This window comes from Thunnus thynnus, chromosome 3 (assembly GCF_963924715.1).
Source record: "Thunnus thynnus chromosome 3, fThuThy2.1, whole genome shotgun sequence".
NCBI lineage: Eukaryota > Metazoa > Chordata > Actinopteri > Scombriformes > Scombridae > Thunnus > Thunnus thynnus.
In genome coordinates, this window is record NC_089519.1 from 34,020,612 (window position 1) to 34,597,327 (window position 576,716).

Sequence of the window (576,716 nt, forward strand, 5' to 3'; positions counted from 1 at the left end):
CATACTTAGACACCTCGACTTTGAGCGTTTGTTCAACTACTGAACAACAAGGTCACCAATGTGAACAATCAACACTTCTGAAACTGAAGCTCTAATTGTAATGTTTAATGAATTAATGTCAAGCGTAAACAGATTAAGATGCAACTCAATCATAAAAAGTGAAAAGTACTAAAAGTAATTTTAAATGTGTCTAAACAATCAGTGATTGATGGTAAAATGTTGTTTCAGGGTTGTGATTCAGTATCTCTGATGTTTCACTGTCCTCTAGTGGTGAAGCTTCAGTGTTGCAGATTCAGGCTTCATCACTGATGATGTGCTCTGTGTTACAGTCAGAATGATTGTGAATGAGTGAGTTTCCAACTGCAGATGTACTTTGCTTTCTATGTTTTTTCATAATACTTACAATAAACATTGTGCTCAGCATGTGACTTCTTACATCCCATACTGATGCAGTACATCTCTTTGAACTCATGGTGGTGTATTCAGTGTCATAACATGCACTAGAAGTGTGAAGAGATGCATCAAACCAAATGTCACACAACCGTCACGTGACATGTTTTATTCAAGTTAAGAGAATATTCTGGTTTACTAAAGTGAGTAATAATGAACCTGTGGATCTGAGAACAGACTCAGAGTATTCAGGTCGTGTTCAGTATCGCTGTGATATGAACGACTGCACTCTGAGAATCACAGACCTGAGAGAGAGCGACTCAGCTGAGTACAAGTTCATGTTCATAATAAAACAAGGATGGAGATACATTGGTTCACCTGGAGTCACTTTGACTGTCTCAGGTAACATTTTCATTAGAAGACTTAATTGAATTTCAAAGGGTTAATAATATCTTGGAAATGTCACTGTTTGTGTGTGTCTGGACATAAATTACATTTCTTTTCTTTCTTCACATATACAGATCTCCAGGTGCAGGTGATCAGATCAACAGTCTATCAGTATTATACCTGGGCAGAGCTGAAGTGTCACAGCAGTTGTCGTCTACCTGATCGTTCTTCCTACATCTGGTACGAGAATGGACAGGAAATTTGGAGAGGAACATCTTCTTCTAATGCAAACTTCTTAAATTCTGCAGACAGCTATTCCTGTGCCGTTTAAGGATATGAGGTTTCCCCTCTCTTTCAGTTTGTGAGTTTTCTTCAAAGTCTTCCACTAACATAACAGCATCTTGTTGAGTTTTTTATCTAAAGTTCTGTACAATGATTTCATGTATTTCTAATATGAGCGACCCCACTGCCTCGATCCTCACTGGATCGAAAATACATAATAGAAAGAGTCATAATTGACCTTGTTTGCAGTTTGAGGTGCCCTGTCACCAGTTTTACAGATGTCTCTTTTACAATGGTGGTCTTTGGGGAAAATACTTTTTGGGCATCAGGGTGATTTTTCACTGCAATACCGCGAGTGGCCACTTTGAAAAATTGGCTGCAAAGCTGCAAGGCTGAGCAGCAGAGCCCTGTCCAGCTCTTCTAATATATCCATGTTGGAAATGGTATTATCCCTACCCCTATCCCTATCACTCTTATAGAGCAAATTCTAGCTGCCTGACAATTAACAGACATCTATTTCAATTTCTAGGAAAATCATTAACAAAAGTAAATATCATCAGGTTGACTCTGGTGGTCCTGATGCTGATTCCTCTGCTTCTCCTGAGTCTTCTCCTGTGGATGAGGTAAAAATCCATCAGTTTCATCCCTGTTCTTTTTTAGTAAAAGATTTATTCTCCTTCCTGGTGTCATGAATTGCATATTTGCTTGATTGAATCCAGGAAGAATAGAACTCTTCTATCCCCTACAGTACCGAATTACTTCGTAGAGGCTACGGAGGTGAGATTTTGCCATGATTTATGATTTTTATTACTTTGAATATGTGTTAAATGGATTTTTATACAAAGAACCCAAAGACATGCTTTGATCTGCTGTCAGACTTAACTCAAAAAAGGTTACAATTACAGCCCTGAAATGCAATGTACCATAAGTTTGTGTGATACTTAGCAGATCCACTGAAACTAGAGGTGAGAGTCATTGGATTGAAACTAAGTACGGTGACATTAAATAAGACAATGGAGAACAACTTCATGTAATATGGCTATGCTTTTGTATTTGTTCTTATAGGCATTTGTCAGGAGAAGCATTTACCAACAACCACAACTAGATCTTGTGTTTGTTGAAATACTTGACTGCCTGACTTTTCACATAGTACTACCAACAGGTCAACATTTCTACTTGTCTCAACACTTCAGTTCATGACAAGATACCTCTAAAGCATGTAAGCATCCTTAAAGCAGCTATAATCAATATTTTTCATAATAACAATGTATGAAATGTCAGTGTGTAATGTATTGGTCGTGGCTCGTAGTGATGAACTTACAGAGAATTATCAGCGACTCTGCAGCTCCCCTCAGCTTTATAGTGAGTTTCAGCTCATTGTTTAGCTGTCCGGCTGCAACTTTACTGTTACGGTTCACTCTCAGCACTCTCATAGAGTCGTTTTCAGCCGTTTTCAGAGAAAAAGCTCTAAAAACCCACTGTACACCACCTGGTCAGCACCAAACAGCAAACAGACACAGTTAGCTGTAGACTAGCTGGTGAACATAGTAGGGCATTTAGCAGCTAAAGAGCCAGATATTTCCCTCAGGAGTTGGTAGAGAGTAAAAACAGAAGCTAAAAGAGAGTGAATATTGGACTTACATTCACCAGGTGGATATGGAAATAAGCTGCTAATAAGTTCAACATATTAACATAAAGGACCAATGTGTAATATTTAGGGGGATCTATTGGCAGAAATGGCATATAATATTCATAAGTATGTTTTAATCAGTGTATAATCAGCTGAAAATAAGAATCATTGTGTTTTTGTTTAGAATGAGCCCTTTATATCTACGTAGGGAGCTGGTCCTTTTCCACATACCCTGCCATGTTGCACCGCCACGTTTCTAGAGTAGCCTAGAAGGGACAAACCAAACACTGGCTCTAGAGAGGGCCTTTCGTGGCCACTGTAAATTCTCATACATGCTTGGAAGGGCAGGGGGAGGGGTATTCAGTTGGTTGCAATCTGCAACCTCACCACTAGATGCCACTAAATCTTACACACTGGTCATTTAAACCTGCATTAACCAATTTTTTTATGGCCACTAGGGGCAGTGGAAACAAGTAGTGAACACAGCATTGCCATATCGTCACCTTTTAAAGGACCAGTTTGTAAGATTTAGTGGTATCTAACAGTGAAGTTGCAGGTTGCAACCAACTGAATACTCCTCCCCTCACCCTCCCCTTTCAAGCGTGTAGGAGAACCTATGGTGGCTGTGAAACTCGTCTTTGGTTTGTCTGTTCTGGGCTACTGTAGAAACATGGCAGTGCAACTTGGTGGGCTCTGTGGAAAAGGACCCCTCCCTATGTAAGTATAAAGGGCTCATACTAATGAAATAAAAACACAATTCTTAGTTTCATGGGATTATACACCAATTAAAACATGCTCATGAATATTATATTCCATTTCAGCCAAGTCCATTCTGCTAGATGCCACTAAATTCTACACACTGCACCTTTAAAGCACAACTGAGCGTAAGTAGGCTGACAAAATAAGCCTACAGCTTATACAGACGAAAGTTGAGTTTGACAATGTAGAGCTGAGCCTGACAAGCTGAATCTGAGATGTCTTACAATGGCCACTGAAAAGAGAACAAACATTTTTGATTTAGGTAACAGTTATTTTTCTAGTAGTTTTTATTTTGCTTCTGTAAAAAACAAAGCACAAAGTCATTACTTGGTCCAACAAATGTGGTGTGTAATGAGCATTGCTGCCTTACAAGGCTGCTGGATAAATGTGGTAACCCTGCCTGTTCTGAATCAGCATTGCTCTTTAGTGGTGAAGCTTCATGTTGCATATAAAAAGCTTAAGAGCATCAACTGTTTCCTTAACGAGATTCATAACAGCAGCAGGAAGAAATTTAATGTACGCTGTAGTGTTCTACATTAGCACACAGACATAAGAACATCTTCCAAAATGAATCTAGAGGAAGATGAATTGAAACATGAACCGGGTGTAAACTGTCGTTCAATCAGGAGGAGCTGCTGTATGATTTATTAACACTCCTTCAGTGACCCCAGTCCTGAGGTGATCAGCAGAAATGACTGAAAGAGAGCAACACCTGTCTGTAAAATCTGTCAAGCTGTCTGTGTCTCTGTGAGGGAATTTAGGCCAGGTTAAAGGAGGTCACCTGTAAGACTTATCTGTCCTCTCCTGGCATGTTTCTGGACAGCCTGTTGTTAAAAAATTACAATAAGTCATATAAAATCAAGGAAATTAACATAATACTATCTTTTTAAATGTTAAATCAAAATACTCTACATGCTTAGTAAACTCATTTTGTTAATTGATTTTGGATTGATTATAATAATGGCTTCATTCATCTGTTTTGTGATACACCCTTTATAAATTGTAACTTTTTGTAACATGATGTTACATTAGTATTGAATGACTTGTTTCTATTTTGCAACATACTTCACAAATTAGTTTTCTTCACAATGACTTTAAGGGCTATTTCACATCATTAACACACTTGCTTGTGTCTGTTTAAGGCCAAACTACTGTATATTTTTAAAAAATATTCTGAGTTACAGTACTTTGTATGATATGTCATATACATGAAGCACATATCCATTATAATCAAGTTAATTAATAAAGTTTTTAGTCTAGTTTTGTTAACTTCATGCATGTGTCAACCATCCTGAAATGTTTCCTTTCAGTTTCAGCTTTGTTGGGCACTGTTTTATTATCTGTAAAAACCATTTGTAACATAATAATTTGTACAAATAAGTTACAGTAATACAATTGCCCTTACTTACTGGTTGAACATGAGAACTAGATAAACCCTTGAAGGAGGAGGAATCTGCCTCTCCTGCTTTTCAAGCTGTGAGTTCTCCGTGAGGAGAGAATCAGGCTCCATATGCTGGTCTAATCCAGCCCAGGTGGTCCTGTCTGCTTCTATTAGAGGAGGCTGCGACCAGAGAGGCCATCAGCCATCATCCATCAGGCTGACTCTGAATCAGTGAGGAAAGCCAAGCAAATTGATCTTGAGCTTACTTAGAGATTATGGGCAATTTACCCAGGTGACGTTCTCTCCCTGCATGCATGACTCCAATATTTATTTTTGAGGTAAAGATGCATTATAAGCATGTAGGTACGTTTACATGTAAGTCTGTGGTTGAGCTCAGGTAATAATTGCACAGGATCTGAAAGCTGATGAGACAATCAACAGCTTTTGATCCCCCCAACATGTTCTGTTTTTGAATGGTGAGGGATAAAGAGCACTGTGGAAACAGGCAGATGCCGCTAAAGTATTTGCATACATACATTTCTAATAAACTAATTATATTATTATATTGAGTGAAATTTTGCTGTTTTTTGAACAAATATTTCACAATATTTCATATTTTAATTAACATTAAACATGTTTCTTTTGTCAAATAAAATGATCTTGTATACAGTTGTTATGAACTTTAATCAAGGCTTCTGAACATATTCCATGATCAGCAATGGCAATGAAAGTAACCATAAATATATATATAGAAATAGATAAATAACCTACAAACTAACAGTTGAACAAAGTACTAATCATTTTTGGGGTGTAAAAGTTAGAAACAGTAAGTGTCCCGACACACATCGAGATAAAACCAAGTTTAGATCTTCATCATCCTGGTGGACAAACTCCTCAAGTCGAACCAAACCTGGGTCTGATAACATTTGGGGTGCTTGTTTTAACTTCCTGAGAGGCTCAGATTGGTGGAGTTAACCATATCAGGACAAATTTGGAAAGAACTGGGTGAGGTAGCGAACATATATTTTAAGTTTCCTGTGGTTTTGCTTGTTTCCCTTCTCCACATCCCAGCAGTTGTATAATTTTAAAAAACAACAACAAGAAAAAAACAAATCACGGGGCTGACGAAGCAAAACGCAGCTCTAAAAATGTGAAAGTGTGGAAAATAATCCCAGCAGCTTTTAGGTGATCACTGGTGCAAAGTTCATTTAATGTGCAAGCCAGGACTACATGCAGGAGCGGCTGACGGTGTGGAAATTTCATACATATTCTGCACTTTTAAAGCACTAGTTCACACAGTAACTTTTTATACTCAAACAAATCAGTAAACCTTTTTTTTTTGTACCAGACTCATCAGAAATTGCAGACCAGAACAGCCACAGTAACAAAACGGCACTCAGCAGCCCAACAACCGCCAAACTCTGCTGTTGGAGGTCATTGAGCGTTTGATGGTTTACTTTAGAAGCTTGTTCTGATGCATGACTGATGCATGTTAAAAGTTTACTGCAGCAATTTAGTATTGCACTTCTGTTAAGTTGGGGGCTTGTGGAAGAAAGATATTCTGAATTTTTGGATCTTACAGTTTCCACAAAGCATCTTCTATTAGACCTTCCCTGCCTTGTAAATGCTTTAAAACTCTACAATCTCTACTCTCTGTTATTAATTAAAGGTCTTCCGCAAATGAGCAGCTCTAAATGTTACAAAAGCTTCAACCGGAGCCACGGAAGACAGTTTACAACTGTTTTCAAAGGATATAAACTTTGTGACAGGTAAACTGATCTGATGTGTAAAATCAGTGGAGTGCCTCTAAAAGCAAGGGATGAGCGTTTTTCAATTTTCCTGTCCACACATTCCCTTTCAGTCTGAGGATTTTAACTGGAAACCTTTAAGTCATAAACCCGCTTTTCTGAGCTCTTTCTGGAACTTGCGTTGTCCTGCGTGGTGATAATCCTTACCCATCTGGCACCTTCTGTCAGCAAGTTAAAATAAACCAAGTTATTTACAAGCCTTATCTGACCCAGGTTTGAAATCACTTCACTTGAATTCACAGCTCTGCTCTCCCATCAGACAGTTGATCTTCTTCCACCAGGTTTCCGAGAGGCTCTTGATCTTATCGGGCGTCTTCTTCCTCAGAGTCAGCCTCTGCTGCTGCTGGACGCTGCTACTGTCCATCTGCTGGATGCTGGCCAAGATGGCTGAATCAAAAGTGTCTTTCAGGTTTTTCTGAGTCAGCGCGGAGCACTCTGCGAAGCTTACTGCCCCGAGCTCCTGGGCGAGTTGTTGGCCTTCCTCTGTGCCCACTGGTCGCTCCTGGTTCTGTGCCAGGTGGATCAGTACCTGGACATCCTCCCTCAGGTCCAGCTGGGTGCCAACTAGGATCAGGGGCGCGCCAGGACACTGTTGACGGATCTCAGGCACCCATCTATGGATCAGGTTGCGGAAAGAGCAGGGACGGACCACGCTGTAGCAGAGGAGGAAGACATCGGCGTTCTTGTAGCACAGCGGCCGGATGTGCTCCAGCTCATCCTTCATGGAGCAAAGAAACAGAGAGGCCACGTCAGAGTCAACTTGGCAAATGAAAGGATACAGCTGGCATTAATCTATATGTTTCTTATTGACCACAAATCCCTTGAGAGACCAAAACCAACAATGTGTTAGCCCGTCTCTCAGTGCTTAAAGACTTCTCTACCCTGTCTGTAGAAATCAGCCTCAAGCACATTGGTTCCAACTGAAAATGTAAATCAGCTCATAAGCTCACAAGTATGTAATTACATTTTTAAACAGGCTCAGTCTTTTCCTAAAACAGCTTTTCACTGTAGTTTTTAACAAACAAACAGCAGGAAAAAGTGCATTTGTTGGGGACTATTTTTAGCAGCGGATGAATGCACGTTTTGTGCTCTAGTGAGTGTTTCTGGCAGCAGGATGGTGTGTGTGTGTGAGAGAGAGTGACTTTAGCCTTGTTGATTTTTGTTCATTTGCTTTTTACTTGAATTAAACAATGTAAAAGTCATTAGTATTGTAAATGTTTGAAAAGACTCTACTTCAGCTGTTTCTTTTCAGTTTAGAAAAGGGAAGCTGCTAACAGGAGAGTTGACACTATAGTGGATAAGAAACATGTGCAGAGCTATACACTGAACCAAAAGAGGGCGAAGGAGCACAGAGGGAACAGAAGGGTCCAAAACTTCTGAAATACAAGTATTATTTATTCCTGCAGGGGGCGATGTTAACTGTGGAGTTACAGGACTACTCGGGATTTGAGGCATCTTACATTAAAAGGGGTCTTAAAGGATTTGAGTCCAGGACTAAAAGCAAGCTGCAGGGGGCAACCAATACAAACACAGCAAGAACTGCAAACTGTTAACTGTGGCACTAATCACTGACAAATATTGATCACTGACGACTTACATTGATTGATCCATCAACCAGCCCCCATTTCTATCGTGGCAAAGCAGGAGGAGAGAATTTGTTTGAAGTTAAAATATAACTAAAGTTATTAGACTCCCTGTAACCTAAATTCATGCACCTGTTAATCAGCAGCCAACACGTTCAGATGAGTTAAGACGTATTAATTTGAGGAAGAGGAGGCGCAGCTCACCTGTCCAGCCATGTCACAGAGCTGCAGTCTCACTGGTTTTCCGTCGACCACAACCATCACTGAGAAGATTAGAACAAACTATATGAGTCGAAGCATTTTTCTTGAAACATAAACTTCATTAGCCTCTTTATAAAGTAAAAGGTCATATATGGACACGTTATATACGCTATAGAAGTGAAAACTCATGCAAGTAACTTAAAGAAAGTCAAATTCGATAAAAGACATTGGTAACCTAAACGTTCAGGTGTGCGTAAAACCTGCGCGCAACGCTAAAAATCAGCCGCATTGATGTCAAATATTACCTGTAAAGTTGTCAAACGCTGTGGGAACATATTCTGTCGGGTATCCGTTAGTGGTGTAGCTGACGATGAGGCTGGTCTTGCCCACCGCTCCGTCTCCAACCAGGACGCAGTTCACCTTGCGCTCAGGTGCGGAGCCGGACCGCCGGCGCTTCACGCTCAGAGGGAAATCCCGGTTCTTCAAGCGCCGTGTCGGAACCGGGGGACAGTCAGTCCCGCATACCGGGTCCGACACACGGCAGGGCTTCTGCTTCCCGACCTCCTGAGGAAGCATGGCTCTGCCCAAGACTTGAGAATTACGCTTTTGTTGTTGTTGTTGTGTAGACTAACGGTTCAGAGTCGCCTCGCCGCGCTCTCCATCTTCTTGACAGCTCTCGTGTTTCTGCTGCTGTTTTGGTTGTTAAACGCAAACTTTAAGCACCAAACGATATTTAGGTGTGTTTCATGTGTAACCCTGGCAGAGATTTGAAGCGCGCAGTGGCACAGCCGTCGGGTTTCTCCGCTCAGCAGGAGCTCCTGATTGGCATTCTCCCTACATCTGCTGTGGTCGTGATTCCTAAGAGGCTTACCGAGCAGAGCGCCATATGAAGCTGCAGAGCTTTCCAAGTGAAATGAACTAAGCTCACAGGAAACATTTATCCCATGGAGTAAAATATACAGTAGGCTATGTCTCTCTCTTTAGCCCATTTACACATAAAAGAAGGAATTAAAACTCTAAATTTAGTGGATTTATACAATTTTGTGGATTATCTTCCTGCAACAAGGGCCAAACAATAAATAGGTGAATTTCAGTCCTTTTAAAACATAATAAAAACACATGAATGCTGATTACATACATATGTTGGGCAGTGTTTGTCCAATAAATTATATTCAAGCATAAAAACATTCCCAGATGGAGCTCTTTAGGACAAAATCTGTCCCTTCTGCTGAATACAATTCAATTTGAATGGAATAAATGAGCGAATAAATGACAATAACATACATCTAAATGTTGTAGTTTCTTTTCCTTTATCGTTCTGACTCACCGCCTCTGTCCTAACATAACATCTATATAAACAACCCCATATTTCACTTCCCATCAGGCTGTTTACAGGAAAATGCAGCATGTTCAGATGAAGTAGCAGACGGACGCCCCCTAGTGGTGAAGTCGCGTCAGCCGTGAGACTGAAAGCAACACATGAATCATCATTTCTCATCACTGTCACCAGCAACAAATAAACAGCAGAGCATCCTGCTTCCACAGAGAGACAGACAGACAGAGAGGGAGGGAGAGAGAGAGAGAGAGAGAGAGAGAGACAGAGAGAGCCTGGGGGGAAAAAACAGATTAAAACATCAAAAGAGGAGAGGAGGCTGCAGTAAACACACTGAAAAAAAATCTCTCCATGCAGCAAAAGGGAATGTAGAAAGTCTGGCTTTGATGTTGCTTTTATTATTCTCATCGAGTAATAAATTCATGAGTGTCATATCACTACATTTTGCAATTAGTTATTCATACAATTTCCTGAAATGTGATGACATTTTATCAAATAGTTTGACTGATATGGAGTATATGAGAGCTGATACAGATGCAAATAGCTGATATCTTACACCAATATATAAATATATTTTAAAAATGATCATTTTATACCCTAAAACTTCAAGAATGCAGTGTTTGTCTCCAAAACATTCTTCTTGTCAAAGTAACAGAACATCACAGTTTTTCTGAGCTTAACAGGACAATAAAACTGCCTGAAACAGGATTCATCTGTTATTTTATTGTTAGCAGCCCTTTCAGACATCCACCACAAATGTTTGGTGGTAGGAAAAAAAAAATAGAGGATAAATATAAATTTCAGGCATTATAGAACCTGCAGATTAAACAGCAGTACAGTTGTGTATTGATAGTCCTGTGTTTGACTGATATATCAATATAACATGTTTTATTCTTGCATTACAGCCAAGAAATAGCTTCACACAACCAGCATCTCCCTCCTCCGTCTTCACATGTCTTCATTTCTCCAGGAGGCTGCAGAGCGACAACATGGAGAAAGAGCAGGAGTGTGTGTATGTATGTGTGTGTGTGTGTGTGTGTGTGTGTGTGGGAGGCAGAATGTGTTGCCATGCAGTGAACAGCACCGAAAACACCAGTGAGTGGGAGTGAAACCATACACACCAGCAAAGAACAAGACACCATTTCACACACACACACACACACACACACGCACACACTCATACTCATACGTACACATCATGCAGCTACTCATTAAGTCCACTCTAATCACTAAATAACACATTTTTCCATGCAAATAGTTTTGGCTTTATTTGCTCAGGTTTGGAGATGAGGCACCTGCTGCTACCCAAATAATGGAGGTGAAGTGAATTTTGTTTGTGGTGCTTGCAGGATTGAAAAGTTTGTCAAGCAGACTGTCTTTTCAGAGACAATCAGTGCATTTACATCCACTTAAGTAGCCGGGTTACAGTCGGCTTTCTCCAGGAAGCTGATTTCTTAAGTGTCATGTAAACGAGAAACCTGGTTTCTGTAATCGGGGTAGGGGATCAGAGAATCCTGGTCGTGTGTCCCTGGTTTTACTGTGGACTGTTTTTATTGGGAAATATTTTCTACTAACAGCGTGGTCCGTGGATTATCTAAGTAAGTCACTGGCTTGATGGGAATTAGATCTGATTCAATTTAAATTGGCAACTTTAAGAACTTTTTTTTTCTCACTTTGATATAATTTTGGAAACCACAATTTAATTCAGTTTACACATTTTAATGTGTGAATAATATCAGAGTTTCAGCCTATTTAACCGAAAACAGATTTGTTTTTCACAAACACAAATAGGTGGCAATATCACAGATATGGTGTGTTGTTGCCATTTTTTTATAAGGCGACAACAACAGACTTTCAATGAACCACAAATCTCTATTTATCATCTATGGATAACCAATAAAGTATGTCTCTAGTCTCCAACTGCAACACAGAACATACAATATATTCACATATGAGTCATTTTTAGTCAAATGAGTAAGTTGTATCTTACTAATGTGAAACATAATATCTGTCCTCAGATATAATCTAAAACAAGTAAAAACTATTTTACTTCTTTTAATAAATTAAACGAAATAAATACAACATATAGGCCTGCATTTCCACTGCACCGGTCCGATTGAAACATCCCGGAAAAACTGACCAATGGTCGAAGCCAATTGCAGACTCTTGCTCTACTGTATACTGAGGACTCTCATTGACGTAAAGCACTCTTTAGCTCCTAACCCTAACCTTTGAAGTCTAAAAACACGAACTGGTCCTCATAGAGACAGACGTACAAGAACAAACTATCTTTCAGCTCCTCTTCGGTGTAAATCTGCTAAAAATAATCTGTAACCAGGCACTGAAATCACTGCTTAACAGGATTAACGAAGAGTCAGTGAGAGACAACGGAGATCTACGAACTCTGTGAATGGAGACGTTGGGCAGCTTTGGATGCTGGCACTAAACTCAGAAACCTATAAACCCTGTCAGCACATACACACACACACACACACACACACACACACACACATAATATACAAAGCTGCTATTCTATTCTTCATGTACAAACAGTCCCCCTCCTCCTCCTCCTCCTCCTCCAACATCTGATAAACTAGACACCTAATCAGAATCTTTGGGGACCCTGGGCCTCCTTTTGGAGTTTGCAGACCAGGCAAATACATTAACTCAATTTAGCGTTTGGGATTAAGGACCAGCCCCTCCCCCCCCCTTCTAACACACACACACATACACAGATACAAACACACAAACACACACTGTCATCCCCCTTCTCCTCCTCCTCCTCCTTCTTCGCTCTGCCTTTCCTCTTTCCCTCATCTCTCTTTTTGATGGGATCAGCTGAGCGATACATTCTCCTCTTCTTCCCCTGCACCCTCTCTCCCTCTCTCTCTCTCTCTCTCTCTCTCTCTCTCTCTCCCTCTCTCTCTCTATCTACCCTCGGGGGACCGGGTGCTCGGACTCTATAGTTATGGGCCGGGGCCATCTGTCACCGTGCACATTCACGCAGCCACCAGAAGGCCGCAACATGTGCAGATTTAAATGGAGAACCCAACTTTCCCAGGACACACAGGCCTGACCCCGGCAGCCGCGGCAACCCCCTCCCCTCCCATCACCCCGTGCCTCCCCCCTCCTCCTCCTCTTCTTCCCTCCATCCCACGACCATCACCACCACCATCCAGCATCCCTAAAACCCAGACCCAACCCACCTGCCCCACCCACCTCCTCCAGCACCACCAAGAAATACTGTCTGCATGTGAATCAGTGAATTAGAGCCCCCCTGTCCCCCCTTGCACCTCACACGCCAACCACCACCACCACCACCACCACCTCCTGGACCAATCATCCCCCCCAAACACACCCCACTAAGTGTATGTGTGTATGGTAATGGTAGCGCAGCGTGCACGAGCACCTTCTTTACACACAATGATGGATTTCCACCTTACGTAGCAGCTGATGGTGGTGGTGGGGGCGGTGGGGGTGGGTGGAGGAGTGAGGGTGGGAAGAGAAGGCGATGAGGGCAACCCTTGATGGATGTGTGAGAAAGAGAGAGATCAGCTGATTGGTAAAATTGATTGTGAAGGAGAGAGGGAAAGGAAGAAGGGGAGTGTGTGTTGGGCAGCAATACAAGTGTGTGTGTGTTGTGGTTTTTGTGGTTGTGAGGAGGGGTGGGTGAGAAGGGGTGAGGGGTGGGAGGGTAACAGGATTGGTCTTGTCTGTGGGACCCACGGGGAGGACAATGGGACCGGCGGGGGTGGGGCGAGTGTCACACACTTTTGCTTTGTGGCTCGGTCAACAGGCGTGTGCCACGGGTGTCGTCTCGCCTCCCCTCGCCTGCTGTCCGACTCTGTGGAGGGACCGGCAGCCATGAGAACCGGGGCCCCGGGCCCTTTAATGAGGGGCGTGCTGTTTCTTATCAAAGATGGACAAGCCATCATTACAATCATCATTAGAAGCTGCAACAATGGAGCACGCCTCCCTTAGCTATGGATGGGAAAATCCTCAGCCAGAGCCGCGGCGGTGACGGTGGCAGTGGGGGGATGAAATCAAAAAAAAAAAAAAAAGAGCACAAAAAAGTCCCAGTGAATGTGTCTATTTAGTGAAACTGCAACAGTCACGTCTGATGAGGCAGCACAGCTCTGTAAGTGAAACATTTTATCCCCAAATTAAACAGAAAAACGGTGACAACATTATCTTTTAAAACCATTGACACATGTCATAAAAACTAAATATACTGATCTGTCCTGGAACAAGGATCCCTCTTCTGTTGCTTTTCCCAAAACGTCTCCCTGTTTCTTTTTTGGTTGGACCACAACAGCACAGCCAGCCCTTCAAACCCAAATGTCTGTCACTGAGTCACTGACTGACTGACTGACTGAAGACTTTACACCATTGGTCGGCCAAAGGTGGCCAAAGTTGGCTGAAGGCCGCCGAAGCTTGGGACAGCCAAGCATCCCAGGACGCATTTTGCACCAAATGGCAGTGATGGTGGAAATTGTGAGCCAGGCCAAAAGCTGTAAGGGTTGTTAATCTATCACTTGAATAACATGAAGTTTTAATATTTTTTCAGGTGAGAAAGTAACCATTTAGATTCCCAGTGTGTGGTCAGTTTATCCAAATAACACCTATTTGGAAATTTGCTCCAACAGTTTTGGAGATGTGAGGATCCGCTGGTCGGGTGCCAGCCGGTCATCTCAACTGCTAACAACCCGACTCCTGAGATGACCGGCCAGTTAACATCCATTGTCATCCTGGGGCAGAGTCAGACTGGCCAACGGGAGCACAGGGGAAATCCCGGTGGGCCAGTCGCTATGTGGGCCGCTTGAGCAGCCCGTTATACAAAAACAAGAACCTCTTATGTATTTTCCTCCCTTGATGTCAAAAAACATAAAACCTCTTGTTTAGACAGAGTTTTTAACTTTATTTGCAAAAATAAGCCACACAATGTAAAAAAAGGAGGTTATGTCTGTCTCTAACAGAGGGAGGTCTTAACATTTTGGACTTTTCCTCATTCAACCACATCAAAAGATTTCTAAAAGATCTGGATGTGTGGAATATTATTCCAAACTCTGTGGTTAAAAAAGTAGGTGGTCTTAATTTTTTATTAATGTGCACTAATGCTGTCAGTGAACTTCAAATCAAAGTCTCCAACTGTAATAGGTAAGCTCTTATGTGTTGGTATTTTCTACATAAGCATAACTATTCTCCTCACAGATGTTTTTTTATGGGATAACGTCAATGACACGTACAGAAACAAATTATTACTTTTTGAAAATTGCTTGTAAAACAGCTATTTAACTGTGAAGGGCTTCTGTATTCATATGAAGATTTTATAGAGAATTATAATGTTCCTGTCTCCCAAAGTGAGCAAAGCACTGTAATTAATGCACTGTCAACTGGCATTATATGTTTATCACGTTATTTATCACGTATATTCTTAATATTGAAGACAAAAGCTCTTTTTGTAATTATATGGTGGAAAAGCTAAAATATGTGTTTATTCAGTGTGCACATATGTCAATGTTTTGAGCGGAGCACAGAGCTATTGTGGGGTCACCATGGCATAGTGAACTTTAATGAATGGCAGGTGATCAAAATGTGTAAATACAGATGTTCAATGCATCACATTGCTTCAACCTAGGCGGAGATAAACTCATGTTAGCATCCGTTGTAATATTTGTACTCTAGGCCAGGTTGATGTTTTTATATTTTATAATACAGCTCTAAACTAAAGGTGTCATGCTGACCAACCACAACAACTAAATTTAATGTTACAACCAGCACTAACATGCAGCTACCATTCTATTCAGTTTTCTAATCCACGTACATTACATTTTCCATTTCCACCTATCACAGTCGCTGGGAAGCACTGGTTATTTAAACATGTCTATTTTTGATCAGTAATTCTGTTTAGGATAGGCTACACATTTTCTAAAAGCAAAACATATGTAAAACAGTTGTCAGCAATGTTATTCATATCATTTAGGTGTTAACTCAGGTTGCGGCAGCTTTATTATCTCTGAACTATGAACTTCACTGTAATAACTGTAGTTTACAGTCCTGCTTTAAAGTTCTCAATGGACTTCATTTACATCAAACATCCTGTACACAATGCTATAAATACCTACATGTGTAAACTGCACCTTAACATTTTCTACCAATACAAAAACAATATTGAGTATACACAATCGTAAACATATTTTCTCATCTGCATGAGTAAAACTCTTATATTCCATGGATGTCTCTTACTCAGTTTAACTAACTGAAAACATCACATTACACTTTCAACTGTGTTTACTGAATGACCTTGACACTCTAACAATTGCCGGGAAATACAATAAACCTCGCTCTCCAGCCTACATCTCTACAGGCCCACAGGTTTAACTTGGCTAACTGTCTGTATTCTAGCAATAATTTCACTCTTATACATTCTGAACACAAATAACATTACCTACACAACACAGTAAAATGCTATTAAATAAAAATGAACAAACTACTGTGGTGAGTGCACATGAGCTAAACATTGCACAGGCTTTGTTGCATCAAAATATCCATTAATGCTATCTATTAACACATGTTAGACTGTGAATTACATATGCTAATCACTAGCGTGAAACGCTAACACTTCCAGCACATACATACGTCCCGGCCTCACTTGTACATTTAAATTCACATTGTATGTGACCCCCAAACCAATGTCCCTAACGTTTGTCACCATAACAGTCCCATTTTATTTTTCTTACCTCTGCAAAACACATTTAAAACAGCTGTCAGCACTTTACACATGGGGGCATTAGCTCAGCTTGCGGTCACTATGACCCGAGTCCTGGTTCTGATGGCCAGCACGTATTTTGGATTTCGAGACCTGCTTTTTTTCTGACTCATGGTCAAAAGTTCGCTGACTAGAGATCAGCTCTCACGACCTCAGTCCAACCATTACTATAGTAGAAGGAAACAGCAAACTGGCTCTATATCTGCTGATCAGCTGTCATCATTGATTGACCAGCCTTTGTCCCACCTTATTGTGTTGATGAACTTGACCAACGACCCATCAGATCTGGGCCATGGCCACTCCAGGCCACCCCCTAAAATGGCCATTGTTTTGATGAGAAAATTTTTCTTAAAGAAAATGATTTGTTATTAAAAGTTCTGTATGTAGAAAAGAGAAAGAGAAATTCCTTCTCATTAATGACATCTAAGGCCATTAAATGAGGTGCTGTCAACATCCTGGTGCTCATGCTTGGGTGTTTTCAAATTGATGACCCTGTTGTAAAAATAGTCAATGGTATTCCGCCAACTTGATGGGTTGGCTGTCAAAGAGATAAATAAAATGCATCTGACTTGATAAGACCAGTATCTACTGACCAGTATCAGCTAAAAGTAAGATGAACTTTGCTAGTTTTATGGTTTGAGTCCAAGGGTTAAAGTCTGATTTTATCTGACGTAAAAACATTCTCGAGAGCTGACTGTAGAAAGAAATCCACTGCTTTTCATTAGGATTTAACAGCTAGAACTTTTCATCTGGAGTATTCCAATGAGGATCAGGTGCTGCATCCTCAATCAAGCTTCCTTTTCCTGTTGAATATCATCTACAATGTGCAATAAATAAGTTGCTCTATCACACTATAGAAAAACACTTTAGAAAATATTTTTGGAATGTTTAACTACAGAAATTCATGTTGAAAAATCTAAAAATATAATTTTTAGCTGTATATATAGAACACCAGGAACCTGCCTTGATACATTTGAGGATACATTTAATTGTATGTGGTGATTTTTTTTTTTGAATTGATTTATTAAATCCAAATGGACACAAAAGGACAGAAGCCTATTTCCGGTGATTATAAAACCAAGTAGAATACCAACAGACACTGCTAGATTGATAGACAACATATTCACAAATAAAATTAAAAGCAAAATAGTAGGTGAACTACTCATAAATGACATAAGTGACCTGAAAAATTGCAACAACAAAAAAAAGAAGATTCCTTTTTTTTTTTTTGCAAATTTTCAGAATTTTAAGATAAAAAATGAAAATAGGTCTAACACTTGTAAACTGATTCAACACAGAACACCAGAAGCCATCGCTGCCCTCAAGGTGGACCTGAGGAAACGAAACTGGAACAAGGTTTATGCTAATGATGATCCTAACAAAGCCTATAAGGCTTTTTTATACACATTAATTGTACTATATGAAAGAAACTGTCCGTTAAGAAAACTAACAAAGGAGCACAAATATGTGAACAAGCCATGGATTACCTAGGGGATATAACACATGTAAAAAATAAAAAAATATTATATAGGAGATTTTTAAAACATAGAGCAAAAGAAGCAGAAAACACTTGAGTAACACTCAAAAACATGGAGAGTGCTTAACAGCATACTATAAACAGGTCCTGGAAAAACAGACAATCCATACTTTGTAAAAGATAATAGTACAATTATGAATAAAACAAAAGAAATTGCCAATGAATTTAATGATTATTTCGTAAATGTTGGATACAATCTAGCAAATGAGATTGCAGATGAAGATACTGTTCATAAAAACTCATTGTCAGAAATTTTACAAATTGAAAGTTCACTGATTGGACTGAAATTGATATGTCATCAGTAAAAAATATTATAAGATGTATATAGTAAAACCATTGACACATATCTGCAATCAGTCCTTCCAAACAGGTATATTTGCCAGCAAAATGAAAACAGCAAAAGACATTCCTATTTATAAAAGTGTAAGCCGGCATCTATTCTATATATGATAATTGCCTAGAAAAACAGTTTACTGAGTGATCATCGGTATGGCTTTAGAGCACATAGGCCCACCTCAATGGCAGTGACAGAACTGGTGGGAGAGACATCTACTGCAATGGACAACAAGGAATATACTTTGAGGGTGTTTATAGACTTAAAAAAAAGCATTCGCTACTATTGATCATGTCTTATTAATGAAGAAGAGATATGGTATTAGAGGGATAGCACACTCATGGCTAAGAAGTTACCTTGATGACAGATAGAATATGTACAAATAAATAATGTCAAATCTGATTCATTGAAGGTTACTTGTGGGGTTCCACAAGGTTCAGTGCTGGGCCCTAAACTGTTTATACTGTATATAAACGATATTTGAAAAATGTCTCAAATGTTAAAGTTTGTTTTATTTGCTGATGACACTAATTTATATTAATCTGGGAAAAGTTTGGAACGGCTATAGTGGAAAGGAAATTGAAAGTCTTGGTTTAATATTAAGTTCTTATTGAATTTAAGTAAAACAAAGCTTTTTTGTAAATGGCAAATCAATAGAAAAGTAAAAATTATGATCATGATTTTGAAATAGAAGGAGTAAAATAAATTAATGGGTGTGATAACTGATCATAAATTATGTTGGAAACCACACATAAATAATGTAAAAACTCACTATATTTACTTTATTGTTCTGTCATAGTTCCATACATTACCTACTGTGTGGCGGTATGGGGAAACACATTCAAAACCAACACTAATCCAATTTTCATGCTATAAGAACGGTAAATCAATCAGATTATTATGAACCAACCAACACACTATTTATTAATTTACTTGCTATAAAATTTTGTGATCTAGTTGATTTTAAAATTGCACAGATAATGTTTAAAGCACAAAATAATTTACTTCCTAACTGTATCCAGAGGTTGTTTGAAATTAGAGACAGCCCATAGAAATTTAGGGGAATAGGTATGTTTTTAAAAAAAAACAAGGGTAAGAACAAATATAAAAAATAGATGTGTATCTGTCAAAGGGGTTAACTTGATTGAGGTGTGATCATTATTGTGTCTTTTGTTTTTTTTTTTTTGTATAGCCTGAACCTTGTAGTGAAAGAGTTGCCCATTAGAACATGTTATGTAAAAAATGTCGGTATAATAAACTAAAGCTTCGGCTTTCAACAGTTTTTTTTCTGTTTTCCTTTTAATTTAATGCCTTATTGTTATTTATTTCTTTCTATGTGAATTAATTCTGGAAAATTGTCATTGAAAATTGTTGTTGTTAATAAGGACCGAAATAAATTACTACTACTACTACACAGAAATTATGATCTCTCTTTCTCTCATTCAGCAGTTTATTTCATTCAGAGGGGGCTGGGAGTCCTCTTCGTCCAGGTTACCGTGTCGCGCACCGTAACCCTGCTCCGAGTTTGTCATCATTAATGTTCGTACAAAAAACGTGTTGCTCTGCCGTGGCCTTTCTCAAGAGTCTCCTCCAACTCCTTTTTAATGCTCTCCGCTGGCCTGTGGCCCTGGCCGCAGGGAGCATTGTCATGGTGCTGAAGGTGGAGGGGATACTGGGAGGAGGTGAGTGTGTGTATGTGCGTGTGTGTGTGTGTGTGTGTGTGTGTGTGTGTGAGGGGGGGCATGACGCTGCAGCAGTGGCAGCTGGCGGCCCAGCTTGCAGGGGCCATCTCTTCACAATGGAGAGCCTTCCCCCTGGGGCCAGTGATTTAGGACAGGGCTCTCTGGACAGGCCCCTGGAGAGGAGGAGAGAGGACACTGGCTTTGGAGGAACGCACCCTCCCTCCCTCCCTCTCTCCCTTCCTCCCACACCTCCACCTCCCCTCCTTCTCCTCGCCTTGTCCTCTAAAGCTTCCCTGCTGGTTCCCGTGCCCCTGCAGCTCCTCCACACACACTCCTGACACCCTCCCCTCATCCCACCGTGGCTAAGCTCTCTCCTGGGACGGGCAGGCAGGCCTCTGGATGGGGAGCATTCCTGAGGTGTAGCACACTAACGCTAGTCGGACACAATGGGGGGACGACAACAGGTGCGTGTGGATCCTCTGTCGTCCAGCGGCAGCTGAGAGATAGGGACGGGGGGCTATTATGGCGCCATTATCCGCCACTGCTCTACCGGTGGGCTGTTGGACCTCTTTTCTCGGAACAAAAACAAGGCCTTTTATGTGTAACCTGGTCTTGTACCCACCCTGCTCCGACAAGCCTCTCTTTCATCCTCCTACCCCAGCTAGCACCTGCCACCCCTGGGCCCTCCAAACAAGCCCAACGGCCACTTATCCCAAGATTGGATTCAATTCAATCGAAGCCCAACTGCAAGAAAACCTGAGACCACTTGTTTAAAACATCCACCACTTCATATTCGAGCCATAGAAATTATCCAGGCAGCCACCTCTGTACACCACCCAGCCCCCCCCTCCTCCCTCCTCTGTCCCTCTGAATTATGTTATGTCTCAAATGAGCAGTCATACAGCAGATTGTTTGGTGCAGCCACTTGATATAACTGGTGACAATGCCTCTAACAGAGCGAGTGTCCTGGGGGGATAGGCAGTATTTGGTTACTGCATCCCTGATCTCTCCCCATTGTGGTGAGCTCCGGGTCCCATGGAAGGTTGAAAGGGGGTTTGGGGAGGGGGACATGTGCGCATATGTGGGCCCACAACGCAGGTGCCTACATCTGTTCATTTCTGGGCAGATGCTCATGGTTGTAGAGATAGAGAGGGAGAGTTAGAGAGAGAGAGAGGGGAGGGGAGGTGGACTTCCTCCATTTACTCTCTCATCATTCATCAAGGCGATTTGGCCTAGATGGAACAAAATTAGTTGAGTTGAGTGCAATAAATGGTGAGTTGCCTCCCTTCTTTATCAAAGAAAAGGTCCAAAACACCCATGTACTTATTTATTTATTTTTAATATATGATATGGGGGCTATTTTTCACAGTTTGGGCTAGTGCTGTAACAGTTAGTCGAATGATTAACGTCAACTGTTTTGACATTGATTAAGCAAAAATGCCAAACATTTACTGTTTCCAGCTTCTCAAATATGAGGATTTTCTCTGTTTTATATGACAGTAAATTTGATCTTCTGGGTTTCAGACTTTTGGTCAAACCATCATGTCACCTTGAGCTTTGGGAAACTGTGGTGGAGATTTTTCTACTGTTTTCTGACATTTTATAGCTTTAAAGGATACTACAGCAATTTAGTAATGCAATTCCATAAAAAACAGGGGCTTCTGAGAAAAAAAACTAAAGAAAGAACAGTCAAAATCAGATGCTGAGATATCCAAACTACTGATCTTACACCTCCCATAATGCAACTTGATCATGTATTTTGTTAGACGTTCCCTGTCTGATAATTACCCAGGTCTTTCAGAATTCAAACTGCCAGTTTTGTCTGTTATAATTTTGAAGTCTGAAGCTGATACTTTGAAAACCACTATAATCAGTCAACTGTGAACTTCATGTGTAAAATCGATGAGTTGCACCTTTAAACAATTCAAAACTAACAGACAAATCAACTGATAATGGTAATAATCTCTAGTTGTGAGCCAGGTCTTATCACCTCACATCAGTGTTGGACCTTATTGATGTTCTTGTGGCTGAAAAAGCCTTCCTGGAAGAGTGGAGGCTGTTACAACCTGTGCTTTTGGAATGACACACATATCGATCACATAAAGGGTTTTAGGGTGTAATGTTTGAGTGTTCACATACCTTTGACCATGTGGTGTTTATGATATATAAAAGCTTGCACAACAAAGGTTTGGTGCTGGTCATGTCAGTGTCTTTCATAGAAGAGAGCATGACTGGTTATTGTTATATGATTTTATTGTGTTTGATTTTATTGTACTGTTGCCTTTATTGTACTCAGTGTGTGTGCAACTGTTCAGTTTTCAGCCTGGAGCTACTGATGCCAATATTCAGCATATAAGAAGAGCTAGGAAACAAACAAACGGAAAACAAGATGTGTCCCAAATCCACACTGCACACTAACTGTAATCAGGGTTTTAAGTCTGTAGTGTGTTTGATTTTTCACTGTGCTATTGATTGATGCTATTCTCCCACTATGCAATGCACAAAGGAAATGGAAGAGCTACTCACAGCTGGACAAAATTATAAGTGATAGTGAATAGTGGTGAAACAGAAAACAAAAAATAACTTGAATTTTTGTCGTCTTTTTGTCAAGTTTAACTGAAGTCACATTGTATTGAGGCTGTACTTAACTAAATGCCAACGTCAGCACTCAAACACAGCGGTTCTCAAACCTTTTCACGTCAAGGACCCCTAAACTGACACCAATAAGACCACAGACCCCCATTTGATAAGACTTTTTGTCCCAGATTTTTGTCCCAGGGTCCCCATCTAATAAGACTTTTAAGATGTTTTACTACAGAACGTGTATGAAACCCATGACCAAAACAGTCAAACGTTTGGTCATTGTGTTGCTTATGGATGGAATTATACTGAAAATAAATTATTCCTCTTTTTTGACAAGGACCCCCAGAACCCCAACAAAGACCCCTGCAGGTCCTGGGACCCCACTTTGAGAACCACTGCTCTAACATGCTCACAATGACCTTGCTAACATGCCGATGCTTAACAGTTATAATGTTCGTGATTCAACATCTTAGTTTAGCGTGTTAGCATGCTAGCACTTGCTAATTAGCACTAAACACAAAGTAAACCTGAAGCTGGTGGGAAATGTCATTAGCTCTGCAGGTATTTGATCATGAACCAAAGTTTTGGACAAACTTAAATTTGGACCTGATGGTGGCGCTAGATGAAAAATCAGAGGATCAACAAAGTCACTAGGATTCATCCTCTGGAGATCATGAATATTTGTAGATAATTTCATAGCGATCCATCCAACAGTTGTTGAGATATTTCAGTCTGGACCAAAGTGATCAACTGATACCAACACTTCCATCCCGATAGAGCGAAGCTGAGCATGGGTAAAATAAAAAAGGTGTAGTTCCATCACAAGCCTCCAGAGCTACTTTTGAGCTCCTTGTCTTGGATTCAGTGTTCTCACACGTTGCTCCTACATCTACCCATCAAACCATTCAGTGATCCCTGATGCTCTATTAATGGGGATATCTTAACTTCTAGACCTTTTCCTTGTTAGCAAGGAAGGCCTCTGGATGGTTGTGTTGTAGCACAATATGATGTGTTAGATTGTTAGTTATGATTCTCTTACTTGTTCATCAAGATCTTTCATGCAGCCTAATTAGTCAATAATTATATTAGTATATTCTTATATGTGCATGTCTGTGCAACAGAGATTAATTATTATTATTTAAAGTCACTTAAAAAAAATCTAAGGTGTCACCATAACATTCCTATGATGTTTTTAGATGAACTCATGGAGTTCACAATGACCTTATTTACTTTTTAAATCTCCTATAGTGTCTCTATAACAAACTTATAGTATTAGTAAAAAGACCAACAGTGAGTTTTTCCCTTTTAGCTTTTTTATTTCTTAAAACAATCCTATAATAAGCTTATAATAGCCCTCATCATATTTATTAAGTTTTGTATTGGTGTTTGTTTAACCCTGCAGCTCTTCATCATCCTGGCAGGTTGATCACACTAACATGTGTATTTGTTGTGGGTAAACGTGTCGCGCACAGTATCAGTTGTTGAATTATCGATTTTATTCATAGGGACCCGCATATGTTGTGGTGCGTCACCCCGGGGTGCGCGGCAGATGTGTTTTCATAAACATTGGCACGCGACTTGCCACGTACAGCTCCCTCTTTACCTCCCCCTTAGGTCCCCAGTGTCTCTGCACACATACACACACACACAAACACACACACACACACGCATCACCCCCTCCCTTCTCACACACACTTCTAACGTAACCCCCCCAAACATACACACACACACACACACACATACACACACACTTGCAGGCGCGTCTCTGGGCCCCCCATGTAATTACTGCGGCACTCTTCCCATAAACTTAAGCTCAGCACGTCTCCAGTAACAGCAACGCATGCAAATGAGACAGCAGCCCGGACCGGGAGCCTCGAGGAGCCGTGGGAAGCCGTGGGGAGCCTCGGGGAGCCCTGAAGAGCCCTGGGGAGCCGCAGATCTGGCCTGTGGCCCCCTCTTATAGCAGCTGGCCACAGTAATCTGATCTGGACACAAAGGAGCCTGTTGATCTCTGCGTTTCAGCAGGTAAAGCAGGCGAACCAGACAGAAGAAGACAGTCCAGTCCAGTCCAGGCCTGAATCATGGGTCTCCAAAAGAGCAAACATCATGACAAAACCAATCTATATAACATTCATTTGATTTAAATACAATAAAGCAGCCATAAACTCACTATTGAGTGGCACAGAATAAGTGTAATTCACTATGTGATTATTATAGTAGCTATTTTTAACTGTGTTTTGTGCGTAAGCATCATTAAGGACTCGGGGTGGGCGTGCGTAAAAGCTCTCTCCTGAGAAAGTGTTGGTTTAAAACCTTCCATTTCCTTGTGGCTTTTAATACAAGCCTACAATAGCCTCCGTGACACCCTCCCTCCCCCTCCCCCTCCCTTCCTCCTCCTCCTCCTCATCCTCCTCCCTGGCAGCGTTGGTTTGATGCCTTGCTCTGTCTCGCATCATTCAGGGCATGGAACCACCAGCTCTGGCACCATCACTGGCTCAACTCATTGCGCTTAAACTGGGGTGGAAGCTTTCACTCCGGGTAAAGATGCATCGATATTTCCTGAACTGATCAGCTATCAGCGTAAAAAAAAAAAAACAGTTGATCATCACGCAGTAGCACCCCCCTATCCCCCCTCCCCCCTTCTTTTTCCCCAATCACCCCTTCATATGATCGATATCGTGTGATGCGCGCCGTGTTTACGTTCCCACGAGTGACCATGTGGTGTCTCCTCTTCTGGGACCAAAAAAGAAAAAAAAAAACTCCTGGCTTCCCCCTCGCCATATGGCCCCGGAGGGCCCATACCGTTACAGGTCCTTTAACATGCTTCCAGTTGAGTGTAGACGGAGCCCGGTGGACAGAGGCGCATAGAGACGTGCGCTTCAGGGCCGGAGGAGGGAAGGAGGGAGGGAGGGAAGCAGGGAAATAAACGTCGTTTTCTGGATGTGGAGGGGGGGGGGGGGGGGGGGGGGTAGTTAGTGGCAGATGGCTTGTAAGGGTCTGTCCGCGTCTGAAGGCGTGTCGTGGTCCTTCACTGAAGACCCCCGTCCTCCCTCCCTGCTGCATTCACAATCAATGGAAATTAAAGCGCAGAGAATGGATGAATAGTCAGACCCCGAGTCACCCTTTTTTGTTTGGCACAGCTACTGGTGGGCAGGAGTTAAACTACAGCAGCCCCCTACAGTAGCACTTTAGTTAAACAGTCAGAGCTCAGCCAGCAGCAGAAAGTAGGGACAACTGTGTCCAAACTGGGCAGGTTTTGTTACAAGTTCAGCTCCTGGTTGAGTTTGAATCCCAGTTTATCTCAGATTACTTCCAGTTGCTTTCCCAGTAGCTTTATGAGGCTCTTGATTAGTTTCTATAAATTATTGTTCAGTTTGTTGTTCTGTCGTTATGCACATACTGGGGGTGCTGATCCAGCAGGAAATCTGACCACAATTGACACAGTATTGATTACTGATAAGGTTTGTTTTTGCGTCACATCAGATTACTGGCAAAGGATTAAGGTTCAGTCAATTTTTGGGGGGTCAAACTTCTTAATCTCGATTTAGTTTTAGTTTCACCTACCTTCCAGTTTCCAGAGGTTTTCACTCTCAACTTTAGCCATATAGATCAACTTATAACCATAATATGATGAGTACAAACTCCACAGGATTGTATTGGAGGGTAAACCTGCAGCTCCTCATCATTTTACTGTCTGGATACTAAAGGTGAAGTTATATTAAAGGTTCACAGTGGCACCAAGCTGAGATTTGTTCAACATTTATGTTATAGGGGCTGTAACACGTTTCAACCTGCCTCCATTAAAGACTATGGAAGACTTTTCTTTCTCGGAGTGAAAATATAATTGATTTTCTTGTCTCTATGAGGGGTTAATTGTGATGGTCACGGTTCAGCCGGCGTTTGGTTTGAGAAATGGCCCGGTGTGAAAGGAGAGATGGACAGGTTTATTAATGGAGGAGGACTTTGTTCGGTTGTTGCTTGCATTGATTAGAGGTAATAAGTAACTACAGACACATCAGCTCTGTTATGTGACATAAGAAGTGAAGGTAATTTGGATGAGAAAGGGAAAGCATGTCACTTTTTTTTGGGGGGGGGGGGGGGGGGGGGTTGGCGGGGTGGGTGGATTGGCGATGGTGGTGGGTGACCGCCCCCTCCTTCTCCTGACAGCCGCGGTGTGAAGGACGGATCGCAGCAGCAGGTAACGGACACCGGAGAGACGCCGGAAAACACCAACCGTGACGTGCATATCTGAACACGGTGACGCAATGTACGTGCACGCTCGGCAGCCCGCGCGTGCAGCTCGCTATAGGCCTCCATTATACAGCAGAAAAAATCACACTTCTAATGAACGACCTAATTAAGAAACAACCCCCCACACCCCCACCCACCTCCTGCTCCTTATCCATACACGCGCGCGCGCGCGCTCATGCACGTGCACGCCCACCACCTTTACTCATAAACAGCAGCTGAATAATGACCCACGTACGTCCCCCCCCCCTCGTGCTAGTCAGGATGTGGTCAATATTTAAAGAGAAGAAGAAAAAGCAAATGTATGCGATATTTGTCCGGTTATGTTTGTTTGGTGTGAGGTGAAAAGTGTGTGTATATGTGTGTGTGTGTGTGTGTGTGTGTGGAGGGAGGGTATTGTGTATGTGGGGGGACGTGAGTGCGCGCGCTCAGCCAAGAGAAGCGCGCGCACGCTGTTATTGAGGGGAGAGCAGGTGCTGACCGAATTACCATACAGCTGAGGGAGAGAGAGAGCAAACTTATTCCTCCACCACACACACAATAACAAAAGTTCCCCCTCATGTTGGCCACGCGAGCGACTCCGGTGCGCGCGCACCACCCCCCACACCCCACCCACTCCCGGTCGCACGCACATACACACACATGGACACACGCGTTTTTTGTTGTTTTTTTTTTTTTTTTTTTTCATCTCAGCCCGGAGAATGAGAAGAAGGGGAGAGAGCAAAATGGAAAAGCAGGAGTCCAGCCCCTCAAGTCGTTTACCTCACCACACAGCTCTGCCAAGGAATGTTTTCTTTAGTCTTTTGAGTCGATTCAAAGCATCAAATTCTTCCCACAACCAGAAATACCAAAAATGTGGATGTTGTGTATGCAGAGAAGGAAAGAGAGAGGAAGAGGAGGAGGCGGAGGTGGTGGTGGAGGAGGAGGAGGAGGAGGAGGAGGAAGGGCGAAAACAATTAACTGAGTCAGGGTTTGACCAAGAAACTTTTTTTTTTTCTTTCTTTTGGAAGATTTTTTTTTTTTTTTCAATCAACTTCACACTGTTTGGGGATTTTTTTTTTTTTTTTTTTTTTGGCACTTAACCCAAAACATCTTAAGACACCAGAAACAAAGAAAACAGTCCAGTGAGGCAACAGCTGGAGGGATCAAATCAGCCACATGTCAGCAACATCATGTCAGGGGGAAACTTGGCATCTGTATGATGTTCAAAACTCTTTACATTCTGCTTTACAGCAACTTATTGGATCAAAAAAAGCTCAACTATGTTCCTAATTTGACTGAAACACTTTAATTAATGTTTAATTTACAGGAAGGGAAACCCTTAAGCTTCAAAAAGTCCATTTTATTTCATATAATTCATGTAGATTTCAGGTTTATCCCCCTTAAAAGAAGCTTTCTTAGACGTTTTGTCCTTTCTGAAGGATTTTGTCAACTTTCAAAGTGTAGAAACATCCAGTATAAACACGAAGTGATTTAGTCTTTTCCCACAACAGGTTGCTCTTGTCTTCTGCTTGTAGGAGTGACACAGCCTTTCTTTCTTTCTTTTTTAAATTTCACTTCTTCTTATTTGGCTGAAATACTTTCACACGTCTCCATTTTGGGCTCAGATATTAACGCTGTGTGTGCTGTGCTGTGCTGCTGCTGCTGCAGGGGTAATGAGAAGGCTGTTGGGGTACTTGCATGGGATCCCATTGTGGAGAGCCGGGCCAGATTGGGAGGTGAAGTCGGGGAGGAGGAGGAGGAGGGGGTCCATTTGCATGTTATTACCATAGCATGTGTCAGGCCGTATATAACAGGCTGCAGGCGGCCTTGGCTGGAGACAGACGCACAGTTCACAGTGAGGAAAGACATTAGGAGGAAGAAGGAAGCATGTTGGACCAGTGACAAATCTGTCCTTGGGTTAGACCAAGACCTTCACACAAAAAGCTACTTCCTAAATTTGTCACTTTCTTAACAAAAAAAGAACAAGGAACCCATCCTTTTCTTCTCTTTACGCACTGGATTAACGCTTTATTAACGGAACTGGAGGACTTCTCTGTTTTTCAATCTGCCACCGCGCACTCGAACAAGTTCACAAATCTTGTTTTGTGATTTTATTTTTTAAGGTTTGGGATTTACCCTTTGTTGTTCCTCGGGACATGAATGAAAGCGGCGTGGCTGACAGCGGCAGCAGTTGATGAGAAAACCCCGTGAGGCGACAGAAACGTGCTCAATGCATCTTTCTCAGAGGGATTGAACAGGAGGAGGCACCCTGAGGACAAGCCGAGCCCCGAGACTTTTTACACTATTTATTTATTATTTATTATGTATTTATTTAATATGGGGCGCGTCATCCTGCTGACTCTTGCCGTCATGTCCATGTTGCTGTGCCAGGTAAGCTGCTGAATTTCTATTTCTTCCAAACAATGAACCATCACCCCCCCACACACACCCCCATTCCCCTCCCCTCCCTCACTCCCACCACAACACACACGCTCATACAGAAGCGGTACTGTATCTATAGTTGATGATAATAAGCTGCTTTCCTCCGCAGGGGTTTTGTTCGGGAGTTTTTGAGCTGAAGTTGCAGGAGTTCCTAAACAAGAAGGGAGTACAGGGCAACAAAAACTGCTGTAAAGGAGGCCTGACCTCGTCTTACCAGCAGCAGTGCGAATGTAAAACCTTCTTCAGGATCTGTCTGAAGCACTACCAGCCCAACGCCTCCCCGGAACCACCGTGCACTTACGGCGGCGCTGTGACGCCCGTGCTCGGCTCCAACTCCTTCCAGGTCCCCGATGTCATCCCGGAGAGTTCATTCAACAACCCCATCAGGATTAACTTCGGTTTCACGTGGCCGGTAAGTACAGTGATTCATTTCCATTTCACTAGAGTAGAAGTGAAGGCAGCAAAATCGCGCCATTTTTTGGGTAAATCCGTGCGTAAAAACGCGCTGCGGCACGATTTCTGACCACAACTAAGGGCTGAGAGCGCTCAAAGTTTACAGGTATTTAGTTTCACCGGATCAGGTTAGGTAGTTTGAGTCTGTATTCAGCACAGCGAGTGTATGGCACAATCGCCTCAGGCCTTTGCTTGATGTTATCGCCACATCTCCGCTGGCCACCTGTCTCATGAAGCCATTTGTGTTCCCAGGGGACCTTCTCGCTGATCATTGAAGCATTACACACCGACTCCAAAGACGACCTCTCCACAGGTAGGAAACAAACACTCAATTCCCTTTTCAATTTCTGTCACGTTTTCCAAACATTTCCCCATCATTTAACCCCTCACTCTCTGTCTCCACATGCGCACTTCAGAGAACCCAGACCGCGTTATCAGCACCATGACCACCCAGAGGCATCTGACGGTGGGAGAGGAATGGTCCCAGGACCTGCACACCGGCGGCAAGACGGAGCTCAAGTACTCCTACCGGTTCGTGTGCGATGAGCACTACTACGGGGATGGCTGCTCGGTGTTCTGCCGGCCGAGAGACGACGCCTTCGGCCACTTCACCTGTGGAGAGCGCGGGGAGATCGTGTGTGACGCCGGGTGGAAGGGGCAGTACTGCACTGAACGTGAGTAACAAAACTTTGCTGTAGTATTAGGAGAAATGTGTTTTTGTGTGTGTGACGTGATGAAAACTTTAAGGAATGACGTTAAAATATATTTTAAGATACAATAAAAGCTCCAATTGGATTTAGAGGATAATGAGATGGGGGAAAAAAACACCATAAAGTTTCTTTAAAGTTGTTTTAATCTCCATATTAACACATTATAAGATAACTATGATATTGTTTATGTTTATTTTGGCAAATGTAAAGTTAAAAAAAGTTAATTTCTATGTTGGGTCTATAATCAGAACCCCTGAGTGCCGTTAGAAGGCAACTTGTGCGTAAACACCACACTCCCCCCCCCTCCCCTCCTTTTTCCTCACACACACACACACACACACACACACACACACACACACACACACGACCACTTGATTTATTCTAAGGAAAGTTTTTGGGAATAATCTCACGCGTGCCATAAATTTACATGCTACCTTCCGATTCGTTACTCTCGGAGTGGGCCGGGCGCTGATTGGCCGAGGCGGGGGAGGTATTGTTTGAAGTGGGCAGCTGCCGGCAGAGAGGAGACAATGGAGCAGCTGTCGCGCACTGGCAACACACTCGCCAGCTGTCCACTCTTATCTGCCCCAATCCGAGACATTATGGGGAGTGTGTGTGTGTGTGTGTGTGTGTGTGCGCACAGAATGAATAAAAGAGTTTTGACCCGCAGCGAAGAAGAAAAAAAAAGAGGGTGGTGGGGTGGGTTGAGGGGGTCTGTGTGTGTGAGTGTACACTTTCTGTGGCACACACACATTCACACACTCCCTCCTTTGTCTATACACTATGTTAAGCAGAAAATTCTTCCACGGTGATAAGGAGATTGAGTTTAAGGTAACAGCCAGTGGGTTTAGGAGCCCCTCCTCATTTATTTTAATGATTTTGTAGGGATTTTAGGTGATGAGTTTTACTTCTTGGAGAGCAAAGAGTTGTTTTTTTCTGACTTCAAAAGTGTCTAAAAAAGTGTTTTATCTCTCATCCTGTACAGCAATCTGCCTGCCGGGCTGCGACGAAGAGCACGGCTTCTGTGAGAAACCCGGAGAGTGCAAGTGAGTTTTCCACCAGTTCAGTTCAGTGGGGCATTAATTAATTAGTGGGACATATGAGGTAATGTGAGTGGACTGACCGGTGTTCCCTCCTAATTGGACAACAACAGGTGCAGAGTGGGATTCAAAGGCCGCTACTGCGACGAGTGCATTCGTTACCCGGGCTGCCTCCACGGGACCTGCCAGCAGCCCTGGCAGTGCAACTGTCAGGAGGGCTGGGGGGGACTCTTCTGCAACCAAGGTGAGGAGAGAGTGTGATGAGAGTTTTTGGGGAGGGGGGCAGGGGGGGGGGGGGGTGAGGAGTGATGAAGAAAGACTAAGAGGAGAGGAATCAGAGAGCACTGGCGTTTGGGTTAAAAATGGCTAAATTTGGTTAAAAAGTTTAGGTTGCATATAAATCATGTCTCAACAGCATTTTGTTGAATATCTATCAGCAGGTTCTAACTAAAAGTGAAAGTGTTTTCATTTAAATGCTGTTGAAACAATGATTTTGGGTAAACTAGATGTCTCAAAAACTCACTTTAAGACCAAATTTAGTCCAGATTTGACCTGGATGTCCGGATGTTCTTGACCTGCAAATCAGCAAATCAGTATTTTTAGGAACAGGTCAGTTGAAACTGACCAAAATTATGCTTACTGCTAAGAGAGATAAAGGGAATAGAAAGTGGACAAGCTGTTCTTGTGGCCAAGTTTCACAAAGTTCAGCAAAAGATCTTTTGCGGTTTCTCTTCATTGTTTCATAAAAGATAAAAAAAAAAGTCCGTAAAGAGACAAGAGAGGAACAAAGTCGGTAAAACATCAAGATACCAACAAGAGGGCATCAACACTGTGGTAAAGAAACAACAACAGAGCAGCAGTTGTTTCCAGATGGACAGTGAGGACAGGAAACAAAAAAAAAAAAACACTGGAAGAAGAGAGAGTCAAGTGTGCAGGAGGACAAAAAGACATTCTGTCGCTGCTGCTGTTGTCCTGCCATGTGTTGTGCTGAGGCTAATCCACATGTGCCGCTGTGTCTTTCCAGATCTCAACTATTGCACTCACCACAAGCCCTGCATGAATGGAGCCACTTGTAGCAACACTGGTCAGGGCAGCTACACCTGTTCCTGCAGGCCCGGCTTCACTGGGGCCAGCTGTGAGATCCAGGTCAATGAATGCGCTGGAAACCCCTGCCGCAACGGAGGAAGCTGCACTGTAAGTGTTGTTTGGTCTTCTTAAATTAACTTGGAATCAGAGTAGAGACATCCTGGCTCGCTTCCAGCAATGTTTGAATGTAGCTTGGCACATTTGTCGCATGCTTTTATCCCCTTCTCCCCCCACATTTTCTGTTTTTACCCACTCTTGACTAAACATCAAACCAGAAAAGCCTCTGAAAATGAAAGCGTTATAAAAACAATCAAACAAATACAGCATGCTGAAATTCATAAGGGTGCATTTTGTAGCAGCTGCAGTTATAAGACAGACCTTGATGTCAAGCCTGTTCTATTTTTTCCCCCGCAGGATTTGGAAAACACATATACCTGCACTTGCCCTCACGGTTTCTATGGCAACAACTGCGAGCTGAGTGCCATGACGTGCGCTGATGGGCCCTGCTCCAACGGTGGCCGCTGTGCTGACAACCCTGACGGAGGCTATTTCTGCCAGTGCCCCACAGGATACGCAGGATTCAACTGCGAGAAGAAGATTGACCACTGCACCTCCAGCCCCTGCTCCAACGGTGAGAGTGACTGTCAAGGGAGGCGGTTCAATCACACAGATTTTATCTTTGAGATGTGCAGATTGCTGTTTTTGTGCCTCGAATGGCAAACTATCAGACATGTCGTACCAAACACTAAAGTCAGTCTCCTACTTTGTCCACAGGTGCACGCTGTGTGGATCTCGTCAACTCGTACTTGTGTCAGTGTCCAGATGGTTTCACCGGCATGAACTGCGACCACAACGGGGACGAGTGCTCGGCGTATCCTTGCCAGAACGGCGGCACATGCCAGGAAGGTCCTGACGGCTACACCTGCAGCTGCCCGCCGGGATACACCGGCCGCAACTGCAGCTCGCCCATCAGCCGCTGTGAACACAACCCTTGCCACAACGGTGCCACCTGCCACGAGAGAAACAACCGCTACGTCTGCGCGTGTGTTCCCGGCTACGGCGGCAGAAACTGTCAGTTCTTGCTTCCAGAGCACGCCGCCATCCGAGGGTCAGAGGTGCCCTGGATGGCCGTCGGGTCCGGTGTGGCCCTGGTGCTGCTGCTGCTGGCGGGATGTGCTGTACTTGTTGGATTTTTCCGATCAAAAGTCCAGCGTGGCGGTCAAGTAGAAACCGCCGGTGAGGGAGAAACAATAAATAACCTGACGAACAACTGTCATCGCAGTGACAGAGACCTGGCGGTCAGCGTGATGCCGACGCCAGGCGTCAAAAATATCAACAAGAAGATGGACTTCTGCAGTGGTGACCCCGATGAGGGATCCTCACCAGAAAGGAGCAGCTACAAGAGCCGCCATCCGCCTGCAGACTACAACCTCGTACACGAGGCGAACTACGAGCAGGCGGCTAAAGAGGCCATGCTGGAGGCGGCCTGCGAGGACAAGTGCCAATCCCTGGACTCGTTTGAGTTTGAGGAGAAACGCAGCAAACGTTTAAAATGGTAAATGTTTCTGACATTTGCACAAATGAGATCTAATATGTGAGTGTATATGATCAAGCTAACATTTTTCTTTTCCTTTTCTTCTTAAAAGCGATGCATCAGAAAAGAAAGCCCCAGAAATGTCTGCATGTGCGGACACCAAGTACAAATCTGTGTTTGTGATGTCAGAGGAAAAGGACGAATGTATAATTGCAACTGAGGTGAGTTTCATACGTTTGATTCTGTTTACATTTCAGTAGAAACAAGACTTCTCTCTGTGGTCATTTGACCGACAAACACTGACGTCTTTTTGTCTTTTTTTTTGCGTCCCCAGGTGTAACGAGCCACCAATGGGCTGCCCGTTGCTCATTTGCTCTATGGGAGAGTTTTTATACTCCTTCAGATGCTGCTCTAACCCTAGGGGGAGGTGTCCCACCTTGAGACTGCTGCTGATACTGAGACGTTTAACTGATATTCAGAGTGAGCTGGTTCTCTACTGGAAACTAAGCGCAGGCAGCGGCGGCCTGTGGGATAAGAACTGGCGGGGTAACAAAAAAAAGAAAAAAAAAAAAAAAAAATTTAAAAACAAAAGTTTACGGTTGAAAGTAAACTGCCACTTAGCTTTCTGTTCTGCCTTTTTTTTTTTTATCGGGGGGAGTGGGGATAAAAAAAAATAAAATATAAATGGACGCTGTCACGTGGCGATAACGTGCGACGCTACGATGTTTGTTTTTGCAACATTTGCACCCAGGCCTTTTCTCTAACCCACACGCCGTTGCTGAGCGCAGGAACTGCATCAAACGGTGGATGTTTGGCCATACTGGCCTGTTCTTCACGAGGCTGTGCACCCATCACTAGACCTGTGAAGACTGTATGTATACTTGATCACTGTATTAACCGAAGTGCGTGTTCTTCCTTAAGCCCTCCAAACCATTTATGACATAGTATTGTTCTCTTTTTTTTTTGTTTTGTTTTGTTTCTTTTTTTTGGGGACATGAAAAAAAACTTTTGTCTTAATTAAAAAAAAAAAATATTGCTTTTTTTGATACAGATTGTCCTTTTGTAAAATAAAGAAAGAAAAAAAAACCCGAGAAAAAAGTTTAAAATTATGATTTAATTTAAGTTAATTTAATGATTTTGTGTTATTTTTATTTTGTATTGTATATTTGTGATGTTTGTTATGATTATTTAAGTTGGTTTCTTTAATGATGATATTTGCAAAGGCACTTCAGGTCAATGGGACTTTTTTTTTTTTTTTTAAGAAAATGTTATTTAAGAGGGATTGTACTGTACAAATTGTTATGTTACTGTCTCCTTTACCGTTTTTGAATGAAGGAATTAGCCAAGACTATTTTTCCAAATAAATATTGCTAAACATGAAATTTTAATTGCGTCCAAACTTTTGTTTTGTCCGTCTGCAAAGCGCTCTGAAAAACACTTCTTTAGGGGTCTGTGAGCAAAGTTAATCAGTAACATCTGTTGTCTTCCCCTGGCGACCCCATAGTGGGCTTTTCTATGCCGACACTGTTGGCTACTGCCAGAAGTTGAAAGTGTCTCCCTGGAGACGGGAGAGGGGGCCTATTCATATAAAACAATGTCCCTACGCTAGATTTACCACTCCTATTTCTCCTCCTAAAGAACAAGTCAGGTAATTCATGGCTCTAAAATTCACATCAATGTAGAGTAACGCCTACTGGACATCCAACACTTTAGCTTCTGGGGTTTTTTTCCACACCAAAAATAACTTTTGTGTGAAGCTTTTCCTTTACACTGCTGTAAAGTTTTCTCATATCTGAACCCAGCCATCATATAAAAAGAAGCAAATGTGCAATTTTTCAATTTACATTTTACATGTTTCTCACCATCACCTCTTTAAATTCCCTTCAGTTTTCTTTCTTAATTGCCCCACAAAGACGCTGATTGTATTTAGACACAAATAACTGTAAATCATCAGCCCGGTAGAGGTGGCCTCTGGAGGGGTTTATAACCCCACGGCATTATGGGAGCAGACTTCAGCAGACAATGATGGAATTGACAATGGGCCACACAAAAGGCCACCCTTGGGAGAGCCTGCATGTCCCTCGGCATGCTGGGAGAAAGAGAGTAACAGGAACAGATGTTGTTGAGTAACAGATGCCTTCTGGCCAGAGTTCAGCCACGACCAGCCAGACCTTCAAAGGCCCGAGCTGCAGAGAAAAAAAAAAAGATTATCTATGGGCCTTCGAGAGAAGGACAGCTTTTACATTGTCTCCCTGATAAATTTGTTGGGATTTTTTTTGAGAAATGGCCGAGATAAGAAAACACATAATAAAAGAGGACTTTTGTGTTGAGTGATGAATCAGATAGTACAGTACTGCTGCACTCTCAAAAAGCATTCAATCAACATCTTTACAGAATAAAAAGTTATTTTAACATCTGAAAGAAAATATAACCGGGGTTGAACCACTTTTGAGGGCAAAAACAAGTCATTTGATAAGAGCGAGCATGTTGATGTTTCTTTTTTTTTTTTTTTTTTAAAGAAAGATGAATAAACCTGACAGCTAGAGCTGGGTATCGTTCTAAACCTTTTGAGACAGGCCTGCAACCAATGATTATTTTCATTATTGAATCTGTCAATTATTTTCTTAATTAGTTGTTTAGTCTATAAAACGTCAGAAAATAGTGAAAAAAGTCTGTTTTTTTGTCAGACTAAAAGTTCAAAACACAAAGATATTCAGTTTACTGTTGTAGCATATGTTCTTGCTTCAGAAGCCAGTTTATACAATTATACATTAATTAACAAAACTGTTGCCAATTAATTTTCAGTTGATTGACTAACCAATTAATTTACTAACAGCTTTCAGTCTAACGTTAAAACAAAACACTTTTTCAATGCCGTAGTTTGATATAAATATTTAATCCTCTGGTATCACTTCTCTTTAATATTGACATCATTAAAATGTCTATATAAGTATATAATATGTAGCAAGTATATGTATATAAATATAATATATAGTATATAGTGCACAGCTCAGCAGAAGCGAACCATCATATCAGACATATAAAGGTTTGAAAACGTCCTTAAACTGAGATTTAAAGTGATGAATGTGAAAACAAACTGTGTACATTCATCATTCTGCACAGTAAAAGGTCAAACATACAAGTAAAGGAACAGGAAGAAAAAAAACTAATAGCTGACTGGGAGGGGACTTTTAAAGCATCTTCCATAAACTTCACTATGAAAACAACAATAATCTGACTCCATATCAAGCAAAAAAGCACCTGATCAAACATTGAGTGCAAACTTTCAGTACATCTACCGGCTGCTTCAGACACAATCCAGTCAGAGCTCAGGAATGTTGACGTTCAGTTTGCATGATGCCTTATCAGCTCTGATTTGTGCAAACACACACACACACACACACACACACACACACACACACACACAATCATTTTATCGTCAGTTGAAAAAAGATCCAGGACGAGCAGCTGGCCTGGAGCCATAGAAGACTTTTATTTGGAGAAAGAAATCTTTGAAATCACTCATTTTTAAAATTCAATTAATTCATTGAGTACGACATCTAAGTTCTCAGAAAAAGTTAAAATCATGCCTTTAGTCTTTTTATACATAAAAGATGTGGTTTTACGATGACATGTGATTTTTTTTATTTTTTTTTTTATAAAATGACTGTTTCTTCTTCTGACATATTTAACCTCTGTTAAAGAAATATTAATGTAGAAAAACAATTATCAACTTCCCTCCCAGTAAAACAAAAAAACAGAAAACATAAAAGGCATAACACAGTACGTTACAATGCGCTGACATGGCTTCAAAGCACACATATTACAGTACTGTACAAGGGTCCGCCTCAGACAAAATGCACCAAAACCACTTCCACTGCTGAGGATAGATCAAACCTCTGAAACAGCTCAACACTGCTTATTTACCAAACCCAGACCACAGCATGGTGTTGGCAACTGGCAAATGAGGTAAATATTTCCAAAAAAGCACCAAAGGTTTGGCGTTAAAATTTATATATAGCTTATAACCAACAGTGAGTTGGAGGCGTCTCAGTCCAGCTTCTCTTAAAACTCTTTTTTTAAAATCATCCACGACGCTGGCTGCTGAAACAAACAACTGAGTCTGCAAATTAGTTTGCAATGTTCAGAGGCCAATGAACGCACGCTGCCAGGCCTGCTCCGTGTAAATAAGCAGTTTTTTTTTTTTTCCACATTGAAATGGGACATTTAATGTCAATATTTATAGTGAAGTCCAGACAGAAAGGATCTGAATCTACGTCTTTGCTGCTGGATTCACTCTTTTAAATGAAAACCGATTAAAGTGATATTTTTAGTTCAAATTATCTCATCACTCGCAAAAAAGTTCTCAAGCTCAAGCTGTCTCACTTGTTAGGGAGGTCCACTTATGAAATCATGTCAATTAGAAGGCTCTTACAAAAGCTTAAGGAAACTACTGAATATCATATAATGCTTCGACTGACAAACATGAAGGAAAATTAGCAAAAAGCAGGGACACAAAAGGTCTTTTTAAGATCACCTTAGGTGTAAAAAAAAAAAAAAAAAGGAAAACAAAAACAATCTTAGGCCAAATACTTGAGGGGAAAACAACATCTAGGTCTAAATAACATGATGTGCAAACTTAATTGTGCATAGAGATCAAATTGTAATAAATATTAATGTGATAATTAATATTATCACTAGTTTGACTTTGTCAAAACTTGTAGGGGTGATTGTACATTTTCATGATTAATTTAGTTTTACTAAAATGTTAAAAAGTTGTTGTTGTTTTTTTTTTAATAGTGCTGCGAGAAAAGCTTTTATTTTTTAAGCAACAAACACTTCCCATTTATTATTAACCAGAGCCCCAAAAGACAAACACAACCAAACACTCAATAAAAATCCTGATAAAAATCACTGATTTGTCATAGTTATTCCACCAAGATTAACTTCCTCTGAATGGCTCTTCACTTTAAAAATTCTTTTTTTTCATTTTTTTCTTTTTTTAAATGTTCTGCCTTATTTCTGCATCAAAGAATCACATGAGCAACAAATAACAAACTGAGCGTTATAGCCATGTACAGGAATTTTACATAGAAGTACTTTAGTTAAGTTTTCAAAAAGTAAACGGATCTATCTTAGCTTTAGTTTTCACTGTTTCTTCGTTTGATGTAGCTTAAAAGATGTGAAGCATAATGCCTGTCTTTGGACCACCGAGGTAATTGTAGGTGTGTGTATGTGTATGAATGTGTGTGTGTCTGTGTGTGTGTAAAACATGCTGAAATGTTTCCCAAACATTTCAAATGAGAAAATAGTGTCCCTCCGAGCCGTCGGGGGCTCGTCCTGGTTCGAGGTATATGAATTGTGGGGCCGACCGGTGGCGCCTGTGGAAAATGTTACAAAGCTGTCTGATGGATGATGGTGAATTTCATTCACGCTGCTGTGCATCACGCCTCCTCCTGCCCCCCTCCCCTCCTCCCCTCCCTCCTCCCCTCCCTCCCTCCCTCCCTGCAGTAGTCTCGCTTGGACTACTTTCCCTCTCCTTCTAATAATTCATCAATTTTTTTTTCCTCACCCTGGTTTGCACCCTGAATAGCGCCGAGGTCCATTCACATTCAATTCAGTTAATTCAAGAGGTTTTTTTTTTTCCTTCACATTACAAAAAGAGGAAAACTTTTACAATAAAGTGGTTCTTAAGGTGCGTTCAGACTGAATGCAAATACCTTTTTCGTGAGCGTCTGACCACTGAAGTGCTATAACAGCCGGTGTTGGCAAGTTAATGACTCACTGACTACAAGCTGCCAGGAGCTCCAGTTCTTATCTTCTTCTGGTTTCTCTTCTCGTCTCTGCTACGTTCCAGCAGCAGCTTTGACCACATTTTTTTTAGGTCCAGTTGAAACATTTTCATCTCCAAAATGATGAGTCTTAAGTCTAAGTTTGCGCCGCCTAAAACAAACGTGTGTCTGTTTGCGTCAGCGTTTGCAAAGCTCATAAATTTTAACGGGTGGTTTTAAAGTTGAATGATTTTTTTTCTCCACATAATTAAAAGCGGATTCATTTACATCCATAATTTTACACACGCTGTAAACTAGAGATATGCCGGTATGCAGTTTTTACTGTTTACTGCTGTGAAACACTCTGATGGTAACAACACCGCCGACCATTTCAATTAGCTTGATTAACGCTGTTTTCAGAGAGCACCGTGAACACAACACACAACTCTCTCTCCCTTATTAGCAGTTTTACTTCCATAAACCACAAGAAAACAGATTTTTACCAGTCAAATAGAGACACAGCAGGACCAGAGAACCAGAATCCTGTCTGTCAAGCTCCAGCTTCTGTAGCCATGACTTGCTAACGTTAGCTTGTTGCCCTACTGAAGTGTGGCTAGTTTATGGTTAAGTGATCAACAACGTGCAGGAGTTTTAAGTTCTTTCAGAACTATTAACATTCATTACAACTCAGAACATGCATTAAATCTACAAGGAAGCTGACTGGAAATAGTTCACTGTTTGTTTAAACAACCAATCTGCTTTTATTTATGATGTGAGTTCATTTGCAGCGTACAGCAACATACAATTCATGGTTCAGTTTGTTCGGTTTGATTAAATCTAAGGTTAGTTTAGATTATGGTATGAGGTAATTTTACTATATAATAGTATTTCAGAAAAGTAATATGATTATCATGTTTATACTATTTACTGTGATATTTTTGTCCACAATAATCGTAACGTGAAAATTAGATACCGGCACATCCCAAGTTTAAACATCAATGTGTTGTTTGACCATGTTAACTTAACTTATCACCTTCAAAAGGTGTTTGCAAAATCTTATTTTTTAATATTTTAAAGGCTCCACTGGTTACATAATGAGGCTATAAAGTTTAAGACCAGATTTCAGCACAGTGGCTTAGAGACCGCTCCAGACAAACAACTGCTTTCACCACAAAGACAGTCAACTGGTCAAAGCTAACGTTACATAGATGGCATTGTTTTCTCTAATGCTGATGCTACGAGCTGTTGTGGGCTGTTTGCTGTCATTACAGTTGGGAATACGCAAACGACAACTATGTAAACTGAGATTAGCAAACTTAATTTACCCGTACAATAAGGAGAATGCTACTGAGAAACCTTTAATATGTAATCCTTCCTCCAACTTTAAGGAAAATTCTGTTTTTTACATCCTCATAGTCTGGGTCATCGTCAAGGCTGAAAACCGGGAGCGTAGCGATGTCACTACATTGAAGTCCAACAGGACACTAGCATTAAAATGCTAAGGCAGGTTGTAAACAAACCCCAGTTATTTTCACGTTTGACTTTAAGCACTTGGCAACAACAGGAACTTCTTAAGGCCGTGACACCGAACTCCAATTTTCAACGAGAATTAAATGAATTGACAGTGAATCAAACCCTGCAAACCCCCCTCCCCACCAACCCTTCCTTCCCCTTGTTTCCCCTCACTTGCATCTCCTTATAATATAACCCCAAACTCCACAAACCCCATCCCATTCCACCCTCACTCCACCTAGACACCCTTCAATTCCCCACTCCCAAACCCGCTCTGTATTCCTAACCTCTTTGGTGACTCTCTGGTGTCTTTGAAACAGGGTTCCTACACATGGTCCATTTCAAAATTCAAGATTTTTTTTTTTCCTCAAGAAAATTAACTTTTTGGCTGTTTTCTGAATGGCTGTTCAAACACTGTGTATGATTGTTAGCGATGTTCTACAGCTTATGATTAGTCCTCACAGCAGCAAATGTAACAACACAGGACAACTACTGCATATAAGATGGGTTATTGGGGGAGGGAGCAATATATTTTTACAAACTTATCCAGGACTTTTGTGCAATTCCAAAAAAACCTTCTAAATTTACATAATTCTTCAACTTCAAAAAGGCCTTCCAGACCTGTGTAGGAACCCCGATTGAAAGTGACGCTAAGCTAAAACAAGGGGAACCTGTAAGCGCTGTTCCCACCTGAACAAAGGATCAACAAGGCTGTTAGGACCAAATAAGTGTTGGTTCAAGGAATGGGCTAACTCACCTCCCCCTCTCCCCCGTTCCCTCCCCTTCTCTCTCTAGGTGGAGGAAGCTCCGTGGCTGGGCATGTTGGCCATGCTGCCGACCATGCCAGCCGCGCCAGCCATACCTGAGGGCCCTCCCAGAGCTGGAGGGCTGTGCTTGGTAGGTGAGGTCATGTCGGCGCCACGCCCCTGGCCTTGGGGTGCGTGGTGAGCGTGCTGCAGGGCGTGGCGCTCCAGCAAGGTGCGGTGGGTGAAGGCCCTGTGGCACACATTGCACTGGAAGGTGCGCTCGGCACGGTGGGTGCGCATGTGCACGTTGAGCGAGCTTTTCTGGGTGAAACGCTTGCCGCACATGGAGCACTGGAAGGCCCTGACGCCAGTGTGCACCACCATGTGTTTGAGGAGGTAGTCACGCAGGGAGAAGGAGCGCCAGCAGATGGAGCACTGGTGAGGTTTCTGACCTGGAGGGCCAGAGCGGTCACACAGACACATACAGACAGACAAAGAGCAACAGAATCAGTGCTTCTGAATCCTTTTCCAGTATAATCAGAGTGGTTTAGGTTTAATGAGGCAAGCAATGTCTGCTGTTAATAGTATGGAATATTTCCATTTAATAAAAAATCTAAGCAGGGCAGAAATGCATCTTCTGAAACAGCATTGAGACCATCACAGGACACTAAAACATTCAAATCTAGCAGCACTCAACTCCTCACCGATTCAGCTATCAAATGAAAAGTGTCAAAAGAAATGTTGCAGTTTTTTAGGCAGATATATTCAGACATGAACTATCAACACTATCAACACTGAATGACAGCAGCTGGTTGATGTCTCATAGTTAAAAATATTCCAACAACACCGTGAAATGTGTCACGATCTACTCAAGAAGCTTAAAGTTCAACAACACTGACACATTAAAGCTGATGTGTTGTTGGCAGCTGTTGTCCACTGGGCTCCAGGGTCTGTTGTTTTAATCTGTTTTAATTAAATTAAGCAAATTGTGATTGAAGAAAAATAATATGAGTGTCTTTAAACTCCACAATCAATTTCTAGCCACTAGGAGGCGGCAGAACTCCACAACACCCTGATGGACACATAGCTCTGACACATTATCACTTTATGACATGTAAGCAAAGAGCTTTCCTATAGACACATCCAGTAGACGCAGTGCAACAGTATTTGGAGTCATGTCTGTGCCTACTGATGAATTTATGTGCAATATTTACTTTGCTTTTAGCTCCGGTTTGGTCTCCACCGACTCCTGAGAAGAATTTAGCTATTTAGCAGCTAAATGTTTCACTTTCTTCACCAACTAGTAGACAACTTTATCTGTCTACTGTTTCTACCTTCTTACTATCTCCTTCTCAGAGCATTTTCACTAAAAACAGATGCCTGCTGCTGGAAACAAAGAGAGCGTTGAGACTGAACCATACAGTAAATGTGGGTTTATCCCAAAAGCCTAAAGACGCCGTCGGGTTATATATAATTAGAGGAGCACTAAGTGAAGAAATGACAGATGATAGAAGAAAGCTGTGTCTCACCGGAGTGGATGAACATGTGCTTGCTGTAGTTCTTCCTGGAACGTAAAGATTTGCCACAGTGCGTGCAGTCAAACGAGGTCTCGGATCCCTGGGAGGAAGGGGAGGGGCCTGCAGAGCAGGATGAGGTGGAGGGAGGCGGGGCCGGGGTCATCGGTGCCGGGGGCGGAGCCTGCTGACTGGGCTCAGTCCCCGCCATGCTGTCAATCCCACCCATGGGCCCGCCCACGTAGAACGGAGCTGGCTGCGACTGGCTCACTGGGTACTGGAAAAGAAGCTGAGGAGGGAAACGACATCGACCGTGAGCTTCGGATTAATAATCTGGACATTATTAGAATAAAAAAGCACCTGACGTTTTATTCTTGTATTCTATTCTTATGTGCAGTATGTGTGTAAATGAGAACGGTGGTGTTTTTCTGCCGTGTGGTTTTGTTTTGTTCATGTGTCGTTGGGGAAAAGTGCTTCATAATTAAGTCTGATGCAGAATTACAGTTGACATTTTCAAGTAGGTATGCACACTGTCTTTTTTGCCATGTATTACTGCTAATATTCACTGCACTGTTATGTACAGTTTATTTTTACTAGTTTTTAAATGTCTCTTTTATGTGTCATATCTTTTATATCTCTATTTTCATGTTTACAGTTTTTTTAATCTATATTTTTCATCTCTTGTGAAGCATTAATGTGTATGAAACATGCAATATATATACATATATATATATATATATATATAATTAGCATTTTAATCAACTTATCTATGGCAAAAAGTAAATTATAAATCACTTTTAAGTTTAATTTCTATTTTATTGAAGTTCAAAGTTGACAAATCAAATTAATTTGCAGTTGTGGAGTTAACATTTACCTTTCCACATGGTTTTTTATCATCTACTCAACAAAACTTCAAATGCAAATGCAGGCCCTCGTTTGCATTTTCACTTTCAAAGTCAACCTGTCAATCAAAATGTGTAGGAAGTGCCTTGAAAAGAGCAGTTCATCACACTAACACTGAAGCCTTTGTTTGGTGTTCTGTGTTATCTTTGTTTCATTATGCTAAGTTGAGTGTTTTTTTTTTTTGTTGCATTGCCTTAAACTCTTTCTGCCAATCACCTCATCATCAAACCAGCAGGAAGAACCAGACGTCTATGCTAAAAAAGAATTGTCTTTTAGAAAGCTTTCAGCGACAGATTTGATTGCCATATCCGTGTCTTTTTTAGATGAAGTGAATCTAACAGGTCCTGCAGGAAAACCATTCATATAATTCATTCATTCATTCACTTGTGGGCAGCGTCAACGTCCTTGTTGAAGGTACAGGAGTATCTTTGAAAACTGTAGTTAACTTGAAGCTACATTTAAGTACATTATGGCTGCAGCTAACAATTATTTTTTGGGGGCTTAACTGATTCCCTCTTATACATATAAAATGTCAGGAAACTGTGAAAAATGTCCATCACAAGTTATGTTACACAAGTTCCTGGTGATAAAATCAGACATCTTTATATAGGCAATGTTATGCATGGCTGTAATAAACAGAGTAGAAGAAGTAGAGGTTGCAAACTGGACATAAAACTGGTCACCGGTCAGAAAAATGGACAAAGGGCTTCGGGAATTTGTTTCAATTGGTTCAATTGTTCTTTCATGTCAGTTAGTATTAGTTGCTACTATCAGCCATGTTTTCACGCTTTATGGGAATATCCGGGAAGATGCCGACAGCGGAAACAGCTGATCAGTCATGCGAGTTAAATGTTCCCTACGTCTTAGAACTTATTTGATAAAGGTGTTTCCATCTCCCATTCAGCGCATTAACTCTTTCTCCTCCAGAACCACCTCGAGCGAGCGTAAAAACTTTTTTTTGCAAAATTGGGGAAGTTTAAAACGCGTTACTTCAAAATGCACATAAAAAGGCAGCTAGTGTCAACAATATGTTTGCTCCAACAATCACTTTTAACTAAAAAATTTGGTTCTAACTGCATTACAGATCAAGAGTGGTCAGTGAGTGTGACATGATAAGGATGTGGGAGCACTGACCTGGTTGTTGATGGACTGTGTGGTTGGGGGCGGAGTCATAGGCTTGTTGACCCGTCCTCTGGGGTTAAAAGCCATGGCCTGAGGAGGCTCGCTCTGGGGCCAGAAACTCTCTGAAAACACCCCTTGCTCATCATAGAAATCCTGAAAGACACAAACACACACAGTCATAATTAAAGATCCAGACAGACATACATACACATACACATACACACGGCTTTGATGGTATTCATGTTTTGGCTTTAGTTCAGATCTCAAGTTCAGAGACGTATATGAAGACCCTACTTAACATGCACCTCCATACAGGTGTTAGATCCTTCGTCTGCGCTCCGACTCCTCCTGTGAGTGCACCTAACACATGTCAAACACAGGAGCTGAAGTTTTTCGTGCTGCTGTAATAAAATCTCCCTCCATATACAGATACAGACTGACCGAATCCCTCATTATTTACATTTACAACCTAGAAGATTGTTGGAAAGATCAACTCGCACGGTGCCGTCTGACCAATCAAGCTATATTACTGTCAGCAGCAGCAGCGCAATCAAAAGCAGGGTTTTGATGTATGGCTGGGGAGATAATAAAGCCTCTTTCTATGGTGAAAGCTCAACGTACTACATCTTAAAAATACACATGCAAACATAAGCAAATGAAGAAAACACATGCAGCATTTAGAAAAAAAAATGCTGAAAAGTGAGAAAACAATCAAATACACAAAAGCACTGCAGAAGCAGAAAAAAAACACAAATATAGAAACAATGCAAGTTGCAGCAGAACACAGCAGAAGTGATGATAACGGGTGTATTTTAGGAGGCAATAATTATGTGAAAAGAAAATATATGGGCCTATTATTTAAAAACTTTGCTGATTCATATTTTCCTTTGTCTATTAGGCCTTTATTGATAGGCTTACTGCCCCCACCCTGAACTCTCTCTTTATCTCTCTCTCTCTCTCTCTCTCTCTCACAGTGCCACAGACACACACAGGCTACATACAGCCTATACATGTACTGTCTGTGGTAGACCTTCATTCTAAAAACGCATTCAGAATCAAAAGCCTGATTCTGCCGCTTTGGCATCCACCCTTGATCGATGATAGCGGGCGCTGGTAACGGGCGAATTCGATTTAAAGTGCAACTTGCACCAGCCGTTCGATAGCCAACCTCCAACACACTAAATCTTTAAACATCCGCCCTCTGATAAAACACAGCCAACCGACAACAGTGAGACCGACAACACAAAGCAGAGAGCCGCTTCAAAGTATTTTACTAGACGGACACGATCGCAGCGCTGAGATCCAGCGTCAGAATCACTGTGGCGACGTGCTGGTTTGACAGTCTTTAAACCTCTTCATACTGGGAGATTAGAGCAGCAACACTAGAGCTTTCAGTAAAGCAAAGAGAGACAGACAGACAGAGATTGCTTTGATATTAAAACTGGGCTTACATTGTGTTTTTTTTTGTGATCACAGATATTCACTTTTATGGAACAGACCACAGATCTCAATAAACGCCTTAGGCAGGCGGAGCTGGAAGACCTGATGGCACCAACATGGCAGGTCATAGAAGGACTTCTATGATGTCCATAGTGACGGACACAGTTGGCGGCTTCCATTGGCTGCTTTGGCGATAGCCTCACGAACTAAGCTAAACTTATTGATGTACTGTAAGGCTGCGCTCAGACTGACATTATGCCACTTTAATGTAATGTCCGATGGATGGGAAGGGTTGGAAAGATTCCCATGTTAAGGACTTCACGTCATCTGACAACTCCAGAAGGTTGTATGATAACTGAGTTGGTTGTATGAGGGTTTAAGCTACTGTGCATTGACAAAAATCCATAAAAAATGTTGGTTTAATTAGATGAAATGACAGCCTTTGGCTGACGTTAGGCGTCCATGTTTACTTGGTTTTCAGGCACTTTGGTTAAGTGCCAAGTTGGATATATCTGAGCTTTCAGAAAAATCCCAGTTTCCCAGTTGTAATTATGACTTGGATGTTGATGTGAATGATATTTATAAGTCAGAAACTCGTAATTACACTAAGTCCGATATGACATGAACGTGGCCCGGTCATTCAGTTGCAATTCAGAGGCAAAAAAAAAACACACAGGGTCGTCTGGGAAAAAAAGTCGAACCTGGCTCAACTTTTGCAAGACTTTTCCGGTTCCTTTCTCTGCTGCTGTCAACTGTCGTTTCAGTGTCCAATCAGTGCGACCAACCTCCAGCTCTCCACCTTCATTTTCATAAGAACTCGTCTAACAGGTCCTTCCGGTGAGCTCATCAGGAATCCTGCTCCAGAACACTTCAGCTAGGCCGTTCTTCACTCCTTTACCACCACCAGTGTGTGGACTCCTTTGGGGGGGGGGGGTATTCCTGTTTGCCTCATAACCCCATGAAATGATGACAATGTGGTCTAATCGCCAAAGAGTCCTCATACATCTCTCCTATTGTTCAGATTGAGCTCACTACAGTGTATCATATAAAATCATTCAATTAGTCTCTCCTGATTAAACTGTCCAATCTGATCGCATTACGATTACAGTTACACCTTCAATCACACCTTGGATTAACATGTACCCTGATAACATATCCTATGGGGTAATACGAACAGATGTATTAAAGAGATAATAACCTCACCAGCTAACAATTATCCATTGTCTCACACTATATTTCATCGTATCGCCAGTCCAAAATGATTTTTTGAATAAAACAAATAATGTCTGGTCACTCATCACAGTGATAATTAGTCTGGTAATCACTCCTGTCAGACGTCACCAGGTTTAGAAAGCACACAGTTTTATCAACTAAGTTTGCATATACAGGGACATGCTGTGCTACTGCCAAGACTCATATTAAAGATATACACTGTATTGTATGTTGTATATTTTAAAAAAAAATCTAAACAAGTAAGAGAATCCGAACTGGAGAGTGAAAAGATTAAAATATTAGTAAAAAAAAGGCACAAAATTAATCAAAAAATCATCCGACATTCCACTTTTGCCATAACCGTGTTACACATCTAACATTTAACAACGTACAACACTGGTCAAAACAAGTTGACTTTCATATAATCTGTGCTGAGACGTGTAAGTAAGAAACAGTTTCTCAACATGTCATTTGAAATAAAAAGCAAAACTGCTCAAAAACAGCAAAATTGATTATTCCAAGAAGTGTTAGGGTAAATTGATGATCACACGCTTCACTTTGCATGAAAAACATAATGTTTTAACCTCCTACATAGAGCGTTTTTTTCCATTTCTAATGATGACTTCCTATGCACCACTTTTGAGAAAACTGACAGCCAAGGCTGAATCCTTTTGACTGTGTGGCAGATGTTCCTTGTGTAGTCTGCAGGGTACAGCAGGCTGCGGCATAAATCCGCTCCACCATGTTTTTATCTCCACTTACTTCAGGAGTTGTGACAGAAATGCTGAGCATAAATTCATAGAGGAAAAAAAAGATAATTCTCAAAGTTTTGCTCTGAAGCAGAATGAGCTGTTTTCCATTAAGTTATTACCTTGATATCAAGGCTGAACATTTCTAATCTGAAAGACCTTTTGTACTTTCAGTTTTGTCTTCCTGCAAGCAGTGGTTGATGAATTATTACAATGATAAAAAGGGATCTTTACATCTCTTCATCGTCTCTTATTTTGCATTTTCATTGGCTCCAATGACTGCAGCTCACCTCTCAGTTAAACCCACCTGTCCAAATCCTGCCATGGATTCCTGGGAGCCCTCCTGCTCTCCATCTCTTCTCCCGTCTTCCAAGGCGTAGACAGTCCCATCTGTGTCCTGAACCCCTTCATCTTTCACCACCACTCCCTCTCCTCCCAGCACCTACAGCAGAGGGAAAGAAGGTTCAGTTTTAAAGGAGTATAGCAATTAAGCTTTTAACAGTCAAGCAGAGCAGCGGCAGGTGCTAAAAGGCAGCAGATAGAGTCTATAAGAAGAACAGAGCAGCGACAGCCCTTTTAAGCAGGTGCTGATAAGTTTAATGACCTACAGTAAATATGCAGAAGTCCATAGAATGTCAACAAGGCAATTATTGATGAAGTTAAGACGAGAGCTTCTCTTCAATTGTGCAAAGTGCAGAAACATCTCAGCAATATACGCCAATGCAGTGTGAGAAGAGGGAAAAGCAGAAAAAGAAAGAAAAGCAAACCGTTGCAGCTCTGCATGCCTGAAAGCTGTAACCATGGCAACCCTTCCCCTTATCCCCCTACCTGGAGTCTTAGCGGCTGTCTCTGCTTGCGGCTGTGGCCCGCCCCCCTGTCTCGGTCTCCATCTCTTCCCCGCTCTCTGCCGTCCAAGTCCTCCTCCTCGCTGTACCTGTCCATCCCCACCAGGTCATCAGAGAGGTCAGTTGTGTTGCCGCGGAGGCTGTCCCTGCCAATGCTGTCCACACTGCCCACACCGGAGCTGCAGCCCGCTGAGAGGTTCCCTGTGCTACTAGTGCTGGCTCCGTTGGCCGTATGCCCCAACAGGTCTCGGAGCTTGTACCTGACGTCCTGAGTACAGCTGGAGCTCTGCTTCATGAGGATTGTGCCGGCCCCAGAGCCAAGCCCATCACCGCCGCACATGGAGCCGGGGCCCATGTCGCCCAGCACCATCAGACTCACGGTGTTGGCTTGCTCCATTGGGCTGCTCTCACTGACGCTAACGCTGGCCCCCAACCCCCCACCCATGTTACTGGCTCCACAGTCAGCCATGAAGTTAGAGAAGTTTGGGTAACCCCCACCCCCACTTGCACCACCAGAACAGCTCGCACTGCCACCGCTCTCCCTCCCTTTCCCTCCGCCGCGCTCTTCTTGTTTAGGGAGAACCCCTCCGAGCATCCCTCCTCCCGCTGCTGCTGCCGCTGCCGCTGCCGCAGCTGCACTCGCCGCCCCCGCTGCCGCCTTCCTCTGAGAGATGATCTGGGTGCACTCGTCAATGACCGTCTTGATCTGCAGGATGCTGGCGGCGGTGAGAATGCAGAGGGCCTGTGATTGAAGCACCACCAGTGAGCCACTGTACATGAAATCCACGAGCTGCTTCACGGTTTCGGCGGGCACCAGCGGCGGCACAGAGATTTCAGAGTGACCCAGTAACAGCTTGTCCTGAAAGAAGGGGCTGCCGGCCGCCAGCACGCAGGCGTGGGCGCGCAGTGAGGCGTCATGTATCCGCACGGTCACGTCGCAGAAGAGGCCCTCACGCCGCTGCGTGCGCAGGGCTTCCAGAACCGACTGGCTGGAGTTGTGAAGGTGGATGTAGTGCACGGTCTCTGTGCCGGACGCCATGGCGGGAGGCGGTGAGTCGCTGGGGACGGGGTGGGAGTGGGGGTGGGGGAGGGGGGGTAGGTGTCTGGGGTTTTGCGTCAGCTTGAGGGATAAGGAGGACAGGGAGGGAAACGGGTACAGTGCATGGGCCACGGTGGGGCCGTGTCCCCTCAAACAGTCATGAGTCTGATGGAAGCTGAAACTGCTGCTCTGCTGTAGTTCAAGTGTTTGAGGAGCTGCCTTTGTTCTCCTGAGAGGGATGGACGTCAAGAGGTCGTCTCCACCAGCTTCACTGACTCTGTTAAAAGTCTGTTGAAATAAATCATAATTAAAGTGATTAAACATGAAATGCAGTTGTATTGAATGTGTACATTAGTGCTGAAGGCTTACTTAATAAAACTATGAGTCAATCAACAGGAAATTCAAAATCTAAAATGTTGACGATTGATCCTTTAAGTTGTTTATCAAAAATGTCAAACATTCCCTGGTTCCAGTTTCTCAGATATGAAGATTTTCTGTTTTGTATCGCTGTAAACTGAATATCTTTGACTGTTGGTCAGACGGAAAAAGACTTCTGGAAACTGCAGGCATTTCAAACTATTTTCTGCAAAACTGAAAAGGATTAGTCGATCAACAGAAAAGAACTGGCAACAATTCTGATAATCAATCAATCCTTTATGTCATTTTGTTGGGTCCATCTTTCCTAATCTGACGCTTTCCTTCTTTTCTCTGGTTTGTAATGGATATTTTCCACATTCATGCTTTGGACTTCTTGGTCAGACAAAACAAGACATTAGAAGACGTCACCTCGGAATCTGAACAATTGTGACGGGCATTTTCACTATTTCCTCGTACTTAACAGACAAACAGTTCATCGTTCACTCAAATAAATAACAAACAGATTAATCAATAATCGAAAATATTCACTAAATGCTGCCCTTGTTTACATTTTTACACTGATTTGTTACATTTTCAAGCCAAATAATGAAGCTTTAGCTGAAGGTGACTGACAGCTCAGCAACTGCTGACGTTAATTAAACATCAAATGAATCGCGCGCATCATCTGGAACACCTGTTTTGGACAAATGACAGCAGCACGTGCCCTGCGCGAGTCCGGCAGCTCCTCAGGTCCGTTTATTTGCACAGTAGGTGGCCGGTAACGCAACACCAAAGATAATATGACTGTTAGTTGTGCTAAACAGACGCACGGAGAGTGAGGTAATAGACGCTGAAAAATCAAAACACCTCGTTAACTAAAAATGTATCTTTAACTGTCAGTTACAGTAAACAGGTTAACTACTGACCAGCCGTTTAGCTCCAGCAACAAGCAGGTTAACGGTAACAAGCTAACGTTAGCTAGCGTTAGCTGTTGACATTAGCCACTCAACTCCCGTTCGGGAAATCTGCACGAAATGCACAGATTCATACATGCAGACTAAGCATCGCCATCGATTAAAAAACAAACGTCAATTGTTTAACATCCGATGGCAACTGGCGACGTGCCTCACGTAACACAAAAGCAGCTTTTGGAGCTCGCCCCCACGCTCCAATACAATGCTAACCTAGCTAGATTACGAGCTAGCTGGGTGCAAATTTCCAAAGACACAACTAGTAAAGTTAGCTTGCCAGCTAACGGGCTACCACCCTTTTCCACACAGAGCGTGTTATAACGTTACACCGAAGTAGTTTACAGCTATAGCGTCTTTGCTTGTTGTTTAATCGTGACTACATACCTGCAATGTGCAGTGACAGTTCGGCGCTTGTTAGTTTCGGGCAGATGGATGCAGCAGGAAGCCCTCAGTATAACGCACCCAACCTGGTGAGAGCTGGAAACAAACACATGCACACAAACACACACAGACAGACTCACACACATACACACACACACACATATACAGACACCAGGCACATACAGGGATGTAGAGTTCCTCCTGCTTTAAAAAAAAATAAATAAATAAATCCACAAATGTTCATATGCCTGCAGTACTTCTCACAAATTATTGCACACAAGCTCACACCCTTCAAAAAAAAGTAGAACAAATACCTGCACACAAGCCTATATAAAACACACAGCAGGGTCATTAGACATGAATGCATCCAAATGCATGCAAACACATCTGAGCACACCCACACACACACACTTGAGGAAACAGACTACCAAAAAAAAAAAAAAAAGATGACACAGACGAACACAAAGACTATTGTTTAAACTCTAATCTATACATTTGATTAAAATGTGTATGTTCCTCATGTCATGGAGAAGTTGGGCATTGTCAGCATCATAAAAGAGGTAAAATATATGAAATACACTGTATAAAGGACAAAGACACATCTTCATTATAACGCATTATGACATTTATCATGACAGATTTACATGTTAGCAGAAGTTGACAGGTATTTAAATGTGCAGCTCACTCACAGGGTGTATGCATGTGTGTCTAAAGGCCAAAAGAGCGTTTACTTTAATTATCCTCTGTGTGCTGTAGCCTTGTTCCGGGTGCATAAACTTCAGTTACAGTGGCAGCAGGTCTGGTGACCTGAGCACAGCCAGATTCCTGGATCAGCTTGTACTCTCAAGGATGAAGGCTTGAAGTGAGTATGATGTAGTACTGCACAGACAAAGGACAGTTGACGTAAATAAGTAAAAGTAAATAAGTAAATGTTTAAGTAAAGTAGTGACGTTGGATTAGGGGAAGATTTACAGCCCCTTTCCAAGATGATGAGTGATGAGTTGCCATAAAAACACTGTGATGGCCATTTTTCACTATTCTCTGATAATTTAAAGATTAAACCAGTAAATAATCAATCATCAAATTAAAGGAACAATATATTTCCTTCCTTAAATATTTCTCTCCACGTCGTACAGTACACGGTGTACAGGAGGACAGAACAAATTTGCTTTGTAGCAGATGAACGATAATGTTACAGCCGTATTAGGCAATTTTGCATGACGTCAGCAAACGGCACCAAGACTAACTCTTTGAATTTGCACTATTCAAAAGCAGAGAAATTATGCAAATGAGCATTATAAATTGTCTCTCAGCACAACACCTGCAGCTGCTGAAGCGTGACAAAACCCAGGGCTGAAAAAATTCTGCTTCTGCAGGCGACGACTCTGTTGTTAAGTTGTCATTAAGCTTATTTCTAAATCATATATTTTTTTCCTGATTTGCATGTTAACCAAAAGCAGCATAGGTCATATTGTCAAGTTATTAGATGAATATAATTTCATATCAGGACCACCTGCACACACTAATGCAATCCAATACAACAGCTCTGCCTTAAATTTGACTTTTATGAAGCTTATACATTTTCAGCCTTTGTTGACATTGTCAGAAATGTGATAATTCTACTTTATGTTTATTATTGAGGTCGTAGTGGTTGGTTGTGGTGTTCCTACTATTTAGTCCATCCCATAAACATACATAAAGGGGGCAAAACATAAGAAACCCTTTACAACATAATGATAGAATCAGTATACGCTGATTTGGATTGCATTAGATTTCACAGGTGTTCCTAATAAAGTGCTTGCTGAGGTATATGTATTTGAAAATGTTGCTATTTATTAAAGGACGATAACCTTTCATGGTTTCCCTTTAAAATAAACATTTCTTAAGGAGACAGGCTGTTGAATTCCATTAAAAACCAAAGTAAATAGTTTGTATTAACATTAAAAATGTCTGTCTGAACTACTACTCCACCTTTAAACAAATACAGGCGCTTGTCGTCAGATGTGTAGCCCCGTATCGGTATAAATGCTGAGCCGCAATACACACCCACATATCAACTAAGCTTCATGAGAGAAGCTAATTACTCTCTTCCTTGTATCAGATAACCAGCCCCACGTGTGTCCGCCCCATTATCAGGTTCCCCCGTCTGGTATTAAAAGTTCAGGGATGCCTCTGCTGCTGCTGCCGCTGCTGCCGCCGCTGCTGCTCGATAAATTTTTAAGAAACAGACACCAGGATTTACTCCACAACAAAATATAATTTAATGAATTCACTTTTTCACTGTGTCGATCACAAATCTATAGTGATGTGTAAAAAAAAAAAAAAAAAAAAAGATCCAGCACTCTCCTCTGTCTTAATGTAAGGCATGCAGTCTCCACAGAGCTTTGGACATTGAAAGCTACAGGTCATTACAGTAGGACACACTCACAAAATACACACAAAAGCGCTCATAGTATCCACTCTTTTCTCAGGGGCCCAATAAACATTTATTCTTTGCACATACAATGAGTAGAAGTGGGATTCATCACAACACCGAAAGTATAGTAGTTCACAAATAGCAACAGGATACGCTATAACACTTCCGCTGGGCCTTTTTTTTATTTTTTCTACCTTCTCAGCTCTTGAGGAATAAATGGCATGGTGCGCTGCTGGAATACTTTAATATGTGAGTTACATTGACAGTTACACAAAAAAAAAAAAAAGGGGGGTTAGTAGCTTAGCACATCGTGTGAGCATGTTGCACATATAATGAGGATGATTTTTAACAGCCGTGACTCTTGCATTCAACCCTTTGCAGCGAGCCCTTTTGGACCTGGTTTTTTTCTGAACCAGCGGAGCTTGTAAAAATGAGTTTCATCATTCGGTGAGAAGGACGTCCTTCATTTAGAAGTTACATGCTGCTGTTGTAACTCTCATATAAAAAGTGCAGACATTATCTTGTGTCTATGGTGCAAAAAATCCTAATGACCTCTGGGATTCAAAGTGGCCTCAGCTATATAAATACAATTATATATTTGCCTCCATATAAAAATAAAATTAGCAATACACAAATATTGCACGCCTAAGGAGTTTCAATTTATCAGATTATTGACAAGCTATTGAGGAAAATGTACAAACATGGAAATAATAAACCTTCTGGTGCAGTATAAATAAATATTTAGATATTCAGTTTTAATTCCCTATGCATGCAGCATGTCTCTCTGGCTGTTGGGGGGGCCAGGTGGGGCAGAGGTGGAGTCACGGCTGCCAAGAAGGGGGGGAGGGGGGGGAGAGATGGAGTCGGGCTGTGCGGTGGGTGAAGGTCACGGCAGAGCAGCAGGTAGTTTCTCCAGGACAGAGTGGTGGGCGGTGCTTCTCAGTGCTGCTGCGCGTCCAGCTCCCTTTGGCGGCAGCCGACGGCGGTGATGAGAGCGGCTCCCTTGCCGCTGCCGTCCTCCGATAGCAGGAAGTTGACTTCACATTTGGGGGCGAGTTCCTTCACCGTCTGCTGGAAGATCCGAGAGAAGCTGTGGGAGGAGGAGAGCGACAGGAAACCGTGGTCAGGAGAAATGCTTGCTAGTGCAAGAAACAAATGCTGTCAGCTGTCAGTTAAGCTTTACAACTAGGATGAACAGCAGGGTAGAGCAAGACAGTTAGTGTCTCATGAAGAATTACAAAATTATCTGGATAGCTGAGAAAAAAACTCTTCTTGGCATCCTGCTGAAATATGTTATGGCGTCTTGTGGTTGCTGAAATACGGCGGCTGCCAAAAAAATTCAAAGATTGATGCCACTAAGCACCGAAAAAGAACATTGGAGAAATACACTGCAGGGAAAAAAATGGTCTTTGCACACCTGTGTACAGACAGGTTTGTAGAAGATAAAGAAGAAAAGCTCACTGTCAACACATGTAGACAGTAGCTATGTTTTGGTTAAGCAACCTTTGTCAGGTATGTCACACAGCAAATGACAGAAAACCTATGTATGTATGTATGTACAGTATATGTTCCCCACCTTCCCCCATAAAGTAAAAAAAACCTACTATCAGTGGGCAGTATCCACCATTCCAGATAATAAAATGTTTCACAACTGTTTCTCCACCTTCTCCCAGACTCACAAGACTGTTGATTACTTGCTCCCTATGATTGGCTGATTATCCTGTGTGTGTGTGTGTGTGTGTAAATATACCGTACATAGGCTTGCTATCATTTTTCTGTGTGAAATGTCTGACTCAAGTTGCTCGACCGAAACATAGCTACTGAATAAATAAGTGCTGACAGTGTGTGGGAGCAGAGAAGTACAGTGTACAAAAAAAATTGACCACAATTATGATGACACAGCTCGTCTGTGTGTTCCTGAGTTATGGAGTGTCTCTGTCGACACAGGCTGCCGGAGAGACGATCATATTTGATAGACTTTAGTGCCTACCACTGCTTCTAACATCATCTGACAAAATATAAGTTATCTGTTGTGATGCAAGTAACGATTATTTTCCATTTAATCCTTTAGTTTGTAAAATGATTGAAACAGTGATTAGATTTCTTATGTTGCCTGACCAACAGTCCGACACCCAAAGATATTTAGGTATTTAACAAGCCCAAACCATCAAATGTTGGGCATTTTTGTATACATTTTCCTTTTTTGCCATCTTTTCACTAGTTATACAGTTTAAAACCATAGAAGAAGAGTCACTCTTGAATAGCAGAGCTACAATAATTAAAAAGTGAGTTCCCCTCTACTTGAGTCACATCACTACTCTTCCAAAATGGTTGATACCAGAAAAAAATAAATAATTACAACCTTTACAGCCTGATGAAACTCAATACATACTGTTGTGTTTTAGAATGAATGAACCTCTCTCCACCCCAAACACGCCCTCTATTATGTTCTTATCCCGTGTCTTACTGTGGGTGCAGCTTGTAGAGCGTGCCGTCCACGCCCACGGTGACGTCCAGGTGGTCCAGTCTCCTGTTCTCACGGATCTTGTCCACCACAGCAGCCATCCCGGCTCCGCAGATCTGAGCCGCGCGGCGGGACACCGTACCGCACACCTCCTTGACGATAATACTGTCATCACAGGTGCTGTCGAGCCCCAGCTGCTGCAGGATCCCCCTGACCTGCAGCAGCGCCAGACGATCGCTGTGGAGCGGGAAGAGGGAGGGGGGGGGGGGGTGAGAGCGTGTCAGAGGTCAGCCAACAGCAGGAGAGTCACCGGATACCTCACAGCTGTTCCCAGAGGCTAAGGTAGGCTTAAACAGTGTATAAACTCAAGTCGTCACATTGCATCCCCCTCCTCCTCCTCCTCCTCAGTCTTAGGTGTTATCCCACTAGATGTTACTTTTCTGTGAGTACTACTGCTGAAGCATGTGCTTACATTATCCTCTGCTCCTCTTAGCCATATAAACCAATACATATCCTATATTTTACAGTACAGCCATCTATGTCTGGTGTTTCAAGTTTTTTAATTAGCTTTTTCCTATCGTGCAGGAAGCCACCAGTTTGCAGTATGAAAATCAACCCGCACCTGTTCGCTGTTTGATCTACTTAGATAATCCATTGCAGTAAACATCACATCTGCTTTGACAAACACTTTAATACTGTATGGAAGATAACACCTCTTGGGTATTTGTGTAGTCTTCAGTACAGTAGCAGCTGTTGTAATTTAAGTGTTGAAATTTACTGCTATCAGTGTATCCACTTTCCCTAAACCTGTATCAACTATTTTGCTTCACTTAATTTCCTACGTTTCCCATAGTACACCTCTCCACCTTATTTAGAATGTAATATGCAGCTCCATATACCGAAACAAATGTGTGATTGTTGAATGTGGGTACAAACTGGTGGCTTTTTGCAGCTGAAGTCATGACACAGAACATTTTTCTGTCATTCAGCTTAGTTTTATTGCATTAAAATCTACTGAAATTAACTGTTTATCTGATGGAATTATAAATATTTAGAGTTGCATGAGATTTTTTTTCGGAGCAGTATGACATCTCAGGGTGGATTTTTGATAAATATGATGGGTTGTAACAGTCACAACGCTACTGTGTCTGATTCTGAAAATAAAACTGATTTTGATGTGGCAAATGTGAAATGATTGACTCACCTCTCTATCTGCGACAGGAACTTTGTCTCAAATATGCCCCTGGTCTTCAGCGTCTCTGAGATTTGTCCCCGGAAGAGGAATCCACGCTTGGTCAGATCAATCAAAATCTGCCTGACGATCTCTCCCAGGTACATGCCGCTGCACATCTTCTCATATCTGAGACGTGTAAGAGAGAGATAAACCTCAGTTAGCACTAAGATGACAAAATACTCATTGAAAAAATTACAGTTTTCTCAGTAATGACCAGATGATGCTACAAAGGATTGCTTTTAAATACCTTTGTTTTCCTTCGTTGAGCGAGTTCTCGTCCACTGCCTGGTCGTACTTCGTCCTGATGTCATCCAGGCATCCGTTGTCTCCGAACGCCCCCCACTCCATATTGACACACATGCGACCCTCGTTTCCGTCCACTATCTCAATGTTCTGCAACTCTTCCATATAACAGGCGTTACTGCCCGTCCCTGAGAGGAGACGAAACCACAGCTCAAACATCTCAAGAGGAACATCAGTGATTACCTTTCTTTAAACTTTTCATAACAAATTAGGGGATTAAATGTCTACAAGATGTTTTAAAAGAAGTGGTGTCGAACTCACCTGCGATCAGCCCCACCTCACAGGTGGGTTCCTCATATGCGCAGGTCATCATGGTTCCCACTGTGTCATTAACAATGGCAACCACATCCAGCTCAAACTCCTGTGAAAATAAACAACAAAGAACATTTTATCTCAGGCAGCAATACGACGAACAGACATATTTACACTGTCACTGTTTTATCTCACAATTCAAGAATCATGCGTTGTGTTACAATCCAGTAAATCAATGCACAGAGTAGATTTAGTTTGTTAGAGGTCAATTTGATTGAAATAATCTTATTACCAAACAGTTTAAATCATGTTGCTATTTTTTTTTTTAGAAAGGTAACGCTAGATAGTTGTTTCTCTTTCTCTGTAATGATGATCACCCAAACTAAATCCTTACCAAAATTATTGTAATATGCAATAATTACTCATGATTCCAGGTTTTCACACATCATTCATGTCCACATTTTTACATCAAACCATTGTCAATAAATTGCTGTGTTGACAGCAGGATTAATATCAGGCCTGGCAACTTTTTCACAACCCCACACTGAGCACAATGTAGTTCACTCACATTCCTACACAGGCTATACAGTAAAATACACAGGCTGTTTCAAAGAGCTGCAAATATCAGGAGCTCTGCCAAACACACAAAATACAGAGTCAAGAGTCATCCTCGTCATCGCCGTAGTAATTCAGAGTTTCAATAAGACCCCACACTGCAGGCACAGATGGGCACACCTCTCCACAACAGTCTGAAATCGGTTTCCCAAGGCGTTATGACATGCTCTTACAACAATAAGCACACACTGCACCAGTCCGGCATTGGTTTTTATATGTCGGTTAATGATTTACAGTCACTTAATACTCACTGGTTCCTCCATCTAAAAGGGTGAAATTGAATGTAAGAACCTCAAAAGTGATGACATATGAATAATTAAAACTTTCTGAGTAGAGAAATGTTGCACAACAATCAATATTGAAATGTGTTTCATTGTAAAGAGCGACTTGCTGGCTCTGCTGTATGTGCTGCTGGTGGATAATAAGTGTTGTCCAGCTGCAGGTTAACAGAGTAGGGGGGTGGCGAGAAGTGTCTTTATGCTGAAACTGCAAAATTGCAGTTAAGTCCAAAGGTGTCAGTAGGCCAGGATTAGCACTTAATGTGGTCATGTGATGTGGTTGACAAGTATAATATCCTCGTGTATTTTAGAAGGTGGTCTGTTTTCAGTTGTATTTCTATATTCTTCTTCTGTGTGGGGCAAATGTTTTTATTTGTGTACTTTCTCAGAATTAAGCAGTAATTTTGTACAGTAGGGATATGCAATGGGTAGACAAAACAAATGCTTCATGACAAAGGCCTTTAGCTCTAAAAATCACAGCAATAACATTGTTGAAGAAGCTGGTTGAACAGCAGTGAGTGACATTTGTAAGGTATTAAAGAGATCTGTCAGTCTGAGCTTTGATATAAGATAGATAAGAAACCGAGCAGTCAAAATGAGCCCAAACTGCAGGGGCAGTTGGTCCAAAAACACTTTTTTTTTTCAATTTTTGTTTGCCATATGACAACAAATGACAAACAAAACCTACATTTTCAAAGATAAACAGCAGTTAGAAGCTGAAACTAAACAAGGGAAATATGGAAGATATTAATAGTATAGATTGTTGACAAATCTTAACCTAATATTATCATTATGTATCATTAATGTAATGTAAAGCTTTGATTTAATTATTTTAAAGTTTAAGTTCTTTATCATGACATTCTTACCTTAAAAAATCTGACAAAATCATACTATTTTCACTATTGTCACATGTAGCGTAATGTGTTAAAAGCAACAGACAAGCTAACTATAGTGTACGTGTTATCTGTGTAGCAGCATAGCTAATAACGTGACTGCATCGGATGTATTTCCTGTCTGTACCTCTTTCCTTTTGATTGCGTCACGAAGAAGCTCCACCACATCTTCACCCTCACAGTCTGTGGCTTTGAAGCCTTTGGTCCAGGTTACGAGGATTCCCTGAGGATCACATGACAATTTGTAAGACGACATCTAACAAACACTGTGTCTGGATGGAACAACATTTTATAACCGTCTAATGAGTCTTCTTTCTAGAACGGGAACCATTGATACCCTGCACATGAAAGAAAAATATAGATGTAGACGTTGGACCTCATGCAAGAACATTTTTGTATTCTTATCCAAAATCTGTCTTTTTTCTGTGAGGTTTGCTCGTACAAAGTCGGATTCACCAAACTCTCAACTTAACAACCTTAAAATGCATGAAGGTAAATCACTCATTTCGGCCTGATGAATGTCATCTGTTCGTTAGGAGATCTGATCATTAGCATAGCAAACGCTTCTAAAACCATCATATAAGGCGACCTGTTCCTCTCTGTTTGTGGGGAAGTTTCATCCACAAAATGTTACAAGATAGTAGCAAGAGGAATTCACACTGCTGAGATTCAAGTACCGCTGTCTGCGATCATCAAACAAACGTAGCAGTGTCAGTAGTCGTATTAGAAGACCCGAAACGATTAGAGAATATGAATCCAGCTGCCAACAACGTGTCATCAGAGCAGCGTTGTACTGTGACAGAAATAAAGAGGGAATAGTTTGACATGACGTTAGATGCCAAAAAACGTCTTTCCAAAGCAAACGCTCCAGGAGGAGAGAATATTACAGCCTACAGTAGGTAATGTTATAGTCAGCTGCAACACAACATGACACTGGACAGAGACCTGCAGGAACACCCTGAGGCGACAACTACTGAAATGTGGAAGCTGCTGCGCCAAAATATGCAGATAAAAATAAGAGTCATTTTGCTAAGCTCCACCTTCAGGTGGTAGGAACCCAGGTCTGGTCTTATTTTAGCCAGATAAATATAAACGTAGAATTTGTGCTATTTTTTTGAGATAATTGCAAGAGAACATACTGCGTCCAGGCTGGTCTGATGGCAGGGGAAGGAGAAGGTGAAACCCAGCGGCAGACGAGCACTTTTCATTCCCATGTAGTCCAGGAAGTCGGAGATGCAGTGCACGATGTGGTCAAAGAGCTGGGAAGAGACATGTTTTTAGTGGGGAGATATGGGAAGGTTTGACATAGCTTTACCATCTATGGTGAGTCAAAAATATCTGTTGGATTGCCGCCAGAGCGATCAAACCATTGTAGGTTTAAAAAGGTTTGGACTGACAGATCTACCAAATGTTTGTTTTGACTGTAATACTGATAGATAGAAGTAAATCTATATTAAAAACAGAGAAAGTTCAGGAATAAATCTAGTACTGGTCTAGTAATACTAGTACTGGGATGCTAAGCAGTGTTTCAAGCAAAAGATATTTCTAAATAAGCATAAAATACAACAACAAAGAAACAAACTGTGGATTGTTACCTCTTCTCCTGTGCCCTGCATGACTTCTATGGGAATGGCGTAGATTTTGTTATGCATCTCCACTGATCGCCTCTTCCCGCTACGGATCTTTACCAGAAGCACGCGGAAGTTTGTCCCTCCAAGGTCCAAAGCGAGGAAATCTCCATTCTCTGCATTACAAGAGAGGCCTTGTTAGCCAACAGAACTAAATATCTCACCCCTAAATACGTTTTCTACCATTGTATTGATTTTATTTTTTTCCCTGACACTTAAATAATACAATTTAAAAAGCATGGAGGTCTACTTTGACTTAGATTCACAGTGATTCATAATGTCATGATTTCAACTTTTACTGCCATATACAAAGAATCCCTGAAAAAAATGTAGGCTACGAAAATCTTAATGTACTTGTCTGAACATCTTGTTGCATGTGACATTAATCTCTTAACTGCCAATATTAGATAAGTTTAATGTGATAACATTTAACATGGTGATGCCTGCTGATCTTTTTAAAATAAAGTGAAAGAACCTGATTTATGGCTACAAGTTCGGAAAAATGCCATGTAGACAAACTGTTGTCTATTGAAGTACAAACCGGGGAGACTCAACTGAACTTCTCAGTCCATAACAGTGCAGTCCTCCATTAACTACAGCAAAGAAGAGGATTTAGTTTGAGTTGTTTCACCTCTTTGTTGATTTAAAATATTATTGGCTGACCTGGTGATGTGAGCACAAATACACTGTTAGCGTTTCCAAGGTTTCCCCTAATAAAATGGTTGGTGGATGAAAACTCTCTGATGGAAAATTAGCGTCCAAACGTCCAGCTGGAGATTATCAACGTAACTTCATCCTGATGTCTGATAAGTAGGGCTGCTTGCACTTATGTGGTGACTTATTCCTCACACATCCCCGGCCGAGTGTGACTGATTGGGCTATTTGCCTCTACTTCTTCCGATTAATTATTAAAATGCTGCCTTTGTTGTTTGATATAGTGCCTCTCTTGTTTCCCTTAAGGGTTATGTTATATTTATGTTATATAGACACACAGCTGACATATCAGCTGAAAAACTAAAAAGAATTCATCATTGAAAATAAGTATTATATATAAAATAAATGATGGCTGTAAATAAATGATAAATTATTAGTTAATAATAAATAAATTGCAAGAGGAAACAAATTCTTAGTCACCTGATCCATCCGGTGTACTTCGGACAAAGGTGGGCAACATTTTGACTGACGCTTCCTTGTGGCTGTCCTTCTTGAGGCCTCTTTCGATCTCCACCCTCATCCGTTTCTTCACTTCTAACAGCTGCGCTTTGCTCAGCCGGAACTCCGCCAAAGTCTGCTGGATCTGTCGCGCCTGCTCCGTCAAACGGTACGCCACCGCCGTCACCATGGCCGCGCCTTTGCCGCTCCCGCTCTCAGACAGCAGGAAGCGGACGTCCGAGTCCGGGACCAAGCGACGCACGGTCTTGTGTAGACGGCGGGCATATCTGTTCAGAGAGAAGAAAAGATTGTCATGGAAGAGGCCTGATCTGTATGACGATACCCAAAATGTTCTTTATAGGAAATCAGAACACCGAATCCTCTTTAGAAGTGGACATATAGAAGATACTGTAAAGTATTTGAGATGGTGTTGAATGGTATGAGCCTTTCCTACGACCAAATCACCGCTTGAAAAGAGTATTTTATGAAGAAACTTCAACCCCAAACCAAAAGCAGAGAATGGGATGGAATTTATGTCTGTGTTGTTTTGGGGTTTTTTTAAAGATTATTTTATGGGTGTCTGAAATCTTCCCACAACTAAAAGGAATGTCTGGTGTGCATCCTCTATATTCCTCTGAGGATTTTGTTTATAGGCTTTATTTTAACTGGAGTTTGCTTTGCTATCCCCAAGTTCCCTATTCATCATCTCATTCTGGTTTTGATGGTCTTTTTGGGGGGGAAAGTCTAGGCAAACAAGAAGGCAAATTTCCATAAACTTCATCACAACTTTCAGTATTAAGTATTGCTTGAAGTTAGTCTTTGTCAAAACTCACTGAGGGTGCATCTTGTAGAGAGACCCGTCGATACCCACGGTGGTGCGGAGGCGTGCAACTCCTTTGTTTTCCTTTAGGCGAGAGAGGATGCCACCCAGTGTGGAAGCAATTAGATTTGCCGAGCGGAAGGATACAATGGTGCACACATGCTGCACAGCCACGCAGTCTTCATCTGAAGGCTCCACCCCGAGCCTCGTCAAGATTTCCATACATTTCTTCAGCCCTTCCTTAGTCCTGAAATCAGAAGTATTTACCAGTATTAAAAACCTTATTCATGTCCATGTAAAACAGTCACCCATACCTTTAAAACCTCATCAAATAGTGTAAAATACTAAAGTTTTTGTTTTCATGCTTATAGAAATTCTTTGCAATAATGGTTTTCTGATCAAATGACTACACTACGAGTCACGCCCCCCCGCCCCCACTCACTTTTCAATGGCAGAAACGTGTTTCGTCTCAATCTTCCCTTTCGTAAGGAGCTCAGGGGTTATCCGTCCCTCAAACAGCAGACCTTCTTTGGCCATCTTGACCAGGATGAGTCGCACCAGCTCTCCCATGTACATCCCACTGACCATCTTTTCAAACCTAAGACCAGAGAGATGATTACAGATGAGGTGTCATGTATATACACTTAGCATTAGTCATTCCATCGTCTTTCAAAGAGATCTCCAGTAGAATTGACGTGCTTCTGTTGCTTGATAGGATGCGGTTTTGTTAAGTCTATACCCCCTTTTACTATTTCTAGGAGGAACATTATGGCTGCACTTTAGGCCAAAAACATCAAGAACTATATGCTCCTGATTAATGCATGACAAACAGGGACAGGATCCCTAGGAAATCAAGTTCACTGCTTTGTTGTAGGAGATAAAATGCCTCTACTGAGGTGGCTACATAATTAAAAACAGGACTGATGCATATCAACTGCACTGTGCACTCATTTACATTTAGGAAAGAGAATATATGTATCACAGAAACCACATCCTTTAAAAGTTTGGTTTCAGCTCTTTGTTTTGTCCTCCAAAAATGGACGACGCTTATCAAGTGGTGGCTTTTTTAATGTTAAGATTACAGCAGTTGTATGTTTAGCCTTATTTTACGCTGAATGTATCTTTCACCATTTTGAACCAATGTTGGCCAGGGGTGTCTCATAGGTTGGAGAAGTAAAATCAGTTTTTGAAAAGGGCAGTCATTAATCTGTAGCCACAGTATCTCCCAGGATTTTCCAAAAGGGGGCATTTCTCAGAAAGACTGTGCTTGTTTAGTAAAACTCTTGCCTGAATAAATAAAGGTTCAAAATATCTTACAGCTGCTTCCCTGGGTTGATGGAGCCCCTGTCGATCTCGCGGTCGAACTCTGTGCGGATGTCTTCGAGGGAGCCGTCATCCCCGAAGGCGCCCCACTCAGTGTTGACACACATCCGGCCCTCGTCTCCTTCCACCACGTCGATGTGACGCAATTCCTCCATGTAGGAGGCATTCGTCCCCGTTCCTGAAAGGATGCAGAGCTGCATGACTCCTGTGGTGCAAGGCCTTTTTTTGCTCTGCAGAGCTCAATATGCAGAGTGCATCATCCTAATGATGCCAAGGTTAGGATTGTAATAACTTTGGCGCCCCCACATGTCAAACTGTGCTCATGGTGCTGAATGGAGCTTCGGATAAATGTGTTGACTAACTATGATTTTTGCCCAAATGACACAACTCTGATGAAAGATTGAGTGCAGTCATTTCCTCCTGCAGTAGATGCTGCACCAGACCACAGTGAAATTGTATAATCCTCTTTGTTTGTTTGCCCCGCCCAAGATTAATAAAAAAAATCCAGTCTGTGTCTTTACCTATGATGATACCCACTTCACAGCGCTGATCATCAAAACCACAAGTCATCATGGTACCAACGGTGTCATTCACCACCGCCATGATGTCTGCCTCATAGTCCTGAAAAAATGAGATAATCATGTTAAACTCAAAGAGAAAATCAAAAATAAAAGCCACCAGTCAAACGCTGTTAAGTTTGGACTAAACTTGTAAACTCACCCCTCGTTTCTTGATGGCCTTGTTCAGGAGCTTCACAACATCCATCCCTTCTACTCCACTGGCTTTAAACTTCTTTGTCCATGTCACTAAGACTGCCTATAAAACAAATGGTTTTATAAGAATGAGCTTTAAATTACAGTTAAGACAGTTTTGGCAACACTGAAGGGTCTGTCCATTGCTATTCCAAACACAGTTTGGTCTCCAAACACATTTAGGAACATTTTGTCCAAAAGATACTGTGACTATAATTACACTGTATTCAAGTTTTCCAACCACCTACTTGTTTTAGAAACGTATTTAGAGGCAGTCTTGACAATTACAGTACACTTAAAGTGTTGAAAGAATTTTATCTGACATGTCTTAAGAGTATATTAAGCATCTAAAATTATGAAAACAACATTTCTGAGCAGGTAAAAATGCCTTGCCATAACTTTTTGGCCATCTTAATGTAATTTCATGTCACATATCTGTTGTAGTCTGAGAAATGAATTGTGGCACAGTTTACCTCATCCAGTTTGGTTTGGGCACAGGGAAAGGAGAAGGTAAATCCTACAGGAAGCTTTTTGTCCTTGATTTTTTGCTTCTCCATAAAGTCACCCAGGCACTCTGCAACATGGTCAAAGAGCTGCAGACAGAAAAGAGACTTTGACGCTAAGGAATAACAAGAAAACATACCAAAACATTTGACCAAATATGACATTTTTTAAAGTTATTATTATAGATTCATGAACTGTTCTCTCATATCACATTACCATTACTGGACATAAGCATAAATGCCAAAAGACTTGGCAGTTCCAACTTCTCAAATGTGAGGATTTTAAGCTTTTATGTGTCATAAAGGATAATAAACTGAATATCTGAATATTTTTTGACTATTGATCAAACAAAACAAGACATTTGAAGATGTCACAGACATTATAACGGGAGTTATTCTGACATTTTATACACGAAATTATTAATCGAGGAAATCAACAGATTATTCGATGAAAATAATCATTAGTTGCAGCCCTAATAAAGTTTGTTAACTTACTCTACACAATGACAGAGGAACAGTTGATGTTTCAGGCTTTACTCAGTTTTACTTTAAAACCTTTGTGGCCCGTCCTTGTCACAGGTTGTATGTGTTCAACCAAAGAGTGACGTTTCCATTGGTTCTTTTCCCTTATTTTCTATCTTATGGATCATTTCAGATCATTGAGAACAAAGGATAATACTGTATATCGATGGCCGAAGAGCAAAACCTCCTATCTGAAAAATGCGCTTTTTTTGAGAAAACTAAAAAAAACCTGTTGTTTCCTTGCAGAATGCTATTTGTTAAGGACACCCAATACATAATACACTGTTTTTGGACTATATTACTATATTATATGTTAACAATACTGTAATAACCATACAAACATACCGTAATATAGTCCAAAAACAGTGTATTATGTATTGGGTTTTAAACAAGTTTTCTCAAAAAAGTGCATTTTCCAGATAGGAGGTTTCGCTCTTCGGCCATCGATATATTGTACCAGGTGACAATTTGGTTAACAGTGTTTGTCATATATCAATAATTAACTTGAGTTCTTGAAAAGCTTTCAGACCACTTTTCGAAATAGTTCATATAATTTTAGTAAGTTGACAGCAAACTTAGAAACTTGTTTTACAAATTCCACTCTGACGATGGAAATATTTATTTATAATTTTTATATTTTACCAAAGCACTCTGGTAAAACAAACCTCGTTGTTAACAAACCTATTCATATATCACGTTACGTTTTTTTGGCCAGCTGTCCCCCTTGACATTTCATTAAACAGCATCTGTCTGTGCTCTGTCTGAGTAAGTCATGCTCTGAACCAATTTACACAGCCTCAGACAGTCACTCATGTTTTGGTTATCATGTTACTATACGACTGCCAGCTGTTCTCTCCAAGTTCAGCGTAGGTCAGCGTAGCTTCTGACGTCACTCTCATTACCCTGAGCACTATTAAGAAGGTCATTTTACACTAACTGATCCTCAACCCAACTTTATATGCTACTGGGTTCTGTACTGAGGGCAGACACAAACATTACAACTATTCTGCAGTGGAAACAACTGAATGTCTGAGCTGAGTCACGTAGCCTTTTGTCGCAACATCCAGACATTTTTAAGAAAATATGATTCAGGTCTGATTAGGAAGTCACAAGGAGTTTCTACTGCAGTTTATTGCATTTTCTGTAGAATATGTCTGACAGAAATTGCATTGTGTATCTTCTCTTTTCATGTCTGTGAGGCGCTTTGTGTTAGCTTGTTTTTGAAAAGTGCTGCTTTATCTGAAAGCTTAATGGGAAAATAGACAAGACGTATGGCAGAAATGATAAGCTGCTTCTTGAATCTATGAAAATTCAACACGTACATTAATTTGACTGAGTGATTTAACATTTAAACACATTTTCGTTTACCTGCGTCCCGCTCCCGTGAATGATGTCATCAGGGGTGTCATAGACCTGGCTCTCCATTTGGACCGGCTGCTTCTTGTCCTGCGTCACCTTCACACGCAGGATCCGAAAGTTTGACCCCCCAAGGTCCAGAGCTATGAAGTCTCCCTTTTCTGTCAGAATGAGAATCAAACATTAGAGATTTAAACATGTTCATTTGCAAGATTCTTGTTTTTTTGATCTCTTTACTTGCACTTCCCAGAGATTATTAATCTATCAAACGATGTAAGAAGTACTGTGGTGTCTCCTTCCCTCTCCTACATTCCTTTTACATGTTTTCAAAACAAACCAAGTGCTGTATTTCCTGTGTGCCAAATGATTTTCCCCAAGCAAGATATAGATTTAATCACAATTTCAAACAAAATGTCCCAGATTGCTCTAAATATGGGGAAGAAACAGCCTAACATATAGGGTAACTAACTAAGTGACCTTAAGGCCCCCAGCAAGAACTATTAATTTAGAATCTGTAACTTTTAGGGAGCTAATAAAGTGATTGTTTGGTTGCATGACAGTGTAATTTTTATCTAATTGGTTTTTAGATGGTTTACTGTGCTAAATTAAGTCTCTCACTCCAGGGAAAGTTTTCACTTGATTGGAATGAAATTGTGATGTTTTGTTTGGTTTTTATTTCGCATTACGTCTTCGTACAGCTCCAGAAATGCTTGGCCCAGTTCTGATGTGAACGTATTCATTTTTAATATCCTACTAAAACTGGAGGCTTTGCTACTGCTCCCAGAGGCCGTCGTCATTTCCAAGCTAGACAATAGAAAAAGCAGCTTCGTGCACAGAGTACACCGCAGAGTAATCGACATGAATTCTTTTGGTTAACGTACGCTGTTGTACTTGAGATACGGTTCATTTGCTCTCTCTGTGGCTTCAACTTTTAACCTATCCCTATATAATTGTGATTAAATCTCAATATGTAAACTGATCGCAAAAAGATGAATGTCAATAATAAACTATAAATGTTTGAGGTGGTGATTTCCCTTCCAACCCATCAAATGTTATGATCAAAGATCTTTTATTAACATCGGCATGGGCAACATGTTTCACTCTGCTTGTCGTTGGGATCTAAAATTTACTGTACACACTAATATTCCACTATTATTCCCAATATGGTAATATTCTGAATTTGATACGGGTCATGTAAACAGTATATTCTGTTTGGATATTCTGAATCAGACCTTATTCCGAATGTAGCATTTCCCGACTAAGATGTGGGGTATGCCAATATTATGCTGGTTTTAGGAGCAGGAGCAGCTGTTCAAGGTGGGCTGGCAAGCGGAGCGCGCCTTCTCCACGACGGGGACAGAGGGGATTGGTTATCATCCTGACACACAGCCATGGACAGTAACAACTCCAAAACACCACCAAAAACACTCAGCAGTGAAGTAAACATCATAGTTAGATTTATAGTATCATTCATATCAATATCACTTATAAATATCAGGTAGCAGCTCGCTAATGTTTTTCACCTTGCTGGTTTACTTCACTGCCAGCAGAAATCTTGAGATTCCCGTTTACACTGGAGCAGAAGGAAACCCTGAAAACCCTCTGCATGTAAACAGGAATATTAGTGGAATATTCATTCATTAGCCATGTAAGCAGCTTAGCAGGAATATTGTCTTTTTCGGAATAAGGGCAAAAACCGGAATATTTTGTGTGTGTAAACGTTGTCATTGTTAAAGATGAAACCAGTGGTTTCCAACCTTTTTGGCTTTTGACGTCTTAGAGGAAGCAGTGTGTAGTCGGGGTCACATTTCACATGTCTATGAGTTGTTAACAGCTCCACCAAATAGTGATTTTTCCCTCTAAACTTCCCACATGCTTTCATTTCAATAAATGTTCAAATGATCCAATATTTCACCAAAAATCAAAGATTAGATCTTCTTTCCTCTCCCATTAATCATCTCACGACCCCTCAGATTTATCTGCTGACCCTTTGGAGGGGCCCGACCCCTAGGTTGGGAACCACTGGACTAAACTAGCTAACTGTATATAAAGTAGTGTAAACTAGCTCCACCTCCAGCAGCTACAACAGTAACATGCTGCTCTAACACTGATGCTTCACTATTAATAATCTAATGATGTCATATATAATAATATATCAGTCAGAGGGACCAAACCACTACTTTTACTGCAATACTGTACCTTTAGTTAGTTGTAATGGAGTATTTTCACATTGCTGTACTGGTACTTTTACTTAAGTAAAGGATCTGAATACTTTTCCACCACTGTGACATGCCATCGCTGACATGCAGATCATGGCGGTCTGTCTTTAGAATCCAGATCTCTGACAGGTGTGTAGTAAAACACACAAATAACAAACCTAATGATTGAAGTTCATAATAGAAACAACCACAATGTGAAACCTTCAGAGACAAAAGGGATGAAAAAAGAAAGCGCCCACGAACAAAACGACCTTATTTTAAGATGCACTTAAGCTAGTTTTCCACAAAGCCCTTTTATGCGAGACGAGCCGCCAGCCAGGTGCTGAGGTAGAGTATCACCGCAGACGTAAACCGATCCTCCGTAGAGAGAAGCTTTCTCGTAACATCAGATACGGAGTTGGTTTCATTTTGTTATTCTAAAATGAACAAACAACATGTTGCCTGTACTGTATTTCTTTCTGGCAGTCAAATAGTGTAGTAGCTCTTTTATTTCACAAACATGGATCCGATTGATTAATTTAACACTCATCCAGAGCGACGTACAATGAAAAAATAGACAAGGATTAATGTCTTGCAAAAGGACACTGCAACAGAACACATGATAGTCTGTGAATGTGCGTTTACTGGTACTGGGATCAACTCTGTGACCTTTCAAGTTACAAAAAAAAAGCTACTGAGACATCCCGCCTCCTAATATAACAATGTTGTTCATGTATTGCCACCCTGACTGTAGTGTTTGCTGCATTACGCTATTTATCCTCTTGACCTGAGTGGAATGAGCTGTGACCAGGCTTTGACATATAGAAGTGTTACTGATTTGCTGCAGAGCATGTGTCCATTTTAAAGCCTCGGCCCCTCTATAATCTCAGCGCTAGCGCTGTATATGTAAGCTGTAATGCTACTTCTCCATTTATATACATGTTGAATTTTCAGTATTTATTGCTGTGGTTTCATTGAAACTGAGAATGTGTGTGTAGGGGGGGGATTCACTCTCTTGCCAAGAGTTAGATGAGAAAAGCGATACCACCCTCACATCTGTTTTATAAATATGAATCTACAGCCAGCAGATGGTTAGCTTAGCTTAGCTTAGCACAAAGACTGGAGGCAGAGGGAAGACAGCTAGCCTGGCTCTATCCAAAAGCAACAAAAGCTCATGATCTAACATGTCATATCTCGTTTGTTTGATTCATACACAAACAGAAGTGTAAAAAGGACAACAGGCAACCAGCAGATACTTCAGGAAGTCATTGCTCCCAGCCAAGAAATAAAAATATAATTATTTTCTGTCTATAGGCTTTGCAGTTTTTGTACCTTGCTTGATTGCTTGAAAGCAGTAGATGACAAAGAAAACCCCCAATTTACTAGCTTGTTCTGGACTTTCAGCCACATCTTATGAATCTTCACTGTTATCACGTGACTACAGTTTCATACATACTGAAACAGATGTGGTTGAAAGCTCCAAAAAAATACAAATAAGTGGATCTTAAGTTAGGCTAATTTTTCTTTTTTTGATACTGATTTCTTTTTTTCAGCGATAGCCATTCACTGTATCTTTACTTGCTTCTATAATACTGCAGTTATTTTCATTGTTACTGGCAGAGTCTGCCGCTCCCATGCAGGACTCAAATTGCACACCCACGACTGAGAGATTCACAGGAAGTCGTGCACGCATGTAGTGGACAGAACTCATCATTCAGTCATAATGGCATAACGAATGTTTTTCAGGGTAAAACCTCAGAGCTGAACTGATATTTAAGCTGGATTTGTGAGGCTATAATGGGAAATTTGGATGAGCTGTTCTTTCTGCATTTTTATCTTTTATTAGCTTTTTATTAATAGTTTAATCTCATTACACACTAAAGATTACTTTGTGAACTGACATTATTAGAGCTTAGCCATGACTTCCTTTACTCTTTTTTCCACTGAGACACACAGAAAGTCTGAGGAATTAGATTTCTGAAAATACAGATTACAGAGAAGGAGAAGTTATCTTTTATTCTCATTGCCCATCGTGTTTGCCACTGCTCATCTGTTTTTCAAATGATTATAGGGTTTAACTGTCGCCGCAGTTTCAACTCTGACCTTTGCTTGTTCGCCCCCCAAACTCAGTCGCCACCTGAGGCTATTTATAATGTGAGAGTTGGGCAGAGTGGCCTGCCCCCCTCCGCTGGCCTTGTTCGGGCCTCGGTCTGTACGACATGCACTTGATGTTATTTCTGTGTACAGTACAGGCACTGTTTACTAACAAGGACAAGTCATGCAGGGCAGCAGCATACAGGCCTGGTTTGAGGAGGTGGCGAATCTCTTGACTTTGGCCAGTGTGAGTGTTACGAGCTGTTCAGTTGAAGTGGTTGGTTTGTTTCTTTGAGGACAGTTTGTGTGTTGAAATCACAAAGAATATATTACTGTAGCTGCGTACTCACAACATTGAGACAGACGTTTCAGATAGAATACAAAACTAGGTCAAAACCTAGTATATGGCTGGACCAACCGTGTATGGCCAGTTTGTTACAAGGATAGTCAGTATTAGTGTCTATAATTTGAATTCCTGGATATCAAGTGTTCATCTGCAATTTTCTGTAGTGATCCCAGTAATATTTGTGGTTTAAGCGTGCTGAAGCAGCATATCACATGACACGGGTAAACTACGTATGAGTAAAAAAATGTTATAAATGCAGTGATTGTTATTTGGAGTGCTTTAACGGTTCGCTCTGCCTCAATGGCTCCCAGCGCCTGGAGAGCTGTTTTTTCTCTCTGCGAGCTCGTGCAGTTTGTTCCTGGTTCGGATGCAGCCGAAGCAGTGCATGTGCAGCAACCACCAGGTGAGCTCCTGACATCATCCTGAGGAGCGACATGACGCTCCCCGACCTCATATGTTAATGAGGTGGACAAAATATTAGGAACACCATTCAATATAATGCGCTCCAGTACACCACCACCATTCACTACGACCTCAATAATAAACATAAAGTAGAATTATCACCTTTCTGACAATGTCAACAAAAACTGGAAACGTATAAGCTTCGTAAAAATAGAATTTATGGCAGAGCTGTTGTGTTGGATTGTATTAGATTACACAGGTGTTCCTAATAAAGTGATCGGTGAGTGTAAATCTAATGTTTTTGGGGGTCTAATCTCGTTTATTATTAACTTACCCCTAAAATGTTTTACTTTATGGTGATATGTTGTATGTAATGTTGTATGTTTTGTTTTATTTGTTCTTTTTAAGTGAGACTATACTGTAACATAGCCATATAAATATTTTTTCTACAGGAATAATAGAAATCTATCTTCTTTTACATCCACTTTACTAATCTTAATTTCATCCAAAAATAAACAAGGCATAGTCATCATTGATGTAATATGTTATTCTGTCAGACAAACGTTGATAATCCAATCCTCAGACTGATAATTATCAACGTCGTGTTTTGCAAATGGTTTTTAAAGGCTTTCCTAAGCTCAGGCGGTCATTAAATTGTCTGCCATTAAATTAAATTCAGGAACAATAAAACTGAGATTAAGACTTTTCCATCTGACAGCGGCTGTGTGATGTTATGAGATGAACCCAGTGTGTGATCAGCCTGTTTGAACTGTTTGGCCCGGGGGGGCTAAAACAATACTGATCTACTGAGTCCAAATCCAGAGCACAATCACAAAGAGGCTTATGTCACAGAACAGGCCCTGACGATTTTAACACATCAGCACATTTTTTTAGACAGATAGAAACAGGGTACATCAGGCTGTGCTTTAACACGCTAACATTATAGGTAGACTGTACACACACACACACACATAACATGACACTGTACCGTAGTTAAACAACAACACTGTTATCATGTTATGTCTGAGCGGGATGACTTTGCTATAATCTGATTCAATTTGTCATCCTCATGATGTTGCTTCTTTTACAAAAACAGTGACATTCCTCATTTGTCAGTGTTGGTTGTATACAATGCGTACAATTAGATTTTAGCAGTTTGCTGCATCATGAGCTGGTGATTAAAAACCTCATGAGGACTTTTAGGATGTTAAACTGTTCTTTTTTTTATATGGTGGAAATTTAGTTTTGTTGATGCAAGTTGTTTAATATATTTTTTACACTTATTTATTTCTGTTATATGATCTTGTCAACTTGTACAGCTTCCACTATTTTTTATATATCACATATATATTTATTTTTTTGTACTTTCTAGCTATTATTTGCTGACTCAATGGGCTAATTCTGCCATGAACCCTAACCCTAACCCTGACCCAGAGTTGGATCAGTGGCAGATAATTCAATATTTAACTAATATTTAACTTCAAGCTGAATTTTGCAAATAGAGGAGGATGTCCAATACCTATAGTGTAAAGGGAATTAGCAGCTATAATCAAGTTCTTTTCACACCAAGTTGTCAACTTTTCTTTAAGCTGCACAAAATGTTAAAGATGATCTCCCTGATTTTGTTAAAGTGTCCCCAAAATACCTTATTTTCCCCTCAGCCCACCGTTTAAAATGATTTGAAACTCAACTGTGAACATGCATGAAAAGACATTAAAATAGATCATTAAACACCTGCAAACTCCTGCAGTTCAAACTGACATCAAAAGCAACTGGAAAAAAAAAGTTTGGGGCTCTGTTGGACATTTAACCAAAATCAGGGAGGACATTTTTTAAACAAACATGTTAATTTAGCATAATGATCTGCGTTGGCCCTGATACTCTTCACGCTCACTCTACCTGATCCATCAGGGATGGACCTGACGAAGGTAGGAAGCATCTTGACCGTGGCGGTGACGCTGGTGTCGTGGCCGAGCCCGAGCTCCATATCCTTGCGGAACCGGTTCATGATGTCCTTAAGCGTCTCATCGGAGAAACGCATGGAGTACAGGTACTTATCGATCTGAGGAGCAGGCACAGGACACACAGAGCGTTAGGGAGCGATAAAAACATGACAAATTATTGAAATAGCAGAAAATGTACAAACTTTTGGTAGCTTTTCACAGCCTGTTAACAGATTTGAGGATCAAATCTAAGAAAATTATGCATTTTAGGAATTTCCATGGTGTGGAATTTAATGGAGAGAAGTAAAAGTAACAATTTTAACAAACAGCAACAGGTAGTTTAACCACAGATTATAAATCAAGTTGTATTATAGTGGAGCAACCTGAGGTTAACTTGCTGGTGAAACTAACCTAACTAACTGACTACAAACTGACTTAAACTCTTATGACACTGTCAGACTCATGATGGACAGATCAAAAATCGATGCAGTAGAACCAGACACATCATCTTAGTTATTCCATTCATTCTTCAATCTTGTCAAAAACCTGCTGCCTACATTACCCATAATGCAATTCAACATCATTCACTCAGCTGTATAGATCTGGGTGTGTTGTGCTAGTGGCAGCTATCGTAGCCTGGAGCTGCTAACCTTAAGCAGACTCCTCCATACCTCCTGATTTGATTCATTTTTTCAAAATTGTAGTCTTCAGCCCCAACAACCAATTGATCAGATTTCACACAGCTCCCCCTGGAGCCACAAACGTCTTTGTACAACCTTTTTCAAATATGCAATAGTACTCCCCCCACAGCTGGAAACAGACTTTGATGTGTAAAATCTATGGAGACCTTCCTTCCTTTAACTTAACTGAAGAACAATGGATGAACATTTAAACACTGCCTACCTTTCCTCCTTCAGTATGTCCCCATGGTTTAAATACAATAAAATGCTCATATAGAATATAATCAACTTGAGATTGTTTTTGTTTGCCTCCATCTCATCAATTATTGTCCTATTTCAGGACACATCAGATTGTATTACCACTTGCTTTACTGTTTGCATGAGAGGCATGCTGGGAGATTGGATACTGAGGCTGAGTGGTAGTGAAAAAAAATCAATAGATTGATTCACTTAACGGAAAGTGCCACATATTGTGGCACCATTAACCCCCCAAACCATGACACAGTTGTAGAAACACATCAACATGACACAAAACTGCTGTAGATCAACACAAAGTGGAGATACTTAAGGCTTTATCAATCAATCCAGCAATATAATAATCAATTTGTGAAAAGAGGCTACATTGTGCAGTTTAATTGTTGTATTACAGTTAATGGAGTGATGTTAGGGGGGGATTTGCACTGTATATTCACTGTTATTGTTACATAATCACAGCGCATGCCACTGGGCTCACCACCATTCAGAAATCTATTCTGTGCCATGAGACACAATCCACACATGTGACGGTCATCATGCTTCCCTGTGTGGGTTTACTATTTTTATCCTCTGTGAAACATTGCAGAGAGTTGAATACAGTATGACATGATTTACAAGAAATAACAGGAGACGGATCACTCCTCCTTTCTATTCCTGTGCTTCACTGTCAACCTTTTGGACGCTGTGTGTTATTAGAGTTCAATCGTTTGGTTTCTGTTTAATTAAATTAAACATTTTTACTCTAGCTAATTCATTAAAAAAAACAGCCTGACATATATTCTGTCTCTGCTTCTTCCAACATTTAATTGAAGCTATGTAATGACACCAAGACACCCTGTTATTTATGGCCGCACCATTACAGTAAATGGAAATTTCCTATTGATGTCAAGCATCATTGTGTGTACATTCCCTTTAAATTTAGCCTGCTATATTTGTTTTATTTGGAAACTGTTGAATCTCCACAAATTTTAAATGAATTTTCTGTACGTGTGAGCTGCTCAACATGAGTTTGTAAAGACTGACGATGAAGAGATTGACACTTCCTGCTGTATTACCACATTACTTATTATGGAATTTAGTCATATGGTTGGTTAACTTTCATCCTTTCAAGGAAGGTTTTTACCCCCTGTAGAGACTGTTCCAGTAGCCTACTTCACCAGAGGCACGTGCATCCACTGCACTGTGACATCATGCATGACATCATGAATCTCCCAATCCCGTCAGCCGCAAAAAGCCCTTCCATCTCTACTGCCGCCCCCTCCGGGAACAACTTGCCGGTCTGTCATTCTATCCAGTGGCTAATTCGCACTGAACACAAGGTCAGTTTCTCTGGATGGCTGCAACCCAACTCAGATTTCACTGATGGCACTGGTCCGCTAACGAGTTTAATCATCTTTGCCAGAGGTAATGAGAGAAGAAGAGTGTAAACAGAGGAGGGATGAAACAGGAAAGAAAAAACAGTGAAAGAGAGTAAGAAGGAATGAGATGAAAAAGCGGTAAGGGAGGGAGGGAGAATCGCAGATCTCACGACTTTCCTCCAACAGCCTCTCACAGACACCTGTCTGCTTCAGATGCCCTGGCAACCGACGCTCCGGAAACACTCGATAACGAGGGTCCGTCTGCACCACATCACCACCATCACTGGCCACAGCCCTTCTCAAGGACATCCATGCCCAGCACTGCTAAACCCTGAGCGAAGTGCAACATAATCAAATCCAAATTTGAGTTCATCATGGCCTCTTCCTCCTCCTCCTCTACTTCCCAAATGGTGCATCCTTCTTTCCCAGCCTGATACGCCCCACAGACTCAACGCTGACTTGCACCTACCATTAATATGGCCACTAGGCTACTGTCACATTACACAAATCTCCAACACAAAGGGACTTCTGTAGCAGTTTTAAGCTGTTTTCACTCACCTTTTTGAGTTGATCATCCTTCAACTCAGTGAAGTAGTAGGCCAGAAGCTGAGCTGCTATCATCCTGCCTGCACGTCCGCCAGGAGCTGTCAGCGACTACGAGGTGGTTAGATAGTAAAGAAGGAGGGAAAGGAAGGCTGCCGTACGTTCTCTCCTGTCCCCCCACGCTGATCCCTCTTTATCCTGCAGTAGAGGAAGAAGCAGGCCTGAGCTGAACACCGTGGCAAGGCAAGGTTAAAAAGGAAAAAAAGTCTGAAACAAGAGTGCAGCAGTGGCCGTGCCTGTTAGTCTGCGACAGGCACACACTCACAGCCTCACACACACACACACACTTAAACACACAAACACACACAGAGGCTGGGTTTGACCGTGTCTCCTCCCTCTGAGCTGCTAGCTCCCTGTTAGCTCTGGGGAGATGCAGCAGCTCTGCACTGGAATGGTGGTTTTGCTATGCCCTGCCCCCACCGAGCGCTCTGATTGGTTGAGCCGGGGATGTGAAGGAGAGGAAGAAGGGGAGGGGTCGATTGTTGGAGGGGAGGGGAGAGGGGGGGGGTCTTCTCCTACAGCAGCAGGGTAGTCAGGAAGAGCGAGAGGAGGAGGAGGAGGGGGGCTGTGCGTTGAAGGAGGAAGCTGCATCTGCATGATAACCTGCCTTGCTCCTCCCAGTAGCAGCAGCAGCAGCACAGCGAGGGAGGCAGAGACTTCCCCAGGCCCCGGCACGTCTCACACGTTGCCACGGCAGCCAGGAGTGGACGTGCAGAGGGGCAGAGCTGCCACACGGTGATGTCATCACACCTCTTCCTGCTGCATCACGCTCAGCATCAGCTATAGGCTGAAGGCCAACTGATACAAGCCGAAATATCCAACCAGCTCTTCACAGCTCCACACATACTACAGTTGGAGAAACAGGCTCGTGACTGACTTTATTATGTCCTGCAACACCCTCCCCTCCCACAAAAAATTAATGTCAAGATGCCTTCTATAAGGCACCCAAAGCCACACATGGCAACTTGCATACCAACACGTCAATGCTTGAAAATGAAGATTTCCATACAGGAAAACGTCTGATATGATAATGGTAAACTGCACAGAGTAGGTTCATGCTTACAAACCCACTAGTTTGTGATGTTTGATTTAAAAAAAAAGAGATGAAAGAAGTGAGGGAAAAAACAACTGATCTTCTTTCGGTAACTGCTTTATATTGCTGATCACTAAAGGTGTGAAACATCCCGAGTTTAATTCCTGAACAAGCCCCCAATTTAAGTAATATCCTCAGTTTAGGGGAACTGAGACTCCAAACTATTTCCTCTCCCAAGGATGACCAGCAAGGTTTAAATTAAAAGTCAACTTAGCATTTTCATTAACAAGAACTTCAAAGACATAGAAAACAAATACAGTCTAATGTGCAGAACCCAAAGCTTTACTAACACAGAAATGAACTAAAATATAACTTTGTCATACATTTTTTGTCAAAAACCCCCAAAAAGCTGTGCTCAAACAAAAGGGGATTCTCAGTTCTTCCCTGTTTCTCAATTGTATACCAAATACAAACTCTAACCATGTTTTGAGTATTTTGTTCGTTCACCTACATTTGCCAGCATTTACATAAATTTGCTAAAATTTTTATCCTTTTGTCCAACATAACAGAAACTGGGCAACTACTCATCAACAGTAAAAAACTGAACAAAGATATGAACAGTTGCACAATGAGTCACAAACCAAAGATGTAGAGGAAAAAATAAATTTAAATAAAATGTTACTACAGTAGGTTTTATTACTCCGAAGGCACAGATTGACTGATTTTGTATTGTTTCCCTTAAAGATAAAGTGCATTAATTTCTAGTATACTAATTGTCAAAGCAGAGGGCTTTACAAGGGACGTACATAACATATAATTCATAGTATCAGTGTTAGTTCATAGTATTAGTATCAGGGCCCAATGCAAAGCTGTTTTTCTGTTCTTCCAGCTATTTAAACATGTTCAAGTGGAATTCCAGGTGTAAATCGGTGACTGATTAGGAGGCTCATGAGTAAACTAGCAGAGCGCTGCGTCTCCAGGACAGAACTGAGAGTCAGTAGAAGTTTTGATTCATCGTTTGTTGTTGGTGGTGAAGTGTTCATACCTATCGTCTTATCTCCTCTGTGCTAAAGTTTCTTGCTACTTTTGTGTCGATAATGTTTTTGTTAGACTTTAAGAGTTTAGTACACAGTACCAATGCTACTTTCCAGGGAGTCCTGGACACATATATAAGAAACAAACAATAAAACAATAAGACAATCAAAATATATCAACATATAATTAAAATGCTTAATAGCTAAACCCCAGATTTACTCAAGTTCTGTTATAGAATAAAGGAAAGTGAAGAGCTGCAATGAGTTGATCAATCGATTAGTTGCCAACTATTAAATTAATCATTTATGAAGAAACAAGTGTCCAAATTCTCTGATTCCAGCTTCTTGGATGTGAATATTTTCTGGTTTCTTTAGTCTTCTATGACAGTAAACTGAATATGTTTGAGTTGTGGACAAAGCAAGACATTTGAAGACATCACACTGGGCTCTGAGAAACCGTGGTCACCACATTTTATAGACCAAACAACTAATCGATTAGTCGAGAAAATAGTTGTTAGTTGCAGCCCTAGTGAAGTGGATATTAATTCAGGAATAGTTCATAATTTTCTGCCCGCTTTACACCACAAAACAAAATGAGAGCTTTGGAAACAAGTGGACAAAACTATATTGAATCTGATGCTGCAAGGCCTCATGGATAAATACATTTCATCAATATATATCGCTATGGTCGAATGTTCACAAGCACATTTATATAAGTGAATTGTATCACTGCTTTGCTGTTGAATCATGTAAAAATATGAGAAAGGTCAGTGAGACACTAAGCATCCCTCCATCATTGCAAATGTGCTGAATACAGCAACAATATTATTATGGAAATACAAGTTCAATTTTCTTCACTGTGACATACAATGAAAAATGCCGGTTTTCAGTCATAGACAACACGTGGTTTGAAGCCCCTCTTTGAATTGCTGATGAGGCCTGATGCAACAAATCTCAGCATTGCTATACATAGTCTGAGACAACTCCTCCTGCCCCCCCACCCACCCACCTCCCCCACCCCTGCAGCTCGGTAACGTCACCACGCTCTGCGTGAAAAGACCCATGTCTGCTGACTCAATGACGTGCAAAACCTCTGACGTCCTTCTTTTTCCCCGCTGAACCACTGCAATTTAGGACTTCCCTCTTTTATTCCCCTCTATCCCGCCCACACTTCCCCCCTCCTCCTCCTCTTCCTCCTCCTCCTCTGTCCCATCTTCTACTGGCTGCAACCACGAGTCAGTGAGTGCATGAATGAACTGAACAGCTTCCCTGTACCGTCTTTCCCCCCTCTGTGCCCCAAAAGAGCAGCTCAAAGAGGAGAGAGGGAGAGGGAGGGATTAGCATTTAGCATTCATTCACTCCCCTCTGAGGCAGAATATCCTGCCTGGTGTCATGGCTGCTTCAGGGTGACCTTCTCCGGTGACCTTCATCTGTGTAGTTGAGTCATTGTCCACTCTGACACTCTGAGTCTGCTGACACACACAAACCCATTACACCCTCTTCATTATTAAATTGTCGATTTAAACAATAAATCAATGTTTGGGCAGGTTCTGTTGATGAATCAAAATGAGGGCTGTGATTCTGGTTTTCAAATCTGCAGATGGACTCATCTTAGTGCAGACATAAACTCTTACTGTTTCATTTGTGTATTAATGTGGAGATATGGGTTGCTAGAACCAAGCACTTTCTATTTTTAAGGAAGTATGAGCAGCATGTCTTTTCAATTTAACACTCACACACAAAAAACGCTAACAGGATTAACAGATGAGACGCAAGTTTTTAGTTTACAGCAATGTTAGATGTCCAGATTTGATAAAAAAAAAGTATCTAAAAAGCAAGAAATATGCACAAAAATGACGAATCAATGATATAAAACAACCAAAATCATGATTTTTCTTAATTAAACAGTAATAATTTGCTTAAAATTTCTGAAATTGTGAAATATTTTCTCATTTATTTATCTACAAGAAACAGTGGAAGCAGGTTTCCCAAGCAGGTCCTTGAAAATACTCAAGTCGGACAAACAAAACCTTTTCTGTGTTCTTCGTTCTATTGAGTGCTTGTATTTGTGCACATTTTGAGCACATTGAATTCTCTCACTTTTTTGCGTCCAACGACCCCCGTCCTTTTTTCTGAGTATTCTCATTCATTTAACCAGTTGCCTCATACCAGGGAAGTTATATTTTTTGGTGCTTTGTGTTAATATATTTAGCAGAATATCGCAAAATACATTTATTTCAGTGAAGTGGTTCGGGCACTACTAGAAAGTCAGTAAAGGGTTTATCCTCTCAGGATGAAGTGGTCCATTGTGTGTAAAGTTGACATTTTGTCCAGAGGGTGGTGCTAGAGGAAAGTTCAGGTTATCTAAAGTAAAACGTTTATATTTTCTGAGGAACATGAATAACTAACATATCATAGTAAGGCGTCAGTAAACCTACATTAAAATTAGTAAAGCAATTTAAATATAGTTCTGTGCAAAAGTTTCAGGCACTAAAAGTAAAGTGGGGATTCCTTAAAAAATAATGCCATGAATTGTTTTTACTTCATACAAAGTTCAGTAAACAGAAGACTAAATCAAATCAATATTTGCTGTGAGCAGCTTTGCCTTTAAAACAACAGCCGTTCTCCTCGGTACACCTGCAACAAGTTTTTCAGGTACTCGGCAGGTCGGTTGTTCCTGCGTCTTGGAGAAGTCGCCACAGTTCTTCTGTGTATTTCGGCATCTCAGCTGTCTCTTCATGTTAATCCCAGACTGACTCCATGATGGTTAGATCAGGACTCTGTGGGAGATAAACCACCTGTTGCAAGACTCCTTGTTCTTGTTGTCGCTGAAGATAGTTCTTTATGACTCAGGCTGGATGTTTGGAGTCGTTGTCATGCTGCAGAACAAATCAGGCACCTCCCTGATGGTCTTGCATTATTGATAAGAATCTGAACATCTAAAGTACCTAAAACATTTGCACACTACATTATATTTGAAGAACAGCTCTATAATATTTTGTTTTGTAAACTATAGTATTTAATATGATACAGGAGTCCGCAAATCAGCTGTGGCAGGAAGCTTTGGCAAAGTTCTTCAGCAATAACAAAATACTAAAGTTTAGGATGTTTTTTCAACCAACAGCAGAACATTAAACCTGCAAAACACCACAAAAAAGATGCTCTGATAGGTAGGATGGAGGCCTTCTACATGTCATGAATGTCTCATAATCAAGTTCATGAATATGTTCAGTAAATTTCATAGCAATGCCGAATATATTTTGATATTTCTTGTTTACAAGTGGGAAATTAGACCTGATGGTGGTGCTAGAGGATGGTAAGGGGGTCACTGAAAACAGTTTTCAAGATATTTTGTCTGAACTAAAGCGTTCTGGGAGAAGTGGGAAGTTTTAATGTGACAGTGTACTTTAGAAAAAGTCAGGGGTTCAGCCAGATTAACTCCAAAGTATACTTTCCTCATCCACGTGGCCGTGCAAACAGAACCGTGTGTGCATCCAGTGCCTGTTTTCACAACCATTTGAAGTATATCCAGCCCTTTATTTGCAATCATCCCCTGGAAGGGATGAATATCCAGCCCAAATCACATGGAAATCTAGCCAATCAGCTGTTGAGATATCTTGCATTGGAGCAAAGTGTTGGATGGATTAAAGATCCAAACAAATGAACAAGCGACCAATATTATCATCCTAACAGCCAAATGTGATTAGAACATAGAAAATACTAATATATTGGGATTGATCCTCAATATAATACAATATAATAAAAGCACAGGACTCACAGAATTAAAGCCATTCACAGAAAATAAGAATAAAAACAAAACTCAGTTGTCATGTATGTTAAAATGAATGCAGCTGTGTGCTCTCATACAGCCTCAAAGAATGCAGTATGGTCAGAAGTGTGTGTCGCTCTGCAGTGATGAGGCCCCTCAAACTTGTGAAATTCCTGCTCATCATATTATCATGCTCCAATAATCTCTTTTATTCCCACTACAAACATGCTGTGTACTGGGGCCAGAGAGAGGAAGGAGACTGGAATCCAGCAGGAGACTTAACAATGTCACACAGGCATTCATACGTGCTTTGGCTGGCGTAAGTATGGGTTGGACAAAATAAAGAGAACTATCTTACAACACAGTAACTCTTCAAAAAGTATGAAGTTTGTGAAAAAATTTTTGTTGAGAGTTTCAGAGGTGTTGATTCCATTTGATCAGTTTTAATATCAAAGGTTGTGATGTTAAGCAAATACCCTGCTAACTGTATTTGAGTTAATGTTGTCTATTTGTTACTTTTTACTTATGTAGTTTTCCATGTGCATGCTTTGATAAGTTATGAGCATTTCCTGTGAGCATGTTCTGCACTCAACATAAATCTAAGAGAGTTTCTGTCCTCGAAATCTCAGATCAAGGATAAAACAACACTTAAAATGCACAACACTGCTGCACAGCTGCTTTTGTGTCTCATTCAGTAGAGAAAGGCCCTGCTCAGGCTGAGATTTAGAGTCGTCCAAGCTTTGAAGGCTCAGTTTACCCTGATTACAAAAAAATAACACATTTTCTCACCTAGCCCCACTGGTATCGTGCTGTGGAGTTGGTTTCAAATATGGAGTCAAATTCCTTGTGTGTTTAAATGTACTTGGCCAATAAAGCTAATTCTAATTCTTATTTTGAGATATTGGTCTCTCAGATTTCTAACCCTAACCCTCCACACCAGTATGAGTCATTTGTGGCTTAAAACTTTGAATAATTACAGAAAAAAGACACCAAAAAACACCAGCAATGGGTCTTTCCAGACACAATGTTTGTGTTACTGTGGATAATCCAAAACATCTCCCAGTTATGAAACGCCTGATGAAGATCACTTGACCGAAACAAAGATATTTAATAAATTTGCAGTAAGTGCTGACAGTGTGTGGGAGTAGATTTTTTGTTTTGAACTATTGTTTTATTTCCTACACACAAACATGCAAAGACCACTCTTCTTTTTTTTTTGCAACTCCACGAATTTCACTTTGAACAGTTTTCATTGAGATCATTTCTTTTGTTGACATTAGTTCCGATAAAAACTGTTCACAACATGTTCTGAGACAGATATCTGAAGAAAACTGTCTAGATACTATCAGGAGCACAAGAGGAAATGTCATTTTGCAATTAGGGTGAACTGACCCTTTTAATTGTAAACTGTTATGGTTTTGTACAATAAAAACATAAATAAAATTTGATTCTGTATCGTTGTTTCCCAGACATATCTTTAATGAGGAACAAAGATTCTAATAGGAACAAGGAACAAGATTTATAAGTTCACGCGAGAATCCATCTTGTCAGGTTTAAAGTTATGCGCTTGTGTCCAAACCACCGGTGGTTCGGACCAATCAGCGTTGTGACTCCAGCTGCCTCGCAAGGTAAGATGGCGATAGACGGTGATGGACAGATGGTTTGTCCAATCACCTGCCAAGTATTTTTTTAAAGCGCCTGCCCTTTTCCAAACAGTTTCCATGGACGACAAACCGTCTGGTGCGCCAGGTTAGCTGTAAACGTTTCCCATGCATAATAAAACCTACAGTGATATCCCCATTAATAGTAGGTTAAATATTACCATTAAATCATAATATTAAATATTACGTTACTTGAACATATAATTATTCTTCCGGTGTGCACATTATGTTTTTGCACCGTTCCTATCCAATTAGTTTCTGTTGTAAAACTCTTGCAACCTTGTTTTGAAAGGAGATGTTTATAATAATTGTTGTCACCAAATCCCTTTAATTATAAGGGTCAAACCCTGCACATATCACTGTTTCCTCTAATATTCTTGAGTGACAGAGAGAAAGAAAAAAACATGAAACGAGCAAAGTAAGAATTACTTTCCCCAGGTCAGCATATCCAGTGTAATGGCAGCTAAAGAGACACTAGAGGGCAGCATTGGACTGTCAACTAAACTGAATGTGGGTTTATAAAGGTAAATAAAGAGATGCAGCAGTGGCCCTTTAAGCATGAAGTTAAGGTGATATTTTTTGTTTTTGTCATATTAATCTTTTGTCACTTAAATGCACACAGTGAGTGCTTTATGTTTTACCTGTAAAGTAATGTGGATAGTCTGCTGTGTTATATTGTATATTATTTTATTTTCTCCTGCTAACAGAGTAGAGGCTTTTTCACGCACACATTTTGGCTTATCAAAGCGGGAAAACCAGAGATGTAAACAACAACATTAACTGTGGCTCCATTAATTGTCCCAGTAAGCCATGTCAGTGTGTGAGCATGCACAATACCAGAGCTCTGAAACTGGCCCACCTTGACAACAAGTCAAAATGTCTGCTATGAAGATGGTCTATACTGTAGGCTTGTTGCTGTAATTGTGTAGCTACACTAAAATCCAAAGTCCCATTTTTTAGAAATTGGAATATATTTATCAGCAGAGTGATTGTTTGTGTGTGCTTCTGTATCTCCAAGTAAAAATGCTGGCTGTTAATACATAATTATGAGAATCTAAAGATATTAGTGGAGGAGACACATGGGATAAATTACTGAGGGGATTTTCAGCTTGTGCTCCTGCACTGAATACATATATATTGTACTTTTTTCCACTTTGAATGCAGTAAAGAGAATGTGTTAGCTCAGGCTTTGTTGTTTGATATGGCACATATGCATTACATGATGGTAAACTAACTGTGGTGTGCCTTTGCAGGAGGGCCCACTTGTATAAATATGGGAGGTGGATGATCTTCTAGGTCATTTCATCAGCACACTCACTGCCAGTAAATGTTGATGGTCAACAGTGTAGCTTTTCCTTATGTTGGTTTTGAGTTAGCTTAACCATTTTGAATTTTTCACCAGAACTCAGCCCAAACCTGCCCTAACTACATCTACATCTCTCGTCTGGTTAAAATAATAAGTCAAATTTATTTTTACAGTGGTTCAAGTCAACCATCTGGGTCCTCCTTCAGCCACTTGACAAGTCCTTACATTCAATGTCAGAGGTTGCCTGCCACTGTCTTTTTCATCCACCACCACTTGGAGTCACTAAAATCCAAAGAAGTTTTCAAATCCTACACTTTGGGGCTTTGAGGGGAATACATATAATACAAGTTTTCTGGATTTAGTATGAGCATACTGCAATCTAAATATGTGAATAAAACTGCAGGCCGGTGTAGACAGACAGTTAAACAGAAAAGGGAAGTTGATCTTTCTAGTGAAGCCTCATGGCAACAACTTCAGGTCATCTGAGTAATAAACTTTACACCTGCTCACTGTGATGTTTTCTGTCATATCTCAGTTCACCAACTTTGCCTCATAAGTGTTTGGTTTTTTTTTTCCATGTATCCGGTCATTTTAATTTCCAAATAGACTCATGTGAATATAAATAGCTGCAGGGGCTCTTGTACAGTAAGAATTGGGGGTATCACTGTATCGGAGGACTTACAGTTAAAAATAGCCCGACTGCTGCTCACAAGTGTTGAGCCAAGGAAGACAAGCTGTCTCCAGAAACCTAAAAAGGTTTCATAAGGCTTTCAGTGTTGGGATCAACCAGCAGATTATCTAAAAACGTCTTTCCGGCTCTTGCGTAGACTAATATTTTTGATATCTAAAGGTAAGGTTCCTATTAGGATTATTGTTAGAAAAGTAAATCAGTCTTCTTACCCAGTATAGGGAAGGCTGGCAACACGCCATTTAAACATTAATTTGACAGTTTCTGAGATTAAATATTGTTGAGTGGAAACAATATTTCATTTTAGAAATATATAGCCTTCATGAGTGATTTACAGACATTTAAAATGTCCCTCAAACTTTCACTAAAAATTTCAAAGAAAACCAACTTAAATTTGATGAATGCAGCTTATAAAACATACCTCCAATAATTCAATACATTTGCAGGTACAGATGCACTCTCTCCACCTCCAAAGTGCAGAATGAGAGCGAAATTTGGAGGTAAATGCTATATATAGTCTTAAGTGCATCCATACATGGGGAGGAAGGGGAACAGCATTCCTCCTGTGAGAGGGTAATATTTTTGTTACCATCAGCAAGTGCTTCCCAAGTGGCATCAGGCTGGTCTGCCACCGCTTTGCGCTGTTTTAATCTCTTGGGGTAAGACACTTTTCTTAAAACTTTCTCATAATTGAGCTGATTTTATTGCAGATATAACTTTTGCAAAAGGAAGTACAGAGTAGGAAGAGCAATTATCTGCTGTCAAGAGTGGGATAAGTGAAATGTGTTGCTATAATAAATGGCTGTAGTTAATCTGTCTCCTGAGTGGGGAAACTCAGCAGCAGTCTGTTGTAATCTCCAGTTCCTAACATACCAGTGCATTAAGGGGTTGCTGACCTTCTTTTGCTAATTTGTGTCAGACAAATAGATGCAGGTAGAAATGTTTTTTTTTGTTGGAATGATTTATTTTACTAAATGGAAGCATAATTATCCTGAAGCAGAGTCTTGATTTGACAGCTGGTTTAAAATGTATCCCTACTCTCGTATTCAAGTCAAAAGAGCCTATTCAGTCTGATCAGTCTCATTTCCTCTGTGATGGTTTTAATTAAATAATGTGAGGTCTGTGCACTGCTGGTAATGACTCTATTTCCTTCATTTCTCCAATCATGGAATAGGCAGACTGCTGCAAGCTATTCATAGCTGAGCTGTGTGAGGTTGTAAGGTGAAACATTTGAAGTGCTGAGCTCTGGCAGTACATTTGAACTATCCCGATGCCTCCTAAATGTTGGGCATGTCCTCCAATATGATAAATATATTCATATGATATTTATGAATTCTTTAAATATTAGCATTTTTCTGAAATGGTAATTTTTTTTCTGTAATATGAATAAAACCCCAGTAATTATTCTAGGCTGGAGCAACACTAGTGACTGTATTGCACAACGATTTTTATACTGCACGACAAGGTATTGCAATGACGATGCTTTCAGTATCTGTTAACCCTGGATACTTATGTTCAAAAGATGACAACATGTGTATCACAGATACTTCATTATGGCTGCAGTAACAACAATGGTAAAGGGAAGGCTTGTATTGACACTGCTGTCATGGCTAACACATGTTTGGTTTCCCCCTCCCCCTGGTGCCCTCGGCCAGGTCTCCTTGAAGTGTTCCGGTCATGGCTTCCAAAGTCATACATGGGAGTAAGAAGAAGCATGTGAGCCATGTCAAAACTGATTATGCTTACCATCACACTAAAAGTGCTGCCCATCATCATACAGAAAGGTATGAAGGTGGAGTTCACCTGCCACTTGCTGCTTCGCCAGGTAGAGCTAGAGCCACAGCTGAAGGGGCGTATCTGACATGGCCTCCTGGTTTTCTTACTGTGTATGTGTCTGCTTCCTCGCTGGCTTTTCATTTGTCTTCTGACTTCAGATTTAAAGCTGTGCAGGGTCAGACTTTTAAGTCTGAAGTTTCTCCTAAACAGCAGACTCTCCTTCAACAAATCTGTTGGACTCACTGTTGTTCGATCTTTTGCCTTTGTCCCTTTGTTTTCATTCAGTTTACAGCATCATAGACCCTACACTTAAACAAGCGCTTAAACAGTGTGTCTTGCTGAAAATTGATATCATTCACCTACACCGCCTTTGTTGCTACAGTTCAACAATGCATGACGAGCATCGGAGAATACATGTTGTACTTGTTACTATCCCCTAAAAGGCCCATTGGCAACTTTTATTATTAACTATTACCTTTTGTGGTTGTCTGTGCCTATAGCAGCGTTTCTAGTCAGAAAGTGAGAACACAAAGAGCGTCACGTCATTTTAAGTCCGATGGAACTGTCTGATTTAACTATCTAAAGTTGAAAACTGAATAGAAATGTTGAAATTAGCAAACAAGGGAAAGTTTAAGATAGCTCAGTTTGTTCTTGAAGAAAAGAATGACAATCCAATCCAGTTTGGTGTAGTTAGTCATGTAATGTTACTTAAAATAGTTTCAGTTTGTGACTAGTAAATTGACTTTGGCATGTAAAATCAGAGGTGTACCCTTTAATGTATTAGATCATCTGGATGCTCCTATTTATTTCTCTTCCTGACAATAATGTAGTTTGAGATTAAGGATGATATATTCAAACTAAGCTTGGACAAGAAGAAATTAAACCACTGAAAACACAAAAGTACAGTCATATAAGTGCTCGTGTAAAATTTAAAAATGGCCACCAATGAGTTACTTCCCAGCTTTACTTGCTATGACCTCTTTTCATTGTGGGGACCAAAAGCTCTGGAGCTCCAGCCCTGGTCAAGGCAACAGATAATAGTGCTGCTGATGTGCTGCAGCTTCTGCCAACACTTTTTTGTCTGATTTTATTATACAGGTCATGACCATTATGTGTTTTGCTTTTTAGCTGTTGTGTGATTTTAAAAAGCACTGCAACCAACCTGGCTCTTAGTCCAGCTCTGCCAAGCAGCATAGTCACACTTTGCGCTGAATCTGATTCATGAGTCAATGGCTGTGCCAGCTTTGTTGTCACTAGTGATGATGCGACGAGGGCAGGACCTAAAACTGCCTCAAGTACCACATATGAGGCACCTCAAGCCAAGTTCTGATTACCAAGTCTTCGTGTAGCTGGCTGCCATGTTGTCATGTAACCCCTGTCTTACGTGAAAGGATGCATGCCATTCCCCTGAACCTGACCTACATCTGAGGCCAGTGGTCAGAGCTGTAGATACGCATATCACTACTGACCAGATTTGACCAGAAAAAAAATGGAGGGCTGAGTGGTTCTTGATGAGTTTTTATACAGACCTTTTTTATTATTATTTTGTCAGTTTGATCAGCCATGTTAATGTATCCTTTCAAAAGGTTTTTTGGATGAAATCCGAGTCCATGTCCATGTTGCTCATTGGTCGAATTCTCCTCATCTGTATCAGACTCTAACAACCATCAGCCTTTTCAAATAGATTTGGCTGCAGACCCCTTAAAGTGCAAACTGAATGAGGAGGTGGTATATATATTTACGCTCTGTAATGCAAATGACTTAATATCATTTGAAGGGATTGCTTAGGATATTTAGGAAATATTATTGCATTACATTGGCAATGTGAAGGAAAGAAATGGGGCTCCAACAACAGAGGAGAAACAATAAAAATAGTCTTGAAGTTAAATAACGACTCATATTCTGTCTGTCCTTAGTAAATGAAAGAATATTAAAACATGACATCACAGATAAGGCCTTCATTTGTGAGAATTTCCTGCCTTTTTGTACTACTGTACAATTACATCAAACTCAGGCATGACCTCTGGTGGCTTTTGGGAGTTTTTACCAAAGCGACTGCTTCATCAAAACTAAAACTGGAAAGGTCCATGCTGGTACAATTTCTCTTCAGTGGCTATTTCACATTGATGGACTTTATCTCAACAGGAAATCAAGTTCTAAGGAAAGCCACGTGCACGCCCATGCCACAGAGGCTATGGCAGAACCAGCCTATACCATACCGGCATTCCGGCAGAGGTGAGTTCCCACCGTTTCCATTGGCTGCTGACACATGTCCAGCTATTTTAGGTGTAAGGTAATACTGAACTACAGTCTCTACTATCTGACTCAAGTCAAGGCAGCACATTTCTTCAGTGTTAAAAACTGCTTATTTTTCAGTGATGATAATTTGGAGATTGGTGTTGATTTAGGAGTTTTAGACCTCATATGCACGAGATGTCTGTCCAGAACTACCAAGTGTGGTAAATTAACTGAGTGGACTTATAAAAACATGGGTACAGTATTAATACTGCTAGTGATAAGTTCACTCTTAAACTTCTTACTATTGCTGTACCGGGTACTACTGATCAAATATACAAAACAGATTGGCAATGTTGTGGCACAATATGGAGAATATTATTTTAAGCTAATGTTTGATGGTATTTCTAAAAGTTATTGGGAAAGTAATCCCAGAACTTGAATCTGATTTGAAGATATACTGTAGTCCTCCATTTCTGGCCTCCAAGTTTTATCCAATCCAAAAGTTTCAAGTGTAAAGTTTGATACAAAAGTGTCAAGTTTGTTAATCCCACTTGCTTTTTACTAGCTGGTTCCTAGATTAGAATTAGATTAATAGGAGTTCTGTGTTGATAGGAGTGCTGATGAGACTGAAGAGTACCAGAGAGTAACTACGCATGTTGCGAAAGGACTGGCTGTTATTCAGGAGGAGCTCCACAGGATGCGGATTTCCACCAAGGCCCAAGTGGAGAGTCTTGCTATACAGAGAGAGGTAAGTGACTAAGTGGACAACATTTCACCATTTAATGCTGCTTGTGCGGCTGTACTTTTTATTTTGTAGTGTCTTATTGCTTTTTTATGATTTCTATGTGAAACTAAAGTGAAACTTAACAAGAAAGTTGAGTTTGGTCACCTCAAAACATGGCTGTTAGATTTATTTAATGAGTATACTTATTACAGCCAAAGGTTAAAACAATGTTGACTTCCTACCTTGAGTACAAATTACAGTTTAAATGACAAAGATCAATTCATTCAAGTTTGTTTACAGAACAGTTCATATCACAGATATGCAGACGATACTCAACTGTACATTTCTCTTTATCACAGCATCATGGTGTTTTTAACACACTGCATCAATGCACTAATTATAACAATGGTTACATACAGTGTGTCTAGGTTGTCTTTACACATAGATACAATTCATCTCTGATATGATTGTAAGATAGTAATCTTTTGGACCTCTCTGGTCATTTGAATCTGATTTGCTTACTTCTCTTAGAGTGTGAACTAAGCTGCATTTCTGCTTTTATTTAGTTATTTCCTGCAGTTTGTCTGTAGCAAAAAATGCCTGAGGACTTGAGTTGCACCCAAAGTCTACTACATTCAAAACAAACTAATCCATAAAAATGGGATGTTTGTAATAGCGTTTTCTGATCTGATGCTCCTATCAGCAGAATTACATTATCTGTCATTGTCTCCCAAAACAATTTTCAATGAACGTTCCAAAAGTGATTCATATGAGCATTTTCTGATCTCTCTACCTTTATGGTTAAAATTTGGGCATGTTTAGGCACAAAAATGACTCAGGGTCAGGAAAAGATCTTGGCCATGGTTAAAAGAAATACTGTGGTCATTCATATATGAAAGGTGCAAGAGTCTTTCTCCTGCTGTATGTAGACAGACGGATGATGCTGACGTTAAAAGTTAAAAGTTGCTGACTGCTTGTTGACTGCAGGGCTAACTGCTGCCTGCTGACCTCACATCTCTAATCCTTCTGGTCTAGGCAGATTTCAGATTTGTTAATAGAGGTGTCAGCAGGGAAAGTTGCTGATTACAAAATGTTGGCATAGAGGTACTTACAGTGACGTCTTCTTTTCATTGAAACAGTTGGTCTTAATGTTTACTATGCATGATAAACACATAAAAATGAACAGCAAGTTACAGTTTTATTCCTAATCGCCAATTAGAATTAAAAAAATATGTAGTTGTCCTGTGACTTATGGGCTGTATAATTCAACCTGCCATCTTCTGTCTCCAGGTTCAGGAGATGATGACCAAGAAGGTGGATTTGTATGATGAAGTCCACAAGATGCCGGACTTCCTGGTGGCCCTGCGGCCCCACACCGTGTGGGAGAAGACTCCTGTCAAACTGTTCTGCACCGTGGAGGGAAAACCAAGGCCCGTTGTTAAATGGTCAGAATATTCACATCTCATTGTTCATCATTACGTCAGAATATAGAGAAGTACCTACAATTAAAGTACTACTCATGATACTCATTTTTTAACACTTTACAACACTTTTCACATTTTAAATAATATTTAGACAACAAAACAACCTACAAGATTAATTACAAACCATCAAGCAACATGTCCAATGAACTTAATGACCACATGCTTACTGTTGATTTGTATAACCGTTCTTGTGTTAGGATTAGCTTTGTTAGTTTAGTGTCTAGCTCAGTTATTTAAATGTTACCCTGTAAAATATGTATTATTGATCCTTTGATCTCTCCTGACAGGGCTTGTTAGCACCGTTGGCTTTCATTTAATCCAGTTAATACCTATTTACAATGTTGGGCGCATCCACTTAGTAGCCTGCACCTTGTAAATATCTCCTGCTATTTGAAGATGCAACACACAATACTTTATAGTAGGATGGATCATCAGAAAGACATGGATCCCTATACTCATACTTAAATATATTTTATCCGTTTAAAGTCTTAGCATGTACTGTAACTGTGAACAACTGCTGACTCTTTGTAGGTATAAAGGCGGAGTGCCAGTCGACCCACTGAGTGCTCCAGGAAAGTACAAGATTGAAAGCAAGTATGGAGTCCACAGTTTGATCATTAGCAGGTACGAGACAAACACAACTCTGCTGAGTAGACAATGAATTTTCATGAAACATCACACATTTTTTATTTGAAGACATTTGAATAGGCATTGTTGTATTTGTCTATAAATATGTGAGTTTGAATTATCAACTACTCTTTCAACGAAATCCCAGCATTTGTTGCAATTTTGTTGTATTAATCATTCGTTCAAACTCAAGTGATAGAATACTGATATCAAAGGCCTGAAAACACATCTGAAGAACAATTCACACTGAACAGATATTGTAAAAATAGTTTGGAAAAAAAGCTTTAAATTGAACTTTCCAAAGTTTTCATGTAAAAAAATACACCTCTCTTATCTGCTTAAATCACACATTAAAACAAATAAATCTGTTTTATTTTGGTCATTGGAAGTACTGGGACTTTTTCCGCTGGCGCTGCACAAATTGGGCAGATGGTGCAATAAAAAAAACAAAACACCACTGAGTGAGAGGTCTGCAATATTTTTCTGGGTGACTGTCATCACCCTCATGTCCATTTCCCTCCCCTGGGCAATTGCGTTCGGTTACCTGGCTGCGTCCCATCACTTTATTCGCCCCCTAACAGTTTCTGTGGAAGTATTTTTTGATGTAGTTTTAACACTGACCAGGCTAACAGCTGACTGTCACTGACTGACTTACATGAATAGCAAGTTAACAGGAATAAACTAGTCTGAGTTTAGTTAGCAGGATAACGTTATTTAGCTCTGGTTTAATCAGAAATTGTAATATATTAACTAACCAAACTAAGGAAATCAAACCACTGTTCACTATTTAATCCTTATAAAGTGTGACATGGGCTGTATGCGTAGTAGGTTTTGGACAAGAAAGGACATTTTAAATTCCAACCGGTGCTATCTGTATCTCTCGCTGCCATTTGAAGCGACAGATGCATCAATATGCTGCTTTGTCTTATAAAGCTTTATAGTACACAAATAAGAAGAATCTTGTAATTTTTAAAATATGAAGGAACCTGTGTTATGAGGCCAAATTTAAAAGAGAAGAGAAAAGAGAGGAAAACATACTACCAGCAGGATTAAAAGATTACAGAATAACTTATTTGCAGTTATTAATAATTTCCTCTGTGGCACTTAAAAGTTTTTAGCACTTTATCTTCATTTTTGGTATTAAAGTCAATAGAAGTTTGACCAGAGAGAGAGAACAGGGAGTGAGAGGAGGGTCTGCTGGCCTGTTCGTCATCTTGAAGACTCCTCAGCTGTTCGTGTCGAAGTGCTGACCTTTGCGTCATTCGAGCCATGAATTCCTCCCGCTCCCCTCTCTCTCTCTCTCTCTCTCTCTCTCTCTCTCTCTCTCTCTCTCTCTTTCTGTCTCCCTCTCTCTTTCTCTCAGATGCACTGAATATCTCCAGTCCTCCGTCATTGCATTACAGGGTCATTCAGGAGAATGTAGTTTATGTCCCCAACTTTTAAAACCTTTTAAATGAAGAATTTTCTCATTCAAAGCACAAACAAAAGTGCAAAGTGAAATGCTCCGCTAGAAAAAGAACACAGTCTCAATTTATGTCCCTCACAGCTGAGAAAATGGATCACCTTTAAAATAGTTCCCGTGCAGGGTGAAGGTCACATTTCTTCCTTCTATTCTCACCCTCTGACTCCTCTTCAATCGCCGTCACAAGGCCGCCGCTCCCTTGATACACCTTCTTTTCAATGCACTCCTAACATATGAGATCATTTTTCTAAAGAACCAGTACGTGATGTCTTGTGTTTACAGCCAAACTTTAAGAGCTACCGAAGTGTTGTTGGGGGAAGTAAAAGCTTTACTGCGTCGCATTTACTAAAGTGCGACTCTGTGTTACAGGCCTTGACTTTCAGCATGTTTATAGGATTCCTATTATGTTCTGCTAATGCAGCTGCTAGTCTTGGGGTACATAAATACACACAAATGACATGAGACAAAAATATGGACATTAACAGTTATGAAAAAACAATATATATTTTAAAAAACAGAATTAGTTAAAAAAAACAGGCCCGAAAGATAATTACAAAGTCAGATATTTACATTAAACTGTGTTTCTTAAAATATATTTCACTTGCAATTTGACGCTGTTTGTACTAGTAACATATTTGACCTAACCTAACATGTTTGTGTTAGGTTTGGGAAGAGATAAGAAGAGACCCCTAAACTGACACAAATTAGACCACGGACCCCCATCTGATAAGATTTTATCCCAGGATCCTTCGTCTGATAAGATTTTTGCTTCTAGATGACCAAAATAGTCACACATTCTGTCATTGTGTTACTTACATAAGGAATTATAGTGAAAATAAATAATTCCCCTTATTGCTGGGGACCCCTTCAAGGACCCCTGGGGGTCCCCTGAACCCACGTTGAGAACCACTACCCTAATGTGCTTAAATCCCCTTTTTCATCAAGTACAATGGGTTTGCCAAACATTTCTTATAGTGAAATATCTTTTTCCACACATCTTGGAGTATTGTGACCATAAGTAAAAGGTAAAATATGATACAAAAGCAGGATCAGCTTCCAGCAATTACACCACAACGACAAGTTAGACATTCATTTACTTGAGAATATTTTTAAAAATCCCAGTGTAATATTTTATTGTTTTAGAGGGACCGATAAAAGAAACAGTCAGACCAGTGGAAAAGACGAGCTTGATCAGCTGGTGGAATCTAATTTTTAGAAATTTAGCCTGAGTAGAACTACAAACCTTTAGTATGAGAATAATTTTAAGACTTTTTAAGATTTGAATTGAAGAGTATCTAAAAAAAAGTCTCAAGTGAAATTCACATAAAAAGTTCCAAAATTATCATATTAATCACAGTAGTCGGTTTAACTAATGCTGACTGACTAAGACTATTTTCATATTCAGTGCATTAAAATACAAATTTCAAACACTTATAGAACCATAAGTCAAGTTTGGGAAGTCACAACTACACCCTAATCAAAGTTACGGCTATACGTTCATATATTTCACTAAATAACATTGTGACATCTTCCTTTCTGTCCGCTCTTGTAGATGTGTTGTGAGTGATACTGCTGAGTACAGCGCTGTGGCCACCAACCCTAACGGCACAGCTACCAGCAAGGCTAAAGTTATTGTGAAGAGTAAGCCTCTGCCTTCCTCTGACTCCTATTAAGACATTCATTCATCTGTCATGTTTCTCTCTGTGATCATGGTTTCCGTTTTTCAACAGGACCAGCAGGAGCCGGGGAGTCCTGCCATCTCGGTCTAGGTGAGAGGAAAGAAGGGGGCGGTAGCTGATGAGGAAGGGGCTCTTTTTAATTTTTAGTTGGAATCAGGCCCAGACACTCAGCTCCGCATGGGATCATTAGGCTGCAAATAGCAGAGCATGTGAGAGGCCTGATAAGAAATGGAAACTATTGTGAGACGCTGTTGTTCTCGTCCAGATCCAGACAGAGTAAAAAAACAAGAGAAACGTCTGTTGACAATAAATATTTCAGCCCCTGGTGATCTAATTAAACATGTATATACTTAAGCGTGATGTATTAGTTTTTCAGGAAATTAAATCATGTTAAAATTTAGCAAATAATTTCCTCCACCATTAGTACATCATAAGACATCGTGATTAGTAGATCATGAGTCTGTGCTCCAAACAGACCACAGTGTCTCATGACCAGTTACCACAGAGCTTCCCTCGGCCCAATTAGTGATTAAAAATGTCTGAACACATTTGTGAGATGCATTATTAGTCCAGACTTTGTGTGCATAAGCAGTATTATATGGCTCATTGGATGAAAAAAAAAAACATAATTGTGGAAAAATCAAAGAACCCTGCACACTCACATATAAAGAGTTACAAAGGTGTCATCAAAATTAGTGCCATCTGATACAAAAGGATGAACTGGGGCAGAAATATTCAACATTTTATGGGGATCCACTGGAAATCTCAATGATAAGACAGGAGTTCCTAAAGTCAGATCTGATAGATCCAACCCTAACCCTAACGGTCCTTGAAGAGGCGGAAATAAGTCATTTCCAGTTTTAGTTAATATATTCAGGAGGGGTTTTCTATTTCACCACTTGATATAAACAGGAAATAATTTGGGGAATTTCTAATGGTAGTGTTTGCGGGTTTTAAAGGTACATTATATACGATTTGAATGTGTAAACTGCTGAAACAATTACAATAGAATTACACTAAATAAGGCCATGATTTACAGCCTGGTCTGCCTGCTTCTCAAGTTATGTAGACTGTCAATTTATGTCCATATTGGTCACATCATAACTCCGATTCATCCTGCTAAAATACAGATAAACAGCAATAAAGTGCAATTTTGGGGGGAAAAAACACAATTATAGTAGAGTCTGCTTCAATAAACATGATATGATATGCCATTGATTAATGATAACTTCTTGTTTTCTGCCGGCCAGTGCCTCATCTGACTGAGATCCATCCAAGTAAGCTGGAGGTCACCCTGCTGGATCGGTTCTCAGTGAGCTTTGGTGTGGAGGGCGGCTCTATCAGCCTGGCGTGCACCATGGTGGTCGTCCCCGACCTCCCCAACGTACCACCGCACGCCCAGTGGTACAGAGACGGTAAGACATTCAATCATTCGCTCATTTGTTCATGTATGGAGCTGGGATGTCAATTCTGTACTATTATACCCTATGATACAGTTATTTCATTTGCATGTCATTATCATTTATCTATTTCCTCTGTAGCTGCCTCAGAAACCAACAGCTGGTTCTGTGTTAACTGATCACTCCTCACTGTGTCTTCCATCTTGTCTGCTGACAGATAAACTGTTGAAGCCAGGTAAACATGCAGAGATGTCAGTGGGTGGAGGACTGGCTCGTCTGAAACTGCCCCACCTGGCCAAGGACGACGAGGGCCTCTACACGCTCCGCATCTTTACAAAGGATGGCACCGCCGAGCATAGCGCCTACCTGTTTGTGTCAGGTAGGACACAATCCTCTGCATCATGTGACGTCAACAAATCCATCATCACATCGATTTTAGAGATTAGTATACTTAGAAAACCTGCTGGATTGCTTTATTGCAAAAGGTGACGTGAACCTCGGTGTTAGAATAATTAGAAGAACTGTAAAAGGCGCAATGACAGTCACCATGACTGAGCTCCAACTACAGAAATTAAATCCCTATGTAAAGAAAATAAAATGTATACTCATCACGGTAAATCCATACTGTTTGATTGACAGGTGACTTATTAAAAATGCTATGCAGGAACATCACACCTAGAACCAATACAGATATAAGAAATATGGAAATGCTTTTAGCAATATCTGTTGCCATAAATGTAGTGTGCATTTTACCTCTTATGTCATTGTTTCATTCGAATCTAAATATTTATCTTGTTTTCAACAGTATCGACCTTTTAGCACTCAGTCAAGCCAAATTACATGTGTAACATCAGTAGTACACAGCTTGTGACAGGCTCATAAACCGAGGGGAAGTTCACTCGGTTCTCACCAAACTGGATTTCAGAATGTGCTTCAACATGACAAAAGGTCAAAGTACATATTCATTCATTTTAACTGATTAAGTGAATGCTTCAGTTCCCACGGCTTCTGCACAAAGTATTTAGTCTGATTTGTGATTCAAAAAATTAAAGGAAGATTTTTGAACTGCACATTTAATTTCCTCTTAATTCTTTGCTTCATTTTTCCTTAAAACATTGTCTTTAAACCTTTGTTTCCTTCTATTCAGTGCTGCAAAAACTATGATGTGCACCATCTGTGTGTTGTGAATTCATGTCATTATTGCAAATTGAGTATTGATATCTTTGTGTTCCTGTTCTGCTGTCCCCCTGTCCGTTCTTCCTCCCTTATGTCATGGTTTCCTTGCACCGTAGATGCTGCTCCCTCTGCAGCCGGGGCCCCTGGTGCACCAATGAGCGTCAAGGCATATGACATCAACTCAGACTACGTCCTGGTTGCCTGGAAACCCCCCAACACCGTCAATGAGGCGGCAATCACTGGATACTTTGTGGATCGGTCAGTCTGCACCCTGAGAACTCCTCAGGCGTTGTTTTTATTGACTAGAAGTAGCACACAGACATACACTGTGCTTACTGCCAAGAAAATGACCTAAAGTATAACAAGATGTCATAGTTATATAATAATGATGAACCCACAGAGAATTATCACCAACTCTAAGGTTTTTTTTTTCAGTGCTTTATTTTGCGGGTTTTCATAAGCAATTAGATTAACAGAAACAGTCAAATAACAGGAAAGCTCAGACATGAGAGAAAATAAATAAATAAATGAGAAAATAAATAAAAATTTAAAAGAAAATGAATAAATAGATAAATAAAATAACATTAGCATTAAAGGGCTGCCAGTTGGACAGAGTGCTTAAAAGTGCTGTGCATTAGATCTCAAACAAGGGCCATGAGAGATTAGCTGGGTGAGTTATTCATCCTCCCCTGGCCTCATCTAGGTAGGCAAGAAATGGGTCCCAGATAGCAGAGAATTTTTTTATTGAACTGGTTCTCAAGAACTTGAGTCTTTCCATCCGTATGAAAGACTCAAGTTATGACTAAAACCATGTCAACCATCCATCTCCGGATGAAGGGGGAGAGGGTGATTTCCCTCAAAATGAGTCTTTTGGCAGCAGTCATCCCCAGTTTCCAAAGGGAAGGATGTTTTATAGGCTTTTGAGTAAAAGTCAAATATTTTGGTCCAAAATCCAGTCAGTGAAGGTCAGAACCAGACGGCGTGAGACAATGTGCAACCTGTCACTTCATATCTGTCACACAGTGGCGAGACAGAAGGATGAACCTTGTGCAACCTGAGTTTAGAATAGTGAAGACGGTGGACAACTTTGAACTGGATCAGTTGGTGTCTGCCGTCAGGATTGTATCATAGAAACCCATGCAACTTAGTTCAATAGTAGTAGTTAGTTGATAGTTCAATGCCCATTTCTTCTTTCCTAGCACTCCTAACAGAGTTAGCCTCCGTATGTAGCTACAAGGGGGCCGCAGAGGCCGAGTTACCCGAAGCCCCCTGTTGCCAGAACATTAGAGCCCTAACACTGGCAGACTTGGGCTTTTGCAAATGGATTTTCTAAATAGTGTGGTTCTTGTAATTCCAGATGTAAGACAAAATTGTGGAGTCCAATGCTTGAAAAATGGGGATGTTTTGGCAAAGAAACCTGGGAAGGGAAACCATTTTAATTTAATTTATGTGGCCAATCATGGACAAAAGTAGGATTTTCCAACTTTCTATGATCTATTTGAGTTTTGAAATGAACTCTGCAAAATTTAGTTTAATTATTAGTTTAGGATCTTTGGGTATTGTTAAGCCCAGATAGGTAAAGTTATCTTTAACTATTTTGAAGCATGAAGTCTTTTTTTGTCCAGTTGATTGTGTATCCAGATAACCTGCCAAAAAAGGCGATTAAATGTAGGAGAGGGGGGACTGACTTTTCTAAGTACAATATCACATCATCAGCATATAAACTAATGAGTGTTTCCATACCTCCCACTTTCAGACCCACAATGTTTTGGTGACTGCTTATTCTTAGGGCAAGGGGCTCCAGTGTGACGGCCAAGAGGGCCAGCAAGAGAGGACTAAGCAGTATAAGGGAAAAAGATTAACTTGTCTCCATTGGTTAAGATAGAACACATTAGGCTGGCGTATATCAGTTACACCCAGGATATAAATGATTCACCAAACCCAAATTTGTACAGCGACATGTACGGCCACTCAGCCTGGTCAAAAGCCTTCTGTGCATCGAAAGATAAGATCACTGCTCCGCTGGCTTTCCCTTGATCAGCATACATAGTATTAAGGAGGCGTCTGACATTAGAAAAGGAGAACCTCCCTGGGACAAATGCTGTCTGATCAGGATGAATGATAGATGACAAATGCTTCTTTAGCCGGTTAGCCAGCATTTTAGTGATTTCCTTTCTATCAAAGTTCTGGAGTACAATGGGCCTGTAGCTGGCCGAGTCTGTGTCTTCTTTACCTTTCTTTAAAATGAGGGAGATATTAGCCTCATACAGTGTTTTAGGCAAGGCTTTGTCTCTCTTAGAGCTAGATATCATTCTGAGGAGGAGCGAGGCGAGGATGTTACAGAATTTCTTATAAAATTCGCAGCCAAATCCCTCTGGCCCAGCTGCCTTGCAAGATGAAATGACTTAATGGCAGAGGTTATTTCTTCCGATGTGAAATCAGAGTCTAGGTCCCCTGACAGCGTCGCTGAGTTTGAGCATTACAAGAGGGTCAAAGAAGTCATTCAAGTCAGAGTTAGTGGCGTCACATTTAGAAGTGTAGAGTTCACTGTAAAACTCTTTAAAATAGTCATTTATTTGCTTGGGGTTACTTGACAGGGTGCCCACCCTCGATCTGATGCAATGGATTGACCTTTAGGCCCCTCAGCTGCCACACCAGGAGCCCCCCTTGCTTGTCTCCCATTTCAAATTGCTTTTGTCTTAATTTTAACAGGATGTTGTTTATTTGTCCCAGGATTCATTCATTTATTTCACCCAGGATGCAGTTGTACTCATATTTAAGCTTTATTATCTTATTATAGTCTTCAGAGAATTTTTAATGTGCTTCAAAGGTGGGAAGAGTGTTCTCAATCCCTCAACACTAAAGGTTTTTTTTAAGCCTCCTTCAACTTATTGTTTTGGTTTTGTGGCCCACAAAGTTTCTTTATCATCAAACTCGTATCCAGCAGCAGCAGGCAGCTGTTTTTAATGAAAAAGCGCTAATAAACCCACGGTACACTACCTGCCCAGCACCAAACAGCAGACAGACAACTAGTTAAAGACTAAAACAGGACTAAAAGCAGAGTGAATATTTCTCTTAAATTCATCAGAGGGTCACAAACACAAACTGAATGATTATTTTGCTCTGTATCTGCTGGATGTGTAAATACAGCAGGTAGCTGTTTGCTAACATGTTAGCCAGAACGACTTTATTAGTGGATGTCAGATGTTTTGTTTTTACCATGTTGTGAAGTTCTGCCCATGAGTGACCCAAAATAAAAATAATGGACGCAGTTTTAACTAAAAAACTTCAAAACCTAAATGAGTGTGAAGGCAATCTGCAATGTTTTTATCCTTTCCACACTAGTTAATAGTACAGTTAATAGTTAGAAGACCAACTACACTTTGTTGGAAAATTGCCCTTCTTTGGTTCTTCCATGACCTAAAACCAGTCAAACAATTTTAAAAAAGCTTTATTTTGATGAACTTTACCTGGAATATTTGTACAGTAAAACAGTTTCAACCATGAATGGGTTTTGCATGTGATATGGAAGCCACCAACAGGGCATAAATTACATTAATCAGTGCATTACAATGCATTTTTGTTGATGTAAAAAACATCTAGAGTAAATGTACACTACAGCAAAAATGCTAAAGTCTGTTGACCACAGATTGTTCTTTCACACAGCGCTCAGTTGATAAAGTTGAAAATTAGATTTTCTTGCTGATGATGTCATTAGAGTGATGATGTCATCCTTATGTGTAGGTGTGAAGCCGGAAGCGACCACTGGGTCCAGTGCAATGATGCCCCAGTGAAGGTTTGTAAATACCCGGTGCACGGCCTGAGCGTGGGCCACTCCTACCACTTCCGGGTCAGAGCCGTGAACAGCGCCGGCATCAGCAGGCCGTCACGCAAGTCGGACAAAGTGACCGCCCTCGACGCCGCCGAGCATGAGAGGCTGCAAGGTACCGATGAAGGTAAATACAAAATACAGAAGAGCGGGATGCGAGAGTTTCCTAACGGATCTGTTGTTGTTTTCCTGCAACAGTGATTAAAATCGAAGGAAAATACGACATAGTGATCAAGGATGATGAACTGGAAGGTATGGTAGTAGTGTACAAAGACTGTAGAAAGATCTGCTTTCTCCCAACCTTTAAACCACTTCATCTTAATCTCCCGCAGACCAAATACTAAAACAAGTCCCCCTTTCCTAACAAGCGCCTTTATAATAACAATTACATTTTCAAAAGGGACCTGTACTGTAAATAAAAACGCAGTTTAATGTAAAAAAAAATGTAAATGTTATTCCGATTCTCATATATGATGTCATCCCAACATCTTCATATTTGAAATTTCAGTATGCTTTTTCTTTAATCTCAAATTTTAACATTGTTCACAGGTTTTTTTTTTTAAATTAATCCCAGAACTGGGATATTCATTTTTACTTTCTCTTAATTATCTTAAACACAGGTTTGATATGAATGTAGAATACTTTAATTACTTTTTTAGGTCAGTCATGAGTGAGTCCAGTTTTGTCTACAAGCTTTTCTCAAATGTTCAAATTAAAATATGAAAATTACACAAAATAAAATGAACTACAGAGCAAACCTAACCCCCACCCCATTCTAACTACTGCAGTACCATCTTTGATCTAACCGACTCCTCCATCCATGCTTTAATTGACTAAAAACCTTTTTTTAATATGTTTTTCAATTAAACCGCTTAAAGAGTTTCCTTCCTACTCTGAAGTGTGGCGAGTAGCTCCGTCTTACCTCCGGTACTAAACGATAACACAAAAACTAATTTAAAAAGCAAAATATAAGTGCTAAAACTAATATGCGTTGATATCATTTTACAGATGAGGCTGTTGTAGAAGTCCCACGTTTTATTGCATAGTATCTCAATTATTGCTAAACTTCCAGTCCTGACAGTTTAAAATTGACAAAATAATGTGCTGTGTATCTGTGCCTGAAGTACTGAAGGTGTTTTTCATGGCTCAATTTAATTTAATATCTCATAAAAGGGTTTCTTTCTTTTCTCCCTCTGAAAAATTTAAAGATTTTCTTTCCATATTCTAAGCTAAACTCTACTCTTTATCATTTTAGCAGAAATACTTACATTTGTTCAACAACCACACTTCCAATGATTAATACAAATTTAAGTAAATACATTGTTTATATAATATCATGAAGTACATTATTGAAACAGTATAGTGTGACATCTCAGCCAGTGGAAGTTAATTTAAAGACACTCTGGCATCATTTTAAGATTCAGTATAAAGAAAGTGCATAATGTGGGACTTCTGCAATAGCTGCTACTGTTTGTACTTTCTGCCTCAAAACCGTTCATTCCCAATCTAGGCGATGTAACTATCCCGGGAGAGCCCACCGATGTGCATGCATCTGAGATTTTCAAATCGTACGTTGTGCTGAGCTGGAAGCCTCCCAGCCCTCGTGGACGAGCCCCGCTGTGGTATGTCATTGAGAAGGTGTGTGTCCCTCCACCTTTGGCCATCCATATTACCGTCAATGTAGCTCACTGTTCAACGCTGCACTGTAGTGGAAAATAAACACAACATTAACCTCTTAAACTCTGGATTTTCCCTTGAAATTCCAAAAGAAGTAAAAACAATTTCAGCGCTACATGATAGTATCACATATAATAAAATCCTGCTTGTTTTAAAGGCATAACTGAATATATGTGATGTTTCATGGCTGTAGCATTACACTGACTAGAAATATTATAGTTGTTTATTTATTTATTTTTTTAAGTCAGCCTGACTAATTTGCTATTATTTAAACTGTGGTATCTCTACTACAAATTAAAGGCTTTGTTCACCCACACACTTGTTTCACTTATTCTAGCTGGTGAGACCTTTGTTCCAGTTGAAGGTTGGTGGAGCTATGCTGGGAAAGAGATGTCCCCTGACTACACGTACCAATAAGACTGATAAAGCTGTAATTTATCGCACCCTTAAAGGTGCGACAAAGCTAACAGGAAAATCAGGAAAATGTACATCAAACAGTCTGCACCGGAGCACACGGTGCCGAGAAAGCTCTAATTAACAACAAATAACTGAAATTGCATGTGTAGGTGGACCGTGGGTGTGCAGCGGCGCCTTTAAAGGAAAGTTCAAGGTTGTAAATATGGAGTCTGGCAGAGTTTAAGAAGTTAAATGTGTTTTTTTTTTTATTCCAATCTAATGTAAGCACATGAGTATGAAAGCACTTACAGCTCACATGTTTCACTTCGCTGTTGGGGCTTCACTTATTTTCAGTCAAATATGGCAAAAATAAACTCCACATCATTTCCACATATGCAATTTCACTGAATTTAAATAATTAATGCTAAATGATAGAAATCTAAATCTTAAGTACTAGAGGTACTAGAGCCCAAATGACATTGGCATGATCAATAATATTGGTTAATATTGGTTTATCATAGATATATTAGAATTTGCATTAATGTTTGCAGATATTCTAAAGGAAATTGCAATAAAAAATGTTTTTATTGTCTGATTTTATGCACAGTATAGTCAGTCTTTTTCAGGGACCCATGCAAAAACTTTTTATTGATGTAATGTGTTTATGTGAAAAAGAATACTGATGTCAATATACCATCAGATTTCCTATTCAGTGCTTGACAAGAACAACATGGATATCTGCCCTAAAAATCCAGTCTTGTTTGGGCTCTACAATGCATCAAATAGCAGATTTTCTTAAGAATCACATCTTTCATAAAATCTGACACTTACACACTATTTGATATTTCAGATTTCTACATCAGTTATATACTTACATCTAAAAAAAAACTAAATTTAAGCCCCAACCATGCAGAAACACATCACTTACACACTGAGAGCTCGTCTTTGTGTTTGTGCTACATTGATGAGGTTGTCGCAGATGGCTGTACCTTCTCATGACCCCCCCCCCTCCCCGATTCTCCCACAGTGCTTAGCAGGCACTGGAGCATGGCAGAAGATCAACACAGCAGTCAAACTGCACTCCCCTCGTTACCCAGTTTTTGATTTGCAAGACGGGCAAAAGTACCAGTTCCGAGTGTATTCTGTCAACATGTACGGCTCCAGCGAGGCCTCTGCGCCCTCTGAGCCCATCCAAAAGGTTGATGAGTATGGTAAGGGCCGGGACCAGTGCACAGACATTCAGATACACTGTCAGCAGAGTACAGTACACACAAATATGACTAGATTTTTGTGTTAACAACTGCCAGGAAGTGATATGTTTTATAAATAATCATTGTTCACTCCTGTATTCTATTACAGAGCTTAATAGCAACCTCATAACCCAAAATCTTCTCTTAGACCACTGTTAAAGACTTGAAACTCAACACATGTAATGTTCTAATTGATTTGAACTTTTGTTAAAAATGAGTCACTGTATGTTGCAGGTACTGAGCTGCCGATTGGTACGTACAGTTTAATGGAAATATAAAAGTAATGTTTCACACTGCTGTAACGTCACAAATTTGTTCACTTTTCCACTGTTTGTGTGTGTTTTCTAACCATGAGTGATGGGCAGAGCACACAGGAGAAATATTTGTATACAGTTCTTTGTACTGTTTGAAATACAGTATCAGATGAACAAGCATTATGATATAGAGGAGAAGATGAAACTTTGTTTTTCTTTTTGTTTTTTTTAGTAACTTTTTACATAAAGTGCAGCACATTAGAATCATCAAAATTCTTTAAGGCCAGAGATGTACTGGCTTTTAATTATGCGCCTGTGATGGCCGCCTCGCGTATCCTGCGTCAGTTTGGAGCGTTGGTCGTGCACGTCGTCAGAAATTAACGCTACATGCCGCAAGATTCAATACGCGCATGAACAGTAGGGGCGTAGGCACGTCAGCAGCGACAACAATGGCGGAAAGTTTTAAATACAATTTAATAGAAGGTCGTATCTAGACAGGAACCCTAGATTTGCAAAACTCTTGCTCTCTGTTACGATGTGACAACGCTGGTTAGGTTTAGGCACAAAAACCACTTGGTTAGAGTGAGAGAAAGATCATGATTTGGGTTTAAATGATCACTTGAAACATGGTGTACAGAGTATGTGAACACTTCACACTTCAAGACGCAGCCGGTTGTCTTCAAGAACAGGTGGTTAAAAAGCAAGTACATCTCCAGCCTAAGATGTCCTTCCTTCATTAAACCTGACCGATCTGGTGCTTCTTGTATTTTAAATGTCTGATGTCTCCTTCTGAAAACAGTGATGCATGAACACAGACTCCCATTGGATCTTTGAATGTTTGAAACATTTTGACCTGACAAAGATCCAACCTGGGAGTCTTTCAAATCATGTCCCCTCTGACGTCACGTTCTGACCCAACTTCCTGTTTTGTTCAGAACTATGTATGCTCACTTAAAGGTTCACGTTTTTTCAAGTCTATCTTAAAACAACACAGGTCTGCTCATATGTACATTAAAAGGGATATTAGAGGCTGTAATCATTCCTTCTGTCCATATAGAGATCTTAAAATGAGTTCTCTCTTAACTGAGAAACAGTCCTGGTTCTGTGCAAAAATGCTTTTTAAAGGTTAGATGAAGACAAAACGAGTCTTCAGCCTTCTGAAATAGACAAATCACGTGGGTATCTTCCAAGGTCAGTAATTTTAGTTTAAAATTCCCTCTTTGTGCTTTGCTGCTGCAAAGAAACAGAAACACAAAGCGGTTAAATTGGCACTAAAAAGATTAACTTTGGAAGATAACGACTTCAGACCGCTGAAGCCTCATATGAACTTCGGTTAAACTTTGATTTCATTTTTTGCACAGAACAAGAATAATTGTAAACAGAGAGACCTAAAAAGAGAAAAAGAGACCTTTTTGCAGCCAGTATGGACACAAGGAATGATAATAGAAACCACTGAACAGTTCAATGTACATATGGACACGTCAGGATTGTTTTAAGATAAACTTTTAAAAAAGTGAACCGTCACAACGACGGCTAACATTTCATTGAAAATCACCACAAACCTTTTAAGTATTGCATGTTTCACACCAAAACTGGCAGCAGTGGCAATAATTTTATGACCTGCAGTACAAGATGTGGAGGACATAAAATGCACAGATCAGACCTGCAGGAATATTTACAGATAATTATTAGTATTTCTGTTGTTGGAGAAGCAGATAGTATGGATGAGGACTGGTTCACTGCTTCCAGGAAGTGTAGGTGGTAAAGTTGGTTTAATACATCTTATGATTTTCATCTTATTCTCATATCTCTTGGATAAAATAATATTATATCTCTGCATATTTTGTGCATATTACATTTTTATTTGATAATGTCTGACAATTTAATGTAAATCATAAGTTTATGTCCAAAATGAGGAATCTACCTTTTTCAAACAGCAGCTACAGTTAAAGCAAAGTTACATTAACTTGTATGAAAAGACCATGCATAACATAAACAGACAATAATACTTTTGAATGTGTTTTTCATACCAAAGAAGGTTTAACTATATGTATCTATTACTATCTCTTTACTGTTATTGTTTTTAACTATCTACATATAATTTTGGAATGCAACTCCTCAACATTGATCCATTTTTAAACACATAAATTGAGGGATAAAGATGTACCATTTATTGGAATCATTAGTATTAAATATCATTAATTAGTAATTAATCATGTTTTCTTTCTCCCCCCGGTGACCAGGCGTCCCCTCTGCTCCCGGCCAGGTCATCGCCACCAGGAACACAAAGTCGTCTGTGTTCGTGCAGTGGGATCCTCCCAAACATCTGAAGCACCTCGTGGGATACTACATTGACGGCCGCGCTGTCGGATCCAAGGAGTGGTTCCCGTGCAACAACAAACCCTTCAAACACACCAGGTGAGTGTCGGAAAAGTCTCATTTAAAATTAAAAACAAAAAGACATAAGTTACATTTATAGCTTGTTTTTTGAATCACTTTAATATCTTTCTACCATACATAACAAGTGGGTACAGTGACTTTGACTCTCACTGTTACAACATTAGCAATGAAGTGATTTGTGCTCTATTCTTATTGTGATTCATTGTGAATTACATTGAGATTTTACATGTTTTCACCTCAGTTTGTCAATTTAACAGCACAGAATTGAATTAATACAAATAAAACTGTTGTGTAAGCAATTTCTGTAGAGGAGTTTTGGCACAACCTAATGTTATATTACGAACTTCATCATTAATTTCAAAACAAAAATCTCTACCTGTAAAATAAATCGCCCAAGGCTGAACTCATGAATGTTAAAGAGCTTTTACATCATACATCACCTCAGCACCAAATGTATACTGTGTTCCAAAATGATAACAATTAATAAATAAAGTCATTTGATAAAGACACACAAAATGTCTTACTTGTGAACAGCGCTAAACCAAAGATGTTAAAGAAGGAAATAATGATTTTACAGCACAACACTTTACTGTAGTAACTGTTTATTTTATTAGTTTTAAAGATAAACTGAATGTGTGTTTGTGTGTCTCAGGTTTGTGGTCCATGGCCTGACCCCGGGGGAGACCTACGTGTTCCGTGTCCAAGCTGTCAACGTGTACGGCCTCAGCGACGAGTCTCAGGAGTCCTCTCCCATCGCTGCCGAGCCCGCCCTCGGTAAGAGCGACATCACATTCATCATAAACACACGTTTCTAATAAGTGTTATTGTGGGGTGATTGGGTTAAAACGGTGCTTCATAATGGCAACTGATAAAAGCCCATAGAAAATGTCCCTAAACAGTATCCCCTCATATTTAGTCTCTATACCACATTTCTGAACCACAAATCTATTTTTCATTCATAAATGCCTCATCAGTCATTAATAAATGGATGATTAATCCTTAATGAAGCTTTCAGAGAGCAGAAAGAGTGTAGTTTTGAATAAATACGGGTCAAATTTACCCTGGAACACTCTTTATGTACAAAAATGTGCAGCTGCAAGTTGAAATATTTCCAATTTTGTATATTCTGGGTCACTTTGGGAGAAGTCATAAAATTCCTGGCTCATAAAGAGAGGTGTTTAGGTTGTTTTTACTGCTCTCAAATGTAAAAATGGGTCTAATTTGACGAGAACAATATGTATGTGTAAATCTGGAAATTACCACAGTTTCTCTCATTTGACGTTCTTTATGGCTCATTCCATTGTTCTGTCTAGGTGGGGGGTTTCAATATGGTATGTATTAAATCAGATGCAGATGAGGGTTTTTTTTCTCCCACTTTACTCACACACTGTTCCCACTTTGCACTTTCACTTTGCATTTTGTGCTGTAATCACAGGACTCCAAAGATCACATTCTGCTTCACAAAACATTAGTACCAGGTAGCTAAAACTACAGTTATTCAGCACTTAACATATCCAGATAGTCATGTTTTTAAGAATACACCGTGGTGACGTGGTATGACACATATAAATAGTTTAAAAACACAAATGCATGAAGTGCTTAGGCAGCTCACAATCACTCAAATCATCCAAACACACAGTTATTTTCTAATTAAAAATTATTTTGCAGCTCTGTATAAGGGTGAGTGTCTAAAATGTGAAGTAAATGTATTGTAAACATGAAACTCTGTGATTCAGCAACTCCCAGCGCTCCTTTCGGCATCACCATGCTGAGCTGTGACGGCTCCTCCATGACTATTGCCTGGAAGAGTCCCAAACACTGCGGCGGCTCCAAGGTCACCGCTTACTACGTCAGCGAGCGTAACGCCGACTCTTCACACTGGAAGGAGGTCAACCTGACAGCCATCAAGGAGAGAGTCTGTACTGTGAGTGGAATCAGACAATCAGACAGGAAATAAACATATAAAACTGACTGATATAATGTTGTGTATGAGTTTAAACTTAACTTGCATAAACAAAAAAGTCATCAAAGTCATCCACCACACATCGTTGTATCTGATAATCAACCTCACACCACTTTCTTTGTATCTTCAGGTTGAACATTTGACGGAGGGAACCTTCTACGAGTTCAAGGTCCAGGCCGCTAATCTCGCCGGTGTGGGCTTGCCCTCTACTCCCAGCACCCCAATGAAATGTGAAGCTTGGACCATGCAGGAGCCTGGTAAGTCATCAGCCATCAATGCTTCTTAAATAATACTGCGCCATCAGATTTCTATCTTCCTGTGTCCTTTCAAGTGTCATATTCACCAGAATACTTATTTGCTTCCAATAAATGTGTCATTGGGCTCTTTGGGGTTCCCAGAAGAGTAAATTACCACTTTTCCAAAGAATAGCAAATTATTAAAGCTCTAAAATCTGCATTAAGTAAGTTTGTTTAACTGTCCTTTAGAAGATGCTGTAAATGAACCATATATGCACATGGTTGTCAGTGTAATCGATCAGTTATTATGGCTGAACAGTAACCTGCTCAGGCGCAATAATTGGCTTTTAAAAAATCTATTTTTCACATTTTCATCTATTGAACATTGGAGGATGGGGCTTACAAGTAAGTCACCTGTGTCACACTTTATTGATAAGAGAAAGGAGAATATGACAAACGGATGTTGTTGTGACTATTATGTAACATAATTGTCTCTTTAATGGACAATTAAATCTTTAAAAAATGTAGAAATTCTAAGGAAAACTTTCATGTGACCGATCACAATATACAATCAAACTACAGATAGAAGTGTGAGGCAGGCTGTCTCCTTTCTTTGCTCCCGCTCATGTTTTTTTTTGTTTTTGTCACTGACAGGTCCACCTTATGATCTGAGCTTCAGTGAGGTCAGAAGTCACTCCCTGGTCCTCCTTTGGAAAGCTCCAGTCTACACTGGAGCGAGCGCAGTCACCGGATACCTGGTGGAAATGGCCAAAAAGGGCTCATCAGAGTTTGTTGCCCTAAATCACGATGCCGTGAACCACCGCTACCTGCAGGTGAGAAACCGCCCGTCCAACTGAATATAATACTGTACTCAAACTGTTCCTCCAAATACCAGAACCTCCTCCCAAACCCCTGTCACAATATACATGTGAGGATGTTTTCCGTGGTTTCCTGCAGGTGAGTGGTCTGGAGGAAGGTGAATCCTACGTGTTCAAAGTTTGTGCGGTCAATGGAAGCGGTCATGGGAAACACTCTCAGCTGTCTGAGCCGGTCTGTGCCAAGGCTCTTCCAGGTAACACTGCTAACATCTACTGCTACATGTGTTGGATTTACTCTGCACCACACCTCTGTATGTTAACAAAACACCTGCTAGCATTTCAGGAATTTGAATTTGAATATTTGGACATTAACATCATTCTAGCTTCCAAAACACTGACTGAGAATTGGCAGTGATTGGGTTAAAAGGTGTAGACAGCAATGCATCTTGCTGCTGATGTATGAGCTGAGACCAACAAATGGATTATCGATGTTTACTGGAATTGTACCAGTCAAATGTTTGGACGTTCCCATTCACTTCAATAAGAAAGTGTGTCCAAACTTTTGGTTGGTGCTGTATGTCATCAGAATAATGAAATGAAAGCCTGTCCTTAATCCTCACAAAGAGGTCTTTGATGTGTTCAGAGGATTTATATTTATTTATTTTAAGAAAGCCATTAAAACACCAACTTCCCCAAATTGTAGTACTTGAAATATCATTGGAAAAGAGGCGTAAAGACTTTCAATTTAGCTGCTACAAGATGCTTTGTTATCAAATTTTGTAAAAATTTATACCACAACTTGGTGAATAATATGAAAATCTTAAACTGTTCAATTTATAAGGTGCAAAGAAACACACAGATTATCTCACAGCTCAGTCTTGATGGATGTGGACCGAATATTAAGCTGATATCCATGTTCACAGGCACCAAGGAGATTGTGGCCGGTGTAGATGAGGAGACCGGAGACATCTTCCTGTCTCTCGAGGCCTGTGAGATCTGCGAGACCTCCAAGTTCGTGTGGTCGAAGAACTACAAACCCATTGGCGACTGCCCCAGGGTCGCTGTCACAACGGAGGGCAGAACGTAAGCTCGCTGTTATCTTCTCGACACATCGCAAATGCAGAACTCAATGTTTATTTGACTTCACACAGGAACGATTTTCATGAAAGAATGAATTATTCTGCTGCACAGAGGCACTTTTAAGGTGTTAATATAAGAAGTCATCAGTTGAAGACAAGAGACGTTGGTCGTCATGCAAAAACATTTTTGTATTCTTCCCCTAAAACTCGTTTAAAAGACTTTTTTTCTGCAAGGTTTGCTCGTACAATTGTTCCAAATTGGATTCAACAAACTCTCTTAATTGCCTGAATTTGTTGTTTACAGCACATTGTGTGAAATTAAAAAAGAAAAGAAAAGAAAAAATGAATAATTAAATAAATAAATGTGTTTGTTTCTCAGCTCTAGAATGACTTTCACCAACCCCGATAAGGACGATTTGGGCAGATACTCCGTGGTCGTCACTGACACAGATGGAGTCTCTGCCAGCCACACTCTGGCTGAGGACGGTACGTCATCTAGTTAACAAATAATTTGTAATAAACAGCTACAGAATACTAACAAAGCAGATTTCAGAATTCTTTGTGGTCGGCTTGTTGCTCATGTTGGTTTTGTTGAATCTGCTCTGCAGCCCTGAACACCATGCTGGAGCTCAGCCATGCCATCAGACATCCAAGTGAGTGTTGTGGATCTTCAGCAGACTTGTCGTATCTGTTAAATCAACACTATTTCCTCAGAATCTAATCTTTGTGTCTTTCTTTTTTGTTTCTGTGCAGTTATTCCTCTGAAACATGGTCTGAACTATGAGATTCTGGAGAAGGGACACGTGCGTTTCTGGCTGCAAGCCTACAAACTGTCCCCAGACGTGTCCTACAGGTTCATCGTTAACGACAAGGAGGTCACCAGCGGCGAGGTAGCGTTTCAACATTCATACTGTCTAAGTTTCAAAATTGAAGTGTAATCATATGAGAGTGTTGTGTTCCCTGTTTTGCACAACTTATCCCTAAAGCTACAACACAAAACTTTGCACCTTGAGGCAACGATATTAACCTGACACGCTGTGTTTCCTGCCCTCCGAGGCTGAAGGTTTACATTACTTGATGACACTGTTACCTTGTTGTCAAGGAATCCAAACAAACACAGCCAAGTCAACCCTGTACAACAGTACATCAGTCAGCTTTTAGTCTTAATTGTCCTTCAAATGAAATGCTTCAGGTAAAATGATCTCATGACTCATCATGTTCTTCTTTTTCATATTTAACTTTGCTGACTACTTGTTTTCTTATGTTTTTGACCAATGGTAAAAGTAAAGATGGAAACCAAAGATTAAAATGTAAAGCAAACATGGAGCCTGTTTTTCAGCTGTAAATTCATTGACAGGTCTTGAACACACAAGACTAACACTGACCTAATTTTCTAGAAAGCAACTAAATGTAGATTATTAATGTCCTCTGAGGAAGACTGGTCGATACATGTTGGTCCTGTTTTTATCATGTTGCCACTATAATAAAGGTTTTTTTAAAGATCCCCTCCAGACATGTATTATTAAGACATAAAAATACTCTGCTTGGCACAATAATGTGTGTCTGATTTTCCTCCAAAAAAGTATAATTACAATGTTAAAATCCTTACAATGGCAATATATCTTATTTCAGAGGTTTAACTGCTGGACACAAGACGTCTCCTACGTCACTGTAAAGTCCATTCTTGTTTAAGTTGGATGCTGGACCAGGATTGACTTCGAAACTAGTTGAGATGTCACAAATCATAATTGAAATCTGGTTTTCAGTGAGCAAAGATAAACTTTCCACATTCAGCAGGTGAATGTGGAAACAAACTCTACACATTTATCATTCTGCACAATGAAGCTCAAACATCCAACAAGAAGAAAAACACATTTTTGAGTGGAGAGGGTCTCGTATGTACAGTATACATACAGAACAATAAATATTTTCCTTTTTTTCTTCTCAGGGCCACAAGATCAGCCACGATGTGTCAACAGGAATCATCGAGATGACGGTGGATCTTTTCACCAGAGCCAACGAGGGCACATACACCGTCCAGATCCACGACGGCAAGGCCAAGGCCCAGAGCTCCCTGGTCCTGGTTGGAGATGGTGAGGGTTTTTCTTCAGCCTCACATTACTGTCATGGTTTATCAGAATGTCATAAAAATGGAGGGGTGTGATACAAGCATCGCTAATTTATTAGGAATAGTTCATGTTTATGAGAATTTGTTGTGCTTGAAATGTTTTTTTAACCAATTTTAATTTTTTATGATTAAGGGAATTGGCCTCGAAGATCGAAATAATTCTCAACATTTATGAAATCCCCTGTAGTATTTCTTAAAGCACACTGAGATCGTCTTCACCTGAACCATATGCATATATGTTTTACTGAAAGATGCCTTGTGGGGTTTTCTTGTAAACAAACAAAAGAAATGTTTCCATTTAGTGTTACTCTCCAAGATGCAGTATGTGAATCATTGTGGTTGAATGCATTTCCTTCCTCTTAAAACAACTGCAAAGCTGATTTTTTGCCTTTACTGGCACATTGCTATGTTTCTTTGGGCATTAAAGCCACCTGTTTCAGAAATCTGTAACTGTAAAATCTGTATCAGAGAAATAGTTGGCAGGAATTTGCTCTAATAGAGGTCAAAAACCTTTAAACATTGTTGTACAAGTAAGCATACTTTAGCGGATGTACAATCATAAAGAGAAGTAAATATACATACATTTATATAAGACTGTGTTGTGTGTAAATGCTGCAAATCTGGAGGAAAGAAACTAAATACTTACAAATTCTCTGGAGATTAGATTTAACGATATAATTGTGATATTGCAGTTAATCCCAAACAATAAAATCACTTATTTTTGTTGTGGTCTTTAAATGATTTGGTATTTTGACAGGCAGAACATACTGTAACAGTAAATACTGAACATTAAACACATGTTGGATTTTTTCTCTTTCAGTGTTCAAGGCTGCTCTGAAGGAGGCCGAGTTTCAGAGGAAAGAGCACATCAGGAAGCAAGGTACCGATACAAACACAGACCAGTAAACACTGAGAGGACAACCCTTCACCAATAATTATATATAATTGTGTTTGCTAGTTAGCGGGATATATAAAAAAGCTAAAACATGAAAATTAAGCCATTGTCCAGAAAATAATTGGTTAATCTTTGGTGTGGATTTAGGGTTTATTCACTTGTGATATTTTAAGATATTAGAGTTTTTAACATTGTGACTTTTACCAAATTCGAGTAGGCGTCTCTGCACTATGTGTCCAGATGTCTCCTGTTTTTGGTTGGGTGGACTGACATGTTTGGCATCGGTACAGGTCACCGCGACCCGGCGCTCATTCCAGGTCATGGTTGCCTGGCTCTGTCACTCTCATGAATAGAGACAAATCTGGCATCTGTATCTCATGATTGTCTGTCTCTTGTGAGAGCCAAATATCTAAATATATTTATGATTAAAATGACAGATTTAGAGGATTTTGCAGCCTTGGTAGAGATATGTGTTCTCTGCATGCTTTCTAGTTTTTATTGCCTTCATTGTTGCTCTTTATGTTACTTGGACTAATATCCACTTTATTGTCCTTTCAGGTCCACATTTCTCTAAGTATCTGTATTTCACTGTCACTGAGGATTGTACCGTTATGCTCGAATGCAAGGTAGATTTATCTTATCGCTCTCACTTTTTCCACCTTTTTTTAATCTCGACTTTCTTTCACACCCTGCAAAAATCAATCTAATCCTTTTGCGTGCTGTTTGTGTGACAGGTTGCTAACGTGAAGAAGGAAACAAGTTTCCACTGGTACAAAGAGGACGAAGAGCTTGTTCCAGAAACTCCTCCCAACGTCATGTCTGGAGCCTGTGCTATTCCCATCCCACTGGTATCTTATATGTTCATATTAATCATCCGGTTATCGCGCTTGTCGGAAATCACAAAGTTCATAATCTTTGTTTTTTTTTCTTTTTCAGTTCTCCAGAAAAGATCACGGCATTTACAAGGCCGTACTCAATGACGACAGAGGAAAGGACACGTCTGTGCTTGACATTTCAGGCCAAGGTACGCTTTTATGATGCTTATTATGTGTTATAGTAAGCATGTTATACAGTATTTTACATTTAATACTTTGTCTCTTTTGATTCGCAGTGTTTGACGACATCATCAACGCCATCGCCCACATTGCTGGTAAGGTTTGATCAGCTGACTTGTGCATCATCTCAAACTTCTGATAGGATGAAATGATTGTGTTTGACTGATTTGTTCATTTAAAAAATGCTCCAGTTTGAACCGCCCAAGTGTGATTAAAGATAACATGTACCTGCAAGTTTTTCCTCAGGTACTGCAGTGAATCCAGTATTACCTCTGTGCTGCATGCAGCTGTATCACAACTTAGCCCTGAGGTGTGACTGCCTCTACTTACAAAGAATGTTAAAAGAGAAAACAAATTTAACCTTTAAACAATGACCTAAGGTACTCTTCGGTTATGTATTTGAAAGGTCATTTTGTAAAGAGGTGTGACGGTGCATCTAATGGCTTCTTCCAGGATGTGGGTGCTGGCCGAAAAAATCCTATAGAAAGGAAAAAGAAGCAACTCCCTGTAATAATTGGAACAACACATGCACAGAAATACTCCAAGCATTTTAACACTTAAAAAGCTGAAATAAGTGCACAAATAGTGCTCTGGCAACATAAGTATAAGTATACTGGATGCGTGTGGCCTTTACTGGTTGCACAGGCATGTTTTTTGAGTCGACCTGGCCGACATACATGACAGTAAAAACATGTTTATTTTGAGCTGTTTGTTCCTGACCGTACGTTTATGTGTGTTTGTTTGTGTCAGGTGCGTCTGCCTCTGAGCTGGTGCTGCAGTGTACTCCAGAGGGCATCAGGCTGCAGTGCTACATGAACTACTACACAGAGGAGATGAAGACCGTCTGGAAACACAAGTACAGTTTAAATGCTTTATTAACTATAACCGGATTCAAATATTTACTTTTGCAGCTGGGATGAGAGAGAGAGTCTTGCCAGCTGTCTTGTGTAAACCAGCCAGTCATAACTCCCTAACAGTTGCCAAATATATCAGTATCTCCCATGGGTACCAACTTCTGATAAGTCCTTTTATGAAGGGTTAATAGGCATTAATTAATGGGTCAATAAATCATTTACTAATGCTTTATAGATCATTTATAAGCCAGGTTGTGGAAAATCTTCCTCCAGCATCAAACTTACTTTGTAAATTTAGCTCTGTCTCATCATGAAGACCCTCCGATGACATTAATACCTTCTAATATCATCATGTCTGCAAGTATAAGCATTGGTTAGTCATTTATAATGGGTCTTTAATAATTAGTCTTGAGTTTCTCAGTTTCTAATAAGCCATCAGCAAAACTTTGTCAGTCACCTGCTATTATAAATTATAGTAAAACATTTGAGGGGATATCATGCACATTTCCAGGTCTATATTTATGTTCAGGGGCTCTGCTAGAATATCTTTATATGATTTACATTATATATCTGACGTGAAAGAGGAAGTAGACGTAACTTTCCAAACGAAGCATTCAGAACTGGTTGAAGACCTGGCTTTTGACTTTCAGGGATCATTTTTACATACATTAACCTCAAGTTTAGGAACTTTAACCAAGTTTAACATCCAACATTGGAATAATATATAAATCACAGATTGCATGTTATGTCTCCTTTAATGAATGGTTTTTATAGTAATCAATCAAGTCTGCAGTTGTAAATGTCAATTAGCTGTTTATAAAGGGCCTGCAGCCCTTTTCTACTAGTGGTCAAACTGCCCATTGGAGGGTCTTCCTGATGAAGTTAAAGCGTTAAAAAGACAAAGAAAATTTGGTGCTGGAGGAGGATTTTCCACAACCTGGCAACCTAAATGTTATTCTTCTGATTGGCTTATAAATGATCCGCAAAGAATTAGTAAATGATTTATTGATAAAGCCATTCATTCTATTTATAATCCCTTATAAAAGGTAGCTTATCAGAAAGTGGTAGCTTAATACACCTACAAGATGCATGGAGAGTGGAAGAAGTCTGAAGGGGTGAAACTCCAGCAACACTTGTAGTATAAAGAACAACTTTATTATGAGACATCTGTTTGCTGCTGCTGATGAAGCCCATGAGCTGTAACGCTGAAATTTAAGATGTTTTAACTGACCAGCCAAAACACGTTGGTGTCATATTAAAGTTGTTCTTTATACTGCAAGTGTTGCTGGAGATTTGACCTCTTATCAGAAGAAAGTGGTTCCTCTTATCAGCATCTTCATATCTGAGCTTGCTGATTTTTGCAACCAGGGACTGGTACTTGATCAGTTCATCAGGAAAAAGCTTTCGGTCAATCGAGGTCGAGGATTAAAAATAATTTCCAGCCTTTCAATCCAAAAACATCTACATCAGCAGTGTCAGGTATTTTTGTTTGGAGACTTGGCTTCTGCTCAAGGCTCATTTAAAGGGTGATTGTATTGTAGTCACCTGACACATGTACACCAAAAGTACAATAGTAAAACATGTTCAACCCCATTAGTTATGACAGTTACACACAGTGAAATCATCACTGAATCACAAAGAGCCAAAGACTTAAATCATATATATGTTGCTGTTCTGGCCAATCAGTGACATTACAGCAGCTGTTTTCTGTCAGCTGTCAAAAGCAAAACACCTGAGTTGATTGATTATTTATTAGTTGTTTTTTTAGGAAATGTGACACTTCCTAATTAAGCCACAGTAAAAACTGTTAAAACACATTGCTGTAAATGTTTTGGCCTGAATGTCTTAAAGGACGGGTTCACAGTCAGGTGCCCAAGTGAAGATTAAAAACTGTTATTTCTTACTGTAATTATTCAATCTGTTCATACTGACCATTTAAAGGTGACAAAAATGTATTCCAACGTTTACATCAAGTTTGAAGTATATGAGGCTTCAGCGGTCTGAGTTCATCAAATCAAGAGAATATCTGGAAAGTATTTTTAGTATAAATTTCCTTCTTTTTGTTAATTTCCTTACATTGCTACTGGAAAAGGAGGAATTTTATACTCAAAGGACATTAATTTTGGAAGATGTCCACTTTATTTGACTAACTCAGACTGCTGAAAGCTCATATAAGATTCAAATAATCTTTTGAAAAATTTTCACACCTTTCATACTGTACTTTTTTTTACCAGTGATATTTTTCTTAATATGGTAGAAATACTTCATTAGTTGTGGCACTGTTGAATTTAAACACATCCGTCCGTAGCCATTGTAGCGGACACATTTCATTATATTATCAGTACGAGTTTAAACTGAATCCTGCGGCCTGTGATGTTACACCCTGCAGGGAGAGTAAGATCGCCTCCTCTGAGAAGATGAGGATCGGTGGCACGACGGAGATGGCCTGGATGCAGATCTGCGACCCATCCGACAAGGAGAAGGGTCACTACACCATCGAGATCTCAGACGGCGAGCAGACATACACCAGGACCTTTGACCTCTCTGGACAAGGTAAATATAGACGATTCTTATCACAGCAGCCATGACACAGTACAAACACACTTTAACTGCGCTTATTTTATTTCAACAAGCGATGAGGATATCCATTTTTTGTTTACTTTTTCTTATTTTATGACTCTGTAGATAGATTTGTTTTTAGTGTTTTCTGAGTTATAATTTTTATTTTATTGACTTTGACATGGACTCATAAGACACCAAAAGCACTTTTGCAGTGGTGAAATATTTGTCAGTTATAACACAAATAGCTTTGTCTTCTGTATCAAGCAAAAGCTTTTTTATAATCATTCATCCCAATCAGCTCATCAGAAATAAATTACGCTAACCCTAACCCTAACCCTAACCCTAGCCCTAGCCCTAGCCCTAACCCTGGCCCTAACCATAACCCTAACCCTAACCCTAAAAAAGGTGCATTTTAAGGGTAACATGGATTGTAAATGGTAATGCATTCCTCAGTTTAAGTTCCAGGGCAGCAAATGCACGATCATGTTTGGTTGCAAGTCTAGACTTAGGTACTTAAATAGTGTACGCCCTTACACATGTGTTTTAGCGTGTCATAGTTATAGCTTGGAGCTAATCCATTTTTACGTGTGTGTGATTAGAAGAACTTTGAACTGTATTCTGGATGCAGTGGGAAACCAAAGAAGGGAAGCTAAGATTGAGATACTGTGCTTTCCTCTCATGGTTTTGCACATTGGATAGTTAGAGATATCCAGACAGGGTGAAATGAAGGCATGAATAACTTTCTCAAGGTCAAAAGTAGACAGAAATTGTTACATCCCCTTGGGGGAACTAAGGGAAATGGCAGCAGTAACACGACAAGCAAACATTGGAGAAGTCAAAGTTGGAGTAGATAAACTCAGAATTTATTTTAGCTATTTACAATATTTAAAAATACACAAAGTTCTCAAAATGTCTGGGAGGACAAGACAAAGCGGTTGTGCCAAACTAACAGAAAAGTCAGTAAAACACAACTAGGCCTCACTAATAACTATATTTGAAAACAAAACACAACAAAAGACCTAACTTACTTATCTATAAAAATGACGTCACTAAAACTGTTATGATGGGGACACCAACCAATAAACCCAGTGTGTCTAACAACGTTTAACTACGTGAGTGAAAATGTTAGTACCCCAACTTACCTACCGTCCTCAACCTCCCACTATATTTGCTTTAACAAGTCTATCTGACAGTGAACCAACACTTCATACAGACAGACGGAGAAAGGAGAGGCCCTCACTCTCGAGTTCTGCTCTTTTGTAGAGGGCTCTGGATGGTGATTGGCTCATTCAAAATCCGAAAGAACCAATGAGTTGTATGACTGACACGCACAGATGGAAACCAATTACCTGAAAGCACCTGGATAATGTCCCCGAGTGACGTGTGACAGAAATGGTTTGATTTTAGAGATGCTTCTCCTCAACTGTAAAACTCTAGTAAACTGGTTTTCAAAGGTCAGATCTGAATCAGAAATTACTCCCAAATTTCTGGCACATGGCCAGGTATCGGTTGGCATGAAGTCAAGTTTACCATTATACCATCATATGAATAAAAAAATATGAAATAGACTACAAACAACATATTTTCTCGCCGAGGAGACCAAGAAAACCAACCAAAACTTTTGGCGACTTTAAGAAGAACGAGTGTGTTAATGAGATTATTTTTCTTTTTGCAGCATACACCGATGCCTATGAGGAGTACCTAAGACTTAAGTAAGTTATTGGACAATATTAATACAGTACTTTAACATGAACCTGTAAAAAGTATTTAAAAGATTTTAATCATGCCAACCTTCTCTCTTCCCCTTTAGGGCAGCTGCATTTGCTGAGAAGAGTGAGTATATCATCATTTATTCTATCCACACTGTTAGTGAGAGATTATTCCCTCAGACATTGACCTATTTAGGATGTTTTTTTTAAATGTCATGTATCGGTCGAGGGATAATGTGGAATCACATTGTGGTGATGTCTTTAAAGACCCCTCATGCGACCTCAACAGCTCTGTGAACATTTTCAGAGGAGCTTACTTGCTTTCAAGGCAAAATACAAATGACTGTTTGAAAGTTCATAGAGTTTTTACAGTTTTCCTCCTCCTTCTGCTCATAAACTTGTTTACTTACATCACAGAATGTCTTTTTTTAGACAAATGTATGAATGCAAACTGATGTTTGTGACATGTTCGCTGAAGTAGGTCTAAACAAACATTTTTCTTCTCAGACCGTGGCAGAGTGGTTGGCGGCCTGCCTGATGTGGTCACTATCATGGAAGAGAAGGTGAGACTTTCTCAGAGTACACATGCTGATATGAACCAACAATGTTAACAACATGTAAAACGACATTTTTACAGGTTCGTTTCAGGTATTTTGTTTGCATCACTACAAACAACCACGCAGTAAGGAAGTCAAAGGTCAGAGCTTTAGTGCCCTGGCGGCATTCCTACGAAGCAAATGCTGGAACAAAATGTCAAAACAACATCTGTGGGCGGCCACATGCTCTTACTTTTAGTGAAAAACATACAAAGCAGTAAAAAAATAGAGTAGATGATGGCGGACGCTGAGATGATTCATGAAGAGATCATTTTTCAGTCACAAGCCTCTCATTGGACTTTTTTGTTTTATTGTCAATCATGTAAATTACAAAAATATAGATTTTCCTACATAAACCCTAATGGTGTAATGTCCTACAGAAAGTTTCGGTTTTATGTTCCAAGGTTTTGAGCCTCAGTTGTACTTCATGTTCAGTGCTAATTAGCAAAAGTTAGCGTGCAAATATGCTAAGCTATGTTGTGCACATGATAAAATTATAGCTGTTAAACATCAGCATGTTAGCATTGTCATTGGGAGCATGTTAGCATGGTGATATTAGCATTTAGCCTCACACAGACACTAGTTTGGTTGTAGACTCTTTCCTGAAGGTAGTGTATACCTAATACTTTGATTCAGGATGTTGGCAGAACTCTCAGCAGAGGAGATCTCAAAACCTTAGCAAATACAACCCAAACTATATATTTAGAAGTGTAGATACCACTAGCAGTGGTTTTTTGAGCCTTTAATTGGTTTCATTGCTTTACTTTGACAAACCCACCATGTTAAAAATTGCTGTCTGAATAAATTTTGACTTGAGTTGACTCTCAACCTTCTCCAGTCCCTGAGCCTGACCTGCACCGTGTGGGGTGAGCCGACTCCTGAGGTCATCTGGTTCAAGAATGAGCAGGAAGTCGCCTCCAGTGAGCACACTAAGATCACGTTCGACGGCGGCAAATTCGCCAGCCTCGTCATCAACAAAGTCACTCCCGATGACTCCGGCAAGTACAGCATCAACGTACGGAACAAGTACGGCGGTGAGTTTGTTGAGATCACCGTCAGCGTCTACAAGCACGGCGAGCAGATCCCCGAGCCCAAACTGGGACATCATGCCAAACCGGCCACACCTGTGGCCACGCCTGTGCCACCGAAGTCCCCTGCTCCCCACTCCAAGACGCCTACCCCCACCCCTAAGGCCCACACCCCCGCGTCATCCATGAAGAGCCCAACTCCAGCCTCCACCCCTGTCCCCAAATCCCCAACCCCAACCCCTAAGTCTCATACCCCGACCCCCAAGTCTCCAACCCCAACCCCCAAGTCTCATACCCCGACCCCCAAGTCTCCAACCCCGACTCGCAGCGTCAAGTCGCCCACCCCGCCCAGATTCATGAAGTCTCCCACCCCACCAAGGAAGTAAACGGTGGTGATGTCTGAAGGGGAAACGTCTGCTGATAACAACGCTGATTTATAGCATGAGTGTGAAGCCACGTTGTTACTTTAAGGTTTATTTTTTGACGTAATCACTTTTGAAGTCCCTTTTTCTGAATTGCTGCGTATTCTGGACTACCACTTAGAAAAAACAGGTTGCTAAACCAGTCCTTACTCTCTCTATTCGTTTGGAGAACTAGTTGCAGGATACATGTAGGAAAAAACTACACAGGAGGGACTTTTACAGTGGCTACTAACATACAGTAGATGTCCTTTTCAGATGTTACATGTCCTTCAACTGGTCACTGTGCTGTTGACACAGGTGGGAAAAAAACTAAGAAAAATAAAAGGCCGGGTAGATATTAATGTTCAGTGTTTTTAAAAGCTGCACCTTCCACTATTCAATATTAGTGGAATGCCTGTATCCATTTTTTGTGGTGTTTATTACAACTTTGGTCTTATTTATTTAGTTTTGGTCATTGTTTCATGTTAAATGATGATTTCTGGGAAGCAGCATTTCTAAAAAAAGAAGTCAGATGGGTAAAGTTAAAGTTTTGCTTTACTTTCAGTTTGGTAACAACCTGTCTGTCATGTGGTGTCATGTTTCTTTCCGTATCTGACTTCATTGTTGTGTTTGTTCTCAGTTTTTAAACAAATAAACTTGTGAGTGCAATATTATATATATTTATCAAAACTGAAATAATATGCAAAAACTACAGAAATAAGACCGAAGTGGTAATAAACCAGAGTTATTCTTTAAACTGGACGTCCTGGGAGTTAGCAGGTACAGAGCTGTCTGTCGTCAGTACCTGGGTGGGAAATTAACACCAAATACCAGATTATTTATTTGTTTTCCTCTGAGATGGTTGAGTTTTCCTCCACCTACTTTTCTCCCAGGTAGCTTTCTCTGTTAGTCAGTAGCTCTGTGAATAAAAATAGAGAGGACTATCTGTCTGTCTGTGACATGTCCCGCCTCCCCCCACTCCCAATGCTTTGTGATGGCTTGTAATGGCAAATAAACTTTACTTATCAAACTCTCTTTGTTGTCTTTGTGAGTAATCTCCTCTCAGCCTCACCCTAAGTGTCAGTGGGACGGTGAGGAGGTTATGATTCCTTCTGCAGCAATGAATAAACTAAATAATTTAAAAATAAGAAAGTGTATCCAAGCTGTGGGGGATTTTGTAGCAGCTGGATAGACAGACAAACCTGCTCCTGCACCTGAAACCCAGGTGAGCCGAGGTGGGCGTGGCGTGTTACAGTATGTCTGTGGAGCTAAAGGGCAGGTACAGCATAGAGAGTTCAAATCCACACCCTAGTGCTGCTTGTTCATGGAGGAGACAACACACACACACCGAGACTGACTGGAGAGCTTCACTTTGCTCTTTTTATTATAAGGTTCAGGTCAGTGTAGGACTCGGATTGCACAGGAATATTTCTTTCACCGGTTATGAAGTAAGTAAGATTTCAGTGATTATTTGTTTAGTTCATGTTAATCATAATGTTCAGGGATAGAAGACACCACATGCCTCATATTGTTTACCTACTTCTAGGGAATCACATTTGACACGCAGGTTTTTACATGTTTGCTTTAGATATAAACTGCTTTTTCTTTCCCAATGAGTTTTCCAGTTATTATTGGTCGGTTTTTAGTCTGAACAGCCTTGTTAACAGCCCTTTAACTTGTCACACTGAAGGTAAAGAAGAAGCCTGTCACACATAGAGACTCTGAAAGGATCTGTAATCAATGGAGTCCAATCTGTCCGCCCTGTCGCTGAATCATGAAGACAGTCCGGTTTACGTTCAGCCACACTACAAAGAATCCTACCGCCTGGCCATTTATGCCCTGCTCAGGGGAGGGAAAGAGGCCTACGACGAGTTCCTCCGAGCTGAGCAGATAAGACACTTTCTTTCAGAGGAGGAGATCTCTTTCATTTTAGAAAATGCAGAGTTACCGGTTGAGGAGGAGAACTCCATGGAGAGACCAGTCACAGAAGAGATCTACCCCTCTACTTACTTCCCAATAGAGTCTGATGAGGAGGTGCCGGACCTGGACCTGGGCTGGCCAGAGGTCACGCTGGAGGGCCTGGACACCAGCATCAGCCTGCTGTTCCACCCACCAAGACAAAACACACCAACCATCAAAGAAGTGATTCGGAAACAGATTCAGGAGGCGAGGCAGGTGAGGACCAAATACTGAATTCAAAAAGCCAGACTCTCCTCATCTGTCAGGTGTGTCGGGATTCATCTTTGTGGCTTCGGTTGCACCTGTGTAACCTTGCACGCTGGCAAATAGAGAACGAGGACAAAAGCAGTTTATCAAAAGCACAAACTCACAATGAAAGGCGTTGCTTTACACACAGAGGTTAACTCTGCACACACGGTACACTGTCGTATATGTTAACACACAGTCAGCTGACACAAGTCACTTGTTATTGTTACTACAGAAGGAAACTTGTCATTAATCCTCTAAAAAGCATAAAGTACAAAACAACAATTGCTGCTGTTTTTGCAGTTTCACGACATGAATTATGCTTTAATTAGTACTGGTGAGTATTTTAGTTATTAAGTGATACTTTTCCAAGATTATTTCAGTATTTATACTTTTATATACATTGAATTTACAACATAATCACAACATAACAAAGAGACAAAACAATAAAAGAAAAAAAAGGATTTACTTTAAATTCTATTTAAGATTTATAATCAGTATATAAACATTTAAGTAATAGTTTATAACAGACTATATTGTAGTTGTCAGCAGATATAATACTCTCCTTCTGTGGGAACCAATAACTGAATTCTGGTGTATAAACAGACAATAAATGACAATGTGGTAGAACACAGTTGTAATAATATAAAATATCTCTTTATAATAGATATTATATTCATTGACAAATACTGGACGTTAATAAACACTTAAATATGTCCTTACATCTGCTTATAACTACATTATAGTGTGTTTATTAAAGGTTTATGAATAAGGAGACTGAAAAAGAATGATAATAAATTGGAACCTTAAACATCACTATGACTCTGCAGTTTTATAGCTTTCTGAAGTATATGAAGCATTATTGTCATTATCTTTACAAATGATAACCCCGACATCAATCATAATACCGTACAGAAGGTCTACTGTAGTTCTTTTGCAAATACAACAAGGGCTTAACAAGTTGTTTGGACCATAACAGTGACAACAAAAAGAGGATTACACTGACGGTTGCAACAAAAAGGTTCCTTTGAGTTTCAAACAGTAACATCCTGTAAGCTTGTATAAATTTATCCTCTCAGGTTTGCAGCATAATCTCCACTGTCCATATACACATACACTATTATTTACTGAGTTATATATCATCAATGCAAACCTGTCATAATAAACGTAGCAACTAGAATAAACCAGGTCAGCTTTTCCTTCAGTAGCAGCTAGTAAACAATAACCAGTAGAGAATAATACAAACAACAGACTTTTACAATGGAACTCAATTAGACTTATAGGGAAACTCTGGTTTATTCCAACCTGATGTATTTCCAACAACATGTGGCCATTGTGGCTCTGTGTGTCTGCTAACTTTGCACTTGTTATAGAGATTTGGAGGAAACGAGGGCTTGCACAAAACAACATATATGGTGGCAAACTGTGCAATCCTTCTACAGCTTTCCAAAGAAACAAACGTTTGTCTCTGAGTCTGAACGTTAAACATTACAAAATGCTGCAGCAATCAAATATTTCATAAGTGTTACTTAGAAGCCAACAACAAAGTAATTAAAAGTAATTACCAACAAACAGAATATTGAAGTTTTAATACAGTTTTTGGTAACACTATAAAAACATTCATCAGTTGTTCCACTGTAACAATCACAAAAACCTGGGCAGTAACATTAATTTAGACAAGAACATGTAGAGAAATAACAAGACAGCTGACTTGCAAGAAAAACTGAGCGCCTGAGGCAAACTATGACTCCGTTTATGACAATGAATAACAAAGGGTCAGAGAAAGCTTTACACGCAACTTTAAATGCAAACAGCCTAAATAAACTGTACATTCAGCCTCATTGAGACAAAAATACATTTTCCTGCTGTGTAAGCTCCTCATGAAAAGGTCAGTCATATTTCATACGAACTACTCAACATGTCTCAGCTTGAATGTACTTGATGTTCAGCTCCTTGTCTTCAGAGCTGACACTCATAATTCATAAATTACAGCAGGGTGTGTGTCTTTGTCTAAGTGTGCAGGAAATGGACTTTCACACCGCAGATATCCACCATCTGAAAATGACACAGTGGAGCCACTTGATATTTACTATAACGTCCGGTGCATTCATGTACTGTACAAATTGTGATGTAACTGTAGCCGGTAAAACCTGGTCTGATTATTATCACGACATGAACCATAAATCATTTTTGCTTTCATTGATGATTTCAGTCGTGTGTTTTTTTTTTCCTTGGAAACGCCGCTCCTCAGATACAACATGCTGCGATGTGTCCTCTTACTCATTTACCACATAAAGATTAATATCAGGCTAGAAATGTTGAGTTGCCTCTTTATAAAAGTATAAAAACATCCCTGTTATATCCATAATGACTATTCCAATTATGACATATAGAATCATCTTAAAATGTAGCTTAAACAAAGAATTTCCAGTCTTCAGATTAGTTTTAGAGGTTTAAACTTGCTTGTTTTAGTTTTGTGCATAAAAGCAAAGACCTTCTAGATCTAGACTCATTCATTCATACCTGCATCTGCAGTCTACTGTAATCTGTGAAGTTATGCTGACCTACAGTGTAACTGATTTACACTTTAACATTTCAAATGTATTTTTCTTGGTAAAGCTGTTGTATAACGTTCTACCTGTCAATAACATGCCTACATTTAACACTTCAGGCCTGTTTTTAAATCTGTTTTTCAATCTTGCGTCTTCAGATGATTGCCATAGCGATGGACATCTTCACTGATGTCGACATTTTCAAAGAGATCATCAACGTGGCACTCAAAGGGGTGGTGGTCTACATCGTTCTGGATGACTCCCAGTTCAAGAGCTTCTACAACATGTCGCACAAGATGGGCGTCAACATCCAAGACATCAAGGTAAGAAACACCAACAGCACAGAATACAACATTAAAGGATTAGTTTGGAGATTTTCTATATTTTTCTTATTGTCAATATTTCTCATGTTTGGGGCCAAATCACCCAAACCAACAATGAACTGATCTACTAAAACGTGAGTGTGTTCTTCTGTGCCATAGACCTCCGTTGTTGTCCAAAAACTATTAAAAACACGTTGATGAATCACACCACTGCACTGGGTGACATGTTCCTTCATTATGAAGAGTTTGGTCACGCGAGTTTGTTTAGAAACGGCTCCAAAGACTAATAACAGCAATTATGTTTTCATTCTCTGGAGAGTAGTTCAGTGTAAGGCAGACACTACTCAGCATGTACGGGAATGCAGTTCACTAGCTTGTTGTGCTGCATATCACAACCTCTTAACTTGTACTACATTCTACATTGTTAATAACTAGTGCACAGTGGCATCTGCCTTAAAGGAAAGGTTCACAGTTTTTCAAGTGTATCTTAAAACAACAGTCAGGTGTCCATATGAACAGTGAAAGAGGTTTTGTGAAGGGACCAAAATCCACAGTGTGTCCACACAGTCGTTTTGTGCAAAAATGCATTTAAAAGTTGATGTGAAGCTTATATGAGGCTTCAGCAGTCTGAGTTAGTCATATCAAGTGGATATCTAACACATTTACAGTCTTTTTAGCATCCAATTCCCTGTTGAGCTGCAGGTGGAAGAATAGTAACAAAAAGGACTTTGGCACTAAAAAGACTGTAACTTTGAAAGATATCTACTTGATTTGACTCATTTGGACGCTGAAGCTTCATATTAGCTTCAGATAAACTTTTAAACACATTTTTGCACAGAAGGAGGACTGTGGATTTTGTCCTCCATCACTTCCATTGTAAGTGCATTATGAAGTATGAACAGGAGGAATGATTACAGCAAGAAAAACATGTTTCAATGTTTATTTGGGCTCATGACTGTTGTTTTAAGACAGACTTCAAAAATTGTGAACCTGTCATTTAAAATAACATCTCCTCTTTCTCCCACATAGAAAAATCCAGAACGTTAAATATGCAAATTCATTTCAAAAGTTGAACTACTAGATACAAGATGTCTCCTTCTGAGTGTATGAGATTTCAAGTTTATACATCCTGTAACATGTGTAAGTTAAATACTGGATCACATTTGGCTTCGAGATAGCTGTGATGTCATTAATCATGCTTGTAAGCACACGTCTTAAACTCAGATTTAAGGTGAGCACAGAGAAACTTTCCTCCTGAATTTGCTATTCATGTGAAATCAGCCCTCTGGTGTAAAATACTACACATACATCATTCTGCATAGTGACCATCAAACATCCAACTGGAGTAATAAGAAGCAAAACACATTTTTGAGTGGAGGAGGACTTTAAAACTACCTTAATCCTTTTATTAATCTGTACCTGCACTTCTTAATGTACAGTCTCAGACTGCCTAGTTGCCTAATTTTACCCTTTAAATACCTTAAATTCTCCAGTTGTTCTTCACTCATTCATATGAGAGCAAACAAAGGTGCATAAGCATCATTTAAGGACTCCTTATGGTCTAAATTATATATTTCTGACACATTTTTCCTTAATCTGGAATATGGAAACTGTCAGGGGACTGTAAAGTTCAGCATTGGAAGATTTTGCTCCATAGAATGAATTCTCACTTGATGTCAATGAGATGAACAGAAAGAAAGAAAGAAAGTGATGATGTAGCGCATTCAAAAGTACAACACATTGGCTCATTAAATAGGATCTGATGTGGCCATTTTCTAACATTTTAAACAAGAAAATCAACTTATTTTCCTGCTCTTTCAGCTGCATGTTTGTAGATTTGTATTCCATCGACGTGTCCCTGCCAGAGGAGGATTCGCCTGTGGCATGACCTTTCTTTTATTGGCAGGATTATTTAGTGGATTAAATTTGACATTTGTTCCACGCCCTCATAGAAAGTCAGCATTTCCTCGCTGCTGCTGTTCTACCTATCATTACGAGACAACAGAACGGCAGCAGCCGTAGGACAGATCTGTTTGCATGGCTGGATTTTCCTGTTAAACTGCGTCAAGATGATACTTAAACAGTGCAAACAAGAAGTCAGCAGAGTGAACACACTGACGGTTTTGTCATCTACATGCAAATTGCTTAGCCAGTAGCCACGTCTAAATACCTGCCTCATAAAAAAAAAAATGACACACAGGTCTGGTCTTGTTGAGTTTGTGCTTTTTATGTGTCAACTACTTCTTCTAATTTTCCAGAATTGCTTTGTTTAAAATTTACTTAAAATACCTGTGTATAAACTGAATCTATTGAAGCAAAATACATCTAATTTAAAATGAAAATGATATTGATTTACCTAAAAACAGACTGATTCTGAAACATGAAAAGGACAAGAGGACAGAAAGTTCAAACAGGGATCTTTTACAGAGTCGGGTTTGTCACTAGGACGACCTCTTTCACTCCATAATATAAAACTATTGATTAAAACCACTTAAAGGCTGATATTTGTTACATTTCACAAGACATAAAGTCTATAACAACGGTTCCCAAAGCGGCTGCTGTGGCACCAAGGAGTGCCTTGAGGATCTATTGTACATTTTTAATATAATTTCACCACATGAAAATGAGGAGACATCTACATTAGTTGAGCTGTAGTTGAGCTACATTATAACATTCATAAATGCAGATTAACTTAAGTCTGCAACGCATTGTCACGTGATGTCCTTTAAATACAATTATAATCACTGATTACAAAAGTCACACGTACACAAACAACTACTCAGTTACAGTAATGACAGAAAATGGAGTTTGTTTCTTCCCCGCAGGCGGTGGTTGTTGTAATTCATCTTCCTTTCTCCATCAGACCATTCGTGTTCGGACAGTTCGGGGACAGCAGTATCAGTGTCAGTCTGGGTTGAGGTTTCATGGAAGTTTGGAGCAGAAATTTATACTGGTGGACTGCCGAACAGTTTTGTATGGAACATACAGGTGAGTTGATGCCAACCTGCAAAACTCACCAGTGGTGGAAAGTAACTTAGTACATTTACTCAAGTACTGTACTAAAGTGCAATTTTGCATCGCACAGTACAGTAAAAGAGTATTTCCATTTGATGCTACTTTATACTTCCACTGCACTACATTTCAGAGAGAAATATTGTACTTTCTACTCCACTACATTTATTTGACAGCTTTAGTTACTTTTCAGATAAAGATTTGACACAATGGATAATATAACAAGCTTTTAAAATACAACACATTGTTAAAGATGAAACCAGTGGTTTCCAACCTTTTTGGCTATTGACGTCTTACAAAAAGCAGTGTGTAGTCGGGGTCACATTTCACATGTCTATGAGTTGTTAACAGCTCCACCAAATAGTGATTTTTCCCTCTAAACTTCTCACATGCTTTCATTTCAATAAATGTTCAAATGATCCAATATTTCAGCAAAAATCAAAGATTAGAGAAAAAGTCCAAAAACAGATTTGTGTATCTAAACCTTGTTTTTTCTTCTTTCCTCTCCCATTAATCATCTCACGACCCCTCAGATTTATCTGCTGACCCTTTGGAGGGCCCGACCCCTAGGTTGGGAACCACTGGACTAAACTAGCTAACTGTATATAAAGTAGTTGAAACTAGCTCCACCTCCAGCAGCTACAACAGTAACATGCTGCTCTAACACTGATGATTGACTATTAATAATCTAATGATGTCATATATAATAATATATCAGTCAGAGGGACCAAACCACTACTTTTACTGCAATACTTTAACTACATCAAGCTCATAATACTTATGTACTTTTACTGTAGGCGGATTTTACTTTACTTCTTCCACTACTGAACCTCACACAGATGTGTCTCTCACAATTAAATCACATTAGGCATTGACCTGAATTTGTACACCTGACTGGTCTGTCACACACAATATCTCTGGTGTTCTCCTGATTCAATTAAGGGAATTTGATATCTCTGATATTTAATAAAATGTATTAGTAAACTAAGAAGAAACAAGAAATCCTGTTCACTGTTGGTCACTTCTACTCTTTTTACCAAGTAAGATTCACAACCTGAATCTTACTCGATAAAGGTCTGATTGAAAGGTCAAAACTAAGTAAGATGAGTTCAAGTGACCAACTGACAGATTTCTGGAGAGGGTTTGGTCCTATCCAATTAAAATGTGATAGTGTGCAAGAACATCTGAAAATTAAATAAAAACTAGAAAAGTGATGTGGTTGGTGGTAATTGTAAGCTTTGGTCATGTTTATACTGTAATATATTAATGATTTAAAGATAATAAGGGTACATCCTGACATCATATTGATTTGCATCAGTTTAAATATGTCTAAACATATATTTTAATAAACTACAAAGATGACTTTAGGTAGGGTGACACTGTCACTCCATCCCTGCTGCCTGTCTGATGACTGTTTACCTCCATTTTCCTTTCCAGCTACACATGGTCGTATGAGAAGATCAGACTGAGCATGGTCCTGGTGATCACGGGTCAGCTGGCTTGCTCTTATGACGAGGAGTTTCGACGGCTGTATGCTCGCTCCATAGTACCTGAACTTCTGTCCACCTGTGGTCAGGGGCTGAGAGACAACGTGAGCCTGCTCAGCTCCAGCCATCTCTCCATCCACCAAATTAACATGAGATCCAGAGCAATGCCCAGCATGAGAAGTGCTCAGGATGACAGGTTTAACACTGCCAGCATGCTGACCAGGGGCTTGAGCATGCAGGAGAGGCTGAATCAGTCTCACTATGTCACTGAGATGGGGAATCTGGTGAGGGGACACAGTTATGGAGGAGATCTGCAGAGGTTAAACTCCATGAGCCGGCTGAGGATGGGGGCCAAGGACATTGGCCCTCTTGAGAGGACTGCCTCTGCCTTAATGCTAACCAACAGCTTGTCACAGCAGCACCTTAGACACCGGACTCTCTACGGTTCGGACCAGAATGCGATACCGTTCTGCTCTGAGACGTCCCTCAACAAGTGGAAAATCGACACATACCTTAATGACAGTAATGCGCCTCCAGATGGGTCATGTGATGTGTTGTCTCCTTTGACGTCCCCATATGGCAGTCACATAGGCTTAAACGAGCATCAGTCACAGCTGATTCACAGCAGATCGAGGGATGTTAAGTCCAGGTTGGAGGAAATGAGGCAAAACAGACTCAGTCAGCAGGATGGCATCAATCTCAAGCAGAGCCAAGAGTCCATAAGGTCCATGTATTCGACTTTGGAAAGACCTAAATTAATGACTTCATTAAGAGGTCTGGACATAAGGCAGAGCATGGCAGAATTAGAGCCATATACACAAGACAGCTGCAGCTTGGAACCAGCCAATCACAAAGACAGTGAGCCAAAAATGGAAGCCCATCTCACTGACGGGCACCGCTCTGCATCTCACTATGACATCAAAACAATTCTAGATCGAAAGACGTACGACTGGCATGAGCCTCTTTCCAGGACGACCTCAGCTACAGATCTAGATATAAAACTCAATGAACCATCACTCAAGTATTCTCAACAGCCAAGAGGGATGGTGTCTTTGATTGAAATCCCTGAAGAGAAAGAAGGTTCAAATACACGCGTCAACTCTGCGAACTCCATGAAATCGAGCATAACTCCAGAATCTCAGCATCAGGATGTACACAGAGAAAGTGAGGACTCTACAGGTTACAGTTCGGGCTCCGCTGCTCAAAGAGAGGGTGATAAATCAATATCCAGCGAGACAGAAACTAACCCAAGGATCTTAAACACATCTGCAGGATCTCAGCTTGTTGCAGATTCTAATGGTCAGACAGAAAAGCAGCAGGAGGAAAACCCATTTCAGAGGAAGAATTCCCTAAAGTTGAAAGTATATTCACTGCTTATGTCAGATGAAAAGAAAGCATCCAAAAAAGAGGAGAAGTTGCTGCAAAGAAAGGCCTCATTTAAATCACAGAATCCCTCAGGATCAAACCAATCACTCAGGGCAGACAACTCATGGACACCATCTGCTGCAGAGCAAACAACAAAGAGAGGTGAATCACCGATCATGCAGAACTCTGTCTGCTCTCCATCTGAGACAGAAAAGCATAAATCTCCATTCTCCTTTAGCAGGTTATCTCCTCAACGTTCAAGCAAAAAAAAGATAATCCCCGCAGAAGAGCAGGAACTAGGCTCAAGAAGCACTCTGAATGACGAGACACCAACTGTCAGTCCGACCAGGAGAGAGAAAGTCTACAGTCGATTTGAGTATTTCCTGAGCACTGATAATATTCCTCTGGACAAATCAACGAGGACCGCAAGCATGCAACCCTCAGACAAAGACAGAAGCTCTTACCTGAACAGGAGTGACTATTCAATGTATCAGACACAAAGTAATGCACAAAGCGCTGACAACAAACTGGGGAGATTCATGCAGCGAGTAGGAAATCTCATAGGCAAGAACAAGTAGCGATGCAGGACGAGGAGAAGGCCACCATGCTCTCAGGAATGAAGGCAAAGTTAGTGCAAAGTCCTTGAATTTGTTCCTTGATTTATTCTGGCTGCCACATGGAGACACAGATGCTCTATGTGGTCACCTCTGCAGTATGCTACATTTTTCCTTTGATGGGTTTGATAATGTGACTAAGATTTTATCAAGGAAGATACGTGTTACAGGTGCCAAAAACACAAGATATGATGTATCAGGTATCTCTTACAAGATAAATGTATGTGTGTATTCCTCTGAACTGGATGCTACAGGAAAGTTGTGTCGATGTGATAATACCAGTATGTCAAGGTTTTTACAGACAACCCTGGTGCCTAGAAATAAATACGTTTTACTAGAAACACAGTGCTGGCTGAATTACGTTTTCTCTCGACATAATGAGAAAATGTTTTTAATCAACGTATTTGTCAAGTTGCAAAAATATTTGTACTGAATGTATTAGAGAAATGATCAGTGACAACGTATTTCATTTAGTTTTTATGCCAAAATATCTGATCTTGCAGTACAATATCCACTAATAGAAACTTTTTACGGTATTGTTTAGGCACTGGCAGCACTTGATTAAGGTTACAGAAACATTTATTAACATTTAAGCAAAACCATCTGTCATTTACCTAAAAGGATATGGCTGCCGATTATCTATATTTTTCTTATTGTCAACAAATCTCATGTTTGGATCCAAACCAACAATGAATTGATCTACTAACAAGTATTGCGTGTGTGTATCCAAAGCCTGATATATCTTATTCCTCTGTGTCATAGTCCAAAAACTATTAAAAACATATCAGTGAATCACACCGCCTGCACTGGGTGACATGTTCCTTCATTATGAAGAGTTTGGGCATGTTTAGAAACGGCTCCAAAGACTAATAACAGCAATCATGTTTTCAGTCGCTGGAGTAGTTCTGAGCATGCGCAGGAATGTGGTTCTGTTAACAGAGCCTGTACAATGTAGTGCAAAGCTAAGAGGTTGTGATATGTAGCACAACAAGCTAGCAAAACGCACATGCTCAGTGGCATCTGCCTTACACGGAACTACTCTCTTGAGACTGAAAACATGATCACTGTTATTGGTTTTTGGAGCCGTTTCTAAACAAATTACCGTCACCATAATTTTGTGCAGGAACGTGGTTCTGTTAACAGTGCTTGTACAATGTAGTGCAAAGCCAAGAGGTTGTGATATGTAGCACAACAAGCTAGCAAAGCGCACATGCTCAGTGGCATCTGCCTTACACAGAACTACTCTCCTGAGACTGAAAACTTGATCACTGTTATTGGTTTTTGGAGCCGTTTCTAAACCAATTACCGTCACCATAATCTTTGTGGCGCAGGAACATGTCTATCGGTGCAGCAGTGTGACTCACTGACATGTTTTTAATAGTTTTTGGACAACAACAGAGGTCTACGGCACAGAGGAATAAGATATATCAGACTTTGGATACATACACAACTCATTGTTGGTTTGGCTCTGCACATGAGATTTGTTGTCAATAAAAAAAGTACAGAAAATTGTCAGCCTTAACAGCCTTAAAGTGCTTATATAGCGCTTAATTCATTAGAAAAAAATCAGGCAGTGATTATGTTTGTCAACATAATGTAATTGGGAAAACAACTAAGTTGTATATAAGCGTAACTTTGAGGAGACAGGGTTGTTACAGATGAAGTTAAAGCAGGGTGAATATGACTGTAGTGTCTTTATGTTGAATGTGGTTTTTTTTTTCTTAGCCAAACTGCTTTTGTAAAATATACCTTTTCTAATAATCAGTGATGTGACACATTTTCTCTCTGATGTCTTAATGACTTTGACATTCATGGTTCAGCCATCCCGATATTCATGTTTGAAGCATGTGGCTGTAATGCAGAGAAATATTGTTTAATAAAACAAAACATAGAGTACAACCACACCGACTAAAGGAAAATGTAGCTTTGAAACCAAAGAATTCAGCAGAACTAATGAGGTATCCATCATCAATAATTCACAAAGTGCACGTGACTTCTTAATCACTTTTTAATACATTTTTAGAAGTTTTTCCAATGTTCAACAAAACTCCTGAAGAAATGTTTTTTTTGAAAACTGATCACAGTGAAGTCTGCAGATTATCCAGAGTAACCAGGACATAGATTATGGAAAGAGATGATATTATACTATATTATGCTGTATGAATGTATATATGCTGTATATATATATATATTGAATATTTAAATGTATTTTTTCAGAGCAGATGGCAGAAGTAGAAAAATTCCAATCACTTCCATTGTATTGGTGTGGCAGCAGTTCCCAGAGACACAACTTAAAATCTTGGCACTGAAACTATCTGCATGTATAGATGCTAAAGGGGGTAAGTGATGAGTATCTGTGTGTTTTTTCATCAATCCACATTTTTATATGTGACTATTCACAACAGGAAATGATGTTTACAGTGTCAGTTCACCCAATCCAAAACATTGAGAAAATAATCTTAAATTCTATTGAGTAGACATTCTGGAGCTTTTCATCACATTGCATGATCTTCATCAGCGGATGGTTGTTGTAAATGCTCAAAATATTTTTTTTTTCTGAGCACTTGAAGGGCTTTGCATTTGTGTCCTTAAAGTGCTGACAACATGGAAATGTGATGTGATATGATGATCGTGTGATATAGTAAATTCCAGAACAGCTACTACATTGGGTGAACTGACCATTCAAACTGTTGTCAATGGTCATAATGTGAAAATGTGAGTTGTTGCAACAACAACTATAACATCTACAGATTTTCACATCTGAAATATAAATTGTAAATATAAGCATACATGTGAAAAAAAATATTTAAGGTGCACTATGTAAGATTTGGCCAGAATTTTAGCTTAAAACATTCAAAAATTAACTAATTGTTAACAGAATATAAAGACTGTGTGGACTATGCTTTCTGGTGATATGCTGCCATTTGTTTGTTTGGTGCAAGTGGCCAAATCGTACATAGTGCACCTTTAAAGGAATCTTCTTTCCCAAAAGCATTTAATCACAAGTAGAATTTTACTTGTGTGTTTTTGTGATGAGATGGAAGGTTTTGCAGGCAAACTTTTGTACTGAGGTTGAATTAAATCAAATTAAAGAACTCTATCAGACTACAGGGAAACAAGACTAAAAGTCTTCAGCTACGCTAGCACCCCCAAGAGGTTCAAATGGTCATTACACACCAGAAAATAAAATGGTTGGATAGAATCTGACTGGACAAAGCCACCTCCTTTATTTTTCTTGCATTGGTTCATTGTACTTATGGACCGCTATGTTCAAACGAGTGCAGTCGCTGTCAGTATTGTTCTTGAAAGTAATAAACAACTGAAAATTCACACAGCAACAACAAAATTGCACAACACTGCTTTGCACATTGAGGGTCGATTTGTACCTTTATTTTGAAATGACTCTGAAAAATATCTACAATCTGTATAATGATAATAATAAGGCATCAACATGATATATAAAATAAAGAAGCTTTTGTATTCAAACTAATGTTTCTCGGGTTTTTTGTTTGTTTGGCAGGAGTAAGTGGTTTTTCAGATATTATGGAACAAAGCATATTTCTAGATGAAATACTCCAAGCACTTGTTCCTCTCATCATCCAGTTCTTGGGTCTCAATCTCAAACCTTTTCATAGCGATGAAATACTGAACAAATGGCTCTCCAAGGGTGCTGCGGATGACGTGGTCCTCCCCCAACGCCTCCAGAGCATCGTCGAGCTTCACGGGAATGGCGAACTCCTTCTGCTGAGCGGGGGCTTTGTTTAGACCGCTCTCGACGCTCAGGTTGCGTTTAATGCCGTCCAGTCCTGCTGCCACTGTAGCCGCCAGCACAATGTAAGGGTTGGCCATGGCTGAGCCCAGCTTGTTGTCAATGTGAGTCTCCCTCCCGCCGTGGCACTTGACGTTGAAGGAGCAGCCATTATCATTGCAGCCGCAGGTGGCGTACAGCATCCGTTTGGGGTCTTTGATTGTCTTGGCGATGTGGCTCCGGCAGCCCAAGCCGGGCGACATCAGGCAGCTCAGGGCAGCAGAGTGGGTGAGGAGCCCAGCCAGCCATTTCCTGCCAATCTCAGACAGCTCGCTTGCCTTCTCTCCACTGTGGAACAGGCTACGACGCCCATTGGCATCCCACAGGCTGTGAGCGAGCACCCCTGCATTGTACAGACCATCATCGGTGAAGAAGCTGGCGATGTAGCTGTATTTACGAGCCATCTCTTTGATTCCGGTGCGGAAGGTGAAGGCGCTATCTGCGGCTGCAATCCCAAACTCTGGCCTCAGGTTGATTTCCATTTGGCCGGGGCCGCTGGCGGAGGCGATGCTGTCTATGTCTGCACCCATGCAGTACATGCTGTCCACTAGTTGCTGGAAGAAAGGCAGGTCGTGGTTGCTCAGAAGGGTGGTGGCGGGGAACAGGAGGGTCTTTGGTCCAATTCGGTCTGGTGCCCCAAGGACGCAGCATTCATAGGTGAAGGAGGAGTGCAGGGAGAATCCCATGGTTTGGAGCTGACCGAGGAGCTGCTTGGCAATGAGGCGAGGGGAAGTACGAAGGGGGCCTCCTGTCACCGTACAGGGGTCACAGATGACCCGGGCTGTTTGCTCTGCCCAGGGTAGGATCCTGAAGGTCGAGAGGTCAGGGATCAGAAGTACATCGCTGCTGAAGTTGGCAGTGTTGGCGTTGTCCACTTCGTTGCTCTTAGGGCTCAAGGTCAGCTCCAAGTAGCTTCTTGGCATCGGTATACCATATACCGATTTCTCCTGCAGGTGCAACATTTACATTAAAGGAATAGAAAATACATTTATATTTTGCAGCTAAGTCTTGGTAGGAAAACAAATGATTATATTTCCCAGAATTACTATTTCAAACTTTTTGTCCTACAAAACTCAAATGATCCAGTTCTGTTTTAGACAAACAAATGTACAACAATCCAGGGATGGATGGATGGATGGATGGATGGATGGATGGATGGATGGATAGATAGATAAAAAAACATGTCAAAACCAGCGCACAGGTCGGTTACATCGCTATCTCAGTCTCTGTCCTCTGCTCTGCTGTTATGTCTATCAGCAGGTCTCAATGAGAGGAATCACATCCACCTGCTACATGACACACATTTCCTTATTTGGACATCACTCCCGGAGTTGGGGGCGTTCGCTAGAGATAAAGCTGACTGGCACATGAGAAGTGCTCTCAAGGGACTCTCCATAAACTGTTGTTCCCCTTCTCCTCTCCACAAAGATAAGTTGTAAAAAAATAGGCAATAAATGAAAAGTGCAAAGTAATAATCGCCTTTGAAGTTCTTCTCTACACGTTACACGCTGTGCTGTCTCTGTGTTATGGGTGTATAAATAAGTAGAAGTCTGTCTGCACACCAATGATGCGTTTGTTTTAGCTCAGTAGTCAGCGCAGTCATCTATGATCTGGGAGACTCGAGTTCAAGACTTGGTATGGAGACCTCCTTCATAATATAGTTTATTCATAAACACTTATTATAACACTTTACTATCCTAAAATTAAAAGCATATTAAAAATAAAAACTGGATTTTCTAATAGATAGATAGATAGATAGATAGATAGATAGATAGACAGATAGATACATAAAGGTGATTACATGGAAGAAGCGGACAGGCACTGTCTTGGACCTGGACACCCCATGGAGGTCGGTGGCCTCAAAGCGGACAAAGTTGATGTTTTCTCGGGCTATCTGCTGTTTGATCTGCTCCATGGCTGAAACGAACTTCTGATTCCCAGAGCTCTCAACAACTTCGTTTTCGCTACCTGTGGAAAAGAGTGTGAAATATCTGCACAAACATACCACTGGAGAATTTGATTTCAAAACACTAATCATCCCATTTTGAGAAAAAAAAAAAAATCCAATGGTATCAAGACCACTTTAGTGAAGTCAGATCAAAATCCAGTCAATCCTGAAATAGAATACCACAACACCAAAATTGCCAACAAATAGTGTAAATGTTGATCCAGACTGAAAAGCAATCGCTTTAAATCACTTCAGCTTCAAATCACACACAAAAAGGGAAAACATCAGTGAAAATTGGCCATTTTTCATGCTAAAAATAGACAAGAAGAAGTCATTATCCACTGATGGTTGAAACCCAGTCAAGTCTAAGTTAAAACAGGAACTAGACTGAGACGAATCTGCTGTGCTGGAGCCCTGTGAGCAAGCATCTTCTAACAATTTGTCCTCCAAGAAGAAGAGTTAACTATGAGTCAATTAAAGTTTGTAAAAGAAGACATCTGTTCATTAATATCAGGGATAAACTTAACCAAAGCATCACCAACCTTGATGAGAAGTTCCAGTCTCGCCCCAGGAGTCACCGCTTGCATATGTGTGCGTCCTAACTGCAGGCTGCCTATTTGTGTTGGCATCAGCCCTGAATGAGCTGGATGAATCCATGCTGGAAGGGAGCTGAATAGATGTGCTATCTCTGGACCTGGGCCCCCTTCTGGAAGCGTCAGAGTTGGGTTTGAAGGTGCTGAACGCCCTGTGTGAGTTTCCATCGTCCTGCCGTCCATCGGGCCGGCCACCACCACCGCCACTGCTCCCATGGAGGTATGTATATGGACTCCCCGGTTTCCCGTCATCTCTTCCTCGGATGCTGAGCAGAGGACTGTCCCTCAGGATGGTCTTCAGCTCCTCCATGGTCTGCCTGGGGACGCCCTTCTCCCTGGTCCAGTCGTCCCCAGCAGCAGGTTCGTCCATCCTGGGATCATCAACTCGTTCTGGAGGCCTGTGAGGCAGAGGGCCGATGGAGATCACGGTGGGGGTGTCTGGTGGTAGGGGGATGCAGGTGGACGGATGGACGATGGATGGACCCTCTCCGCTGCTCCAGTCCACAGGAGGCACATATTTCCCAGTCACTCTCACTCCCTTCCTGTTGCCCAGGCTCATCCCTGTACCATCTATCTGGTCTTTGCTTCTACTCTCGCCCTCCTGGAAAACACACAATGTGTCTGTCACCAGAATGGTAAGAGATGGTCAAGTGTGCATGAGAAGAATTATTAAAGAGTGTAAGAAACTGAATCTGAAATTATCGAGAATAAAAATAAGGCACAAAGACAGTCAAATTATAATACAAGTCCGGTAAAAAATGTATTTGAAGCCGACGCTGCTGTATCCATTCACAGTTTTGTGCTGAAACGAAACTCAAATCAAAAAATTAGACGTGGAATTGTTACCTTGAAATCTTCAGAGTCATTCATTTCTTTGTTTGAACTCTTTCATGAACTGTGATTTGGAATTTGATAGCCTTCATATGAAGGCAGAGCCTAACTCGCACATTAATTTTTATACACAATTGGTACAATGGTGACAGATTAGAAAATTCTTTTTGCCCCCAACACCCAGAGGCATCCGGCTGGAAACTGGCACCCACCGACTGCTGGTAGACACTGAACCACTGCTGCTTTGAGCTCATTGGCTGCCGGCGAGGACCATTCAGAGGCGCTTTTGTCTCATTGCAAAGTGAAACTGCGGAGCTCAGCAGCTCTGTTTGTGCTTCCAGAAAGATATAGGAGCAAAAGTATTTATTCCAGAGAGATGAAAACACACAACTACGGGCGCCAGACAATGGCTGCTGTTATTGATGGTCTTTGCATTACAGAGTTGCCGTCTGACTCTCAAATCTGCAAAATGTTTCTTAAAGTAGGAGCTCAACAAAAATGTTTAAAAGCAGAATTTAGTTTTTTCTGCATACATTTCAGTTCAGGCTTCAGTATTTCTATTATTGTACAAATAAGATGGTACCCTCTCTGAAAAGTTATATAACAGGGTTTGTATGTGGTTGACAAAACAATCTAACCACAAGGTCAAATTAGTAGCTGTTCCAGAGCTTTCTACTGTATCCAACAATCAGTCTCAACTTTTAAGCCGACAGGGATACGATGTCCTTAAAATCCTCAGGGAAAATGGGAATTAGAACATCTTTACACTTATAAAAACCAGGCAAACTCAATCTGCTAAAGAAGATCCTGAGACGCAGTCGAAAGCTCCTGAATAGCTACTAAATGGACCTTATGGTGAGATCGTCTTGTCAACAACTGTTTCCAAGGTCAAGAATGAACTTTTAATCTCAGGTTGATGTGTTGTAATTAATGGAATTATTAGTAGTTAATTAATCATTTATTAATGCTTTATTGAATCATAATAAACAGTTATAGGAATATGAGGAATATTTTAGGTTTTTTATTATAAAAACACATTTGATGGTGTTTATCTTCCTCCAGCAAAACTTTTTATTCAGCTCAATGGGTTATTAGAGAGCCAAAAACACACGTCCCTTTTATTAAAGACTTACTAACCTTTACGGGTTATTCAATGGTGAGTAAGTCATTAATAACAGGACATGGGTTTCTATTATAAAAGTCATATTTGTACTTGTATAAATCCATCAAAACAAGTTCTGTAAATAAGATGTTTAACAGATTTTGGTTCAGATGCTCTGTAGCAGAACGTAAGTGGTTGAACTGTTTCTTGTGGTGTCTTCTTAATAAATTAAAGGACTTAACAAAAAGACAAATCAGTTTATTGCTGGAGGACGATAAACACCAGACAAAGTGATTGATAACACTTTATTTTATGGGTCAGAGTTTTCTGAAAGTTTTCTGCGTAATTTCTTTGGAATTTTTCTGGAAAGAACCAATAATTTGGTTCTAATTACAGGGAAAATTGATTTTTTCTTTGAAAACAAAGCTCATTATAAACTCAAGTAAATATTAATTTACGATTGATTTATTGTTGGTAACTTTATTGTCTTATATATGTTGAATTGTGTGCTTGTTTGTAGACAAATCTTTGCATTTTTGCATACTCAGCTGATCTCTAGGTTGTGTACTTAACTGTAATTATTTAACTGGAGTGTAAAAATTCAAACAGTCTCTATTTTCCCTAAAATTAGAACCAAATTACAAGGTTCTTTGCAGGAAACTTCTTGAAAGGTATTTGAAAGTACATCGGAAGTGACATACCTGTATATAAAATAATTGTTTTACAACCTCAAAGTTGCCTTTTTTTGATGGATTATTGTTGATCTATCAGCCTGTCATTGATGAATGATTTATTAACCATCAATAAAGCCATTAGTTACAACTTATAAACACTAAAATATGTGTTATTAGAAAAAGGTTCCAACATAATTGTGGTTTTCAAATGGCTTAAATGCTTTTATATATACTGTACTATTTAGCAATGGTTACTACTTCTGCATCTGTTGCTACTGATACTGCTACATTTATATTACAACTAATACTACGATTATACCTCTACTACTTCTGATACTTTCCTCTTCTTCTGTACTCCAGTTGTTCTGCTACAGGCTTATATCTGGTCTTTATCTAACTCCGACTTCAACATTGAAGACTCAGTTTTAGACTCTGATGACTAGAGAACTAAAGCACCAAATGACCCGATTCATTGAATTTAATGAGGACTCAGTCATCTCAGAAATCAGCTTGACAGCATCTCAGCATGAACTTTAATGAGCTGGTTAATGATGTAAACCTAAATGTAAACAGCGGTTATGTAAAACATACAATCCTAACAAAGGATGGCTGATAAAGGCATGTGTTGTTTTTGAGTTTTGGTTTTTTAGTTGCTACTTTTTCCACTTTCCCAATACAGATGGAGGTGGATTTATTTGTAGTGCTGAAAGTAAGCTTGAGCAATATGATCATATATACTGTGAGACAATTTAAACTTATCAACAATAAAATATTTTAATAATAATATTGGATTTTTATATGATTTTTGGAGGTAACTTGATTTGTCAGGTATTTAATTTGCTGGATTAGCCAAAGCAAACATTTCTATTATTTTATTTTTAATTGATGTATTTTATGTTTTGTATTTAATTAGATTTTTTATGTATGTATTTTGTTTCATTTATTATTTGTGTTTATATTTATTTATCCATTAATTTTATTTATATCTTAATTTACATTTTTGTTCTAATCATTCTAACTGTTTCTCAGTTATTTTTTTACTGTGATATAATAAATACAATGATATAAAATACACATAAAAGAGTTTATCCATTTTGCCCCTGCCCATTGCTAAAAGCATTTAAAAATGGCAACTGTAAAACTCAACAGTGTCATGTCTTTCCAAAAAATTTACGCAGGGTGGATGCATGGATAGATACCACTAGAGGTAAATATTTTTATTTCTTCTCTTTTTATGGTGAACTGACCCTTTAAACTGTGAAAAATACAACTCTTTTATCACAATTTCTTCATATTCAATCAGTGTAAAATTATGATTGGCCAAAGTGGATGCAGTGACTTATGGAAAAGTCCATTTTATAGGTGTTATAACAGCTGATTTGTCATATCTTTATTATTCTGGATGTTTTCTGATGGTGTCTTTCCACATGTGTCCCAGGAGAAGGAGCAGCAGTCACCACCTGACCTGTGCAGCAGCAGCAGCAGCAGCGGCATGGAGGCAGAGAGATGTCTGGACAGAACACCTCACATTTTCAGGGTGGGGTTTCAAAAGCTGCATCAAGTTCAACACAATTGAATGTAGAAAAAGCAGGAAGTTAATCAGGTTTCCCTTCAAAATAGTGCTGAAGGCGTGTCGCTCATGGGAACACAAATGCTTGAAAGGAATAAAAGAACAAAAAACATATAAAAATACTAAAACTACATATAAAAGACGCACATATAATGTATATATTATAGTGTTGTTGAGAGGAAACGCTCTCAGTATTTCTCAGGAGTAAAGTTCTGTACACTCGACACAACATATTGCTGACATTGGAAGATTTTGTGATGCCAGTTCACATGTATCTCTGTGGTTTCAGGAAATTCACGTGTAACCTCAAGAAACAGGTTGGAGAGACTCAAGTGTGTGCGGTTAAAGGTAAGAAGAAGACTGTTTGACAGACAGATGACTGAAGGAGATAAGAAAGGATTTTATCTTTTATGCAGCAGTATGTTATGCACCACAATGGCCTCAAAATGGGATGATGTTTTTAAAATCTTCTCAAAATGAGGGAGTGCATACTTATAACAGCTCTCAGGGCGACCTGTAGCTATCATTGAGGACACTGAGGTCCATCAATCAATCAAATATTATTTGTAAAGCACCTTTCATAAAGATTATTGCAATTCAAAGTGTTCTACTGACTGACATGCTGATAATGCGGCAGAACAAATTAATTTGGGGGAGCATTTCTGTGTTTTAGCAACCTGGGGGACTTTACATTCTACTGTGCATTTAAAAATGTACCCATGACTGGCATCTTATATTCTGTTTTCTTTATTTTCATACTCGATATGTTTCAGTGTGACTACTTTCAGGATCTTTGTTCCATCAAGCTGGCTGGCAATGAGAAGAAAGCAGTTGCCATCATGTAGGGAATTGAAATTAAAGAAAATATAACTTAAAAGTTAACATAATAATAATAATTAAACATAAAAAATCCAAATATTAAGAAAAAGTCATTAAAGTCTTTTTGGTGTTTGGTCAATGTTTTCTGAAGGAGGTAGAGGTTCTTCTAATATCTAATTAAACACTCAAATGTTTTGTAGGAACAAGTAAACACCTACATTTTTGACCAGCCACCGACCAAACTGTAAAATTCTCTGAGTATTTGAAAACAGCCAACTGTCTAATTCTGTTTTAAATTATATAGTCTTTTGTCACAAAAACTCTCCAGTTTCAAGATATTTTGTCTAATAAATATTTAATTTAAATTCCTCTTCAAGTCATTAAACCCTCTTAAATTTCCAGAATTATCAGAGTGGGTAACCTTGGTGTCCAGCTAGCTAGCTACAACATTTAATGATTATCATTATTTTGATTTGGTCAATGAAATGTCAGAAGATAGTGAAAAAAGAATGTCTGAAACCATTTTTCAGAGCCTAAGAGGACATCTTGGAATTCCTTATTTTGTCCAACCAACAGTATAAAACCAAAAGATTATTACTAGTCATATCTCTATTATTATTATCGTAATTTTGTTGTTATTATGCTTCTCTGTGTCTCTCTCTCCCTTCTTCTTTTTCTCTCAACCCAACCAATAAAAGCAGATGGCCGCCCACCTGCAGCCCAGTTCTGCTTGAGGTTTCTTCCCGTTAAAGGGGAGTGTTTCCTTGCCGCTGTCGCCAAGTGCTTGCTCATGGGGGAATGTTGGGTCTCTGCAAATTAAAGAGTGCAGCCTAGACCTGTCCAAAAACTGAAAACAGATTTGTGTATCAGAACTATGTTTTTTCTTCTCTCCTCTCCCATTAATCATCTCACGACACTTCAGATTTATCTGGTGACCCTTTGAAGGGGCCCGACCCCTAGGTTGGGAACCACTGGACTAAACTAGCTAACCATATATAAAGTAGTTGAAACTAGCTCCACCTCCAGCAGCTACAACAGTAACATGCTGCTCTAGCTGATGCTTCAGTATTAATAATCTAATGATGTCATGTATAATAATATATAATATATAAATCAGTCAGAGGGACCAAACCACTACTTTTACTGCAGTAGGATTTTTCATGTAGGACTTTTACTTGTAATGGAGTATTTTTACATTGCAGTATTAGTACTTTTACTGCAGTAAAGGATCTGAAATTTCTTCTGCCTAGTAACAGATACGGGTCTTTTATTTTGAAAGTTCTAACAGGATGTGGCGGCTCTTCGTCCTGTCACTTCGGGAGATTTCGGCTCCGCTCGGAGAAACAGCACCGGACTGTATGGTGGAGAACCGTTTCATATCTTTACCTTTTTCTGGGGACCGGCTGTATGATTAAGCTACAATCTTCAATGAGTAAGCATATCCCAGTAAGTAACATGTTATTTTTATTTAACACTGCTGCCATTTTGTTTCCGTTTGTCTCCTCTTCGGCTTGTGTTGTAGTTGTAAATCGTAACCAGCTGGCCTTTCCTTCGGTGAAATCACGGCCTGCTCAGCGAAAAACCGGCTTCACATCACCGCGACTCTGACGCTTAACATTTAATTTAATACTTTTACTGTAACACGAATCGACTGAACTGGTGTTTTGGCGGTTATTAAAGCGTCATGAAAAGGTTTTGGTGAAATGTTCGTCATGGTGAGGAAGCGGTTGACGGCTGCGCAGCTCGGGGCTGGTCCTGGCTTAGTCACTCGAAGTTTCTGTCGGATATAATCGACGTATTTTTTTATTGTAAAACAAGCCAAACATTTAAATGACATTTCATGTGTGTTTTCTGACATAAACTACCTGTCTGCTGTTTTAACTAGGCGTCGTATTTGTCACCTGGAAGCAGCGTGTAACAGTCAGTCCATCTCACAGCTCCTCTATAGGCCTCTAACGCTATATGATGGCGCCCAGTCTGCTCACACAAAGGACACTTTACAGCCTTGTCATGAAATGCAACAACATGTCTCCTGTTAAAAAGACTATTATTTTTAATGTTTCATGCCTCTTCTTTTCCTTCTCAAGTTATATCACCTCCTACTTAGTCATTTAACCGCTTACTTTTAGCTAGCATGCAACATTTCCTATCAAATGCTGTCTTTCAGCAGGGAAATGCCGGATTAACAAAGCATACTTTAACAGCTTAGCTTTAGTATTTGGAGCACAAGCTGGAGAGAAATATCCCCACTAAATGGAGGGACATTCAGGTCTTTTCCATGTGAGGCAGTAAAAGTTAAAGTTAAATGGCAGTGAAACCAATTTGTGAGTCAGATTTATGATGGTGATGGTGAAGATAATAACAGAGTGGATGTTAAAGCCCAGCTGAAGGCCTCATGTTTGAGTTCAGCCTTCAGAGATGTGACCGAGATGTCAGGAATGACACATCCTTCTTCCTATTGTAAACTGGCAGCCATTAGTAAGGATATTACACAGTGCTGCAGTCCAAGTTTATATAACACACTGGCAGGTAGATTTCCTTTTTTTTTTTTTGCCTTTTCCTGCTGTCTTCCTGTGAATCATCATATCTGACGTTTTGGTGGAGGCTCTCTCGTCTTCACCTGTTCAGTATGGACATCACACCTCACAGTCTTGATCAACCTTGTCCAACACCATGTTAGAGCTGCAACGATTAATCAGTTAGTCGATCGACAGGAAATTAATTGGCAACCATTTTGATAATTGAATAATCGTTTTCAGTCGCTTTTCAAAGTAAAATTCTCAGATTTCAAAGTAAAACGCCAACAATTCTCAAGTTCCAGCTAATAAGACGGCAGCTAACGATTATTTTCCGTTATCAGTTAATCTTGCTGATTATTTTCTCAATTAATCATTTTGTCCGTAAAATGTCATCTTGCTTTGATGAAGGTCAGATAGACCGAAAACGTCAAAATAAAGTGAAACACTGCAGAAATCTCTATCAGTTTGTTCATAAAATGTCAGAAAATAGTGAAAAATGCCCGTTATAATTTCCCAGAGTCAAAGATAATGTCTTTAAATGTCTCATTTTGTCCAAACAACAGTCAAAAACCCAAAGACATTCCCTTCAATGTCACGTGTGACAAAGAAAAACATTAAATCACCACATTTGAGAAGTTAAAAAAACCCTATTATTCGATTATCACGATAGTTTCCAGTTAATTTTCTATCAGTCGACTAATCGTTGCAGCTCTAGTTCCAGCTTCTCAAATTTAAAGATTTGCTGCTTTTGTGTGTGATATATGGCAGTAAACTGAATATCTGTGGGTTTTGGACTGTTGGTCGGACAAAACAGAACATTTTTAATACATCTCCTTGAGCTGTTGGAAATTATAAAATACATTTTCACAATTTTCTGGCAACTCATAGACTGAACGATACACTAACACGTGGATATAACTTTAAATATTTACCTTTGTTTGATTTCATGTCCTTTGTCTGGAAAAAGTTGCTTTTTAAGGCCTGATTTCAATGTATTTGAATGTAAAGAAATTTTTTTCTATTATTATGCCTTATATCTTGTGTGTGGCATAATTGGATGGTGTCTGCAGGAAACTCTTAAAGATAAAGATTGAATTTTCTTCTTTAAATTTGGTGTAAAATGGGAGCTCTGGAAATAATCCACTGGGGTTTGACTCTGAGGCAAGAGAATACAAGACTCTGGATGCAGTATGAGTATTAATGCCGATGTCGGGCTGTAAAACATATTACTCCACATGGGTGAAATGTGCAGATGGAGTCTGGGGTGTGTATGATGCCACAGTGTGACAATACTGAAACGTCAACAACAGAGAAGGTTGGAAGATTAAAAAATTTCCAATATCAGCAGTTTAAGTAGGGCAGCAACTGAACGGATATTTGTGGTTACTGTCGAATCTGTTGTTGTGTTTTCAGTTAATCCTTTGTTCTGTAAAATGTCAGAGAGAGTCCAACGTGCTGGATTAACAGTCTAATGTTTTCCATTTATAATGCTTTACAATGAAGGAAAATCAAGCAAATATGCAGTAATTTTTGGTTGATATCTCACCTTCATCAATCAAATGAAACCCAACATTTAGTGTTGGTGTTTTGGATTTTCTGCCATCAAACTTTGGCCAGTTATGTAAGGTAACAAACAAAACTTTAACTATAAAGACAAAGAACGTCACCAGAAGGGCTGCAACTAACACTTACTTTCATTATCAGTTCATCTGTTGATTATTTTCTTGATTAATCAATTAGTGTTTTGGTCTTTCTTGTCAGAAATTGGGGTTTCCCAAAGCCCAAGATGCAACCTAGTCCACAACTTAAAGATAGTTTACTGTCATAAAGGACTAAAGAAACTAGAAAATATTCACATTTAAGAAACAGGTTATAATATTCTGTCAATCAGCTGTAATCACTAGTAGCAGTTTAGTTGTTTTTCAGAGTGAAACATACTTTTAAAAGCAAGAATCTCAAACCAAAGAGCACCTGTGATGCATTCAAGACACACCAGAATCCAACAGAAGCTCTCTGTGTCCTCATGTTTTGTGTATTTTTTTTAAAAAGCCTCCTCTTCTTCTTCTTCTTCTTCTTCGTGTCCCCCTCCCTCCCCCCCCCCCCTTCCCTCTGTGTCCTGCAGCAGTTCTGTGGTGTTCTGGGTCACACATTTATGGAGTTTCTGAAGGGCAGTGGGGACTACTGCCAGGCTCAGCACGCCGCCTATGCAGACGAGTGAACAGCCAAACTCACCATCGATCCGACGCACTTGAGCCACAGGAGGGACCCCCGAAAAGTTGGCAGGACCGGGACGCCTCCCAGAACCAGCGACAACTCGGCCTGGATGGGGTAACTCCACCCGCTGCACACTGCCCTCGTCGGCTTCCGCCTGGCCAGAATCAAGGTGGAACCAGCCTTGTTTTTTTTTTTCTTCCTTTTCTTTTGTTTTATTCTAAAGGAGAGGGTTCTGAGTTTTGTTTTTTGTTTTTTTTCTGATTGTCCGCCCCTTTTTCGGCCGCCAACTCCCCCCACATTTCCCCCATCGCCTGTCGCAGCCTTCATATTTTTTTTATTTTTTATTTACGCCAACCTCGGAAGAAGAACGAAGGATTTCTGTTTCTGGGTGTCTGGAAGCTCATTGGACCTTTTTTTTTGTTTGACATTCCCTCCGGGTTTAACTAAGTGTTTACATTAGTGTTTTTACTCTGTGGAAGACATTCTGGTTTTGTTAAGTTTTATTTTTTACGTTGTCACAATGGCTCGTATGAACAGACCGGCCCCTGTGGAGATCACCTACAAAAACATGAGGTTCCTCATTACCCACAATCCCACCAACGCCACCCTGAACAAGTTCATCGAGGTGAGCCTCATTAGTTAAAAGTTGTCTCATTTAGTCAGATGTAATTTACAATTTAAAGTAGTTGGTTTCTAGAAATTGGATTTAGGGAACATAAGGATAAAGATAATTTGTTCAGAAATATTTTGAGTAAAAAGGAGATAACGAAATATCTGAAGTTGTCGCAAGTTTGAGTTAGATGACAGAAACTGGAGGACAAACCTTTATTCCAGAGTTGGATAATTAGAGCAGTTCAGTGTATTTTTATTGGCCGCCTACTTTCATCATAATACCTCCTTTTACGTATTTCTTTTGTTCTAATAAATCCCGTAATGTATTTTTTTTTATAGGAGCTGAAGAAATATGGAGTCACCACCGTCGTGAGAGTTTGTGAGGCCACCTATGACGCCACCCTGGTGGTGAAAGAGGGAATCCAGGTTCTGGTGAGTCCAAACTAAGCGGCAACCTCCGGGGCTGTAAAATGAAGCCAAAAACTGCAGTTCCTTGAATGGCCACTTGAGGCTTTAAAAGAGAGAGACCCATTAGTAGATGCATTATAAACGCATATGTAAAAATATGTACCCCTAGGCAATTTATAACTTCTTTCATCTTAGGCCCGTAAAGGGTGAAAAATATGTATATATGTATTAAATATGTATTTGAAAGGTTTGGATATTTTAAGGGTAATTGAAAACTGTTAGCTAGCTGATGAAGTTTATGCTAGCTGTGAAGGAATACTCACCCCTGCTGTTTCTTTGACATGTTGACAATATCAGCAGTCTTTGCAAAACCTCACAAACACTAATCCACAATTAACCATTAACAAATCCGTAGTACATCCCAATAAATTGGCAACCAGATGTATTTTACAACTTCTTCACGACCAAGCGTTTTTATGATACGAAGTGAAAGTCAAGTGGCGACCACTGGGGCTGTAAAATGAAGCCAATGCGGAAGTGCCAAAAACTGCAGTTCCTCGAACAGCCACTTGAGGCTCCAAAAGCGAGTCAATCCCCATAGACCCCCAGGTTAAAATGCCCAACTTTACAGCAGAAATAAACATGTTTACAGCCTGGTACAAACAACGGTTTTGGTCTCTTTAGCTAATTTCTCCTTTCATGACAACTGTACGGGAGGTGAATTTTTCACCCGTTTAAATTTTATTAAGCCGTAAAGTTATGCATAATGAAGGACATGGCTGCTTTGAGTGACAGGTCCGCCAGCCGCTAGGTGGCTTGTTTCAGCCATTCGGCCCGCCTCTTTGCCCATTCTTGATTGGCTGGGAGTTAGACAGCGTCACGTACTGCCAAGATGGCGACGGCTAGAGCGGCTCACTTTGAGCTTCAAAACCGCTCTTCAGAAACCAACGGGTGACGTCACGGCAACTACGTCCATATTTTTATACAGTCTATGGTTCAAACCTACAAACCTCTGAGCGTGATTTGATTTATTTAAACTAGAAAGTGTCAATGAATAAAACATAGTTAATAAGGTCTAATGATTCTTAATTACAGGAGTTCTGATCAGTCAAACAGAAGTTAAAGCATCTTTAGCTTCTGTACTGTGAAGTATTTCCCAGTGAAAGGAATATTTGAGCGGTGTACAGTTACAAGAGGGATTTAAATCAAATCTTTCGCATTCGATTGGACTGCTAAAAAAGTGGGTGGGGCTTACAGAGTGTAGCGTGACACAGCGTCGTAGAGAGAAACGGAGCTACAAAGGACTGTTGGCTCCACACTCACCCAAACCTGTTGTTAGATGAGGAGGATGACGAGGGAGAGATGAATGAATTAGACCTCTGCCACATTGTTCTGGAAATGAAAACAGTTTCTGCCCGCTGATATCCAAACACACATCTCTTCCTGTCTCTCTCCATATCGCTCTGGTAGCTTCTACGACCCACAGACGGTAAAAGGTGTGGTTTTATATGACCGGTGTGGCGGCCAGCTACTCGCCCCAAAGTCACATTTGATTGGATGAACTTTTTGTTAACGTCCCTGAGTGCAGGATGAGTCATCAAACATTTGAAACCATTTACAGGGAGAGAAAATACAGATTTATGAATACTCAGATACTGCTTTTCTGACACGTATGTGGCAAATAACAAGAGAGAAATGAACATTTAACACAGAATTAAAACTGGGAAAATGTATTTTTCATTTCATGGGGCCTTTAATAGCGGTTTACAGACTGTGTGAAGCCTGATTCTCCTTTACAATAGTTCACTACATGTTTACAATCAGGTAGCTACTTTTTCCCGCCGGCTGGCTACTTCAGTCCTGTGATCTGAATGCACACTATTTATCATTTTCACCATTTACTGTTTGTCCCAAAGAGTTGAAATCATCACAGTCCTTCCCAAACACTTCAAAAAACACGTTTCTTTGCTTAAAGATGGATTAGGTGATGAGGCACTTATAAATTAGTGGATTTAATCTGTTGATGATTTCTTGTATTGACTGTTTGGTGTTTAAAATGCCACAAAATAGTAAAAAAGAAAAAAGCAGTAACCTCAATTTTCCAGAGCTCAGGCTGACATCTTAAAAGTGCAGGCTTTGTTCCAACAACAGTCTAAAAAGGAAAGATGTTTCATTTTATAAAAGCAAAGCTGAAACCAGGAAGATGAGAACTCCAGCAACACTTAGTTGACCGACGTGTTTCGGCTTCATCAGGGTCGTCATAAAACACATCACAAACAACATTTAAATAAAGTAAGTTGGGTATGAAAAAAGGTATAAAAAAATATATGTAAAAGACAACCAATCATATACATCCAGACACATATCAGCCAATGGGACATCTACAAAGATGGCTTGGATATATGGTCATGTGACTTCAGGCCAATCGTTGTCCAAGGTTAACAGAGGCAAGGGGACATGGGTGACGCCATATTTGGTCCATTAACTAGAAAAGTGCAACTAGTGGATGGTACTTGGGTTTTTTGTTCATCAAAAAATGTGCCTATTAGATATGGCATACATTTAGAAACACTTTGATTGAGATAATAATAATAATAATAGTAAAGATAAAAGGCTTTATAAAGAGCTGTGTATAGAGGGAGCAGAAAGATGTATAATACAACAATATAAATTGATAAAAAATATCAAAAAGTAATTTAAAAAAAGAAGCTGAAACCAGCAAATGTTTGGTTTTATATATAATAAACAAATTTCTGTCAATTTAGTGATAAATTGTTTCAGTACAGATTAAATAAAGTGTCATCCAGCAGCTTTTTGCCTCCCTCAGCAGCATTTTGTACTGAATTTAATGACATATGAACAGATAGTTTTGTATTTCACATCAACTTTTTCTATCTCTACCTTTTCATAAATGTGTATCCACTAAGAGAAATAAAATGAAATGTCAAATGAAGATACAGATGGAAAAACAACCAGCCTACAAGCGTCCCTCCCCCTACAACAACATTTTTCTTTCCCTGCAGCCGGGTTCAGCCCTCACACTTCTTTTGTTTTGGTTTCCAAGAAACTGGGCCAATGATGTCATTTCCCTCTCTCTCTCTGCCTCTTCTCCTCCAGGATTGGCCGTTCGACGACGGCGCTCCTCCCTCCAACCAGATCGTTGACGATTGGCTGAACCTGCTGAAGCTGAAGTTCAGGGAGGAGCCCGGCTGCTGCATCGCTGTCCACTGTGTGGCGGGGCTGGGGAGGTGAGCTCTCGCCGTCGTTAAGATTAAAGTATTATGTTCTTATCAAGCGGCAGCATTTTATATTTGACATGTGATCTCTGCTGGCGGGGATGTGACACGTGTTCTGTACTGCAGTTTTAGTCATTTTATTTGTCATTTATCATTTAAAACTCCAAACGTTTTACTGGTTCCAGCTGCTCATATTCACTAGTTGTTGCTTTTCTTTGCTTTATATTGTTATAAATTCAATATATTTTGGACAAATAAGCATTTAAAAACATTTCCTTTGACTCTGGGAAATTGTAATTCACCTTTTTCACTGATTTCAGACATTAAATACATTAAACATTTAATTGATTAATCAAAAACACAGACAGACTAATTGTAATGATACAATAAACAGCTTGATGCAGTTATTAGAAGCCTTTACATTATCTCATTTTGATGTCTTAAGACTGGTAACTACATGTAATTTTATTTAACCAGGAAGTCTCTTGAGACACATGATCTCTTATTACAAGCGAGACAATAAGTGTCACAAAGTTAAATAAAAACACAACAACAACATAATAAAACAAGGTCAGAGAAATATGAGTGAGATAAAGCTCGACCAGACGTAGATAAGATGTTGGTATTGACAGATTATCTGTTCCTCAATGAGTCATAGTTATTATGAATTCATATAAATAACTGATACAAATTAAGACAGATGTACAATCAGTTATTTATATTATTGATTAATTAAGTCTATGAAATGTTAAAAAACCGCCCCTGATGATGTCTTCATGTTGTGTGTTTTGTCTGACTAACGGTCTAAAATATTAGAAATATTCAATTAACTTTCATATATTTAAAAGAAAAACAGCAAATCTTCACATTTGAGAAGCTTGAACCATCAAATTTTTGGTATTTTTGTTTGAAAAATCACAAACAATTAATCAATTATCAAAACAGCTGCAGACTAATTTTCTGATGACGAAGCAGAACAATAAAAGTGTTAATTTAATCTTTTATTTTTTACTGTATAGTTGTTCCTACATGACGTCACTCTCAGACACCAGACAGGTTGTTTTCATGCCGTCTGCTGAGTTTCCAAAATAGCCGAGCGTCGTCTCCCTGAACTCTTTAATTAAGTCCTCGTACAGACAAAGCTCTCGTTCACATTCAGCCTTTAATTACTTCTGCTCAGTCACAGATACGGAGGACGCCTTCACATGTTTTTGTTTTTTGCTGATTCATGAAAGTCTTTCTGAAACCGGACGAGACGAAACCCAAACAAATCACTGAACTGAGTATTTTTTTCATAAAACAATGTGTTTTCCTCGCAGAGCTCCTGTTCTGGTCGCGCTCGCCTTGATTGAATGTGGGATGAAATATGAAGATGCTGTCCAGTTCATTCGACAGTAAGTCAACATGTTATATTCTCAGATCAACGTTATGTTTACCTGGTGATTCTTCATCTCACAGTGAAACTGATGCCAGATTATTTTGGTTTATAACAGTGATGATTTTATTTCCTTAGATAATGATTTTTGGGGTATTTAAGAGATGACAGGAAGTGATGTAAGAAGGAGATGGTGAATGACATACAGCCTTAATGGGAGCCCCAACCATATTGATATTTGAGTAATTAAAAGTATCAGACCATAAATCTGCTCTTATTGTTTACTTTTTCAACAAACACATAAATATTGTTATCAATGATTCTTTAGCTTTGGTTTTATTAGTTCATTGTCACTAAGAGTAGTACTCAGTTGGACATTTTACTGTTGGAAAAATAAACTCATCAGTTCTCTCAAACTATGTGATGGTTTCTAAACAACCTCTAATATACTTTATCTTTATTTATATGCAGCAATTTCTTGTTCCTTACTGGCTTAAATACACAAATATGGTCAAATCAGCTGATAATATCGACAATATGTATCAGTTAGACACTAATTTTGAGATCTTCCTGCTTCGTTCGTGAGTCATATTGCAGGCAGGGATGGATCAGCCGTAACTGAGATATCAGTTAGTGATTAAATGGCAGAAAGTTGAGGTAGTGATGTGTCATTGATTAAAATGTCTTCAGGTCTCACTGCTTTGCTTTGAAGTAATCTGGATTTTCTTAGAGAGTTAAAAATGACAATATTTTGGCATTTTATTTTAACTAGCTGCATGTTATAATGAGGAGAGGACGATATGGATAAAATAACTATACAGGAATGTCTGTTTTTTACCCGACAAATCCAATTACTTAAGTCATATAACTAAAAAGTCTTTTAAAATCCAATATGGTCAAATACATTTAAAGATGTTGAATGAACAGCTACCAGTTTATAAACAGGATTTTTTGTCCTGTTACGTAAGTAAAAAATTACAGCATGGTCGACAACTTCATACTGTCAATACACAATCATATCGCTCAACCCGGAATATGTTGGAGAAAATGGCTCATAAGGTGGATAACTTGGTGCGTGAGCTTGTGATTTTGTCCCAGCGGCATCTCTAAAAGAATAAAGACTTGTTCTGTAAATTTAATATTAAATGTTTGTTTAAACTGAGCTGATTTGATCTCCTGTTGTTTCCTCTCAGGAAGCGTCGAGGAGCGTTCAACAGTAAGCAGCTGTTCTACCTGGAGAAATATCGTCCAAAGATGCGTCTGCGCTTCAAAGATTCCAACGGCCATCGCAATAACTGCTGCATCCAGTAGAGCCAAACCCTGAGCCACGCCAACCCCCCCAACCACCCCACCCCCCCCAACACACACACACACACACACACACACACACACACACACACACACACACACACACACACACACACACACAAACACACACAAACAACTGACGAGTTCAATTTAACCTCGCTAGCTTATTACCTGGCAGGCTTGTTTTTCTTAGTCATTGTGTTGAAGTATTTTTCTTTGGAAAACCATGCTTGGTAACTCTACTGTCCCCTTCCCTCTCCAGGTTCAAAATGAAGTGTCAAAAAAATTAATAACAAAAAAAGGAAAAACAAGAGTTGTGTGAACCGGAATCACCGTGTTTTCTCTTCATGTGCCCGTTTAAAAAAAAAAACAAACAAAAAACAAAAAAAAGAAATTGGGAAGGGCAGCGCTGAGTCGTGTATCATTGTAAGCGTCAAGATGTCGGAGTAATTGTTTTTCTTCAAAACGCATCCCAAAGATTTGATTGGCCAGTGCGTTTACATTGCCTGAGAATGTGCTAAAAAAAAAAACAAACAAACAAAAAAAATTTTGATTTCATGTGAGCAATTATGTACCCCGTTCAATTTTAGGGTTCCGTTTCAAGACTGACTAGAAAGAGGTATGCCTTCCTTCAAATCAGATGGTTCATCCATAAATGCCTTACAATCGAAGTGGAAACAAAGGCAATCGAGGCGGGAGTCGACTCCCGCTGGCATTTGGAAAAGGTGTTTCATTTTTCTACTCGGAACAAAAAAAAAAAAAAAAAACAACAACAATCGTTGCCTTTGTCTTGTGCAGGAAGTCTTACACACTTATCTCCTTTCAGTAACTATTTTTTAATATAAAAATGCTTAATTGTTGCAATATTTGTCAATTGAAAGTCTAGGAACTCGTACTTTTTCTGTTCTCTATCAAACCTTCTGTTTACTAATTAACTGCCATGTCCAAAATGTGATTTTTTTTTTTTTTTTTTTTTCTCAGTTTGTTTTTTTTTTTCTTTTTTTTGCTTCAAACTGGACTTCCAACGTCTGCGATATTTTGTATGCCTTTTTATTTGATGTCTGTAACTTAAGACTTGGATACTTGATGATTTTATGTATTTGAAAATGTGTACTATTATTATTAGGTTGGCTATTTATACTATCAATGGATGTGTGATTTAGTACCGTGAGCGACAAAGTTGTACCTGTTCACCAACTTGTGAGAGTACATTAAAATGATACACTGAAAAACTACAAACTGTAACGGCTGGTTATTTTCACTGTTTTACCTGTTTATCTGTTTCTTTTGTTATATTTTACAAAATAAGCAGCACAGAATAAAACTGGGCTTCTCTTACAAGAGACAGGAAGTAAATTAATTCATTATTTAGAGAAAAAAATTGTAGTTTTGAGTTTTTTTCCCAGAATATAAAAGAGTGTGTTTTGTAGATTAATCTAATATGTAATGTAATTGTTTTTCACTTGACACCGTCATCACACTCCATCTTTTGTTATTAGTAGACCCCTAGTGGCTGAAATTACATATTGTGTGTTTAACCTCAGCAATAGAAAAGGGGGATTGATCTTCGTGAGGAAGCCTGACTATAGTTGCTAGGAAGGTGGTTGGAGGCAGATTCAGACTCTTGTTGAACGAGTAAAAACTGATTTATTCAGTCCAGTGAACCAAAAGACAAACAAAAAGGTGTCTCAAAAAATGAAATTAACACAAACAAAAATCGAAGTTAACTAGCTTAACTCAGGATAAAGCAATCTAAGGCATGATCATGTGCACACAGCTACACCGTCAACCTCTAATTTCTGCCCTCTCCCCTTAAATAGGGTCTCCAATCTATCAGGCAGAACCATATTTATTGCAGGGGTGTCCTTTCCCTTATGCCACCTGGCATATAACAATGCTACTTGTATCAGTCAACATTGTTTACACAAAACACATCCACAGTATTAAACCTCAGCCTGAGCCAAAACAAGTACATATCATATCAATACTAAACCAAACATTTAATGAAATAACATAAATCCCCCTATACTTGGTCTAACCCAGTGACATCACTGATGACATAACCCGGTGTATAAATAGAGGAAGTAGTTTGGTGCCTCCTCCTTTTGTTTGTGGAGCACATGGTGGGAATGGTAAGTAACAAAGAAAATGATTAACTAATGAAATGCAGAACTTAACCAGTAAACAATCACTAAACGTAACAATACTTGTCTGTGTTGCTGGTATGTGAACTGTAACCAAACATAATACAAACCACAAACAAACCCGGGATAGTGTGTGGCTGCAAGTTACAGATAAATGCCGGATCTATGGCTAAACAAACTATTAACAAGCATGGTGGCATTGATGGTGAAAATAGGAACAAGTGGTGTCTTCTCACCCACTTTGTCACAATCTTGTTAATATGAAATCACACCTTTAATCTTTTTTTAATTCTGCATTTGATATATTAACACAAGACCACAATTGCATGGAAATGAGTACAAACAAAACATACAATACAGTCATAAGAGAAGAACGGCACCTGGCAGGAATGAAGTACAATTAACGTATTTAAAGGAAATGTTCACAATTTTTCAAGTTTGTCTTTAAAACACTATTCAGGTGCCCAAATGAACATTGAAACAGGTTTTTCTTGTTGTAATCAGTCTTAATGTTCTTTCCTCTTTCTTACTAATATTAAAAAAAAACACTTGTACCTTGTCAACTGGAGAGTTTTTACCACGGCTCTTTTGAGTCACTGTCCTAGCTTGATTGTCGCTTTGGATAAAAGCATCTGACAAATGACACAATGTAATATAATTATAAATGTCCTGTTCATACTGGCCATTAAGATATCTGTTCCTAATGCGCTTGCAGAGTAACTGATGAGGGACAAAATCCACAGTCCTCATTTTGTGCAAAAAATTTAAGACCTCAGTCGTCCAAATTAGTGAAATCGATCAATATCTTCCAAAGTTTTAGTTATTTTTAGTACAAATTTCCCCTTTTTGTTACTATCTTTCCACTGCAGCTTAACAGGGAACCACAAAGAGGGAATTTTGTACTAGAAAGATGTATATATCTACTTTATTTTACTAATTCAGATTGTTGAAGCCTCATATTAGTGTCAGATAAACTTTTAAATACATTTTTGCACAGAAGGAAGACTGTGGATTTTGTCCTCCATCACTTCCATTGTAAGTGCATTATGAAGGGATCTTCTAATGGTCAGTATGAACAGGAGGAATGATTACAGCAAGAAAAACATGTTTCAATGTTCATTTGGGCTCCTGACTGTTTCGACCTCTGTCCTTTAAACAAATTCTTCAAAAAGGCATCAAATAACTTGATATATCTGACTATAATAACAAAATTAATTTAAACATAGTTGGATGGTTTAAAATATACTTCGACAAGTACTTTTCTCTATCATTCAAACAAAACGTGATATTCTTCCTCCAGACAGCTGTCATTACAGGTTGCAGATCCTCTTATTCCTGTCCAGTCCTTTATAACTTCCAGTAACTTTGGGAACTGTGGTGTTGTTCACCCTGAAGTTACAAATAGCCAGTCTGTAATTTTGGTTTTCATATAATAGGTACTTCTCCAGTTTAAGCTCATGTTTAAATTCTACATCAAGATCCGGCACTGACATATTTTGGAGCTCAGTTTGCCACTTTCAATATGAACCGATCCTCTAATATCATAAATCACTTTGGTGCTACCTTTATTTATTCATCTCCTTGTTCCATCAACATCCTCTTCAGATCCTGTTCTGTGTTTCTTCAGATAAATGACCCGAATCTAAACACTGAACAGTCTCATGTTGCTGTTAGAAGTCCTGAGAAACCGTCATGCAGCTTTAAGTTTTATTCAGCAAACAAAACCAGCAAAGAAATGAAGTTTATTGTTCCACGGTGAGGTTTAAACTGTTAAAAGGATTCTAGGAGATTTTAATTGTTGTATGAGGTTGGTATTAGTAGCTTCTATGATGGTGTAATAGGACTGCTGCCATGTGTTTCGCCACCTTGTGGTCATTTTTAAAATTACAGCTTTAGGGTTAAAATAGTCCCAAAGCCATCTTCCTCTTCTATTCCTAAAGATCATTTAAAATTTAAATCTATCTGGTGGCTGAAGTCTGCAGCTGCTTCTATTCATGTACTGGTGCAATCTACTGAAACTGATCCAACACAATTAGAGAATATTGTTTGGATTTCATTAGAGAGATTCAAATAAGGAGAGAGATGTTAGTCACAAGAAAACCTCCAGTGAAGCATAGTGTCATTTAGTTAAATATCACATAAAGTATTTGACATTCACCTCTGACATGACTGAGGTTCCCGACTGAGATGAACCCTCATTTTTAATCAGTTAAAGTCAATTGATGCCACATTAGGGGGATTCTTTTTATTGAAGAACTGTCTTCTGACTACAGTCAACGCAGCTGAGGGACAGTAACAAGTAAAGAAAAATTTGAAAAGTTAGAAATAGCTGAATTTTGAAAGATTTAGTGAGCTAAGTAGGAGGAAAGATTATCCTAGAAGTTGTAGAAAATATCTAATTGATTCATTGACATTTTAGGGTCAAAATTTAGCCTCAAAGATAAATGTCATTCTTTTAAATTGTGCCTTGGATTTACAAATGTTTAATAACTGTACATTGAACTCACCTTCTTCGTCAAATTGGATCGAGTCGAACTGAATTGTAGGCAGAATTTGGTATTTTATGATGTATAAAAGTTGCTAAAAGAAACTTAATTGAATCAAATTGCTCTTAGATTAAATTGTTTCATGCCAACTGAACCCAGATACAAAAAAATCTGTAGCGCTGCAACTAACAATTATTTTCATTATTGATTAATTTGGCAGTTATTTCCTCGATTAATCGTTTGGTCTGTAAAATGTCTAAAAATGGTAGAAAATGTTGATCAGTTTCCCAAAGTCCAAAGAAAGGCCCTCAAATGTCCAATGACCAACAGTCCAACAGACCCAAAGATATTCAGTTTACTGTCATAAAAGACCCAAAAAAACAGAAAATATTCACATTTGAAAAGAATTTTGGCAGCTGTGAGTTCAAACCTACAAACCTCTGATCATGACTCAGTGCGTTAAACCAAAGGTATTGTTGATTTTTGCAGTTTTTTCCTGCTGTGGCAAGAATCCCTGAACATGGAACCTGCAAATAACAATTATTTTCATTATCTGTTATTAATCTGCTGAATATTTTCTCAATCAATCAAGTAGTCGCTTTGTCTATAAATTGTCTGAAAAATGTCTTGTTTTGTTCCCAAGACATTCATACATGACAGGATTATGTGATATATGAATGCCACATTAATCAATTATCAAAATAGTGATACTGATTCAATTTCTGTCAGTTGACTAATTGTTGCAGCTCCACAAAACTGTGAAAAACTTGACAATAATCTCTGATTGAAATGTTGTTTTTTTAGAAGCTTTTCCAGCTGGACATCAAGAATATGATGAAATACTGAAAACTCACATGAAAACTCATATCAAGCCCTCAAAATGTGTGTTCATGTCTTCATGACACAGCTGACACGTCATTTATCATCACACCTGGTCTGTTTTGGAGGAATTAATATCTTAAAGCTGTTAATTGTTGGAATATTTAATGCTCAGTCCTGGTTGGGTTTTTTTTTTTTGGCTGTACTCGTCCATACAAAACATGCAAGAGGTTATCAAAATGTGTTTATTTTCCTCCTTTGTACAACTTGAAGATGTCCCGTCGAACCTTGATATAATAAATAAGAAGTCATATAAAACTGCTAGAGAGGTTTCCAAACAACGCCACCCTCCAATCACAAAAACAACAAGTCGTCATGACAGAGAAATTATTAAAACATTTAGAGGAAAAGGCACAGGGGGATTTTAGTTGGTAAACAACAAAGATACTCACAAACAGATGTACGTCATCCAGCAGTATAATTTGCGTATTGACACATTTACATAAACATACAGAAAAACTTTTAGATTCGCCTCGTTGTTGCATTTTTAGTTTTGATCTGAGGGAAATGGGGCTGGTTGTTTTGTACATATACACTGAGTTCTTATTACTACTCCTTTTTTTATTTTACAGTACAGAGATGGTAAAACTGAGGTAAAAATGAAAGCTTTTTGTTAGGAGTTTTTTTTAAAATGATGTTTGTTGTTCATTGGCCACCCTCACCAAATGACAAAACCCCAAAAGACAAATCTTCCATGGAGTGCTGGTTTTCTCCTCTAGTCTCTCAGTTTTCCTCCAGTTCAGCTTCAGCCCTTCCTCACATGTCACTGGGGCCCTTCATGCTGGAGTCCTTTGCCGAAACCGGCGACGCCACCATGGGCAGAACGCACTGCGACGACTCACAGTAACCGTTCAGACCGGCGGGACCGGGAGGCCCGGGAACACCGGGGATACCGGGAACGCCGCGAGGTCCCCGCTCTCCGTCACGACCGTTTGTGCCATAAGCAGCTCTGCCGGGATCACCTGACAGGAAGGAGTGACAGAAACAAGCTCAATGTTAATTCTTTCAAAAACACAGATTGTCTGCAGGAAACAGTGAATCCCTAAAACCACCCAGAGTGGTCTGTAGCTGACCTCTGACCTTTTACTCCACCTGTTGAGGGGAGTGTAGGAAAGGTCCGATTACTTACTAGAAGATTGACCATTAAAAAGATGAATTTTTGTTTCCAAATTAGATATTTACGAGCATGTTTTGTAATATTATTCTGCTTTTACAAGAAACTTTTCTTATTATAAGAAAATCAAAAACTGTGTGACGGCTTACATACTTTGAATCAAACGGCAGCCAATCACGTCATGCGAGAGGAGGAAAAAGGCGCTTTTGGCAGCGTAAACCGTTGTAACTGATAATACCTCAGATGATCACATTTGGAGGTAAACACTTGTTATCTTTATAAAAACAGTGATAACGACATGCAAATAATTTGGCTCAGCAGTTACAAATGAACAACTGTGTCACAGAAATGACACCTGATTAGTTTGCAGATAGTTCCTGATTCAAATCAAAATTTGTGAAGGTTAGACTTTATTTGATTTAAGCAAAGATCTTGTACAGCAACATTTAACATTTGACAACTTTTGTTTTGTCTATTAAAATGAAAAAAGGCCTTTATAAAAAGCAGATCATCACCAGTAAGGAAAACGATCAAACGATCAAACTACTCATTTAAAAAATAATAAAACAGTCCATAAGAAAAATTGCTATAATTTTACTGTATTACATCTGTTTTGAGGTAGAAATATTTTTTTAAAAAGGACAATCAAATAGGCTTTGAATTGTAGAGTTATTAAAGCAATAGTACAGTACACATTATAAAAATATATCCATTATATTGTAAATTACACATCATCCCACATCTCCAAATTAACACATATACAGTATATTCTTCTAAGGAAAGACCTGCTGGGTTTCATGTGCTGGATTGAGTTGAACTAAAAGTAAAATTACTTAGATGATTAAACATTGAGTTTTATTTTTAATCAATATACTGAAGATAATTTAATATGTAAATGTGTGTTTTTCATGATGTGTATTGGCCTGTAAATGGTTTTACATGCTGTTTAATTATGCTGAGTGTTTGATTTAGATTACACAGTCTGAATCTGAAACGAGGACATTTATTCTTAAATTAGATATCTGCCCTCCGCCCGTCACTTACCTGGCAGACCAGGAGCACCTGGTGCTCCTTTGGGTCCTCTCGCTGTGGGTCCTCTGTCCCCTCTGTCACCCTGGTCACCTGCAGAGCAAAAAAAAAAAAAATCATTACTAAGAGGAAACACATAATTGAAGTTACTATATTTAGCCGGAGTTCAGGCTCAGACTTCACTCTTCTTCTGTTCCTTCATTAATATGAAAAGGAACATGACTGAGAGGGAAGTAGGTCACTGCAGCATCAAAGAAAAGAATAGAAATAAACTCAAAACATAAAAAATACAGATTTAACATGACTTCTTGAACTGTTGGCTAGAGGAAATAAATTGTTCCCTCAAAAATCAGTATGATTGGTTGCATTTTTTGCCTTGATTGACGGGTCATCCAACAGTTACTTTACTTCAGGTTCCACCCGACCGGCCAAAACAGCATTTTCTGAATCAAAGCAACTGACAAAGACGATGGCAAGCAGTAAACCTAAAATATACGCTTGAGATAATGGTTGTTCAGAAAGCTAAGTGCTACATCTCAGTCAGTCTGTGGCCAGAACTCATCTATTTTGTCATATTTTTAGTTTTTGTTGTTAATAATTGTCTAACTGTGTCTTAAGGGCACCATGACAGTAATTATCAAAAATGAATATAGTTATCAAACTGCTAATCTGGATCTCACCTTTGAGTCCTTTGCGGCCAATTACCCCAGGCGGACCCTTCAGACCGGGTAGTCCTCGTGATCCGGCGTGTCCGGGGAAACCGTTCTCTCCGGTAGGGCCTGGAGGTCCAGGCGGGCCTGGGGGACCAGGTAGTCCAGCAATACCTGACTCAGGCCTGCTCAGGCTGGCTGCTAGCTGAGCCAGCTGCTCTGTGACACAAGAGGACACGTTTGACATTTATATTTTATTTTATTTATATTTTAGTCTCACATTTCAGAACAACTTTAAGCAGGATGTGCATCAGCTATTAGATCACAAACATTAAAGGGAATATAAGTATAAGAGTCACTATGTTGTTTACAGTATGGAGAATATTTACAAAAATCACATAGTCAAAGATTTTTTTTAAAGGATTAATTCACACAAATCATAAAAAACATTCGGTAGTGATGTTTAGCCTTACAGTTAGTTTTGGTTTTACATTTTTGCTGAGGTTTTAAGAACTTTTAACTCCTCTAATCTGAAGAACAAAAGTTGTTTACACTGAATATACAGAACACTGTTCATGGAAATACACATTGGAGTTTTTCAAATTAACATTTTAAGTGTTTTAAATAGCACAAACTACTGGTATGGAGATGTACTGTAAGTTTTAAGAGCATGTAAAACTTTCTAAAAGTCATTCTAGGTGGCTGGATACCATCATAGGTGAGAAAATGTGTTTTTCTGTGATTTGAGTGACTTGAGTCAGTCATATTTTAAATGGTGGTTTGGCTTTACAAACCTGCCAGCACCAATAGTCGGTGAATTGCTTTAAATCTCTGCTTTGTTTTTTTTTTATCTCCTATTTTGCTTCCTTCTTGTAGGAAATTGCAGATTTAGCAAGTAACTGAAATTGTATTATAACGTAAAAAATAATTGACTGTCGTCTCTTTTGATGAAACAAATTAAATATCTTTATCGACATGTGGTGGAAACAACAGTATGACAATGAGTTTAAAGAAGATGACAAACACTTACCTTGCATTACTCTCATGCAAACTTGTTTGATATGTGTATCTGTTGGTGATTTTCCCTGTATGAAGAAAAACAGATGTTGATGTTGTTCATACGGCAACGTTGTGGTCGACCATCACATGCATTTCCTTTGTTTTTGACTAGGCCCTGATTCAAAATAGCGAGAGATAAAACGTCTCACCGGTGATCCCTGCGCCCCCGGCAGGCCTGGAACCCCCATGTCGCCCTGCATGCCACGGGGTCCCAGTTGGCCCGGCTTGCCCTCTTTCCCCTGCTGTCCTCGGCCGCCCTCGGGTCCTTTATTTCCTGTCTCTCCTGGTGGGCCCGTCTGCAAGCAACCAGAGCAGGTAGACACTAAAAGTTAGACTGACTAGATGAAGACAGAGAGGGGTGGAGATTGTTGGGGAACCAAATCTTAACATCTAAAATTATAATCTAATCTTATGCTAAAAAAAATCTTTAATATACTCAGTCAGACTGATTATGCTCCCTGAACAGCTGCAGGATGTTAACAGTGAAGGGAATTGTATCAGGAAACATTTAGACTTTCTTATTGGAATGAACAAGAAGTCACTTTACATCTTGTAAAGTTGAACTTATGAGAATCATCTGCAGCTGTAAATGTTCCCTGATATGTGATGTGGTAATGATGCTCTGTTTAGGTGAAACATACCGATCCTTTCTCTCCTTGTTCACCTTGATCACCCTGGAAGAGAGAACACACATAAATAATTATATGTCTGCAAAAAAACATTACATGCAGAGTTTGTAGAAACAGTGACGCTGCAGCAGAGCCGGTTTTAGGCGAGCTAAGTGGTCTTCTAGGGCGCCGCCAGTGGAGGGAGCCAAAGAGGAGGAAGATATTCTGTAAGTCAAGATTCAAATAATTTATTGTGCAATGATTGTCTCTCTGCATTGCCGTTTAAGTAAGAAATCATATAAATCTGGAAAGGCGCAGGTTAAGAGGTGACTGAATGTCTCGTGCCTCTCTGTGTTATTGTGGACAGAAACTGCCATGAAACACACCACAGCTTGAATCCAGCTCGGTTTCTGAGTTATGGGGCAAAAAAAAACGTCTATTTGAAGGCTATAATGGAGGAACGGATCAAATGAGGCAGTTCAAAACTGTTCTGGGACGTCTCTGAGCCTCACTGTGTTTTTTATGTGTTGCCAAATTTCTTCTTCATGTTACTATTACCTGTTTTTTGATTTAAAACGATTCATTTCTATAGGCTAGTTTTGTGTATTTTCTACAATTATTGCCTGATTTCCTTAAACTTGATGTTATAGTACATCTTATTTAGTTACATCACTGGATAGTTGAGGTTGTGCTGATTTGAGGGATATAAAACACTTGATAACATGATAAATCACTTCAAAAATAGCATAAAACCAAACAATGACATGTAGAAATAGTTGTCTATGGTAGGCTCCAAAGAAAAAAAACAACAATAATAATAAAAATAATAAAGGTGAATACTGACTGTAACAGGTTCGCTCGCTCACCGTGCTGCGTACACTTGTTTCTCACTGACAGGCTGACTTTCTACTCAACATGTGAACACGTCTGTCTGTCTGTATGAAAACAGAGTCAGACGCAGGTGTTTCAGTAGTCGATCACTCACCAGATCTCCTCTCTCTCCTGCTGTTCCTTCAGAGCCTGCAGGTCCCTGAAATAAAGACGTATGACAGATTTGTCAGCATTTTAATTTTCTCCAACTCATCACCTTGATGGGGTTTTTTTTAATATCAGGTGTAATATTACAACATACCTGATCTCCTTTTGGACCATCGAGACCGACGGCACCCTGAGAAAAAAGGACAGAATGAATATTCGATTGTTTAAAACTATTTAACAGTAATAATTTAATTTAAAGACGCTTTTTCACGTGTTTATAGACAATCTGAAAAAGTCAAACCAAACTACAGATTTTTAACATTTTTTTCTTTTGTTACCTTGTACACCTGAAGAAGGTCATTGACTGAGAGCTTGTACAGTTCAGCTACAGTATGTAATTAAATCATAACCTTGTTCTTGATTTCATTCCAAGCTCATTCATTCTTACTTTACTGAATGAGACTCATTCTTCTGCTGGTTTGGATTTGATCGATATGTTTCTGAGCTGATCAATAGCTGATATTTTATGTCGATATTCGATATTACTAAATTCTATTATTTTTGCCAAACAATACATAAGGCACCTATGAATACTGATCAGGAAGAAACCTGCTCTATGTATTTTACACAAAACCAAAGATATGGAAGAAATGTTAAAAATATACTATTTATCCAAAACTTAGTCTTGTTTTCCAGAAAGTTACAGACTAAAAGTATCATCTTAAGAATATTCACTCTTTCCCCATTCACTTCAATGGAAGCCCAAATGAAAGACAAATTCAAGTGTGCGTTTCCTGTTTCGTTACGATCTCCAGCGGTCGAACTTCACTTTTGTTCAATGCTCGGTCGGCCAACAGACACACTGCTGCACTGTGCTTGAAAATAGTTAGTATTCTGATAATGCCAAGTTTAAGGTAAGAGATAACTATTGATCAGAGCTGCACTACAGTGTGTAGTCTGGTCATGTGATAATGTTCTAAAAATAATGATGAAACACACGTAAATAATTCAATCCATCGAAATACAGCACAGCAGTGTTTCACATCCACCTCGTTGAGCTCACACCGAAACAGGAAACACATGCTTAAACTCATCCGTTGATCTGACTTCCATAGATGTGAATGGAAAACAGCAGCTTATCTCTATGAAATGCATCACAGCTGGACCTCAGTTAATAAGCACTTAAAACCAGTCAGTCGGCCCAGTTTGCAGCATTTAAACCTAAATTCTCTAATTAGCAAAAATTCACAGGACATCTACGCAGGCAACTGTCTGCAGGGCTGCGTCAGAAATCACTCCTTTGTTCTCTCATTTACTACTCCTCACATCACTGACACTCAATAGTTTACTCAAGAGTGAGCAGCAAATCCAGATTTCAGAGACTCACTCATCATCTTCATCATGCTAGTTGCACAACAGTGATTTTTGCATCTATAAAATGGTGGGATTGTTAGTAGTGTCCATGGCATGTGCACTACTTTCTGCTGTTTCTGTTCCATTGTGGTATTTTTTAATGCTCTATGTAGTTCATAAATTTACACACTCAGAATTCGGTGCTCAAAATAAAATGGCAGAGGGTAAATATAGTACACTATGTAGTAAATAGGGAGTGAGTCTTCTTTTAGCTTTGTTCCATCATTTCAAGATGACACATTTCACCTGGTGCAGTTTAGTGACCTCAGAACCCAAATTCAGGTGTAAACAGCCAAAATAATTAAAAACACCTGTGTGACGGTCTGGAGGCTTTTTAACCAGATGGCATTTCTTTGCAAAAGTATGTTTATGAATATGATCGGAGTACATTTGAAAACAATTTGTGAAATAGAATCGAAACAAATGCATTTTGTTTAGCTTGTTGCATTTTCATGGCTTCACTTTAAAGTTAATCTGTGTATTTATGTATGCATTTTTATTTAAAGGGTTTGTTTGTTTTGTTTTTGGGTTTTTTTGGAGGGGAGGAGTTCCTTGTCCAAATTCTAAGGATAAGGTCTGAGGATAGAGAGTGTTGTATGTTATTATAAACCCTCTTGAGGCAAATTTGACTTTACTTCATTTCACTATTTATCTCTTTTTTTTTTTTTAAATTTCTTACCCTGTCGCCCTTCTGGCCAAGATACCCAGCAGGACCAGGAAGTCCTGGAAGTCCCAGATCACCCTTGCTTCCCTGTTAAAACACACATAGAAAATAAACACACAGAAAACACGCACACACTCACATCACAAGATCGACTGTGAGAAGTTTAGAAACTTAACTACCGCCCACCTCAACCTGACCACATGTGCAGAAAAAAAAAACAATTTCACATCGTCTGAACGGTGAGGACCCCCCCAACCGTTCACCCTCCCTCTGATGTTTCTGGGTGTGTGCGGGTACTGATTGAGGTGTACAGTGGACCGACCGGTTTCAAGCATTCCAGGGGAACAGAGAGCTCTTTCAGGGCTTCTCAGCTTCTTTTCCTGCCCTGATCCCCCCCTTCACCCCCCCGAGCTGCAGAAATACCCCTTCGGGCCTTCAGACTTCTGTAACAAGAGGCCATTCATGCCCGCTCACCGGCGGATTAGAGATTTAAGCACAGGGACGGAGGTTCATAAAGACACGCCACTCTTTAATAAACAGCAAAGCACAAGGCTCCACTTCCCAGCAGTGGATGTCTGAGCAAGATACAAGGTTTATTCTGTTGAATGATCCTGTTGTTGAATAATACGTTCAAGATAGAAGACGTATTTACGAACACTTATTGCTCACTTTATATCTCAGGGATTAGTTTGATAGATCTGAGCAGAATGGATTAGATGGCATCATACAGGGAGTCGACTGACATGCTGATAAGATCTGGGAGGTTATTATGTTTTTCAAAGGTTGCAACACTGTTAATATTTTCAGCCTGATTGAACTTCATCACCTGTTTTCACCTTTCTCGATCAATCCTTCGTCTCCTTTTACTCGTGTCTTTTCCCAACAACAGTTTTATAATAAATCCTGTTGTTTTGCTCTGAAGGAATGTTTTTACCCTCCAGTAGTTTGTTATCCTGCCAGCAGGGAATCTAAGAAACTTCACAGAACTTCGTAGAAAGGGTTTGACCAAGATGTAATTAATTTAATCTTAATAATAAATAAATAATAACTCCATATCTGTTTTAATTCTGCCAAGTGGCGACTATTATCTCCATCCATAACTATAACAGAGAAATAGACTTGATCCCAAATCTTTCAAGTGTGTTTTGCAGGCTTAAGAAATTAATCTGATTGAATCCTGTTGGTGTAACAAGAATGTGGAGGATTGTTTATCCCCGGTGTACTCTCTTAATCTGCAATGAACACTTGCCAGTAACCGTTTCCAGTCCACACTGACCTAATGTTTACCACCAGTTTGACAGTAAAGGGCTTTAAGTATATTCTCTTCTAATGTCCTTGCATAAGTTTTAAGAAGTTTTCTCAGATATTGTGAATCCAGTCCTTGTTAATAAGATAATAAATTATAATTTGCAGATATTTTTAGTGGCTTAGAGATGTATGGGCTCTAAATAAAGCATAGTGTAGGCAGTATTAGTATCTTGCTGTAAAATAACCTGAGAGTATTCAGGATTACTGAGTTACATCTCAGATTAAATATTCTTCACTAGCATTCGAGGGGAAATTGCAACATGCTTGTTTCATAGATTTAGGGCAGCAAATGGCAGCAGCTTCGTTGTTTTGGGGGGTCAAATGTGCTCCCTGCTAATTAAGTAGAAATCTCTTTCATCTGTTTTTCGGGAATTTGTTCTCTCAGCAGAATCCTTGTTACTAGTCGGATTATTTGAATGCTCCCCGAAAGAAAACGTTTTTCACCAAATCCAAGTGTTAAGCTACTTGCTATAAATAGTTGATTCCTCAATGCAAGTGTTGTTTAAACTTTGCTGTCAGCCAGTTATTCTTCTGTATTTGATCGAACTTCTTGGGAATATCAGGAGGTTCCCTACTGATAAAATAACAAAAATCATACAAAAGTTGAGCCGATCAAAGTAAGTACTTAAATGTCAATCTAGTATACTCTCCTGTAACTGATGACTATGATTATAAATGACAATATTACTTTTACACCAAGCATTAACACATGGCTTTTATCTCGTCTGTGAGTAGCTCTAATGGAGCTGGTTTGTGTATTTGGTCCATAATCATGATTTCTTTTCCCTTTACCAAACATTCATGCAGAGCAATTCATCTCTTAAACATCCCCTCTTTCACATGCTTCATCCTCTGTGTTTCATTCACCAACATCATCATCAGCTTCCTGACAGTCTGTTACCGGGAGAGCTGCCTGTTTGATTTGCATGTGTCTCCTCGTAGGATCTCAGCGGGATTATCATGTGTTTATTATTATGTGCAGCTCCCAGTAAACTAGAGATGAACAAAGGGGTCAAAAATTGATCTCGCTGTGTTCGATTTGTTTTCACTTTGCTTTGAGGTCAATCTGATTTAACTGTGACCTGTAAAATGTGTCGGAAATTCTTCGTTAACACATCAATACATGATTTATCAGTTCCAATATGTTAATTTACCCCAATGCTCACCAATATCCAGTCAGGACATACATTTCAACTTGTAGTATGCTAGCATGTTCTAGCATGCAAGTAAATTCATCACTGCTAATTCTGGTCTGACTGTCAATTACATCTTCAGTTTATCTTTGTTTTACTTAAACTGAATCCAGCAAAGACAAACATGTCGTCAACATGGGACATCAGACAAATCCGCTGTCACCTCCACCTCTATACGGCTGCTTCTTGCGGGATTTTGTTCTCTGACAGTCACTGATCGAGGTGTTTGGGTGAGATTATGTTCTTTACATTAAACAGACTCTCTCAGGTCTTACCCTGCCTCCTGGTGGTCCTGGAGGCCCCTCATGTCCTCTTTCTCCTCGTTCACCCTAAAAAAAAAAGAAGAGCAACGGTAGAATCTGGAAACACAGACAGGTGCCTTCACGCATCAAAGCACAATTAAAAGAAATATTTGAAATCGAGAGCTAAACATTATACGTCATTTCTAGCCTATTAGCGTGCTTCACTACATCAACCAGTTTGATAACTGTGAATTTAATTGAATATGAGCATGAAAATGTAAATAAAAACCATCAAATGTCATGAAATACATCAAAACATGTTTAAAAAATTTTATTTTGAGTTGTCCTTTTTCGTACCAGTTGGTACTCTATTATTCTATTAAATTGTTTAAATACTTTATTAATGTAATAATTAGATGCAGTTACGTTATCCAGTTTTACTCCATTGAGAGGAACACGGCTTTTATGTTGCAGTTACTACATCATCAGTTACATGCACACTGTTTTCTGTGCAGACTTTTGCAAATTGAGTTTTCCTCTGGACAGTGAGATCATTTGTCACATCAGATTGCACGGTGTGGTAACATAATGCCGAATCTGCAAAGTACATGATAAAAAACTGCAGCAGGCTCTATATGTTCTAGCTGTTGTTCAGGGAAAAACAAATAGACTAAACTTTATGACAAAGGTGCAGCTCGCTGATATGATTTCATTCTTCTGTTCAAGTTAAAGGACCAGTGTGTAGAATTTAGTGGCATCTAGCAGAACGGACTTGGCAGAAATTGAGTATGATAGTTATATGTATATTTTAATTAGTGTATAATCACCTGAAAATAGGAATCACTGTGTTTTTGTTACCTTAAAACGAGCCCTTTATATCTACAGAGGGAGCGGGTCCTCTTCCACGGAGCCCGCCATGTTTCTACAGTAGCCCAGAATGGACAAACTGAACATTGGCTCTAGAGAGGGGCTTTATCGTTTTTCGTGAGTTTCACGGCCACTGTAGATTCTCCTTCACGCTCGGAAGGGGAGGGGTATTCATTTGTTTACAATCTGCAACCTCACTGCTAGATGCCACTAAATCCTACACACTGGTCCTTTAAGTCAGTTTTAACTTAGATCTTTGTAACAAAAGATAAATTATATGATGGACTCTAATTCAGAAAAATGTTCTGCGCTTGCTTATGAGTCCACTTCAGTCAGACTTCAAGCTACAATATGCAACCTTCTGACATAAAATAATGACTAGAAGAGATATCCTAAATTCTCCTGCCAGCAGGAGATTTTGGGGCTTGTTTCATGTCCTGATTGTGTATCAAATGGGCTTCGCCAGTGATGAGCTTATTGTGGCTGTGACGGTGCAGCTAGTGGCCACAAAGCAAGAAGTCAAGGTTATAAACATTTGAGTCAGATCTGCCTTGGAGGCTCTCAGGACACTGGGTACGTCATCTGGATAAGTGACAAGAGCTGAGGGAGGAAGTGAGGGTGAGTTTTTCTCCTGTCTAAAGGAGAAAAACTGTCTCTTGCAGCTTCAAGCTAAAAAAAAAAAGACACGGAAACTGATTATTAAAAACTCACTGGTCCTCCTCTGGCTCCCACAGGTCCCACCTCTCCCTGCTCGCCACGCTCGCCCTGGAAACAAATAAAACATCAAATCATCAGCTGATGACGTCAGTTTTCTTGTGATGTACTTGAAGTAAACATTTATTGATTCATTTATAGGCTGAGGAAATGTCCCGACCTTTAACCCCTATATTAATCACTCAACTTTACTGTAACACGACTGATGTGTTTGAACTTACTTGTTTCCCCGAAGATCCCATCAGTCCTACACTTCCTGGATCACCTGTGCTACCCTGGTAACAAAAAGAGAAAACAGTACAGTCCATTTTAGAGAATACTGCTATCTGGATATCACTGTTAGTAGTAAAAGTATAGTACTGGTATCATATTGTAACAATGGCTGCACATGTTTCATCATACCTTTGAACCACTGACACCTTTCTGGCCATAAGCGCCTGGCAAACCCTACATGGAGAAGATTGTATTAAACATCAACATCTGATATCAAAAAGGCAAATTTCTGATCAATCTGGGATGTTTTGGTGTCAAAGGTCATACTTACAGGAAGACCTTGTGGACCGGCATCACCTGGAGCACCATTTTTCCCTGGAAGACCCTGAACAACAACAAAAACCATTAACCTGTCTGACTTTGCAAATGGAAACTAAACAGCACTAAAATTCTTAGATGACCAAAAGTAGTTTTTGTGTCAAAAATCATTTTCATACACTAAAACTATACAGTAGGTAGTTGTTACCTTTGACCCCGGCAGCCCAGGAATGCCTTCACGACCATCTGGACCAACGAGACCCTGTTGAGAAGAGATTGAGCGGTGTGATAAACAGATTAAAGCTAATTTCACACAAATGTGTTTCTCTTTTAAATGGAGGAAAAAGGTCATATGTTGAGTAGGGAAGGATCTGTAAAGGGCTTGAAATATTTTGTGTGATTACATATTTAGTTGATTAGTTGATTGACAGAAAGTGAATCGCCAACTATTTTTGGCGATTAAGTCATTTTTGAAGAAAAAAACACTATAAAGTTCTTTAGTTTAAGCTTCTTAGATGTGAATATTTTAAGGTTTCTTTAGTCTTCTGTATCTTTGGGTTGTGGACTTTTGGTGAGAAAACAAGACATTTGAGGACGTCACCTCAAGTTTTGCGAAACACCGATTGACATTTTTTACCATTTTCTGACATTTTATAGACCAAACAACTAATTGACTAGTTGAGAAAATAATCAAAAGACTAATCAATAATGAAAATAATCATTAGTTGTAGCTGTAAACATATTGTCAGGATGGTTGAATTGGTGAATTTAGTGTTGTTAAGCTTTATAATGAACAGTATCTGGTAAAACATCAGTATTCGTAGGGTTGGATCCCTTACAGAAAGGTAAAAAAGTAGGAAGGAAGGTAGGAGGACATGAAAGAAGGTGGATGGGTGGCGAGGAAAGCAGAAGACAGGACAGGTGGATTTATTTATTGATTGATTAAGAAGATAAAGCAGTGCTCACAGCCTCTCCTTTTGGCCCCGGCACTCCTCTGATTCCAACTGGACCTCGTTCTCCCTAAAGACAAACAAACTGTCAAACTTAAATAACAATAATTGAAAGCATTGTCTGATGGCAGTAAAGTCACACGTGAACTAGATGTGCTTTGGGGCTAGTTTGTGAGTAAGATCTTACCGTCACTCCTCTTGGCCCGATCTCACCTATCGCTCCTCTTTGGCCTGCATCTCCCTAAAAAATGTAATCAGTTTTTGTCAGTATTTTGTGTAAATAACAGTAAGGAGGAGTCAACAGAGGTGACAGTGACACAGGGACTTACCGGGCCTCCCTGGATGCCCTGAGGACCTAAATCACCAGGTTTTCCACGAGGTCCCTGTTTTAAAAGATGGAAGGTTGTTACAAGTACATTTTTTAATAAGCAGATATATTATGATTCAATACAACAGAATGATTGAGAGTATTTATTTACTGCTGGCTGTTAGATCTTTTGCATTCTTTATTTGCTGTTTCAGCACTTTAAGGAGTTTTTATTTCCTTGTGTTTCCTATATCCAGTGTTGTCTTTCAGACTGTTTTAACTGTCTTATCTTTGTCCCTTTATTTTCCTGTTTGTTCCTCTTGTTGTATATGTTGGCATGTGGTGACTATTGTAGATTACCATTTTGGGATCAATTAAGTATATCTATCGATCTATAATAATGTCATAAGTCATTAAAAGACCTGAGTGAGGATATTAAAGGGACAATTCACCAGAAGAGTTGAACAAAAAGACCCCATCAAGTTGCACTATGGGAAATGTAGGATCCAGGAGTTTATTTATCTTTCTCTCGTTAGTCCCCCAACTTTATGGAAGTGAAATACTTTTTTACTTTTTTACTAGTTGTTGGATTGCCCCTTTTATATTAGGATCTTCACAGTTATAATAATAACAATAAGTATAATAATTTAATAATAGAGATTTCTGTAGTGAATTTAAGTCACTTCACATTCACGTCACATTAATCCAAAAGGAAAAATTATAATGTTACAGCAGCCACTTAATATAAATCACAAAATACAGAAACACGTTGGTAACAGAAACAAATACATTTAAAGACTGAAGTCACCAGTAGCTCTCAGTGTATGTTGTGCTAATAACCGATAAGTTTCAGGTATCAATGTGCTTGCAATACTTTGTACTGGTTGCATTATATTCAGTTGCTCAAATAACTTCCTGTAATGAGTCTACATGTTATCGTGTATTGGGAGGAAGTGGGAGCTCTTATTGTGATGAAACAGGAAGTGTTGCTATCGTAAGCGGTTATCATGTAACTTCAAAAGATTGTTTTCTTGAAGAGCAACAACTTTAAATCTTTTAAATTTGGTAAATTTGTTTTTTAAAAGTGGAAATTATTCATTTCTACTCAAAAACTTGTTTCATGTTTCTGGAAAAACTGCAACATCATTACGGGACACTGAGATTCTTGCATTTTCTTTCACTATGTGTTTCTTGTCAGGTTCTTTTATCCATTTTTCCATCAATCACCACAATAAAAATCATCTCAAGTCTTGTAGCTTGTGGGGTTTTCATCAGTGCGTTTGAAGTCTTACCCTGTCACCTTTGGAGCCCAGTATTCCGGGGAGACCTCTTTGTCCACCTGGGCCCTAAAATTACTCAGCGGAGAGGAAAGAAGACAAACATGTCCCATGTTAATATGTTTGACTGTATTCATTGGATGTGTGGAAGAATCTTTTCGGTGTGATGGTCAGTTAAGAGAGAATGGTGAAATATTTTACTGGTAGTCCTTGAGCTCCGACTTCACCCGGTAGTCCTTGGTCGCCCTCCTCTCCCTGAAAGACAACAAAACCCAGATATGTCATCATTTTATGACTACAAATATAAAATCTGTTTTGTCAACTTTTAGAAACTTTAGCATTATTGAATTTTGTAAAAGCTGCAGAGAGAAACATTAGTTAGTGTACAAGAAACTGTGTCATACCTGCAACTAAACATAATGTGTTTTATTCTGCACATCAGAGTGAGTGTATGTGTGTTGGTTCATAATTACTGACACTTAGACTCTACAGTATATGAATAAATATTTTCAGAGTAATTTGCAGGTATGTAACTGTTTATTTTTAGGAAATTTTACTAAACGTTTTGGTGCAATTACAAGAAAAATTGAAAAAGTTGGTTTATGCAGTGTCTGGATGTATATGTTCTTCTTAATTTAACCTAACTTAACCTAACTTGGATTGTGGAGTCTTAAACAAACTACCGACCCATATCAAACCTCCCCTTTCTAAGTAAGATACTTGTAAAAGTTGTCTTCAACCAACTAAACAACTTTCTAAATGAGAATAATATCCTGGAGAAATTTCAATCTGCTTTCAGAACTAATCACAGCACAGAAACTGCTCTCGTTAAGATAGTTAGTGATTTGAGAATTAACACTGATGCTAATAAAGTATCTGTTCTAGTTCTTCTTGATCTAAGTGCAGCATTTGATACTATCGACCACAAGATCCTCATAAATCGCCTTGAGAGCTGGGTCGGCCTCTCAGACTGCGTTTTAAACTGGTTCCGGACATACAGGAAGGAAATCTTTCATTAGTCTTGGGGAACATAAATATGACATAACTTCTGGTGTTGCACAAGGCAGCTGCCTCGGGCCTCTGCTATTTTGTCATCAGAGAACATGATGTTAACTTCCACAGCTATGCCGATGATACACTATTATATATATCTGTAGAACCAAGCAATCCACTTGCTCTAAACTCTCTGACTGCCTGTTTGTCCGCAATCAATAAATGGATGAGTAATAACGTTTTGAAATTAAATGAGAAAAAAACAGAAATCTTATTAATTGGCCCCAAAGCAAAAAGGGATTAGATCTTTAAAAGACTTGGCAACCTGACTCCCTTAATCAAATCAGAGGTAACAAGCCTAGGAGTCATTTTAGATTCTGAATTAAGCTTTAAATCCCATATAAACAAAGTGACTAAAACAGCATTCTTTTACCTCAGAAATATTGCCAAGGTTCGACCATTCCTGACTCAACAAGATGCTGAAAAACTAATTCATGCTTTTATTTCAAGTAGATTAGAGTATTACAATTCACTTTTTACAGGTCTTCCTAAAGGGTCAATTGAAAGATTACAACTCATTCAAAACTCCGCGGCCAGACTATTAACAAAAACAAAAAAAAGAGAACACATCACTCCAAGTCTTGGCTAGCCTACAGTGGCTCCCTGTGTCCTCCAGAATCAACTTCAAAGTCCTGTTACTCGTTTTTAAAGCTCTCAATGGGTCAGGGCCGAGCTACATCAAAGACTCCCTGATTCCTTATGCTCCCTCACGATCCCTTAGATCATCCTCTGCAGGACTGCTTGAGATCCATATACTTTCCCAAATGAAAATTGGAGATGCAGCTTTTTTCAATTACGCTCCCAAACTCTGGAACACCTTACCGAAAGACGTTAGAGAAGCAGTCTCTCTTGAAAGCTTTAAACGACGCTTAAAAACATATCTTTTTAACCAAGCCTCTCTATGATATGATTTTTACACCATATCATATACTCAAACATTTTGATCTATTCTAAGGTATTTCTATTCTTATTCATGAATGATTATGTCTTTTACTTTAGATTTTTAGCTGTTTAGCCTTTTATTCTTCCTGTTAATGTTCTCAATTATTTATTTGTTTGTTATGTATGTATGTATATATATATATATGTATATATATATATATATATGTATATGTATATATATATATATATATTATTTATTATTTTTTATTTTTTTATCTTTTTCTTATTTTTGTTTATTTTTTTGTGAAGCACTTTGAGTTGCATTTTGTATGAAAGGTGCTATACAAATAAAGTTTATTATCATAGAGGCTGTTCAGTGTGTAATATGATGAAAGGGAGGAAGAAAGTATTTTACCTTGTGTCCTTGCCTTCCAGGCTCACCAGATTCACCTTTAACCCCTTTGTGGCCCTTCGGAAGGAAACACAGAGTTAAATTTAAATTGCATTTGATAAGACGGGCAATTAAAAGACAAACAGAGTCTTATAAATGCAGTCAGTCAATGTCACTGAGAGAAAATATTATCAGCGTCAGTGAAATTTACTCACCTTCATGCCGGGGAGACCAGCGTGTCCATTCAGACCAGAGGGGCAGGCATTGGGACACTGAAAAACACAACAACCTATTTGAGGTCATGGAAGAGCCCTGCCACCAGGGGGCTCCACTGACAGTGACCCCCAGACCCAGCTAGCAAGAGCAGGGAGGACAAATAAAATATGACTTTATATTTTTGATATATATATTTATATTTTAGACATTTAATAGCATATTGTCTGAAATTTATTGCTGATTCCGGAAAGCATTTGGGAGTTTAAAATGAAAGTTAGTTTGCGTGATAATGCGGCTGAATGTGTGGATTGTTGTGTAAAGTCTTCTTGATGAATCTTTATGCACTGGTGGGAATCTCTGACATCTGGCATTTGAAAGTCAGCTGCTAAACAGCTTCGTTACCACCAGCTAATGTTGTCTAAAAATCAAACCCAGAGAACAAACAATCAGCCAACAATAATGTTGTTGAAATCTGAATTTTGAGGCTTCTTGTTTGTAAAATGTTGCCGCGGATTCTTGAAGGGGAATTCCACCGATTCTCCACATCAAAATCTATCTCCAGGTTTTGGGGAATACTACTGTATGTGTAAAAAGTAGTATGAAGCCTTTTGTGTCTCCAGAGGGAACGGTGTGATGTCACTTGAGTCATTGTCGGTTGGGGTTGAAGACTACAAGTTTGAAAATGAAAATAATCTGAGGGTGTGGAGTTAGAAAGAAACATGAGAAACATAAAATTGAAAGTAAGAACACATTCATTAATTGATAATTACTCTGCAGAAAAAAGATGAAGTTACAGTATATAAACAACCTAAAAGGTTAAAGGATTTTGCTGATGAATTGTTTTAATGAATCTACTTAAGGATCAAACTTACCAGGTCCTCGCCTTGATACACGGCAGGAGGTCCCTAGAAGAAGAACAGTGCATTTGAGATTTTATTCTCTTTTAATACAAATCACAACTTTTTTTAGAACATAATGAATTAATGTTTTTTCATGTTGTGTTGACAGTGATAATCATGGTTTCAAAGACCCTAAAAACTGCACTTTCTTTACATAAGTGTATCTAACATCCCACAGTGTTGGTGTCTCTCTGAGAGCTGACCCATAACAGTGAGACAAAAGCTGTGGTATTTACCCGAGCCCCGGCAGGACCAGGAGGACCCACTTGACCTCTTCGGCCTCTTGCTCCCTGTGACAGACACAAAACTTTTTATTAATGCATAGACAAGAAATATATTTCATTTTAAAGCTTCATGCAGCGTCATAATACACTTCTCATTGATCATCATTATCTTCTTTCCTTCATTTTAATGTTGAAATTCAAATTGAATCAAAGGCAAAAATCTATTTAGTAAGTAGTAGTAGTTTTAATAATGGAGCTTGAACTTGTTCCAAATTTTACTCACAGGGGGTCCGACTTTACCCAGTTCACCTGGTAGCCCGTCTGTCCCAGGAATACCCTGTTAAAAAGCAAAACATGTCCTCTTAGACTTTTACAAATGCACATTCTGCACATGACAAATTATGCAACAGTTCATATGAATATAATGATATTAAAGAGTAATTTAACACCAGCTTAAAAAAGTTTTTGCTGACCCCTGGTGGTTGCAGTTCTCACCTTGCTGCAGTGACGTAGAGGTGTACTGCAGGGTGTGGTCAGTACAACATGACATCACTGTTGGGTGTGGTTACAGACCAGGAGCTGGTTGCACCAGCTGTTCAAACTTAGCCTAGTTATAAAGTGTTTACTGAGTGGAGATTTGCACCACACAAACAAGTTCTTGCATAGAGATGTGGAGCACTACATGTGTTTCCTAGCAACCAATTTACACATTACTGAAGTGTTACTAGCCAAGATATTTCTAAAGTTTTAATGGTGCAAACTGGTTAGTATTTACTAAGAACTTATATAGGACTTTATGCACAAATTTAGTGATGAATTTACTGACAGCTGGTGCAGCCCAGACCAGTAGACATCAGTGGAACAACATTGTTCAGCTTTGTGTTAAATTACTCTTTATACTGCTGTAATCTCTCACTCTGCCATGAAACTTTTTACAGATTTTATGTCCTTGTTGTTATTCTGCATAAAGGTCTCTGCACACTCATATAAACAATATTGATCATTCCTTTCCATATGCTTATATGATTGCATTTTTTTGCTAATCCGTGTATCATGCACTAAATTTGACGCACAATGCAACTGGTCCAATTTCTACGACATTTTGATTGAATTTCTGCATTCTTGCATTCAGAATGGCAGCAATTGGTCCAAAAATCTTTATCTTAATGAGGATCTGGAAAAATGAGACCTGGAGCACAAAGTAATGATAAGAGCTCTTAATAACCTGCCTCTGTTGTCCTGTCTGTTCAGGCACCAGTTTGACTGTAGTTTTATTAGACTAGTATCTGCCTCATTCTTTCTTGTTTCAAGACACTGTGGCTCTTTCTTAAGTAATTATTCATGGGTAAATGACATCTTTATTAAACTTTGTTCAAGTTTCACCGTATCTTTTACTATTACTGCTGTGGTTATGAGCATAGTATCAGCACAAAAATACTGGTTTTCCATTGTGATACTGAACAGGTGCAGTTAAGTCAATGACAAGAACATAAAAACAGCCTGTTCACAATAACCATTGTGTTTGCTTCCACATGCTGGTCTGAATAGAAAACTGGTTGGAGAAATATGATACTGTATACAGTAGATATACTCACATCAAGCCCGGCAGGTCCTACACCCTGTGAGGGAGAATTTACAATGTCAAAACAGAAGAAAAGAAGACTACTGCACAATAAAACAGCCTTTTTCTTAGATCTGATTAATTGTAGTAACAACAGTACATTCAGAGTATACATTAGGTACTTAATATAAATAATAAATGAAATAATATGTGCAGGATATATCAAATAAAGTGTTGCTTGAGATAAAATGTCTAACTATATAGAGGTTTCGGCAGTGGATGGTTTAAACTATTGAACTCTGTGTATTTCACTCTGCAGGTCCTCCAACAAATATACTGATTTATGTAAGTCATAGAACACATCAAGCACTGTTTTCTACAGTTTGTGTCAGTTCACTGAACAGTTTATAATTCATAAAAATAGGTTTTGTTATCTTTTAAATTTCAACCCTTAACTAAGTATCCTCTTTCTGCAGAATCTGCATGTATACTGACTGATTTAATCTGGTTATTTCCAGGGTTAGAGGGTTAAAGAGTCTGTGTTTTTACCCCAAATTAAACATCTGAAGTACTGAATGATTGTTATGGTTATTATCTGCACTTACAGGCTCTCCAGGAGTTCCACGTGCTCCAGCGTCCCCCTGAAAACAGGAACAGAAATGTGATTTGATATCAGAAATGTTGGAGTGTGTTTTTTTTAAATGACAAATTCAGTAAAATTTATAGATAATAAACTTACTTTTGGCCCTTGTGCGCCGACTGCACCTGGATCTCCAGGAGGTCCGACAGGTCCCTAGAGAGACAACATCAGCAGCAGAACATTACAATTAAATACATTTTAAAATAACACTGTTAACACTTTGCACACAGATTTTTTATAAATACAGATTAAATATGTTAAAATTGTTGTTGAGTGCAGAAAGTTCAAAGTTATTTCATACACTTAGATCAAATGTTTGGATTGTAATTTTGGCAGATATGATGATAATTTTATTGGGAGAGACCAATGTTTACAAAATTTCAAGTCCAAATATCACTTTTACACGATTTTCACTATTTTTGCCCAAACTGCATATATTGTAGGTTTTATATTTGCTATTACTGTTGAACAGAGAGAATTCAAGACTATTTTGGGGGTGATTACTGCCTGCATAGAGCACTGAAGTTTATTTTGCATGTAGTAGAGCATAAACTATAACTGAACAGAGGGTTAAGCTGTCACACTTTTCAGAGAATGTAGGAAGTAATGAAAGCAAAAACAACAACAGCAACAACAACTGAAAACACCTGCAAGTAAATATCAGAGACGTTTCGGGTCGTATTTATTCAACTACACCTGAATTTACTTCTCTCAAGAATTTACTTCTTCCATCACAATAACTAAAACACCATGAATGCTTTAGAGAAGTCTGTCTGAATGTGTGCACCATTTACCACATCTGTATAATTCATTGTGTTGACACTGCAAAGACAAATAAATGCAAATAACACAATTAAAGTTAATAGCGGAGATCTGTGATGAAAGCAACAAACAAGTTAACTGGTTCCAGCTTCTCAAATGTGAATATTTACTGGTTTTCATACTCTTCTACAATAATAAACCAGTTATCTTTGGATTATCTGTTAGTCAGACAAAACAAGACATTTTGAAAAGTAAGCATGGGCTCTGACTTGTGATGGATATTTGTCAAGATTTGCTGATATTTTACAGACCACAATAATAATTGACTAATTGAGAAAATAAATGTTAGCTGCAGCCCTGCAACAAACACAAGCAGTCAGACAAGCCAACAGTCTGTCCAGATTAAGTAAACCTGTTTACTTGTGGATAAAAATGACAGTGAACGCATCAAAATGTCAGTAATAATCCCTTTTATTACACAAGAACTGTGTCTGCACACAGCTGCAGTAAACAAAGTCCGTCTGTAAACTGTGATGGCGGTTTACAACAGACAGTTTGAATAATAACATTAATTTTTGCCTTTGTTTTCACTTCCAAATATGTTTGTCTAACTTTGGGGTTTTACAATCTGTTTTATCATCTGACGCTCTTATTTAATAAACTGGAATTGTCCTTTAAAACCAAGACTAGTGATGCTTCTATCAAACATGTAAAGTTTTCTCTGCTTGTGTTAATCTTTTGAGACTCATTAAAGGGGCAATCTGGTGATTTTACACATGAAGTTCAGTTTACTGGTCATTGTTATACAGTAGAGCTGCAATGATTAGTCAATTAATCGATAGCTGATTGGCAGAAAATTAATTGGCAACTGTTTTGATAATCAATTGATTGTTTTGAGTCATTTTTTAAGAAAAAAAAGTGAAAATTCTTTGAGTCCAGCTTCTTAAATGTGAATAATTTCTGGTTTCTTTAGTTTTAAGAGTTTTGTCAAATCTGAGTAATTTGTTAAATGTTGTCATAGTGACGTCCTCAGGGTTACCTCAGTGTGTCCTTGGAGATATTGAAAGATGTGGAGTTTTGAATACCTGGGTGTTTCCCAGACAGGAAAGGTCTAATGAAGACACGCTACTGAGTTGCATTATGGGAAACATAGTATCCAGTGTTTTTGTATCATGACCCACAGAGCAGACTAAAAGTCAGATCTCTGAAGCTTCAATTTTGATCATTCTGTTCTTAAGCTGCTTTAAGTGAGAGTCTCTGTGAGTCCGTTAACTGTACCCCCGGAGGGTGGGGCCATCCGTTGTTAAGCTCCTCCCCTCAACAACTCTCACAACGCTCCCTTAAAACCAGACATTCAGCCTACATGACTAGAAAAGATCACTTCTGTCTCAGAGCGAAGGATAGAATCCCAGAAAGGAAGAATGACCCTCTCAGATACTCATGGATCAGTGTATATCATCAATTTGCAATGATGACATGTTGATTTTCCATGTTTCCAGAGAGACTCGCACACAAAACAAAACCTCTCTTGTTCTGATCTGTTTCCTGCTACCGTGTGGACTGCCTCTTCTTAGATTTCTTAAAGTACGGTTGTGCAAACTTGGTACAAACTTTGGTGCGGTGGTTTAAACGTTTTCTCTGTTTCAGTGCACATGAGACTCTGAATCTGCTCGTGTGTCCTCAGCAGCATCACCGCAGCAGACAGCAAACACACTGGGTCCATTCTGCACCGCCTTTCCCAGCATACAGTTCTCTCCTGTCAGCCATCTCTGGGCAGCCGATCCCCCCTCGATCTCACACAAAAAGACCCCTGTTTCTGTCAGGAAGCTATCCGAGACTCTCCCCTAAATAGCCAGATTGATTTATTCAAGGAATGTTTTTTTTTTTTTTCTCCACACTTTTTACTTAGAGGAGGCCAGAACAAACTGCTAGCACAGTAGCAGATCTGAATACCTCAAGTTCTCTATCTCAGATCTTACACAGATTTAATACATCCTCTTATTGGAGAGTTTAACCTGTGAGGCAGATCAAGCAGCTTGAAGATTCAAAAATCAACAGCCTCTTTTGTTATTTCTCCAAACTGTTTTTGGAGTAGAAACAAGCCTACAGGACCAGCTGTTAAAAGTGTCTTGTAGAGAAGGACCGCTGAGCAACAATGTTGTTTCACTTACATCTGCGCCTGGAAGACCTGCAGCTCCGGGAGCTCCGTCTTTGCCGTTATCACCATCAGGGCCCTAAAAGCAGAAGTCACCTCATGTTTATACTGTTGGTTTGGGTTCAAAAGCCCCAAAGTCAATATGGATTACACATTTCTGCATTTTAACGGAGGGATTTAAAGTCCACTCACTGGTCCGCCGTCCACTGTAGAGTCCTCTCCTCTGTCACCCTGAAGATGCATGAAGATGTTCAGATGATTATGTTTTGTTTCAGCGTTTATTTAACAATTTCTATTTTTATTTTCCTAAACCCATAAAATTGAAAGTTTTGTTTTGTTTTGTTGCAAATTCAGAAACTGAGAAAAACAACCTTGTTTCAGTTTCACCATGATCGATATTTGAGTTTATTGAAAGGGAAACATTTCTTAAACTTCAAGCAGTTGTAGAATTTTCTCAACTCATAATGCAGCATTTAATCTTTGAGTTAAATTTAAAACTACCAGGGCCACCCTGGTAGACCGAGACGTTAAAAACCACAACATCCCTGATTCAAGTCTGGCTTGGGTACTTTTGTTGAATGTCATTCCCCATCTCTCTCTCTCCTTTTTTCCTGTCATCTCTCTACTGTTAACTCTAAAAAAAAATCCACCCAAAATGTAAGATTTTAAATATAAAAAATATAAAAATGTTGTACATAACAGGAGCTGCTTTGCATTGAGCAACCGAGAGCTTTTTGCTCAGGAACCCACACAACCACAGCGGAAGAATCAACTTCAGGAATAGCACATTAAAAAAGTGAGGGAGGCTGTTTTATGTAAAAAGAGAAAAATGTATTTTTAATATGTTCAATTTGTGCACAAATGTAGGCACTGAGAGGGCTTTCTTTTGATGCTGCTTGAGAAAAGATGCTTGTATTTGTGCACAAACTGAGCATATAAAATTTTTTTTTGCATCTCTTCATTGAATGGCTCCCCTTCCCTTGCTTCTAAAAGCTTTTTGCTCATTCATAAACCCTTGTCAGGTCAATTGATTCTGAAAAAAGTCCAACAACTTGCATGGAGAGCCAAGTAGAACATGGTTTTGAAACTGAAACATCACTGGTTACAATGATGGTGAACGAGCGAGGAGACAGTCATGCAAGGACATTTTTATTTCAAAAAAGGACTTAATTGGTAAAACTGCTACTGTTTGGTGCTTTCTTGTGTAAACCAGTGAAAACCTGCTTCACTGATCTGATTAAATGCTCTGATCCACAGCTTTGACCCAAATCTGAAAACTGAAGTTCATGACTGAGAAAAGACGAAACGCTGACTCACATCAATGCCGTCCACTCCTGGCACGCCAGCTACTCCGGCAGGCCCTGGGGGGCCTCTGGGACCGACCGGGCCCCTCTGTAGAAAAAACACACACACAAAAAAAAATCAGTTTTCATTGTTTTTTTTTCCTCACTGAAATTCATCTCCAAATATCAGACGATGCTGCTGCTGCTGCTGCTGCTGGTGTGAGGGGCAGCTCACACAGAGTCTCTTTGTTTGGGTGATGTGAGGGGAAAGGTCATGAAACTAAACCTGGTTTCCCATATTAGTCCCATTATACTGCCTAAGTAACTGCATGTGTTCAGATTACTGCTGCTGTCTGGACTGTATTGGTGCCAGGTGTGCACACTGGAATAAACGGACCACAGTTATCGACGTCTTTTGTAATTAATGTGATGTTTGAGAGCAAATGTTTGTATATTTTGTAATGAATTAAAAGAAATAACTTCAGTCAGTGTGAACATTACTGTACCCCATCCTGACTCTGTAAATGGCTCACACAGCAATCCAAAGAAAAAGTTGAAAATACAAATGCCAATTAAGCTTATATCAAAGAAAATCTAATGCTAAAACTATACAAGACTTAAAAGTGCACTTGTATCTCTAAAGGAATGTTAAGTGGATACAAGGAATTTTAATCAAAATGCCATAAAGTGCAAGTACTTCACTGCAGCATATGTACAGTATAGTGATAAATAGGAAAAAAGGTCTACTGAGCACAACAGACAAGCTGAAAATGCAGATTTGAGTATAAAATATGATACCACAGGAGACTAAAAATACATTTTACACACACTTTTAAGCATCATACAGACACTCCAGAATCTGCTATTTTATAATGATGCACAACAAATAAAACACCATAAAAGTACAATAAAGTATCTATAAATCTCTGAGCACCACAGACATGCTGTAACCACCTATAGAAGAAAAGAAAGAGCATCTATCTCTCACCTGAGCGGAGCAAATCAGCACGATTTGCAATAAAAGCACCAGCAAAGACTCCCGACAGATCCTGGAGAGAGCCATGGTCTTCCCAGGGCCGAGGAAGACGCTTTAAGTCCCTTTTTCCCAGATTACAGACGGGGCTCACGGACGGTCCACCTGTCAGTCTCCCCCCTAACTGAAACCCCACCGCCTGCTGGAAGGGGAGGATGTTAGAAAGTGCTGTTTATTCATGAGAAGCTGAGGATCTGCAGGCTGAGGAGGAGGAGGGCTTCACTGCACAAACAGGGAGGGGTGAACTTACCTTTTCTTTGAAATTAAATGAAGTTTAAAGCTGACAGTAGAGTGGAAATTGACCAAAAAAGAAAATTGTTTGGTTTTGTCCTTTACCTCTTGGCCTCAAAGTGAAGACCTTAGTCTTTGCAAAATGTTGTTTGTTGTTTGAAAAAAGTGAGTTAAAATAGAAAACAAGTGGTGATTTTCAAATGGAAGTGTGAAACCATGTGTCATACATAACATATAAGACAACTAAAGCAAGCTAATATCCAGTATCTTATGATTACAGTAATAGACAACAATATGATACACTTTAAGACAAATTCGGCACCTCGTAGTGGTAATATATAAACACATTTTTTGTGTTTTTGTGAGGTTTAACTGGCAGTTGTGTTCTGAAATCGCAGTTCCTGCTGGTACGAAACAATGTAATATATACTAACTGCAAAAAACAGTAGCCTACACTATGAGGATTAGTATTTAGTGTGGAACTGGGACACAGCATAAGTCTTTGGCCAGGTCCAACTCAAGTCCTTGGTCCAAGGTTATGCCCAAAAGCAAACTGCAAGTATTTCTGGTCACTGAATGCTGTCCATTAAATGACAAAGCATTTGTACATTTTCCTTCCAAAGTCGAGTTAAAAGTCGTTTTTGCACCGCTGTGACATAGCCGCCAACAAAATAAGCAAGGCCTGCCTGTCAAAGTCTTTTTTAGCTATGCTAACAGCGGGGCTCTAGGGATAGCAATGATGGTTGATCAGTCTTTTAGTCCATCACTTTGGTCCAGACTGAAATAGCTTCACAAATATTAGATGGGTTGCCATGAAATTTGGTATATATCCATGGCACCAAGAGGATGAATCTCAATGACTTTTCATCTATCATCACCAAAAGGTCAAAGTTTTGACTTATCCTGTGAAATATGTCAACATCTAATTGATTTAAGGATGGAGGGCGCCGTATACTGTACAGACTGTAAAGCCAACTGAGGCAGAATATGTGATTTGTTATATTGCGTTATATAAATAAAATTGACTTGACTTGACTTAAATGTGAATATTTTCTGGTTTCTTTAGTCTTCTATGACAGTAAATTTAGGTTAAAATATGGACAGAATACCCGTAAAGACTGAGGAAAGAAACTGGCCATGAACTAACATTATTGAGTTCATAGTGGAGCAGAGGTCAGTCAGGAGAGGAGATAAGGCTTTAGCTGTTTGAAACTACTGAAATAAACATGATTTTATAATAAACTGTCAATGTGAAGAAATGATGTAAAATGTATAGTCAGCAGAGAGACTTTGTCCAAATTATTTACTGTCTATCTGCTGGTTTGCGCTCCAGTCCAGTAAGTGGCGGTAATGCTCTGGCTTAGCAACGGCTAAGAGAAACCCACGAAGAAGAAGAAGCAGCAGACCGGAAGTTTATCAAGGAAGACAAGCAGGCGTCGTTTTCAAAGCTCGTTAACGGCTGTTGTCTTGGTGCCGCGTCTGAGCCTGTAAACAATAAAACACCCAACCGGTAACTTAATGTTACCGTGATGAGTTCATTTTAACAGCGAACCGGTCCTCCTGCAGGTGAGAAACAAACCTGTTAAACCTCTCTGACGATATAACATTGTTTATGTTTAAAGTTAGTCTGTTTGCTAACTGTTAGCCTCCGTTTCCGTCCATATTTGCACATGCCAAACATCCTTCAAAAAGCCTCCCAGTTTAAGGTTGGCGTGCTTGTTAGCAGATATATGGAAGTTTTAAACAAAACTTTTGGATGCTGTAAAATCTTAATGATCTACTGATAAATCCGGCATGCATAAGAGCCACCAAGCTGCAACTAACTTTATTCTGTTTAACGCTAAATATCAACTCAGCTGCGACGCTGAAGTTAGCTTCAGATTCGTGGTTAAAGGGAAAAGTTATGAGTAACATAAATACTGATATTTAGCTGCTAATTCTCCGTTTTTCTCACCACTTACACTTGTGAAAAAGTGTTAGACATCATAGAAAAAGACTTTCCGCTGTTTCCACTTTCAGATTTGTGAAACCTTTATTTTGCTCATGAAAACAGAAAAAAAGGGCGATTTCACTGCTCTTTATTCTCCATCTAGACTACATTAGACCAGGTCCAGATCAAAATCCACTATACAAGGACTCATCAAATCTGGACTAGATTAACAAGGAGACTTTAGAGAATCATTAAAACACAGTTTCAGATTTGGGAAACCTTTATTCTGTTTTTGAAATCACTAAAAAAGGACTAAAAAGAACCCTATACTTAGACTTGTGTCAAATCTTAATAATGATAATTTAATTCAGATTTGTTATCATTATCATTACATCAGATCACTACACTCCCCTAACAAAACAGAGAACGGTTTGGTTGCTTCAAGTTTGCCTTTTAACAGACGCGGGTACATATAAACTGTTGATTTACACTCAGTTTACAGTTTATTTCATAAGCTTAGTTAAAAGTAATGAAGTCTAATGTAGCCGCCCTGCAATAAATCCTACCTACATGAAGTGTAGACTAAAGTAAAAAAATAAATATCCACATTAAATCACCCACCTTACTCCATAAAAACAATCTGTGACCTGATCTCTTAAAGTCCTTCTTGTTCTTCTTCATATCTATGAGTTTTAAATTGTATTTACTTTTTACAATTTTGAATTTTATTTCCCTTCAGGTTTAATGCTACCTCATTGAATTGAAGCTGAAAATATCATGGACAACTTGGATTTTTCTGAAGAAGAAATTCAGGAACAGCTGGAGATCCTCGGCTACAAAAACATACCTAAACACAGACTGCATGAATTCAAGCAAGGTTAGACTCTGAACATATGGAAATGAGTCTGTGGTCAAATATTTTCAGTGCATAGAGTAGCATGTGTTACTACAGGCACCAGTCTGCTTATTATGTCTCAAGAATAGATTGAATACAGTAAAAGTTACTCCAAAATTGATTAATATTCATGTTTTAACTTGTCTTAAAAGATTACTGTCTCTCTTTGTGTGGTGTTAGATCTTGATGAACTGATTCGACACGGGAAATGGAAAAGCTTGACCTCGTCCCATCACGTAAACGCCACCAAATCTCAGACAGATGCGTTCCAGCCGAGTCCTCCCGCCTTCACCAAAGAGAAAGGTGACAGCAGAGGGTTGAATTTCTTACCTCAATTTATGATGATAATAAGTGAAGTTTTTTGCAGCCCTTTTTTTTCAAAGTCAGAATAATAAAACAACTGTAACAGTTAAAGATTTGCTTTAATTATTGTTGTATGTTAACCGGTGAATTGTGTGTTTTCTTCACAGTTAGTCGGTGCAACGCTGACGCCTTTGAAGAGTTTTTCTTACATGCAGGAAAAGTGGACCATGACAGACAGGTAAGTGTTGACCACACATGACAAGATTTGTTTTTCTTATTTCTCTTGATAAATGTAGACAAATCGTGTCACATGTTGAAATTTGCGGTGTTTGACATCAGAAAAAGGTTCAGGTTTTGATGTGTCAGTCCTCCAGAAGGAATGGGTCCATCCCAATACCCCAACTTCCAGTCTTTAGCACTTAAGTGCACCTTCACGTCTCGTGAGGTGGTAGGCAAGTGTGTCCCTCCTCTGAAAAATGACAACACGTAGTACACTTTACCCACACTGGACGGACACTGATTCAAACATATTCAGAGCCAAGTGTATCCTACAATTCTCCACAGTCGTAATGTGTCAAGGTTGTTTGCCCAGCAGTTATCAACAGACATGAAAAGGTTGAAGTTTATGACAGTTGTTTAACAGTTGTCAGTTTTAGAGACATAATCTGACTAATTTCCCACAAATTATTCTTTGCATCACTTCGGAACATTTAGTGAGAGAGGCTCAGGCTGAGACACACTTATTTATTGTATTTTTTTGCCACACAGGTGCTCACCACTTCTCAGAATAAAGACAACGGATGGAGGAAGGACCACTGTGACTCTTACGCTCAACACTCGGTGGCTCTGCGGCTCCGTCTGCCTTCAGGTGCTCCCAACGCGCTGCAGGTGGAGTCGGACCCCGAAGACACCCTGCACCCACCGCACGTCGACAGCTGTGCATCCACTCCCGACACCCTGGAGAGACGCTTCATCAAGAGAAAAGTCCTGAGGTCAGTTTAATAAGACTCGTGCTGAGGAGAAGCTGAGTTCTGAGGAGCGATCTGTGGATATTAAACGTTGAGGCTCATCAGTCGAATTCAGGAACTCAAAGTATTTTATAGAAAAGAGGAAAAAATATAGATATTTGAATCTTGACTTGCAGACTCACAGGAGCATCATGTTTATTATTTTCTAATTGTACACACACAAAAATGTGGGAATTTATTGTTTTTTCTTTGATATATTTGCTAATTGTTTAGTCTTTAAAATGTCAATAATTATGAAAAGTAAGCAGAACCCAAAGTGAGTCAGTCTGTGAAACAAAAAGTGTTCAATTTAGTCCAGTACTGTAACTAAGGTTCATTTTCATTATCAATTAATTAGCAATTATAGTTTAGTCTATAAATTGTCAAAAAATAGTGAAATATAAAGTCAGAATGTCTATGATCCTAAAGTGACATCTTCTTAATGTCTTATTTGTCCGTCCGACAGTCCAAAACCCAAAAATATTCACTTATAATGATCAAAACAGCAAATCTTCACATTGACAAGCTCAACGAATGATTATGACAATGGTTATGAAAAGGCTCAGTAGTAGTGAACAGAAACAGGAAATGTGTGAAATTGTCAGTATACACACAGAATCAGAGAAGAGTTCAAATAAAAATCTACCAATGACACACTGACAGCAGAAGAAGTGTACTCACCACATGATAATAACAACGACTGTCTTAATAAAACAGAATGAATTTTGTCGTCACTGGAACAGGTCGGAAGAAAAATATCCTAAATCCTCTGTTTAATGATTTAACTGGAGTTTTGTCTTCACACTGAGGTCTCCCTCTTTTTTCTTCCGCCTACAGGAAACATAAAGGACGGTCTCTAGTCTGCGATGAATCAGTGTACAGCGAAGACTCAGGTAACATAAACTTCTCTGTTTGTGGAAATTCTTTAAAGCTCTTCTTATCATCTGTTTTGAGTGTATTTGTACTATAATAATAATATCCTTTACTTATAAAGCACTTTTAACAACCCGAGTTATAAAGTACTTTACAGAAGGCAGAAAATTAACATCAACAAATTATTAAAAAATAAATATAAAATGTAATTAAATGGGGATTTTTTTTAGATAACAGAAGACTGGACCAGAATAAAATAGACAAAACCAAAACTGGGTAAAAATGTTTTGTCATGGTGGCAGATACAAGCTGCCGTAGTTCAGAGATTCATAACATGTAACTAGGGATGTGCTTGAATACAAATACGTTATTCGGCAAAGCACAAATAGTGGGGTTTTTTACGAATATTTGTTTCATACAAATATTTTAAAAATTATTTGTTTTGGGGAATTAAAAAAAAAACATATCAAATACCAGCACGCATGTCAGTTATAGTCGCTATCTCAGTGTCTCTCCTCTGCTCCGCTGTGACGTCTATCAGCAGGTCTCAATAAGGGGAATCACATCCACCTGCTACATGACGCACATTTCTTAATTTGGACATCACTTTATTACATCACTTTAAAATTATAAGCATAATAAAAACAAAAACAGGATTTTTAAGCCTCTTTCCACTTTTATTCGAATACAAATACAAATAATTTTGCTGCCTCAACAAATACAGATACAGATACAAATACAAATAGTGGACTCTCTGATTTCCTGTCACTCTACGCTGAAATAAAAACAAAAGGAAACCTGGAATGAGGTGAATGAATTAATACAGAATCAAATGACCGGAATAAACTCCAGGAAGCAGAGGTGTAATGTCTTCGGTCACCAGCAGTCGGAGCTGTTTCATCAGTGAGAGGAAGCTTCTGCATGTCAGCTAATCCTCTTAGCTCCTTCCTTAAGCCCTCCGCATCCACAGACCACACACCTCAGCAAGAGTGCAAGTCGCCACCATGTACAAAATGTACAACAGTCAATGGGACCAGGACAGCGACGACGACGACAAGAATTCCCTCAATTCTTCTTTTTGGTCTGATGGAGAGCGTCAGGAAGATGAGAAGGAGGAAGAGGAGGAGGAGGAAGTGGAGGTTGAGCGAGTGATTGATGAGGAAAACTCCAAACCTGCTGCCCAGGTAGAGGACTCTCTCCTGGAGGCTTCGGAAGAGGAAAAGCCTGAGCTGAACCACCAAGGCGACGACACCACTGAGAGTTCGGAAGACGGCGAAGAGGGTAGTGATGCTGATGAAGGCTGTAGCAGCAGTGGTGATAGTCCAGTGCCGAGTCTGATGACCTCTGGATATGGCACCTACAGACCAGAGGAGCAGGAGGGAGGCGACTACAGAGACGACCACACCATAACCGAGTTCGACCAAGACAGTCGGGGAGATCTCTCTGAGATGAGAGACGACGAAGAAGACGATCGGTCGCTCAGCAGCTTTGGTGGGTTTGACATCGAACCCACGCACGAACCAGACTACGGTGAGACTCGTCCATCGTCTGTGTTTGAAGACGGTGAAGCTAATGTGTTGTGTTGCGGAGATGACGGTCGACGTGAAGAGACAGACATCACACACATGAAATCAGAGGAAGTTGAAAGCCAGGAAGATGAGCTGAAATTTGAAAATGAGCTTCCTGATGATCTGGACGCAGAGTCTGAAAACGAAGATGTCACATGTGAAAGATCCGAGCGACAACAACATGGCGTTTCCGTGGCTGAGGACGAATTCTTCCAGGATGGGAAGAAAACGGAAGGTCTGACTGATCTTGAAGAGGGTGAAGAATACGAAAGGCTTGAAGCAGACGTGCAGGATCTTAACGTGGAGAGTAACGTAGAGCGAGACGTTGAGGACAAAGTGGAGTCTGAGGATCCAGACGAGTCTTCAAGCAACAAAGACATCAAGTTCATCGACTCCAAAGTGGATTCGAGCTGGAAGACGTACGTGGAGTGGGAAGGAAACCTCAGACACAAGAAGGGTGAATGTTGTTCTGTCTCTTGTAACTACTAGAAAGTCTCAGTTGTCAGGATATCAGACCTGAGATTGATCACTGTGAGGATTAAATCTTCATCCTTCATAGAGGAAGACACTACTAGTGGTATCTGTCCAGTATCAGCCTAAAACACAAGACAAACTGGAAAATCCCCAATCTTTAAAGCAGCTATGATCAATATTTTTTTTAACAATAATGTATGAAATGACAGTGTGTCATGTGTTCAACATATTAACTTAGCAACTGATGCCAGTGTTGCCTTCGCTACTTGTTTCTGCTGAAAACAAGTGGAGAGAAAATCTGTTCTGTAAATCTTCAGTGTATTTATCTCTTGAACCGTCTGTCTGGTTCAGCAACACTAATACTGCAGATATGTATTTTTTCAGTGAACAATTAAGCTTATCTCTGGTCATAATTAAACATAAAATTCCTTCGACTGAACACAGAACCAAAAGCTGTCTGAGCATCAGATGTCGGCTTGTGACTATTTGAGTGTCATTGATAAATGTTGTTTTGCAGACGCAGCGAGCTCTCTGGAGGAGCGGCTGGCCGAGCTTCAGTTATCGGCGCGACAAGACTCAGAGACGGAGAACCAAGACGTAACCGGACAGAGCGACACACGTGACTCTGAGAGCGAGGAAATCTCCATGAGTGCCTTTGAGTCCTACATCAGAGGAATGGTGGGTAAACTTTTTTTTTTTTTTTTAAAGGGACAGTTTGTATTTCACTGTTCTATCATTTACACATTTTGCGACATTCACAGATTTTTTTAGTTGTTAGTTTTTAGCCTGAATGTCATGATTTCTCATTGAAAATCACTATTGTTGTTTTATTTCGGACAGACTCAAACTCACAGTGACGGTGACCTCAGACCAAAACCCAAATCCTGTAAGTAACAAGTAACCTCATACTAGTGGTGGAAGAAATACTCACATCTTCAAGTAAAAGTAGAAATACAACAATGTACAATTACAAGTAAAAATCCTGAACTCAAAGTGTTACTTAAGTCCAGCAAAGTCTAAGTATTATCAGTTAAATGTACTTTAAAGATCAGAGTAAAAGAACTGGTGATATTTTATTATATATGACATTAGATTAATACTGAAGCATCAGTGTGTAAGCAGCATTTTAAAGTTGTAGCTGGTCACAGTGGAGCTAGTTTTAACTACTTTATAACTACTTTTGGCTAGTTTAAGCTGTAAAAGTGCATCATATGTTTAAATCAATAAGTTGAGCGCTTTATGTAAAATGTTAATATACAGTATAATCAGTAATTATAGCTATAGAGTAACAGAAAAAGTACAATTTTGAGGTATTTGAAGTACAGTAGTTACTTCCATCACTGCCTAATACAACAACTCATACTGTTTTTTCATAATGAAACTGACCAGCCTGTTTAAAATTGATCATATTTGTGTATGTTCCAGTCATCCGACCAGTGATGAACCAGCAAACCATAAAGAAGACGGATCCAGTGGCCAAGTAAGTTCAAAACCAGTTAAAATTACCCAGTTTTGGTACCAAAACTGAGACCTGGATATAATGTGGAGCAAGTTCTTGGTAAAATGACCTGATGCCAACAAACACTGACTGAATAAAGGTGGTTAAAGATAAAAAGAAAACTGTAACACAACCTATTAATTCACATTGGATTCATGTTGACTCATTTGGTCACATGGTGTCTCATCTCTGCAGGTATTTCCAATATAAGCAGCTCTGGGAGATGTTTAAACTTCCAGGAGAGAAGGACAGAAGAGCTCTCCGCTCGGAGATAAAGGTATGAAAAAATATCTTAAAGAGAAGAAAAAACTTTAAGTGTACAAATATTTACTTATAAGCTCCTCCCAGTGTCAGGTGCAATTGTTGCTTTAACGTTTTCTTGTTGTGTTTTGCTTTTGTTTTCAGGAACGACTCGCATACCAGCCTCCACCAGTAAGTATTCTGACACGTTTTATAAGCTCTGACAGATTTCAAGTTTGATCCACATGTCGGTGTTGAAGTATCTTAAGACTTGTTTCGTTGCGTGTTCCAGCCTAAACCTCGGAGAGTCTACGTGCGGAACACCTACACCGTGCCAACAGAGAAGAAGCGCTCGGCGCTGCGCTGGGAGATCAGGAACGATTTGGCCAACGGTCTCCTTCCGTACAAATATAGTTATCGATTTTAAGCCTTTGACGCTCTTCACATGCCTTTTAGACTTTTAAATGAGACGTTGCATTGGTTTTTATCATCAGCATTATTTATTAATGATTTTTTTTTTTTTGTTAAACATAATAAACACATAAAGAAAAACAAATGTCTTAACTGCAGTCAGTCAATATATTACATCTTATGGGAAGTCGGAGTACGGCAGTTTAAAGGGGTACAGAGGTGTGTAACGCTGGTCGTGCCAAAGCAGCTTTTCTTCCAAAAACTTGATAGTTTCCAGCGTGAGGATGACGGCTTCATGTTTCAGCATGCTGTGGACGTTCAGACCTGACAGAGAAAAGACAAAACAGATTCATCAGTGGAATCAGGCAGCTCTCCTTGTTTTGGAAGACAAGAGGTTTATTTTGTTACATATTTAAACAATATGGGTGCTGATTTTCTCTATTTTTCTTATTGTCAACAAATCTCATGTTTGGAGCCAAACCAACAATGAACTGATGTACTAACAAGTATTGTGTGTGCATCCAAAGCCTTATATATCCTATTCTTCTGTGCCGTAGACCTCCGTTGTTGTCCAAAAACTATTAAAAACACGTCAATGAGCCACACCGCTGCACTGGGTGACATGTTCCTTCATTATGAAGAGTTTGGTCATGTTAGTTTGTTTAGAAACGGCTCCAAAGACTAATAACAGCGATCAGGTTTTCAGTCTCCAGAAAGTAGTTCTGTGTACTATTCTGTCTACTACATTATAGATTTATCAAATAATTTCATTACAAAGTCAAGAGGTTATGATATGTAGCACAACAAGCTAGCGAAGCTGTAAACAGAACCGTGTTCCTGCACATGCTCAGTGCACAGAACTACTCTCCAGAGACTGAAAACGCAAACACTGATATTAGCCTTTGGGGACTCATAACAGCTTTATCCTTTAACACAACTGAAGTGACACATTAGAGGTAAATATTAAAATAATGATGTTAAAACAATTTATCAGGGTGATAGTTGTTGAGGATTGCTTTGTTGTTGCCATTAGCTTATTAGCTTAATTATCATTGTGATATAAATTATTACAGAATTCAACAGACCCACAGCCACAAAAAGTTACATGTATGTAAAGAAAAATGTTCAAAAGTTAATTTAAGAAATGCATCCCCTGTCTTCTTATCCATACAGGAATCAGTTGAGATACAAGGTCTTTCTTTTTCTGCTATCTATTGGTTGACATTTTAACACCTTAACTGTATTAATACAGCACTACTGTGAATTGCAACAGAGCTTTACTACTATAAACATTTTGCATTTTGTCTCACATACAGAAATGTTGAGCGATAACTCACCGATTGCTGGAATAACGTTCACCGACTTTAAATTAGCTGTGGCCTGCAGGATGTTTTCAGGAAACTCTTCACCTCTGAAAGCAACGAGAACAACGTCAGCACTGAGAGAACCACAGAGTTACACAGTTACACAACTCCGCTGATGATACTTACACATCAACTATTAAGACAGACGATCCCCAGTGTCTCTGTTTGATGAGGTCCAGCAGGTACTGAGGGTCTGGTGTAGGGATGTTCAGGGAGTCCACGATGTGAAGGTAGTCCTGGAAAAAGATGCAACATTCAGTTTATAATGGTGATAGAAAGTATAAAAATGTAAAAACAGCCTCAAGAAAACTGTAATAAAACAACAATATCATAATTGCAAGACAATTTCTGGAGTTTCTGACCTCTAGTAGAACTGTGGAGCAGTTTTTTTTTTTATGAGTGTGTCTTTTGTTTGTTGGTCTCACCCACATGGACACACACCAGATACAAACTCACACTACACCAGTGATCAACGTTGTCTGTTGGTTCATTTCCATCCACCTGTTTTTATCAGCAATTTTCAAATTTGTGCATAAAAAAAATATGAATGGAAACAGAAAATTTACATTGTTTTTCACCGTTTAAGTTTTGACTGAAGATCTTTTAATTCTCTTCTGTAATGGTTTAATGGTTCTGACTGGAAAATCAGCACCACCAGCTTTTCATCTCGACAACCCAACTTCAAATACTCACATAACAGCTGTGGGTGAAAACGTGTAATGCAAATTTTTATCAATTTAATGGAAATTCTTTTGAAATTTGCACTACATCTGGATGGAAACCCAGTCAAGTCAATGTTTTTAGCCCGACATCACGTCACAATCAGTACAGCATACCAGGGCTTATCGAGTAATTTTTGGATTGTTTTCTCAATTAATCACGAGTTGTTTGGTTTAACCAGACAATTTTTTTTCTAAAAAAAAAAAAGACTCCAAACGATTAATTGATTGTCAAGATAGTTTAATTTAACTGCTGGCAACTAATCAATCAATCATTGCAGCTCTACAGCTCGTCTATCCTTAGACCCTCCATTAGTTAAAGAAAAACTCCCCCAAATACAACACGAATGTTTCATGAGGGAGGAAATGTGTTCAATGATACACACAAAGTGTTTTGGTGACTAACGCTCAATGCAAACGTTACTTTTCTTTGTTTACAACAAAACTCCACAGGGCACCTTTAAGTGTCCTGAATGTGGATCAATCTGGTTCTTTGCATATTTACTTGTCTACAAACTGCTGCACATTAGAGTCATTTAATTATTTAGGGTTAGGGTTAGGGTTAGGGTTAGCCGTTCTGTTACATTCTGTCCACCAGAGAGCGCTGACAAGCTTATTTTGACACTGTAAAATGGTCATATGTCTTTAATAACCAACTTAAAGGCATCCTTATAAAAAATATTTATGTGTTTATGTTAAAAAAAAAAAACTCTCGAACACATCTGTATGTTTTCTGTTCTGCTCTCATCAGCAGGTGTCGGTTACCTGAGCCATCTTGGAGCTCAGCGCCACTTTGAGTCCTTGCACTCGAACTTTCATGGGCAGCATGTAGTAGTAACTGGTCGGGCCTCTGGGTCCATGAGACACCCCACCTGAGAGAAACATCACCTGTCAGACGTATTCTGATTTCCAGACTGTGAAGCGCTCGAGATCAAATGACGGAAGGATGAAAACACATTTATTTTTATCTCTAATGACGACACACTTTTAAAGGGAAAAACAAAGCAATTACACACAAATGAAGCCGTCACTGTTTCTAGGAGAGTGTTTCTCATTTTTGACCTTGTAAAAACAAATTAAATGAATCAAAGCTTTAAAGGAACATTTCACAACAAAACCAAAATCTGTCAGGTGACAAATCTTTCACCTCCTCTCCATATCGGTGATCGGATGCTTCCGTGGCGAGCTCTTCCACTTCCTTTCTGTCGCCATGGTTTCTTGCCTCCTCCTCTGACCTCCGACCTGATCTTTGTGTTGGCGTGGCTCTGAGGGAGGAAAAAGATGACACCTCAGCTGCTTGAGAGACAGATTTTCCTACTTTTTTCTCCCTGAACAAACTGGAAATGTAAAATTTATGTAGTTAATTTAATTTATCTACAGATTTTTTGTTAAGAACTGGATGGTTTTCATTCATAGTTTGAGCCTTTTCTCAAATTCAGCTGACAGTGTAGTTACATTAATCCAATGTGTTCATCTCTTAACAAAACACAGGTGACACTAGGAAGCAATCTGACAACAAACAGGACAAACATTTCAGAGAGAATCTGTACTTACAATCCTTTTATAAGCTCTCTGCCATGTTTCAACCGCGTGAAGAATATCGAGCCTGAGAGGAGAGAGAATGACGGTTTAATCCAGGATTCAGTTTGAAATGAATAGTTGATATAGAGCTTGTTTTTTTTTTTAGATTTGAGGAAATAACAGATGTTGAGGAACACTGGAGGTTGAGCTGACAGCAGCTCATGATGTTTGGGAAAGTAACTGAGGGCAGAATTAATGGGATTCCCCTGACGTAAGGTAAAAAGTTACATGTTGAAGCTTTAAAACTGTGAGCTCAGCTTTACCGGGGAGCCACAGCGAAGACGTCGGGATGGAGGTGAGCCACGCCCAGCGGCTCGCTGTCCTGCTTCTCCAGAGTCTCCACCCACGTGGGGACGGGGGTCAGGTGAGAAGGAACGACAGCATCACATGTCCTCAGAACAGGCAGGGAACAGTCTGGAGGAGGCGGCAGACGCTCTGCGGAGGAAAACACAAGATCAGTCAGTCAGTGTCGGACATCTGTAATGATGCAGTCAGTCAATATTGTTACAATTCTATGAGTTATCTGATCATTCTGGTGTGGTGCGTCTTGTCAGAGGAAAGTTTGCAGACAGAAACTCTGGGAGGAAAGACTTAAAAATAATCAACCAATTTAGCATTTCACTCCTATAAAACTGTCAGACTTATACTGGACAGTTTAAAAAAAAAATCATGGCAGCAGAACCAGAGATATTCTTGTTTTTATTCAACATATTCTTCTTCTTTGTCAAAACCTGGAGCCTACATTACCCACAATGCAACTCAGTTGTGTTATGATAGTAGCAGCTAATGTAGCCTGGAGCTGCTAGCCTCCAGCAGAGATGAGGAGCTCCAGAGGTCTGCTAACCTCACTTCTTTCTAACTCCACACCTCCAGATTTTTTTTATTTTCAAACTTCATCCTAAGCCCCAGCTGACACTGACTCAAGTGACATCACTTGAGGCAATTTATCAGATTTCAACACAGTTCCTTCTGGAGCCACAAAAGGCTTCATACTACTTTTTACACATACGCAGTAATACTCCCCAACACCTGGAAACACATGCTGATGGGGAAAACCGGTGAAGTTCCTCTCTAATATTTTATCTTTTGGGGATAAAATATAATATGTAAAGACTTTAAAATGTTTTATACTGAATTTCAAACACCGCATCAATGCAACTGGCAACTACATTCAGCTGAGAAGAAGTTTAGATTAATCTACAGACGTACTTGATCTGGAAGGATCCACGAGGTTTGTAGGCAGCAGTAAATTGGACGGCAGAGCGCTTTCACTGGAGAACGACGAGGCAAACTGAGGAGAAGAAGACTTTCAGTTAATGGAGCAGCTTGAGAAATGACAAAACACAACCAAATAACAGGCTGACATCTGTTACAATCAGCAGGTACTGCAAGACCTTCAAATGTTCAACCATTCAGCTCACTTGCTTGTACATTTTTACAGGCTAAAATATACAATCGCTTAGTCTGACAGCACTGTACTCTGAATGATTGTAACTCAGACCACTTTATTACAAGTAGAGCCACGAATAATGATTATTCACAGTTTTATTTCATCATTTAGTCACTGAAATGTTAAAAAATAGTGAAACCACAGAAAACAGTAAAAAAAAAAAAAAAAGGGAAGGATCCAAGCCTGTTCTGTGTTCATCACCCCATTTAGTGCCAGTTTTCATGGACATGTTTATTTGCTGTTTTAAGACAGACTAGAAAAACTGTCAATCTGTCCTTTCAAATATATATGTATGTATATATTCAGTTTGTTTTAAATAGACCTGCATCTTAGTTATCCAAACAATTACAACTACATTGACGAGTGTATCTCTTTCCAGATGCTTTAAGTTAGAATTATAACCAACAAAAACTACATAACGCAAAAACTGAGTGGATTTATCTCTAATTAAAGTCAATAACATGAAACTACGTGCAGCTGCTGTTCAGAACTGCAGGTTAAACGTTTCTCACCCTTCTGGTGGCTCCTCTGCCAAAAACTACCAGAGATAAACGAAGCATTTCGGTCCGGTTTTCTTCGACAGCCACATATAATTAATTCCCTCTAAAAATAAGTTGATACAAACATTATAAACTGAGTAAAATCCTGCTAGTGTCTCTCTGTTTGCCGCATGAAAGGTCGTGGTAGCTTTTCCGTGTCGTGTGTTGGCGCGTGTTGATGACGACAGAGCTGGTTCCCATGGGTCCCATCGTCTCCAGGAAACCAGATTATTATTGTAGTTTATAAAGTTTAAAATATAAATGATCCACAGTGCAAATAAAATGCTTCATAAGAAAAATTTTATGAATTGTTTTTGATATTTCTCAGGTCAATATAATATAATATATGCTGATATTAAATTCTCAAAAAAGAAAACCCATTAATAATTTATGTGAATCGCACATTTTTGCACACAGAATGAACCTGAATTGTTTGTCTTCATTTGCTTTATGAAGTGTGATGGTACCTTTTATTTTTATTTATTAATTTTCCATGCATTTGTTTATTTATTTATAAAAATTGATTAATAATTAGAATCAGAATAATTGATTGAATCTTTTATTTTGATAACTGACTACAAAAAGACAATGACAGGGCACATTATTTTACTTAAGAAACTGTGTAATAGGCTGAAATTAATATAAACTTAATGAAAATACACTCACCAAGCACTTTATTAGAAACGCCCGTGCACACTAATTCAATCCAATACAACAGCTCTGCCATAAATTCTATTTTTATGAGGCTTATGTATTTTCAGTTTTTGTTCACATTGTCAGAAAGGTGATAATTCTACTTTATATTTATTGTTGAGGTCGTAGCGGGTGGTGGTGGTATAGTGAATATTTTGTCCCCCTTGTGAATATTACACTTTTCAATATAATACTCCAGTATACCACAACCACCCACTACAACCTCAATAAATAGCATAAAGTATAAAATAACACCTTTCAGACAATGTCAACAAAAACTGAAAATGTATAAGCTTCATAAAAGTAGAAAACAAATCAATTGTTTTTGTTTTTTAATTTTTGGTAGAATATACAAACAATATATTATGCATCCATTTTAACCAGGTTCAAAGTTTCCATGGTCAGCTAGCTAGCTAGTTGATTGTTGATATTTAAGGTTTTATGCTTATCTTAACAATTTCATTATTATTTCATTATATGTTCAAAAATGTAGAAGGTAAAACTGTTAATATCGTTTTAATAGTGTCAACTATATACAGTACATCAGTGAATATCAAATATATTTTTTTAAAAGCATAGACATGTTACAAATGGTATTAAACTATGCATAACTGTACATATTTTAACATTCAGTTTTTAACATATAAGAACAACTTACATCATGTTATAGTACCCAGTAGCACCCTCAAATCCACAAATTTCCTCCTTGAGTTTTATAACATCAAAAGTGAACTGGGAAGAAAATTTGGGGACTTGAGTCTTTGGGTGCTACAACAATATCAGGAGGTTTAACTTTTAATGTAAATAGAAATAATACCTACTTGTCAAGCATGTATTGTATGGTATAAACACTCAGTATTACAAAATATGAAAAAGCTCAAATTTATATATAAAACAAGTGCAAGAATACTGCAGTACAATGAAGTTATGCATCATCACAAAGGTACATGTACAAAAAAATCACTCTAGAGACAGACAGTGACACGTTTCATTAATATACATAACATAAATCATACATACAACATAAAACAGCTTAAGTCACAATAAATAAACCTGATACAAAGGCTCACTCAAAGAAACATTTGGTACCTCTTACATCTGTTGTTTGAATCTTACATGAGGTTGGAGAAGAAGAATGTTGACCCTTTTAGGTAGTGTTCAGCTGGAACTTCAAGGTTCACATTTCCTGGATTAAAGTCAAGCCCCCCAAGTGTGTTGTATTTACGATTTGGCATTTTTTGATTTTGTGCTTGTGTGGGGAAAACAGTGACGTAATATCCGTCTGAACTGCCTGAAGGCACTTTTACTCTTGAGTCTTGAGAGAAATGTGGCAAACGTACGTCAGTTATAGGCTGCATTGCTCTCTGGTGCCTTGAATGCATATTAATGTCACCAGCTGGGACTCTTCTTCTAGCGTGTCTGGGGTCCCTCATATCAATCCCAACACCAGATCGGGAGCTCATCTGTCTATAGTTATGTGATGCTTGGAGGTCCAGTGTTGAACCTCTGGCCTTAGGCACATGATGCTTTCCTGTGAAATCATCAATGTTGAGATCTGAATGGTTGAAATCAATATGGTGGCCTAAATTAGCACCCATCACAGGGTAGCTGGACCTTGATTTGTTCCTGGGTGACTTCCCTTCAGTGTGACGACGTCTGATATCTGCATCTATGTCCAGGACAGGCATTCTCATATTTCCCCCTATATCTGATCTCCGATTCTTATATGAAGGCTTTCTGAGTGAAGGATCATTAATGTCAAGTTGTGGAGATTTGAGATGTAGCTGTGTATTCTGGATACCCGCTTCAGGCAAGCTGAGGTCAATGTTTGGAGCACTGACCTTTGGACCTGTGATACTCCCCTTCAACTCAGGTCGTTCTATGTTACCATTTATACCTAGATCAGGACGTTTTGCACTAAGATCTAGCTGATTGGTATTGAAGTCTGGCATATTTAAATTGGGCATTTTCAATTTTCCTTTTGGACCATCAATATCTACATTTGGGATATTTAGATCCCCATTTATGTCAACATTGGGGCCTTTTGGCATCTTCATTTTTGGCTTTTTGAACTTTGCATCAGGAGAACCAATGTTGATATCTGGAGTGTTCACATCTAACTTAGGAGTTTTAAGGTCCATGTTTGGTAAGCCTAGCTTTGGGGTATCAATTCCACCCTCTATCTTTGGAGCTCTGAGATTCAAATCTGGGGTTTTCAAGTCTGGATTTATGTTCAAATTTGGTTCTTTTGGTAATTTGGCATTAAAATCTGGCAAATTGAGGTCAAAGTTTGGGCCATCTATCTTTGGACCAGAAAACCCCACTTCAGGCATTTTCAAATGTGGCTTTTTAAATTTTCTGGATGGGCTGCCAAAATCAACATTTGGCATTTCAAAGCCACTTTTGGACACTTTGAGGTTGACATTGGGTGCATTGATGTCGATATCTGAGCCATTTAAATTGCCATCAATCTCAGGTCCTTTAAAGCTTGGTAGATAAACTTTAGGCATTTTTAATTTTGGCATTTTCAGCTTTGCTTTGGGTGAACCAGTGTTGAAATCTGGAGTGTTCATATCTAACTTGGGAGCTTTAAGGTCCATGTTTGGTAAGTCCAAGTCAGGGGTATCAATTCCACCATTTATCTTTGGAGCTTCCAGACTTAAATCTGGTGACTTCAGATTGGTGTTTATGTCCATATGTGGTCCTTTTGGCAATGTACCTGAAATATTAAATTTAGGCATTTTCAATTTGCCTGAGGGAGCATTAACATCCCAATCTGGAGCATGAAGCTCTGGCATTTTCAGTTTACTTGATGGCATGTCTAAATTGACATTTGGGGTATTTAGGTCCAGTTTGGGGCTTTTGAGGTCAACTTTGGGCATTTTCAGTTGTGTTGCATTTATTCCACCACTGAGGTCAGGACCAGAGATACCCAAGTCAGGTGATTTGAGGTCCAAGTTAGGGGCATCAAATTTTGGACTAGAAAGCCCCAAATCAGGCAGGTTCAAGTTTGGCTTTTTGAATTTTCCAGACGGACCAGCAATATCAACATCTGGCATTCCCAGGTCTGCTTTAGGACCTTTGAGATTGATGTTTGGTACATTTATATCAACATCTGGACAATCCAAGTTTCCATCAATTTCAGGTCCTTTTCGGCTTGGAAGGCTAAATTTAGGCATCTTTAGTTTGGGCATTTTAAATTTTGCTTTGGGTGAACCAATGTTGACATCTGGAGTGTCCATATCTAATTTGGGAGCTTTAAGGTCCATGTTTGGTAAGTCCACATCAGGAGTATCAATCCCACCCTTTAGCTTTGGAGCTTTTAGACTTAAATCTGGTGACTTCAGATCACTGTTAAAGTCCATATGTGGTCCTTTTGGTAATGTACCTGACAGATTAAATTTAGGCATTTTCAATTTGCCTGAGGGAGCATTAACATCCCAGTCTGGAGCATGAATCTCTGGCATTTTCATTTTAGCTGATGGCATGTCTAAGTTGACATTTGGGGTATTTAGGTCCAGTTTGGGGGTTTTGAGACCAACCGTGGGCATGTTCAGATCTGGTGCATTTATTCCACCACTGAGATTAGGACCAGAGAAATCTAGATCAGGAGATTTGAGGTCCATGTTAGGGCCATCCAACTTTGGACCAGAAAGCCTTAAATCAGGCAGGTTCAAGTTTGGCTTTTTGAATTTTCCAGATGGACCAGCGATATCAACATCTGGCATTCCTAAATCTGCTTTAGGACCTTTGAGATTGACGTTGGGTACATTTATATCAACATCTGGACAATCAAAGTTTCCATCAATTTCAGGTCCTTTTAGGCTTGGAAGGCTAAATTTAGGCATCTTTAGTTTGGGCATTTTAAATTTTGCTTTTGGTGAACCAATGTTGACATCTGGAGTGTTCATATCTAACTTGGGAGTTTTAAGGTCCATGTTTGGTAAGTCCACGTCGGGAGTATCAATTCCACCATTTATCTTTGGAGCTTTCAGACTTAAATCTGGCGACTTCAGATCAGTGTTAATGTCTATCTTTGGTCCTTTTGGCAATGTACCTGAAAGATTAAATTTAGGCATTTTCAATTTGCCTGAGGGAGCATTAACATCCCAATCTGGAGCATGAAGCTCTGGCATTTTCAGTTTGCCTGATGGCATGTCCAAATTGACATTTGGGGTATTTAGGTCCAGTTTGGGGTTTTTGAGGCCAACCGTGGGCATGTTCAGATCTGGTGCATTTATTCCACCACTGAGGTTAGGACCAGAGAAATCTAGATCAGGAGATTTGAGGTCCAAGTTAGGGCCATCTAACTTTGGACCAGAAAGCCTTAAATCAGGCAGGTTCAAGTTTGGCTTTTTGAATTTTCCAGATGGACCAGCGATATCAACATCTGGCACTCCTAAGTCTGCTTTGGGACCTTTGAGATTGATGTTGGGTACATTCATATCAACATCTGGACAATCCAAGTTTCCATCAATTTCAGGTCCTTTTAGGCTTGGAAGGCTAAATTTAGGCATCTTTAGTTTGGGCATTTTAAATTTTGCTTTGGGTGAACCAATGTTGACATCTGGAGTGTCCATATCTAACTTGGGAGCTTTAAGGTCCATGTTTGGTAAGTCCACATCAGGAGTATCAATCCCACCCTTTAGCTTTGGAGCTTCCAGACTTAAATCTGGTGACTTCAGATCACTGTTTATGTCCATATGTGGTCCTTTTGGCAATGTACCTGAAAGATTAAATTTAGGCATTTTCAATTTGCCTGAGGGAGCATTAACATCCCAGTCTGGAGCATGAATCTCTGGCATTTTCATTTTAGCTGATGGCATATCTAAGTTGACATTTGGGGCATTGAAGTCCAGTTTTGGGCTTTTGAGGCCAACCTTGGGCATGTTCAGATCTGGTACATTTATTCCACCACTGAGGTTAGGACCAGAGAAATCTAGGTCAGGAGATTTGAGGTCCAAGTAATGCCCATCTAACTTTGGACCAGAAAGCCCCAAATCAGGCAGGTTCAAGTTTGGCTTTTTGAATTTTCCAGACGGACCAGCAATATCAACATCTGGCATTCCTAGGTCTGCTTTAGGACCTTTGAGATTGATGTTGGGTACATTTACATCAACATCTGGACCATCTAAGTTTCCATCCATTTCAGGTCCTTTTAGGCTTGGAAGGCTAAATTTAGGCATCTTTAGTTTGGGCATTTTAAATTTTGTTTTGGGTGAACCAATGTTGACATCTGGAGTGTTCATATCTAACTTGGGAGCTTTAAGGTCCATGTTTGGTAAGTCCAAATCAGGGGTGTCAATTCCACCGTTTATCTTTGGAGCTTCCACACTAAAATCTGGTGACTTCAGATCTGTGTTAATGGCCATATTCGGTCCTTTTGGCAGTGTACCTGAAAGATCTAATTTAGGCATTCGAAATTTGCCAGTGGGGGCATCAATATGCATGTCAGGAACATTCAAGTCAATATTTGGCTCCTTCATTGCTGGTACTTTGAATTGACCTGAGGGCATATCTAAGTTGACATCTGGCCCAGTAAGGTCTAGTTTGGGTTGGTCCATCTCGGGCAAATTCAAACTTGGAGAACCAATAGCCCCTTTAAATTTGGGGGCTGAAAGATCAAAGTCTGGAGTACCTAGTTTACCATTAAGCCCTCTCAGATTTGGTCCTGAGAGTCCAAAATCTGGCATTTCAAAATTTGGCATCTTAATTTTTCCTGACGGCCTTCCAATGTTGGCATCAGGGATTTTCAGCTCTGAATTTGGACCTTTGAAATCAAGTGAAGGTGCATCAAAGTCAAACTGTGGCTTTGACAAATTCATATCAAGACCACCTGATGGCAGGTCTGGTCTGTTTAGAGATCCATCTACATCAATATTTGGTCTTTTTGGGCCTGATAGATTAAACTGATTTTTTTTCAGCTTTGGCAAGGTGAATTTTCCTTTGGGTGAATCAATGTTTACTTCTGGAGAGTGGAGGTCTAAATTTGGAACTTTGAAATCCATTTTTGGTACACTCAAGTCAGGAGAATCCATGCCCTTCATTTTTGGGGATTTCAAAGTTAGTTCAGGTGTTTTCAACCCTGCATTGATATCCACATCTTTTTTCTTTGGTAATGTGCCAAAGAGCTTAAACTTTGGCAATTTAAACTTGCCAGAGGGAGCATCAGTGTCTAATTTACCAGAGGGAATATTAATATCCACATCTGGGTTATTAAGGCCTACTTTTGGGTCTTTGAGATCAATACCAGGCAAATGCATACCCTCTTTAAACTTGGGAGCAGATAGATCCAAGTCTGGAGTCTTTATGTGATAGTCAGGGCCTTTAACTTTAGGCCCAGAAAGTCCAAAGCCTGGCATTTTGAGTTTTCCAGATGGGCTTGAAATATCCAGGTCGGTTGAGGGTACATTTAAGTCAAAATTTGGGTCTGCAATTCCAGGTTTCAGCTCTGGTGCTGCCAACTGCACATCTTGTCCCTCGAGATCTCCATTAAAACCTGGAATTTCAATGTTTGGTAAATCGAATCGGGGCATTGTGAATTTAGGGGCCTTGTATTTCCCAGATGGGTCAGCTTTGGCTGGATTGATATCAGGTGCCTTAATCTCACCTTTTATCTTTGGCATTTTGAGACTTAGGTCAGGGGTTTTAACATCAGCGTCACTTTTGCCTGAGAGCCCAAATTTGGACATACTAAATTTACCAGATGGGGCATCCACATCTAAATATGGAGCTTTAAGATCAATTTTGGGTTTCTTAAGCAGCCCTTTGACTTCACTTGAAGGAAAGTCATTGGCTGGCCCATTTAGATCAGGTTGTGACACATTCATACCTGGTGTTTCCAGGCCAAAGTCAGGGGATTTCCCAGACAGACTTAGCTTGGGTGATTGTACATAACCGGAAGGATTGTCAACATTTAGATCGGGGTATTTCAGTCTCTTGGAATACTTGTGACGAATTTTACCTGTGGGAACATCTGGGGCTTCAATGTCTGGTGTCCCAACCTCACATTCTGGCCCACCTAAAGCGGGTTCAGTGAGGCCCAGGTCTGGCAGTTTGAATTTTGGCATTTTCAATCTTTTGTTTGTTCCTTCAATGCCCACTTTGGGAACACCAGTGATATTTCCCCCATTAAGATTTATACCTGTGTCAGGGTTGCTAACATCTAAACCTTTTAAGTCTATACCTATTTGTGGAGCTGTGAAACTTCCATTGTTTTTCAGTCCAATTTGAGGTCTTTCATGGTTTGGCATTGTCAAGTCAACAGATGGACTATCAGTGTTTGGCAGTTGTATACCAGTTGTGGTGTTGACATCTGGACTCTCTGGTAATGTGCCGGACAGATGGAATTCAGGACCGTTAAGCTGTGAACTTCTGGCATTGACATTTAGTGTTGGTACCTGAACTCTACTGCCCACTTTCACCTGACCTCCACGTAAAACCGGATCATTCGAGCCAAGACCCAGTGGTGGAAGGTTCAGATTGTTCCCATCTGTTAATTCTCCAGCTGTGTCAGCAGAGAATGTGGCGTCACCAGATTGTGAATCAGCATCAAAGTCTGTGTTTGGTGTCTTTGTTTTCAGATGTCCAAAGTCTACTCCGAGGCGAGGCAATTCCATGTCATGTTTTACAGTTGGCTTGGCAGTTACCTCCTCATTCTCGGCATAAGGCAAGTCATCCTTCATGAACTTCTTGATTTTGGCATTGTAGAGTTTGCTGTAGGAATCCTTCAGCATCTAAAAATATAAGCCAAAACACGGTGATTTGAATGTAACTATAATGTCAATAATTCCTGTAACTGTTCTCTAGAACGTGGGGTTGCAACACAAAAACTTGAATATTATAAAACTTTGCAGGACATATCAACAAATTTGGATTGTGCTGTGGACCACTACTACACAAATGTATCAGACAATTATTTATGTTTGATTTGATATGATCTGTAGTCCACCCACCGTTTCAGGACTCCTGGAAGATTCGTCCAGATTTCCGAGGCTCTTGCTCAAGTTATTCTTTGTGAGCACTCGGACCTTGTCATCAAACGGCTTCATCAGCTTCAGTACTTCTAACACCTCCTGTTTTGACAGTTGATCAAAATCGATTGTTGCCCCCACGATTTCATCCCCTGAAAAATAAAAATTAAACATATAACAAAAGCTTGTTTCAGAATATTCTTAAATATATTTGGAAAATTCATACTGTATTTTTTGAATGGACTCAAACCCCTCACCCTAGCATTGTCAGTGCCAAGTTTGGCCCATTGGGTAAAATAATAATTATTATTAAAACATTATGTTTTTAACTTTTGAATGTTCTCAGAGGTTCTTTTAAAAAAGAACTATTATGTTGTATGTTGACTACAATCTGTAGTACTGAGTGACCAGAAAAACTGAAACCTCTGTCCATTGTTATATGATGTATTACAACAGTACTGTATTAAATAGTACCTTGATGAACCATATAATTACAGTTGTGTTGACACTGCTGTTGATTTGTGGTGGTTATATATTGGAATACTGAAAGGTGTCTCAAGAAATCTGAACAAATCATTTACATATAGAGTATCAGTCAAAAGTTTGGACACACCTAGCCATTCACTTGAATGAGAAAGCAAGTCCAAACTGTTGACTGGTATTGTATGTGGGAGCAAAAATATTACAGACAACTGATCGTTTAACGCAGTCCAATACTGCCGATCTAAAAACACAAATTATAGCCTAAAAATTACCATAAAATTCAACACAAAAACAACTTTTTGTGGATTTGTCAATTACAAACAGGTTGAGAACTCAACACCAACCGCACATTTTAAATAAGGCGGTGTCTATTGCAGGACTATTGCATCACAAGGACTCTATATGTCTGGACACTCTGTGTATAGTCTTCATCAAGCTCTGCAGAAGCCTGACAATGACCCATTCATTTGAATCAGGTGTATTGGAGCAGGGAAACATCTAAAACATGCAGGGCAGGTGTGTCCTAGGACCAGGATTGAAAAACACTGGTCTAAAACATAAAAATAGATTTCCTTGCATTTGCAAGTCATGTTCTTGTGTGAAACAACTATTCAAACTTTTTCAAGCTCAGACACTTATGTGTCACTTTCAAAACAGTTAAAAGCAACAAAGATGAAAGGTGCGATAAAAGGTCAAGGGTCATACCTTCCCTTAGTCCCTGACCGGCTGAGGCACTGTTGTTGATACTGGAAATAACCAGCCCCCCCTCGTCTGATTGCTCCAGGGTCAGCGCGTCAGAGAGGCTCCTCCCTCTGCGGTGTGCCGGCTGCAAACAGAAAAATTTCATAAAATGTTAAAAACCGAAGCACTTAGTAACAGAACAAGCTTTAAAAAGCAATATGCAACCAAAATTTAACCATCATAGAACTAAGATGATGTATTGATGTTTTGTACCATGATCGTTGTGTTTCTGTCACCGTGGCATTTGAAAAAAACACCTTGGATTAAACCTGCAGGAGAAAATGAAATGCTTAGAAAACACATTCGGCTGTTATGGGAAAATGATATACAGCAATTGCAGCTTATAGCATATTGCATGTTTGTTTCATGTTAAAGCCTATAAAACAAAACAGCAGAACATTAGCAGGCCTTCTATGAAACAGATGAAACAGGTGGATACAGGTACCAGTTCAGACCACACACTGTACACAAGATGGTGCAATCATGTAGTGATAGCAGAAACAGAAAAGAAAATATGGCGGGAAAAAATACATTGTTTCAAAGACATTCACATTTTCTCACGTCTTTCATTAAAATGTGTTTTAAAAAGCAAAAAGATCTTTTTTAATTATAAAAGTATGTTTCAAGACTGTTTCTGTTTCTGTTCTGTGATTTTATCTCCATATTTCCAGTGCTGATAACAGGAGTTTTACTGGAGTTGCAAAAAATACTCAACACAAAATACAAAGAATGTAAGGGTGTATATGGTGTAATTTTTTACTTTATGCAGTTAGTTCAGACACCCAGGTGACTCAGGAGGTGCATCTTTCAGGCATTCGAGTTATGGCCTTGAGGCTCTCGCACTATACTTGATGAAAACCAGGAACAGGTTTATCAAGAGTGATGCAAACAAGTGTTCTACTGTTGGGTGTTTCCTTTTTTGTAAACACACAGAGTCAGAGTAACTACACCCATTTCTCTCTAGTACAGAAATCCTGGCTGAGCACTGGTAACTGGTAGACTTCCAGTGAATCCAAACACACCATGCTCGCTGCTCATGTAAACTCATGTGATACGATGTGTAAAGATGTGCTGGATGAATGAAAATGAATTTCAGTCTACATCACCACCTAGCTGCAGTTTACACACATCTCCATACGTCCACATATATCAAAACAAGAATGAAAGTCTTTTCATGACATTACGGTTTAGATTTAACTCATTCACATTAAAAAGCAGAAAAATACAGAATTTCTCTACCATTCATACAGCACCACTGTGCCTTTAAAGCAGAAGATATACAGTGTGATCAACAACAAAATATCGAAAAAAATATGAATGTTAAAATCGTGTTCATTGTTATGTAAATCAAAGAGCAAATTACTATAAATTTCAAAAATATATGTTGTCAGGTATTTAAAATGTCCAGCTGGGACAGATTTGGGTCAAATTTAACTCATCTTTCATTTAGACATGACAATTGTGAACCACCAAATCTCCACAAGACTTTACAATTATATGGGAAGACGGAACAATGATAATAATAATAATTCCTAATTAATTTAAACCCTAAATGTAGAAAAATGTTCCTCAATCCTGAATGTTTAGAAATGATTTTGTCAGTTGGTGGTTTTGCACTATGAGTGACCTCTGCATTCTTTGCATAAAACCAAAAACAAACAATACTCTGATTTGTGGCATTTAATTGATATTATGCAGAGCTCCCAGTGACATTTGAGAAAAAGGAAGCAGCTAATTACTACCATAAAAAGTTACACATTAAACATTTTACAGCTCAGACAAAGTGCAGATGCCTATCAGTCAAACAAAGTGAAAATGTTCGATCACCAAGAGCTGGATGTCAAGTGCACGATCAAAAACGTTCCTCAGCTTTCTTTTCTCATTGGAAACAAAATTTGGAGCCGTCAGCTCATTTATAACATGACAGGAGCACTGTTTTTAGTTTCTAAATCATAAGAAGGCAAAGTGCAGAGCGGTTTCAATATGAGCAATGTAATCCAAAATTAGCCAAGAAAAATGCTGCACTAATTATTATTAATCTTCTTTAAAATAAGATTGATATGTTACTTTTTTTTCAGGAATATCAGATTATGAGATTTTTAGAATAAACAGCAGCTGGATGAACAGAAAGTTGAAACCAGACTGTATGTCAAGAGGAAAATTTACTATACCCTACCAATAAACCAAATGTTTCTATACATACATGGTTGAACATGATGAGTTAAGGGCAGATTGAAAACAACTGTACCATAAAAGTGTACAACAATTTCTCAAAGAAGCAAAGACAAGCAGTACAGATGCTCAACAGAAACTACCTGGATGACGGTACCAGAAACTCAGCACACTGCACCTTAAAGATGAGGCACCACCCAGGATGAACCCACAGCTGAAAAGAGAACTTACAATGACACCTTAAATTAAACTGACCTTAGTGAGCATCAGGCAGGTGTTTTGGTGGCTTCTGTGTTGTTGCAGTTGAGTTTCAGCACAGTTATCAGTCCATGCTGTTTGCTTTGCAGGTTGTGACTGCGGAGAGGAGCGCCAGTCAGGGGCACGACTGCTGAAGCAGACAAACGGGTTCCACCTTAGACGTCCCGCCCTCATGAACTGTCAAACGCACACATACACACACACACACACATTCACGTCACACGCCCTCATGCAAACACACCTTGACTACCAGTACCTGCAGCTCACATGCATACAAACACAAACACAAACACACAACTCTGACTCACTTTTCCCCATATGTCTGTTCCCACAAGCACTTATGAATGTAAATACACACACACACACACACAAGTTCTCAAGTCTGTCTCACAATAATAGTCAGGTGCCTAAATGAACATTTAATCTTATCATTCCTCCTGCTCACACTGGCCATTCAGAGATCCCTTCCTAATGTTTGTCCATACTGTATCACTGTGATTTTGCTTTGTTGGTCACATCTATTGGATGTCTGTCCCGTACTCCTCCGCTCTTCCGGTGGTTTTTCCATTTTGTCCCTGTTAAAGTTTTGTTTAGTGAGTTTTTCCTTATTTGAATCAAGAGTCTAAGGAGAGAGGATGTTGTATTGCTGCTGTGATTTGTGATTATTGGGCTATATAAAACAGAACTGACTTGACTTCATGTGCTGTCAATATAAGTGATGGATCCACAGTCCTCAGTCTGTGCAAAAATACATTCTGTACATTCCAAAGTTCACGTGAAGCTTATATGAGGCTTCAGCAGCTTGTCTGAGTTAGACAAATCAAGTGAATATCTTCCAGAGTTAAAGCCTTTTTAGTACAAAACTCCTTCTTTGTGTTTCCCTGGACAGTGCTTCCATGCTGAGCTGCAGTGAACCACCAAACATCAAACATACTGTAAAAGTGAAAAGATTAGACTTTGGAACAGACTTGTAATTACGCCTGAACAGTAGCTCACTAGAAAGATCATAAACTTGAACATTTTGCATGGATACGCCTGGATTAGTGAGGTGAAATCCTTATTTTGTATTTTATTTTCCAAAACAGAGTACAGTGTAATATTCATGACACCCAGCGCAAACAGTTCCTGATGTACAAAGAAAGCTGGTCTGTTGATGTTTGGTACAACAAATGTTGTTTGCTGTGTGATTTAGGTGAGACTGAAGACAAAGTCCTTTAAAAGATAGTTTCACAATTTTTCAAGCCTGTCTTAAACCAGCAGTCAGGTGTCCATGTGAACAGTGAAAGAGGTTTTCCTCGCTGTAATCATTCCTCCTGTTCATACTGGATATTAAAAGATCCTTCAAATGTGCTTTCAATGTAAGTGATGGAGGCCAAAATCCACAGTGTGTCCACACAGTCATTTTAAAGTTGATGTGAAGCTTCTATGAGGCTTCATCAGTCTGAGTTAGTCATATCAAGTGGATATCTGACACATTTACAGTCTTTGTAGCAACAAATTCCCTCTTTGTGTTTCCTCGGACAGTGTTTCACTGTTGAGCTGCAGGTGGAAGTATAGTAACAAAAAGAGGGACTTTGGCACTAAAAAGACTGTAACGTTGAAAGATATCTACTTGATTTGACTCATTTGGACGCTGAAGCTTCATATTAGCTTCAGATAAACTTTTAAATACATTTTTGCACAGGAGGAGGACTGTGGATTTTGTCCTCCATCACTTACACCGAAAGTGCTTTGGGAATGTATCTTTTAACGATCAGTATGAGCAGGAAGAATGATTACAGTGAGCAAAACCTGTTTCAATGCACATATGGGCACCTGACTATGGTTTAAGATAGACCTCAAAAATTGTGAACGCTTCCTTTAAAGTTACAGTTGAAACCTCGACTTTCAGGAACCAAGACTGATCAAAAACATGAATCAATCACTCCCAGTAAAACATGACAAGTATGCTAACGTGCCAAGGGAGTGGCAGGCGTTCACTGTGTGAGTCACCCTGATTACAGTCACAATGACTGCAGTCTGTGTGAATTTCTAAATAAAAAGAGTTCAGTTGCATTCACATTGTCATTATATAATCCTACCTGGAAAGGTACAGCTGCTGTTGCAGATGGGCGTGAACAATAGTTATATAATGAAAACACTGTTCTCAGGCAAACCTGGTGGAAACAAAACTGGTACAACAATAATATTTAGAACAAATGAAACAGTTTTTATAATCAATTATTGTTTAATTATTATTATAAAGTACAAAAAATACTTCCAAAATGAATATCTTGAATATATAATATATTATAACATTACATATTAGAGCTGCAAGAAAAAATGTTTAATATTCTCTGGTTCCAGCAAGTCAGTTGTCAAAATGTTTTAGACTGTTGGTCAAACAAATCAAGAAGGCGTCGCTGTTGGCTCCAAGCAATGACATTTTTTATGGCAATCATATACCAACCGATTAATCGAGAAAATAATCGGCAGATTAATCAGTAATGATTACAGATTGCAGATAGTAGTTCTAGTGTATTGAATGGCTCTGAGTTGTTCAATATGACAACAACGTATGTACCAACAATAGTGGTACATTAAAAAGTTATAGTTTGTCTTTTCTACAAATACTTGAATTAAAATATTCTTTAAAGTCCCCAAACATCCCTGAAACATATCATTCATTCATTGTTTATATCCGTGTTTACTAGCTTACAGTCTTCTTCTTCACTGCCTTTGCTGCGTTTCTTGGCACATTACAGCCACTTGTAGATCATTGGAGAAGTGGCAGAACTGCATGTGCATCCTTGTATGTGTGCATGAGACGAACGAAACAAGAGGTCAGGAACTCCACTCGGTACCTCTAACTGTACTCAGACTTCTTGTATGCATAAATGCACAGTTCAAGAGCTGTTATTTTATTCAACAGGAGCTGAGGGTCAACATGTCAATTAAAACATATCTCCACAGAGAGGAATTCAGTGTTCCACGAGAGCATGAATCTTTACAGTTCATCCTCTTCACATTTTAATGTATTTCTAATTTATTCAGACATGAGTGCAACTACTGTCCCCTGTTAGCCACCATATACAAGGCTATAATTGGGTGATTTTTCCGAGTGCGTTCTGTCTGAAGAAAATATAATAAAAATGTAATTCTGAAACAGTAGGAAGTACTGCTTGTACACAAACTACTGTGATAACAATCAATCAGATCAAAAGTTTGGATGATGATGGACTGGTTGAGTATAGAGAGGTGTGTGTAAGGCCTGCTGCCAGTTACAAGCTTGAAGTAATAAAGTAAAACTAATTGTAGCAGGATAAACTGTTAAATTACCAATATGCAGTGCAAATCTATTGCTTAAAAAATTGTCCTCAAAATAAGAAGCAACACAAACAGACAGAAAAAGTCATCTAAGGAAAGTTTTTTACTTTATAAAGAACAAAATTTAGACAACAGTCAGTCTTTCATCAGCATTAAAATAATTAATTAAAAGAAACTAAATGTCAGCACAAAATAACAAAATGTCATCAAACTCCACATCATCATTTCACCGCTTCTTTGCTCCAATAGAAGAAGAATTTTTTGAAGCACGGTCTAAGTTCGTGATGTAAAATTTGACAGTGTGTGTAAAACAGGACGGTGCTGAAAAAGGCTTCGAGTTCCCAGCAAAACTTTCCAGGATAAAGTAGAAAAATATATCTTCAGATTTTAGTGTTTTTTATGTTTTGTCATGTCAGTGTCCTCCTCTCCCGCCAACCAGCCTGTGGAAGATGGAGTGGTCGGTTTGGCAGAGAGCAGCCGGGGTGTCGAACTCCATCACCTTCCCAGCCTGCATCACCAGCACCCGGTCACAGTCCATGATGGTGTTGATTCTGGTGAAACAAAGACAAAAAAAAGGATTAATCTTCTTCCAAATTTCCATGTTAATACGAAGAATAAGCAAAGAGTTTAAATTACAGATTTCTAGATATATTTCGAAATTAAATAATAAAAAATAGACACCCTCTAACAAAAAGATTCTTTGTTATATAAAATATAATAATAGGACTGGAAACTGACTCTTCAAAAAAAACACTTCAATCATCAGCAAATATTTGTTACCTGTGGGCGATAGTGAGGACGGTTTTGTCCTGAAACTTCGCTCTGATGGTCTGTTGCAGCAGTTTGTCCGTCTTCTGATCCACGCTGGCTGTGGCTTCATCAATACACAGAACCTGCATGATGGGAAAACAGCATCTTATGTTCCCAAGTTACAATGTAGAGCTCTGTGTATTCATTAGAAACAGAGGCTGCGGCAGTGTAGGGATTACTGAGTGAGATGATGAGGGATGAAGAGGAAAGAAAACACTGTCAGTGTCCTGATGTGTAATAATAATAATAGTATTGGCCTCAGATTACAAGGAAATGGTGGGGCAGCACATGAACTATTAAAAAATATTAAAAGAAACATCACATGTCAAAAAAAATCTAGAAAAATAGGAATAAATACTAATAATGATAAAAACAGTAAACAATTCCTAGAGTATCTGTTGTTATATGAGTGGTGGACTGGTCAGCTGCACCCAGAAAGACACAATGTAAGCAGCTTTACTGTGAAGTAATTGTGAGGATTTTGGTCAGACACGATCTCGTGTTGGAGTTACAGTATAATGATAATAATACAGGTGAGGTCTCACCTTGGCCTGAGTCAGCAGAGCTCTGGCCAGACACAGCAGCTGTCTCTGTCCCAAAGAGAAGGATTTTCCTTTCTCTCCCACCTCAGCATCCAAACCACCTGTTACAAACACACAAGATTAACATAAAATATGAATATACTACATGCTTCACAGGTGCAATATTATATGATATACCTCACTTTGCAGCCCTGTGGGGCCCAGTGCTACATCATTTACTGGTGAAAACTGTCTCATGTGACTAAATATCAGGCTGAAAATCAGTGTTTCACAATTCTTTCTAGTTGAAAGTTTCAAGCCTGTCTCACCTCTGACCAGCACCACTAATAGGTGTGATTGGGTGTGCTCTGAGGTGCATTTTGAAGTACATTTCCACACCCAACGGTGATGTCATGTTTTTACAACTCTGAAGTCCCTGCAGGAGCATTAAATATCAATGCATCTTTGTACATTGGTGGAACTCTCCAAGACTGCTTCCTTTCTCTCAACCACAACTGTGGAGTTCAGCGAGACTCCATCTACACCTTCGTCTCCAACAAACTGATGTCCTCAAAAAAGGAAACTGGAGAATTGTGAGGAGAAGCTGCCATTGGGCTTTTCCTCAGATGACCCTAGGTCTGCTTGGGGTGGAATTTTGGGGTACCAGCACAGGGGTACAGGGGCACATCCAGTAGCCCCACATCCTTCCCACATGGTTTTGGGGTGCCTTTGAGGTAGAGCCAAAGTGACCCCAGGTCTCCTTGGGGTAGAACTTTTAGAACTTTGGGGTATCTTTACCCCTCTGGATACCACCACCACTTTGGATTTCACTTTGGGGTACCATTGGGGTTCCCCTCAGATGACACAAGTATCCTTGGGGCATGACTCACTCACTTGACCCCTTGGTGTCATCCAAAGTGCCCATGGAGGTCAATGTGCCCCTAGGGGTCAGTTAGGTAAATTTACAGGGAACGTTTTCAGATTGTTTCACTGTCTTGAAGAATAGAGGGAGGCTTCCATTAAAACAGGAACATACTGTAACCTTCATGGAGACAGTTACATGAGCAGACAGGAATGCTTAAGGGTGGAGTGAACTTTGTGAAATGAAAGGACTCTGAGTGAGGAGGCTTCATTCACAACTGACACACCTTAAAAAGCACTGCCCTGCCTATCTGCTCATGCTTAATTAGTTGTGTCGCTCAATCTCAACAGCTCATTTGTTTAAAAACTCCCTCAGTACACCTTTAAATCCCTTCTGTCCCAATTTATCTCACCCATCCTATTGACCACAGAGCTGAGATGGCACTGGTCCAGGACGTCCAGCAGCTGCTGGTCCAGGTGTCGCCCACAGGGGTCCAGATTCTCCCTGATGGTCCCGCTGAAGAGAAAGGGGTCCTGAGGAATAATGGCCAACCTGGACCTGCAGAGGGAGCCACCAGCACACACACAAAAGTGTCAACTTTGACTTGTTACTGACTGCATTTATTATACTGTACAGGATAAGTATACAGTATGAAAAACAATGATTATCTGGCTGTGTGTCCCTCTGTATTTCATGAAAAAGATGTTTTAATGGTAGTCAGACTGAAATATGAGGCCAGTTTCTTAATTAAAATACATCAGAAACTGAAAACAAAAAGTACAGCATGTCTGGGTTGAGTTCTCATTAGAAAAATAACACAAAGAAACTGCATTAGTAAGACTTTTAAAACAGAATTTGAGACTTCAAATAATATCAGTTTGTCACTTCACTGTTTTCATTGGTGTTGGTGTTAATTTTTGGCAGAAAGTTTGGTCACGTGCAAAATCACGAATGATTGGATTTTGGAGAGGATCCAGGAATTTCTTAGGAACATTGTGAAATTTTTGGGGCATTTTTAAACTTTCCACTATTTTCTCATGAACTACTGCTTACTTGACTAAAAAATATTGCACTTATTCCATGCTTCTCTTTCACAGTGTGCATTTTGATACTAGGGCTGTAGTCTGCTGGTCGACTGGTTGATTAGTTGGTCGATATGCTCTCGTCTGACTAAATTCTCATTGGTTGAATAATCTCCGTGTTATTTTCATAAGGAGAAAAGTGCTACATCAATAGCTTTCCAGGATTAATCCATTATTTCCCGCGGCGGGAGGGACAGACTAACAAATTACCTGTGAAAACAACGGGGGTGTATTCAAAACACCCCCGTTGTTTTCACAATTTTGAACTCGCCCAACCTAACGGAGACTGCTGGGTATAACTGTACTCAACGGTTACTGAACGTTTACTGAATCAGTGTTTCTCCTGTAATTATCACAACAAGAACTCCAGCCAGGCCAAGAAAATATTTTTTAATGCCAAAAATAACGCCAAATATCCATTCATTCAGAAATCGATAGCGTTTGGGAGTCTCTGTGCAGCGCTGTTCCGGTACGTGTGTCAACCTCTGTCGTTGCCTGGGAAACCACTGGTCGCGTGGCTCCGTTAAGGAGTATGTTTGCGTAGCGAGCGGGAAAGAGCGAGGAGCAGAGAAGTGACGGTGGATGCGAGCGGAGCAGAGGAAAAGGTTAGTAGTAAGTTGTCAGTCTGGCAGTAAATGTACAGTACAGACTACAGTGTGTCAGTTAATAAATGCTAAAAAGTCACATCTGTTGTTTCCCCAAATGCTGGAAAAGTAAAGGGGGTTAGCTAAAGTTAGCAACAATGGGTTAGCATAACCTGAAGACAAAACAGAGAAATACAGAACAGAGAAATGACCAAGATTTTCTTTGGTTGACTACAGCCCTATTTGATACAGATCTGAATCCAGATGCAGATTAAATATTTCAAAAACTTTCTACTAGTAGAATTTTGAGGATTGTGCAGTCTTGGTGGAACTAAGTTCTCTCCGAGTGACTTATAGCTTTTACTCACAAACACAGTGTTAAATGGTTTCATCTATCACTGGAGCTGCAGATACCCTTTATCTCTTACACCGTGTTGATGTATCCAAGTTAGGTCACAGTTTGTCATTTAATCCTCATCTAAACCCACCGCCACCTCAGGCGTACCTGAGCTGAGCCAGACCCACAGTGCTGATGTCCAGCCCGTCCAGGAGTATCTGACCCTGGTTGATCTCCACCATACGGAACAGGGCCAGGAACAAGGTGGATTTCCCAGAGCCTGTTCGTCCCACGATGCCTACTTTCTCCCCGGGTCGGACCACCAGGCTCACACCGTCCAAAGCGTTAGGAAGACCGTCCCTGTACACCAAAACCACATTGCGGAACTCCAACCAGCACTGCTCGGGCCACGCTGGGGGTAACTGAGGTAGAAGCAGAAAGAGAAGTGGAAAAAATCAAACAACAGTGACAAGAGAGGCGTCATTACATAATAACGTAAATTCATCTGTAAAAACAGGCATTCAAGGAAAATTAACCTTCAAACAATTTAACAATGTGAAAAAAATTGGCAACGTAACTTCCATTTTCTGCACTCATGGATCTAGACCTAGTCAAGTTATAATACAGTCTGATAACAACTTCTTGCAGACATACTAATTGGCTTGCTATCTATATATTTTTATGCCTGTATCAACACATTTAATAGTTCATTTTTCTAGCCAAAGCTCTTCAGGTTTAATGTCTTCTTGGGTTGGGCAACAGAGGTATTTTATCAAGTTATAAACATTCTGTATCTCTCACTAATCCGAGTTTATATTGTAATTTTCAGTATAGTATATATATTGTTTTTTAATAATATAATTGCATCTAAAATTGCTACAATAACTACAGAAAGTTCAACCAATTAATCAACACACAGTCCCACACAGAACTGGCCATACTGTATTAATCAGGACAAAATAAATAAAATAAATATCATGCACCAATTACATTTCTCATTATAAAATTAACTGTGACAATTATTGTGGTATAATTTGCCCAGCCCTAGATGTCTACTCATTACAACAGGGAGACTAATCGGGTTGGGGGAGGCAGTAGTTTCCTGTTTTTGCGGCAAACTGCTATAACTGCTAAACATCTATGAAGTACATCAGTGACATTTTTCACCAAAAGTTGGTCGGTTTCATCAAAAATCTTTTGGTTCTCAGAACTCCACACAAGCCTCCAATGAAACTCTTCAAGTCTCATTAATATGAGACTATTATTCATAAGCCACTACGATATATACTTGACATACTGTATTTTAAGACCATATCTATCATATAAAAGCACTTAGAGCCCAAAATAAACGGCAAATTATGTTCTGGATATCATTATTTTTCCAGTTGTAACATCAGACTGGCTCAAATGTCATCAAGCAGTGATTAAGAAGTGAGGAGAACCAATTATATGCTTCAACAGCACTAAAATACATGTCTTACTGCAAAATCCACCCTAGACTAGATCATTCTTGGAATAAAATACTTTAACCTCAAGTTTCATCATCAGCAAATGGAACTTGTTCGGATGTCGTCACATGACCTGACCTAATATTTTACAACACACGTGTTCCCAAGGTCGAGAATGAGGCTGTATGCTCCCCTCTTTGTTTGCTGTTGTGGGAATATTAGTGTCAGTTTGAGCTGCAGTGGGTCGTACCTGAGTGTTTTGGTGCTGCGATTCGGTCGGCAGGCCAGTGGAGTATTCCTCAGTTCGCTCCACGCTCACCAGCTGCATCTCTGTCTGAGTGTAGCTGAATATGAGGCCAGACAGCAGGGATGTGATGGACAGAGCGTAGGACAGGGACAGACCCACCAGACCTGACAGGAACAACACACACACACATACTTACTAAACAGCCACTACAGGCAGCTCATTAAGGAAATCAATATCAAATGCAATCCACAGCCACCAAAACCCAGCTGTGGACTCACCTGGATCAACAGAATTAAACTGGTGCTGGACGACAGCGATCACCCCGAGGCCTGTCACCACAGCAACACCAATCAGCTGGAGGCGGATGTCCAGCCACTGCATGGCAGCGTTGCTAAGGAACAGGCAGCGCTGGTTCTGCTCCAGACGCCTGGCGATTTCCTCCTCAAACCTGAAACAACCACAGAGGAATAAAAAAGTATTTTAATGTGAAAATTACAACATGAATAAATGATTATCACATTCCTTGAAAGGCATTTGTGTAATAAATGCAAATAAAGTAAACAAACAAGACTTAACAACAATCTGTGCTCATTTGTCATTAAGATGGAAGCAATCTAAAATTAAAAAATGAAACAAAAAGGCAGTAGTGAAATGATGCAGTAGACAATATAATAGAAAGGTAGTAATGATACGTTAATTAATCGATTAGTCGATCAACAGAAAATTAATCTGCAACTATTTTGTTAATTGATTATAACCGTCTGAGTAACTTTTCAAGCACAAGTACAAAACATTGATAGTTCCAGCTTCTCAACTGTGAATATTTGGCTTTTGTTTGCTTTATATCATTGTAAATTAAATATCTTTCCATCTTTGTTATTTCATGTTAATTTAACAAAATTAGACATTTAAAAACATTAAAATGGGATCTAGGAAACTGTGATTGGCACTTTTTTTTGTATTTTCGGATATTTTATAGACAAAATCATAAAATAATGCAGCCCTAAAAAAATAAAGACATGCTGAGCTTGAATATGTCTTTGTGGCAAATGAAAATGTATTTTCTTGTGTCTCACCTGGCAGAGCTGTGACTGGCCCGGATGGTTCCCAGCCCGGTCAGCGTCTCAGAGAAGTGCGAGTAGACGGGCGACAGTGTGAGGCTGCAGAGACGCTTCAGCTCCCGAGAGGTGTGTCGGTAAAAGTGCTGTGTGCGGTGGTAGAGCAGAGCCAGAGGAAGAAGGGGCACTAGGACCCAGGGCAGGCCGTAGCTTATCACCACCAGCATGCCCAGCAGGCCGAAAATGTTAGCCAGCAGGATGTTCAGGATGAACGGCAGACTGTCGTCCACGCTGTACAGGTCCGAGGAGAAACGGTTGAGTATGCGACCCAGTGGGGTTGTGTCGAAGAAGGTCACTGTGGCCTGGCAGGACACGTAAACAGGAAGTTAAGATTATGGAAATTTTAATTAGGATAGATAACGATGGGAATAAATATTCCCTTCTCACAATCTATCTTAAAGCTGCAGCAATGGAGACACAAGACACACAGCTCTGACATATTATTGCTTTATAAAGTTTTTGCAGCTGACATGTTAGGAAACAGTTGCCTACGTCCACATCCAGTAAATACAGAGCAACATTATCATCCCACTGGAGTTGTGTTTGTGTCCCTCTGATGAACATGGGGCCAATATTCACTCTTAACCCTCCTGTTGTCCTCGGGTCAAATTTGACCCATTTTCAAATGTTTTTATATCAGAAATATTGATTTCTTTCATCTTATTGCCTGAAAATCACATGGATGGTTCCATACCACACACTTTGCAAGTAACAGTAATGATCACTACTTTCTTTGAATTTTGGGTGTTTTATTAAAATTTATAGCATCTGTGGACTTTTGTCCTCACGAGTCAAAATTGACCCGGGAGGACAAAAGTTGCATGGTCGACTGGAAGACGACAGGAGGGTTAAACCCTTTTAGCTTGGGTTTGGTCTCCAAATATCAGGCTCTTTAGCTGCTAGATGTTAGACTGTCTTCGCCAACTAATCATTAACTTTGTCTTCTGTTTTTGTGCTGGGCAGGTAGAGTACAATGGGTTTACCAGCGCTTGTTTGCTGAAAATAGCAGCCTGCTGTTGCTGGAAACGGGGATGATGAGAGCACAGACTGAACCAAACATTAAATTTGTTGTAAAACCAAAACTAAAGAGGCAAAATAAGCTTTGTAGAACTGCAGAGTTGGTGATAACTCTCTCTGAGTTCATCACTGTTAGCCTCCCTTTTCATTTACACACAGTCAATTAATTCATTATTAATCTAAAAATTTTGATTAATGGACCTTTTTCTTCTGATCTGCCCAACACATCAGTAATTTTGGAGTCAATGGCTGGTTTGAGAGGTTTGATAGGCTGCTCAATAACGTCCCATTAGCTAGTCTGAGGTTTCAAACTGGCAACCTTTCAGTCACCAGACTGATTGTATAACCTTCAGCTGCTGCTGCCAAACATGCCAAACACTCAATCTGTTCAGCTCGGCTCTAACTGTCGGTTGTTCGGGGGGCTCAAAGCTCAGATGACGCACCTTAAGGACTCGGTCCAGAAGTCTGTTGTGGATGGCTGTGGCGGCGCAGATGGCTCCATAGGCAAAGAGGAAGGCTCGAAGGGCGGTGAAGACAGTGTTGGCCACGGCGAGGGAGCCGTACACCATCAGGTAAAACCTGACGTCCAAGCTCATGTTGGTTGAAGGAAACGTTTGCACTGAGGACAGAGGAGACCTGCAGGAGGAGATGTGACCGTTTCATTAGGATGTCAGTTAAAAGGTTTCATTCATATAGGAAGGAAAACTTAATTCATTACCACAAAATACTTTAACATAAATAAAATATATAATTCTATGTTTCTACTGTGCGTTTTTAGGCTCATTTTAACCCATTTTAAAATGCCGATATACATCAGTAGGTCACATCCTTCCATCCATCTGCCTAATCTAAACTATCATTGGAAACCTTGTGACAGGTTACACTGTATATTACATTATAAAATAGATTTAAATCATTATGATTCTAAAATAATGATTAAAAAAGCTGCTAATAAAGGGAAATTACAAAGAACAACTCCACTGTAGTTCCTGAGAGCCTCTAATCAAAATCATCAATTACCTGAATCCTCAAGGTATCTGCAGTGTTCATCCAATTAAATTTAAGACTTTTAAAGACCTTTTTAGTACCATATAAAATGCAATTGATTCCAGTTTCATGGTCATACTGGTCACAGAATGACAAAAAACCAGTAGTGACAATAATGTTTTAGTTCTACTGTGTTGTAATGTGATATGTTAAAAACATTGACAACTTGACTGTCACCTGCACAAAGCCTAATTTGTTACTTATGAATATTTTACATTTTTTTTCTGATCTGTCGACTCACATCAGCCCTCCAGGTGAGAAAAGCAGCAGCTGTGGTGAACCGAAGGCACCTGAGGAGGAACCATTCGTCCCAGTAGAACCGTTGTTTTTCAGCTCTGAAATCCAGTGTGACAGCCACCAGTCGGAGACGTTCTTAGAGGCTGAATCACACAGAGAATAAATACGACGTGAATTTAAGATACAAATCGTTTCTGCTTTTTTAGTTGAAACACAGTGAAGCCTGATGACGACATTTAACTAAGTGCTGGATAGAATAAAACGCGGCAGAGTGAACAAAACTTTGAGCGCTTTAGATGGACAGAAGTATCAGCGGAGTATCATCAGCGTACACATCACGCTTAAAAGCCGAGTAGTTGATCCAAACCTTGCATGAGGAGCAGAGATATCAGGATGGAGGCAGCCAGCACTCCGCCTACAGAAACCCAGTAGGTCTTGTAAACTTTCCACGCCAGCCCGCCCACCTGCTTCTGCTCCGCCCCCGACAGGTCGGCGTCATCGTCCGCACACAGATCAGCATGTGGACCTGGCTCCTCCTCCTGCTCCACGCCTTCTGTTTACAATCAACAAAATACATATATGTATATGATAGATAGATATGTATTCATGAATGACACCTTTTTATTGATTAACTCTAACTTGTTTGTAGTGTTTTATTGTCTGATTGATTATGACAAAGAGACGTGAAACATTTTCTTCAGTTTTTTTCTTCTTATTTTGATTATTTTGATTCTAATTCTGCGACATATTAAGTGTTTTATACATTTGTCAACTTTAAGATGAGTCAGGACTACAGGTTCAAAATGTACATTGATGTTGTTAAAATGCCAATATTGATTAATGTGCACTGCAGAGATGTGCAGAGATCCCAGTATTTGTATTTGTATCTGTATTTGTTGAGGCAGCAAAATTATTTGTATTTGTATTCGAATAAAAGAGGAAAGAGGCTTAAACATCCTGTTTTTGTTTTTGTTTTTATTACGCTTTTAATTTTAGAAAATTAAAGTGTCAGTAGCTCCAGGAGTGATGTCCAGATTAGGAAATGTGCGTCATGTAGCAGGTGGATGTGACTCCCCTCGTTGAGACCTGCTGATAGACGTAACAGCGGAGCAGAGGAGAGACACTGAGATAGCGATGTAACCGACCTGCACGCTGGTATTTGACTTGTTTTTTTTTTCTTCCCAAAAACAAATAATTTTTAAAATATGTATATGACACAAATATTCGTAAGACACCCACTATTTGTGCTTTGCCGAATATTTGTATTTGGGCACATCTCTAGTGTACTGTCCTGTTTAAATAAACACATAAATATATAAATGAAATAAAGCCAGTTGTAATAAGACATGTAAAGCGATTTTAATTTGTTTGTACATTTGTTTTTTGTACCTTAAAAGCATTTTTTTTTAAATTTCAACATGGAGAAAGTCGGTGTATCTTGATCATGTTTAGTCACTGATTCCAGATGTAAAGGTAAAGCCCACAGAGTTCATTAAAAACAGATCAGCAGTGCTGGCATCACCTGGAAACTCAATTTAAGTTTATCAAAATCACTGCAGCACAAAACCTGCATTCGTGTATCCCTACTTTTTAGTCAGTCACTTATAACTTGCCGTGAACATACCTTTCTCTTTCGTGTTCTGGTCATTCTTGCGTTTTTTCGGCACTGCCTCTACCAAAGGAAGGATTTCTGCTGGTGTGCCTGTTTAACAGCAAAGTGAAAGTGCAGGAAGAATTTAAAAATGTCTTGTTTTCCAAAAATATATTGTCTAATGAGTGAAGCTTCCATAACTTTCAGACTTGTAAACTACCACTTAGTGTTTACAGGTGCTATAACAAAGCATAACAGCATTTCACATAAACCTAAGACCAAGATGTTGCTACTTGTCTGCTAACCCTGCTTATGCTCAGTGTTAATTGGTTTTAGTGTTTTAAAGGGTCAGAAGAACTTAATACGCTTATGAAAGCTCTTGGTTACGGCCAACAAGCTCTCTAATGGAGTAATCTAAATAAGTACACAGAAACTAAACAATAAGATTAGAGGAAATAAAGTTATTATTTGTAAAATATAAATTCCTGTTTTGTGCCATGAAGCCATCCAAGAGATTTCCTGCCTTTGTATTACAGCTGCTTGCGGCTGGTGTTTTGTTGGTGATACACTTGTTTGTTTATAGTTATTACACCAGAATTAGTGTCGTAATAATGTGTTGTAGTTAAAACCTTTAACATAACTTGATTTAGTAGTAATCTGACATAGTAGACGAATCTCTTGTAAACCATCTTCATCCTGCAGTAAATAAACTAAACAATGCAGTGAAAACTGAATACTGTGATGTTATATAATGACACAATGCACATTTTATAACATGGTATTGTTTGTCTGTCTGAGCTAGTCCTCTATGATTAACAATAAACTTTAAATTTCTCTAATTTTGCAGGGAAACTCCACCGTGTCAGTACATTATATGGTTCAAAACCAACATGTTAAAAAAATAATGATTTCTGGATCGAAGCAGATTTAGTCAACAACCAAACAACCACATGTGACGTTATGACCCGGATGTTTGTTTAACCTGTTTGGATGATCGTTCCGTTGTCCATGAGGATCACCGAGTCCGCTTTGTCCACAAACTCGATGCGGTGGGTGCAGAGGATTCTGGTCTTTCCTCCGAGGAGTTCCATGATGCATTTCTGCATGAGGTGTTCAGCCACGTCTGAATCAACCGCTGCCAGAGGATCATCGAGGAGGTAGATGTCTTTGTCCTGAGATAGACAGAAAAATTAACGAGAGAGCGGAAACAAATGATGCACCTGCTGGTTATATGTAAACACACCGGGTTCATTATTTGTAAGCTACAAGGGCTCATTTTGCATTTTACATTCAGAGCCAGAGTTTTAACAAGAACCAGCAGAACTGAGCTCATTACTCCTGTTCTTTAATCTTTACACTGGTTTCCGGTTACTTATAGAATGGATTTTAAAGGTTAAAATACATTTCTGATGTGCTTGAAGAATATAAACCCAGTAAGTCTGTTTCTTTCTTTCTTTAGGAGGCAGTCAGCTGTTAGAACCTCAAGTCAGAACCAAACAGGATGAAACTGCTTTTAGGTGAATATGAGATGGAACCAGTGTCTGATGGTCTTAAATTTGCTCCAATTTTAGCCACTTTTAAATATAAAACTCAGCTGCTCGGCGTCTTTTTAATGATTAATTTCTCTGCTACACTTTTATCTCCTTTAGTAATTTTGGGGCAGCTTCTTACTGAGCCATAACTGTATTTTTGGTTTGTATTTTTTTGTTTTTTCGCTTCTGTTTGAAAGCTGCTATACAAATAAAGCCACCTATCCCTGATTATAATAACCAGTACACATAGAGATGATGTGAGCTCTCCAGCCACACGTAAACCACCGTGCTGAGATTTCATTCTGTAATAAAGCATTTAAAATTTAAAAACTCTGTCTATAAGTAATTGTGCACATTTACAAAAGATCTTTATGAAATAAAAATGAGTTGTATACATATGTATTCTAAAGTTATTTTATCCTCGTTCCCTGCAGACTAACTTATTTTTAGGTAAAACGTCTCTGAGCTCGAAGCAGATGGCCGTTCCTGCGGAGGACTGACCATGTAAACAGCTCTGGCGAGGGCAACCCGAGCCTTCTGTCCTCCGCTCAGAGTCACTCCGTTCTCTCCCACTTCTGTCTTGTCACCGTTCGGCAAAACCTGCAAACACAAAAACCGAGAGAAGCTGAAAACATCGCAGAAAAATGTATTAAATATCCCAAATAATACGTTTGTAACTATTCTGATAACATCAAGTTGTACTGATGGAAGTTTGTTTTTTGGCCTCGAAGTGGAACAAGAGAAAAGCAAAATCCACATTTCATGGACGTCCAGACAGTATTCTACAAAACTTGTCCTGAACATTGTGTTGATGAAGGAGAAAATCAGATAAAATCAGATGTTGGCAAAGAGAAAAGATTGTGGATTCACCAATATTAACAGAAATTGTGCCTCTAAGTCAACCAACCACCAATATTTTAACATAAGACAATAATAAAAGTAACATGTATACAGCTTCAGGCTTAAGGATCGTACGTTGAGGTCGTCTGAGAGGGCGCAGGCTTCGATCACAGCCTGGTAGAAGGAGGGATCGTAGTCTTTGCCAAACAGGATGTTGTCCCGTACAGAGGCATGCTGGATCCACGGCTCCTGAGACGCCAGACCGAAACCAGCCTCTCTGTCTGCGACATACACCACTCCGCTGAGCCTGCACAGACAGGAGGAAGACTGATGAACCTCAGTTATCTCTACGTTATTTCATCTCTGCTGAACACAACATCAAGCAAGAAATCATGGATCCTTGTATCAGTGCTCTAAGATCTAAAATTTATTAAAGTCGCTTTTATGAAAGGCAGGAAAGTCTGGTTTCCACTACAGTTGAGGACAAAATGTTTTATCTAATGCTGTGAATTTCTACAAAGACTTCAAGTATAATGAATACCTTTAAAATAATCTGTGAAGTTGTGAGAGACTCTCTTACTTCCCTAAATAACTGATCAAATTCCTTTTGTTTCCTTTTGTGGAAAAAACACAATATACCTTAAATTACAAAGCATTATACCAATAACATTAGAATAAATGACTAAATAATGCCAGTTAGGTTAGCATTAGGGCTGCAGTTAACAATTATTTTCATTATTGATTAATCTGACACTTTCTCAATTAATCGATTTGTCTATAAAAGATCAGAAAATTGTGAAAATGCTCATTATAATTCTCCAGAGTGAAAGGTTATGTCTTTAAATATCTTATTTTTTTCAGTCTTATACCCAAAGATACTCAGTTTATTATTATAAAGACAAATTAAAAAGACAAATGATTTTTTGATTATCAAAATAGTTGCCAGCTAATTGATAAACTGACTAATCGTTGCAGCTCTGGTTAGCATAATCTGATATTTCCCTCTCACTGTAAACTGCATAAATAAAAACAACATTCGACATTTATTTACAAAGGATTGGCAGTTAACTTTATTTTATCTTTTGGCCACTAAAACTGTTATTTTTGGAGTAACAGCTCATGATGCTACAGTGACTTCCTGTTTATATAGTTGATTGCTTCTGATTGGACGGTGTTACAGATGTTAAAGGTGCAACCTGATTTAGTAAACCACTAGTTTGAAACTCACTAGTAGTTACTAAGGAAAAAGGAAGAGGAATTTACAAAACTCCACAATGCTGAAGAACATCCATGACTACTGAAAAAAAGCTTGTTGATTAATTTTCATAGTAACTTCAGTCTGAATATTTTAAGTAAAGTTTCAGAGATTCTTTACCTGTTGAGTTCTCCAGTGAGAGCAGCCAGTAAGGAACTCTTCCCACAGCCGACCTTCCCCACCACAACAACCAGAGAGCCCTGAACCACACAGAGGAACACTGTTACTGCTCTGACCTGCTAACAGGCTAACAGGCTAACAGGCTACAGGCTAACAGGCTAACAGGCGAAGAAGCTAACAGGCAAACAGCAGGATTCAACAATAAAAACTGATTTAAACAGATAGAAAAAATGCAATCATGGCTTTTAATGTTTTATTCAAACCTAAACTCATGCATTAACTTTTAGAGCATGAATAACATTTTGTTCAGGTGTCCAAACATTTTATTTGACTTATTTTAAAGACATAACTGAAGCTTTCATTCATAAGCTGCTTATTCAGAAATGTTGTTACACATAACTGGAGATCTTTTATTTTCATGTCTGTAAATACAAAATGCTAACTGGCTGAGTTAAGCATGAATTATAAAGGACATAAAGGTATAATGACAGTAAAATAATTCCTACACATGTGTATTATGTAACTAGTGACTTGTACCTTTGTGATATGTAGATTGAGGCTGTGCAGCTGCAGACTTCCTTTAGCTCCAGTTTCAGTTTCTCTCTCTTTGTTGTGGTCGAGACTGTCGGGCTGCTGCCAAGAAAACTTCCCCTGACTCAACAGAACAGACGTCTGACTGTCTTCAGGAGACACTGTGGACACAGAGAACATATGTCAACGCAATAAAACCACAATATATGATATATAATATTATTTAACTAGAGGTGCAACGATTAGTCAATCAATCAATTAATGGTTTTAGTCATTTTACAAGTGAAATGTCAGGAATTCACCTAAATGTAAAGATTTGCAGCTTTTCTTTGACATATATGACAGTAAACTTTGGGCTCTGAAATATTTATCAGTAGTTGCAACCCTACATTTAACAAGATTAATTGATCTACAGCGGTTTTTTCTTCACCTGATGAGGTTTCAGGTCTTTCAAATCTAATTTTTAAGGGGTTAATATAGTCAGAACTGCTTGTTGGATGGTTGAGTAGCTACGGAAACCCCCCAACTCCCCCAACATCTTTCCAACGTCGCATTGGGAGCTTTGTGTCCGATCATTTCTGTAACTTTCCAAAAACAACGATCCAACATTCACGTCCACTTCAGGCCGTGACTGTACGAAGGGTTTGAACTTCTCTCTCTAGCTCTCTTTTTTCATTCTTGACACAACTATTTCTGTCGTTCTTCATATGAACAACCGAGTGCAACATTATGACTGCCTTCCAGGAGAGACGGTCAGAAAATGTGCACTTATAGCTCCATATTTTATAAATATCGTGTCTCCCCGTCTTTATGTGTATGATTTCAGACATGGTCAGACAACACGTTGTACACGTTAGTTCTGATCAAACATTACTTGATACCTCTTTAAAATAAATTTAAAAAAATACAACAGCTTTGGTTGTGCAAATCCACAAATCATGTTAAGTAATAAAGTACAAGAGCTTGTGAAAAAACTGTCATGAAATTTCATGTTTGACAAAAACTGCTGAGGCCAAATGAAAACTACGACCTCTTGGACACGCAAACATCAGAGCAGCAGCGTACCAAGGGCATAGTACGCCTGCAGATCCTGGTTGGTCAGTTTGAAGAAGCGCTGGATTCGCTCCAGAGACACTTTGGCCTCCAGGACGCCGTTGAGCACCCAGGGGAAAGCGTTGAGCGGGACGATCAACATTCCCACCAGAGCCAGCGTGGTGAAGACCTGCAGACCAGGAGACAAACCGCCGAGTCATCACATCTATTACACTCAACATGTTCCTGCTTTAATTATTTTACATTCATTCATCGGAAAGCAGGAGATGTTTTTACACAGTTTCTTCTTAATTATGAATTTCTGACAAAGTTTGGCATCAGGGTTCAGACTGAGGAAGGCCTGCAAGTAACAATCATTTTCATTATCAATTAATCTGATTATTTTCTTGGTGACGTCTTTAAATTGTTTGTCTCATCCGACCAACAGTCTGAAGCCCAAAAATATCCAGTTTATCACAGCAAATCTGGAAACAATGAATATTTGCCATTTTTGCTAGAAAAATTGCTTGAACGATTAATCAACCATTGAAATAGTTGCAGATTAATTTTCTGTCAATTGAGGAATCGATTATATGTTTCACGATTAGTGATCATGTGCCAAAGGGGGACAAAGTATTCTGGTTTTTATTCAAACTAAACACTACACCTTTAATATCTTCAACTAAAGGAGGAAGAGCTGCATCATCAAAGTGAGCTAAACTGAACATCGCCACGGTGACCGTAACGACTAAAGCCCGACTGATTTATTAGCTTATTGCAGATATATCAGTATCAGCGTATACGTCAGCTGATAAATGACAAAACAATGAAGTAGAGAAAATGTTTTGTCCTCGTTCTATAGTCTAAAAATCTCATTTAAGGAAACATTATCATGAATGTTTATGTGTGTTATGGGTTGTGAAAGAAAATCAATATCATTATCAGATTTTTTAAACTCAAATATCAGTATCAGCCTCAAAAACCCTGTATCAGCCAGACTATAATAACTGCTCAAATGTAAAAGGTTTCATGAACTTAACAAAGAATTAATGATTATTGTGTTAAATTAAAGATAAACAAATATTAGACTGATTATTACTAAGAAACTCTACTTTTTGTAAAAATTCACTCCTGTTCATCTTCAAGGAAGAATTTGAATGTGAAAAGTATTGTTTGCTGTTTTATCTCATGTCTAAATAAAGAATAATTCATAGAAACTTGTGTGCAGCGAGACTTAAAACTACTGCTGTTATTAAAACGTCACCGTTGGACTCGACACAGTTAAGTTTTAAACCATCCACACCAGCGTTCCTACCTTGGCCGCAGTCAGCTGGTGTCCCAGCAGCACGTACGTGACAAAGGTGAGGATGGAGATGACCACAGGCAGAGCGGCCCAGGTGTACACGCACATGGCGTCCAGGTACTTGATGGCCTTCAGGTGGGAAAGCTCTTGTTTGCGACAGTCGGCAACCTTCTGAGTAAAATGAGGCTCCCAGTTGTAGAACTTGATGACGCGGATGCCGAAGAGGATTTCTGTCATTAGCTGGGAGAGAAAAGGCACAAAAGTTAGAAGAACGATCCTGACAGGAAAATACAGCATGAATAAGGAATGTGAGGATTTCTTTTATGGAATAACATCTTCACTACAGCTATTACTCTTTGAGCATCTCACCTTAACACGGCTGTCCTTGTGCCTGAGCATGTCTTGGTTGTTGCTAAGGATACGGGAAGCGAGGAACTTGTTAAACAGGACGAGCAGCAGTGCAACGCCCAGCCCTCCGAGGAAGGCCACGCCAACCTGCAGGTGCAGTAAGTAGAGGGTGATAGAAAAGCTGAAGGGCAGGCTCCACAGCTCATGAAAACTGTTGAAGAAGTTCACCACGCGGTCGCAGTCTGTACTCATTAAGTTCACCACTTCTCCCAGAGCGAAGCCGGCCAGGCTGCTGCCGCTGACCCGCAGGGCTTTGCCATAGATGGACGACATGAGAGCGGCGCGAGCTGACAGCGCCACCTTGGAAACCTCAAAGACGAAGATGTTTCGGAGGACGGAAGAGAGAAGGGTGGTGGCGAAAAGGCCTAAGGCACACCAGACGCCCCTGCTGACCGGAGCCCCCTCTTCCTCCATAAAGCTCACCAGACTGCTGAGGAGTAGGGGACCTGCAAAGCTCAGCATGTTGACCACCACCTTCAGCACGCCAAGCATGTAATAGCGCAGCCCAAACGCCTTGTGCAGCACCCTCAGGAGCCCTACATCACCATTCAGCTCCAGTGGTTCCTCCTGGTAGTGTGAACTCCAGGTGCCATTCAGGAGGTTTCTGCTGACCGGCCTTGGCCACTGATCCTGCTCGTTTTGTACCGCCGCCCCTCTCCGGCAGACTTCCCAGCACTGGTGGAAGTATCGACAAACCACGCTAGTGCGCAGTTTTCGAGGAAGATGATAAACATCTGCCGGTCTCTCCAGCTCCCCTTGCTGCCCTCGCCTGAGCAGAGGGGTCAGCCACAAGTAGAAGAGCCGAGAGACGCAGCCGCTCCCGTCCTCTGCCACCATCTCACCCGTATCCAGCTGGCTGCTCTCTGGAAGGAGCGGAGATCCGTCCACAGCGTTAATATACAAAGTGTATCCAGCATCACTGACGCAGGGAAAAACAAATGCCAGGAGATAAACCAGAAGAGGGAGCGTCCGAGTTGATGCAAGCACAAAACGTGCAAATTTGAAAGGTTGTGAAAGGTTTAAATATTCCTCGTTGTCACAGGAAACCATCAATGTGATAACCAGGTTTGGGACAGAGAGAAGAACCAGCAGAAGGAGCAGCGGAGGTCCTCTGGTTCTTCTAAAAGCAGTCCTCTGGAGTACCGTTATGGCGCTGAAGTGAACCAGCCAGGCCAGGATGGCGCAGCTGTCAGCTAGAACGTCCAGGTACATGTCTCCCTGCTGGAGGAGGCTCACCAAGATGACGTCTGCAGTGAAGAGCAGCGCCGCCAGCAGAGCAGACACCAGCCTGAGTGTCCAACCACAGGGAGGAGACGTCTGGAGGAGGCTGCATCTGAGGAGCAAAAACTAATTACTCAATAGTCAGTATGAACAGGGGGGATGATAACGGCAAGGAAAACCTCTTTCAGTGGTCATTTGGGCACCTGTCCTTTAAAAAATACTTTAATTCATTTCAGATGCATGAATAAAAAGTCTGTACAGACCATGTTGTGGATGATATCAGAGTGAAATCTTCATATAGCAGACCTTGCCATGCCGAGGTAGCAGGCACTGAAAACAGCCATCCCAGCGTGAGGCAAGACTCCGAGGACGAGCTGGTTAAAACACGGGCTGATGTGTCCATCCTGCCACACGGGGAAAGGATTCTGCTGGTCTGTATGACAGAGGCCGGCGACCAGCTCCCCTGGCCCAAAGTCCCTCATCCCTCCTCCTATTTGACTGCCGCCATTCTAGAAAATATCTGAAGAGAAACAAACAACAACAAAAAACTTACTGTAAGAGATAAGGTGGTCATACTTCATATATGTTATCAGTTTATCTATAATGTTGTCATCATATTTTACTGTAATTTCACTATCTTGGTCTATTCTGCACACACATCTACTGTACAGATTATAAAGCCGTTTGAGGCAAATCAGTGATTTGTGATATTGGGCTTTATAAATAAAGATTGATTTGACTCATCAGAGACAGATGACAGGGATGCTACTTATTCCTCCAGTCAGATAGTTTAATCTTACCGAGGTGAATGTCTGAAGCTAATATGAATGAATGAGTGAGTGAGTGAGTGACTAAATCAATGGTTGAGACAAAACAAGACATCTAAGGATGTTATCTTGGGCTTCGACAAACAGTGATCAACATGTTTCACCGTTTTCTGACAATTTATGGACCAAACAACTAATCAATTGATAGAGAAAATAATCACCAAATTAATTGATAATGAGAATAATCGTTTGTTGCAGTTACAGTTAAAACAAATCAATATTTTGCACTGAGAATATAGGAATTATCTTCTTCATTTAGGCTCTTATGTAATAAGATGGGCATTTCTCTATATTTCTGTGGATTTTTCTGTAACTCTTTTTGCACTTTTGTGTTTTTTTAAACTTCATTAGGATCTCCATTAGCACCAGCACAAGCACTGGATATTCTTCCTGGGGTCCACCACACATACACTTATACATACACACTATAACCACATAAACAAACCAGCTCATCCCATTGAATTAACAATCAAGTACATAAAGAAGAGAAACAAAACTGTCACTCCTTCAACAGGACATGAAAGCCAAACACAAATTATATGTCAATCACAAGTCCTGAAGAATTCATAGCACACTTGATTGTTTTCTTCTTTCTCCTTCATACAAATAAATTCTCATTCTTAATAAACATATATGCGTGTCTGATGACATTCTTAAATGATATATTTATTCGTCCTGCGCTTTCACACATTTGATTCCAAGCAGAAGGGTATAAAAATACAGTACACAATACAAATCAGTGGCTTTAGACAGACTTTTGGTGCAGCTCCACTTTGTGCCCTTTATGTTTATCATCAAATATACAATAATAGATATAATCAAATATACATTAACAGATAAGAGGCACAGATTGGGGCTAAGGTGAAGCAGGAAAACGGATGTTTTTAAATTAGAAGAGACCTTTAAACAGGGAGAACAAGGTTTCAAACTTGGACAACAAACTTAACACAGAGAGAGAGAGGTTACTTGCATTTCGCTGCTCTTGATTTTCCTAATTTAACATGTCTCAGCACTGACCTTCACGCAGCTGAAAAAGAAAACCTGTGGAAACGAAAGACGCAGATGTCAGAGGCTTCCTGACTGAACCTGACCAGCTGGATTCACTAATGTAAACAAATGAGGCTAGCTAACTAGCTCAGCTGACGAAATGTCAACGTGTTTGGCTCGTTTAACCGTCACTACCGATGCTAACAAAACCATTGCGTAATAACAAGCTAACGAGTTGGATTTGTGCGTAATTGAACTCAACAGAGTTACTAATGAGGCAAAGTTAAGTCATGAACCTTCAAATATTACCGGTTTCATCTAGCTAGCAGGAAACACTTCCGTCCATTTTTGATGACGCAGGCCGCGACTCGCAAGCAGAAATGTATTTTATTAAATACATATTTAATAAATACATATTTTAAATACATATTTTAAGGCATATTAAATTCCTCTGATAGGAATAATAAATACATTTTTAAAAAAAATAATTATTAAAAATGACCTTGTTAAAGATCCTTAAAATTATATCTCCTCCTTCCCCTTCCTTTAAAAATCCAGATTCTATGAATATGAAAATATTTTTCATTTCAAAAGTTTAACTGCTGGATGCATTTTACTGACAAATCCATTCTCAGTGTATGTGCACCTCAGGTTTTCATATAAATCTGTAATCATTCCTCCTGTTCATACTGACCATCAGAAGATCTCTTCATAATACACTTACAATGTAAGTGATGGAGGACAAAATCCACAGTCCTCCTTCTGTGCAAAAATGTATTTAAAAGTTTATCTGAAGCTAATATGAAGCTTCAGCGTCCAAATGAGTCAAATCAAGTAGATATCTTTCAACGTTACAGTCTTTTTAGTGCCAAAGTTCCTCTTTTTGTTACTATACTTCCACCGCAGCTCAACAGGGAAACACAAAGAGGAAATTTGATGCTAAAAAGACTGTAAATGTGTCAGATATCCACTTGATATGACTAACTCAGACTGCTGAAGCTGAATATAAGCTTCACATCAACTTTTAAATGCATTTTTTTTTACAAAATGACTGTGGACACACTGTGGATTTTGGCCTCCATCACTTACATTGAAAGTACACTTGAAGGGGATCTTTTAATATCCAGTATGAACAGGAGGAATGCTTACAGCGAGGAAAACCTCTTTCACTGTTCATATGGACACCTGACTGCTGTTTTAAGACAGACTTGAAAAACTGGGAACCAGAGACAAATCTCAAGATCAGTAGTTCCTCAATTTCAGGTTTCAGGACAGAGAAAAGCTTCAAGTCGTTTTCAACAGCTGAAAATTGCACTTATGTTTATAAATTTGGCTATCATTACATTGTTTTCACATTAAATGTTCATATACTGAAAACTTTCAAAATTCTCAGTGTCTTTTTATACTTCCTCGTGTTTCTTTTACATCTTCTCTTTTTGCCTTTTTGTCTTACATAAAGTACTTTGAATGGCCGTGGTCAAAAAAACAACACTTGTAGAAATATTGTTCTTCAGCTTGAATATGTAAAAGACACATTAAAAGGGATACAGTATCTGCTTGTAACTATTTCTTAGATGACACATTACAACAAGAGTTGGTGCATTTGCTAAACCTACTCAAATAATAATTGATCCTAAAATGATGGCAGGTAAAAAACAAAAGAAGCAACCAAAATAGTTTGAGTTCTTTATTGAGGGGGTTGGCTGTAGAAAAGGAGCAAACTCTATGTTTTAGCACCTTAATACAAGTTATAAAATTAACTGCTGGTTCTCTGGGTTCTCCTGATAAACACAACAACTGGCTGAAGAACATTATGTAACATATAGGCTTGGAGAAGGAGAAGCATTTAATTCACAGAAACCAAGCAACAAAAATGTCTTAATTTGGAAAATCTGTTATATTTAATTACAATCAAGATTAAATTTACAAATTTGGAACCTGGGATTTTAATCAGTGCACATGACATTAGCATGTAACATAAGTTAAAAACACAAAAGGAATTTTACAAATGTTGTTACCTGGAATTAGACAAAAAAAAATATTTAAATACTGGGTGCAGCTGTCTAAGGCATCTTTAATTCATTAGAAAAAAGATCTAGAAGTCTTATACAAAGCAGGAATGAAGCTATACAATGTCACATTATATTTTATTCCTTACACACTGTACAAAGTCCATTTCCTTCTGGGCTGGCCACGCCAACCACAACACTAGGCAGCTTAACTTTAGTTTTTTTTTTTAATATCCTACATTTACTGTGTCTAACCAGACACACACTGTATGTACATATTCAAACATGAAAATACAAACATAAATATGAGCAGGCTCTGTCTATCCATCCCAATGGCATTGCATGTCTCCAGACACATTCTTGAAAAAATACACCAAATATTGGCCACCTAAATTATTTATCGCCCTTGTGAAGCACTTTGAGGAAAACTGGTTAAAAGTGCTTTAATAATAAATCTGACTTGACTTAAGTTCTTGGTCAAATTGCCAAGCAGTTGCTTGCTTTGTATTTAGAGCACCACAGCTTCAGCAGGCTGCACCATTCATTACATATGTATGTCACAGTATTTAAACACGCCACAGTGAAAACTCAAACCTTCAACACAGACGTAAAGCTGCTACCAACTGCCTGATGTTCACCACGCTAATTTGACCAAAAAGCTCTTTTGACAATAAGTCGGTGTATTTCTTAAATGAAAGGAACTCCCATACAAGCTCAGGCTTCAAACTGACTGATGACCTGTAAGTGAAAAGTCAGTACATCTCCGATATATCAACAACGATATGAGCAACAGTATGTTTTAAGTAACTTGTGTGAATACTGTACAGTAGGCCTAATGCTGGTCATCTGTATATCAACAAAAATTAAAACGTCTCAAGTGTTAATTTAGAATTAAAGCTATCACATAGCTGTAAAAAAAAAAAAAAAAAGTTTTTGCATCTGGTGACACGATTGTCAAGTCAGGCCAAAAATTGGAAATGCAACCATATATACAGCAATGCATAGGCTACAAATCACCAAATCAAACCATGAGTAAAGCAGAATAGCAGAATAGAGTTACCCTGGAATTTTGTCTTTTTATTTCTCAGTACACAGGATGATAGTAGGGCTGGGTATCGTTTCAAATGTTTGGATACTAGTGCTGTCGCCATACCTGACTTCTGGTACCACTACGAAAATGATACTTCTTTCGATACCTTACTTTGAAAACATATTTTCTTAAACTATACACACAAGTAAAAAAAAAAAAAAAAAAATTTTTTACAGTTAACAAAAGAAGCATAAGTTATCACGTTGTTTAAACACAAACAGCCACACAGGAACTTGAAGTCTAAAACTGGTAAAATTTGGATTTAAATCACAAACTATAAAATCGAAGAACAAAGAAAATAAGAGCATGAATCTGACCAGACATTTCGATGCCAACCCTCAGGACTTGATATTCAATGCTATGGACCCATTTCAGCACCGGTCAGTACCAAAAAAGTATTGAAATTCGATACCCAGCCCTAAAAGTAAGCGTACCCGTTGTGGTATCCAAGAAGGATAACCAAATGTGTAGGAACCTGGTTTGAATCCAGCAGGGAAAAGGAAGGTTTGAGCAGGTTTGACACTGGGGTGGTCGACTCCTCTTGTTACTTATATTTCACTTGAACTAAATCGTAAGCACCTGATGACTCGAGAGACCTTTCTGACCTTTTTTCAGAGTTATCGATTCAGCCCTGTCGCCCTCAACGACACAGGAAACGAAGAATCTCTCTAGAAAGCTGAACTTGGAGAATTTTAGGTAGTAGATATGATTTGAAACGTGAAAATAAACGCTTCTCCGTTTCCATCATCCTGGCCAAACTACTCAGAACAAGTCCAAAGTACCATGTGGCATGTTATCTTTTAAAGCTAACAAATGATGGTGAGCCATTTTCCAACAGCCCTGTCCCAACGTCTGGCCAAGTTACTCAACGCTGTCTCCTCTACCTCTTTCATTAACTTTTCGGAGGAGTTTCTGTACATCGGAGCATCGGAGTCCTCCACAGCAGCTTGATCCTTCCAGATGTTACTAATGATCTCCTTGTTGCAACTGAAGAAGGTGACATCCCTTTTCTTCATGATCTCTGTGCAGCTTTTCATAAGGTTGATCACAAAATACTGACTGATTACTTCAGAATTTGGTTGGGTGGCTCCCTCTCAAATCTGGTGTTCCACAGGGTTCAATTCTGGGTCCTCTATTATTCTCCTATTATATGTTTCCACTCTGTGACATCATCCCCAATCATGATAATTATTTTCACAACAACAAAGATATGATGTACCAATGAAAATTGAGAGAATCACACCCCTTCAAAAGGCCCAAATATTGCCTTTTAGAGCTCTCAAATCTCCTTAATGTTGATAGAAATCATTTCCATATTACTGTCTTGTCCCTGCACAAAACTCCATCACCAACCAGACACAAGATAATATCAATATAACCTTACTATGCATGTTTAAATGTGATATTAGACTCAGATTTGTTTTGAGTCATCAGGGGTGTTCAGTCTTGTTTTTTTGTTGTTGTTTTTTCCAGTTTTAACATCCTGAATTTCCAGGAAAATTCTGTAATTAACATTTGCTGTCACTGTTCCTGCAGGAGTCGAGATATTCAATCTCAACAACTCTTCTCTTGTTCCCTGTTTGTTTGGAAATTGATTTTAAAATCTGAATGACAACTTTTAAGGCACAGTGAGTTCTGGCCCTGCACTGCATGTTAAACCTTTTACGAGCCTGCGCTCAGCCTGAAATGCTGCTATTTGTTCTGAGGATTTGGCAGCTCAGTGACTGTTTGAAACTTTGCCATAAGAGATGCCAGGCCTTGGATCGCCATGTTGAAAGAGCTCCTTCCAGCTTGATCAGTACCCTCAAAGCACACTTGAACATGTGTTAAAATGTTCTTTTTACAGCCTCTTTGTATCTCTGCTGTAAAATGTTTAAATTTTTAAATTTAAGTCTCATTTAGTCTGTTTTCTTTTGTATGTTGAATTCTCTCACATGTCTACTTTGTAGATCAATTTAATACAATTGTATGGGAAAATGCTATAAATAGTTTATTAATATTATGTGTGATGGTATGCATATACACAGATTTGTGTTATTTTGGCCGATGTAAACTTCTAAAGTTTTGTTTGGGGAATTTCATGTAATGGTCCCCAACTTTTTGGGTATACAGGTTTTAAATCAGCAGACTCCTGCTGAAACACAAATAGCTTAAAACAAAATTACCATTCCACTGAGGTAAAATAAATTTTTGTTAAATGTACAAAATCCGGTGTTGAATTTCTTTTTTTGGTGCTTGATGGCCAATTTCTGGGAGCTCCTGTTGTTGTAAGAACAAAGAAATAAAATAAAACTTGTGCAAGTAAAACCAATCAGGAGTTGAGGGAAGAAAAACAAAAAGAGCCGAGAGGGAAACTGTGACTGGAGTCCTGTGGTCTTGGGTGTTGGCATCTGAATAATTCTGTGGAAAATCTTCCCTCAGAGAAGTTCATAAATAAGCAAGCAGAGTCGAGCATCTGTGTCTGAAGCCTCGCCATCTCGTCATCTTACGCGTTGAGGCGGAGCTGGTGCTGGTCTCCGCTCAGACCAGAAAAAACAAAAATAAACTATTATTAATAAATTTGCTGGATCAGTTTTGAAGTCCACCAGGAAGGATTTGTTTGTACACCACGCTACAAAGTGTCCCAGAGGAGTGAGAGAGGAGATATACAGACTTTTTTTGGAGTATGTCCCACTATGGGACAAGTCACAGACACTCCCTTGGTATGGTCTCCTCTGCCCCTCCTTCCTCTAACACAGTCTTTAGTTTATGAGAGTTTGTCTGCGTATACAGTCAACATACTGTCTGCTCACAGGTTCTTGGTGTTTATGTGAGTCTTGTAATGCTTCGTCAGGTGGTCACTCCTCATGAAGCGTTTCTGACACTGGCTGCACTCGAAGCGCTTGTCTCCTGCAAGAGAAACAAAAAAGAAAGTGGTTGGGTAAAGGGGGAAAAATCTTCCACTAAGGCTAACGGTAACACCAAAGACAACAGGAGCTTTCTTGTGTTTCAGTGTGTTTCAGTGTGTGCGGCAGACAGACCTGTGTGTGTCCTGGCGTGCCGCTGCAGCTCGTCGCTGCGTGTGAAACGTTTCCCGCAGAAAACCCAGTTGCAGACGAAGGGCCTCTCGCCGGTGTGCAGCCGGACGTGAGCTCTGAGCAGCGACGTTTTCCTGAACGTCTTCTCACAGCCGGGGACGTGGCAGATGTGCTTCCTCTTCCCCACCTCCCCGGGCCTGCAGAGCGTCCACACACAAACACGCTCAGTTAGACGAAGTTCTCAGGGTAGAAGGGAGCACTGAACACAACTCCTAACGGTCTCTAAAGGTCCAGTCTCTATAATTTAGTGGCATCTAGCCAAACGGACTTGGCAGAAATGGAATATAATATTTATAAGTATGTTTCAATTAGTGTGTAATCACCTGAGCCCTTTATATCTACATAGGAAGTGGGTCCTCTTCCATGAAGCCCATCATGTTTCTACAGTAGCCCAGAGTGGACAAACCAAACACTGGCTCTAAAGAGGACCTCTTGTGTTTTTTGAGGCCACCGTAGGTTCTCCTTCACGCTTGGAGAGGGAGGAGTATTCAGTTGGTTAAATCACCACTAGATGCCACTAAAATCCTACACACTGCTCCTTTAAAGCATAAAAGGGAATTAAAAACCTTGAAAATATTATATGCATGCAAAGAATCAGAAACCTTATTCACCAAGCACATAAATAACTACAAGGGGTTCGTTAGAGATAACATTTAGAAAAATAAATCTTTGCTTCTGCAACTCGGAAAAAAAAAAAGTATTTATTTATTACACAAAGGACTCAAAATGTTTAAGAGCAAACATCTAGTTCAGTAATTAATTGAACATCTGTCCTTGATACCTATTTCTAGTTAGTATTATTCCATCTAATTCTCCATTCATTACACTCTTATCTGCGAGTCTGCGGCGTTTTTCAAGAGCTGATTCAATCCTGTGATGACTAATAGATTAATGTATGTAACTATAGCTGCATCCCAATTCCTTACTACACACTAATAAGCAGGTTTTAATTATAAGTATGTACTGAGTTCACACTGGAAAAGTATTAAGTAACTTAGTAAATTAAGTATTCTCAAAAAAAAATGGTGTAAATAAGCAAATCTCTAAACTACAGCTGCTGGTTGGGAAACAGTGCAGGAAGACTTTTAATTCATATCTTTCACTGTAACTTTCACTCTCCTGTTTGATTCTGTCTTGTTCTATTTTACCTTGTTTTTATTTCCACTTTAACTTTTTTAATGTTTCTTTTTATAACGTGTTGTGTTTCTTTTGCATTTTGCCTTGATGTCTTTTATGTTTTATGAAAAGCACTCTGAATGGCCTTGTTGAAATGAGCTATTCAAATAAACCTGCCTACACGACACAACGCAGAGAGAGACCCACAACAAGTACAAAACAACAAAATATATTCATTTTTTACAGTCAGCCAGGTACTTTTATCATGTCAATTCAATCTCTTCCCATTTCTCCTGTTACTCTCCACTGTCGATTATCTAATAATGATCTTTAAATATGAGAAAGGCATCAAATTCTGGTATTTTTTGTGAATGTTTCACCCAGCACAATACCACGGAAAACCTGCATAAGTACAAATGTAATACTGACATGTACAGTATGTGTTCATCTCCTAGCAGCCGAGCCAAAAGTAAATTCTGGACATATTTACAGGGATTTCAGTAACACGTTCATCATTATCCATGATCAATAAAATCTTCATCCGTTCCTCGTGTCTGTATAAACAGCCGTTCATGTTCTCCTTTAACCCTCGGAGCCACACTCACCTTTTGTCTGCGTCTTTACAGTTGGGGCAGGTGCAGGCCATGCGTCGCTTCTTCTCTCCCGGCTGGCTGGGAAGCTCCAGGGTGAGGGTCTGATCTACCTGGATGGCCGACTGGCCCTGCGCCGCTGCCAGCTGGAGCCCTCCGCCCTGCATCGTCTGCACCGTCAGGTGCTGCTGGCCTGAAAAACACAGAGACAGACTCACTGAAAGAGACGCAGCAGGACTCCGGCCGGGGCTGCCAACTTCCTAATTAGAATACGAGTTCACTGGCAGGAGCCAAAGACGACTGAAACTCTGATTAATGATTAATGGTGACATTAACATAATACAGACACATGAAAGCAATGAACTGACAACATATTCTAAACAGATGGAGTTTCTATCTGGAGTTGATTAAGATGTTTTTTTCTTTTTTTTGAGAAAAGTAGGAACTCTTACTCCAAGCCACAAAATGTAATCGTTTTGCATTTGTTTGTGTTAAGAAGCTTATTACAGTATATGTTTGAACATATGTGATGTTTATTTTGACGTATGCGATGATGAATCTGATGTCATGTTTAATATATGAGATATAAGTTTTGATATTTGTGATATTTTTGATGTACTTTATTGAATAGTTAATAGCTTTGAGATGTTGATTAGTTAACCACGCCTGCCGGGTGTGTATGGATGTATAAATATGGGTGTGTTATCCATTTTTGCAAACATTTTGACCTGATAAGGACTCGAGTGGGATTGAAATGTTGTTCTAACTGATTAAATGTTGTGGCTTAGAGTAAGTGTGCATGTGTGTGTTAATAATTAACAACATAATTAAATTATTCTGGTCCCAGTCTATAGTGTCTGTTGCTTGTTTCCAGAGAAAGTCCATCAATTATGTCCTCAAGGTCATTAAAAAAACCTGACGTAGCCTTGGACCAACATCAGCTCACCTCCGGCGTTTGTGATGGTGACAGGAACTCCCTGAACTTGGACCCCGTTGATGCTGATGGTCTGCACCGCCTGGGCTGCTGAGGAGAGCTGTGACGTATTCAACGCGATGATTCCCCCCGCCGGGGCAATTTTAGCCAGAGTCCGCTCCTTCCTCCCCCCGGCCAGTGTCCTCTTGGTGCCGGCAGGTGACGAGGTGGTGGTGGTGGCGACAGAAGTGGTGGGGGTCGTTGTTGTGGACACTGTATCCTGGATCTGGACAGACTGCCACTCACCCGATGCTGTTTTGAAGAGGATCTGAGAGAAGAAAAAGAGTTTTCATTGTTTCCCCTTCATGCTTTAAACAGTAACGCAGCTGAAACTTCACACTGTACATAATAATCACAACGGATGCAAACCAAGACCAACAACACCAAGTCAGAAAGGTGAGACGTTGTCTGAACGAATACCTGCGTAGGTGTCGGCTCTGCGGCGGCGACCTGCAGGCTCGAGGGGACCGACTGTCTCTGTGGGACCTGCGGCAACGTGGCGGAGGCGGCCTGCACCACCTTCAGGGCCTGCTGGGGGATCTGAACCACCTGAGAGTCATGTTTGGGTTGGACCAGCTGGACCTGCTGCACCACAGCTGGCTGCCCGGGACTCTGCACAATCAGCAGGTTGTTTCCTGCCTGTAAATACAAACAAGAGAGAGAAATACAGTGATGCTTAAAGCTTTTAGAAAACTTATCTGGAGTGATGTGACCATTTTTCACCATTTTCTGACATTTTATGGACAAACAATTAATAGATTAGTTGAGAAAATAATTGACAGATTAGTTGTTTGGGCCATAAGATGTCAGAAAATAGTGAAAAATGTCAATAAGTGTTTCCCACAGCCCAACATGCTGTCCTCAAACGTCAACAACAAAAGATGTTCAAGTTTACAGTCATAAAATCCAGTAAAATTCAAATTCGTTTGCAGTTTTGGCTGCTGGAAAATAATAGAAGGGTAAATCAGTGAGGTCTCTCAGATGTACCTGAATGATGTTGTCACCAGCTTCTATCAGGATGGTCTCCATCTGCTCTGGGGGAGGGGAGGCAGCCTGTGCAGGAGGAGGAGGCGGAGGCTGAGCAGCCAGAACCACTTTCTTCTTCCTCCCTCGTCGTCCCTTTCCTGTAGTGGGAGGGGCCGCTGCCGTCTCCGTGACGATTTGAGTCCCGCCCACCTCTCCGGTAGCCACGTTGAGCGGCAGCGTGAGCCCGCTGGGGAGCTGCACCATGTTTGCGGCGGTGTTGTTTGACTTTCGCAACTTGGGCGAGGGCTTGATGGCTACAGTCTTCTGCGGCGTGACCGGGGTGGCGGCTGCCGCTGGCGCCGGCACCGTCATGGGAGTGGTGATGATGGCCTGGTTGGTGCCTGGTATGAGCTGGATCTGGCCCCCCTGTGGCATCATCTGGATGGTCTGGGCGCCCTGGATTTGCGGCATCACCTGGTACTGGATGTTGGCGGGGGCGGCGGTGTTGGTACGAGCCGGGCTCTGCTGGATAGTGAGCACGATGGGGCTGCCGGGGGCCGAGGAGCCCAGACCGGCGGGGAGCTGGATCACATTGCCCTTGGCTGACAAGAAGCCCAGGTTTTTGGGCGGAGCTGGGGCGATTGGAGCCGGCTTTATGGGGAGGAGCCTGCGAGGCTGCGGCTGAGCTGGAGGAGAGGTGACAGGAGCCTGAGCAGCGGGAGGGCCGATCTTACTACAAGTGGCAGCCAGGAGGGCCAGAGGAGAGGGCTGGGTCTCCTGCAGGGAGACACACAGTCAGACGACTCAGATACAACACACACGATCCGCTCGCAAACCAGCCTGACAAGAATCAGCACTTAGAGAGACAGAAGGTGAAAAAACTAAACCAACAGATATCCAGAGTTATAAACATGTAACCAGGACATCACCGGAGAATAAAAAGGAGCCTGTTACACATACATGTGTGGACCATGAGGCTGGATTCTATTAATAAAATCTATTATCACAATGATTTTCATCAAATACTTTGATGCTGATGTATGTCAATATACTATAATGCGAGAATGTTTTAATGACTGTTGGTGCTTTAAAAGACGAAAAAAACAAAATGTATAACAGTAAATTCTTAGTCAAGTGGATGAAATAACCAAGCAAACAGCACTCAAAACAAAACAGCTAAATCATTTCAAGAAATTGTGTTAATTAAGTCAGTTCCAAGTAGCGCTACAACAATTATTCGATTAGCTGATCGAAGGAAAATTAATAGGCAACGATTTTGATGATCAAAATATTGTTTTAGTCATTTTTTAAACAAAAAATGCCAAATATTTGCTGGTTACAGCTTCTCCAATGCAGTGATTTAATGCTTTTCTTCGTCATACATGATAGCAAAGTGTTTCCTTATACCTACCCAAAGATTTGGGTAGGTATAAGGTATATTAAGATATCACCTTTAAACCTGCAGTGTGAAACTTTTACATATAAATGAACATCTGTTACATTCAAGCTCTTGCCAGACAAGTTCACACAATGCTGATCACCGCCAGATAAACCACTCTGTATTTCACAGTATGATGTAGTTTTTAATGTTTTCTATGGGCAGAGTGCACTAGAGACTTCCGCAGGCCGAGTCGGCTAACTTCCAGTTAGCTCTCTGCTAACTTGAATAAGGATAAAATAGTTTGATCATGCTGCTCTTCTAGACTTTCCAAATGTTATCAGACCGAATGGATCAAACTCTGACAGTGAAATCATTTCATGCAGGTTGTGTGACGCTCAAAACTATTTATCCACCGTTTTACAGCCACGACAGTAGTGACAGAGTAAGATACAGCAGAGCCTGTGATGTAAGTACAACAGTGTTTTTGTAATTACTCTCACTGCCAGAAGGGGGAGACAAAAGTCCCACAGACCAGCTTTAACTTTAAGTTATTTGAAATTTTAACAGCATTTATATAATAATTCATTGAGAAAATAATCAGCATGTTAATCAATAAAGAAAATAATTGCTAGATGCAGCACTAGTTGATCCACTTAGTAACTTTTGGAGTTTTCAACCACGTCTTACCTTCAGCTGAAACTGAACAAGACTCACACTGTTCCCAAAGTTAAAGAATCCAAGCTCAGACATTTAGCTCCACATCACAGCTGTGACGTCATATTGATATAATCTCCAAACTCTCAACTGTTAAAGTAGTAAATTCACTGCATCATCGAGCTGCTTCACTGTGTCAGCTCTCACTTCATTTTTTTTCTCCAACGCACTGAAAAACTTAAATTTCCAAAGTGTGATCCCGGCACAGAGGAGTCACGGGTTAAATGAGATTAAGATGAGTAAAAAGAATGCGACCGAAGCGTAGAGAGTAGCGGGACGCGGCGTCCGGCTGTTACTCACTTGTGTGGAAGCGGTGGAAGGCTGAAGGTATTCGCTGGGACTGACAGCAACAGTGGTGGCCATACTGTCCTGTTGTTCTGGGAAAACAAACACACACACACACACAGCAGAGTCAGTTTCAGGCTGCCTGCGCTGCAGCATCTATTTTCAGCGGTTTGACGGTTCAAGAACATCACACAGGACATTCCTGCGAAACAGAAACACATCTAAAAGAAGGAGAGCTGTGTAATCCTCATCAGTTACACTAATGAGGCAATTAACTTGTAAATATTTGTAGAGCTGCAGCGATTAATCGTTTCAGTTATTATTTATAAGCAAATATGCTGAATATTTGCTGGTTACAGCTTCTCCAATGCAATGATTTAATGCTTTTCATCATAATAAACTGATTATCTTAGTTTTTTGGACTTGAGTAGCAACTAACAATTGATTTCATTATAGATTTAATTTTCTCAATTAATTGTTTTGTCTATAAAATGTCAGAAAATACCCGTTATAATTTTACCAAAGGTCTTATTTTGTCTGAAAGCCAAAGATATTCAGTTTACTATCATATATAACAAAGAAAACCATTAAATCATCACTTTTAAGAAGCTGAACGCAGCAAATGTTCAAGCATATTAGCTAAAAAAATGACTAAAACAATGATTCAATGATTCAAATAGTTACTGATTAATTTTCTGTTGACTGACTAATCGATTAATCAATTAATCAACTAATTTTTGCAGCTCTATCTTGGACTGTGATTGACAAAATAAGTTATTTAAAGACGTGACCTTTGACCTTTGATTCTTTTCTCTCTATTTTTGGATTGACAATAACTGTTAGTTGTAGCGAGTCAATAATTAGTCGATTAGTAAATTAATCACCAACTGTCGACTCAAAACGATGAATTGATTGAGAAGAAAATGTCTCTGATTCCAGTTTCTGAAATGTTAATATTTTCTGTCTTTAGTCCTTTATGAACATCTTTAGGTTGTTGACTGCTGTTGACATTTTTCACCATTTTATGAACCAAACAACTAATCGATTAATCAAGGAAATAATCAACATATCAATCGATAATGAAAATAATTGATGCAGGCCTCAATATTTGCATGTAAACATATTCAGTCTCTTACAGCATTAATGAAAGACAGTTTTAACTAAATATATATAAATATTGAAGGCAGGACATCCATTAGAGAGGTAACTGTGGTGTAATTATGACGCACTGTGCTGTTTAGACATATGAAGACCACAGGATGATACTGGTGTTCTGCTGGTTTAACCCTCTTTACTACACGTCCCAGTTACATGTGTTACTAACCATTTCCTAGTTCCACTTTTTCTCTCCCAATACATAATCAAAGGGTTTTGATTAATACTAAGTTTCACTCCAATACCAGTCAATCATTCCTCTATATGTAAATGAACACAAGGCTGTAAGTAAGTATAGAAGGAGACCAGAGCTGCAAAGATGAATCAATTAGTTGACTGACAGATAATTACTCAGCAACTATTTTGATAACTGATTAATCGTTTAAAATTGATCCTTTTTCAAGCAAAAATGCCAAACGTTTTCTGGTTTCAGATCTGAAGCCGTCTTGTGTCATAGACGGTAGTAAACAGAACATCTTTGACTTTTTGACTGTTGATAAGACAAAACAAGACATTTGAAGACGTCACCTCCAGCTCTAAGAAGTTATAAACAAGACATTTTTCACAGTTTTCTTACATTTTATAAACAAAACAGTAAATCGATACAATATTATTCGATAATTAAAAATAATCATTAGTTGCAGCCATAGTTGAGACTTTGATAAAAACATTTATTTTACTGTTTATTTATAATGTTCTAGAAAGTTATAAAGTTATAGTGATACCACATATTTATCACAGTGATTAGAAGGATTTAATTTGGATCTATCACATCTAGCTGACAACTGATCTGTTTAAACTAATATTTATGTTGCTTGGTACTGGTGCATCACTCATTTATTTAGATTTTTGAGGTGTTTTTGCCTTTAATCAACAGCAGACAGTATAGAAATGGTCAGACAATGAGAGAGGTTGAACCAGAGACCAAAATAAATGTTTCTTAATATTAATCATTACACCAGTGGATGAAAATTATCTTGCAAACAATTATAAACTGAAACAAGTATTTAATTACAGGCATTATAATCTCTTATTTTTGTTAGACAACATATTTATCTTTAGTTATTCACTGCACACTTTCAATCTGCACTTTATCAGCCAACATTAAAAGGTTGCCAGCGATTCACTTTGATTGATTATCTATCTGAAATACCTTTCCAAGTCTCAAGTTCATTCTCATGCAGCAACCTACAGCTGTCCGAAATGTGAGAAAGAAACATGAACCATCTGTGAACAAGGCGTCATAACCGTGTGTGAAACATCACAGGTATCTTCTGCTAAAGCTGATGTAAAGTAGCATCAGGTAAGCTGCTTTCCATGAAGTTAGCCGAGCTGTAATGTTTGGCCTTGAAAAAGCATAAACACAAATAACTTTGACAAACACTTATCAGACTACTGGCAACCGTTCAGATGCTCTCTAAGCAGACAAATGCTCTTTTGGACTGCAGTCAAAAACATAAAGCGAGAAAAAGGCAGAATATTTATTAAGATAAGTATATTATATTCCTGTTCATATAGCAGCATAAGTACATTTAGGGCAGGCTGCCCAATAGTTTAAAGAACAGGGTAAATCTTAGGCACCAGGGTTAGATGCTGCCTGACGGCTAAAGTGGTAAAACATACATATGATTTGAGTAAACTATAGTGCAATACAGCTTGTACACAACATCACAAGTTTTTAAAAATATATATCCTGAAACAAATTCCAGTGCAACAGATACATTTACAGATTAAAAGTAGGCAATCTGCTGCTGCTTCTGATTTTATGTGGCCGTATTGCTTGGAGGGTATTTTTCAGTTTAACTCCACATACAGTTTGTCATCAGACAGTCATGAACACAGGAAACAAACTGAATTATTAGTATTCATAGTATTTAAGTACATCAGCTGAGCTCAAGGCTTGGAATCAAACAGCGGGTGATCATAACCACATGACAGCCACAGAGCAGTGTTATAGCAACCAAAGCGACAAGTGCACAAGCTGCCGGGGAAGTACCAATTCATCGGCTACTCTACGCCATCAGCATTAAAGCAGGCTTTACTACCAACAGCCCCGGTTTGTGTCTCTCATGTACCATCACGTTCAAGTCTGACAGCTAAGCATTTGTATTTTGAAAGCCAAGAAAGAAAATGTTTGAAATATTTTGTTTTGTGCAGTGGGCACATATTTTTTTCATCATCCAATGACCATCTGGGTTTGACCACCAGGTTGTTTGTTTTTTCAGAAAAACAGATGCTTAGCTCCCTGACGCCAAAGTCATGATAAGAAATGAGCAACACAATCTAGGGCTTCATTACAACCACACTCAAACATGGATAAAGATAAACTATGTTATGTTTATTATGAATGAAATGTCTGAAATACCAAACACAGATTGCTTAATTCCGCCACCTCATCTGTCAACACTGACCTTTACCCTGACAAAAAAAACCAAACAGTCTGTTTCCTCTCATGTCGTCACTCATCAAGTATTAATTGAGAATAAGTATAAATGCAGCTGGTACTTTAAAGGGCAGGTTCACAGTTTTTCAAGCCAGGAGCCCAAATGAACACTGAAATTGAACAAATCCACAGTGTGTCCACACATTTAAAAGTTGATGTGAAACTTATATGAGGCTTCAGCAGTCTGAGTGAGTCATATCAAGTGGATATCTGACACATTTACAGTCTTTTTAGCATCAAATTTCCTCTTTGTGTTTCCTCGGATAGTGTTTCCCTGTTGAGCTGCAGTAGAAGTAGGCTATAGTAACAAAAAGAGGGACTTTGGTACTAAAAAGACTGTAACGTTGAAAGATATCTACTTGATTTAACTCATTTGGACACTGAAGCTTCATATTAGCTTCAGATAAACTTTTAAATACATTTCTGCACAGAAGGAGGACTGTGGATTTTGTCCCCCATCACTTACATTGTAAGTGCATTATGAAGGGATCTTATCAGTATGAACAGGAGGAATGTTTACAGCAAGAAAAACATGTTTCAGTGTTCATTTGGGCTCCTGACTGTTGTTTTAAGATACACTTGAAAAATTGTGAACCCGTCCTTTAAACTTTCACAGGAGGACACTTCAGCCAGCTGAGCCACTAACGTTAGTCTCTCTTAGCTGAGATACATTTATGGACATACTAACGTGGATGTGTTATGGCAGAGCTGCTAAGTCAGCAGATATCTTCACAACAAAGAGCCCTGCTTCTGCGTTTTTTTTCCACAACCACCACCAGTTATGCAAGTGTCTCTTTAAAGCCTTGCGAGTAATAATACAGATAAGAGAGAGAGAAATAAAAAGGCAAAGCGGCCTCAAAATTGATTTGCAGCTAACGTTAGCTGGCAAGCTAATAACTGACCGGGGCAGAGTGAAGCAGCTAGCGGCTAACTTAAGCTGATTTGATCCGTGTGGAGCTTAGTTTCGACTTGAAAACGGACCGATGTGGCACCGTTACTTGCACTATGTATTCAACTTTGTATTTTATTGAGGATTTGGTTGTTTCAGATTTGTAAAGACAACAGACGGAGCAGCTGTACACTCGGCTAGCTGACGCGTAGCTAGCGAGTCAAACTCTCTTTGATTAAAAAAAAAAGGTAGCCGTTTTCCGGAAGTGCGTTGCTTCTTTTTTGCTTCACACAACTGCCGGAGTCGCCCTAAAATATACTTAATTGCACCACATCGTGTCCCCGTGCGTCCCCGTTCAAAATAAATACAATGTTTTAACGAAGCAGAATGTAATATAAACACCAATGTTTTAATTCCTACCCACCGCTCATGACGACATTCGCTCTCCGCGAGCCTTGAAGACCGAGCCCGTAGAGGAATCCGCCCGCGCTGCTGCACCAATCGACGGACAATGGCGCCTTGAGCGACGGCCGTTCCGATCAATCGGCTGGAGCTGTCGTTGTGATTGAAATTCGACTGAACCAATTCGGATACAGAGTTTTGCTACGTCAATCGATGGATGACGGTTCCACCAATGGGATGTCGAGGTTATGCTTGGAGGGGGCGTTTTTCTCGAACGAGCAGGAGAACCATTTCACTGACGTCCCTAACGGCCAATGTGAGTTTTGAGGGGCAGTTCGGTCGAAACAAGAATGACAACCGTGTTGATCAATGAGCTTTAAGACCTGTTTAAACTGCCCCGTGGTTTATTATGACGAACAGACCTTTACGTAGGAGAACACAGACCGCTATAAACCGGTGTACAGGGATTATAACAGCGGTGGGAAGTAACTAAGTACATTTACTCAAGTGCTGCACTAAAGTACAATTTTGAGGTACTTGTACTTTACTTGAGTATTTCCATGTGATGCTACTTTAATATTCCACCCCACTACATTTCAGAGGGAAATATTGTACTTTCTACTCCACTACATTTATTTGACAGCTTTAGTTACTTTTCAGATGAAGATTTGACACAATGGATAATATTACAAGCTTTTAAAATACAACACATTGTTAAAGATCAAACCAGTGGTTTCCAACCTTTTTGGCTTTTGACGTCTTACAAAAAGCAGTGTGTAGTCGGGGTCACATTTCACATGTCTATGAGTTGTTAACAGCTCCACCAAATAGTGATTTTTCCCTCTAAACTTCTCACATGCTTTCATTTCAATAAATGTTCAAATGATCCAATATTTCAGCAAAAATCAAAGATTAGAGAAAAAGTCCAAAAAACTGAAAACAGATTTGTGTATCAGAACTTTGTTTTTTCTTCTTTCCTCTCCCATTAATCATCTCACGACCTCTCAGATTTATCTGCTGACCCTTTTGGAGGGGCCCGACCCCTAGGTTGGGAACCACTGGACTAAACTAGCTAACTGTATATAAAGTAGTGTAAACTAGCTCCACCTCCAGCAGCTACAACAGTAACATGCTGCTCTAACACTGATGCTTCACTATTAATAATCTAATGATGTCATATATAATAATATATCGGTCAGAGGGACCAAACCATTACTTTTACTGCAATACTTTAACTACATCAAGCTCATAATACTTATGTACTTTTACTTAAGTAGGATTTTTCATGCAGGACTAATGTAATGGAGTATTTATACATTGTTGTACTGGTACTTCTACTTAAGTAAAGGATCTGAGTACTTCTTCCACCAGTGGATTATAAATGTATTTTAAAGCTATGAACATACATGCTGTGATCCTATACTTCTTGGCCTGTTAATGGCGTGTAGTTAATTACTGTATAGTTACAGATTGATTCACCTGGTAGTTCTTATTAGGCACCATTTCACACCAGAGACACCTGGCTAAAACATGTATGCAAGCTGTTGTCTATTGAGATCTTTTGTGTCCAATACAACCTGTACAATAGGCTGTGGCAGTTCATCTTTACCTATAGTATTTAACAGTGGTGGACAAACTATTTGAAGCATTTGCTGTAAGTCCCCTTCCACTCAAAAATGTGTTTTTCTCCTTGTTCCTACAGTTGGATGTTTGAGCCTCACCGTGCAGAATGATGTATGTGCAGAGTTTGACACTAGGAGACTGTTTTTAACTCAATTCATCTGCTGAAAGTGGAAAGTTTCTCTGTGCTCACTGAAAATCTGATTTTAATGTACCTATGAGCATGATTTGTTTAGCGTTTGTGCACTGAAGGCTTCAAGTTTCCACATCACACCTGTGTGAGTTAAATATCGGACCAAGATTGGCTTCCAAACTAGTTGTGATGTCACAAATCATGCTCCCAGACCTGCTCCATGAACTCAGATTTTCAATGAGTGCAGAGAAATTTTCCTCCCTCAGCAGATTAATGTGTAAACAAACTCTGCACATACATCATTCTGCACAGAGAAGCTCAAACATCCAACTGTAGGAAATAGAATAAACACTATAAAAATACTCCATAAAATATAAAAGTCCTGTATTCAAAAACTAATTTAAATGAAAGTGTAGAAGCATAATCAGAAAAATGTATATAAAGTATTAAAAGTGAAAGCACTCATTATGCTAATGGCACCTGTTAGTGTTATTATATCATTGGCGTTGGGGCCAAAATTATGATTTTGATTAAATATGGGGAATTGAAGTAGATCTATTATAGATTATTTGAGATTAATTGTTGTTGGAGTGTTGAAACTCCCTTTGTGACAATCAGCTGATTGAGGCTGTAATTGTATCAGCTGGTATATAAGAGCTCTGAGCTGTTATGAAGTGTCTGTTCTTTGGTTTGTAGCCACACAGTTGATCGCTGAGTTAAATCTAAGTTGTTTTTTATATCTTTTATTAATATCAACCCTTCTGTAGGTTATCTGGTAAGAATCATTTGTTTGTGGAAAAGAAGCAGCACAACGGAGACTGAATGAGAAGGGAAAATAAATATGATAAAAATCAAGAAACCAGTGGACTCTGAGTGATGTTTGAGTGAGTGAGAGCAAATTCGTGGATTGAAAATTGCTCTTTTAATAAGTTCACTGTTAATTATGTATTAATATGTCAACTCCTCAAGATTATGACCACAAGATGGAGGATGAGGACCTGTCATAGTTAATATTGTACGTCAGTGGTGCAAATTTCTAACTAATTTCCTATAAATCAAATTATCTGGACTCAAATGATATGGAGTAAACTTGAGGCTTTTGGTGCCTGCTTTGCCTGGTTTGTAATCCAGCCTTGATTCTGCAGCCTTGACATCTTGACACTGAACTCTTGTGTTTGAACACTGATTCAGGAAGACTTGTCTTTATTGTTTGGTGTTGGTTACAAACCAATGAGAAAGGCTGACATGATCCCAGCTCCGCCATGAGGGTCTTTGAGCCTGTGGAGAAAATGTTCCAGTCGTGGCTGTCAGTCCCATCTGTTGTCAACATCCGCTGACTTGGCCTCCAGCACTGTGAGCTAAGATGAGCTGTCCCTCTTTCTCATTGGATCGCTCCCCCGTGACTCTATTCACATCCACAATGCATGCGGCCCTTTTCATATAGGCTTTTCCCAAAGAGCGCACTTGACCTTATTCACATTCTGTCGTCTCTGTTTCTCCCTGCATCGCTGCATGGATTTTTAAATCGCTTGGGAAACCGGAGTCCTGCTTTTAGCTCCAGCGCTTTCTCCCTCTTCACCTCAAGTGTGCTGTAGTTGGCGGTGGAGGATGCAGATACTGTCTATCACCTTCTCCCCCGAGCACCTCTGTGAAGAGCCTCAGAGAGAAAGAGCTGCATAATTTAACTGGGATATCTCACTTTTTTTTTTTCACTTAACAGGCTTCACGAGTGAGCCAAAGCGTTAGCTGGAGAGTTTTCGGTCTTAAACATTTCAAAGGGGAGAGCTGACATTAAAAAATGAAAACACTTTCCATGCAGAGAGAATCCTCCACCAGGAACTGTTTAGCATCCTGTTACAGTGTTAACACACAGAAATGGATGCCGTCGCCGCATTCATGTGCTGCAGGGAAGGTCGCACCCAGAGCGTCCATATTGGCTGCTAAACAGCACTGTGTGTTGCTCCTTAATAAGCTCATTTAACAGATTTCTGTTACAAAAATGTTGGTTATGATGTTTAGGCTGGTAGTCATGGTAACGTAGTAATAAATGTGGATGTGTAGAGGAGTTTTCTACTATAGGACTGAGAGCTGGGACACTGACGTCATGTCCTTTAATTATTTTTACTCGTCTTTGATTGAATTACATACGCTTTTGTCATTATATGTTTTCATTTGCACCTTATGAAGCACTTTTATAACCCTGGCTTTGAAAAGTGCTTTATAAATAAAGATTTACTTCCTTATTTACTATGTATTTAAGGTAAAATTTGGGGGTTTTGGGAACCTGGGATGAGTTTTAACATCGGTATGTATTTTAAAGGTTGATTCCAGCATATACATAAAGGCAGCATGCAGAGTCCATGTCCAGTGAAAACCATGCATCTCTAAATTTGATGGTTTTGAATTTTAAAACTTGAGGGTTAAGTGTTCATTTGTGGGTTGAGAAAATTCTCCCGTTTCTTTGGTAAAATTGTATTACTATTTTATCATATTATTCAAATTGGATAATCTGAAAAATGCATTTTCACAAAGCTTTAAAAACTGAACTTTAAGGTTTATTCTTGACCTTGGAAACAGCAGCTTGACTAACACATTCTCAACACAAGGTCCAACTTTGTTTTTGAAGCTTTCAACCTTATCTTGTGGCCTTCCTTGCACATGAAGTCTGTTCAGTTGTCATGGAGATGGCGGTTATCGTGTATCAGAAGGTCTAATGTGGCTTTGCAAAAAAAAAAAAGTAAGTTGGGCCTTGTGTTGAGAATTTATTTGGCAACAGCTGCAAGTTAAACCTGCATTGTTGTTTGTTGCTGAGCGGGTAGCGTACAGTGAGGTTTTAGAGCTTTTTTCTCTGGAAACAGCTGCCTGCTGCGGCCGAAAACGACGCTATGAGAGCTCAGAGAGTGAACCAAAACAGTAAAGTTGCAGCCAGACAGATAAACAATGAGCTGAAACTACACACTGACAGCTCATACATTGTTATTATGAAAAATATCGATTATAGCAGCTTTAACATTTTGGAGATACATGGTTTTCATAGAACAGAGACCGTCATGTTAACAATTTATTCTAATAATTAAAAGAATTTGACTTTATTTTTGATGTCTGGTCAGATTTTGCTGGATGACGGACGACCTCGATTCATGATATTTCTAAAGTCTCAGCTGCTCTTTGGTGGAACTGACACAAAACTTTATTTATCTGCACTGTTTATAATTATAACAGTTATTATTATATCATAACTATGAAGCTTGAATTTAAATCAGGTGAAGTTTCTCATAAAAAATACATTTCTTTTTCAACAACAATCAGTGTTATCATTTAAATATTCGAAATGAAAAGTGGAAAATGATGCCACACAACAATGTTTATTTTCTTCTTTTTTTTTTTTCTTTTTTTTTACTGAAAACGCTGAGCCAGTAGCTCCAGCTTCAGGGTACTGAGAAATAGAATGAGCAAAATACACCTGGGCATTTCAACAAATAAACACAGGTAGACAGGTAGAGATCGGTCACGGCAGATATACACACTGTGAGGCAGGGCGAGGCGGGAAAAACAAAATGAAGGGTCAAATATTGTAGTTGATGTAAGTAACTCAACAGTAGTTTTCTCTCTTTATATTTAAATCAAAGTGTTTCCCTTTCTATGACTACCCATCAGCATATTAATCACAGATGGAAGATGAATGTAGCTGCATTGTCACATGTAGGATATCCACAGAAACATTAAAGAGGAGTAACATGGTTCCATTTTTCGTTTGTTTTCTTTCGGTTTTCGGTGAGCTACTTGAAAAATCTGAGTAACGCTATTTTTAAAAAAAATCAACTGTAAATTTCTGAGGATGTGATTTTTTCTTTGGTGTATTTTTCCTACTCCTGTGAATATCTGTCCGAATGTAAACGACAACTACATGTGGTAAAATCCTTCATAAAAGAGGAATAAATACCAAATAGCAACAGTAGCCTCAATAGACCAGAATGCAATGCAGCTCCAGGACATGTTGTGCTTTGAGTATGAAGCAGCTGAGATCAATGACATCCCCCTTTGCGATATTCATATCATAGCTCGATGATTGAAAGCAGCTGTCAAGTGGCATTTTGGGACTGCATAGGACATCATTTGAAACAGAAACAGTATCTGAAGGAGGATTTTTTCCAATTTCAGAGAAGCAACAGCTCTGGTTTGTGTCTTTTTGTGTTGGTATAACATTGAGTTTGATATGTGAACAGCCAGTGTTAATGGCAAGCAGATGTTTAGTTTGATGCATGTGACTGTGGCTTATTATTTTTCCCACTACAGAGAGGTCAGATCCTTTGGAAACCACCATGTTAGAGGAGTAACAACAGAATTACAGAAAGTGATGCTTATTCTTCTTCAAAAAACAAAAGCCAGACTTCTATGAGCTGATCTGATTCAACTACAGGCTACCTTGTAAAACAAGGTGATGTTTTAGACTGTGACTGTCATTCAGACCAGTGATATCTGTAAACCACTGAAGGAATAACAAGCACACTATTAAAATGAAAGGCAGCGACAAGATTAAATTACAGACCGCAGAAAACTACTGTTTGCACTTCCTGCCACACCGGTGATGTCACAGCAGGTGATTCACCTTTGACAGCTAATGCGAAACATCCCTTTTGTACATGTTATATACATGTAAGTTGTTTTTGTTAAAAGCTAATTTGAAACACCTACTGTGACATCACAATGACATCACATCATTAGCAAATTTCAATCCATAAAGGGCAAAGCACATTTCTGATTTGTTTGAATCAAACAGGTCTGGTGCTCGTTGACAGGTGTTTCCTGTGTTTGGAGAATCAACCAACCAGAGATTTGTAGGTGAGATTGTGAACGCAAATGTCAACTTCCTGCATAGCTAGCAAGCTACTTAGCTATAGCCATGAGAAATAGAGAAAAAAATGGAGACAAGTGTGAATGAGATCATACCATGGACGTATTACAGAAAACTGGATACTGCATTCAAAGATGGCGTCCATTCATTCACTATGAAAGTTGCTCAGTGGCCCATGAAGCCAAAAAAAGTCCACCATGTGTCCACTGGCTTCCACTTTTTGGGGCCCATAGAGCATGCTCAGTAGAGTCCGTCTCCAGCTCACCCTAGACTTCTGGTTGGCTACTTATTCACTTGATTGGGGATAAAATAATTTAATCATGTGGCTCTTTTAGACTTTTCAAATGTTATTGAACCGAATGAATCAAATCTTGATAATAAAACAAGTCATTTCAAGGGGTTTGTGACAGAGAAAATGTATTCACTGTTTTACAGCTGCTCCTTTTCCAAAGATTGTGGGAAAAATGCTTTTTGAGCCAGTGTGCGTCATGTGACGGACACAGTAACACAGTTTGGCCACTATATCAAATTGGCTTCACAGCTCGCTGCTGTTCCTGGGGGCTCAGATTGTACAGGTTGTTATAAGTCGAATTATGGAAATAACAATTAAATCCACATATTTCTCAAATAATTCCAATACAGTTGTTGTTCTCAGGTCTCTCTCACAGGAGAGATCTTGATCTCAATAAGATTACCTGATTAAATAAAGGTTATTTACACTCACCGAGCACTTGATTAGAAACACTTGTCCAATCTAACGCAATCCAATACAACAGCTCTGCCATAAATTCTACTTTTACGAAGCTTAAACACTTTCAGTTTTTGTTGACATTGAAAGGTGATAACTCTACTTAATTCTCAGTATAATGCACTCCAGTACATCACCACCACCCACTACCTCGATAATAAACATAAAGTAGAATTATCACCTTTCTGACAATGTCAACAAAAACTGAAAACGTATAAGCATCGTAAAAGTAGAATTTATGGCAGAGCTGTTGTATTGGATTGCATTAGATTGCACAGGTGTTCCTAATAAAGTGCTTGATGTGTGTATTTCTTCAATCAACATGACAAACTTTAAATTAATCCCCTCTTCCAAATGGAAATCAGCTAACATGAACATGATGTCAGACCAAATTATTGAAGTGAGACTAAGTAAAGCAGTCTCTGTGATTCAGCTTTTGACTCACCTTTCAGCTAGTAAAAAGTTTTCAACAAGGTACAAATAATAACCTATGATGCAAATGGATCGATCAACAGTTAAGACACCATCAATACATTCAAACATTGCCGTGTTCATGCTCCAGAAAGCACTTCTATTATATTGATTAAATCTTGATTTCAATTTTTAATCAAATTTTATGTCACTTGTGTAATTTTCATTAGCTTTAGCACTGTAGCTAACAGTGGATTATTGTTCTTCTCAGGCAGATAAAGGCAGATAAACCAAACAGTCTGTAGGTTACTGGATGATTTATGATGTGAATTTCACCTGACCTTGAGTTTATCAGTCCTCCAACATGGTGGCTTGTGTTTTTTAAACCACTTGTACCTCGACTGTCCAAATGCTGGATGGTGGGCCTCTGTTGCCCTTCCTCTGTGTGTGTATATCTATCCTGAGGGCGTCTTTTAATCCAAAAACCTCATTTTGACAGAATGGAAGAAAAAACAAAGAAACGGCAGCAAAACGACAGTTGTACAAATCGACCAGTGCATTGTGTTTTAAAAGTCCAGTTCATCAGGGTCAGGAAATTTGCAAAGTGAGTTCATAATTCAGGCTCTCCTTTTGATTTTGCCGACGTCTTTGCAGGTGAGAAAATTTTTTCAGTCCCTCCTCAGACGAGGCTGAGTCCTCTGCGTCGGCAGTTTTCCCACCATCCAACCGCAAACACTTTCCCTCCTTTCATGAGTCCAAATCAACAGAGAGGTGGGTCCATCCCAGTCCAACTGGACACAGAGATTTCCAGGGACTCTGACCGGCTGATGCTGGAAGACTGGCAGACCAGTAGAGATCAGTCCTCCATACAGAAACCTGGAGACACAGTTTGGAGTCCAGTTAGAGTTAAACGTCAGCCACGTGTTAGCAGATATATTGGACCAACACCAAGAGTCTACAGCTATGCTAACAGCTCTGTGAAGCTTTATTTAGACCGAAATGTACAATTTCTTCATCTTTCATTATGCATTCCTCAAGAAATAGAAACAGACTGAAACAACATATAATAATAATAATCAATCTATATAAATCTTTACATTCCAGCAATCAATATATCAAGTTTCAATTAGATTTTAATACATAACTAAACATACCCATTGTACTATAAATCATTTCTATATTGAGACCTTATCAACAATCACACAGATGACCCATGTGGTGGCGAAGATAATTAAATAAATAAATAAAACATAAAATCTGGGTCAAAATGCTAGAAACTGCGACATAGCTAGACAAAGTTGTTGTATTGGCTGCTGTGTATCAGCTACTATTAATAAAGAAAAAGAAATATAAGTCATTTATAAACCAAGTTAGTGATGGTTTCTTCCATTTACATGATATATACCCATAATAATGTTGATATTGATCATATCAGATATTTCTTCAGAGAGATTATCTTTGAATATTAGAATTTAGCGTGCAAAGTCATTAAGATTCATCCTCTGGGGACCACGAAGGGCTGAACAAAATTTCATGGTATTACATGTAAGAGTTGTGGAGATATTTAGTCTGTGGCTTAGCATGTGGCTAAAAACAAAATTACCAACACATCTGAAGAGACATACAAAGAACAACCTTTAAGCTGTTTTTGTACGACTTAAACAAATTATGTGCTATAAAAAGCTTCAGAGGTGGTGGTAGGTGTATTTTTATACCCTCAGACAGAGCACTGGTAGCTATTTCCAGTCTTGACGCTAGGCTTAGTTAACTGGCTGCTGGCTGTACTTTCACCAAACATACATTAGAATGGTATTGATCTTCTCATCTAACTCTCTTCAAGAAGAAGACTATGTGTAATTCTCCCTAAATGTCCAATTATACCTTTAAACACTTTGTGAAATAGACCACTGCTGTCTTTGCAAAAGCTGACAAAACAGAAAAAGCTGAACCTTTGCGTAGATCGTTATGGTTGACAGATGTTTCACAGACTTATATGTTGCTAGCTGTATGCTATCAACATTTTGTTTAGTTTTTAATCAAAGTTTGGTAGGATTAACTTTTCTTCACGTTTTTATAAGGTAGTGAAAGATTAAAGTATTAGAAAAAAGCTTTCCTTCAAACATGAGTTGAAATTAGCAGAATAAGTTCTGAGTGTGCATGAAAATTACATTAAACCCTAAAAATCAACACATCTCACCACCGAGAATAAATAAATCCCTTTTGACAGGTCTTAATAGCTTTAAGTTTCACAGGTTAAGTAGGCAGATGAGAAACTAACTCACTTGAGATGAGAAGATCTCTGCTGCTACGTCTGCGACTCGGTCGCTTGCTCTGCTCCCACCACCCTCCGGATGCTCTTGATTGACAGGTACATCTCCTCCTCGGGGTCGTAGTAATAAAACTTACTCAGATAGGAGATTAGCGGTCTAGAGAGAGGTGAGGGCAAACGCAGAAAAATCAACAACATGGGAACCATGAATGTCTGTACCACATTTTGTGCCAGTTCATCTAGTAAATATTGAGATATTTCACTGGATAAGTGAGACCTTTGACCTGCTGGTGGCGCTAGATAAAAGGCCAGTGGATCAATACAGTCATTAGGATTCATCCTCTGGGGACCTTGAATGTCTGGACCAAATTTCATGGCATTACATGCAGCAGATATTTCAGTCGGGACCAAAGTGGTGAAACAGTGCTGCTCTCCTCAGTATCACAGGTGTACATTTCAGCAGGTGAATATTTAAATGGTCTGACTGAGTACCTGGGCAGTGGAAGCTCCTGGATGTGGTCGATACGGACGATTTGTCGGATGCAGAAGCGACAGAGGTGCTGCAGCGACTTCACGTTGCTGAAGCGAGATACGGGATACAGCAGCTGAACCGGAGTGGGAGGAAGCCCTGCAACACACACACACACATATATAGTATTATCTCCAGTTAACGGATAATAATAAAAAAAATATTCTATATTTTGAAATTGTCAACAAATCCCATACAAAGACCAAAACCTACAACTAACGTTCCCAGCCTGTCTGTGGCTCTCAGGCCCAAGCACATTGAAGCACGTTGGTTCCTACTGAAGATGTAAATCTTTCAAAACAGCTCAAAAATATATAGTTTCTTTCTTTCTTTCTTTTTTCTTTTTTCTTCTCAGTAATTTCCTAAAACAGATGGGCACTGTGGTTTTAAGTCAATGTTACACAAACAGGAGGAAATGGTGCATTTGTTGGGGACTACTTTCAGCTGTGGATTAATACACATTTGATGTTCTAGTGAATATTTCTGGCTGTAGGTTGAGCACATTATAATTATGAAAGCAGTTTATAAACAGGGAGGCCTACTTTACGTACTGTACACAAAAGAGACATAACATGATATAATTTTGAATGGTTTCTGTCTGATAAATTTTACAAGGAAGGAATATGTTTCTCAAATTCACTGATAAAAGAGCATATTATTATATTTAATATATATTTTGACAATGTCGCATATTATCAGCTTCATTAAGGAGGACAGAGTTTCAACATTAAGCGATGGCCACATGTGGAAGTTCTGCTATAACTGTGTAGTGTTTGGATGTGAATAATAATATCTACACAAAGTCCAACATGTCAAAAACCTCTTTATGTTTGTTGGTTGTTGTTGGTCATAAATCCAGTTTACAGGTTAATTAACACCAACAACTGCTAACTGATGGCATGTGAACGTGTATTAAAGTGCTCAAAATAGGCAAATATTTGGAGAGACGTTGTAAATACACATACTCACACTTATTGAAGACAAGTGTATGTCCTCAACATACATACTTATTGTATTTTAAAGGACTTGTTCACAATTTTTCAAGTGTGTCTTAAAACAACAGTCAGGAGCCCAAATGAACATTGAAACTTGTTTTTCTTGCTGTAAACATTCCTCCTGTTCATACTGATAAGATCCCTTCATAATACACTTACAATGTAAGTGATGGGGGACAAAATCCACAGTCCTCCTTCTGTGCAGAAATATATTTAAAAGTTTATCTGAAGCTAATATGAAGCTTCAGCGTCCAAATGAGTCAAATCAAGTAGATATCTTTCAGCGTTACAGTCTTTTTAGTGACAAAGTTCCTCTTTTTGTTACTATACTTCCACCACAGCTCAACAGGGAAACACTGAAGCTAAAAAGACTGTAAATGTGTCAGATATCCACTTGATATGACTAACTCAGACTGTTGAAGCTGAATATAAGCTTCACATCTACTTTTTTACTTTTGCACTAAATGACTGTGTGGTCACACTGTGGATTTTGTCCCCTGTCACTTACATTGAAAGCACATTTGAAGGAGATCTTTTAATAGCCAGCATGAACAGGAGGAATGATTACAGCCAGGAAAATCCTCTCTCAGTGTTCATATGATCACCTGAAAAATTGTGAAGCTATCCTTTAAGACACTCTCAGCCTCCTACGAGTGTTTAGAGGTCACTCATTAATCTACGATCATTTCTAAGAGCGTCAAAATCCTTTGACCGTTGGTAATCTGACAAATCTTTTGGTTTATGTAACAAAGATTACAATCTAGATGAAGTGAAGAGTAAATGTTGCTGAGTGCAGTTTTATACTGTACACTCATGTACAGTATGTATGCTGGTATGTGGTCAGCTTGCATATGTGCATGAATAACATGAATGACTCATCACGGTAATGTGACATCATGCATGTGGTGTGTGTCCATATTACATGCCTGAGGTGTTCAATGACCAGCAGATGGATGCATATGTTTCTGTAGGCATTGTGTGTGTGTTTGTGTGTGTGTGTTTGTGTGTGTGTTTGTGTGTGTGTTTGTGTGTGTCAGTTTGCTGTGAGCATGTATTATGCTTGCATATTTGCACATAAATGCATGCATAAATTATGCTGCATAATTTGAGATATGCATGGAACTGTGTGTGTGTGTGTGTGTGTGTGTGTGTGTGTGTCTGTGCTCTTGTACTTCTGTCTTTCTTCTATCCTTCAAAGTGCATTTGAAGGGGATCTTTTAATAGCCAGTATGAACAGGAGGAATGATTACAGCGAGGAAAACCTCAGTGGTCATATGGACACCTGACTTTAAGACAGACTTGGAAAAACTGTGAACTCGTCCTTTAAGGACAAAACACACATACTACAGATGCATTCTCACAATCATAAATCATGCAGGCTGAATGCAGACCTACAGGCACTCAAATATATTCGTCCTCTTCTCTGTGTCTCAGGCACTTCTCACTAAGTGGCAGCTCACATCCATTTTTGATCGGCTTTGGCTGTGTGCAGATATATGACCTATATTTTACCTGGGACTCTGGAGCGGAGGAAGTAGAGGAATTTGCCATTCTTGGAGTGCATGATGGCTCGCTCAATGAACTCCACCACTGAATGGCAGCGGTCCTCAAACTTCGGGTGACACCATAAGCTGAACGTCCCTGGAGGTGGAGAGAAACGTTTTTTCTTCATGTGACACATGTAGCATTTTATCATCTATTAATCATTCCCACATTAATCTTTAAACATGTGTGTAATTACAGTAAACATGTCAGAGCATCTAGCTCAAGTTACCCGTCTCCTTCAGCCTTTACACCGACTGTTTCTGGCTGTACTCTTACATGCATGACCTGATTAACAGCTTAATCCTGATTGGCTGGGTAATGAAAACAGATCTACCTGAACAATGTTAAAAGGATGGTGTGTAAAAGAAGCCAAGAAAGGAACTTTACTGGTTGGTTATTTACACCATCCTGTTGAAATGTCAAGTCCTGACTTTAACTTCCTGGAAAATTCTTACTTCTGGGAAAACAATGAATTTTTAATGATGACCTCGTGCTGCACATGTTGGTATAAATAAAAACTTCAACCAGGAAACATTTTTCCAATTACACTTTGGTTTTTGTACAGATAAAAAAAAAGATATAATGTGTTTATTTGTGATCTTTAGAGGTGCTGGTAAGTGCGTATCCTTGGAACGAACCAGGCTAGCAGTTTTCTCTTGTTTCCAGTCTTCGTGCTAAGCTAAGCTAAGCTCCTGTGAGGCTGTACATAGGCACAGCGGTGCTTTGGGCTAAAGCTGTAACTACTCATCATGTGGGGAACATGGATGTCAAAATTTCATGGCATTTCATCAAATATATTATATATAAATTGAGATATTTCAGTCTGAACCAAGGTGGTGGACCGACCGACAGACATTAACATCACATTATGAGAAATAATAATAATATTTATTAGTAAAACAGGTAAGACATGTTAGAAATAAAAAGGGTTTGCTAGAATTAATAAAAGGCTTTTTTTTCTTAAAGATATGCGTTGAGAAGTGATATAAAAGATGTCACCAATCCTGCAAGCCTCAGATTCTCAAGCAGGGAGCTCCAGAGCTGAGGGACCCTGACTGCAAAAGTCTGTCATCTTTAGTCTTGAGTCGGGACTCAGGAACAGCCAGCAGAGTCCTGCCCGAGGAGCTGAGGCTGCCCTCTAACTCAGAGGGAAGCAGCAATTCAGCAGTGTGATGTGATCTTGTCTTCTAGTATCTGTTAAAAGCTGAGCAGCTGTGTTTTGTACCAACTGAAGGCATGAGATCATTTTTTGGCTTAACCCTGAGTACAATGAATTACAGTAATCTAACAGAGATTAAATAAAAGCATGGATGAATTGATTGATTGAACCATATTTGTAATTTGTTTTTCAAATGAAAGGTCACTGTCAGGTTTCTGGCTGCAGGTTTGATATTTGTAGACAGGGATTCCAGATGTTTCTGTAAAATAGGAATCGACTTTTGGCCACCGAGGAGAATTATTTCTGATTTGTTTTCATTTAGCTGGAGAAGGTTTTGGGACATCCAGCACTTTATTTCTGCCACACAAGATAAAAGATGATGAAAATCGCCTTCTTCACTGGTTTTTAATGGGACATACATTTTGCATCTGCATAATAACGGTACTGGATTTTGTGTTTATGTATATGTCCTGGTGGCTGCATATATATATACAGAACAACAAGGGGCCAAGGATGGAGCCTTGGGGAACACCACAGGTCAGAGGGGCCACAGAAGAGGAGGCATTTCCCTCGACTATTGAGAAAGTTCTGTTTGATAAATAGGATTTAAACCAGTCTAGAGCAGTGTCCCTGATGCCAACCCACTATCCAATAGGATAGAGTGATCCACAGTGTCAAATGTAGAGTGCAAAGCGAGAAGAATTTAAATCGAACAATCACCAGCATCAGCTGTAAGTATAGTCTATGCTTTAAAAAACAACAAAAATGTTATTTATTCTTTATTTATTATTTATCTGGAAGCCTTTCTGCCCTCGATTCATGTCAGGCTACGATGCGTTCATGCAAACGTGATCGTGTTGATGTGAACGTGTTGTGTCAGTCGGGGCTGCACGTCTGAATAATGAATGTGTTTGCAGGCATGACTCTAAAGCTTTCTAATGGTGACTCATTAATGGAGAGCCCCGTTCGTATGTATCTTTCATGAGTCACCTTGTTAGTTTGTCACACATGTGGCGTGTTTTCAAATGTGCATGTGGTGTTATGTGAGCGATTCATGATTCATTATTGTATTGTGACCTTATTGAATCTCTGCATGGATGTGTTTGTGTTTATTCACTGCTCTTTATTCCACGTTTCCACTTAAAATCCAGAGTTTAGTGGTTTGCAACTCTTTATTCCCCCTGAATTCATATTTTTAAAACCTTTTCTCTTTTAAAAGTCATTATGAAGACATGACCGGTCACTCTCTGCTTTTATTATTTATTTGTTTTCTGCGCGATGCTGCAGTGTTTTTATGATCTAAATTTTATCTTAGTTATTCTATTCTGCAGTTTATTCATTTTTGTGTGTTAGTTTGAGACAAACATACACATCATAAATAGAACGAAAAGATGACGACATGGAAAATGTAAATATATATCACCAGGGAAGTGATATTTCAACCAGAAGAGATGAAGATATGTTGCAGGAGAGGAGGACGATGACGACAAACTGGCAGATCAGTTGTTGAATTAATTTGTGTGTGTGTGTTGGTTTAGATTTATTTTATAATTTAAACATCAACATCAGTGATCATGATAAAACTACATACTTAAAAATGTACAAAAGCAATGAAACCTTTAATGAAACATGTGGTGTTTTGTTTCCTCCTGCAAGATGCAGTTTATGTAACAAAGATTACAATCATCCTCTCATGTACAGTATGAATGTTAGTATGTGGTCATCTTGCATGTGTGCCTGAGGTGTTCAATGACCAGCATATGGATGCATATGTTTCTGTGTGTGTGTGTGTGTGTGTGTGTGTGTGTGTGTGTGTGTGTTACTTTGCTGTGAGCATGTATTATGCTTGCATATTTGCACATAAATACATGCATAAATTATACAGCATAATGTGAGATATGCATGGAATTTTCTGTGTGTGTGTATGTGTGTGTGTGTGTGTGTGTGTGTGTGTGTGTGTGTGTGTGTGTGCTCTTGTACGTCTATCTTTCTACCTTGTGAGGACCAGTTTTGAGCTTCACACTAAGAGTGAGGACATTTTGGAAAATTACGACTTCTTCTCCCAAACAGCTGTTTGGGGGTTAAGACTTGTTTTTAGGGTTAAGGTAAAAGTCACGGTTAAGGTGAAGGTAAGGGTTAGGCTCTAACCATATTGGGCCACATACCTCTGCAAGGGTCTGTGGTCCATACCCACCCAATGTAGTGCTGCATGTGCAGGCTGTCCATCTTACTGTCCTTTTTGGTGTATATCAGGCTCGTCTTTGGTGTTAAGTGTTAGGGGATTATTAAAGCAATCAGTGTAGAGTTGCGAAGTGAGAGGAGCAGCTGGTGTTTTTCCCCATTCTGTATTGCAATTTCAATATTTTTCTTTCAACGATATATCCTCAATGTGACTGAACACAGACACACGGGACGCCAACAGTATTCATTATTTAAACTTCGTTTCAGAGAAATACTGTAATGTTTTGTCCTTCAGTTTGGCAGATGGCTCTAAATAGTATATTACCCATGAGCCTCTGATGCTGTTGCTATGGAGAAGTAGCCAGTGTCATTTAGCATAGAAAATTTAAAAAAAAAATGGTGCCATATTTGCTAAAATCATCCACAAATTACCCAAAATTTAAAAGTTAATTGATTTAATCTGCAGATTAAATTTTCAGTTTTCAGTTTTTAAGCCCTGTGATTGGATGTTTCTTGCCGAAATGCACATCGGGAGAGTTGTGGTGGGTTTCGACCTTGAAGTTTTTATGTTCACAGGCTTGTACCTTCGACTTTTCATCAGAGAACCAGATATTTTTTAACATAGCTGTTCATATTTTGGACTGATGATTTAACCAGGAGAGTAATACTGTATGAGAAAAATGTATACGGTTAGGATAGTGTGTGTGTGTGTGTGTGTGTGTGTGTGTGTGTGTGTGTGTGTGTGTCTCACCGCGGTAGTGCTCCATGCGTGTGTGGTGTGTCACTCCCTGTGACCTGAAGCTGAGGCTCAGGATGTATCGGGGGTCTGAACTGTCTCGGACCAGAAAGGATCCGTCCGGTTTCCCCTTCAGCTTCATCTCTGCGTCCTCCCAGTTCATCGGACCCCAGTACCAGCCGCACTGCATGCAGAGACACAAAGGAGGCTACGTCACATAGTAGTAACGTCAACTTCTCCGTACATGTTTGATCCGAAATATGCAAGTGAGTAACACATGGAAAAACGTTAGCAACAACCTTAGCAACGGCGAACGCTTGTGGGAACAATCTGACATCATCATGAGGAGGAAGTGGAGGTAACTTTGCAAACGGAGCATTCAGAGCAGTGGCTTTTGACTTGCATTTCTACATATGTTAACCTCAGGTTGTGGTAACTTTGACCATGTTTAACATAATATCTGACATCATAACAGAATATAAATAACAGAAAACCAGAAAAAGTATAATATGTCCCTGTTATCACGTGTTTTAAAAGTAAACAAAGATGATGAGAGATGGACGATATGCAAGTTGATGATCTCTAAATCTCTCTGTAAAAAAGCCAGCTAACATAACTCCAACATGTGTTCCATCTAAATGAAAGACGTGACAATAAATAAATGTAGGATTATTGATTTTTACAGAAATTTATAGTAATGTTTTCTCCCTTTTTTCTCCAAAGTGACAACACATTACTCGCAGTTGGTCTCACCTTCTCCAGCTCTCTCAGACTGGCGGTGAAGTTACTGGCTTCAGACCGCCGTAGGGCGCACAGCATGGGGGGCGGAGCCTGTCTCGCAGTGGGTGGAGCATCAGCCGGCAATGGGTTTGAATGCGGAAGGGCCCGGAGGAAAGCGTCTAAATCAGGGAGAGAGTGTCAGGAGAGCTAAATGAAGCACTTTTAACATCAACATGTCACGTTCTTATAAATATTTCCTCTTTAGAGCACAGAGGAGGTGATCCCATCGGCCCCCGCTGACACGTCTTACCATTGAGGCTGAGACTGTGCTGGATGGTGGCGTGGGAAGGAGGAGGAGGAGGGGGGAGAGGCAAGGGGAGGGACTGCAGGGAGGCTCCCATAACACTCACTAGGAAAGGGCCAGGCTGAGGCCCGGCTATGTCATCTGGATGAAGGACAGGAAGGAGAGGAGAGAGGAAGAGAGGAAGGGAACAAAGGTGTAAAGAGGTAAGGGGTGAAAGGAAGGAGGGAGAGGAAAAAAGAAAAGTGCCAAAAAGTAAGGAAAGAGAAAGAGAGAGGAGGGGGAAAGATAGCAGAAGAAGGAGGGATAGAAGTCTTCTCAACACCATCGGACAGAAAAGACTTAACTAATAATATGTTTGTTGATATCTTGTATTTTCCTTATATCAACAAATCCCATGAAAAGACCAAAACCAGCAATGACTTGATTCCTCTAACAAGTATTGTGTTTGTATTCAAATCTGATATATCCTATTCTTCTGTGGCATAGTGCTTCATTGTCGTCCAAAAACTATTAAAGGCGACGTACCACGCACATTTCCAGGTTTATATTTTTATTCTGAGACTCTACTGGAATATCTTTGCATGATTTACAGTTAAAAAGTCCTTATTTATCTTATACTGGCCCTTTATGCAGCCCTTCAGTTCAGCCTCTGTCTCAAACAGGCAGTTTTAGCTCCTGTCTCTTTAAGAGCTAACTCTGTTCTGATTGGCCAGCTCCCAGAGGCTACGTAAACGAACAAGAGTAGTCAGATTTCATTTCTTTTTCTCGTTCTTTACTTGAAATGTAAATTTCTCAAATACATCCGTACATGTTCGAGCTCAAATCAGATCCATAAAATTCCAGTGGACGACGTGAGAAACCGTAGCAACAAAGGCTAAGGAAGAGGCGGACGTTTGTGGGCATGTGCGAACAATCTGGGAGCATTTCTAGATATGTTCACCTGACCATGTTTAACATCATAACAGTATATAAATAACAGGAAATCACAAAAAGCAGAATATGTCCCCGTCAAAAACCAGCAAGTCCTCCAAATTAAAGAGCTGTTTGACCATGTGACTCCAGAACAACACATAGGAGTGTTTTCTAATCTGGTGCCCCTAGTGGCAGTTATCGGCAGGACAGCCTAATTTGTCTGTGCTTTCCCTAACCGTTACAAATCAATGTTAAAAAATAATGGTGTTTTATGATGTGACAAAGCTGTTGTTAAGGTCTGATTAGATTTAACTATAGTTATAGTTTTTAAAATCTGCCCCAACTCGCAGTTATAAACACGAAACGAACAGTCGTCTCCTGCAGCAAAGTCCACTGTTGGCTTATTGCCCCCATTCACCCCTCGTCCTCTGAATGAGGGAACCTGTCCATATATATATATACATATACATCATCTGAACTGCACCATGCTGCGGGCATCTGTCACTCAAATGTAACTATGGGTCGTTTCTGGGCAGCTAACATGTTTCTTGGGAGGACAGTCTCTTAAAAAAACATCAGAGAGCCTCACTGTTGGACTGGATGACATGTTCCCTCTTTACCATGACAGACACACACACACACACACACACACACACACACACACACACACACACACACTGTCCTGCTGCCAAAAATACCCACTAGAGCACCAAATGTAGATTCATCCACCGCTGAAAATAGTCCCCAACAAATCCACTATTTCCTCCTTCTCCTCCTTTGTTTGTCAAATACTGCAGCGTCCAGCTGTTTTATGAAATCACTGAGCCAAGCGTTCTTGGTTTTGGTCTTTTCGTGATTTACAAATCCAAACACAGTGTCTGTGTTTAGGTCTGCTGAATATGTGGGTCAGAAAATAACAGGCTTGGAGCAAAAAAATGTATCTTAAAGGTCAGAGAATGCTCATGAAATATAAAATGCCCTTATACTTAGGAATATACTTTTTACATTTCACATCGTTTACAGTTTATTTCCTGTGAGTGCAAGCTGCCCTTTGTTGGGAATCTCTGTATGGGTGTTTGGTTCTTGTGTGTTTTGATGACAGAACAAAGAATGGATAGTTTTAGTGCTTTTAATATTTTATCTTTGGTTTTATTCATTATAATCTTTTGGTTTTCCTTTGCTCTCTGAAGCTCTTTGTAGCTATTACAAATAAAAGTGCCATACAAATAAAAGGATTATTATTATTAATAAATATGTCCCTAAAAGTCTAAGCAACAAAAGAAAAAGTTGTTTTTTTTCCCCCCCGGTACAGATTGTTTTCCTGTGTTGAGAGTAAAAACTGTTTTTTCCTTTGGCATCGATTGAGTCATTGCACCAAGATTTCAAATTAAATCTGTCGTTTGCAGCTGACCTTTCAAAGCTCTTCCAATCAGATTACAGCAGATTACAAAAACTCGTCTGTGTCAAGAGTTTCCAGAAATGTATGACACAAACAAAACTGATAAGCGAGAATTTGACTAAGACAGAAATATTATGAGAAACTGCCAGAGCTTCCTTTTCATCTAAACTTGAAAAGGCGACGGTAAAGCTCTCTGCGACCCACCGAAGACCTGATCAGTAAGAAAAGACAATTTGGCTTCAACTGTTTGCTATCATATACAGTATTTCTCTTCATTTCTGTAGTAGTAGCAAGAAAAAGTTGCAATAGTAGTGATAGAAATAGACCCAGAGAGAGTCTGATAAAAATGAATCATGTGGCAGAAGAAGCATCTTTCTCTCCACTACTACGGTGATCAGAAATATTGTACAAAGACATATTATGTAGTTGTACGTCTGTGTACTATAGATGCCACATTAGGCACCGCTAGTCATTGTATTAATGCATCAACTCGGCTGCCATATTGATCCGGGGTAGACTCCCCTCTGAATGCATACAAGTTTATCTGCTCTTACAGCGATCACCACTCACTGGATTGTCAATCAATTTACTCAATTTTCCAGCACTTCCTGTTATCACAAAATACCAACTAGAATACTTTGTTGATCAAAAATGATGGTGGGTGCTTGGACACAGGCTGTATCCAGGTTTACTTTGCTTTTTGTTATCAATTAGTCTGTCGATTATTTTCTCGATCAATTGATTAGTTGTTGGTTTATAAAATGTCAGAAAATGGTGAAAATGTCCATCGCTGTTTTCCAAAACCAAAGATGACATCCTTAAATGTCTAGCTGAGACTCATCCCACAGCCCAGAATGCTGCATCTACAGTATGTGCATATATCATATATATCTGCATTTTAATGAACATAAACATGACGTCTGCCACCTCAGATTTATGGGCATAGAGGTGGTTAACATGCCCAGACTGTTACTCCAGAGAGAAGCTTTCTGGATAAACATTTTTTGCATGCTCTCTCACACCTAATGGTTTAAATGAGGATTTTTCATTTTTTGACATGTTTTTTGAAACTATGAGTCGATTTTTTTATGTCCTAAAGTGCTACTGCTGTGAATATCTTCGCTCCTATGGATGTTTATGCCAGATGTATCTTCTTAACGAATCAGTCAAACAAGCACGCTGAGGAAGGGTTCTGTGTATTAAATAATCTTGTTAACATAAGTCATGTTATGCAGATTTTTGAGTTTGTTTTGTGTATCGATTTTGAAGTTCTAGCACCCGTGCATTTCATAGAAGGAGAGGATGTTAAGCGTGTATCCTCAATTATTGTTTATATCTATGTATATACACATCGGAAAACCAAAAGATAAAGAGTTTACAGATGGAGAGACAGACAAGAAGAAAAGAAAAGTACCTAACAGACTGAGACTTCGACGTGGAGGAGGGGGAGGCGTGGGAGGGTGTGGCGTATTTGCCCCTCGCCGCGAAATATCCACATCCACCAGAGAAACAGTCTCACCTGAAGCCAGAAGAGAAGCGGGAGGAGGAGGAGGAGGAGGAGGAGGAGGAGAGAAAACAGACAAACAGAGAAAGAAAGCAAAGAGAAAGATGGTTTGTATATCTGATGCTGCTGTGTTTTGTCTGTGCTGCAGAGTGCCATTAAAGCTGCACCAGGCAGGCAGGATGTTTATGGGAAATTACACCCAGCTAATCAGCCTAAATCACTGCAATAAAAAAGAACATCCCATCCCCGCTAATTGAGATGTTGCAGACTCATTGTTTACCAAAGTGAAATTCTGCACTTTGGGGATGGTTACTGGCAGAGAAAGAAACAAATTCCAATGTAAGACCCAAATCCCCACCGTCTCCTAAACAGTAGAGGAAACTGGACTCACCCAGATTAGATCTCTTCCTCTATGATCTCTTTAGCTTTCCTCTTTGGTTCTGAAACATCATAGACCAGCTGCCTTGGTAAACATGAGCATGCTGCGCGCAGGACTTCTGGGTTTCTGAAGTCCCCAACATTTCAAACAGCTCACCCTCTCTCCTATGGGGCCGACCGCCAGTGTGAAATGTTGCCTGGTGTAGCTTTAATGTTTCTGTCTAATTGGTGGTTAGCCCTGTGTGAAGCATGTGTTCATTAAACACCAAACTATATATATAAAAAATCCTTATATTCAAGAAGTAAAATAAGCAAAACCGAGACCTACGAGCGATGTGGGAAACCAGAATTTACATCTGAGCCCCCGTGGAGGTGTTGTGGGATGATTCTTATAAAGTCAGCTAAATAATTTTTGCCAGCTGAGCTGCAGACCTGCTCACACTTCTTACCCACAGGCCTTTGCCTTGCGCTAAATCATGTCTTTTAGGATCTGGTGCACCAGTTACAGAGTTTGAATGGTAACAGTTTTTATTTTTATCATCTAGTTCTTTCAGTCCTTAGACAAAAAAGTAGGCTACATCAGTTAAAGGTTGCGATGAGTGTAGAGAATCTACATGTACAGTAGATTGTATTTAAAAGATATGGCTGTCGATTTTCTATATTTTTCTTATTGTCAATAAATCTCATGTTTGGAGCCAAACCAACATTGAACTGATCTACTGACAAGTATTGTGTGTGTATCCAAAGCCTGATCTATCTTATTCCTCTGTGCCGTAGACCTCCGTTGTTGTCCAAAAACTATTAAAAACACATCAATGAACCACACCGAGTGGGAACTGGGTAACATGTTCCTTGTCCCCAAAGAGTTTGGTCACTTTAGTTTGTTTAGAAACGGCTCCAAAGACCAATAACAGCAATCATGTTTTGACTCTCTTAAGTATTCCACTGCTCTGCTAGCATGTTGTGCTACATATCACAAAGTCTTGACTTTTTACTGAACTTCTTTGAGAAATTTACAATGTCTGAGTCAGAGAATGAACAATACGACGAGCATGAAAAACTGGTGATTGTTTACTGTAAAGAGAAACGGATGGCCTCTTCCTGACACAGAACTGCTCTCCGGAGACTGAAAACGTGATCGCTGTTATTGGTCTTTGGAGCCATTTCTACACAAACTAACGTGACCAAACTTCATAATGAAGGAACATGTCACCCAGTGCAGCAGTGTGACTCATTGACGTGTTTTTAATAGTCTTTGGACAACAACGGAGGTCTACGGCACAGAGGAATAAGATATATCAGGGTTTGGATACATACAAAATACTTGTTAGTTTATCAGTTCATTGTTGGTTTGGCTCCAAACATGAGATTTGTTGACAATAAGAAAAATATAGAAAATCACCAAACATATCCTTCAACATTTATGTATAATTGTCTCAATAACTGTGCTAACCTGATATAATTGCAGCCTCACAGTTTCTACAAATAACATTTATGTACTTGGAATAAAACTTGCATTGATTCAGTTTATAACAGTGGTAGCAGTGGTAGCAAAAGTATTCAAATTATACTTCAGTAAAAAATAGCGATACAGTGTAAAACTATTTCATTACACGAAAAAATCTTCCATTCAAAATTTCAATCAAGTAAAAGTACATAAGTGTGTAGTACAGCAAAATGTACTACCAAAAGTGAAATTATTCTAAGGCAGAATGGCCTATTTGCTGTCTGCCAAACTAAAAAGTCACAACTGTTATTGGCCTATGATTAATCTTTTTTATTATCAGAGTTGTATTCATTTTGATAGATAGTCAAATATACACAGAAACCAGGAGTAAACACATGTAAGGGCATTGACAACGACTGGTAATAGTAACAATAATGACACCTAATTAGATAAATAAACCATGATTCATCTATCATTCTGATTTAATAAATATTAATAAAGCTATTAGTTATAACTTATTAAACTTTTATTAAGTACGCCTTATTAGAAAGTGGTATCCGGCATTTTCTGTGTAGCTAGTGGAGGTGGAACTACTTTATATACCGTTGAACATTTTATTTCTGCAACAATGCATCATATTTTATAAGTTTACTGTATGTTTTGTGTGTAAAATGTTGAGCTGTATCATAACCAGACAAATGTAGCAGAGCAAAAAGTACAATATATACAGTATAGTAGTGTCAAGACTTGAATTTTCAACTTATGGGCAACTGTGGCTCAGGAGGTTGAGCGGGTTGCGGTTCGACCTCCAGTCCGCAAGTCGAAGTGTCCTTGGGCAAGATACCGAACCCCAAATTGCTCCTGGTGTGTGAGTGTGTGTGTGAACGGGTGAGTATAGAAACATTGTGGTGAGTCAATTTCCATTTGTGATAACAGAGAAATGTATAAAAGTATATTTAAAACTTTGGAAAATCAACCAATGGCGTGTTGGGGCAGTTAGTCTGTCTGAAGTGACTTCCTTTAATGGACCACACAATGTTTATGACCATAATCCAACATGATCAAGATGCTATATTAGTTTTGGTGGAGAGTTTTAGTGTTTTGTTGTGTAAATAAAGTGTCAGAGTTACAGCCAAAGCAGTGAGCGGCCCTTACCAGTGAAAGCAGAGAGCGAGGCAGAGAGCGAGGCAGGGGAGAAGGCACTGTGGGCCCTGGTCAGTCTGGGCTGGCTGTGGCTGCAGGACAGACACCAAGACAAGAAGGAGAAGAATGCAAAAAGCGTGTTAAGTGCAGAGAAGAAGTGTTAGTAACTGCAAAAGTTCACAACGTTAGCTTTTTAGGTATATGTGCATGTGTGTCTGCAGTTTCAGGTCCTGCAGGTTTCTTGGTTTTTTACTTTTTCTGTTTGATGCTCAGCAGTCAGACTTCTGAAGCTAAGATTTTTTTTAATCATAGCCTTCCTTCCGCATGCCGCTGTGCATAATGACTAAGCAGTGAGCGGGATCGAGGGTGACAAGCCACAAAGGTTTGAAAAAAACTCAACATCTGATCACATGCAGCACCACAAAGTTGTTGAACGTCTGACAGGCGGCCAATAAGCTGCCAGTCGGAGGAGTTAGAACTAATCCAAGCCATTAGAAAACAGTTCATGGCAGAAAACATGAGTGAGTTTTCATCTGATGACTGGGGTCAAATGTGCTTTTTTTAAAAGGTCAAATGATTTTGGAGCTGCAACAATTAGTCAATTAATTGATTAGTCAGCAACTATTTTGATAATCGAATAATCATTTTAGTCATCTTTTTAGGAAATATGCCAAAATGCTGGTTTCAGCTCCTCAAATGTGATGATTTAATGTTTTTCTTTGTCACATGTGTCTTTGGGTTTTGGACTGTTGGTCAGACAAAACATCTAAAGACGTAACCACTCTGGGAAATCATAACAGATTTTTACTATTTTCTTTTTATAGAGAAAACAATTAATCAAGTAAATAATCAGCAGATTAATAGATAATGAGAATAATGTTAGTTGCAGCCCTGAATGATTTTACTGCTCATCAAGTCTCTGAGTTTTTATTTTTTACATGACTGCAATCATAGACCATGATTTTTTATAAGCTGGACCATTTCTGTTTTTAGTCCTTAAACTTCCTGACCTACATGTGGAGGCTATTTAAACCATCAGATTTGTGGCTTTATTCACAACTTCTGACCATGTCTGATTCCAATTTGGGGGCAGTTGTAATGAAAGTCATGAAGGGACACTTTCTGCCCAATAAAAAAAGAAATATTTTACCTCCTCTAACATTTCCAGACATTCACCTTTTCTACATCTCTGTACCTCTCACCTATAATTGATTTTGCTCATTGAGGTAAATAAAAACAGTTTATATCTTGGCTCTAAATGCTCCTCTGGAATAACTTCCCATATGTCATTCATTCAAGATGGTTTGATCTCTTCTCACTGACAATGAGAAAGAAGAATATTACATTTTGAGACTAATCTTGGACAGTTTGGGGACATGTGGACCTGCTCACCTGTCCGCATCCTGCTCAGCACCAGCGGCCATGTCCACCAGACTCCCGGCAGAAGATACTGAATAGGTCACTGAGGGCCTCTTGTCCAGGAGGTGATTGGAGCCGCTGCAGCTTTTAGTCCGGAACAGTTTACTCAGGCGGATCTTTAACGAGCCCTTTTTGGACTTCCCTGGAACTTTGAGCGTCTTTTCTCCACCTGCCCGACCCGTGGGAGTCCGCGGCGCACTGGCGCACCGCTCCGGCCGCCTCCTCGGTGTCGACGCCTGGCTCTGGTTTGGGCTTGTGGCCCAAGGTGAGCTCTGTACCGGTGTAGGTGACGGGGACGTGGCTGAAACCTGGGTGGCCACCTCTGATTCCCCAGAGGTTACCTGCCGGCTAGATAAGTTCCCATGAAGGCTGCACACCTGCGCGCCGAGGTTCGCCGCTGCCGCCGCCTCTGTCGCCGCCGGTGCCATCTCCTCCACCTGCCTCCTCAGCTCCGCTTGGAAACTGCTGATGGAGAAAGCCCCGGACATTTTCTTAACTATTTCCCTTTTCCTATTGAGCAAAAACTCGCGGCGTCCGTTCTCATCATCCGTCTCATCCTCCGGGCATTCGTCCATGCCCAGACCGGCAACATCCTCGCTCCCCAGCCCTTCCAGCACCAACAAAGCATCGCTAGTCTCTGTCGGGTCATCCCCGGGCTCCACTCCCCGTCCTACCGGCCCGTGTGCTCCCTGACAGGAACACTGCGGGAGCTCCCCTGCTTTGAACAGCATCTTGGGTACCGCACCGACCCCCAGCTCCCCGAACCGCCGGGCCAGCTCAAACACGGCTCCCTCTCTGTCCCTGGTGGCGCATCCCCATTTAGAGTCAATCACGGTGAGAGGGTTGGATCTCTCCGACAATAAGGGCCACTCGGGTGGGGTGGTGATGAGTCGATGCCGGCGGCATAGCTCCGCAGCTCCCTGCATCTCCGCGGATACTGAGACCGGCGTATGCGCTCCCCATGTCCGGTCCAGCAGGTTCTGCTGCTGCTGCACGTCTCCGGGACTCAGGGTGTTGTTGTTATTGACAGCCGGGCCGGAGCAGCCAGACCCCGGGCTCTGTTCCAAACCCAGAGCATCCCTCGGCTGATTCAGATGATCTAATTCTAAAATCCCCTCTCCGTTCCGCATTATATTGGAAAACACCAGCAGCTGAGGCCGTAGGCCGGGACTGGGAGCGAAGTCAAAGCCCTGGGCCTCCATGGGGCTCTGCGGCGGAGGAGGCGCGGACAGCGGGGCTCGGCTCTCCGTCACCCCGGTGTCAGGTGCAGCCGTGCCCTCGCCGCTCGCCTGCGCTTTGTTCAGGCGGCTGCTGGGATGCTCGAGGCCCGCCGTCGGATCTCGGCTGATATCCAACCCCGCTTTGACGCCGCTGTGAGCCAGGACCTCCTTCCCCAGCCCTGCCACCACTCCTCCCGGCGGCAGATTCCTGTTTTCTGCGTCCAAGCGGTCATCCTCGGCCGCGGAAACCAGGCGCATCAACACGAAATCGGGCGACATATCTTGCGCGTTGTTCATAATTATTCCTCAGGATCGCGAAATGAGAATTATTAGGCGATACTTCACATAGCTAACCGCGGAGATCTCTTTCCTATAATAAAGAAAGGGCCAAGCCGTCGCTGCCTCCCATAAATAGGCTATGAGAGAAAATGCCAAAAAATATACCAGGCGTTTTTTCTCATCCTCCTCCCCTACGCCAAGACAGCATCCATCTGTCAAAAAACAGGGAAATGAGTGCAGTTTGCTCCCGGCAGCAGGCGGACCCCTGGGTCACACATGCAGTCTGATTTCAGTAGAATAAAAGCCCCAGAGTCTCCGGTCAGTGACCACAGTCTGCCTCTGTGTTCCCAGCCAGGCCCCACCCGCCCCTCCTCCGCTCAGCCCATAATACCACTTTATGAGCACCGATGATGAGAGCTATAAATTAGTCTGTGGCATTTTAATATCACAGGGCTACCTGATCTAGCCCCACATCTGAACCGCTGATTTCTGTTTTCTTTCCTTATAAAGGGCTAAAGATAAAAAAAAAAAATAACAATAATTCATAAACCGCTGTCCTCTTTATATTATTCATTCATAAATCAATAACCACTCTGTTTCTGTGATGCTCCAATGCAGGTTTTCATTATATTGGTTTTAATATATGTTTTATCAGCTATATTATAATATTTTTTCATCCTAATTGTCACTTATTTTTGTGACGTGGTCACTATTTTTAGAAAAAAATTAAAAATTAAAAAAAAAAATCAGTGGATAACTTCTTTGCACATGATATGTATTTGGTGAAGTCGATGTTTTCATCCAACTTGTGCAGTGTTTCTTATTGCTAATCCCATGTGAGGTCAGTTGTGACACTGCATAATATTAAAGGGGCACTTCAACGATTTTACACACAACGATCAGTTTTCTTGTCCCGGAGAGTATGGAAGATTTAAAAAGCCTAAATAAAAACAAATCAAACAAATAAATAAAGTGAAATACAATATACATTGTTGTTGTGTGTTTCTCATTTTTATGTAGCCTGTATTAATGTATCATAATTAGTATATGTGTGTGTGTGTGTGTGTGTGTGTTAAAAGGACAATTATTTATTTTTTGTCCTACAGAATGAATCGTTTTTCATTATGACATTAAAATCAAATCACAGCACAGAATACAAAGGAGGTGAATTGTGTTTGAGTGTTGACCAGCAGGGGGCAGCATAGAGCCGCCAATACTAAATACAAAGCACTGTCATTAGTTTCCATGAGGAGGTGCAAGGAGCTTTTTTTCTGTTTTTGAGATAGAGATGCATCATCAGTGCCAAAATGGCTTTCAGTTTGAGTTTAATTACATTGAACGACAGACTTTAGCTGACATGAGGCGTCCATGTTTGTTTGGTTATTATTATTAAGTGCCAAGTTGGATATACGTATCGGGGCTTTCAGAAAATCACAGTTCCCCAGTTGTTATTAAAACTCAGAGGTTGATGTGAACAATTGTTACAAATCAAAAACTCTTAACAATACAGTAACTTCCATATGACATGAATCTGGTATTAGCGTCACTGATGGCAGCCATGATATGCTGCCTTTCACATTAAAGCTATTTCCTGTGAGCTAGCCGGTTGCTAAATGGTAAATGTAGGCTACAGTCAATAGTGTCACAATGAAAAACAATTCACACTAAAAAATCACTGGGTCCAAATTAATACAATTTGGGTCAATAAAGCACCAAAAAATAAGTTAAGACAAGGGGGCGTTTCAAGTCCGTTTTAGGGTTATTTTTTATATTACTGTTGGGTTTCTTACCCAAACTAAAAGCTGGTGGTTGCAAATTTTTATAATCAGCTTCACCTCTTTTTAAACCTACATGTTACTGTTTGTCGTTAATTGTTTATAACGTGTATCCTTTGCAGTTTCGGATGTCATATGCACTTTGTTTTTGTTTTTTTGACACTTTTATGCTAAAATGGTCTCAAATAACCCAACAGTAATATGTATTAAAATATATTTGTTTAAAAAAACAACAACAAAACAGATTAATACAGGAGAAACTAATTGTTCTTTTACATATGTTTTTAATTTAATCATGACACAGTAAATACATGCATAAAGAGAAATATATACATACATACAATACATACTATTTTTTTGTTTTAATTTTGGCATTTTAAATCTTCCACAGTATGAAAACAGCTGTATGATGTCTTCTGTGGTTCAGGAGCTTCCTAAAAACTGTGAAAATATCCCAGATGATGTCATATTGATAGGACCTGACATTTAACGTTCACCAGAAAGCCTGTAATCATCCTGAGCTGGAGTTGTGGAGTTTAAAAGATGTGCACATTTACCAGAGAGATGCTATCAAGTTGCATTATGGGAAGTGTAGGATCACAAAAAACAAAGATTAGAGAAAAAATCCAAAAAAGAAAACAGATTTGTGTCGCAGAAATGATTTTTTCTTCTTTCAAACTCTGATAATCATCTCACGATCCTTCAGATTTATCGTCAGTCACATTCAAAATGTGAAGTTTGCTGTAAATATAAAAGGAGAAACTTGTATCTTTAGCATTTTTCATTTGCACAACATAAACTAATGAAAAACATTAAAACATAAGAAGATATTTCAATACAATTCAACTCAGTGCTTCTTTTTCTGCAGCACTTTGTAATCACTGTGCTACGACTGCTCGACACCACCTACTTTAATTTGCTCAGAACTATTTATAGCTCACATTTAATAAGGCGTTGGGAGTGAAGGCATCTCTCTGGCTTTCTCCCAGTCCCAGATATGTGGATGAGTTAAGAACAAGTTTATTAAGTTCTCTGTCAGAGGACCATCACTCTTTCTAAGTGCTTTAATCGTCTTATTCTTGGCTGCGAGCCGCACCCTGACGCAGACACGCTGCTCATCATCTGTCATTTTATTCAGCTCTTATGAATGAGTTCAGTTTTAGCACTAATTATAAATTACTCCACAGCCAGTGGTGGATAAGTATTCAGATACTGTACTTAAATAAAAGTACCACTCCAACAAAATCCTACTTATAAAATCCTACTACTTATGTATAGAAGTATTATAAGTTGAATGTACTTAAATTATTGTAAAAAAGTACTTGATCTGCAGAAAAATGCCCCTGTGACTGATACATATGCAGCATTTTACTGTTATGGCTGCTGGAAGTAGTTTTGGCTACTTTATATACAGTTAGTTTAGTCCAATGGTTCCCAATCTGAGGGTCAGGCCCTGTCAAAGGGTCACAAGATAAATCTGAGGAGTTGTGAGATTGATTAACGGAGTTTGAAAGAAGAAAACATTCATTTCTGCAACACAAACCTGTCGGTATACAGAATTTATATGGTAATGAATTTTATTCTGGTCAATATTCTCAATTATTCAGTTGAGTTATTATTCTCTCATTGTTCTTCGTCCTTGGTGATGTAAACACACTAAAAAATCACTGAGTTCAAATTTTAACCACTTTGGGTCGTCATAGCACTAATAAAACATTGGGCTAACTTTATCCAGTAGTGATTTGTTATATTGACCCAATGTTACACACGACAAACATCAGCTAAAAACTGTCACAAATATGTTGTTTCTTATACAAAACGATGTGCATTAAAATGATACACAAGTAATTAACAAACAACAAACAATGACATGTAAGTTTGAAAAGAGTAGAGTTGATTATAACAAGTGTTAGTTTGAGTAAATAACCAAACAGTAAAATAAAAAATAACACTGGGTCAAAACAACTGCTTGTCTTGAGTGGCTTCCTGGTTGACATTAACCCAGTATTGTGTTGGTGCTATATCAATCCAAACTGGGTAAAAATTGAACCCAGTGATTTTTAGTGTGCACAGAAGTCAAATGGTGGTTGAGGTGTGATGACACATATTTTACAATCATGTGTATCTAAAACTTGCTTTAGTTTCACCTCCTGAGAGTTTCTAAAGCAGCTAGACGACACTGGAAACAAAAGCAGAACCCAGGACGAAGAGTATAAGTTCAGGTACAGGTCAGTAAGTTCCTGTAGTGGAAAATGGTAGAACTCATATTGTAAATGGTGAATAAGGAGCACTGCAGTGTGTAATAAACAGGGAGTGATAACACATACAGTACAGGAGAGTCTCTCAGTGGCTGCTCATAGCTCATTAGCTGAATATCAGCACCTGCACGTTGCTGTCTTAAAGGAAAGGTTCATCATTTTTCAAGTCTGTCTTAAAACAACAATCAGGAACCCAAACAAACATTGAAACCTGTTTTTCTTGCTGTAATCATTCCTCCTGTTCATGCTGACCATTAGAAGATCCCTTCATAATGCATTTGTAATGTAAGTGATGGGGGATAAAATCCACAGTCCTCTTTCTGTGCAAAAAATGTATTTAAAAGTTTATCTGAAGCTAATATGAAGCTTCAGCGTCCAAATGAGTCAAATCAAGTAGATATCTTTCAATGTTACAGTCTTTTTAGTGCCAAAGTCCCTCTTTTTGTTACTATACTTAAAATCCTTCTCCTAACTTACAAAGCCCTTAATGGTCAGGCACCATCATACCTTGAAGAGCTCATAGTACCGTATTATCCCACTAGAACACTGTGCTCCCAGAATGCAGGCTTACTGGTGGTTCCTACAGTCTTTAAAAGTAGAATGGGAGGCAGAGCCTTCAGCTATCAGGCTCCTCTCCTGTGGAACCATCTTCCAGATTCGGTCTGGGGGACAGACACCCTCTCTACGTTTAAGAGCAGGCTTAAAACTTTCCTTTTTGATAAAGCTTATTGTTAGGGCCGACCAGGCTCAAATTGGACCAGCCCTTAGTTATGCTGCTATAGGCCTAGACTGCTGGGGAACTTCCCATGATGCACTGAGCTCCTCTCTCCTCCTCCTCCTCTCCATCTGTATGCATTCATGTAACATCAATGCATGTCACTAACTTGGCCTCTGAGTTGTTTTGTGCTTTCTCATCTCGCAGGAAACCCTGGGATGCAGCCCGAGCCTTCGCGGTCGTGTTGGTGTCCTTCCCCGGCTATTGCTGCTGTTATTGTTATTGTTATGATTGTTGTTATTCTGTCTAACTAACTCAGACTGCTGAAGCCTCATATAAGCTTCACATCAACTTTTAAATGACTGTGTGGACACACTGTGGATTTTGGCCTCCATCACTTCCATTGAAAGCACATTTGAAGGAACTTATAATATCCGGTATGAACAGGAGGAATGATTACAGCGAGGAAAAACCTCTTTCACTGTTCATATGGACATATGACTGCTGGTTTAAGACACACATGAAAAATTATGAACCTGTCCTTTAACTAGAGTGTTGTATTAATGAGTGACAGGCAGATGGCGCTGCAGTCCACCCAGCAGTGATGGATGCATCTACTGCTGCAATGATGGGAGAGTGGATGAAGGGCCATTAATCCTTACAGTGAGTGTGTGTGTGTGTGTGTGTGTGTGTGTGTGTGTGTGTTTGCGTGTGTTTACATGTGAGCCATAGAGATGAAGGCAGAGTTTGTTCATATCTGAGGTTTATGTGGAGTAATCAAACTAACAACCTGCCCTGCAGAGCTGAATATTGATGTGATGCAGCCCGGAGGTCAGAGGTCAGCAGCATTCAATATTAACATTACACCATGGTTTTATCGTTTCCTTTTTGCTTTTTCATGCTTGGGTTGTTTTATATCACCATGCGTCGCTCATCCAGTGTTATGTTCTCAGCTCTCATCTTATATCATTTTGTCTCATAACATCTTGATTTGTTTTCTCATTTTGTTAAGGATCGTGTCATCTTTTCTTATTTTGTCATGTCTTACTCCATTTTGTCTTGTCTTGTTTTGCTTTGTTCCCTTTAAAAGACAGCGTTTGCCTCTCCACTGTCCCTCTTTAAGGGAAAAGTTTTGATAAAATATAAGTTTGTCCCCCTAAAGATTTCCTCTCAGTTTCATAAATAAGGCTTTGAACAGCTTTTCACACTCAACTCTTCCTAATTAATCACAGTAAAAGACTAATTATTCATATCTGTGTGATGTTGGTTCAAACATCACTCATCATTCATCTACACTCAGATTAAAGGCTTCTTATAATTTAGTAGAAAAAGGGACTAAGAAGCGTAAATTAATCATATCCAAAGATACTGACATCTGTAGATATTGTGAGCACATTACTGACAAAACTATAATATTACTACATCATGAATTTCTGAAAGAACTTCAGAACAAACTCAAGAGGTTGTGCTATGTAGCACAACAAGCTAGTGAAGCTGTAAACAGAGCTGTGTTCCTGCACATGCTCAGTGATGTCTGCTTTACACAGAACTACTCTCCGGAGACTGAAAACCTGATCGCTGTTATTAGTGTTTGGAGCCGTTTCTAAACAAACTAACATGACCAAACTCTTCATAATGAAGGGACTTGTCACCCAGTGCAGCAGTGTGGCTCACTGATGTGTTTTTAATAGTTTTTGGACAACAGCAGAGGTCTACAGCACAGAGGAATAAGATATATTAGACTTTGGATACACAGACACAATACTTGTTAGTAGATCAGTTCATTGTTGGTTTGGCTCCAAACATGAGATTTGTTGACAATAAGAAAAATATAGAGAGTCACCAAATATATACTTTAAAGTCTCATATTTTCACACAGAGTCCCTCTTCAAGACCAGGATGGAGGATGGAGGACCTGTCATATAACTTATTATTAATCAAATTATGTAGACCCAAATGATATGGAGTTAACCTGAGGCTTTTGGGGCTCCTGGGCAGTTTACTTGGTTGATAATCCAGCCTTGAATATATGAAGTAGAAGAAGAAAATGGCCTAAAATGTACCTCAAAACTGTACTTCAGTAAATGTACTTTGTTACATTCCACCACTGACGATTATTCTCATTATGTTTTGCTTAATTAATTAGTTTCTGGCTTGAGTACAGTACTGTGCAAACGTTTTAGGCACTAAATGTAAAGTGAGGATGCTTTCAAAAACAATGACATGAAACGTTTTCATTTATCAATGAGCTTCATACAAATTTCAGTAAAAAGAAGAAACCTAAAGGAAATCAATATTTGCTGTGAGCAGCTTTGCCTTTAAAACATCAGCAGCTCTCCTCGGTACACCTGCACACAGTTTTTCAGGTACTCGGCAGGTCGGTTGTTTCTGCATCTTGGAGAAGTTGCCACAGTTGCTTCTGTGTCTTCATGTAATCCCAGACTGACTCTATGATGGTGAGATCAGGACACTGTGGGGGCCAGACCATCTGTTGCAGGACTCTTTGTTCTTCTTGTTGCAGAAGATAGTTCTTTATGAGCTGTTGTCATGCTGCAGAATAACTTTGGGACCGATCAAACGCCTCCCTGATGGTGTTGCATAACGGATTCCAGAATCCAAACATCTAAAGTGCCTGAAACTTTTGCACAGAACTGTACAGACGGTGGACAAATTAAAAGAAAAACATGAATAAAAGAGTGGAGAAACATATCAAATGCAGATGCTTCTGAGCACCAGGGCTCACTGAATGGTTTGGTGAGTATGAAAATGATGTGAATAAAATACAAGTGTCTTTACAGTCACCAGATCTCAACCCAGTTGAACACCTGTGGAAGACGGACGTTTCCATAGGTCTCTCTAAACCCAACCGGTCAAGGCAGATGGCAGCCAACCAAGAGCCGGGTTCTGCTTGAGGTTTCTACCCATTAAAGGGGAGTTTTTCCTTACCGCTGTCGCCAAGTGTTTGCTCATGGGGGAATTGTTGGGTCTCTGTAAATTAAAGAGTACGGTCTAGACCTGCTCTATGTGAAAGGGCCCTGATGTGACTTTTGTTGTGATTTGATGCTATATAAATAAAAATTGATTGATTGATTGATTGATTGATTGAAGACAATGCTCTCCACCACCATCTCCCTAAGACCAAATGATATAATATAAACTTTCATCTTCAAATCTATTTAGGGGTATGTGTGATTGTCTCTGATGGTTTATGTTTTGTTATGGCTGGCTATGTTTGTTTTTCTTTGTATCCACTGGACTCAGGTCTTTCTTGCAAAAGAGATCTTGATCTCAATGAGATTACCTGATTAAATAAAGGTTATATATATAAACGAGGGAATGTGTTGTGGAGAAATGGTGTTCATCCCTCCAATAGAGCTGCAGACTTGGCAAGGAGCACTGAAGCTGTTCTGGAGTCCTGTGGTGGCCTGACTCCATATTAAGACACTTCATGTTAATTTTTCACCCATCTGTATATCCATCACAATTCTATAAAGCCCAACATGACATCTTCAAATGTCTTGTTTCATCTCACCAACACTCCAAAACCCAAAAATATTTAATTTACTATGATACTATTTAATAACGTAAGACAAAAGAAAACAGCAGATTCTCACATTTGAGTAGCTGGAAGCATTAAATGTTTGGCATTTTGGCTTGAAAAAAGACTTGAATCCAAAAATGATTTATTGATTAGATGCAGGCACAATAAACTGAAGTGTAGTCTGTTGTATGAACTATACATGAATGGGGCGAACCAGTTTATTTTGCCCTGGAGCCCTGTTGACCTGGCCACATGACGGATATCATCAGACACATCCTCTAGAGGAGGTAGCTCCTTAAGTAGGACAGGGAGTAGAAAGGTAGAAACATAATAAAGAGGTGTAACCAGTAGTGGAAGAAGTATTCAGATCCTTTACTTAAGTAAAAGTACCAATATAGCAATGTGAAAATACTCCATTACAAGTAAAAGTCCTGCATGAAAAATCCTACGTTAGTATTATGAGCTTGATGTAGTTAAAGTATTGCAGTAAAAGTAGTGGTTTGGTCCCTCTGACTGATATATTATTATATATGACATCATTAGATTATTAATAGTGAAGCATCAGTGTTAGAGCAGCATGTTACTGTTGTAGCTGCTGGAGGTGGAGCTAGTTTACACTACTTTATATACAGTTAGCTAGTTTAGTCCAGTAGTTCCCAACCTAGGGGTCGGACCCCTCCAAAAGGGTCAGCAGATAAATCTGAGGGGTGGTGAGATGATTAATGGGAGAAGAAAGAAGAAAAAACAAAGTTCTGATACACAAATCTGTTTTCAGTTTTTGGACTTTTTCTCTAATCTTTGATTTTTGCTGAAATATTGGATCATTTGAACATTTATTGAAATGAAAGCATGTGAGAAGTTTAGTGGGAAAAATCACTATTTGGTGGAGCTGTTAACAACTCATAGACATGTGAAATGTGACCCCGACTACACACTGCTTTTTGTAAGACGTCAAAAGCCAAAAAGGTTGGAAACCACTGGTTTCATCTTTAACAATGTGTTGTATTTTAAAAGCTTGTTATATTATCCATTGTGTCAAATCTTCATCTGAAAAGTAACTAAAGCTGTCAAATAAATGTAGTGGAGTAGAAAGTACAATATTTCCTTCTGAAATATAGTGGAGTGGAAGTATAAAGAAGCATGTAAATGTAGTTAATTTCCACCGTTGGGTGTAAGGTTAAAATCTCAGTGTGCCTGAGCAACGCTAGAGTAGAGAATCACAGAAAAATGTTTAGAAAGAAAAAAAAGTAAAAGTAGGAAACTCAAGCAGCAGAAGGTGACTCATGTTGCGTTTAACCGACGGCATCTTTTCATCTTTACACATGTTGTTTGTGTGATTTCCTCACAGCTATATGAAGACAGACAGGAACACTATTACCACACAACAACAGTTGACACACACACATCCAGTATTCTGCCTCATTGTCTTCCTCAGACTCGACTGCAGCACCTTTGCTGCTCTGCAGTGAAGTCTCAGGGTGGGAGGTGGGAGTGGTGTGTGTGTGTGTATTAGAGGGGGGGAGAGATTCTCTGAAACTGGTTGCCATGGCCACCAAAACAAGGATTCTTGCCTGCATCACTCCTCCTAGCGAGCACGCCTCACTTTGCTCTCTCTCTCTCTCTCTTTCTTCCCTTTTTTTTCTCATGCCTCTCATGCAGCATCTCTCGCTCATCCAGACTTTGGTGCACGTACACACACACAAACACAAAGGCAGTGTATGCTGAAGTGCACACACACACACATACACACACAAGTGGGGAATTCCCTGACATTGCAAAAACCTGCAAACAATTATAAAATTTAAATCTCTTCTTGTTGATTGTTTATTGATAATATGTCAACATGCTGCATCTATGATCTCCTCTCCACGTGTGCGTGTGTGTGTGTGTGTGTGTGTGTAGACCAGTAGTCCTCATGGGGAACAAAGCCCGATCCTAATGAGGCACCTGAGGTCTGAGTTCTGAGGTCCTGGTTAGGGTTACGGTTTAGGTTAGTCTGTCCACAATGCATAGAAGTCAATGCAATGTCCTAACAAGGATAGCTGTGCAAATGTGTGTATGTGTGTGTGTGTGTGTGCACAAGCAGTAAAAGAGCATCCTCTTCCCCATCCATTCTCTGTGCAGGAGGGGTTAATCCATCCATCCATCCATCCATCCAGCCAGCCAGCAAGGGGATTCTTGATGGATGCCCAAATGCAGCAGAGCTTAACTCTCATCTCTAACTGACTGCATCATCCTCTCCTCTGTGAACACACACACACACACACACACACACACACACACACACACACACACACACACACACACACACACACACCAACAGATGTACCACTCTCATCACCTTTCAGCACTGGTGAACGTCCCTTTCGATACAGAGGAAGCAGACACAGGGTGAATGAAGCTTAGGGAGGGGAAGAGGGAGTGGTGGTAGAGAGGGGGGGGGGGGGCGAGCATCACAAGCTTCAATCAGACGGGTTGGAAGCTCTTTGGAGCAACAGATAGCAGAGCGGGATACAGAAGAAGGAGAAGAGAGAGAGAGAGGAGGAAAGAAAAAGGAGGAAATCTGCTCTCCTCTCTCCTCCTCCCACCTGACACGGGGATCCCCCAACTTTAAGGCTTTTCCCTCTTCCTCCTCCTCCTCTCCGCCCCCTCCTCCTCCTTGCGCACGTTGCGTTTGCTTTGCTCTGGAGCTTGGCGCACGGCTATGCGACTGTAAACCGCGGAAAAACGGGGGCTGGGCGGACCGCGGGTTGTAGATACCGGAAGGACTGCGGAGATGCGGGGATTGCCCCGTGTCCCACCACCACCAGCAGCAGCAGCACCACCGAGGACATTCGGGTTTAATGATAGCTTCATGTGAGTGCTTGCGCGAGCGCATGAGGGCGCGTGCGTGTGTCCGTGCGCCGCACAGATGGAGCCGTGCGCTCCCAGTGTGAGTGAGAGCAGACCGAGTGGCCGCGCTCCTCCCGGACACCTGCTGCTGCTGCAGCGCCTCCAAGTCTGCGCGGAAAGTCCAGACCTCCGGCAACATGTGACATTTCTTTCTCCTCAAGGGAAATACAAGGGGCTCAAGAGCCAAAAGGAGACGGTGTTGTAGGTGTGTGACCCCTTCCCCTCCTCCTCCTCTTCTCTAGAGTGAATCCAGGATGGGTCCTGTTTGGCTTCTTCTTCTTCTGCTCCCATGCCTCCTCAGAGGGCAGGTGACTCCAGACCCATCAGGAGTCACAGTGGAGGTGAATAACAGCACTGACCCTTCAATGAACAGTACAGCGACTTCAGACATCTCCAGCAACGTCTCCACTTCCTTCAGCAACCTCTCCACTTCCTTCAGCCCCCCTGAGCCCACTGGGTTTGCTACGACGCCTTCAGAAGCTCCCTCAGAGGAGGATGACTGGTCACCAGCAGAGACCTTCTTGTACACTGGAGACCGTTCCACTCTGGAAGTGGCCCGCTGCTCACGGGCGTACAGCCCAGTGGGGCAGACCGGACCCTTGCCCAACAGCTTCGGTGGCCCCCTCCGGCCGGCTCTGGATGCTGTGGCCAACACCGCCAACTTCCTCAACATGATATTCCAAGCCAGCGACCTGCGGGAGAGCACGGTGCAGGAGGACATGGAGTGGTACCACGCCCTGGTCCGCGCCCTCCTGGAGGCCGATGTGCTCATCCAGCATGCCCTGCTCACCTTTGATGCTGACCCGTCTGCTCTGGTGCCACAGCTGGTGCTCCACGCCACCCGCAACCCCACAGCCAAGGCGCAGGCCATCGTGCTCCAGGACTTATCCAAGGCCTGGGAGAGCCTGCATCCTCCAGCCCCGGCCCCTGACGACAGCTGGTTCAGAAGCTTTAAATTCCCAGAGTCAAACCAGCCGCTGGCAGGCCTGTCCAAGCGGGTGCTCCTCAATGACCTGAGCACCTTGGACACGCCCAAGTGGGGGCAGGGCGACAGCTATGTGACCAATCGCAGTGGTGTGCGCTGGGCCAGTGCCCCCTTCCTGAACTGTAAAGATGGACGCTTCGTGCCCCGCTGGATGCTCACCCTGTCCACGTCCTTCTACGGCCTCAAGCCTGACCTGACGCCCGAGTTCAGGTTAGGGCCTGAAGCCTGAACACACACACACACACACACACACAAACAGATGTAATCAGACTCTTCTAACTCATACAGGGGTCCATACAAGGTGTCTCATGCTGGTGATGCCATTAATTTTAGACAGGTGTAGCTGGAAGTGTCAAGTGATCATGTGACCAATTTCAGGAGGTCATGAGTTGGTTACTGGAATTGGTTAATGCATGTCTCATGAACAAAACATACAGTATGTGCATGCTGTGTTGTCAACAAGCTGAGAAACTGCACTCATAAAATCATGCATTATGATGGATAAATTGTTATTTGGATGCTGTGTTGTATTGAATAGATACTGTTGTCCAGTATGTATCCATTATGTGCAGAATAAGTCATCACAGATTTGTAAACAACACATTGTTTGTGAAAGTTGAGTTAGTCACTGGGACAACTGCGTTGTTTGAATGCAACATTTGGTGGGAAACTCATCATTGATTGACTTTGCTGAGACCTCTTGAACGCATCATCAAGCTTTGAAATTGTGACTCCAGTTTGGCTGATTTTCATACTTTTCATTGAAGTTGTAGCAAGTTTCCCCTTTTCTGCCTATAAAACATCATCAAAATCAGGAAAACATTTTAGAAATACTTGGTTGCAAGTCTAGAAATAAGCCCTTTTTTTCTGCAAGTCCCTGTAAACAGTTAGCAGCTTTGAACCTGATTGCAGCAGTATTTGTATTTCACCATCCTTTCTAGCTCTGTGTTGGCCCCTGTGACCTTTCCTGCAGCACTCTGGAGAAAAGTTTTATAAGCATTTGGAATAGAAAGATGTGTTTGAATCAATAGAGCTGGATAAAATCTGACATTTGAAAAGGAATCCACTTAAAGGCCATGCAGGTTTCTGTAGATGAAATACAGAGCTGCAGCAGAAAAAAGGAACTCTAATTAGTCTGATGATATTTGGAGCCACTCTTGTTTCCCCTCTTTGACACACATGTGTGTGTGTGTGTGTTTGTGTACAGAGGTGTGATCCGTGTGGATGTCAACATTCAGGACATCGACTTGGACCAGTGTGCAACAGGAGACAGCTGGTTTGCTGATACACACCAGTGCAACCGCACCACCATGGAGGTAAACAAAATAGAACCAGAATAGAAAAGTTGACTTTTTTGTTGACTATTTAGTCTTTGTAGGATCACACTGCCCCAATTACAGAGGAACCAATGATTCATAACCACAGTCACCAGTAGCTGGTGTATTGCCTCTGCCAGAGAGTTTATGTTTGTTTGTTATTTAGCAGAATATCTGAAAAACTACTTGACAGATTTCAATTAAATTTGGTGAAAAGTTAGGCTACGGGAAAAAGAACAAGTGCTTGTTTTTGGTGCAGATCTGAATCCAACAGCACCACCACATAGCCATTTAAAGGCAGCTTTACATTTTTGTCAAGCAAGTGAAGGGGCCCTGAGGATGGTAATATTGGTCGGTCTAGCTGCCACTTTGGTCCAGACTGAAATATATTAGCAACTATTGGATAGATTACCATGAAATTTGGTGCAATTTCTAAAGGTCCCCAGAAGATGAATCCTAATGATTTTGGTGATCCTATAACTTTTTTATTTAGCCCCACCAGCAGGTTGACATCTGATTAGGGTAAGGTAATGGGCATAAAATGTCTCAATAAATATTAGAGCTGCAACTAACGATTAGTTTCACTATTTATTCTATATACCGATTATTTCCTCAATTAATCGAATAATTGTTCCCTCTATAAAATATGATACTATAATCAGTGTTTCCCAGTGTTCCAACAAGAACCCCCACCACGCCAAAAAATATTTTTTAAATGCCAAAAATTTTTTTTCTAAATGCCAAAAATAATGCCAAATATCCATTCATTTGGAAATCAATGGCGTTTGTGAGCCTCTGAGCAGGAAACGTGAGACAATGTCTGTCTCGTTGCCTGGGAAACTCCAGGTAGCGTAAGGAATAAGGCAGAGCGTAAGCGAGTGAGTGGTTAAGTGAGAGAGCGAGCGTCAGAAAAGTGACGGTGAATGCGAGCGGAGCACAGAGGAAAAGCTTAGCAGTAAGGCTGTATTCAGACCAAATCAGGCGGTGCGGTGTTTAGCTGCAGGGTCAAGCAGAGGTGTGCGGGGGTGTGAGCGTGTTTATTTGTCCTCCGGAATGTAACCGCTGTGAAATAATCAGAAAGTAACGTTTTATTGATCTGATTCACCGGCATTCTCGCTACCTGCGCTCCCTCTCTTCATTCACTCTGTAGCTCGCTCGACCACTGCTGCTCTCTCTCCCACTCTCACTCGCTGGTGCTCTCTCTCTCTTTTTTAAAATGAGCCAGGAAGCAGACATCAAAGCCTAGCTTTACTTTTAACGTTAGTTGTCGTTAGTTAGTAAGTCATGTCTTTCCCAACTGCTGTAAAAAGTGAAGGGGGGTTGGCTCTGAGGTTAGCAACAATGGGTTGCCTGCCAGGCAAAACCACTCAACCTAGGGGAAACACTGCTATATGAATTGATAGACTTTATTGTCCCCGTAGAGAAATTTGTCTTGGACTCAAATGCTGCACACATGACACATATCATCTCATCATGTAGCTGCCTCCAACGTAGTAATTATAACAAACAAAGAACATATAAACAAAGCAACACATACTGTAGCACATCACAACCACAAATTACACATATTGCACATATCATACAACCAGTGGTAAGAACAAGCAACATATTACAAAATCCCTCACATCATATCAAGAATCTATTGCACAACCCTACAGCTTCAAGAAACATTATTTATCATTTTAATTGAGGTAGGCACAAATGAGTTTTTAAAATGGTTGAGTTTACATTGGGCTACCCCATATCGTCTTCCACAGGGTAAGAGCTCATTCTCGGCATGGAGAATATGAGATGGATCAGACACTACTCTCTGTGCTTGCCTGAGAACAGACTGCTCATATACTGACCCGAGGGACTGGTGTTCATTCCTCCCCATAACCTTCATGGCAGTCCGTATCAGACGAGCAAGCTTAGATTTTAACTGTACAGAGAGATTGCCATACCATGCTGACATCCCATACCTGACTATGCTCTCTAATACAGCCTGATAGAATAAAAACATAATCCTCTGATCCACCCCATACTTCCTGAGTCTGCGTAAAAAGTATAATCTCTGCTGTAAATGAGAACAAAAACTTTCAACATGGGCCTTACAGCTGAAGGTATTGTCCAAGTGAATGCCAAGGTACTTGTCTGTGAAGACTCTCAGTCATCCAGGTCATGGTTATCCAAGGAGGGTTGAATCGAGGGTAATTGGACTTGGTTGTATATACTTGAACATGTTTTGCCTCTCATCCAAGTGGCTTCTTCAATTCTAACTGACTGGCAGGGAGTCACAGATATTTAACCTCTGTGGGGTTGTTATCAAGGTCATTGATACCACTTGGTTCGTTAGTGCCCCTAAGGGTTCCTCTCCAAGGTGCTTGTAGGAGCAGACCTACAAGTGTGTCAGAACATAGAGAAAAATGCCTGTTACAGTTTTCAATGTGGCATCTTTAAAAGCTTGTTGCATGGTTAAGCCCCCTCAAATTATCAATTTACTATCACATAAGACAAAGAAAAGCAGCAAATGCTCACAAGTGAGAAGCTGGATTTTTGGCAATGTTTGTTTATTTTTGCTTGAAAAATAACTTTAGTGATTAATTGATTATCAAAATAATTGCTGACTAATGGTTCTAATAAATATTGGATGGATTGTACAGACATTAATGTTCCCTGGAGGATGAATTATAATAACTTTGGTGATCCCCTGACTTTTCATCTACCGCAACACCTGCAAAACTATCAGCCTCAGCTATACTTTGTGTTTAGGGCTAATGAGTGATTAATAGCATGCTAATATGCCAAACTAAGATGGTGACCATGGTAAACATTTATTGCTAGAGTCAGCAAGAGTTGTCCGGTGAATGCACACCAAAAACTAGGTGCTGGTCATGGCAACGGTGTGTGTCAAAGGGAAGACGGCTGCACACAGCTCCAGTGATTTTATTATATGACCAATGTTTTGACCATACTTAGTCTTTTTCAAGGCAAATTCAAACATTTATTGCTAATCATCAGCATGTTAGCATTTTGTTGTGAGCGTTATAGCATGTTAGCATTTAGCTCAAAGCTCTGCTGACTTAAGTAAAGCCTCACAGAGCTGCTAGCATGGCTGTAGACTTTTAGTCTTGTTTGCTCATAACACCTGGACCACAGGCAAAATATTTTTTTCTTTCTTGATTCAAGATGAGCCTAGTAGTATCGGCCATTTCCATTTAAACTGATTTTCCACCATTCTGAACTCTTCTACAAATTTCTTTCAATCTTCATGTAATCTGATACTTAAATTATGTGGTTGAACCAAAAAAAAAGTTACTTATTTCTTAGTTGATTTGTCATCCTGTTTTCCAATAATTGGTTGCCAAATTGAATTTATTTGTTCAGGTTAAAATAAAACAAATACACACAGTCAACAAGAAATAAATCAATGTGCAGGGAGAGGAAAAAAGCCTAGTAAGCTTATTTATTACCTCTACCTAAATAATATAAACTTAGCATAAAAAGTAAGGAAATTTGTGTTTGGTAGATTATTTCTTTGTTAGACAATGCTTCTTGGCAATAAAGCTTATACTGTTGGAAAGCCTGTTTATTTCCCTTTTAAATGGTGCCACATTTGTAAGGAACATGCATTTGTGGGATGAGCAGCAGAGCTGAGTATGTGGGTTGCGCCCATGAAAAATTTGCCAAATCTTCTGTTAACTGATCTATTATCTTATTATAAGTATTGTGTGTGTATTTAAAGTCTGATATATCTTATTCGTCTGTGCCGTAGACCTTTTAACTTTTGTACTGAATTGTGAATTCTCAAAGAATTTCAGTACATCCTTCTCAAGGAACATGCCACCCAGTGCAATGGTGTGGCTCATTGATGTGTTTTTAATAGTTTTTGTACAATAGCACAGATGAATAAGATATATTAGGCTTTGGATTCTTGTTAATAGATCAGTTCATTGTTGGTTTGGCTCTGCACATGAGATTTATTAACAATAAGAGAAATATAGAAAATTGCCAACCATATCCTTTAAGGACTTTTTTCCATGTTGTCTTTAAGTACAGAACAGCTACTGAGTGAACCTTCTGGTGAGATTGTTTGGGTCAAGAATTAACTTTCAGTCTCAACTTTAAAGCCAACATGGACAAGAAGTTCTTAAAGCACACAGAAAAAAAAATTAAATGTGAACATCTACAATTTGGCAAACTGATGAAGATTGTGTGATGTCATCAAAAGCTCCAGATCAGCTGCTGTTTCTAAGATCAAGAATGAACATTTAATCTCAACATAATGTGATGTGTTGCCAGCATTTACGTAGATACACCACAACTCAGTTTACTCCCTCTTCCTGTAAATACCGTCTCAACTGTGGACAAGCTGTTTAAACGGTCATGTTTCTGACTTTTGGTTACATCACACAAATACACTTTAAACTGTTTGCGACCTCTCAAAATGGTTTAAGCCCTCTCTGTCTGTGCTCATTACTTCGTTTTTGCCTTTTATCCTTCGCTCATGCTTTCACCCATTCACACTTCCACTCTTCTGTCTGCTCCCCCCCACCCCCCCCACCCCATCCACCCCTACAGCTCTTTCTGTTGTACTCTCCTTTTTCCCTGCCGGCCTGTCTGTTCAGACCCAATCCTCTACCTCTCATCTCAGTCATCTATTTAAAGATGGCTGTGCTGGGTGGCGGGCTGCGGGATGATCTGATGGATTATGGCGATAATCCAGCCCGCTGACATACTTCCTCTTTATGCACCACACTCACAGAGGTCTGAAACATAAGAGGAGAACAGTCCTAAAAAATCCCCAAATCCACATGGTACCTTTTGTCCCATCCGGTCCTACCTGGCTTAGAGGATTCAAAGCCATTGGCTGAGCAGAGCGTGTACTGGGTCAGCTGCTTTCTCCTGTCCTGTTTGGTCCTGTTCTCTGTCATTTCTTAATATGTCTTGTCTGGTCTCTTCTCACCTTGTCAGAGGCAGAAGAGAAACAAGGGGAGAGAGAGATGGGTATGATACGCAACAAAGATCCCTGGCTGGAATCAGGGATGTTGTGGTTATGCAACATGTGCAGTAGCCATTCAGCTACTGGGGCACTTTGAGTTAATGCAATTTTAAGGATTTTCATTAGGTAACTGAACTTTTTTGTGGCAAAAAATATTTTTATATATTTTAAAATATGTCTGAGTGGGATCTTTAATTAGGATTTCACACCCATTCATGCTTTAATATGCTTTTGCAACAACTAGTTTGTACTTTCCACTGATAATACACTATTTGCTAAAGCTTTTGCATGTTCTATAGTCAGCTGAATAAGTGCTGAAAACACAGTGAAAATACAATCAGACACTCAGTTGCAAGAACTGACTGACTAAAGAGTTTGTATTTCTTAAATGAATACCAAACTACCTCAGGACCATTAATGTTTCCACATCTAAATACATGTATGTATAATGTATGATACTTAACAGACATGAGAACAGATGCGAGACCCAGGTTTGATGCTAAATGAAATGTTTGGCTTGAGTAATATTTTTTTTAATCTATTGTGTCTTTTTTTTAATACATTGATGTAACAACAGACTTCGAGGTAGCCATGAAGCCGTGTTGACCTGTAGTTTCAACTTAAACATGACAGATGACTGGATCCAGTGATTTACTATGACGATCTGTTGAATTGAGATGCAACCCCGAAGAGAATTAAGTTGACCGCTGCGTTTAATCCATATCACATTAATGTTCAGCCCCTGCCATTAGGTCTTTGAGCATCTGATAAGGGGGTTGTGGGTTTGTATATACGTATGTGAGGCCTGTGTGTGTGTGTTTGTGTTTGTGTTTTGGTACGCTTGGGATGGGATTTCTCTAGAAAAGGATAATGCTCTCTGTAGAGGTTTTATGTATCCATTTAGCTTTTAACTTAGATTAACACACAGAGCATACAAGTGTGTGTGTATATGTGTGTGTGTGTGTGTGTGTGTGTGTGTGTGTGTGTGTGTGTGTGTGTGTGTGTGTGTGTGTGCGTGTGTGTGGTTATCTGTCCCGACTGGCTAAATTGAAGCTAGCATCAGAGGGAAATAGAGTGAGATAGAGTAATGTGACCCTGTTTTTAACCTTTATTCACTCAGGTATTGTAAGCTGGCAGAAAAGCATCACTGCTTCACGTTCTCACAGTTGTTATCTGAACCTGAGGCCGCCCAGACCATCTGCAGTCTGCTGTTGTCTTGTCCAGGACACCGGACCCTCTTATTCGGTTATTTTAAGCACTGTTTAATTTGACGCATGTTAATGTAGGTGTTAAACATGTTAAATGTTATCTGTGTACCACCTTTCGTACAGGTTAGTGTGATTCAAAGAGCTTTACAGACGACTGACAAGCCGATGATTAGACCGAACAAATGTAAACAGTAAAACAATTTGAGACAAATGCACATGAGAAATTTTAAAAAAAGGGATAAATCTAATAAAATAGATTTAAAATAAAATGAAATAAGAACTAGATAAAACACATCAAAGACAGATGGCCAAGGGGTTAAGGTGCTGAACTGGTTCGAGTCAGACTGGTGACCTTTGTTACATGTCTTTCCTGTCATCTACTGTTCTAATAAATAAGACCAGTAATAAGATACTTCATTAATCTCAACTTCTCTGGAGATGTAGCAGCAAGAGTAAAGAAATAAAGAATATAAACATTATATTAAAGTGAGTTTAAAAAAGACATATAACAACTTATAAACTAGAAACAAAACTAATAATTAAGCACTTTATTTGTTCTTATTCTTATTACTCAAAGGATAAGGGGTGAGAACCTAAGACAACAGAGAACAACAAAGAGGAAAATGAAAACTTAAACTGAATACTCTTAATGTTTCTTCTAGTGTATGCCAGTTCCAGGTCGAGGCTTTCGGCTGGGTCAGTACTGCTGCCGCTGTAAAGAGGGATACTACAACCCTGACATAGCCACTCAGGACTCAGGTAAGTCAATCTCAGACCACAGCAGGTTAAATAATTAAGGATAACTAGTAAATAACTAACTAATCAGAGGCTTTGGTACTCATGAGGTTACTTTGACTTTTGGTCTTTAAAGTCCTGTAGACTGATTACTGTCCATTTAACCAACACCAAGATTCAGGCAGGGCTCAATGGATGGCGATGTTGGTCCACCACTTTGTTCCAGTCTGAAATATCTCAGCAACTCTTAGATGGATTACCATGAAACTTTGCACAGACATTCAAGTTCCAGAGAGGATGAATCCTGTCGACTTTGGTGATCCTCTGACATTTCCTCTAGCGCCACCATGAGGTTGACATTTTTGGCTTTTATCAAAATATCTCAACAACTATTGGATGCATTGCCATGAAATTTGGTCACATTCATAGTGACCAGATGATAAGTTGTAATGGTTTTCTGGTGATCCTCTGACTTTTCATCTAGCGCCACCAGCAAGTCAAAGTTGTCACTTATCCAGTGAAATATCTCAACATCTACTTGATGAATTGGCACTAAATACTGAACAGACATTTGTGGTATTTTTCCCAACTGTCACTGAGAAGTTCCCAGTTCCACCCGGATGGCTTAATCACCCTGTAAAAGCTGCTATATGGAAACATGGACATGATCCCTCACTGGCTTCCCACCTGTGAACTCTTGTATTTATTGTAAAGCCAGAAATTAACCCCCCAGGTTTTGTGGTGGTGGCAGAAAAATGTACTAATAGAAGAAAATACAACTTTTATAGATATTTAATGATGATTTTCTTGTTTCCATACTGCTGTATGTTATGTATGAGGGTTTGGAGATGTAAGTCACATGTACATGAGGTCTTCACATGGGTTTGTGTAGGTGTAGACGCATGTGTCTGTGTATGATGCAGATGGTGGCCCTGTGAACGGGAGTGACGGCAGCAGCCTGTGTTACCCAGCTATGCCCATCTGTCTCCCGTGCTGGCCAGGCTGTAAGAGCTGTCAGGACGGCACCCCCTGCTGGGTGCAGGAGGACTGGCTTCTGAGGGCCGGCGTGCTGGCCGTTCAGGGCATCTTCATGCTCCTCATCTTCGTCAGTATGCTGGTGGCCTACCAGCATCGCAGGAATCGGGTGAGTCAAGTCTTTTGGCTCAGCAGGGCAACCGTATGGATGAGGTTGGATAGAGAGATGCCAGGAGAGCAGTTCAGTCATGACACATTATGTTATAAATTATGCTGGTTAAAGTCCAACTGAAATTAAATTGCCTTTTTTTGTCTACTACAGCATACATGTAAATCACTTGTCCTGTGTTTTCATTTGAGGAAAAAAACAGAAACCAAAAGGGACATTTTTAAAACCTTTGATTTCATGATGGTGGTCATGTTGATTAAATACTGTTCCACCATATGCTTAAGTAACTGGAGTTCTTATTTCCAAACAACAAATCAAATCTGTTCTATCATAGGCAGAGCAGACAGTCACACTGAGCCTGATAACATCCTGCTACACAACACAAGAGCCACAGACTCTGGACAACAACCCGCATTAGCTTTCCTGCTAATGTTTCCTTCGTACCTAACTTACTAACATGAACACACACCTGCACCTTAGCTCGTTGAACAAGCCACCAAACAAAAGTGTACTGCTAACATCAGTTAGCAGGCATGTAAACATACCAACAAATGTCATTTCGAACCCGTTAGATGCTGGTTTGGTCTTCAAAATCCCTGTTAGTGACACACTGTCTGTCCATGACTTGTAGCTACAGCAGTTTGTTTACTCTGTCTCCGTTCTGTACATTGTAACACCAGTAGTCTGCCAGCTGCTGTCAATAAAACACAGATACCGACACGCCCCCCAGCTGCTGTCAATAAAACACAGATACCGACACGCCCCCCAGCTGCTGTCAATAAAACACAGATACCGACACGCCCCACAGCTACTGTCAATAAAAAACAGATATCACAGATATCATTAATGTATAAATCTGATTTTGTTGTGACAATACTTTAGTAATGTGTTAATGTGAAACATCTGTAGCGCTGTCCAATAACAAGCAACCGACTGTATAAACAGGAAGTCATTTTAGCATCACAAACTGTGACATAACATCTAAAATAACAGTTTTAGGAGCCAAAAGATAAAATAAACTTAACTGCTAATCATTTGTTTTATTTCTATCTGCATACCTGGAGAGATGTGTGTGTCTTATAATTAGTAGTGTTCATGCAGTTTGCAGTGAGAAGGAAATATCTGATTATGCTAAGCTAACGTCATTATTTGCTCAATTAATCTAACAGTGATTAGCAGTTATTCTAGTTAGTTTTGTAGGTATATTGTGTTTTTTTCCGTTAAATGTAAAGTTTCAGGTCAAATATGTTGATCATATTCAATATTTCCTCTTTTACCCCCTCATATATATTAATATTGTGGACAAAAAATTTGGAACACCATTCAATATAATGCACTCCAGTAGACCACCACCACCCACTCTTACCTCAACAATTAACATAAATTAGAATTATCACCTTTCTGACAATTTCAACAAAAATTGAAAATGTATAAGCTTCGTAAATGTAGACTTTATGGCAGAGCTGTTGTATTGGATTGCATTAGATTGCGTAGGTGTACCTAATGAAGTGGCTGGTGAGTGTTAGTGATGAGGGCCAAAGTCATTTTGTGCAAAAATGAATTTAAAAGTTGATGTGAAGCTTATATGAGGCTTCAGCAGTCTAAGTTAGTCATATCAAGTGGATATCTGCCACATTTACAGTGGTTTTAGCATCACATTCCCTCTTTGTGTTTCCTCAGACAGTGTTTCCCTGTTGAGCTGCAGTGGAAGTATAGTAACAAAAAGACTTTGGCGCTAAAAAGACCAACGTTGAAAGATATCTACTTGACTTGACTTAGGTGGATGGAAAGCTAGAAAGAAAGCTTGAAAGTAAACAAAAGTTGTTGTTTTTTTCTGAAGGCTTCATATTAGCTTCAGGAAACTTTTAAATACACTTTTGCACAGAAGGAGGCTTTGTCCCCAATCAATTACATTATAAGTGCATTATGAAGGGATATTCTAATAGTCAGTATGAACAGGAGGCATGATTATGGCAAGAAAAACATGTTTCAATGTTCATTTGGGCACCTGTCTATTGTTTTAAGACAGACTTGAAAAATTGTGAACGTGTCCTTTAACAGACACCACAGCTTCTTATGACTTTCTAACTGTGCTTTCTCTCCATCTCCTCCTTCCTCAGAGGATTCGGGCATCTGGCCTCCTGCTACTAGAGATGATCCTGTTTGGCTCTCTGCTCCTCTACTTCCCGGTGAGTGTCGGCTGGCTGAGTCGGCTGGCTGAGGGTGTCGCAGATTAGAGCTCTTTACAGATCACTGCACAGCACAGCACTGCAGATTATATCATAATGGACGATTTGTGGGAGGGTGAATGGGGTGAGGGCATGTGTGTTTAAGTGGAAATAAGGTGGGTGAGTTTTCATAACGTCTCTCTGCTCCAGTGATAGATTATCAATCAATCTTTAGATTCATTTTACCAATTAAAGAGCCATTACTGTACGCCAACCGTGACTTTTTATCCATTTATCTGAAAGTGTCAGTCGATGTGAGCCCATCCTGCTGACTCTGAGTGATGCAGTGTGTGTGCAGAGCTGGCGCTGTACTGTAGGTCATTGATCATTAGTTGAATGTGATGTGTGAACGTGTTAATGGACCCTTCTTATGGCAGCAGAGGTGACGATACATAAATGTGCTGTAATGACTTTATTCAGGCATGACAGAACCATTATGGAATGAGCCGTAATGCCATATTCAGCAACCTGGTCGTGCCCCCTCGAGACGTGATTGACGCGACTGTCAAAAAGCCGTTAATTTAACAGATTGAAGAAGCCGTTAGATGGTACATATTCAAGGTCTAAAAAAGGGCTTATGAGTTTGATCAAATCCAAAGGTGAACTGCAGCCCACATGGCTGACTGTAGCTCTGAAACCATAAAGTCTCAGAAGAAAGGTCACGGGTCACTCTGTCATCTCAGTGGGGAGTCATTGTGGTGGGATGTCCATTTGATCTACAAACAGATCACCTGGTGGAGGCATTGATTGGTGTGCACACGAAGGATGGTCGTAGTGCTGAAACTTCTATTCTGTGTGTTATTTCTTATATCCATAGTTAGTTTAAAGGGGACATATTATGCACATTTACAGGTCTATTTATTTTAAACAGGGGCTCTTCTGGAATATCTTTTCATAATTTACAGTTAAAAACTCCTTATTTAACTCATACGGACCCTTTATGCAGTCTCTCAGTTCAGCCTCTGTCTGAAACAGGCCGTTTTAGCTCCTGTCTCTTTAAGGCCCCCCCTCCCGATCAGGAAGCTTCCTCCGGCTCCGGAGGCTACGTCAACAGACAAAGACACAAACTATAGTAGTAGGATTTCACTCCTTTTTGTCATTTTTTTAGTCAAAATGTCACCAAATACATCTGTACATGTTTGAGCCGAAATCTGATCTGAAATATGCAAGTGGACAATGCAAACAACACATGGAAAAACCTTAGAAACAAACTTAGCAACCAAGGCTGGCTACAGAACGGACAGCCGTCTGTGGGCATGTACGACAAGCCAACATCAGCTCGTCTGCAAGGTAAAGAAAAACGTTGCAAACGGAGCATTCAGAGCAGGTTGAAACCCTGGCTTTTCACTTGCAGGCAGCATTTCTACATATATTAATCTCAAATTTTGGAACGTGTTTCTGACATTATATCAGTATATAAATAACAGAAAATCATGAAAAGCATAATATGTCCCCTTTAACATTGGTATTATTGATTAAAAGGATAAAAGAGAGCAAAGTCGAATTTCTGCTGGCTGTGCAATGTGCACACATTCAGACCAGCTTTAGCAAATACAAAGCCTCTGCTTCACTAAAGCTGCTGCCCCACATTCATTTTAACCCCTGAATGCTACATCCATTATATGTGTCACATTAATAGGAACTGGCGCTGAATTTTGCTTTTCAGTATGAGAGTCTTTTTTTTTTTCGGCTTAATACCAAGTAAAATTTAATACAGCTCTCATGGAACAAAAGCAGCAGTATTTGTGGATAAAGCGCACTAAAGGTTATGATGTCCTCATGTGATGCGATCAAAACTTTGGCATTTCATTGGAGATATGGTGCCTTTTTATCGCCAGTAAAAAAAAAATCTAAGGAGAAAATCAGGTTGTGAATATAAATCATTATACTCCCTTTGGAAGGTTTTTCTGTGATTTGTAAAATATTGGCAACTCAACTAGGGGGATTAACAGCCATTGAACTGGAAAATAGATTTTAAAAAATCCAATATTTTGGCAGCCTGTGTTAGTATTTAGGACACTCTTTCTCTGTGGTGTCCTTATTTTCCAACCTGCCAATATGTTTGTCCCCTGTTCCCTGTAGTTTGTATCTAGTAAACAAATTGAATATCCTGCTTGGAAGGGTCATGTCATGTATGAACAGATCTTTTCAACATTCAGACCCACATGTGAAAACTAGAAACCAGCCAGATATTTTTAAATGTAGCTGGCTTAAATGTACCCTTTGAGTATCAAAACCCCCATTGCCTTTAAAAGTGGCTCTTAAAGGTTTGTAGTTTTCTCCTTCTCCCTCTCATGATCCAGAATCAATATAAGAACAAACAAACAACATCAAATCCATAGAAACTCCATTGTTAATCTGTATTTTCCCATTTCATAGCTAAACAGACAACTTGTGTGTCGCACTATCACCTCCCAATTGCCTTGAATCTCCGCTGGAAAGAGTATATTTTGCGATTTTATGGTGAAGCAACGCTTATAAGGAAAATACAAAACCCTCTGACACACAAGATTGATTTTTTTTCCAAGCTCTCCTCTAATTTTTGCTTCATTTATTGTGAATTACTGTAAGGGGTTAGGGTTAATATGCAGTAAATGCACTAAAAAGCAAGCATTTTGTAAACGGTATCTTTGCGTTTGCACGTCAAAATACACTAAAATGTTAAGGGCTAAAAACTCCAGGGAGAGTGTGTATTTTTGGAGCAATGGGCTTCCAGTGCAGTGGGCTTCAGTTTTCGGGATAACAGGCCATTGAACTAATGGGCTTTCGGTCCAATGGGAAGTTTTTCAAACTATTGGGGTTTCGGAATAATGAGCTTTCAGACCAATGGCATGGCATTCTGGTTAACTGCCACCAAAAGAGGAGAAATGCATCTCCAGATGATTCTACTGCTGTCTTATTTGCATGTCGTGTCTTTTAACTGGCTTACCAATGTTAGCTGCTGGTAGACCTACATTCATGAATTAGTAGGTTTAGTTCAAAGTTGGAGGCTGTGACAACAATGGGGCGGGACTTCATGCAGTCACTGCAGCTAATGTTAAGATAGCTGTTGATGGTCAGTAAAAACCTCCAAACTGTGTCGGCTGGCTAATTGTTAAAACTCCTTTTCTTTTCCTACATGTGTTAAACATGTAATGTGGGTGTGGAGGCTTTGAAGTTGTTTTAAGGGCACTTTTGACAGCGCTGACGGCTGAGTAACAAAAGTAGTAATGTAATGCTGTTACATTAATTAATTAATCGCTGTCAAATTATAAGTCAAGTAATGTCATTTTTTTTTTTAATGACTAATATGTAATGTGTAAGTGATTACATTTTTCAAGTAAATTGCCCAACACCAGTCGTGGAAGAAGTACTCAGATCCTTTACTTAAGCAGAAGTACCAGTACAACAATGTAAAAATACTCAATTACAAGTTAAATCCTGCATGAAAGAATTCCTACCAAAGTAAAAGTACATAAGTATTATGAGCTTGATGTAGTTAAAGTATTGCAGTAAAAGTAGTGGTTTGGTCCCTCTGACTGATATATTAAAGCTCAAAACAACAGCAAAATAAGCTGTTTGGCATTGGCAGAGAAGATTTGGCAAATTTTTCATGGGTGCAAGCCACATACTCTGCTCTGCTGCTCATCCCACAAATGCATGTTCCTTACAAATGTGGCACCATTTAAAAGGGAAATAAACAGGCTTTCCAATGGTATAAGATTTATTGCCAAGAAGCATTGTTACAACAAAGAAATAATCTACCAAACACAAATTTCCTTACTTTTTGTGCTATGTTTATATGACATCATAGATTATTAATAGTGAAGCATCAGTGTTAGAGCAGCATGTTACTGTTGTAGCTTGCCAGAGGTGGAGCTAGTTTCAACTACTTTATATACAGTTAGCTAGTTTAGCCCAGTGGTCCCCAACCTAGGGGTCGGGCCCCTCCAAAGGGTCAGCAGATAAATCTGAGGGGTGGTGAGATGATTAATGGGAGAGGAAAGAAGAAAAAACAAAGTTCTGATACACAAATCTGTTTTCAGTTTTTGGACTTTTTCTCTAATCTTTGATTTCTGGTGAAATATTGGATCATTTGAACATTTATTGAAATGAAAGCATGTGAGAAGTTTAGAGGGAAAAATCACTATTTGGTGGAGCTGTTAACAACTCATAGACATGTGAAATGTGACCCCGACTACACACTGCTTTTTGTAAGACGTCAAAAGCCAAAAAGGTTGGAAACCACTGGTTTCATCTTTAACAATGTGTTGTATTTTAAAAGCTTGTTATATTATCCATTGTGTCAAATCTTTATCTGCAAAGTAACTAAAGCTGTCAGATAAATGTAGTGGAGTAGAAAGTACAATATTTCCCTCTGAAATATAGTAGAGTGGAATATTAAAGAAGCATCACATGGAAATACTCAAGTACAAATACCTCAAAATCGTACTTAAGTACAGTACTTGAGTAAATGTACTTAGTTACTTTCCACCTCTGCCCAATACTGCTCGGTAGTGGTGCTAAATCTAAATTGCAGAAACTTCATTGTTCATTCAGTCAATTTTTTGTATTAATTATATCACAATAATAAAACTGCAAAACTTCAAATGGTTGAAGAGGACCAGACTTATCGTTTTCACTGAGGTTACCGGGTTCAAGTCTCCACCCACTATGAATAGGTTTACCTCGACCAATCAGATTACTTCTCTCTCTAGCTAAGCCCCGCCTATATCCGAGATCCCAATCTGCCATTGAGTGCAGGCCATTTCTCCTGATTAAAACTGCCTTCCTCTGATGTTTACTGCACATTGTCTCTGACTCTATATGTATTCAATCTGAGCAGTTTATCCTGTAGGAGTGGTTTGAACACAATGATGTGTGTTTGCATTCACATTTTAGGCTTTAGCTGATGCTCTTATCCAGAGTGACTGACACTGACTGTCACAGTAGAATGAGCTTAATTCCTGGATTACAGTCATCCACTCTACAGGAGCTGTTTCATACTGAACAGAGCAACCTGTTGTTGGATGTGACTGAAAGTATTAAGAATGGAAAAAAAAGGAAAATCAGACACGTGTATGCTGATATGAGATGTTTTATCAAGTTCAGTTGGTGGGCATTATGTTCATGTACAGAAAAACTGTAGGTAGTATGGTGGTAAAATTAGTGGTATCAGCAGGAGTGTCAGTTGTGGTACTGTTAGTAGTAGTAGTAGAAATAATTAGTGATAGCACCGGCAGTCACTCAGGCAAGATTTTCCTGGTTGTTCCTCCCACTGGCTTTGTTACCTGAGGTGACCGAGCCTTACAAGTCCACGCCCCTCACTTTTAATGCCCTGCCTCAGGGCCTCTGTATCTCAGGCTAGCCGACTCTGCAGCATCTTTTAAATCCCTTCTTAAAGCTCACGTTAACTCACCTTTTTTTATGTTTTTTAATTGTTTTGGTTTTATTTTTGTATTCTTTGCACTGTTTTATTCTGTGTTCTACTTTTAAATATACATATAAGTTGCAGTTATAGCAGTTTGTTGTCCACACTGTTGCTGTTTGACTTCATTGTCTCTCTGCTCTGCAGGTCTTCATCATGTACTTCAGGCCGAGTACCTTCAGGTGTATCCTGCTCCGCTGGGTGCGAATGCTGGGCTTCTCCATCGTATACGGCACTGTCACACTGAAAATGTACAGGTAGGTTTTGGCTTGTCAGATTTACTACTCTTTTATTTTTCTGTAACACCACATTATATTTTTATACTTGACATGCATTCATGTACATACATACCTAATCTACATAGCCAGTTGACATGAAACAAAAATTTGACCTGTATTAAGCTCATAAAAATGAATATTTGTGTCTTAAATATAGTCTGGTAGTTCTTTTTTTCCTGCTGCACAGAAAATGTTTGATGTTTTTATCAATAAGTTCTTGCAGTAATAGAAACTAAACGTATTTATAATCGAAACATGTTCAAGCTTACTTGTTGAATCTTGGATAAACACAACTGATTAAAAGATAATCAAACTAGTTAATTTGTAGTTCTCAACTTTGTTTTTACCTTAAGGTCCGTGGACTATAGACCCTAGGGGTCAGGCCCCTCCAGAGGGTCACCAGATAAATCTATTAACAACTCAAAGACACATGAAATGTGACCCCGACTACACACTGCTTTCTGTAAGACGTCAAAAGCCAAAAAGGTTGGAAACCACTGGTTTCACCTTTAACAATGTGTTGTATTTTAAAAGCTTGTTATATTATCCATTGTGTCAAATCTTCATCTGAAAAGTAACTAAAGCTGTCAAATAAATGTAGTGGAGTAGAAAGTACAATATTTCCCTCTGAGATGTAGTGGAGAGGAAGTATAAAGTAGCATCACATGGAAATACAAGTACCTCAAAATTGTACTTAAGTACAGTGCTTGAGTAAATGTACTTAGTTACTTTCCACCACTACCCTACAAAAACTCTGATGATGTTTTACATATACATTTTGTCTTCAGTAGTCGAATATTGATTGATTCTCGCCTCTGCACAGGGTGCTGAAGGTGTTCCTCTCACGCACAGCCCAGAGAATGCCCTACATGTCCAGCCTCCACTTGCTGAGGATTCTGGGAGTGATGCTGATGACGGTCAGCTGGTTCCTGTGTGCATGGACTGTGGGTGTCCTGCAGAACCGTGACAGGAACATCCCGGTGTTCATTACAACCAACACAACAGACGGCCAGGGCTTCAACCTGTGCTACCTGGACCGCTGGGACTACATGATGGCTGTGGGTGAGTGGCAGCGAAAGTGAAGCCTTGACTCCTTGACTACAATTATTATTTAAAATGTTTGGTATCTAAACTGTTGTTTTGATTATTTCATTCAACACAATTTTCTCATATATATTGACTTCAAATAATGCCCAACCATTTATGACAACAAAGCCAATATTAACTTTATTGAAACAGTATCATCAACATGGAAAAATGCTTAAAATTTTAGGAAAATACAGGAGAAAATATTGCTATTTTTGAAAAAGAATTCTACTTTATTACAGTTTGGGTCCTATTTTTGTTGTTTTGGCCATCCTTTCTCTTAGTAATAATAAAATTGTACTCACCAAAATTAATTGCTGAGATCTCAGAATGAAGTAACATTGCTACAACAAGGTCTGACGAAGCAAGAAACGAGGGTCAGACAGGTTGTGAACAGGAAAATAATTCAGCCTCATTATCTAAACCACTTAATTCTGAGATAAAATTGGTGAGCACACCTGAAATGTCTGTGATTGTGTGTGTGTGTGATAATTTAGGTTGATCAAAACTGTACCAGGAATATATGAAGATAAGGCCAAAGTTGTATTAAACAGTGTTCTTTGCTGACATCAGCTTTACCTCCAACTAACTTAGATGACAGTTTACACACTATTTAGTATTTCATCAGTATTAGCAATGACAGAAACATATTAAACTTGAACAAATTTAAGACATCAATGTAATCGTTCCTTTCTTTCTCCTGCCACAGCGGAGCTTCTGTTCCTGTGCTGGGGCAGCTCTTTGTGGACTGCTGTCAGGCCAGTCCCCTCTGCCTTCCACGAACCTCGCTACATGGGCATCGCCATCCACAACGAGCTGCTCCTCTCCTCCATGTTCCACTTGTTCCGGTAAACAACGAGCATGACCCATTTCTCTGACTGAAGATGCACAAAAATTAACCCTCAGCAGTGTGTTGTACAAACAGGACACTGATGTGGGACAATTTGTGTTTTCTGTCTCCCTCAGGTTTACCTTCCCTTCCCTCCATCCTGATTGGATGCTGCTGCTCTCCTTCACACACACCCATGTGACCATCACTGTGACACTTGCCCTGCTCTTCATCCCCAAGGTAACTCGGTTGTAGGATGGAATAATGTAGTCAACACGTGATCAATAAGACAGTTCAATCAACAGTTTTAATAGACTTGTTGAATAATATTATCAGTGTGCATCAAAATCCAGTGGTAGTGAGTGTAAACTGCCACTTCTTTGTGCCTATTTGTACCTAATATTCAGGTGACATATACAGTTTATGTTCACAATACATGAACTAGAATGTATGTGTAATATTTTATAATTCCATTAATTGAAGTGATGGTACATTAGAAACTGTTGCTGTTTCAGACACGCTGTATGAGAGTTGCTGAGCTTCTTGGATAAGTGGTTAAATGTCCTCAAGAGACAAAGGAAGGAAGTCTGGTTGACCTTTACTTACAACCTGAAAACAGAGATGACTGTGCTATTTGTCAGAGCTGCACTATTACTTACGTTATTGATTAATCTGCAGATTGTGATAGGCATTTTTCACTTTTTTTGTGAAAAACATTAGTTAAAACAATGGAGAAAATAACTTCCCAAAACCTAAGTTAACTTACTCAAAAGTAGTTTTATTCAACCAAAAGTCGACAAAAAACAATCATATGTGACATACAAAAGCATCATATAGTCATATTTGAGAAGCTGGAACCCATGAAATTTCTGCATTTTTGCTGGAAAAACGATTAGTCGATTATCAAAGACAAAGGTTTGTCCTGAGAGTGGTGCCACATGATTCAACATTCAACTTTGACTGTCTCCCTCAGTTGTGCCTTTAACTGCATGCTAACATTAGTATTAACATGCTAACATGTCATTTAGCATGTTAGTGTAACATCTGTTTAGTAACATTCAGAATATTAGCATGCTAATGAGCGTATTGTATTTTGTCATTAATCTTGAAGTGTAGCTGAGCTTGATGGTAATACTGTCATTAGTTTTAGAGGCATCTTGTCATGAACTGAGGTGAAGCAAAGGCATAAGTTGCATGACATAGTTATACCATTGCAAAACATCATAGGCAGGAGGTCATAGTGGTTGGTTGTACATTGTGTCTGACTTTGACACTGAAGACGTTTCCCCCGTCGATCACCAACAGTCAACAATGACAGCGATGTTTTTCTCTTTATAAACCACAAGCTCCTTGTCTCACCTACGAGGATTCAATACCTTCCTTCTCTTTAGAGTTTTATCAACTAGAAGAAAAGTCAGTGGATCACAAAATTCATTTGGATTCATGTTGGACAGAGTTCTGCTATCGCTAGAAAATGTGCTCTGCTACACACATCTAACAATGTGCATAACTGCACACATTTTTGTTTAACATATGTTAAATATTTACATACAAGTTGTATGTTTGTGTATGTTCTGCAGTTTCTTCATGTGTCTAAGCCCGGAAAAGAGGAGATTGCAGCAGAGGTGTATGAAGATGAAGTGGACCTGCGGCGCTCCGGTTCATACCTCAACAGCAGTTTTCACTCTGCTTGGAGTGAGCCCTGTGTGGACCCGGATGACTTTCGGGTAAACTCTCTTGTCCCCTCAGAACGATGTTATCACTTTGCAATGGGACATAATTTACAAAAGGTGGAAGAAATTCCAAAGGTTACATTTACATAAAGAAATAAATGTCCCTTAATTTCAGTTATGACCACATTTAGACTCACTTAAACAGTTCTTAAATGTATTATAATTTAAATCATAAATTACCAGTAAATACTCACAATGAACGGTAGAATGAACAAATGTTGTATGACCTTTCTCCACCCTTTACCCTTTTCTTATCCTAAACTGTGCTCTTCTTACATACAAACGTGTCTTTTACCTTTCCTCTGACTTGTTACTCTCCATGTCTTTTCCTCTCCTCAATTATTTCCACCATTTCCTCAATCCCTCCATCAATTCCTTCCTTCTTCATATGCACCAGGATGAACTGAAGAAGTTATATGCCCAGTTAGAAGTCCACAAGACCAAGAAGATGACCGCAAACAACCCTCATCTGTCAAAGAAGCGAAGCTCTCGATGTACATTGGGGAGATCCATTATTAGACGAATTGCTGAGATCCCAGAAAGCATGAGCCGGCAGTGCAGCCGTGAGGAGAAAGAAGGATCCTTCCGCAGTAGAAGTGTGAATATGTCTGACTCTTTTAGGAGGTCCCCAGATACTGTCAGTATTAGTTACAAAAGTTCAATTACATCACGATCACCATCCATTCGCAAGTCCCAAAGTGATCATCACTATGTCAGAGAAAGAGACTCCTCCAGGCGTGACTCCATGTTAAAGCCTAACAGTGTAAAGAGATCCTCCCAACGATCTGAGACAGACTCCTTAGACATCCCACCAGGGGTCTGTAAGTCAGCCAGTGCCCAAAATCTGACAATTGATACCAATCTCCTGCATCCTGATCACACCAGGCTTCATAAGACCTGGAGTCTGACTTCTACTACCGGCCATTCTGTGGAGAACATACCAAAGGTTGTCAGATCCAGCACAGTGCTGACAAGGTCCAGGCAGAGCATCTCCATTAGTGACCAGACCAGGAGTGCTCTCCAGTCAGAGTCATTTGACAAGGCTGAGGTCTGTCCTTGGGATGTAGAGCCAGAACAATCAGGGGACAAGAGCCAGAAGCATGTCACCTATGCGAACTCCCAGGATGGTGAGGAACAAAAGCCATCATCGCCATTTAAGCTGGTCTGTCCCTGGGACCATTTACCGCCTGTAGAAAAGACTCCTTCAGTGGAAAAGGGAACACAAGGTGAAAATGAGTCCCCCAAACCACAGGCTCCTGTGTCAGCAAGTGCACCAGGCACTCCAAGACCAAAAGTCACAAAAGATCAGCGTGTCTTCTCCTTCCGCACATCCACCAGTAAGTGGCTCTCTGTGAAATCTATTATGGGATCCATGGATGCAGGCAGCAAATCCAGCAAGGAGGAAAATCTAAATAGAGAGGATTCTGTTTCACAAAAAAGTCAGGAAAGTGCTTCCACAACACCAAGGTCAGGGACATCTAGTAGACGTCCAAGCATGGAAAAGAGGTCACTGCAGAAAAGAAGTATGACGACAACAGAAGGGAAACCATGCCTTGTGAAGCAAAATGCAATAAGACTGTCCTCTGTGGATTCTTCCGAGAGGAGCCCAAGAAGGCTTGTGATTGTCAAATCTGCCGTCCATCCTTGGGACACAGATGATATGCAAAAAGATGGCACATATGAAAATGTGTTTTTATCAAGGCAGAACAGCAAACGTAGTAGTATAAGTTCCTGGGAAACTGCCAGCAGTTCGAGGACTCCTTCAACTCACAGAAGAGGTAGTAATCGAATTACACCAGTTCGTACTATTTCTCATGCAGATATATGTCCATGGGAAGGACCCGGTACTTTACAGCAAGGAGAGGGACCAAGGAAGCAACAGAGCATTAAAGCAGACGTCTGCCCTTGGGATTCACAGGTATCTGAACGAACTAATGTGTGTCCATGGGAATCTGAAGGGGAAGGGACTGTGAGAAGACAAGGAAGTGCTCGTGGTGAATTGTGTCCTTGGGAATCACAAGATGTTCCCGTTATTGCTCATGCTACCCTGTCAAGAGATTCAAAGACACAACAGTCTTTGAAACATTCAACAGACGTATGTCCCTGGGAGACTGCAGAAAAACCTCTACCTTCAATAAGACATGATAATGAATACTCTAATGTTTGTCCTTGGGATGTTCAGGACAAGGCTGAAATTGTATATGAAAACCTAAATCCTGCGGACACCAAGGGATCACTGATGGTGCCCTTACCACACAAAGTTATGAAACCTGCCGTCTATCCCAATGGATCAAAAGAAAGTTTAGGTAATGAGCAACATTACCATGTAAAATCAACTGCCATGCATTTGGATAGACAAGTCACCAAGACAGTAGAAAGTTGTCCATGGGAGTTCCCAGATCCACCTAAAATGGAAAATATTTGTCCGTGGGAAGAGGGGAACACAGAGCCAACAAATACAGGCTCACCTTCACAAATGACCATCAAGGCAGATATTTGTCCCTGGGAATCTGGACATCAAGACAAACCAGAAGACTCACAAACAGGTGTCTTAACTTTGGAGGGTGCATCAGTAGGGATAGAGGGTAGTGATGCAAGAGTAAACGTATGCCCCTGGGAAACTGAGCCGCCTGAAAAAATTGTTGCTACCAAAATGGTGTCACAAGGAACAGAAAGACTGGCAGATGTTTGTCCTTGGGAAACTGGGGGACCAGAATCAGGAAAGACAGAGGCCTCCAAAGCATCACAGAGTTATGCAAGGCAAGACACAGCTCGGACCAATGTTTGTCCATGGGAGACAGGAGAAGAAGCAGGCACAGTCAAAACTGAGGTATCGAAAGCATCAGAGAAGCTACGAAGTCAGGGAAATTCCCGGGAAGATGTTTGTCCATGGGACACAGACACCCCAAAAATTGTCCAACAGCAAGATAGTGCTCGGGCAGATGTTTGTCCATGGGACACAGATAAGCCAAAAGTTCTGCAAAAGCAAGACAGCGCTCGGGCAGATGTTTGTCCTTGGGAGACAGATGAGCCAAAAGTTCTGCAAAAGCAAGATAGCGCTCGGGCAGATGTTTGTCCTTGGGAGACAGATGAGCCAAAAGTTTTGCAAAAGCAAGATAGCGCTCGGGCAGATGTTTGTCCATGGGAGACAGATGAGCCAAAAGTGTTAAAAGAGCAAGACAGTGCTCGGGCAAATGTTTGTCCATGGGAGACTGAAGAGCCAGGAGTTATCAAAAAGCAAGATAGCACCTCAGCAGAGGTTTGTCCCTGGGAATCTACAGATCCACAAACATCAAGTGAAAACAAGGTTGATAGTCCTAAGAGTGACAAAGATGACGTCACAGAGAACCAGGAGCCTCTCGATGTAGAAGAGACTGCAGCATATATCAGCACAGAGGAGATAGATGAAGCTAAAGAAAACTTAGCCCTGGGCCGGCGTGATGCTATGTGTCCCTGGGAGATGGTAAGGAGCAGATCTGGTTCATTCACAGACAATGCCTCAGACGTTTTTACATGGGAGCCAGAGAATATTCCTGAAGAGGATGAAGAGGATGATGCAGAATGTGCTGCTGAGGCCCTCGTATTCCCACCTGACTTGTGACCTAAACCTAGCCAGCATTTACTTTCACTTTCGGTGGGGGAGGTGAACTTAATAAAACCATTTTGGTGGTATCCAAAGTGATGGTCAGGGGAACTTTTTTTTTTAACTTCCCCAGCTCCACAGGGAGGTCAGACTGCAGGCTCAGCTCAGCTGGCAAAGCTGAAAGCCCTCTCTGATGGACAATTTCTTTGGCTAATGAAAGATAGAAGCTAGAGCCATGTTATTAAGGGTTGGACATCTTATTTTGGCCACACCGCTGTCCAATAAGAAGCAATGTAGTACAGGCTTGATGAGCTGGACACTGTCAGTTATGCAAACCTGACTGAAAATATCTTTTCTTTTTACTGAAGCACATATGTCAGACTCATTATGTCCCTCACTGACCCAGCAACGAACTACGAACATTTCTTGGCTGATGGAAGGGCATCTAAGACATTTAGATGAAGTCCTTTTTCTTCCTGCTTCTACCCCCCATTTTAAATTAAGATGTTTTTGTGTCTTTGTATGTTTTAAGGTGACAATTTGCCATATACGTATGTTGGACCTATGGCTGGGGTGAATATGTCACAAAACCTAAATTAAGCAGGTCCACAGTGCTAATCGCAATGCAGCACAGGACCCAACAGATGGAACTCTTAACCAGCATACACCAGATAAATTCAGTCTTATTTTGTTCTTTTTTTGTGGAAATTATATTTTCAAAGTAGAAGAAAGAGTAAGTGTAAAGCAGCAGGAACACAATGGATGTCAAATTAAATTTAATGATTGATAAAACTATGCATACATGTTTGCGTAAGTGACTGATTTCATGACTAAATGCCAATGATTGATATGACTCTCTCACTTTTGTTTCCGTCTTATTAATGGAAAACATTCCACCACTTCAAATAACAACTAAAATAAAAAGGCAAAAATGTGCATAAATAAACATAAACTCAATCTTACAGCCTAAAATTTCTATCCCTTACAGTAGAGTGATAATTGCATAATCCTTTTATATCTGAACATTTAGAAAGTGATGACATTGCTTATTATGTGGATGCAATGCACTAGACACCAATATCACTAAAATGGGACAATGTGATTACAAACTACGTGAAAAATACACAGTTTAAATGTTTAGTAATTGCAAAGAACATTAAATTGATGGATACTGTATACTTTGAGGACCTGGCCAGCTTCCAACTCTGAAATTTACTGTCTAATGTCACAAATAAAATGTGAATTATAGAGGTGAGGTCTAATTTCAATAAATTGCATAAGGTTACGTCAGTAGAGCAACTTCCCCTTAATTGGTAAACTTAAAAATTGCTTGTCTGGGTTTGGGTTGAAAATAATTTTTGGGGGATAATACTATCGTCGTCATTGAAAGACACAGTAGTCATGTCTCTGGCATTACAATAATATTTACGTATATGATTTAAGTACTAGATTTTAAGAGATCCTTCTGGATGACCCAATTCATGTGCAGTGGGACAATAACACTGAAGAAACAACTTGACAGATTTTTCAGTTTAACTTCATAATTAGGTGAAATATCTTATGACTATTAGTCTGCTAAGGGAATGTATTATCCTAACTTCCAGGTCTATATTTATATTCTTTTTATTATTATTATATTCTGGAGCTCTACTGGAATATATTTGCATGATTTACAGTTAAAAAAATCCTTATTTATCTTATATTGACCCTTTATGCAGCCCCTCAGTTCAGCATCTGTCTGAAACAGGCAGTTTTACTTCCTGTCTCTTTAAGTCCCCCCTTCCAATGAGCCCACTCTGTTCTGATTGGCCAGTTTCAGGAAGCAGAGACTACGTAAACAAATAGTAGTAGGATTTAACTTCTTTTTCTCAAGCTTTACCCCAAATGTCAGTTTCTCAAATACATCCATACATGTTTGAGCTGAAATCCGATCTGAAATTAGGCTGTTTGTGGTCATGCGTGAACAATTTGACATCATCACAAGGAGAAAGGAGAGGTAACTTTGCAAACCAAGCATTCAGAACAGGCTAAGGCCCTGACTTTTGACTTGAAAGTAACATTTTTCATATGTTCACCTCAATTTTTGTTACTTTAACCATGTTTAACGTAGAAATCCAACATCATACCAGTATAAAAATGACTGATTCTGTGAAAAATCACAAAAAATATGTGATGTCCCCTTTAACAGGCCTATATTTCACACTCTGAGAGGGAAAAGTAATATTTTAAAAAGGCTCAGAATTGTTAGTCAAAGTTTTAGATGCAAATGATTGTGACTTTTTAAAAGCAGCATTATATTGGAAAAGGTCTTTAGGTGGATAATAATTACAATGTTAACAGTAGTCTGTATTGATGTAATAACCATCTCCATGCCAGCAATTGTGTCAGTTTCCTCAAATGGTGGCAATCATCAGCACTTCAGCTGCTTCAGTGTCATTCAGTCCCAAACAGCTACAGTGACTCGAGGTTTCTTTTATCTCATTGTTAACCACCGCGCCAAGTTTTTTTGTCAATGGAGTGACCTAGTTTTGTGAGCATCGTTGCATGTTTGTGTTTTTGAATGAGCGTGCTGTAATTTGTTGTCACGTAAAAAGAAAAAAAAAATAATGTTGTAACACATCCCTTGATTTGCAGAGAGAGAAACAGCCTATGTTCTGTTCTCAGTTTTGTATGTATCTTCTATGACAGATTATTCTGATAAAAGAAAAAAAAATCCACTGAAATCTACTGGTGTAAAGAAGAGCAGATGGGACACTTTATTTTTGTATTTCCCCCCCAAGGTCAACATGCAGTATATTCATCACAGAAATAAACCATGCAATTTCTGGACGTCTGTTTATTATTATTTTCTTTACATGTACACATTAAATTAGTCTCATAAAAAAAAAAAAAAACAAAGTCTTGAAAGGAGTTGGTTGAATCCAGACTGTTATGTGGTGATTTGCTGCAGAGTAAGAAGCAGTTTTATTGGCTACAAGACAAAGCAGTTTGTTCATCCTAAAACTCACCTGCTGCTTCAACGTTTTAACAGCCAACAGCACTTTTCAAAACAGAAAAAAAGCCTCCAAAGGAAGCCTGGTTTCCTGCCAAAACGGACTAACTAACCAGCCACAGCCAAATTTTAAACAGCATTTGGCCCGTGACTGCTGTTAATGTCCAACTGTGGTTTTGAAGAAAGGAGCAGTGCCATCTGGTGGTCTATTTATGCCACTGTACTGCCTCTGGTTTGGGAACTTCATAGTTGAGGGCGTCAAACTCTTCTCCCGGCTTCAAGGTTGGACCAGGAATCATAACAGTCTGAAAGAATAAGAGGAGCAACTTCAGAAAAATAAATTAAAATTAATATATGCCCCAAATTGTCTCATATATTACAGATAAATAAAGAATCTCTCATTAGTGCCATCCACTCCACATGTAATGTAACAGCATATTTTGTTACCAGTGGACCTTGACTGCAGACCCTAATGAGAAAACCAGTTTGCAACATTCAACACTGTGGGAAGCCAACGGAAAATAACAAAGGACGGGTTCACAATGTTTCAAGTTTGTCTTAAAACAACAATCAGGAACCCAAATGAACACTGAAACAGGTTTTTCTTGCTGTAATTATTCTTCCTGTTCATACTGACTATTAGAAGATCCCCTTCAAATGTGCTTACACTGTAAATGATGGGGGATAAAATCCACAGTCCTCATTTGGAGCAAAAATGCATTTAAAAGTTGAAGCTTATATGAGGCTTCAGCAGTCTGAGTTGGTCACATCAAGTGGATATCTGACACATTTACAGTCTTTTTAGCTTCAGTGTTTCCCTGTTGAGCTGCGGTGGAAGTATAGTAACAAAAAGAGGAACTTTGGCACTAAAAAGACTGTAACATTGAAAGATATCTACTTGATTTGACTCATTTGGATGCTGAAGCTTCATATTAGCTTCAGATAAACCTTTAAATATATTTTTTTGCACAAAAGGAGGACTGTGGATTTCCATTGTAAGTGCATTATGAAGGGATCTTCTAATGGTCAGTATGAACAGGAGGAATGATTACAGCAAGAAAATTCAATGTTTCAATGTTCATTTGGGCTCCTGACTGTTGTTTTAAAGACGGACTTGAAAAATTGTGAACCCGTCCTTTACTTGCCAAAGAAAAACCAAACACCTTCCTTTATTCTTTTTCTTTTATATCACTGTAGATGTTTCCCAGACTTTTTTTTAGAATAAGGAAGTATTCGCTATTTACTTTGGATGCTTTAAATTTTACGATTACCAGTTACTGCCCATAAAGAAAAGAGCAGCTGATTGAGTTATGATGTAAAAAACTGTTTTTTTAATTTTGTTCACAGCTGGTGAAAATGCTCTGCTTTCATTTGTCGGTTGGCTCGACAGGTTTTGATTGACACGCCAAGGAGCCTGAAATAACCACAGAATCAGAAGAGGTTTGGTGAAGCTAATTTTAGGATATCTGTAGCATATGTATGTAAAAACTGCCATTGTTGATTTGAAAAGTACAGAAAATGTAAAATAATTTACGTACAATTAAACATCATCCATGTTTTTCACTGTTTCTGACAAACACCATTTATGATTTGTCTTGAGACTTAAAGCGTTCTGTTATGGTTAATTAGATAATTAAATCTCTCTGATTTTCTTGTTGTAAATAAATGATGGGAAGAAACTTTCTTCTGTCTTGTTTAAGAACTGGCCATCATAAAGCAACTATGAGAATAAAGACGTCTCCAGTAGAGCTGCAACTAACTTACTTACATTATCGATTAATCTTGATAACTGTTTTGTCTATAAAATGTCAGAAAATAGTGAAAAATGTTAGCTATAAAGGTCTTAGAGTCCTTGGTGATGTTTTCAACTGTCTTTTTTTGTCTGATCAACCATCCAAAATCCAAAAATATTCAGTTTACTATCTATCTTACTATGTATGACACAGAAAAGCTTAAAATCCCCACATTTGTTTGCAATTTTTGCTTAAAAATGCATTGAAATGATGATCACAATGGTTGGAGATTAATTAATTGATTAATTGATTACAGCTCTGGCCTCCAGCAGACTGTGTCCCCACTTTTATGTTTATTTGACAAACACTTTTGCAGTAGCGCTGATGGTAAAACTCTGCGTTTCTGTCAGAGAAGCATCTGTCAGGCTCCATCTGTCAGGAACATCTGAGACACTGCAGAGGCTGAGTCACAGATTTAAGGTGATTACGCTCTCTACGTTTTGCAGCGATGCGTGTAATGCAAGTCATCTTCTATTCTGGTCTTGCGAACAGAATGACATTACAGTGTGAGGACGAGCGCAGACACTTAACACGACCTCGGGAATTTAACGGGACTGTGTTTATCCACCGACACGCAGGTAAACTTTAGGGAACAGATCACCAGATGATCCATGTGGTTAAGGTCTGAACCACAACAACACTAACCAGCACATCTCCTGTGTGTTACTTGAAGCGGATATAATCAATATTTTTCATAATAACAAGCTGACAGTGTGTAATGCGTTGGTCGTGGCTCGTAGTGATGAACCTACAGAGAATTATCAGTGACTCTGCAGCTCCTCTCGGCTTTACGGAGCTTTATAGTGAGTTTCAGCTCATTGTTTATCTGTCTGGTTGCAACTTCACTGTTTTGGTTCACTCTCAGCGCTCTCATAGCGTCGTTTTCGGCTACATTAGGCAGCTGGTTTGTTGCAAGAAGCTCTAAAAAGCAACTGTACACAAACGGCAAACAGACACAGTTAGCTGCAGACTAGCTGGTGAACATGGTGGAGCATTTAGCAGCTAAAGAGACAGATATTTCCCTCAGGAAGTTGGTGGAGAGTAAAAACAGCTAAAAGAGAGTGAATATTGGACTTACATTCACCAGGTGGACAGAAACACGACTCTAAATGAACGATAATGTTGTAAATAAGCAACTGTTTGCTAGCAAGCGAAACATAACGGTAGCATGATGCTGTTAAACTGTATTATGTTATAGTGAAAAGTGTTTCTAATACCTTCATTGATACAAACGGGTTCGGACAAAATATCAGAAGCATTTTTAACAAAAATTAAAACCTTCATGAAAGTAGGATTTATTGCAGGACTGTTGAACATCCTCAGTGCAAGACGATGAGGAGCTCAGACGGTTTATTAAAATGATGGGTGAAGTATTTGGGAGATATTTATGAGTCTATTTTATGAGAAGAAATAAAAGCCGTATGGAGATAACGTATAAAAGCATATGTAACAGTAAGGAATGGAAAAATAATTTACGGAAAAAATAATAAAATGATAATGAAAAGCCTGAAACACTAAACATATTTCACCGACCCTGTTCCTGTGGTCATTAAAGTGAAGTATTAACTGTCCGGTTAATAAAGGCTTTTTAATTTCCTTCTGACAGAGAGAGTGCCTTGGACCTCTGCCTTTTTCTTACTAAAAGATAAATGTTGTCAGTCGGTGCAGAGCGGAGGGTCACCTTAATAATCGGGTCCTTGGCGGGAGCCCAGGACGGCACTATTTTTCCGTGTAACCTCCAGCGGCCGTACGGGTTGACGAGGTGTCGCTCTATGACCAGATACTCCAAGACGTCCTTCGGCTGCTCCTCGCTGCCCAGCATCAGCCTACCGAAGCGGTCGTAGATGGCCAGAGTCTGCAGGGCAGGACGACATTTAAAAAATGTAAAAAAAAAAAAAGATCCATGTGGTTAAGGTCTCTGCTCTGCAGGGAAGCGAGGGAAGCGTTGCAGGTTATAATAATATTGCAATTAATCAGTCTTTATCCGAGCAGATTGAGATTAACAGTCAGTTCAGTAGGTTGATGCTGCAATCATGTCCTGTCAGAGTTATAGTAATTACAAGTCTCTCTCTGCTCTCCTTAAATCTCAGTTTAACACGTTTACCTACTAGTTATGACATCACAACTAGTTTGGAGCCAATCGTGGTTCAGTATTCAACTTATAGAAGTGTGATGTGGAAACTTGAACACTGAGAAGGAGGAGACATCAGCAGGAAAAACTTATTTAGGGATTCTGAATTTTTTAATGACGGAGAAGGAGATGATGTCATTTTAAGGATTTTAACAAGATAACTGAACTTTTTTTTAAAGTTATTATTCAAAGTAGAACATTTTATAAACATCTTAAAACATGTCCGGAGGGGATCTTTAAGTGTCACAGTGAATATGATGATTATGCAGTCCTGCTAATGGAGCATCATATTTATATCCTCATATTCCTTTTAAAGAAGAAATTTAAAGCCAACTTTTATGCTAATGAATACTTCGGAGTGATATGGAGATATAAGTAATATGATGTATAAAACCTCTTCTGTTCTACATCGTTTTCCTTTACTGCCACGATTTACCTCCGAAGTATTTTGAAACAAGTGAAAAAAACAGTTTTTTACTTTTAACAAGTGCCATTATTTACCATGAATCTTTTTGGCTCCTGATCCCTGCATGTTTTTTGGTATGTTTTTGTGATGTTATTTGTCTTTTTTAGAAACCTTTTTATTTTTTTCTGCTGCCATCTTGACCAGGACTCCCTGATAGCAGAGATATTGTATCTCAATAGGATCTTTCTGGTTAAATAAAGGATGAATAAAATGATTTGTTATCATAAAGAGCAGTAGTTCATTATTTAAGCAATGTTATTTTATTAAGTCATTACCATTTCACCTGAAAAACTGTACAAATATCAACTTTCTCAGTGCTGTTGTTCTTGTATTTGACTGATGAACAGAAGTTTACAGTGAGATTATTTTCAGTTTTCATGTTCGAATGTGATTTTAACTGAACTTGTGCTCAAAACTGGACTTTATTCTTGGCAGCACATTGTTAAGAACTACTGGAAACAGTATCTGTATTAATCATATCCGACAAAATAATATTAACACACATTTATAGAAAAAAATTATAGTCCGTTAACACGTGAGTCGTACCTGTCTGGAGTGCATGCGGACCGTCACCTGGCCGTACAGGTTGCCTTTACTGATCATGTCAGGGCAGCGGGCTTGGACCACCTTGGGCGCCTCCAGGGATTCAACGAACCTCCAGCGGATCGTCTTGTAGCGGTTCCCTCTCGTCATCTCCTGAACACGAGACAGAGGGAATGATGGGAGTTGTAGTGAGACACCCAGAAGAGTAAATAGAGGAGACACTGATGAAACTGAATGAAGGCTCTTCAGGACTTACAGGGTAACACCTCTCCGTCACCAAGGAGTGCAGTTTCTCCTTGTTGAACCTGAAAAACAAAACAGCAGGTCGGTCTTTAACTCTCACTTCTGTTACGAATGTCTCACTGTAATAAACAGAGTGAGAGCGGCTGTCAGCTGGCCGGTTGAAGTGTGAAACCATTCGTTTTCTTACTGCGTCAGGGCGCGGTGAGCCTCGATGAAGATCTCTTGAGCTCGCTCTGCAAAATCCTTCGTCGTGAACTGAGAGTCGTGCTCTTTGATCTTACGGATCCTGTGAAGACAACGACACAAGACTTTTACATATTTGGTGAAAAGTTGATATTTTTGAGGTGAAACAGATATATTTCCTCTAAAACACTCTTTTCTGCAGAATCCAAGAGTTTGACAAGAAAAAAACATCAGGAACAACAAGATAAGGACGGAGAGAGACGTTCTTACGCTAGCTGTGTCGTGGCGCTCTGTCGTATCTGTTCAGTCCGTTGTTTCAGTCCTTCTTTAGACAGAGTGGAAAGACGAGCGTCGCCCTCGGGAGGGATGTAGGCGTCGAAGATTCCCGCTGGTGAAGACAGCAGACAGGACTGATCAATAAGTGTATACTCATGGAGAGAAACTGTGATAAATTAAAAATAAAAATAAAAGCAAGATTTACAAATGTGTATGATGATTTGTGGGTTATTTATGATGTTCATGAATGCTTTGTCCAATCCACAAACACCAAACAATTTGAATGAATGTAGAACACCTTGAAGTAATATATCAGTATTTTACATATTGAATTTGATAAAGTTAAAGCTACATGACACCAGAATATTCCAGATGAAACTACATAGTTAATGATTGTCTAATCACAGGATAACAAGCTTTTTAATCTTTTTGGAAAAACTCCTTTCCCCATTTTGAAATTTGGCATGAATGCATTAAAAAGCCAGACGTCCGAGTTTTCCATCAGTACTTAAACGCTACATATGTTATATATTGTGTATAGGAAATGCAACCCGATACACACACATCGGGCGATCCGTGCACACACATGTAACAAGCTGTAAATAAATGCAAAACAATCTGACAAATCTATGAACTTGAAGTTGAATATTTATACACGATATGTAGATTTTAACTAATTCAAGGAAATGTGATGACATCATCCCATCGTGGCCTCTCTTCACTGGCTGCAACGTTTTTAAATTTGACTAATTACATTCAAGGCTAAATGGGTTCTTGCTACAAAATACATTTCTGAACTCCTCACCACTTATAAACTGAATCACAGTCTGAGGTCCTTCAGTGAAGGATCTCTTGGCTGTTCTTAGATCAAGGTCGGCAGCTAGAGGTGACGGAGGCTTCGCTGTCGAGGCCGCCTGACTCTGAACGCCTCACCAGAGGAACTCACCACCTCAGTTCCAACCTTCAAGTCTCTTCTCTAAACACACTCGTACAATCTACAGCCTGCTGTTTAATTGTGTTGAGCTGAATTTAATATTTACTGCGCCTGCATTTTGAGTGGTTTTGTTTGTTTGTTGTGCTTTGTTTTTATTTGATCCTACACTTTATTCAAGCTTTCGGTGTTCCTTTACTCCGTGAAGAACTTTGTAACTATTGTTTTGAAAAGTGCAATACAAATAAAGTTATTATTATTATCATATAAAAAATGCTGATATTTATTCAAGTTGTGGTGTATTTATCTGTTTGTGGATTGGACAATGCATTCCTGAACACCATAAATTACCCACAAATCATTTTACACATTTGTAAATCTTGTTTTTATTTATAAACACACACATATATCACCATTATTGAGACCGTTTTGACCAACAAGAGAAGTTTTAATGCACAAATGCTGGCTGACTGATGACGAGCGGCTCCACACTTCGCAGCGAATGTCGACTTTATTCGTCGACATTCACGGTAAAATTCAAAAAGCTCCTTCATCAGGTCAACGTTTCTACTCCTCTATCCATCTTACAGTCTGGTTCAGCCTCACAGAACCATTAGCGAGGAGCCTGGGAAGAGTAGTTGTTTCCTGAGTTAACACGATAATTATTGGGTTTTCAAATGATCAATATTACCAGTGCAGGAAATGTTGATGGGCCTCTCAATGTACTGCTGTCTGAAAACGATGCCTGCCGTCTGGGCCTTGGCCTCCAAGTTCTCCGACCTCGTCCCCTTCAGCCCAACCGCTGGAGGGATGAAATATCGCTTCTTGGTCCGGACCGGCAGGAAAAGTGGGACGGGATGCCGCACGTCCAGAGACGTCTCAGCATTCTGACAGGAGGAGGGAGAATAAATGTTTAACCATCATTTTCAAAATTATTATTTATCTCCGTGCAACATATAGTCACTAATTTTAGAGGCGTGTAACCAACACTGCTAAGTATCTGAGGGTTTTAAAAAAAAAAAATTCAATAAAGATATACTGGCCAATTGTTTACTTACATAATTTTGGCATTTTTTAACATAAATAAATAACATTTTTGATAAGCATGTCTTATGGTTTAGAGCTGGAACCATTAGTCGATGCCAGAAAATTAATCAGCAACTACTTTGATGAGCGAATAATTGTTTTTGTGTTTTTTTAAAGCAAAAAACACAAAATATTTGCTGGTTTCATCTTCTTCAATGTGAGAATTTGATGCTTTTCTTTGGCATATATGATAGTAAACTGAATGTCTTTGAGTTTTGGACTGTTGGTTGGAAAAAACAAGACATTTCGAGACGTTATTTCTTTGTGACACCAAAGAACATAAATATAGATCGATAGTTTTATTTACTCAGGGGAAACCAAATATTCACATCAGAAGCATTAAAGTGCTGCATAAACTTCTGTCAGTCACTGGAATTTGATTTCTCCACGTTGGTCCTGATGATGCAGGACGACAATCACAGAGTTACCTTTCAGTCTGTATAAACTTCATGTTTACTCCTCTTGGTTTGTTTGTAAAAAGTCAGTGTAAACAGGAAATGGATCAGAACTACAGGTGTGAAAGCAAACTAAGAGACACTGAGCTGCATTTAAAGTGATTTCCAGTCAACTTTAAACAACCTGCTTTTGTTTATAGTTTATATGTGGCAGATATCCACTTGATATGACTGACTCAGACTGCTGAAGCCTCATATAAGCTTCACATCAACTTTTAAATGACTGTGTGGACACACTGTGGATTTTGGCCTCCATCACTTACATTGAAAGCACATTTGAAGGATCTTTTAATAGCTGGTATGAACAGGAGGAATGATTACAGCGAGGAAAACCTCTTTCACTGTTCATAAGGACACCTGACTGCTGTTTTAAGACACATGAAAAAGTGTGAACTCGTCCTTTAAGAGTAAATGAATGGAAATTTTGAAATATAAATATCTTTCTTACATACTACCTCTTAATTATGCGATAATAAGCCAACATTTTGACTGACTTACCATCTCATAGTTTAGTGTCTCCTAATTTTGACTTAATATTCAATTCGACTTTGTGACTTTTCATGAGTATTTTCATTATAACGCCAGTTCTTCCATTTCATTGATCCAGTTCAACATTTCATCCTACTTTTTTTTCCATTTTTCCTGTCAGAAACATGCTCCCACGTATCTGTGTGGATGTTATTGTGCTTTATGTGTCTTAAAGGACAGTTTCTCTCCTCCTGACAGTTAGCTAACATGAGCTAACGTTAAGCGACTTCCGGTCAGGACTCTGTGCAGCTTTCATAACATGCAAAAACAAATGAGCTGCTTCTCCTACAAATTACACGTTACACATATTAACGTGTCATTAAATGTCTCAGTACCTTCAAACTGCTGCCTGTCGCTCGGTGAAGGGCTACCAGCGTCCTCCTCATGTGCATCGCCATCTTGCCACTTCTTCTTCTTCTTCTTCGTATTTATTGGCGGATCGCAAACCAACTTTAAAAGTGCATACCGCCACCTACTGTATCAGAGGGTGTAGATTCATGTATTCATTCATCTGAATACTGATTGGTCTATAGAAAATTAAAATAAAAAATAATTTAAAAAATTAAAAAATTAGACCCAATTTCTATTTCTACTATTGAGACTTATCCTGAAGCATTGAAAAAGGCCTAAAGCTCCCACTTTCATTGGATGGATTGATTTGTTAACTACATCAATGTCCTGTGAAATGATATATGAGAGATATATAAATAATTAAATATTGGAGAAACTCCTTGTTTTTCTTATGGTTTCTTATTTTATCTCTGATTCCAGCTTCTCAAATGTGAATATTTTCTGGTGTCTTTATTCCTCTGTGACAGTAAACTGAATATCTTTGGGTTGAGGACTGTTGGTCGAGACAAAACAAGACATTTTAGTAGAGCTGCAACAATTTTCATTATCAATTATTCTGTTGAATTATTTTTTCGATCGATAGATTAGTCGTTTGGTCTATAAAATGTCAGAAAATGGTGAAAAATGTTGATCACTGTTTCTCAAAGCCCAAGATGACGTCCTCAAATGTCTTGTTTTGTCCTGACCAACACTCCACAACCTAAAGATATTCAGTTTACTGTCTAGATAGAAATTAAATATGGGAGGAATTCCTTTTTTTTTCTTATGGGTTCTTACTATAGTTGTTCTTTTCTTTTCTTTTTTGTGTTTTTTTTTAAAAAACTGTGTTGTGTTCAGAATCACTGGTGAATAATTGTGTTCTCGTATTTATTTATGTTATATAGACTTTACAGTGAAGTAGGAGTCATCTGGTGTCCAGCTGTTCAAGTTCTGAAATTAAATATATTTGTATATTCATAGATTTTGTAATTTGTAATGAGGGAGAATTATTATTATTTATGTATTTATTGGGACCATGTAGAGTGTTAAACATAAATGTTACCATTTGATGCACTGTACCAGAGTAAATGTAATTTTAAGAATTGAAAAAAGATTTAACTTTTTTGTTGAAAAACCATATCAGACACAAAATATTATTCAAAGTATTTTTTTTATCTTAAAACATGTCTGGAGGGGATCTTTAAAGTCCCCTTCCACTCTAAATTATGCTTTTCTTCTTGTTCCTACAGTTAGATGTTTGAGCTTCAGCTTCACTGTGCAGGATGATGTGAGTACAGTATTTTGGTTTTTTTTACATTCATCTGCTGAAAGTGGAAAGCATGGAAACTTGAAGCCTCCAGTGCACAAACACTAAATTCATAGATTCTTTTTAATGAGGGAAAAGGAGTAGAAGCCATTTTAAGGATTTTCTTGATGAAAAACCATACTAGATATACATTATTGTTCCAAGCAGAGTATTTTTATGTGTTATTACCGTTATTACATATGTGGAGGTGATCTTTAAGTAGGATTTTTCATGTAGTACTTGTAATAGACTATTTTTTACATCGCTATAAATTGTACTTTTACATTTGTAAAGGATCTGAATGCTTCTTCCTCCACTGATAAGATTTTATAGTAATAGTAAAATTGTTTTTGGTTGCACACTTGCACAGCTAATATACGCATGACGTTTGGTACGTAGCGCTGAAACGTGATGACGTAGTGTGTCTGTAGGGTCGACGTTGGTTAAGTTGAGTTGTTTGGGCTCCGAGCGGAGAGAAGAGTAGCTGGCAGTGCGGAGAGGGATACATCTCATACACAGAGTCGCCTCCTGCAGTCCGTGATCACCCGTCGAAGCCCGTTTTTTAACCAGCTCTGTATTGTTAACATCCAGAGAGTTACACACAGAACCGTATTCGTTAGCGCAGCCGGCCAAACACACAGCAACCATGCCCGAAAGGAGGCCCTTCGTTCGGCTACCGACTGACGTTTACCCCGTCAACTACGGCTTGTGTCTGAAGCCCGACCTCATCGACTTCACTTTCGAGGGCAAGCTGGAGGCGGTGGTGGAGGTATGTTATACTGGATTGTGAAGCTACATACATTTGTCAGTGCATGACGGGGATGTTGTTATGTAATCTGACCAGCTAACGTTTACTAGCGAGCTAATTGTAGAGCTGATAACGGCAGTAGCAGCCCGGGTTAGCTGGCGGTGTTGGGCATGTAGCTGTCAGTTGCTAACCGAGCTAACCACCTCTGACAAGACTGCTGACATGGCTCATAGTGGCTGTAAGAAACACATAGATAAAAATATAACAGTTAGGCACGTATTTCAGCGACTAGCCGCACGCTAATTGAAGCTAACTAGCACAACAGTCCTGTATGGAGCAGACTTGCACTCTCATGTTAGCTTAGCAGCTGTCTGCTAACAGCTCCTGAAAATGCGCTCAAGAGCAGTTTGTTGTGTGTCACCAACGTTAACTCATTGTGACACCAATGCACAGTGGTGGAAGAAGTATTCAAATGCTTTACTTACGTAAAAGCACCAATAACAGCAATGTAAAAAATCCTACTTAAAAAGTGCATAAGTATTAGCAGCAAAATGTAGTGAAAGTATTAAAGTAATGGTTTAAGAAGAAGAAGGTGTTACTTTATTGATCCCCGTGGGGAAATTGATCCCCTGCATTTGACCCATCCTGTGCACACACACACCAGGAGCAGTGGGCAGCCGCAGTGCAGCGCCTCGGGGACCAACTCCAGTTCTTTTTGCCAGTGCCTTGGTCAGGGTTACTGACAGGAGTATTAAAGGTGCAGTGTGCAGAATTAAGTGGTATCAAGGGGAACGGACTTGGCAGAAGTGGAATATAATATTCATGAGTATGTTTTAATTAGTGTATGGTCACCTTAAAATGAGAATCATTGTGTTTTCGTTAGCTTAGAATGAGCCTTTTATATCTACGTATGGAGCGGGTCCTCTTCCATGGAGCCCACCATGTTGCACCGCCATGTTTCTACAGTTGCCACTAAATCCTACACACTGGTCCTTTTAACCGTAACATACGTGTTTTTGATGGTGGGAGGAAACTGGAGCACCCGGCGGAAACCCACCTAAACACGGGGAGAACATGCAAACTTCATACAGAGAGGATCTGGGACGGCAGATGTATTATTACATATGACATCATAGATTATTAATACTGAAGCATCAGTGTTAGAGCAGCATGTTACTGTTGTAGCTGCTGAAGGTGGAGCTGGTTTGAACTACTTTATATACAGTTAACTAGTTTAATCCAGTTGTTCCCAACCTAGGGGTCGGGCCCCTCCAAAGGGTCACCAGATTAATCTGAGGGGTCGTGAGATGATTAATGGGAGAGGATTGTGTCAAGTCTCCATCTGAAAAGTAACTAAAGCTGTCAAATAAATGTAGTGGAGTAGAAAGTACAATATTTCCCTCTGAAATGTAGTGGAGTGGAAGTATAAAGTAGCATCAAATGTAAAGTACAAGTACCTCAAAATTGTACTTAAGTACAGTACTTAAGCAAAATGTACTTTTCCACCACTGGCTGTCAGTGGCTGGATGTGTTGGTCGTGGCTCATAGTGATGAACCTACAGAGAATTATCAGCGACTCTGCAGCTCCACTCGGCTTTATAGAGGCTCATAGCAAGTTTCAGCTCATTGTTTAGCTGTCCGGCTGCAACTTTACTGTTTTGGTTCACTCTCAGTGCCAGAAGTTATTATAAACAAACATTGTGATTGGTTTTATTAATCAGATGTCAGTGAATGAAGTGAAGTAACCTGGTCGCTGGCTGAAGCTCACTGAGGTTTGCTGAATCATGGCAACATCATGTCGCCCTTCTCACCCTCCACTTCACGCACACATTCAGTTCACTTGAGTTAAACGTTACATACGAATCTACTAACACTGACCTGAGCATGAAATGGAATGATTAGTTGTTATCAGAGCAGCTCTAGTTAAGCAGTTCTTTTTAACATCCCTTCTGGGTCAATTTGATATGAAAACTGCAGTCTAACATTGGTTACCCCTCAGCTGACTTAAAAGATGGGTTCACAGTTTTTCAAGTCTGTCTTAAAACAACAGTCAGGTGTCCATATGAACAGTGAAAGAGGTTTTCCTGGCTGTAATCATTCCTCATACTGGCTGTTAAAAGATCCATCAAATGTGCTTTCAATGTAAGTGATGGAGGCCAAAATCCACAGTGTGTCCACACAGTCATTTAAAAGTTGATGTGAAGTTTATATGAGGCTTCAGCAGTCTGAGTTAGTCATATCAAGTGGATATCTGACACATTTACAGTCTTTTTAGCATCAAATTCCCTCTTTGTGTTTCCTTGTTGAGCTGCGGTGGAAGTATAGTAACAAAAAGAGGAACTTTGGTACTAAAAAGACTGTAACATTGAAAGATATCTACTTGATTTGACTCATTTGGACGCTGAAGCTCCCTATTAGCTTCAGATCAACTTTAAATACATTTACATTTTGTCCCCCATCACTTCCATCGTAAGTGCATTATGAAGGGATCTTCTAATGGTCAGTATGAACAGGAGGAATGATTACAGCAAGAAAAAACATGTTTCACTGTTCATTCGGACTCCTGACTGTTTTATGACAGACTTGAGAAATTGTGAACCCGTCCTGTAATAGTGAATCAGTTGGCTTGTTGATACAATGGGCATAACAAGATATTAGCCTCTATATAACTACCACATAAAACAAACAAACCAGCTTTCAGTTTATTTCAGGGTTTTGTGGTTGCAGCATGTAAATTGCTCTGTTGTGCGAGCGCAGACACCTGTCAGCTAAGTGGTCTAACACCTGTACCTGTCTGTAAATACTCATATTATCAGAGTATTCAAGACAGACCACATCATGATACATGGTTCAAATGTGTAAAATAGTAAATACTAGCTTTAAATGACACCATATCCAATGGGATATAAACTGCTTCACTCTCAAGAACAGATGATAGTAATAAATTATTAATAATAAAATAACTAAACCTCCATAGAACATGAATACAAACCTGTAAAATGAATAATGTTTTGTCTGACCAACAGTCATTGTAAACTGAACATTCAGTTGATTATCTTTCTGTCAGTTCAATCGAGTCATTGTTTTGGCACTAAACTAAGTGAAAGTTGGCATTGAATGCTTTTTGAAATGACAATCAGTTTCCACAAGTATGTTTTGGGGGTTTTGGGATCAGTTTATCTGGTATTTGATCGACATTAATACTGAAACATTTAGAAAAACACCTAGCACAAGGAGTGTGTGTATAGGCATAAATTTTATGCTGGAAAATAAAAAAAAAAAGCAAGACCATTCAAAATATAGTCAGCCAAAATATATTCATAGAACATATTCAAATAAGTTCTGAATATATTCAAACATTCTGTTCTTGTATTAATCATTTAAATGTTTCCCTTCGGTAATTACAAAATCCTCATTTCAGCAGGAGCTGGTTTTGTTTTTTTAATGGCTGTGTGTTTGCTAGGAAGTGAAACTTTTTCCACCAGAGTGACAGATTGCTTCAGTAATACCCTGTTTACCTGCGGTTTGTAGAAAGCTTTGGTAACATACAATGGAGTGGAAGAAACCTGAGCAATGTGGCAATTTGCCACTCGCCCGGCATGTTTCATAATTACTGGCTCTCTGTCGCTGTGTCAGCCTCCGACAGCGTCTCAAACAGCAGCGCTGCCACAAACCATGAATGTCACTAGAGCCTCTTTCACACTTAGTTCCTGGTAGATTACTGGGGTAACCTTTCAGGCATCGCTAGTGATCTTCACTATTCACACATGCAGCTACATATCCGTCTCGTGTCTTTTCACACATGTCAAGGCAGTGCTGGAATAGATGGTTGAGTGCGTAGCAGAGAGTATGAAGATAGCGATGTAATGTTACAGTTGTACAGTTGAAATGCTGTAGCTACATTTAGAGATGTTTCCGGCGGAGCGACATGTCCACCCGCCGAGCCCCCGTTAATCAGCAGGAGTGACGAGTGAATTTTAAATCCTTAATTACAAACCGGTTTGCAGTCTCTCTTTTTCCATGGATGTGACACCCGGCGTCTCTGTTCTCCGTATGCCTGCTCACCAAAACTGTGCTCTGCGCTCCGTAAGAGTAGTTAACATTATTGATGTGATATTAAAGATAATAATGATGAAAAGAACAGAACAGGATGCTCTGATATTGTCGCACCAAGACACACAGACTTCAGATTGAAGATTTTGAAGGTGGCTCAGCATCTGACGGAGCTTTGGATGATTGATACGGCTTCATCAGACAGACGTAACCTCCTTCCCTGCTGTGTTACTGCTTTCATTCACTGGTATTTTCCCTGAAATGTCACCAGGTCTTGAGGTGGCTTACTTATGACCCCATGCAGGAAATGTTCCTGAACATTTCAAGTGTCTCTGGAAAAACTGCACCGCATCCATGTGTGAGACTGTGTTCGGCCCTCAATAAGTTGGACAATCAGTTTTTACACATCACATGTCAGAGGCTCCATAGTTAGTTTTCTTTTCTTTGTTTTTCTTCTCATACCTCAACAGATTCTTTATCAGTGACCAGTTTTGCCCTTCGGCCTCTGTAACCCTGACCCTAACTCTAACCCCCTAACCCTAACCCCCTAACCCTAACCCTAACCATAACCATAACCCTAATCCCCTAACCCCCTAACCATAACCCTAACCATAACCATAACCCTGATCCCCTAACCCCCTAACCATAACCCTAACCCCCTAACCATAACCCTAACCATAACCCTAACCCTTACCCCCTAACCCTAACCCCCTAACCATAACACTAACCCTAACCCCCTAACCCTAACCCCCTAACCATAACCCTTACCCCCTAACCCTTACCCCCTAACCCTAACCCCCTAACCATAACCCTTACCCTAACCATAACCATAACCATAACCCTAACCCCTACCCACTAACCCTAACCCCTTAACCATAACCCTAGCCTGTAGCTTCTTTCCTGCACCTGTTAAAAGAAACACAAAACAAAAACTCTGGCTTATTTGCATACTCATCATCATGTCCTTCATGTTCCTGGACAGACTTGGATTCAGAATCATAACACGGCAAAGATTATCAAAGTATAAGTTGTGCTGTTTTTATGTCAATATTTACAGGTTACACAAGCCACAAATCAGATTGTGATGAACTGTGCTGACATCGACATCATTACAGCTTCTTTTGCACCGGAGGGAGGAGAAGGTGAGTGTCAGCTTTTCCGCCTTTTTTTCCCCCCCTTTTTATTAAAAAAAAAATTGTCATAAATGGAAAATTGTTGCTCTCGTCTGATCTCATCTTTTATTTTTTTCTGCTCAGAAATTAATGCTACAGGATTCAACTATCAAAATGAGGATGAGAAAGTCACCCTGTCATTTCCTAGCGCTCTACAGAAAGGTAAGAAGGGACTCGATGTCACTCTGCTGTTGCTTGTCCCTGCTTTTTTTTTTTTTTTTTTTTTCTTTTTTTTTTTTTTTAAACCACTTTTCTATCACTGTTGCTTTTGAAAAATAACAAATTTTCCCCCCTTGGTCATGGCTGAACGAACAGTGCAACTCTCTCTGTGCACGCCTCCCCAGGCTCTGGCACGTTGAAGATAGACTTTGTGGGTGAGCTGAACGACAAAATGAAAGGATTCTATAGAAGTAAATATACAACTCCGGGTGGAGAGATCCGCTACGCTGCAGTCACACAGTTTGAGGTGAGTCGATGGCCTGGGGTGGGTGGGGGGGGGGTTGCTTAACCCAATACTTGCCTGGGTTGCAACGTTAGGAGGATGTGACGGTCATGTGAATGTTGTTGTTTTTCCAGAATTGTCCCAAAGATTAGGCAATAGCTCATATTTCACTCTATATGCTTTTAAAAAAAAAAATGCTGTTTACATGTGTTTCTGGAAAAGAAAGTTCAATCCAGGTCAGTCTAGACTGGACACCGTCACCTGCAGGATATAAACCAGCTGTGTGCATGTAAAAGTCATCAATCACATGCGTTCCCTATCTTTTTTTGCACTTTTTTTTTTTTTAAAAATAAGTTGTAGGTCAAGGTTCGTTTCTCTCCATTAATCCTTCCAGCACACACACAGAAGAGTGAGTCAGTGACCAGAAAAGTGAACAGAAAAAAAACTTTGTTTTGGCTGTCTTTCATTGTGGTTGACACTTCTCAGCAACACTCAGGTACTGGCTTCACACAGATTTCATGTGACAGACTGGTTACCTCACGTACTGATGACCTACTTTAGTTAGAAATCAGTATATTGTTGTTATTGGTGTTACAGTCCAAGTTCAAGGTAATAACCACACAATTAGACCATAAAAATTACATAATTATTGCTCAGCTTTGTTTTCAGAATCGCATAGCGTCCTTTGGAGCAGGACCAAAATATTTTATGGCCTCGTACTGCTCGCGCTAAAATTTGTTTTCAAACCTATAGTTGGTTTGCTCTGGTCCAAATCAGTGGTTGTTGGTAAATTTGATGCGTTTTCCGACTTGGTTTCGGTTTCCTTTCACACAGAAACAAAAAACAAGAGAAGCAAAATGCAGAAGCTCATTTGCATCCCAGTATGCAAAGCTCCCCCGGCTACAGGAGCCACCAAGCTCAAACTCATTTTCAAACATGCGCTTTTTTAGTCCAGTTGAATCGGATTCTGTTTTGTTTTCCCCCTCGGTACGATTAGTTTCAGCAGGTCTGAACACAGTAATCACACTCAGGTGTTGACCAGGACAACCGCACAAAGACGCTGTAGAGGAGGAGGTCTCGATCCGGTCCTGAACTAACGTGATCCGACCTCGATTGGACTCATCTACCAATTCAGAACACATTTGGTTCTGATAATTCAGTTAAATCCCACCAAGAGATGGTCTGAAATCCATTTATATGACACAGAACTTCCTACAAGCTGAGCAGGAAGTTTGTATTGTCTTAATAGAAACTCTCTTCACCAAATATCATAAGATTTCCCAGATATCCTAATATATACAAAGCAAAACACAATAAACGCCGTGCATCACAGGACAGCAATCACAGTAATGCAATGTGTTAATTATTTCTTTTCCTAGTGCTGCTGTAGCATTACATAACCGTTTTAAGGTGATGAACTCGAATCTTTGTCAATATCTGTTAAGGAAGGTGTTTTTCGCCACGGCTAACTTCTCCTGGAGCTGTCACAACACAGATGGTAACACAGGAGGGAAGAAGATCAATTATGTACAAACTGGCAGAGGAGGCTGCAAAATAAATAGAACTGATATTATTTTGCGTCAGGTGATCAAAATATCTCTTTTTTTAAAATGTAAGTTGTGTCCACGTCACAATCAACTGGAAGGCACCGAACATGACAAAGCAAATGTGAAAGAGTGTAAATAGAAAGAGAGTGGGATCAGTTGTAACACAGCAGGAAATGCATCATGGTGGTACAATCAGTGTCTGTCAGACAAAATCTAGATAAGATAAAAAATTACCGGTATCGTTTTTTTTTTTTTTTAAAGAAAGACACTCAGAGGGCTGTGAGTGAAGGAAGTGATGAGTAATCTGATCACAACAGCAGGAGTTTTAAAATGAGTAATAACTCATTTATGACTTTTGAACTTGCCCCGACACTGATGATAATCAGCTCAGTAACGGCTTCTCTTATTAGTCACTAGCTCACACTCACATATGTCCCCTCCCTCCTCAAGTCTTCTTAGTAGATAAAATCGTCTGGTCCCAGTCCATTTACTTAAATGGAATGCTACAAATACCACAGCTACGTTCGATGCTTTCAGTAAATCAGCTTTGAAAAACATTCTTGCAGGGCATTACCTGGCACAGACAGAAACACTGGACTCCTGCTCCTACTGAGAGTGAAGGAGTGTGGTGGCAGCTCACACAACTAAATGAAATGTCTAAAAAAAAAAAAAAACAGACAATAAAAGTGTGGTTGGTGTAAATCTGAGTCGGCCACCCGAATAATTGCTATACATGGAAACCACAGCGACATAATCTGGACATGGTCGCCTCCCTACATGCGTAGAAAGACCAAAAAATCTTGTTTATAAGACAACAGAACTCCTCATCAGTCTACAGAGGAGGTGTCTTTATCATTCGTTCAGCTTTTATTATGATTTTTTTCTTTTTTTGTGTAGTTATATTTATAAAATGATAAGTTGATTAAGTGCTTAGTTTCCAACTCCTTTGATAATCAATCATTTTGAGTCATTTTTAAAGAAAAAACAACGTCTTAAATGGGAATATTTTCTTGTTTATTAAGTCGTCTATGACGGCAAACTGAATATGTTTGGAACTGTTGGTCGGGACAAAACAAGACACTTAAGGACGTCGTCTTGGGCTTTTAGAAACAGTGATCGACATTTTTCACCATTTTCTGACATTTTATACTGAACAACTTCATCATCTGCAGCCCTGGTTGTATCCAGTCTGCGAACAGCCTCCCGCGGTCTTCTGTACCTGCTCGTCTGAGCGCCAGCGTGTGTTTAGCGATCGTCGTTGCTCACAGATACGTGGCGGAGACGCCACGCTGAAGATGCGCTTTGATGATGGGCTTTGAACTGCAGTTCACCTCAGCTGGATCCAAACACAGTCTGGACTCATCTGGATTCAATACACAGCGTCTCACTTTGTGTCCTGTCTCTGTCTGTCCCCCCCTTCCCTCCTCTAGGCCACGGACGCTCGCAGAGCTTTCCCCTGTTGGGATGAGCCAGCTATCAAAGCCACCTTTGACATCGCTCTGATAGTTCCCAAGGACCGAGTAGCCTTGTCAAATATGGTATGTGTCATATTCTCACTCCTCCCTCTGAGAAACTCTAAACCCCGGACAGCCTGGGTCACATTCTGAGGCCAAGTTTTGTTTTTTTTGGTGTGTGTGTGTGTGTGTGTGTGTGTGTGTGTGTGTGTGTGTGTGTGTGTGTGTGTGTGTGTGTGTGTGTGTGTGTGTGTGTGTGTGTGTGTGTGTGTGTGTGTGTGTGTGTGTGTGTGTGTGTGTGTGTGTGTGTGTGTGTGTTCCTTCTTTTCTAGTGTAGCTTACATATCAGACAGTCACTGCACATTCTACCTCTGGCTAATGTTGTGTTAAACTACATGTGAAATGTAACTGCTGTTGGTCACATCTTGTGTTTTGTTTTCAGTGATTTTAAAGGGATAGTTTGGATTTTTTGTAAGTGTGGTAGAATGAGGTAGTTATGTATATTCAGTGTATTACGGTTAGCATGCTACCAGTTTGGAGAAGCAGGTACAGAAGCAAAGCAATGTACAGCTGTGGACGAGGTCGGCAGAAAAACATATTACAGTCGTCTAAAAAAAGGCCCAACTAAAAAAAAAAAATCAATATCAGTTTAAGTGTACACTATATTTAGAATATCTTCACCACTTTACCCGCTGCCAGACAGCCCTTTACTGTCCTTTGGCACTTCATTTTCTCAACTGCAGAACTCCTGTAATCTTACTGTATTACGCTGCAGAACAGCTAATCTGCGGCGTGATACAGTGTGCAGCATGTGTAGGATTATAAATATATATATATAGAGAATAATTATATAAAACTATGGATAATCTCATACAACCCCACTTCAAAAAATCCAAACTATCCCCTTAACTGAAGGCCTTTGCAGCAAAATTGCATCAGAAAACATCATCTGGCTTAGATTATTTCTAACAACACCACCCCTCCAGGCTAACACGGTTCATCTGGGCGCTGACCAAGTTAAATTTGGGTGTTTCTGATGACTAAGTATGAGTTTGTCGGTCTTTAATAATGTGTTTGTTTTTTTTGTTTTTTAATATCAAATAGAGACTTGACGAGACAGCTTCATTGTGCATAGTGTTTGTTCAGGCTGTTTTTCCACATTTCACACGTTCACATTTCACTTTCCGCTTTCAGCGGAAAGTTTGTGTGAGCTCACCTTTTTTAAATCTGATTTTTAACACGTGTAACGGTTACCAGCAGGATCTTTGTGACATCACAGCTATTTCGGAGAACATCGGTCATGGTCATCGATCATGAAACTTACACAAGTGTGATGTGGAAACTTGAAGCTTCCTGTGCATGAATGGACTTTTTAATGTCTAGTGGTTTGGAAATGAGCAATATTGCAGATACATAGAGCTAATCCACACAAACTAATTGTACTTGTGTGTGGAAAAACTCTGTCAGACACACATTATTTTTCCAAGGAGAGTATTTTTATGTCTTAAAACATGTCTGGAGGGACTCTTTAAAGACAAATTACCAATGATTATGGAAAATAACCCTAGTTAATAATAGAAATAGTGATGTGTAATAGATGAATTGCAGACCAGCAGGACTTGTGCTCTGCCATAGGCTGATGCCAGTCCAGCTCTTGACCTTTTGTGTGCACATACTGGTTGAAATGTATTTTTCTCAGTGAGTATACTGTGACCTTTTAAAGTCCAGCGCAAGACAATGCAGCTTTTAGCTTGACTGTGTACACAGATGCAGGTCAGTGGTTTACACTTTGGTTCAAATATTGAAAGATATCTCAACAACTGCAGGCCTGATCGTCGTAAGTGACAACATTGATACTAAATTGATGTGTGGCGATGTTGTAGATTTTTCATATTTTCAACAATTCCCATGAAAAGACCAAAACCAACAATGAACTCATCTCCTAACAAGTATTGTGTGTGTGTGTGTGTGTATCTAAAGCCTGATGTATCTTATTCCTCTGTGTCGCAGACCTCCGCTGTTGAAAGAAAACTATTAAAAACACATCAGTGAGTCGCGCTGTTGCACTGGGTGACACGCTCCTTCATCACTGTGAACATACACCGCCAGAAATACTCACTAGAGAACCAAAGGTGTATTCATCCGCTGCTGAAAAGAGTCCCAAACCAATTTCCTCCTGTTTAGTAAAAAGTACAGCAGCCAGCTTTTTTTTTTTTTAAGGAAATTAAGGAAAATGAGACAATATATTTGTGAGCTTTTAAAGATCTGTGTTATCAATAAGCAGTCGTGGTTTTGGAGCTGAGAACAACCGACAGTTGGGAAGTCAGAAAGTATTGACAGACGGACTAACACATTGTTGGTTTTGGTCTTTTCATGGGATTCGTTGTTGGAAAAAATATCAGCCTTATCCTTTAATGGATGATTCAGATTCCTGAGGATGGAACCTAATAATCACCAAGTTGTTAAACGCCAAACACTAATAGGAAGAAGAGCTGCAACGATTAGTCGATTAATCAATTAATCAATCGGCAGAAAATTAATCTGCAACTATTTTGATAATCGATTTAATAGTTTCAGTCATTTTTCAAGTAAATACACCAAACATTTGATGGTTCCAGCTTCTCAAATGTGAAAATGTTATTTTTCTTTTTCATATGAGAACTAATTGAATATCTAGACATTTTAGACTGTTAGTACGAAGACATCACTGTCTTTTTTTTTAACATTTCGTAGACTAAACAATTATTTGATTAATCAAGAAATGAATCAGCAGATTAATTGATAATTAAAATAATTGTTAGAATACCAGCATCTCTCTAGAGGATGAACTGTTTTTAAAGAGGTACAGCACACTTAAACGTGTTTTTTGAGCTGTAAATTAAATTATACGGCTGTATTGTGATGGATGTTGTGATGCTGGTGTTGATATTATCATTGACACTCAATTTAAAATGGGTTGAAAATTGCTCAACAGGCCAACTACTGTTTTAAATCAGCCCCTGCAAGACCAACGCTGACAGAGTCAACAGTTTGGATCTTATCTACGTCATGAAATTTATATAAGAAAAGAATGTTAACGGCTACGTACTGACACAAACACACCGGAGAGCCTCTCGTAGCAGAACCGCTAGCTCAGCTACAACAAAGGTACCACACAGAAACTTTTACAAAGGACCATGAATGTGCTTCTAGTGATGATCAAAGCTGCAGCGGACTCTTTGTTTTTTTCCAGTGTGGACACGGAGAGTCTGACAGCAGCTGCTGATGGCTGGTTAGCTCTGACTACCACCTTTTTAACATCGCTGTGGCTGTTCATGCTACACTGAGAGGTGGTCGGTCGATGTCACCTTACTTCCTGTGTCGCACGCTATGCAGCCACGAGGTCAAGACCCTTACAGTCATTGTCCAGTCCTCTTCTGCTTTTTTAAAATATGCTGGAAGGGGAGGTTGCAAAATTTGGGTGTGTGGTTACTCTTTAATGACCTCATGACCTTTGCTCTAACACGACCATCAGAACAAACTTGAATTTTTTTACCTCCACAGCCGGTAAAGCTTTTAGAATAACAAAATCATCTGTGTGTTGTTTGTTCTACTTCCAGGCACCACACTCGTGTAATGAATATTTCAGCCTCTAACAGCTGCCGGTAGTGTTTCAGACTTTTAGTCTGTTTATGTTAGACAACATCACTCTTAGCCTTATAAAAAATGTATAGAGGTTTGGAGTCGAAAGCTTTTTCTCTTGACCAATGATCTGCTGTGAAATCATGGCATTGTCCCAACATGAACAGCTCAGCTGAATGCTTTTTTGTTTTTAGTTTTCCGTTTCCTTATCATGTGTCACATTTCTTTCCTGTCCAGAATGTCATTGATCGAAAGCCATATCCAGATGATGAAAACCTCGTGGAAGTGAAGTTTGCCACCACACCCATCATGTCCACATACCTTGTAGCTTTTGTCATCGGTGAATATGACTTTGTGGAGAATCAATCATCAGATGGTGTAACGGTACGCGTCTACACGCCCGTTGGGAAGGCAGAACAAGGGAAGTTTGCTCTGGAGGTGAGCGTGTTGGGTTTTTTTTTGGGGGGGGGGGTTTCTTCACATTTTCAGGGCAGGAAACCACTGTTGACACTGACCACAGACCTGGATTAAAGGTAGAGTCAGTCATTCTGGAGAAAGATTGTTGATATTTGAACTTAACACCCAAACAAACACACCCCTCCTTTCATGCACCTTCAGAAGCTCCGCCCCCCAAATTCATGGACGCACTTTGCCATGGCAATGACCAAAATAGAAATACGACAGAATCTACAGTGATACGTCAGCTGTAGAGTCACCTCTGTTCCTCTCACACATTATCATGAGCAGGGGAAACAAAATTCGTCTCATGTGAGCACAACAGTCTATCCGCACTCTCACTCCCACTTCTCACTCCACCTGCGATTAGCGTCTCCGTTCGCAGAAGCAGCCGTCTGTCACACAAATTTACTGAACCAACATAGGTTGCTTACTGGCTCCATGGCAAGAAATCAACAGTGTTTGCATTTATTGATTCATTTATATGGTTAATAAGTTCAAAACACATATACAGCTGGGTATTTGTGTGATGTAAACAGCTGCCTGCTCAGATTAGCTTCACTAAACGAGATAGAAACAGACTTGGAGCGCAGTGAGACTGTCTCAGATTCAGTGTGGATTGATACATTTGATAAAATGCAAGCATATCTGTTCCGTGAGAAAACACTTTTTATGTGAATTGGCCACAGCGTCTCTGTCAGCCTCACAACTCAACCTGTGTGAGGACATGACAGTCTCCCGTCTCCAGCACCGACAGCTGCTCTGATGCCCCCTGTTGCTAATTAGCTTCTGACAGGCAGAGCCAGTGTTGCATATGGACATTTTTTCAGTGCGCACAGAACAGACAACTAGCAGACTGTGAGGACATATTTGATGAATTTCACAAAAAGTGTTTTGGATTAGAATCGCTGACTCTACCTTTTAGAAATGTTACTGAAGTAGTGATTAAATGCACAGAAAACAGACATATTTACCAGTATTTGTGCGATGATGAATTTCAACCTGAATATTTTCTCTGCTTGATCCATTTTGTCTCAATAAGTCTGATTGTATAGACTTTGTCCTGATATTTTAAGACTGACAGACCTCAAATAAGAAGATTTAAGTTTTTAAATGCTCTTTTCTTTTTTGCAGGTTGCAACTAAGACCTTACCTTTCTACAAAGACTACTTCAGTGTTCCTTATCCGTTGCCTAAAATTGATCTCATAGCTATTGCTGATTTTGCTGCTGGTCAGTAGTTGTCAAATCCTCATTCTGAAATCTGAGACATTTCCACTGAAAATGTTGAAAGTGAAAGTGAAATATGTGCTGCTTCCTCCCTTCTAGGTGCCATGGAAAACTGGGGCCTTGTTACTTACAGGTAAATATGAGCTGCTCTGACTTACTGCATTTAAAACCATCATCTTTTTTTTTTTTTTTTCAATTTAACAAAACCAGAAAAACGAACATGTCATTCACAAACTTCATTAATGCATTAATGGCTGAGGTGAAACAACCCTTTCACGACTGAGGCCAGACACAAATTAATTTATGTAACCATTTATTTGGAGTTGAACAAAGTTATACTGGCATATTGGCAACAAAACAAAATATTTTAAGTTGAAGGCTGCAGCATGGGTGAAGAGCCCAAGACAGATTTCCCAAATTGTCCCTCTGTGGGACAATAAAGTTCATCTTGAATCTTGAATCTTTAATCTTGAAGTGAAAAACTATGGTTTATTACAACGTGGGTTTTGGTGTCATAGCTCTGGCCATCAGTTCAGTTAGTTATAACATTGTGCTCATCAAGGTAATTGCTGAGATTGTAAAAAAGCCAACAATTTATGCCAATTTATCAACCACTTGAAAGTGTGTCAACCTGTAATGTCGCTAAAAATCCCTCATGGCAACTGGAAAACTGTGAGTTTGCACAAGTACGACAAGTATGATTGGTAAAGGTTGAACCAGGTCTGATGGTTGTAGTTTTTGCAATCATTTGTTTCTTTTCTGAATTAGTTTGACTAACTAGGGGTTTAAAACCTGTCCGATTACCTGCTTGTGTTTGTTGACCTATTTTTAGTGATGTTGTCATTTTACAAGATCCTAGCTATTACTTTATGTTCAGTGTTATCAAAACCACCTGAACCGATCACCAGACCTTCACAAATAAAACCGAAGTTGTATTAAATCATAGTTTTCATTTAAATTTTATTACACACATTTTAACTGTGGTTGTGGAGTTCTAAGTCTCATAAAACAGCTTATTTCTTCTTTTCTGAAAAATACTTGTTGCAGTTGTGTGTTTCTAGTTTAACCGACACTGATGACTTTTTAATTGCTCTGTAGTTTATTGGATGTGCTGCCACCTGTTTGGTATTCAGTTGGCATGTGATTCGCGTACAGCAGCGGGCTCCATTCCTCTACCATTTGCAGCCATCTGGTTGTAGTTTTTTTTTTTTTTTTTTTTTTTAATAAACAGCCCAGCAGCTGATGAAGGGAAACCTGCAGGAAGTGTCGACCTTCAGCCGTCTTTGTATTTTAACTCCAGTTTCTGTGGCGTTGCAGGGAGACAGCTCTGCTAATCGACCCGAAGAACTCCTGCTCGTCCTCCAGGCAGTGGGTGGCGCTGGTGGTGGGACACGAACTCGCCCACCAGTGGTTTGGAAACTTGGTCACCATGGTAACCAGCCATAAACCCTATCAGCTATTTGTAACACAAAATACTTTCAGTCAGCCCTATACTTGTACACCTTGTGAGCCACACTGAAAATAATATTAATAGTAACAAAATAGGAAGAGTCTTTTAAAAAAAACTGTAGCACTAACTGAAAGATAGTTTGTTAAAGTGACAAAAAAAAGAGGAAATGAAAGACATTTGATAATGGGGAAACCATTCACCCAGCAGCTCTGGATGTTGGAAAGTAAGAACATACATAATTTCTAAACTAAAAGGATCGATTTCCAAAATTTTATACATCCATTATGTGGGAAAAAAAACATTGTTTGCAGTGAAATGTATTGAAATGCATATAAAATATCTCCAAAATAAAGAAAATGCAGTATATGAATGTTATTTTGTCAACATCTTACCCATTATCCACCAGTTAGTCAGAACATTTGTCAGTATTTGTTTTATCTGTTGATCATATTTTGGAAAGGAACAATTTTGAAGGACATGAACATTAAAATGTGGTCTTTTTGGTTTTGTGTGTGTGTGCAGGAATGGTGGACCCATCTGTGGCTTAATGAGGGATTTGCATCCTGGATCGAGTATCTGTGTGTGGACCACTGCTTCCCAGAATACGACATCTGGACCCAGTTTGTCTCAGCCGACTACACCCGCGCTCTGGACCTGGACGCACTGGACAGCAGCCATCCCATAGAGGTGGGATTCACTCTGTAGTCCGCAAGGAGCCATGTTTTCATGATGACTGGTTATTTATTTTAACTCAAGTAATTGTTTTTGAGTGTTTGAAGGGCAAATAATGTCTTGGTACACAGGAAGGTATAAGCATTAGGTATAGCTTTAGACTCTAAACTCTTGGGTTGGTCGTGTTCTGTGGATGTTCCCCGCTTTGACTGTCGGATGATGTTATGTTCTTCAGGTGAACGTAGGCCATCCGTCAGAGGTAGATGAAATCTTTGACGCCATCTCCTACAGTAAAGGAGCATCTGTGATCCGCATGTTGCACAACTACATAGGAGACGAGGTTGGAAACAAAAGTTTGCTTGCAGCTTGTTTCTGTTTTTTTTGTTTTTTTTTAATATCTCGAGGCTTACGTCTCTCTCTTTTTCTCTGTAGGACTTTAGGAAAGGAATGAACGCCTATCTTTTGAAATTCCAACATAAAAATGCATCAACAGGTAACATGCAGGAAATATTCTATAATATTAAAGATGAAACAGGTGTGCGATTTGATTTCCTGGATTCCTAATCCTCTACTTTCTGGCTGTCTTCCACAGAGGACCTATGGGACTGTCTGGAACAGGCCAGTGGGAAACCCATCGGTGCAGTGATGAGCTCGTGGACTAAGCAGATGGGCTTCCCGATTATTGTAGTGGACCAGGAACAGGTGAGCTTCGCTGGACACAAGCTGTTAAATCGACTACCAGACTTGAGTGCTTTAAATCAATGTCAAACATTCGGTGCAATGACAAAACTATTCAAGGTCAGGAAAGCAGACAGACTCCTCCAGCCACAGTGGTTGGTTGATATAAGAATTCACCAGACAAAATATATTAGTTACCTACCTTTTTTTTTTACATAAAAGTCAAATTAACCAGCAGAAATGATTATTTTGTACTGTTTGTTGCCTCTTATACACACTGACCATGATGTTATTTATAGCAAGGTGAGGACCGCGTCCTCAAGATATCTCAGAAGAAGTTCTGTGCCAGTGGACCACATAATGGTAAGTGTGATTTTTCTTATAGCATTGGTCCAACAAACAGGACTTTTTGTTTGGTTGATATAATGCTGCGGTGGTTTCTCATTGGCTCCCTCTCTTCTCTGTTGGAACAGGTGAAGATTGCCCCAACTGGATGGTCCCCATTAGTATTTGTACCAGCGAGGACCCCAAATGCACCAAGCTCAAAGTTCTGCTGGACAGACCGGAGACAACCATCACCCTGAGCAGCGTCAGCCCAGACCAGTGGATCAAGGTGAGGCCAGTTTACAGTTCTTCCAACACAAGCAGCTACTGTTTCCACTGTATCTGCTTAAAAGACATTGAATTCAATCCCTCATAAAAGGCCTTAGAAAGGCTACTCTGACACTCAGTCTCTAATACTTTCTATCTATTTTTACATAACGTAATTTAAAAACACTATGCCATCAATAATGTGGCTCCACAAGCCTGTCTTTAAATGCAGTCAAGCCAAGTTTGTGAGAAAGATCATTTATATACAAACAGGTAAAACTTTAAGCCAGACGATCACCATCGTTGGTAAATTTTAACCCTCTTCTGAATGGAAGTGGACCATTTTTATTGTTAACTCAAGACTGTGTGGAGTTTCCAGTGTCTTGCATGGGAGTGACAGATTGTTGGTTGAGCTGAATCAGTGAGTCATAAGAAAAATATGCGTCAGTCCGTCCTGATTTTCCTTACAAGTGAAACATCAAAGGTCAAACAAAGTTCGGTGAATATAGTTCCTCGTTGTCAGTTGGGAGGAAGAGCAGGAGAGGATGTGATCATCACTCACACTTCCTCTGTCAACCAGCTTAGTTTGTACAATTGTTTGCCAAGTCTACTGACAAAGACACAGTGTACATTTAAAATACCACTTTAATGCTGGTAAGCAGGGAGTCATTCGATGTCCTTTTGGATCTGTATTCTTCATATATATATTTACAAGCCATCTGTAATGGTATCATATGAATTTTCCATTTTGTAATTTTGCTCTTTTGGTGTTTCGGGGGAGATTTTCATCATCTGTGTCGTTTGTTGTACCGACTGTAAACCCCCTTGAGGCAAAGTAGTGATTTATGATATTGTTCTGTATAAATAAACTGACTTGACTTGAGTATCAATTTGGGTTTTGACAAATGCAGCAAGAACATGAACAGACTTGAGCAATGTCTCACGGGTACGAGTTGCAAATTGGCGGAGCCGTTGATGATGTCGCTGTCTGAGTTAAGATTCCTCAGGAAGTAAACAAAAGATTGAAAATGAATTGCACTTTTTTTTACAGCCGATACTGATTTTAAGTCCCCACTGCTCCAACACTGTTTACAGACTTATTCAACATTCTGTTAACGACTAACTTAAGAGCAATAAGCTGTTCAGCTTCTGAATACATTTACATTAGTTAGTACAATTGTTAACAGATCTTTTTCTTTCTGTTTCAGCCCTCCGTCCAGACTAAAACTGTGTTTTCTCGCCCAAAACTGCTTTTCCAGAGTATCACGATTATAAAATAATGATTTTTACTGCTGGTGCTCATGTGTATGAGATGCAATTAAATGACTATTTCATATTCCGTTGTCTGACAACAGAAACAGAAAAATACGTAAATTGTGAATTTGACACAGTGTAGCAGGAGGGGACTGAACAGAGGTTGAATGAGATGAACGTCAGCAGAGTAACAAACTGTCTGTAGCTGTCCAGTCAGAGCCGGCGGCTGTGTGGCAGAAAAGTTAATGAGACAATTCTTTGATTGATTGATTTTTGTTGGACGACGTTGCGACCATAACATAGTGATTTGGTCAGCTGGGCCGTCTCTCCTACACCTCAGTTTTGCTGTTGTCAACTGAAAAGATGGTGAAGAAAAAGAGACTAAGCAGTTTTCTAAAGTTCAAGTGATTCATTGTGGACAGAACCTGACCTGGAAACTCACAAGTCATTTTCACAAGGAAACAGCATTACAGAACTAGACGGAGTAATGTAGATGTAGTCTACTTCTCAGAATTACTCCTAGGAATCGTGCTGAAAGTTATGTGGAACTAAAAATATTCCTACCTCAGAGTAGGAATTAAGACTTATGAAGCATCATGCTCTGACTGTTAGTAAGGAGGAGGACTGCTCCTAGGAGAGAATGTGACGCCGCTGTTTTACGACACTCAACCATTAAGTAGAACTGCGATGACCTCTGGAGCTCTCCTAAATGTTGACCAAGACAGGAGTGATTGCAGTTAAGAAAGTTGATCAAATGCTTTTACTCTTAGTCCCTGTTTACACCTGGTATTAACATCCGTCTCAGGTGATCCGATCACAAGTGGACAGCTCTAAATACAGGTGTAAACGCACCCAAGACGCATTGAGGACGGATTGATCAGATCGGATCGGAGGTGGTCTGGGCCACTTGTGACCACATTCGTTTAGCAGTGTAAACGCAACGCCTCCTGGACCACATTGAAGGACCACCTACTCAACTGACGTCCTCTATTTTCCGGCGACTAGACAGGGAATTGCATCGCTGCCTCTGGGTCCAAAGAAGTTCAACTTGTTTGATAACAGGATAAACAAATTAATTAAATTAATTATCCTTGTTTATTTGCATATAGAGCGGGGAAGTGAGATCCGATCACAAGTGGTCAACTCAAGACACATGTGGAGACGGATGTCAACACCAGGTGTAAACGGGGCCGTAGTCCTAAAAGTAGGACCAAAAATGTGTCGCTGAGAATTTTTGTCCAGTTAGGAGTGATTTTCTACTCTGAGAAGCTTGATAAACGCGGCCCCAGATAAGTCACAATTGCCAGTGTTTGTCAGCGTTTTAGGAAACACTAAACCCCCGAGCTTTAGCATTAGTACGACTCTGTTTCACTCACTCTAAGCCATGCTGGATAAGAGTACTGATTGTGAGAGGTAATCTTTTTTTCCCACAGGCTGACCCAGTTGTGTCCCTGCTGCTTTTTATTGTTTACAGATCAACCCCGGCACTGTGGGCTTCTATCGTATCCAGTATAGCTCATCCATGCTGGAGAGTCTGCTGCCGGGCATCAGAGACCTCAGCCTGCAGCCCGTGGACCGGCTCGGCCTCCAGAACGACCTCTTCTCCCTGGTGAGACTGACGCACAAAGCTTTTTTTACCCTTCGTGACAAATGGAATGAGCCACATCTGAAGTATTTAGAAACCCCCCAAAAGGCCAATTGTTTGTCCGCATGCAAAGGAAGTCCACTCCCTCCCAATGTAAACAAATACATGGTGCAGAATAGAAGAAGAAGAGAGGAAGACTGAATAGTGAAAGTGAGGCTTGAAGGCCAGTTTGACATGTGTGGAGAAAGGAAGTCCAGTCGGAGATTGTGGTGTGTTAGCCTGGAGCTGCTAGAGTCCAGCAGAGATGAAGAGCGGGCTACAGAGTTCCCCTTTAACATGATGTCTCACAATTGATCTTCAGAAGGTCTTAACAGATGATTATAACGCATAAAAGATAAAGTAAAGACCAGAAAAATGGTAAATCTGTCTTTTCTGTTTTGTGTGTTCTGTAACCAAAATGTAACGGATGAATCACAGTGACTTCATTCATCTCCCGCTGCTTCTTTTACTCCTTTCAGCTGCTGTTGTGAGTCAGTTTTAGGTTTCATGTCACACCTTCATGCCTTCATACCTGGCGTCACAATGAAAGAACTGTTTTTTTTATGATGGTTGAATCACATGCTGAGTTATGATGAAAAACGCAGGCATCTAACCGTAAATCTTGTCTTTATTGAATTCCAGAAATGATGTTGTTAAACTGAACATCAGGGTTAATTTGGTGTCACCATATTAAAATGAAACTTTATAGATTCTGTTTTCATTTCTGTCCTCACCTGGATGTAGAGCAGCGATCGTTGCAAAATTAGGGGGAAACAGTTTTTATGGATTTATGTGTTTATTACTAGGCGGCAAAAAAAGTTCATTCACATGTTACTTCACCTTTTAGCTTAATGACCACAGACCTCATCCTGACCTTAAAGCTCAGACGTAATTATGACATGAAACTTTATAGAAAGTGTTTCATATCAAAATCCCAAGAAAAGTGACCAAATCTTGAATGAAACAGTGACTGGTTTGGAGAATATGTCATAAGTAACGCACATTTAGGTTGTTTCTAAATAACAGAGCTGCAACGATTAGTCAATGAATCGATTAGTCAGTTGACAAAAATGCGCTACTGTGTGTGTGTGTGTGTGTGTTCGTGTAGTCGTTACTGTAGCGCATTGCAGTAATGACCTCTGCAGCGTTCTCTTCACAGGGATCCCTGGCAGGAGCAGCGCTGCCAGGATCCTGATGAGAGTGCGAAATCATGAACATATAACACCTATTCTGTTTTCATTGCACTGGCTCGCTTCCTCCTCCAGGACTGACTACAAAGTCCTGCGACTCAGATATAAATCCATCAACTAATCATACCACAAACCTCCACCCGCACCCTCAGATCTGTCTCCGGACCCCCGGTACTAAGCTCCTGACTATCTGAGGGCAGTACAGACCCTAGACTCTTTTTTAAAAAAAGGCCCAAATACCTTTCTATTCAGGACATTTTCTTTATGTTATGTGTTCTATGTGACTAATACTGTAGCACTTTGAGTTTCATTATAAATGATATTATTTTTACTATTAAATATGAATATTTTCTGGTTTCTTTAGTCTTCGGTGACAGTAAACTGAACATCTTTTTGTTTGTGAACTTTTGGTCAAGATTAAAGACATTTGAGGACGTCACGTTGGGCTTTGAGAAACAGTCATCAACATTTTTCACTGTTTTCGAACATTTTATACCAAACGACTAATTGATTAATTGAGAAAACAATCTGTGGATGAATCGATAATGACAATAATTGTTAGTTGCACCCTTACTAAATGATTTATCAGGAGATGTTTTAATACAACTTTCAACCAGTCATTCTCCAGGTTTATATTTAAGGCTTTTCCTAAAACCTGCTGTTTAATATCTTTCAAAGTGACATGAAAGGCGACTCAAACTCTACAAAATGCTAATTTCTTTTGTGGTTTCAGTCTCGCGCGGGGATGATCAGCACGGTGGAGGTGCTGAAACTGATGGAGGCGTTTGTTAATGAGCCCAACTACACAGTGTGGAGCGACCTCAGCTGCAACCTGGGAGTGCTGTCCTCGCTGCTGTCCCACACAGACTTCCACGAGGAGATCCAGGAGTTCATCAGGGACCTCTTCACTCCCATCGGCCTCGAACTGGCCTGGGACAGCAAACCAGGGGAAGGTGAGGAAGGGGGCCAGACAGGAATAAACTTGTCATGTGGTTCAAATCTTTTTATTTTAGACCCGCATAGTTTCATTTACTCTAAATATACTTTTAACTGAAAGCTCTGGGATTTGTTCTAGCGTTGTCATTACTTTTATGTAAAGCACACCACGTTATTTTGATTGTCGCAGGGTAGAAAATAGAAAATGATATAGAAAAAGTTCTTTTAGATTTAACTGCTACCAAAAATGCAGTGTGTTTATATCATTATACATCAGTGTAACTCACTTTATTTATATTGGGTGAGAAGGACAATAACCCGAGTGTGATGTTGTTGTCCTGCAGGTCATCTGGACGCCCTGTTGAGAGGGCTGGTTCTTGGGAAGTTGGGGAAGGCGGGACACAAACCCACATTGGAGGAGGCCCGGCGGAGATTCAAGGACCACGTGGAGGGCAAACAGAGCCTGCCTGCAGACCTCAGGAGCCCGGTAAGCAACGAGAAGTCCACATACGCGGCCGTTTTTTGTTGGAGCACTTCCACAAATGTTCGTTTCCTTCATGGTTCAGTTTGAGGTGATAAAAAGAGGCTTCTATCGTCGCCACTGACAACAACTGATAGCCTGCATTTGCTGCAGATAAATGTCTTCTGTTCAACATCTGACTCTCTGAAACCAAACCACGTTCAAAATGTGGCCTGAGCACTTTTCTTGCAAACGTATTTGTTTTAGTGTAGGATAGAAACTTAGATTCAACTGTTTTTATTTGCCTATCTGTGCCATTGCCAAGTCGTCAGCTGCTGTAGTTGACGTGCAGTGAGTCGGGTGATGGCTCGCGGGATGACATCAGGGTTTCTTCCAGGAAATTGTGTAGCTGAAGTGGTAAACTGCACAGATCCTCCACAGACACGTCTTGTCTTGTGATCGGTTTAGTTAGCAGATGACAGCCTCAACAATTGTCACACTCATTAAAAAACATTTTCTGTGTGAAATAATATCTGCTATTTCTCCCTGAAGTATTAATTTTGTGTTTGTGATTTTTTTTTTCAGGTGTATTTAACAGTGTTGAAGCACGGAGACAGTGCCACATTGGACACGATGATGAAGGTAAAACTTCAGCTGATCAGCAAACTGCACAATTAACATGTTAGATATAGTACCAGTCAAAAGTTAGGACACACTTTCTCATTCAAGGGAATGAGAAAAGGTTATCAGAAGTGATCCCTGTCAGAATATTAGATTTATTCTGTCTTCTCTCTCTCTCATATATCTATTCTTCGTCTCGTCCCTCAGCTTCACAAGCAAGCAGACATGCAGGAAGAGAAGAATCGTATAGAGCGAGTGCTCGGCGCCATATCTGCCCCTGACCTCATCCAGAAAGTCCTCACCTTCGCCCTCTCGGTACATATGACCACGATTACTGCATGTCACAATTTTGGTTTTATTTTGAGTGACAGAGGAAATGAAACAAAGGTCACGTATCAACAAATGTGCTTCTAATCATGTGGTTTGGAGGTTACAGTTTAGATTTTGAGGTTGTTGTTTTTTTTCCTGGACCTTGTGTTAAATGATATTTCAGTGCTGTGTGGCCATGACTGAATGATTTATAGTGAAATGCTGTGTGTAATGCACTGTAAGGAAAGTGCAGTTAAGTTTCATATCTGTCTAGTAATAATAATTATTTTCTTGATTAATCGCTTGGTCTGTAAAACATGAGAAAACAGTGAAAACAACATCGTAAAACCCCAAAGATATTCAACTTACTATTAGTCTAAAACAAAGAAAAGCAGCAAATTCTCATGTTTAAGAGGCTAAAACCATCAGAATGATTAATCAAACATCATATCAATAGTTGCTGATTTTCTGTTGTTCGACTAATCGTCGCAGTTTTAGTAGCAAACGAGTTTCAGGCCTTTTTCTTTTTGGCTCAGTGTCCAAGTTTTCTAACAGGAAGGGTTTCTCACCAGCCAGCTGACAGCATTTGAGCCTTTATATAATCTCCACTACAGCTAACCTCTCTCTGGGTCTTCTCCCCGACAGGAAGAGGTTCGTCCTCAGGACACGGTGTCAGTAATCGGGGGCGTAGCAGGAAGCAGTAAACAAGGCCGTAAAGCTGCCTGGAAGTTTGTCAAGGACAACTGGGAGGAGCTTTACAACCGTTACCAGGGTGGTTTCCTCATATCACGGCTCATCAAGGTAAACAAGACTAAAGCTGCAGTCAGATCAAAATCCACCTGCCCAGAGGAGGAGGGGGGTGGGGGGGTGGGAAACGGCATGGCAGAGGGTTGTAAACATAAACTGTGTGAGTTAGCATGACTAGTGTGCTTCAAACAGTCCACAAAGTTGTAAATTCAGCATTTTATGAAACATCATTAACCTCTGGCACAGTCTTTACACTCACTACTGTCAAACAACCTTTCTGCTTCTTGTAGTATTTCACCACACAGCTATAAAAGAAGAATATAAACAAACAATATTTCCTGAACGATATTTCCGCTCTCTCAAGCCGGATGGATGTTGGAGATCTCCCTGATTGCACGAATTTTATCCACATAGAAATGAATGGCTGTACTACCCAACACAGACGACCACACGTTTATTCTACTTTCTGAATTAAATGATCATAATTCACAAATAACCAGAAACACCAGTTTAAGTTCTGTTGTTTTTAACCACAAAGCAGTTGGACTTTCCACATTTTATGTTTGCAGTTAGTCGTAGTTTCAATAAAAAATGCAACCAAACTGCTTTCAGTCAAAGTGCAGAAACCTCTCGAGTTTGTTGTTTTTCTTCCTGTTCAGTTCATATGTTTCTTGTTTGCTTCTTTGCAGCTCACAGTTGATGGATTCGCTATTGACAAAATGGCTGCCGAAGTAAAGGTGAGAGCGCTTCACGAAACTTCTCGTTAGTTTTTTCTGCAGTTGCGTTAGTTATTTTTTTGAAGAGGAGTACTCCTGGAAATGGTTCTTGTTCTGGAGAAAACAATAAGAATTTAGTGCTAATTTACAAAAGTATTTCAACCTTTTTCTGAAATTAAATGCATGTTGTTTTGGAACAGATTTGTTCAAAATTAAAACAACAAAAAGAACCTGTTCTTCAAGCTGCATTTAGCAATTTTGACCACTAGATGGCAGAAAAGATTTCACAGTAACAGATGCATATTTACACATCCAGTAGTCAGAGAGCAACATCAGCATCTCATTAGAGCTGTATCTGTCCACCTCATGAATGAAGTCCAATCCAACTAATTATAATGACTGCTTATTACATTAACAAGCCATTAACGAGTCATTTGATTTAATGTTAACATCCAAAATATTGCTTAATGCAGGTTTAACGGCATCAGAGCAGCATCAGGACACTGATCCGATGGTTGAAGCACAAAATAACTTTATATGACTTTAGAACAATTATCAGTAACTAATTATCTTTTTGTATGAACTCTAATATACTCAAATATGTGTTATAGTTTTTACATTCAGTATTTCTGACTCATTCTGGGAAAGTGACTTTATTTTGTGAAGGACTTGTGACCTTTTTAAGAGTTTCTGACATTTTATCTTAAAAATGTCAAACCTACAAACAGCAGCTTCACTTAACTGCTTCCCTTCAAAGATAGTCTTTGTCGAGACTGAAATTTCTTTTTTGACTTTGGAAACAAAAGTCTCACTGCAAGGTCCATTAAGGAGCTGTTCTGGAGCTTTTGATCAATTTATATGATCTTCCCAAGCAGAATAAGTTCATGTTGTGGATGTTTAAATTCCCATTTTTCTACTAAATGGACCTTGTGTTGACATTGTTTTGTCAGCTACATTTCTTTGTCCTTTGTCAGAAGGTGTGAACTCTTTCGTGAACTTCATGAACTTCTTTCCGTCCTCGCAGAGTTTCTTCGAGAGTCACCCGGCGCCGGCGGCCGAGCGCACGGTGCAGCAGTGCTGTGAGAACATCCTCCTCAACGCCGCCTGGCTGAAACGCGACGCAGACGACATCCACCAGTATCTACTGCAGCGCAAAGCGCCCCCCGTCTGAGCCGCCGCCCCCGCCGCCTCCTCCAGCCCCCTTCCACCCTCCCCCCTCTCCCTCCAGCGCGGACCTCCCAGCATCATAGCTGCCTCGGCCCCCCCTCACTACAGACCAGAGTGGGCGACCAGACGTACTTACAGCAGGCTTCATTTCTCTAAAGAAACTATGAAACAAGAAGATAAAGCCAAGAATTTAAGAAAGTGTTGGAAACACAAAGAGACTCTTTCTACGTTAACAAAGCAAATCCATTTTAGTCAGACCAGGAATGTAGTTTTACCCCCATTCTGTCCACGAGCAGACGGCACCTCCCGCCAATCAACAAGTAACGTTAAAGCGGCGCTCGGCGACGTCGCTGCAACACTACGACCCTCGTAACGACCGCTAACCCTGCTAACGCACTCTGTATCACACCCGTATACACTCCCCTTCATCCACCTCTGCGTCGTAGCTGAGAAAACTGTGAATCCCCCTCTTTCCTCCCCTCTTCCTCCTCCCTTCCTCCCTTCCTTCCTGCTCATTTTGAATGCATGAAGTGTGATTTTCTGCATTTGCTGCTTTGTTTACTTCTGTTTGTTTTCTGTACAAACAAAATGATTTGTTTTTTTTTTGTTTCATTTTTGTCCCCCCTCCTCTCAGTTTGTGTTCACACACCTTCACCCCCACCCCCCCACCATCCCACCGCCCCTCCCTTCTTGTTCGGGCGTTGTGATTTGCTGAAAGCAGAAGGCACCTGGGCAGAATGGGGTTAATAACAGTAGTGTGTGTTGTAGTTTTCAACAGCAGTGATTCTCCATTGCTAATAAACGGTTAGGATGAGGCGAGCAGCGCTAGCATGGTACTACATTGTAAACTGTATAATGTATAATGCAAATTTTTTTTTTTTTTTTTTTCGGACGATGTTCCTTTAAAAGATTTAAATGGAAAAAGTTCATGGTTATCCGTTCCCCCTCCCCTTCCCCCCACCCTTCCCCCGCCAACAAACCCCCCCCTCCCCCTCCGGAGCTCTGTTCAGTCAGAATTTGTATAGTTTGAATCATCAACAAGCATATTTATAAAAAAAAAAAGGAGGAAAAAAAACAAACCTGTTTCTTTATCTGCCACCCTCAATGAAATGAAGACATTGGCGTGTTTTTATAAGACATCAGATGCAGTGATTTATTTAAATGTTGAGATAATCTTATATTCTGAGGAGGAGAAAAAAAAGACAAAAAAAAAAAAACACATCACAACACTACTTTTTGGGGCCTTTTCATTCAGAAATAACATCAGGAAAAACGCCTCTTCATAGGGTTGAGAGTCCGGCGAGGCCCGGTCTGGACTTTGTGGACGTGACAGATCGACTTGACTCCGCCGTCTAACTCGGACGCCTTAAATTGGTCGACTGGTTTGCAGTAAAAAAAAAAAAACCTTTTGAAAAAAAACAAAAAAACGCTGAAGTGGTGATAATAGTGACTTCCACAAATGTATCTAATGTGACAGATTATGCAGACTTGTTGAACGAGTATATCTATATAGAATTTACAATTTGATGTGGTTTTTGAAAACATACCAAGTCATCCAACCTGTTGTTGAGACCCCTCCCCCCTCCCCCCCCCGCCCCCCCCCACCACCACCACCACCACCACCCCCCCGGATCATTAGTTGTTGGGTTTTTTCTTTTTTTTCCTTTTTTTTTCTTTTTTTTTTTTTTTGTTTTTGTTTTGTTTTTGTTTTTTTATTTTGTTAAAAACTACAGTTGGTGTTCATTAAAGTGAAAAAGGATTCTAAAAACAAATCATGTGAAATTAGTACACTTGATTGATTTTTTTTTTTTTTTTTTTATGAGTGAGGTGTGAGTGTGCATGCCCCCGAAACAGATTTGTAATTTATCGGCTCTTAATGCACTTAACGACATTTTGTACGAGATCAAACGTTAAAGGACGAGTTCACAGTTTTTTGAAGTCTGTCTTAAAACGACAGTCAGGAGCCCAAATGAACAGTGAAATAGTTTTTTTTTCTTGCTGTTCCTCCTGTTCATACTGACTGAAGGGGATCTTTAAATATCCACTATGAACAGGAAGAATGATCACAGCGAGGAAAACCTCTTTCACCGTTCATACGAGCGCCTGCTGTTGTTTTAAGACAGACTTGAAAAGTTGTGAAACTGTCCTTTTTAAAGACGTGACGAGATGATCGATAGCAGCACTGAAACAGATGAAGACTGTTTATATATCTGCATTAAACCTAATGAGAATAAAATTGTTACAGATCAACTTTAAGAATTACGAGCAGAAAATTTTAAATCTCTACACATTTTTGCTTTGATGAGGTGTCGGTAGAAGACTTTTGAGTTTTGTGTCGACCGTGCGGAGACGTTTAATGTTTTCTTGTCTTTTTCTAATGACTTCAGTTCAACAATGTGGAATGTCTTTGTGGTTCTGACTTATAATACCAAGAGGAAAAGCTGTCAGGGAGGACAGCTTTGACTTTTGGCAAACATACATATGCAGTCCAATAAAGTAACACTTGATGATACGTTATCTCTTACTGCAAGACATTTCTCAGGTGCATTAAATATTCCTTCCTGCGGTTTGTTTTCTTCCTGCTGCTTCACAGCGAACAGGACGGGTGGAAGCTGTTGGGATATTCATTCAACTGTTCTTACATCAATAGAGTATAACGCTGGATTAGCAAGTGGACCCTTATTTGCTGTGTGACACTTTAAAGGATAGGTTCACAATTTTTCAAGTCTGTCAAGAACCCAAACAAACATTGAGACACGTTCCTCCTGTTCATACTGACCATTAGAAGATCCCTTCATAATGAACTTACAATGGAAGTGATGGAGGACAAAATCCACAGTCCTCCTTCTGTGCAAAGATGAATAATATGAAGCTTCAGCCACCGACATGAGTCAAATCAAGTAGATATCTTTCAACGTTAGTCTCTTTAGAGTCCCTCTTTTTGTTACTATACTTCCACCTGCAGCTCAACAAGGAAACACTGAAGCTAAAAAGACTAAATGTGTCAGATATCCACTTGATATGACTAACTCAGACTGCTGAAGCCTCATAGAAGCTTCACATCAACTTTTAAAATGACTGTGTGGACACACTGTGGATTTTGGCCTCCATCACTTACATTGAAAGCACATTTGAAGGATCTTTTATCAGCCGGTATGAACAGGAGGAATGATTACAGCGAGGAAAACCTCTTTCACTGTTCATATGGACACCTGACTTGTTTTAAGACAGACTTGGTAAATTGTGAACCCGTCCTTTAATGTTTGTATCCAGCAGAGGGCGGCAGTGAGCGGAGAGGAAATAGGAAGTGCAGAAGAAGTGAACTTTGTGTCCAGCAGGTTTCTGACTGTTTGGATGAAGATGCTGGTTAGGAAATGACAGCTGTGTAAGTAAACGAACCGGAGTTTTAATTTGCTGATTCATTCGTAGCCTAATTCTCAAGTTTTAACGTTATTTTGCGGCCTCGCTTTTCTCTGGAAACATAACCGGACTCAGCTCAACCTGAACAGGCTAGCAGAGTTAGCTGCGTAACGGCTAAATAAGTAGCTAGCTGATAGCTTAAGCTAATGTCAGCCTTATTTAAAAAAAAACACCCGGTGAGCTAACAGTTATATAGCTAAACATTTAATTAAAGTAGGACGTATTTTCTGTCTTTCTTTCTTTTAAAAACTCACCTTGTCAGACTGATGAAGGCTGTTGGCAGGTGACATGTTAGCATGTTAGCATGAAACTCAAATGTTCGCACAAATGAGGTTTGAATATTTTGATTTGTCACATGTAAGTTAAATGTTTTTAATAGTCGTTAAGCTGGATGTTAATGCGGGTGTTAAGTGTCCTGGTTAATCTGTGATAAACGTTGTAACCGTTATAACCGTTTCAAAGGTCAGAGACCCAGCAGGTTATTTTTAGCTTCACTGAAACTCAAAGGTTTTCGTTGAGACTCGTTTTTTGTTTTTTTTCTGAAGACACTCAGCTCAGGTTTTCACCGGTGAAACTGTGTTAACTAGTCTTCAACAGGAAGCCTTACAGGTTTCTCTTTTTATTCTTTATTCTCTTGGAAAGGGGCCTCAGAAGTCCAAGTTTCACCGTGTGTAAGTTGGTTTAATAGCAAGTTTGTGGGGGGAGAATTAGCACAGCTGAAGTACAATATGAACTAAAACTGGTCCTGCATTAGCAATAATCTTGTTGGTTCACCTTGTAGGGCGGTGATGGAGAAAAAAAAGGGCCATTTCACTGATCTTGTGGTAGAAATTCACAGCAGGATTTTATGTCTCTCCATGTTGTTGGTTGTCACCATGTAGAGCTCCTCTTTTTCACTTAAATGCTAAGGTAGAAATGTTTACCTTTTGTAATACAAACACACAATATCTTCATAGGGTAGATTTTCTAGTTTGTCTAATGTGGTCTGGATGGGAAAAAGCAGTGAAATCGCCCTTTTTTTCAGTTTTCACAAATAAAGCAACCTCATGCTGACACATTAACATGAGCTAATAAATGCATCGTTCATCCGGAAACCACTAAAGGTCGATGACTCACTCCAGAGACTCTTAAACACATTGAACAAAAGCCGCAGCTATTGATTTTCATCATTGATTAATCTGCCGAAATGTCAACTGGGATAATTTCCCAGATCCCAAGGTGACGTTTTATAAACTGCTTCTTCTGTCACAAAGACAATCAATTCACAAAGATACAAAACAGAGAAAATCAGCAGAATTATCACATTTGAGAAGAACTTTTTTTACTTGATAAATTACTGAAAACAATTGGTGGTGAATTTTCTGTCTCTCCTTTAGCAGCTTAGAATATGACGATATGTTTTACATACATTAGCATGTAACCACCTGTATGGAAATAATCTTGTTATTTACATTTGGCAGCTGTTTAAACTTCTAACTGCTGGCACTCAAGTTGTCATGCTGACACGTTTACATGAGCTGATACATTTCCTGTCAAATAACCACTAGACGTTGCTAGTTGTGAACATGTTTAATATTAGAAGGATTGATTAGATCAGTTTCTCCAGGTGTCATCATGAAGTCAGAGCATCACGTCTGTTTTCTAAAGTCACAGTTTGGGCCCTTGGTGATTATTTTTGTCATCAATTAAAAAGTTTTCATTAAGCATTTAATCTGTCTCAGTTTTAATGAGTCGTTCAGCGTCGAGCTCCAACGATTAGTCGACGGACAGAAAATGAATCACCAATGATTTTGATAGATTAGTCGTTTTGAGTCCTTTTTATTAAAAGAAAAAAAAAAGCCCACATTTTCTGGTTCCATCTCCTCAAATGTGAATATTTCCTGGTTTCTTTAGTCATCTCAGAAAATGTATGAGGATCAGGAAATTTTTCAAAACAATTAATTGACTATCAAAATCGTTGGCTATGAATTTTTCTTCCAGTTGATTAACGAACTAATCGTTGCAGCTTCTGCTTTCATCTGTGTCTTGTGGTGATCGACAGATGCTTCCACCATGATGCTGAGCTGCAGCGGTCTGGTCGTCGCCCTCCTGCTGTCCCAGGCCAGAGGCTTCCTGAACCTCTCGGAGGACGACGTCCCTGAAGAGTGGGTGCTGCTCCATGTGGTTCAGGGCCACATCGGGGCGGGAAACTACAGCTACCTGCGCCTCAACCACGATGGGAGAATCATCCTGCACATGCGCAGCCTCAAAGGAGACGCGGACCTTTACGTGTCGGATAAAACCCTTCGGCCGAGCTTCGACACCTACAAGCTGCAGTCGGCCACCTGCGGCCATGACGTGGTGGTGGTGCCGGGGGACTTCGCGAGGCCCGTCGGCATCGGTATTTACGGCCACCCGTCGCACAAGGAGAGCGAGTTTGAAATGCGGGTGTTTTACGATCAGACGGTGCTCCAGGACCCGTTTGAAAAGGGCTTGTACTCTTCAGAAGACGGACATAAGCAAAAGAAATCCCCTCAGGCCGCAGACGAGGACTTTCAGGAAGAGGAGTCGATCTTTTGGACGATTCTAATCGGACTTTTAAAGATTATACTTGAGATTTTGTTTTGAAAAATTGTTTCCTTCCTTCCTTTCTTGCTGCTGTGACGGAAGGAGGAGATTCTGCTTTCTCAGTTAGTTCCGATACATTAAAGATTATTTTTCTTTCGTTCTGTACGGATGAGAAAATGTCACACCAGACTCCAGTGGGAATTCTAGCATTTTTAACAATTCCTTGCTTGTGATCAAACCTACATACTTGATAGAAACCTTTAAAAAAAGTTGAAGTAAATACGTATCTCTCTCTCTGTTTCCAGTCAAACTGTAATAAGTCTGTATGTTTGAAGACACGCAAATGAACATTAACCTGTCAAATTTAGCAGGGTGCTTTGCCTTTTCATACAAACAGTGAATGAAGTGTAATTAAGGTAAAGCGCAGATTTCTACATCTGGGCCTCTGGGACAACAGAGGAAAGAGGTTAACCGCTGAGAGGAATATTTGTGGCATCTTAAAGGATAGGTTTTTCATCTTAATACAACACTCACATGCCCACAGTTATATTGAGAGAGTTACTGGTCACTAGAATCATTCCTGCTGGCCATACTGGCCGCAAAGTGATCATTTCCTACTTCAACTACAGCGTAAGAGACTCATTGAGGGCAAAATGCTTTCTTAAGATCAGAGTCTCTGTGATCTCTCTTCAAGAACTCCGCATCTTTTACGTGTTTTTATAGTCTCGACGCGATGAAACGTACAAATTATGAGTCTTTACTCAACAGTAAGAGTAGAGAGCTGGCAGGAAACGAGGGGTGACATGACGGAAAGATACCCTGCCGGACTGGGACTCGAATGGAGTATCAAGCTCTGTTTTCTTTTTTTTATTTGTTGAGGCTGCTCGGCTTTTATGACCCGATAAACCAGGAATGTAAATGAATTCGTTGATACTGATGTTTACTGATGTTTAATTTCAGTGGAGTTATCAGGTTTATCAGGGAACGTTTTAGCAGACCGGAGTCTCTGCTAACAGAAAGCAGCAGGGTGACAGCTGTCTAGTCAAACGAGGGCCGACAGGCTTTTGAATAAACTGCTATGAGAGTTCAAACTAGGCCTACTTGCAAACTTGGCCAATGGTTGTGTGAAGTGGCTGTAAATTTAACGGGATTGTCTGTTTTTGGAAAGTTACCAAATCTGCTAGAACATCTGGTTCTGTGAAGCACTTTGTTTGAACCTCACTGAGGCTTTCAGCCAAATCCAATGGGTTTCTTCTAAGGCTGCAACTAAGAATTATTATTGATCAATCTGTTGATTATTTTCTCAAATTTATGTGATTAGTTGTTTGGTCCAAAAATGCATGGAGTTTACTGTCATAGAAGACTAAAGAAACCCGACAATATTCACGTTTAAGAAGCTGAAATCAGAGAATTTTGACCCTTTTGTCTTGAAAAATGACTCAGAACAATTAATTGATGATCAAAATAGTTGGTTATTTATTGAAAGATCGTTGCAGCTTTAGTTGTTTGGTTGTGAAAATGGTGAAAAATGTCGATCATTGTTTCCCAAAACCCAACACGACGTCCTCAAATGTCTTGTTTTGTCCCGACTAACAACCCAAAGATATTCAGTTTACTGTCAGAAACCCGACAATATTCACATTTGAGAAGCTTGAATCGGAGAATTTGGACTCAAAACTACTAATTGACTATTGAAAACTTAATCATCTAATCATCGCAGCTCTAGTTTCTTTCAAAGTACAGCCCCTTTTTTTTAGTAGACGACTTCTTTCTCTTTGTGTTTTCATGCTGTGGTTTGGTGGAAGTGATAATAACTGGTAGGAAAAAACACCTTCACACAAACTGCCACGATAAAAACACCTGTTTGATTTGTTTACCTCAAACAGCTGAAGCCTCGTGTTAGTTTAACTCTATTACAGCGTAGTAGCGTTATGAAGGAATCACTTCACAGCCAGTACGGAGAGAAGTAACGATCACAGCGACTAAAAGCTGTACATAAGACATGTGAGTGTTTAAAAAAAAAAACCCAAAACCTATCCTTTAACTTTTCATACATCTTAAAATCTAACCAAGTTTTCTGTCGTGGCAGACGCTCACTTCCGCCTGCGAATGAATGAAACCGCTTGTCTTAACTCCGCATATCGACATCACTCAAAAAAAACAACAACTGAGCAATACAGTCGTCATCAGCCGCTTTTGAGAAGAGGTTCCAGCAGGACAGGTTGTTGTTGGACAGTAAAGTCTGAAAAGGACAATCATCAAAATACTTTCTGATACTGTCCCACTAACCCTTGACGATCACCAAAGCAGACCACGGTTCCTAACTCACTGTTGTTTCCTTAATTTAGGCTCCAAATAGGAACCTCTGAAGACATTTCTACCAACGTGTTAACATCAGTGTAACGCTGCAACTAACGATTATTTTCATTATCTGCTGATTATTTTCTCGTTTATTCAGAAAACATGTCACGATTTCCCGAAGCCCAACGTAACTGGGGCTGCAACTAACGATTATTTTAACTGTTGATAAATCTGTCTATTGTTATCTCCATTAATCGATCAGTTGTTTGGTCTATAAGATGTCAGAAACTGGTGAAAAATCGTGATCAATGTTTTCCAAACACGTCCTCCAATGTCTTGTTTTCTCTTCAACCCAAAGATGTTCAGTTTACTGTCATAGAAGACTAAAGAAACCAGAAAATATTCACATTTAAGAAGCTGGAATCAGAGAATCTTTCTTTAAAAAAATGACTCCTAATGATCGATTGTCAAAATAGTTTTTCGATTAATTCAATAGTTGGCAACTAATTGATTAATTGGCTTATCGTTGCAGCGTTAAATGTCTTGTTTTGTCCGACCAACAATCCAAAACCTCCATATTTTTCAGTTTACTGTAATTGACCCAGAAATTTAGCATATTCTTACATTTAGGAACCTGGAACCATCAAATATTTGGCATTTTTGCTTTAAAAATTACTTAAACGATTGTCTAAGTAGTTGTGGATTAATTTACCGTCTATCGATTAATCGACTGATCGTTGCAGCTCTACATCAGGAGGTTTTATTTGGTTCGGTAGCTCATTTTGGGGTGTTTTTGCCTGTTGGACAAGCTCCTGGTTTGAAACATCACCTCCAGGATCAGAGTTCATTTATAAGTAAACTTGTCACCACTGAGCAGAAATGTTCAACAGTGCCTTCAGATCAGTCCTCTGCAGGTTTCCTGTTTCCAGAGACGATTCAATCAGGTTTCTTAATAAAGCAGTTTTGTTTTACAGACTGTCATAATTCTTCTGTCTCGTAAATCGTTTTTGTTTGTTTCAGGCTGAATGTGGAGTGGAGCTCAGGTGATACAGCTTGTTAGCTGAAGGTTGATGGTTTGAATCTTGAGGATAAACTGGGAGAATGCTGCAATGTGATGTGGAAAAAATATTTATCAAAACAACCAGAAAAGCTTCTCTCAGTACTCAGAACACCACTGTGTATAGTCTCACCTTAGCTGGTGGGCTGCACCCATGATTATTTCCATTATTGATCACTTTGCATTAAGCTTTTAGTCAGTAAAATATCAGAAACTACTGAATATATATGACACTCAAGCTGCAAGTGACCAACAATCCAAAACTCGTTATTTTCCTATTTACAGTGACATAAAACAGAAGAAAAGCAGCAATTCTTCACATTTGAGAAGCTGGAACCAGTGGATGTTATATTTTTGATAAATAACTTAAAGGACGAGTTCACAGTTTTTCAAGTCATGTCTTAAAACAACAGTCAGGAGCTCAAATGAACATTGAAACATGTTTTTATTGCTAATACTGACCATTAGAAGATCCCTTCATAATGCACTTACAATGGAAGTGATGGAGGACAAAATGCGCAGTCCTCCTTCTGTGCAAAAATGTATGAAGGGATCTTCTAGTGTTCATTTGAGCTCCTGACAGACAGACTTGAAAAACTGTGAACTCGCCCTTTAATACATGTCTGAAGCGGATCTTAAACATTCATTTTGCACCTTTTAATACCTTTTCATGATTCTAAAACTAAAAATTAGAAAAGCAGCTACATCCTTCGACTTACTGGTGAGACAGAGACATTAAATATCTTCCAGTCACATTTCTGCAAACTATTTATTTATTTACAATAATAAACCCAACGAACACGTGAACAACATCTGCTCCAGTCTGGAGAAACACAGTCTTGGTTTTGTTTTTGTATTAAAGCAACAACAAGACTACGAACAAAGTTATTGACATGTTTGTTTACACATTTATAATCAAGCAGTCAGTCAGTCTGTGTGTGATATATTATTCTTCCTCCTCCTCCTCTTCATCATGTCAGTGCGGGGTTCAGCTGGATGCTGTTGATCCTCAGCACCGTCTGCGGCTGGATGATGGTCCTCTTGCGCTGGAACCGGTGTCTCCTCCAGAAGCGCATGTGGATTTTAGGCCAGGACTCGGTCTTCTCGATGACAGTGGCCTCGACCCGGACCAGCTCGTTCCCCAGCAGAGGCCTTCCGATCAGGGTGAAGTCCTCCGCGCCGACCAGCAGCACCTTCTCCATGCGGATCCGCTCCCCGCAGTCCGCCTCGATGTGGTTCTCGATGAGGATCAGGTCCTCGGCGGTGACCTTCCACTGGCGACCGGAGAAGTGCACCACAGCGAACAGACGACCGAAGTCCTGCCCGTGGATCATCTGGTTAACGGTGCTCACCGTGGCGGCGTGCCGGGCGCGCTGCTCCTCCTCCGGCTGCGGGCTCGGCTCAGGCCACGGCGGGCTGGACAGGGAGGTCCGGGGCAGCACGACCCCGCTCACGGTGCTCTGTGGCCGAAGAGCAGCGGGGAGCAAGAGACCGTGTCTGGGTAGCAACATGCTGCATGTCCTCCACAGACCCGCACAGCCTCTGCTCAGCGCCATCTTTACAGGAAATGCTCTCCGTTTCCGCTGCGCATGCGCGACTTCACAGTCACCTTACTGTCTGTCAGGGCTGGAGACAGTTAAAGGGCAGGTTCACATTTTTTAAGTGTCCTAAAACAACAGCCAGGAGCCCAAATGAACATTGAAACCTGTTTTTCTTGCTGTAATTATTCCTCCTGTTCATACTGACCATTAGAAGATCGCTTCATAATGCATTTACAATGAAAGAAATCCACAGTCCTCTTACTATGCAAAAATGGATTTAAAAGTTTATCTAACGCTAATAAGAAGCTTCAGCGTCCAAATGAGTCAAATCAAGTAGATATCTTTCAATGTTACAGTCTTTTTAGTGCCAAAGTCCCTCTTTTTGTGAACATTACTTCCACCGCAGCTCAACAGTTAAACACCGTCCGAGGAAACGTGCATTCCTATGACAGTTGCACAAAGGTGCATGAGGCTAAAAAATCTAAGTAGGTCTATCTACCTACTTGCAGTATTTACATGACACACCCACTTGGTTAGCTATAAGCATGAGCAGTGAGATGGTTAGGGTTAGGGGTCAGAGGGTGTGTGTCATGTAACAACATGGAGGGGGTGTCATGTAGTGAACTGGGTGTATCTAGTAAGTCTGCAAGACTGCAGTTAGACCCTTCCCAAAAAATTAGATCTGATTGGCTAGTACTTGTTGCCTTTGTTGGTCAGGTTGGTTAGGTTTAGGCATGAGGAGGGAGAGTAAAATGGGTGTGTTGTGTAGGGTTAAGGTGAGTCTGTAAGACTGTAGCTAGAGCCTTCTCTCACAGCCCGGAGCCCTTCCTGGAGGCTCGCCCCACACAGCATCTGCTGAGCACCATCCTGACAGGAAATGCTCTCAGTTGGCACTACGCATGCATGTCACCTGACTGTCATCTGACTTTTCTGCTTCCAGAAACAGTCTGTCAGTGCTGGTAAAAGTTCATATGAGTCTTTATAAATGTAAAAGTTACATAAATAGTAAAATATCACAATGGAAAAACACTTACTGGTGGAAGGTAACTAAGTACATTTACTCAAGTACTGTAATTTTGAGGTACTTGTACTTTACCTGAGTGTTTCCTTGTGATGCTATTTTATACTTCCACTCCACTACATTTATTTGACAGCTTTAGTTACTTTTCAGATGAAGATTTGACACAATGGATAATATAACAAGCTTTTAAAATACAACACATTGTTAAAGATGAAACCAGTGGTTTCCAACCTTTTTGGCTTCTGACAAAGTGTGTAGTCGGGGTCACATTTCACATGTCTATGAGTTGTTAACAGCTCCACCAAATAGTGATTTTTTCCCTCTAAACTTCTCACATACTTTCATTTCAATAAATGTTAAAATGATCCAATATTTCAGCAAACATCAAAGATTAAGAGATGCATTCATGTGTAATCAGTGACTAACTTTAACTGCTTTATATACTGATTGGTAGCTAATACATAAAAACATTCATATTTTTTAAACTTCATCTTTGTTTTGTAGTTTTGTTTTGCATGTCAAACAAATTGCGGTTGTCACATAGGCCTAACTGTAGTGCTCTAAAAAAAATACAGCATTTCCTTAAAGTCCTTAAAGTGCTCAGAGTAATTGAAATGTGAACATCTAAAATTCCATGACAAATGGACAAAATCTGCTGAAGAAGATTGTATGACATGACTGAGAGCTCCAGACCAGTCACTAAATGGACCTTATGGTGAGATTGTTTTGTCAGCTAAGTTTAAGTTTATTTATTTGTATCGCACTTTTCATATGGTGGTTGTTACTCAAGGTGCTATATACACAAAAACATCAAAATACATTAAAAATAAGAAAAACATTAAAAAATAGTTTACACAATAAGAAAAATATTAAAACAAAAAATACGAAAACATTAAAATAAAATAAAAATAAGACATGAAAGTACACTTGTGCACTCCAACTACAACTTTTCCCTCTGAATATGTAATGGAATAGAAATATTAAACAGCATTGAAGTACTTCAAATTCAAATTAAGTAAATGTACTTAGTTACTTTGAATCGCTGCAAAACAAAACATTACATTACGACCTTGGATGTGGGAAAGTTATAATTTACTGCAGCACATGAACGCACCGCTGAGCTGCCTCCCTCCATTTTGTGTCGGTCGGCCCGTTTCCGGGTTTCCGAGCAGGAAGGGACCGATAAACGGTGTCAGCGGGGAGTATGGCTCTGCCTGCAGCTCCAGAGTGCGGCCAAAGTTTTCCGTAGCTGCCCGAAACTGTAGAAAAGTGTCTCTTGGACGCGTTGGGCAGTTTGTCTTGTGTTCTGTAGCGTATTAAAGAGCTGTTGTTTGCAGATTTACCCGCCGGCCGGACCGCGCTGCCACTGACAGCTGGAAGTAAACAGCTCGGTGCTAACAGCTAACTGCTAACCGCCACTAGCTGAGCTGCTAAACCGTCGAGAGGAAGCTAACAGCTAGCCGGCTAACCTGAGTGTTTTTTGGTGGCGTTCAGTTACATCACCAGGACTTGCCAGCTCCCTCCCATCACAATTTTTGTCAAACTGCTGCGGCGAAGGATTTGCCACAACGGCACTTTCCATTCATGTTGTTTTGGAGGGCGAGACTATTATCAAAGCTCCTGTTCTTCGAGTTAGGGTAAGTAAACTGAAGCTAACTTTACTCCACCTAACTTAAAGCCAGCTAGTATTAGTCGGTTTTATTAATTTCAGGCAGTGGATGTTTACCTGGGAGCGGCTGCACAACCTGTGTAGGCCTGATAAATCCAGTTTTATTGAGCTATATGCCACTTAGTTTGCATGTTTTTTTCCTTCTGAGTTCATCCGATAACATGCATGTTTGTGGTTTAATAAGTGAGCTAGGGCTGTAACTAACGATTATTTGTATTATATATCAATCTGCTATTAATCTATTAGCTTTTGGGTCCATAAGGTGACAGTAAAAGGTGAAAAATGTCGATTACTGTTTCCTCCAACCTCAAATGTCTTGTTTTGTCCGACTAACAGTCCATTACTCAAAGATATTCAGTTTACTGTCATAGATAATTAAAGAAACCAGAAAATATTCACATCTCAGAAGCTTGAACCACAAATATGGACATTTGTCCTCTTTAAAAATGACTCAGAATGATTAATCGATCATGAAAATAGTTGGCATTTAATTTAACAGCTGACAACTAATCAGTTGCAGCTCTAAAGCAAACATATAAATGCCTGCTTGTCACACAGTTAAACAAGCTGACAAAGGAGGATGTTTTTATGAGAAAAATCTGTGTCTGAGCACAAACTGGGGCCCTGTTCTGCTAAACTTTGGCTGTCAGTGTCCCAAAAAGCCTAGAAACACTCACACAGAGCCACAGGCCTTTAGCTCAGTGTATTTCCTTGACCACAAAAGCATCTAACTTCCTCATACAGCCCTCCTCCCTCCTTCCCTGGCTGTATTTCTGTGCTCTCTCTCTCTCTCTTACAGCGTCACACTGTTGATGTGGGGAAACCTTTTTTTTTTTTTTCTCCATTTAAATGGCTGTTTATCAACTGTTCTGGTGAACAGCTTAAAGGAGACCAAACCTCAGCGATCATGACCTACTTTAAGACCTCGCTTTGATCTTGAATGGAAAGGATTAGTGAGATTACAGGGGGGGTCAAAGGTCAGGACCTGTTGGTTTTATCGGTGTATAGCTGCCAGTTGTGTGTGTGTTTATATTCGCTTCTCAGTTTAGTAGGTACACCCAGGTTCAACTGTTGCAATGTAATACAGGCCTGCAATAAATCCTGCCCTCATGAGGGTTATAATGTTGACGGTGCTGTTGAACACTACTGAGAGGTGTTTCTAATATTCAGTTAATCTGTTGATTTTGTTCCCGGTTTAATCGATTTAGTTGCTTGGTCTATAAAATGTCTATATGTCTGTATCATAGAGGACTGAAAAAATATTCACGTGAGAAGCTAACCAGATGAATAATGACTCAATTTACTGATCATCAAAATAGTTGTTAATCAATTCCACAGTAGGTAACTTATCGATTAATCGCCGCAGCTCTAATGTTAAGTCTAAGAGCTGCAATAATTAGTTGATAAATCAATTCATTCCACTGTTATGATATCAAATAATCACTTTCAGACATTTTTTAAAAGAAATAATAGTAAAACTCTCTGGTTACAGCTTCTCACATGTGAATATTTTCTGTTTTTTTTTTGTCTTCTGTGACAGTAAAGTGATTATCTTTGGTTTGTGGACTGTTGGTCAGGACAAAACTAGACATTTTAGGTTGCATCTCACACTTTGGGAAACAGTGATCGCCATTTTTCACCATTTTCTGTCATTTTACAGAACAAACAGTTGATTAATTGAGGAAATGATTGTTAGTAGCAGCCCCGGATAAGCTAACAAGCCTCTTTACGACGTCCTCCCCTCTCCGCTGAACCCAACTCTCCATCACATGTAAACTTTTGAAAGGACAGACCTGTATCAAACTCCTCTCCACACACGTCTTTGGCTCGCGGCTGTGTTTTATATTATCAGAAAATACTTGTGTTCTGTGTCAAGAGACTTTTTTTATTATGTTTTTTTTGTTGTTATCCCTCAAGAGGCTCAATAATTCTTACATCTGTTAATGTTTTTACAAAAATACTTGTGTCAGCAAGAGTCCAGTTTTTGTTTGGCATCAGCTGTAATTCAGAATAGAAGAAAGTCGATATCCCAAAAGTAGAAAGTAATGTCAGCTGGAACACATCATCAATTATTCTATCTAGTCGTTATAATGTCATTTTAAATGCTACCAGTCCAAATATACTGGGAGCTGTTAAAACTGTATTTCATTTACATTAATATGAAACAGAGAAAACCTTCATACCACAGCGTCTGAAACAGCAAGTGTTGCTATTTTTAGTTGATAAATGACTTTGAATGATTATTTTGTTTAAATAAAATTGTCTCCTGTTAATTTGCTGCTGATGGATTAATCAGCTAATCATTGCAGTATTAATGAAGAAGCAGAGTGATTAACACTGGAAAAGCCAACAGTTGATTGTTTTTTTTGGTTGTTTTACCAGTAAATCTAATCTAAAACATTTACATGACAAGTCTCGATCTGCCGAATTATTTATTTTGGAATGGGAGCGTTTATCCTGAACTGTCTTGTGGTTGTATGAGATATGTTAATGGTGATTGGATAATTACTCAGATTATTAGTGGATTAATAATTAATTCAGTCAGTGAACCAGCTTCAATTCTTGTGCACTCAGCAGATCATGAAACATTTCCTTTTTTTTTGGACTCCAGTGGAGAGATAACCCCCCACTCTCAGTTTCTCCCTCTACTGCTGCTGTGCTTTTCCGTTTAAAACCACGTCACTGGCTGACTGGCGAGCTCGCTCGGTGAGATTCCTTTGGTTTCCCTCGGTGAAAACCTGCCCCGACACTGCAGCAGGCAAGCCTGAGGATTGGAGCTGCGGAGAGGGCGAGGGTGAGGGTGGGGTGAGAAGCTAACGCCGCCTGCATGAGGCAACAATGGGCCCAGACAGCTAACTGGTTTGGGGAGATCCAGTGACCTCAGTCAGTCATTGTGTGCAGAGCTGACACACTTAAAGCAGTTTCAGGTATGGAGACATCACGGGCGATGTTTTACACGGATTGGCAAAAGTGTAAGGAGTAAATCTGGCAATTTTTTTGTGTTTTTCTTATTGCTAACAAATCTCATGTGCAGAGCCAAACCAACAATAAACTGATCTACTATTATATCTTATTCCTCTGTGCTGTAGGCCTCCGCTGTTGTCCAAAAACTATTAAAAACACGTCAGTGAGCCACACCGCTGCACTAGATGACATGTTCCTTCACCCCAAAAGAGCATGATTATGGTAGTTTGTTTAGAAACGGCTCCAAAGACTATGAACAGTCAGCAATCAAGTTTTCATCTCTCTCAAAGAGCATTTCTTGTAAGGCGGACACCACTGAGGAGGGCTGTCGCTTTTTCAGTATACCGCAATGTGTCGGAGATACAATTTACTGTAACTGTCATAAGCGTATATGATCAGCGGTCTGTCTTACTGTTCAGTATAGTCTTATATATTCCCGTATGGTGTCATACAGCTACACTACGGCTTGATTTACTGATCGTTGCAGCTCCGCATTTCACACCAATATTACTAAGCTACAGCAGTGGAGAACCAACTCAAATGACTGCGTGTGTGCAAAGAAGTGTTCTCTCTAAACCGAAGATTGTCCAATTCAGAAAAAAACATTTTGCACTTTGTTTTTTTTTCCAAGCACAACTCTTCATGTTGGCTACTACTTAAGATTTAATGAATATGACAAATCTTACAAGGCTTACGAAGAGTTTTGGTAGTCCTTCAAGAAAGGAAGAAGACATTCGGTTAAATACTGAACAGCCCTACATATAAATATAGATTTCCTTAGATAGTATGACAGATCTTGGTAGTAGGGATTGGGTGTTTTTTTGCTGTGCAGTGCAGGTATTCCCCCAAAAAAAGGACAAAAATGGCCTTCAAATTTTGATCTATCAAGCAACAACACATTCTGTGGAAAAGGTTTATTTCTTACCTTCTTATGGAGCTACCAGTGCTGAAAATGTTTTGATGATCAATGAATTGTTTTGGGTCATTTTTTTTAAAAGAGGAAATTTCCAAATTCTGATTCCAGCTTCTCAAACGGTGGTTTCTTTATTCCTCTATGACAGTAAAATGAACGTATTAGGGTTGTGGGCTGTCGGTCGGGACATAACAAGACATTTGAGGACGTCATGCTGGGCTACGAATGAGACTGAGTCAAGAAAGCAGCTGCAGTTAAAGATGATTCAGTTCTCATTCTCTCTGCTTCACTTGAACTGAAATATGTTCTCATGTGTTTTTGTTTTTTTTTTTTTTCTCAGGAGTCAGAGTGTGTCGTCCCAGCTGAGACGCTGAAGTCCCCGGTCCTTCACCCCACACAGAAAGGTGCCAACAGAGGGACAGGATGCCTATTCCTCCCCCTCCCCCTCCTCCCCCGGGACCCCCGCCTCCCCCCACCTTCAATGAGGTCAGTGACCGTCGTGAGCACACCTGCACAGATTAACCACAGCGAGGGAGAGAGAATAAAGTTCAGTGTAGCAGAGTTTGTTGTATGCCTTTTTTATTAGACAGCAGACGGTAAAGAGATGAGGAATTATATGCAGCAAACGTCTCCAACTAAACTCTTAACCGGTGATGTTTTGGTTCAAGGTCGGCGCCTGAACCCAATCTTAACCCGCCATCAGGGCACCTGCTATTGTAACTGTTGAGGTTGTAGTTTTTGGCATTGTTGTATCAGACTATATTCATGGAGCTTTATTTCCTTTTTTCCCCGTCATACTTCATCAATTTATTAATCGCCATCTGTACAGAATGACACACAAGCTGCTTTTTAGTAGAGCCCAACCGATAAATCTGCCAGATATCAGCTCAGTGCAGATATATCAATATCATAATTTCCTTTTCTTTTTTTTTTTTTCATTTGGCCGACGCTTTTATCCAAAATGACTTACAAGTGAGGTAAGACAATCAAACGTTGGAGAACTCAAAATGAGCCGTGGTACAAATTCTCAAGTAGCTGATGATAAACATTAAGGTAAGAATCGACTGGAAGTAGACAAGTGCATGAGGAATACCACAAACTATCTGGTATCTCGGTGTATGTCAGGTGAAATTAAAGTACAGAAATACCTAATATATGTTTTGAGACGGTGTCTTCATTCTATAGTCTGTCCACCAGTGACTGTAAAAGGTTCTGTCCTGTGCATTTCTTGGCCTCAGTTGTAAAAAAAGAAAGGAAAAAAAAACGTGTATATGGACAGTGTTTGGACAATGTGCAAAATTGTGGCTAATTTGTCACAGGGATAGTCAGTGTTAGTGTGTAAATGTCTCTAATGTGAATTCCTGGATATTAAATGTTCATCTGGTGGTTGCAGTGGAAATTATAAAAGTTTTGACAGCATTGGGTGCAAATCCTTGACGCTCATCTCCACCCAGTTACTGCAGTTACAGCAAACACACCTACACTAAACTGATATAACCTACATGAGTTTTACCTGCAAGACTCGTATTTTAATGCTGTTGTTCACCGTTTGTGATGTGAAAACGTCAAAAGAAATAAAAAGTTTGCGCCCTGGTTTTAAGTTCGGTTATAAAATCCAAACGCACTGCGGAGCGCGTCTCCTGTACGATGAGTGGAAGTGCTGTAAATGCCCCCTGATGACCTAATAGAAAACTGTTTGCGCAACATCACTCACTCACTCACGGGCTGGCCCTGCTGTTGCAGTCCGGCTAAAAAGGGAACAAACTTACTTAACAAAAATGTATTTATGTTATGTGTTGTGTAAAGAAAGTTGATATTAACTGATATTGTATATTATTATGTGATTTTTATTTTTAAGTCTAAACTATCAGCATTGGTCTCAGAAATGCGTTAATCAGTCTGGCTGTATTTTTTTAGTTTAGTTTATTTGATAAGAGGGAGGAGCTCAGGTCACACATATCTATAAAATTATTAAGTCCAAAACTTGTTTCTATTGTGGTCCTTGGTTCCAAAACATGAACGTTAGTAAAAATGCTCCCTCTGAGTTAAAAGCCAGAGCTTCAACCTGCTCTGAACACTTAGTTTGTAAAGATACCTCCACTTCCTGCTCATAATGACGTCATACTGTTTGCACATGCCCACAAATGACCGTCCTTTCTCCAGTCTTTGTTTATTGTTCGTTTCAAGTAAATAACGAGAAAAAGAAGTGAAATCCTGCTACTATAATTTGTATACGTAGCCTCCAGAGTCAGAGGAAGCTTCCTGAAGCTGACCAATCAGAACAGAGTGGGCTCATTGTGAGGCGGGCCTTAAAGAGACAGGAGCTAAAACTGCCTGTTTGAGACAGAGGCTGAACTGAGGGGCTGCATAAAGGGCCAGTATAAGATAGATAAGGATGTTTTTACTTTAAATCATGCAAAGATATTTCAGTAGAGCCCCAATATATAAGTATAGACCTGGGAATGTGCAGAATACGTCCGCTTTAAAGCAATTTGGTTTGTGTAGATAAGGAAACACTGAGTATTAACATGCTGTATAAGCACAACAGGAATTAGACTACAATGTGACAGCAGTGCACAATCATTCACAGCCATGTTTGATCAGCTCTGCCAGCGGAAAACAACAAGTCAAATACTTCCTTGAAGAGCTCTGGAGTACAGTTACTTATTCTTGGAAAAAGGAACCTGAAGTCTGAGCTGATGATCGTGTTCCCATGATTGTGTTCTTTCCTGGCACGAACATCAGACAAGGTTATTTATAGAAAAAATATGCAGTTTCAGGGACTGGAGTCAAAATCTGTCGAAATCCCAAACTGGACAGGGTGACATTACCAAAAAAACTACTGAGTCATGTGACGTTTGTTTTCGAGCTGACGTTGTCTTTTTAAGTGTGCCGTGTGAACCCAAACAATCAAAGTCCACAAACTTTCCACTATGGTTCAGACAAGAGGAACCGTAGGTGTGATCACATACTCGTTGATTTCTCCCACAGGCAAACACAACTCCTCCCAAGCTGAGCTCGTCTGAGACTAAAGGCCGAGGAGCGCTGCTGTCAGACATCTGCAAAGGCACGAGGCTGAAGAAGGTCGGCGTGGTCAATGACCGTAGTGCACCCGTTCTAGAGAGTAAGTTCACTTTATCTACAGAAACACACAAACCTGAACTGATGTGCAGCATGTGAGCTTGTTCATACAAACAGAGAAACATATGCACAGACATGTCAGTCACTGTAGTTAGTTAGTGTGTTGTGTTTGTGGAAACAAGGATTTTTTTTTGGATTTCAACCAAATTTCACCATCTTCAAAAACACAGAAAAAAAACCCCTGACAACTGAGCAAAGTCAGTGAGATGGAGTTAAAAGTCGAGAATAAAGAGTTGGTTAAAGGATGGGTTCACAATTTTTCAAGTGTGTCTTAAAACAACTTGTTTCCTCGGACAGTGTTTCCCTGTTGAGCTGCGGTGGAAGTATAGTGACAAAAAGAGGAACTTTGGCGCTAAAAATACTGAAACATTGAAAGATATCTACTTGATTTGACTTGTTTGGACATTTTAAAGACTTTGCATATAAAGAGGCTTGTGGATATTTTATGTTTTGAGCTTTTATGAAGCAAGATAATAGAGGTATAAGTCCCTCGCTCCATAAAAGAGTGGGAGAGTCTTTTTAATTCATGTGCTCTATGTTTATACTTGACAACTTTAATTTGATTAATTTGTGATTTGTAACGGTGCAACTCTATATATATATATATCCATTTAGAGTGTTTTCAAACTTGTATAGTTTAGTCTGGTAGAATCAGTCTCTGGTTGGTTTTCCTCCTTGGTGTGATTTGTTTGGGCAGATTTGAACACAGCAGTCGTACTCGGACCAAAACAACAGCACAGTTCCCTGCAAAATTCCCAAGATTTGCCCGCATCAAAGGTGCTACTAGGAAGATTTTGACATCAATATATCATCATACATTTAATGTCCATACCTTGTGATGAGAATGAAAGAAAGTGAACCCCTCTCATTTGCCAATGAAAGGAAGTGATTACATATGACTCTTTCTTTATTAGGTAGTAGTTTTAAAAAAAAAAAAAAATCAAAAAAATTTACCAATTCCTGCAATTTTATGGCAAAAAAAATCACATAAAACTTCAAAGTCAAACATTTTTGATCGCAACAATCACAAAAAATCCTGGAGGCACTGATTATAAAATTGTTTTGTACATTTCAATGTGTTAAATTGTTTAGTTGAGACATTTCAGAAAGAATGCATTAATATTGTATATCCCCTAAAGGCTGTAAAATACAAAGATATAATATTGTTTAGCCAAATTGCAGAACCCTACCACCACACAGACTGTGTTGTATTAAGTCTTAAAACACTCTCTGTGTGCCTGGATGATATTTTTGGTAATAAAGAGGAATATTTGCATAGAAAGGAGGAACTAATTTGACAAACCACATATTCAGTAATATTCTGACATGAGTCTGACCTGATAAAGGTTTAACTCATATTGAAGCGTTGCCAGTTAAAAGTGTTAAAATGGAGACACATTGTTCTCATTCCTGAGCACACTTTTTTATCATCCACACTGTTGAAAACCTTCATGTATCAAAATGTATCTCCATTTATCACTTTCATGTTGGCCTATATTAATGTTGACCTCATCTTTTCACCAGAAGCAGGAGGAGGAGGTGGCGGAGGAGGAGGAGGAGGAGGAGGCGGTGGTGGAGGTTTTGGAGGTGGAGGTCCAATGGGAATGGGAGGCCTTTTCCAAGGAGGGGTGCCCAAATTACGCCCAGTTGGAGGTAAGAAAAAAACTTTTTAGTGTAAACTGTTAATTAGAGGTGTAACGGTACGTATATTCGTCAAGAACTGTCACGGTACTTACGTTACGGTTCGGTGCATGTAGTCGTAGGAAGAATAGGCTCTGTGACACAAACAGTTACTGTCAAAATAGTTTAATAATCTGCTTATTATGACATCCGGAACAATAATAATTTTTGGCACCACTTATCTGCAGCATGTTCATGGATGTATGCTAGCCGGCTTAGCCAACGTACCCTGGTTGCTCTGTAGTGTCGCTGCCGTCAGAAACCCATAACACTGACCAGAGTGCAACCACTGTTATAAAATACACTCTGTTATCTCCATAATGAGACGATAGCGCGTCCCCCTGTGCCCCGCCCCCTCTCTGTGACGGTCGGCTTTTCACTCCGCCTTTGATTGAAGCTGTTCAGAACAACTACAAAAACATTTGACGTGGTCAGACAGCACGTCATAAAAAAAACAGTTCTAAGAGAAAAATGTAGAAGTAAAAGTAGTGGTTTGGTCCCTCTGACTGATTTATTATTATTTATGACATCATTAGATTATTAACACTGGAGCATCAGTGTTAGAGCAGCATGTTACTGTTGTAGCTGAACTCACAACTGAACTGTTTCAGTAACAGTTTGGGCCAATGAGCCATAATGGATGTTTACATTTTTCAAAATAAAAGACCATCATTTTATTTTCTACCTTTTTTTTTTTCTGCTCTACTGAACCGTGACTCTAAAACTGAGGTACATACCGAACCGTGAATTTTGTGTACCGTTACACACCTACTGCTCATTATTTCTGATGTGATTATTTCTAAATATCTTGGCTACATGTTTGATGAATTAACATGTTTTCTGTAAAGGCTGCATCATCCCAGAGTTCTTATTATATGTGTAAATATTAGAGCTGCAATGATTAGTTGATTTATCGATTAGTGATTAGTGGTGGTTAATGTTGATATACAGTTTTTGTATGATTTTTGCATCAATGTGTGTCTGTCTTGAGTATTTTATCTGTTAAGTTTCTCAATTAATTTTAAACTAAAATTACAATATTGCAATATCTATATCGCAATTTAAAAAAAAATACATTTACCGTTTTTACAAGATTATATTTTGGGGGGATTTATTAATTATTTATTATTTTTTATATGTATTTAATGTGTGTTCTTACTCGCACTGGACCCTTCAACTATATTCACACGCTGAGTTCATGTGTGTTTGAGTGACGTATAAACTTTAACTTCAAACACCGACTCTCTGTCCTCCACCCAGATGGTTCAACAGGCGGTTCAGTGGGCAGATCTGCCCTGAGGCCCCCGGGGTCCCGGCCCGCAGCCCCTCGTCCACCCACAGGCCGCTCCCCCTCGCCCTCCCCAGGCAACAAGCCCTCCCCGCCGGAGCACCAGCGCTCCCACCGGCCCTCGCTGCCTGACATCTCCCGGCCCGCCAGCAGCAGCAGCAGCTCCTCCACAGGCAGCGGGATGAAGCACAGCACCTCCGCTCCGCCTCCTCCTCCGCCCTTCAACAGGGGTGGCCGCGGCAACGCCCCACCCACCCCCAACCTGAAAGCACCTTCCACATCCTCCTCTCACAGCAGAGAGAAGCCCCTCCCTCCGACGCCCAACAGAGGCCCCGCCCCTCACAGCTCCGTTAAGCCACCTCCGTCTTCCAGCAGACCCCCCACCGGTGGCTCCGCGGCTCCACCTCCTCCCCCGCCGTACAGACCGCACTCGGGCAGCATCTCCAACGGGCCGTCCCACGTCGACGGGGGCGGGGCTCCGGAGCTGCCCCAGAGGCACAACTCGCTGCACAAAAAACACACATCATCTGGAGGCAGCAGCCAAGGACGCAGCCACGCTCCACCCCCTCCTCCATCACCGTCTCCATCCTCGCAGCAGGTCAACAGACCACCGCCCCCCGCCAGAGAGCCGCCTGGTCGCAGAGCAGGTAAAACCATCAACCCTGCAAACACACACACACCTTTAAAAACCTCGGCCTTTGATTCTGTATTAGATCAGTAAACACCAATAATAAGATAAAAAAAAACCATTCAAACCAGTAAGAGATGCATTATTTTTCTATTTCAGCAGTCAGTTACATTTTATATGTGTTTTAAAAGTCACAGATGTCAAATATTCACCCGACAACACTTGTGAGATGTCATGTCACATGTCATGTTACACTAAGATATTTCCAGCAGCTACAATGCTAAAATTTTCTGGTTTCAGCTTCTTAAATGTGAATATTTTCTGGTTTCTATAGTCCTCTATCACAGTAAACTGAATATCTTCTGAGTTATGGACTGTTGGATGGGACAAAAAACAACATTTTTTCACAATATTCTGCCATTCTTAAAATCAAACAACTAAAAGATTAATAGAGATAATAATCAACATTGGAAATTATTGAGTTTATTGGCTGACACAGACATATTAAGCGCCCATAGACATATACACATTGATACCACATTAGCATGTACTGTATATATCTTAGAAAGCACCATTTTTATTTAAAAAAAACAAAACATTTTTTTTTCATTTTTAAAACATTAGAGCATCGCAGATGGTTGACGCAAGTTGATGATTTGCTTGTATCCGTTTTCATTATAGTGATATGATCCACCAGGCGTTGATTGCACAATCTTGACATTCCTCGAAGTTGATATCAATCACCAACAACAAAGGTTGTGACATAGATTTTATTGGACACACCTCACACAGTGTGACAGGAAGTGAAACTGTAAAGTGGCTGATCACACCTGTAATAGAAAATACATACATTTCTTTTTTTTTTCCTTGACCTTATCTGAGGCTGCAACCAACAATTATTTTATCAATTAAACTATCCATGTGAGAAAATAGTAAAGAATGCTCCTCACAATTTATCAGAGCCCAAGGCCACATATTTCAATTAACTGTTTTATCCAAACTGTTTTACATTTTTCCTCGATTTGGTGTCCAAATGAACAGTGAAAGAGGTTTTCCTCGCTTTAATCTGACTCTTGTTTTAAGACAGACTTGGAAAATTGTGAACCCGTCCTTTAAGGATGTCAAATATTCAGTCTGATTCAGCGTTTGATCAGTCTCAGCGATGAAGACAACAAACATGTCCGTTCTCAGGAGGAGGAATGTTCATACGGAGGCCAAAGCAAGTTTTGACTGGTTATCTCTGAACCTTTTTTTAAAGCAGCGTTCTGTGTTAAAGTATTCCTCCACATGACTGTAGTTCGACTCTGAAAGTAGAGCAGAGCGCAGCGGCGTGATTCGTTTCACCTCCGCCGGCCAAGTTTCTGCACACTTAACAGGATATAGTTTCATACGTCCTACTGTGTGATAACTGCATCTGCGTTTGGTGTTATTATTTTGTACGTTATTGGATTTACAGTCGAGGAAATTACAGTATGGCAGCATGTGGAGCAGATATGTTGTATGTTGGCAGGCATGTTAAGGCTTGGTCGGGTAGATGCTATGTAGATGACGGCACATATTAGATGCCTCCGTATCTTTCAAGTGTGTAAACCCAGAGAGGGTGTGTGTGTGTGTGTGTGTGTTGACAGAGAAGGAAATACTGGAGGATTTCAGACATACGCTTTAGTTTTAAAAATCGATTCGATAAACTTCCTGATTTTGTTTCCTCCTGGATTTACATTTCACTGGAAACATTCATAATTAGAATTCTGAGCGAACATACAAAACAGGAAGGCACTTGTTAGCCGGAGCTCTGTGTTGTGATTGGACGCTGCGGCGCTTCGCCACGAGGCCTCCTGGTTTCTCTGCATTCCTGAAGCCCTGTGGAATATTCCAGCATTCCTCCTCACTTTCACTCTCTCTCTCTGCTTTTCCCCCCCTAACTTTATGCATTAACTCTCAGGATGTTTCTTTCATTGTTATTTTTTTTCTGCTCATTCTTTTTTTTTTTGTATATATATTTAGAAGTGACTATAAGAGAGAGAATAAATGTGTTACTGGTGGTGTAGGACTGTTAGTGACGTCAGAAAACTAACTATAAGCAAAGACAGGCTGGTGTTGAACTGGTGGTGATGTGTGTTACTGCTGTCTGAGAGGCTAAAATGTGGCGTTTGGCATATGAGATTTGATGTGTGATGACATAAAGCCACAAAACACAGTTTGACATTTTTACATTGTCAGATATCATTATTTTTGCAGCATTTACAGAACCATACGTGTGGTTTTGCATGTGTTTAGTGCTGAAATGATTAGTTGATCAATCAATTAGTCAATCAACAGAAGATCAACTATTTTGATTAATCGTTAAGTCATTTATCAAACAGGAATTGCAGCTTTTCTCTGTTTTATATCATTTTAAATGAAATATATTTGGTTTTCTGACTTTTTGATGAACTGTTTGATCATCTTGGGCTCTAAGAAATTGCAGCATTTTTTACTATTTTCTTACATTTTTTAGCCTAAAAGATTAATTGAAAAATAATCTACAGATTAACAGATAATATATATATTAAAAGTTAAAGCTGTTGCAGTCCAACATGTGTTACCCCCACTGCTGATTGTGTACACTTTGACATAATCACTGATCAATTTTCATAACATAACATTGCTGTAGATATTTAATCAATCATAGTGAATATTTAGAAGGAAACTGTATATTTATTGTTTATTATATTGCATTATATGTATCGCAGTTGTAAGCAGTTACCATTTTTCAAAACGTTTGTGGTGCATTCAAGAAAACTCCAACATTTGGGTAATAAGAGTCACAGAATTACGATAATAAGCAATAAGTTGATGGAGAATTAAACACAGATGATAAAAAATGAGCCAAAATCTGATGTTCTGAGAATAATAATGTGATTTTTTTTTTTTGCTAAAATGAAAAAAATGTTTCTGTCAGAAGAGATTCTCAAATCTCAGATATCAGAGCTTCCTTGAATGCATCAACAGTGAAACTTCTCTGGCTGTCAAACTCCACTAAAGCTGCTGAAATCATCTGAACATGATATGATATCAAATAATCTTGCAGTAGCTGATGTAGAGATGGGATTCAATAGCATTTTATTGAATTCAGATCCACTCATCAAATACGAATCCTTTCAAATCCCTTATCGAACCGAATTTTGTTAATCTTTCAACAATCCCACCAGCTTCTCTGTGGTCATTAAAGTAAACTGAATTAAAGGCTAAAATAACTACAACTCAAAGATCACCTGGCTCCTCTGTGATTATCATAATTTATGATATATTAAAAATGTATCTGACACGTTCAGTTAACAGCAGAGACACATTCACGTTTCATTTTTGGCTGTTACACAATGAACGTTAATTAACTACAGCTCACAGGGTATCTGCACATCTTGAGAAGATTTACGTTCCTCCTCAAAAAAGGCCTTAGAAGGTATTTATAAGTCTTAAATTTCATTCACAAGGTTCTTAATATTTTTTTCTAGCCCGTCGTAGGCAGTGATGTCAGTTATTATGTTTTTTAATGTAATTTTAGCAAAACCTGGCTGGAAAATCCCCCAATGCTGTTAATCCAGACCTCTGACCTTAAATCAGTTAGTTCTCTTTGTAATTAATCCATCCATCTATTCATCCTTTCTTTCTCTGCTGTTGCTCATCCACGTCCAGGTTAATGATTAATAAGTAATTAGTTATGTTATTGGGAATGATTGTTATATACTGTCAGGAAGTAATGACCAACATGAACATTGGTAAATAATTCTACCCTTTATCATTCCTAATGGATTTTATCTAATCTTTCATACTCTGACTGTGAAACAAGTAATAAATTATATTCTCTGTGGTATTAAAAACGTCTTTTAAAAGTCTTAAATTTAACTTTCCTGCAGCTGCTCTGATCTGCTGCTAATTTTCATTTCAGCTAAAAAATGACAAGCTGCTGTCTATAAGTTTGACGTTGCTCTTTGCTTATTAAAAAAAAAAGGAGCAACGACAGATAAAAGGTTTGATAAGAGATTTGTTAGTGCTGGAGCTCAACAGATTCGGGTATCTTGCTGACCAGGAACTGGATCCAAAATGCCACTGGCTATCAGATCACATTCCTAATTCAGGGACAGTTATTTGTGGGAATAAAGGAAAATACACTTTAACAAAATAAGATCAGAAATCAGTTTTATAGGTGTATTAAGGATACTATAATTAGATTATTATCTATTTATTATTAATAAAGTCAATTTGCATCAGAAACCTAACATCCATGAAAATCGTGAGGCCTCAGACATCCTGCCTCTAACCTTCACTCTGATTGGTGTGGCTATTGTAGAGAGTGACATCATCCTGATCATTTGTTTGTTTGTGTTTGTGTTATCCACACAGCTCCCCAGGTGCCCCCTCCCGGGTCTCGTAACGGCGGTCGGGACGCCCCTCCTCCCCCGCCCCCGTACCGCGTCCACAGCTCTGTCTCGACCTCAGAGTCCCACAGCCGAGTGGGCAAACCGCCTCCCTCCTCTTCCTCCTCCTTATCATCCTCCTCCTCCCGCACCCCGGCTGGACCCCCTCCACCGCCCCCGCCCATCCGGAACGGTCACTCCTCCATCTCCTCCTCCAAGTCCATCATAGGTGAGTCGAGACGGACCGCTTCGCCATCGTTGTATTCCTCTTCCTCATCTGTGCTTTTACCACCCACAGCTGCTAAAAGATATGAATATTTACTGGACACTTTCACTGATTTATTATATATATTTTTAAATACATAAATAAATTACAATTAGTAGTAGTCAACTAAAAAAATATTTGCAAGAAAATACCTACATCCATGCTTAAGGTATGGCATAAAAAAATCTTTTTCAGACACATAAAGCTGGGGAAAACAGCTAGCCTTCCTACCAACACGGACTGATTAACCTGTTATATATCGTTATATTATATCTACAGAACTGTGAAAGCAGCTGTAATTGTTTTTTTTATAACGCCACTGTCTGAGCTGTCAGTGCGTAATGTGTTGGTCGTGGCTCGTAGTAATAAACCTACAGAGAATTATCAGCAACTCTGCAGCTAAAAATGCATTTATATCAAAAAGCTGCTTTTCTTATCAGTTCTATCAATTGAATTATTACTACTTCAACTACTACTCTCTATTACCTTTTTGTTTTCTGTTTTTAAACGTCTGAATGACTTGGACCCAGTTGCATTATCTGAGGAAACTAACGTATCTCAGTTTTATAGATATTTTTCTTTAGTCGTTTGACAAGATAAAAAGTTGAAAAAGACGAAACAAAACTTGCAAGTGCTATATTTTAGTGCATTTTTGTCTATTGCTATTATGCATCAAAATAGCATGCCTGTTTCTGTGTTTCAACTAGCTTTGACGTCATTAGGAAGCTAAATTCGAAATATCCTGAAGTGTTAGCGGTGCAACGTGGACAGAACCAATGAAACGGAATGCTTTTCATTGATAAAGGCTCGTTTCCAAAGCAACGCCTCAAACCACGCACTTACTTATTTATCAATCTTGTACATAGTTTTGTAGCCCTTCCCCTTCCCATCTTTTTTTTTTGATTTATGTTGTTTTGAACATAGTGGAGCATTTAGCAGCTTAAGAGCCAGATATTTCCCTCAGGAGTTGGTAGAGAGCAAAAATGGAACTAAAAGAGAGTGAATATTGGACTTACATTCACCAGTTGGACAGAAACACGACTCTAAATGAATGACAATGTTGTTCCGTAACTACTGGATGTGGAAAGAAGCAACTGTTTGCTGACAAATTCATGGTATCAACTTGTTTCCTCTGCTCCTAAGTGGCCAAAATATCAGTTAATGCACATCAGTGAGTCACACTGCTGCACTGCGTGACATGTTCCTTCATTATGAAGAATTAAGTCACATTAGTTTGTTTAGAAACGGCTCCAAAGAGTAAAAATATGCACAAACGTAGTTTTCTTTACAGAGCTTTGCTAGCTTGTTGTGCAACATAAAACAACCCCTTGACTTCGTGCTGAAGTTCTTTGACAAATTTATAATGTAGGACAAAGTCAAGAGGTTGTGATATGTAGCACAACAAGCTAACAAAGCTGTAAACAAAACCGCACTTGTGCATGAGCAGTGGCAGGTTACTATCTTATTGATGTTTTTATTCTTTGGAGCCGGTTGTAAACAAACTCCTGGAGAAAACTCTTCATAATGAAGGAACATGTCACACAGTGCAGCAGTGTTACTCATTGACATGTTTTTAATAGTTTTTGGACAACAACGGAGGTCTACAGCACAGAGAAATAAGATATATCAGACTTTGGATACACACACACACACACACACACACACACACACACAATACTTGTAGGTAGATCAGTTTATAGTTGGTTTAGCTCCAAACATGAGATGTATCGCCAATAAGAAAAATATATAAAAATCACTAGCTTTATTCTTAAATGCACAGATATGAGATGAATATTGATGTTCTCATCTCACTCTCGTGCCTGTGCTCATATCACATTTCTCTTACCACAATATTCTGTCCTCCTCCTCCTAGATATCCCAAAATATCTCACCCTGACCTGTTACTGATGTATTTTCATGCAGCCAGACTTCTTTCCACTCTTGAGCGCTGCACACACGCCAAGACCAAAATCTGGCTGAACCCGCATTCAAATGTGAAGAGAAGTAGGGAAAATAAAACAGCCAGAGTCGTTGCTAAATTAATAGTTAGGGCTGCCTGCTGTTTTCTGCATGAAATGAGATGCTCTGACTCTTGACAGTTATCCTGCCTCACAAACCTCAGTTCTCAGTTTTAAAAGCTACCACTTATTCTGCTGTTTATTCTCTTATTTTTGCATCCTTGTTGATTTTTTTTTTTTCATCCCCTCAGCTGTGTTTCTAATACTCCTCCACAAGAGTCGTTAACACAGTTTTGTTTATGATTCAGGCAGCAGTGATGATTGACTGTCGATAGTCAAATATCCCACTGCAGCCATGCAAACAAGCCGTTTTGTTTCCTGTTATACTGGAACAAATCAGGAGGGCAGGGATAGTTCCTAGATCACTGATTCATGTCACTCATGTCAAGGAAGATGACCACCTACATGTCTACATCCAGACTCAAAGTATTAAGACAGTGACATGCTGTTAATTTCTTCTCCAGTACATGAAATTTGAAGTTGATTTTTCACTTTGGCTTTAAAGGTGTTTACAAGTGTAATAAGTAAATAAGATCAAACTGAACAAGCAAGAAGTGAAGCCATATAAAAACATTTCTGTATTCTTCTCCTGAAACTCTCTGACTTTCTTCTGTGAGCTTTGTTCATTCAACTGTTTCAAGTCGGATTTGACAAACTCTCTTGTAGCTTTGACATGAACTTAGATGCTGGAAAAACATCTTTCTAAAGCAAAGCACTCCACCACTAATACGAGAGAGGTCATGTGACAGTCACGGAGATATTAGAGGAGAGAATATTGCAGCCTACAGTAGGTGATGTTACACTGTCAGCTGCAACACAACATGATACTGGACATCGAGCTGCAGAAACACCCTGAGCCAGCTGTTTACAACTATTACTGACATAAATCAGCACATCAGTTATGCTTGTAAGCAGTAAGCCATGAGGATAATGATATGCTGAACGGATCATTAGTTTTGCATTAAGTTTGTCTCTCTTATATGTTTTATTAGGGCCTGAGCCCAAAGGGCCCTGTTGTATTTCGTGTGTTTGTTTCTTTATTATTACGGGACATCAGACCTAAATTTGACCCCCTAAACATGCTCAAAAAACTCACCAAATTTGGCACGCACATCAGGTCTGGTGAAAAATTTGATAACATGTAAAAATTAACCCCCAAAGTGCCAAAATGTGCTCTCTAGCGCCACCCATGTAACTAAAATGCCCGCCACGGTCCGTAGGAATGTCGTAGAGAGATCGAACCAAAACTCAATTATTCGTCTCATCAAGACCTACAAATCATACATTGACACCTCTGACCTAAATACAACAGGAAGTCCGCAATTAGCCTGTCAATATAAGACTTTGCCTCAATTTTGGCCCCCAAACAAACGCTATCTCCTCCGAGGGCGTTAATGGTAACGATTTCAAACTTTGATACATGACTTATGACACTGTGCTGAAAAAAAGTTGTTAAAAACTTTGTAATAACTTGAACGTTTTGGATTTTATAAGCCCTGAAAGTTGCAGTGCCACATCACCCTTACAATGTAAAGCAATGGGAAGGCATGAACTTTGTGTCAGACAGAGGCTTCTGACGTCTAAATTATAAGTCTGACCACTTTCAAACCTGTATCAATGGAATTGCAACAAAATTTCCTACAAAAACATATGATTTTTAATGTAAGATTTGGCCAAAATAATGGGATTTATGAGGAGATTTCTCAAGAAATGTACTTTAACATTCTCCTCTCCAACTGAGAGGGAGAGAGAAAGGGGGGGAGTGTGCCACACACAGTGGAGGCTGGTCCATAGAGGCAGAGGAGGTTGATCCTCCTCTATTTTTTGAGAGGCAAGAGGGACATCAAAATGTAAAAAAGAATATTTGGTTGAAATAAACCATTACCAAATTTCAGTATTATTTACAACATATTTTTTTGTCTCTTCTTTGGAAGAGACACGTAAAATGATACTCCAAGGGAGGATGGCCTCCGTAACCAATCAACAACCAGAATGTAATATTGACATCGAGTTGGTCCAATGATAGTTTCCAGAATCCATCTTCAATTCTCTCCACTGTAAGGCAGAGTAGCAGCAGTAGATAGCTCCTTGCGTTAGCCAATGCAACAGCTGGCTTGTTATAGCAGCCTGAAAGACTCTTTATACATCCATGGAAGGACTGTTAAGGACTGTTGTTAAGCTAATGGGAGAAATGATCTGGACTGTGCAGCGCAGCAGCAGCAGGACACTGCGGGGGAGGCTGGAGAGAGAAGCAACTGGAGAAACAACCAGGAGAGTTAGCTTGTTTGTCATTGTTGCTAATGATATCAGACTGGTTAAGCAGCAGCCATTAAGTTCTGGTAACTAACAAACAAGATGACCAACAGCCACAAATGGATGTTATGACATGAATACTTCATCTCCATGATAGAAAGAAGAAGACATCAGATAACATGAGTCAGATACAGCTTCTCTCTCTCTGTCTTTTTGGTCGCTAATTTCATCTCTGATGGTTAAATGTCTCTGTGCGGCTGTTGTGTGAATTTATCTCCTTAACAAGAATGCAGCAGATTATTTATATACATATATATATATACATATGTGTTGTGTGTAGTTTGCTTGTTGAAGTTACAGTGAGCTGTCTGGACTCACTCTTTCATGTGGAATTGATCCAGTTTTTAATTGAGTAGTTGTTCAGTCACCTGTTGATGTTGTATGATTAGTGTGCAGGAGGTCTGGCTGCTTGCTTCTGACAGTTTCTTAGTTCATTTTTAAGCTGAGCCGTATATTGAGTAATAAGCTTAAAGTAACTAGAATAACAAGTGTTAACTAGTGGAGTAACTGATTGTAGTTGATCCGTGATCCGTACGGATCGCCCCCCACGGTTCGGCAGGCATATGAACTGTGGATTAATTGCAAAATTTAATGTCTCATTTAAGACAAAGTAAACAAACTGCTGTAAATACAAGTCATGAGCAGACAGCGTGTCGCTAACAGGGATTTTGAAGGGTAACGATCAAACCAGCATCTAACGGGTCCGAAGTGACATCTGTGGTTATGTTTACACACTGTTTGATGTGCTGCAGCTGAGCAGCTAATTAGCATCTAGCTGCTAACTGACGTTAGCGGTGAATGTTTGTTTGGTGGCTCGTTCAACAAGCTGCAGAACAAGACGTGTGTTCATGTTTCTAAGTTATCGTCGAGTTTTGATGATGTGGACAGAGGCTATTTCATACACTACCGTGTTTAAAAGAGGAATGTTTCATGCCTCATATTGCAATAATTGAGCATTGAATATTTCATATATTTTATTTTATTTTATTTTATTTAAACATAGGACATCTTAAATGTTGTTTGTCTTGAATGCTTTTATTTAAGACCATGGGCAAAAGTTCATTGCTGTTTCTTGCTGTAAGTGTGTTACAGAATAAATGGAAACAAAGTTTTATTTGTATCCCCCCTTTTTTTTGCTGATCCTAAAAATGATCCGTTCCGTGACTCAAATCGGTGATACGATGTGAACCGTGAGTTTTGTGATCCGTTGCACCCCTAGTGTTAACATGTCAGCTTTGTAGTGTGTAAGTCATGTATTTGATACATGCATTAATACTTTCTGATGTGAACCTACACTTTTAGATCTGTGAATGTTTTTAGTGTTCAGTCTTTCTGGTATTCAGCACTGATCTGTTCCTGTATCACATTATAAGCTTTGTGATACTTTATATATTTCTGTATACTAAGAAAATACATAGGAAACACGTGTAAATCGTGTGATATCTTGTCTGTTTTTGATAAGAACATAAATCTGTCGTCACAATAGAACAATACTATAAATTTGAATTTCGCTTTGTTGGTAAAATCACACATCTGAACCACTCCATGGCTAAAATGAGCTCTTCTTTGTTTAGAAACAATATGTATAAGCTAAATGTCTTTAAAGAAGCAGCCTTTACACCACTCAAGGGCTTTTGTTTTTAAGAGCAAATTGTTTTATTGGCATATAAAATTGCTCCCCACCCCTCCGATTTCATCAGGTGGGGGACAATGATATAGTTTGATGCAGTTTGTTGTAAGATTCCATTTTGGATTTCCTCCTGTCCTCCCCAATTTTTTGAGTCACCAGCTGCCACTGGTGTGGGGTTTGAATGCAACTCATTTTTGTAGGATACAGCAGAAAGGCCTATATACATACAGTACATTATATACAAACTTTGTATGAAGTTTGGTGTTATTATCATTTATTTTACAATAATTATAGGTCTTCTATTTATAATTCAGTAGTGGGGATGACCTATGAGGGGAAGGGAAAAAATGGAGTGAGGGTGACAGTTTAGTGATAAAGTGCTGTAGAAAAATACCATCAAAACTAAAATTTGTAGCTCTGTACTGCAGTTTTTCCTTTATTAGGGCCCAAGCACCTAGCGGTTCGCTCACACTCTCCATTCAAATATATGAGTATTTTTCTGTGTCCAGCTGCAGTTACTTATTGTCTCTACACACCTGACAGTACACATTTCAATTAAACTTTGACCAGGTCATGTGAGTCAAAAGTCTTTACTTTTCTAAAAATAGACTTGATGAAAATTAGGAAATTAATTTGTTTTACACACAAACTCATCAAGAGTTTTCAATTTACTAATTGAAATTCAAATGAATTGGCCCAAAACTTGCATAATTTTGATGACACAGGTGTGAGCAAGACAGACATGTCTCACCCTGCAGAAAATTCTCACACTATTGAGATTTGATGTTTCTCCATGACAGAGGAAGTTGCTATAACTTTATTGTAAATGCGCCAGTCTGCACCAAACTTCTCCCGGCCTGAACACATTCACATGACAATATTCCATCAGTGATGCAAACTGGCTTAATAGCGCCCCCTACGAAATTTCAGCAAAGCAGCCCCAGCAGCAGGCAAAATAGTGGACAAAGGAAGTGATGTTTATCTCCTTCTTGCACTGTCTGAAAACAGCCCGGGTCTGAAGACATCTACATGCCCATGACAGAAGCCCTTCCGATTGCGCTGCGGCCTGATGTGCACAGAGGCGCGACGGCCCGTTCAACGCTGCTTGCAGCCTTAATTTTAGTTGATTTTGATTTAATTTTTAAACTCCAAATTCATTCAGATAAAGACTTAATGATTCTGAGTCAAACAAGTGTTTCTCCCCTTGTAAAGAAATCTGTTCACGACTTACTGTACAACAGGTCCGAGCATGTAAATTTCATTCGTACAAGAATTGCTGCAAGAAATTTAATTAATGCCACAAATTCTTAAATTACTTCTATGTGCCTCTTAGGAACAAATCGGTTTGGTTCTTGCATGACGCCTGACAACTGCAAAAAATTTGACACCAAATGTTTAATATGAAGACTCAATTTATGTATGTTGAACTTTCAAATTACTTTTGATCTTCTAGGATTGAGTGATTGTATAAAAGGGCTACAGTTCCTATACTGATGATCTATTGTAAATACCTTCAAATTTATGTATTAATTTAACCAGAAAGTCTCTTGAGACACATTATCTCTGGACAAAATGGCAGCTTAGGGTAGATTACACAGAGTCACATAAAACAACAACAGCATTCAAATTAAAGCTGAAAGTCAGCACTTTAACCTCACAGTCACGGTGTCATTTGAAATCCAATGAACTGGACTATAGACACAACACAATGAAAAATATGCCATGTCATCATAGTTAGCAACTGCAGGGTAACACAAAAACAATAAAATGCATGAATGGTCAATTTTTAAAAAAAAAATCTTTCAAAAACAAAAAAAACAAATTGTTCTTTCTGTGGTTAATTGTTTTGAGATTAATTTTGAGTAGGAGTATGTTGTTTCAGTGTGAATATTTAATGACAGTTTTAATAATTATATTAAATATTAAAACAATAAAAACAACAATTATGTTATACTGCTACTAAATTTTTATATTTTGTCATTAACAGACATCAGGTGGATAAAATATTAGAAAACTTATTTAATGCACTCTACAATCATTAATACAGAATTAAAAATGAACACCAACTCCTCTCCAGCAACACCTGAACATCATAAGCTTCATAAAGCAGATGCAAATGTATAAACTGGTAACTTTTTTATATATATATATTTACTCACTTTAGAAAACTGAATAATATTTTTTTCTTTCTGTGTTTTACTTTTTCTTCCCTCAGATGATTTTGAATCCAAGTTCAACTTCCACCCCATTGAAGACCTTCCACCTCCTGAGGAGTACAGGCATTTTAGCAAGGTCTACCCCAGCAAAAACAACAAGGGTACGGCTGCGCTTGTTTTATTTAAACTCCGTTGTTGTCAGACAAGTTGGGTTTCTTTGACTTGTGAGGGGAAAAAAAACGTGACGTGATACAAGTACAGTACTGAAGTATAACAGCAAAGAAAGAACAAGAAGAGAAGAAGATAAATTATCTCACAGTCCCAAAGTATCAGACTCTGTTTTGTTGTGGTAGAAATGAGTTGCTCTGCTGCTGTGACTCACTTTTCATGATGAATCTGTGCTTGTGTGTGTGTGTTGTTTCATTTAGAGATGCAACAATCATTCGATCAACAAAAAATTATTACAATTTTGACAATCAATAAGTCATTTAGGTCATTTTTTAAGCAAAAATGTCAAATATTTAAGTTTCAGGTTCTTAAATTTGCATGATAGTGACAGTAAATTGAATATTTATGAGTTTTGGACTGTTAATCAGACAAAACAAGACATTTAATTATGCTAGCTTGTGCATTAGGATATTATGGATATTTTTCACTGTTTTCTGATGTTGTATAGACCAAACAACTAGTCGATTAATTGAGAAAATAATTGCGAGATTAATCGATAATGAAAATAATCATTAGTTGCAGCCACAAGTTTAACTTGACAGATGTGGTGTAGCTGTGACTTTACTTGTGTTCCTGTGCAGCGGTGGCTTAATGGTTTATGTGGATATTTCACAACTTACTAACACAAGATTTTCTCAGTGCTGTGAGATTATCTGTGTAGTTGTTACTCATTTCCAGCTTTTCATCTGTCTTCATGTCACAGCAGCAGTGTGGAATTTATGGCGTGTTTTGCTGAGTTAATCATTTCTACGTGTGTGTGTGTGTTTAAGTGGGACAACTAACCTGTAGTAACCTTTGTCTCTCCTTCTGCCCTCAGCCATGATGAGAGTAGCTCCTCCAGCACCGCCGGTGATGAGGTGAACGGACCTCAGCTCAGGACTTGAACTCTCAGTCAGCCGACTTGATGGACGGTCAGGAGGGAGCACTCGACTCACAAACACACAACAACAACAACAACAACAACACACACACTAACACTAAACCACCAGCTGGAAGCACAGTGGGGAATGCAACGTAAACACTACACCACGCAGGTTTGACACTATTCGGCGGTCACCTTCTGTCTTTGCACGAGAGAACAAAACCACTCGAGAAACAGACTCGACCTTTCTGACTGTGACCACGACTCCTCCTCTGTTGACTGTACGCAGGGGCTTCTGTTCAACACTACATATCAGGACCAAACTCTGGAAACTTCCAAATCTGTGCATTCCATCTTTTTTAATGCATAATTATGATAATAATGGTGATTTGCTGAATAACATCTTTTTTTATTTTTTGGGGGGATTGTCAGCGTTAATTTGTGGGCCAAGAATTCAACTCTACAAACGGAAACTGTCTTTGAAGTTGTGTTTGAGTTTTCAGCAGATGAATTCTACTCAAAGTCTTCCCACACCGATGATAATGTCATGAACGTGGGGCTTATAAATGGTTATATTTTGGGGTTTTTTCTTAAATAGCCATTCCTGCAGTGCCAGGTGAGGGTGCGTTTGAATCCAGCTCTCTGTCTCAGTGTGCCAAAAGCGGGTGGAGTCGAATGAACTGCACAGAGTGAGGATAGTTTTCATAGATGTTCTATATATAACTGACATTTTGAAATTCTCTCTTTATTCATGGACAAATGCATTACTGGAAAGCTTGCCAAGTTATGACAGAAGCCTCGCCTGGTTGTTTATTTTTACATTTGGAGAGGGGACTATTTCCTGCGTTTTTCTCCCTACTTTCCTTTATTTGGGGGTGTTTATATTTCCATCTTCAGGCGATGTTGCACGGCAGCTTCACTGCTCAACCGAGACACTGTGCATGACGCTCACTTATGCACTTATGAAAAGAAACGAGCCTGGGATCAGGAGTATATTCATGTTAATGTAACACAAAACTTTAAGAAAACACCAAGAGGATTCATCCATAACTTGTCCCTGATGTGTCTGATGAACTGTAGTTCACATAGCCAGCATCTTTCTCCAAACACACTGTGGTTCCTGTGTGGGCCACAGCACAGGCCAACACTAAATGATTATTATTTGTTTACTGGACCAAGTTTAGATGATTTAGCTTCAGGTTTGCAGTGTAGAGCTTTGGAGGAGTTTATAAGGGATCATTTGTCACTTTTTGCAGAATTCCTCTTCCAGGGAAGTTGGTCTAAAAAGCTCAGCTCTGTTCTGAATCCATAATTTTACTTTTGCTGCTGGTGGCCCTTTTTATAGAATGACTGTACGGCCAGAGAAAGATGATGTTGCTGTTTAATTGCTATGCAAGGAGCAGTTTGTACAGATTGTAGTTGGTAGCAGCTAACCAAAAAAACAACAAAAAAAGGAACACTTAAGTGCCAGAGAACTGTGTTTTTCTTTTTTTTTTAGCAGATGGAGGTTCTTTACTTCACTTTTTGTTATTATGAACCATTTAGCTTGACTTTAAAAACACTAATTACATCATATTCAAAGTAAAGATGCAATGCAGGAAAATGAACAAAAAGAAAAGTTTGCTGAGGTTAGATTCTCCGTTCTCAGTGATGCAGCGCCTCCTGCTGGTCCTTGCCTTACACAAATCTGTTGTCACTCTCAGCGGTACCAGTGATTTTATTATTTTGTTTGTTTTATAGGGGGGAAGATGATGACAACTAAGTAAATAAGAAACAGGTCTATTTGAAAATGCAATAAATATTGTATATTTACATTAAGGAATATGGTAATCATAGTTATTGATCTATTTTTATGTTGTAAAAAGCTTGTAATATAGGAAAGAGAAATGATTAAGAGTTATAACAATGTTCCAGTCGGTGAGCTTTGGTCTGATAGAGCGGACTCTCTGTAGCACTTCTCTGGATGTTTGGCCATAAGGGTGAAAGAGCTGGATGGATGGATGTGAGGTTTTGCCAACGAGCCAACACTTTTGGGGATCCTGTTTGTAAAAATTGGCAGGAAAGTAGTGAAGGTGGGTCTGGGAGGTGGAAGATGGAGACAACACAAGAAAAACAACAACAAATGTAACTACACTTCCTGTCCTGGATGTATGCTCACCTTGTCCACTCTCAGAGCAAAAACCCTGTGGTCATTTCATGTTAATCAACCATGTTTTTATCATTTGAAATAATTTTCAATAAATATGTTCCTGTTGGGGAAAAAGGGTACCTGATGCACAGTTGCTTTGTTGTCTCTTCCTACTCTTTTTCTGTTTTAATGAGTACATATGATTTACAGTGGAGGAAAAAACCCTCAGATCCTTTACAAAAGTAAAAGTGACAGTAGCACAGTGCAAAAGTACTTTCAGTTGAGTAAAAGCAAAGTTTAAGTAAAATGGACTTGAGTGTATTAGTACTCTGAATGGTCATTTCAGATTGTGCTAATATGAAAGTACCATGTACATGTACTGTAGTCCAGTTTAAACTTAATCTAAACGTTGTATTTCATAAGTTTGATATTAAAGACTGTGTTCACAATTTTTCAAGTCTATGAACATTGAAACATGTTTTTCTTGCTGTAAACTATTCATCCTGTTCATATTGACCATTAGAAGATCCGTTCATAATGCACTCACAATGTAATGATTTGTAGGAATTTGTGCACTCAAATAACTTTATGATTTTTGGGGGGAATTATGAGTTATTATAGTGCACAACTCCAATATGAAATTATTCGCCCAGAAACATAACTCATATCAGAGTAGGTATAATAATAGGGAAATAGTCCTCCTTGTTGGCCACACAAGAGGGGTCAATTAGAATTATGATTGTTATTAATCTTATGATTTTTCTTAAGTCTTGTAAGGTTAAGTGACTGAGATGCAAGCACAAGAAAACAAGTTCACTTTAGTTATATACACATTTATTGTTATTTAACAGTTATTTCTACAGCTACAAATATTAAACACTACAACATTTTACAGACAGGACACAAGAGGGAAAGGGAAACTGGCTGGTCTGGAGTTGAAAAGTTCCCATTAGTGGTTTATGCTCTCTTAGGGCTTGATCCCCAACTCATGACTCTACATTCTGAGGTTTCACCTCCTATTGTTTGAGTCACATCTTCAAATTAACAAAATGCAAGCTTTTAACCAGCATGACAGAAAGCAAGAAGACAAAGACAAAAGCAAGAAGAACCAGCAACCAGCGAATAGCATCACAGAATCTCAGATAAGACACTTTTAAAGTTTCTGTCTGCCCACCCAGAAGGTGCATCCTGGTCAATCCCAGGGGTTGCAGAGTCAGTCCCCTCCTGTTCATGGACAGGCGGGTTCAACTCCTGAATACAGTTATTCCATTAATCAATGTATTTACCATTTAGCAACTGCATGATTCTTAATTTTGCATTTTTGATAGTAGTTTAAGCGTTCTGAAAGTGAAACAAGCAGAATGGTACTAAACATGTTAATGTTATACAGGATGATGGAATTATGTTCATGGTACATTTCTTGGCTTAAAGGCAGTAGAATAAAAGCCCAACTAAAGTACATAACACATATTGTGATATACACACATGAACTAACATACAATATTAATTGTCTTTAGACAAAATCTAAATCCACACTTGTAATTCCATGGGTTTGACAGTCCTCTGTTCTCCTTGATCTGACTACAAACGGCAGGGGTCCATGTCATTTGAGGGTGTGTTCTGGTTAATGTTTGTGAGTGTCTATATGTCACTGGAGCATGGAATATTGTGCAGCATGTCTTGTGCCTTATGCTGGTTTGTCCAGTGATCAATTCTCGGGTTGGTCGTCCAAGTCCTGAAAATTAGAGTCCACAGTGGGATTAAAGTTGGTACCAGCTCGTCTCTGTGTGTGACTGGCTCTTAGAGGTGAGTTATGATAACCAGTGGTGGGGGTCGTTTATTCAAATGGTAATATCAATTCACATTGGGGGTGTGAATTGGTCTTCCCATCTTGCTGGCTCTTGTAGCTTGAGGGGTCAAAAGTGGTTTGGGTCAGTGGTCTGGTTTGGTGACCATGCAGGAGATGGGGGTTCCTTATCTGATCCTTTCTGTTTGCAGGAGTTTGTTTAGATGGTCTGGTCAGTGAGGAGTTTGGGACTCTCACTTATGTATATTGGCCAGCATTCCTGGGTGTTGAAGAAAGAGCTGGTCTGTTGTTTGAGGCTTGTGCTGTCTGCCTTCGAAACATGCAGGGACTTTACCCTACAGTGGACCCTACAGGTCCTCCTTCTGTGCAAAATGTATTTAAAAGTTTATCTGAAGCTAATATGAAGCTTCAGTTGTCCAAATGAGTCAAATCAAGTAGATATCTTTCAACGTTACAGACTTTTTAGAGCCAAAGTCCCTCTTTTTGATACTATACTTCCACCACAGCTCAACAGGGAAACACTGTCTGAGGAAACATAAAGAGGGAATTTGATGCTAAGAAGTCTGTAAATGTGGCAGATATCCACTTGATATGACTAACTCAGACTGCTGAAGCCTCATAAGCTTCACACTTAGTTCAGGAGCTACGTCTGAGTGGAATTTTACTTCAGCAGTAAAATAACAAGCTAAACTGTCCATTTAAATTGCTCTAAAATATATAGAGGTCCGTCCTGAGATGTATATTTTAAAATTACCTGCTGAAATAAAGACTTAAAAACAGAAAAAACATATAGAAATATCAGATACGAGATTGCTGATGTGTTCATGAGGTTTTGTTGACTGTGCTGTACAGTGCAGCTGGATCTTCCTCAGTTTCCTGACCTCTGGCTCTGAGAGGGAAATAAAAAAATGAATCAGGTGATTGTGAAGATATGGTATTAAATTATACAAACAGTCATAATAAAGATGTAACAGACAAATGTAAGAAATGAAAAACTGAAATAAAAGTGTTGCTACTATGTTCCTGTGTGAAGAGCTGCTCACCTCGGGGCAGTACCGGCTCTGTTAAATGTGACAGCAGCGTACTGGACAACCTCTTGTTCCTCCATGTGTCTGTGGGGCTGAGCTGATCTGATGTTGGAGTAGAGAGGATCTGCCTGGTTGTTGGAGAAGTGCACGCTGGCGTACAGAGGGTTATCTTGCTCCTCCGGCTGTGTCTGGAGGGTGATAGAAATGAGGAAAGTGTTGGTTTGTGTGAAAAAGGATTGTTAAGAAACAACATGAAGTGCTTGACAGATGAGTTTTCTAGTTGCACTTTAAGATAGTGACTCTGGAAGTGTGGAACCAGGATAGAATAGTATAACTCTCCCTCCTCACCCTCTCTCTGTTGTCTGGTCTCTCCTCAGCCTCAGACCATTGATTGGAGGCTCTCTTTTTCCTGGTTGGGATAATTCATTAAACACACAAATGACTGAATTTAGATCAATGATATAATGAAACAGAAGTGCTTACCTCATCAACAGGAAGACAGAGAGGATGATGATAGACAGGAGAACAGCAGTTGTTACTCCAGCAGCTATTGATTTTCCTGCTCCTGGAGAACAGCGATCAAAAGAAAACACTGACAGTTAATCAGGGTATTACAGCATGTTTGGCTCCAATGTTTCAGTCAATATATGTATATTCAATTCTCTTCATTTTAAACTCTAACAGCTCTTTTCAGTTTAGGATATATTTTATATATTTTTATTGTAAATCATTTATGATTACTTGACTTGTGGTGCTTGTATTCTCTGTTAACTTGTAGTTTGATTGTTACACACCACAACACCAAGACAAATTCCTTGAATGTGCAAACCTATTTGGCAGTTATAATAATAATAATAACAATAATAATAATAACAACAATAATAATAACAATATGTAGGGATGCACAATATTATCGGCACGTCATCGGTATCGGCCGATAAAAGCTCTAAAATGAAATATCGGCATCAGCGAATTCTGCCGATTGCTAGAGGCCGATATGTCGCCTTTTCCTCCACCACCTGACTGTGCTTCCCTCGACAGACTGTGTCACCTTGATGGTCACGATGATTCCTCTGCAGACTCCACTTCACTCAGCTGCCCGTCAGACCAGCTGCGTCTTCCCACTTTAATCTGAATAACAAACTGGGGCTCGGGCTCTTCTTAGTTAACGTTAGCCCCGACTCTCCATGTGGATCCTATCGGAGCACCGAGCCCCAGTTTGTTATTCAGATTAAAGTGGGAAGACGCAGCTGGTCTGACGGGCAGCTGAGTGAAGTGAAGCCTGCAGAGGAAACACCGGGACCTTTAGGGTGACACACAAAACATTTGTCTCAAACTTGGAGCTGCTAATCATCATCTGGACTGTGTCAATCTCATGTGAACAAGATGCACACAGGTGGTCACAACGTCATAAGAAACAGATACTTTCCAGACCTGCATGGGCTCCACCTTGATATTCTGTTCTCCAGTATAATTAACAGGACAGAAGCCTTCGGCCACATTAGATATGCTGAACCTGAACAATACAGACAGAACTCAAGAGGGAACGAATAGCTCTTAAACACTGATGACTGCACTCCATACTGCAGCAGCAGGTTTGTTTCTGGATCTTGATATCAGCTTTCCCACATTCATTCTTCTCACCAGACACTGTGGAGTTTCACAACAAGGGTTTGGTACAGATGGAGGTGAATGATATCCCCCCTCCCCCCCTGCATCACATAAGATGGTGTGTAATGAGTCCTAGTGCAGTGTGTGTGTAGCTGAATGGACAAACTTACCTGCCACAACAGTCAGATATAAGGTGGAGTTATGACGTCCTCTTCTGTTCTGGGCTTCACAGTAATAATTCCCACTGTGTTCAGGTCTGACATCAGTGATGGTGAAGATCTGTCCTGATGCTTTTGCTGAGTCTTCATTCTCCTTGTACCAGGTATAATTAGCTGCTGGGTTAGCATCACTGCTACAGGTCAGATTCACTGAACTGCCCTCCACTATCTCACCAGTGGGACTCACTGACACAGAGGGAAGCTTTGGAGCATCTGGAGGACAATATTTGTAGTATAGAGGCAGATTTCATTAATGTTGATATGATTTAAAGGATTTTTGCATCGTGAAAAATAGAACAGACTTGTGTGACTTACACTGGACATCTATAAATAGAGCTGTAGAGTTAAACTGTCCATATTGATTCTCAGACTTGCAGTAGTAGATCCCTCTATCCTCAGAGCTGATGGAGGTGAAATGATAACTTCCCCCTGGTTCTTGAGACAGTGTCTGGTTCTCCTTGTACCAGGTATAATTAGCTGCTGGGTTAGCATCACTGCTACAGGTCAGATTTACTGAACTGCCCTCCACTATCTCACCAGAGGGACTCACTGACACAGAGGGAAGCTTTGGAGCATCTGGAGGAGAAAACATGGCTGGTCAACAGTTAATTAACTGACACAATGTAAGAAGCATATGTTAGACACAAAGTGAGGAGTGAAAGTTGATTTACTTGTTGTTGCTCATATTAAAATCAACTGTCTGTTACCTTGGATACATTCTGACATTGTGTTAGTGACATATTTAGGTAAACTCACACACTGAAGGAGAGCGGTAATCCTCATGTCCTTTCAAAGCACAGGAGATGTTGTCACCAGGATTAAACTGCCCTGAATAAAGAGAAGTTTCCTCCTCCATAACTTTCTGTCCGTTCTTGAACCAGACATAAGAAATACGACCTGCTGGACTGCAGCTGCTGAGACATTTCAGCTCTGTCTCGGTATAAGACTGACGGACTGTTATTGTGATCACCTGCACCTGGAGAGCTGGATATGTGAGGAAGGATCAAAAATGTCATTTCTTACCAGTAAAATACACACATACAGTCAAAATAACCTTTGTAGTTCTTGTGGGTAAAATAATTTGGGATCATCCAATCAAAAGTGTAAATTGGGGAAAGTACTCAATATAATCCAATCAATTTTATGTGAAACTCTTCAACAATAACTATTCACCACTTTCACTAGTCATCAGTTTGTGTTCATCAGTACCTGTGACAGTCAGAGTTGTTCCAGGTAAACTACTCCTCCATTCAAAGCTTTGTGTTTTGAATGTGAAGTGATACTGGGCTGAATCACTCTCTCTCAGGTCAGAGATTCTCAGAGTGGAGCGTCCTCCCTCTGTTTTAAGGAGCTGAACACGACCTTCATACTGGGAGTCTTCACTAAGGCCCTCAGGCTGTGAGGGATTCTGCCACTGATGACTACGTCCAGGACTGAACCAGAATGTTGATGTGATAGATTCATAACTGCTGTATAAGCAGGAAATGTCCACTGATGAGCCTCTGAAGGCACAGATGCTTCTGTCAGTGTAAATCACTCTGTGGCAGGACTCAGGAAAGATACCTGAAAGATCAAATTAATTTAAAACAGCACTATTATTATAGCACTATTGTACCTATTGTTATAGTAATAATCCTATAAAAGGCTTAACAGGAAATCTTAATGCTGCTTCACCCAAATCACAAAAAACATATTTTCTCTTTTATTTGTGGTGTTTATCCATGAAGATATCTGTGGTTTCATTTTTCAGTTTTTGAGATGCTGTTTTCTGGTAAGACACAAATATCCATACTTTTTAAAATATAAGTTTTCAAAGCTTTAAGCAGTATAAACAATGTTTAATTCACTTTCATTGTATTGGAATGGCAGCAGACTTTTCCAGGACTGATATCTCAAAATTTGGGCAAATGAAACTGTAACTATTCACGTGGTTAAAAAAGGAGCAAGTCAGAAAATATGTTCTTTGTATTTTGAGTGAATTGACTCTTTAAATGTAAGTTCTTCATTTACATATATTTTGGAGTCAACACAGTGAATATAAGAATAAATATAAAGATATAAGAGGACAGCATGTCTAAAGTCTCATGGGACTGTGGTTTGGTTTTGATCCACTTCTATGCAATGTTTGTATCACATGCTGCTCCAGAAACATGTACACACAAGGTGTAGTACAATAGTTTAACTACTAGATGTGGTTTTGTTAGTGGGAGACTGTGTTGTAAACTCACACACTGAAGGAGCAGGATGATGCTCAAATCCTTTTACAGCACAGGAATAGCTGCCTGCAGGAGAAAAGTACTTTTTATAAGTAGAAGATGTTACATCCTGAAATTTCTGTCCATTCTTGTACCAGATGAAGGAAGAACGATCAGGTAGACGACATCTGCTGTGACACGTCAGCTCTCTCCAGGTAGAAAAGAGTCCTGATTCGCTCACCTGCACCTGGAGATCTGTATAATCTGTATATGTGAAGAAAGGACAGAAATGTAATTTACGTTCAGATACACACAAACATTCAGTTTTATTTTATTTATTTATTTATCAGTTTATTTGTCAGGGACGATGCAACAAAACATTGTAACAGGTTGAAATAACATGAAACAGATGTATTGCATATAGGATTTCTAGCCAAGTCCCTGGTTAGGCTTTTCTACCTCATAATAGTCATAACATATCATTACCATAAATACATTAGTTAAATAGAGTTCATAATAAATAGTAACATTCTCAATAACAACAGTATTTACATCACAATACAATCGATTTACATGTGTTGTGTATGTGTGCTTGTGTGTATCTTCCTTAATTCATGGCAATGATGTGTTTATGTGCATAATGTTTATAGGTGTGTGTGACCATGTACATACATGCATAGTCTTTATGAGTATGTATGTATGTTTGTTTATCTGTATGTATCTGTTCCTCTATCTGTGTTTACACGTCCATGTGCACGTGTGCGTGCACAAATGCATGATCACTGATCAATGATCGCAGGTTTGGTTTTGTTTCAGCCACTGTTTCAGCTTTTCATTCAATGTTTTCAGATCAGTTTGTGTTTTTATTTCTGTTGGTAGGACGTTCCAAAAATGTTTCCCTTTTACTGCAAAAGATGACTGACTGAAAGTAGATTTGCTCTGTGCCACCCTGCAGCTGACATTTACTGATCCTCTAGTAGCAAATCTATTGGTGTTTGTTGTTGTTACATATGGACAAAGTACAGCTGGGGAGAGATTATTCACACATTTAAAAGTTAGTTTATTAAAAGAAAACTTGATAAAGCTGTAATAACTAAGCAACTTGTACTTTTTCAGAGTTATACAGTGGTGCCATTTCATTTGTTTTTGATCCATTATTTTCAGTGCTTGTTTGTAAAGTGATGTAACAGGTTTGACAGTTGACAGTGAAGTCTGGCTCCATACAGTAACACAATAGGATAAATGTGAAAATATCATGGTACGCATAAACAGTTGAGCTGCCTTAAGGGGAATGTAATGTCTTATCATTCTAAAACAGTTCAGATTTGTCTTTACTGTCCTTTAACATGTTTATTAAATTTGAGTTGGGAATCCAAAATGACACCTAAAAATGTGAAAGCACTGACTTCCTTTATTTCTTTTTGATCTATTTTGATTGTAAACTTATCTTTTGCTTTCCTTCTCATAGAAAAACACATTGACACAGTCTTTTTAAGATTCATGGTTAGATGATTGTTTTTGAGCCACTGATACACTTTTCATTTCGTTTGTTAATATCTCTCTTCCAGGACCTTTGAGAAAACGGGTAGAATTGAAATTGGTCTATGATTGCCTACTTGGTGCTTCAGCCTTAAAAATTGGTGTGATGATTGCTGTTTTCCAGCTTTGTGGGAATTTACCAGTTCTGATGGAGGTTTATCAGATGTGTTCTAGGTTTGATCAGGGTGGAGCTGTGTGTTTTGATAAGAGCAGTATCCAAACCAAACAGATCCTTTGCCTTGAATTACTTAATTTATTGATAATTTTAACCACTTTCTCTTGGTCAACCAGTGACATTTCCAAGATATTAACCATTTGAAGTTACATTAAGTCTTCCAATGAAAATGTTACCTGTGACAGTCAAAGTGACTCCAGGTGAACCAGTAAATCTCCCTTCTGGTTGGTTTGTGATGAACCTGAACTTGTACTCAGCTGAGTCGCTCTCTCTCAGGTCTGTGATTCTCAGAGTGCAGTCGTTCTTATCATAGTGATACTGAACACGACCTGCGTACTCTGAGACTGTTCTCAGATCCACAGGTTCATTATTACTCAATTTAGTGAACCAGGATGTTTTCCTTATTTTGGTATATGTGCCCTTTATCCAGGATGGGTATCTGTAGGTGCAGCTTATGTCCACTGTTGATCCTTTTAAGGCACAGATCTTAGTAGAAGTGTAAGTCACTCTCCAGTCATTCTGACCCTGTACCACTGTAACACAGAGCACATCAGAAACCACAATCAGATTCATAACAAGTTAAGAATCAGTGAATAAGACAAAGTGGATCATTTCTTTATGGTCATTTTCTTTATTATTTATTTTATGATTCTTGTTAAAATATTTTCTTTACTTTGACTTTTATTTCTGAATGAAACCTGGGTGAACACAGGAATATAAAAGTCCAAAGACAAACTGTTTTCTTTGAATTTACAGTACAAAGAAACAGTTTTAGATGCTGTTTACAGTTAATCTCTCTGTGCACTGAGACAGAACATCGTACAGTCTGGAGGTGCAGTGAAGGAACAAGAATGTATTGAACATGTGAACATTAATGTAGTTTTACTGAACAGGATGAGAAGAAGGAAATGAAACATTAGAGAGTCTGTGCTTGTCTTGGTTAGTTTCCTCTCTGTTAGTTCTTTCGTCAAGTTGCTGCTGAGTTAAGAAATGCAGAACATGAAGTGTGGGAAACTTTTGAAAGCAGCTAAAATAAAATAGGTGACAATAAGTTTTAACAGGAAGGGGCAACTGTTATAACTGTAACAGCTAAAACAGTTGTCCAGCTCTACAGTACAGAGTGCAGAAATTACCAAACAGAATTAAAACATCATGATGAGATGAAATTCTCAGTGCATTGCTGTACCATCATAGAACTATGTATATATGCATATGCATGTATAAAAATATATGATTCTTACAATCCATGGAGGGAGGGTGGACAAACCTTATTAGCTAGACACCCCCATCCCCACCACCCATGACCACCACGACACAGCTGAACGTCTTTATATCATATCATTAAAGTGTTCAGCAGTAAATATTGATGTTATTTTTACTATTTTGCCTTCATTCGATAGCTATAGTTTACAAAGAAATAAACAGAAGTGAATGTTTGGTGTTGTAGAGTTTAAAAGTTATTCATCATACTGCATCACACATACATCAAACCTAGAAAAGTGCTGATCTGGGATATTTTATATTTACTTTCTTAAAATGACTTCATGCTGCTCTGAATAAGTGAGCTAAATGTCCTACAATGTAAATGTAGATATACAGTACCTGACACAGAGAGAAGGAAGACAACAAATCCACTCGCTGCTGCTGTTAAACTCATAGCTGCTCCTCTCATCTCTCTGTGAGGCTTCAGAGACAATAAAATACATCAAATAATGTAAACATGTAATAATCATATCAGTAAGCTATTCTACTTACAACAGAGAAGGACGTTGTCTGTTAAGATGCTCGTCCTCTGTGATCTGTGAGCAGAAGTCAGATATCAGGATGTTAAATGACTTGATTTCCTTCCTGTTTCACATTATTATGAATATTCATGAGGAGCCAAATGACAGTAAACACATAAGTTAAAACCAACTTTTACTGTTTTCAAAAGACTTAATATAACCTATGTTAGAGAGAATAACAGACCAGTGTTTTGACCTCTTAAATAAAGAGAGAAGATAAATAATAAGACATTTTTATTATCTTAAACTTACTTTTTAAGTGTGTGACAGTTCAGTGTCTAAAGAAAAAACATGACACGTGACGGATGTGTGACATTTGGTTTGATGCATCTCTTCACACTTCTAGTGCATGTTAAGACACTGAATACGCCACCATGAGTTCAAAGAGATGTACTGCATCAGTATGGGATGTAAGAAGTCACATGCTGAGCACAATGTTTATTGTAAGTATTAAGAAACAAGTAAAAAGCAAAGTACATCAAATCATGATACAGAAATCTATGTGTAAATCAGATGACAAAATGTTTTACATCTGCAGTTGGAAACTCACTCATTCACAATCATTCTGACTGTGACACAGAGCACATCATCAGTGATGAAGCCTGAATCTGCAACACTGAAGCTTCACCACTAGAGGACAGTGAAACATCAGAGATACTGAATCACAACCCTGAAACAACATTTTACCATCAATCACTGATTGTTTAGACACATTTAAATGTACTTTTAGTACTTTTCACTTTTTATGATTGAGTTGCATCTTAATCTGTTTACTCTTGACATTAAATTCATTAAACATTACAGTTAGAGCTTCAGTTTCAGAAGTGTTGATTGTTCACATTGGTGACCTTGTTGTACAGTAGTTGAACAAACGCTCACAGTCGAGGTGTCTAAGTATGAAAGTGATTCAGTCAGTAATCTACAGTTGTCACTAACAAATATGGACTGTTATACTGAAAAGGCTTCATACTCAGTAAACTGCCACACATTCTGCTTCCCTGTGTGACCCCAAAGAGTTGAAATGGACCGAAAAGGAGATAAACAGCTGACATGACAATTAAGATCTTCAATACAAACTGTGTCTGTGCATCTTCATTTTAGCAACATCCCATCATCATTTTCTTGCTGTAATCAGTCATCCTGTTCATATTAACCATAAAGATCCCTTCATAATGCACTTTGAATGTCAGTGACAGCAGACAAAATCCACAGTCCTCCTTCTGTGTAAAATGCAAGCAAGATGACATTTCTCACTAAAGCTGAAACTTTCTGCTCACTGTCACCCTCTGCAGCAGTGAAAAGGAACTGAAATTAAGTTTCTAATTACAGTTTTTGTGGAAACTGGCTGTTTATTCAGCCACAGCGATACCTGGATAATGTGACATTCATGTTTGAATTTGATGTGTGAAAATATACAGTTTACTGCACATGGTGTGAATGTGATGTTTCCAGTTTGATGTCTTTGCTCCGAACGGACTTAATGAGCTTTGTGAGCCAGGACAGCTGCAAACCAGGAAGCCAATCAGGATTCTTCAAAAGTGAGTTATTATATATACAATTCAAGTAACATTTTGCATAACAGCTCTAATCCTAAATATCTGTAATATAGAAAAAGTACAAAGGAGTAAAGTACAATAATATAACCTGCATTACCTTAGACAGAACACTCAATATACATAAACATAGTTATGAGTCACACACACCTGTTGCTACTGAAAACATCCACATCATCCTCTACAGTCTCTCTCTCCAGTCTACAGCATTTTTACATTTAAAATAACATTTCACATAACAGCTCTAATCCTAAATATCTGTAATATAACTAACTCTACAGAGAAAAAAATAAGCTTGCATTAGTTCAGACAGAACATTCAGTAAATTATAAATCAGTTGAGTCACACACACCACCTGACATTCAACTGATCTAAACAATCAATCATGTTTGACACATCGACATGATTCAGTTCAAGCTGCCATCAGCACATTCTTCTCAAAGCTTCTGCTACATGCTGTTACTGACTGTCTGTGCTGCTCACTTCTACCTGCTGCTGCTGCTGAAAACTGAACATGAAAACGTCCACATCATCCTCTCCAGCCTCTCTCTTCACTGTCATATTTCACTGTTGTACTACTTTCTGCCTCCATCAGGTGAGTCCAGCCTCTGGTTCAACTGCATCACAACAAAATCACATGAAATTTAGGTGAGTTACTTCTCATAACTGTAACTATGAATCTGACGTCGGCCTGTTTTTTTTCCTTTCAGGAGGCTCCAACCTGACTGGACTTTACTCCACGTCTTCCTGCTCCTCTGTGTCTTCTGTCTGCTGCAGCAACGACCTGCAAGTCTGAGACGTTCTCACACACAAGAGAAGAGTCCAGCTGATGGAGAGAGATGACAATATAAGACTCAATGATCCTCATTCATTCAATATGCATACTGTTAGAATTTGAAGAATATTTTTTAATATTAATGCTTCAGAGTAAATTCTTTGATGACCTTTAAGGACTAAAACATTACATCTTTACATTAAAATTTGCTTTATGATTTCATGTTGATAATAAAATGTGTTCTAGTGCATTTATAATACAAATAATCATAACAATATTTCAGGGTAAGTTCTGTCAATAAGGTCTCTCTCTCACCTCTATAGTCTCTACAGGTTCATTCAGTTCAGTGGTGGAGCTCAGAGTTTTCTTCTTCCTGGATTGAATCCAACAAAAACAAGAAATATTTAACTAAATGAAATTCATGACTAAAAAAATTTGAAAATGTTTTAATAAGAAAATAAAAGAATGGACGTTTTCTTTATTGTTTTACCTCATCCACAGACTCAAGAGAAGCAGAGGAATCAGCATCAGGACCACCAGAATCACCCTGATGAGATTTATCATAAACACCGATTTCCCTAAAGATTGAGACCGACAGAGGGGAGATATGGCTTATCAATAAATGCAATATACAGGTGTGTGTTTGTGTGTGTGTGTGTGTGTTTGTGTGTGTGTGTGTGTGTGTTTATGTGTGTGTGAAGTTCAATGAGCATAACTTACCTGATCCAACAGTCAGATATAAGGTGGAGTTATGACGTCCTCTTCTGTTCTGGGCTTCACAGTAATAATTCCCACTGTGTTCAGGTCTGACATCAGTGATGGTGAAGATCTGTCCTGATGCTTTTGATGAGTCTTCATTCTCCTTGTACCAGGTATAATTAGCTGCTGGGTTAGCATCACTGCTACAGGTCAGATTCACTGAACTGTCCTCCACTATCTCACCAGAGGGACTCACTGACACAGAGGGAAGCTTTGGAGCATCTGGAGGAGATGTATGAAAATGAATGAAGTATAAAATGAGGAAGGGTTGTATTAGTACAACATGTTGTATTGGAGCTGCTCAGTGAACTACAGCAGCAGACTGAATGTGAAGCAGGCAGAGCTGAAGAAAGCAGACATGATCAGACAAATCTCTACTTAACAAGGTTGACAAGTCCATCAGCTGTATGTTTCTTTTTAAATAGGCTGTTTCACTCACATTTGACATCAATAAAGATGTATTCAGATGTCCTCTTCCCCAGCTGGTTCTCAGCTGTACAGTAATACTCTCCAGAGTCAGAGGACTGGATGGAGCTGAAGACAAGCTGTGGTTCCTTACTGAGAGGTTGAAGGTCTGGATTTACATTCTTCTTGTACCAGGTGTGTTTAGCTGCTGGGTTAGCATCACTGCTACAGGTCAGATTCACTGAACTGCCCTCCACTATCTCACCAGAGGGACTCACTGACACAGAGGGAAGCTTTGGAGCATCTGGAGGAGAAAACATAGCTGATCAACAGTTGAATAACTGACACAACGTAAGAAGCAAATATTAGACACAAAGTGAGGAGTGAAAGTTGATTCCCTTGTTGCTGCTCATATTAAAACCAACTGTCTGTTACCTTGGGTACATTTTGACATTGTGTTAGTGACATAGTTAGGTAAACTCACACACTGAGGGAGAGCTGTAATCCTCATGTCCTTTCAAAGCACAGGAGACGTTGTCACCAGGATTAAACTGCCCTGAATAAAGAGAAGTTTCCTCCTTCATAACTTTCTGTCCGTTCTTGAACCAGACATAAGAAATACGACCTGCTGGACTGCAGCTGCTGAGACATTTCAGCTCTGCCTCGGTATAAGACTGATGGACTGTTATTGTGATCACCTGCACCTGGAGAGCTGGATATGTGAGGAAGGATCAAAAATGTCATTTCTTACCAGTAAAATACAAACATACAGTCAAAATAACCGTTGTTCAATCAATTTCATGTGAAACTCTTCAACAATAACTATTCAGCACTTTCACTAGTCATCAGTTTGTGTTCATCAGTACCTGTGACAGTCAGAGTTGTTCCAGGTAAACTACTCCTCCATTCAAAGCTTTGTGTTTTGAATGTGAAGTGATACTGGGCTGAATCGCTCTCTCTCAGGTCAGAGATTCTCAGAGTGGAGCGTCCTCTCTTTGTTTTAAGGAGCTGAACACGACCTGCATACTGGGAGTCTTCACTAAGGTCCTCAGGCTGTGAGGAATTCTGCCACTGATGACAACGTTCAGGACTGAACCAGAATGTTGATGTGATATATTCATAACTGCTGTATAAGCAGGAAATGTCCACTGATGAGCCTCTGGAGGCACAGATGCTTCTGTCAGTGTAAGTCACTCTGTGGCAGGACTCAGGAAAGATACCTGAAAGATCAATTAATTTAAAACAGCACTATTATTATAGTACTATTGTACCTATTGTTATAGTAATAATCCTATACAAGGCTCAACAGGAAATCTTAATGCTGCTTCACCCAAATCACAAAAAACATATTTTCTCTTTTACTTGTGGTGTTTATCCATGAAAATATCTGTGGTTTCATTTTTCAGTTTTTGAGATGCTGTTTCTGGTAAGACACAGATATCCATAATTTTTTAAATATAAGTTTTCAAAGCTTTAAGCAGTGTAAACAATATTTAATTCACTTTCATTGTATTGGAATGGCAGCAGACCTTTCCAGGACTGATATCTCAAAATTTGGGCAAATGAAACTGTAACTATTCACGTGGTTAAAAAAGGAGCAAGTCAGAAAATATGTTTTTTGTATTTTGAGTGAATTAACTCTTTAAATGTAAGTTCTTCATTTACATTTATTTTGCAGTCAACACAGTGAATAAGATATAAGAGTACAGCATGTCTAAAGTCTCATGGGACTGTGGTTTGGTTTTGATCCACTTCTATGCAATGTTTGTATCACATGCTGCCCCAGAAACATGTACATACAAGGTGTAGTACAGTAGTTTAACTACTAGATGTGGTTTTGTTAGTGGAAGACTGTGTTGTAAACTCACACACTGAAGGAGCGGGATGATGCTCAAATCCTTTTACAGCACAGGAATAGCTGCCTGCAGGAGAAAAGTACTTTTCATAAGTGGAAGATGTTACATCCTGAATTTTCTGTCCGTTCTCGTACCAGATGAAGGAAGAATGATCAGGTAGACGACATCTGCTGTGACACGTCAGCTCTCTCCAGGTAGGATAGAGTACTGATCGGCTCACCTGCACCTGGAGATCTGTATATGTGAAGAAAGGACAGAAATGTAATTTATGTTCAGATACATACCAACATTCAGTTTTATTTTATTTATTTATCTATCAGTTTATTTGTCAGGGACGATGCAACAAAACATTGTAACAGGTTGAAATAACATGAAACAGATGTATTGCATATAGGATTTCTAGCCAAGTCCCTGGTTAGGCTTTTCTACCTCATAATAGTCATAACATATCATTACCATAAATACATTAGTTAAATAGAGTTCATAATAAATAGTAACATTCTCAATAACAACAGTATTTACATCACAATACAATCGATTTACATGTGTTGTGTATGTGTGCTTGTGTGTATCTTCCTTAATTCATGGCAATGATGTGTTTATGTGCATAATGTTTATAGGTGTGTGTGACCATGTACATACATGCATAGTCTTTATGAGTATGTATGTATGTTTGTTTATCTGTATGTATCTGTTCCTCTATCTGTGTTTACATGTCCATGTGCACGTGTGCGTGCACAAGTGCATGATCACTGATCAATGATCGCAGGTTTGGTTTTGTTTCAGCCACTGTTTCAGCTTTTCATTCAATGTTTTCAGATCACTTTGTGTTTTTATTTCTGTTGGTAGGACGTTCCAAAATGTTTCCCTTTTACTGCAAAAGATGACTGACTGAAAGTAGATTTGCTCTGTGCCACCCTGCAGCTGACATTTACTGATCCTCTAGTGGCAAATCTATTGGTGTTTGTTGTTGTTACATATGGATTAAGTACAGCTGGGGAGAGATTATTCACACATTTAAAAGTTAGTTTATTAAAAGAAAACTTGACAAAGTTGTAATAACTAAGCAACTTGTACTTTTTCAGAATTATACAGTGGTGCCATTTCATTTGTTTTTGATCCATTATTTTCAGTGCTTGTTTGTAAAGTGATGTAACAGGTTTAACAGCTGACAGTGACGTCTGGCTCCATACAGTAACACAATAGGATAAATGTGAAAATATCATGGTACGCATAAACAGTTGAGCTGCCTTAAGGGGAATGTAATGTCTTATCATTCTAAAACAGTTCAGATTTGTCTTTACTGTCCTTTAACATCTTCATTAAATTTGAGTTGGGAATCCAAAATGACACCTAAAAATGTGAAAGCACTGACTTCCTTTATTTCTTCTTGATCTATTTTGATTGTAAACTTATCTTTTGCTTTCCTTCTCATAGAAAAACACATTGACACAGTCTTTTTAAGATTCATGGTTAGATGACTGTTTTTGAGCCACTGACACACTTTTCATTTCGTTTGTTAATATCTCTCTTCCAGGACCTTTGAGAAAACGGGTAGAATTGAAATTGGTCTATGATTGCCTACTCGGTGCTTCAGCCTTAAAAATTGGTGTGATGATTGCTGTTTCCCAGCTTTGTGGGAATTTACCAGTTCTGATGGAGGTTTATCAGATGTGTTATAGGTTTGATCAGGGTGGAGCTGTGTGTTTTGATAAGAGCAGTATCCAAACCAAACCAAACAGATCCTTTGCCTTGAATTACTTAATTTATTGATAATTTTACCCACTTTCTCTTGGTCAACCAGTGACATTTCCAAGATATTAACCATTTGAAATTACATTAATTCTTCCAATGAAAATGTTACCTGTGACAGTCAAAGTGACTCCAGGTGAACCAGTAAATCTCCCTCCTGGTTGGTTTGTTATGAACCTGAACTTGTACTCAGCTGAGTCGCTCTCTCTCAGGTCTGTGATTCTCAGGGTGCAGTCGTTCTTATCACAGTGATACTGAACACGACCTGCGTACTCTGAGTCTGTTCTCAGATCCACAGGTTCATTATTACTCAATTTAGTGAACCAGAATGTTCTCTCAACTGTAGTATAAATGTCCTTTGTCCAGGATGGGTATCTGTAGTTTATGTCCACTGTTGATCCTTTTAAGGCACAGATCTGAGTAGAAGTGTAAGTCACTCTCCAGTCGTTCTGACCCTGTACCACTGTAACACAGAGCACATCAGAAACCACAATCAGATTCATAACAAGTTAAGAATCAGTGAATAAGACAAAGTGGATCATTTCTTCATGGTCATTTTCTTTATTATTTATTTTATGATTCTTGTTAAAATATTTTCTTTACTTTAACTTTTATTTCTGAATGAAGCCTGGGTGAACACAGGAATATAAAAGTCCAAAGACAAACTGTTTTCTTTGAATTTACAGTACAAAGAAACAGTTTTAGATGCTGTTTACAGTAAATCTCTCTGTGCACTGAGACAGAACATCGTACAGTCTGAAGGTGCAGTGAAGGAACAAGAATGTATTGAACCTGTGAACATTATGCAGTTTTACTGAACAGGACAAGAAGAAGAAAATGAATCATTAGAGAGTCTGTGCTTGTCTTGGTTAGTTTCCTCTTTGTTAGTTCTTTGGTCAAGTTGTTGCTGAGTTAAGTGTGAAAACCACAGAGAAATGCAGAACATGAAGTGTGGGAAACTTTTGAAAGCAGCTAAAATAAAATAGGTGACAATAAGTTTTCACAGGGAGGGACAACTGTTATAACTGTAACAGCTAAAACAGTTGTCCAGCTCTACAGTACAGAGTGCAGAAATTACCAAACACATTTAAAACATCATGATGAGATGAAATTCTCAGTGCATTGCTGTACCATCATAGAACTATGTATATATGCATATGCATGTATAAAAATATATGATTCTTACAATCCATGGAGGGAGGGTGGACAAACCTTATTAGCTAGACACTCCCACCCCCACCACTCATGACACAGACACAGCTGAACATCTTAATATAATATTATTAAAGTGTTCAGCAGTAAATATTGACGTTATTTTTACCATTTTACTTCATTCAACAGCTATAGTTTACACAGAAATAAACAGAAGTGAATGTTTGGTGTTGTAGAGTTTAAAAGTTATTCATCATACTGCATCACACATACATCAAACCTAGAAAAGTGCTGATCTGGGATATTTTATATTTACTTTCTTAAAATGACTTCATGCTGCTCTGAATAAGTGTGCTAAATGTCCTACAATGTAAATGTAGATATACAGTACCTGACACAGAGAGAAGGAAGACAACAAATCCACTCGCTGCTGCTGTTAAACTCATAGCTGCTCCTCTCATCTCTCTGTGAGGCTTCAGAGACAATAAAATACATCAAATAATGTAAACAACATGTAATAATCATATCAGTAAACTATTCTACTTACAACAGAGAAGGACGTTGTCTGTTAAGATGCTCGTCCTCTGTGATCTGTGAGCAGAAGTCAGATATCAGGATGTTAAAAGACTTGACTTCCTTCCTCGTTCTCATTATTATGAATATTCATGAGGAGCCAAATGACAGTAAACACATAAGTTCACACCAAGTTTTACTGTTTTCAAAAGACTTAATATAATCTGTTAGATAGAATAATAGACCAGTGTTTTGATCTGTTAGTAAAATAAAGACAGAAGAGAAATAATGAGACATTTTTATTATCTTACTTTTACTTTTTAAGTGTGTGACAGTTCAGTGTCTAAAGAAAAAACATAACACGTGACGGATGTGTGACATTTGGTTTGATGCATCTCTTCACACTTCTAGTGCATGTTAAGACACTGAATACACCACCATGAGTTCAAAGAGATGTACTGCATCAGTATGGGATGTAAGAAGTCACATGCTGAGCACAATGTTTATTGTAAGTATTAAGAAACAAGTAAAAAGCAAAGTACATCAAAACATGATACAGAAATCTATGTGTAAATCACATGACAAAATGTTTTACATCTGCAGTTGGAAACTCACTCATTCACAATCATTCTGACTGTAACACAGAGCACATCATCAGTGATGAAGTCTGAATCTGCAACACTGAAGCTTCACCACTAGAGGACAGTGAAACATCAGAGATACTGAATCACAACCCTGAAACAACATTTTACCATCAATCACTGATTGTTTAGACACATTTAAATGTACTTTTAGTACTTTTCACTTTTTATGATTGAGTTGCATCTTAATCTGTTTACTCTTGACATTAAATTCATTAAAAATTACAGTTAGAGCTTCACTTTCAGAAGTGTTGATTGTTCACATTGGTGACCTTGTTGTACAGTAGTTGAACAAACGCTCACAGTCGAGGTGTCTAAGCATAAAAATGATTCAGTCAGTGATCTACAGTTGTCACTAACAAATATGGACTGTTATACTGAAAAGGCTTCATACTCAGTAAACTGCCACACATTCTGCTTCCCTGAGTGACCCCAAAGAGTTTAAATGGACTGAAAAGGAGATAAACAGCTCACATGATAATTAAGGTCTTCTTCAATACAAACTGTGTCTGTGCATCTTCATTTTAGCAACATCCCAAATCATCATTTTCTTGCTGTAATCAGTCATCCTGTTCATATTAACCATAAAGATCACCTCATAATGCACTTTCAATGTAAGTGATGGGGGTGTAGGAATTTGTGCACTCAAATAGCTTTATGATTTGATTTTTGGGGGGAATTATGAGTTATTACAGTGCACAACTCCAATATGAAATTATTCGCCCAGAAACATAACTCATATCAGAGTAGGTATAATAATAGGGAAATAGTCCTCCTTGTTGGCCACACAAGAGGGGTCAATTAGAATTATGATTGTTATTAATCTTATGATTTTGCAAGGGTATAGGTCTTGTAAGGTTAAGTGATTGAGATGCAAGCACAAGAAAACAAGTTCACTTTAGTTATATACACATTTATTGTTATTTAACAGTTATTTCTACAGCTACAAGTATTAAATGCTACAACATTTTACAGACAGGACACAAGAGGGAAAGGGAAACTGGCCAGTCTGGAGTTGAAAAGTTCCCATTAGTGGTTTATGCTCTCCTCAACTCATGACTCTACATTCTGAGGTTTCACCTCCTATTGTTTGAGTCACATCTTCAAACTAACAAAATGCAAGCTTTTAACCAGCATGACAGAAAGCAAGAAGACAAAGACAAAAGCAAGAAGAATCAGCAACCAGCGAATAGCATCACAGAATCTCAGATAAGACACTTTTAAAGTTTCTGTCTGCCCACCCAGAAGGTGCATCCTGGTCAATCCCAGGGGTTGCAGAGTCAGTCCCCTCCTGTTCATGGACAGGCGGATTCAACTCCTGAATACGGTTATTCCATTAATCAATGTATTTACTATTTAGCAACTGCATGATTCTTAATTTTGCATTTTTGATAGTAGTTTAAGCGTTCTGAAAGTGAAACAAGCAGAATGGTACTAAACATGTTAATGTTATAAAGGATGATGGAATTATGTTCATGGTACATTTCTTGGCTTAAAGGCAGCAGAATAAAAGTCTAACTAAAGTACATAACAACACATATTGTGATATACACACATGAACTAACATACAATATTAATTGTCTTTAGACAAAATCTAAAACCACACTTGTAATTCCATGGGTTTTACAGTCCTCTGTTCTCCTTGATCTGACGACAAACGGCAGGGGTCCATGTCATTTGAGGGTGTGTTCTGGTTAATGTTTGTGAGTGTCTATATGTCACTGGAGCATGGAATATTGTGCAGCATGTCTTGTGCCTTATGCTGGTTTGTCCAGTGATCAATTCTCGGGTTGGTCATCCAAGTCCTGAAAATTAGAGTCCACAGTGGGATTAAAGTTGGTACCAGCTCGTCTCTGTGTGTGACTGGCTCTTACAGGTGAGTTATGATAACCAGTGGTGGGGGTCGTTTGTTCAAATGGTACTATCAATTCACATTGGGGGTGTGAATTGGTCTTCCCATCTTGCTGGCTCTTGTAGCTTGAGGGGTCAAAAGTGGTTTGGGTCAGTGGTCTGGTTTGGTGACCATGCAGGAGATGGGGGTTCCTTATCTGATCCTTTCTCTTTGCAGGAGTTTGTTTAGATGGTCTGGTCAGTGAGGAGTTTGGGACTCTCACTTATATATATTGGCCAGCATTCCTGGGTGTTGAAGAAAGAGCTGGTCTGTTGTTTGGGGCTTGTGCTGTCTGCCTTCAAAACATGCAGGGACTTTACCCTACAGTGGACAAACTCCACGGTCCTCCTTCTGTGCAAAATGTATTTAAAAGTTTATCTGAAGCTACTATGAAGCTTCAGTTGTCCAAATGAGTCAAATCAAGTAGATATCTTTCAACGTTACAGACTTTTTAGAGCCAAAGTCCCTCTTTTTGCTGCTATACTTCCACCACAGCTCAACAGGGAAACACTGTCCGAGGAAACACAAAGAGGGAATTTGATGCTAAGAAGTCTGTAAATGTGGCAGATATCCACTTGATATGACTAACTCAGACTGCTGAAGCCTCATAAGCTTCACACTTAGTTCAGGAGTTACGTCTGAGTGGAATTTTACTTCAGCAGTAAAATAACAAGCTAAACTGTCCATTTAAATTGCTCTAAAATATATAGAGGTCCGTCCTGAGATGTATATTTTAAAATTACCTGCTGAAATAAAGACTTAAAAACAGAAAAAACATATAGAAATATCAGATACGAGATTGCTGATGTGTTCATGAGGTTTTGTTGACTGTGCTGTACAGTGCAGCTGGAACTTCCTCAGTTTCCTGACCTCTGGTTCTGAGAGGGAAATAAAAAAATGAATCAGGTGATTGTGAAGATATGGTATTAAATTATACAAACAGTCATAATGAAGATGTAACAGGCAAATGTAAGAAATGAAAAACTGAAATAAAAGTGTTGCTACTATGTTCCTGTGTGAAGAGCTGCTCACCTCGGGGCAGTACCGGCTCTGTTAAATGTGACAGCAGCGTACTGGACAACCTCTTGTTCCTCCATGTGTCTGTGGGGCTGAGCTGATCTGATGTTGGAGTAGAGAGGATCTGCCTGGTTGTTGGAGAAGTGCACGCTGGCGTACAGAGGGTTATCTTGCCCCTCCGGCTGTGTCTGGAGGGTGACAGAAATGAAGAAAGTGTTGGTTTGTGTGAAGAAGGATTGTTAAGAAACAACATGAAGTGCTCGACAGTCAGATGAGTTTTCTAGTTGCACTTTAAGATAGTGACTGTGGAAGTGTGGAACCAGGATAGAATAGTATAACTCTCCCTCCTCACCCTCTCTCTGTTGTCTGGTCTCTCCTCAGCCTCAGACCATTGATTGGAGGCTCTCTTTTTCCTGGTTAGGAGAATTCATTAAAAACACAAATGACTGAATTCTGATCAATGATATAATGAAACAGAAGTGCTTACCTCATCAACAGGAAGACAGAGAGGATGATGATAGGCAGGAGAACAGCAGTTGTTACTCCAGCAGCTATTGATTTTCCTGCTCCTGGAGAACAGCGATCAAAAGAAAACACTGACAGTTAATCAGGGTATTACAGCATGTTTGGCTCCAATGTTTCAGTCAATATATGTATATTCAATTCTCTTCATTTTAAACTCTAACAGCTCTTTTCAGTTTAGAATATATTTTACATAATTTTATTGTAAATTATTTATGATTACTTGACTTGTGGTGCTTGTATTCTCTCTTAACTTGTATAGTTTGATTGTTACACACCACACCACCAAGAGAAATTCCTTGAATGTGCAAACCTACTTGGCAATAATAACAATAATAATAACAATAATAATAATAATAACAACAATAATAATAACAATATGTAAGGATGCACGATATTATCAGCATGTCATCGGTATCGGCCGATAAAAGCTCTAAAATGAAATATCGGCATCAGCGAATTCTGCCAATTACTAGAGGCCGATATGTCGCCTTTTCTCCATCACCTGACTGTGCTTCCCTCAACAGATTGTGTCACCCTGATGGTTCCGGTGATTCCTCTGCAGACTCCACTTCACTCAGCTGCCCGTCAGACTAGCTGCTTCTTCCCACTTTAATCTGAATAACAAACCGGGGCTCGGTGCTCCGATAGGATCCACATGGAAAGTCGGGGCTAACGTTAGCTAAGAGGAGAGCAGAGCGTTAGCCGCAGCATGACCGGTGGGAAGCACAGCCAGCTAGCCTCCGCTCGCCTCTAAGCTAACGTTAGCCTCGGCTCTCTATGAGGATACAACCAGAGCACCGAGCCCCGGTTTGTTATTCAGATTAAAGTGGGAAGAAGCAGCTGGTCTGACGGGCAGCTGAGTGAAGTGAAGCCTGCGGAGGAAACACCGGGACCTTTAGAGTGACACACAAAACATTAGTCTCAAACTTGGAGCTGTTAATCATCATCTGGACTGTGTCACTCTCATGTGAACAAGAGTCACACAGGAGGTCACAACGTCATAAGAAACAGATACTTTCCAGACCTGCATGGGCTCCACTTTGATATTCTGTTCTCCAGTATAATTAACAGGACAGAAGCCTTCGGCCACATTGGATATGCTGAACCAGATCCCAACAATACAGACAGAACTCAAGAGGGAACAAATAGCTCTTAAACACTGATGACTGCTCTCCATACTGCAGCAGCAGGTTTGTTTCTGGATCTTGATATCAGCTTTCCCACATTCATTCTTCTCACCAGACACTGTAGAGTTTCACAACAAGGGTTTGGTACAGATGGAGGTCAAAGATATCCCCCCTCACCCCTGCATCACGCCAGATGTGTAATGAGTCCTAGTGCAGTGTGTGTGTAGCTGAATGGAAAAACTTACCTGCCACAACAGTCAGATATAAGGTGGAGTTATGACGTCCTCTTCTGTTCTGGGCTTCACAGCAATAATTCCCACTGTGTTCAGGTCTGACATCAGTGATGGTGAAGATCTGTCCTGATGCTTTTGCTGAGTCTTCATTCTCCTTGTACCAGGTATAATTAGCTGCTGGGTTAGCATCACTGCTACAGGTCAGAGTCACTGAACTGCCCTCCACTATCTCACCAGAGGGACTCACTGACACAGAGGGAAGCTTTGGAGCATCTGGAGGAGATGTATGAAAATGAATGAAGTATAAAATGAGGAAGGGTTGCATTAGTACATGTTGTATTGGAGCTGCTCAGTGAATTACAGCAGCAGACTGAATGTGAAGCAGGCAGAGCTGAAGAAAACAGACATGATCAGACAAATTTCTACTTAACAAGGTTGACAAGTCCATCAGTTGTGTGTTTCCTTTTAAATAAGCTGTTTCACTCACATTTCACATCAATAAATATGTATTCAGATGTCCTCTTCCCCAGCTGGTTCTCAGCTGTACAGTAATACTCTCCAGAGTCAGAGGACTGGATGGAGCTGAAGACAAGCTGTGGTTCTTTACTGAGAGGTTGAAGGTCTGGATTTACATTCTTCTTGTACCAGGTGTATTTAGCTGGTGGGTTAGCATCACTGCTACAGGTCAGAGTCACTGAACTGCCCTCCACTATCTCACCAGAGGGACTCACTGACACAGAGGGAAGCTTTGGAGCATCTGGAGGAGAAAACATAGTTGGTCAACAGTTAATTAACTGACACAATGTAAGAAGCAAACATTAGACACAAAGTGAGGAGTGAAAGTTGATTTCCTTGTTGCTGCTCATATTAAAATCAACTGTCTGTTACCTTGGATACATTCTGACATTGTGTTAGTGACATATTTAGGTAAACTCACACACTGAAGGAGAGCGGTAATCCTTATGTCCTTTCAAAGCACAGGAGACGTTGTCACCAGGATTAAACTGCCCTGAATAAAGAGAAGTTTCCTCCTTCATAACTTTCTGTCCGTTCTTGAACCAGACGAAAGAAATACGACCTGCTGGACTGCAGCTGCTGAGACATTTCAGCTCTGCCTCGGTATAAGACTGATGGACTGTTGTTGTGATCACTTGCACCTGGAGAGCTGGATATGTGAGGAAGGATCAAAAATGTCATTTGTTACCAGTAAAATACTCACATACAGTCAAAATAACCTTTGTAGTTCTTGTGGGTGAAATAATTTGGGATCATCCAATCAAAAGTGTAAATTGGGGAAAGTACTCAATATAATCCAATCAATTTTATGTGAAACTCTTCAACAGTAACTATTCAGCACTTTCACTAGTCATCAGTTTGTGTTCATCAGTACCTGTGACAGTCAGAGTTGTTCCAGGTAAACTACTCCTCCATTCAAAGCTTTGTGTTTTGAATGTGAAGTGATACTGGGCTGAATCGCTCTCTCTCAGGTCAGAGATTCTCAGAGTGGAGCGTCCTCCCTCTGTTTTAAGGAGCTGAACACGACCTGCATACTGGGAGTCTTCACTAAGGTCCTCAGGCTGTGAGGGATTCTGCCACTGATGACTACGTTCAGGACTGAACCAGAATTTTGATGTGATAGATTCATAACTGCTGTATAAGCAGGAAATGTCCACTGATGAGCCTCTGGAGGCACAGATGCTTCTGTCAGTGTAAATCACTCTGTTGCAGGATTGACCATCGAGACCTGAAAGATTAAATGTAGTTAGTAATCAATCATCAATTATGTGTGTGTGTGTAAACTAAGAGGAGACTTCAAGAATGTTCCTCTTACAGTTTTAGGGGAAAATAGTGGAAAATTGTAACAAATTAATATACAAAATTTGGAGTGATGACACCAAAATTTGTAATTTTCACAGAGAGACTGAAGACACGATAAATCTAGTTGTCAAAGTCTTGAAACAAGAGATTTTGTCTGATAATCAGGATAAAATATTTGTAAACTGTTAAAACTACATTCTTTACTCTTTGTCCTGTTACCATATTGACTGATAAAATAATGTGATGAAAAAATGCTGACTGGGACCTGGATGTTCCTGCCTCATTCCCAGTGTCTGGGAGGTGTCTTGTCTTGGTGTAGTGGGGGCTGCCAATGGACCGCCTTTCTGAGACACATGTATGTTTAAATGTGACTATTTTCAGTCTGTATTTTGCATTGTAGGAATCTAATGTTATATGTCCATGTGTTTTGTAGAGCTCCTTGAGTGGTTGTGTACAAGTGTAGTTGGTGAAATCCAACCAGGGAGCTGCTGTACAGCTGGTGGGTTTTAGATATTTTCTTTTTTTTGGTTTGTTTCTGTTGGGGGAATTAGTTGTATGAAGTTAATCATGTTTTGTTTTGTTGTGTTTGCAGCTAGTGGGCCGCTGCCTTGGTGTTTTCTTTTTTTGTTTTTTGTTTTCTTTTTTTGCTAATTTTGATTCAATTGTTTTCTTTAGTTTTTATTTGTGTGATGACTCTGTTGACATCATTGAGCACACTGCCCAGGTGTACAGATTGTGAGCTCCTCTTGCACTAGTTTATGTGCTGCTTTGTCTTTTTAATCTGATCCTGTTGCTGTCAGACGGAGTGTGTGTGACCTTTAATATATTGTGACCAAACAACTTGCTGCTTGTACTCAAAGTCATTTTATCAAATTATATTTTTATATAATAAAGATTGTTATTTCTAATATAAGAGTGCTCCCTATTCATCTTTCTCTTCACAGTGTTTGAACCTGCGTCTGTGGCTGGTGGTTGCCACAGTAACACAGAGCAGGTTGTATTGTTGTTGGGATACTGACAGCAGTAGAGATCCTGTAGAGCTCAGTGAGAAAAACATGGTGCCAATAACAAGCGAGGCAGTGGGGTCGCTCATATTAGAAATACATGAAGTCATTGTACAGAACTTTAGATAAAAGACTCCACAAGATGCTGTTATGTTAGTGGAAGACTGTGAAGAAAACTCACAAACTGGAAGAGAGGGGAAATCCTCATGTCCTTTAACAGCACAGGAATAGCAGATTGCAGGATTTAAGTAGACTGAATAAGAAGAAGATGTTTGACTCCTAATTACTTGTCCATTCTTGTACCAGATGTAGGAAAAACCATCAGGTAGACGACAACTGCTGTGACACTTCAGCTCTGGCCAGGAAGGATCGTATGTTGTTCTCTTCACCTGCACCTGGAGATCTGTATATGTGAAGAAAGAACAGAAATGTCATTTATGTTCAGACACACACAAACATTCACAGTACTATTTCCAAGATATTAACCATTTGAAGTTACATTAAGTTTTCCAATGAAAATGTTACCTGTGACAGTCAAAGTGACTCCAGGTGAACCAGTAAATCTCCCTCCTTGGTTTGTTATGAACCTGAACTTGTACTCAGCTGAGTCGCTCTCTCTCAGGTCTGTGATTCTCAGACTGCAGTCGTTCTTATCACAGTGATACTGAACATGACCTGAATACTCTGAGTCTGTTCTCAGATCCACAGGTTCATTATTACTCAATTCAGTGAACCAGAATCTTTCCTTAACTGTGGTGGAGGTGCCCTCTAATCTGGATGGGTATCTGTAGTTGCAGTTTATGTCCACTGTTGATCCTTTTAAGGCACAGATCTGAGTAGAAGTGTAAGTCACTCTCCAGCCATTCTGACCCTGTACCACTGTAACACAGAGCACATCAGAAACCACAATCACATTCATAACAAGTTAAGAATCAGTGAATAAGACAAAGTGGATCATGGCACCAATATGATTTTATCTGCAGTCATTGTCATTCAAAGCTCCTCATCGTGCATCAATCTAACTAGAACTGAACTGGAATACAGTATTTTATCAGTTGTTTATCATATTTTATCATTTGTTACTGCTGAGTGTTTCAGCTTTAGTCCATTCATTCTGCAAGTTTTTACTGTTGTTCTGCTTGTTTGTTGTAGTTTTAAAAACGCTAAAGCTGAACACCTGAAATGTGTCTCTTATACATGTTATATTCATCATTCACATTATTTTCCCTTATGTTCATTTTCTTTATAATTAACTTTATAATGTTGTCTTGTTAAATTATCTTTTTACTTTGACTTTTATTTCTGAATGAAGCCTGGGTGAACACAGGAATATAAAAGTCCAAAGACAAACTGTTTTCTTTGAATTTACAGTACAAAGAAACAGTTTTAGATGCTGTTTACAGTTAATCTCTCTGTGCACTGAGACAGAACATCGTACAGTCTGAAGGTGCAATGAAGGAACAAGAATGTATTGAACCTGTGAACATTAATGCAGTTTTACTGAACAGGATGAGAAGAAGAAAATGAAGCATTAGAGAGTCTGTGGTTGTTTTGGTTAGTTTCCTCTTTGTTAGTTCTTTGGTCAAGTTGCTGCTGAGTTAAGTGTGAAAACCACAGAGAAATGCAGAACATGAAGTGTGGGAAACTTTTGAAAGCAGCTAAAATAAAATAGGTGACAATAAGTTTTCACAGGGAGGGGCAACTGTTATAACTGTAACAGCTAAAACAGTTGTCCAGCTCTACAGTGCAGAGTGCAGAAATGACCAAACACATTTAAAACATCATGATGAGATGAAATTCTCAGTGCATTGCTGTACCATCATAGAACTATGTATATATGCATATGCATGTATAAAAATATATGATTCTTACAATCCATGGAGGGAGGGTGGACAAACCTTATTAGCTAGACACCCCCACTCCCACCACCCATGACACAGAAACAGCTGAACATCTTAATATCATATCATTAAAGTGTTCAGCAGTAAATATTGATGTTATTTTTTACCATTTTGCCTTCATTCAACAGCTATAGTTTACACAGAAATAAACAGAAGTGAATGTTTGGGGTTGTAGAGTTTAAAAGTTATTCATCATACTGCATCACACATACATCAAACCTAGAAAAGTGCTGATCTGGGATATTTTATATTTACTTTCTTAAAATGACTTCATGCTGCTCTGAATAAGTGTGCTAAATGTCCTACAATGTAAATGTAGATATACAGTACCTGACACAGAGAGAAGGAAGACAACAAATCCACTCGCTGCTGCTGTTAAACTCATAGCTGCTCCTCTCATCTCTCTGTGAGGCTTCAGAGACAATAAAATACATCAAATAATGTAAAGAACATGTAATAATCATATCAGTAAACTATTCTACTTACAACAGAGAAGGACGTTGTCTGTTAAGCTGCTCGTCCACTGTGATCTGTGAGCAGAAGTCAGATATCAGGATGTTAAAAGACTTGATTTCCTTCCTCTTTCTCATTATTATGAATATTCATGAGGAGCCAAATGACAGTAAACACATAAGTTCACACCAAGTTTTACTGTTTTCAGAAGACTTAATATAATCTATGTTAGAGAGAATAACAGACCAGTGTTTTGACCTCTTAAATAAAGACAGAAGAGAAATAATGAGACATTTTAATTATATTACTCTTATTAAGTGTGAGCACAGTTCAGTGTCTAAAGAAAAAAACATGACACGTGACGGATGTGTGACATTTGGTTTAATGCATCTCTTCACACTTCTAGTGCATGTTAAGACACTGAATACACCACCATGAGTTCAAAGAGATGTACTGCATCAGTATGGGATGTAAGAAGTCACATGCTGAGCACAATGTTTATTGTAAATATTAAGAAACAGGTAAAAAGCAAAGTACATCAAAACATGATACAGAAATCTATGTGTAAATCAGATGACAAAATGTTTTACATCTGCAGTTGGAAACTCACTCATTCACAATCATTCTGACTGTAACACAGAGCGCATCATCAGTGATGAAGCCTGAATCTGCAACACTGAAGCTTCACCACTAGAGGACAGTGAAACATCAGAGATACTGAATCACAACCCTGAAACAACATTTTACCATCAATCACTGATTGTTTAGACACATTTAAATTTACTTTTAGTACTTTTCACTTTTTATGATTGAGTTGCATCTTAATCTGTTTACTCTTGACATTAAATTCATTAAACATTACAGTTAGAGGTTCAGTTTCAGAAGTGTTGATTGTTCACATTGGTGACCTTGTTGTACAGTAGTTGAACAAACGCTCACAGTCGAGGTGTCTAAGTATGAAAATGATTCAGTCAGTGATCTACAGTTGTCACTAACAAATATGGACTGTTATCCTGAAAAGGCTTCATACTCAGTAAACTGCCACACATTCTGCTTCCCTGAGTGACCCCAAAGAGTTTAAATGGACCGAAAAGGAGACAAACAGCTCACATGACAACTAAGATCTTCAATACAAACTGTGTCTGTGCATCTTCATTTTAGCAACATCCCAGATCATCATTTTCTTGCTGTAATCAGTCATCCTGTTCATATTAACCATAAAGATCCCTTCATAATGCACTTTGAATGTCAGTGACAGCAGACAAAATCCACAGTCCTCCTTCTGTGTAAAATGCAAGCAAGACAACATTTCTCACTAAAGCTGAAACTTTCTGCACACTGTCGCCCTCTGCAGCAGTGAAAAGGAACTGAAATTAAGTTTCTAATTACAGTTTTTGTGGAAACTGGCTGTTTATTCAGCCACAGTGATACCTGGATAATGTGACATTCATGTTTGAATTTGATGTGTGAAAGTATACAGTTTACTGCACATGGTGTGAATGTGATGCTTCCAGTTTGATGTCTTTGTTCCGAACAGACTTAATGAGCTTTGTGAGCCAGGACAGGTGCAAACCAGGAAGCCAATCAGGATTCTTCAAAAGTGATTTATTATGTATACAATTAAAGTAACATTTTGCATAACAGCTCTAATCCTAAATATCTGTAATATAGAAAAAGTACAAAGGAGTAAAGTACAATAATATAGCCTGCATTACCTCGGACAGAACACTCAATATACATAAACACAGTTATGAGTCACACACACCTGTTGCTACTGGAAACGTCCACATTATTCTCTACAGCCTCTCTCTGCAGTCTACAGCGTTTTTACATTTAAAATAACATTTCACATAACATCTCTAATCCTAAATATCTAATATAACGAACTCTACAGAGAAGAAAATAAGCTTGCATTAGTTCAGACAGAACACTCAGTAAATTATAAATCAATTGAGTCACAAACACCACCTGACATTCAACTGATCTAAACAATCAATAATGTTTGACACATCGACATGATTCAGTTCAAGCTGCCATCAGCACATTCTTCTCAAAGCTTCTGCTTCATGCTGTTACTGACTGTCTGTGCTGCTCACTTCTACCTGCTGCTGCTGCTGAAAACTGAACATGAAAACGTCCACATCATCCTCTACAGCCTCTCTCTCCACTGTCATATTTCACTGTTGTACTACTTTCTGCTTCCATCAGGTGAGTCCAGCCTCTGGTTCAACTGCATCACAACAAAATCACATGAAATTTAGGTGAGTTACTTCTCATAACTGTAAATATGAATCTGATGTTGGCCTGTTTTTTTCCTTTCATGATGCTCCAACCTGACTGGACTTTACTCCACATCTTCCTGCTCCTCTGTGTCTTCTGTCTGCTGCAGCGACGACCTGCAAGTCTGAGACGTTCTCATACACAAGAGAAGAGTCCAGCTGATGGAGAGAGATGACAATATAAGACTCAATGAGCCTCATTCATGCAATATGCATACTGTTAGAATTTGAAGAATATTTTTTAATATTAATGCTTCAGAGTAAATTCTTTGATGACCTTTAAGAAATAAAACATTACATCTTTACATTAAAATTTGCTTTATGATTTCATGTTGATAATAAAATGTGTTCTAGTGCATTTATAAGACAAATAATCATAACAATATTTCAGGGTAAGTTCTGTCAATAAGGTTTCTCTCTCACCTCTATAGTCTCTACAGGTTCATTCAGTTCACTGGTGGAGCTCAGAGTTTTCTTCTTCCTGGATTGAATCCAACAAAAACAAGAAATATTTAACTAAATGACATTCATGACTAAAAAAATTTGAAAATGTTTTAATAAGAAAATAAAATGAGGGATGTTTTCTTTATTGTTTTACCTCATCCACAGACTCAAGAGAAGCAGAAGAATCAGCATCAGGACCACCAGAATCAACCTGATGAGATTCATCATAAACACCGATTTCCCTAAAGATTGAGACCGACAGAAAGTAGATATGGCTTATCAATAAATGCAATATACAGGTGTGTGTGTGTGTGTGTGTGTGTGTTTATGTGTGTGTGTGTGTGTGTGTGTGTGTGTGTTTGTGAAAGTCAATGAGCACAACTTACCTGCCACAATCGTCAGATATAAGGTGGAGTTATGACGTCCTCTTCTGTTCTGGGCTTCACAGTAATAATTCCCACTGTGTTCAGGTCTGACATCAGTGATGGTGAAGATCTGTCCTGATGCTTTTGGTGAGTCTTCATTCTCTTTGTACCAGGTATAATTAGCTGCTGGGTTAGCATCACTGCTACAGGTCAGATTCACTGAGCTGCCCTCCACTATCTCACCAGAGGGACTCACTGACACAGAGGGAAGCTTTGGAGCATCTGGAGGAGATGTATCAAAATGAATGAAGTATAAAATGAGGAAGGGTTGCATTAGTACAACATGTTGTATTGGAGCTGCTCAGTGAACTACAGCAGCAGACTGAATGTGAAGCAGGCAGAGCTGAAAAAAGCAGACATGATCAGACAAATCTCTACTTAACAAGGTTGACAAGTCCATCAGCTGTATGTTTCTTTTTAAATAAGCTGTTTCACTCACATTTCACATCAATAAAGATGTATTCAGATGTCCTCTTCCCCAGCTGGTTCTTAGTTGTACAGTAATACTCTCCAGAGTCAGAGGACTGGATGGAGATGAAGACAAGCTGTGGTTCTTTACTGAGAGGTTGAAGGTCTGGATTTACATTCTTCTTGTACCAGGTGTGTTTAGCTGCTGGGTTAGCATCACTGCTACAGGTCAGATTCACTGAACTGCCCTCCACTATCTCACCAGAGGGACTCACTGACACATTGAGAAGCTTTGGAGCATCTGGAGGAGAAAACATAGCTGATCAACAGTTGAATAACTGACACAACGTAAGAAGCAAATGTTAGACACAAAGTGAGGAGTGAAAGTTGATTCCCTTGTTGCTGCTCATATTAAAACCAACTGTCTGTCACCTTGGATACATTTTGACATTGTGTTAGTGACGTAGTTAGGTAAACTCACACACTGAAGGAGAGCGGTAATCCTCATGTCCTTTCAAAGCACAGGAGACGTTGTCACCAGGATTAAACTGCCCTGAATAAAGAGAAGTTTCCTCCTTCATAACTTTCTGTCCGTTCTTGAACCAGACATAAGAAATACGACCTGCTGGACTGCAGCTGCTGAGACATTTCAGCTCTGCCTCGGTATAAGACTGATGGACTGTTATTGTGATCACTTGCACCTGGAGAGCTGGATATGTGAGGAAGGATCAAAAATGTCATTTGTTACCAGTAAAATACACACATACAGTCAAAATAACCTTTGTAGTTCTTGTGGGTGAAATAATTTGGGATCATCCAATCAAAATTGTAAATGGGGAAAGTACTCAATATAATCCAATCAATTTTATGTGAAACTCTTCAACAGTGACTATTCAGCACTTTCACTAGTCATCAGTTTGTGTTCATCAGTACCTGTGACAGTCAGAGTTGTTCCAGGTAAACTACTCCTCCATTCAAAGCTTTGTGTTTTGAATGTGAAGTGATACTGGGCTGAATCGCTCTCTCTCAGGTCAGAGATTCTCAGAGTGGAGCGTCCTCTCTCTGTTTTAAGGAGCTGAACACGACCTGCATACTGGGAGTCTTCACTAAGGCCCTTAGGCTTTGAGGGATTCTGCCACTGATGACTACGTTCAGGACTGAACCAGAATGTTGATGTGATAGATTCATAACTGCTGTATAAGCAGGAAATGTCCACTGATGAGCCTCTGGAGGCACAGATGCTTCTGTCAGTGTAAATCACTCTGTGGCAGGATTGAGGAAAGATACCTGAAAGATCAAATTAATTTAAAACAGCACTATTATTATAGCACTATCACAATCACAAAAAACATATTTTCTCTTTTATTTGTGGTGTTTATCCATGAAGATATCTGTGGTTTCATTTTTCAGTTTTTGAGATGCTGTTTCTGGTGAGACACAAATATCCATACTTTTTTAAATATAAGTTTTCAAAGCTTTAAGCAGTATAAACAATGTTTAATTCACTTTCATTGTATTGGAATGGCAGCAGACTTTTCCAGGACTGATATCTCAAAATTTGGGCAAATGAAACTGTAACTATTCACATGGTTAAAAAAGGAGCAAGTCAGAAAATATGTTTTTTGTATTTTGAGTGAATTAACTCTTTAAATGTAAGTTCTTAATTTACATTTATTTTGCAGTCAACACAGTGAATATGATATAAGAGGACAGCATGTCTAAAGTCTCATGGGACTGTGGTTTGGTTTTGATCCACTTCTATGCAATGTTTGTATCACATGCTGCCCCAGAAACATGTACATACAAGGTGTAGTACAATAGTTTAACCAGTAGATGTGGTTTTGTTAGTGGGAGACTGTGTTGTAAACTCACACACTGAAGGAGCAGGATGATGCTCAAATCCTTTTACAGCACAGGAATAGCTGTCTGCAGGAGAAAAGTACTTTTTATAAGTAGAAGATGTTACATCCTGAATTTTCTGTCCATTCTCGTACCAGATGAAGGATGAACGATCAGGTAGACGACAACTGCTGTGACACGTCAGCTCTCTCCAGGTAGGATAGAATACCAATCCGCTCACCTGCACCTGGAGATCTGTATAATCTGTATATGTGAAGAAAGAAAAGAAACATAATTTATGTTCAGATACACACAAACATTCAGTTTTATTTTATTTATTCATTAGTTTATTTGTCAGGGACGATGCAACAAAACATTGTAACAGGTTGAAATAACATGAAACAGATGTATTGCATGTAGGATTTCTAGCCAAGCCCCTGGTTAGGCTTTTCTACCTCATAATAGTCATAACATATCATTACCATAAATACATTAGTTTAATAGAGCTCATAATAAATAGTAACATTCTCAATAACAACAGTATTTACATCACAATACAATCGATTTACATGTGTTGTGTATGTGTGCTTGTGTGTATCTTCCTTAATTCATGGCAATGATGTGTTTATGTGCATAATGTTTATAGGTGTGTATTAAACCTAGAGCACAGTACTGTACACACAGTACCTAACACCTAACAAGTACAGGAAAGAAATATAACACTTGACTACACCTGAGCAGGTCATACACAGATATGGGTATGTCCTGAAAAACATACAGAATCAAATCTAAAACAAAATCAATCTCTGTGTGTCCCAGGCCTTGAAACCATGGATTATGTGGACAGAACAACGATGGCTCTGACAAGCATCATTGCAGAGGTACAGTATGCGCACTGCATGTGAAAATGTCATACCCGTATTTGTGGTGCCATCATGCTTGTTTTTTAAACTGTTATTCACTACTACAAATTACGTAATATCAGAATAACTTGTAACTATCATTTTTAATTGTGGATGTGTTGATGGGGGAATAGGTATATGTAATGAATGCTGTTATGTAACAATTGTGTGCATGTGTGTTTTAGACTTCACTATACTGTAATACACTTCAATAATTGTGATTACAGGTGGATATAGCTTCAGGAGGGGAAAACTTTCATGTCTCCACCTACACTGAAAGTACTCAATATAATCCAATCAATGTTATGTGAAACTCTTCAACAATAACTATTCACCACTTTCACTAGTCATCAGTTTGTTTTCATCAGTACCTGTGACAGTCAGAGTTGTTCCAGGTAAACTACTCCTCCATTCAAAGCTTTGTGTTTTGAATGTGAAGTGATACTGGGCTGAATCGCTCTCTCTCAGGTCAGAGATTCTCAGAGTGGAGCGTCCTTTCTCTGTTTTAAGGAGCTGAACACGACCTGCATACTGGGAGTCTTCACTAAGGTTCTCAGGCTGTGAGGGATTCTGCCACTGATGACAACGTTCAGGACTGAACCAGAGTGTTGATGTGATAGATTCATAACTGCTGTATGAGCAGGAAATGTCCACTGATGAGCCTCTGAAGGCACAGATCCTTCTGTCAGTGTAAGTCACTCTGTTGCAGGATTGACCATTGAGACCTGAAAGATGTTCCTGCTTCATTCCCAGTGTCTGGGAGGCGTCTTGTCTTGGTGTAGTGGGGGCTGCCATGGACAGCCTTTCTGAGACACATGTATGTTTAAATGTGACTATTTTCAGTCTGTATTTTGCATTGTAGGAATCTAATGTTATATGTCCATGTGTTTTGTAGAGCTCCTTGAGTGGTTGTGTACAAGTGTAGTTGGTGAAATCCAACCAGGGAGCTGCTGTACAGCTGGTGGGTTTTGGATATTTTCTTTTTTTTGGTTTGTTTCTGTTGGGGGAATTAGTTGTATGAAGTTAATCATATTTTGTTTTGTTGTTTGCAACTAGTGGGCCGCTGCCTTGGTGTTTTCTTTTTTTGTTTTTTGTTTTCTTTTTTTGCTAATTTTGATTCAATTGTTTTCTTTAGTTTTTATTTGTGTGATGACTCTGTTGACATTATTGAGCACACTGCCCAGGTGTACAGATTGTGAGCTCCTCTTACACTAGTTTATGTGCTGCTTTGTCTTGTTAATCTGATCCTGTTGCTGTCAGACGGAGTGTGTGTGACCTTTAATATATTGTGACCAAACAACTTGCCGCTTGTCCTCAAAGTCATTTTATCAAATTATATTTTTACATAATAAAGATTGTTATTTCTAATATAAGATTGCTCCCTATTCATCTTTCTCTTCACAGTGTTTGAACCCGTGTCTGTGGCTGGTGGTTGCCATAGTAACACAGAGCAGGTTGTATTGTTGTTGGGATACTGACAGCAGTAGAGGTCCTGTAGAGCTCAATGAGAAAAACATGGTGCCAATAACAAGCGAGGCAGTGGGGTCGCTCATATCAGAAATACATGAAGTCATTGTACAGAACTTTAGATAAAAGACTCCACAAGATGCTGTTATGTTAGTGGAAGACTGTGAAGAAAACTCACAAACTGGAAGAGAGGGGAAATCCTCATGTCCTTTAACAGCACAGGAATAGCTGTCTGCAGAATTAAAGTAGAATGAAGAAGAAGATGTTCCTGTCCAAACTTTCTGTCCATTCTCGTACCAGATGTAGGAAGAACGATCAGGTGGACGACAACTGCTGAGACACTTCAGCTCTGCCCGGGTAGAATAGATTGTTCTCCTCACCTGCACCTGGAGATCTGTATATGTGAAGAAAGAACAGAAATGTCATTTATGTTCAGACACACACAAACATTCACAATACTATTTCCAAGATATTAACCATTTGAAATTACATTAAGTCTTCCAATGAAAATGTTACCTGTGACAGTCAAAGAGACTCCAGGTGAACCAGTAAATCTCCCTCCTGGTTGGTTTGTTATGAACATGAACTTGTACTCAGCTGAGTCGCTCTCTCTCAGGTCTGTGATTCTCAGAGTGCAGTCGTTCTTATCACAGTGAGACTGAACACGACCTGCGTACTCTGAGTCTGTTCTCAGATCCACACGTTCATTATTACTCAATTTAGTGAACCAGAATGTTCTCTCAACTTCAGTATCATGGTCATTTATTCTGGATGTGTATCTGTAGGTGCAGTTTATGTTCACTGTTGATCCTTTTAAGGCACAGATCTGAGTAGAAGTGTAAGTCACTCTCCAGCCATACTGACCCTGTACCACTGTAACACAGAGCACATCAGAAACCACAATCACATTCATAATGAGTTAAGAATCAGTTCATTTTCTTCATAATTTATTCTATAATTCATGTTAAAATATTTACTATACTATACAAATATACTTTGACTTTTATTTCTGAATGAAGCCTGGGTGAACACAGGAATATAAAAGTCCAAAGACAAACTGTTTTCTTTGAATTTACAGTACAAAGAAACAGTTTTAGATGATGTTTACAGTTAATCTCTCTGTGCACTGAGACAGAACATCGTACAGTCTGAAGGTGCAGTGAAGGAACAAGAATGTATTGAACCTGTGAACATTAATGCAGTTTTACTGAACAGGATAAGAAGAAGAAAATGAATCATTAGAGAGTCTGTGCTTGTCTTGGTTAGTTTCCTCTGTCCCAGCAAACATGTCCCTTTGGGACCCATGTGGGGCCACTGCGGGAATAAAATGAGCCCCGCAAGGGCAGCCCACTGTGGGCCCCATTCCCGGCGTGAAATGCGGGGCACGTGAAGGCCCCACACTATGGGGCCCAGGTGGTGCCCAAGTGAGACAGCCCACACTCAGCCCACACTTTGGGCTGGGTGTGAGCTGTCCCACTTGGGCATCCATGTTGGATTTCTGTGGGTAAGCCCACAGTGGGTTTCCCACAGAAAACCATGATGGGGGCCCAAAAGGGCAAGACTGCGGTGGGCCCTGCATGGGCTATCCCACAGAAGGTCCATGTGGGATTAGTGTGGGTTTGCCCTGCCCACACTTCCCCACAGTAAACTCACACATACCCACAGTGGGCCCACATGGGCATGTTTGCTGGGGTTAGTTCTTTGGTCAAGTTGCTGCTGAGTTAAGTGTGAAAACCACAGAGAAATGCAGGACATGACGTGATGGAAACTTTTGAAAGCAGCTAAAATAAAATAGGTGACAATAAGTTTTTACAGGGAGGGACAACTGTTATAACTGTAACAGCTAAAACAGTTGTCCAGCTCTACAGTACAGAGTGCAGAAATTACCAAACACATTTAAAACATCATGACGAGATGAAATTCTCAGTGCATTGCTGTACCATCATAGAACTATGTATATATGCATATGCATGTATAAAAATATATGATTCTTACAATCCATGGAGGGAGGGTGGACAAACCTTATTAGCTAGACACCCCCACCCCCACCACCCATTACGCAGACACAGCTGAACATCTTAATATCATATTATTAAAGTGTTCAGCAGTAAATATTGATGTTATTTTTTATTATTTTGCCTTCATTCAACAGCTATAGTTTACACAGAAATAAACAGAAGTGAATATTTGGTGTTGTAGAGTTTAAAAGTTATTCATCATACTGCATCACACATACATCAAACCTAGAAAAGTGCTGATCTGGGATATTTTATATTTACTTTCTTAAAATGACTTCATGCTGCTCTGAATAAGTGAGCTAAATGTCCTACAATGTAAATGTAGATATACGGTACCTGACACAGAGAGAAGGAAGACAACAAATCCACTCGCTGCTGCTGTTAAACTCATAGCTGCTCCTCTCATCTCTCTGTGAGGCTTCAGAGACAATAAAATACATTAAATAATGTACAAAACATGTAATAATCATATCAGTAAACTATTGTACTCACAACAGAGAAGGACGTTGTCTGTTAAGATGCTCGTCCTCTGTGATCTGTGGGCAGAAGTCAGATATCAGGATGTTAAAAGACTTGACTTCCTTCCTCTTTCTCATTATTATGAATATTCATGAGGAGCCAAATGACAGTAAACACATAAGTTAAAACCAAATTTTACTGTTTTCAAAAGACTTAATATAATCTATGTCAGAGAGAATAACAGACCAGTGTTTTGACCTCTTAAATAAAGAGAGAAGAGAAATAATGAGACATTTTTATTATCTTACTCTTTTTAAGTGTGGGCACAGTTCAGTGTCTAAAGAAAAAAACATGACACGTGACGGATGTGTGACATTTGGTTTGATGCATCTCTTCACACTTCTAGTGCATGTTAAGACACTGAATACACCACCATGAGTTCAAAGAGATGTACTGCATCAGTATGGGATGTAAGAAGTCACATGCTGAGCACAATGTTTATTGTAAGTATTAAGAAACAAGTAAAAAGCAAAGTACATCAAAACATGATACACAAATCTATGTGTAAATCAGATCACAAAATGTTTTACATCTGCAGTTGGAAACTCACTCATTCACAATCATTCTGACTGTAACACAGAGCACATCATCAGTGATGAAGCCTGAATCTGCAACACTGAAGCTTCACCACTAGAGGACAGTGAAACAACAGAGATACTGAATCACAACCCTGAAACAACATTTTACCATCAATCACTGATTGTTTACACACATTTCAATTTACTTTTAGTACTTTTCACTTTTTATGATTGAGTTGCATCTTAATCTGTTTACTCTTGACATTAAATTCATTAAACATTACAGTTAGAGCTTCAGTTTCAGAAGTGTTGATTGTTCACATTGGTGACCTTGTTGTACAGTAGTTGAACAAACGCTCACAGTCGAGGTGTCTAAGTATGGAAATGATTCAGTCAGTGATCTACAGTTGTCACTAACAAATATGGACTGTTATACTGGAAAGGCTTCATACTCAGTAAACTGCCACACATTCTGCTTCCCTGAGTGACCCCAAAGAGTTGAAATGGACCGAAAAGGAGATAAACAGCTCACATGACAACTAAGATCTTCAATACAAACTGTGTCTGTGCATCTTCATTTTAGCAACATCTCAAATCATCATTTTCTTGCTGTAATCATTCATCCTGTCCATATTAACCATAAAGATCCCTTCATAATGCACTTTCAATGTCAGTGACAGCAGACAAAATCCACAGTCCTCCTTCTGTGTAAAATGCAAGCAAGACGACATTTCTCACTAAAGCTGAAACTTTCTGCACACTGTCGCCCTCTGCAGCAGTGAAAGGGAACTGAAATTAAATTTCTAATCACAGTTTTTGTGGAAACTGGCTGTTTATTCAGCCACAGCGATACCTGGATAATGTGACATTCAGCCAAGTGTGATAGAACCGAGATTATGTTTGAATTTGATGTGTGAAAAATACAGTTTACTGCACATGGTGTGAATGTGATGCTTCCAGTTTGATGTCTCTGTTCCGAACAGACTTAATGAGCTTTGTGAGCCAGGACAGGTGCAAACCAGGAGGCCAATCAGGATTCTTCAAAAGTGATTTATTATGTATACATTTAAAATAACATTTTGCATAACAGCTCTAATCCTAAATATCTGTAATATAGAAAAGGACAAAGGAGTAAAGTACAATAATATAGCCTGCATTACCTCAGACAGAACACTTAATATACATAAACACAGTTATGAGTCACACACACCTGCTGCTACTGAAAACTGAACATGAAAACATCCACATTATCCTCTACAGTCTCTCTCTCCAGTCTACAGCATTTTTACATTTAAAATATAATTTTGCATAACATCTCTAATCCTAAATATCTGTAATATAACGAACTCTACAGAGAATAAAATAAGCTTGCATTAGTTCAGACAGAACACTCAGTAAATTACAAATCAAATGAGTCACAAACACCACCTGACATTCAACTGATCTAAACAATCAATCATGTTTGACACATCGACATGATTCAGTTCAAGCTGCCATCAGCACATTCTTCTCAAAGCTTCTGCTACATGCTGTTACTGACTGTCTGTGCTGCTCACTTCTACCTGCTGCTGCTACTGAAAACTGAACATGAAAACGTCCACATCATCCTCTACAGCCTCTCTCTTCACTGTCATATTTCACTGTTGTACTACTTTCTGCTTCCATCAGGTGAGTCCAGCCTCTGGTTCAACTGCATCACAACAAAATCACATGAAATTTAGGTGAGTTACTTCTCATAAATGTAACTATGAATCTGATGTCGGCCTGTTTTTCTTCCTTTCAGGAGGCTCCAACCTGACTGGACTTTACTCCACGTCTTCCTGCTCCTCTGTGTCTTCTGTCTGTGCTGCAGCGACGACCTGCAAGTCTGAGACGTTCTCATACACAGAAGAGTCCAGCTGATGGAGAGAGATGACAATATAAGACTCAATGAGCCTCATTCATGCAATATGCATACTGTTAGAATTTGAAGAATATTTTTTAATATTAATGGTTCAGAGTAAATTCTTTGATGACCTTTAAGGACTAAAACATTACATCTTTACATTAAAATTTGCTTTATGATTTCATTTTGATAATAAAATGTGTTCTAGTGCATTTATAAGACAAATAATCATAACAATATTTCAGGGTAAGTTCTGTCAATAAGGTCTCTCTCTCACCTCTATAGTCTCTACAGGTTCATTCAGTTCAGTGGTGGAGCTCAGAGTTTTCTTCTTCCTGGATTGAATCCAACAAAAACAAGAAATATTTAACTAAATGAAATTCATGACTAAAAAAATTTGAAAATGTTATAATAAGAAAATAAAAGAAGGGATGTTTTCTTTATTGTTTTACCTCATCCACAGACTCAAGAGAAGCAGAGGAATCAGCATCAGGACCACCAGAATCACCCTGATGATATTCATCATGAACACCGATTTCCCTAAAGATTGAAATCGACAGAAGGGAGATATGGCTTATCAATAAATGCAATATACGGGTGTGTGTGTGTGTGTGTGTGTGTGTGTGTGTGTTTGTGTGTGTGTGAAAGTCAATGAGCATAACTTACTTGACCAAACAGTCAGATATAAGGTGGAGTTATGACGTCCTCTTCTGTTCTGGGCTTCACAGTAATAATTCCCACTGTGTTCAGGACTGACATCAGTGATGGTGAAGATCTGTCCTGATGCATTTGCTGAGTCTTCATTCTCCTTGTACCAGGTATAATTAGCTGCTGGGTTAGCATCACTGCTACAGGTCAGAGTCACTGAGCTGCCCTCCACTATCTCACCAGAGGGACTCACTGACAAAGAGGGAAGCTTTGGAGCATCTGGAGGACAATATTTGTAGTATAGAGGCAGATTTCATTAATGTTGATATGATTTAAAGGATTTTTGCATCATGAAAAATAGAACAGACTTGTGTGACTTACACTGGACATCTATAAATAGAGCTGTAGAGTTGAACTGTCCATATTGATTCTCAGACTTGCAGTAGTAGATCCCTCTATCCTCAGAGCTGATGGAGGTGAAATGATAACTTCCCCCTGGTTCTTGAGACAGTGTTTGACTCTCCCTGTACCAGATATAATTAGCTGCTGGGTTAGCATCACTGCTACAGGTCAGATTCACTGAATTGCCCTCCACTATCTCACCAGAGGGACTCACTGACACAGAGGGAAGCTTTGGAGCATCTGGAGGAGATGTGTCAAAATGAATTAAGTATAAAATGAGGAAGGGTTGCATTAGTACAATATGTTGTATTGGAGCTGCTCAGTGAACTACAGCAGCAGACTGAATGAGAAGCAGGCAGAGCTGAAGAAAACAGACGTGATCAGACAAATCTCTACTTAACAAGGTTGACAAGTCCATCAGCTGTGTGTTTCCTTTTAAATAAGCTGTTTCACTCACATTTCACATCAATAAAGATGTATTCAGATGTCCTCTTCCCCAGCTGGTTCTCAGCTGTACAGTAATACTCTCCAGAGTCAGAGGACTGGATGGAGCTGAAGACAAGCTGTGGTTCTTTACTGAGAGGTTGAAGGTCTGGATTTACATTCTTCTTGTACCAGGTGTATTTAGCTGGTGGGTTAGCATCACTGCTGACTTACACTGGACATCTATAAATAGAGCTGTAGAGTTGAACTGTCCATATTGATTCTCAGACTTGCAGTAGTAGATCCCTCTATCCTCAGAGCTGATGGAGGTGAAATGATAACTTCCCCCTGGTTCTTGAGACAGTGTTTGACTCTCCCTGTACCAGATATAATTAGCTGCTGGGTTAGCATCACTGCTACAGGTCAGATTCACTGAATTGCCCTCCACTATCTCACCAGAGGGACTCACTGACACAGAGGGAAGCTTTGGAGCATCTGGAGGAGATGTGTCAAAATGAATTAAGTATAAAATGAGGAAGGGTTGCATTAGTACAATATGTTGTATTGGAGCTGTGTGTTTCCTTTTAAATAAGCTGTTTCACTCACATTTCACATCAATAAAGATGTATTCAGATGTCCTCTTTCCCAGCTGGTTCTCAGCTGTACAGTAATACTCTCCAGGGTCAGATGACTGGATGGAGCTGAAGACCAGCTGTGGTTCTTTACTGAGAGGTTGAAGGTCTGGATTTACATTCTTCTTGTACCAGGTGTATTTAGCTGCTGGGTTAGCATCACTGCTACAGGTCAGATTCACTGAATTGCCCTCCACTATCTCACCAGAGGGACTCACTGACACAGAGGGAAGTTTTGGAGCATCTGGAGGAGAAAACATAGCTGGTCAACAGTTAATTAACTGACACAATGTAAGAAGCAAATGTTAGACACAAAGTGAGGAGTGAAAGTTGATTTCCTTGTTGCTGCTCATATTAAAATCAACTGTCTGTTACCTTGGATACATTCTGACATTGTGTTAGTGACATATTTAGGTAAACTGCCCTCCACTATCTCACCAGAGGGACTCACTGACAAAGAGGGAAGCTTTGGTGCATCTGGAGGACAATATTTGTAGTATAGAGGCAGATTTCATTAATGTTGATATGATTTAAAGGATTTTTGCATCATGAAAAATAGAACAGACTTGTGTGACTTACACTGGACATCTATAAATAGAGCTGTAGAGTTGAACTGTCCATATTGATTCTCAGACTTGCAGTAGTAGATCCCTCTATCCTCAGAGCTGATGGAGGTGAAATGATAACTTCCCCCTGGTTCTTGAGACAGTGTTTGACTCTCCCTGTACCAGATATAATTAGCTGCTGGGTTAGCATCACTGCTACAGGTCAGATTCACTGAATTGCCCTCCACTATCTCACCAGAGGGACTCACTGACACAGAGGGAAGCTTTGGAGCATCTGGAGGAAATGTGTCAAAATGAATTAAGTATAAAATGAGGAAGGGTTGCATTAGTACAACATGTTGTATTGGAGCTGCTCAGTGAACTACAGCAGCAGACTGAATGAGAAGCAGGCAGAGCTGAAGAAAACAGACATGATCAGACAAATCTCTACTTAACAAGGTTGACAAGTCCATCAGCTGTGTGTTTCCTTTTAAATAAGCTGTTTCACTCACATTTCACATCAATAAAGATGTATTCAGATGTCCTCTTTCCCAGCTGGTTCTCAGCTGTACAGTAATACTCTCCAGGGTCAGATGACTGGATGGAGCTGAAGACCAGCTGTGGTTCTTTACTGAGAGGTTGAAGGTCTGGATTTACATTCTTCTTGTACCAGGTGTATTTAGCTGCTGGGTTAGCATCACTGCTACAGGTCAGATTCACTGAATTGCCCTCCACTATCTCACCAGAGGGACTCACTGACACAGAGGGAAGTTTTGGAGCATCTGGAGGAGAAAACATAGCTGGTCAACAGTTAATTAACTGACACAATGTAAGAAGCAAATGTTAGACACAAAGTGAGGAGTGAAAGTTGATTCTCTTGTTGGTGCTCATATTAAAATCAATTGTCTGTTACCTTGGATACATTCTGACATTGTGTTAGTGACATATTTAGGTAAACTCACACACTGAAGGAGAGCGGTAATCCTCATGTCCTTTCAAAGCACAGGAGATGTTGTCACCAGGATTAAACTGCCCTGAATAAAGAGAAGTTTCCTCCTTCATAACGTTCTGTCCGTTCTTGAACCAGACATAAGAAATACGACCTGCTGGACTGCAGCTGCTGAGACATTTCAGCTCTGCCTCGGTATAAGACTGATGGACTGTTATTGTGATCACCTGCACCTGGAGAGCTGGATATGTGAGGAAGGATCAAAAATGTCATTTGTTACCAGTAAAATACACACATACAGTCAAAATAACCTTTGTAGTTCTTGTGGGTGAAATAATTTGGGATCATCCAATCAAAAGTGTAAATTGGGGAAAGTACTCAATAGAATCCAATCAATTTTATGTGAAACTCTTCAACAGTGATTATTCAGCACTTTCACTAGTCATCAGTTTGTGTTCATCAGTACCTGTGACAGTCAGAGTTGTTCCAGGTAAACTACTCCTCCATTCAAAGCTTTGTGTTTTGAATGTGAAGTGATACTGGACTGAATCGCTCTCTCTCAGGTCAGAGATTCTCAGAGTGGAGCGTCCTCCCTCTGTTTTAAGGAGCTGAACACGACCTGCATACTGGGAGTCTTCACTAAGGCCCTCAGGCTGTGAGGGATTCTGCCACTGATGACTACGTTCAGGACTGAACCAGAATGTTGATGTGATAGATTCATAACTGCTGTATAAGCAGGAAATGTCCACTGATGAGCCTCTGGAGGCACAGATGCTTCTGTCAGTGTAAATCACACTGTGGCAGGATTGAGGAAAGATACCTGAAAGATCAAATTAATTTAAAACAGCACTATTATTATAGCACTATTGTACCTATTGTTATAGTAATAATCCTATACAAGGTTCAACAGGAAATCTTAATGCTTCTTCACCCAAATCACAAAAAACATATTTTCTCTTTTATTTGTGGTGTTTATCCATGAAGATATCTGTGGTTTCATTTTTCAGTTTTTGAGATGCTGTTTCTGGTAAGACACAAATATCCATAATTTTTTAAATGTAAGTTTTCAAAGCTTTAAGCAATATAAACAATATTTAATTCACTTTCATGGTATTGGAATGGCAGCAGACTTTTCCAGGACTGATATCTCAAAATTTGGGCAAATGAAACTGTAACTATTGACGTGGTTAAAAAAGGAGCAAGTCAGAAAATATGTTTTTTGTATTTTGAGTGAATTAACTCTTTAAATGTAAGTTCTTAATTTACATTTATTTTGCAGTCAACACAGTGAATATGATATAAGAGGACAGCATGTCTAAAGTCTCATGGGACTGTGGTTTGGTTTTGATCCACTTCTATGCAATGTTTGTATCACATGCTGCCCCAGAAACATGTACATACAAGGTGTAGTACAATAGTTTAACCACTAGATGTGGTTTTGTTAGTGGGAGACTGTGTTGTAAACTCACACACTGAAGGAGCAGGATGATGCTCAAATCCTTTTACAGCACAGGAATAGCTGCCTGCAGGAGAAAAGTACTTTTTATAAGTAGAAGATGTTACATCCTGAATTTTCTGTCCATTCTTGTACCAGATGAAGGAAGAACGATCAGGTAGACGACAACTGCTGTGACACGTCAGCTCTCTCCAGGTAGGATAGAATATTGATCCGCTCACTTGCACCTGGAGATCTGTATACGTGAAGAAAGAACAGAAATGTAATTTATGTTCAGATACACACAAACATTCAGTTTTATTTTATTTATTTATTTATCAGTTTAGGGACGATGCAACAAAACATTGTAACAGGTTGAAATAACATGAAACAGATGTATTGCATGTAGGATTTCTTGCCAAGTCCCTGGTTAGGCTTTTCTACTTCATAATAGTCATAACATATCATTACCATAAATACATTAGTTAAATAGAGCTCATAATGAATAGTAACATTCTCAATAACAACAGTATTTACATCACAATACAATTGATTTACATGTGTTGTGGATGTGTGCTTGTGTGTATGTTCCTTAATTCATGGCAATGATGTGTTTATGTGCATAATGTTTATAGTTGTGTGTGACCATGTACATACATGCATAGTCTTTATGAGTATGTATGTATGTTTGTTTATCTGTATGTATCTGTTCTTTTATCTGTGTTTACATGTCCATGTGCACGTGTGTGTGCACAAGTGCATGATCACTGATCAATGATCACAGGTTTGGTTTTGTTTCAGCCACTGTTTCAGCTTTTCATTCAATGTTTTCAGATCAGTTTGTGTTTTTATTTCAGTGACTTCCTTTATTTCTTCTTGATCTATTTTGATTGTAAACTTAAGAGCAGTATCCAAACCAAACAGATCCTTTGCTTTGAACTACTTAATTTATTGATAATTTGACCCACTTTCTCTTGGTCAACCAGTGACATTTGCAAGATATTAACCATTTGAAATTACATTAAGTCTTCCAATGAAAATGTTACCTGTGACAGTCAAAGTGACTCCTGGTGAACCAGTAAATCTCCCTCCTGGTTGGTTTGTTATGAACATGAACTTGTACTCAGCTGAGTCGCTCTCTCTCAGGTCTGTGATTCTCAGAGTGCAGTCGTTCTTATCACAGTGAGACTGAACACGACCTGAATACTCTGAGTCTGTTCTCAGATCCACACGTTCATTATTACTCACTTTAGTGAACCAGAACGTTCTCTCAACTTCAGTATCATGGTCATTTATTCTGGATGGGTATCTGTAGGTGCAGTTTATGTTCACTGTTGATCCTTTTAAGGCACAGATCTGAGTAGAAGTGTAAGTCACTCTCCAGTCATTCTGACCCTGTACCACTGTAACACAGAGCACATCAGAAACCACAATCACATTCATAACAAGTTAAGAATCAGTGAATAAGACAAAGTGGATCATGACATCAATATGATTTTATCTTCAGTCATTGTCATTCAAAGCTCCTCATCGTGCATCAATCTAACTAGACCTGAACTGGAATACAGTATTTTATCAGTTGTTTATCATATTTTATCATTTGTTACTGCTGAGTGTTTCAGCTTTAGTCCATTCATTCTGCAAGTTTTTACTGTTGTTCTGCTTGTTTGTTGTAGTTTTAAAAAAGCTAAAGCTGAACACCTGAAATGTGTCTCTTATACATCTTATAACCACCATTCACATTATTTTTCCTTATGTTCATTTTCTTTATAATTAACTTCATAATTCTTATTAAAAAATATTTTTTACTTTGACTTTTATTTCTGAATGAAGCCTGGGTGAACATAGGAATATAAAAGTCCAAAGACAAACTGTTTATTTGAATTTACAGTACAAAGAAACAGTTTTAGATGCTGTTCACAGTTAATCTCTCTGTGCACTGAGACAGAACATCGTACAGTCTGAAGGTGCAGTGAAGGAACAAGAATGTATTGAACCTGTTAGAGCCGTTTGTATCTAAAACTGTGTTAAGGTCACTCCCTGGTTGCCACAGTAGGTGGTGTGTTGAGCAGCAGCGTACGGAAATGTATATGTAGAGGAAGAGGCAATTACTCCTCAGGTGTGCTGCTTACCGGGAGAAGCACACAGTTTTTTGACCGTCGTTTAGGGGCTAATCCTTAAGCCTTTTTGTTGTTTTCATGCAAGTTATGCTTTAGTGGTGCACGGTGATAAATAAACACATCTGAAGCGCAAGTCCGAGGATGTTTGATTTGGTACATGGAGCCGCCGCATGACGACGCGTCAATTAGGCTACATGTCCCGGTAACAGCCCCTCACTGTGGCTTAGGTTTTGTTTTGTCGAAATCAAGTCACTACAGAACCTGTGGACATTAATGCAGTTTTACTGAACAGCATTAGAGGAAGGAAATGAATCATTAGAGAGTCTGTGCTTGTCTTGGTTAGTTTCCTCTCTGTTAGTTCTTTGGTCAAGTTCCTGTTGAGTTAAGTGTAAAAACCACAAAGAAATGCAGGACATGACATGACAGAAACTTTTGAAAGCAGCTAAAATAAAATAGGTGACAATAAGTTTTCACAGGGAGGGACAACTGTTATAACTGTAACAGCTAAAACAGTTGTCCAGCTCTACAGTACAGAGTGCAGAAATTACCAAACACATTTAAAACATCATGATGAGATGAAATTCTCAGTGCATTGCTGTACCATCATAGAACTATGTATATATGCATATGCATGTATAAAAATATATGATTCTTACAATCCATGGAGGGAGGGTGGACAAACCTTATTAGCTAGACACCCCCACCCCCACCACCCATGACACAGACACAGCTGAACATCTTAATATAATATTATTAAAGTGTTCAGCAGTAAATATTGATGTTATTTTTTACCATTTTGCTTTCATTCAACAGCTATAGTTTACACAGAAATAAACAGAAGTGAATATTTGGTGTCGTAGAGTTTAAAAGTTATTCATCATCCTGCATCACACATACATCAAACCTAGAAAAGTGCTGATCTGGGATATTTTACATTTACTTTCTTAAAATGACTTCATGCTGCTCTGAATAAGTGAGCTAAATGTCCTACAGTGTAAATGTAGATATACAGTACCTGACACAGAGAGAAGGAAGACAACAAATCCACTCGCTGCTGCTGTTAAACTCATAGCTGCTCCTCTCATCTCTCTGTGAGGCTTCAGAGACAATAAAATACATCAAATAATGTAAACAACATGTAATAATCATATCAGTAAACTATTGTACTTACAACAGAGAAGGACGTTGTCTGTTAAGATGCTCGTCCTCTGTGATCTGTGAGCAGAAGTCAGATATCAGGATGTTAAATGACTCGCGTTCCTTCCTGTTTCTTAGTATTATGAATATGCATGAGGAGCCAAATGACAGTAAACACATAAGTTAAAACCAAGTTTTACTGTTTTCAAAAGACTTAATATAATCTATGTTAGAGAGAATAACAGACCAGTGTTTTGACCTGTTAAATAAAGAGAGAAGAGAAATAATGAGACATTTTTGTTATCTTACTCTTTTTAAGTGTGGGCACAGTTCAGTGTGTTAAGAAAAAAAAAACATGACACGTGACGGATGTGTGACATTTGGTTTGATGCATCTCTTCACACTTCTAGTGCATGTTAAGACACTGAATACACCACCATGAGTTCAAAGAGATGTACTGCATCAGTATGGGATGTAAGAAGTCACATGCTGAGCACAATGTTTATTGTAAGTATTAAGAAACAAGTAAAAAGCAAAGTACATCAAAACATGATACACAAATCTATGTGTAAATCAGATCACAAAATGTTTTACATCTGCAGTTGGAAACTCACTCATTCACAATCATTCTGACTGTAACACAGAGCACATCATCAGTGATGAAGCCTGAATCTGCAACACTGAAGCTTCACCACTAGAGGACAGTGAAACATCAGAGATACTGAATCACAACCCTGAAACAACATTTTACCATCAATCACTGATTGTTTAGACACATTTAATGTACTTTTAGTACTTTTCACTTTTTATGATTGAGTTGCATCTTAATCTGTTTACTCTTGACATTAAACTCATTAAACATTATAGTACAATCCGCAGTCCTCCTTCTGTGCAAAAATGTATTTAAAAGTTTATTTGAAGCTATTATGAAGCTTCAGCCCTCAAAATTACTCATATTGAGTCAATATCTTTTGTTATTGTGTTTTAGTGCCAAATTCCCTCTTTTTGTTACGATCCCTCCACTGCAGCTGAACAGGAAAACACTGTCCATCGTGACACAAAGACAACATTTCTCACTAAAAACACTAACTGTAGAATATATACACTTTTTTGGACTAACTCAGATGTCTGAAGCCTCATATTATCTTCATATAAACTTTTGAATATATTTTTGGTCAAAATGAGGACTGTGGATTTTGTCCTCCATCACTTACATTGTAAGAGCATTAGGACGAGATCTTCTAATGGTCAGTATGAACAGGAGGAATGATGACAGTGAGCAACACCTGTTTCAATGTTCATATGGGCACCTGACTGTTGTTTTAAGACTTGACAAAATGTGAACCCGCCCTTTAAAGCTGAAACTTTCCGCACACTGTCGCCCTCTGCAGCAGTGAAAGGGAACTGAAATTAAATTTCTAATCACAGTTTTTGTGGAAACTGGCTGTTTATTCAGCCACAGTGATACCTGGATAATGTGACATTCAGCCAAGTGTGATAGAAACGAGATTATGTTTGAATTTGATGTGTGAAAATATACAGTTTACTGCACATGGTGTGAATGTGATGCTTCCAGTTTGATGTGTCTGTTCTGAACAGACTTAATGAGCTTTGTGAACCAGGACAGGTGCAAACCAGGAAGCCAATCAAGATTCTTCAAAAGTGATTTATTATGTATACATTTAAAATAACATTTAACATAACAGCTCTAATCCTAAATATCTGTAATATAAAAAAGTACAAAGGAGTAAAGTACAATAATATAGCCTGCATTACCTCAGACACAACACTCAATATACATGAACACAATTATGAGTCACACACACCTGCTGCTACTGAAAACTGAACATGAAAACGTCCACATCATCCTCTACAGCCTCTCTCTCCACTGTCATATTTCACTGTTGTACTACTTTCTGCTTCCATCAGGTGAGTCCAGCCTCTGGTTCAACTGCATCACAACAAAATCACATGACATTTAGGTGAGTTATTCATAACTGTAACTATGAATCTGATGTCGGCCTGTTTTCTTTCTTTTAGCGTCTTATTCTCATATTCTTTTTGCACAATTTACACTTGTGAAAGAATCTTAGACATTGTAGTAAAAAGCTTAATGCTGTTTAAACCTACTTTCAGATATGTGAAAAAAGGGCGATATCACCACTTTTTACCCATCCAGACCACATTAGACCAGGTCCAGATCAAAAACATATGTAAAAGTTTATCTTATGCTAAAATGAAAAGGAAACTGAGCTACATTTCCTAAACTACTTTCAGGACTGTCAGACAATTTGCCATGGAGAACCACAGTCTGGAGGTTTTTATTCCAACTAAAGATTCCACATATTGATGAGCACTCCTTCAAGTAGAGGGGAGGAACTCAGTGAGACTGACTGGGTGGAAAGTAAACCTGCAGACTGTTGGCTCTCTATGGCAAGAAGGTTGGACACCCTGACATAGACTCTCCCATCAAGTTAAGAGAAAAAGGATCACAGTACCAACATGTTTTTGTGGAAAGGTATTAAGGACAAGCTGCAACTGATTTACTGCAACCACTGTCACAATAAGTGACTCATCTCTCCAATTACAACATTTTTATTGACAACAAAACATCAAAGAACAAGGACAAATGTGATTACATGGTGTTGAGATTATGATATAGAACAAAAACTGGCTGTAATAATATGTATAAAGAAAGCAGCAACATAGACATTTGTAATGTTACAGTAAGGCAGGAGAAATAATTCACAAGATGAATGTTAGAATACTGACAATAAAACAGGTTGTTATAATGAAACTGGAGGATATACTGTAAGGACAGTGGAAATGATCTGTTATCAATAAAATATAACTCTTTACTCACATCTATTGGCAGCAATTGGAAATTACAAGTAGATGAGTTAAAGCATGTTCTCTCTCTTTCTCTCCAGTGTGTTTTATTTTAAATATCTTACACATTACAAGCTCACCATTTGTTGGCTAACTGATACACTACTCCTGAGATTTGTCCAAAGCTGCAAGTTTAAGTTAACAGGTTTTACAATCAAAGTTTTGTTGAACTCACCAGGATCACCTTCACTACTTCCATCTTTATAGAGTCTGTAAGGTTAGCATACATGTGAGAGTAAAGACACAATAAATATGGTGAGGCTGTCTAGCACTGATGATACATCCCAACAGTTTACTACTGTTGAGAAGGATCCTTAATGAAATCAATGGAGCTAGGTCTGACTGGAATTTTACATCAGCAGTAAAATAACAAGCTTAACTGTCCATTTAAATTGATCTAAAATATATATTTGTCTCTATGATGCATTCTTGGAGAAGTCCACCCTGAGATCTATGTTTTAAAATTCAATAGTGACCTGATTAAATAAAAATGAAAATAAATCTCTGCACACCTGAATATTTTACAGGTGTGTTGGAGGAAGGTGCAACTTGAAAACAATGAGAAGAACTCCTGCACACTGTGTCATGCCCTCCACTTCTGCCTACTCCTCCTCCTCCTAGCCTGTTGTGTGTGTGTGTCTCTCTCTCCCACTTGTCTGTGCCTGATTACAGAAGTGGAGACAGGTGTGCGGGAGTCAGGTAACCAGCTGCTCTCCATCAGTAGTCCTGCATAAACATCTGGTTCCACCTCCAACTCACCGCCAGATCATGGACTCTGTTTACCACAGTCAGTCGCGCTTCTAGCCTCCAAAACATACTACGGTTCAGTTGTTAACGACATCACTACTACGTGTTTTCTCTGTGCCTACAGTTTTGCCTTCGCCTGACTCCCACCCTTGTCTCCAGCCTTCCTGCCTCGTCTGCTCGGCACATCCCTCTGCTTGGCTCACCTCAGCTTTCCCCCTGCCCAGCTTCACGCCAGCCCAATCCCCCCTGACTGGCTCCCCTCTCCATTCCCTCTGCTCAGCTTCATGCCCTGCCAGAGCCCCAGCCTCCCAGCTACCACTTTGCAATAAATTATCTACCAACACTGCTCTCTGCCTCCTGCCTCAGTGTCCTGCACTTGGGTTCGCTAGCCTAACCATAAACACTGTCTCACTTACTGCTGGAACATTTATTAAATCACAACGTTTCAGAAAGATCTGAGTTGCACCTTCCTCCAACACACCTGTCACATATTCAGGTGTACAGAGATATTTTTTTCTTTTTTTTTTCTTTTTAAGAATTTTTATTGAAGCAGGTAATCATTGAATTTTAAAGTATAGATCTATGTGCGGACCTCTCCAAGAATGCATCATAGAGACAATTATATATTTTAGAGCAATTTAAATTTACAGTTTAGCTTGTTAATTAACTGCTGAAGTAAAGACATTTATGCCTGATGAAGGTCGGACAGTTGTGATTTAATGAATATTCCAGCAGTAAGTGAGACAGTGTGCAGGAGTTCTTCTTATTGTTTTCAAAAATGAGAAATAAAAACAAAACATGAGATTACTGATGTGTTCATGAGGTTTTGTTGACTGTGCTGTACAGTACAGCTGGATCTTCCTCAGTTTCCTGACCTCTGGTTCTGAGAGGGAAATAAAAAAATGAATCAGGTGATTGTGAAGATGTGGTATTAAATTACACAAACAGTCATAATAAAGATGTAACAGGCAAATGTAAGAAATGAAAAACTGAAATAAAAGTGTTGCTACTATGTTCCTGTGTGAAGAGCTGCTCACCTCGGGGCAGAACCGGCTCTGTTAAATGTGACAGCAGCGTACTGGACAACCTCTTGTTCCTCCATGTGTCTGTGGGGCTGAGCTGATCTGATGTCAGAGTAGAGAGGATCTGCCTGGTTGTTGGAGAAGTGCAGGCTGGTGTACAGAGGGTTATCTTGCTCCTCCGGCTGTGTCTGGAGGGTGATAGAAATGAAGAAAGTGTTGGTTTGTGTGAAGAAGGATTGTTAAGAAACAACATGAAGTGCTTGACAGTCAGATGAGTTTTCTAGTTGCACTTTAAGAAAGTGACTGTGGAAGTGTGGAACCAGGATAGAATAGTATAACTCTCCCTCCTCACCCTCTCTCTGTTGTCTGGTCTCTCCTCAGCCTCAGACCATTGATTGGAGGCTCTCTTTTTCCTGGTTAGGAGAATTCATTAAAAACACAAATGACTGAATTTTGATCAATGATTTAGTGAAACAGAAGTGCTTACCTCATCAACAGGAAGACAGAGAGGATGATGATAGACAGGAGAACAGCAGTTGTTACTCCAGCAGCTATTGATTTTCCTGCTCCTGGAGAACAGTGATCAAAAGAAAACACTGACAGTTAATCAGGGTATTACAGCATGTTTGGCTCCAATGTTTCAGTCAATATATGTATATTCAATTCTCTTCATTTTGAACTCTAACAGCTCTTTTCAGTTTAGAATATATTTTACATATTTTTATTGTAAATTATTTATGATAACTTGACTTGTGGTGCTTGTATTCTCTCTTAACTTGTATAGTTTGATTGTTACGCACCACAACACCAAGACAAATTCCTTGAATGTGCAAACCTACTTGGCAATAATAATAATAATAATAATAATAATAATAATAATAATAATAATAATAAGGTGTACATACAGTATTATGGTTTTGGTTTGTTTCCAGCTTGATACAGCTGGACTATCTGGCAGCTCGTAGGCCTGCTGTATGTAGTATAGCTCAACTGAAACTGTTTTTTATAGACTGACACAGACATGATTATGATGTATTGGTCATTAATCATATACTGATACATAAACTAACATCAACCAAAACCTCAGACTTCCAGATTTATCCGTCTCGCTCTACTATGGAGTCTGAGAGGAGAAACTGACGGCATGAAGTGTCCTCAAAGCTCTGTTGTTCATTGCTGTGAGCGCACGCTAACAACTATGATGAGTGTATCAGATGAGTGTAAACATCTGGATTGTAACAGCTGGATTGTAAGTGGACTCTGTCTCTGAGTCACTTAAACTGTAACTAACTGTACTGACGATGGAGTTCACACTCCTATAGAGCTTAACTAAATGTCTTGGTGCTCCAGTACTGTGCTTTCAGGCTTTACTTCCATCTGTAACAAATGTGCAAAAACATGTTTAAATCAAATCAGTGTAAAATAAATTCTTGTCCAGAGTCACTGAAAATAAAAACAGTGGTGACAGTGGAAGCAGCTGCAGTGAGCAAACTCTCCTCTCTTCCTGCAGCTTCCTCAGCACAGCTGCTGGTGTGTGATGCTTTGCTGAGTGAGTGTCAAATGGCAACTGGCCCAGTAGAGGGTGCTGTTGTAAAGATATAATTCATCACATCATTCTGACAAGTTAATGTGTATTCTTGTGAGACAAGAATTAAAGCTCTCTAAAAAGAGACAAATGAAATGTAAAACCAGTCTTTCAGTGGAATCTCCAACTTCTCCCAGACCAGCTGGAGATTTAACTCCTCCAGTGTGTCCACGGTTTGTCCCGAGACCTTCTCTTGGTCTGTTGTGTCTGAATACTCTTGGTCACATCTCAACTTCCCCCACTGAATGAAAAATGCAGCAACTCAATATTTAGACTCTTGGTCTCATAGAATGTGAATAATCTCACCTTGGCTGCTTGTATTCATGAGCACAGCTCTCTCTCCACTAGTTAAATATAAAAAGCCTGCATCACTTCAGCCTAATCAGAGGTCACATAATCCTTTGAAATATAACTTGTGAATAAGAAACACATTGACAAGAAAATTCAGAGTTTTCTCTTGCTCAGATGTCTCTTCACCATGATTTGAATTGAGGTAATTCCTCCAGTCAGCAGTGAATCACACAAACCTGTTTTACTGTCTCTTATGAATACGACTCTTAGGTCTGAAGTAATCCACCTGGGGCAGCTGTCTGCCCACCTAGACTGAACAATCCACCTTCTTCCAGGAGGAAACATTTGGCTTAATCTTGGAGCTGCTAATCATCATCTGGACTGTGTCACTCTCAGGTGAACAAGAGTCACACAGGAGGTCACAACGTCACAAGAAACAGATACTTTCCAGACCTGCATGGGCTCCACTTTGATATTCTGTTCTCCAGTATAATTAACAGGACAGAAGCCTTTGGACACATTAGATATGCTGAACCTGATCCCAGTAATACAGACAGAACTCAAGAGGGAACAAATAGCTCTTAAACACTGATGACTGCACTCCATACTGCAGCAGCAGGTTTGTTTCTGGATCTTGATATCAGCTTTCCCACATTCATTCTTCTCACCAGACACTGTGGAGTTTCACAACAAGGGTTTGGTACAGATGGGAGTTAATGAACCCCCCCCCCCACCCCCTGCACCACATCAGATGGTGTGTAATGAGTCCTAGTGCAGTGTGTGTGTAGCTGAATGGAAAAACTTACCTGCCACAACAGTCAGATATAAGGTGGAGTTATGACGTCCTCTTCTGTTCTGGGCTTCACAGCAATAATTCCCACTGTGTTCAGGTCTGACATCAGTGATGGTGAAGATCTGTCCTGATGCTTTTGGTGAATCTTCATTCTTCTTGTACCAGGTATAATTAGCTGCTGGGTTAGCATCACTGCTACAGGTCAGAGTCACTGAACTGCCCTCAATGATTTCACCAGAGGGACTCACTGACACAGAGGGAAGCTTTGGAACATCTGGAGGAGAAAACATCAACACATTTAACATTTCATCCCCAGATGACAATAATTTTTCACATTACAAGTGCTTATTTCAATATTCAGTTGAAAAATTGAATAACTGACAACAAAATGTATGAATCTAATATTTGACTTTCAAATGTGGCAAATATCTGACCAGTTATCACTCCTTAGCTGTTGTCAAACATCTGATGTTTGTCTTTATGGAAAGAATGTGGTCAGATTGAAAATAAACAACATATGTGAATAAGTCACCTAGTAGATTCATGAAGTGTTTACAATTACAGTAAAATGAGAGCTCAGGTTTTCTGGATGCTAAGTTGAGCAAGAAAAGTATAGTACCAAAGACATTGTATAGAAGGAAACAAAATATAAATAATAAATATAAATAAATAATAATGATACATATAAACATATAAACTCACACTGAAGGAGAAGGAACATACGGCTTGAACTGCTAATGTTAGATAGCGATGCAGACTTGTTGAAAAAATAAATACCAATAATGCTGTTTACAGTATAAATACATTTAATGAATTGAAATGAGTAATAGTTTATATTCATGTATGTAGCAGCATGTGAACCTTTAGAGGTGGTTTACTGGCTGGACGTCTGATAGTTTGAATGTCATGAACAGCAGAGTAAATCTTTGTGCCAACAGTGACTGAAACAGCCTCTTCATCACCTACTGAGCTGCTCAGTGAACTAAAGCAGCAGACTGTAAATGTGAAGCAGGCAGAGCTAAGAGAGCCTGATCAGCAAAACATTTCACTGGTTAATAAAGCCTGAAAAAAGTCGTCATCACTTATATGATACTTTTTAACATAGACTGTGTTTTACTCACATGTCACGTCTATAAAGATGGATTTAGATGTTGTTTTCCTCAGTGTGTTCTCAGCTGTACAGTAATAATATCCAGAGTCAGAGGACTGGATGGAGCTGAAGACAAGCTGTCGGCCTTCATAGATAACCTCATTATGTTGATATGTTCTCTTGTACCAGGTGTATTTAGCTGCTGGGTTAGCATGACTGCTACAAGTCAGAGTCACTGAACTGCCCTCCTTGATTTCACCAGAGGGACTCAGAGACACAGAGGGAACCTTCGGAGCATCTGTAAGAGAAAACATGAACAAGTTTAACATTTCATTCTGAGATGAGGTCGAGTTTTCACAGTGGAACATATTTAAATGGTTAATAGTTCCTTCATCAAACACAACGTTGGTTGTGGAACTTGATTTCCTCATTCACCAGCTTGTATTACAAACTACACGATGTCCTGTTACCTTGTATATAAGTTTTACACTTTGTGAGTGACACAGTAAAGACACACTGAAGGAGAGAGGGAGAGCAGTAATCCTCATTTACTGTAAGACATTTATATTTTCAGGGAAAACAGAGGGAAATTATAGCACATAAATATGTATGAAATGTATTGAAAAGACTGGAGTGATGGCTCTGATTGACTATTGATGGACAGAGCTGGGTCAATATAATTATTGATACAATACACCTGGTTAACACAAACTGTAAACCAGAGTCTGAAACATTGGTGTGTTTAAGTGGACTGTTGCTATTAACAACAGTAAAATGAGAGAAACTGAAGACACAATAAATCTAGTTATTAAACTCTTGGTACAAGAGATTTTGTCTAATAAGCAGGATAAAATATTATTAAAGTGTTAAAACTACATCTTTCTCTGCAGTAACACAGAGCAAGTTATATTGTTGTTGGGATACTGACAGCACTAGAGATCCTGTAGAGCTCAATGAGAAAAACATGGTGCCAATAACAAGCGAGGCAGTGGGGTCGCTCATATTAGAAATACATGAAGTCATTGTACAGAACTTTAGATAAAAGACTCCACAAGATGCTGTTATGTTAGTGGAAGACTGTGAAGAAAACTCACAAACTGGAAGAGAGGGGAAATCCTCATGTCCTTTAACAGCACAGGAAAAGCTGTCTGCAGAGTTAAAAGAGACAGAATAAGAAGATCTTTTTCTCCAAATTTTCTGTCCATTCTCATACCAGATGTAAGAAGAACGATCAGGTAGACAACTGCTGAGACACTTCAGATCTGCCCCCGAAGGATCGTATGTTGACCTCTTCACCTGCACCTGGAGATCTGTATATGTGAAGAAAGAATAGAAATGTAATTTATGTTCAGACACAAACAAACATTCACAGTACTATTTCCAAGATATTAACCATTTGAAGTTACATTAAGTCTTCCAATGAAAATGTTACCTGTGACAGTCAAAGTGACTCCAGGTGAACCAGTAAATCTCCCTCCTGGTTGATTTGTTATGAACCTGAACTTGTACTCAGCTGAGTCGCTCTCTCTCAGGTCTGTGATTCTCAGAGTGCAGTCGTTCTTATCACAGTGATACTGAACACGACCTGAATACTCTGAGTCTGTTCTCAGATCCACAGGTTCATTATTACTCAATTTAGTGAACCAGAATGTTTTCTCAACTTCAGCATCACGGCCATTTTTTCTGGGTGGGTATCTGTAGGTGCAGCTTATGTTCACTGTTGATCCTTTTAAGGCACAGATCTGAGTAGAAGTGTAAGTCACTCTCCAGCCATACTGACCCTGTACCACTGTAACACAGAGCACATCAGAAACCACAATCACATTCATAACAAGTTAAGAATCAGTGAATAAGACAAAGTGGATCATGAAACCAATATGATTTTATCTGCAGTCATCGTCATTCAAAGCTCCTCATAGTGCATCAATCTAACGAGAACTGAACTGGAATACAGTATTTAATCAGTTGTTTATCATATTTTATCATTTGTTACTGCTGAGTGTTTCAGCTTTAGTCCATTCATTCTGCAAGTTTTTACTGTTGTTCTGCTTGTTTGTTGTAGTTTTAAAAAAGCTCAAGCTGAACACCTGAAATGTGTCTCTTATACATCTTATATTCACCATTCACATTATTTTTCCTTATGTTGATTTTCTTTATAAAAAATATTCTTTACTTTGACTTTTATTTCTGAATGAAGCCTGGGTGAACACAGGAATATAAAAGTCCAAAGACAAACTGTTTATTTGAATTTACAGTACAAAGAAACAGTTTTAGATGCTGTTCACAGTTAATCTCTCTGTGCACTGAGACAGAACATCGTACAGTCTGAAGGTGCAGTGAAGGAACAAGAATGTATTGAACCTGTGAACATTAATGCAGTTTTACTGAACAGGATGAGAAGAAGAAAATGAAGCATTAGAGAGTCTGTGCTTGTCTTGATTAGTTTCCTCTCTGTTAGTTCTTTGGTCAAGTTGCTGCAGAGTTAAGTGTGAAAACCACAGAGAAATGCAGAACATGACGTGATGGAAACTTCTGAAAGCAGCTAAAATAAAATAGGTGACAATAAGTTTTCACAGGGAGGGGCAACTGTTATAACTGTAACAGCTAAAACAGTTGTCCAGCTCTACAGTACAGAGTGCAGAAATTACCAAACACATTTAAAACATCATGATGAGATGAAATTCTCAGTGCATTGCTGTACCATCATAGAACTATGTATATATGCATATGCATGTATAAAAATATATGATTCTTACAATCCATGGAGGGAGGGTGGACAAACCTTATTAGCTAGACACCCCCACCCCCACCACCCATGACACAGACACAGCTGAACATCTTAATATATTATTATTAAAGTGTTCAGCAGTAAATATTTATGTTATTTTTTACCATTATGTCTTCCTTCAACAGCTATAGTTTACACAGAAATAAACAGAAGTGAATATTTGGTGTTGTAGAGTTTAAAAGTTATTCATCATACTGCATCACACATACATCAAACCTAGAAAAGTGCTGATCTGGGATATTTTATATTTACTCTCTTAAAATGACTTCATGCTGCTCTGAATAAGTGTGCTAAATGTCCTACAATGTAAATGTAGATATACAGTACCTGACACAGAGAGAAGGAAGACAACAAATCCACTTGCTGCTGCTGTTAAACTCATAGCTGCTCCTCTCATCTCTCTGTGAGGCTTCAGAGACAATAAAATACATCAAATAATGTAAACAACATGTAATAATCATATCAGTAAACTATTCTACTTACAACAGAGAAGGACGTTGTCTATTAAGATGCTCGTCCTCTGTGATCTGTGAGCAGAAGTCAGATATCAGAACAGTAAATGACTTGACTTCCTTCCTCTTTCACATTATTATGAATATTCATGAGGAGCCAAATGACAGTAAACACATAAGTTCACACCAAGTTTTACTGTTTTCAGAAGACTTAATATAATCTATGTCAGAGAGAATAACAGACCAGTGTTTTGACCTCTTAAATAAAGAGAGAAGAGAAATAATGAGACATTTTAATTATCTTACTCTTATTAAGTGTGGGCACAGTTCAGTGTCTAAAGAAAAAAACATGACACGTGACAGATGTGTGACATTTGGTTTGATGCATCTCTTCACACTTCTAGTGCATGTTAAGACACTGAATACACCACCATGAGTTCAAAGAGATGTACTGCATCAGTATGGGATGTAAGAAGTCACATGCTGAGCACAATGTTTGTTGTAACTATTAAGAAACAAGTAAAAAGCAAAGTACATCAAAACATGATACACAAATCTATGTGTAAATCAAATGACAAAATGTTTTACATCTGCAGTTGGAAACTCACTCATTCACAATCATTCTGACTGTAACACAGAGCACATCATCAGTGATGAAGCCTGAATCTGCAACACTGAAGCTTCACCACTAGAGGACAGTGAAACATCAGAGATACTGAATCACAACCCTGAAACAACATTTTACCATCAATCACTGATTGTTTAGACACATTTAAATGTACTTTTAGTACTTTTAACTTTTTATGATTGAGTTGCATCTTAATCTTTTTACTCTTGACATTAAATTCATTAAACATTACAGTACAATCTGCAGTCCTCCTTCTGTGCAAAAATGTATTTAAAAGTTTATTTGAAGCCATTATGAAGCTTCAGCCCTCAAAATTACTCATATCGAGTCAATATCTTTTGTTATTGTGTTTTTTTAACCAAATTCCCTCTTTTTGTTATGATCCCTCCTCTGCAGCTGAACAGGAAAACACTGTCCATTGAGACACAAAGACAACATTTCTCACCAAAAACACAGTAACTGTAGAATATATACACTTTTTTGGACTAACTCAGATGTCTAAAGCCTCATATTATCTTCATATAAACTTTTGAATATATTTTTGGTCAAAATGAGGACTGTGGATTTTGTCCTCCATCACTTACATTGTAAGAGCATTAGGACGAGATCTTCTAATGGTCAGTATGAACAGGAGGAATGATGATAGTGAGCAACACCTGTTTCAATGTTCATATGGGCACCTGACTGTTGTTTTAAGACTTGAAAAAATGTGAACCTGTCCTTTAAAGCTGAAACTTTCTGCACACTGTCGCCCTCTGCAGCAGTGAAAGGGAACTGAAATTAAGTTTCTAATTACAGTTTTTGTGGAAACTGGCTGTTTATTCAGCCACAGTGATACCTGGATAATGTGACATTCAGCCAAGTGTGATAGAACCGAGATTATGTTTGAATTTGATGTGTGAAAATATACAGTTTACTGCACATGGTGTGAATGTGATGCTTCCAGTTTGATGTGTCTGTTCTGAACAGACTTAATGAGCTTTGTGAGCCAGGACAGGTGCAAACCAGGAAGCCAATCAGGATTCTTCAAAAGTGATTTATTATGTATACATTTAAATAACATTTTGCATAACAGCTCTAATCCTAAATATCTGTGATATAAAAAAAAGTACAAAGGAGTAAAGTACAATAATATAGCCTGCATTACCTCAGACACAACACTCAATATACATAAACACAGTTATGAGTCACACACACCTGCTGCTACTGAAAACTGAACATGAAAACGTCCACATCATCCTCTACAGCCTCTCTCTCCACTGTCATATTTCACTGTTTTACTACTTTCTGCTTCCATCATGTGAGTCCAGCCTCTGGTTCAACTGCATCACAACAAAATCACATGACATTTAGGTGAGTTATTTCTCATAACTGTAACTATGAATCTGCCGTCGGCCTGTTTTCTTTCTCTTAGCGTCTTATTCTCTGTTTTTGCACAATTTACACTTGTGAAAGAATCTTAGACATTGTAGTAAAACTTTCAGATATGTGAAAAAAGGGTGATATCACCACTTTTTACCCATCCAGACCACATTAGACCAGGTCCAGATCAAAAACATATGTAAAAGTTTATCTGATGCTAAAATGAAAAGGAAACTGAACTACATTTCCTGAACTACTTTTAGGACTGTCAGACCATTTGCCACGTAGAACCACAGTCTGGAGGTTTTTATTCCAACTAAAGACTCCACATATTGATGAGCACTCCTTCAAGTAGAGGAGAGGAACTCAGTGAGACTGACTGGGTGGAAAGTAAACCTGCAGACTGTTGGCTCTCTATGGCAAGAAGGTTGGACACCCTGACATAGACTCTCCCATCAAGTTAAGAGAAAAAGGATCACAGTACCAACATATTTTTGTGGAACAGTATTAAGGACAAACTGCAACTGATTTACTGCAACCACTGTCACAATAAGTGACTCATCTCTCCAATTACAACTTTTTTATTTAAGACAAAACATCAAAGAACAAGGACAAATGTGATTACATGGTATTGAGATTATGATATAGAACAAAAACTGGCTGTAATAATATGTATAAAGAAAGCAGCAACATAGACAATTGTAATGTTACAGTAAGGCAGGAGAAATAATTCACAAGATGAATATTAGAATACTGACAATAAATCAGGTTGTTATAATGAAAATGGAAGATATACTGTAAATACAGAAAGGACAGTGGAAATGATCTGTTATCAATAAAATATAAGTCTTTACTGACATCTAGTGGCAGCAGTTTGAAATTACAAGTAGATTAGTGAAAGCATGTTCTCTCTCTTTCTCTCCAGTATGTTTTATTTTAAATATCTTACTCATTACAAGCTCACCACTTGTTAGTTAATTGATACACTACTCCTGAGATTTGTCCAAAGCTGCAAGTTATAATAATCTTTAGTATATTTTCTCTAACCCTTCACAAAATGGCTCCGGTGAGGTGGTACCACACCATACACACAAGTAGCTACTGCAAGCTGAAGTTAGCAGGTTTTACAGTCAAGGTTTTGTAGAAGTCACCAGGATCACCTTCACTGCTCCCATCTTTATAGAGTCTGTAAGGTTAGCATACATGTGAGAGTAAAGACACAATAAATATGGTGAGGCTGTCTAGCACTGATGATACATCCCAACAGTTTACTACTGTTAAGAAGGATCTTTATTGAAACTAAGAGTTTCCTCTTACAAATATCTTGGGTTCTGGATTGATGATAAACTGCTTCAAAAAGCACATTAATGAACTAAAAAATCACTAAAAGCAAAACTAGCATTCTTTTACAGAAATAAGACTTGTTTTACCTACAACTGCTGAAAACAAATTGTTCAGTCATTATTTTTATCTGTTATGGACTATGAAGATACAATTTATACACACACTTCTGCTGCTACTCTTAAATCTCTTGATTCAGTATATCATTCAGCTCTTAGATTCATAACTGGAGATAGCTTTAGAACACATCATTGTATATTATATCAGAACGTTGGGTGGCAATCATTGGCTGTGAGAAAGGAACAACACTGTATTCTATTTATTTACAAAGCACTACTGGCCAAACTTCCTACATACATCTCTTGTTATCTCAATTACAGATCACTTTCTCATTAAACTAGATCCCATGACTATTTGATTCTTGAAGAACATCATGTTAATACTGAAATTGAAAAACTGGCTTTTAAATATTTTGCTCCACACAAGTGGAAGAACTGACAAAAACATGTTAAAATGGAAGAGCTGATCCCTTAAACTCATTTCAAACATCTGTTGGAAGATTTAGTACAGTGTGAATGTGTGTGTTTTTTATGAATGATGTTGATGTCTCTGATTGAATGTCTTTGAATATTGTCTCTGTTTGTTCGCTGTAAATCTTGTTTGTTACTGTGAATTTGTACACAGTAAACTTTGTTTTTATTTTGCTGTGTGTTCTGTATTCAGGGTGGCCTTGGAAAAGAGAGCATGCTCTAAATGCTCTCAATAGTCGTCTATGATGCATTCTTGGAGAAGTCAGCCCTGAGATCTATATTTTAAAATTCAATGGTGACCTGCTTTTGTTGACTGTGCTGTACAGTGCAGCTGGATCTTCCTCAGTTTCCTGACCTCTGGTTCTGAGAGGGAAATAAAAAAAGATTATTCAGGTGATTGTGAAGATGTGGTATTAAATTATACAAACAGTCATAATAAAGATGTAACAGGCAAATGTAAGAAATGAAAAACTGAAATAAAAGTGTTGCTACTATGTTCCTGTGTGAAGAGCTGCTCACCTCTGGGCAGTACCGGCTCTGTTAAATGTGACAGCAGCGTACTGGACAACCTCTTGTTCCTCCATGTGTCTGTGGGGCTGAGCTGATCTGATGTTGGAGTAGAGAGGATCTGCCTGGTTGTTGGAGAAGTGCACGCTGGCGTACAGAGGGTTAACTTGCTCCTCCGGCTGTGTCTGGAGGGTGATAGAAATGAGGAAAGTGTTGGTTTGTGTGAAGAAGGATTGTTATGAAACAACATGAAGTGCTTGACAGTCAGATGAGTTTTCTAGTTGCACTTTAAGATAGTGACTGTGGAAGTGTGGAACCAGGATAGAATAGTATAACTCTCCCTCCTCACCCTCTCTCTGTTGTCTGGTCTCTCCTCAGCCTCAGACCATTGATTGGAGGCTCTCTTTTTCCTGGTTGGGAGAATTCATTAAAAACACAAATGACTGAATTTAGATCAATGATATAATGTAACAGAAGTGCTTACCTCATCAACAGGAAGACAGAGAGGATGATGATAGGCAGGAGAACAGCAGTTGTTACTCCAGCAGCTATTGATTTTCCTGCTCCTGGAGAACAGTGATCAAAAGAAAACACTGACAGTTAATCAGGGTATTACAGCATGTTTGGCTCCAATGTTTCAGTCAATATATGTATATTCAATTCTCTTCATTTTAAACTTCTAAACTCTTTTCAGTTTAGAATATATTTTATATATTTCTATTGTAAATTAATTATGATTACTTGACTTGTGGTGCTTGTATTCTCTCTTAACTTGTATAGTTTGATTGTTACGCACCACAACACCAAGACAAATTCCTTGTATGTGCAAACCTACTTGGCAATAATAATAATAATAATAATAATAATAATAATAATAATAATAATAATAATAATAATAATAATAATAATAATAATAATGAGGAGAAAACCCGTCCAGGCCTGCAGCTCATGTGTACATACAGTATTATGGTTTTGGTTTGTTTCAAGCTCGATACAGCTGGACTTTACAGGCTTTTCTTTTGTCTTTAACAAATGTGCAAAAACATGTTTAAATCAAATCAGTGTAAAATAAATTCTTGTCCAGAGTCATTTAAAATAAAAACAGTGGTGACAGTGGAAGCAGCTGCAGTGAGCAAACTCTCCTCTCTTCCTGCAGCTTCCTCAGCACAGCTGCTGGTGTGTGATGCTTTGCTGACTGGGCGACAAATGGCAACTGGCCCAGTAGAGGGTGCTGTTGTAAAGATATAGTTAATCACATCATTCTTACAAGTTAATGTGTTTCTTGTGAGAGTAGAATTATAGCTCTCTAAAAAGAGACAAATGAAATGTAAAACCAGTCTTTCAGTGGAATCTCCAACTTCTCCCAGACCAGCTGGAGATTTAACTCCTCCAGTGTGTCCACGGTTTGTCCCGAGACCTTCTCTTGGTCTGTTGTGTCTGAATACTCTTGGTCACATTTCAACTTCCTCCTCTGAATAAAAAAAATACAGCAGCTCAATATTTAGACTCTTGGTCTCATAGAGTGAGGCAGTGCAGTGTGAAGAAATCTCACCTTGGCTGCTTGTATTCATGAGCACAGCTCTCTCTCCACTAGTTAAATATAAAAAGCCTGCATCACTTCAGCCTAATCAGAGGTCACATAATCCTCAGATGTCTCTTCACCATGATTTGAATTGAGCTGATTCCTCCAGTCAGCAGTGAATCACACAAACCTGTTTTACAGTCTCTTATGAATACGACTCTTAGGTCTGAAGTAATCCACTTGGGGCAGCTGTCTGTCCACCTAGACTGAACAATCCACCTTCTTCCAGGAGGAAACATTCGTTTCAAACTTGGAGCTGCTAATCATCATCCGGACTGTGTCACTCTCAGGTGAACAAGAGTCACACAGGAGGTCACAACATCACAAGAAACAGATACTTTCCAGACCTGAATGGGCTCCACCTTGATATTCTGTTCTCCAGTATAATTAACAGGACAGAAGCCTTTGGACACATTAGATATGCTGAACCTGATCCCAATAATACAGACAGAACTCAAGAGGGAACAAATAGCTCTTAAACACTGATGACTGCACTCCATACTGCAGCAGCAGGTTTGTGTCTGGATCTTAATATCAGCTTTCCCACATTCATTCTTCTCACCAGACACTGTGGAGTTTCACAACAAGGGTTTGGTACAGATGGAGGTTAATGAAATCCCCCCTCCCCCCTGCATCACATCAGATGGTGTGTAATGAGTCCTAGTGCAGTGTGTGTGTAGCCGAATGGAAGAACTTACCTGATCCAACAGTCAGATATAAGGTGGAGTTATGACGTCCTCTTCTGTTCTGGGCTTCACAGTAATAATTCCCACTGTGTTCAGGTCTGACATCAGTGATGGTGAAGATCTGTCCTGATGCTTTTGGTGAGTCTTCATTCTCCTTGTACCAGGTATAATTAGCTGCTGGGTTAGCATCACTGCTACAGGTCAGATTCACTGAACTGTCCTCCACTATCTCACCAGAGGGACTCACTGACACAGAGGGAAGCTTTGGAGCATCTGGAGGACAATATTTGTAGTATAGAGGCAGATTTCATTAATGTTTATGATTTGAAGGAGTTTTGCATCATGAAAAATAGAACAGACTTGTGTGACTTACACTGGACATCTATAAATAGAGCTGTAGAGTTAAACTGTCCATATTGATTCTCAGACTTGCAGTAGTAGATCCCTCTATCCTCAGAGCTGATGGAGGTGAAATGATAACTTCCCCCTGGTTCTTGAGACAGTGTCTGGTTCTCCTTGTACCAGGTATAATTAGCTGCTGGGTTAGCATCACTGCTACAGGTCAGATTCACTGAACTGCCCTCCACTATCTCACCAGAGGGACTCACTGACACAGAGGGAAGCTTTGGAGCATCTGGAGGAGATGTATCAAAATGAATGAAGTATAAAATGAGGAAGGGTTGCATTAGTAAAACATGTTGTATTGGAGCTGCTCAGTGAACTACAGCAGCAGACTGAACGTGAAGCAGGCAGAGCTGAAGAAAGCAGACATGATCAGACAAATCTCTACTTAACAAGGTTGACAAGTCCATCAGCTGTATGTTTCTTTTTAAATAAGCTGTTTCACTCACATTTCACATCAATAAAGATGCATTCAGATGTCCTCTTCCCCAGCTGGTTCTCAGCTGTACAGTAATACTCTCCAGAGTCAGAGGACTGGATGGAGCTGTATACAGCTCCATCCAGTCCTCTGACTCTGGATATTATTACTGTACAGCTGAGAACACACTGGGGAAAACAACATCTAAATACATCTTTATAGACGTGACATGTGAGTAAAACACAGTCTATGTTAAAAAGTGATGACAAGTTTTTTCAGGCTTTATTAACCAGTGAAATGTTTTGCTGATCAGGCTCTCTTAGCTCTGCCTGCTTCACATTTACAGTCTGCTGCTTTAGTTCACTGAGCAGCTCAGTAGATGATGAAGAGGCAAGAGCTTGTCTATAGACAAGCTGTCGGCCTTCAGAGATAACCTCATTATGTTGATGTGTTCTCTTGTACCAGGTGTATTTAGCTGCTGGGTTAGCATCCCTGCTACAAGTCAGAGTCACTGAACTGCCCTCCTTGATTTCACCAGAGGGACTCGGAGACACAGAGGGAACCTTCGGTACATCTGTAAGAGAAAACATGAACATGTTTAACATTTCACTCTGAGATGAGGTCGAGTTTTCACAGTGGAACATATTTAAATGGTTAATAGTTCCTTCATCAAACACAAACTTGGTTGTTGAACTTGATTTCCTCCTTTGCCAGCTTGTATTACAAACTATATGATGTCCTGTTACCTTGTATGTAAGTTTTACACTTAGTAAGTGACACGGTAAACACACACTGAAGGAGAGAGGGAGAGCAGTAATCCTCATTTACTGTAAGATGTTTATATTTTAAGGGAAAACAGAGGGAAATTAAACATAAATATTTGTGAAATGTATTTTAAAGACTGGAGTGATGGCTCTGATCGACTATTTGATATTTTTTTTAACACAAACTGTAAGCCAGAGTCTGTTTTTAAGTGGACTGTTGCTATTAAACAAAAGAAAAGACATGATGCCTAGGCAGAATAAAATATTATTAAACTGTTAAAACTACTCTACAGTAACACAGAGCAGGTTGTATTGTTGTTGGGATACTGACAGCAGTAGAGGTCCTGTAGAGCTCAATGAGAAAAACATGGTGCCAATAACAAGCGAGGCAGTGGGGTCGCTCATATTAGAAATACATGAAGTCATTGTACAGAACTTTAGATAAAAGACTCCACAAGATGCTGTTATGTTAGTGGAAGACTGAAGAAAACTCACAAACTGAAAGAGAGGGGAAATCCTCATGTCCTTTAACAGCACAGGAAAAGCTGTCTGCACGATTTAAGTAGACTGAATAAGAAGAAGATGTTTGACTCTTAATTTGCTGTCCATTCCTGTACCAGATGTAGGTAGAATGATCAGGTAGATGAACACTGCTGTGACACTTCAGCTCTGCCTTGGAAGGATTTTGTCTTGATCTGATCACCTGCACCTGGAGACCTGTATATGTGAAGATAGAACAGAAATATCATCTATGTTCAGACACACACAAACATTCACAGTACTATTTCCAAGACATTAACCATTTGAACTTACATTAAGTCTTCCAATGAAAATGTTACCTTTGACAGGCAAAGCAACTCCAGATGAACCGGTAAAGCTCCCTACAGGTTGATATTAAGTAAAATCATTGAAAAACCTGTTTGTGGCACTAAACAACTGTTTTGATGTCTCCCAGTCAGGATTTCGACCACACCACAGCAGAGACTGTTCTTGTTAAGGTCTTCAATGGCATACACTTAAACATTGACAGTGGCAAAATTACACTATTAGTATTTTTTTACTTTGACTTTTATTTCTGAATGAAGCCTGGGTGAACACAGGAAAATAAAAGTCCAAAGACAAACTGTTTTCTTTGAATTTACAGCACAAAGAAACAGTTTTAGATGCTGTTTACAGTTAATCTCTCTGTGCACTGAGACAGAACATCGTACAGTCTGAAGGTGCAGTGAAGGAACAAGAATGTATTGAACCTGTGAACATTAATGCAGTTTTACTGAACAGGATAAGAAGAAGGAATGAATCATTAGAGAGTCTGTGCTTGTCTTGGTTAGTTTCCTCTCTGTTAGTTCTTTGGTCAAGTTGCTGCTGAGTTAAGTGTGAAAACCACAGAGAAATGCAGAACATGAAGTGTGGGAAACTTTTGAAATCGGTTAAAATAAAATAGGTGACAATAAGTTTTCACAGGGAGGGGCAACTGTTATAACTGTAACAGCTAAAACAGTTGTCCAGCTCTACAGTAGAGAGTGCAGAAATTACCAAACACATTTAAAACATCATGATGAGATGAAATTCTCAGTGCATTGCTGTACCATCATAGAACTGTGTATATATGCATATGCATGTATAAAAATATATGATTCTTACAATCCATGGAGGGAGGGTGGACAAACCTTATTAGCTAGACACCCCCACCCCCACCACCCATGACGCAGACACAGCTGAACATCTTAATATCATATTATTAAAGTGTTTTTGCCTTCGTTCAACAGCTATAGTTTACACAGAAATAAACAGAAGTGAATGTTTGGTGTTTAAAAGTTATTCATCAAACTGCATCACACATACATCAAACCTAGAAAAGTGCTGATCTGGGATATTTTATATTTACTCTCTTAAAATGACTTCATGCTGCTCTGAATAAGTGAGCTAAATGTCCTACAATGTAAATGTAGATATACAGTACCTGACACAGAGAGAAGGAAGACAACAAATCCACTCGCTGCTGCTGTTAAACTCATAGCTGCTCCTCTCATCTCTCTGTGAGGCTTCAGAGACAATAAAATACATAAAATAATGTAAACAACATGTAATAATCATATCAGTAAACTATTGTACTTACAATAGAGAAGGACGTTGTCTGTTAAGATGCTCGTCCTCTGTGATCTGTGAGCAGAAGTCAGATATCAGGATGTTAAAACACTTGATTAACTTCCTGTTTGTTATTTTATGAATATTCATGAGGAGCCAAATGACAGTAAACACATAAGTTCACACCAAGTTTTACTGTTTTCAGAAGACTTAATATAATCTATGTTAGAGAGAATAACAGACCAGTGTTTTGACCTCTTAAATAAAGAGAGAAGAGAAATAATGAGACGTTTTAATTATCTTACTCTTATTAAGTGTGGGCACAGTTCAGTGTGTAAAGAAAAAACATGACACGTGACGGATGTGTGACGTTTGGTTTGATGCATCTCTTCACACTTCTAGTGCATGTTAAGACACTGAATACACCACCATGAGTTCAAAGAGATGTACTGCATCAGTATGGGATGTAAGAAGTCACATGCTGAGCACAATGTTTGTTGTAAGTATTAAGAAACAAGTAAAAAGCAAAGTACATCAAAACATGATACAGAAATCTATGTGTAAATCAGATGACAAAATATTTTACATCTGCAGTTGGAAACTCACTCATTCACCATCATTCTGACTGTAACACAGAGCACATCATCAGTGATGAAGCCTGAATCTGCAACACTGAAGCTTCACCACTAGAGGACAGTGAAACATCAGAGATACTGAATCACAACCCTGAAACAACATTTTACCATCAATCACTGATTGTTTACACACATTTAAATGTACTTTTAGTACTTTTCACTTTTTATGATTGAGTTGCATCTTAATCTGTTTACTCTTGACATTAAACTCATTAAACATTACAGTTAGAGCTTCAGTTTCAGAAGTGTTGATTGTTCACATTGGTGACCTTGTTGTACAGTAGTTGAACAAACGCTCACAGTCGAGGTGTCTAAGTATGAAAATGATTCAGTCAGTGATCTACAGATGTCACTAACAAATATGGACTGTTATACTGAAAAGGCTTCATACTCAGTAAACTGCCACACATTCTGCTTCCCTGAGTGACCCCAAAGAGTTTAAATGGACCGAAAAGGTGATAAACAGCTCACATGACAAATGAGGTCTTCTTCAATACAAACTGTGTCTGTGCATCTTCATTTTAGCAACATCCCAAATCATAATAAACTATTACACTGTGACAAGTTTAAAATACAGGGAAAGAGAGAAATTAGTCAGCACGAAATAACAGATTTTTATTTATTTTTATTTGTCTTCCCAGCCGGTAAATAAATTGATGATTCTGAAAAATACACTCAAAATACACTTTCATTGTTCAAAGCTGAAACTTTCTGCACACTGTCGCCCTCTGCAGCAGTGAGAGGAAACTGAAATCATGTCTCAACTACAGAGTTGTTGTGGAAGCTGTTTATTGTAACTGCAATACCTGGATAATGTGACATTCAGCAAAGTGTGATAGAACTGAGATTATGTTTGATGTGTGTAAATATACAGTATACTGTTCAGTGGTGGAGCTCAGAGTTTTCTTCTTCCTGGATTGAATCCAACAAAAACTAAATGAAAATCATGACTTTAAAACTTTGAAAATGTTTTAATAAGAAAATAAATGATCTAATGTTTTCTTTATTGTTTTACCTCGTCCACAGACTCAAGAGAAGCAGAAGAATCAGCATCAGGACCACCAGAATCACCCTGATGATATTCATTATAATTACTGATTTACCTAAAAATGGACATGACAGCCATATGGCTATCAATAAATGCAATATACAAGTGTGTGTGTGTGTGTGTGTGTGTGTGTGTGTGTGTGTGTGTAAAGGTCAATGAGCATAACTTACCTGACCCAACAGTCAGAAGTAATGTGGAGATGTGAAGATCTGTCCTGATGCTTTTGCTGAGTCTTCATTCTCCTTGTACCAGGTATAATTAGCTGCTGGGTTAGCATCACTGCTACAGGTCAGAGTCACTGAACTGCCCTCCACTATCTCACCAGAGGGACTCCGATTCAGGGTTAAGGGAAAAGTTAAGGGAAACATAAGTAATGATATCTAGCGTCTCATTCTCAATGTTTGCATCTCTTACACTTGTGAAAAAGTGTTTGATGTCGTAGCAAAAGCCTTCACAATGTTTAAACCTTCTTTCAGATTTGTGAAACCTTTATCCTGACAAAAAGATCAGGTCCAGATCAAAAACTGCTGTTGCCAAAATCTGGACTAGATGATTATTATTAAGATCTGACAGATCTAAGTATAGTGGTTTTGGATCTGGACCTGGTCTGATGTGGTCTCAATGGGAAAAAGTGAAATTGCCCTTTTTTCTGTTTTCATAAGCAAAAAGGTTTCAGGAGTTTGGAGGCTTCATACAAAACAGATCCATGAACGGTAAAGACTTACTCTCTATAGCAACATGATGAAGTGAGCTTTAAAGTGGCTATAATCAATATTTTTACATTGCCAATGGATCACATTAGTGCTGCAACTAACAATTATTTTCACCATCCAGTAATCTGTTGATTATTGTCTCAATTAATTGATTAGTTGTTTGGTCCATAAAATGTCAGAAAATGGTGAAACATCTCAATCACTGTTTCCCAAAGTCCAAGATGACGTTTTCATGTTGCTGTGTTTACTGGATTTGTAAATAAGCAACCATATTAACTCTGAAAGAGAGAATATTGAAGCATCTGTAGCTTGTTTCTGCTGCCCCCTGATGGCCAAAAACAATCAGTGAATGTAAACTCAAAAATGTCCTGAAACTTTTCTTTTTCTTTCTTGCAGGTGAATGTGGGAGGAGACGATCATGTTCACCTCCGTGTTCACAAAAAACTCCCCTGTAACAGAGAGATGGAGCTGAGTGATATGCAGCAATCGAAGAGCCACCACGACCCGATCTAGTACTTCTAATAGGATCACAAACCCAGCAAAGCATCCCACCAGTGCCTACAGGCTGCAGTCTCATTGTAATCAATCATTATCAAAATGTTCTGCTTCTTTTATCCTGGCTCATTATATAAAAACTGTGTTATATGCAGTTCCTATCACTAACATAAAGAAAGATTTTCCTTTATATTAAACGTCTTGTTCTCTAAATTTGTACTTGCGTTAGGAAACTGTGTGTTTTAATGTTGTAGCCGGTGCTGAAAGTACGTCTCACAAATTTGAAATCCTTAAAGATCCCCTCCAGACATGTTTTAAGACAAATAAAAATACTCTGCTTGTAACAATAATGTGTATCTGATATGGTTTTTTAAAGTAATTTTTAAGTATAATTAACACTTCCTTAAAATGGCATCTCCTCCTTCTCTCTCATGTATATAAAACTGTAACTCCTTCCGGCACTCATGTAGTCACTCCTCTTCATTCCTGGTGGGGTTTTAATACTGAACACTTGAGTGACCCTTCTCACCAGGCGAATCAATGTTTGTACACTGTTATATTTTGGATCCTGATGAACTTGTTAAAACTAATTAGGCTTTAAAGGATTAATCTATATTTTTTATTGTCAACAAATCCCATGAAAAGAACATAACCAAAAACATAAAAATGTGTTAGTCCATCTTTTAATACTTTTCCACTGCAGTTTTTAGCAAACATTGAGTGTTGAGTGTGTGTGAGCCACACCGCTGCACTGGGTGACATGTTCCTTCATTATGAAGAGTTTGGAGCCGTTTCTAAACAAAGTAACGTGACCAAACTCTCCATGATGAAGGAAAACACTGACGTGTTTTTAATAGTTTTTGGACAACAACGGAGGAATAAGATATATCAGGCTTGGATACATACCCAATACTTGTTAGTAGATCAGTTCATTGTTGGTTTTGGGAAACAGCCAACAATAAAATGTATCACATCTCCCAAGATTATGTTCTTATCATATTTTATTATAATATTATTAATGTCAGCAGAAGAGTCAGTCACACTGGACGGCAGTAGAGGAGGTTGTTTAGTCGACTTCAGTAACTATAAACAAGTCGCTCTTCTGTCCGTTTCCATTACCCTTCTCTATTTGAACTACAGTTCGTTTTGTAGCTAGGTAATTTTTATACAAAAGTGGGTTTGTAAAGGTTTACAGCCTGCCAAGGTGCCAAGGTATTCACCACAATCTGCTCCTCAGTCCCTCTCTTCAACCGTTCTCTCATCCCCAGCCCTCTGCAGTGTCTCTGTCCCTTTCTCCTGCCTCTGCTCACTTCTTCCAGGTCGTTTACTTTTCTTGCCAGCCTCTAGCTGTCCACCAGATGCCCTCGGACTTTCCCTCCTTTTCTCATCACCTGACTGCCCCACCCATCCACACACCTGTTCCCACTTCTCATCAGTCCTGCATTCACTTGAGCTTTCCTGCCCATCTCCCTACCTGCACCTCATTCCCTAATCAACCTTAATCAATCCCTAATCAATCAGTACATCCCAAGTCTCTTATTTGATCTCTCCTCGCTCCTCAATTCTCACTTGAACCAGAAATTGTTCTGGTCTGCCATCTTGAAGGCCATCCCAAGTCTCCTATTTCTCCTCTGAGATGCGAGGAGCGAGGAGCGAGGAGGAGTTACAGGTGAGGAAACACAAGAGCAGCCTTCATGGAAGTCTTTTACCAGCCGATACGCCTCCTTATTAGATATCAGCTATTGATTGGACGCTGCAGCTGATCGGACTGATACATCACTGCAGTTTCATACCGGAGTGAAAACAGATAACAGAGTAAACTCAAATGTATCACTACCAAGTTTTATATTTTATTCATCTAGTTAAAAATCTGTGTTAATTGTCAGTCTGATCAACAAAAGAATCATAAACAACTTTCTTCATTTATTAGAAAGATTTTTCTTTTCATGATCTGCTATTAAAGTCAGAGAGAGTCTGTCTGTCAGCAAGAAACAGTTTAAACACATTTATATTTGACATAATTTGTCATCATTTCCATTCAGTCACATCTGAGGCTGAAAATTCCTGAGCGTCTGGTTTGATATAAGTTAAATAATTTCATTTTTCCCTGAAACATTTAGCCCAATAAACCATTTCCAGTGTTCGAAAGACACCCTGATCATATTCTGGGTTATTAAATAATTAATTCAGTATCAGGATATCAATAAACAATGAATAAATAATATAAACGCATTCTGCCGGTAAAAACGGTTCAGGACACAGTATAAACACAGAATGCTTCCAGAGTGTTTCCTCTGATGAGTTCAGTATTTAATCAAACCCCACTGTATGTAAGGTAATACCTCATGTTGATCTACAGCATCTCACATTATTTTGGAATGAAAGAAATCAATGACAAGTGGAACCAATGACGACACTGTGATTAAACCAAAAAAATCAACACAAATGAACAGATTAGATTTGTATTTATTTCATAACTGGTAAATAAATTCATATTCTGAAAAATAAACTTAAACACTTTTTGTTTCAAGCTGAAACTTTCTGCACGCTGTCGCCCTCTGCAGCAGTGAGAGGAAACTGAAATCATGTTTCAACTACAGAGTTGTTGTGGAAGCTTTCTGTTTATTGTATATCAGCCACGGCAATACCTGGATAATGTGACATTCAGCAAAGTGTGAAAGAACTGAGATTATGTTTGATGTGTGTAAATATACTGCACAGGATGCTGATCAGGATTCTCTAAAAATGATTAATTACAGTATTTATACATTTGAAATAACATTTTGCATAACAGCTCTAATCCTAAATATCTGTAATATAACTAACTCTACAGAGAATAAAATAAGCTTGCATTAGTTCAGACAGAACATTCAGTAAATTATAAATCATTTGAGTCACACACACCACCTGACATTCAACTGATCTAAACAATCAATCATGTTTGACACATCGACATGATTCAGTTCAAGCTGCCATCAGCACATTCTTCTCAAAGCTTCTGCTACATGCTGTTACTGACTGTCTGTGCTGCTCACTTCTACCTGCTGCTGCTGCTGAAAACTGAACATGAAAACGTCCACATCATCCTCTACAGCCTCTCTCTCCACTGTTATATTTCACTGTTGTAATACTTTCTGCTTCCATCAGGTGAGTCCAGCCTCTGCTTCAACTGCATCACAACAAAATCACATGAAATTTAGGTGAGTTACTTCTCATAACTGTAACTATGAATCTGATGTTGGCCTGTTTTTTTCCTTTCAGGAGGCTCCAACCTGACTGGACTTTACTCCACGTCTTCCTGCTCCTCTGTGTCTTCTGTCTGTGCTGCAGCGACGACCTTCAAGTCTGAGACGTTCTCATACACAAGAGAAGAGTCCAGCTGATGGAGAGAGATGACAATATAAGACTCAATGAACCTCATTCATGCAATATGCATACTGTTAGAATTTGAAGAATATTTTTCAATATTAATGCTTCAGACTAAATTCTTTGATGACCTTTAAGGACTAAAACATTACATCTTTACATTAAAATTTTCTTTATGATTTCATGTTGATAATAAAATGTGTTCTAGTGCATTTATAAGACAAATAATCATAACAATATTTCAGGGTAAGTTCTGTCAATAAGGTCTCTCTCTCACCTCTCTAGTCTCTACAGGTTCATTCAGTTCAGTGGTGGAGCTCAGAGTTTTCTTCTTCCTGGATTGAATCCAACAAAAACAAGAAATATTTAACTAAATGAAATTCATGACTAAAAAAATTTGAAAATGTTTTAATAAGAAAATAAAATGAGGGATGTTTTCTTTATTGTTTTACCTCATCCACAGACTCAAGAGAAGCAGAAGAATCAGCATCAGGACCACCAGAATCATCCTGATGATATTCATTATAAACACCGATTTCCCTAAAGATTGAGACCGACAGAAGGGAGATATGGCTTATCAATAAATGCAATATACAGGTGTGTGTGTGTGTGTGTGTGTGTGTGTGTGTGTTTGTGTGTTTGTGTGTGTGAAGGTCTATGAGCATAACTTACCTGATCCAACAGTCAGATATAAGGTGGAGTCATGACGTCCTCTTCTGTTCTGGGCTTCACAGTAATAATTCCCACTGTGTTCAGGTCTGACATCAGTTATGGTGAAGATCTGTCCTGATGCTTTTGCTGAGTCTTCATTCTCCTTGTACCAGGTATAATTAGCTGCTGGGTTAGCATCACTGCTACAGGTCAGAGTCACTGAACTGCCCTCAATGATTTCACCAGAGGGACTCACTGACACAGAGGGAAGCTTTGGAGCATCTGGAGGACAATATTTATAGTATAGAGGCAGATTTCATTAATGTTGATGTGATTTAAAGGATTTTTGCATCATGAAAAATAGAGCAGACTTGTGTGACTTACACTGGACATCTATGAATAGAGCTGTAGAGATAAGCTGTCCATATTGATTCTCAGACTTGCAGTAGTAGATCCCTCTATCCTCAGAGCTGATGGAGGTGAAATGATAACTTCCCCCTGGTTCTTGAGACAGTGTCTGGTTCTCCTTGTACCAGGTGTATTTAGCTGCTGGGTTAGCATCACTGCTACAGGTCAGATTCACTGAACTGCCCTCCACTATCTCACCAGAGGGACTCACTGACACAGAGGGAAGCTTTGGAGCATCTGGAGGAGAAAACATCAGCACATTTAACATTTCATCCCCAGATGACAATAATTTTTCACATTATAAGTGCTTATTTAAATATTCAGTTGAAATATTGAATAACTGACAACAAAATGTATGAATCTAATATTTGGCTTTCAAACATGGCAAATATCTGACCAGTTATCACTCTTTAGCTGTTGTCAAACATCTGATGTTTGTCTTTATGGAAAGAATGTGGTCAGATTGAAAAAAAACAACATATGTGAATAAGTTACCTAGTAGATTCATGAAGTGTTTGCAATTACAGTAAAATGAGAGCTAAATTGCTCTGCTAAATTAAGCAAGAAAAGTATGGTATCAAAGATGTATAACAGGAAATAAAATATAAATTATAAAAAATATATAAATAATAATGATACATATAAACATATAAACTCATACTGAAGGAGAAGGAACGTATGGCTTGAACTGCTAATGTTAGATAGCGATGCAGACTTGTTGATAAAATAAATACCAATTAGTGCCGTTTACAGTATAAATACATTTAATGAATTGAAATGAGTAATAGTTTATATTCATGTATGTAGCAGCATGTGAACCTTTAGAGGTGGTTTACTGGCTGGACGTCTGATGGTTTGAATGTCATGAACAGCAGAGTAAATCTTTGTGCCAACAGTGACTGAAACAGCCTCTTCATCATCTACTGAGCTGCTCAGTGAACTAAAGCAGCAGACTGTAAATGTGAAGCAGGCAGAGCTAAGAGAGCCTGATCAGCAAAACATTTCACTGGTTAATAAAGCCTGAAAAAACTTGTCATCACTTATATGATACTTTTTAACATAGACTGTGTTTTACTCACATGTCACGTCTATAAAGATGGATTCAGATGTTGTTTTCCCCAGTGTGTTCTCAGCTGTACAGTAATAATATCCAGAGTCAGAGGACTGGAGGGAGCTGAAGACAAGCTGTCGGCCTTCATAGATAACCTCATTATGTTGATGTGTTCTCTTGTACCAGGTGTATTTAGCTGCTGGGTTAGCATCACTGCTACAAGTCAGAGTCACTGAACTGCCCTCCTTGATTTCACCAGAGGGACTCAGAGACACAGAGGGAACCTTCGGAGCATCTGTAAGAGAAAACATGAACATGTTTAACATTTCACTCTGAGATGAGGTCGAGTTTTCACAGTGGAACATATTTAAATGGTTAATAGTTCCTTCATCAAACACAACGTTGGTTGTGGAACTTGATTTCCTCCTTTGCCAGCTTGTATTACAAACTACATTATGTCCTGTTACCTTGTATATAAGTTTTACACTTAGTAAGTGACACAGTAAACACACACTGAAGGAGAGAGGGAGAGCAGTAATCCTCATCTACTGTTATGTATGTTTTAAGGGAAAAAAGAGGGAAATTAAACATAAATATTTGTGAAATGTATTTTAAAGACTGGAGTGATGGCTCTGATTGACTATTTGATATTTTTTTTAACACAAACTGTAAGCCAGAGTCTGTTTTTAAGTTGACTGTTGCTATTAAACAAAAGAAAATGAGAGAGGAAATATTTTAATTTTCACAGAGAGTAAAGACATGATAAATCTAGTTGTCAAACTCTTGGTAAAAGAGTTTTGTCTAATAGGCAGAATAAAATATTATTAAACTGTTAAAACTACTCTACAGTAACACAGAACAGGTTGTATTGTTGTTGGGATACTGACAGCAGTAGAGGTCATGTAGAGCTCAATGAGAAAAACATGGTGCCAATAACAAGCGAGGCAGTGGGGTCGCTCCTATTCGAAATACATGAAGTCATTGTACAGAACTTTAGATAAAAGACTCCACAAGATGCTGTTATGTTAGTGAAAGACTGAAGAAAACTCACAAACTGGAAGAGAGGGGGAATCCTCATGTCCTTTAACAGCACAGGAAAAGCTGTCTGCACGATTTAAGTAGACTGAATAAGAAGAAGATGTTTGACTCTTAATTTTCTGTCCATTCCTGTACCAGATGTAGGAAGAACGATCAGGTAGATGAACACTGCTGTGACACTTCAGCTCTGCCTTGGAAGGACTGAGTTTTGATCTGATCACCTGCACCTGGAGACCTGTATATGTGAAGATAGAACAGAAATATCATCTATGTTCAGACACACACAAACATTCACAGTACTATTTCCAAGACATTAACCATTTGAACTTACATTAAGTCTTCCAATGAAAATGTTACCTTTGACAGGCAAAGCAACTCCAGATGAACCGGTAAAGCTCCCTACAGGTTGATATTAAGTAAAATCATTGAAAAACCTGTTTTTCAACAGCTGAACAACTTTGTGGCACTAAACAACTGTTTTGATGTCTCCCAGTCAGGATTTCGACCACACCACAGCAGAGACTGTTCTTGTTAAGGTCTTCAATGGCATACACTTAAACATTGACAGTGGCAAAATTACACTATTAGTATTTTTTTACTTTGACTTTTATTTCTGAATGAAGCCTGGGTGAACACAGGAAAATAAAAGTCCAAAGACAAACTGTTTTCTTTGAATTTACAGCACAAAGAAACAGTTTTAGATGCTGTTTACAGTTAATCTCTCTGTGCACTGAGACAGAACATCGTACAGTCTGAAGGTGCAGTGAAGGAACAAGAATGTATTGAACCTGTGAACATTAATGCAGTTTTACTGAACAGGATAAGAAGAAGAAAATGAATCATTAGAGAGTCTGTGCTTGTCTTGATTAGTTTCCTCTCTGTTAGTTCTTTGGTCAAGTTCCTGTTGAGTTAAGTGTGAAAACCACAGAGAAATGCAGAACATGAAGTGTGGGAAACTTTTGAAAGCGGCTAAAATAAAATAGGTGACAATAAGTTTTCACAGGGAGGGGCAACTGTTATAACTGTAAGAGCTAAAACAGTTGTCCAGCTCAACTACAGTACAGAGTGCAGAAATTACCAAACAAATTTAAAACATCATGACGAGATGAAATTCTCAGTGCATTGCTGTACCATCATAGAACTATGTATATATGCATATGCATGTATAAAAATATATGATTCTTACAATCCATGGAGGGAGGGTGGACAAACCTTATTAGCTAGACACCCCCACCCCCACCACCCATGACACAGACACAGCTGAACATCTTAATATCATATTATTAAAGTGTTTTTGCCTTCATTCAACAGCTATAGTTTACACAGAAATAAACAGAAGTGAATGTTTGGTGTTTAAAAGTTATTCATCATACTGCATCACAAATACATCAAACCTAGAAAAGCGTACTGATTTACTTTCTTAAAATGACTTCATGCTGCTCTGAATAAGTGAGCTAAATGTCCTACAATGTAAATGTAGATATACAGTACCTGACACAGAGAGAAGGAAGACAACAAACCCACTTGCTGCTGCTGTTAAACTCATAGCTGCTCCTCTCATCTCTCTGTGAGGCTTCAGAGACAATAAAATACATCAAATAATGTAAACAACATGTAATAATCATATCAGTAAACTATTCTACTTACAACAGAGAAGGACGTTGTCTGTTAAGATGCTCGTCCTCTGTGATCTGTGAGCAGAAGTCAGATATCAGAACGGTAAATGACTTGACTTCCTTCCTCTTTCACATTATTATGAATATTCATGAGGAGCCAAATGACAGTAAACGCATAAGTTCACATCAAGTTTTACTGTTTTCAAAAGACTTAATATAATCTATGTTAGAGAGAATAACAGACCAGTGTTTTGACTTCTTAAATAAAGAGAGAAGAGAAATAATGAGACATTTTTTATTATCTTACTCTTATTAAGTGTGGGCACAGTTCAGTGTGTAAAGAAAAAACATGACATGTGACAGATGTGTGTCACAGATGTTAAGACACTGAATACACCACCATGAGTTCAAAGAGATGTACTGCATCAGTATGGGATGTAAGAAGTCACATGTTGAGCACAATATTTATTGTAACTATTAAGAAACAAGTAAAAAGCAAAGTACATCAAAACATGATACAGAAATCTATGTGTAAATCAGATGACAAAATGTTTTACATCTGCAGTTGGAAACTCACTCATTCACCATCATTCTGACTGTAACACAGAGCACATCATCAGTGATGAAGCCTGAATGTGCAACACTGAAGCTTCACCACTAGAGGACAGTGAAACATCAGAGATACTGAATCACAACCCTGAAACAACATTTTACCATCAATCACTGATTGTTTACACACATTTAAATGTACTTTTAGTACTTTTAACTTTTTATGATTGAGTTGAATCTTTTTACTCTTGACATTAAACTCATTAAACATTATAGTACAATCCGCAGTCCTCCTTCTGTGCAAAAATGTATTTAAAAGTTTATTTGAAGCCATTATGAAGCTTCAGCCCTCAAAATTACTCATATTGAGTCAATATCTTTTGTTATTGTGTTTTTAGTGTCAAATTCCCTCTTTTTGTTAAGATCCCTCCACTGCAGCTGAACAGGAAAACACTGTCCATCGTGACACAAAGACGACATTTCTCACTAAAAACATTGTAACTGTAGAAAATATACACTTTTTTGGACTAACTCAGATGTCTGAAGCCTCATATTATCTTCATATAAACTTTTGAATATATTTTTGGTCAAAATGAGGACTGTAGATTTTGTCCTCCATCACTTACACTGTAAGAGCATTAGGACGAGATCTTCTAATGGTCAGTATGAACAGGAGGAATGATGACAGTAAGCAACACCTGTTTCAATGTTCATATGGGCATCTGACTGTTGTTTTAAGACTTGATAAAATGTGAACCCGCCCTTTAAAGCTGAAACTTTCTGCGCACTGTCGCCCTCTGCAGCAGTGAAAGGGAACTGAAATTAAGTTTCTAATTACAGTTTTTGTGGAAACTGGCTGTTTATTCAGCAATAGTGATACCTGGATAATGTGACATTCTGCGAAGTGTGATAGAACCGAGATTATGTTTGAATTTGATGTGTGAAAATATACAGTTTACTGCACATGGTGTGAATGTGATACTTCCAGTTTGATGTGTCTGTTCTAAACAGACTTAATGAGCTTTGTGAGCCAGGAGTCACACATACCAGCTGCTACTGAAAACTGAACATGAAAACGTCCACATCATCCTCTACAGCCTCTCTCCACTGTCATATTTCACTGTTGTACTACTTTCTGCCAGAGTCCAGCCTCTGGTTCAACTGCATCACAACAAAATCACATGACATTTAGCTGAGTTATTTCTCATAACTGTAACTATGAATCTGATGTCAGCCTGTTTTCTTTCTCTTAGTGTCTTATTCTCCATTTTTGCACAATTTACACTTGAGAAAGAATCTTAGACATTGTAGTAAAAAGCTTAATGCTGTTTAAACCCACTTTCAGATTTGTGAAAAAAGGGCGATATCACCACTTTTTACCCATCCAGACCACATTAGACCAGGTCCAGATCAAAAACATATGTAAAAGTTTATCTGATGCTAAAATGAAAAGGAAACCTAACTACATTTCCTGAACTACTTTTAAGACTGTCAGACCATTTGCCATGGAGAACCAAAGTCTGGAGGTTTTTATTCCAACTAAAGACTCCACATATTGATGAGCACTCCTTCAAGTAGAGGGGAGGAACTCAGTGAGACTGACTGGGTGGAAAGTAAACCTGCAGACTGTTGGCTCTCTATGGCAAGAAGGTTAGACACCCTGACATAGACTCTCCCATCAAGTTAAGAGAAAAAGGATCACAGTACCAACATATTTTTGTGGAACAGTATTAAGGACAAACTGCAACTGATTTACTGCAACCACTGTCACAATAAGTGACTCATCTTTCCAATTACAACTTTTTTATTTAAGACAAAACATCAAAGAACAAGGACAAATGTGATTACATGGTATTGAGATTATGATATAGAACAAAAACTGGCTATAATAATATGTATAAAGAAAGCAGCAACATAGACAATTGTAATGTTACAGTAAGGCAGGAGAAATAATTCACAAGATGAATGTTAGAATACTGACAATTAATCAGGTTGTTATAATGAAACTGGAAGATATACTGTAAATACAGAAAGGACAGTGGAAATGATCTGTTATCAATAAAATATAACTCTTTACTCACATCTAGTGGCAGCAGTTTGAAATTACAAGTAGATTAGTGAAAGCATGTTCTCTCTCTTTCTCTCCAGTGTGTTTTATTTTAAATGTCTTACTCATTACAAGCTCACCACTTGTTAGTTAATTGATACACTACTCCTGAGATTTGTCCAAAGCTGCAAGTTATAATAATCTTTAGTATATTTTCTCTAACCCTTCACAAAATGGCTCCGGTGAGGTGGTACCACACCACTCACACAAGTAGCTACTGCAAGCTGAAGTTAGCAGGTTTTACAGTTAAAGTTTTGTAGAAGTCACCAGGATCACCTTCACTACTTCCATCTTTATAGAGTCTGTAAGGTTAGCATACATGTGAGAGTAAAGACACAATAAATATGGTGAGGCTGTCTAGCACTGATGATACATCCCAACAGTTTACTACTGTTGAGAAGGATTCATAATTAAATTAAGAGTTTCCTCTTACAAATATCTTGGGTTCTGGATTGATGATAAACTGCTTCAAAAAGCACATTAATGAACTAAAAAATCACTAAAAGCAAAACTAGCATTCTTTTACAGAAATAAGACTTGTTTTACCTACAAGTTGTTCAGTCATCATTTTTATCTGTTATGGACTATGAAGATACAATTTATACACACACTTCTGCTGCTACTCTTAAATCTCTTGATTCAGTATATCATTCAGCTCTTAGATTCATAACTGGAGATAGCTTTAGAACACATCATTGTATATTATATCAGAACGTTGGGTGGCAATCATTGGCTGTGAGAAAGGAACAACACTGTATTCTATTTATTTACAAAGCACTACTGGCCAAACATACATCTCTTGTTATCTCAATTACAGATCACTTTCTCACTAAACTAGATCCCATGACTATTTGATTCTTGAAGAACATCATGTTAATACTGAAATTGAAAAACTGGCTTTTAAATATTTTGCTCCACACAAGAGGAAGAACTGACAAAACGTGTTAAAATGGAAGAGCTGATTCCTTAAACTCATTTCAAACATCTGTTGGAAGATTTAGTACAGTGTGAATGTGTGTGTTTTTTATGAATGATGTTGATGTCTCTGATTGAATGTCTTTGAATATTGTCTCTGTTTGTTCGCTGTAAATCTTGTTTGTTACTGTGAATTTGTGCACAGTAAACTTTGTTTTTATTTTTCTGTGTGTTCTGTATTCAGGGCGGCCTTGGAAAAGAGAGCATGCTCTAAATGCTCTCAATAGTCGTCTATGATGCATTCTTGGAGAAGTCAGCCCTGAGATCTATATTTTAAAATTCAGTGGTGACCTGCTTTTGTTGACTGTGCTGTATAGTGCAGCTGGATCTTCCTCAGTTTCCTGACCTCTGGTTCTGAGAGGAAAATAAAAAAATGAATCAGGTGATTCTGAAGATGTGGTATTAAATTATTCAAACAGTCATAATAAAGATGTAACAGGCAAATGTAAGAAATGAAAAACTGAAATAAAAGTGTTGCTACTATGTTCCTGTGTGAAGAGCTGCTCACCTCGGGGCAGTACCGGCTCTGTTAAATGTGACAGCAGCATACTGGACAACCTCTTGTTCCTCCATGTGTCTGTGGGGCTGAGTTGATCTGATGTTGGCGTAGAGAGGATCTGCATGGTTGTTGGAGAAGTACACGCTGTTGTACAGAAGGTTATCTTGCTCCTCCGGCTGTGTCTGGAGGGTGATAGAAATGAGGAAAGTGTGGGTTTGTGTGAAGAAGGATTGTTAAGAAACAACATGAAGTGCTTGACAGTCAGATGAGTTTTCTAGTTGCACTTTAAGATAGTAACTGTGGAAGTGTGGAACCAGGATAGAATAGTATAACTCTCCCTCCTCACCCTCTCTCTGTTGTCTGGTCTCTCCTCAGCCTCAGACCATTGATTGGAGGCTCTCTTTTTCCTGGTTAGAAGAATTCATTAAAAACACAAATGACTGAATTTTGATCAACGATATAATGAAACAGAAGTGCTTACCTCATCCACAGGAAGACAGAGAGGATGATGATAGACAGAAGAACAGCAGTTGTTACTCCAGCAGCTATTGATTTTCCTGCTCCTGGAGAACAGCGATCAAAAGAAAACACTGACAGTTAATCAGGGTATTACAGCATGTTTGGCTCCAATGTTTCAGTCAATATATGTATATTCAATTCTCTTCATTTTAAACTCTGTGGTGCTTGTATTCTCTCTTAACTTGTATAGTTTGATTGTTACGCACCACAACACCAAGACAAATTCCTTGTATGTGCAAACCTACTTTGCAATGATAATAATAATAATAATAATCATAATAATAAGGTGTACATACAGTATTATGGTTTTGGTTTGTTTCCAGCTTGATACAGCTGGACTATCTGGCAGCCTGTAGGCCTGCTGTATGTAGTATAGCTCAACTGAAACTGTTTTTATAGGCTGACACAGACATGGTTATGATGTATTGATCGTTAGTCATATACTGACATTTAAACTAACATCAACCAAAACCTCAGACTTGCAGATTTATCCGTCTAGCTCTACTATGGAGTCTGAGAGGAGAAACTGACGGCATGAAGTGTCCTCAAAGCTCTGCTGTTCATTGCTGTGAGCGCACGCTAACAACTATAATGAGTGTATCAGATGAGTGTAAACATCTGGATTGTAACAGCTGGATTGTAAGTGGACACTGTTTCTGAGTCACTTAAACTGTAACTAACTGTACTGACGATGGAGGTCACACTCCTATAGAGCTTAACTAAATGTCTTGGTGCTCCAGTACTGTGCTTTACAGACTTTACTTCCATCTGTAACAAATGTGCAAAAACATGTTTAAATCAAATCAGTGTAAAATAAATTCTTGTCCAGAGTCATTTAAGATAAAAACAGTGGTGACAGTGGAAGCAGCTGCAGTGAGCAAACTCTCCTCTCTTCCTGCAGCTTCCTCAGCACAGCTGCTGGTGTGTGATGCTTTGCTGACTGAGCGACAAATGGCAACTGGCCCAGTAGAGGGTGCTGTTGTAAAAGATATAGTTAATCACATCATTCTGACAAGTTAATGTGTTTCTTGTGAGAGTAGAATTATAACTCTCTAAAAAGAGACAAATAAAATGTAAAAACAGTCTTTCAGTGGAATCTCCAACTTCTCCCAGACCAGCTGGAGATTTAACTCCTCCAGTGTGTCCACGGTTTGTCCCGAGACCTTCTCTTGGTCTGTTGTGTCTGAATACTCTTGGTCACATCTCAACTTCCTCCTCTAAATGAAACAATGCAACAGCTCAATATTTAGACTCTTGGTCTCATAGAGTGAGGCAGCGCAGTGTGAAGAAATCTCACCTTGTCTGCTTGTATTCATGAGCACAGCTCTCTCTCCACTAGTTAAATATAAAAAGCCTGCATCACTTCAGCCTAATCAGAGGTCACATAATCCTTTGAAATATAACTTGTGAATAAGAAACATGTTGACAAGAAAATTCAGAGTTTTCTCTTGCTCAGATGTCTCTTCACCATGATTTGAATTGAGCTGATTCCTCCAGTCAGCAGTGAATCACACAAACCTGTTTTACAGTCTCTTATGAATACGACTCTTATGTCTGAAGTAATCCACCTGGGGCAGCTGTCTGCCCATCTAGACTGAACAATCCACCTTCTTCCAGGAGAAAACATTTATTTCAGACTTGGAACTGCTAATCATCATCCGGACTGTGTCACTCTCAGGTGAACAAGAGTCACACGGGAGGTCACAACGTCACAAGAAACAGATACTTTCCAGACCTGCATGGGCTCCACTTTGATATTCTGTTCTCCAGTATAATTAACAGGACAGAAGCCTTTGACCACATTGGATTTGCTGAACCTGATCCCAACAATACAGACAGAACTCAAGAGGGAACAAATAGCTCTTAAACACTGATGACTGCAATCCATACTGCAGCAGCAGGTTTGTTTCTGGGTCTTGACATCAGCTTTCCCACATTCATTCTTCCCACTGGACATTTTGGAGTTTTACAACAACTGGTAAATGGACTGTACTTGTATAGTGCCTTTGTAGTCTTCCGACCACTCAAAGCGCTTTTACACTATGTGTCACATTCACCCATTCACACGCTGAATGGGTACAGGGGCTACAGTGCAAGGTCCCAACCTGTCCATCAGGGGGAACTAACGGGGGTTCATTATCTTGCCCAAGGACACTTCAAAATACAGACTGAAGGAGCCGGGAATCAAACCGCCGATCTTCCAATTAGTGGATGACCTGCTCTACCTCCTGGGCCACAGCTGACCTAACAAGGGTTTTGTACAGATGGGAGTTAATGAAACCCCCCCTCCCCCCCGTATCACATCAGATGGTGTGTAATGAGTCCAAGTGCAGTGTGTGTGTAGCTGAATGGAAAAATTTACCTGCCACAACAGTCAGATATAAGGTGGAGTTATGACGTCCTCTTCTGTTCTGGGCTTCACAGTAATAATTCCCACTGTGTTCAGGTCTGACATCAGTGATGGTGAAGATCTGTCCTGATGCTTTTGCTGAGTCTTCATTCTCCTTGTACCAGGTATAATTAGCTGCTGGGTTAGCATCACTGCTACAGGTCAGATTCACTGAACTGCCCTCAACTATCTCACCAGAGGGACTCACTGACACAGAGGGAAGCTTTGGAGCATCTGGAGGAGATGTATCAAAATGAATGAAGTATATAATGAGGAAGGGTTGCATTAGTACAACATGTTGTATTGGAGCTGCTCAGTGAACTACAGCAGCAGACTGAATGTGAAGCAGGCAGAGCTGAAGAAAGCAGACATGATCAGACAAATCTCTACTTAACAAGGTTGACAAGTCCATCAGCTGTATGTTTCTTTTTAAATAAGCTGTTTCACTCACATTTCACATCAATAAAGATGTATTCAGATGTCCTCTTCCCCAGCTGGTTCTCAGCTGTACAGTAATACTCTCCAGAGTCAGAGGACTGGATGGAGCTGAAGACAAGCTGTGGTTCTTTACTGAGAGGTTGAAGGTCTGGATTTACATTCTTCTTGTACCAGGTGTATTTAGCTGGTGGGTTAGCATCACTGCTACAGGTCAGAGTCACTGAACTGCCCTCAATGATTTCACCAGAGGGACTCACTGACACAGAGGGAAGCTTTGGAGCATCTGGAGGAGAAAACATCAACACATTTAACATTTCATCCCCAGATGAGGATAATTTTTCACATTACAAGTGTTTCTTTAAATATTCAGTTGAAATATTGAATAACTGACAACAAAATGTATGAATCTAATATTTGGCTTTCAAACATGGCAAATATCTGACCAGTTATCACTCTTTAGCTGTTGTCAAACATCTGATGTTTGTGTTTATGGAAAGAATGTGGTCAGATTGAAAAAAAACAACATATGTGAATAAGTTACCTAGTAGATTCATGAAGTGTTTGCAATTACAGTAAAATGAGAGCTAAATTGCTCTGCTAAATTGAGCAAGAAAAGTATGGTATCAAAGATGTATAACAGGAAATAAAATATAAATAATAAAAAAAAATATAAATAATAATGATACATATAAACATATAAACTCACACTGAAGGAGAAGGAACATATGGCTTGAACTGCTAATGTTAGATAGTGATGCAGATTTTTTGAAAAATAAATACCAATTAATGCCGTTTACAGTATAAATACATTTAATGAATTGAAATGAGTAATAGTTTATATTCATGTATGTAGCAGCATGTGAACCTTTAGAGGTGGTTTACTGGCTGGACGTCTGATGGTTTGAATGTCATGAACAGCAGAGTAAATCTTTGTGCCAACAGTGACTGAAACAGCCTCTTCATCATCTACTGAGCTGCTCAGTGAACTAAAGCAGCAGACTGTAAATGTGAAGCAGGCAGAGCTAAGAGAGCCTGATCAGCAAAACATTTCACTGGTTAATAAAGCCTGAAAAAAGTTATCATCACTTATATGATACTTTTTAACATAGACTGTGTTTTACTCACATGTCACGTCTATAAAGATGGATTCAGATGTTGTTTTCCTCAGTGTGTTCTCAGCTGTACAGTAATAATATCCAGAGTCAGAGGACTGGATGGAGCTGAAGACAAGCTGTCGGCCTTCAGAGATAAACTCATAATGTTGATATGTTCTCTTGTACCAGGCGTATTTAGCTGCTGGGTTAGCATCACTGCTACAAGTCAGAGTCACTGAACTGCCCTCCTTGATTTCACCAGAGGGACTCAGAGACACAGAGGGAACCTTCGGTGCATCTGTAAGAGAAACATGAACATGTTTAACATTTCACTCTGAGATGAGGTCGAGTTTTCACAGTGGAACATGTTTAAATGGTTAATAGTTCCTTCATCAAACACAACGTTGGTTGTGGAACTTGATTTCCTCCATCACCAGCTTGTATTACAAACTACATGACGTCCTGTTACCTTGTATATAAGTTTTACACTTAGTAAGTGACACAGTAAACACACACTGAAGGAGAGATGGAGAGCAGTAATCCTCATCTATTGTAAGATGTTTATATTTTAAGGGAAAACAGAGGGAAATTACAACACATAAACATGTGTGAAATGTATTGTGAAGACTGGAGTGATGGCTCTGATTGACTATTGATGGACAGAGCTGGGTCAATATAATTATTGATACAATACACCTGGTTAACACAAACTGTAAGCCAGAGTCTGAAACATTGGTGTGTTTAAGTGGACTGTTGCTATTAAACAAAAGAAAAATGAGAGAAACTGAAGACACAATAAATCTAGTTGTCAAACTCTTAGTACAAGAGATTTTGTCTAATAAGCAGGATACATTTTTTTAAATTTTTTTTAATTAAAGTGTTAAAACTACATCTTTCTCTGCAGTAACACAGAGCAGGTTGTATTGTTGTTGGGATACTGACAGCAGTAGAGGTCCTGTAGAGCTCAATGAGAAAAACATGGTGCCAATAACAAGCGAGGCAGTGGGGTCGCTCATATTCGAAATACATGAAGTCATTGTACAGAACTTTAGATAAAAGACTCCACAAGATGCTGTTATGTTAGTGGAAGACTGTGAAGAAAACTCACAAACTGGAAGAGAGGGGAAATCCTCATGTCCTTTAACAGCACAGGAAAAGCTGTCTGCACGATTTAAGTAGACTGAATAAGAAGAAGATGTTTGACTCCTAATTACTTGTCCATTCTTGTACCAGATGTAGGAAGAACGATCAGGTAGACGACAACTGCTGAGACACTTCATCTCTGCCCAGGAAGGATCGTATGTTGTTCTCTTCACCTGCACCTGGAGATCTGTATGATCTGTATATGTGAAGAAAGAACAGAAATGTAATTTATGTTCAGACACACACAAACATTCACAGTACTATTTCCAAGATATTAACCATTTGAAGTTACATTAAGTCTTCCAATGAAAATGTTACCTGTGACAGTCAAAGTGACTCCAGGTGAACCAGTAAATCTCCCTCCTGGTTGATTTGTTATGAATCTGAACTGGTACTCAGCTGAGTCGCTCTCTCTCAGGTCTGTTATTCTCAGAGTGCAGTCGTTCTTATCACAGTTATACTGAACACGACCTGAATACTCTGAGTCTGTTCTCAGATCCACAGGTTCATTATTACTCAATTTAGTGAACCAGAATGTTCTCTCAACTTCAGTATCATGATCATTTACTCTGGATGGGTATCTGTAGTTGCAGTTTATGTCCACTGTTGATCCTTTTAAGGCACAGATCTGAGTAGAAGTGTAAGTCACTCTCCAGTCATTCTGACCCTGTACCACTGTAACACAGAGCACATCAGAAACCACAATCACATTCATAACAAGTTAAGAATCAGTGAATAAGACAAAGTGGATCATGACATCAATATGATTTTATCTGCAGTCATCGTCATTCAAAGCTCCTCATCGTGCATCAATCTAACTAGAACTGAACTGGAATACAGTATTTTATCAGTTGTTTATCATATTTTATCATTTGTTACTGCTGAGTGTTTCAGCTTTAGTCCATTCATTCTGCAAGTTTTTACTGTTGTTTTGCTCGTTTGTTGTAGTTTTAAAAAAGCTAAAGCTGAACACCTGAAATGTGTCTCTCATACATCTTATATTCACCATTCACATTATTTTCCCTTATGTTGATTTTCTTTATAAAAATATTCTTTACTTTGACTTTTATTTCTGAATGAAACCTGGGTGAACACAGGAATATAAAAGTCTAAAGACAAACTGTTTATTTGAATTTACAGTACAAAGAAACAGTTTTAGATGCTGTTTACAGTTAATCTCTCTGTGCACTGAGACAGAACATCGTACAGTCTGAAGGTGACGTGAAGGAACAAGAATGTATTGAACCTGTGAACATTAATGCAGTTTTACTGAACAGGATAAGAAGAAGAAAATTATTCATTAGAGAGTCTGTGCTTGTCTTGCTTAGTTTCCTCTCTGTTAGTTCTTTGGTCAAGTTGCTGCTGAGTTAAGTGTGAAAACCACAGAGAAATGCAGAACATGACGTGATGGAAACTTTTGAAAGCAGCTAAAATAAAATAAGTGACAATAAGTTTTAACAGGAAGGGACAACTGTTATAACTGTAACAGCTAAAACAGTTGTCCAGCTCTACAGTACAGAGTGCAGAAATTACCAAACAGAATTAAAACATCATGATGAGATGAAATTCTCAGTGCATTGCTGTACCATCATAGAACTATGTATATATGCATATGCATGTATAAAAATATATTATTCTTACAATCCATGGAGGGAGGGTGGACAAACCTTATTAGCTAGACACCCCCACCCCCACCACCCATGATGCAGACACAGCTGAACATCTTAATATAATATTATTATAGTGTTGAGCAGTAAATACTGATGTTATTTTTACCATTTTGCCTTCATTCAACAGCTATAGTTTACACAGAAATAAACAGAAGTGAATGTTTGGTGTTGTAGAGTTTAAAAGTTATTCATCATACTGCATCACACATACATCAAACCTAGAAAATAGCTGATCTGGGATATTTTATATTTACCTTCTTAAAATGACTTCATGCTGCTCTGAATAAGTGAGCTAATTGTCCTACAATGTAAATGTAGATATACAGTACCTGACACAGAGAGAAGGAAGACAACAAATCCACTCGCTGCTGCTGTTAAACTCATAGCTGCTCCTCTCATCTCTCTGTGAGGCTTCAGAGACAATAAAATGCATCAAATAATGTAAACAACATGTAAAAATCATATCAGTAAACTGTTCTACTTACAACAGAGAAGGACATTGTCTGTTAAGATGCTCGTCCTCTGTGATCTGTGAGCAGTAGTCAGATATCAGGATGTTAAATGACTTGACTTCCTTCCTCTTTCTCATTATTATGAATATTCATGAGGAGCCAAATGACAATAAACACATAAGTTCACACCAAGTTTTACTGTTTTCAAAAGACTTAATATAATCTATGTTAGAGAGAATAACAGACCAGTGTTTTGACCTGTTAAATAAAGAGAGAAGAGAAATAATGAGACATTTTAATTATCTTACTCTTATTAAGTGTGGGCACAGTTCAGTGTCTAAAGAAAAAAACATGACATGTGACAGATGTGTGTCACAGATGTTAAGACACTGAATACACCACCATGAGTTCAAAGAGATGTACTGCATCAGTATGGGATGTAAGAAGTCACATGTTGAGCACAATGTTTATTGTAAGTATTAAGAAACAAGTAAAAAGCAAAGTACATCAAAACATGATACAGAAATCTATGTGTAAATCACATGACAAAATGTTTTACATCTGCAGTTGGAAACTCACTCATTCACCATCATTCTGACTGTAACACAGAGCACATCATCAGTGATGAAGCCTGAATCTGCAACACTGAAGCTTCACCACTAGAGGACAGTGAAACATCAGAGATACTGAATCACAACCCTGAAACAACATTTTACCATCAATCACTGATTGTTTAGACACATTTAAATGTACTTTTAGTACTTTTCACTTTTTATGATTGAGTTGCATCTTAATCTGTTTACTCTTGACATTAAACTCATTAAACATTATAGTACAATCTGCAGTCCTCCTTCTGTGCAAAAATGTATTTAAAAGTTTATTTGAAGCTATTATGAAGCTTCAGCCCTCAAAATTACTCATATTGAGTCAATATCTTTTGTTATTGTGTTTTTTGAACCAAATTCCCTCTTTTTGTTACGATCCCTCCTCTGCAGCTGAACAGGAAAACACTGTCCATCTAGACACAAAGACAACATTTCTCACCAAAAAGACTGTAACTGTAGAATATATACACTTTTTTGGACTAACTCAGATGTCTGAAGCCTCATACTATCTTCATATAAACTTTTGAATATATTTTTGGTCAAAATGAGGACTGTAGATTTTGTCCTCCATCAATTACATTGTAAGAGCATTAGGACGGGATCTTCTAATGGTCAGTATGAACAGGAGGAATGATGACAGTGAGCAACACCTGTTTCAATGTTCATATGGGCACCTGACTGTTGTTTTAAGACTTGAAAAAATGTGAACCCGCCCTTTAAAGCTGAACCTTTCTGCACACTGTCGCCCTCTGCAGCAGTGAAAGGGAACTGAAATTAGGTTTCTAATTATAGTTTTTGTGGAAACTGGCTGTTTATTCAGCCATAGTGATACCTGGATAATGTGACATTCAGCAAAGTGTGATAGAACCGAGATTATGTTTGAATTTGATGTGTGAAAATATACAATTTACTGCACATGGTGTGAATGTGATACTTCCAGTTTGATGTGTCTGTTCTGAACAGACTTAATGAGCTTTGTGAGCCAGGACAGGTGCAAACCAGGAAGCCAATCAGGATTCTTCAAAAGTGATTTTTTATGTGTACATTTAAATAACATTTTGCATAACAGCTCTAATCCTAAATATCTGTAATACAGAAAAAGGACAAAGGAGTAAAGTACAATAATATAGCCTGTATTACCTCAGACACAACACTCAATATACATAAACACAATTATGAGTCACACACACCTGCTGCTACTGAAAACTGAACATGAAAACATCCACATCATCCTCTCCAGCCTCTCTCTCCACTGTCATATTTCACTGTTGTACTACTTTCTGCTTCAGGTGATCAGGTGAGTCCAGCCTCTGGTTCAACTGCATCACAACAAAATCACATGACATTTAGGTGAGTTATTTCTCATAACTGTAACTATGAATCTGATGTCGGCCTGTTTTCTTTCTCTTACCGTCTTATTCTCTGTTTTTGCACAATTTACACTTGTGAAAGAATCTTAGACATTGTAGTAAAAAGCTTAATGCTGTTTAAACCCACTTTCAGATTTGTGAAAAAAGGGTGATATCACCACTTTTTACCCATCCAGACCACATTAGACCAGGTCCAGATCAAAAACATATGTAAAAGTTTATCTGATGCTAAAATTAAAAGGAAACTGAGCTACATTTCCTAAACTATTTTCAGGACTGTCAGACCATTTGCCATGGAGAACCACAGTCTGGAGGTTTTTATTCCAACTAAAGACTCCACATATTGATGAGCACTCCTTCAAGTAGAGGGGAGGAACTCAGTGAGACTGACTGGGTGGAAAGTAAACCTGCAGACTGTTGGCTCTCTATGGCAAGAAGGTTGGACACCCTGACATAGACTCTCCCATCAAGTTAAGAGACAAAGGATCACAGTACCAACATGTTTTTGTGGAAAGGTATTAAGGACAAACTGCAACTGATTTACTGCAACCACTGTCACAATAAGTGACTCATCTCTCCAATTACAACATTTTTATTTAAGACAAAACATCAAAGAACAAGGACAAATGTGATTACATGGTATTGAGATTATGATATAGAACAAAAACTGGCTGTAATAATATGTATAAAGAAAGCAGCAACATAGACAATTGTAATGTTACAGTAAGGCAGGAGAAATAATTCACAAGATGAATGTTAGAATACTGACAATAAAACAGGTTGTTATAATGAAACTGGAAGATATACTGTAAATACAGAAAGGACAGTGGAAATGATCTGTTATCAATAAAATATAACTCTTTACTCACATCTATTGGCAGCAATTGGAAATCACAAGTAGATGAGTTAAAGCATGTTCTCTCTCTTTCTCTCCAGTGTGTTTTATTTTAAATATCTTACTCATTACAAGCTCACCACTTGTTAGTTAACTGATACACTGCTCCTGAGATTTTTCCAAAGCTGCAAGTTGAAGTTAGCAGGTTTTACAATCAAAGTTTTGTTGAAGTCACCAGGATCACCTTCACTACTTCCATCTTTATAGAGCCTGTAAGGTTAGCATACATGTGAGAGTAAAGACACAATAAATATGGTGAGGCTGTCTAGCACTGATGATACATCCCAACAGTTTACTACTGTTGAGAAGGATCCTTAATGAAATCAATGGAGCTAGGTCTGACTGGAATTTTACTACAGCAGTAAAATAACAAGCTTAACTGTCCATTTAAATTGATCTAAAATATATATTCGTCTCTATGATGCATTCTTGGAGAAGTCCATCCTGAGATCTATGTTTTAAAATTCAATAGTGACCTGATTAAATAAAAATGAAAATAAATCTCTGCACACCTGAATATTTTACAGGTGTGTTGGAGGAAGGTGCAACTTGAAAACAATGAGAAGAACTCCTGCACACTGTGTCATGCCCTCCACTTCTGCCTCCTCCTCCTCCTCCTAGCCTGTTGTGTGTGTCTCTCTCTCTCCCACTTGTCTGTGCCTGATTACAGAAGTGGAGACAGGTGTGCGGGAGTCAGGTAACCAGCTGCTTTCCATCAGTAGTCCTGCGTAAACATCTGGTTCAACCTCCAACTCACCGCCAGATCATGGACTCTGTTTACCACAGTCAGTCGCGATTCTAGCCTCCAAAACATACTACGGTTCAGTTGTTAACGGCATCACTACTACCTGTTTTCTCTGTGCCTACAGTTTTGCCTTCGCCTGACTCCCACCCTTGTCTCCAGCCTTCCTGCCTCGTCTGCCCGGCACATCCCCCTGCTTGGCTCCCCTCAGCTTTCCCCCTGCCCAGCTTCACGTTAGCCCAATCCCCCCTGACTGGCTCCCCTCTCCATTCCCTCTGCTTCACGTCCTGCCCGAGCCCCAGCCTCCCAGCTACCACTTTGCAATAAATTATCTACCAACACTGCTCTCTGCCTCCTGCCTCAGTGTCCTGCACTTGGGTTCGCTAGTCTAGCCATAAACACTGTCTCACTTACTGCTGGAACATTTATTAAATCACAACGTTTCAGAAAGATCTGAGTTGCACCTTCCTCCAACACACCTGTCACATATTCAGGTGTACAGAGAGATTTTTTTCTTTTTTTTTTTTTCTTTTTAAGAATTTTTATTGAAGCAGGTAATCATTGAATTTTAAAGTATAGATCTATGTGCGGACCTCTCCAAGAATGCATCATAGAGACAATTATATATTTTAGAGCAATTTAAAATTTACAGTTTAGCTTGTTAATTTACTGCTGAAGTAAAGACATTTATGCCTGATGAAGGTCGGACAGTTGTGATTTAATGAATATTCCAGCAGTAAACGAGACAGTGTGCAGGAGTTCTTCCTATTGTTTTCAAAAATGAGAAATAAAAACAAAACATGAGATTACTGATGTGTTCATGAGGTTTTGTTGACTGTGCTGTACAGTTCAGCTGGATCTTCCTCAGTTTCCTGACCTCTGGTTCTGAGAGGGAAATAAAAAAATGAATCAGGTGATTGTGAAGATATGGTATTAAATTATACAAATAGTCATAATAAAGATGTAACAGGCAAATGTAAGAAAAGAAAAAGTGAAATAAAAGTGTTGCTACTATGTTCCTGTGTGAAGAGCTGCTCACCTCGGGGCAGTACCGGCTCTGTTAAATGTGACAGCAGCGTACTGGACAACCTCTTGTTCCTCCATGTGTCTGTGGGGCTGAGCTGATCTGATGTTGGAGTAGAGAGGATCTACCTGGTTGTTGGAGAAGTGCACGCTGGTGTACAGAAGGTTATCTTGCTCCTCCGGCTGTGTCTGGAGGGTGATAGAAATGAAGAAAGTGTTGGTTTGTGTGAAGAAGGATTGTTAAGAAACAACATGAAGTGCTTGACAGTCAGATGAGTTTTCTAGTTGCACTTTAAGATAGTGACTGTGGAAGTGTGGAACCAGGATAGAATAGTATAACTCTCCCTCCTCACCCTCTCTCTGTTGTCTGGTCTCTCCTCAGCCTCAGACCATTGATTGGAGGCTCTCTTTTTCCTGGTTAGGAGAATTCATTAAAAACACAAATGACTGAATTTTGATCAACGATATAATGAAACAGAAGTGCTTACCTCATCCACAGGAAGACAGAGAGGATGATGATAGACAGGAGAACAGCAGTTGTTACTCCAGCAGCTATTGATTTTCCTGCTCCTGGAGAACAGCGATCAAAAGAAAACACTGACAGTTAATCAGGGTATTACAGCATGTTTGGCTCCAATGTTTCAGTCAATATATGTATATTCAATTCTCTTCATTTTAAACTCTAACAGCTCTTTTCAGTTTAGAATATATTTTACATATTTTTATTGTAGATTATTTATGATTACTTGACTTGTGGTGCTTGTATTCTCTCTTAACTTGTATAGTTTGATTGTTACGCACCACAACACCAAGACAAATTCCTTGTATGTGCAAACCTACTTGGCAATAATAATAATAATAATGATAATGATAATACTACTACTACTACTTCTACTACTACTACTACTACTACTAATAATAATCATAATAAGGTGTACATACAGTATTATGGTTTTGGTTTGTTTCCAGCTCGATACAGCTGGACTATCTGGCAGCCCGTAGGCCTGCTGTATGTAGTATAGCTCAACTGAAACTGTTTTTATAGGCTGACACAGACATGATTATGATGTATTGGCCATTAATCATATACTGATATTTAAACTAACATCAACCAAAACCTCAGACTTGCAGATTTATCCGTCTAGCTCTACTGTGGAGTCTGAGAGGAGAAACTGACGGCATGAAGTGTCCTCAAAGCTCTGCTGTTCATTGCTGTGAGCGCACGCTAACAACTATGATGAGTGTATCAGATGAGTGTAAACATCTGGATTATGACAGCTGGATTGTAAGTGGACACTGTTTCTGAGTAACTTAAACTGTAACTAACTGTACTGACGATGGAGGTCACACTCCTATAGAGCTTAACTAAATGTCTTGGTGCTCCAGTACTGTGCTTTACAGACTTTACTTTCATCTGTAACAAATGTGCAAAAACATGTTTAAATCAAATCAGTGTAAAATAAATTCTTGTCCAGAGTCATTTAAAATAAAAACAGTGGTGACAGTGGAAGCAGCTGCAGTGAGCAAACTCTCCTCTCTTCCTGCAGCTTCCTCAGCACAGCTGCTGGTGTGTGATGCTTTGCTGACTGGGCGACAAATGGCAACTGGCCCAGTAGAGGGTGCTGTTGTAAAGATATAGTTAATCACATCATTCTTACAAGTTAATGTGTTTTTTCTTGTGAGAGTAGAATTATAGCTCTCTAAAAAGAGACAAATGAAATGTAAAAACAGTCTTTCAGTGGAATCTCCAACTTCTCCCAGACCAGCTGGAGATTTAACTCCTCCAGTGTGTCCACGGTTTGTCCCAAGACGTTCTCTTGGTCTGTTGTGTCTTAATACTCTTGGTCACATCTCAACTTCCTCCTCTGAATAAAAAAAAATACAGCAGCTCAATATTTAGACTCTTGGTCTCATAGAGTGAGGCAGCACAGTGTGAAGAAATCTCACCTTGGCTGCTTGTATTCATGAGCACAGTTCTCTCTCCACTAGTTAAATATAAAAAGCCTGCATCACTTCAGCCTAATCAGAGGTCACATAATCCTTTGAAATATAACTTGTGAATAAGAAGCATATTGACAAGAAAATTCAGAGTTTTCTCTTGCTCAGATGTCTCTTCACCATGATTTGAATTGAGCTGATTCCTCCAGTCAGCATTGAATCACACAAACCTGTTTTACTGTCTCTTATGAATACGACTCTTAGGTCTGAAGTAATCCACTTGGGGCAGCTGTCTGCCCACCTAGACTGAACAATCCACCTTCTTCCAGGAGAAAACATTTGGCTTAATCTTGGAGCTGCTAATCATCATCCGGACTGTGTCACTCTCAGGTGAACAAGAGTCACACAGGTGGTCACAATGTCACAAGAAACAGATACTTTCCAGACCTGCAAGGGCTCCACTTTGATATTCTGTTCTCCAGTATAATTAACAGGACAGAAGCCTTTGGCCACATTGGATATGCTGAACCTGATCCCAACAAAATGTTTCATTTTAGAAAAATAAATATGTCAATAAATAGACGAATAAATAATTTAAAAATGTTTAAAAAGTATTGTATTAAAAACCACTTAAGTTGAAAGTTAAATACAGTTCATGGAGAATTAAAAACACGCTATAGGCAGATGAATAAATCTGCACTGGTTGTGACCGACCTGTCAGCCAATTGGAAAGGTGGAGCGGCGGGATGTGGAGGAGACCCCGTAGAGTAAAGCCATGGGCTAGTCAGACGCCAAACAGGAGCTGTGTGAAGATTGTATAAGCTGTTGAGGACTGTGTATGTTCATTACTTTGGTGGATGCAGAGTTTTACTGACGGGTAACGGACATAATAGCAACCTGCAGAAGGTAATTAACCTCTGTGTATGTATTTTTGTTTCGCTACATCACAATGTATTGTGTAAAAGATAGATGCTAATCGCGATTAGCGCATTAGCACGCTAGTTATATTAGCTCATATTTCACTGTAGTAGCAGCTAATGTTACTGTTTGTTGCTAGTATGTGTTAATGCGAATTAGTTTAAAGCTCAAAATACACTCGGCATGAGAAGTAAAGAAGCTGTAGGACGAGTGACTGAGAAAAAGTGTCATGTACGTCTAATAGACTGAGGACCAGGAAACACTCCTTGGACTCTATGGAAGAGTATCTGTCTCCCGCTCAGCTGTCACTTCGTCTGGACTGTTGTCGTCCACCAGCCTGTAACCTCACTCATCATTCCGCTCATCATGCATCGCCCCGTTCCTCATCCTTCGCCCATGTTTCAACTCAGGGATTTGTGAGTAACAACTAACCAGTGCACGTGCTATTTATTTGGCAGCTTGCGTTTGCAAGTGAAGCGGCCATTTGTTTTAGATCACTACGCTCCCGAGCAACGACTCAGGTCTGCAGAGTGAGTGTGTGCGTGTGGGTTCTTTAGCTAGAAGCTTTGAAATATGGATAAGATATAAAAAGGTCATAACTTCTGAGAAAGGTTCGAAAAGCAAAAGGGAAACACAACTAAGTTTTGTATAATATTTTTATACCTGTTTATTTTTATTAATTGGTTTAAATATTTGTTTTCATTAACTAAATTCATTATTTGCATTTAAAGTACTGTGTGTGTCATAGTTTAAAAACAAGAACTAGTACTTAAAACCATAATTCTTAGTGGGATTTAAAATTAGTGATTCCTACTATACATTCCTGCTAAGTGGAGGCATCACCATAAATTTGTAGTTTATAGTCTTAGTTAAAAAGTTTAAAAGCTGATAATTCCATTTCGGTTACACAGGTTAGCACGGCCAGCCACAGGTAAACGTGCCCAGAGCCCTGCCCATAGTACTACAACACTCTTTAGACAGTTGCTAACTAAATAGCTACATGGGACGGGTGTTACATAGACAAAACACTTAAACACTGATGACTGCACTCCATACTGCAGCAGCAGGTTTGTGTCTGGATCTTGATATCAGCTTTCCCACATTCATTCTTCCCACTAGACATTTTGGAGTTTCACAACAAATGGTAAATGGACTGTACTTGTATAGTGCCTTTCTAGTCTTCCGACCACTCAAAGTGCTTTTACACCATGTGTCACATTCACCCATTCACACGCTGAATGGCGTGCATTTTCATATATCATACCATGCAAGGTCCCAGCCTGCCCATCAGGGGGAACTAACCAATCACACACATACATACACTGATGGCACAGCCATCAGGAGCAATTTGGAGTTCAGTATCTTGGCCAAGGACACTTTGACATGCAGACTGGAGGAGCCAGGTATCGATCCGCCGATCTTCTGATTAGTGGATGACCTGCTCTACCTCCTGGGCCACAGCCGCCCCAACAAGGGTTTGTACAGATGGAGGTTAATGAAACCCCCCCTCCCCCCTGTATCATATCAGATGGTGTGTAATGAGTCCTAGTGCAGTGTGTGTGTAGCTGGATGGAAAAACTTACCTGCCACAACAGTCAGATATAAGGTGGAGTTATGACGTCCTCTTCTGTTCTGGGCTTCACAGCAATAATTCCCACTGTGTTCAGGTCTGACATCAGTGATGGTGAAGATCTGTCCTGATGCTTTTGGTGAGTCTTCATTCTCCTTGTACCAGGTATAATTAGCTGCTGGGTTAGCATCACTGCTACAGATCAGAGTCAATGAACTGCCCTCCAGTATCTCACCAGAGGGACTCACTGACACAGAGGGAAGCTTTGGAGCATCTGGAGGAGATGTATCAAAATGAATTAAGTATAAAATGAGGAAGGGTTGCATTAGTACAACATGCTGTATTGGAGCTGCTCAGTGAACTACAGCAGCAGACTGAATGTGAAGCAGGCAGAGCTGAAGAAATCCGACATGATCAGACAAATCTCTACTTAACAAGGTTGACAAGTCCATCAGCTGTATGTTTCTTTTTAAATAAGCTGTTTCACTCACATTTCACATCAATAAAGATGTATTCAGATGTCCTCTTCCCCAGCTGGTTCTCAGCTGTACAGTAATACTCTCCAGAGTCAGAGGACTGGATGGAGCTGAAGACAAGCTGTGGTTCTTTACTGAGAGGTTGAAGGTCTGGATTTACATTCTTCTTGTACCAGGTGTATTTAGCTGGTGGGTTAGCATCACTGCTACAGGTCAGAGTCACTGAACTGCCCTCCACTATCTCACCAGAGGGACTCACTGACACAGAGGGAAGCTTTGGAGCATCTGGAGGAGAGAACATCGACACATTTAACATTTCATCCCCAGATGAGGATAATTTTTCACATTATAAGTGTTTCTTTAAATATTCAGTTGAAATATTGAATAACTGACAACAAAATGTATGAATCTAATATTTGGCTTTCAAACGTGGTAAGATCTGACCAGTTATCACTCTTTAGCTGTTGTCAAACATCTGATGTTTGTCTTTATGGAAAGAATGTGGTCAGATTGAAAAAAAAAAATAACATATGTGAATAAGTTACTTAGTAGATTCATGAAGTGTTTGCAATTACAGTAAAATGAGAGCTAAATTACTCTGCTAAATTGAGCAAGAAAAGTATGGTATCAAAGATGTATAACAGGAAATAAAATATAAATTATAAAAAATATATAAATAATAATGATACATATAAACATATAAACTCACACTGAAGGTGAGGGAACATATGGCTTGAACTGCTAATGTTAGATGGCGATGCAGATTTTTTGAAAAAATAAATACTAATTAATGCCATTTAAAGTATAAATACATTTAATGAATTGAAATGAGTAATAGTTTATATTCATGTATGTAGCAGCATGTGAAACTTTAGAGGGGGTTTACTGGCTGGACGTCTGATGGTTTGAATGTCATGAACAGCAGAGTAAATCTTTGTGCCAACAGTGACTGAAACAGCCTCTTCATCATCTACTGAGCTGCTCAGTAAACTAAAGCAGCAGACTGTAAATGTGAAGCAGGCAGAGCTAAGAGAGCCTGACCAGCAAAACATTTCACTGGTTAATAAAGCCTGAAAAAACTTGTCATCACTTATATGATACTTTTTAATGTAGGCTGTGTTTTACTCACATTTCACGTCTATGAAGATGGATTTAGATGTTGTTTTCCCCAGTGTGTTCTCAGCTGTACAGTAATAATATCCAGACTCAGAGGACTGGATGGAGCTGTAGACAAGCTGTCGGCCTTTAGAGATAAACTCATTATGTTGATCTGTTTCCTTGTACCAGGTGTATTTAGCTGCTGGGTTAGCATCACTGCTACAAGTCAGAGTCACTGAACTGCCCTCCTTGATTTCACCAGAGGGACTCAGAGACACAGAGGGAACCTTCAGTGCGTCTGTAAGAGAAAACATGAACATGTTTAACATTTCACTCTTGAGATGAGGTCGAGTTTTCACAGTGGAACATGTTTAAATGGTTAATAGTTCCTTCATCAAACACAACGTTGTTTGTGGAACTTGATTTCCTCCTTCACCAGCTTGTATTACAAACTACATGACGTCCTGTTACCTTGTATATAAGTTTTACTCTTTGTAAGTGACACAGTAAACACACACTGAAGGAGAGAGGGAGAGCAGTAATCCTCATCTACTGTAAGAAATTTATATTTTAAGGGAAGACAGAGGGAAATTATAACATAAATATGTGTGAAATGTATTGTAAAAACTAGAGTGATGGCTCTGATTGACTATTGATGGACAGAGCTGGGTCAATATAATTATTGATACAATACACCTGGTTAACACAAACTGTAAGCCAGAGTCTGAAACATTGGTGTGTTTAAGTGGACTGTTGCTATTAAACGAAAGAAACATGAAAAAGGAAATATTGTAATTTTCACAGATAAACTGAAGAAACAATAAATCTAGTTGTTCAAACTCTTGGTACAAGAGATTTTGTCTAATAAGCAGGATAAAATATTATTAAAGTGTTAAAACTACATCTTTCTCTGCAGTAACACAGAGCAGGTTGTATTGTTGTTGGGATACTGACAGCAGTAGAGGTCCTGTAGAGCTCAATGAGAAAAGCACGGTGCCAATAACAAGCGAGGCAGTGGGGTCGCTCATATTAGAAATACATAAAATCATTGTACAGAACTTTAGATAAAAGACTCCACAAGATGCTGTTATGTTAGTGGAAGACTGAAGAAAACTCACAAACTGGAAGGGAGGGGAAATCCTCATATCCTTTAACAGCACAGGAATAGCTGTCTGCACGATTTAAGTAGACTGAATAAGAAGAAGATGTTTGACTCTTAATTTTCTGTCCATTCTTGTACCAGATGTAGGAAGAATCATCAGGTAGACGACAACTGCTGAGACACTTAAGCTCTGCCCTTGAAGGATTGTATGGTGACCTCATCACCTGCACCTGGAGATCTGTATGATCTGTGTATGTGAAGAAAGAATAGAAATGTCATTTATGTTCAGATACACACAAACATTCACAGTACTATTTCCAAGATATTAACCATTTGAAGTTACATTAAGTCTTACAATGAAAATGTTACCTGTGACAGTCAAAGTGACTCCAGGTGAACCAGTAAATCTCCCTCCTGGTTGGTTTGTTATGAACATGAACTTGTACTCAGCTGAGTCGCTCTCTCTCAGGTCTGTGATTCTCAGAGTGCAGTCGTTCTTATCACAGTGATACTGAACACGACCTGCGTACTTTGAGTCTGTTCTCAGATCCAAAGGTTCATTATTACTCACTTTAATAAACCAGAATGTTCTCTCAACTTCAGTATCATGGTCATTTATTCTGTATGTGTATCTGTAGGTGCAGTTTATGTTCACTGTTGATCCTTTTAAGGCACAGATCTGAGTAGAAGTGTAAGTCACTCTCCAGTCATTCTGACCCTGTACCACTGTAACACAGAGCACATCAGAAACCACAATCACATTCATAACAAGTTCAGAATCCATGAATAAGACAAATTGGATCATGGCATCAATATGATTTTATCTGCAGTCATTGTCATTCAAAGCTCCTCATCATGCATCAATCTAACTAGAACTGAACTGGAATACAGTATTTTATCAGTTGTTTATCATATTTTATCATTTGTTACTGCTGAGTGTTTCAGCTTTAGTCCATTCATTCTGCAAGATTTTACTGTTGTAGTTAAGTTGTTAGTTGTTGTAGTTAAAAAGCTAAAGCTGAACACCTGAAATGTGTCCCTCATACATCTTATATTCACTGTTCACATTGGTGAAAAGAGCTGTACTAGTCATCACTCCTCATCCACTTCCTTGACATGGACCGGCTCATTCTCACCTGAACTCTCTCTCAACTTATTGCCTGCTAGTCTATATATCCTCCTCCTTTCCATTGTTCTGTTTGGCAGGAAGACTGAGCACATGTTGAGGATCCTCTGCATCTTTGTCAGATTACCAGTGGTTATGTGTTATTGATGTGAGTCATTCTGTCTTTATATTGCTGCAGTTAAATGGTTTGTGCATTCATGTTTGAATGTGGCTAGATACTTAACCAATGTATGCTGTGTGTATGTTTACTTATTGGTAAATATTGTTTGGTCACTTTGTTTGCCTTGATATTACAGACTGAATGTTGTAAGTGGCCAGTGCACGTAATTTATTAGCTGTAGTTCTTAAAGAGATGCAATTATGTAAATAGTTAGAACTTAATGTGTTATGTAGAAGTCTTGTTTATGCCATGTCAAACAGCTCTGGGTCTGAAAAGTGAAGCCAACACAGAAGTACCTTAAACCTGCATTCTCTCTAATGGCCATCAGGGGGCGATTCCACTGGTTCCAAAAGGAAGTCTGATTGTACACCACTTCCCACTTGATTTACTACCTTAGTAAACACCTTCCTAATGTGTTTCCTGGTAGAGCTACAGTGGAAGGATTATTAAATACCTGCAGCGATCACCACCCCCCCCCATCCCACAGCAGAAACGATAAGTGCAATTCCCCATTTATCCCCATCTATCTATCTATGCTATAGCAAGCATAGTCAATGACAGTGTTTTTGTAGAGATGCAGTAGGGGCAGATAATATAGATATAACAATAAAAGCAAAAAAACAGTTGTCTTCTGGTTTTGATTTAATTTCTATTCCAATTGCCGACTTGAAGACGGAAAGCACATGAATTCTTGATTTTTTAATTCACACGTAAACCGTATAATGCGTTGTATATTTGTTTATCCTGTTATCAAACAAGCTGAACACAACTTTGGACAGAGGATACATGGACTTCTGTGGATGTGTAATGTGGGTTTAGCCTCAAGGGACAGAATTATCTCCATTTGTTAAGGATGGTCAAGTGTACCCTATGCTAAAGGAAACTAGAAAGGAATCATTGAAGCACCTTTCCTTAGGAGTTAAAGAATCCGACTCTTATCATGGCTGCCACTTAGATACTTCTGGGTCATTTCACTCAGTTAGGAACCTTCCAAAGCAAAAAAGACTATTCGACTGCAGTCATGGTCACTTTTCATGAACATCGTACAGTCTGAAGGTGCAGTGAAGGAACAAGAATGTATTGAACCTGTGAACATTGATGCAGTTTTACTGAACAGGATGAGAAGAAGGAAATGAATCATTAGAGAGTCTGTGCTTGTCTTGGTTAGTTTCCTCTCTGTTAGTTCGTTGGTCAAGTTGCTGCTGAGTTAAATGTGAAAACCACAAAGAAATGCAGAACATGACGTGATGGAAACTTTTGAAAGCAGCTAAAATAAAATAGATGACAATGAGTTTTCACAGGGAGGGGCAACTGTTATAACTGTAACAACTAACACAGTTGTCCAGCTCTACAGTACAGAGTACAGAAATTAACAAACGCATTTAAAACATCATGATGAGATGAAATTCTCAGTGCATTGCTGTACCATCATAGAACTATGTATATATGCATATGCATGTATAAAAATATATGATTCTTACAATCCATGGAGGGAGGGTGGACAAAACTTATTAGCTAGACACCCCCACCCCCACCACCCATGACACAGACACAGCTGAACATCTTAATATAATATTATAAGTGATCAGCAGTAAATATTGATGTTATTATTTTTAACCATTTTGCCTTCATTCAACAGCTATAGTTTACACAGAAATAAACAGAGATGAATGTTTGGTGTCGTAGAGTTTAAAAGTTATTCATCATACTGCATCACACATACATCAAACCTAGAAAAGTGCTGATCTGGGATATTTTATATTTACTTTCTTAAAATGACTTCATGCTGCTCTGAATAAGTGTGCTAAATGTCCTACAATGTAAATGTAGATATACAGTACCTGACACAGAGAGAAGGAAGACAACAAATCCACTCGCTGCTGCTGTTAAACTCATAGCTGCTCCTCTCATCTCTCTGTGAGACTTCAGATATGTTCAAACCCGTCTGCAATGTACACAGGAAGTATAACAGCCACACCAATTAACCATTGTACCAAACGCCCATGTAGCCCACTCAACAGTATGTTGTGGTATATCTCACATAATGTTAACTGACAACACCTTTGCATGAGAGGTGAATTGGAGAGGGGTCTACTATAGTTTTAAATTCAGGATGTGTCTACATTAACAACAAATTGTGCTATTAGAAATATACATTTTTAAACTGAAATGCCTGTCAAATAAAACAATGAATGAAAAATGAATGAATATTTGGTAGTGATAATCAGGACTGAAGTTGGTTAAAAAAACTTGACTCAGTGAAAATAGAAAATAATATTAATATATGGTAGTTATATAGTAGTTTTAAGAAGGGCACATTGTCCTCTAATGTAACAAGAGTGATTATAATATTATTTTTTATTATAATATAATATTTTTATAGCAGTTTTAGGAAGGGGACATTTTTGTCTATGAAGATAATAAGTGTAAATAAGTGCAATCAGTAAAAGTAAGTGTATCTGACACTACACAAAAAAAAAATGATGCATCAAAATCAATGTTGATACTAATCACTGACATATCCCAAACTGATAATCAAAAGAAAAAAAAATCCCACTAGCATTTAGTATACAGAAAATAATTTTTTTTGTGTGTTTCTTTTTTTAATAAAGAACAACAGTGGCATTATGTAAACAAACTGGCATTTAAAGGATTAAAATTCTGACAGTAAATGAATATTTGGTAGTGATGATCAGGACTGAAGTAGGTTAAAAGATTTAACTCAGTGAAAGTGGAAATTAATATTAATATATGATATTTTTATGTGTTATTGATGTGGATATTCTTGTCCTTTAATGTCATAAAGTGCAACTATTTTTAAGTTGAGGCACAAGAGTTCAATTATGTGATACAGAAAACTAAACTATGATTTATAAACTAAAAAAAGATTAAGTTAATATTTGGTGTTGTAGGCCTTTAAAGGCATACTGCTTCATACCATACATCAAAATCTAGAGAGTAATCTGGGGTACTGATTTACTCTCTTAAAATAAATTCACGCAGCTCTGAATAAGTGAGCTAAATGTCCTACAGTGTAAATGTAGATATACAGTACCTGACACAGAGAGAAAGAAGACAATAAATCAACTCGCTGCTGCTGTTAAACTCAAAGCTGCTTCTCTCATCTCTCTTTGTGTGACTTCAAATATGTTAAAACTTGTTTGCAATGTACACAGGAAGTATAACAGCCACACCAATTAACCACTGTACTCTGCTAGAATAGAGATAGAAGTTACACTGAAAGAAAACTTTCCACTGCGGTCAGAACATAAGCAGCAAGCAGATCAGGTTGTTAAAAATAACCAAACGCCCATGTAGCCCATCCAGCAACATGTTGTGGTATATCTCATAACGTTAACTGACAATACCTTTGCATGAGACGTGAATTGGAGAGGGATCTACTATAGTTTTAAATTCAGGATGTGTCTACAATAACAACCAATTGGGCAATTAGAAATATACATTTTTAAACTGAAATGCCTGTCAAATAAAACAATGAATGAATATTTGGTGATAATCAAGACTGAAGTTGGTTAAAAAACTTCATTCAGTGAAAATAGGAAATGATATTAATGTACAGTATTTTTATAGCAGTTTTAGGAAGGAGACAGTTTTGTCCTCTAATCTACAAGTGTGATTAATTTAAAATCTGACAAAGTACAAAAAATAATAATGCATCAAAATCAATGTAGTTGCTAATCACTGACATATCGCAGACCATGATAATCAAAAACAATTAATCTCCTATTGTTTAGTTTATGGAAAGGAATGTAATAACAGTGGCATCATGTCAAAAACAGCATTTAAAGGGTTGAACTTCTTAAATTGAATGAATATTTGGTGGTAATAATCAGGACTGATGTTGGTTAGAAATTAATTAATTGAAATTGGAAAATATTAATATATGATATTTTTATAGCAGTTTTAGGAAGGAGACATTCTTGTCCTCTATGATTTTTTTTTTCAAATCTGACACTGCACAAAAAATAAAAATGCATCAAAATCAATGTTGATACTATTCACTGACATGAATCTGACCAGATTGTGATACATGTGATGTGATACAGAAAACTGTGATTTATAAACTGAAAAAAGATTTAGTTCATATTTGGTGTTGTAGGCCTTTAGAGGCATACTGCTTCACACCACGCATCAAAATCTAGAGAGTAATCTGGGTACTTATTTACTTTCTTAAAATGACTTCATGCTGCTCTGAATAAGTGTGCTAAATGTCCTACAATGTAAATGTAGATATACAGTACCTGACACAGAGAGAAGGAAGACGACAAATCCACTCACTACTGCTGTTAAACTCATAGCTGCTCCTCTCATCTCTCTGTGAGGCTTCAGAGACAATAAAATACATCAAATAATGTAAACAACATGTAATAATCATATCAGTAAACTATTCTACTTACAACAGAGAAGGACGTTGTCTGTTAAGATGCTCGTCCTCTGTGATCTGTGAGCAGAAGTCAGATATCAGGATGTTAAATGAAGTGATTTCCTTCCTGTTTGTTATTTTATGAATATTCATGAGGAGCCAAATGACAGTAAATACATAAGTTAAAACCAAGTTTTACTGTTTTCAAAAGACTTAATATAATCTATGTCAGAGAGAATGACAGACCAGTGTTTTGACCTGTTAGTGAAATAAAGAAAGAAGAGAAATAATGAGACACTTTTATTATCTTACTCTTTTTAAGTGTGTGACAGTTCAGTGTCTAAAGAAAAAACATGACACGTGACGGATGTGTGACATTTGGTTTGATGCATCTCTTCACACTTCTAGTGCATGTTAAGACACTGAATAGTTGCCTTTACACCACTATGAGTTCAATAATCCTTTTAAGGCACATATCTTAGTAGATTTGTAACTAACTCCCCAGTCATTCTAAGACAGAAAATTAAGGAAAAGACATTCTACACATTTTTTCAGTGGTTGTGCAGAAGAACAGAGATACATCAATGTATCATTCATTCAGTCTTTTAACCCATTTCCCTATGTATATAGGCACTTTTTGACTGATGTTAAAAATTAAGTTTTGATAATACTGCATCACACATACATCAAACCTAGAAAAGTGCTGTTCTGGGATATTTTATATTTACTTTCTTAAATTCACTCCATGCAGGTCTGAATAAGTGAGCTAAATGTCCTACAATGTAAATGTAGATATACAGTACCTGACACAGAGAGAAGGAAGACAACAAATCCACTCGCTGCTGCTGTTAAACTCATAGCTGCTCCTCTCATCTCTCTATGTGTGACTTCAGATATCATAGAACTTGTTTGCAGTGTAAACAGGAAGTATAACAGCCACATCAATTAACCACTGTATTCTGCTAGAATAGAGATAGAAGTTACACTGAAAGAAAACTTTCCACTGCGGTCAGAACATAAGCAGCAGGCAGATCAGGTTGTTAAAAATACATCATCAATATGCATGATAAGCCAAAGGCCCATAGAGCCCACCCACTCAATTCTCATTTTACAGCAGGTTGTGGTATATCTCATAACATTAACTGACAAGACCTTTGTGTGAGAGATGAATTGGAGAGGGGTCTACTATAGTTTTACGTTCAAGATGTGTTTACAATAAAAACAAATTGTGCTATTAGAAATATACATTTTTAAACTAAATCCACTTGTAAAAGCTGCTTTTATATCTCTTAACGGAAGAGAGGGATAGACTTTCTTTCTTTTCATTGTCCTACCATGTGTACTAACCGCTACTGAAGTCAGGCTCGTGAGTCACAGGTTAGTCTATTTGGCGCCTTTTTTCAGTTTCTGAGGTTGTGTCGTCTCTTCTGAGGTTTCTGTAACATTGTCTTTTCTCTCAACTCTTTCATCTGCTGTCTGTGCCTCAGTGTCTTTCCCTAGTTTGGTGTCTTTCTGCTTCAGCCATCTTGTTAGCAGTCCTCTCTTTACTTGAGGTCCATCTGCTGCTTTAGGTTCATCTGTCATCGCAGGCAGAGCAAGATCTAGATCTAGACCAAGGGTTCAGAGTGTTCATTGATCTGATGTTCCAGTTTATGTGACTGCAATGGTAGATGGTGGTTGTACCATACTGTATACACATCTGTATCAGAAGCAGACTCCATCCTGTTATCCTCTTCAGGGGTGGGAAAGCAAGAAGGATCATAGTTCTCACTTCTCTTGTCTTTAAGCCTCTTCCTTGCAGAATGTAGGCAGAATGTGATCGTGGTGGAGCACTTTTTCAGGGCCTCAGGTTATAGATTGCACTGAGGGTGGTCCAGTAGGGTGCATGCTCAACAGTTTCTTGTTCCCCCCCTTGTGGTGGAACAAGAGAGAGATGCTGGAATAGATTTGCTATCAGCTCTTTACCAACATCTAGTGGCAGCACTTTCAAACTACAACTAGATTAGAAAATTCATAGTCTCCAATATTCTTTTAAATAAAAGGTTCAACATTGGGATTTCACAAATTGCACCACCTATTTGATAACTGATGCAGTGTCCCAGAGATAAGTCTGAGGCTGCACATTGTTACATTGGTTGGTATGTTTCCCCTGAGAAAAATGAATACATATTAGAGACAAGAATCCACATCTCCATCAAGTGCAGACTGTCTCAAGTGAGGTGCTGCCATACTGCTCCTCCAAATAAGTAAAAGATGATTGCACATTTTAATAGCCTATAAGGTTGGGATAAGTCTGAGTGTATGGAATAGAGTCACCTGGATTAGATGGTGTAAGTAAAATGTCATTAATATAAAGATTAGCTCATAAATCATCACCAAAAACATGGATACTGGTTATGTTGTTATTGCCCCTGAATAAGAAATCAGATATTCTGCATTCTTCTTCCTTGCAGAATATATGGAATAACGCGTTCCATGTGTTTTACAAGCGCCTACATTACCCACAATGCAACTACACCATTAACAGTGTGGTTGGAGATTCAGGTCTGTTATGCTAGTAGCAGCTAATGTAGCCTCGAGCTGCTAGCCTCAAGCAGAGATGAGGAGCGGGCTACAGAGGTCTGGTAATCCACTTCTTTCTAACTGTTCACCACCAGATTTATTTTCATTGTCAAATTTATAGTCTTCAGCTACAACTGAAGCTGACTCAAGTGACATCACTTGAGGCATTTTTTTATCAGGTTCCACACAGCTACAAAAAGGCAACTTTCTTTCTATAACTTTACTCACATATGCAGTAGTACATAGTCCTGTAAACAGACTTTGATGTGTAAAATAGGTGGAGTTCCCCTTCAATGTATGAAATAAATATGACCATTTCATCCTATCAGTATTCAGTCAGTCAGTCAGATGCTCCATTGATGCAGCTCTTGAAATTTTTAGGGCTGAACCAAGATAAAAAAAAAAAAAACACTTCAGGAGAAAGCAATGGTAAAAAGATGTGTCTTAAGATTTGGTTTGAAAGTGTCAGCAGATTTAGAGCTCCTTAAATCTGATGATTTTCTTTGTTATGAAAAAGAAAAGCATTAAATTGTCACATTTGAGAAGCTGAAACCAGTAAATTATTTGGCAAATTCGCTTTAAAAATGACAAAAATGATTATTCAATTATCAAAATAGTTAATTTTCTGCCAATCAACTAATAAATTAATCTAATGATCGTTGCTACTCTAGAGATTATATAGAAAATATCACTAGTTGATTGCATGAATTACAAAAGGGAGTCCTAATCATTATAGAACAGACTGAGAGGGAGGAAACTATTCATCTGCAGACACTCTGGCTTCAATTCCAGGTAGTTGTAGCTCTGGCTTGATTGTGCAGTCCAGCAAATGCAGTTGTTGATGTTCCACTGCACCAACAAATGATATTAGGGTTCCTGTTATGGCATCAAATGGCTAAGAGTCATCAGGTGGCTATAAAAACATGTTACATGTATGCACTAAGTCAGAGACAGCTGATCTTTAGTGGAAAACAAACTCTGAATTCTGCTGTTCTATTTTAATGTGTCTATTTACATTAGAGATCTAAATGTATTATCCACATACAGTATGTCTCTATTCCTGGACAGGTCTGTTCTGAGAAACAAAAACTGGTTTAATATAAAAGAAAAGAAAATTCTCCATGTTATTTGGGGGTTTTGTTGACTGTGTGACTGTAAAAAGAGATATCCCCCCTCTACAGATCTACAGCTGTCACTAACAAATATGGACTGTTATACTGAAAATGCTTCATACTCAGTGCTGCCGCTCCGCATACGCAGAGTACGCAGAGTGCATGGGGCCTCAAATACCAGGCGGGGGCCCCCAAAATTAAGGCTGATAAAAATGTCATGATAATTATCACATTATTACATTTTAACACAAATTGAAAAAATATATAAATTAGTAATGGGCATGCCTTCTGTTGGTTGTATGTATCCTATCACTCAAATCAGGCAAATTAGATGTTTTTACCTAATATATAAAAAGGTATTTTTGGGTGTGTGAAAAATATTTTTAGTTTGTGTGTGTGTGTGTGTGTGTGTTTGTTTTTTGATGCTACTTCCTTTTATTCCCTTTTTATGTGCATAGTTCTTTTTGTTCATCTTTGGAGCCTGCAGTTGTTATTATTTTATTATATTGTAATGCTGCTGTTAGGAAAGTTTTTAGAAAAGTTTTATGATGCTGCTGCTGTTGTTGCTGTTATTGTTATTCTATGATGATAATTAGTTTTATATATTAATATATACTTTTTCATATTTATATCTATATTTGACGACAAATAGTATTGACTTGAACTCTGAAGGAATTTTATTGGAGGGGGGTGGGGGTGATGATTAGGAGGATATGATATGAACAGGAGGAATGATTACTGTGAGCAACACCTGTTTCAATGTTCATATGGGCACCTGACTGTTTTAAGACACACATGAAAAAATGTGAACCTGTCCTTTAAAGCTGAAATTCTCTGCACACTGTCGCCCTCTGCAGCAGTGAAAGGGAACTGAAATTAAGTTTCTAATGACGGTTTTTGTGGAAACTGGCTGTTTATTCAGCCACAGCGATACCTGGATAATGTGACATTCAGCAAAGTGTGATAGAACCGAGATTATGTATTAATTTGATGTGTGAAAATATACAGTTTACTGCACATGGTGTGAATGTGATGCTTCCAGTTTGATGTGTCTGTTCTAAACAGACTTAATGAGCTTTGTGAGCCAGGACAGGTGCAAACCAGGAAGCCAATCAGGATTCTTCAAAAGTGATTTATTATGTATACATTTAAAATAACATTTTGCATAACAGCTCTAATCCTAAATATCTGTAATACAGAAAAAGGACAAAGGAGTAAAGTACAATAATATAGCCTGCATTACCTCAGACACAACACTCAATATACATAAACACAATTATGAGTCACACACACCTGCTGCTACTGAAAACTGAACATGAAAACGTCCACATCATCCTCTACAGCCTCTCTCTCCACTGTCATATTTCACTGTTGTACTACTTTTTGCTTCCATCAGGTGAGTCCAGCCTCTGGTTCAACTGCATCACAACAAAATCACATGAAATTTAGGTGAGTTACTTCTCATAACTGTAACTATGAATCTGATGTCGGCCTGTTTTCTTTCTCTTAGCGTCTTATTCTCTGTTTTTGCACAATTTACACTTGTGAAAGAATCTTAGACATTGTAGTAAAAAGCTTAATGCTGTTTAAACCTACTTTCAGATATGCGAAAAAAGGGCGATATCACCACTTTTTACCCATCCAGACCACATTAGACCAGGTCCAGATCAAAAACATATGTAAAAGTTTATCTGATGCTAAAATGAAAAGGAAACTGAACTACATTTCCTGAACTTCTTTCAGGACTGTCAGACCATTTGCCATGGAGAACCACAGTCTGGAGGTTTTTATTCCAACTAAAGACTCCACATATTGATGAGCACTCCTTCAAGTAGAGGGGAGGAACTCAGTGAGACTGACTGGGTGGAAAGTAAACCTGCAGACTGTTGGCTCTCTATGGCAAGAAGGTTAGATACCCTGACATAGACTCTCCCATCAAGTTAAGAGAAAAAGGATTACAGTACCAACATGTTTTTGTGGAAAGGTATTAAGGACAAACTGCAACTGATTTACTGCAACCACTGTCACAATAAGTGACTCATCTCTCCAATTACAACATTTTTATTGAAGACAAAACATCAAAGAACAAGGACAAATGTGATTACATGGTATTGAGATTATGATATAGAACAAAAACTGGCTGTAATAATATGTATAAAGAAAGCAGCAACATAGACAATTGTAATGTTACAGTAAGGCAGGAGAAATAATTCACAAGATGAATGTTAGAATACTGACATTAAAACAGGTTTTTATAATGAAACTGGAAGATATACTGTAAATACAGAAAGGACAGTGGAAATGATCTGTTATCAATAAAATATAACTCTTTACTCACATCTAGTGGCAGCACTTTGAAATTACAAGTAGATTAGTTAAAGCATGTTCTCTCTCTTTCTCTCCAGTGTGTTTTATTTTAAATATCTTACTCATTACAAGCTCACCACTTGTTAGTTAACTGATACACTACTCCTGAGATTTGTCCAAAGCTGCAAGTTATAATAATCTTTAGTATATTTCCTCTAACCCTTCACAAAATGGCTCTGGTGAGGTGGTACCACACCACTCACACAAGTAGCTACTGCAAGCTGAAGTTAGCAGGTTTTACAGTCAAAGTTTTATAGAAGTCACCAGGATCACCTTCACTGCTTCCATCTTTATAGAGTCTGTAAGGTTAGCATACATGTGAGAGTAAAGTAAATAAATAAAATATGGTGAGGCTGTCTAGCACTGATGATACATCCCAACAGTTTACTACTGTTGAGAAGGATCCATAATGAAACTAAGAGTTTCCTCTTACAAATATCTTGGGTTCTGGATTGATGATAAACTGCTTCAAAAATCACATTAATGAACTAAAAAATCACTAAAAGCAAAACTAGCATTCTTTTACAGAAATAAGACTTGTTTTACCCACAACTGCTGAAAACAAATTGTTCAGTCATCATCTTTATCTGTTATGGACTATGAAGATACAATTTATACACACACTTCTGCTGCTACTCTTAAATCTCTTGATTCAGTATATCATTCAGCTCTTAGATTCATAACTGGAGATAGCTTTAGAACACATCATTGTATATTATATCAGAACGTTGGGTGGCAATCATTGGCTGTGAGAAAGGAACAACACTGTATTCTATTTATTTACAAAGCACTACTGGCCAAACTTCCTACATACATCTCTTGTTATCTCAATTACAGATCACGTTCTCATTAACCTAGATCCCATGACTATTTGATTCTTGAAGAACATCATGTTAATACTGAAATTGAAAAACTGGCTTTTAAATATTTTGCTCCACACAAGTGGAACAACTGACAAAAACATGTTAAAATGGAAGAGCTGATCCCTTAAACTCATTTCAAACATCTGTTGGAAGATTTAGTACAGAGTGAATGTGTGTTTTTTATGAATGATGTTGATGTCTCTGATTGAATGTCTTTGAATATTGTCTCTGTTTGTTCGCTGTAAATCTTGTTTGTTACTGTAAATTTGTACACCATAAACTTTGTTTTTATTTTTCTGTGTGTTCTGTATTCAGGGCGGCCTTGGAAAAGAGAGCATGCTCTAAATGCTCTCAATAGTCGTCTATGATGCATTCTTGGAGAAGTCAGCCCTGAGATCTATATTTTAAAATTCAGTGGTGACCTGCTTTTGTTGACTGTGCTGTACAGTGCAGCTGGATCTTCCTCAGTTTCCTGACCTCTGGCTCTGAGAGGGAAATAAAAAAAAAATTATTCAGGTGATTGTGAAGATATGGTATTAAATTATACAAACAGTCATAATAAAGATGTAACAGACAAATGTAAGAAATGAAAAACTGAAATAAAAGTGTTGCTACTATGTTCCTGTGTGAAGAGCTGCTCACCTCTGGGCAGTACCGGCTCTGTTAAATGTGACAGCAGCGTACTGGACAACCTCTTGTTCCTCCATGTGTCTGTGGGGCTGAGCTGATCTGATGTTGGAGTAGAGAGGATCTGCCTGGTTGTTGGAGAAGTACACGCTGGCGTACAGAGGGTTAACTTGCTCCTCCGGCTGTGTCTGGAGGGTGATAGAAATGAGGAAAGTGTTGGTTTGTGTGAAGAAGGGTTGTTATGAAACAACATGAAGTGCTTGACAGTCAGATGAGTTTTCTAGTTGCACTTTAAGATAGTGACTGTGGAAGTGTGGAACCAGGATAGAATAGTATAACTCTCCCTCCTCACCCTCTCTCTGTTGTCTGGTCTCTCCTCAGCCTCAGACCATTGATTGGAGGCTCTCTTTTTCCTGGTTAGAAGAATTCATTAAAAACACAAATGACTGAATTTAGATCAATGATATAATGTAACAGAAGTGCTTACCTCATCAACAGGAAGACAGAGAGGATGATGATAGGCAGGAGAACAGCAGTTGTTACTCCAGCAGCTATTGATTTTCCTGCTCCTGGAGAACAGCGATCAAAAGAAAACACTGACAGTTAATCAGGATATTACAGCATGTTTGGCTCCAATGTTTCAGTCAATATATGTATATTCAATTCTCTTCATTTTAAACTTCTAAACTCTTTTCAGTTTAGAATATATTTTATATATTTCTATTGTAAATTAATTATGATTACTTGACTTGTGGTGCTTGTATTCTCTCTTAACTTGTATAGTTTGATTGTTACACACCACAACACCAAGACAAATTCCTTGTATGTGCAAACCTACTTGGCAATAATAATAATAATAATAATAATAATAATAATAATAATAATAATAATAATGAGGAGAAAACCCGTCCAGGCCTGCAGCTCATGTGTACATACAGTATTATGGTTTTGGTTTGTTTCAAGCTCGATACAGCTGGACTTTACAGGCTTTTCTTTTGTCTTTAACAAATGTGCAAAAACATGTTTAAATCAAATCAGTGTAAAATAAATTCTTGTCCAGAGTCATTTAAAATAAAAACAGTGGTGACAGTGGAAGCAGCTGCAGTGAGCAAACTCTCCTCTCTTCCTGCAGCTTCCTCAGCACAGCTGCTGGTGTGTGATGCTTTGCTGACTGGGCGACAAATGGCAACTGGCCCAGTAGAGGGTGCTGTTGTAAAGATATAGTTAATCACATCATTCTTACAAGTTAATGTGTTTCTTGTGAGAGTAGAATTATAGCTCTCTAAAAAGAGACAAATGAAATGTAAAACCAGTCTTTCAGTGGAATCTCCAACTTCTCCCAGACCAGCTGGAGATTTAACTCCTCCAGTGTGTCCATGGTTTGTCCCGAGACCTTCTCTTGGTCTGTTGTGTCTGAATACTCTTGGTCACATTTCAACTTCCTCCTCTGAATAAAAAAAATACAGCAGCTCAATATTTAGACTCTTGGTCTCATAGAGTGAGGCAGTGCAGTGTGAAGAAATCTCACCTTGGCTGCTTGTATTCATGAGCACAGCTCTCTCTCCACTAGTTAAATATAAAAAGCCTGCATCACTTCAGCCTAATCAGAGGTCACATAATCCTCAGATGTCTCTTCACCATGATTTGAATTGAGCTGATTCCTCCAGTCAGCAGTGAATCACACAAACCTGTTTTACAGTCTCTTATGAATACGACTCTTAGGTCTGAAGTAATCCACTTGGGGCAGCTGTCTGTCCACCTAGACTGAACAATCCACCTTCTTCCAGGAGGAAACATTCGTTTCAAACTTGGAGCTGCTAATCATCATCCGGACTGTGTCACTCTCAGGTGAACAAGAGTCACATAGGTGGTCACAACATCACAAGAAACAGATACTTTCCAGACCTGAATGGGCTCCACCTTGATATTCTGTTCTCCAGTATAATTAACAGGACAGAAGCCTTTGGACACATTAGATATGCTGAACCTGATCCCAATAATACAGACAGAACTCAAGAGGGAACAAATAGCTCTTAAACACTGATGACTGCACTCCATACTGCAGCAGCAGGTTTGTGTCTGGATCTTAATATCAGCTTTCCCACATTCATTCTTCTCACCAGACACTGTGGAGTTTCACAACAAGGGTTTGGTACAGATGGAGGTTAATGAAATCTCCCCTCCCCCCTGCATCACATCAGATGGTGTGTAATGAGTCCTAGTGCAGTGTGTGTGTAGCCGAATGGAAGAACTTACCCGATCCAACAGTCAGATATAAGGTGGAGTTATGATGTCCTCTTCTGTTCTGGGCTTCACAGTAATAATTCCCACTGTGTTCAGGTCTGACATCAGTGATGGTGAAGATCTGTCCTGATGCTTTTGGTGAGTCTTCATTCTCCTTGTACCAGGTATAATTAGCTGCTGGGTTAGCATCACTGCTACAGGTCAGATTCACTGAACTGCCCTCCACTATCTCACCAGAGGGACTCATTGACACAGAGGGAAGCTTTGGAGCATCTGGAGGACAATATTTGTAGTATAGAGGCAGATTTCATTAATGTTTATGATTTGAAGGATTTTTGCATCATGAAAAATCGAACAGACTTGTGTGACTTACACTGGACATCTATAAATAGAGCTGTAGAGTTAAACTGTCCATATTGATTCTCAGACTTGCAGTAGTAGATCCCTCTATCCTCAGAGCTGATGGAGGTGAAATGATAACCTCCCCCTGGTTCTTGAGACAGTGTCTGGTTCTCCTTGTACCAGGTATAATTAGCTGCTGGGTTAGCATCACTGCTACAGGTCAGATTCACTGAACTGCCCTCCACTATCTCACCAGAGGGACTCACTGACACAGAGGGAAGCTTTGGAGCATCTGGAGGAGACGTATCAAAATGAATGAAGTATAAAATGAGGAAGGGTTGCATTAGTACAACATGTTGTACTGGAGCTGCTCAGTGAACTACAGCAGCAGACTGAACGTGAAGCAGGCAGAGCTGAAGAAAGCAGACATGATCAGACAAATCTCTACTTAACAAGGTTGACAAGTCCATCAGCTATATGTTTCTTTTTAAATAAGCTGTTTCACTCACATTTGACATCAATAAAGATGTATTCAGATGTCCTCTTCCCCAGCTGGTTCTCAGCTGTACAGTAATACTCTCCAGAGTCAGAGGACTGGATGGAGCTGAAGACAAGCTGTGGTTCTTTACTGAGAGGTTGAAGGTCTGGATTTACATTCTTCTTGTACCAGGTGTATTTAGCTGCTGGGTTAGCATCACTGATACAGGTCAGAGTCACTGAACTGCCCTCCACTATCTCACCAGAGGGATTTACTGACACAGAGGGAAGCTTTGGAGCATCTGGAGGAGAAAACATCAACACATTTAACATTTCATCCCTAGATGAGGATAATTTTTCACATTATAAGTGCTTCTTTAAATATTCAGTTGAAATATTGAATAACTGACAACAAAATGTATGAATCTAATATTTGGCTTTCAAACGTGGCAAATATCTGACCAGTTATCACTCTTTAGCTGTTGTCAAACATCTGATGTTTGTCTTTATGGAAAGAATGTGGTCAGATTGAAAAAAAACAACATATGTGAATAAGTTACCTAGTAGATTCATGAAGTGTTTGCAATTACAGTAAAATGAGAGCTAAATTACTCTGCTAAATTGAGCAAGAAAAGTATGGTATCAAAGATGTATAACAGGAAATAAAATATGAATTATAAAAAATATATAAATAATAATGATACATATAAAAATATAAACTCACACTGAAGGTGAGGGAACATATGGCTTGAACTGCTAATGTTAGATAGCGATGTAGATTTTTTGAAAAAATAAATACCAATTAATGCCGTTTACAGTATAAATACATTTAATGAATTTAAATGAGTAATAGTTTATATTCATGTATTTAGCAGCATGTGAACCTTTAGAGGTGGTTTACTGGCTGGACGTCTGATGGTTTGAATGTCATGAACAGCAGAGTAAATCTTTGTGCCAACAGTGACTGAAACAGCCTCTTCATCATCTACTGAGCTGCTCAGTGAACTAAAGCAGCAGACTGTAAATGTGAAGCAGGCAGAGCTAAGAGAGCCTGATCAGCAAGACATTTCACTGGTTAATAAAGCCTGAAAAAACTTGTCATCACTTTTTAACAGAGGCTGTGTTTTACTCACATGTCACGTCTATAAAGATGGATTCAGATGTTGTTTTCCCCAATTTGTTCTCAGCTGTACAGTAATAACATCCAGACTCAGAGGACTGGATGGAGCTGTAGACAAGCTGTTGGCCTTTAGAGATAACCTCATTATGTGGATATGTTCTCTTGAACCAGGTGTATTTAGCTGCTGGGTTAGCATGACTGCTACAAGCCAGAGTCACTGAACTGCCCTCCTTGATTTCACCAGAGGGACTCAGAGACACAGAGGGAACCTTCGCTGCATCTGTAAGAGAAACATGAACATGTTTAACATTTCACTCTGAGATGAGGTCGAGTTTTCACAGTGGAACATATTTAAATGGTTAATAATTCCTTCATCAAACACAACCTTGGTTGTGGAACTTGATTTCCTCCTTCACCAGCTTGTATTACAAACTACATGATGTCCTGTTACCTTGTATATAAGTTTTACACTTAATAAGTGACACAGTAAACACACACTGAAGGAGAGAGGGAGAGCAGTAATCCTCATTTACTGTTATGTATGTTTTAAGGGAAAAAAGAGGGAAATTAAACGTAAATATTTGTGAAATGTATTTTAAAGACTGAAGTGATGGCTCTGATTGACTATTTGATTTTTTTTTTTAACACAAACTGTAAGCCAGAGTCTGTTTTTAAGTGGACTGTTGCTATTAAACAAAAGAAAATGAAAGAGGAAATATTTTAATTTTCACAGAGAGTAAAGACATGATAAATCTAGTTGTCAAACTCTTGGTAAAAGAGTTTTGCCTAATAGGCAGAATAAAATATTATTAAACTGTTAAAACTACTCTACAGTAACACAGAGCAGGTTGTATTGTTGTTGGGATACTGACAGCAGTAGAGGTCCTGTAGAGCTCAATGAGAAAAACATGGTGCCAATAACAAGCGAGGCAGCAGGGTCGCTCATATTAGAAATACATGAAGTCATTGTACAGAACTTTAGATAAAAGACTCCACAAGATGCTGTTATGTTAGTGAAAGACTGTGAAGAAAACTCACAAACTGGAAGAGAGGGGGGATCCTCATGTCCTTTAACAGCACAGGAAAAGCTGTCTGCAGAATTTAAGTAGACTGAAAAAGAAGCAGATGTTTCTCTCAAAATTTGCTGTCCATTCCTGTACCAGATGTAGGTAGAATGATCAGGTAGATGAACACTGCTGTGACACTTCAGCTCTGCCTTGGAAGGATTTTGTCTTGATCTGATCACCTGCACTTGGAGACCTGTATATGTGAAGATAGAACAGAAATATAATTTATGTTCAGACACACACAATCATTCACAGTACTATTTCCAAGACATTAACCATTTGAACTTACATTAAGTCTTCCAATGAAAATGTTACTTTTGACAGGCAAAGCAACTCCAGATGAACCGGTAAAGCTCCCTACAGGTTGATTTTAAGTAAAATCATTGAAAAACCTGTTTTTCAACAGCTTAACAACTTTGTGGCACTAAACAACCATTTTGATGTCTCCCAGTCAGGATTTTGACCACACCACAGTAGAGACTGTTCTTGTTAAGGTCTTTAATGACATACACTTAAACATTGACAGTGGCAAAATTACAGTATTACTGAATTTCAGTGTTGCATTTGACACAGTTGACCACAACATTTTACTAGACAGACTGGAAAACTGGGTGGGACTTTCTGGCACAGTACTGAACTGGTTTGAATCCTGTGTAAAGGACAGGGACTACTTTGTGTCTATAGGTAATTACACATCTGAGCAGACAAAAATGACATGCAGAGTTCCCTAAGGCTCCATTCAGGGGCTTCTTCTGTTCAACATCTACATCTACTAGCTCAGATTATGGAAAACAACAAAATATGTTACCACAGTTATGCAGATGATTCCCAAATTTACATAACTATATCACCAGGGGACTATGGTCCAGTACAAGCACTGAGTAAGTGCACTGAACAAATCAATGATTGGATGTGCCAGAATTTTCTTCAATTAAACAAAGACAAAACTGAAGTAATTATTTTTGAAGCCAAGGAAGAACGATTAAAAGTCAGCACTCAGCTTAAATTGATAATGTTAAAAACTACAAACCAAGCCAGAAATCTTGGTGTAGTCATGGACTCAGACCTGAATTTCAACAGCCACATTAAGACAATTACAAAGTCAGCCTACTATCACCTGAAGAATATATCAAGAATTAAAGGACTTATGTCTTAGTAGGATTTGGAAAAACTTGTCCGTGCATTTATCTTCAGTAGACTTGACTACTGTAATGGTGTCTTCACAGGTCTCCCTAAAAAATCAATCAGACAGCTGCAGCTGATTCAAAACGCTGCTGCTCGAGTCCTCACTAAGACCAAGAAAGTGGATCACATCACTCCAGTTCTCAGATCTTTACACTGGCTTCCTGTCTGTCAAAGAATTGATTTTGTTGGTTTATAGAGCACTAAATGGTTTAGGGCCAAAATACATCTCTGATCTGCTGCTACATTATGAACCATCTAGACCTCTCAGGTCATCTGGGACAGGTCTGCTTTCTGTCCCCAGAGTAAAAACTAAACATGGAGAAGCAGCGTTCAGTTTTTATGCTCCACATATCTGGAACAAACTCCCTGAAAACTGCAGGTCTGCCGCAACTCTCAGTTCTTTTAAATCACAGCTGAAGACTTTTCTGTTTGCCACTGCCTTTTATTCAAGCAAATTTGAGGGTTAATATTTTACACTGCACTGAAAATTTTATTCTCCTGCTTTATTTGTCTTATTCCTTTTTTTTAGCTTCTTTTTATTTCCAAATTTAACACTTTTTAATTGTTTTTATATGTCTTTTTACTTTAAACTTACGTGTTGCTTTTATATTCTGTTTTGATGCCTTTTATGCTCTATGTAAAGCACTTTGAATTGCCTTATTGTTGAAATGTGCTATACAAATAAACTTGCCTTGCCTTGCCTTACTACTGTACATATCATCATTCTTAAGTTTCAAACACTTTGAATCTTCTTTTAGTCTTATCTTCTCTTCTCTTAATCTTCTTTTAATCTTTTTAGTCATCATCTGACTAAAAACGTCTCATCCCTTTTTCTCGAAAGACAGACTTCTGTGTTATGGTTAAAATGTTGGTTATAATCTGTTATTAGCCTATAATGCATTTAATAGCTTAAGAACTACCACATACATATTAAAATTATTATGGTTGATACAGGCTGTGGATCTATGTACCCTCTGTCAAGAGCTCTGTTAAACTTGTTTGATAACAGGATAAACAAATATACACAAAGCATATTTTGTTGCCGTTTTTCGTGTGAAGAAATGGTGTGTCTGGACATTTAAATAATGAAGCTACACTGCTATGCCTGGTGCATTAATCTGCACAGAGTCTCTCTTAATGTGAGTGATCCCTGCGAGTATTTAATAAACCCAAGCAGATATCTTTCAACATTACAATTGTTTTAGTGCCAAATTCCCTCATTTTATTGAGATCCTCCCACTGTAGCTCAACAGTGAAACCCTGTACAGGAAAGGAAAAGTGGAAAGCAGTGTAACATCATTGATTATTTAAATCTCCAGACACACTGACAGGACTGGTTAGGATCTAATATTAATTCATGTTTATTGACAGTGTTTCCTGGTTGAGCTACAGTGGAAGGATTATTAAATACATGCATAGTCAATGACAGTGTTTTTGTAGAGATGCAGTAAGGGCAGATAATATAGGTATAACAATAAAAGCGAGTTTTCTGGTTTTGCTTTCACACGAAAAACGTATAATGGGTTGTTTATTTGTTTATCCTGTTATCAAACAAGCTGAACACAACTTTGGATGCACAGACTGCTGTGGATGTGAAACATGGGTTTAATTTGACTTTGTGAGTGGTTGGTTGCTGCCTCAAGGTAATGTGGGACAGCGTTATCTCTTTTCGTAAAGGATGGTCAAGTGTACCCTATGCTAAAGGAATCATTGAAGCACCTTTCCTTAGCAGTTGGAGAATTCGACCAGCTCTTATCATGGCTGCCACTTATATACTTCTGGGTCATTTCACTAATTTAGGAACCTTCCTAAGCAAAAATGACTATTGGACTGCAGCCATGGTCACTTTTCATGAATTCTGGCTCCAAAAATCCCAAGTTTTGAAAGTCCACAAACCAATGGGTGACATCACAGTGGCTACATCCATTATTGCTACATCCAGTCTACGTGCCATACTTGACTGATGTAGTTACTCTTCTCATTTAATTAGTGGTAGGCCTGCCCCCTCCCCCATATGGGAGGTAGAATACTAATAGTCATTGAATTGCAGGTATTGAATTCATTATTGTGTGTTTGTTTTACTAATCTTTGTTTGTTTGTCACTCAGATATAAACTATAACCATATCAAGCCTCCCTTTCAACTGCTCAATATGTGTCCACTGTGGCAATAAAACCGTGAATGGGAACAACAGTGGTCTCCTCACATTCTTATCAGAGCACCCATGGTGATGTTAAAATTCCTGTGAACCACTCCAGCCACTACCCTACACAAATTATTTTTCCTCATGTTCATTTTCCTTATAATTTACTTTATAATCCTTATTAAATAATATTTTTTTACTTTGACTTTTATTTCTGAATGAAGCCTGGGTGAACACAGGAAAATAAACGTCCAAAGACAAACTGTTTTCTTTGAATTTACAGCACAAAGAAACAGTTTTAGATGCTGTTTACAGTTAATCTCTCTGTGCACTGAGACAGAACATCGTACAGTCTGAAGGTGCAGTGAAGGAACAAGAATGTATTGAACCTATGAACATTAATGCAGTTTTACTGAACAGGATGAGAAGAAGAAATGAATCATTAGAGAGTCTGTGCTTGTCTTGATTAGTTTCCTCTCTGTTAGTTCTTTGGTCAAGTTGCTGCTGAGTTAAGTGTGAAAACCACAGAGAAATGCAGAACATGAAGTGAGGGACACTTCTGAAAGCGGCTAAAATAAAATAGGTGACAATAAGTTTTCACAGGGAGGGGCAACTGTTATAACTGTAACAGCTAAAACAGTTGTCCAGCTCTACAGTACAGAGTGCAGAAATTACCAAACACATTTAAAACATCATGATGAGATGAAATTCTCAGTGCATTGTTGTACCATCATAGAACTATGTATATATGCATATGCATGTATAAAAATATATGATTCTTACAATCCATGGAGGGAGGGTGGACAAACCTTATTAGCTAGACACCCCCACCCCCACCACCCATGACACAGACACAGCTGAACATCTTAATATAATATTATTAAAGTGTTTTTGCCTTCGTTCAACAGCTATAGTTTACACAGAAATAAACAGAAGTGAATGTTTGGTGTTTAAAAGTTATTCATCATACTGCATCACACATACATCAAACCTAGAAAAGTGTACTGATTTACTTTCTTAAAATCACTTAATGCTGCTCTGAATAAGTGAGCTAAATGTCCTACAATGTAAATGTAGATATACAGTACCTGACACAGAGAGAAGGAAGACAACAAATCCACTCGCTGCTGCTGTTAAACTCATAGCTGCTCCTCTCATCTCTCTGTGAGGCTTCAGAGACAATAAAATACATTAAATAATGTTCACAATATGTAATAATCATATCAGTAAACTATTCTACTTACAACAGAGAAGGACGTTGTCTGTTAAGATGCTCGTCCTCTGTGATCTGTGAGCAGAAGTCAGATATCAGAACGGTAAATGACTTGATTTCCTTCCTCTTTCTCATTATTATGAATATTCACGAGGAGCCAAATGACAGTAAACACATAAGTTCACACTGAGTTTTACTGTTTTCAAAAGACTTAATATAATCTATGTTAGAGAGAATAACAGACCAGTGTTTTGACCTGTTAAATAAAGAGAGAAGAGAAATAATGAGACATTGTTTTATTATCTTACTCTTTTTAAGTATGGGCACAGTTCAGTGTCTAAAGAAAAAAACATGACACGTGACGGATGTGTGACATTTGGTTTGATGCATCTCTTCACACTTCTAGTGCATGTTAAGACATTGAATACACCACCATGAGTTCAAAGAGATGTACTGCATCAGTATGGGATGTAAGAAGTCACATGCTGAGCACAATGTTTATTGTGAGTGTTAAGAAACAAGTAAAAAGCAAAGTACATCAAAGCATGATACAGAAATCTATGTGTAAATCAGATGACAAAATGTTTTACATCTGCAGTTGGAAACTCACTCATTCACAATCATTCTGACTGTAACACAGAGCACATCATCAGTGATGAATCCTGAATCTGCAACACTGAAGCTTCACCACTAGAGGACAGTGAAACATCAGAGATACTGAATCACAACCCTGAAACAACATTTTACCATCAATCACTGATTGTTTACACACATTTAAATGTACTTTTAGTACTTTTCACTTTTTATGATTGAGTTGCATCTTAATCTGTTTACTCTTGACATTAAACTCATTAAACATTATAGTACAATCCGCAGTCCTCCTTCTGTGCAAAAATGTATTTAAAAGTTTATTTGAAGCCATTATGAAGCTTCAGCCCTCAAAATTACTCATATTGAGTCAATATCTTTTGTTATTGTGTTTTTAGTGTCAAATTCCCTCTTTTTGTTACGATCCCTCCACTGCAGCTGAACAGGGAAACACTGTCCATCGGGACACAAAGACAACATTTCTCACGAAAAACACAGTAACTGTAGAATATATACACTTTTTTGGACTAACTCAGATGTCTGAAGCCTCATATTATCTTCATATAAACTTTTGAATATATTTTTGGTCAAAATGAGGACTGTAGATTTTGTCCTCCATTAATTACATTGTAAGAGCATTAGGACGGGATCTTCTAATGGTCAGTATGAACAGGAGGAATGATGACAGTGAGCAACACCTGTTTCAATGTTCATATGGGCACCTGACTGTTGTTTTAAGACTTGAAAAAATGTGAACCCGCCCTTTAAAGCTGAAACTTTCTGCGCACTGTCGCCCTCTGCAGCAGTGAAAGGGAACTGTTTCTAAATACAGTTTTTGTGGAAACTGGCTGTTTATTCAGCCACAGTGATACCTGGATAATGTGACATTCAGCCAAGTGTGATAGAACTGAGATTATGTTTGAATTTGATGTGTGAAAATATACAGTTTACTGCACATGGTGTGAATGTGATGCTTCCAGTTTGATGTGTCTGTTCTGAACAGACTTAATGAGCTTTGTGAGCCAGGACAGGTGCAAACCAGGAAGCCAATCAGGATTCTTCAAAAGTGATTTATTATGTATACATTTAAAATAACATTTAACATAACAGCTCTAATCCTAAATATCTGTGATATAAAAAAAAAGTACAAAGGAGTAAAGTACAATAATATAGCCCTGCATTACGTCAGACACAACACTCAATATACATAAACACAATTATGAGTCACACACACCTGCTGCTACTGAAAACTGAACATGAAAACATCCACATCATCCTCTCCAGCCTCTCTCTCCACTGTCATATTTCACTGTTGTACTACTTTCTGCTTCCATCAGGTGAGTCCAGCCTCTGGTTCAACTGCATCACAACAAAGTCACATGACATTTAGGTGAGTTATTTCTCATAACTGTAACTATGAATCTGCCGTCGGCCTGTTTTCTTTCTCTTAGCGTCTTATTCTCTGTTTTTGCACAATTTACACTTGTGAAAGAATCTTAGACATTGTAGTAAAAAGCTTAATGCTGTTTAACCACTTTCAGATATGTGAAAAAAGGGCGATATCACCACTTTTTACCCATCCAGACCACATTAGACCAGGTCCAGATCAAAAACATATGCAAAAGTTTATCTGATGCTAAAATGAAAAGGAAACTGAGCTACATTTCCTGAACTACTTTTAAGACTGTCAGACCATTTGCCATGGAGAACCACAGTCTGGAGGTTTTTATTCCAACTAAAGACTCCACATATTGATGAGCACTCCTTCAAGTAGAGGGGAGGAACTCAGTGAGACTGACTGGGTGGAAAGTAAACCTGCAGACTGTTGGCTCTCTATGACAAGAAGGTTGGACACCCTGACATAGACTCTCCCATCAAGTTAAGAGAAAAAGGATCACAGTACCAACATGTTTTTGTGGAAAGGTATTAAGGACAAACTGCAACTGATTTACTGCAACCACTGTCACAATAAGTGACTCATCTCTCCAATTACAACATTTTTATTGAAGACAAAACATCAAAGAACAAGGACAAATGTGATTACATGGTATTGAGATTATGATATAGAACAAAAACTGGCTGTAATAATATGTATAAAGAAAGCAGCAACATAGACAATTGTAATGTTACAGTAAGGCAGGAGAAATAATTCACAAGATGAATGTTAGAATACTGACAATAAAACAGGTTGTTATAATGAAACTGGAAGATATACTGTAAATACAGAAAGGGCAGTGGAAATGATCTGTTATCAATAAAATATAACTCTTTACTCACATCTAGTGGCAGCAATTGGAAATCACAAGTAGATTAGTTAAAGCATGTTCTCTCTCTTTCTCTCCAGTGTGTTTTATTTTAAATATCTTACACATTACAAGCTCACCACTTGTTAGTTAACTGATACACTACTCCTGAGATTTGTCCAAAGCTGCAAGTTGAAGTTAACAGGTTTTACAATCAAAGTTTTGTTGAAGTCACCAGGATCATCCTCACTACTTACATCTTTATAGAGTCTGTAAGGTTAGCATACATGTGAGAGTAAAGACACAATAAATATGGTGAGGCTGTCTAGCACTGATGATACATCCCAACAGTTTACTACTGTTGAGAAGAATCCTTAATGAAATCAATGGAGCTAGATCTGACTGGAATTTTACATCAGCAGCAAAATAACAAGCTAAACTGTCCATTTAAATTGATCTAAAATATATATTCGTCTCTATGATGCATTCTTGGAGAAGTCCATCCTGAGATCTATGTTTTAAAATTCAATAGTGACCTGCTTAAATAAAAATGAAAATAAATCTCTGCACACCTGAATATGTTACAGGTGTGTTGCAGGAAGGTGCAACTTGAAAACAATGAGAAGAACTCCTGCACACTGTGTCATGCCCTCCACTTCTGCCTCCTCCTCCTCCTCCTCCTCCTCCTCCTCCTCCTAGCCTGTTGTGTGTGTGTCTCTCTCTCCCACTTGTCTGTGCCTGATTACAGAAGTGGAGACAGGTGTGCGGGAGTCAGGTAACCAGCTGCTTTCCATCAGTAGTCCTGCATAAACATCTGGTTCAACCTCCAACTCACCGCAAGATCATGGACTCTGTTTACCACAGTCAGTCGCAATTCTAGCCTCCAAAACATACTACGGTTCAGTTGTTAACGGCATCACTACTACCTGTTTTCACTGTGCCTACAGTTTTGCCTTCACCTGACTTCCACCCTTGTCTCCAGCCTTCCTGCCTCGTCTGCCCGGCACATCCCTCTGCTTGGCTCCCCTCAGCTTTCCCCCTGCCCAGCTTCACGTCAGCCCAATCCCCCCTGACTGGCTCCCCTCTCCATTCCCTCTGCTCAGCTTCACGCCCTGCCCGTGCCCCAGCCTCCCAGCTACCACTTTGCAATAAATTATCTTCCATCACTGCTCTCTGCCTCCTGCCTCAGTGTCCTGCACTTGGGTTCGCTAGTCTAGCCATAAACACTGTCTCACTTACTGCTGGAACATTTATTAAATCACAACGTTTCAGAAAGATCTGAGTTGCACCTTCCTCCAACACACCTGTCACATATTCAGGTGTACAGAGATGTTTTTTTCTTTTTTTTTTCTTTTTAAGAATTTTTATTGAAGCAGGTAATCATTGAATTTTAAAGTATAGATCTATGTGCGGACCTCTCCAAGAATGCATCATAGAGACAATTATATATTTTAGAGCAATTTAAATTTACAGTTTAGCTTGTTAATTTACTGCTGAAGTAAAGACATTTATGCCTGATGAAGGTCGGACAGTTGTGATTTAATGAATATTCCAGCAGTAAGTGAGACAGTGTGCAGGAGTTCTTCTTATTGTTTTCAAAAATGAGAAATAAAAACAAAACATGAGATTACTGATGTGTTCATGAGGTTTTGTTGACTGTGCTGTACAGTACAGCTGGATCTTCCTCAGTTTCCTGACCTCTGGTTCTGAGAGGGAAATAAAAAAAAAATGAATCAGGTGATTGTGAAGATATGGTATTAAATTATACAAACAGTCATAATGAAGATGTAACAGGCAAATGTAAGAAATGAAAAACTGAAATAAAAGTGTTGCTACTATGTTCCTGTGTGAAGAGCTGCTCACCTCGGGGCAGTACCGGCTCTGTTAAATGTGACAGCAGCGTACTGGACAACCTCTTGTTCCTCCATGTGTCTGTGGGGCTGAGCTGATCTGATGTCGGAGTAGAGAGGATCTGCCTGGTTGTTGGAGAAGTGCACGCTGGCATAATGAAGGTTATCTTGCTCCTCCAGCTGTGTCTGGAGGGTGATAGAAATGAAGAAAGTGTTGGTTTGTGTGAAGAAGGATTGTTAAGAAACAACATGAAGTGCTTGACAGTCAGATGAGTTTTCTAGTTGCACTTTAAGATAGTGACTGTGGAAGTGTGGAACCAGGATAGAATAGTATAACTCTCACTCCTCACCCTCTCTCTGTTGTCTGGTCTCTCCTCAGCCTCAGACCATTGATTGGAGGCTCTCTTTTTCCTGGTTAGGAGAATTCATTAAAAACACAAATGACTGAATTTGGATCAATGATTTAGTGAAACAGAAGTGCTTACCTCATCCACAGGAAGACAGAGAGGATGATGATAGACAGGAGAACAGCAGTTGTTACTCCAGCAGCTATTGATTTTCCTGCTCCTGGAGAACAGCGATCAAAAGAAAACACTGACAGTTAATCAGGGTATTACAGCATGTTTGGCTCCAATGTTTCAGTCAATATATGTATATTCAATTCTCTTCATTTTGAACTCTAACAGCTCTTTTCAGTTTAGAATATATTTTATGTATTTTTATTGTAAATCATTTATGATTACTTGACTTGTGGTGCTTGTATTCTCTCTTAACTTGTATAGTTTGATTGTTACGCACCACAACACCAAGACAAATTCCTTGTATGTGCAAACCTACTTGGCAATAATAATAATAATAATAATAATAATAATAATAATAATAATAATAATAATAATAATAAGGTGTACATACAGTATTATGGTTTTGGTTTGTTTCCAGCTCGATACAGCTGGACTATCTGGCAGCTCGTAGGCCTGCTGTATGTAGTATAGCTCAACTGAAACTGTTTTTTATAGACTGACACAGACATGGTTATGATGTATTGGTCATTAGTCATATACTGATATATAAACTAACATCAACCAAAACCTCAGACTTGCAGATTTATCCGTCTAGCTCTACTATGGAGTCTGAGAGGAGAAACTGACGGCATGAAGTGTCCTCAAATCTCTGCTGTTCATTGCTGTGAGCGCACGCTAACATCTATGATGAGTGTATCAGATGAGTGTAAACATCTGGATTGTAACAGTTAGATTGTAAGTGGACACTGTTTCTGAGTCATTTAAACTGTAACTAATTGTACTGACGATGGAGTTCACACTCCTATAGAGCTTAACTAAATGTCTTGGTGCTCCAGTACTGTGCTTTACAGGCTTTACTTCCATCTGTAATAAATGTGCAAAAACATGTTTAAATCAAATCAGTGTAAAATAAATTCTTGTCCAGAGTCATTTAAAATAAAAACAGTGGTGACAGTGGAAGCAGCTGCAGTGAGCAAACTCTCCTCTCTTTCTGCAGCTTCCTCAGCACAGCTGCTGGTGTGTGATGCTTTGCTGACTAGGCGACAAATGGCAACTGGCCCAGTAGAGGGTGCTGTTGTAAAGATATAGTTAATCACATCATTCTTACAAGTTAATGTGTTTCTCGTGAGAGTAGAATTATAGCTCTCTAAAAAGAGACAAATGAAATGTAAAAACAGTGTTTCAGTGGAATCTCCAACTTCTCCCAGACCAGCTGGAGATTTAACTCCTCCAGTGTGTCCACGGTTTGTCCCGAGACCTTCTCTTGGTCTGTTGTGTCTTAATACTGTTGGTCACATTTCAACTTCCTCCTCTGAATAAAAAAAAATGCAGCAGCTCAATTTTTAGACTCTTGGTCTCATAGAGTGAGGCAGCGCAGTGTGAAGAAATCTCACCTTGGCTGCTTGTATTCATGAGCACAGCTCTCTCTCCACTAGTTAAATATAAAAAGCCTGCATCACTTCAGCCTAATCAGAGGTCACATAATCCTTTGAAATATAACTTGTGAATAAGAAACACATTGACAAGAAAATTCAGAGTTTTCTCTTGCTCAGATGTCTCTTCACCATGATTTGAATTGAGCTGATTCCTCCAGTCAGCAGTGAATCACACAAACCTGTTTTACTGTCTCTTATGAATACGACTCTTAGGTCTGAAGTAATCCACTTGGGGCAGCTGTCTGCCCATCTAGACTGAACAATCCACCTTCTTCCAGGAGCAAACATTCGTCTCAAACTTGGAGCTGCTAATCATCATCCGGACTGTGTCACTCTCAGGTGAACAAGAGTCACACAGGAGGTCACAACGTCACAAGAAACAGATACTTTCCAGACCTGCATGGGCTCCACTTTGATATTCTGTTCTCCAGTATAATTAACAGGACAGAAGCCTTTGGACACATTGGATATGCTGAACCAGATCCCAACAATACAGACAGAACTCAAGAGCGAACAAATAGCTCTTAAACACTGATGACTGCACTCCATACTGCAGCAGCAGGTTTGTTTCTGGATCTTAATATCAGCTTTCCCACATTCATTCTTCTCACCAGACACTGTGGAGTTTCACAACAAGGGTTTGTACAGATGGAGGTTAATGAAACCCCCCCCTCCCACCTACATCACATCAGATGGTGTGTAATGAGTCCTAGTGCAGTGTGTGTGTAGCTGGATGGAAAAACTTACCTGCCACAACAGTCAGATAAAAGGTGGAGTTATGACGTCCTTTTCTGTTCTGGGCTTCACAGTAATAATTCCCACTGTGTTCAGGTCTGACATCAGTGATGGTGAAGATCTGTCCTGATGCTTTTGGTGCGTCTTCATTCTCCTTGTACCAGGTATAATTAGCTGCTGGGTTAGCATCACTGCTACAGGTCAGATTCACTGAACTGCCCTCCACTATCTCACCAGAGGGACTCACTGACACAGAGGGAAGCTTTGGAGCATCTGGAGGAGACGTATCAAAATGAATTAAGTATAAAATGAGGAAGGGTTGCATTAGTACAACATGTTGTGTTGGTGCTGCTCAGTGAACTACAGCAGTAGACTGAATGTGAAGCAGGCAGAGCTGAAGAAAACAGACATGATCAGACAAATCTCTGCTTAACAAGGTTGACAAGTCCATCAGCTGTATATTTCTTTTTAAATAGGCTGTTTCACTCACATTTGACATCAATAAAGATGTATTCAGATGTCCTCTTCCCCAGCTGGTTCTCAACTGTACAGTAATACTCTCCAGAGTCAGAGGACTGGATGGAGCTGAAGACAAGCTGTGGTTCTTTACTGAGAGGTTGAAGGTCTGGATTTACATTCTTCTTGTACCAGGTGTATTTAGCTGCTGGGTTAGCATCACTGCTACAGGTCAGAGTCACTGAACTGCCCTCAATGATTTCACCGGAGGGACTCACTGACACAGTGAGAAGCTTTAGAGCATCTGGAGGAGAAAACATAGCTGATCAACAGTTGAATAACTGACACAATGTAAGAAGCAAATGTTAGACACAAAGTGAGGAGTGAAAGTTGATTCCCTTGATGGTGCTCATATTAAAATCAACTGTCTGTTACCTTGGATACATTTTGACATTGTGTTAGTGACATAGTTATCTAAACTCACACACTGAAGGAGAGCGGTAATCTTCATGTCCTTTCAAAGCACAGGAGACGTTGTCACCAGGATTAAACTGCCCCGAATAAAGAGAAGTTTCCTCCTTCATAACTTTCTGTCCGTTCTTGAACCAGACATAAGAAATACGACCTGCTGGACTGCAGCTGCTGAGACATTTCAGCTTTGCCTCGGTATAAGACTGATGGACTGTTATTGTGATCACCTGCACCTGGAGAGCTGGATATGTGAGGAAGGATCAAAAATGTCATTTATTACCAGTAAAATACAAACATACAGTCGAAATAACCGTTGTAGTTCTTGTGGGTGAAATAATATAGGATCATCCAATCAAAAGTGTAAATGGGGGAAAGTACTCAATAGAATCCAATCAATTTTATGTGAAACTCTTCAACAATAACTATTCACCACTTTCACTAGTCATCAGTTTGTGTTCATCAGTACCTGTGACAGTCAGAGTTGTTCCAGGTAAACTACTCCTCCATTCAAAGCTTTGTGTTTTGAATGTGAAGTGATACTGGGCTGAATCGCTCTCTCTCAGGTCAGAGATTCTCAGAGTGGAGCGTCCTCTCTCTGTTTTAAGGAGCTGAACACGACCTGCATACTGGGAGTCTTCACTAAGGCCCTCAGGCTGTGAGGAATTCTGCCACTGATGACAACGTTCAGGACTGAACCAGAATGTTGATGTGATATATTCATAACTGCTGTATAAGCAGGAAATGTCCACTGATGAGCCTCTGGAGGCACAGATGCTTCTGTCAGTGTAAATCACTCTGTGGCAGGACTCAGGAAAGATACCTGAAAGATCAAATTAATTTAAAACAGCACTATTATTATAGTACTATTGTACCTATTGTTATAGTAATAATCCTATACAAGGCTCAACAGGAAATCTTAATGCTGCTTCACCCAAATCACAAAAAACATATTTTCTCTTTTATTTGTGGTGTTTATCCATGAAGATATCTGTGGTTTCATTTTTCAGTTTTTGAGATGCTGTTTCTGGTAAGACACAGATATCCATAATTTTTTACATCTAAGTTTTCAAAGCTTTAAGCAGTGTAAACAATATTTAATTCACTTTCATTGTATTGGAATGGAAGCAGACCTTTCCAGGACTGATATCTCAAAATTTGGGCAAATGAAACTGTAACTATTCACGTGGTTAAAAAAGGAGCAAGTCAGAAAATATGTTTTTTGTATTTTGAGTGAATTAACTCTTTAAATGTAAGTTCTTAATTTACATTTATTTTGCAGTCAACACAGTGAATATGACATAAGAGGACAACATGTCTAAAGTCCCATGGGACTGTGGTTTGGTTTTGATCCACTTCTATGCAATGTTTGTATCACATGCTGCCCCAGAAACATGTACATACAAGGTGTAGTACAATAGTTTAACCACTAGATGTGGTTTTGTTAGTGGGAGACTGTGTTGTAAACTCACACACTGAAGGAGCAGGATGATGCTCAAATCCTTTTACAGCACAGGAATAGCTGTCTGCAGGAGAAAAGTACTTTTTATAAGTAGAAGATGTTACATCCTGAATTTTCTGTCCATTCTCGTACCAGATGAAGGAAGAACGATCAGGTAGACGACAACTGCTGTGACACGTCAGCTCTCTCCAGGTAGGATAGAGTACTGATTGGCTCACCTGCACCTGGAGATCTGTATAATCTGTATATGTGAAGAAAGGACAGAAATGTAATTTATGTTCAGATACACACAAACATTCAGTTTTATTTTATTTATTTATTTATCAGTTTATTTGTCATGGACGATGCAACAAAACATTGTAACAGGTTAAAATAACATGAAACAGATGTATTGCATATAGGATTTCTAGCCAAGTCCCTGGTTAGGCTTTTCTACTTAATAATAGTCATAACATATCATTACCATAAATACATTAGTTAAATAGAGCTCATAATAAATAGTAACATTCTCAATAACAACAGTATTTACATCACAATACAATCGATTTACATGTGTTGTGGATGTGTGCTTGTGTGTATGTTCCTTAATTCATGGCAATGATGTGTTTATGTGCATAATGTTTATAGGTGTGTGTGACCATGTACATACATGCATAGTCTTTATGAGTATGTATGTATGTTTGTTTATCTGTATGTATCTGTTCCTCTATCTGTGTTTACATGTCCATGTGCACGTGTGTGTGCACAAGTGCATGATCACTGATCAATGATCGCAGGTTTGGTTTTGTCAGCCACTGTTTCAGCTTTTCATTCAATGTTTTCAGATCAGTTTGTGTTTTTATTTCTGTTGGTAGGACAGTCCAAAAATGTTTCCCTTTTACTGCAAAAGATGACTGACTGAAAGTAGATTTGCTCTGTGCCACCCTGCAGCTGACATTTACTGATCCTCTAGTAGCAAATCTATTGGTGTTTGTTGTTGTTACATATGGACAAAGTACAGCTGGGGAGAGATTATTCACACATTTAAAAGTTAGTTTATTAAAAGAAAACTTGACAAAGCTGTAATAACTAAGCAACTTGTACTTTTTCAGAATTATACAGTGGTGCCATTTCATTTGTTTTTGATCCATTATTTTCAGTGCTTGTTTGTAAAGTGATGTAACAGGTTTGAAAGTTGACAGTGAAGTCTGGCTCCATACAGTAACACAATAGGATAAATGTGAAAATATCATGGTACGCATAAACAGTTGAGCTGCCTTAAGGGGAATGTAATGTCTTATCATTCTAAAACAGTTCAGATTTGTCTTTACTGTCCTTTAACATCTTCATTAAATTTGAGTTGGGAATCCAAAATGACACCTAAAAATGTAAAAGCACTGACTTCCTTTATTTCTTCTTGATCTATTTTGATTGTAAACTTATCTTTTGCTTTCCTTCTCATAGAAAAACACATTGACACAGTCTTTTTAAGATTCATGGTTAGATGATTGTTTTTGAGCCACTGATACACTTTTCATTTCATTTGTTAATATCTCTCTTCCAGGACCTTTGAGAAAACGGGTAGAATTGAAATTGGTCTATGATTGCCTACTTGGTGCTTCATCCTTAAAAATTGGTGTGATGATTGCTGTTTTCCAGCTTTGTGGGAATTAACCAGTTCTGATGGAGGTTTATCAGATGTGTTCTAGGTTTGATCAGGGTGGAGCTGTGTGTTTTGATAAGAGCAGTATCCAAACCAAACAGATCCTTGCCTTGAATTACTTAATTTATTGATAATTTGACCCACTTTCTCTTGGTCAACCAGTGACATTTCCAAGATATTAACCATTTGAAGTTACATTAAGTCTTCCAATGAAAATGTTACCTGTGACAGTCAAAGTGACTCCTGGTGAACCAGTAAATCTCCATCCTGGTTGGTTTGTGATGAACCTGAACTTGTACTTAGCCGAGTCGCTCTCTCTCAGGTCTGTGATTCTCAGAGTGCAGTCGTTCTTATCACAGTGATACTGAACACGACCTGCGTACTCTGAGTCTGTTCTCAGATCCACATATTTAGCGTCTTTCATTTTAGTGAACCAGAATGTTTTCTCAACTTCAGCATCACGGCCATTTTTTCTGGGTGGGTATCTGTAGGTGCAGTTTATGTCCACTGTTGATCCTTTTAAGGCACAGATCGTAGTAGAAGTGTAAGTCACTCTCCAGCCATACTGACCCTGTACCACTGTAACACAGAGCACATCAGAAACCACAATCACATTCATAACAAGTTAAGAATCAGTGAATAAGACAAAGTGGATCATTTCTTTATGGTCATTTTCTTTATTATTTATTTTATGATTCTTGTTAAAATATTTTCTTTACTTTAACTTTTATTTCTGAATGAAGCCTGGGTGAACACAAGAATATAAAAGTCCAAAGACAAACTGTTTTCTTTGAATTTACAGTACAAAGAAACAGTTTTAGATGCTGTTTACAGTTAATCTCTCTGTGCACTGAGACAGAACATCGTACAGCCTGAAGGTGCAATGAAGGAACAAGAATGTATTGAACCTGTGAACATTAATGCAGTTTTACTGAACAGGATGAGAAGAAGGAAATGAAACATTAGAGAGTCTGTGGTTGTCTTGGTTAGTTTCCTCTCTGTTAGTTCTTTGGTCAAGTTGCTGCTGAGTTAAGTGTGAAAACCAGAGAGAAATGCAGAACATGACGTGATGGAAACTTCTGAAAGCAGCTAAAATAAAATAGGTGACAATAAGTTTTCACAGGGAGGGGCAACTGTTATAACTGTAACAGCTAAAACAGTTGTCCAGCTCTACAGTACAGAGTGCAGAGATTACCAAACAGATTTAAAACATCATGATGAGATGAAATTCTCAGTGCATTGCTGTACCATCATAGAACTATGTATATATGCATATGCATGTATAAAAATATATGATTCTTACAATCCATGGAGGGAGGGTGGACAAACCTTATTAGCTAGACACCCCCACCCCCACCACTCATGACACAGCTGAACATCTTAATATAATATTATTAAAGTGTTCAGCAGTAAATATTTATGTTATTTTTACCATTTGCCTTCATTCAACAGCTATAGTTTACACAGAAATAAACAGAAGTGAATGTTTGGTGTTGTAGAGTTTAAAAGTTATTCATCATACTGCATCACACATACATCAAACCTAGAAAAGTGCTGATCTGGGATATTTTATATTTACTTTCTTAAAATCACTCCATGCAGCTCTGAATAAGTGAGCTAAATGTCCTACAATGTAAATGTAGATATACAGTACCTGACACAGAGAGAAGGAAGACAACAAATCCACTCGCTGCTGCTGTTAAACTCATAGCTGCTCCTCTCATCTCTCTGTGAGGCTTCAGAGACAATAAAATACATCAAATAATATTCACAACATGTAATAATCATATCAGTAAACTATTCTACTTACAACAGAGAAGGACGTTGTCTGTTAAGATGCTCGTCCTCTGTGATCTGTGAGCAGAAGTCAGATATCAGGATGTTAAATGAAGTGATTTCCTTCCTCTTTGTTATTTTATGAATATGCATGAGGAGCCAAATGACAGTAAAAACATAAGTTAAAACCAAGTTTTACTGTTTTCAGAAGACTTAATATAATCTATGTTGGAGAAAATAATAGACCAGTGTTTTTATTTGTTAAATAAAGATAGAAGAGAAATAATGAGATATTTTTATTATCTTACTCTTTTTAAGTGTGTGATAGTTCAGTGTGTAAAGAAAAAAACATGACACATGTGACGGATGTGTGACATTTGGTTTGATGCATCTCTTCACACTTCTAGTGCATGTTAAGACACTGAATAGTTGACTTTACACCACTATAAGTTCAATAATCCTTTTAAGGAACAGATCTTAGTAGATTTGTAACTAACTCCCCAGTCATTCTAAGACAGAAAATTAAGGAAAAGACATTCTACACATTTTTTCAGTGGTTGTGCAGAAGAACAGAGATACATCAATGTATCATTACCAGATCAGACTTTTTCTGTATCAGTCTTTTTTATGTTTCCAGAATTAGACCTGGGTAAACTCAGACAGGGAGAAATCTAAATACAAGATATTTCTTCAGTTATACTGATTTACAATGAAAAGAAACATTGGAAAGTGTAAATGTCCTTTCCACGGTTAATTTCCATTTACTATGTTCACTAAGGCAGAACTTTATACAGTCTGAACATGCAGTGAAAGAACAGAAATACACCAAACCTGTGAAAATAAATGTAGTTTCATGTGTCAGTGTAGAGAACGTAACAAGATAAGATAAAAGATGGACTTTTCTTTTTTGTTTGTTTCCTGTTTGTTCACTTTATAGCTGGTGGTTGTGAAAATCACAGGAAGTGTAGAACGCTGAGGTGTGAGAGACTATTCACAGCAGCTATGAGAAATAGACCATAGATGGATCATTCACAGCAAGGAAATATTAAACTGAGTCCCTTGTGCCTCACAAGAGACAATTTTGGCTTTTAAATGAGTGATTTGTGATAATTTTGGCTGAGTTAATGCATACTGCATAAAATTTGATATGGTTGTAGTTTTTTTGTCCAATTTTCTAGTCAAAGTCTATAATAAACAAAAATGTCCCCACTGAAAAGCATTAAAACCTTAGTTTCTGATCCCACGACCATTACAGCATAAAATCATGCATTCTATTGTATCAGGCTTTCAATTTAGAGTCCTGGCTTCAAAATTGTAGTTTTTACTCTTTTCCACCAGATTGAGCTATTTTCTGATGTTTGCCCTGTGGGGCAAATAAATGCTATTTTCCTGGTATCCACTAGGGGCATTGCTGCTGTATGATGACATGGATATGAGTGATGTGTGTGTGTGTGTGTGTGTGTGTGTGTGTGTGTGTGTGTGTGTGTGTGTGTGTGTACGTGCATGTATGTGTGTGGCATTTAAAATGTTTAAGTGCTGAAAATGAATGAATATTTGGTATTGATAACCAGAACTGAAGTTGGTTAAAAAATTGAACTCAGTAAAAGTAGAAAATAATATTTAAAAATAATATTTAGGCATACTGCTTCACACCATACATCAAAATCTAGAGGGTAATCTGGGGTACTGATTTACCGTCTTAAAATCAAGTCATGTTGCTCTGAATAATGTAAATGTAGATATACAGTACCTGACACAGAGAGAGGGAAGACAATAAATCAACTCGCTGCTGCTGTTAAACTCATAGCTGCTCCTCTCATCTCTCTGTGAGACTTCAGATATGTTCAAACCCGTCTGCAATGTACACAGGAAGTATAACAGCCACACCAATTAACCACTGTACCAAACGCCCATGTAGCCCACTCAACAGCATGTTGTAGTATATCTCACATAATGTTAACTGACAACACCTTTGCATGAGAGGTGAATTGGAGAGGGATCTACTATAGTTTTAAATTCAGGATGTGTTTACAATAACAACAAATTGTGCTATTAGAAATATACATTTTTAAACTGAAATGCCTGTCAAATAAAACAATGAATGAAAAATGAATGAATATTTGGTAGTGATGATCAGGACTGAAGTTGGTTAAAAAAAACTTGACTCAGTGAAAACAGAAAATAATATTAATATATGGTAGTTATATAGTAGTTTCCAGAAGGGTACATTGTCCTCTAATGTAACAAGAGTGATTATTTGTTAATCTGACACTGCAAAAGAAATAATAATGCATCAAAGTCAATGTTGTTGCTAATCACTGACATATCCAAGACTGTGATAATGTATTTTTTTGTCATAAAAACAGTGGCATCATGTCAAAAACAGGCTTTTAATGGGTTAAAATTCTAAAAAATGAATGAATATTTGGTAGTTATGATCAGGACTAATGCTGGTTAAAAAATTAACTCAGTGAAAGTTGAAATATTAATATATAATATTTTTATAGCAGTTTTAGGAACTGGACATTTTTGTCTATGAAGATAATAAGTGTAAATAAGTGTAATCTGTAAAAATAAGTGTATCTGACACTACACAAAAATAATAATGCATCAAAATCAATGTTGATACTAATCACTGACATATCCCAAACTGATAATCAAAAGAAAAAAAATCCCACTAGCATTTAGTATACAGAAAATCATTCATTTTTTTGTGTTTCTTTTTTAATAAAGAACAACAGTGGCATTATGTAAACAAACTGGCATTTAAAGGATTAAAATTCTGAAAGTAAATGAATATTTGGTAGTGATGATCAGGACTGAAGTAGGTTAAAAGATTTAACTCAGTGAAAGTGGAAATTAATATTAATATATGATATTTTTATGTGTCATTGATGTGGACATTCTTGTCCTTTAATGTCATCAAGTGCAACTGTTTTTAAGTTGAGGCACAAGAGTTCAGTTATGTGATACAGAAAACTAAACTATGATTTATAAACTGAAAAAAGATTAAGGTAATATTTGGTGTTGTAGGCCTTTAAAGGCATACTGCTTCACACCATACATCAAAATCTAGAGAGTAATCTGGGTACTGATTTACTCTCTTAAAATAAATTCATGCAGCTCTGAATAAGTGTGCTAAATGTCCTACAGTGTAAATGTAGATATACAGTACCTGACACAGAGAGAAAGAAGACAATAAATCCACTCGCTGCTGCTGTTAAACTCAAAGCTGCTCCTCTCGTCTCTCTTTGTGTGACTTCAAATATGTTAAAACTTGTTTACAATGTACACAGGAAGTATAACAGCCACATCAATTAACCACTGTACTCTGCTAGAATAGAGACAGAAGTTACACTGAAAGGAAACTTTCCACTGCGGTCAGAACATAAGCAGCAAGCAGATCAGGTTGTTAAAAATAACCAAACGCCCATGTAGCCCATCCAGCAACATGTTGTGGTATATCTCATAACATTAACTGACAACAACTTTGCATGAGACGTGAATTGGAGAGGAGTCAACTATAGTTTTAAATTCAGGATGTGTCTACAATAAAAACAAATTGGGCAATTAGAAATATACATTTTTAAACTGAAATGCCTGTCAAATAAAACAATGAATGAATATTTGGTGATAATCAAGACTGAAGTTGGTTAAAAAACTTAATTCAGTGAAAATAGGAAATAATAGTAATGTACAGTATTTTTATAGCAGTTTTAGGAAGGAGACATTTTTGTCCTCTAATCTACAAGTGTGATTAATTTAAAATCTGACAAAGTACAAAAAATAATAATGCATCAAAATCAATGTTGTTGCTAATCACTGACATACCGCAGACCATGATAATCAAAAACAATTAATCTCCTATTGTTTAGTTTATGGAAAGGAATGTAAAAACAGTAGCATCATGTCAAAAACAGCATTTAAAGAGTTGAACTTCTTAAATTGAATGAATATTTGGTGGTAATAATCAGGACTGATGTTGGTTAAAAATTAATTAATTGAAATTGGAAAATATTATTATATGATATTTTTATAGCAGTTTTAGGAAGGAGACATTTTTGTCCTCTATGTTTTTTTTTCCAAATCTGACACTGCACAAAAAATAAAAATGCATCAAAATCAATGTTGATACTATTCACTGACATGAATCTGACCAGATTGTGATACATGTGATGTGATACAGAAAACTGTGATTTATAAACTGAAAAAAGATTTAGTTAATATTTGGTGTTGTAGGCCTTTAGAGACATACTGCTTCACACCATACATCAAAATCTAGAGAGTAATCTGGGTACTTATTTACTTTCTTGAAATCAATTCATGCTGCTCTGAATAAGTGAGCTTAATGTCCTACAATGTAAATGTAGATATACAGTACCTGACACAGAGAGAAGGAAGACAACAAATCCACTCGCTGCTGCTGTTAAACTCATAGCTGCTCCTCTCATCTCTCTGTGAGGCTTCACAGACAATAAAATACATCAAATAATGTAAACAACATGTAATAATCATATCAGTAAACTATTCTACTTACAACAGAGAAGGACGTTGTCTGTTAAGATGCTCGTCCTCTGTGATCTGTGAGCAGAAGTCAGATATCAGGATGTTAAATGAAGTGATTTCCTTCCTCTTTTTTATTTCATGAATATTCATGAGGAGCCAAATGACAGTAAACACATAAGTTAAAACTAAGTTTTACTGTTTTCCAAAGACTTAATATAATCTATGTTAGAGAGAATAACAGACCAGTGTTTTGACCTGTTAGTGAAATAAAGAAAGAAGAGAAATAATGAGACATTTTTATTATCTTACTCTTTTTAAGTGTGTGACAGTTCAGTGTGTAAAGAAAAAACATGACACGTGACGGATGTGTGACATTTGGTTTGATGCATCTCTTCACACTTCTAGTGCATGTTAAGACACTGAATAGTTCACTTTACACCACTATGAGTTCAATAATCCTTTTAAGGAACAGATCTTAGTAGATTTGTAACTAACTCCCCAGTCATTCTAAGACAGAAAATTAAGGAAAAGACATTCCACACATTTTTTCAGTGGTTGTGCAGAAGAACAGAGATACATCAATGTATCATTACCAGATCAGACTTTTTCTGTATCAGTCTTTTAACCCATTTCCCTATGTATATAGGCTCTTTTTTAACTGATGTTAAAAATTAAGTTTTGATAATACTGCATCACACATACATCAAACCTAGAAAAGTGCTGATCTGGGATATTTTATATTTACTTTCTTAAAATCACTCCATGCAGCTCTGAATAAGTGTGCTAAATGTCCCACAATGTAAATGTAAATATACAGTACCTGACACAGAGATAAAGAAGACAACAAATCCACTCACTGCTGCTGTTAAACTCAAAGCTGCTCCTCTCATCTCTCTATGTGTGACTTCAGATATGATAGAACTTGTTTGCAGTGTAAACAGGAAGTATAACAGCCACATCAATTAACCACTGTATTCTGCTAGAATAGAGATAGAAGTTACACTGAAAGAAAACTTTCCACTGCGGTCAGAACATAAGCAGCAGGCAGATCAGGTTGTTAAAAATACATCATCAATATGCATGATAAGCTAAAGGCCCATAGAGCCCACCCACTCAATTCTCATTTTACAGCATGTTGTGGTATATCTCATAACATTAACTGACAACACCTTTGTGTGAGAGATGAATTGGAGAGGGGTCTACTATAGTTTTACGTTCAAGATGTGTTTACAATAAAAACAAATTGTGCTATTAGAAATATACATTCACTTGTAAAAGCTGCTTTTATATCTCTCGGAAGAGAGGGATAGACTTTCTTTCTTTTCATTGTCCTACCATGTGTACTAACCGCTACTGGCTCGTGAGTCACAGGTTAGTTTATTTGACACCTTTTTTCAGTTTCTGAGGTTGTGCCGTCTCTTCTGAGGTTTCTGTAACATTGTCTTTTCTCTCAACTCTTTAATTTGCTGTCTGTATCTCAGTGTTTTTCCCTAGTTTGGTGTCTTTCTGCTTCAGCCATCTTGTTAGCAGTCCTCTATTTACTTGAGGTTCATCTGCTGCTTTAGGTTCATCTGTCATTGCAGGCAAAGCAAGATCCAGATCTAGACCAAGGGTTCAGAGTGTTCATTGATCTGATGTTCCAGTTTATGTGACTGTTGTGGTAGATGGTGGTCGTACCATACTGTATACTCATCTGTATCAGAAGCAGACTCCATCCTGTTATCCTCTTCAGGGGTGGGAAAGCAAGAGGGATCATAGTTCTCACTTCTCTTGTCTTTAAGCCTCTTTCTTGCAGAATGTAGGCAGAATGTGATCGTGGTGGAGCACTTTTTCAGGGCCTCAGGTTATAGATTGCACTGAGGGTGGTCCAGTAGGGTGCATGCTCAACAGTTTCTTGTCCCCCCCCTTGTGGTGGAACAAGAGAGAGATGCTGGAATAGATTTGCTATCAGCTCTTTACCAACATCTAGTGGCAGCACTTTCAAACTACAACTAGGTTAGAAAATTCATGGTCTCCAATATTCTTTTAAATAAAAGGTTCAACATTGGGATTTCACAAATTTCACCACCCGTTTGATAACTGATGCAGTGTTGCAGAGATAAGTCTGAGGCTGCACATTGTTACAATGTTTGGTATGTTTCCCCTGACAAAAATGAATAAATATTAGAGACAAGAATCCACATCTCCATCAAGTGCAGACTGTCTCAAGTGAGGTGCTTTCATACTGCTCCTCCAAGAAGTAAAAGATGATTGCACATTTTAATAGCCTATAAGGTTGGGATAAGTCTGAGGGTATGGAAAAGAGTCACCTAGGTTAGATGGTGTAAGTAAAATGTCATTAGAATAAAGATTAGCTCATAAATCATAACCAAAAACATGGATACTAGTTATGTGACATCACTTGAGGCAACTTATCAGGTTTCAGGTAATGTTAATCTATGTGCATGAATCTCACCTACATAAACTGTATATTTAATAAATTAAATTAAATCACTAATTACCTTTCAACATGTATCATAAGGAAGACAGAAGTTTGCAGACAAAGGAAGAAAGCCTAATGTCAGAGTCATATGACTGGATAACTTGTCAATCAACGGCCATCTAGTGGTCAATTATGCGGACTGCAAAAGAAAATACACGTCTTCAAGAATGAACTATAGATTTGTTTCAGTTTTCGACTCATTGTCGAGCTTGTCATGACTTTCCAACAGCCAGGGATGTAAATAGGGCAATGATTCTGATTTGGTAATACATTTTCATGTACCTTGTCAGGAGTCAGATTTGTTATATATACATAGAAAGAGAAAGTACTGAATAGCTGTATAGTGTGGTTGAAACAGTTTGCTTGAAAAAGTGATTTAAATACATTTAATTAAAGGTGACATCTTCAAAGAGGTATAATTTCATATTATATGACATAAGAGAAATTGTTTCACACTTCATTTGGTAGTCAAATGGTTAAGGAGTAGAAGGCAGGGCTGGAGATAAGTTTAACCATCAAGTACCACAAACAAATATATAGTCATAATTCCTAGAGAGATTTAGGTGACATCCATGCACACAGATTAACATTTCCTATATATTTAGTGCATGGAAATATACAAATTTGTGAGATCATTCTAATTAACCCTCAGAGACCCGCAGGGGTATCTGCGCTGACATCTTTCAGAGGCTGTAAAGCTAGTGAAGATACTAATATCATATGAAACTAGAAGACCGAAGGCATCCATTGGTACCAACCATGTCTTGTTAGCTGTCAAATAATACTCCAAATCCAAAACTGGCATGGCCATTTTCAAAGGGGTCCCTTGACATATCACCTCAAGGTTCTATGGGTACCCATGAATCTCCCCTTTACAGACATGCCAAATTTATTTATAATCCCATGCAGTTTTTGGCAAAAACCATGCAGTTTACCATGTGTTTTAGGAGACAGTTTGTATGGAATTGATGTGTGTTGATCAGTTTTACTCAAAAACTGCAAAGTGGCACCAGACAAGCTAACATGACACAAACAAATATATGGTCACAATTCCTAGAGGATGAGTTTACTATGGATTTTAAGAGACATTCCAGTTTGTATGGAATTGGGGTGTGTGTGTGTGGGGTCAGGTTTTTGAGCAGTTATTTGAAAGAGGCAACAGTAAGGGTAAGTGTCATGAAAGTGTGATACTTTATAGCCAATAAATGAAACTTAAATAAAGTGACATAAGTATATTATCGTATATTATTAACATTATCAGCTCCAATTATTACATTTTTTTTTTTAACCCAGCTAATAATGTAATAACCAGCCAATGATGTCATAACTTATTACTAGGGATGTGCAGATCTGCATTTGTTGAGGCAGCAAAATTATTTGTATTTGTATTAGTATAAAAGTGGAGAGAGGCTTAAAAATCCTGTTTTTAAAATGTTACAATAAGTGTTCATGAATAAATTACCTTAAGAAGGAGGTCCCCACACCGGGTCTCCCAGATCATAGACGACTGCACTGACTACTGAGCTAAAACTTTACTCATCGCCTCATTGCAGACAGACTTCTATTTATACACCCATAACACAGAGACAGCACACCATGTAACATGTAGGGAGGAACTTCAAAGGCGATTATTGCTTTGTACATTTCATTTATTGCCTATTTTTTTACAACTTAACTTTGTGGAAAGGAGAAGGGGAACAACAGGTTATGGAGAGTCCCTTGTGAGCACTTTGCATGTGTCAGTAGCTCAGCTGTGATGTCCAAATAAGGAAATGCGTGTCATGTAGCAGGTGGACATGACTCCCCTCGTTGAGCCCTGTTGATAGACATAACAGTGGAGCAGAGGACAACAACTGAGATAGCGATGTAACCAACCTGTGCGAAAACAAATAATTTTTTTAAGCATTTGAATGAAACAAATATTCGTAAAAAAAAACAAAAAAACAACACACTATTTGTGCTTCACCAAATAATGTATTTGTATTTGGGCATTCCCCTACTTATTACATTATGTACAAAAAGTAATTTCATTATTGGTTTAGAAGTTTTATTACGTTATTGGCTGCTACAAACACCAAGAGGGTTCATCCATAACTTTTTCCTGGTGTGTCTGATGAACTGTAGTTCACATAGCCAGCATCTTTCTCCAAACACACTGTGGTTCCTGTGTGGGCCACAGCACAGGCCAACACTAAATGATTATTATTTGTTTACTGGACCAAGTTTAGATGATTGAGCTTCAGGTTTGCAGTGCAGAGCTTTGGAGGAGTTTATAAGGGATCATTTGTCACTTTTTGCAGAATTCCTCTTCCAGGGAAGTTGGTCTAAAAAGCTCAGCTCTGTTCTGAATCCATAATTTTACTTTTGCTGCAGGTGGCCCTTTTTATAGAAGGACTGTACGGCCAGAGAAAGATGATGTTGCTGTTCAACTGCTATGCAAGGAGCAGTTTGTACAGACTGTAGTTGGTGGCAGCTAACCAAAAAAACAACAAGAACTGTGGGGGGTTTTTTTAGCAGCAGGAGGTTCTTTACTTCACTTTTCTTTATTATGAACCATTTAGCTTGACTTTAAAAGCACTAATTACATCATATTCAAAGTAAAGATGCCATACAGGAATATGAACAAAAAGAAAAGTTTGCTGAGGTTAGATTCTCCATTTTCAGTGATGCAGCGCCTCCCGCTGGTCCTTGCCTTACACAAATCTGTTGTCACTCTCAGCGGTACCAATGATTTTATTTTTTTGTTTGTTTTATAGGGAGGAAGATGATGATAACTAAGAAAATAAGAAACAAGTCTATTTGAAAATGCAATAGATATTGTATATTTACAAAAGAGATCACATTTCTCCTATTTTAGCTTTGCCACATTGGCTTCCTGTAAAATCTAGAATAGAATTTAAAATCCTTCTCCTAACTTACAAAGCCCTTAATGGTCAGGCACCATCATATCTTGAAGAGCTCATAGTACCGTATTATCCCACTAGAACACTGTGCTCCCAGAATGCAGGCTTACTGGTGGTTCCTACAGTCTTTAAAAGTAAAATGGGAGGCAGCTATCAGGCTCCTCTCCTGTGGAACCATCTTCCAGATTCGGTCTGGGGTGCAGACACCCTCTCTACGTTTAAGAGTAGGCTTAAAACTTTTTGATAAAGCTTATAGTTAGGGCCGACCAGGCTCAAATTGGATCAGCCCTTAGTTATGCTGCTATAGGCCTAGACTGCTGGGGGACTTCCCATGATGCACTAAGCTCCTCTCTCCTCCTCCTCCTCTCCATCTGTATGCATTCATGTAACATAAATGCATGTCACTAACTTTGCTTCTTCCCCGGAGTTTTTTGTGCTTTTGTGCTCGCAGGAAACCCTGGGATGTAGGCCAAGTCTTTGCGGTCCTTCGCAGTCCTGTTGGCATTCGTCCCTGGCTATTGCTACTTATTGTTATTGTTATGATTGTTGTTATTCTGTCGTCGTCCCCCCCTTCTCAACCCAACTGGTCAAAGCAGATGGCCGCCCACCAAGGGCCGGGTTCTGCTTGAGGTTTCTTCCCATTAAAGGGGAGTTTTTTCTTACCGCTGTCGCCAAGTGCTTGCTCATGGGGGAATTGTTGGGTCTCTGTAAATTAAAGAGTACGGTCTTGCTCTATGTGAAAAGTGCCCTGAGATGACTTTTGTTGTGATTTGGTGCTATATAAATAAAAATTGATTGATTGATTGATTAAGGAATATAGTAATCATAGTTATTGATCTATTTAGCTTGTAATATAGGAAAGAGAAATGATTAAGAGTTATAACAATGTTCCAGTCGGTGAGCTTTGGTCTGATAGAGCGGACTCGCTGTAGCACTTCTCTGGATGTTTGGCCATAAGGGTGAAAGAGCTGGATGGATGGATGTGAGGTTTTGTCAGCGAGCCAACACTTTTGGGGATCCTGTTTGTAAAAATTGGCAGGAAAGTAGTGAAGGTGGGTTGGGGAGGTGGAAGATGGAGACAACACAAGAAAAACAACAACAAATGTAACTACACTTCCTGTCCTGGATGTATGCTTCAGTCAGATTATTATTTTGTACTTTTTATTTTGGCATGAGGACATATTTTCTAAAAAAAGTTTACTTTCACTACTTCGTAAGGTCATGGAGCCAGCAGCCAGTATAGCGGACCAGCAACAGAGATGAAAGCTGTCATTGTGAGCCCATAAAGTGTCCCCAGGTCTCAACCACAATCCAGAACCCCTGTGTCGTGTGTGTCCTTCTTTCCGCACGCCACCCCCATCTCACACTGATAAACACAACGCAGAATCCCTGGGTGTGTCGAGAGGCTACGGCACGTTCGGGTTACATTAATCAAACATGTTTTTATCATTTGAAATAATTTTCTAATAAATATGGTCCTGTGGGGAAAAAGGGTACCTGATGCCCGGTTGCTTTGTTGTCTCTTCCTGCTTTTTTTTCTACTGTAATGAGTATATATGATTTGCAGTGGAGGAAAAAACCCTCAGATCCTTTACAAAAGTAAAAGTGACAGTAGCACAGTGCAAAAGTACTTTCAGTTGAGTAAAAGTCAACAAAGTTTGAGTAAAATGTACATGAATACTCTGAATAATGGTCATTTCAGATTGTGCTAATATGAAAGTACCATGTACATGTACTCTAGTTCAGTTTAAACTTAATCTAAACTTCGTATTTCATAAGTTTGATATGTAAAGGACGTGTTAATAATTTTTCAAGTCTATGAACTTTGACATGTTTTTCTTGCTGTAATCTTTCCTCCTGTTCATATTGACCTGTAGTGATTTCTGTACCTTTTCCTGTAGGTATTGCCCTGTGTTCGTAAACATAATGCCCTATTTTGATAGTTAAGCCCTTATTCCTGTCTTTTAGAGTGTATTTTAATATTAATAACTACTTCCTCCCTTACTTTTGTGGCTTTCTTAGAGTTAGGTTTATATTTAACAATAATCACAGAACACTATGTCCCCATAAATTAACTCAAAATTTATTAACTAAAGTGGAAAATAGTAATTTCAAATGAAAATTAAAGCTGCAAGCAGCATTGAGCAGGCCCTCGCGCCTTTGCGCACGTCGGGCCATGGCGCAGCCAAAGGGCTTCTGTCACGGGCACGTAGATGTCTCCAGACCTGAGCTGACAGGTCTGACTTTACAAAATGTAAAGTTTGGTGCGACTGGAGCATGTACAATAAAGTTATAGCAATTTCCTCTGTCATGGCGAAACATCAAATCTCAACGGTGTGAGTCTGTCTTGCTCACCCCTACAATGCAAGACCTACAGTTATTGTAAAAGAAATGATAATAACCCGAAACTTCATACAAAGTTTGTATATAATGTACTGTAAGTATATGGACCTTGCCGCTATATCCTATAAAACTGAGCTACATTCAACTGTCACACCCATCCCCCGCTATTTAAACCTTTCGAGTTATTACAAAGTTTTTAATAACTTTTGTTCAGCACAGTGTCATATGTCATGTATTCAAGTTTGGAGCTGATACAATTAACGCCTTAGGAGGAGATAGCGTTTATTTGGGGTGTTAAATTGGCACAAAGTCATACATTCATGGGTGAATTGTGGACTTCCTGTTGGATTTAGGTCAGGGGTGTCAATGTATGATTTGTAGGTCTTGATGAGACGAATAATTGAGTTTTTGTTCGATCTCTCTACGACAGTCCTATGGGCCGTGGCTGCCATTTTAGTGACATAGGTGGCGCTATAGAGCACATTTTGGCACTTTGGGGGATAATTTTTACATTTTATCAAATTTTTTACCAGACCTGATGTGCGTGCCAAATTTGGTGAGTTTTTCAGCATGTTTAGGGGGTCAAATTAAGGGTTGAAGTGGCGTAATAATAAAGAAAGAATAAAAAGAAGAAGAAAGAAAAAAACACATGAAATACAACAGGGTCTTCGCCTTTCACTAAAAAGTGAAAAGTACTGAAAGTAAATTTAAATGTGTCTAAACAATCAGTGATTCATGGTAAAATGTTGTTTCAGGAAGAGAGGAGAGTTTGCTCACTGCAGCTGCTTCCACTGTCACCACTGTTTTTATTTTAAATGACTCTGGACAAGAATTTATTTACAGTGATTTGATTTAAACATGTTTTTGCACATTTGTTACAGATGGAAGTTAAGTCTGTAAAGCACAGTCCTGGAGCACCAAGACATTTAGTTAAGCTCTATAGGAGTGTGACCTCCATCGTCAGTACAATTAGTTACAGTTTAAGTGACTCAGAGACAGAGTCCACTTACAATCCAGCTGTCATAATCCAGATGTTTACACTCATCTGACACACTCATCATAGTTGTTAGCGTGCACTCACAGCAATGAACAACAGAGCTTTGAGGACACTTCATGCCGTCAGTTTCTCCTCTTAGACTCCATAGTAGAGCTAGACGGATAAATCTGCAAGTCTGAGGTTTTGGATGATGTTAGTTTAAATATCAGTATATGATTAATGACCAATACATCATAACCATGTCTGTGTCAGCCTATAAAAACAGTTTCAGTTGAGCTATACTACATACAGCAGGCCTACGGGCTGCCAGATAGTCCAGCTGTATCAAGCTGGAAACAAACCAAAACCATAATACTGTATGTACACATGAGCTGCAGGCCTGGACGGGTTTTCTCCTTATTATTATTATTATTGCCAGGTAGGTTTGCACATACAAGGAATTTGTCTTGGTGTTGTGGTGCGTAACAATCAAACTATACAAGTTAAGAGAGAATACAAGCACCACAAGTCAAGTTATCATAAATAATTTACAATAAAATTATGTAAAATATATTCTAAACTGAAAAGAGCTGTTAGAGTTTAAAATGAAGAGAATTGAATATACATATATTGACTGAAACATTGGAGCCAAACATGCTGTAATATCCTGATTAACTGTCAGTGTTTTCTTTTGATCGCTGTTCTCCAGGAGCAGGAAAATCAATAGCTGCTGGAGTAACAACTGCTGTTCTCCTGTCTATCATAATCCTCTCTGTCTTCCTGTGGATGAGGTAAGCACTTCTGTTTCACTGAATCATTGATCAAAATTCAGTCATTTGTGTTTTTAATGAATTCTCCTAACCAGGAAAAAGAGAGCCTCCAATCAATGGTCTGAGGCTGAGGAGAGACCAGACAACAGAGAGAGGGTGAGGAGGGAGAGTTATACTATTCTATCCTGGTTCCACACTTCCACAGTCACTATCTTAAAGTGCAACTAGAAAACTCATCTGACTGTCAAGCACTCCATGTTGTTTCTTAACAATCCTTCTTCACACAAACCAACACTTTCTTCATTTCTATCACCCTCCAGACACAGCCGGAGGGGCAAGTTAACCCTCTGTACGACAGCATGCACTTCTCCAACAACCATGCAGATCCTCTCTACTCCAACATCAGATCAGCTCAGCCCCACAGACACATGAGGGAACAAGAGGTCGTCCAGTACGCTGCTGTCACATTAGACAGAGCCGGTACTGCCCCGAGGTGAGCAGCTCTTCACACAGGAACATAGTAGCAACACTTTTATTTCAGTTTTTCATTTCTTACATTTGCCTGTTACATCTTTATTATGACTGTTTGTATAATTTAATACCATATCTTCACAATCACCTGAATTTATTATTTTTTTATTTCCCTCTCAGAGCCAGAGGTCAGGAAACTGAGGAAGATCCAGCTGCAGCACAGTAAACAAAAGCAGGTCACCATTGAATTTTAAAATATAGATCTCAGGGCTGACTTCTCCAAGAATGCATCATAGACGACTATTGAGAGCATTTAGAGCATGCTCTCTTTTCCAAGGCCACCCTGAATACAGAACACACAGAAAAATAAAAACAAAGTTTACGGTGTACAAATTCACAGTAACAAACAAGATTTACAGCGAACAAACAGAGACAATATTCAAAGACATTCAATCAGAGACATCAACATCATTCATAAAAAACACACACATTCACACTGTACTAAATCTTCCAACAGATGTTTGAAATGAGTTTAAGGAATCAGCTCTTCCATTTTAACACACTGTTGTCAGTTGTTCCACTTGTGTGGAGCAAAATATTTAAAAGCCAGTTTTTCAATTGCAGTATTAACATGATGTTCTTCAAGAATCAAATAGTCATGGGATCTAGTTTAATGAGAACGTGATCTGTAATTGAGATAACAAGAGATGTATGTAGGAAGTTTGGCCAGTAGTGCTTTGTAAATAAATAGAATACAGTGTTGTTCCTTTCTCACAGCCAATGATAAAAACAGATAAAAATGTTGATTGAAGAGTTTGTTTTCAGCAGTTGTGGGTAAAACAAGTCTTATTTCTGTAAAAGAATGCTAGTTTTGCTTTTCGTGATTTTATTAGTTTATTAATGTGCTTTTTGAAGCAGTTTATCATCAATCCAGAACCCAAGATATTTGTAAGAGGAAACTCTTAATTTCAGAACATGCTTTCACTAATCTACTTGTAATTTCAAACTGCTGCCACTAGATGTGAGTAAAGAGTTATATTTTATTGATAACAGATCATTTCCACTGTCCTTTCTGTATTTACAGTATATCTTCCAGTTTCATTATAACAACCTGTTTTATTGTCAGTATTCTAACATTTATCTTGTGAATTATTTCTCCTGCCTTACTGTAACATTACAATTGTCTATGTTGCTGCTTTCTTTACACATATTATTACAGCCAGTTTTTGTTCTATATCATAATCTCAATACAATGTAATCACATTTGTCCTTGTTCTTTGATGTTTTGTCTTCAATAAAAATATTGTAATTGGAGAGATGAGTCACTTATTGTGACAGTGGTTGCAGTAAATCAGAATCTGAAGGTTTTTTTGTTCTTAATACCTTTCCACAAAAACATGTCAGTACTGTGATCCTTTTTCTCTTAACTGGTCTATATCTATGTTTACAGCCAATCATAGTTCAATATTCAACAGTACAGTGAAGTAGACATCTTGTGTGCAACAGTTCACCTTATGAAATGAAATATATTTATACATATTCATAGATTCTGGATTTTATAATGAGGGAGAAGGAGGAGATGCCATTTTAAGGATTTAAAAGCAGTAATTATACTTTCTTTGTATGGAAACCATGTCAGACACATTATTGTTACAAGCAGAGTATTTTTATTTGTCTTAAAACATGTCTGGAGGGGATCTTTAAGGATTTCAAATTTGTGAGATGTACTTTCACCCCACTTCATGTATCAGATAGCTATAGTTAGTCTGACAAACATTTAGTGATAAAACATACGAGATGAGATCATGATATAAGCTATAAAATACCCAAACTCATAAATGAAGTTGACCTAGTACCATGTGGACCAGCTGCAACATAAAAACACACATAGTTTTCTTAACGCAAGTACAAAATTAGGGAACAGGACATTTAATATAAAGGAAAATCTTTCCATTGTGGTACAGCTTCATGTTAGTAATGGGAACTGCATTTAACACAGTTTTTATATAATGAGCCAGGATAAAAGAAGCAGAACATTTCTATAATGATTGATTACAATGAGACTGCAGCCACTGGTGGGATGCTTTGCTGGGTTTGTGATCCTATTAGAAGTACTCGATCGGGTCGTGGTGGCTCTTCGATTGCTGCATATCGCTCAGCTCCAGGTCTCCTCCGTTACAGGGGAGTTTTTTGTAAACACGGAGGTGAACATGATCGTCTCCTCCCACATGCACCTGCAAGTAAATAAAAGCAAAGTTTCCGGAAATTTTTGAGTTTACCTTCACTAATTGTTTTGGCCACCAGGGGGCAGCAGAAACAAGCTACAGATGCATCAATATTCTGTCCTTCAGAGTTAATATGGTTGCTTAGTTACAAATCCAGTAAACACAGCAACATGAAAACGTCATCTTGGACTTTGGGAAACATTGATTAAGATGTTTCACCATTTTCTGACATTTAATGTACCAAACAACTAATCAATTAATCGAGACAATAATCAACAGATTACTTGATAATGTAAATAATTGTTAGTTGCAGCACTAATGTGACCCATTGTCAATGTAAAAATATTGATTATAAACTTTAAAGCTCACTTGATCATGTTGCTATAGAGAGTTAGTCTTTACCGTTCATGGATCTGTTTTGTATGAAGCCTCTGAAGTCCCAAAAAGTCAGCTTGTTATTATGGATCTTGTGCACAACATATAAGGTCCTTCTTGCAGTGGTGAAAAGTACCTGAGTATATTTACTCAAGTACAGTATTTAAGTACAATTTTTAGGCACTTGTATTTTACTTGAGTATTTCCATGTGATGCTACTTTATACTTCCACTCCACTACATTTCAGAGGGAAATATTGTACTTTCTACTCCACTACATTTATTTGACAGCTTTAGTTACTTTTCAGATGAAGATTTGACACAATGGATAATATAACAAGCTTTTAAAATACAACACATTGTTAAAGATGAAACCAGTGGTTTCCAACCTTTTTGTCTTTTGACGTCTTACAAAAAGCAGTGTGTAGTCGGGGTCACATTTCACATGTCTATGAGTTGTTAACAGCTCCACCAAATAGTGATTTTTCCCTCTAAACTTCTCACATGCTTTCATTTCAATAAATGTTCAAATGATCCAATATTTCAGCAAAAATCAAAGATTAGAGAAAAAGTCCAAAAACTGAAAACAGATTTGTGTATCAGAACTTTGTTTTTTCTTCTTTCCTCTCCCATTAATCATCTCACGACCCCTCAGATTTATCTGCTGACCCGTTGGAGGGGCCCGACCCCTAGGTTGGGAACCACTGGACTAAACTAGCTAACTGTATATAAAGTAGTTACAACAATAACATGCTGCTCTAACACTGATGCTTCACTATTAATAATCTAATGATGTCATATATAATAATATATCAGTCAGAGGGACCAAACCACTACTTTTACTGCAATACTTTAACTACATCAAGCTCATAATACTTATGTACTTTTACTTAAGAGAGATTTTTCATGCAGGACTTTTACTTGTAACTGAGTATTTTTACTTTGTTGTATTCGTACTTTTACCGAAGTAACGGATCTGAGTACTTCTTCCACCACTGCACATTGTGAGATTTTTAATAATTCATGTTTCAGCTCCGTATTTCCTGTAATGTGAATGATAAGGACCTTTATGAAGTAGTTGGTCCCGGCCACCATCTGCCTCCTGTAGGTCTTGGCGGTGAAGACATCGTAGGACTTTCCTGCTCGTTTCTCTGCGTGAGGTTTCATCTGGTGATAGAAAACACCAGAATGAAGCAGCATGAATGTGTACAGGAAGTAAAGCGTAAACAATCCATATTTTCTACTTACGCTTTCACAGATCTTCTGAATTTCCTCGTCGGCATCAGTTGGCGGACCAGCACCTCCAGTCATCATTGTGACAGTTTCCAAAGGACAAAAATTGGCTGAGAAAACAACTAAATCGACTTCTTTTTGTCTAAAGCACAGTTCAACACAAGTGAATCATGTGACGTTGTATGTTGGCGCATACCATCCGTGTAGGGGGGGGGTTCTTTATTAAATTATTTCAGAAACTGGCTAAAACAAGAAATAAGGTCTCTAGACTGTTAATAAGTATAATTAAGAAATTTATGTTTCAAGCGAGAATCATTTGAAGTATCATAAACTGAGGTTTAAGAAATATATCTCAACGTTTCTCTCTGTTCTCCCTCTTCACAGACAATGTGGATTAATCTATTGTTAAAAGCTTTATTGAGCAATATATCTTTACACGGGTGCATCCCAAGTCTCTTTAATTGCATCCACGTTTCCCTTATTTACCCTCCGACCGTGGATGCAGGAGAGACGGAAAGGAAACCAAGCGAGGAGAGAATAAACGAGGAAATATGTTTTAGAGAAATTAGACGGGTTTTTTTCCCCTCTGAAGCGTCATGCGAAGCGACGTCCGTTTCTGATGACGGCGACAGCCGAACAGCCGGCTTTTGATGGAGTTTGTGTCTGCACATATGTGGACTGTGCTGACACTAATAAAGGCGCACAATTATCACTGCCAGCAGCCGTTTTCTCTCTGCAGTCTCTTACCTGTTTGACAAACACCTGGACATGAATAAAAGCCTGCATTCTGTATTTATAAATGTTGTGTGTGATGGTAACCAGACAATATACAAATTAAAAGCCCTCTAGCTTTTCATACACGGTCCAGCCATATGCCAAGTTTTGACCAAGTCCTGTTAAAGTTATAGTTTCTGTAGGTTACATTCAGGTATGGCAGCAATCACTGCTCATGCTACCTACTGCATCCTTCATCTGTATATCCCAAACTGACAGCTGTTGTGTAATTTCTTTGAATGAAAGGACAGTTAAGGATTCATATTACAGTAGTGTGCGGCAAGACTGAAGCTACACTAAGGGCCAAAAGGCTACTTGATATTCCAAGCAGGCTATTGTTATCAAATATTTTGTCCACCCTGTGTATGCATCTCCCAAAGAATCTGTGTGTCACCAATCAGACTGGGCTCCAGTTACTTACTTGTTATCTGGAGACTGGTGTGAAGAGGTCATCCTTTAAGGAGTTCGACACTTGTCTGCGTGCCGTCCTTAGATCTGTACCTTCTTCTCTGCCTCCTCATTAATCCCTCCCTCCATGCTTCCTAACTGGGATGACACACAGTGGGCATTGTGCCATCCAGAAAGTCCCACATGCCCACTGAGGTTGAGTGGCACTGTTCCACTCCATAGCTGTCAATCACTCAGTCAGTCTAATATTTCCCAGATATGCAGGTGGTCTCCTCAAATACATTTTCCTGTACTTAAATATTTTTCTTAGTATTTAGAACTGATGTCATCCTTGTAAAATACCAAAGGGGTGTAGGGGAGCCTGGATATAGATAGAACCTTTGTTGACTGGCAGCTGCACACTACTTGGTAGGGTGGACAGACATCACTGGTTCTCATCCATCCCCTAAATCTCTCACATGCTGGCTCCAAGCGCCACATCCCGGTACACCGCTTCAGCTGGCGGGCTAAACCACCTGAGGGGGGGTGGTGTTTACACTGTACCACTTGGGCGGATGAGCTGTATCAGGCAGCCAACAGCTAGAGTGGAGGATGTCCACTGGCTGGATGGGGTAGGCTGTGCAGATGGCTCTGCTGCCTTGTGGATGTCTTCGGGAGAAGGAAAGGCTCTGAGAGTAAAACCAGACAGAAAATCCGGAGTGGAGCCCCTAAGGCGACTGGACACCATCATTGACTTCCAGCTGGCAGCTCCTGCAGCTGAGCTGATGCCAAATGTATAGCCCTGCTTTCCTTTGGACTACATCAGTGAGGCCGACAGGGGGATTCTGACGACCGGGCATCCCAGGATCTCCATATGCTCACCCAGGCCTGCACCCTGGAGAGGTCACTCTAGTGCTGCTGTCCCACAGCATCAGAAACAACACGGGAGAGTACAGTTATAAGTTATAAGTCCAGAGCGATTGGTGTAAGCCAGGAAGGTGCTGACCCACCACAGTCTGCTTGCTGCAATGGCTGTTTGAAAAGGAGAAAGATGCCGAAGACCGAAAAGCAGACTGTAAACCTCGCACCAGGCAAAGAGAGAAGAAAACTACCAATGTTGCAGTTAGAAAGCTGGAACATCAGGACATTGTGCCCAGGCCTCACAGATGTTCTACAACAGATCGATGATGCCAGGAAAACGGCAATCATCAACTGGGACATCGCTGCACTGCAGGACACCAGACTTCCAACAAACGGTAGCCTTAGAGAACAGGAGGAAGATTGACTGCACAGTGTTGGTTTTGCAGTAAAAGACTCCCTACTGTCTTGAATGACTGATGATGATTGAACTGCCCTCTAAAGGCAGGTGATTGCCCTCCATAGAAAACCACTCATCTTGAAAGATCAGGACTATGGCTTTCGCAGTATGAGCTCTCTCCATCACAAGTGCAGTTTATTTGTTCTGCTTTCCTGCCACGGCAGTGTGACTGCTCACTATCTGATCTAATCTCTTGACACCGTAGACTGAACTTCACTTACTGTGTGTGTGTGTGTGTGTGTGTGTGTGTGTGTGTGTGTGTGTGTGTGTGTGTGTGGTTGACTCGAGTGATTTAAAATTATGAGGAAAAGAAAACAACTGTGTGTTTAGCTTCTGTTCTTTCTTTTATAGTTTTTAGTATTTTCCTGCTTTGATTAGTGAAAAACAGACATTCAGTAATAACAGCTTCTCAAATGCAAGCATTTACCTCTTTCATCATAAATGGTAAATGGACTGCACTTATACAGCTCCTTTCTCGTCCTTCAACCACTCAAAGCGCTTTACACTGCATGCCAACATTCACACATTCACACACACATACACTGATGGCTACCATGCAGGGTGCCAACCTGCTCATCAGGAGGGGAACATAACACATTCACACAATTCGGGGTTCAGTATCACCGCGACATGTGGACTCGAGGAGCCAGGAATTGAACCTCACATCTTCCGATTAGTGGATGAGGGTCCTCCTAGTACACAATGTAATTATGAGCAGCAGAGTGGGGGAAAACCATGTCAGTGGTCTAGTTTACAAATAACAAGACAAGTCAACCATGGTATTAAGAATCTGACAATAATCAAACAAACAAAGGAGAAAAAATATATAAAAAAAACAATTTAATAAAACTATTAATAATAAGAAAGCAGATTAAAATATGTCTGACCATCACAGTCAACACACTGATGGGAAAGAAAGTGAGGAGATCTGGTACTACAGATGGACCGGAGCATGTCATGAATATTAATAATTTATTAACATAAAAATAATTATTGGAGGGCCTTTTTTTAGGCACAGTGAAGACACAGCCCAATATGTTTTGTTTGTTTATTTCTCTTAATTCATTCAAGAATAACACTGATTTATATATTTATAACAGTTTTAGGATTGTATCTAAAGGTAAATGTCATAATTCTTGTTAGTAAGCGACAGCAAACAGAGAGACAGCATCTTATGTTGATACTGATTTGACCAAAATGACTCATAAACATGAATATAATGAGACTATAAATGTAATTGATAACTTAACCTCACAGAATAAACAGTGGTCTGTTTTATTCATGGTTGGAGCTAAGTGCTGTTATCATCTTCATCTTGTAAATTTATAAGAGGTTATTCATTTGATTCACATGAGCCCTGTGTTTACATTGTTATCTGCTCTGAATAATAGAAAATAATTTGGCTCAAATTCAAGTTGTGATAGTACACTTTTTGTAAATGTCCACAGGTTTTCAACACAGGACAGATATGAGCATTATGATGTCATAAACGATGTTGATAGTGCAACATGTAAAAAAAAAAAAAAAAAAAAAAAAAAAAGATTTATTGTATTTAAGGTGTATGTTGTCATTTCTTTTATTATTCTGTCTTCCTCCAGTGTAGGAAATTGCCATGGAGATGCCGTCTCAGTGAGTTAACTGTGGGCTACATCCATGGCTTCAACTTGAACCAGTTTTTTCTTTTAGCCTATATTTATTTACATTTGGGCGAATTGGCGCCATTAAAAAATATGCCGAATTATCTATTGTCAGCTGCTGTTTGCATTGTAGTCGTGTGTGTACAGACAACCATGACATTTACTATTTCTAAGCGGATTTATGGAGGTTTACTGGAAATGCACACAAGAGAAAATACTATCCTCAAAAGTGTAAGTCACACTGAATCTAAAAATGATGCTAATTGTGTCTGTGTGTTCAGATTTGACTGAGTGATGACTCAAATTGTGACACCTCCACTCTGTCAAACTCTCTCTCAGTTTGTAAACCTCCAAAACATCCTGCAGTGTTTCTCAAATCTATTTATAATAAGACTGTTCTAAAACATGTGTATCATGTCTGCGTGTTCAGATTTATACGCGCTCATCAATAAAGTTGAATGTAATTCTATTAAATGACAGTAATATGAACCAGTGTAAGTGATAGATTGTCATTTTAAAAGCTGAAAGGGAACTTAAACTCCGCGTCAATCTGTTTGTCAGTGTTTGATTTTTTTTTCTTCAACTTTATTGATAACAGTCAATGTTTGATTTGAAGTTGTACATTCCCCAAAATGATTGACACGCCCCTCATCTGCTCTCAGCCAATAAAAGCCCCTGGATTACCCAAACGGCGCGAAATTCAGAGGAAGAGGCGGGGCATCGGGATATGTGGCTCATTAACACACGAGGGACTGGGGGAAATTGTGCCTGTTGACGGTATCTGAGATATGTACTGTCCTCAAAGTTTCTAAAAACAGGTAAGAATATGATTATATTTTCATTTGAAGACAAAATGTGAAGTCTTACATGTGTTTTTGATAAATGTAAAACTTAAATTTGCCGAAACTTTGTTGTCATTGATGTTGAAGAGCCTGTATTGTGAGTCTGTGTAATTTCCCTCCAACTTAGTTTCGTTGATTGATGAAGGTTAATACTGGGTTTGCTAAAAAGAGATATATATTTATATATAGACCGTGCAGTGGGGTTAAAATCCTTAAATTCATATATAAAATAAGAGTTCTTTCTTTTTCATTGCGAAAGTTTTAAACAAGTTTCTCAAATTTTGTGGCATTTTATTTTCCACAGTACTGTAGAAAACTTGTTCGTGGGTCTTGTAAAAACACAGGTTTTTTTTTTTGATAATGAAGTTTCTCACTGCAGGTCACAGTGAGTGGTGCTCATCCCTTCACATAGATCAAAATACGAAGACAATGAGGAAAGTAAAAGAAACGTATACAAGTTTATACAGTAAATGAACCGAATAGAGACTATAATATACTATTTGCTGAGTATACACTGTTCGATTATGTTAATATGCTATATTATAGTACACTGTCACACTGTACATTAGTGCAAGCTGGTTGATATTACTGAGGTAGTAAGGAGAGTAAATAAAAAGCTTATGCCAAACTTCTTTCACTTTAATGGTGAAAAGGATCTTTAGGTTTTAAGGGGAAAGTTCATGGAAACATAACTAATGATATTTAGCGGCTGATTCTCCGTTTTTGCATCATTTACACTTGTACAAAATTGTTAGACATAGTAGCAAAAACATTTAAATAAGCAAAATAATGGTTTCACACATTTGAAAGTGAGTTTAAACGGCGTTTAGACTTCTGCTGTGATGCTCAACACTTTTCACAAGTGTAAGTGGTGAAAAAAAAATGGAGAACCTCCCGCTAAATGCCATTACCTCTGTTTCCCTGAACTGTCCCTTTAACCCGAAACGTCATTTCCTGTTATGTTGTGTTTTGACTTTTCCCGCGGATTGCAGTCGGTCAGCCACGGTGGGAAGTTTGTCTCGGTCTTTGCGGAAGACTCGTTTTAAAGCATTAATATCATCGTCAGGTTAATATATCATCATAATGACGGTCGGTAGTTTAACTCCGGGCTTTGCCGTGATGATGAAGAGGACGCTTGTGTCCTTGGTGTTGATTTTACGGGGTATTGAAACAGGTAAGTTGAAATGACGCCAACTGACGTCGCTGTTTTTAAAGTTAATAACTAAAGCTGTCAGCATCAGGTTTGTAACATCGCTATAACGTTGTTAGATAACGCGGTTTATGTCTGTTAAACAAGTATATGTCATTGTTAAAAAATATTACGCTAATGCTAGCACGTGAGTCCGTGCATGAAGTCGATAGCTTCATTTATATGAAGTTATTTTGCTTAAAACACGGACTTTTTATGCTTTAATCTGAGAATGACGGTTTTCTTTGAATGTCCCAAACGTCAGGAGGACATTTAGGTCTTTGCAGAAGTTTTAAACTGGAGTTATAATATATTTATGACCCAAACAAACCACAACATGGCGGCGTGGACTATGTTAAATGGTTTCATTACATCATCAGGATATTTGATATGATGTAGGCCTAAGTAGTGTTTTGTTATTGAACTCTGTAATGATGCGGGTTTTTTTTTTACGGTGGCACATTTCTTTTATACAAATTTGTGTGCATTTTGTGCATAAATGAAATATAGACTGATTCGAATAATTGAATGAGTGAATAATAGGCGCTGATTTATTTTAAATATCAAATAACATTAATAATAAGCAGCCACTACTAGAATAATCTGCCTATTGAGCACTTATTACCTAACCTGTAAGATAAGACTTAAAGCAAACCAAACTTGCAGTCATGAGTAATCATACTAACTCATCTCTGCCTTTTACACACACTCATTGTTTTTATATATCTCTGTTATTCTGTAATTGTATTGTATTGTAGTACTTGTTGAAGCGTTGTATTGATGACATCCAGGCACTAATTTGTAATAAGCTGCTCAGGGACTACAGATGATAATAAGCTCATTAGATACTTCCAGCACATTTACATTGATGTGAAACTGAAATATTGATTAATGTGAGCTGTCCCTGCTAAGTAAATACATGAATAAATATAGAGGGAAGACACAAATCAAAGTGTTTAACATTAATGAAATAAGTACAGTGCAAACAAAAAGTACATTTTAAAAAAGATGAATGTTTAATATTTTTGAGATGTTGTCAGAGAGGCCCGTATGAATGAATACTTATTGTATTGTAGGTTTTCTTTACTGATGGTGGGCAGACTTTTCTCATACATACATTTGTCAACAAAAACATACATTTCCTACAGACTTCACATGATGTGTTTACTATATTTTAAAGGTGTATTGTATATTATATGATGTTCACCTTCCCTAATTGTGTTAGTTTGTTAATTTAGAGGAAAATAAGTTTTGTCCTGCTGAGTGTTTTTTATGTTGGCTGTTTTCATTTGTGTACACAGAACATGAATATATGTAATACCTTCATCTGATATGGATCCAAATTGAAATGTATCAATATAGCTGTCAATCAGTAATGCTAAAATGTAGATTTACCAACGAGTAAGTATGGCTGTAACTAACGGATATTTTCATTATCTAGTAATCTGTTGATAACTGATTCGTTGTTTGGTCCAGAAAATGGTGAAAAATGTCGATTGCTGTTTCCCAAAGCACGATGTAACGTCCTCAAATGTCTCCGTTTCCCAAAACCCAAAGATGTTCAGTTTACTGTCATCGAGGACTAAAGAAACCAGACAATATTCACATTTGAGAAGCTGAAATCAGAGAATTTGGACATTTTTTTTTCTCTTAAAAATTGATTCCAAACAATTAATCGATTATGGCAATTCCTTTAATAGTTGACAACTAATCGATTATTGACTTAAGTGTTTAAAAAGAAATGACTGTCCTTTCTTTCCACAGGAGCATCTCCTCTTTGCCCAGAGCAGATCATAAATGCTGTAGTTGGTGAGGATGTGGATCTGCTGTGTCCCCTGGTTCTCCAGAGTGAGGCTCCTTCTGCTGCAAAGTGGAGTAAAGGCGACCCCAACAATGAAGTCACTATCAGTGGACTTCATTTGGACCACGCTGGTGACCGGGATCACAGCACAACTCGCTTCTATGAAGACCAGAGCAGAGGGATCCTTCGGCTGCTCTCAGTACAGCTGTCTGATAGCGAAACATACATGTGCTCTGTTCCCGGTCAGAAAGCCAGATGTATTATTCAGCTCAGTGTTGGTAAGCTCTTGAAGCTAACGCTACTTTACTTTACTTTAAATACAAATGTCCATCACAAGGACGTTTTTTGCAATTTTCTGACATTTTACAGACCACATGAAAAAATGATTAACTGAGAAAATAATTGTTGGTTGCAGACGTAGTTATGTTATGAGATTTACACAGGTAGTATTTAGAGACGTGTTCTATTTTATTGCATTATGACCTGTATGGACTTGTGCCCACTAGAGCTGCATATTAGGTGATCGATATTAATCGCCAAGTATTTTGATAATTAATAAGTTGTTTGAGCCAATGGGCTTCATTCATTAATAAATGAATGAATTAGTTAATAACAAACTTCCACGTGTGCACATGTAGAAAACTGATTAGAAGGTTTAAATTAAAAATCATCATCTAATGTATTAAATTGCTGTGAAATTAGGTGGAGCAGCACAAGTATTTGAAAAATT

At 39.2% G+C, this 576,716-nt stretch overlaps 26 protein-coding genes and 5 long non-coding RNA genes across 47 annotated transcripts in view; 12 read left to right on the plus strand and 19 right to left on the minus strand.

Moving 5' to 3' along the window:
* Positions 1-5,489: 5,489 nt before the first annotated feature.
* On the minus strand, positions 5,490-9,800 carry LOC137180195 (rho-related GTP-binding protein RhoU-like). Its single transcript, XM_067585481.1, has 3 exons — positions 8,727-9,800; positions 8,425-8,483; positions 5,490-7,355 (listed from the first exon to the last, which is right to left on the minus strand). Exons 1-3 carry the CDS (start codon positions 8,995-8,997, stop codon positions 6,864-6,866), a joined length of 822 nt encoding a protein of 273 aa, XP_067441582.1. The 5' UTR covers positions 8,998-9,800; the 3' UTR covers positions 5,490-6,863.
* Positions 9,801-26,792: 16,992 nt separating this feature from the next.
* On the plus strand, positions 26,793-35,576 carry dla (deltaA). The gene is made up of 11 exons (XM_067585482.1): positions 26,793-29,280; positions 29,441-29,743; positions 30,037-30,097; positions 30,201-30,458; positions 31,480-31,540; positions 31,648-31,778; positions 32,559-32,728; positions 33,035-33,251; positions 33,395-34,175; positions 34,267-34,375; positions 34,489-35,576. Exons 1-11 carry the CDS (start codon positions 29,212-29,214, stop codon positions 34,492-34,494), a joined length of 2,166 nt encoding a protein of 721 aa, XP_067441583.1. The 5' UTR covers positions 26,793-29,211; the 3' UTR covers positions 34,495-35,576.
* A 6,093-nt stretch (positions 35,577-41,669) lies between these two features.
* On the minus strand, positions 41,670-52,852 carry zbtb45 (zinc finger and BTB domain containing 45). The gene is made up of 6 exons (XM_067585486.1): positions 52,720-52,852; positions 49,952-51,295; positions 49,431-49,565; positions 45,735-45,875; positions 43,713-43,986; positions 41,670-42,635 (listed from the first exon to the last, which is right to left on the minus strand). The coding sequence occupies exons 2-6, from the start codon at positions 51,005-51,007 to the stop codon at positions 42,229-42,231; spliced, it is 2,013 nt and encodes a 670-aa protein (XP_067441587.1). The 5' UTR covers positions 51,008-51,295; positions 52,720-52,852; the 3' UTR covers positions 41,670-42,228.
* Positions 52,853-55,027: 2,175 nt separating this feature from the next.
* Positions 55,028-79,479, minus strand: LOC137180198 (hexokinase-1-like). Of its 2 annotated transcripts, XM_067585483.1 has the most exons (19): positions 79,062-79,479; positions 76,167-76,329; positions 69,240-69,388; positions 67,320-67,439; positions 66,815-66,910; positions 66,616-66,715; positions 66,089-66,272; positions 65,214-65,369; positions 64,785-65,018; positions 63,934-64,238; positions 62,767-62,915; positions 62,311-62,430; positions 61,299-61,394; positions 60,252-60,263; positions 59,395-59,494; positions 59,078-59,261; positions 58,801-58,956; positions 57,600-57,833; positions 55,028-56,222 (listed from the first exon to the last, which is right to left on the minus strand). In XM_067585483.1, the coding sequence occupies exons 1-19, from the start codon at positions 79,122-79,124 to the stop codon at positions 56,072-56,074; spliced, it is 2,772 nt and encodes a 923-aa protein (XP_067441584.1). In that variant the 5' UTR covers positions 79,125-79,479; the 3' UTR covers positions 55,028-56,071. The 2 variants fall into 2 exon arrangements, with proteins under 2 accessions (XP_067441584.1, XP_067441585.1); XM_067585484.1 differs by lacking the exon at positions 60,252-60,263.
* A 9,607-nt stretch (positions 79,480-89,086) lies between these two features.
* On the plus strand, positions 89,087-127,327 carry myom2a (myomesin 2a). Of its 7 annotated transcripts, XM_067585490.1 has the most exons (39): positions 89,127-89,256; positions 90,253-90,381; positions 92,519-92,608; positions 93,224-93,359; positions 94,626-94,780; positions 95,351-95,443; positions 98,461-98,549; positions 98,639-98,677; positions 99,838-100,002; positions 100,205-100,366; positions 101,280-101,421; positions 104,908-105,107; positions 105,191-105,244; positions 106,503-106,630; positions 108,093-108,276; positions 108,550-108,567; positions 110,813-110,987; positions 111,622-111,743; positions 112,283-112,300; positions 112,706-112,893; positions 113,063-113,189; positions 113,823-114,001; positions 114,126-114,240; positions 114,910-115,069; positions 115,445-115,551; positions 115,674-115,718; positions 115,819-115,955; positions 117,014-117,158; positions 118,014-118,073; positions 118,647-118,714; positions 118,823-118,936; positions 119,025-119,112; positions 119,200-119,238; positions 119,894-119,999; positions 122,387-122,550; positions 124,235-124,271; positions 124,370-124,392; positions 124,776-124,831; positions 125,703-127,327. In XM_067585490.1, the coding sequence occupies exons 2-39, from the start codon at positions 90,275-90,277 to the stop codon at positions 126,276-126,278; spliced, it is 4,611 nt and encodes a 1,536-aa protein (XP_067441591.1). In that variant the 5' UTR covers positions 89,127-89,256; positions 90,253-90,274; the 3' UTR covers positions 126,279-127,327. The 7 variants fall into 7 exon arrangements, with proteins under 7 accessions (XP_067441588.1, XP_067441589.1, XP_067441590.1 ...); XM_067585487.1 differs by lacking the exon at positions 90,253-90,381 and having other exon boundaries at positions 89,087-89,256; XM_067585488.1 differs by lacking the exons at positions 90,253-90,381; positions 112,283-112,300 and having other exon boundaries at positions 89,087-89,256.
* Positions 127,328-127,435: 108 nt separating this feature from the next.
* LOC137180201 (protein FAM83B-like) lies at positions 127,436-139,341 on the plus strand. Its single transcript, XM_067585494.1, has 4 exons — positions 127,436-128,468; positions 131,209-131,373; positions 134,237-134,361; positions 135,823-139,341. The coding sequence occupies exons 1-4, from the start codon at positions 128,034-128,036 to the stop codon at positions 137,813-137,815; spliced, it is 2,718 nt and encodes a 905-aa protein (XP_067441595.1). The 5' UTR covers positions 127,436-128,033; the 3' UTR covers positions 137,816-139,341.
* Positions 139,342-139,386: 45 nt separating this feature from the next.
* On the minus strand, positions 139,387-144,829 carry lgsn (lengsin, lens protein with glutamine synthetase domain). The gene is made up of 3 exons (XM_067585496.1): positions 144,150-144,829; positions 143,461-143,627; positions 139,387-142,606 (listed from the first exon to the last, which is right to left on the minus strand). The coding sequence occupies exons 1-3, from the start codon at positions 144,757-144,759 to the stop codon at positions 141,413-141,415; spliced, it is 1,971 nt and encodes a 656-aa protein (XP_067441597.1). The 5' UTR covers positions 144,760-144,829; the 3' UTR covers positions 139,387-141,412.
* Positions 144,830-150,642: 5,813 nt separating this feature from the next.
* Positions 150,643-153,830, minus strand: LOC137180205 (uncharacterized). The gene is made up of 2 exons (XR_010927925.1): positions 151,062-153,830; positions 150,643-150,973 (listed from the first exon to the last, which is right to left on the minus strand). It is a non-coding gene; the product is annotated as an uncharacterized lncRNA (long non-coding RNA).
* A 591-nt stretch (positions 153,831-154,421) lies between these two features.
* ptp4a1 (protein tyrosine phosphatase 4A1) lies at positions 154,422-161,644 on the plus strand. Its single transcript, XM_067585497.1, has 5 exons — positions 154,422-154,554; positions 154,881-154,973; positions 158,067-158,197; positions 159,505-159,579; positions 160,754-161,644. The coding sequence occupies exons 1-5, from the start codon at positions 154,450-154,452 to the stop codon at positions 160,869-160,871; spliced, it is 522 nt and encodes a 173-aa protein (XP_067441598.1). The 5' UTR covers positions 154,422-154,449; the 3' UTR covers positions 160,872-161,644.
* A 3,598-nt stretch (positions 161,645-165,242) lies between these two features.
* Positions 165,243-192,626, minus strand: col9a1a (collagen, type IX, alpha 1a). The gene is made up of 32 exons (XM_067585499.1): positions 192,336-192,626; positions 191,382-191,456; positions 190,257-190,295; positions 190,081-190,143; positions 187,247-187,300; positions 187,113-187,148; positions 186,542-186,565; positions 185,230-185,283; positions 184,959-185,012; positions 184,696-184,728; positions 183,823-183,879; positions 183,632-183,685; positions 181,483-181,536; positions 181,297-181,350; positions 180,027-180,080; positions 179,885-179,938; positions 179,714-179,767; positions 178,956-179,009; positions 178,761-178,814; positions 178,619-178,663; positions 178,438-178,491; positions 178,214-178,267; positions 176,669-176,722; positions 173,908-173,979; positions 171,970-172,005; positions 171,823-171,867; positions 170,871-170,903; positions 170,379-170,525; positions 170,201-170,255; positions 169,201-169,389; positions 168,536-168,613; positions 165,243-167,339 (listed from the first exon to the last, which is right to left on the minus strand). Exons 1-32 carry the CDS (start codon positions 192,408-192,410, stop codon positions 167,134-167,136), a joined length of 2,064 nt encoding a protein of 687 aa, XP_067441600.1. The 5' UTR covers positions 192,411-192,626; the 3' UTR covers positions 165,243-167,133.
* Positions 170,456-171,888, plus strand: LOC137180207 (uncharacterized). The gene is made up of 2 exons (XR_010927926.1): positions 170,456-170,544; positions 171,735-171,888. It is a non-coding gene; the product is annotated as an uncharacterized lncRNA (long non-coding RNA).
* A 1,382-nt stretch (positions 192,627-194,008) lies between the features above and the next one.
* Positions 194,009-201,937, plus strand: hyls1 (HYLS1 centriolar and ciliogenesis associated). Its single transcript, XM_067585500.1, has 12 exons — positions 194,009-194,177; positions 195,281-195,418; positions 195,617-195,739; positions 195,907-195,977; positions 196,508-196,731; positions 197,584-197,639; positions 200,179-200,339; positions 200,502-200,547; positions 201,087-201,141; positions 201,355-201,436; positions 201,565-201,591; positions 201,692-201,937. Exons 2-12 carry the CDS (start codon positions 195,319-195,321, stop codon positions 201,824-201,826), a joined length of 1,080 nt encoding a protein of 359 aa, XP_067441601.1. The 5' UTR covers positions 194,009-194,177; positions 195,281-195,318; the 3' UTR covers positions 201,827-201,937.
* mrpl4 (mitochondrial ribosomal protein L4) lies at positions 201,877-207,645 on the minus strand. The gene is made up of 9 exons (XM_067585501.1): positions 207,437-207,645; positions 206,684-206,765; positions 205,738-205,909; positions 205,448-205,499; positions 205,041-205,158; positions 204,659-204,765; positions 203,301-203,410; positions 203,148-203,221; positions 201,877-202,134 (listed from the first exon to the last, which is right to left on the minus strand). The coding sequence occupies exons 1-9, from the start codon at positions 207,482-207,484 to the stop codon at positions 201,989-201,991; spliced, it is 909 nt and encodes a 302-aa protein (XP_067441602.1). The 5' UTR covers positions 207,485-207,645; the 3' UTR covers positions 201,877-201,988.
* Positions 207,646-208,184: 539 nt separating this feature from the next.
* si:ch211-69b7.6 (neuroblast differentiation-associated protein AHNAK) lies at positions 208,185-220,650 on the minus strand. The gene is made up of 5 exons (XM_067585502.1): positions 219,781-220,650; positions 217,567-217,622; positions 217,318-217,438; positions 216,112-216,281; positions 208,185-215,892 (listed from the first exon to the last, which is right to left on the minus strand). The coding sequence occupies exons 2-5, from the start codon at positions 217,567-217,569 to the stop codon at positions 209,269-209,271; spliced, it is 6,918 nt and encodes a 2,305-aa protein (XP_067441603.1). The 5' UTR covers positions 217,570-217,622; positions 219,781-220,650; the 3' UTR covers positions 208,185-209,268.
* A 1,798-nt stretch (positions 220,651-222,448) lies between these two features.
* abcc10 (ATP-binding cassette, sub-family C (CFTR/MRP), member 10) lies at positions 222,449-244,374 on the minus strand. 4 transcript variants are annotated; one of them, XM_067585506.1, is made up of 22 exons: positions 244,077-244,349; positions 242,539-242,752; positions 240,973-242,344; positions 240,616-240,843; positions 239,334-239,490; positions 238,275-238,429; positions 237,738-237,817; positions 236,498-236,669; positions 236,024-236,122; positions 234,973-235,162; positions 234,024-234,101; positions 232,767-232,949; positions 232,404-232,542; positions 231,559-231,751; positions 230,057-230,400; positions 229,259-229,428; positions 228,984-229,144; positions 227,454-227,707; positions 225,695-225,840; positions 224,445-224,542; positions 223,870-223,982; positions 222,449-223,640 (listed from the first exon to the last, which is right to left on the minus strand). In XM_067585506.1, exons 2-22 carry the CDS (start codon positions 242,712-242,714, stop codon positions 223,502-223,504), a joined length of 4,647 nt encoding a protein of 1,548 aa, XP_067441607.1. In that variant the 5' UTR covers positions 242,715-242,752; positions 244,077-244,349; the 3' UTR covers positions 222,449-223,501. The 4 variants fall into 4 exon arrangements, with proteins under 4 accessions (XP_067441607.1, XP_067441606.1, XP_067441604.1 ...); XM_067585505.1 differs by lacking the exon at positions 244,077-244,349 and adding an exon at positions 244,356-244,374 and having other exon boundaries at positions 222,450-223,640; positions 232,767-232,952; XM_067585503.1 differs by having other exon boundaries at positions 222,450-223,640; positions 232,767-232,952.
* A 1,344-nt stretch (positions 244,375-245,718) lies between these two features.
* Positions 245,719-261,265, minus strand: sp2 (sp2 transcription factor). Of its 2 annotated transcripts, none has more exons than XM_067585508.1 (8): positions 261,159-261,265; positions 256,263-256,339; positions 253,889-254,644; positions 253,322-253,540; positions 252,875-253,169; positions 251,944-252,121; positions 250,166-250,359; positions 245,719-250,034 (listed from the first exon to the last, which is right to left on the minus strand). In XM_067585508.1, exons 1-8 carry the CDS (start codon positions 261,163-261,165, stop codon positions 249,934-249,936), a joined length of 1,827 nt encoding a protein of 608 aa, XP_067441609.1. In that variant the 5' UTR covers positions 261,166-261,265; the 3' UTR covers positions 245,719-249,933. The 2 variants fall into 2 exon arrangements, with proteins under 2 accessions (XP_067441609.1, XP_067441608.1); XM_067585507.1 differs by lacking the exon at positions 261,159-261,265 and adding an exon at positions 258,556-260,135.
* A 4,980-nt stretch (positions 261,266-266,245) lies between these two features.
* On the minus strand, positions 266,246-289,352 carry socs7 (suppressor of cytokine signaling 7). The gene is made up of 10 exons (XM_067585510.1): positions 287,517-289,352; positions 286,137-286,216; positions 283,067-283,171; positions 279,348-279,482; positions 279,071-279,216; positions 278,333-278,501; positions 274,209-274,337; positions 271,665-271,800; positions 271,186-271,329; positions 266,246-269,779 (listed from the first exon to the last, which is right to left on the minus strand). Exons 1-9 carry the CDS (start codon positions 289,058-289,060, stop codon positions 271,209-271,211), a joined length of 2,565 nt encoding a protein of 854 aa, XP_067441611.1. The 5' UTR covers positions 289,061-289,352; the 3' UTR covers positions 266,246-269,779; positions 271,186-271,208.
* Positions 289,353-299,801: 10,449 nt separating this feature from the next.
* gpr179 (G protein-coupled receptor 179) lies at positions 299,802-328,679 on the plus strand. Its single transcript, XM_067585511.1, has 11 exons — positions 299,802-301,418; positions 302,416-302,524; positions 309,376-309,472; positions 310,372-310,592; positions 312,713-312,781; positions 318,375-318,484; positions 319,329-319,567; positions 320,301-320,439; positions 320,558-320,660; positions 322,001-322,147; positions 322,551-328,679. The coding sequence occupies exons 1-11, from the start codon at positions 300,478-300,480 to the stop codon at positions 325,752-325,754; spliced, it is 5,379 nt and encodes a 1,792-aa protein (XP_067441612.1). The 5' UTR covers positions 299,802-300,477; the 3' UTR covers positions 325,755-328,679.
* mrpl45 (mitochondrial ribosomal protein L45) lies at positions 328,555-337,807 on the minus strand. Its single transcript, XM_067585512.1, has 8 exons — positions 337,699-337,807; positions 335,986-336,181; positions 334,358-334,475; positions 334,092-334,190; positions 333,918-333,966; positions 333,665-333,814; positions 332,203-332,376; positions 328,555-329,033 (listed from the first exon to the last, which is right to left on the minus strand). The coding sequence occupies exons 1-8, from the start codon at positions 337,759-337,761 to the stop codon at positions 328,935-328,937; spliced, it is 948 nt and encodes a 315-aa protein (XP_067441613.1). The 5' UTR covers positions 337,762-337,807; the 3' UTR covers positions 328,555-328,934.
* Positions 337,808-339,432: 1,625 nt separating this feature from the next.
* On the plus strand, positions 339,433-368,647 carry npepps (aminopeptidase puromycin sensitive). Its single transcript, XM_067585513.1, has 23 exons — positions 339,433-339,768; positions 344,858-344,942; positions 345,057-345,134; positions 345,317-345,438; positions 348,392-348,499; positions 352,274-352,474; positions 353,627-353,723; positions 353,820-353,853; positions 355,038-355,152; positions 355,693-355,857; positions 356,078-356,182; positions 356,275-356,335; positions 356,435-356,544; positions 356,820-356,883; positions 356,994-357,133; positions 359,840-359,974; positions 361,913-362,132; positions 362,460-362,602; positions 363,161-363,217; positions 363,404-363,511; positions 364,151-364,306; positions 364,942-364,989; positions 365,993-368,647. The coding sequence occupies exons 1-23, from the start codon at positions 339,646-339,648 to the stop codon at positions 366,137-366,139; spliced, it is 2,622 nt and encodes an 873-aa protein (XP_067441614.1). The 5' UTR covers positions 339,433-339,645; the 3' UTR covers positions 366,140-368,647.
* Positions 368,648-369,406: 759 nt separating this feature from the next.
* On the plus strand, positions 369,407-375,376 carry c3h6orf120 (chromosome 3 C6orf120 homolog). 2 transcript variants are annotated; one of them, XM_067585516.1, is made up of 3 exons: positions 369,432-369,520; positions 370,198-370,226; positions 371,597-375,376. In XM_067585516.1, the coding sequence occupies exons 1-3, from the start codon at positions 369,510-369,512 to the stop codon at positions 372,160-372,162; spliced, it is 606 nt and encodes a 201-aa protein (XP_067441617.1). In that variant the 5' UTR covers positions 369,432-369,509; the 3' UTR covers positions 372,163-375,376. The 2 variants fall into 2 exon arrangements, with proteins under 2 accessions (XP_067441619.1, XP_067441617.1); XM_067585518.1 differs by lacking the exon at positions 370,198-370,226 and having other exon boundaries at positions 369,407-369,520.
* An 834-nt stretch (positions 375,377-376,210) lies between these two features.
* Positions 376,211-377,054, minus strand: mrpl21 (mitochondrial ribosomal protein L21). Its single transcript, XM_067585519.1, has one exon. The coding sequence runs from the start codon at positions 377,014-377,016 to the stop codon at positions 376,432-376,434; it is 585 nt and encodes a 194-aa protein (XP_067441620.1). The 5' UTR covers positions 377,017-377,054; the 3' UTR covers positions 376,211-376,431.
* Positions 377,055-379,126: 2,072 nt separating this feature from the next.
* wipf2a (WAS/WASL interacting protein family, member 2a) lies at positions 379,127-406,447 on the plus strand. Of its 2 annotated transcripts, none has more exons than XM_067585515.1 (8): positions 379,127-379,659; positions 383,909-384,054; positions 386,560-386,692; positions 388,237-388,362; positions 389,650-390,324; positions 394,689-394,931; positions 403,144-403,245; positions 404,130-406,447. In XM_067585515.1, exons 2-8 carry the CDS (start codon positions 383,992-383,994, stop codon positions 404,171-404,173), a joined length of 1,386 nt encoding a protein of 461 aa, XP_067441616.1. In that variant the 5' UTR covers positions 379,127-379,659; positions 383,909-383,991; the 3' UTR covers positions 404,174-406,447. The 2 variants fall into 2 exon arrangements, with proteins under 2 accessions (XP_067441616.1, XP_067441615.1); XM_067585514.1 differs by having other exon boundaries at positions 379,128-379,659; positions 388,234-388,362.
* Positions 406,448-463,047: 56,600 nt separating this feature from the next.
* On the minus strand, positions 463,048-467,275 carry LOC137180491 (B-cell receptor CD22-like). The gene is made up of 4 exons (XM_067585881.1): positions 466,879-467,275; positions 465,478-465,744; positions 464,370-464,630; positions 463,048-463,064 (listed from the first exon to the last, which is right to left on the minus strand). The coding sequence occupies exons 1-4, from the start codon at positions 467,273-467,275 to the stop codon at positions 463,048-463,050; spliced, it is 942 nt and encodes a 313-aa protein (XP_067441982.1).
* A 5,023-nt stretch (positions 467,276-472,298) lies between these two features.
* Positions 472,299-473,610, minus strand: LOC137180604 (uncharacterized). Its single transcript, XR_010928020.1, has 3 exons — positions 473,404-473,610; positions 473,067-473,239; positions 472,299-472,910 (listed from the first exon to the last, which is right to left on the minus strand). It is a non-coding gene; the product is annotated as an uncharacterized lncRNA (long non-coding RNA).
* Positions 473,611-493,396: 19,786 nt separating this feature from the next.
* LOC137180605 (uncharacterized) lies at positions 493,397-494,298 on the minus strand. The gene is made up of 2 exons (XR_010928021.1): positions 494,155-494,298; positions 493,397-494,000 (listed from the first exon to the last, which is right to left on the minus strand). It is a non-coding gene; the product is annotated as an uncharacterized lncRNA (long non-coding RNA).
* Positions 494,299-497,496: 3,198 nt separating this feature from the next.
* On the minus strand, positions 497,497-499,978 carry LOC137180492 (B-cell receptor CD22-like). Its single transcript, XM_067585882.1, has 3 exons — positions 499,694-499,978; positions 498,617-498,883; positions 497,497-497,774 (listed from the first exon to the last, which is right to left on the minus strand). Exons 1-3 carry the CDS (start codon positions 499,863-499,865, stop codon positions 497,497-497,499), a joined length of 717 nt encoding a protein of 238 aa, XP_067441983.1. The 5' UTR covers positions 499,866-499,978.
* A 44,916-nt stretch (positions 499,979-544,894) lies between these two features.
* LOC137180607 (uncharacterized) lies at positions 544,895-548,816 on the minus strand. The gene is made up of 3 exons (XM_067585976.1): positions 548,202-548,816; positions 546,348-546,578; positions 544,895-545,698 (listed from the first exon to the last, which is right to left on the minus strand). The coding sequence occupies exons 1-3, from the start codon at positions 548,596-548,598 to the stop codon at positions 545,301-545,303; spliced, it is 1,026 nt and encodes a 341-aa protein (XP_067442077.1). The 5' UTR covers positions 548,599-548,816; the 3' UTR covers positions 544,895-545,300.
* Positions 548,817-563,021: 14,205 nt separating this feature from the next.
* Positions 563,022-564,898, plus strand: LOC137180223 (uncharacterized). Its single transcript, XR_010927927.1, has 3 exons — positions 563,022-563,891; positions 564,056-564,228; positions 564,387-564,898. It is a non-coding gene; the product is annotated as an uncharacterized lncRNA (long non-coding RNA).
* A 952-nt stretch (positions 564,899-565,850) lies between these two features.
* Positions 565,851-568,237, minus strand: LOC137180221 (cystatin-B-like). The gene is made up of 3 exons (XM_067585520.1): positions 568,054-568,237; positions 567,871-567,972; positions 565,851-566,440 (listed from the first exon to the last, which is right to left on the minus strand). The coding sequence occupies exons 1-3, from the start codon at positions 568,117-568,119 to the stop codon at positions 566,312-566,314; spliced, it is 297 nt and encodes a 98-aa protein (XP_067441621.1). The 5' UTR covers positions 568,120-568,237; the 3' UTR covers positions 565,851-566,311.
* Positions 568,238-573,893: 5,656 nt separating this feature from the next.
* The window catches only part of LOC137180225 (myelin-oligodendrocyte glycoprotein-like), a 67,087-nt gene continuing 64,264 nt past the window's right edge, over positions 573,894-576,716 (plus strand). Inside the window, exons 1-2 of one of the 4 annotated variants that reach the window (XM_067585525.1) lie at positions 573,894-574,170; positions 575,950-576,264. In XM_067585525.1, coding sequence (XP_067441626.1) covers positions 574,080-574,170; positions 575,950-576,264 — 406 coding nt within the window. In that variant the 5' untranslated portion in view covers positions 573,894-574,079. Of the gene's footprint in view, positions 574,171-575,949; positions 576,265-576,716 lie in introns of those variants that run through there. The other 3 variants (XM_067585524.1, XM_067585522.1, XM_067585526.1) reach the window with 3 other exon arrangements.

Coding starts and splice junctions, on each gene's coding strand:
- LOC137180195 (XM_067585481.1), bottom strand. CDS start 8,997: ATGCTTCCTCAGGAGGTCGGGAAGCAGAAGCCCTGCCGTGTGTCGGAC. Junction 8,484..8,726: donor AGCGTTTGACAACTTTACAG/GTAATATTTGAC, acceptor TAATCTTCTCAG/TGATGGTTGTGGTCGACGGA. Junction 7,356..8,424: donor TCTGTGACATGGCTGGACAG/GTGAGCTGCGCC, acceptor TGCTCCATGAAG/GATGAGCTGGAGCACATCCG.
- dla (XM_067585482.1), top strand. CDS start 29,212: ATGTATTTATTTAATATGGGGCGCGTCATCCTGCTGACTCTTGCCGTC. Junction 30,459..31,479: donor GGGGCAGTACTGCACTGAAC/GTGAGTAACAAA, acceptor CATCCTGTACAG/CAATCTGCCTGCCGGGCTGC. Junction 31,541..31,647: donor GAGAAACCCGGAGAGTGCAA/GTGAGTTTTCCA, acceptor GGACAACAACAG/GTGCAGAGTGGGATTCAAAG.
- zbtb45 (XM_067585486.1), bottom strand. CDS start 51,007: ATGGCGTCCGGCACAGAGACCGTGCACTACATCCACCTTCACAACTCC. Junction 49,566..49,951: donor GACAGCCGCTAAGACTCCAG/GTAGGGGGATAA, acceptor CCTCTGCTGTAG/GTGCTGGGAGGAGAGGGAGT. Junction 45,876..49,430: donor CCATGGCAGGATTTGGACAG/GTGGGTTTAACT, acceptor TGTGTCTTTCAG/GATTTCTATGATGAGCAAGG.
- LOC137180198 (XM_067585483.1), bottom strand. CDS start 79,124: ATGATAGCAGCTCAGCTTCTGGCCTACTACTTCACTGAGTTGAAGGAT. Junction 64,239..64,784: donor CTCTACAAGATGCACCCTCA/GTGAGTTTTGAC, acceptor CTCTCTGAACAG/ATATGCCCGCCGTCTACACA. Junction 59,262..59,394: donor TGAGGTGGGGCTGATCGCAG/GTGAGTTCGACA, acceptor GTCTCCTCTCAG/GGACGGGCAGTAACGCCTGT.
- myom2a (XM_067585487.1), top strand. CDS start 89,102: ATGCTATATATAGTCTTAAGTGCATCCATACATGGGGAGGAAGGGGAA. Junction 118,715..118,822: donor CCGTTATGCTCGAATGCAAG/GTAGATTTATCT, acceptor TTTGTGTGACAG/GTTGCTAACGTGAAGAAGGA. Junction 124,272..124,369: donor GAGGAGTACCTAAGACTTAA/GTAAGTTATTGG, acceptor CTTCCCCTTTAG/GGCAGCTGCATTTGCTGAGA.
- LOC137180201 (XM_067585494.1), top strand. CDS start 128,034: ATGGAGTCCAATCTGTCCGCCCTGTCGCTGAATCATGAAGACAGTCCG. Junction 128,469..131,208: donor AGATTCAGGAGGCGAGGCAG/GTGAGGACCAAA, acceptor TTGCGTCTTCAG/ATGATTGCCATAGCGATGGA. Junction 131,374..134,236: donor TCAACATCCAAGACATCAAG/GTAAGAAACACC, acceptor TTTCTCCATCAG/ACCATTCGTGTTCGGACAGT.
- lgsn (XM_067585496.1), bottom strand. CDS start 144,759: ATGAGCCTGGGCAACAGGAAGGGAGTGAGAGTGACTGGGAAATATGTG. Junction 143,628..144,149: donor GACTGGAACTTCTCATCAAG/GTTGGTGATGCT, acceptor TCTTTTCCACAG/GTAGCGAAAACGAAGTTGTT. Junction 142,607..143,460: donor TGCCTGTCCGCTTCTTCCAT/GTAATCACCTTT, acceptor TTGCACCTGCAG/GAGAAATCGGTATATGGTAT.
- ptp4a1 (XM_067585497.1), top strand. CDS start 154,450: ATGGCTCGTATGAACAGACCGGCCCCTGTGGAGATCACCTACAAAAAC. Junction 154,974..158,066: donor AAGAGGGAATCCAGGTTCTG/GTGAGTCCAAAC, acceptor CTTCTCCTCCAG/GATTGGCCGTTCGACGACGG. Junction 159,580..160,753: donor GCTGTCCAGTTCATTCGACA/GTAAGTCAACAT, acceptor GTTTCCTCTCAG/GAAGCGTCGAGGAGCGTTCA.
- col9a1a (XM_067585499.1), bottom strand. CDS start 192,410: ATGGCTCTCTCCAGGATCTGTCGGGAGTCTTTGCTGGTGCTTTTATTG. Junction 181,537..183,631: donor CTGGAAGGCAAGGACACAAG/GTAAAATACTTT, acceptor GTTGTCTTTCAG/GGAGAGGAGGGCGACCAAGG. Junction 168,614..169,200: donor TGGCCGCAAAGGACTCAAAG/GTGAGATCCAGA, acceptor TTTGCTCTGCAG/GTGACCAGGGTGACAGAGGG.
- hyls1 (XM_067585500.1), top strand. CDS start 195,319: ATGGACAACTTGGATTTTTCTGAAGAAGAAATTCAGGAACAGCTGGAG. Junction 195,419..195,616: donor ACTGCATGAATTCAAGCAAG/GTTAGACTCTGA, acceptor GTGTGGTGTTAG/ATCTTGATGAACTGATTCGA. Junction 200,340..200,501: donor AGTCCTACATCAGAGGAATG/GTGGGTAAACTT, acceptor TATTTCGGACAG/ACTCAAACTCACAGTGACGG.
- mrpl4 (XM_067585501.1), bottom strand. CDS start 207,484: ATGCTTCGTTTATCTCTGGTAGTTTTTGGCAGAGGAGCCACCAGAAGG. Junction 203,411..204,658: donor TGAGCTCCAAGATGGCTCAG/GTAACCGACACC, acceptor ATCTTTTTCCAG/GACTACCTTCACATCGTGGA. Junction 203,222..203,300: donor TCTGTCTTAATAGTTGATGT/GTAAGTATCATC, acceptor CGTTGCTTTCAG/AGGTGAAGAGTTTCCTGAAA.
- si:ch211-69b7.6 (XM_067585502.1), bottom strand. Junction 216,282..217,317: donor CGGTCAGGGACTAAGGGAAG/GTATGACCCTTG, acceptor TTTATTTTTCAG/GGGATGAAATCGTGGGGGCA. Junction 215,893..216,111: donor CTTCCAGGAGTCCTGAAACG/GTGGGTGGACTA, acceptor TTATATTTTTAG/ATGCTGAAGGATTCCTACAG.
- abcc10 (XM_067585505.1), bottom strand. CDS start 242,714: ATGAGGGACTTTGGGCCAGGGGAGCTGGTCGCCGGCCTCTGTCATACA. Junction 236,670..237,737: donor CTCACTGGAGAACTCAACAG/GTAAAGAATCTC, acceptor CTGTCTGTGCAG/GCTCAGCGGAGTGGTGTATG. Junction 230,401..231,558: donor TTCTGGACCGAGTCCTTAAG/GTGCGTCATCTG, acceptor GTGTCCTGCCAG/GCCACAGTGACCTTCTTCGA.
- sp2 (XM_067585507.1), bottom strand. CDS start 258,622: ATGTTTCTTTCTCACATTTCGGACAGCTGTAGGTTGCTGCATGAGAAT. Junction 253,170..253,321: donor CAGAGCCGACACCTACGCAG/GTATTCGTTCAG, acceptor TTCTTCTCTCAG/ATCCTCTTCAAAACAGCATC. Junction 250,360..251,943: donor TGTAAAGACGCAGACAAAAG/GTGAGTGTGGCT, acceptor GACGCTCTGCAG/GCCCGGGGAGGTGGGGAAGA.
- socs7 (XM_067585510.1), bottom strand. CDS start 289,060: ATGAACAACGCGCAAGATATGTCGCCCGATTTCGTGTTGATGCGCCTG. Junction 279,483..283,066: donor TCGAAGTCTCAGTCTGTTAG/GTACTTTTCTTT, acceptor TCCTTCATCCAG/ATGACATAGCCGGGCCTCAG. Junction 279,217..279,347: donor GCACAGTCTCAGCCTCAATG/GTAAGACGTGTC, acceptor TCCCTGATTTAG/ACGCTTTCCTCCGGGCCCTT.
- gpr179 (XM_067585511.1), top strand. CDS start 300,478: ATGGGTCCTGTTTGGCTTCTTCTTCTTCTGCTCCCATGCCTCCTCAGA. Junction 320,661..322,000: donor CCCTGCTCTTCATCCCCAAG/GTAACTCGGTTG, acceptor TATGTTCTGCAG/TTTCTTCATGTGTCTAAGCC. Junction 322,148..322,550: donor TGGACCCGGATGACTTTCGG/GTAAACTCTCTT, acceptor CATATGCACCAG/GATGAACTGAAGAAGTTATA.
- mrpl45 (XM_067585512.1), bottom strand. CDS start 337,761: ATGGCGATGCACATGAGGAGGACGCTGGTAGCCCTTCACCGAGCGACA. Junction 334,191..334,357: donor AGCGCCACGACACAGCTAGC/GTAAGAACGTCT, acceptor TTGTCTTCACAG/GATCCGTAAGATCAAAGAGC. Junction 333,815..333,917: donor TGACGGAGAGGTGTTACCCT/GTAAGTCCTGAA, acceptor TCTCGTGTTCAG/GAGATGACGAGAGGGAACCG.
- npepps (XM_067585513.1), top strand. CDS start 339,646: ATGCCCGAAAGGAGGCCCTTCGTTCGGCTACCGACTGACGTTTACCCC. Junction 355,858..356,077: donor ACAGCAGCCATCCCATAGAG/GTGGGATTCACT, acceptor TATGTTCTTCAG/GTGAACGTAGGCCATCCGTC. Junction 362,603..363,160: donor CTGCAGACCTCAGGAGCCCG/GTAAGCAACGAG, acceptor TTTTTTTTTCAG/GTGTATTTAACAGTGTTGAA.
- c3h6orf120 (XM_067585516.1), top strand. Junction 370,227..371,596: donor AAGTCCAAGTTTCACCGTGT/GTAAGTTGGTTT, acceptor GGTGATCGACAG/ATGCTTCCACCATGATGCTG.
- mrpl21 (XM_067585519.1), bottom strand. CDS start 377,016: ATGGCGCTGAGCAGAGGCTGTGCGGGTCTGTGGAGGACATGCAGCATG.
- wipf2a (XM_067585514.1), top strand. CDS start 383,992: ATGCCTATTCCTCCCCCTCCCCCTCCTCCCCCGGGACCCCCGCCTCCC. Junction 384,055..386,559: donor CTCCCCCCACCTTCAATGAG/GTCAGTGACCGT, acceptor TTTCTCCCACAG/GCAAACACAACTCCTCCCAA. Junction 390,325..394,688: donor GCCGCCTGGTCGCAGAGCAG/GTAAAACCATCA, acceptor TTATCCACACAG/CTCCCCAGGTGCCCCCTCCC.
- LOC137180491 (XM_067585881.1), bottom strand. CDS start 467,275: ATGAATGTGATTGTGGTTTCTGATGTGCTCTGTGTTACAGTGGTACAG. Junction 465,745..466,878: donor AGTCACTTTGACTGTCACAG/GTAACATTTTCA, acceptor TTTCTCTTACAG/ATGCTCCGAAGGTTCCCTCT. Junction 464,631..465,477: donor CATCTTTATAGACGTGACAT/GTGAGTAAAACA, acceptor TTTCTCCTCCAG/ATGTTCCAAAGCTTCCCTCT.
- LOC137180492 (XM_067585882.1), bottom strand. CDS start 499,865: ATGAAGTGTCTCAGCAGTTGTCGTCTACCTGATCGTTCTTCCTACATC. Junction 498,884..499,693: donor TTTCCCCTCTCTTCCAGTTT/GTGAGTTTTCTT, acceptor TTTCTCTTACAG/ATGCACCGAAGGTTCCCTCT. Junction 497,775..498,616: donor CATCTTTATAGACGTGACAT/GTGAGTAAAACA, acceptor TTTCTCCTCCAG/ATGCTCCAAAGCTTCCCTCT.
- LOC137180607 (XM_067585976.1), bottom strand. CDS start 548,598: ATGAATGTGATTGTGGTTTCTGATGTGCTCTGTGTTACAGTGGTACAG. Junction 546,579..548,201: donor AGTCACTTTGACTGTCACAG/GTAACATTTTCA, acceptor TCACATATACAG/ATTATACAGATCTCCAGGTG. Junction 545,699..546,347: donor TCATCCTGCTCCTTCAGTGT/GTGAGTTTACAA, acceptor TTGATCTTTCAG/GTATCTTTCCTGAGTCCTGC.
- LOC137180221 (XM_067585520.1), bottom strand. CDS start 568,119: ATGATGACTGGAGGTGCTGGTCCGCCAACTGATGCCGACGAGGAAATT. Junction 567,973..568,053: donor TTCAGAAGATCTGTGAAAGC/GTAAGTAGAAAA, acceptor TTCTATCACCAG/ATGAAACCTCACGCAGAGAA. Junction 566,441..567,870: donor GGACCAACTACTTCATAAAG/GTCCTTATCATT, acceptor ATTTACTTGCAG/GTGCATGTGGGAGGAGACGA.